The following is a 562,215-nucleotide window of genomic DNA, read 5'->3' as shown; positions in this document are numbered from 1 at the left end:
GGCATCAGAGTACACATTCTTTTCAAGTGCACATGGAACATTCTCCAGGATAGATCATATGCTATACCACAAAACAAGCCTCAGTAAATTTAAGAAAACTGAAATCGTATCAAGCATCTTTTCCAACCACAGTGCTATGAGACTAGAAATCAACTACAAGAAAAAAACTGCAAAAAACACAAACAAGTGGAGGCTAAACAACATGTTAATAAACAACTAATGGCTCACTGAAGAAATCAATGAAGTAATCAAAAAATACCTGAAAACAAATGAAAACCAAAACCCAATGATCCAAAATCTATGGGATGCAGCAAAAGCAGTTCTAAGAGGAAAGTTTATAGCAATGCAAGTTTACCTCAGGAAACAAAAAATATCTCAAATAAACAACCTAACCTTACACCTAAAGGAACTAGAAAAAGAAGAACAAACAAAACCTAAAGTTAGTAGAAGGAAAAAAATCATAAAGATCAGAACAGAAATAAATGGAATAGAGACTAAGAAAACAATAAAAATGATCAATGAAACTAAGACCTGATTCTTTGAAAAGATAAACAAAATTGACAATTTTTTAGACAGACTCATCAAAAAAAAGGGCTCAAATTAATAAAATCAGAAATGAAAAAAGAGAATTATAACTGACATCACAGAATTAGAAAGGATCATAAGAGATTACTACAAACAATTAGATGCCAAATAAAATGGACAACCTGGAAGAAATGAACAAATTCCTAGAAATCTACAATTTCCCAAGACTAAACCAGGAAGAAATAGAAACTATGAACAGACCAATTACTGGTAATGAAATTGAATTGGTAACAAAATAAATTCCCAATAAACAAAAGTCCAGGACCAGATGGCTTCACAGGTGAATTCTACCAAACATTTAGAGAAGAGTTAACATCTATCCTTCTCAAACTATTCCAAAAATTGCAGAGGAAGAGATGCTTCTGAACTCATTCTATGAGACCAGCATCACCCTGATACTAAAAGCAGACAAAGATATCACAGAGAAAGAAAATTACAGGCCAGTATCACTGATGAACACAGATGTAAGAATCCTCAACAAAATATTAGCAAACCAAATCCAACAATACATTAAAAGGGCGATACACTATGATCAAGATGGATTTATCCCAGGGATGCAAGAGTGGTTCAATATTTGCAAATTAATCAAAGTGAATCAACACCACATTAATAAACTGAAGAATAACAGACGCAGAAACAGCTCCTGACAAAATTAAACATCCATTTGTGATAAAACCTCTCCAAAAAGTGGGGATAGAGGGAACATACCTCAACATAATAAAGGCCATATATGACAAACCCACAGCTAACATCATACTCAATGGTGAAAAGCTGAAAGCATTTCTTCTAAGGTCAGGAACAAAACTAGGATGCCCACTCTCCCCACTTTTATTCAACATAGTATTGGGAGTCCTAGCCACAGCAATCGGACAAGAAAAATAAATAAAAGGAATCCAAATTGGAAAGGAAGAAGTAAAACTATCACTATCTGCAGATGACATGATATTATACATTAAAAATCTCAGACACCATGAAAAAACTACTAGAGTTCATCAAGGAATTTGGTAAAGTTGCAGGATACAAAATTAATGTACAGAAATCTGTTGCATTTCTATACAGTAATAATAAACTGTCAGAAAGAGAAATTAGGGAAACAATTCAATTTACAATTGCATCAAAAAGAATAAAATACCTAGGAATAAGCCTACCTAAGGAGGTAAAAGACCTGTATTCAGAAAACTATAAGACACTAATGAAAGAAACTGAAGAAGATACAAACAGATGGAAAGATACCATGTTCATGGATTGGAAGAATTAATATTGTTAAAATGACCATACTACCCAAGGCAATATACAGATTTAATGCAATCCCTATGAAAATACCAATGGCAATTTTAACAGAAATAGAATAATTTTAAAATTTATATGGAAACAATAAAGTCCCCGAGTAGCCAAAGGAATCTTGAGAAAGAACAGAGCTGGAGGAATCACGCTCCCTGACTTCAGACTATACTACAATCTTACAATAATCAAAACAATGTGATACTGGCCAAAAACAGACACAAAGATCAATGGAACAGCATAGAGAGCTCAGAAATAAACCGATACACTTATAGTCAATTAATCTGCAACAAAGGAGGCAAGAGTATACAATGGAGAAAGACTGTCTCTTCAATAAGTGGTGCTAGGGAAACTGGACAGCTACATGTAAAAGAATGAAATTAGAACACTTTCTCACACCATGTACAAAAATAAATTCAAAATGGATTAAAGACCTAAATGTAAGACTGGAAACCATAAAACTACTAGAAGAGAACATAAAACTACTAGAAGAGAACAAAGGCAGAACATTCCTTGACATAAATCATAGCAATATTTTTTTTGGATCTGTCTCCTAAGGCGAAAGAAACAAAAGCAAAAATAAACAAATGGGACCTGATTAAACTTAAAAGATTTTGCACAGCAAAGGAAACCATCAACAGAATGAAAAGACAACCCACTGAATGGGAGAAAATATTTGCAAATGATATGACTCATAAAGAGTTAATATCCAAAATATATAAATAGCCCATACAATTCAACAACAACAATGAAAAAACAAAAAACCCAATTTAAAAGTGGGCAGAAAGCCTGAAGATAACTTTTTCCAAAGAAGGCATCAGATGGCCAACAGGAACGTAAAAAGATGCTCAACATTTTTTTTTAAATTTTTATTTATTTGTGGTTTTTTTGTGGTACGCGGGCCTCTCACTGTTGTGGCCTCTCCCACTGCAGAGCACGGGCTCCAGACGCGCAGGCCCAGTGGCCATGGCTTACGGGCCCAGCCGCTCCACGGCATGTGGGATCTTCCCAGACCGGGGCACGAACCCATGTCCCCTGCATCGGCAAGCAGACTCTCAACCACTGGGCCACCAGGGAAGCCCAATGCTCAACATTTTTAATCAACAGGAATGCAAGTCAAAACCACAATGAGTTATCAGTTCACACTGGTCAGAATGGCTATCTTCAAAAACACCGCAAATAACAGATGTTGGCAAGGACGCGGAGAAAAGGAAACCCTTGTACACTGTTGGTGGGAATGTAAATTGATGCAGTCACTGTAGAAAATAGTATGGAGTTTCCTCAAAAAACAAAATTAGAACTACCATATGATCCAACAATTCCACTCTTGAGTGTATATCAGGAAAAAGAGACAATACTAATTCGAAAAGATACATGCATCCCAATGTTCATAGCAGCATTATTTACAATTGCCAAGGTATGGAAGCAACCTAAGTGTCCATCAATAGATGAATGGATAAGAAGATGTGGTTTTATATATACGATGGAATATTACTCAGCCATTAAAAAAGAATGAAATTTTGCCACTTGCAACAACATGGATGAACTTGGAGGGCATTACACTTAGTGAAAGAAGTCAGAGAGAGAAAGACAAATACTGTATGTTATCACTTATATGTGGAATCTAAAAAATAAAACAAACTAGTGAATATTACGGAAAGGAAACAGACTCACAGATACAGAGAACTAACTAGTGGTTACCAGTGGAGAGAGGGAACAGAAGAGGGGCAAGATGGAGTAGAGGATTAAGAGGTACAAACTGGGGCTTCCCCGGTGGCGCAGTCGTTGGGAGTCCGCCTGCCGATGCAGGGGACACGGGTTCGTGCCCCGGTCCGAGAAGATCCCACATGCCGCGGAGCGCATCCGGAGCCTGTGCTCTGCAACGGGAGAGGCCACAACAGTGAGAGGCTCGCGTACCGCAAAAAAAAAAAAAAAAAAAAGGTACAAACTACTATATGTAAAGTAAATAAGCTACAAGGTATATACAGCACAGGAAATATAACCAATATTTATACTAACTACAAATGGAGTGAAATCTATAAAAATTTTGTATCACTATGTTGTACACCTGAAACTAATATAATATTGTAAATATACCTCAGTTTTAAAAAAATGTACCACATGGGAGGAGGGTAGAAGAGTCTGAACTGTGGTCTGGCCATTAACCCCACCCCCAGGGTGACCACCCATAGTCAGGAGAGAACTCACAAACCGGGAGCTTCTCCCTGAGGAGCAAAAGGTCTGTAACCCATCAACTTTTCAGGCACCCCAACTTTTAAGACCTGCAACTGAGAGGTGATCCTCCCCAAAGATCAGGCTTTGAAAACCAATGGGACTCGTGTCTATGAGATCCAAACAGCTGTGGCAAACTGAGAAACCCCTCTTAAGGGTCTCACGCTGCAGATTCACTCGCCCCAGGGCCCAGCGCAGAAGCAGCCATTGGAAAAGCCTCAGACTTGAGGCCAAAAAGACGCATTTGCTCAACTTAAAGCACTGGCCTGAGGGGCCGGCCATTGGGATAATCTCCAGGATGGAGGTATGGTAGAACCATTTTTGCTCTCTCTCTCTGTGCTCTACTAAAGCCAGCAGTTATTGTTTTTTCTTTTTCTTCTTCTCAGCATAAGGCATCTTTACCCTCCCACCAGTGGACACCATCTTTGTGCTCACCCCCTGCCACACTCCACAGCACTGGTATCTCCCGGAGACGGGTTTTTACACATTCCTGGTGACCATGTTTTTCCATCTGGTGTCCAGGCTTTGTGGCTGCTGCCAGGGGATGCCCTGTGAACCTCTGACTCTAGTGGCCACAGGGGTTTGCATTCTTGGGTCTCTCAAAGACTGTAACAATCATGGAAAACAGGCTACCAGCCTCAGGGCACAGCACAAATAACAGGTTGAAACACACCCCAGCTCTCTGTAAAAGAAGCCTGTTTGCTTGTTCTTGTGCCTCAGCTTGAGGGCCAGGCTTCAGGTTCGTCACACATCTAGAGGCCACATATTCCTGAAAGTTAAAAATGAAAGGTGATTTTGGGACTTGTTTGGTGGTCCAGTGGTTAAAGACTCTGCACTTCCAATGCAGGGGGCATGGGTTTGATCCCTGGTCAGGGAACTAAGATCCCGCATGCCGCCCCACACGGCCGGAAAAAAAAAAAAATTCCAGACTGTTTTTGTAAACAAAGTCTTAGGGGAACACAGCCATGCCCGTTCCATGATATACGGTCTGTGGCTGCTCTCACTACGGTGGCAGAGTTGAATAACTGCCACTGAGTCTGTATGCCTGCAAAGCCCCAAACATTTACTACCTGACCCTTTATGGAAAAGTTTTCTGAGTCCTGGCCTAGATTATGTTTTTAAGCATAAGAAAGTTAGATTAAGTCAGAGTCTCTGTTGTAAAATTCAGGAGAGAGAAATTCCACATGCTTATGAGAAATGCAAATGTATATTAATTTTTTGTTAAGCCCTACTTACTTTGTTTTGTTTTAAACTCTTTATTTTTTAGTATCACAAAGTGGAATTTTGATAGGGTTTTTGAAGAGTAATGACACAGTTTCTAGCAAATTTTTAAATGTATGCATTCTTCAATCTATCTTATTTTGAGGAACCTATTTTGAGAAACACTATCTAAAGACATAAAGGTATAGGCATACAGATGTTCTTTGCAGCCCTGTTTGTGAAAGCAATGAAAGAGAAACAAATTCATCAAAAATGGAATAGCTTAAAGCATCATAGTACAGCCACATAATAAATATGAAACCACTGAAAATGATGAAGTAGATATAAATGTACTGAGATGAAAATGTATCCATGACATTAATTTAAAGCTATGTATATAAAATATACCCTTCATATGTGTATCTGTAAATATACAAATATCTTTGTTATAACATAATTGTTTCAGAACTACATGTAATAATGCTTGCTTTGGTAAAAGCTCTATATATTTACATAAACATAAGAAGGACATGTGATGTGATACCTCTCAACCTGTTAAATGTGATTTCCTCTGGGAAACATAATTTTTAAGAAATGAAGAGCTCCACTTTTCATTTTCCACTCTTTGTCCTTTGATTTTCATACATATGAGTGTGTGAATTTTTTCATTTAAGAGACAAGACTTTTTAAGTTGGGGTCTTACTCCAAAAACTTGCCCCTTCTTAGCTCTCTTTGTCCTCATCTCATCCTCCCACAGCCCACCCCCAGCTATATGTGGTATCCCAGATATTTGAATCCCCTGCTCAAGATCTAGATCCACCATTGAAGGGATGAGCCTTTCAGACTTCAGTGCGGCTCAGAAAACTTTGGAATGTTGGTTAATGTCATGCTGTCCATTGTATCAAGAGATCAAGGTAACAAACATATCCTGTCTAGCTCCAAGGGGTACATTTTGACCCAGGATTCTCTCTCTCTCTCTCTCTCTCTCTCTCTCCACACACACACGCACACGCACACGTACCTGCACACAGAGCTCCTCCCATGCAACATTTTATAATCCTTTCCCATTCTGAGATATTCTCCCTTCTGCCCAAAAACATAGCAAACCACCCATGACAAGTGTGTGGGCATTATTAGGAGTGATCACAGGAGGAACCTCTGCTCTTGTTGAAGCCATGGAGTCTCCTCCTTGCTTCTGTGGACTCTCAACATCTGACGACTTACACTATTGGCCTATGAGCATTGAAATGTTTCCCAATAGATCTAGGGCTTAGTCCACATCTTGACAGCACGAATATTGCATGAATACCTCATATGTAGGATGAGTACTAAACTGACAGTCATCTTTTAGTAATAAGGGGGTTAGGAAAAGAAAAAGCAAAATACTCTCATAGACTACAAGTTCACATTGGTCAGGAATTCCCTGGCGGTCCAGTGGTTAGGACTTGGTGCTTTCACTGCTGAGGGCACGGGTTCAATCCCTGGTGGAAGAACTAAGATCCCGCAATCTGCATGCACGGCCAAAAATAAAAGTTCACATTGGTCAGACCTCTTTCCTTGGTTACCCTTTTGTTTGAGAGTAAGTGGCAGAGACAGTACTCCCTAAATAGTCCATATGTTTCCCTACATTGCAGCTGGGTTGGTCTCTTGTGACTAATTCTGCTCAATGGTCTGTAAGCAGAAGTGACGTGTGTCACTTCTGGGCCAGAACAGTTAAAAGCAGTACGCCTTTTCTGTCTCCTTCTCTCTCATTCCAGAAGCTATAGCTACGGGATGGAAGCAGCCTAGATTCCTGAGTCACCAGGCAAGCTGCTCTGGGATCAGTACAACTCAAAGTACAGTTCATGGGCCAGCGGCAGCAGCATCACCTGAAAGCCCAATAGAAAAGCAGAGCTGAGCCATACCCCAGACATATAGAATTAGAGCCTCTTGGGCTTAGACAGGCCCTCCAGGTGATTCTGGAGCACACTAAATTTTGAGAACCAATGATCCAACCTACATCAGATCTTGTGCAAGTGAGAAACTTTTATTTCGTTAATGTACTGGGGGGTTGTTCATTACAGAACTATAGCCTGTCCTATCCTGACTCTTACAGAAAACAAACATAAAATGCTGAACTTTTCTCCCACTGCTGGTTCCACCTTAACAACATTTTGGGGCAGATCCCATAACTTTCTGGCCACATTCAGTAATTAAAATTCTTTCAGTTTAAAACTTCAATCTCAAATTTGATCTCATCTCCACTTCTCCCCACCTCCACACCTCCCATTGGTGCAACTTGGGCTCAGAGGAGTTGGAGTGAGATGAGGCTTTAGTTTGGTCCTGGATCCCTTCCCCTCCTCTCTTTTAAAGGCCTAATTCTTCTGGTATGGTGGCGAGGTGAGTGGTCTATGTGGGGTGATACTGGAGTAAAGAGAAAACTTAACAGATGTAGTCCCTTTTCCCTTCTGTCTGTTATCTCTGCTTCTCTTTTTAATACCAATAAGCCACTGATGCTCTTTTGGGCAGCACATGCATTTCTTTGCACAGAAGGGGTTTCTGTGGGTCCTCTCTTTGCATAGTTCCCTGATGTTGACATCCCACTCCTGCCCGCACCCTTCATCTCTCCCTCAGTCCACACCACTGGCAGCACACCTGGGCCTTCGCTAGCCTGAGCATGTTAAGAAAAGTCTCCCTCTTGGAGCACACCTGGCCCTGCGTTGGGTGTAAGAGTTTACAGGTGACGTGCAGACTGGACTTCAGCATCCTTTGCCCACACAGCCAGGGACCTTTGTGGACATCAACCCTGAGCTCCTGCCGTTAGAGACCTTTCAAGACTTAGACCTCCTATTGGTAGGATGACCGTTCTGAGAGTCAAAGAGGATACTATTAGTAATTATGCTGGCACAACCAGCATCAACGGGGTCTTCCCCAGAAAAGGTGGGATATATGATTCCCCAATCTGTGCTGTGTCGTTGAGAAGAAGGCTCAAGCTCCAGAACCTTCCACAGGGTCGCTTGACCAAGAGGAAACTGACTCCTTTCTCTGCTCTGCCCCTTAGCTCATTTTCTTCTCTCCTACTCAGTCTGGCTCAGGAAGTCAACAAGCACATTCTATATCTATAGGAAGAAGAAAGAGAGCGGACCGCCTAGCGGGTTCCACCTGTGTGAAGAGAGGTCATTCTCCTCTTGAAACGCAGTGAAGGGACCTTGAGGGGTGGGGGGAACTCATAACATCTGGAAGTGCCTGCAAGCAAAATGACTCACTTTACAGTTGAGGTCCTAGGATGAAGCTCTCAAACGAAAGGGAGATCAGAAATTCAGAAAGAGGGCTTCCCTGGTGGCGCAGTGGTTAAGAATCCGCCTGCCGATGCAGGGGACACGGGTTCCAGCCCTGGTCCGGGAAGATCTCACGTGCCACGGAGCAACTAAGCCCCTGCGCCATAACTACTGAAGCCTGCGCTCTAGAGCCCGCGAGCCACAACTACTGAGCCCGTGTGCCACAACTACTGAAGCCTGCACACCTAGAGCCTGTGCTCCGCGACAAGAGAAGCCACCGCAATCAGAAGCCCACGCACCGCAAAGAAGAGTAGCCCCCGCTCACCGCAACTAGAGAAAGCCCGCGTGCAGCAATAAAGACCCAACACAGCCAGTAAATAAATAAATAAATAAATAAAATCTATTTAAAAAAACGAAATTCAGAAAGAAATATGGTTTATGGTGATACTTTAAGGACCACTGGATCAAGCTTTGCCTGAAGGTAGTCAATCAATACTTCCTGAAGCTTCAGTTAAGTGAACTAACAAGTTTCCTTTATCGGGTAAGTCAGATTGAGCCAGCTTTTCTGATACAGTAACTCAAAACATCCTTAAGTGACACAGACTGCAGTGTTGCAGACATCAGACCCCAAAAGTGGAATTGGCTGAGGGCAGGAGCTGAATGCAAAATCAGTAAGGATACTTCTAGTCAGCACAACAGCGGGTCACCTCCATGGCCTCATGTATTCTCACCAAGGTCATCTGCCTACCAAGGTTGCATCCAAAAGCAAAATTCAGGATGTTGAAGACTGATTACTTCTTGCATACATGAGCAAAGCCCACTAAGAAAGAGATTAGCTCACTTTGAAACTGGCTTCTCCAATAGCAGAGAAGGAAAAAAGTATAGTTTGCTTAAGAGAAACCCTTTCTGCTTGCTGCCTGCAAATCAAGCCGATTGAGAATCAGTCATCTGGAAAAGCAGAATTCTCTCCTCCAAGCTAATGTTAGTATAAGAAGAAATGGGAAGATGAGAGAATAGAGAGGACAAAAAAGTGGGGTCCATATACAGCCTGATTCATCCCGTTCTCAGACCCCTCCTTTAAATATTTATCTTGTGGACAAAATGAACCATCATGTTCTCTGTGAAGATGCAGGCAACTGGGATGCAGTTGGAGGCAACAACTGCGGCAACATACTTGGAGCTAATTAAGGAAACCTCCATGCCTGTGGCATCGTTTCATCAGCAGAGGGCCATGGGGAGATAGCAGCCAGTGACATGGGAGAGAGGGGTGTGACGGTAAAGGGGACGCCCAGAGCTCCCAGTACTGTGCTATGAGAGAGGAGTTCCAAAACCCTGTTCTAAAAGTAACAGTAGCTGACGGATTTTCTGCTAATTAACCATCCAGTGGAATTGACCAAAAACATATCAGAACTTTGAAAAATGGGAAAGGAGCTGTATTGCCTCTGAAACCCCAAGATCAGCCAAAAACAGACAAGGACTACACCCCAACATTGGTTCTCAAACTACCTGTGCATTAACATTTTAAAATTACTGCTGCCCAGTTCCCACCTAAATCTCATTAAACCCATAACTTTGGAGGTGCTCTCCAGGCAATGGAGTTTTTTAAAAAGCTCCTGCAAGTAATTCTATGTGAATTCAAGGTTGAAAAGCACTGCTCTTCCCTCAAGCCAATCCTATAGCACCCATCTCCAGCAGGAACTAGGCAGCCATTATGACAGGTATGCACCCCAAGTAGGGTTACCAGATGAAATACAGGATTCCCAGTTAAAATTGAATTGCAGATACACGACAAATACTTTTTGTATAAGTATGTCCCATCTATTGCATGGGACATCCTTATAGTGAAGAATTCTTCATCCTGTATTTATATTTAACTCTGGCCACTCTGGCCCCCAAGCCTCAGCTCAGGTGTGGCTATGGAGAACATTCCCGGAGAAAGCAAAGTGCAGAACAACAGAGAAGGTGACCAAGGCTCTCAGGCAACTGGCGGGTAGGGTATCCTTGACAGACTGCAGGCAGGAGTGGCTAGACTGTCACTAATGTGAGCACTTAGCACAGCACTAATGTATGCATTTAGCGAAGAACCCAACGCTTGGTAAGCCCTCAACAAGTGTTAGCCATCATTCTGAGGAAATCATTTATGAAAAGGAACTTGTGTACACACATTCGCATCACCATGGTATTCATTTAACTAGGAAATTTTCCTAGACCATATCCATTGTGATTTGGTTACAAAGTAATATGTCAGTTTCAACTTTCCAGGAAAGTATCTCCAGGGAGATGTCTGGTGTCCCTCTACTAGTACTTTTATCCCTTTCTCATTGCTTTCTGCCCGTTTTCATATTTCCCTACTTCTTCCCCCAGTATTCCTCTCAACCTGTGATTCAGGTTAGTTGGGAAAACAAAATCAAGAGAGTCAGTACAAGGAAAATGCTGGGTTACCTTTTATATAAGAGCCTTCGATATTTTGAATCATGGTGCCGGGCAAAAGCACTCAATCAGCATGTGTTGTTTGTTGTGTGTGATGCCATTTCTGCCAAGAGAGCGCTAATCACACTGATTGGTCCACATATCGAGAGTGAGGAGAACTGAAGAGGAAGGAGGAGGGATGGATGGTGAAGAGGATGACATGTGGTGTCAGAGCAAATATTCATTACATCACCCACTTCGACAGTGGAAATAAATGACAAAAGTTAAATAAGATACATCAAAGTTAAGGAGGGCCCCAGAGTGTGGCTGGGGGCGGGGATGTGACCCACAGAAGAGGTGCCTTTTGGAGTCCCAGGGTTACTGTCCTGCTCCCCCATCTACCATAGATGTAACACCTTCCCTGCAGCTCCCAGGCCACTCAGGCACTCAGCTCCAGGTCAGTGATGTATTCCTGGACTCTGTCCTCATTGGGGTCAGCACAGACCTCCTGGCCTCTTTTGGTTTGGAAGCTGTGGAGAGGAGTGGAAGGATTACACACTGAGGAATCCCACAGGGGAATCCTGGGACCACTGTGACCCCTCCCTCCTCCTCTGCCCCAGACCTCTCAGAGCCTATCCACATGCTTTATATCATGTCCTTATTCTTGGGGTTTACAGACCATCCCTGTGTCTCATATGGGGGTCCCTTGGGAAAGCCAACTTCCTGCTGTCACTCTTCCCTTTGCCCGGTGGGCAGACCCTCCAGGACTCTCTGCAGGCCCCAGAGCAGGTCAGAAAACACGGCAGTGGCCTCTCCTGGTGTCCTGAGCTCTGACGAGGTGCCTCAGGCCAGACCCCCAGTCTGCTTCCCCAGGGTGGGCAAGGAAACTGGCCCTTACATGACACTGGGCTTTGAGCACTGGCGGCTGGTCTCATAATAGTCATCCATGAATTTACACGGGATCTGCCAGGAGATGTAGGAGAAGCAGCAGGCGGTCGGGGTGTTGGCACCAACCGTGAGAAACAGGACAGATTGATCCTAAGTCCTTGTTCAGAGGAAAAGGTGAACCAGCTGCAGCTGGACGGTCATGCGGACCTGAAGGAGACAGTGCTGCCGGAGGGGAGGATGATGGGCGGGGGGGATCCAGGAGGAAGTTGGCATTTCCTCTTTCCTTCGACATTTTTATTTCTGTGTCTCTCTTTCGGGGTTGTCTGTCTTGGTTTGGAGTCTCTGTGCCTCTCTATGGAGGATTTAGTTTTCTGAACAAACTAGTTCTTTTTCTATCTCTCACTGGGGAGTCTCAACTGGATTCTTAAGGAGAGTGAAGGCCACACCACTGGGAGCCAGCTCGACACAGGTTCCACCTCTTGTCAGAATCCCATCTGGGTCTCATTTTCCCAGGAATCCCTCCCACTCTCTCCCAGAGCCGGAGATTAGAATTGCTAAAACCCCTTGAGAAGGGGAATTCTGCTCAGGAAACAGTGTCTGAAATCTCTCTGAAGTCGTCTACTTACAGGGCTCGGGCACAAGATTTTGGCACTGTGGCCCAAGCCGTGGCCAGAGAGTGGGGAGAGGGGGCGGCAGGGGACAGCGCAAAAGAAAGGGAGGACAGACTCACGGGGGGCTGCGGAGAGGAGCGGGACAGCCAGGGTGGCCCCGGGGACCTCCATGATGCTTGACAGTCGAGTGAGAGCCCAAGTGGTGGCCAAGAAGAGTTGGGACTTGGCGACTCGAAGCTGCAGCCTCCTTCTGGGGTCTAAGCCATGTCCCCTCGTTATAGGCAGCCTTGGGGCATTCAAAGATGGAAACTTGGGTAGACCAAGGAGGAAATTTTTTATCACTGTGTTGGGATCATGCAGCGAATTGCACAAGCCAGGAAAGCTTTGGGTTGCCACAAAGGCTCAGGCTGTTTGCAAGAATGCTTGTGTTGCTTACTTGATGGGGAAATGGTTTCCACAGTGAGAGGAGGTGAGAGGTTGGTGTGGCCCTGTGACCAGGGTAGGTGGTGCCTTCTCATGAGAGCAGATCTGTAGACCAAGCATCTCTCCCACAGGGCTGAACCTTCTGGTACTCACCCCAGCTGACGGCACAGCTGTGATGTAGATGATAATGCCACGGAGTCTTAAGAAGCACACCCCAAGGGGAAACCATAGCCTGGATGGAGACAGCAGAACTGGAGAAGCCTCAGCTACAGAAGGGGCCAGATTGAGGCTGGCCTTTCAGACTCTGGCTCACTCCTCAAACATTCTACCTGACTGCTGAGGCATCCATATCAAAGAAATCTATCTCGAATAAGCACATTGCCCAATACACAACTAGATAAAGGGCCAGGCTGCCCTACCCATGAAGTTCCCCTTTTAGAAAGTTCTGGGTGACCTACATAACTGACCCCTTGAGTGACCCCACTTTTCCCTTTCCTGTTTAATTTCCTCTTTTATGTTTTAAATTCACCAATAAAGAGTGAACACATGAAACCCTGGGCACCCCACCCTCGCCCCAATAAAGGCAGAACCCCAGGTCTGAGCTCGCTTTTTCTCTACTGGCAACCTCGCCGTGTGGCCCCAGCAGTGCCGTGTACCTTCCAGGACCGGGTGAGTAACAATTCTTGTCTTTTCAAAGTCCCCTGATGTTTGTTGCTGAGGTGTGTCTTGCAGTCATAATAAGAACCACAGTGGCTGGTCCAGCCTCAACATTGGCTCTGGTCAGGGAAATGTCTGTGGGGCTCCCACAAGGAGTACAGCCCAGGTGAGATCCTGCAGGGCATGCTGAACTGTAGCATCACCATCAACAGGCTGAGACGGACACAGAACAGCTGGTCCCTGGCTTAACTGGGCTTACTGGGAGCTAATATGACGAGCCTTAAAATGTTGTTACCCTTTGAACAGCAGAGCTCTCTGTCAGGGATCTATCCTATGGAAATAAACACAGAGATGACATCGTAGCCATCATGGTGTTTGTCACAGCTTATTTACAACAATTGAAAGATGAGCTACAGTTAAATACGTGATGGTGTATTCACCTCTTGCAATAATAATTCGCCCTTAGAAACCGTGAAAGTAAAGAAATTTTAAAAGGAAGTCCTCGTTACTTAAAAATCCTAGAACATTTCCTGTTTCCTTATTGTAAAGTCAAGCTGGCATTTCCAGGGTTTGCCTGGCAGCTCAATAATGTCATCAAGGACTCCCTTCTTAAACATATCCCCTTCCCCCATCATTTCATTGGCTTTTCTTCTTTGGGCTTGTTACCTCATGGTGATGAAATGGTGGCTGCTGCTCAGGTATCACATCTTCACAAAAAGTCTCAACCACAGGCATAGGAGGGAGTCTCACAGGAGTAGAGAAAAAGCAGTGTTGCTAGTGTTTTTAATTCAAATTGGGTTTTTTTGCATAATTTGTAATGTTAACTGTAGATGACCCTCAAAAGTGGTAAAAGCTAATTTTAACTATATATAAAATACAGAAAAGAAAAAAAAACTTGTTTCATTTCTGAGAGCTGGGTAAGCATGACAAGTGCAAGTAAGGATGTAGGAGGCTTTTGTCCACATTCTTCCTGTCTTATTGTGGCATAAATGTATTCCGAGGCATAATCTGAGTAAAATTACATTGCTTAAAGGTAGGAAAAATTCTATTACCCAAACCTAACCACTATTAATTTGGTTTATTTCTTTCAAGTGCATTTCCCCCTAGGCTTATGATAGTTCCATTTACTTACTTGCTTTTTTTACCTCTTTTTACTATGTGTCTGCGAGGGGAAGGGACATTCCTGTAGTCATGATGTGGATGCAATTTTGTATTTTTCTTATTTATACCTAACATTACAAGACTTTTCCAAATCATTCCAGTATTTTTTTTTTTTTTTTTTTTTTTTTTGCGGTACGCGGGCCTCTCACTGTTGTGGCCTCTCCCGTTGCAGAGCACAGGCTGCGGACGCGCAGGCTCAGCGGCCATGGCTCACGGGCCCAGCCGCTCCGCGGCATGTGGGATCTTCCCAGACCGGGGCACGAACCCGTGTCCCCTGCATCGGCAGGCAGACTCTCAACCACTGCGCCACCAGGGAAGCCCCATTCCAGTATTTTTAAGAGCTGCCTGATTTACTCAACCATCAGCCTAGTGCATTTATATTATCATGTACTATTGTAGCACATTTGGACTGGTTCCAATGTTTAATTGCTATAAATAAACTGCACCAAACATCTATATGCATAAAACTTTCTCCACAAATGAAGTTTTTTTCCACAGGATATTTTCCTAGCTGTAGACTTTCTGAGTCAAAAAATAAGAACAACTGAGGCTCCTGATCTATAGAGGCACCTTTATCTAATGCATGTCCATTTCGATACGCTATTGTTAAACCCAGTGACGACACATTGTAGGGACTTGTGAATGTTTGATGATTGAAACAGTCATTAAAAAGCGGATCTCATCCATCTTGTCATGCCTGTAGCCCAGGCTTCTCCAATTCCATTCTGTCCATCTGGGACTGGATCAAACATGGCTCAGGCTACTTTAGGCTCTGTGGCATCATTAGGTATGTCATGGTCAAAACACCTGTGAAGAACATTAGACATGTCTGCTCTGAGGAAGGAAAAAGGGAATGGTATGGGCCGTAAAGAACTGTTCTTGGTAGAAAGAACCAGCTAAGCTTGGTCCCCTAGAGACAACAACTCCTGTCTTCCCCCGTTTTTGGTGAATCACTTCCTTAGAAGCACTCTGAGCAACATGATGTCATGGCCCTTTCCACCCAGGGTGCGGTTTTCATGGCTATTTGTGTGCTCACGGTGCTGGGGCATTACCCATAAATGTCACCTTGTATGATCAGAAGAGCTGTAGCAAAGCATCACATCTGCTCTGTGGGTGAAACCATTAATCTCTAGATCTTTCCATGTACTTATAGCTCTAACCCTAACATCACGTCACCTCCTATCACTGTCCAAAACATTTCCAGCCAATCAGCCCCAACAAGTGAGCAACTGAGCTCTATCTCGGATGCCCTGAACCTCCGTGTGACCCCACAGACCCCGACATGTGCAACTCATAACACGACACCATCCGACAACTTCCGATCTGGTCATCCCCAGCCTCCAGCTTCTCATGCTTCAGAGTTGCCTATAAAGGGACAAGGATACAGGATGGACTCCAGAAGGATGGAGGCAGCAGCAAGTGCCCAGTCCTATCTTGGCTTTGCCCTCTGCCTGCCCATCACTGATGAGTTCCCCATGGCTGCCCTTGTTCACCATCTCCTCACCACGGCCCTCAGCTCACAAGTCTTGTCTGTATCGCAAGACTCTCTGCACCCTCATCCTTTCTCCCTTTTAGAATTGTTTCCCAATGCTCTGGATGGATGTCTAAACCATATTACTTAAGCCCTATGGTTGAGATTCCTTACGTGAAAGCAAAGAATTCACAGAAGTTTTCAAAATATTCTGAACTATTTCCCAAGAAGTTTTAGTTCTCCTAGCCTCTGTATCTAAAAGGCAGAAGAGGACTAGGACCCATTTTTAGTGGGGAAAACTGAGGTCTAATGCAGCCATTAACAAGATGCAAATGCCAGGTCCAGTTGGTTCCTAGGATGAGCCAAATGATATATTCCCTCAGCTCTCCCAAGGAGCTCCACACTTTGGGTGATATACAGAAGGTGGTATCTTGCTGGGAAATGCCTCTGTGCACCAGATGAAGTTCCCCCGAATGAGACGGAACAAGGGCTCACTGTTCCTATAGCTATATTCCCTGAAGAGGGAGCCAGAGACTGAGAACAAGACAGGCAGAGATTCAAAACAAAAATTCAAGGTAGGGACTTCCCTGGTGGCGCAGCGCTTAAGAATCCACCTGCCAATGCAGGGGACCGGGGTTCGATCCCTGGTCCGGGAAGATCCCACATGCCGCGGAGCAACTAAGCCTGTGTGCCACAACTACTGAGCCTGTGCTCTGGAGCCTGCGAGCCACAACTACCGAAGCCCGTGCGCCTACAGCCGTGCTCTGCAACAAGAGAAGCCACCGCAGTGAGAAGTCCCTGCACACTGCAACGAAGAGCAGCCCCCTCTCACCGCAACTAGAGAAAGCCCGGGAGCAGCAACAAAGACCCAACACAGCCAAAAATAAATAAATTAATTAATTTTTTAAAATTCAAGGAAAAGAAGAAATGCTTAGTTTCCTCGCTTCGTTTGTGCCCTACTCTGCAGCCCTGAGCTCTGACATCTCCACCAACTTCTAGGTGGCCCCCGCCCAGGGTAGAAAAAATTGATTGGCTTTTCTCAGGCTCTTGGTTGCCACTTCTTCGTGGTTAGGGCAGACACCTCAGTGCCTGCTGCTTCTCTTATTTCTCTCCAGATCTGTCACAAATTTGTTCATGGTCATGGTGACACACACAGCCAGTTTTCCTACCCTGGTATAATATCGGTATCACTCCTCCTTCCTAGAGACAGGCAGGGCTTGTGGAGGAGAGCCAACCCATGGGCCATGGGGTGAGGGGCAGACAGGCATATTTCTTTCTGGTTTTTTCTTCCTCTTCTCAGGATTTTTTTTTTTTTGCATCTTGCTTGTTAATATTTAATATTAAAAATTAAGTCTTTTCATGTCATTCTATTTGTTTAAGAGGCTGGCACTAGGCTCTTAAACATTAACCATTATGTCTATCAGTGGGTTTACTTTATCATTCCAGCTCTGTAGAATATCTAGTTTGGTGTCAATTATTTGATCAAAGATAAGCTGCACCAGATAACAGTGTCCTTAAAATTTTCCATGTTCTGTGAGTTCATTTCCATAGGATAGGTTCTGAAAAAACAGAATTTCTGGCTCAAATAATATGGACGTTTTTAAGGCTGGACCCTTAGCCAGCGTTAAATCCAGACTTCATTGTAGGTATGTGGTGAGTATTTGACAAATAGACCAGTACTGGAAAGCTAATCCTTATTTCCACCGTTCTTGTACCTCCAGCCTTTCCAATTCTGTTCTTTCCATCTAGGGTGCGCTTAAGTTTGGCTTATCCTTCTTGAGACTCAGTGGCATTTTTACACTTAGGACAATTGTGGGAGTCCATCAGAGCATGCTGCTCCATGGAAGAAGGCTGTGATCACTCACTACAGAGAGATATCTGTCACGTGGAAAGGAAACAGCTAAGCCTGATCCCTGGGCGATGCCAACTCCTGGTCCCCCATCTGGAGAAACCACTTCCTCATAAGCACACAAGCAAATTGGCAATTGAACCATTGCTAGGTGCACCCAAAACCTCTCTAGTAACCACAGGCAACGCTGGGTTATACAACTCAAACGACACCACTACACTTAAAATTCCTTGTTTAGGCACCTCCGATTTTTATGTTCCCGCAGCCCAGGACCACCTATTAAAAGGAGCGAAGATAGCTCACATTCCAGAAGGAGGCCAGCAGTAAGGAGTTCCCAAGCCCCATCTCAGCTCTGTCCACACTCTTCTGCCTGCCTGTCCCGCATCATGAAGGTCATCGTGGCTACCATCTTTGTCCTTCTCTGCACCATGGCCCTCTGCTGCTATGCAAAAAGTAAGTCTGTTACCTGCCCTCCTTTAATCGTTGCTACCCACACTCTGGTCTGAATCTAGCCCAAGTGCTGTGGCCTAAGAACCCCCATGTGAAATTAAAGAACCTCAAACGGGGTTTCAAAAATGACATGGTTGTTTTCTTCAAGAAGGTTCGAAAGCTTCTATTGATTTGGGCTTCAGGATGGAGTTAGGAGAGGTTTTATCCTACTTTTTAGATGAGAATATTGAAGTCTAATACATTTGCTTGAGGTAGAATCCAGGTCTATTTAGATCCTGGTGATAAGTTTCAGAATCCCAATTCAGCGATTCCCAAGAGTTGTGAAAATCATTCGTACTTTAACTCAGCCATCTTATCCTTCAATTGATCAGAAAAAAATTCCACAAAGAGAGTTAGGAGGAGGGAGTAGCCTCTGCAGGGCTTAGTTCCCTGTAGAAAAAGATAGAGACCAAAATGGAGTGACAAGACCAAAAACAAGAGGAGGGAAATTAATGAGAAACAAACAAACGAAAGAATCAAATGCTTTCCGGTTTCCTTTACCCCCAAACCTCAGCTCTGAGCTACGCTGTCTCTCTCCACTTCTTCCTGATCCTCTGGGGCTTGCCTGTACTCCTGAGTAACTGTTGTTCTTGCTTCCCCACAGGTAGGGTTTACACCACACCCACCTGCTGCTTCACCTACACCTCCCAGAAAATCCCCCGCAGAAAAGTGGTTAACTTTTTTAAGACCAGCAGCCAGTGCTCCAGACCTGGTATCATGTAAGTGTCAGTCCTCCTGCTCAGCCCTGGGGAGACACAGGATGTGGAGGCGGGGGGGAGTATCCACAGGAGTCAGAGCAGGGAGCAGATCTCAAGCGTACCGGCTTGTAGATAAGGAGCCATCCTGGGAAGGCGCCCAGCCCTCTGGGGGCTTTCTGTGTATGCAGGACACAGAGAGAGAGGCCACTGGGCTGTTTCCTGACATGGGATGGGGCCTGCCGAGAGCCAGGGAGGATGTGGTCAGAAGTAGAGGGAAGAGAGGAGAGAAAGAGACAGCAGAAAGGAGATGACCTGAGGTTATCTCCATTAATCCCATAGGGATGAAGATGAAAGGGCCACAGGTGGTCAAGAACATCCTTACTCATTCTCTATATAATACTTCTGCCCTCTCCACAGCTTCTTCACCAGAAAGGGCTTATATATCTGTGCCAATCCCACCGATGACTGGGTCCAGGAATACTTCAGGGACCTGGAGAAGAGCCCCTGAGTGGTCCAGAAGGAGCCTGTTAGAGGTGTGGGTAGATTGGGCAGCAGGGACCTGAACCAGGGGACTGCAACCCCAGAAGTTCCCTCTCCTATGAGTCCCTCTCCCCTCCACTAACCACATTCTGAAAACTTTCTTTAATTTAGTTAAGCTAGTTAAATACTGTATATCATTTTATTCATTTGATGCTTTCTCTGAGAAATCATATGACACCCTCTCATTCCCAAGCACCTTCCCAGTCAATCACACAGTGGTTGACTCATGTTTGGGATGATGGTGAATGACGGTACTCCTGTATCTGGGTAGACATTGGATCAAACCCATCAACAGATGCTTACTGAGTTTTTATGAGCCTTTTACTCTGTTCAAAATGTCAGAATAATAAAGATTCTTTTTGTTTCCTAAATATATCTTGGACTACTGGTTATTCTTTTTATCCCCTGACAAATCAGTTTCATTGGTTGGAAAGAATAAGAAAGAATGATTAGAGGCACCTGAGTAGAAAGGGAAGGCAAGAGAATGAGGATATGTTATCCCAACAATACCAGGCTTTATACCAGGGAAACATTTCCCATAGACTAAAAAAGAAGAAAAGGGCTTCCCTGGTGGCGCAGTGGTTGGGAGTCCACCTGCCGATGCGGGGGATGCGGGTTCGTGCCCCGGTCCAGGAGGATCCCATATGCCGCCGAGCGGGTGGGCCCATGAGCTGTGGCCCCTGGGCCTGCGCGTCCGGGGCCTGTGCTCCGCGGTGGGAGAGGCCACAGCGGTGAGAGGCCAGCATACCACAAAAAAAAAAAAAGAAAAGAATTAAAAACAAATGCAAATTTATATGCACCAGGGAAATCCATCACTTACATTGCACCAAAGCAAAGTATTTGATCATGCATACTTATGTATTTTCATAAATTCAGCTTTCTTAAGAATAAAGACTAACAGTTTTTGAGGACTTACTACAAACCACAGACTGTACTAAGGGATTTACATGCATTGTCTCTTCTTCAAAATCACTGTGTTGTGTATACTAATTATCTTCCTTTGACATATGAGAAAACAGAGTTTCAGTGAGCTTTCCCAAGGTCACACAGCTAGTAACTTTGTGGTCAAACCTGCAGAAGAGAGCAAGTCCCACACTCTTAATTAAACACTAGGAAGTTGTCTCTCAGTGTTCCACCTGAAGCAGAGTTACCAGGAATGCACAATTCTCTAATAAGAGACAGCCTACCTCAGCAAATGAGAAGTAAGGAATTATTGGTTTAAGACCCCATAGAGGATAGAAATCCAGAGATGTGAGCCTGGTACTGAGACCTCTTCTAGACTGAGGATGTTTGCAATTCAGAAGAGGTGGCTAAGAAGGTGAGCTGAACATTTCTCAGCCTTGCCAGGCTGGAGGAAAACAAAGTCCAGGTTTGCCCAAGTGAAGGGACTGTAAGAAACCTTCCTCTGTTTGGGCTGATGGCTTAGGAGTAAAAGTAAATTAGAAGAGAACCATCCCTTGAACAGACAGGAGGCCAGCTCCAGTCACCTGGGTGGTTTAGAAAATCTCAAACTCTAAAATGTTTTTAAACATGATCCCAGATGTTAATGCTAATGCCTTACAAAGAAGCTTGAGCTTTTTGGCAAGGAACTGGAAACTATAATGAGTATCATTGCAGATTTGTAAAAGTCAGAAATAAAGTCTGGAACCGAAAAATGCAAAAACTGAAATAAAAACTCAGAGCAGATTAAACCCAACTGAAGAAATATCGGTAAATTTAAAACATATCAAAGTGAAGCAAGGAGAAACAGACGAATAAAAAATTACAAAAAAAGAAGATAAGAGAACATAGAGGATAGAGTAGGGCATCTGTCATCTGGTTAATTGGAATCTCAAAATGAGAGGAGAGAGAGAATAAGACAGCAAATGGATCTGAAGGGATAATGGCTAAAAGTTTTACAAAACTGATGAAAGATATAATTCTGAAGATTCAAGGAGGGAAGGAGGGAAGGCATCATCCCCATTGCTATCAGTGGGCCAAGTTTTGTGACAGCCACTCCTACCATCAGTCCTAGCCTACAGAGGAGAAACACAACTGATGCTGGTGCCTGTCTCACCAGTGAATCCTTATGGCTTTGATGAATAGTGTGTTCTCTGGGACTTCCCATGGAACATAATCTGGTGGGTCTTTCAGCCTCACATGGTATATCTAATCCAGCATGCCCACTTCCATGGTCATTTTCATCCCTTCCTTCTCCATCTGTCATGGCAATTCAAGTATTTTAACTTCACTCAGCATGAACTATTGTTTTCTCCAGGCTTCTGGAGCTTTCCTGGCTGCAAATTTGCACCAACCTCTGGGATCCTTGCCAGGAAGTTATAGCCTATATCCAGAAAGAGAACCCCCTGGTCAATAAGCTCCCTCAATCCATTCTTGTGTTCCAGCTTCCTTGATCAAGCATCCTCAAAATCCAAACCCAAGGTAATCTCCCAGCTCAGGCTGGTACATGCTTGCTAAATTTTGCTGTTCCTTTGGAGTATAGTCCCTTTTCTCCCTTATCAGAAATATAATTTACTGACATGAGAAGTCTATGTAACAAAAATATATGGAAAATATGAATGGTGTTATTTCTATTAAGGAATTAACATCAGTAATTTAAATCCTTTGCAAAAAAAAAAAATCTTCTTACCTATTTGGCTTCAAAAGCAAGTTCTACCAAATAATAATGGAAGAGATAATGGCGAAAGAGTAACTTTTTAACAAATGGTGCCAGAGAAACTGGACATCCATAGAACAAAATCAAACAAGCAAAACCAAAAAACCTTGACCTTAACTTCCCATCTTACACAAAAATTTACTCAAAATGGATCATGGACTAAAATGTAACACATAAAACTACAAAACTTTTAGGAAAAAACATAAGAAAAAATCTTCAGGACCTAAGACAAGGCAAAAAGTTTTCAGCTTTGATACCAAAAGCACAACCCATAAAATGAAAAATTGATAAATTGGACCTCATCAATTTTAAACTTTTGCTCTTCAAAAGACCCAGTCAAGAAGATGAAAAGACAAGCTATAGAATGGGAGGAAATGTCTACAAACAACATATTTGACAAAGGACTTGTATTTGGAATAAATAAAGAATTCTCAAATCTCAACAGTAAACAAACAATCCAATTAGAAAATGGACAAAGGTCATGAACAGACATTTCACTGAAGAGGATATGCAGATGGCAAATAAGCAACGGTTTTGTGATTTTTTTTTAATCCTTATTTTTTAAAGATAAAGGTTGAAATAGTGCAGTAGGCAGAATAATGACCCCCCTCCCAAAGAGGTCCACGTCCTAATCTCTAGAACCTGTGCTCTAGAGAACCTGTAACCTATGTTACATTACACAGCAAGGAGGAATCAAGATTGCTATCAACTGACTTTGAGATGGGGAGATTACCCTGCATTATCTGTGTGGGCCCAATGTAATCACAAGGATCCTTATAAGGGTGGCAGGAGTGTCAGAGTCGGAGTGATGCAATGTGAGAAAGACTTGACCAGAAATTGCTGGCTACAGATAAGGAATGTGGGCAATCTCTAGAAGCCAAAAAAAGACAAGGAAATGGATCCTCTCTTGGAGCCTCCAAAAAGGAAGGCAGCCCTGCAGACACCTTGATTTTAACCCAGTGAGACCCATTTCAGACTTTTGAAATAAATTTGTGTTGTTTTAAGCCACTAAGTTTGGGGTCATTTGTTACAGCAGCAACAAGGATCTAATACAACTGAATCACTGTGCTGTACACCTGAATCTTAGACGATATTATAAATCAACTACATTGATTTAATCAACTTCAATTAAAATTTTTTACAATATATAAACATAAAAAATAAGAAGCTAATACAAATACTTACAGATAAAATGATACTATGGTGCTTTTAAAACATGGCCAAGATTTCTTTGACACTCCTCTCATGGAGAGGTAGGAGTCTAGTTCCCCTCTCCTTGAATCTGGACAGGCTTGTGACAACTTTGACCAATAGATTATGTTGGAAGAGGTACAATGGGATTTCTGTGGCTAGGTCATAAAAAGCTATTCGGGTTCCACCTTATTCACCAGGAACAGTCATCTTTGACCCCTAAGACTGCCATCTGGAAGGGCCACATATACACAGCTCCAGTTGACAGTCCCAGGTGAGCCTGTCCTGCAACTGTCCTAGCCCAGGCACCAGACATGACCAAGGAAGCTATGTTAGAAGTGGATCTTCCAGCCCAGATGGTGAGGGTTATCTTTAAACTGGACTGCTTGTGGCATCGTCATATATATCACACCTATGCAGTCAAGTCAGTTGTGAAAGAACATCAGCACCTTCTGCTCTGTGGGGGAGCAACAGTCAGCACACAGTTCACAGATACATCTGTTCTTGAAAGGAGGCCTGTCGCAATACAAGCTCCCGGCCACCCACTAACTAAGGATTCTTCAGAAAGACCTCAGAAAACAAATAATTTCATCAGAAGTGTTCCCAACCAATGGAGAAATTGAGCTATTCGTGCAGATGCTCTGAACCCCTCTGTTAACCAAAGGGTGTTGACAGCCCTGAGTTGTGCAACTCACAGCATGACACCAACGCTATTACTAAATATTCCCCTCCAGTCACCCCCGGTTTCCGTCTTCCAAGAAAAAAGGCCAGGGCTTGAACCCAAGGCGGTCTCTCTTTCAAAAGTGCCCAGGTTATCATATTCTACCAAGTGGTTCAGGGAGAAAGAACAAGGCAGGTTAATTCCACTTTATAAATAAGATAATTGAGGCCATATTCACTGAATAATTGGCAAGAGGCATACTCCAGGTCTAGTTATTTCCCATTGGTGCAGGTAAGTTTAGATTCATGTCAGCTATTCCCAAAAGCCCTGTTGTTGTGGAGACATAAGAGATATCTCAGGTTTGATCTCTGTTGTTTTGTGACATCATGGGCTAGATGAAATTCCCTCCTCCAAAAGATGGTAGGCATTTTAGTGAGCTAAGTCCCCTAAAGAGTAAGAATAAAAGCCAAAATGGAGAGATAGAGAGTGAGGGGAAATTTATTAGGAAAAACCACACGCCCCAGTTCATTTAAGTTCCCCAATTTTAAGAAATGTTATGTCTTTCTAGTTCCTTCTGACCTTTTGTGGGTGGAAGGCAAGGAGAAGTTGAGGTTGTTTGGCTTTCGAATGATTCAGTGTCTTGCTGTGCCTTCTCCTCAGCCTCCTGCTGATTTTGTAGCAGCCGCCAGGGCTCTAAGCCAATGTCCCGTAAGGGCCACTCATCCTGCTTATTCTTGGGATGAGAAACTGGGAAGCCCCATAGAGGGGAGCTGCCTGCGTGAGTATAGAGAAGTAGATTGGGCACCATGGTAGAAATACTGTCTCTGAGTCCATCACAGATACAGAAGAGACTCTGAGGTGTTTTCTGAGCCAGTCCAGACCCAGCACGGAACCAGGAAGAGTTGGCCAGGTGCAAAAAGAAGAGAGCAGCAGGAGGGTGGAGGGGCAATATAGGAGTAGGGGTTTAAGAGGTACAAACTATTATGTATAAAATAAGATACAAGGAGAGGAGAAACATATGGACACCGAGGGGGGAAAGCGGGGTTGGGGGGGTGGTAAAAAATAATAATAATAAAAGATCTTGTACCACTGTCTCAAAAAAAAAAAAGCTACAAGGGTATATTGTACAATGCAGGGAATATAGCCGATATTTTATAATAACTATAAATGAAGTATAACCTCAAAATTGTGAATCACTGTACTGTATACCTGTAACTTGTATAATACTGTACATCAACTATGCTTCAATAAAAAATAACTAAATGCCAAGAAGAAGAGAGAGCAGGAGGGAAGCTATTTGAGGAGATCCCCATGAGACTGTCAAGGAAATTGGGGTTCCTGAGGTATGAGAGCTGATTGCTGAGAAAGTGACAGATCCTGAGATGTCAAGTCAGAAAGAACGAAGGGGTCATCATGGCCAAGAAATCTCCCTGCTGGTTGTGTCCTTAATCATTCTGCTCTTCCTCATAGCTTCCATACTAAAAGAGATCAGCTGGTCTGTGCCAACCCCAGTGATGTCTGGGTCCAGGATTACACCAAGAGCCTGGAGTTGAATCTGAGGGGTCCGGAAAGAAAGAGCCAAATCCATCAGTAGATTAGGAAGCAGAAACCTGAGCCAGAAGAATGGGACCCAGCAACTCTCTTTTATGGGTCTAAACCCCACCTCCTACTAACCAAACTCTGGAGTCTTCCATGTTTAAATTTTAATTTATTTAAATTATTTCATCTTTATTAATGTAATTCAAAATTGGAAATATGTTTTCTACTGAATGTTTTCTCCAAGAAATCACATAGTACATACTTGTTCAAGGTGATGTTGGGTGCTTGTGCTAAATCTTCTCTCTAGATATTGGGCCAAATCCATCAACAAACAAGACTTTATAAATATTCACTTTTCAACAAATATTTGGACTTTGCACTATGTTATAACCCTTTGAATAATGAAGATACTTTTATTTATTTAAAGGTAAGCCTTGGGAGGACTTCCCTGGTGGCGCAGTGGTTAAGAGTCACCTGCCAATGCAGGGGACATGGGTTGGAGCCCTGGTCCAGGAGGATCCCACATTCCGCGGGGCAACTAAGCCCCTGCGCCACGGCTGCTGAGCCCGCGCTCTAGAGCCTGTGAGCCACAACTGCTGAGCTCATATGCCACAACTGCTGAAGCCCGGGCGCCTCCACCACCTGAGAGGCCGCCTCAATGAGAGGCCCGTGCACCGCAACGAGGAGTGGCCCCGGCTTGCCACAGCTAGAGAAAACCCGCGCTCAGCAGGAAGGACACAACACAGCCAAGAATGAATGAATAAATAGATGGATTTATAAAATAAAGAAATAAATAAAATGAAATGAAAGTAAGCCTTGGACTTCTGGCCATTATGTTGTTTCCTTGATCATCAATAATTCTGATTGAGAAGAATGAAAGGGGAAGTTTAGGAAAACTGGAAGAGTGAGAAAAGACAAAAAAAGGGAAGACATGCCACCTTAATGACATTGTGCCTTACAATGGAGACAGCATCCTAGAGAGCTAAAGCCAAAATATTATGTTATAAATTAAACTATAATTTCTATTTCCTAAAATAAAATCAGCACTTTACATGAACAAAAAAGCAAGACATTCCTTCATGTGCACCTTTGCTTTTTGAAAAAAAATAAATCAATCTTTCTTGAGAATAATGACATACTTATTCAGAGTCTAATATGAATTAAGAATTTTCATAGACACACAGACATAGAAAACAAACTTATGGTTACCAATGGGGGGAAGGGGGTGAATAAATTAGGAGTTTGGGATTAACAGATACACACTCTTATATATAAAATAGATAACCAACAAAGACCTACTGTATAGCACAGGGAACTATACTCAGTATTTCTTAATAAGCTATAAGGGAAATAATCTGAAAAAGAATATATACATATATATATATATATATATAACTGAATCACTGTGCTGTACACCTGAAACTAACACAGCACTGTAAATCAACTATACTTCAACTAAAACATGAATAAAGGAAATGTGGTATATAAAAATAATAATTTTCATGTATTGGCTCATTTCATCCTCAAAATGTTACTATGATGCAAATGCTGTTTCTCCTCCAGTTGATAGATGAGGAGACAGAAGTTCAGAGGGTTTAGATTAACTTCCTTATGGCTATGTAGTTAGCAGTGCTGGATAAACCTGGGTCCATCCATGTCACATGGTCTTAACCATCAGATCCCTGTCTCTCAAGGTGTTGTTCCACCTGGCACAGATTTAACCTGACATTCCCTGTTCCCTGATGTTGCTACTCTGCTTCCAGCTAACCAAGAGATCATCTACTTGGGTGGGCAAAGGCAAGACAGTTCAAGTCCCTCCACCTCTTATGGCATCTTCACTTTGCTCATGCTTATCAAGCAAAAGTCAGAGTGTAGGCAAAGTCTCTCTGCTTGCCATCTCTCTCCCCTCCCCTTACCCCTACTCAGGTACACTCAGGGCACATCAGCAGATATACTGTTTATGTTGGCTCCACCTAGGTATTGAGAAGACTCCCTCCTTCTTTGATGGCACGTCCAAGCTCTGCAAGTATTTCCCTTGGAGTTCTCTCATTTGCTATTTTTTTTTAATTTATTTATATTATTTATTTTATTTTTGACTGCATTGGGTCTTTGTTGCTGCATGCAGGCTTTGTCTAGTTGCGGTAAGCGGGGGCTACTCTTTGTTGCGGTGCGTGGGCTTCTCATTGCGGTGTCTTCTCTTGTTGCGGAGCATGGGCTCTAGGCGCGTGGGCTTCAGTAGTTGTGGCTCGTGGGCTCTAGAGTGCAGGCTCAGTAGTTGTGGTGCACAGGCTTAGTTGCTCCACGGCACGTGGGATCTTCCCGGACCAGGGCTCAAACCCGTGTCCCCTGCATTGGCAGGCAGATTCTTAACCACTGCACCACCAGGGAAGCCCCTCTCATTTGCTTTTATGGGAGTAGTGAAGCAATAACATTCCCTACCCTGGGCAATGATTCTCTCCTCTCCCTTCTCTTCAATCTCCTGCTTTAGTAGACTGGAGGGATGTAACGAGGTATAGGGCTAGTCCTGCCAACTCCAGGGATATCGTCTGTGGAGGGGGTATACGGAAAGGTCTTTTTTGGATGAGACAACAGCGTTTTGAAGTAGGATAAATCCCAACCAACATCTTATTAAATTACACAGAAAATTTCAGGAAGATGGAGGGGAGTGACACTGCCTAGGGCTGGAAAATAAAGGAGAATAAGTACTCATAAGACTACACCAGAGGGACTTCCCTGGTGGCCACAACCACAACTAGAGAAAGCCCATGAGCAGCAACAAAGACCCAGCACAGCCATAAATTAATTAATTAATTTTAAAAAAAGATTACACCAGAACTCTGCAACTTAGATAAGAAATCACAAGTATGGCCCCAACTTCAGAAAAGATATACACAACTTGTATAATGGTTAATATTCTTCACATATCAAGAAAAAATAAGAAAAATAACAAATATATTACATACTTAAGTGTATTGAATATATAATTTTGCTTCTAAAAGACATTAAAGTTTTCCCTTTTCCCATTATATTTCCTTCCTGCTATTAGAACTGAAAATAAATGTTCATCCAGAGGAGGTCTTGGTGGCACTGAATAAAGCAAGTCGCCAGGGAGGTTGGGGTGCAAATGAAGAATGAGCTCCATGCCAAGTTCTCCTATCTGCATACACGGTCAAGATTCCATCCACATCAGGACCCTTACATTTGCTCCCTCAGACTTCCCACTACTTTTATCTCTTATGTCCAAAGACTTGTACACAAATGTTTGTGAGAGTTTTATTCAAAACATCCCCAAACTTCATTCAAAATAGAACTCAAATATTCAAGTGGTGGATGGATAAGCAAATCGTGGTACAGTTATTCTGCTATAACATGAAACGTACATCCCTAAAAATCACTGCACTATAAGAAATCATGCAATAAAAACTACAGGGTTACGGGAAAATAGGGTTGAGGCCACAACACTCCAACAGTTCATCAGTGACACATTGGAAAAATAGGAATCTAATAAAAATGATAGCACAGTTTTACTCATGTTAAATAGTTAACATAAATACTACAACAAATATGCCACTTAACTTTGAAAAAGACCTGAAGTTTGCTTGTGGCAGTGAGAGTCAGAGGGTTACAGCTTGTGAGTTATTGTAAAGTGGTAGAAAGAGGGTTGTCTGAAGCCAGAAAGTTGTAACTCCAGTTGTGGATGAGTATGGCTCGTAACGCATGCAGTGAACAGAGGTAGCTAGCAGGTATTTGAGGGGTGTGTGTGCGCGTGTGTGTGTGTTGTGTATTCCTGTGAGGCTTATTCACCTGATGTTTTTCATGGATAAAATCACATGTAAGCAAATGGAATAATTTGTGTTATGCTCAACTTGTTTCCTAATATTTTAATCATATCGGAATAAATTCACATTTTCTAAACAAGCATTATAGCAGAACTGACTATATATCCATACAATGGGATATTATTCAGCAATAAGAAGGAGCCAACTACTGATACATGCAACAACATGGATAAACGTCACAAGCATATTAAGAATCCAGACTGAAAAGTCTATGTATCAAATTATTTTACTTACATAGTATGATGGAAAAGATGAAATTATAGGGACAGAAATCTGATCAGTGGTTGCCAAGGACTGGGGATGAGGGAAGGTGACTGAGTGAAAAAGGGTGCAGAAAGGAACTTTTTGGAGTGATGGAAATGCCTTAAATCTGGATTGTGGTGATAGTTACATGACTTTATGCAGTTGTCAAAACTCATCAAACTGTACATTTAAAAATGATCAATTTTATATGTATTTAAACTATATCTCAATAAATATGATAATACACACATACTCATAAGAAGGCTACAAATGGAAAAAAGAAAGCAAAATGAAGTAAACCCCAAAAAGCAAACTTCTGAACTTTAACTTCTAATAGCCATGTGTGAGTTAGCATAATATATTAGAATTCCAAGGAGCTCCAGACACAGAGCAAGCCTGCACGCATCTGCCATCTCTTTCCTACAAGACTTCTTCAAGACCATGATTAGCATACTAAAAGCTAGGGGCAGCAGACCGGAAAGAGAACCTCCTGAAATGTGTTGGACTCCCAGCAAGTTCGAAGCAACTACATGCCAAGGCAGGAGGGGTGGGGGAGAACAGATGACAGAAATTCATCCAAAGTTCTCCAACTTTTCAGCTACCAAAGGCTGAGAACATGGCAGGAAATCTGAGATAAGTCCACTCAAGGCACTATAGGCTTCAGCTATTGAAGGTAGGGGGTAGAAAAGCTGAGAAGAAATCATTCTGGAATGCTATGGGCTTTCAACTACTGAAGTCAGGGGCAGGAGAGCACAGAGAAACAACTCTGGGGCATTCTACTCCTTCACAAATGATAAGGCAGCTGCCTTCCAAAATCTATGATTAGAGCAAAGAAGCAAAGAAAAACTCTCCTGAGGTACCAAAAGCTGAGAGCAGTACTATAAAGAGAAATAACCAGTGACCTAGATGGGCAAATGGGCTATAAATTTAAAAGATCTCATATGGTTCAGAAAGTTAACAGCACAAAGAGATGTTGAGAATTGTGCCAGTGCTCAGATCTCAAACCCTGCTGAAAGAAAAGTCCTGATCCTCCCCTCAGAATATTTAAAGCCAGTACAAACTGAGTCAAACTAAAGCTGCAACAAAGCCCATAGCCAATTCAACTACAGATCAGACAGAATCAGCCCCATATTTAGCAGCCTGAAAGAAGAAGAGGCATGCACGTTCTGGGTAAATTATTTGCTTCAGTCCCTATTGTTCTTGTATACAAAATGCCCAAAACACAATAAAAAAATTATGAGACAGGTCTAGAGGGGGGATCACTGAAGTGTGGAGTTCTGGAGTTTGGAGCCGTGTGGCCGACAGGGTCTTGGTGCTCTGGTCTGGTGTCAGGTCTGAGCCTCTGAGGTGGGAGAGCCGAGTTCAGAATACTGGACCACCAGAGACCTCCCAGGCCCATGTAATATCGATCGGCGAGAGCATTCGCAGAGATCTCCATCTCAATGCTAAGACCCAGCTCCACCCAACAGCCAGGAAGCTCCAGTGCTGGATGTCCCATGCCAATCAACTAGCAAGACAGGAAGAAAACCCCACCCATTAGCAGAGAGGCTGCCTAAAATCATACTAAGTTCACAGACACCCCAAAACACACCACTGGATGCAGCCCTGCACACCAGAAGGACAATCCAGCCCCACCCACCAGAACACAGGCACCAGTCCCCTCCACCAGGAAGCCTACACAAGCCACTGGACCAACCTCACCCACTGGGGGCAGATATCAAAAAGAATGGGAACTACAAACCTGCAGCTTGTGAAGAAGAGACCCCAAACACAGTAAGTTAAACAAAATGAGAAGACAGAGAAATATGCAGCAGATGAAGGAGCAAGGTAAAAACCCACCAGACCAAACAAATGATGAGGAAATAGGCAGTCTATCTGAAAAAGAATTCAGAGTAATGATACTGAAGATGATGCAAAATCTTGGAAACAGAATGGAGAAAATACAAGAAACGTTTAACACAGACCTAGAAGAACTAAAGAGCAAACAAAAATTATGAGCAACACAATAAATGAAATTGAAAATTCTCTAGAAGGAAACAATAGCAGAATAACTGAGGCAGAAGAACGGATAAGTGACCTGGAAGATAAAATAGTGGAAATAACTACCACAGAGCAGAGTAAAGAAAAAACAATGAAAAGAATTGAGGACAGTCTCAGAGACCTCTGGGACATTAAACACACCAACATTCAAATTATACGGGTCCCAGAAGAAGAGAAAAAGAAAGGGTCTGAGAAAATATTTGAAGAGATTATAGTTGAAAACTTCCCTTACATGGGAAAGGAAATAGTCAATCAACTCCAGGAAGTGCAGAGAGTCCCATACAGGATAAATCCAAGGAGAAACACACCAAGACACATATTAATCAAACTATCAAAAATTAAATACAAAGAAAAATATTAAAAGCAGCAAGGGAAAAGCAACAAATAGCATACAAGGGAACCCCCATAAGGTTAACAGCTGATCTTTCAGCAGAAACTCTGCAAGCCAGAAGGGAGTGGCAGGACATATTTAAAGTGATGAAAGGGAAAAACCTACAACCAAGAATACTCTACCCAGCAAGCATCTCATTCAGATTTGCTGGAGAAATTAAAACCTTTACAGACAAGCAAAAGTTAAGAGAATTCAGCACCACCAAGCCAGCTTTACAGCAAATACTAAAGTAACTTCTCTAGGCAGGAAACGCAAGAGAAGGAAAAGACCTACAATAACAAACCCAAAACAACTAAGAAAATGGTAATAAGAACATACATATCGATAATTACCTTAAATGTAAATGGATTAAATACTCTAACCAAAAGATATAGACTGGCTGAATGGATACAAAATCAAGACCCGTATATATGCTGTCTACAAGAGACCCACTTCAGACTAGGGAAACATACAGACTGAAAATGAGAGGATGGAAAAAGATATTCCATGAAAATGGAAATCAAAAGAAAGCTGAAGTAGCAATTCTCATATCAGACAAAATAGACTTTAAAATAAAGACTATTACAAGAGACAAAGAAGGACACTACATAATGATCAAGGGATCGATCCAAGAAGAAGATATAACAATTGTAAATACTTACGCACCCAACATAGGAGCACCTCAATACATAATGCAAATGCTAACAGCCGTAAAAGGGGAAATCGACAGTAACAAAATAATAGTAGGAGACTTTAACACCCCACTTTCACCAATGGACAGATCATCCAAAAGGAAAATAAATAAGAAAACAGAGCTTTAAATGACACATTGAACAAGATGGACTTAATTGATATTTAGAGGATATTCCATCCAAAAACAACAGAATACACTCTCTTCCAAGTACTCATGTAACATCCTCCAGGATAGATTATATCTTGGGTCACAAATCAAGCCATGGTAAATTTAAGAAAACTGAAATAATATCAAGTATCTTTTCCAACCACAACACTATGAGACTAGATATCACCTACAGGAAAAAAACTGTAAAGTATACAAACACATGGAGGCTAAACAATACACTACTAAATAACTAAGAGATTACTGAAGAAATCAAAGAGGAAATTTAAAAATACCTAGAAACAAATGACAATGAAAACACGACGACCCAAATTCTATGGGATGCAGCAAAAGCAGTTCTAAGAGGGAAGTTTATAGCAACACAATCCTACCTCAAGAAACAAGAAACATCTCAAATGAACAACCTAACCCTACACCTAAAGCAATTAGAGAAAGAAGAACAAAAATACCCCAAAGTTAGCAGAAGGAAAGAAATCATAAAGATCAGATTAGAAATAAATGAAAAAGAAATGAAGGAAACGAGGGCAAAGATCAATAAAACTAAAAGCTGGTTCTTTAAGAAGATGAACAAAACTGATAAACCATTAGCTAGACTCATCAAGAAAAAAAGGGAGAAGACTCAAATCAACAGAACTAGAAATGAAAAAGAAGTAACAACTGACACTGCAGAAATACAAAAGATCATGAGAGATTACTAGAAGCAACTATATGCCAATAAAATGGACAACCTGGAGGAAATGGACAAATTCTTAGAAATGCACAACCTTCTAAGACTGAACCAGGAAGAAATACAAAATATAAACAGACCAATCACAAGCACTGAAATTGAGACTGATTAAAAATCTTCCAACAAACAAAAGCCCAGGACCAGATGGCATCACAGGCAAATTCTATCAAACATTTAGAGAAGAGCTAACACCTATCCTTCTCAAACTCTTCCAAAATATAGCAGAGGGAGAAACACTCCCAAATTCATTCTACGATGCCACCATCACCCTGATACCAAAACCAGACAAAGTTGTCACAAAGAAAGAAAAACTACAGGCCAATATCACTGACGAACATGATGCAAAAATCCTCAACCAAATGCTAGCAAACAGAATCCAATGGCACATGAAAAGGATCATAAACCATGATCAAGTGGGGTTTATCCAAGGAATGCAAGGATTCTTCAATACACGCAAATCAACCAATGTGATACGCCATATTAACAAACTGAAGAATAAAAACCACATGATCATCTCAGTAGATGCAGAAAAAGATTTTGACAAAATTCAACACCGATTTTTGATAAAAAACTCTCCAGAAAGTGGGCACAGAGGGAACCTACCTCAACATAATAAAGGTCATATATGACAAACCCACAGCAAACATCATTCTCAATAGTGAAAAACTGAAAGCATTTCCTTTAAGATCAGGAATAAGACATGGATGTCCACTCTCACCGCTATTATTCAACAGAGTTTTGGGAGTTTTAGCCACAGCAATCAGAGAAGAAAAAGAAATAAAAGGAATACAATTGAAAGAGAAGAAGTAAAACTGTCACTGTTTGCAGATGACACAATACTATACATAGAAAATCCTAAAGAAGCTATCAGTAAACTACTAGAGCTAATCAATGAATTTGGTAAAGTTGCAGGATACAAAATTAATGCACAGAAATCTCTTGCATTCCTATACACTAATTATGAAAAATCTGAAAGAGAAATTAAGGAAACGCTCCCATATACCGCTGCAACAAAAAGAATAAAATACCTGGGATTAAACCTACCTAAAGAGACAAAAGACCTGTATGCAGAAAACTATAAGATACTGATGAAAGAAATTAAAGACAATACAAAGAGAGGGAGAGATATACCATGTTCTTGGATTGGAGAAACAACATTGTGAAAATGACTATACTACCCAAAGCAATCTACAGATTAAATGTAACCCCTATCAAACTACCAATGGCATTTTTCACAGAACTAGAATAAAAAATTTCACACTTTGTATGGAAACACAAAAGACCCCAAATAGCCAAAGCAATATTGAGAAAGAAAAATGGAGATGGAGGAATCAGGCTCTCTAACTTCAGACTATACTACAAATCTACAGTAATCAAGACAGTATGGTACTGGCAAAAAAACAGAAATATAGATCAATGGAACAGGACAGAAAGCCCAGAGATAAACCCACGTACATAAGGTCAACTAATCTATGACAAAGGAGGCAAGGATATACAATGGAGAAAAGACAGTCTCTTCAATAAGTGGTGCTGGGAAAACTGGACATCTACATGTAAAAGAATGAAATTAGAACACTCCCTAATACCACACACAAAAATAAACTCAAAATGGATTAAAGACCTAAATGTAAGGCCAGACACTATAAAACTGTTAGAGGAAAACATAGGCAGAACACTCTATGACATAAATCACAGCAAGATCCTTTTTGACCCACCTCCTAGAGAAATGGAAATAGAAACAAAAATAAACAAATGGGACCTAATGAAACTTAAAAGCTTTTGCACAGCAAAGGAAACCATAAACAAGACCAAAAGACAACCCTCAGAATGGGAGAAAATATTTGCAAATGAAGCAACTGACAAAGGATTAATCTCCAAAATTTATAAGCAGCTCATGCAGCTTAATAACAAAAAAACAAACAACCCAATCCAAAAATGGGCAGAAGACCTAAATAGACATTTCTCCAAAGAAGATATACAGACTGCCAACAAACACATGAAAGAATGCTCAACATCACTAATCATTAGAGAAATGCAAATCAAAACTACAGTGAGGTATCATCTCACACCAGTCAGAATGGCCATCAGCAAAAAATCTACAAAAGAGTAAATGCTGGAGAGGGTGTGGAGAAAAGGGAACCTTCTTGCACTGTTGGTGGGAATGTAAATTGATACAGCCACTGTGGAGAACAGTATGGAGATTCCTTCAAAACCTAAAAATAGAATTACCATATGACTCAGTAAGCCCACTACTGGGCATATACCCAGAGAAAACCATAATTCAAAAAGAGACATGTACCACAATGTTCATTGCAGCACTATTTACAATAGCCCGGAGATGGAAGCAACCTAAGTGTCCATCGACGGATGACTAGACAAAGAAGATGTGGCACATATATACAATGGAATATTACTCAGCCATAAAAAGAAACAAAATTGAACTATTTGTAGTGAGGTGGATGGACCTAGAGACTGTCATACAGAGTGAAGTAAGTCAGAAAGAGAAAAACAAATACCATATGCTAACACATATATGTGGAATCTAAAAAGAAAAAACTGGTTCTGATGAACCTAGGGTTAGGTCAGGAATAAAGATGCAGACATAGAGAATGGACTTGAGGACACAGGGAAAGGGAAGGGTAAGCTGGGATGAAGTGAGAGAGTAGCATTGACATATATATACTACCAAATGTAAAATAGATAGCTAGTGGGAAGTAGCCGCATAGCACAGGGAGATCAGCTCGGTGGTTTGTGACCACCTAGAGGGGTGGGATAGGGAGGGTGGGAGGGAGGGAGATGCAAGAGGGAAGAGATATGGGAACACATGTATATGTATAACTGATTCACTTTGTTATAAAGCAGAAACTAACAACACACCATTGTAAAGCAATTATACTCCAATAAAGATGTTAAAAAAAAAAAAAAAAAAAACCTGAATTCTAACTCAGGTCCACCATCTTCTCTGGCTGCTGGTTTTCTGAATAGGGTCACTATTCCTTGCCCCAAAAACTTCTCTCTCGATTTATTGGCCTGTTTTGCAGTGAGCAGTACAAGCTTGGAGTCGGTAATAAAACTACAAGAAAAGAAAAAGTATAGCATAAACAATATTTGGAAGAGAGATTGCTCAGAGGAAAAATGGAAAAGGGACAGAATTGCAGAAGGCCACATGAGGTGATGGGTGCAGGGATGTTTGTTGTGTTGTTTCTCTTTATTTTCAATCTATATTTTATGCCTACTCAATACTAAAAGAAAAATTATAAAACTATAACAATCAAATTATAGAAAAGAAGATTTAGTATGGCCCTATTTTTTGTTTAATGGTATATGTATTTAATATGCATAATGATTATATATAGGAAAATGACTAGAAAATTACACATCAAAATGTGAATAGTGGTAAACAGTGAGTTTTTTCCTCTTCTCTGATTTTCTTAAAAATTCTATAAGGGGCTTCCCTGGTGGCGCAGTGGCTGAGAATCCGCCTGCCAATGCAGGGGACACGGGTTCAAGCCCTGGTCCGGGAAGATCCCACTTACCGTGGAGCAACTAAGCCCGTGCACCACAGCTACTGAGCCTGCACTCTAGAGCCTGCGAGCCACAACTACTGAGCCCACGTGCTGCAACTACTGAACCCCGTGCGCCTAGAGCCCATGCTCTAGCAACAAGAGAAGCCACTGCAATGAGAAGCCCGCGAACCACAATGAAGAGTAGCCCCCCGATCACCACAACTAGAGCAAGCCCACGCGCAGCAACGAAGACCCAACGCAGCCAAAAATAAAATAAAATAACAAATAAATTAAAAAAAAAAAATTCTATAAGAAGTATGCACCATTTTTGTTAAAAAATTATTTTAAGTCACATATAGAATTTTATAATGAAATAAATTGTATTATAATAAATAATATAATATTTATAATATTTATTGTAATTATAATAATATAATATTATATTTATAATATATTATATATATTATAATATATTTATAATAATATAATATTGAATATAATATTTAATATATTATAATATATTCATATTATATCATATTTATATTATAATATATTTATTATAATAAATATATTTATATTTTATTTAATATAATATTTATTATATTATAAATTAGAATAATAAATAAATTGTATTATTCACAATTTGTCAAAGCATGGGCTATGAAACTGATTTTTTTGTGTATGATCCCAGCTGAGGAGAAAGCATGCAGAGGGAAAAGATACATCTAAAAGTGTCACTGTGGGACCACAGCATATTTCTGCTTACTTCTTTTTGCTTAAGTATTTTCTAAACTTCTCCATATTGTTGCTTTCTTAATAATGAATCATGATGAATGTTTTTCTTTTGCCTCATTTTAAGAAGAACGTGCCAAAGGCCTACTGCTTACTTAAACTTGCAGAAGACCCCAAGCATCTTGCTCATGGCTGAATCTCTGGTGCCTGGACAATGCTCAGCTCATTGTATGCATTCAGTAATTCTTTATAGAATAAATGAAAGGGTAAATGAGTGAATTAATGAATGAACAGTGAGTGTTAACTAAACAGGTGGAAGAGATAAAGCAGGGCACTTGGTCTCTAATTTTTATTTGACCCTTTTCTGTCCATTACAGTCTAAACGGGCATAATTCCCATGGATAAGAAGAAACTGAAGCCCAAGATGGGTAGGTGGATTGTAGGACATTTCATTTCTTGGCTTGGATGAAGTCCCTTCTAGCAGCCCAGACAACTTACAGTAGATACTGATCATCTTTGTGGATTTGGGGGAGGCAAAGAGGTTGTAGAATATAGGATGAGCATACAGCAATTGACTTTCCAAAGAAGGAATAGGAAAGAAGATGGATTCCATGAACTTGAGAGTGGTCAGCCACCTCTGTTATGGACAAGACTCCATATCTAAGCAATTCTTGGTAAGAAATCCTTTGTTGGCAACTTAAAAAGGAAGTGTTCACTGCAAGTCAGCATGGGTGCAGCTAGAGCAAGTGTGGCAGGAGCAACTCCACTTCCTTCTCTGGCAGCAGCAGTTATCTGAGGAACAGTGGGCTGGAAAGAGCTGTAAACAAAGGCTCTGATCTCCAGCATTTAATAAAAGTACCTGGAACCAGCTGGGAAAACAATAAAATTCAGGAAGCTAATATACAATCTATTGCAGGCTGACACATTATCGTATTGCCAGTACAAAAACAAAAACAGCACTTTTACCCAAAAAAAACCTCTTGGAGGCTTAATCTACCCCAAGCCCCCTCCCCCACTCCAGCCCTCCTTTTCTGAATAGAGAAGTAGAGTCAGTTAGGCAAGAGGGTGGAGGGTGCATGTCGCTTACAAAAGCATGGAAGGCAGATAACTCAGTGTCACCAGGAACTTAGATTCGAGAACCCAGGAGTTGGCATAGGGACCCAAGTTCTTGTATGAGTCAGCTTCTTTCATCCTTCTGCCCCTGCGTGTCCCACACCTCCCCCACATCTGATGTTCTGCTAACCAAGGGACAAAGGCCACTGTCTGCCACCCGCCCCGTCCTTTGCATACCCAGTCGCCCACAGTCAGCAGGGAGGAGAAAGGCAGCCATCAGAGGCATCCACTACATGCCTCTCCATCTCTCTGAACTTATAGAGAATGGGGAAAGGCACTGATCCCCACTTAGGCTTTTGTTTGTTGGGAGAAATCAGGCAGCTCAGACCCTCTCCATCTACCTACAGGAGGGAGACCGAAGTCTAAGGGGGATGATTCTGTGGTCTTCTCTTCCTTGTTTTCCCTTAAAGCAAATGACAAGTGTTCCTGTTACATCCACCCACCTGTTCTGCAGGATACAGCTACCTTCAGGGCCCACATGGATGAAATGGGATGCAAACTGTTGAGTGACCAGGCCCAAAGGACCTGGACGATGGACCTCACCTCCCTTCTCTCCAGTCACCTGTTCTTCTGTCTATTCCTCAAATGCCCCAACTCCATTCCCCCCTCCAGGTCTTTGCCCTTGATGTTCCCCCTCCCAGGACGAACCTCCCCTGATCTTTGCAAGTCCGGCTCCTCCTCAACAAGCCAGTCCCAACTGAAATGACACCCCCTCTGAAGAGGCTCCCCTCACTGGCTTGTTAAGCAATCTCCACTCAACCCTCAGGCTCTATCACAACACCTTGGTTTATTCTCTTCCTAACTCCATCTCCTACTCCCTTTTTGTCTGATTCCCCACTATAATTTGAGCACCTGAAGAGCAGAAGCCTTGCTTTTTTTTGTCTGCCTCTGTATCCCAAGGGCCTAGAAAGTGCCTGGCACACAGGAGAGGTTCAATAAACATGAGTAGAAAAAATTAAATTTTAAAAATAATTTTTAAAATAAATAAAAAATTTAAAAAGTAAAAAAAAAGTTGCAAATCTACTGAATGAACTTCAGCCCTAAGGAAGGTCTAAATATGGACATATAAGGAAGATTTCACTCACTTAGATTATGTTATATACACCTTTCAGTAACCATGCAAAGCTTTAAAAACTTAATGAAATTACTCAAAAGTTCCCATAGCTTGTAAGCAGTGGACTCCAGGACAAAACAATGCCTCCCTCTGACTAGATCAAAAGTTCCTGCTCTTTCCATTAGAACAGGGCATTAAATTTTTCCTTTTAGTAGGGGTCATTTTCTTTGCAAAGACACTGGAACCCTATTATATAAAACTGATAAAAACACAAGTGCTTAAAACCACAATGAGATATCACCTCACACCATTAGAATGGCTACTCTCAAAGATACAGAAAATAAAAAATGTTGGTGAGGATGTGGAGAAATTGGATCTGTTGTGCACTGTTGATGGGAATATAAAATGGTACAATGGCTGTGGAACAATGTGGGAGTTGCTGAAAAAATTAAACATAGATTTGCCATATGACCCAGCAATCCCAGTGCTGGGTACACAGGCAAAAAAAAAAAAAAAAAAATCAAAAACAGGTTCTTAAAGAGGTATTTGTATGGCCACATTCATAGCAACATTTATTCACAATAGCTAAAATGTGGAAGCTGCCCAAGTGTCCATGCACAGATGGACAAGCAAAATGTGGTATATGCATACGATGGAATATTATTCAGCCTTAGAAAGGATATTCTGACATATGCTACAAAACAGATGAACCCTGAAGACATTATACTAAGAGAAATAAGCCAGTCACCAAAAGACAAACTCTGTATGATTCCACTTATATACGAGGTACCTAGTATGATTCCACTTACGTACGAGGTACCTAGAGTAGTCCAATTCATAGAGACAGAAAGCAGAGTGGTGTTTCCAGTGGCTGGGGGAGGGGAGAATGAGGAGTTATTGTTTAATGGGATAGAGTTTCAGTTTTGCAAGATGAAAGAAGTTCTGTGGATGGATGGTGGTGATGGTCGCACAATGTATGAATGTACTTAATACCATTGAACTGTACCCTTAAAAATGTTTATGATGGAAAATGTTATGCTATATGTATTTTACCACAATGAAGAGAAATTTAAAAACCACACAGGTGCCTGATCTGAATTTGGTGGGAGTGGAGATGGGGACAGTCACCTCTGCCTGACCTCCAGGGGGGTGACCAACACATACCTGTGTCAGCACTAAAAGTCCCACATCTCAGGAACCCCCTGAGCCCCAGGCAAACCAAGATGGTTGGTACCCTACCTCTCGGTTACTAAGTCATTGTGGTGTCCTTTGCAGGGACCCTGCAGCACAAACTTGAGGGTGACAAGTTACAACTCTATTCTATGGAATACACTGCCCTGCCTCTGGCTCCCCCAGTTCAATCCAGAAGAAACATGTCCCTCAGTCCTGGCTGAGCAGGGAGCCCCGTGCCCCTGTCTTGGTTGCCAAGGATCCGATCAAGCCCCCTGTGCTGGGCAGGGGGCAAGGGCTTTAAGCTCAGCCTAAGCGAGGGGTGCCAGTCCAATCCTGGCTGGTGAGGCCCAGCCATCCCAGGATCCTCTCTGGACCCAGCTCCCCACTGCCAACCCCCATCAGGCCTGAGTTTTGTGCTCAGGGTGGACACAGCACTGTACCCTCACATCCCCATCCTGGTGGGCCCTGTAGTTGCTGATCCTGAGACAGTCATCCAGGCCTCTGAGTTCATGGTCCACACCTGAGCCTGGGCTCACCCAGGGGGCTCAGCCAGGCTCCCTGGGGACAGGCAGGAGAGGAGGGCAGTTTCCAACAAAGCCGTTGGTCTCTGGGCCTCTCCTACCACCACCTTCAAGATATAAAGCAACTGTGAAACCTGGGGTCGTTCTCTGCCTTCCGCTTTTCTTCAGCTGAATTGACTTAGTTCTCATATTTTAGATACTTCGCTGGTCACAATTCCAAAGAATCAAAACTCCCGTGCAATCTTGGATTTTTCTATCTTGTGACTTCCTGAGCAGCAACCTCTTATAAATGAAGCTCAGAGCCTAGATTTAAAGGAGCCAGAGAAGCCCTGTTCCTGTAGCTGGTTGGCCACCGGAAGGATGAGGGTCAGCCTGGCTACCCTGGCCTTCCTCCTCACTCCTGCTGCCCTCCACTCCGAGGCCAATAAAGGTGAGACCTGTTAGTCTCATTGCTCTGAACAAAAAGAACACTGTGGCTGGAGCGGGTGGAAGAGGGGCTGCAGGGAGAGATGAGGGTGGCCTAGAAAAAGCAACCTGGAAGTTACTGCAAAACAGACAGCATCTTTACCAAGGATATCTCCCCATTTCTGGTTGGGACTCACTTCTGCCTCCCCTGGGGCGGGGAAAACCTGCCTCAGTACAGCCTTCCTGGCCTCTGGTCCCCAACTAACAGAAGCTGATCCAGAGCGCTCCAGGCTATCTGCTCAGCTGCTTCCTGAGGACACACAGGAGCCAGGCATGAGCATAAACTGGGAGAGAGGAAACCACCAAGGATGAAACTGTCTTCATGGTTTAATGGGGTTTTATCATATTTGGATTGGTTGCCAACATTGAAAAACTGGAAACACTTAAAAATCTGTATTGCCCGGGGAGTTTACAAAATCAAGGACTGACGCGGCTTCCGGGAAGATGGCGGAAGAGTAAGACGCAGAGATCACCTTCCTCCCCACAGATACACCAGAAATACATCTACACGTGGAACAACTCCTACAGAACACCTACTGAACGCTGGCAGAAGACCTCAGACCTCCCAAAAGGCAAGAAACCCCCCACGTACCTGGGTAGGGCAAAAGAAAAAAGAATAAACAGAGACAAAAGGATACGGACGGGACCTGCACCAGTGGGAGGGAGCTGTGGAGAAGGAAAGGTTCCCACACACTAGGAAGCCCCTTTGCGGGCGGAGATGGCGGGTGGCACAGGGGGAAAGCTTCGGAGCCACGGAGGACAGCGCAGCTACACGGGTGCAGAGGTCAAAGCGGAGAGATTCCCGCACAGAGGATCGGGTCGGCCGGCACTCACCAGCCCGAGAGGCTTGTCTGCTCCCCGCCGGGGCGGGCGGGGCTGGGAGCTGAGGCTCAGGTTTCAGTCCAAGCGCAGGGAGACGACTGGGGTTGGCGGCGTGAACACAGCCTGCAGGGGGTTAGTGCGCCACGGCTAGCCGGGAGGGAGTCCGGGGAAAAGTCTGGACCTGCCGAAAAGGCAAGAGACTTTTTCTTACCTCTTTGTTTCCTGGTGCGCGAGGAGAGGGGATTAAGAGCGCTGCTTAAAGGAGCTCCAGAGATGGGCGCGAGCCGCGGCTAAAAGCGCGGACCCCAGAGACGGGCATGAGATGCTGAGGCTGCTGCTGCCGCCACCAAGAAACCTGTGTGCGAGCACAGGTCACTATCCACACCCCACTTCCGGGGAGCCTGTGCAGCCCGCCACTGCCAGGGTCCCAGGATCCAGGGACAACTCCCCCAGGAGAACGCACGGCGCGCCTCAGGCTGGTGCAACGTCACGCCGGCCTCTGCCGCCGCAGGCTCGCCCCGCACTCCGTGCCCCTCCCTCCCCCCGGCCTGAGTGAGCCAGAGCCCCCAATCAGCTGCTCCTTTAACCCCGTCCTGTCTCAGCGAAGAACAGACGCCCTCCGGCGACCTACATGCACAGGCAGGGCCAAATCCAAAGCTGAGCCTCTGGGAGCTGTGAGAACAAAGAAGAGAAAGGGAAATCTCTCCCAGCAGCCTCAGAAGCAGCGGATTAAAGCTCCACAATCAACTTGATGTACCCTGCATCTGTGGAATACATGAATAGACAACGAATCATCCCAAATTGAGGAGGTGGACTTTGAGAGCAAGATTTATGATTTTTTCCCCTTTTCCTTTTTTTGTGAGTGTGTATGTGTATGCTTCTGTGTGAGATTTTGTCTGTATAGCTTTGCTTCCACCATTTGTCCTAGGGCTCTATCCGTCCGTTTTTTTGGTTTGTTTTTCTCTTAATAATTATTTTTTTATTTTAATAACTTTATTGTATTTTATCTTACATTATTTTATTTTACTTTATCTTTTTTCTTTCTTTTTTTCCTTCCTTCCCTCCTTCCTTCCTCCCTCCTCCCTCCTTTCTTTCTTTCTTTCTTTCTTTCTTTCTTTCTTTTCTTTTCTTTCTACTTCTACTAATTCTTTCTTTCTACTTTTTCTCCCTTTTATTCTGAGCCGTGTGGATGAAAGGTTCTTGGTGCTGCAGCCAGGAGTCAGTGCTGTGCCTCTGAAGTGGGAGAGCCAACTTCAGGACACTGGCCCAAAAGAGACCTCCCAGCTCCACATAATATCAAACGGCAAAAATCTCCCAGAGATCTCCATCTCAACACCAGCACCCAGCTTCACTCAATGACCAGCAAGCTACAGTGCTGGACACCCTATGCCAAACAACTAGCAAGACAGGAACACAACCCCACTCATTACCAGAGAGGCTGCCTAAAATCATAATAAGTCCACAGACACCCCAAAACACACCACCAGACGTGGACCTGCCCACCAGAAAGACAAGATCCAGCCTCATCCACCAGAACACAGGTACTAGTCCCCTCCACTAGGAAGCCTACACAACCCACTGAACCAACTTTAGCCACTGGGGACAGACACCAAAAACAACGGGAACTACGAACCAGCAGGCTGCAAAAAGGAGAAACCAAACACAGTAAGATAAGCAAAATGAGAAGACAGAAAAACACACAGCAGATGAAGGAGCAAGATAAAAACCCACCAGACCTAACAAATGAAGAGGAAATAGGCAGTCTATCTGAAAAAGAATTCAGAATAATGATAGTAAAGATGATCCAAAATCTTGGAAGTAGAATAGACAAAATGCAAGAAACATTTAACAAGGACCTAGAAGAACTAAAGATGAAACAAACAATGATGAACAACACAATAAATGAAATGAAAAATACTCTAGATGGGATCAATAGCAGAATAACTGAGGCAGAAGAACGGATAAGTGACCTGGAAGATAAAATAGTGGAAATAACTACTGTAGAGCAGAATAAAGAAAAAAGAATGAAAAGAACTGAGGAGAGTCTCAGAGACCTCTGGGACAACATTAAACGCACCAACATTCGAATTATAGGGGTTCCAGAAGAAGAAGAGAAAAAGAAAGGGACTGAGAAAATATTTGAAGAGATTATAGTTGAAAACTTCCCTAATATGGGAAAGGAAATAGTTAATCAAGTCCAGGAAGCACAGAGAGTCCCATACAGGATAAATCCAAGGAGAAATACGCCAAGACACATACTAATCAAACTGTCAAAAATTAAATACAAAGAAAACATTAAAAGCAGCAAGGGAAAAACAACAAATAACACACAATGGAATCCCCATAAGGTTAACAGCTGATCTTTCAGCAGAAACCCTGCAAGCCAGAAGGGATTGGCAGGACATATTGAAAGTGATGAAGGAGAAAAACCTGCAACCAAGATTACTCTACCCAGCAAGGATCTCATTCAGATTTGATGGAGAAATTAAAACCTTTACAGACAAGCAAAAGCTGAGAGAGTTCAGCACCACCAAACCAGCTCTACAACAACTGCTAAAGGAAGTTCTCTAGGCAAGAAACACAAGAGAAGGAAAAGACCTACAATAATGAACCCAAAACAATTAATAAAATGGGAATAGGAACATACATATCGATAATTACCTTAAATGTAAATGGACTAAATGCTCCCACCAAAAGACACAGATTGGCTGATGGATACAAAAACAAGACTCATACATTTGCTGTCTACAAGAGACCCACTTCAGACCTAGAGACACATACAGACTGAAAGTAAGGGGATGGAAAAAGATATTTCATTCAAATGGAAACCAAAAGAAAGCTGGAGTAGCAGTTCTCATATCACACAAAATAAACTTTAAAATAAAGACTATTAGAAGAGACAAAGAAGGACACTACATAATGATCAAGGGATCGATCCAAGAAGAAGATATAACAATTGTAAATATTTACGCATCCAACATAGGAGCACCTCAATACATAAGGCAAATACTAACAGCCATAAAAGGGGAAATCGACAGTAACACATTCATAGTAGGGGACTTTAACACCCCACTTTCACCAATGGACAGATCATCCAAAATGAAAATAAATAAGGAAACACAATCTTTAAATGATACATTAAATAAGATGGACTTAATTGATATTTATAGGACATTCCATCCAAAATCAACAGAATACACATTTTTCTCTAGTGCTCATGGAACATTCTCCAGGATAGATCATATCTTGGGTCACAAATCAAGCCTTGGTAAATTTAAGAAAATTGAAATTGTATCAAGTATCTTTTCTGACCATAATGCTATGAGACTAGATATCAACTACCGGAAAAGATCTGTAAAAAATACAAACATATGGAGGCTAAACAATACACTACTTAATAACGAAGTGATCACTGAAGAAATCAAAGAGGAAATTTAAAAATACCTAGAAACAAATGACAATGGAGACACGATGACGCAAAATCTATGGGATGCAGCAAAAGCAGTTCTAAGAGGGAAGTTTATAGCAATAAAATCCTACCTTAAGAAACAGGAAACATCTCGAATAAACAACCTAACCTTGCACCTAAAGTAATTAGAGAAAGAAGAACAAAAAAACCCCAAAGTTAGCAGAAGGAAAGAAATCATAAAAATCAGATCAGAAATAAATGAAAAAGAAATGAAGGAAACGATAGCCAAGATCAATAAAACGAAAAGCGTGTTCTTTGAGAAGATAAACAAAATTGATAAACCATTAGCCAGACTCATCAAGAAAAAAAGGGAGAAGACTCAAATCAATAGAATTAGAAATGAAAAAGGAGAAGTAACAACTGACACTCCAGAAATACAAAAGATCATAAGAGATTACTACAAGCAATTCTATGCCAATAAAATGGACAACCTGGAAGAAATGGACAAATTCTTAGAAATGCACAACCTGCCAAGACTGAATCAGGAAGAAATAGAAAATATGAACAGACCAATCACAGGCACTGAAATTGAAACTGTGATTAAAAATCTTCCAAGAAACAAAAGCCCAGGACCAGATGGCTTCACAGGCGAATTCTATCAAACATTTAGAGAAGAGCTAACACCTATCCTGCTCAAACTCTTCCAAAATATAGCAGAGGGGGGAACACTCCCAAACTCATTCTATGAGGCCACCATCACCCTGATACCAAAACCAGACAAAGATGTCACAAAGAAAGAAAACTACAGGCCAATATCACTGATGAACATAGATGCAAAAATCCTCAACAAAATACTAGCAAACAGAATCCAACAGAACATTAAACGGATCATACACCATGATCAAGTGGGGTTTATTCCAGGAATGCAAGGATTCTTCAATATACGCAAATCAATCAACATAATACACCAAATTAACAAACTGAAGGAGAAAAACCATATGATCATCTCAATAGATGCAGAGAAAGCTTTCGACAAAATTCGCCACCCATTTATGATAAAAACCCTGCAGAAAGTAGGCATAGAGGGAACTTTCCTCAACATAATAAAGACCATATATGACAAACCCACAGCCAACATCATCCTCAATGCTGAAAAACTGAAAGCATTTCCACTAAGATCAAGAACAAGACAAGGTTGCCCACTCTCACCACTCTTATTCAACATAGTTTTGGAAGTTTTAGCCACAGCAATCAGAGAAGAAAAGGAAATAAAAGAAATCCAAATTGGAAAAGAAGAAGTAAAGCTGTCACTGTTTGTAGATGACATGATACTATACATACAGAATCCTAAAGATGCTACCAGAAAACTACTAGAGCTAATCAATGAATTTGGTAAAGTAGCAGGATACAAAATTAATGCACAGAAATCTCTGGCATTCTTATACACTAATGATGAAATATCTGAAAGTGAAATCAAGAAAACACTCCCATTTACCATTGCAACAAAAAGAATAAAATATCTAGGAATAAACCTACCTAAGGAGACAAAAGACCTGTATGCAGAAAATTATAAGACACTGATGAAAGAAATTAAAGATGATACAAATAGATGGAGAGATATACCATGTTCTTGGATTGGAAGAATCAACATTGTGAAAATGACTCTACTACCCAAAGCAATCTACAGATTCAATGCAATCCCTATTAAGCTACCACTGGCATTTTTCACAGAACTAGAATAAAAAATTTCACAGTTTGTATGGAAACACAAAAGACCCCAAATAGCCAAAGCAATCTTGAGAACGAAAAACGGAGCTGGAGGAATCAGGCTCCCTGACTTCAGACTATACTACAAAGCTACAGTAATCAAGACAGTATGGTACTGGCACAAAAACAGAAAGATAGGTCAATGGAACAGGATAGAAAGCCCAGAGATAAACCCACGCACATACGGTCACCTTATCTTTGATAAAGGAGGCAGGAATGTACAGTGGAGAAAGGACAGCCTCTTCAATAAGTGGTGCTGGGAAAACTGGACAGGTACATATAGAAGTATGAGATTAGATCATTCCCTGACACCATACACAAAAATAAGCTCAAAATGGATTAAAGACCTAAATGTAAGGCCAGAAAATATCAAACTCTTAGAGGAAAACATAGGCAGAACACTCTATGACATAAATCACAGCAAGATCCTTTTTACCCACCTCCTAGAGAAATGGAAATAAAAACAAAAATAAACAAATGGGACCTAATGAAACTTAAAAGCTTTTGCACAGCAAAGGAAACCATAAACAAGACCAAAAGACAACCCTCAGAATGGGAGAAAATATTTGCAAATGAAGCAACTGACAAAGGATTAATCTCCAAAATTTATAAGCAGCTCATGCAGCTTAATAACAAAAAAACAAACAACCCAATCCAAAAATGGGCAGAAGACCTAAATAGACATTTCTCCAAAGAAGATATACAGACTGCCAACAAACACATGAAAGAATGCTCAACATCACTAATCATTAGAGAAATGCAAATCAAAACTACAGTGAGGTATCATCTCACACCAGTCAGAATGGGCATCATCAAAAAATCTAGAAACAATAAATGCTGGAGAGGGTGTGGAGAAAAGGGAACCCTCTTGCACTGTTGGTGGGAATGTAAATTGATACAGCCACTGTGGAGAACAGTATGGAGGTTCCTTAAAAAACTACAAATAGAACTACCATATGACCCAGCAATCCCACTACTGGGCATATACCCTGAGAAAACCATAATTCAAAAAGAGTCATGTACCAAAATGTTCATTGCAGCTCTATTTACAATAGCCCGGAGATGGAAACAACCTAAGTGTCCATCGTCGGATGAATGGATAAAGAAGATGTGGCACATATATACAATGGAATATTACTCAGCCATAAAAAGAAACGAAATTGAGCTATTTGTAATGAGGTGGATAGACCTAGAGTCTGTCATACAGAGTGAAGTAAGTCAGAAAGAGAGAGACAATTACCATATGCTAACACATATATATGGAATTTAAGGGAAAAAAACGTCATGAAGAACCTAGGGGTAAGACAGGAATAAAGACACAGACCTACTAGAGAATTGACTTGAGGATATGAGGAGGGGGAAGGGTAAGCTGTGACAAAGCGAGAGAGAGGCATGGACATATATACACTACCAAACGTAAGGTAGATAGCTAGTGGGAAGCAGCCGCAAAGCACAGGGAGATCAGCTTGGTGCTTTGTGATCACCTGGAGGGGTGGGGTGGGGTGGGGAGGGTGGGAGGGAGGGAGACACAGGAGGGAGGAGATATGGGAACATATGTATATATATATGACTGATTCATTTTGTTGTAAAGCAGAAACTAACACACCATTGTAAAGCAATTATACTCCAATAAAGATGTTAAAAAAAATAAAAATAGAAAAAAAAATCTATATTGCCCGTTTCTTTCGCAAATATGGAAGACCAAGCAGACCTGAGCCCAAGTTTCCATGAGCTAACCTCCAACTGGAACTGAGGTGGTGATGCTGTCCCCTTAGGGGTGCTGCCCAGGCCTCAGGGGTCCCCACTTCCAGGCCATACCCAGCTGCTCTCTCTGACAGGCCTGCGGGGGCATTTGAGCCTGAGACACCCGTGTCAACTTCCCTCCTCTCCCTATAAGACTCGTCTCATTGTGTATACAGCACAGTCGCTCCTGGCATGTAGTAGTCTCTCAATAAATATCAGTAGAATACAGGAAGAGGAAGCAGCAGGTGACTCTGAAAGAGGCAGGGTTGGACCCCAGGTGTCCTGACTCCCAGCTTACTGCCCTAAACAGGCCCGGTTGCCTCTCTGCTGTGGGTTGGAGCTAGGGGAGAAGGTGGCAGAGCCGGGGCCCTGGGAGGAGGTTTCCCAGGAAACCACTCTCCCAAGCTGAGTTGCAACCAAAATCAGAGACAGAAAACACTCCATGCTAGGACTACCGTGTGACATCCTGCCAGTTCAAGGGATGATGGCTATTTTCCAGGAACTTTGACTGCAAAAGGGCTTTTTACTGCTCTCCCATAATTTCAGTTCTCATTGTATGACTTCTCATCTGGAAATGGGATAAGTAGTAATTTCTCAAACGGTTGTGTGAGGAAGGGAGATAAGTCACATCAGGAACTAAGCCAGGCACCTGGCCTGTAGTAGAGGCTTAGTACAGGCTTTCCTCAATTTACGATGGAGTTACCTCCCAATAAATCCATTGGAAATTGAAAATACCAGAAGTCAAAAATGCATTTAATACACCTAACCTACCAAACACCATGGCTTAGCTTTGCCCACCTTAAATGTACTCAGGACACTTACCTTAGGCTACAGTTGGGCAAAATCATCCAATACAAAGCATATTTTATGATAGAATGTTGACTAGCTCATGTAATTTTTTTAACACTGCACTGAAATGAACACCAGAATGGTTGTCTGGGTACAGAGTGGTTATAAGTGTGTCAGTGTTGAGTCTGGTGATCCCATGTCCAACCCAGAGCTGCAGCTGTTTTGCCCAGCATCACAAGAGAGGATCTATCACCTATCACCAGCTCAGGACAAGATCACAATTCAAAATTCAAAGTACAGTTTCTACTGAATGTGTATCACTTTCACACCATCGTAAAGTCAAAATATCCTAAATCAGGGACCGTCTGTAAGTACAAGCTTTTTTGTCTTCAGAGAACAGCAAAACAGAATGGAGAAATTAACTGGCTTTACAGTCAGGAAAATATAGATTCAAATTGAATTCATTCATTCAATAAGTATATATATATACATTAAACGCCTACTCTGTGCCACTCACTCAGGCAACATCCTGGAATGCAGCAGTGGGCAGAAGCAGACACATCTGTTCGTAGGAAGCCTCAGTCTGGAAGCTCCGCATTGGTCAGCTTGTGACCTTCTGTGCCTCGTTTAGCCTTGCTGACCCTCAGCTTCCGCGTCTGTTCCACAGCGGTAGTAAGGCCTTTATTGCACGAAACAATCATCAGTATAAAAATCAACTTGCACAGTACTTGCCCCATTACTACTATTTGCCATTTTAAGGACAAAGTTTCAGAAAGGGTGAGTGTCCTGCCTGGAGTCACACAGCTCTCAGGAGCAGAAACAAGGACAAGTCAAACTTTCCTGCCTCCTAGCCAAGGCCCTGCTCCTCTGGGCCAAGCAAACTCCCCTCTTCTAGCATCCCCCCCTCCTCCCTGAGACCTGTGAGGGAGGGTCCTCTCAGATGCAGGGCAACAGTCCCACCCTGCTGTGGCCCACCTTGGGCATCTACTAGCATTTTCATGTGGGAATTCCTTCTCAGCATTTCTCAGGAAATTATATGTTTTTCTAAATTCCAAGTCCCGAGAAAACTCAGTTGAGCAATTGGGAAAATGGAAAAAAGTATTATAATTCTCCTGAAAGTATAAAGCTTAACACTCAACAGAGAGAAGTTACTGACTTAAAGGAATTTGCTGACATCAGGAGCAACGGCAGGAAACACTTGGCACCTGGAGTTCAAGGTTAAGATCAGCATGTGTGGAGATCAGGGCAGGAGCATGTATGGGAGAGGTGGTCTCCATCCAACAGCTTGAGACTGTTGCCATGGTACAAGTTCATAGCTCTGCTGCTAAGAAATGCTAATGAGTTTGTAAAACTAATAAATTTTCACAACTCATGTAAGTAGTATTTCAAGAAATAACAAGCTCGGGAAACAAAATATATCCTTAAATGGGCAACTTCAACTATGTTTCTTGCTAGGAGATGTGGATGTTATGTTATTGAATAATAATGTCTGCTGACATTGCCCAGTGTTTGAATAATTGCTAAAGGCTATAGTTCTTTATAAATGCTTTAATAGAAGAAATACAAAGAGAAAATGCATAAATGTCATGGAATACTAGGACATGAAACCAGAAACATTGGCTAACTTTTTTTTTTTTTTTGCGGTACGCGGGCCGCTCACTCTTGTGGCCTCTCCCGTTGTGGAGCACAGGCTCCGGATGCGCAGGCTCAGCAGCCATGGCTCACGGGCCCAGCTGCTCCGCGGCATGTGGGACCTTCCCGGACCAGGGCACGAACCCGTGTTCCCTGCATCGGCAGGCGGACTCTCAACCGCTGTGCCACCAGGGAAGCCCCAGATTTCTAGTTTTGAATGATAACTTTTAAATATTAAATAGTTGTAGCATTTTTTTCCATTTTTAAATGATTTTCATTGGCCCTTTACTTTGTGTTAATGTTCCCTTCTTTTCATGTGTTCTATTATCAACCGTCTGTATGTGCTAGAGAACATTCAATGTGTTATTGAGTCTATAATCTTGTCACTACACATAGAAACATCATTTATGAGAAGAAACCAAGATGGCGGAGGAGTAGGAGGATATGGAGTTCATCTCTCTTCACAAATGCATCAAGAATACATCTACACGTGGAACAATTCTCACAGAATACTGGCTGAACACTAGCAGAAGACCTTGAACACCAGAAAGGACAAGAAAGATGCCCACATAACTGGGTAGGATGAAAGAAAGAAGGGAAAAAGAAGAAGGGAGGAAGCGGGATGGGATTTGAGTCCCTGGTAGGGAGATGAAGCAGAGGAGAGGTTCCTGCATCCTGGGAATCTCCCTCACCGATGGGGAAATCAGTTGGGACAGAAGGGGAGCATCTGAGGCTGTTGGAGGAGGGTGAAATGGCCGGTTTGTGGCAGACAGGACAGAGTGAGACGTATGCAAGTGGTCTGTGCCACAGCCCTGTGTGCCCCAGACTGGGACATGTGTCTGCCAGTGCACACAGTGGCTGAGAGCTGGAATGTGGGGTTTTGAGCACAAACCTGGGTGGAAGACTGCTGTTGGATGTGAGGAGACAGCCTGAGGGGATGGGAGGGAGGAAATCCGCAAGCAGGAATGCTTGTGGATGAGACCCAGACTGCCATAGAAGCAAGGCACCACTGTTGAGTGACGTGCAGGGGGTGGAGCCACCATTGCAGCCTCTCTCTCCCCACATGCCAGCCCTCTGCCCCACCAGGCACTAGGAAAAGCCCCCACCAGGGCTGACCTTCTCATGCCAGCTGCCAGGTGCTAAGAAAGGCTCCCACTAAGGCCGGATCTCTCGTGCCCGTGGCTGCCAGCTTTTCTGCGCACCTGTCACCGCTGGGGCCCCCATAACCCAGGCAGTCGTGCCACCTCCGTGTCCTGTACTCACCAGGGCAGACCCAATTGCTCCAGGGCAGCCTCAGGAGCAAACTCCTGTTTCGGTAACAATGGGGTGATTAAGGAAGAGGAACAAAAATCTTTCCATGCAGCTGCACAAAACACAGATTAAATCACCGCGATTGGCTTGGTAAACCCTGTATCTATGGAATATCTGAATGTATGAGTGTTCCCACAAATGAAACCCATCTAGCTCCAGCAGCTGTGAACTTTCAGGACTAGTACATTCAGGAGTTATGACAGGTCAGAGTCTGAGCTGCCCCCACAGTGCCCACAGAGGGACCAGAGACCTACCTACAGGTTTTGGATGGCCTCCTGGGGGAGAAGAAGTTGGCTGTGACTCACGGTAGAGGCAAGGACACTGAGAGCTGAGACCCCAGGAAAATATAATTATTACTATTTTTTCATATTTTGTTTTGTTCTGTTGCTGTTTTTATTATTATTTGTTTTTATTTTTGTTTAGTTTTTTATATTTCTATTTCTATGTTACTTTTTTGTTGTTCTGTGTTTTTTCCTTGTTTTTCTTTTTCCTTTTTTTTAGTTTGCTTTTTTTCTTTGTTCTTTTCTTATCACTTTTTATCGTTTTTGTGTTTGTTTTGTTTTTTCCTTCAGTTTGCATTCTGCTTTCGTTTTCCATTTTATTTCTTGTGTTTCTTAGTTTTGTTTTTAATTGTTCAATTTCATTTTGTGATTCTTTTGTTTGTCTGGTTGTTCTCTTGTTTTTTGTTTTCTCTGTTTTTGTTTCTGTTCCTTATGTTGTATGTGTGTGTTTTGTTTGTTTTTATTTGTATGGTTTTGCTTTTACCATTTTTGTGGGGTTTTGTTTGTCTGTTTGTTTGTTTTTAATTATTGCTGTTGTTGTATGCTTGTTTTTGTCTTTGCTGTTTGTCTTGTGTTTCGTTTGTCTGTTTGTTTTCATTTGTTTTCTTCCTGCCCTTCTTTTTCTTTTATTTTTTTCCCCCTTTTTTGCTGAGCCATGTGACTTGCAGGGTCTTGGTTCCCAGGCCAGAGGTCGGGCCTGAGCCTCTGGGGTGGGAGCACCGAGTCCAAGACGCTGGAATGCCAGAGAATTCCCAGCCCCAGGGAATGTTAGCTGGCGAGAGCTCTCCCGGAGGTCTCCATCTCAACTCCAAGACTCAGTTCCACCCGACTGCCTGCAGGCTCCAGTGCTGAATGGCCCATGCCAAACAACAAGCAAGACAGCAACACAAACCCACACTCATCAGACAGTATGCCTAAAGTCAGACTAAGCCCACAGACACCCCAATACTCACCACCTGATGTAGCCCTGCCCAGCAAAGGGAAAAGATCCAGCTTCACCCACCAGAATGCAGATACCAGTCCCTCCCACCAGTAAGCCTAGGCAAGCCACTAAACCAACCTCACCCACTGGGGGTAGACACAGAAGCAAGAGGAACTATGACCCTACAGCCTGCAGAAAGGAGACCTCAAACACAGTAAGTTAGACAAAATGAGAAGACAGAGAAATATGTTGCAGATGAAGGAGCAAGGTAAAAACCAACAAGACCAAATAAATGAAGAGGAAATAGGCAATTTACCTGAAAAAGAATTCAGAGTAATTATAGTAAAGATGATGCAAAATCTTGGAAATAGAATGGAGAAAACACAAGAAACATTTAACAAGGACCTAGAAGAACTAAAGAACAAACAAACAGTGTTGAACAGCACAATAACTGAAATTAAAAATGTACTAGAAGGAATCAGTAGCAGAATAACTGAGGCAGAAGAGCGGATAAGTGAGCTGGAAGAACAAATGGTGGAAATAACTGCCGCAGAGCAGAATAAAGAAAAAAAGAATGAAAAGAATTGAGGACAATCTCAGAGACCTCTGGGACAACATTAAACGTACAAACATTCAAATTATAGGGGTCTCAGAAGAAGAAGAGAAAGAGAAAGGGTCTGAGAAAATATTTGAAGAGATTATAGTTGAAAACTTCCCTAACATGGTAAAGGAAATAGTCAATCAACTCCAGGAAGAGAGTCCCATATGGTATAAACCTAGGAGAAACATATCAAGACACACATTAATCAAACTAATCAAAATTAAATACAAAGAAAAACTATTAAAAACAGCAAGAGAAAAGCAACAAATAACATACAAGGGAATCCCCATAAAGTTATCAGCTGATTTTTCAGCAGAAACTCCACAGGCCAGAAGGGAGTGGTAGGATATATTTAAAGTGATGAAAGGGAAAAACCTACAATCAAGATTACTCTACCCAGCATGGCTCTCATTCAGATTTGATGGAGAAATCAAAAACTTTACAGACAAGGAAAGCTAAGAGAAATCAGCACCACAAAGCCAGCTTTGCAACAAATGCTAAAGGAACTTCTCTAGGCAGGAAAAACAAGAGAAGAAAAAGACCTACAAAAATAAACCCAAAACAATTAAGAAAATGGTAATAGGAAAATACATATCAATAATTACCTTAAATGAAAATGGATTAAATGCGTCAACCAAAAGACACAGACTGACTGAATGGATACAAAAATAAGACCCATATATATGTTGTCTACAAGAGATCCACTTCAGACCTAGGGACACATACAGACTGAAAGTGAGAGGATGGAAAAAGATACTCCATGCAAATGGAAATCAAAAGAAACCTGGAGTAGCAATACTCATATCAGACAAAACAGACTTTAAAATAGACTGTTACAAGAGACAAGGAAGGACACTACATAATGATCAAGGGATCAATCCAAGAAGAAGGTAAAATAATTGTAAATATTTATGCACCCAACATAGGAGCACCTCAATACGTAAGGCAAATGCAAACATCCATAAAAGGGGAAATCAACAGTAACACAGTAATAGGGCGGGACTTTAACACTCCACTTACACCAATGGATAGAGCATCCAGACAGAAAATTAATAAGGGAAACACAATCCTTAAATGACACACTAGACCAGATAGACCTAACTGATATTTATAGGACATTCCATCTGAAAGCAGCAGAATACACTTTCTTCTCAAGTGCACACAGAGCATTCTCCAGGATAGATCACATCTTGGGTCACAAATCAGGCCTCAGAAAATTTAAGAAAATTGAAATCGTATCAAGCATCTTTTGCGACGACAATGCTAAGAGATTAGAAATTAATTACCAGGAAAAAAAAAAACCTGTAAAAATCGCAAACACATGGAGGCTAAACAATATGCTACTAAATAACCAAGAGATCACTGAAGAAATCAGAGGAAATCAAAAAAGACCTAGAAAAAAATGACAATGAAAACACAAAAACACAAAACTTATGGGATGCAGCAAAAGCAGTACTAAGAGGGAAATTTATAGCAATATAATTCTACCTCAAGAAACAAACAAACAAAAAATCTCAAAAAACAGCCGAACCTTACACCTAAAGCAACTAGAGAAAGAAATACAAACAAAACCCAAAGTTAATAGAAGGAAAGAAATCATAAAGATCAGAGCAGAAATAAATGAAATAGAAACAAACAAACAAAAACAATAGCAAAGATCAATAAAACTAAAAGCTGGTTCTTTGGGAAGATAAACAAAATTAATAAACCTTTAGCCAGACTCATCAAGAAAAAAGGGAGAGGACTCAAATCAATAAAATTAGAAATGAAAAAGGAGAAGTTACAACTGACATCACAGAAATACAAAACATCCTAAGAGACTACTACAAGCAACTCCATGCCAATAAAATGACAACCTGGAAGAAATGGACAAATTCCTAGAAAGGTACAACCTTCCAAGACTGAGCCAGGAAGAAATAGAAAATGTGAAGAGACCAAACTCAAGTAATGAAATTGAAACTGTCATTAAAAATCTTTCAACAAACAAAAATCCAGGACCAGATGGCTTCACAGGTGAATTCTATCAAACATTTAGAGAAGAGCTAACACTTACCCTTCTCAAACTCTTCCAAAAAATTGCAGAGGGAGGAACACTCCCAAACTCATTCTTCAAGGCCACTATCACCCTGATACCAAACCAGACAAAGATATCACAAAACAAGAAAATTACAGGCCAATATCACTGATGAACATAGACCCCAAAATCCTCAACAAAATACTAGCAAACCAAATCCAACAACACACTAAAAGGATCATACACATGATCAAGTGGGATTTAGCCCAGGGATGCAAGGATTCTTCAATATAGCAAATTGAAGAATAAAAACCATATGATCATCTCAGTAGATGCAGAAAAAGCTTTCAACAAAATTCAACACGAATTTATGACAAAAACTCTCCAGAAAGGGACATAGAGGGAACCTACTTCAACATAATAAAGGCTGTATATGACAAACCCACAGCAAACATTATTCTCAATGGTGAAAAACTGAAAACATTTCCTCTAAAATCAGGAACAAAACAAGGATGTCCACTCTTGCCACTCTTATTTGCAATAGTTTTGGAAGTCCTAGCCACAGCACTCAGAGAAGAAAAAGAAATAAAAGGAATCTAAATTGGAAAAGAAGAAGTAAAACTGTCACTGTTTGGAGATGACATGATACTATACACAGAAAATTCTAAAGATGCCACCAGAAAACTACTAGAGCTAATCAATGAATTTGGTAAAGTTGCAGGATACAAAATTAATGCACAGAAATCTCTTGCATTCCTATGCACTAACAACGAAAGATCAGAAAAATTAAGGAAACGATGCCATTCATTCACCACTGCAACAAAACGAATAAAATACCTAGGAATAAACCTATCTAAGAAGGCAAAAGACCTGTACACAGAAAACTATAAGATACTGATGAAAGAAATCAAAGATAACACAAACAGATGGAGAGATATACCATGTTCTGGGATTGGAAGAATCAAGATTGTGAAAATGACTATACTACCCAAAGCAATCTACAGAGTCAATGCAATCCCTATCAAATTATCAATGGCATTTTTCACAGAACTAGAACAAAAATTTTACAATTTGTATGGAAACACAAAAGACCTCGAATAACAAAAGCAATCTTGAGGGGAAAAAAACGGAGCTGGAGGAATCAGGCTCTCTGACTTCAAGCTATACTACAGGGCTACAGTAATCAGGACAGTATGGTACTGGCACAAAAACAGAAATAAAGATCAATAGAACAAGATAGAAAGCCCAGAGGTAAACCCACACACCTATGGTCACTTAATCTATGATAAAATAGGCCAGAATATACAGCCTCTTCAATAAGTGGTGCTGGGAAAACTGGACATCTACATGTAAAAGAATAAAATTAGAATACTCCCTAACACCATACACAAAAATAAACTCAAAATGGATTAAAGACCTAAAAGTAAGGCCAGACACTATAAAACTCTTAGAGGAAAACATAGGCAGAACACTCTTTGACATAAATCGCAGCAAGATCTTTTTTGTCTCACCTCCTAGAGTAATGAGAATAAAAACAAAAATAAACAAATGGGACCTAATTAAACTGAAAAGCTTTTGCACAGCAAAGGAAACCATAAACGAGACAGAAAGACAGGGACGTCCCTGGTGGTCCAGTGGTTAAGAATCTGCCTTCCAATGCAGGGGACACAGGTTCGATCCATAGTTGGGGACTAAGATACCACATGCCGCAGGGTAACTAAGCCCGAGCACTGCAACTACTGAGCCCATGCGCTCTAGAGCCCATGTGCCACAACTAGACAGCCCACACACCGCAACTGAGCCCACAGGCTACAAAGAAGATCCCACGTGCTGCAACGAAGATCCTGCCACAACTGAGACCCAATGCAGCCAAATAAATAAATAAATAAATTTTAAAACAAAAAGACGAAAAGACAACCCTCAGAATGGAAGAAAATATTTGCAAATGAAGCAACTGATAGGGATTAATCTCCAAAATGTACAAACAGCTTATGCAGCTCAATATTAAAAAAACAAACAACCCGGAATTCCCTGGTGGCACAGTGGTTAAGAATCCGCCTGCCAATGCAGAAGACACAGGTTTGATCCCCGGTCCGGGAAAATCCCACATGCTGTGGAGTAACTAAGCCCATGCGCCGCAACTACTGAGCCTGCGCTCTAGAGCCTTTGAGCCACAACTACTGAAGCCCACACGCCCTAGAGCCCATGCACTTCAACTACTGAAGCCTGAGCACTCTAGGGCCCCTGCTCTGCAACAAGAGAAGCCACCGCAAATAAGAAGCCTGCACACCACAACAAAGAGTAGCCCCTGCTCACCACAACTAGAGAAAGCCCACGTACAGCAATGAAACCCAACACAGCCAAAAAACAAACAAACAAACAGCCCAATCAAAAAATGGGTAGAAGACCTAAATAGAAATTTCTCCAAAGACATACAGATGGCCAACAAACACATGAAAAGATGCTCAACATCACTAATTATTAGAGTAATGCAAATTAAAACTACAGTGAGGACTCACCTCACACCAGTCAGAATGGCCATCATCAAAACATCTACAAACAATAAATGCTGGAGAGGGTGTTGAGAAAAGGGAACCCTCTTGCACTGTTGGTGAGAATGTAAATTGATACAGCTACTATGGTGAACAGTAAGGAGGTCCCTTAAAAAACTACAAATAGAACTACCATATGACCTAGCAATCCCACTACTGGGCATATACCCTGAGAAAACCATAATTCAAAAAGAGTAATGTACCACAATGTTCACTGCAGCTCTATATGCAATAGCCAGTACATGGAAGCAACTTAAGTGTCCATCGACAGATGAATGGATAAAGAAGATGTGACATATATATACAATGGACTATTACTCAACAATAAAAAGAAATGAAATTGAGTTATTTGTAGCGAGGTGGATGGACCTAGAGACTGTCATACAGAGTGAAGTAAGTCAGAAAGAGAAAAACAAATACCGTATGCTAACACATATATATGGAATCTAAAAAAAAAAATGGTTCTGAAGAACCTAGGGGCAGGACAGGAATAAAGACGCAGATGTAGAGAATGGACTTGAGGACATGGGGAGGGGGAAGGGTAAGCTGGGACAAAGTGAGAAAGTGGCATGGACATATATACACTACCAAACAGCTAGTGGGAAGCAGCCACATGGCACAGGGAGATCAGCTCAGTGCTTTGTGTCCACCTAGAGGGGTGGGATAGGGACGGTGGGAGGGAGACGCAAGAGGGAGGAGATATGGGGATATATGTATACGTATAGCTGATTCACTTTGTTATAAAGCAGAAACTAACACACCATTGTAAAGCAATTATACTCCAATAAAGATGTTAAAAAAAGAAAGAAAACAATTGCACTTACAATAGCCTCAAAAAGAATAAAATACTTAGGAATAAATTTAACAAAACAAATGCAAGACTTGTACACTGAAAACTAAGAAACATCATTGAAAGAAATTAGAAATAAGCTGAATAAATGGAAAGATATCCCATGTTCACGGATTGGAAGATTTAATATTGTTAAGTTAGTAATACTCCCCCAATTCATCTATAGATTCAGTGTAATTGCTATCGAAATCTGAGGTAGTTATATTGCAGAAAATAACAAGTTGATCATAAAATTTGTATGGAAATACAAGAGACCAAGAATAGCAAAAGAAAAAAAAATCTTGAAAAAGAAAAACAAAGTTGGAGCACTCACAATTCTTGACTTCAAAACAAACTACAAAGCTAATCAAGACAGTATGGTACTGGTATTAGGATAAACATATAGATAAATAAAATGGAATTGAGAGTCTAGAAATAAACCCTTACATTTATGGCCAAACGGTTATTGACAAGGGTGCTGTTAAAAGATAAACTGAGTCATATTAAACATTTTAGGAGTTATTTGAGCAAAAATCAACTAGAAGTGGGCAGCACCAAACCACAAGTGGTTAGCAGCGCTCCACCAACAGGAACTGGGGGAAAGCCTTTTATAGAGAAAAGGGAAAAGCAAAACAAGGAAATTATTTGATTGGCTATAGCTTAAGCCATTGCCTTATTTGGGAAACCTAGTTGGCTGTTTGTGATTGGTTTTCCTTAAGTTTCAATTTCTTAACCTTGAAGCACTTATAGGCTTAGATTTGGTTTGCTTATATAGGCAGCTAAGATATTAGAACTACCTCAGTCTAATGGCCTCCTTCTTTAATTCATTTACAGTGCCAGATCAACTCGATGGGGAAAGGATAGTCTTGTCAACAAATAGTGTTGGAACAACCGTATACCCATATGCAAAAGAATGAGGCTGGACCTTTCCTTATACCACACATGAAAAGTAACTTAATGGAGAATGCAAACAACGTACACATTTATTAGTAATGAGGAAAGCTGAAATAAATTTACAAATAGATGCAAATTTGGTCAATATACACAGGGCAATAATCAATGGTATTCCACCAGACAAAATTCATTTGCAGTTCTGTAGATAAGGATTATATGCGTGGCTATAAGTTTTCTACAATTTACTAGGTCCTAAAACAATGCAAAGACAATGAAAGGTACAAGCCCTTTCAAAATCAGATCATCCAGAAGAGGACCCTAGAGAAGACACCCAGCAACCTTTTATTTTTTTTGGAAGAAGGCAGTTCATTTCAAACTCCTTCAGTTTTTCTCAACATTCTTCTTGGAGTGCTTTCCTCCTATTCTGTCCCTAGCTCACTCTCACTATTGCAGATCGTAGCCAAAATGGCAATACCTAGGAGGGAACTCCCTTGCCCCCAAACCCAATTTAGGATTTCCTATTCTCTTATAGACCATCCTGGGCTTTTTCTTCAGATCACTTATCACATTTTATAATTTGAGATTATTTGTGTGGTTATTTCTTCACTATCTAGCTGCCATGAGAACACAGCTCCATTTTGCTTACCACTATTCCTAATTGTCTTGCCCTGGGCTTTCGTAGGCTCTCAGTAACCACTTGTTAGTCAGCTGGTCAATCAATCCACAAATAAATCAACTGATGGTAAATGCTACCCCAGCACCTGGTTGTCAACCTCATTTGTAAATCACAATTTTGAGAGAAAAAAATAGGTTTTCAGTTTGGGTTTCACCCTAAATTTTGCCTAATGGAAAGTTGAATATCTGACTCATAAGAAAAGATCAAGAGCTTATATACTTTTCTTGAAGATTTTGATTTGATATATTTAACTTTATTATTAGCAGAGGACAGAAGGTTGATTTTCCTAGGGCTTTGTTTTTTTGGGTTTTTTTGGGGGGGGGTTGGCTCTTTTTCTCTGTGGGACATTTTAGGCCAAGTTATTTATATAGGGAGAGACAAGCCTACTGATGAGGCTAAAATCAGTCTTAAAAACTACACAATTATTCAGAGCAGCTTTACTTGTAATAACCCAAAACTGGAAACAGTCCAAATGTCCTTCAATGGGTGAATGCTTAAACAGACTAGTACATCCATACCGTGGAATACTACCAGCCACAGCCATAAAAGAAACAAATAATTAATACACGCAACAACTTGGATGGAGCTCAAAGGCTTTACGCTAAGAGGAAAAAAAAGCCAATAACCCCACAGAGCAACAGCTCTTAGTGCTGTACACAGCCCTCGTCCACAGAGAGCCTCTCAGGGAGAAATGAACCACAGCAGCCAGTGGGCTGCACTCAGAGCAGTTTGGCTGGTGAGCACTCATGAGCCCTGGCTGTTAACCCTTTGCACTGACCGGCTGTTCTAAAGGGATTAACCCTAAGGCTTGGACAAAGGGAAGCCAAGGGGTAGATGATCATGAACAAGCCCTTGTGGGGTCAGGATAGGTGGAAAGACATTTGGGTTCACCTGCAAGACCTGAGGCAGTCCTCACTGTTTCCATGTTCCAACTCAGAAGGCACTGACACCCCCTGGCAATCAGGAAGCTGATGCCCCTAGCCTGGGGTCCTGGTCTGGCCTGTCCTGCCCCCAGTCCATCTCCTCACACCTGACAGTGCTGCCTCCCCTGGCCAAGGTGAATGGTGCACACAACCAGGTCAAGTTCCTAAAGCTGCCACCTCCCTCTCCTCGAGGCCGGGGACACACATTCTGTTTCCCACCAGTACCATCATTTGGCCACCATCTTTGTCCCCTCCATCAGCCTGGAGGACACTGTAGCACACACGGAGGCCCTTATTAAATCCCCCAGCAAGCCCTGAATGAAGGCCCACAAAGCCTGTCCTTACTGAACACTGACATGTCTCTAATGAGAAAAGCTGTCTTCCAACATAGGATGGCCCTGGACATCATCACTGCCTCGCCAGGAGGCACCTGTGCCATTAGCCAAGCAGAATGTTGTGTGTTCATACCTGGTGAGTCTTCTGTCTGCTACTGTGTTGTCTTTATTAAATCACATGAGGACACAGGAATGCCCTGAGTGATCCCACCCCCAGCCTAGGGGACTTATAAATCAGTGGTTCTGAACAGGCGGCTCTTGGTGGGAAAAGCTGCCACTGATTTGGGGAATTATTGTCTTAACCTGTGCTTCTCTTGCATGTGCCTGTATTGTTGCTGAGGCATCTGCCTCCAATGTAGCCTGATAGCGGCCAAGAAGGATCCACTTCCGTGCTAGTGAAACCCCTTGGTTTGGTTCTCAGGACCCCTGAGGAAGAAGGGGGGCATGTGAGATTGTTAGAGCTGGTCATGGTCACTAGGGGTGGAGTGTAGGGGGAGGTCATTGAGAGGATGTGACCTTGAGTTTGACCTGCAAGCTGGACCTGGGTGATCAGAGGCTGCTCACCCCCTTCCTCTGTCCTTGGAATGTGCATTCAGCTTCACTTCCTTGCTCCCAGAAGCTCCCCAAGGATGCAGCCTTGAGAGACTAAGGTGGTGTTAAGACCATCTGCATGGTGTCTGTGCCTGAGCCCAGTTACGGCCTCTATATAAAACTTCTAAGATTCTGGCCGGGCAGGTGCAGAGATCTACTATCTTGCAGCGTCCAAGACGAGCCTCATGCATAAATTCTCTTGCTTTTTATTGAGTTTTATTTTATTTTATTGGTCACCCCTCATGGTATGCGGGATCCTAGTTCCCTGACAAGGGATGAACCCGCGCCCCCTGCAGTGGAAGCCCGGAGTCCTAACCACTGGACCGCCAGGGAAGTCCCTCCCTGGCTTTTTAAACCTGCCATCAACCAATCTGGAGCAGCCGCCTCTCTCTTCATTCTCTCCCTGCCCTCCAAGTATAGGGGCCAGTTTCAGATTACACCCTGGAGGCTCCAGAGAAGTTTGCAACCCAGCAGGTTATTTTAATCATCTGTCAAATGATGAAAATAAAACAATTTAGTAACGAAACCCCACCTTCAATACCTTCAATGTGAATTCAGGGATTTAAAAATTACAAAGTACCTTCTTTGTGAATCTGTATCAAGGTGGTATCATGCCGGTATGAGTAGTATTTACCATCTTTTTTGACATGTCTTTGGGGAGAGGAAGGAGGTTGCCCAATCTGAAAAAGGGAAAAATCAGGAAATGAGCAAAGTCTGCCTCTATTGTCCTCAGCTTTCTCCTTTAGGCCCTTTTAGGGCATCTCCACAGCCCTAATGCTTAGTTGCCCAGTGCGTTTAATTTTTTTCTCACTCAGAGGCCATCCTGAAATCAGGTCTCTGAGCCTCTCTTCATACTAAAGTGGGAGTAACTAACCAGAGCATTTTAACAGGGGTTGAAAGGCCAAAACCAAAAGTCAGGAATCATCCATGAAGTGAGAACATCTGGTAGCTTCCAGGCTTTGGGGCCACCTGAGTCTTCCAGGAAGGATGGAAGGGAGGGCAGGGGAGAATGGGGTGGGAACTCTTGGGCACAGGGAAAGGTCTGATGTTGCAGGGCCAACAGGTAGATTGGGCTTAGCAAGGGAAGAAGGCATCCAGGGGTGCTAACAAAACCCGAGACTTGTAATCCTACAGACAGCCCATTGCCACCTGGCCCACCAGGAAGGGGAGACACCTGGTCACAGGAGGGAGAAAAAGGGCTTAGATTTGCAGAGCACCTACTCTGTGCCAGGTATTGTGTGAGGTGCTCTATGGATGACACCTCAGTTGACACCCCCGCCCCAACCCTTGACATAGGTTCCCATTTCTGGATGAGGGTACTGAGACCCAGTGAGGCTAGGTCTTTTTTTTTTTTTTTTTTTTTTTTGCGGTACGCGGGCCTCTCACTGTTGTGGCCTCTCCCGTTGCGGAGCACAGGCTCCGGACGCGCAGGCTCAGCGGCCATGGCTCACGGGCCTAGCCGCTCCGCGGCATGTGGGCTCTTCCTGGACCGGGGCACGAACCCAAGGCTAGGTCTTTGAAGTAATGTGTCTTATTGGACAAACTCTAAGAGGATGGGCCTGCCCAGTTAACACAAAGCCACTGCTGTGGGTGGCTATGCCCATTTGGTATCTGAGTGACCCATTCTGAGGGAACTGAGTCATGGGTCTTGCCTACCTGGCAACGCAGACCTGCTGCTCCTCCAGGCTTCCTCACCACAGTAAGCAGCCCTTGGTCCCGAGACCCGACCCCACCCCACTTAGGCAGATGAGCTGGGCGTCCCAGCCAATCACTGCCATCATCAAGATCCTCCTTCCCATGGCCATGGCTGAGTCCAGCCTGATCATTTTCACCTGGAGGACTGCAGCAGCCTCCTAACTGGTGTCTCCACCGTTGGCCTCCCTGAATCCATTCTTCACAAACCACTCAGAGTGAGCTCCCCAAAATGTAAAACTGATCACGCTTTCCCTGTTTAAAACACACCAAAGGCTTTGTGCTGTCCTCAGGATAAACCCCATCTCCATAACAAGGCCTGGTGTTGCCTGTGCAATCTGACTCCTGCCCCCTCTCCAGCCCCATCAGGAACTCCCTTCCCCTGCTCTCAGGGTTCCAGCCACACTCAGTTCCTGATATGTGCTAGGACTTCCTGCCTCAGGACCTCTGCACAAGCTATTTCCCTTACCTGTATTCCTGTCTTCCTTGCTTTTCAACCTACCTAACACTGCTCAGATGTTCTCTTATCAGAGAGGCATTCTCTGAGCTCCCAATATATTCCTTTCCATTGTATTGTTTATTCCAATGTATAAGTATCTAGCTACTGTTGTGATTATTTATTTAATGTTTGTCTCCAGGAGAACAGGGACCACGATCTTTTGATTCTTTGTGGTATTCTTGGTGCCAAGCAGAAGGCCTGGCAAATGGTAGGCACTTGGTAAATATGTATTATATAGATGGATAGATGGACAGACAAACAAGTAGATGTTCTTACCGAAAGCTCACGCTGATTTTTCCTTTTGCCTCAGGCTCCGATATGGCTTGGCATAGTACTGTTACTGATCCTGTCTTTATTTAAAATTTTGACATTTTATTAAAATGTTATTTATGTTGATTACTGAGGTTTTTTTTTTTTTTTTGGTGCCCCCTTAAATTTTGTGCTCAAGGTCAGTACCTCACTAACCATTCCCAAGTTCCAGCCCTGCCCATAGTAAGGAATTAATAATAACTATTGCTAAAATAATTATTATCATATAGATAAGACATATTAGAACAATCATAGGCTTTAGAATCAGACAAACTTAGGTTTCAACCTGGCACATTCATTCATCAATCATCCATTTACTTAAACGTGCTCAATGATTTTTTGAGACCCCGCTCTGTGCCACCTATCTCTCAACATGCTGGGATACAGTGTGACAGAAACACAGCCTCTGCCCTCAGGGAGCTTCCAGTCTAGAAGCTCTGCTGCTGACCAGCTTGTGACCTTCTGTGAGTCATTAGGCTTCCTGAGTCTCAGGTTCTTCATCTGTAACAGAATAATAACAATAACAACAACAATAACAATAATATCATCTGCCTGTATTGCCCAAAGGTTGGGAATTTTAGCAATCAGCTATGTCAATAGACATGAACCCATATCCCAATACAATGCCCCATCTGGTATTATTTGCAGTTTCAAGGAAGAGGCCCAGAAAAGGTAAGTGTCCTGTCTGGGGTCACACAGCCTTCAGAAGCAGAAACGAGGGCAAATCTAGTTTTCCTGCTTCATGATCAAGGCTCTGCTGCATACAGACAGATCTCCCCTTCCTGTCCCAGCATCTTCCTGAGATCTCGAGGACTGGGAAATGGTGGTGACCCATCCCTTTTGCAGGGAGGACAGTCTTGCCCTGTTGTGGCCCATCCTGGGCATAGTCCAGCCTTGGGGAGGGTCTGAAAGAAAGAGGAGTTAGCAGAGGAGGAAAAGAATAAATTAAAAGAGGAGGAGGAAGAGGCATCCAGAAAAGGGGCCAGGCCATACCCCCTCCAGGGTCTTGCCACCTCCTCCTCCTTCCTTTCCCCAACATTCCCAGGGACAGAGAAGCAGGTCTCAGTGTCCTAGTGGACACAGCTCAGCCTCATACCACCCTTCTCAGGGCAGAACCAGTGGCTGACCTGACCATACTCTCTCTCTTCCATCTCTCAAAAAATCCCACACAGTTTGTGCCAAACTCTTTTAAGACTTCTATCCTCTGCCCCAAAGCAATTGGGGCATCCCAGCTCAGGGTGCAGGAAAAGCAGATGCCCGAGGCCCCTCCTACTGTTACCGAGTCCAAGCTTGTACTGCTCGCCACACGACAGACCAATAAATCTAGAGATGAGGTGTTGGGGCAAGGAATAGTGACTTTATTTGGAAATCCAGCAGACCAAGAAGATGGTGGACTAATGTCTCAAAGAACCATCTTACCTAAGTTAGAATTCAGGCTTCTTTTTTAGTAAAAGGGGAGGGGGTGTGGTTGGTTGTTGCCAACTTCCGGGGGTTGAAATCCTTTGTTCTTGCGGCTGTCCACATAGGTCAGGTAAACCGTCAACAGGACAAACGTTATTCTTTGTTCTGCAAATTTTTATCTCTATATGAATGGAAAAGTGTTACACTCTTAAAGGTCAGAGCCTTGAGAATGGGCTATCCTGTATATTTCAGGCTATAGGCAACATTCTTAACTTGTAGCAAAAACAATAGAATACAAAGGTCAAAGTAAAAGAAACAGTACAAATATGGAGTCAGATTTGTTCTTCCCTATTATACTACCCCACCCCCCTCACCTCAGCCAGAGCTTGGGAATTGTCCTGCTCTGGATTTAACCCCAATATCACTTTCTTTCAGCTCTCACTCACTGTGCTGGATTCTGTTCTCTTCCAAAACTTTGCGCTGACTCCCAGCCCTCCAGGGCCCCAAGAAGCCAGGGGACTCCAGGCCTTAGGGTCTATTTGGTAGCGGAGCCTTGCAGGAAGCGCAAAGGGCCATTCCATCAAAACTGTGCTGGACACATCAAGAATTTGTGTGGTTTCATTTGGGCCTCTGACAGGTCAGGAGCTTAGAAGTGAAGGCGGGCAGGTCAGAAGCCTGAGCAGGACACAAGAAGGAGTCCAGGAGTGGGGGATGGAAGCTCCTTTACTTTTAGTCCCATGTGACAGAAAGCCCACATTAAATGTCCTAGAGAAAAACAAAAATAGCTTATTGGCTTATGTCCCCAAATACTCAAAAAGAGCAAATGCCAGGGTGGCTCAGGGAAAACGAGTCCCAGGGCAAAGGACTCCTCAGCACTGTGGGGTTGACTCCACTTGCTCTTCTGCAGATGCCCCAAGACCACCACAGGACCCCCTCCCCGCCAACGGAGCTGCCTCCCCGCTTCCTTATAAGCTGAGAACTACTGAGGAAGGACCACAGCTGCTGGACTTGGGAGGTGGGTCCCCACCTGAGACAAAGGACTGACAAGAGCCCCGTGGGACTAACAGCTGCATGGGCAGAGAAGTTCCCTCAGAGAAGGAGGGCAGAGCTTCCAGAAGAAAGAAGGGTGCTGGAAAGAAAAAAACAGATGTAAATCTCCCTACTTTATTTTTTCTAAAAAACAAACAAACAAAAAACACCTCTTGGTCTTAAAGTATTGATCTACTTTAAGGCATCGTCTTAAAGTATTACCACGTTAAATGTTTGTGCTCATTTCTACATTATGTGCGTGGTGTGCACACACCCAAAACGTGCGTCACATTTTATCATTTCCATGCCTTTGCCTGAAAGAGTGAGCTCTCGTATCAGGAGACCTTGTTTTGAAGCCCAGCTTTGCCCCTTTCTAGCCGTGTGAGCAAATTACTTCACTACTCTGTGCCTGCGTATCCTCATCCCTAAAAGTGATGATGATTGTACCTATTATACAGGGTTGTAATGAGGATATAATGATAAAATATTTTCAAAACAGTAAGTGGTTTGTGTCCTATTACAACTCTTTGTTATTACCACTATTTGCAGTTACCTCTGACTAGAACGTTCTTCCTTCTTTCTTTGCCTTTTAAAATTGGATACAGTCTCAGTCCAATTTTTGAGACCCAGTTCAAATGCCATCCCTTTCATGCACTTTTCTCCTCCTTCTAATCAAGGGATCTCTCTTGCCTTCCTCTGAAATCCTCACTGGGCCCTAAGGCCTCACAGCTCTAGATGGCAGGGACTTTCTCAGTCCTCTTCATCTCCACCCCAACTAGAATAAAACCATCTTTACTCACACTTACAGTAGGCCTTCTTAACAAGTACTAGCTTAATTAAAAGAAATAAGCCTAAATCTCCCAACAAAGAAAAACTCTGGACCACATAGCTTCACTGGTGAAATCCACCAAACACTGAAAGAAGAATTAACATGTCAAACTCTTCCAAAAAATAGAAGAGGAAGGAATACTTCCTAACTCACTCCATGAAGTCAGCATTACCCTGATCTATGAACATATTTTCATATAAATATGTGTACATAATGTTTATAGCAGCACTATTCATAATATCCACAAATTATGAAACAACCCAAATGTCCATCAAATGATGAATGGATAAACAACATGAGAGACTTCTCTGGTGGCGCAGTGGTTAAGAATCCTCCTGCCAATGCAGGGGACACGGGTTGGATCCCTGGCCCGGAAGATCCCACATGCCGCAGAGCAACTAAGCCCGTGTGCCACAACTACTGAGCCTGCACTCTAGAGCCCGCAAGCCACAACTACTGAGCCCGTGTGCTGCAACTACTGAAGCCTCCATGCCTAGAGCCTGTGCTCCGCAACAAGAGAAGCCACCACAATGAGAAGCCCACGCACCACAATGAAGAGTAGCCCCCACTCACTGCAACTAGAGAAAGCCCGAGTGCAGCAGCAAAGACCCAATGCAGCCAAAAATAAATAAATAAAATAAAATAAAATAAAATAAATAAATAAATATATGAGATAGAGCCATACAATGGAATATTATTCAGTCATAAAAAAATTAAGTACTGATCCCTGTTACAACCTGGATGAACCTTAAAAACATGAAATTAAACATTAAATGAAAGGATCCAAACACAAAAGGCAGCATATAATATTATTCCATTTATATACGAAGCATCCGGAATAGGCAAATCCATAGAGACAGAATGCAGACTAGTGGTTGCCAGGGCCTGGGGGAGGAGAGAAAGAAAGTGACTATTTACTGGGTGTAGGAAATACCTTTTGGGGTGGTGAAAATCTTCTGGAAGTAGACAGAGGGGATGGTTACACAAACTGTGAATGTATTAAATGCCACTAAATTGCACACTTTAAAAAGGATTAACAGTTAATATTATTTGTTTTACCTCTGTAACAACAAAAAGCAATAAGCCTCCTCTTGAATGAGGAAGTATTACTTTTACTTTCAGGAAACTTATACAGATTAGTCAATCTCCATTGCCCAAAGAGGAAATTATCAGTTAGCTTTTACTCATAACAAATCACCCTCAAATTTAGTAGATTAAAACAAGCATTGGGACATCCCTGGCGGTCCAGTGGTTGAGACTTCACCTTCCAGTGCAGGGGGTGTGGGTTTGATCCCTGGTGAGGGAGCTAAGATCCCACATGCCTCACAGCCAAAAAAAAAAAAAAACCCACCAAATCATAAAACAGCAGCAATATTGTAACAAATTCAATAAAGACTTTTAAAAAAATGGTCCACATCAAAAAAATCTTTACAGAAAAAAAAACCAAGCATTAACAACAAGATACCTCTGCACACCTACTAGAATGGCCAAAATCTGGAAAAATAACAACATCAAAGGCTGGCAAGGACGTGGAACAGCAGAAACTCCCATTCATTGCTGGTGGGGATGCAAAATGGTACAGCCACTTTGGAAGACAACTTGGAGGTTTCTTACGAAACTAAACATACTCTTACCAAATGATCCAGCAATCATGCCCCTTGGTATTTACCCAAAGGAGATGAAAACTTATGTCCACACAGAAACCAGTGCACAGATGTTTATAGTAGCTTTATTCATAATTGCCAAAACTTAGAAGCAACCAAGATGTCCCTTAGTAGGTGAACAGGTAAATAAACTGTGGTACCTCCAGACAGCCCTAAAGCAAATGAGGTATCAAGCCGTGAAAAGACAGGGAGGAATCTTACAAGCATATTAGTAAGTGAAAGAAGCCAATCTGAAAATGTTGCATACTGCATGATTCCCACTATATGACATTCTGGAAAAGGCAAAACTATGGAGACAGTAAAAACTCAGTGATTGCCGGGTTGGGGGTAGGTGGGTGGTAGGGGAGATGAGGAGGCAGAGCACAGAGGATGTTTAGGACAGTGAAAATAGTCTATGACACCATAATGATGGATACACATAACTATACATTTGTCCAAACCCATAGAATGTACAACACCAAGAGTGAACTGTAATGTAAACTATGGTCTTTGGGTGATTATGATGTGTCACTGTTAGGTTCACCAATTGCATCAAATGTACCACTCTGGTGGGGACTATTGGTAATGGCGGAGGCTGTGCCTTTTGGGGGTATGGGGTATGAGGGAAACCCCTATACCCCCCCTCAGTTTTGCTATGAATCTAAAACTGCTTTTAAGTGCCAGCATTTATTATTTCTCACAATTCTGTGGGTTGGACGGATGGTTCTCCTGGTCTGAGGCAACTCAGCTGGGGTTCAGTGGTCTAGGATGACCTCTCAGCTGGGACAGCTCTCCATGTGGTTGCTTAACCTTCAAGAGGCTACTATGGGCTGGTACACATAATTGCATAACGGTTCCCAGCAGAAAACTAGCACAAGTCTCAATGGGCCAGCACTCTTCAAGTCTCTGTTTGCATCACACATTCTACTGTCTCATTTGCCAAAGTAAGTCACATAGCCAAGACCAGAGTCAGTATGGGAAACAACTTCCCAAGGGTATGCATACGGGGTGGGGGCATTTATTGCAGTCATTTTTGTACATAAGCTACCAAAGGAAGGAAGAAGTCAAATATTTAAACCAAGACCTAATCTCTAATAGCCAAGCTAGAGTTAGGAGAAGTGCTTTGTACAAAACAGAAATCTCTTTATTTGACTTGATATCACCAAGGCATACAGGAAATGGTCAGAAGATATCTGAGGACCCCCATCCATGTGTGACCACAGAGCAGTTTCAGTTCTACATTATAAAACAGACTTCAGCTGTGGACTCTTTTTTTTTTTTTCTCATTTTTTTTTAAATTTATTTTTGGCTGCATTGGGTCTTCATTGCTGTGCATGGGCTTTCTCTAGTTGCAGCAAGCAGGGGCTACTCTTCATTGCGGTGCGCAGGCTTCTCATTGCGGTGGCTTCTCTTGTTGCGGAGCACGGGCTCTAGGCACACGGGCTTCTGTAGTTGTGGCACGCGGGCTCATTAGTTGTGGCTCACGGGCTCTAGAGCGCAGGCTCAGTTGTTGTGGCGCACGGGCTTAGTTGCTCCGCGGCATGTGGGATCTTCCCGGATCAGGGATTGAACCCGTGTCCCCTGCATTGGCAGGCGGATTCCCAATCACTGTGCCACCAGGGAAGCCCAAGCTGTGGACTCTTGAATGGAATGCTATTCTTCAGATTTGTTGTGTTTCTCTAAGGAGGGCGTGGGCCCAGTCTTGTAGACATCAGGAGAAATAAGAAGACGTGTGGGTTGGATCTTTTATTCCCCTTAGTACTTAAAAAGAAAGGCTTTCCCATGTACAATAGTGAGGCTGTTTAAGATCATACACAAGGGTGGAAGAGGTACACACGGATTATTTCCAAACACAGATAGTTACAGTGAGGACACGGAGGAAGTGGTGTAGACCAGGAGTCACCTCACCAGCTACCTGTCTCTGTGGGTCCTGGTCAGGCCTGCCCTAACATTTACAGGACCCAGGGTAAGAATCCATAAGGAGGCCTCTATGTCAGGTGTGCCAATATTTGAACTTTATAAAAGAGCGAACAAACAGATTTAAAAGTACAACGAATTGCAGCCCTGTGAAGCTACTGCATATACAGCCCCAGTTTGGGAGTGCATCGCCACAGACCGGAGCACAAAAACAAGCAAGAAAATGAACATGGAGCACCGCCGGGGAAGAACTGCTTGTTTTTCAAGAACGTATGGCGTTCATACCATCTGCGAGGAAAGATTTTGACAAGCTAGCTGGCTTACCTTTTCTCTCACCTAAAGGCTTCTGTGGTTCAAATCTTCCCCACGGTCCAAAGGGGTGTCGGCCTCCAGTGCTGGCAGGGGCAACCCATCAGCCTTCACAGCCTTTGGACGCACAGCCTTTCAAAGACACAGGGCAGGAGAGGTGGGAAAGCATTTTCCCTTGAGTCATGAACTGTGTTTGTCACAAGAGTGGATGTTTAGTATTGAAGGTCATGCCAGGCCAGCCCTGAGTACCACATCCCAAGAGACAGAGGTTCCTTTGTGTTCTCCGATGAATTTATTTAGTGTGTGTTTGCGATATGAAGAGTGCTCCAAAGCATGGGGTCCAGGCGTAGTCCCCTCCTGTCTGGGTCTTAAAGGAGTACCAGTCCTGGCACTTTGAAAGTTGGGACGTGTTAGGCAGGTGATAACTCTTGTCTGCCACCAGGAGCAGCTGTCCCAGGATGTCAACCTACGGCATGGTTTGTGCCAGAGTTGCCACAAAGGACACAACTTACACAGGCGCTGGATGGAATACTTTACTCACGTAGAGAAGAGACAGAGCAAGATGAGCTTCAACAGTGAGTGTCGTTCCTCCCCACAGGCAGTGGGTACCATCTTGCAGCCAACTTAGGAGAATGATCTGCAACCCCTCTTGGGCTACAAGTGAAGGGTCCCATTCCCTCCCCACTGGGAACAGGTGGTGGGAGGGTTGGCCTGGTGCCCTATGTCGTACAAGCTTAGGCAAAACAAAGGTGCACGCGTTGAGTCCAGAACACAGAAAGATAATCCCACATGAGGCAATAAACCCAGCACAGCTGTGCAGCGCTTTATCTCTTGGGAAGGAAGTGTTCCAGCCCCAAGGCCTCTCTTCTGTGGCCCTGAAGGGGTTGAAAGATCACATACCCCAGAATGCCTTTCCCAGTGGGATGCGCACCTGGCCTGAGAGAGAACTAGATCACTACCTCACCTTTGCTTGGGACAACCACCTGAACTCAAAGGACCTTTCTTGCTCACCACACATCCATCAGATGAGGCCAGACACCTGGGATGGTTTCACGTGGAAACTCAAGGAACAGCAACCAATGCAGGGAAGAACCACAACTTCAGGCCTCTCTCCTGAAAAGGGACCTGTGCATGGAACACCATCCAGATTTCAAGACCTGCCCAGCATGCAGACACATAACACATGGAGTGATGAGAAAGGAGGGAGGGCAAAGTTGAAAGTAACAGCAGAAAATTCCCGTAGACTAAGTGCAGGTCTGAGAAAAAAGATGAGCTACCCCAGCGAGGGGACATCTTAGCTCAAATATGCTAACTTTGTAATAGGATAGGGCAGCTCAGCTTATGCTAGATAAACGTGTTGTGCAAGCCCAGATACTGGAGTGTGGCAAGAGCAGTGTTTACAGGCAGAGATGACAAGATATCTGGTATCTCTAAAGGAAGAAGCTAGCAGGTGTCCTAAGCAGTATTGTGAAATTATTATAGTGAGTGCTTCACGTAGCAAACACCTCGTCTCAAAGGAACTGCCCAAAGCACAGTTCCTGGAGCGTAGTAAGTGTTCAAGAAGCATTGGCTGTTGTTATCATCAGCTCTGGAAGACCGCTGAGGCTGGAGCAGCTGATGTGGAGATGCACAGCCTGCTCCCTCGGTTATGCCAAGCTAAGTAGCAAACAGAGCTGATGTGATTCTTAAATGTCACCAATGCTGCTTGGTGGTGGAGGAGAGGAAAATCAATAAAAGACTCAGGAAGTACACAAAAACTACTCACAAAATGTTTTCTATACCAGAGAGGTCAAGAAACGGCAGTATATTGTGAAATTGGACATTTGCGCCTTCACTGTTTCTTTTGCTGAACCAACATTCGTTCGGTACTGTGTCAGACACCTCTGTACACACCACTTCTAGTCTGTCTGTGCCATCTCTTACTCTGGCCACCACTACAGCAACCAGTCCTGCACAGGCCTTGTCCAGCTCCACATAGGTATAATCTGACAGCACCTCACCTTGCCATCATGCATACCCCTCTTTTCCTGTATCAGGGACTCTCTGATACTGACATAAAGGACCTGAAGGAATCTGTTCGGTACTCAGGCACGTGCAACTTGGAGGTACTGGACAAGGACTCATGACTACAGGGACTTGGAAGTCACTGGGTAACATCCACAACAAAGGAGAAAGTCAGCGAGTGGATAGAATGACTTGCCCCATGGAAGCCAGCCAGCCTCTTCCCTCAGTCACGACAGCGCTAGTGCAGCAAGCTCTTGGCTATGGTGGCAAGGACGGCGGCTATGCGTGGGCCCAACAGTGTGGACTCTCTCTCATCAAGGCCCCTTTAACTATTGCCACTGCTGAATGCCTAACCTTCCAGCAGCAGAAGTAGATGTCAAGTCTCAATATGGCGCCCAGCTCCAAGGAGAAAATACAGCCATATGGTGACCTGTTGATTATCTTGGACCTCTGCCACCCTGCAAGGGAGAACAATCCAACCTTTGCAAGACTGACACGTACTCCAGATGTGGGGTTTTTTTCCCTACCAGCAGTACCTCTGCCAATGGTCCAAGGACTTACAGAATGTCTGATCACTCAGTATGGTGTTTGTACAAGATGGCTCAAGTCAGGGGATCCATTTTATAGCAAATGGTGTGAGTCAGTGGGTATATGGGATCCACTGGTATTAGCATATACTTAATCACCCAGATCAAGAGAATGGTGGGCTGTTAATAATTTAGCTGAGGCAACAACAAACTTCAGGGTTGGGACCTTCCCAGAGTTCAGTATATGCACTGAATCAAAGGTTGTCAGATGATGCTCTGTCGCCAGTGGCTAAAACACTCAGGAACCAAGGGGTTGGCCCCTCTCCATAATTCCCAGTCATCTATTTGTGGTTCCCATCCCTGCAACATTAGGCTCTGCTGGATTCCTGGGGAGAAGGCGGGGGTGGGTAGTAGAGATGTACTAGTATGAGTACACAGTATGGGTTCTTTTGAACCTGGAAGAACTAATACAACCATCTTGAAGGAGGCTTTGTGATGGATTAGACGTAATAAAGGCACAAACACATTGGAGGGAAGCAAAGGGTGGACCGTATTGTGTATTACTTCACATCCTTGCAAACTCACCCTTTAACTCAGCCACTGCTCAGCCATCACTTTCTTAGATTTACACAAGCTTCATGCAGGTCTCTTGCCTCAAAACTCTATAGCTTCCTGCCCTGGGGCTTTCTCTGATCCTGAGCTGTGGAAATCATGATAGAACATAACACACATGCATTAGCAAACCAGAAATGTGAGGAATTTAATATTTGTGATCCACCACTGGCCAGTGAAGGGTTGTCCCCACCATCTATTGCTGTGTAACAAACCACCCAAAGCTTAGTGGTATAAAATGACCACGATTGTATTCTACTCACAAATTCTATGGGTCAGAAATTCATACGGGGCACAGCCCAGATGGCTCATCTCTGCTGATGATGCCTGGGGCATGCTTGGGAAGACACAATTAGCAAGAAATGACTCAAAGGGATGGGCAACCATCTAGAGCAGTGTTGTCCAATAAAAATACAATGCAAGTCACATATGGAATTTTAAATTTTTTAATAGCCGTATTAAAAAAGTAAAACAGGGGAGTTCCCTGGCAGTCCAGTGGTTAGGACTCGGCACTTTCACTGCCTTGGCCCAGGTTCAATCCCTGGTTTGGGTATTAAGATCCCACAAGCTACGTGGCATGGCTTTAAAAAAAAAGTAAAACAGATGAAATAATTTTCATAATGTATTTTCTTTAATCCAATATATCCCAAACCTTATCATTTCCACATGTAATCGATATAAAAAATTATTGAGATGCTTTTACATTTTGGGGGGGTACTAAGTCTTTGCAACCCAGTGTATAGTTTATACTTTCAGAATATCTCAATTTAGATTAGCCCCATCTAAAGTGCTCAGTAGCCACATGTGGCTAGTAGTTGCTATATTGGGCAGTGCAGATCTACAGGCTTCCTCACTCCCATGTCTGGCACTTAGGCTGGGACGACTTGAAGGCTATGCTCATTTGGGACTGTCAACCAGAACACCTGCACGTAGTTTGGGCTTCCTCACAGCATGGCAGCCTCAAGCTAGTCACTCTTCTTAAATGGTGGCTCAGGGCTCCAAGAGCAAGTGTCCCCAGTGATCAAGGTTCAAGCCCCATGGTTTTTCACACCCTAGCTTCAGAGGTCACATGGCATGCTCCATTGATGGAACCAGTCACAAGCCCTCTCTGCTTCAAGACGAGAAAACAGAGACCCCACTGTTCGAAGAGAAAAGCACGTCAACGAATTTGTGGCCATATTTTAAAATGCCACAGGGATGAAAGCCAGGAGCTAAATGTTTCTCCTTTCTTCCTCCAGGCAAAATATTCTGCAATGCATTCATAAGGCACTTCAAAAAGTCCCAGCAGAATCAAACACTAATCCCCACCAACTGGTCCAGGCTCTCATTCCTGCTCCTAGGAATACTTCCCAAATTATCGAGCTTCACCCCATAGTTCTCATGCTCTGCTTTCAGGGGAATCTAAACTAGGAACAAAGATACAAAAATCCCTGCTTTCATGGAGTTTATGTTCTAGAAAAAGAGACAGATATTAAAAGATTTACAAGTAAAGTATATAGTATATTAGATAGTGTTAAGTGCACAGGAGAAAAAATTAAGACAAGAAATTTGGGCAGAGGGAGATTATAATTTTAGATAGAGTGTCCCAGAAAGACTAACCAGAAAAATAACATTTGAGTAAGGAGCTGAAGGAAGTTAGGGAGAAAGTAATACAGTAATTTAAGGGAAGAGTAACGAAGGCAGAGGGAACAAAGGTCTCTGAACCAGCCTGTATAACTGAAGCAGAATGAGTGAGGGGAAGTAATAGGGTCTGAAAACAGAGAGAAAACAGGGACCAGAGCACAAAGGGGCTTGTAGGCTCTTAGAAGGATTGGGCTTTACACTGGGGAGATTAAAAAGCCATGGGCGGGGTTTAAACAGGATTGACTTGATCTGATTTATATTTTAACAGGATCGCTCTGGCTGCAGTGTTGAGAATGAAGTGAAACAGGGCAAGGGCAGAGGAAGGAGACAAATTAGGAGGTTTTTGCAAGAATCCTGGTGAGAGATAAGGTTGGCTTGGACAAGATGGAGAGGGTAGATGTGGTGAAAAATAATAAGATTCTGGACACATTTTTGAAAGTAGACCCAAAAGTATTTATTAATGGATTGGATGTGGGGGTGAAACAAAGAGAGGGATAACATGACCGGGTTCACACGTTAGAGCATCCTCTCTGGTCACCCCTGATGACAGGCTGCTCATGCCCTTGAATGGGGTTAACTCCCGAGGAAAAAATTCTGGTTAAAGTATTCAGTGAACCTCCTAGAGGAAGTATCCTTCATAAACTAGTCCCTCCCTTTGCCTGTATCCATTGGGCAGTTGGGAAAGCCTCAAGTCATCCTTGCCCTCTACTTCCTGTTACCTTCCCAGCCTTGTTCTCTTTTTTAGAAATAGTGTGTTGTCTGTTATTCAGCCAAAGAACAGCATTCTGACCTCCGCCTTGTGACTTCCTGGTCCCCCTCTTCTTATAAATACAAGGGCAGAGCTGGGGTCTGGGGGAGTCAGAGAGCAGAGAGCCCAGGAGTCCTCAGGCTGGTACTGGCTGTGCACGGGGAAGATGAAGACCTCAATAGCTGCCCTCTCCTGCCTCATCCTTGCTGCCCAGGCTGCAGCTGGTGAGTTCAGTGAGCCTTCTCACAGGTGGGCAGGTGGATGGTGACCCTCAGTCCAGGGAGGAGACGCAGAGGGACACCTTTGTCCCAATAGGGATGTGATACTTGGTTAAAAGCAGCAGCAGTAGGAATAGACCTCTCCCTGCAGCCTTCGGTCCCTGGGGAAAACTGTATACAGGTGACTGGTCCCACCTGGGGAAACAATTCTCTCTCTTTCATGGCCAGAATTATATGACACTTTCTCTTAGCTGATATAGGACTATTATCAGCTACATCAAGAGAACTGTAGTAAAATTGTAAATCTGTAGAAAGAGGTATAGAATTCTATGATGTTAGAGTTATTATATACCCTCTGGTGTAAAACTATCATTTCAGGGAGGAAATTGGACAAGCCGGGCGAGTGACTCACCCAAGTCCACTTAACCACACTTATTTATTTATTTAACAAATAAATATCTAGTCCTTTCTGTGTGAAAGCAGGCACCGTTCTAAGTGCCTTACAGATATTAATACATTGGATCCTCCTAACAATGCTGTGGGGTAGACTATCAGCAAATTATATGGTTTTGCTTATTATTATTCTCATTTTACAAATGAGAAAGCTGAGGCATAGAAACCGTAGGTAATTTGCTCGAGATCACACAGCCATACGTGGTGGCATTAGGATACAAGCTAGTTAGCAAGCTGTTATGGAAAGACATGTCATTTAAGACTTTATTTTGCAAGCCCCACACACATCATACCAAGCGTGTTGAAGTGTGTGCACATGCCTCATTTAATATAATTCATATGTAACTATATAAGAAATGAACTAAAAGTTTAGTTGTGTTTGCCTAATTAGCATAGTACAGGTCTACAACCCCTTATCAAAATCTCTGGGGCTAGATGTATTTTGGAATGCAGAATTTTTCAGGTTTTAAAAAGATAATAAAATATGACCCAGCAATTCCTTTTCTTGATATACCCAAAAAAATTGAAAGCAGATACATGAAGAGATACCTGTACAACCGTGCTAACAGCAGCATGAATTTTAATCTCCAAAAGGGGGAGGCAACCCAAGTGTCCACTGACAAACAAATGGATTGAAAAACAGGGTATATACATACAATGGAATATTATTCCGCCTGAAAAAATAAGGAAATTCTGATACATGCTACAACATGGATGAATATTGAAGACATAATGATAAGTGAGACAAGCCAGTCACAAAAGGACAAATAGTATAATTCCACTCATATGTGGTACTTCAAGTAGTTAAATTCAGAGACAGACAGTAGAATGGCGGTGGCCCAGGGGATGCGGTAGGGGGAAATGGGGAGTTATTGTTTAACGGGTACAGAGTTTCAGTTTTGCAAGAAAAAAGTTCCATGGATGGATTGTGATGAGTTGCACAATATGTGACTGTACTTAATGTTACTGAACTGTACACTTAGAGATGATTAAAATTGTATACTTTATATTATGTACATTTTATCACATTCTAAAAATATATATATTTTAAAAGGTAACACATACCTGGACGTTACTTAACATCCCTGACAGAGTCTGAGAGACACATTAACCAAACATAGTAATATTTCTGCAGCAAACACATTTACTCCTATGTTAAAGGAGTAAATAAAGCCTGTAGATAGCCTCACTTCACTTTGGGTGACATTGTACCACCAAATCATTTAATGAAACATTTGCCTGCTTCCAGAGTCCTGTGAATTCCAAAAATGTGTGGAAAGCATTGTGGACCGTATCACATTATGTAGCTAATCAACTGATTTATTTGTGTTGGATTTGCAATTTGCTTTTTGTATTCAAGTCAATAGAATGTTTTCATGTCTCAAACTTCTTCAAACGTTCCCTGAAAAGTCTCAGGGCCTTGGTAGAGAAAATGGGTCTGGAGGCAGGTCTGGTCCAGTGGTCCAGCATCCTTGCCTCCCTACCAGGGGATGGGGTTGAGGAATGAGATAGATGGAGATGTTGAAACAACTGCTTCCCAGTAATTTTTCTTCCCTTCTCTACTGTTTCTCTCAAATAGAACACCTGATGCTGAACCTGAAGAACGAACACTTCGTGTCTCAAGGAGGTAAAGTTTTGTTACGGTATATATATATCTGCTCAATGGCTTCGGTCTACCTCGTTTACAGGGCCTGGGGGGAGAGGAGGGTCCTATGGGTGGTGAACATCTCCAAGGAATTTCAGGATGGGCCATGGGTCTACAGGTGGCCTCTTCCGTAGATGACTTCTATTCCACCTGGCTGTCCCAAGAGCTGGCTCATCTGGGGGAGGGGGGAGGGGTGTTCTCTGATGCCCCCTGCAGGCCTCAGACCCTTCCTCTTCTGGGAGGAATGGTCCTGCTCTGTTGTGGCCCCGCCTGGATGCCCTCCGACACACAGCTCAACCCTGGGGAGAGTGAAGCAAGGAGACACCAGCAAGTGCTGGCAGAGAAGGAAAACATCACTTTCGAGTCTTGCACCTTCTTACCCTTCCCAGTACTCAGGAGGAAAGGGGGAAAGGATCTAGTTTTCCTCAGACTCAGTCCTTAAGTGACCCTTTCTCTTGCAGTAGGCTTTCACCGTCCCACTGACTGCTGCACCTCTTACACCCAAGTAAAAATCCGATGTGTATTCATGAAAGATTATGTAGAAACGACCAGTGCATGTTCCCGGCCTGCTGTCATGTAAGTGCCAAGCTCACTGGCCATGTCTGGGGGTGTGGGGGGAGGCACCTGATGGATGGATGTCCAGAAAAGTCCCACCCTCTGGATCCTGCCAGGTCAGCTGAGGCTTATGTCCTCATTAGGATCCATCAGGTATGAGATGTTCCCAGGGAAGAGGGAAGCTAGGGAAGGAAGGAGAGAGCAGGAGGGACGCTGCCCAAGGAAACTCCACGAGTCACTAAGGGAGTCTCGGAGCCTGAGGGAGGGTCTCAGAGAGGGGCCACTGAGCTCCTGCAGCAGAGAAAGGAAAGAACAGGCTGGGCCGAGTGGGAATCTGAGGGGCAGGGAGGATGGGCCTCCCCATTCCCATTTGCTGAACCCTCCTCTGTTTGTAATCTTTCCCCCCCCTTTGCTCCCCAGCTTCATCACCAAAAGGGAGAAGCATGTCTGTGCTAACCCCAAAGATGAGAATGTTCAGAAATGCATGTTGGACCTGAAGCTAAGATCAGTGACCAAGGACCTGAGAACACTATCTCTTGAGAAGAGATACTTGAAGTAGGCCCCCTCACCTCCATCTCTCTAGCCCAGACTACCTCCTAGGTGGGCCCTGGCCTGAATTATTTTTTAAAAAGCAACAATTACTGTTCTGTTCTGGTTACAAAAGCAGTGCATTAATAAAGAGTATCCAATTTAACTTTAACTTTAAGAGGAAAAAGAATCTGTCGGAATTGCTGAACTTTGGATTTGCGTTTTTGTCAAAACAAGACATCATAGTAGAGTTTTTTAAAAGCTAAAAACATGACATTCAAGTATAGATTGAATATGTGTCGAAGATGTATTTAACCCATTAATGAAGGAACAATTAAACTGATTCAAAGATCATCTGAGGAACAGAGGTTTATATAGCTATTGGGGATGGCATTCTGAAATGTTGTTAGAGAAAAACAAATTAATATCCTATAGGGCAGGGGTCCCTAACTCCTGGGCCGTGGACCGGTACCAGTCCGCAGCCTGTTAGGAGCCTGGCTGCACAGCAGGAGGCAAGTGGCGGGTGAGCGAGAGAGCGAAGCTTCTGCCGCTCCCCAGTGCTCGCATTGCCACCTGAACCATCTCCCCTGCACCCCATCTGTGGAAAAACTGTCTTCCACAAAACCGGTCCCTGGTGCCAAAAAGGTTGGGGACCGCTGCTATAGGGCAATAAATCTGTAACTTTGGGGATTATCTTTTCTACTAGACAAAAATCCCTTGCATCTGTGCTTGGTAAAAAGCTACAAGTTACAAGACATAGAGAAGGGACCACAATAAGACGTGTAGGGGGCAGACTTATGATGTAGTCAAGTCCTATACTCCCTGGTAGGTGACCCACAGACTGGAGAATAACTCCATTGCAGAGGTTCTCCCACAAGAGTGAGAGGTCTGAGCCCCACATCAGGCTCCCCAGCCCAGGGGTCCTGAACCAGGAAGACAAGCCCCCAGAGCATTTGGCTTTGAAGGCCAGCAGGGCTTAATTTTGGCAGTCCCAGAGAACTGGGGGAAATAGAGACCTTACTCTTTAAGGGCACACACAAAATCTCACAGGCCTTGGGACCCAGAGCAAAAGCAAACATTTGATAGAAGCCTCGGTCAGACCTACCTGCTGATCCTGGGGAGTCTCCCAGAGAGGCAGGAGGCAACCGCAATCCTTGGGAGCTCCTCCTACCACGTGGACACTGGCGCTGGGGGGCACCTCTGTGGAATCTTCCCTCTAGCTTATTGCTCCAGGATCCAGCCCTGCTCTGGCCCAACAGCTTGTAGGCACCACTGCTGGGACACCTCAGGCCAAGCAAGTCACTGGGTGGGAACACAGCCTCACCATCAGCAGACAGGCTGCCTTAAGACCCCCTGAGCCTACAGCCGCCTCTGGACATGGCCTCACCCACCAGAGTTGCAAAACCCAGCTCCACTTACCGGGGGGCAGGCACCAGCCCCAGAATCCTCAGGGCCCCAGCTCTGCCCTACAGGAAGCCTGCTTTAGCCTCTGGACAAGCCTCACCCACCAGGGGGCAGACACCACATGCAAGAAAACCACAATCCCACAGCCTACAAAACCAGCCTGCCCACCAGCAGGCCAGATCCTACCTTGGGACCAGCTGGGCCTCAATCTTGCCCACTAGCAGGCCAACACAAGCTTTGGGACAACCCGGACATCATCACAGCCAATTTATCAGGACCTGCTCACCCCCACCACCAGTGATCTGACACCAGCTCTGGGACCCCTGAGCCCTGAAACCAGACTCCAGGATCCGGCTCTGCCTGCCAGTAGTCTGGCACTAACCCCAAGACCTGGCTTCGCCCACCAGTAGGCAGATAACACCCTGGAGTCTTCTAGATCCTGACTCTGCCCACCAGTGAGCCAGCACTAGCCCTGGGGCTCCCTGGAGTTCTGCAGTCAGCAGCCTTGTGACCAGGCCCTACTAACCAGCAGCCAACAGCTCCATACAAGGCAGAACCTGGCAAACAAAGAGACCAGGGCCAACTAAGCCTATCAGACACCCACATAGCCCGCCACAACAGAAGGAACCACACAGCCCCCACAGGGGGAACCCCTAGAGCACACAGCTTGGATGATGAGAGGGGCATGTACGGCTGGGATGCACAGGACGTCTCCTGCGGAAGGCCACTTCTCCAAGGTTAAGAAATATAATTCATGTACCAGATACCTAAAAATACAAACAGCAACTTAGGCAAAATGAGGTGACTGAGGAAGATGCACCAGACAAAGCAACAAGATTAAATAAATCTCAGAAGAAGAACTAAGTGAAGTGGAGATAGGCAATCTACCCAAGAAAGAGTTCAGGGTAGCAACTGTAAAGGTGACCAAAGAACTTGGGAGAAAAATGGATGCACAGAGCAAGAAGTGAGAAGTCGGGCTTCCCTGGTGGCACAGTGGTTGAGAGTCCGCCTGCCGATGCAGGGGACACGGGTTCGTGCCCTGGTCCGGGAAGATCCCACATGCCACGGAGCGGCTAGGCCCGTGAGCCATGGCTGCTGAGCCTACGCGTCCGGAGTCTGTGCTCCGTAATGGGAGAGGCCACAACAGTGAGAGGCCCGCGTACCGCAAAAAAACAAACAAACAAACAAACAAAAAACCACAGAAATTCTGATTCAGTAGGACTAGGTGGGGCAAAGAATCAGCATTTCCACCAAGTTCCCAGGTAATGCTGACGCTGCAGGGTGGAGTGGAAATTTGAAGAGCAACTCTCACTCTCAACACTGTAACTTCAGCATTGTTTGCAACTTTTATATAAAGCACATATTTCTTTAGTAACCAAAAACTAATTTCAAAGAATTGAAAAAAAAAAGAATCTTCATTGTCTTTTCAAGGACAAACAACAAAATGGGCCGGCTTTTGACTTGTGTTAATTCTTGATTGTTTTCATGATGAAGCTTATCAAAGCTACTTAATTATAAAAGAAATATACAATTGGGAAAAGTTTAAATATGGCTAAATAAGTCTGACAACCAATTTTGAATTTTTAAAAGTAAAAATCTTAGAAGGGCAAAATAACTAGAAAAATATGTGCTTTAAAGCTGTAAAAAGAAAAATCCATATTTTTACTATTTCACTTTTAGAACCACAGACAAGACTTTTAAAGTAAAGGAAAAAAAAGATTTTAAAAGTAATATAGCTCATTCCCTTTTCTCTTGGTGTGAGCCAGTGCTTGGACAGAGGGCATGACCCACTTGGTTGAGGCCAGTGGAGCTGGAAGACTTCTCACACACAGGCAATGAAGCAAAGAAGTAAACATATTAAGGGTCCCACCCACCCTTTCTATATTATTCAATTTTTTTTTAATCAGTGCATATGTGTTGCTTTGAAAATCATTTTTAACATTTTTTAAAATAATTTTATTTATTTATTTTTGGCTGCATTGGGTCTGGGTTGCTCTGCGCAGGCTACTCTTCATTGCAGTGCACGGGCTTCTCATTGCAGTGGCTTCGCTTGTTGTGGAGCACGGGTTCTGGACACACGGGCTTCAGTAGTTGTGGCGTGTGGGCTCAGTAGTTGTGGCTCGCGGGCTCTACAGCACAGGCTCAGTAGCTGCGGCGCACGGGCTTAGTTGCTCCGCGGCATGTGGGATCTTCACAGACCAGGGCTTGAACCCGTGTCCCCTGCATTGGCAGGCAGAATCTTAACCACTGTGCCACCAGAGAAGTCCGATATTTTTAACATTTTTTAAACAGGCACTGCATACTCACCAGTGAGCAGCAGGAGAACCTTTAAGGTCTCTGATTATGTTGCCACTGAAGTCCATTCATCCCACTGTTTTGCAATTTTCATTTACTTTTTTGAGTCCCTCTTCACGCTATGAGTCCTCTGAAGTCAGGGTCACCTCCAAGCCTAGCCCATGATATTATGGCAAAGAAGTGATGTGGTCACTAAACCCATTCTCTCTTGTCCCTGGGCACACAGATGATCTATATTTTCCTTACCTTTGTCATTAAGTTGGAGCCAGGTGACTTCATTTTGTCCATGGAGTGTAAGTGAAAGTAATTTATACTATTTCCAGAACTGGGCCATAAAAATCTGCCCATCCCTCTCTGCTTCTCCCCTTTTGTAGTAAACTTGGAGGCCTCTTGTGGAAAATGGCGGCATTACAAGATAGAAGAAGACTTGGTCCCTGAATGGGTGCATGAAACAGCCTTCTCCAACACATTCACACTCATCCCACTGGCCCACACTGGACTGTGACATGAGCCAGAAATAAACCTTCATGTAATGAATCCCCTGAGATTTAGGGGTTGTTCATTATAGCAATGAGCGTAACCAGACTAATGTGGGTAGGAATTCAATGACTGCTTGAAAAATAAAGGACTTTCCTGTAGAGATCCTAGCAACAACTTGGCAAGTAGGCTAGTCTCCACAAAAACAAAGTAATCATTATTTCTTCCCAACTCATATTCTTCCCAGAAACATCTTGTTTCCTTAGATTGTTCCTAACGACAATTGTTATCACTTGACTTGAGGAGTTTAAATAGTGTTATTATTGATAACAAATACAGAACATTTTGAATAAATTACTGTCTTGGCACCTGAGCATGAGAATTCAGCTGTTTCCTGTGAGATATACATACTTAGACCAGCTCAATTCATCCTTCTTCTAAAACATATACTTACAGATCACTTGCTATCTGCTAGGCCTGCCCTGCCCTGACGAGTGGAGGAGAGAAGATGGAAACAGCCTTCTAACCACAACAGCAAGAATAGGGCAAGTTCCCCCAGGAAGAGCACGGTCAAGGCCACTGGACGGAGAGCGTGAAGAGGTGGGTCTGTCCTGCATCCAAATCATATCGTGAACATGAGCAAGTCTCTGGCCCTTCCTGAGCTCCAGTTCCTCCTCAGTAAATAGCCTGTTTAGACAAATCTAAGGATGACACAAGCTGCACCTTCACAGAAAGCACCTCAGTCACATGATGCACGGACACGGCCTCAGAACCATTTCCAACACTGAGCGCCAGTCCACCACTAATCAGTGAAACCTGCTAGCCATCCCTGAATGAAGCATTTTCTAGGTTCCCATCAACCTTTTCTGTAATGAAAGTCAGAAACTGGGAGAAGGTCCCAAAGGGATCCACTCTCTGAACTCAGAAAGGTCTCAGAATAAAGGTTTTCTAGAGAAGCCAAGCCAGGCAGGACAGTTTTAGAGACAGCTCGTCGGGGGCTCCTGCGTTTCTTCTCCACGGCAGAGTGATTAAGGACACAGACTTGGGAGCCAGACTGCCTGAGTTTGAAGCCCGATTCCACTTATCAACTGTCAAATCTCGGGGGAGTAATGGATGCTTTTTGTGCCTCAGTTTCCTCAACTACTGATAAAAGGCTTAAAAGGGCTAATAGTCATGAAGCGTTTGGGACAGCAGCTATTGCGTATAGCAACCCTTAAAGTATAATGCTTGTTAAATAAATGATCTGCTGAGCACCGTGACACTTCTTCACCCCAGGGGACAGTGAAAGGCTGGGGAGGAGGTAGAGAGACAAAGGTTCTGCTGAAGAGCTTAAGTGAGGATTTCTTAGACCTGATGTGGGGGCTCCAGACCTCATCCTGTTGCCCCAAATCCCCTCCAATCTCCAGCCCCCAAACAGCCTTGTTCTGAGGCCAGGAACCAGAATTGGGCACAGGACACATCCCAGCCTTTGAGATCTTTCACTGAATCTGAGACAGTCTCCTCTACCACTGTGCTCATGGTCGCCCTACGACTAAGGAAGAGCTTATATCAAAGGGTTAAACGTACTCCCACTGGGGATGGAGGTCAATTTCCTCCCTGAAACTTAGCTCTCTGTGCTTCCTTCACTCCACCCTCAACAAACGCGCAGGATATGAAATTGCTGAGAAGTCTATTTTGAAATCTTAGTTCCCCTATTTAAAAAAATATATGTTGCCTCAATGAACATTTCTCAAAACTTCCTCAGCCCAGGAACCTCCGAAGCCCCTACCAGACCAGCTCTCCTCCCGCAGCCACTCCCTTCACAGGAGGATGAGGGTCTGCATGGCAGCCACATCCCTCCCCCTCCTCCTTGTCCTCATCACCGTCGCCCTGGGGTCCAAGACTGAATCCGATTCAAGTGAGTGCAATACCTTCCAACCTGGTTCTTGTGGGTAAACAAGCACGAGTAGGGTTGCCGGGGATACAAGGAGAAAGGGGCTCTAGAAGGAGGTCTGGTGTCTTCTTTTTTGTGTTATTGAAGTATAGTTGCTGTACAATGTTATATAACTTACAGGTGTACGATAGAGTGATTCACAATTTTTAAAGGTTATACTTCATTTATAGTTATAAAATATTGACTGTATTCCCCATGTTGTGCAATATATCCTTGTAGCTTGTCTTATACCTAATAGTTTGTACCTCTTAACCCCCTACCTCTACTTTTCCCCTCCCCACTGGTAACCACTAGTTTTCTCTCTATATCTGTGAGTCTGCTTCTTTTTTGTTATATTTACTAGTTTGTTATATTTTGTAGATTCCACATATAAGGGATATCCTACAGTTATTTGTCTTTCTCTGTCTGACTTATTTCACTTAGCGTAATGCCCTCCAAGTCCATCCATGTTGCTGCAAATGTCAAATTTTCATTCTTTTTTATGGCTGAGTAGTATTCCGTTGTATGTATATAAGGTCTTGTGTCTTCCTCACCCTGTGCGGGATGAGTCCCCTTCCTGTCAATGCCATGTGCCTGGCAGTGAGGCCAGGCTATCTCTTCACTCCCTCAATTCACCTCTCTTTGCCATTAAGCAAAAGACTGGCTCATCCCATTTGGGGTCATTATCCCCAGGGAGACTGAGGAACAGTATTTGGAGCCTGTCGAGGCCACTATGTCCATTTACCTCCTGGGATTTGCACCCAGGCTGCTTCCAGGGTCCTCCCTACCCCACGAGTGCAGCATCTTTTAGTTATGTGGTAGGGGGAAATGCAACAGTTGGGGGTTCCCCAGGCCACCTTTTTTCAGCTTATTTCTTAAGATGAGCTGCCTTTACAGCAGCCAAAACTATTCCTCACTCTGCAATTTTACTTTATTTCCTTTTCAGAAACTGAAGGGAAACATAGAAGGCTGTTGAAATAAAACTAGACTAAAGTTGACGGAATCTGGACAGTTTGATTTGCCTCTCTGAGAATTCACTCAGACAGCTCAGAGGAATGCAGTGGCAGTGGTTCCCAGGGACCAGCGGGTCCCTTATTTCACTCTTTGGGGAGTGAGGATGCTGCTGGCAATGGTGCTGGATAAGAGGACCAGCCCTTCCCTTTCCACCCAAGCACCCGGTCACTGTCGGTGACCCCGAGGTCATCGCTGTGCACACCCACATTTCTGTCCAGGTTGGTCACATAACATGCACAGCCCCAATCACTGCACCTGCTAACTGCAGGGTCCTTGATCTGAAACGCCCTTCCTGCTACCCCCATAATTCAATCTTGGTGTGACTTTGCTGTCACCCCCTTGCACCTCCTGTAAGAGCCATGAAATTTCAGAATCAAAAAATAACTGAAAAATAGTGATTTTTTAGAAAGTGTTTTAGATCAGGAAACCTTCTCTTTAAGCAAAATCTTACACAGGAGGCCCAAAATGTAAAACAGACAAAAAGGCTGATGGGGTCTTATACCCAAGACTGAACTCCCAAGTGCATCAGTGCCTCCAGGAAACTTCATGTAAAGACCACCAATCCAGTTAACCGCCTCTTCACAGATGGGGAGACTGAGGAGGGAATGAGGGGTGAGGGGCGCAAAGCCAGCAGAGGTGAGGTGGGGTGTCCTGCAGATCTGGGTGTCCTGGCCCCCGGGCCATTGTCTTCGGGGCTTGGTATGAGCATCCTGCCCTCTTTGCAGGGAACGGGCAGGATGGGGACACTGGGAGGGGCAGGGTCTGCATTCCCAAATGGCATGTATCCCAATCCCTGTTGGGATTTCTTCCCACATCCCTCCTTTTTGGAGCATCTCTGCCAGCTGCCCCCAGGGATGGCGTGGGCTCGCTGAGATCTGGGCTTTGCTGCTCTTCCATCTGGAGTTCAAAGTCATCAGCCAGTCCTTCTGGGGTGGGGATGTGGGGGTGGAGAATGGAAAGCACAGTGATCACTAATGAAGGAAGAGGGAAAGGGGAGCCCCGGGAAGAGTCTGAAGGGGAGACCAGAGGACTGAGTTTTTTCTACAGCCCTCTCTTGGAATTCTGGGGGCTGTCCCCTCCTTCCTTCCCTCTTCCACCTGCTCGGGGGCAGAGGCAGCCAGCAGCTGTCACCTTTAACAAATGTCCCGATCTGGGACTTCCCTGGTGGCGAAGTGGTTAAGAATCCGTCTGCCAATGCAGGGGACACGGATTCGAGCCCTGGCCCGGGAGGATCCCACATGACGTGGAGAAAAAAGCCCGTGCGCCACAACTACTGAGCCTGTGCTCTAGAGCCCGTGAGCCACAACTACTGAAGCCCGTGCGCCTAGAGCCTGTGCTCCGCAACAAGAGAAGCCACCGCAATGAGAAGCCCGCGCACCGCAGCCAAGAGTAGCCCCCGCTCGCCGCAACTAGAGACAGCCCGCGCGCAGCTTTCTCTAGTCTCTCTTTCTTCGCGTTGCGAAGACCCAACGCAGCAAAAAATAAACAAATAAAATAAATAAGTTTATTTAAAAAAACCAAACAAACAAGTGCCCTGATCTCAGCTTCCCTCCATGCTTTCTCCTCAGGAGGACCTTACCACCCCACCGACTGCTGCTACAGCTACCTGACCCGGCCAATCAGGAAGCACTGGATTTCACGCTATTATGAGACCGGCGGCCTGTGCTCCAAGCCTGGAATTGTGTAGGTGGCACCCATACACCACACTGGGGGAGGGGGAGCCAGCAGGGCCCGGGTAGGGGAGAGGAGGGCAGGGAGAACACAGAATGGGTGCTCCCCAGGGTGCTTCTCAGGAATGTCCACGCAGGGAGAGGCAGTCGGGAGGGAACCTGGGGGCTTCTGGGCTGTCTGGGGCCCCGCTGGGGCCAGGAGGAAGCTGGTGCCATGGATGGGGAGGTGTGGGGAGGGGAAGGGAGGCAAGGGGCACTTCCTGGGTGGGAACACCGAGACTAGATGGGCCCAGGGGCCCTGAGGGGCTGAAGGGCATGCCTCAGAAAGGACGCTGGCCCTGGGCTACCTCTCACTAAGGAAGGAGAACCAGTCTGGGTTGGATGAGGAATTTGTGAGGAAGGGAGGATGGGCTCTTGCTTCCTGGCTGCTGGACCCTTGGTTTGTCATCCTTCTCCCCTCTTGTTCCACAGCTTCATCACCAAAAATGGCCGTCAATTGTGTGCCAACCCCAGCGATGACTGGGTCCAGGACTATATCAAAGGAGCTGGAGGAGATCTGAGTGACCCAGAAGTAGCGGAGAAGGACACAGCTCAGAATTTAAAGAGATGGGGCTGAACTCCACTCCCAATTTAGCCCCAGACACCTCCTGGGAGCTGCCCTGCCTTGAATTAAAGACCATCATGCCCTTCCCTGCACTCGTTCATTTCTACTAAATTGCCCATTGGCAGTAGACTTGAGGACACTGGTGAGCCCAGCTCAGGGTGGCACTCTCAGCCTCAAGCATCACTCTGCAAAAGTTTGGCCAGAGCCTGGTGCCAAAAAATGGGTCAGGTCTCCGATGGAGGTAGAGGAAAACTGAGCAGAAAATGAGGAAGACAGTGTAAAAGCTACCTTTACACAATAACAACCACAATCATAACAGATTCCATTTTTGTAGCGCCGTCTATATTCTAAGCACTCTGCTAAGCAGTTTGTGTGCATTATCTTATTTAAGCTTCACAAGTGTAAAGCTAAGAATTATCACCTGATTTTGCAGGTAAATCTTCATAAAGGCCTCTCTATAGCAAACTCCATAGTCTTTTTCTGGGCTGGTCTCAAGGCCTCTGTTCCCTGCTGACTGGGATAGGAATGACTCATGGAAATATTTTATCCAATTCTTGCCCATCCACTTACATACATCAGGTTGCACTCTATTGTTTTACTCAGTTTTGTGTCCTGCACAAGGCATAGCAAAAAGCCTGACCCACACCAGGTGCTCAGGAAATGGATAGATGGATGGATGGTGGATGGATAGTCAGATGGGTAGATGGATGGATGGATGGATGGTGGATGGATGGGTGGATGGATGGGTAGATGGATGGATGAATGGATGGTGGATGGATGGGTGGATGGATGGGTAGATGGATGGATGCGTGGATAGATGGAATGATTCAGGAGTCAAGAGGAAGCTTATGCTCCAGGAATAACACTCAGCTGCCCCCAAAGGGGGTGATGCCCCCATCCTCCAGGTTCAAGAAGGAGCTCTGCATACAAAGAGGAAGAGCACATCCAGTGTAGGCACTATGACCACCCTTCCTGGCCTCCAGCCCTCCACAGACAAGGGCCAAGAGGGTGCCTGCACACTGAAGGTATAGCAGACTTCCTCAGACCTTCTCTCCTCCATAAACAGAGGTCAATGGGGTATCTCACACACGTACCCTCCCTAGCTTCATAAAAAGCCACAGCTTCACCACCACTGACTGTCTTGAACACACCAGGACTAACTGCATTGTATGTTTTTTTCCTGTTTATAAGCCGTGATGCCAAACAGCAAGCCCCACAGGTATCTTCATAGTCCTTGTTTTTCCCCTGCCTCCCTCTACTCCCATCTCCTGAAACACTCCCTCACATCTCTAAAACTCACAGTGCATCAAAGGCAAAATCCCTTGTATCTTTCATTTCTTCTCTGCACGCTGCCTTCAGCCTGGAACGGGCTCTGAGGCAGTCTAAAGAGCTAAGATGCTGAGGGGCAGGTCCAGGCTTAGCCAAAGGTGGGGGTGGGCCGCAGTTGGAACTCCGGACCCAGAAGCAGGTTGTCAGGTTCATGGTGTTGGGGTGCCCTCTGCTGGCCATGACTGGCCATGGTGGCAGATTGGATTAACCCACACTGAGGGCACCCAGAAGGGATCAGCTAATTAGACGTAAAACTGGTTCCGAGTCCAAGGTCCAAAGAGATAAATGAGAACATTGATAAATAAGCCAAACATTTCAGCAACAAACAGGGACCCAAGGATCAGGCACTTTGGGGGCTGGGGGGTGGTATTTGTAGCATAATCTGTGACAAGAAAGAGTGTGAGCTCAATCATGTGTCCTTGGCGGGGGTGGACACACATCCTTTTCCGAGGGCACTAACCCTACCCTTGCCTCGGTCTGTGTTCTCTCTAATCCGGCTTTCTGTTTGCCCTCCCAAAGACCGATCACCTGGGGAAATAGTCAGTTCAACCCTCCTCCCTCCTCCTTCCCCAACATAGAGATGGGGGCAGGGAACATGGTGAAACCGCACGGATCTGGTTTTCAGGACTGCCTATCTGTCTCCTACCCATGTGACCTTGGAGAATTTATTTAACCTCTCTAAGCCTCAGTGGCCTCATTTGCAAAATGGGAGTGAAAATCTCTACTCCCCGCTGGGAGGATTAAATGAAGTGGGGCTTGCCAGGTGCTGACACATGGCACGTTCTCCACACTTTCCCTTTCTCTCTTTTTTCCTTCACACGGATTCAAACCTTACCGAATTCAACTCTGCTCCAGACCCCGCCCTCCACCGCCCTCCCCTTCAGCAAACACCGAGGAGGGGCCGTTGTCTCTCCTCCTCCGCCCGCTAAAGTGGTCAGAGTCCAGAGAGCTCAGGGCCCAGCGTGGATGGCCAGGAAGGAGACTGTCTCCGTTCAGCCTCCAAAGCCCAACTGCCCCACTGAGAGGATGACGGTCTCCGTGGCTGCCCTCTCTCTCCTCAGCTCACCATTACTTCTGCCATTCACAGCCAGCCAAGTGAGTCCACCTGTCCCTGAAGGGCGGCAGTGAGAAAAGGGAACGGGGCAGCGGGCAGCGAGGTGTTGCTAAGAGTGCTGTCAGGTCTCTGTCACCAACCCCGGGGCCTCTCCCCTCCTGCACACAGAGCTGCTGCCTTCAAACTCTTCGCTTTGTAAGTAGAGCTGAGCTGTGGTCCAGATCCTTCTGGGGTTGGGCAGTTTCAGGAAGTTGGGTCAAGGTTACATCAGGAATCCCAAAGACAGACAGCAGGAATGATCATTTAGGAGGAAAAGCCAAGGAAGAAGCAGAAGAGATAATAAATGTACGCAATGAGGAGGGAGGCAAGGCAAGTGGATGAAAAAAGCCATAGATCCTCTGGGAGGGCAGGATGAAGGGTCAGGGATGAGTGATGTTTGAGGCTAAGCCCAGGAACGGGGAGTCTGAACCTAGACACCCCTTGCTCGCAGTGTCTGTTGTAGTTTGCTGGGACTACCACGGCAGCCAAAAGAAGTCCTGGTGGGATGCCCACGTGTACCATTTGTGGGTTTCTGGGCCCCTATCTCCATCCTCCAGCCTAGGACTAAATAAAGTCTGGAGAAAAGAGAAAAGGGGTTGAAGGAAGTTGAGAGGTTTTGGAACTATGGGATGCTTGGGACCTATGGAGAATGGGGCTTGTTTTGCCCACCCCCTAACCCTGCCTCTACCATCATTTATGAGGGCTGGTGACAGCGACGGGACCAAGGCACTCAGGCCTTCTACATACCCGCCTCCAACTGCCCCAGCCCTTCCTTTGTCCCTAAGGCTGCCCTTGGCATATAGTCTGGCCAGATTCTGCCTGTGTAAACACTCAGGGGAGAGAGGGTCACACACACCATGTAATCTGCCCACACGCTCTCAGGGTGCCCCTGGTCTTTGTAAACGTTGCCTTGAGAACCAGGGCCACTGTGGGTAGAGGTGCCTCTGGTGGGTGGGATGGGGCAACAGTGCCCTTCGGGAAGGTCAAGCAGGAAGAGAAAATGGCCCACCCAAAGCACGGGTCAGGCAAATGATTCTCTCGAGAAGTCTCAGGCTTTGCCACCAGCTGGAAGTGAGGGTCAGGGATTTGCACTCTGCAGGTTTGGGGGCCGGGTGAGGTGATATCCCCAACTGATGAGCAGTCAGGGGAGCCCAAGGGAGACACAGTGATAACCTAGCCGAGTCTTGTATCCTGCGAGTGTCGAAGAGAGGGGGAAAGAGCCATTTCCAGGCCAGAAGAGTGGCCATTACAACCATTGGCTCTTCATTACAGCAAGCGCTGAGTCTTTCTATGCCACACTCTGAGTTAAGGGCTTTACAAGCATTCTCTCAACTAATCCTCACCACGATCCTAGGACGTAATTTTTTACCTTCGTTTAACGGGTAAAGACACCCAGTGATTAAGAAATTTGCCCATGATTCAAGTCACTAAGTCGAGACTCCAGCCCAAGCTGTCTGACTCTGAAGCCTAAACATAAGCCTTTTCCTCCTGCCCTGACTTCTGCTCATCTCCCCATCTCAGCCTCCTCCCTGACCTCAGCCTCTCTGGTGCCTCTAGCACAGAATCCAGGCTCCCTATCACAGCTCAGAAGAGGTGTGGCCCTCCCCTCCCTCATCAATGTCCTCCCTTCCTACATCTTCCTTCCCACCTTGCACTGCAGCCTCCTGGAACTGTTCCGTCCCCCCAGACACACTGGGCTTCCCCCACCTCAGGCCTCCATACATTTCTTTTTTCCAGATCCCACAACCCCTCTGTCTGCCTAAATCCTGCTCATCCTTCAGGAATCAACTCAGGCACCACCTGCTGTAGGACTTCTTCCTCAACCACCCAGGCTGGGTTAGGTACCCCTCATTCTGTTCCCATAGCATCTTGTGTCAAATTCTACTCTATCCCAGACCACGTTCTATTGTAGCGTTTATCTTTTCACTTTCCCTTTTTACCCAGACTGGTCTGTAAGGTACACAAGAGCAGTGACTGTGTCTTCCTCATGTTCTGAACCCCATAGAGCCTGGCGTGTAATAGGAGCTCAATATGTGTTTGCCAAGTCAAGTTCATCAGCAAATGTGATTACCCCAGTCCTCTGTACTTGGTGACATTCAGTCCAGAGGCTGAAGGTTCTACAGAAGGTTCAGCTTTTTCACTTTCTCCATTATCCATCAGGCTACCATCAGTCCCTGCTGATAAATGGCTTTGCCATCAGAAAAGCGGAATGCAAGAGATGGGACATGGAAGTGGGCAGCCATGGGCTCCCTCTCTACCTCCTTGGCTCAGCATTCAACGTCATTCCCTCAGAAATTCCTGAGTCGGTGAACCCTCCACCCACCTGCTGCCTGAAGTATCATGAGAAAGTATTGCCAAGAAAAGTGGTGGTGAGATACAGAAAGGCCCTCAACTGCTACCTGCCAGCAATCATGTAAGCACCGCTCTGCAGACATTTCTATGGAGAGGGAAGGGGAGCCCAAGGCTGGAATGGGGTGCACAGAACCAAGTCTCCATGCTAGAACAGGGGAACAGTGGTTAAGGGCCTGGGCTTTGACTCTCACAGGACAGGCCTGGGTTTCGTTCTTGATTTTTGCCACTTATAGTTGTGTGGCCCAAGAAATGGTGGCCATAATGAAACCCAAGCCTGAGGGTCCAGGCTGAGTGGGGAAGGGGCTGAATGAAGAGATGAGGTCTAGAGGCCAGAGAGGGAGGCCTTCTGAGGGGACCCAGGTGGGGGAGTCTTAGGGAGGTGGTACAGGGCATGAGGCAAGCCCGCTGTGAGCTAGAAGTGTCGACTGGACCCCCAACATACTCTATGACCCGTGACAGTCTAACTCTGCCTCCACAGCTTCATCACCAGAAGGAAACGAGAGATCTGTACCAACCCCAATAACGAATGGGTCCAAGAATATATCAAGGATCCCAGACTACCTTTGCATCCTTCCAGGAAGTTGGTCTAGGTTAACATTATTCGATCTGAGAAAGGTCAACCCCAGATCCTCAACTGCCCATGGTGGTCAGGCCTCAGTGGGAGCCCAAGTTTGGGGGAAAAATGGTGCAACCCTGTGAAAATGCAGGCAGCCTTGTGGTCTGAATGACAGAGTTACATTCAGAGAAGCAGGCCAGTGATCCCACAAAGTAAAGTTTCAAATATATTCTCAGTCTCTGGAGGACATGCCAAAGTTAAGGGAGGAGAGCAGGGATACATTCTTAATGCACAGAAAAGTATCTTTCACATCCTCCTCCTTGCTCTGCTTTCAGATCCTCACATCACTCCAGCCGTTCTAAATGATCAGACCACCTCTGGCCTCTCACTCACTGAGACCCAGAGGACTCAAGACCTTTCCTGTCCACCCTTATCCCTTTTCTAGGTCTCTTTTTTCTTCTTTTATCTTTTCTTTTAAAAAATAACTTTTTTCTTAGCAGGTCAGGGTGGGAATATTCAAATACTAGTGATTTTTGTCCCTGTTGCAGAGGTTTTGCTGGATCCCCTGATATCGGGTCCTCCCCAGGGTGACGTGTGTACAGACAGTGCCAAAACAGAAAAGGAGGTGTGAATCCCTAGCTCCCACTCTAAGCTTTGCATGGCAAGGGAAGGGCATTAGACCAGGTTGGGGATAAAAATCTTGATCTAAAATGCAACCATTCACTAAATAAAATTTGCTTTATTGCCAACTTGATTTCTAATTTCCTGCCTGCTTTCTGCTAGGGTGGCAGAAACTTAATCAAAGTTTTTGCAGGGGCTTCTCCACATTCCCCTGAGAAATTTGTCAATTTGGGGGACTGGAAAGTTTACATGGTACCAAGCCCAGACATATATACTCAATCTCCCCTTCTCCCTACCCCTCTGTCCCCAGCTCAACAACAGGGAGTGGACTCAGACAAAATCCAACATTCCTGCAAAATGGTGTTATGCAGGCAAAGCAAAATCAGGCAACTAAAGCTATTTAATTAGAGAAACAAATAAATTTGCTGAAGTGATCATTCTGAAGACTGGCCATCCAAAGACTTGGATTCTGATAAACTGACCCATGCCTGCCCCCAGTGGCCCCCAGTGGTACTGCATCATCCTGCCTCCCTGCCTCCCCACCACAACTGAAGCTAATCGATCCAGATGGCCACCTGACTCCAGATGGCCAATGAGACTCTCTCTTAGAAAGATGAAATTTGGACCAGAGAAACGAGTACTGGTTGCTGTTCGAGCATCGTCCCGAAGGAAGTTCATTGTCCCTATGAACTCATCCACTGAAGCCCCTGGAGCTGCCGTACTACTTCCTGTCCCCACTCCAGGCTTGGAGGTTTGGTGAATCTCAATTCCATGAGATGCCCCAGCATTCCTCCCACTATTCCTGTTTTGTTTTAACTCCTAAAGGACCATGGTGGCATTTAGCACCTCCAGAATAACTTTTCGTTGGTTTAGGTCAGTTCTGGTTTGTGCAGCTGGGAATGTGTTAAAACATTCGCAACATTTTTACCATGTTTAAGTGTACAATTCAGTGGCACTAAGTACTTTCACATTGCTGTGCAACCATCACCACTACCCATCTCCAGAAGGTTTTCATCACCCCAAGCTGAAACTCTGTACCGGTAAACAACAGCTTCCCACTCCTCCCTCCCCACAGCCCTCAGGAACCACTATTCTACTTTCCGTCTCTATGAACTTGACTCCTCTAGGTACCTCATATAAGTGGAATCATACAGTATTTGACGTTTTGTGACTGGCTCATTTCACTGAGCGTAATGTTTTCCAAATGTATCCATGTTGTCAGGATTTCATTCCTTTCTAGGTCTGAATAATATTTCATTGTATGTATCTACCCTGTTTTGTTCATTCATTAATCTGTCCACAGGTATCTGAGTACCCGCTTTTCTTTACATGAGCCAGAGTTAGCAGGTCTTGGGTTCTGTTACTTGTGCCAAAATCACTTTAACTTGTGCAGTTACCTGTCAATCACCACGCTGGCTGGGCAGGGGCTCGGGGCAGGTAAGGGACCAAGGCTCTGGCTTCCCCTTGTTCCCCCACAGGGGTCACTGCTACCTGCTCTAATCCCCCCCCAGGCTGTGAGCTGCTCCTGTATCCAGGGATTTCTCTCCACCCTCCCTGCGATCAAAGCTGAGAGCTTACAGCTGACTGTGACCAAACATCCTCCTCCAGGAGCTCACATCCCAGGGATGACAGAATCACCAACAAATACAACATAGCCAGGCTGGACCTTTGCTCACAGGGGCCAGAGTGAACATAGAGGGGTGGCAGGGCTTGGACTGACACAGGAGCCAGACTAAGTTCAGTGTGTACACCCAAGCAGGAGGTTTCAGAGTCCTTAGCCAGCGTGAGGGTCAAATCAGGGAACCCGAGTTCAAAGGTCTTAGGGACAAACTGAGGCTGCAAACAAGAAGCAAAGGCCAGGATCAGGATTCTGGCAAAAGCTGGAACGGAAATGTCATTATTTGTCTTTTTTTTTTTTTTTTTTTCTTTTGGTCTATCAGAGGAGTTCAGGGTTGAGATGTCAGTCCAAAAACCTAATTGAAAATCTATATACAAAGTCAAATTCTTACCCTAGCACATAATATAAAGCTTGCCAGAAACTCCTAATAGTTCAGGACCAAAAGTACTTATCTCAGGTGCATTCAATTGTCTTTTGTTGGGTTTTTTTGTTTGTTTTTATTTTTTGGCCGCTCCGCTCTGAATGTGGGATCTTAGTTCCCACCAGGGATCGAACCTGTGCCCCCTGCAGTGGCAGCACAGAGTCTCAACCACCGGACCACCAGGGAAGTCCCTCAATTGTTTTTAAAGAGGGCTATTCCTAGGCTTTTCAAGGTAGATGAATGCCTGGCTTTAAACATTCACGTGCATGAGCACAGACACACACACAGGAAGGACCTCCTCATCCTGACACATAGGGGTCTCCCAGCCCTGATCATCCTACATTGAAGACCTCACCCACATTAACCTATGCCCAGACAGCTTACATGACTGTCAGCCTTGTGGATGAAGGTGATCGACTGGAAGGGCGTGAACAATAAGGCCTGGAATAGTGGGGTTTCCACTCCTGTGTCAGAGGAAGGGGTAGTAAGTGGTGAAGGCCACACACAGCAACGTAAGGAACCAGTGCGTGGGACAGGAAGGGAAGAAAGTGAGGAAGCAGCTCTGGGCAGTACAAAGAGCATCTTACCTGGCACCGAGAGGTCTGGCCGCACGCCCCCTCTCGGGCATCCATCTAGTGCAAGTGAGGATTTGCATGGGACAACCAGATGTCCCGCGGCTAGCTCTGGCTGGCCTGTAAGAAATGCTATTTGGCCTTCGGAGCAGCCTCCTGAGACGGGCCAGACGAGCAAGCATTTCCCCTGTAGAAAATACACGTGTGCCTGCACCTGTATGTGAGTAACTACTGAAAGTCACCAGCAGCCTCAATGAGGATATGGGGGACACAGTTGATGCAATGGTTTAAAAGCACTGGCTCCACACTCAGCAGACAAATCCAGGTTCAGATCCCAACTCTGCCTCTTACCCTGACAGTAAAATGCTGTTAGTCTTTTAGCAGATAGAACAAGAATCCCTCTCGTGGAGGAAACAACCATTGTTTAGAAAATGTGTCTGTAATCCCAGTGAAGGCAGGAACCTCTCCCAGGACATAGACTGGGACCAATATTTCAGGGGAAGGGGTGAAATTGCTCTGCCTGAACCAAGAAAAGTAACTGTTTTACCTTTGAAAGCCAGAGGTGTGAGACAGGGCCAGCAACTCTAGACCAGAGATTGGAAAATGTGAAGTAAGTCACTGGGGATTCACGGAAGTCTTGTGAAAGCTTTGGATTCCCCTAGACTGTAAGAACTGGAGAAGTGGAAAGACCCCCAAGCAGCTCTCAAGATCCAGGGACATGACTGGATGGCTACTTTAGGTGGGGTGGTGAGGAAAGGCCTTACTTTGGGGGTGACATGCTCCTTGAGAGCTAAATGACCAGAGCAAATCAGCCATGTGAGGACTGATGGGAAGAAAACTTTCCAGGCAGAAGGCATAACCAGTGCAACAGCCCTAGGCAGGAGCCAGCTTGGCCCAGGGGACAGTGTGGCTGGAGCACAGGGGTGAGAAGGAGACCAGCATGCGCAGTGGATACACCCAGTGTTGACACTCAGCCAGCTCCTCTCTGGAGCTGCTGGAGCTTTGACACATCGTAATAAATTAAAATGTAACCAGCTCACTGGGGTCCAGAAATGGTCGTCTGCTCAGAAGCTCTCTAATGCCCCCAGAAGGCCATCCTAGCCTTTGGCTAGGGCCTCCTGGGGACAGGGATCTCCCAAGTGAAGACTTGTTCTCCCATCCAGCAGCCGTAGCCCGCTTCCCCAGCTCAGTCCTGCCAGCCTTTTCCAAGTCCTTTCTGAGTCATCCTCCTTGCCCTGCTTTGACAGGCTAGGAACCAAGGTGACCCCTGTCCTTGGGCATCCTTGTAGGCAAAAAGACTCCAGCTCGAGGTCCCCAGTCGCTGGGAGAGCTGATTAAACTTGGTGCAACCCCAATGCCACAGCCTTGTGGAAGTCCAGGACCCCCCACTCCACTGCCAAGATTTCCTTCCGTTCCTTTGGCCTGTTTTCTCCTTCCCCAATCTCCCTCCCCAATCAGGAGTCCCACACCAGCTCAGCAGCAGGTATCACCTTCCTGGATCTCCTCCTTGGTAAACCAGTTTCTCTCCCTGCCCAAGAAAGAAGGCAGGGCCAGTGCCTCCTCAGAAGGAGGAAGGCATGATGTAGAGACAGGCGGAGAACCTGGAAACCCTGCCCCTTCCACCCCAAGAGGAGTGGCAGAGGAGTAGAGAGTGAGAGCTCAAGACAAACAACCAGAGAGCAGTGTGTCATGAAATCCTCCCTTCAGACCAGAGGTTGGAGGGAAACCTGAATTCAGAGAACCTTGTGTCCAGTCCTAGTAATTGTGGTGCATGCATACAACGGGATACTACACAGCAAACCACTGATAAATGCAATACGAATGGATTTCACAGATGTGATTTGGAGTAAAAGAGTCAGACCCATAAGAGTAAATACTAGGTGTCCATTTACATGAAATTCAAGGACAGTCAAAACAGTCATAGACATCAAAGAGTGGTTACCTTTGTGGGATGGATATTCCCTACAAGAGAACGTGAGGGAGGGAATTCCCTGGTGGTCCAGTGGTTAGGACTCTGCACTTCTACTGCCTGGGGCCCAGTTCAGGGAACTAAGATCCCACAAGCCCTGTGGCGTGGCCAAAAAAAAAAAAAAAAAGAGAGAGAGAGAGAGAGAACATGAGAGAAACTTCTGGGATGCTGAAAATGAGGCTGGGTGATGGCTACACAAGTATTGATATATCCATGTGCCAAAATTCATCAAGCTGTAAGATTTATGCACTTTGCTCTATGCAAGTTACACCTCAATAATCTTTTTAATAAGGAGTTGGGGGAGTGGTAAAGCAGAGACAGCAGTTTTGTATTCTGCTCCCTTGGGAGCTGCACATCTATCAAGATAAAAACAGCTGGGATTGTGCAGAGGGCATGATGTAACCACACGTGACTGTCTGGCCATATTCTACTACTCCCTGTAGTATATTCTACACTGTACTTTATATGGCATTTTTAAATGGGAAAGGGGATGGAGAAATGCCCCTGGCTATAGAGGGGCATGACCATTAGGGACTAACCCAGGTTACCAGATCTACACACATGCAAATGCAGGACACACTGCTCATAGGAGTTAACAGTGGAGAAGGAAGCCCTATTGGAAGGGAGGCTTCCACATTTTATTTATCCTGATAGGATATTTGGGGGTATTTTCCTATTGTTATCCCCTCTTCCCTTCCCTCATTCAAGCAGATAGTCTGCACCATGCAGCTCCTGCATCCCTCTCAGGGGAGAGAGAAGGCAGGGCAGAGAGCAAAACTGAAGGTCTCTTTGGCTTGTGTGTTCTAAAAGCTTAAGCCCCCTGCACAAAGAATAAAACAAGATTCAGGGCTTCCCTGGTGGCGCAGTGGTTGAGAGTCCGCCTGCCGATGCAGGGGACACGGGTTCGTGTCCCGGTCCGGGAAGATCCCACATGCCGCGGAGCGGCTGGGCCCGTGAGCCATGGTCGCTGAGCCTGCGCGTCTGGAGCCTGTGCTCCGCAACGGGAGAGGCCACAACAGTGAGAGGCCCGCGTACCGCAAAAAAAAAAAATAATAAATAACAAGATTCAAAGCATATTTCCTTAATGTCTTCACCGGAATTATTAGAGTATGGATCTCTTCCAGGATGAAAAGAGAGTCCTGCTGGGAGTTTGGGGTTAGTAGATGCAAACTATTACATTTAGAATGGATAAACAGGGATTTCCCTGGTTGTGCAGTGGTTAGGACTCCACGCTTCCACTGCAGGGGCACGCAGATTTGGTCCCTGGTCGGGGAACTAAGATCTCACATGCCGCGCGGAGCAGTCAAAAATAATAGAATTGATAAACAACAAGGTCCTACTGTATAGCACAGGGAACTATATCCAATCTCCTGGGATAAACCATAATGGAAAAGAATATTAAAAAGAATGTGTATATGTGTATAACTGAGTCACTTTGCTGTACAGCAGAAATTAACACAACGTTGTAAATCAACGATATTTCAAGTTAAAGAAAAAGATAATGAAACGCTCTTTAAAAAAAAAAACAGGGACTTCCCTACCGGTCCAGTGGTTAGGATTCCAGGCTTTCACTGCCAGTGACCCGGGTTCAATCCCTGGTCAGGGAACTAAGATGCCGCAAGACACGCAGAGTGGCCGAAAAAAAAGAGAGTCTTGGTTTGGGCTGGAGGGAGGCAGGTGCAGCGTGGGCATTCCAGCGTCACTGCCAGGAAGCAGGTGTAAACAAAGATAAACAAAGAGCACTGCTCACCACCCAGTTCTACAAGGATTAGGTCATAACCCACAGCAGTCGCTGGCTGACAGCACACTCTGAGAGGAAATTAAGACAACAGGATGACGCACTCTGTGCTTCGGACAAGCAGGCCCCTTTGTTAGCTAGATATTTATCTCAGGAAGAATTTTAATGAACCCAGATTCTCACATCTTCCCATACACAGAAAAGCACTAGAATCATTAACTTGAGATACCTTTTCTTTGTGACTAGCAGTAATCTTTTACAAAGATGTCTCCTTGACCGTATGTATTCTCTAGCCAGAAATCATACATGTACCAGTTTCTCCCCCACCTCTTCAGAGCAGTTTTCTCAGAGCGGCTGAGAGGTTGTCTCCCAGGCTATAGTCCTCAGTAAGTCCCGGAATGAAACTTGAACTCACAACTCTTTTTTAAATTTATTTTATGTATTTTTGGCTGCATTGGGTCTTTTTTTTAAGTTATTTTATTTTATTATTTTTTTAATTTTTTTTTAAGATTTATTTATTTTTATTTTTGCTGCATTGGGTCTTCACTGCTGTGTGCGGGCTTTCTCTAGTTGCAGCAAGCGGGGGCTGCTCTTCATTGCCGTCCTTGGGCTTCTCATTGTGGTAGCTTCTCTTGTTGCAGAGCATGGGCTGTAGGCACGCAGGCTTCAGTAGTTGTGGCACACGGGCTCAGTAGTTGTGGCTCGCGGGCACTAGAGCACAGGCTCAGTAGTTGTGGCGCACGGGCTTAGCTGCTCCGTGGCATGTGGGATCTTCCCGGACCAGGGCTTGAACCCGTGTCCCTTGCATTGGCAGGCGGATTCTTAACCACTGCACCACCATGGAAGCCCAAACTCACAACACTTGATACTGTGTGTTTATCTTGAAGTCGACACAGGGAGACCCAAAGAAGAAGGGCTGTGGAGAACATCCAGGCAGATGGGCCACAGCAGCCCTGGGGCAGGTCTCCGTGTCCTCAAGTGTGACCCCAAACTATCGGAACACCACCAGACCCCCACTAACCCCAGGGAGGATGACTCAGCAGTAACTAGTGGGGACAGATCATCATATGGGCCCCCCAATGCCTGGAACACCCCAGAAAGGCTGAGGTTAAAGTGTCCCACCAGGCCAGCAAAAAGGCAGGCTAAAAATACACATCAGACTAGGTTATAGTGGTAAAGTTTTCTTTCCTATAAACCCAAGTCTGTGGACTTAGAGTCCAGCTACAACTCTAGGTACTTCTGCATTATTTGAATCTGTTTTGATGATCTGAATCTCTTCTATGTTTGTGTTTTACTTGCATAATTTTCATTAACTTTTGTTACCCTGTGTCTCTGGCATGGAGACCCACAAGGAAGGAGTCCGCTGAGGGTGTTCCCACTGTGGCCTCCCTGCCACTTTGGTGTGACCACAGACTCCCTTGACCCTTCATCCCGAGGCTGAACCACAGTGGGACCTCTGGCTGCCTCCCCCCTGGGCTCAAAGAGCAGCCTGTGGCTCCTGGCCGCAGGACTGGCAGGGTGCCTTCCCACCTGCTTTCCTACAGAACAGAGTCCCTGTCAGCACCACCGCCCCACCTTCCCCCCCACCCCGGCCCCAGGGGAGAGGGGGGACGGGGAGGGCCCATTCCTCTCCAGCCAAGCTCCAGAAATCCCCCTCTGCCTAAGCAGCCCTGGCCTTGCTTAGTCTTGTGCTTACCTCTCACAACGGCAGGGGACCGTCCTCCCAATCCTGCCTGGGAGCCTGAAATGGAAATTCTGCGTCATGAAAGTGCCTCCTCTTCCGCTTTGCTAGCTGGAGTTCTCCCCGTCACTTCCTAAGAAGCATCTGTTTCCAAACCCATTTCCGACCCTGCTACCCTGTCACAGCCCAGCTTCAAGAAGCAAGAGGTGGGGCAGTAGGAAATGAAGAGGAAAATGACACTCAGTGGCCATCTTTTTATCTCAGGCACTTTACACATGTCACTTAATCCTAATATCTACCCTTCAGGGCAGGGATTAGCTGTAGGACATGTGAGAAAACTGTGGAGAATTCAGAGAGTTAAGCAACTTGCTCCAACTCACACAGCTAGTCAGTGACCAAGCCAAAATTCACATCTATGTCTGTCTGACTCCAAGGTTCCCAGATGGGACCAGTCAGTGCCTGACCCGCCGACCCGTGGTCTCTACGGGCCATCGTCATAGAATCTACCCTCCCAGCTCAGAGTCCAGGGGTACTAGCTGAGGAAGTTCTTATGCCTCCACTGCCCAGTCTGTTTCTCCATTTCCAAGGCCCCAACAGAGGAATCTTTTCGGTCCGGCTCATCATTTTAATCCAGGCCACACAACAGCGGGCAGTCCCTCTACCACAAGCACCTGCAACTCTGCCCCAGAGCCCACCCCCAGCAAGATGGGAATGCTGGGGAATTCACCCTGAAGTAGCCCTCGATCAATGATAGACACGCAGTGGTGAGCAAATCACTCAGCTTCTCGCCCCTGGGGGAATACTCAGAGTGCCCAGAGGTCCCCAGAGGAACTGAGTCCAAGGTGCCCCATTACAATGGTAATCTGCTCAGTAAAGAACCCTGCAGGGCCATCCTTCTTTTTTATGCTTCATTTCTCTGTTTCCCTACTGGAAATTCTCGGGATCACCTCCCAGTGAAGTACTTGCACTCAAATTCTTATCTCGTGGTCTGCTTCCAGGGGAGCCCAACCTCAAAGGTGTGAGAGAAAGAAAAGTCAAGGATGACTCCTAGGTTGTTGGCCTGGCCAGTAGAGCTTCATCATCTTAGCGTAAGTAGCTACATATCCTGAGCATTTGCCATGTGCATCTGGCTGGGCCTGTGACATAGAGTTTGCTGATTAACTATCCCAGCCGCAGTGTGCAGTGTACAGGGTCATCCCCATATTACCAGTAAGGAAACAGGCTCAGGAAAGTTCAAGCCTTTGCCCAGAGTCAGACAGCTTGTAAGTGGTGGAACTGGTTTTCAAGGATCTGGAGGTGAGAGAGGGAGTAAGTCCACCCTGCTTTGGCTTGGCTGCTCAGAACATGGGATCAAGACAACCCCTGTTTCCACTAGCCAGCCCCTCACTCCCAACAGGAAAGTTCTCCTTTCCTCACAGTAGAGATTTTTAATGGTGCTACCATTCACCTTTTCACTGATGGAGAAAGTGGAGGCAAGAGAGAAAGAAAAGAGAGAGAGAGAGACCAAAAGTACGGAGGGTGGGAGAGAACAGACAAGATAATGACAGCTATTTTGCAGTGAGTGCTTACAACACGTGTGCTAAGCCCTGTTCAATTCTTTACGTCATCTCGTCTTGCCAAAAGCCTTGAGGAAAGAATTGTCTAAAATTATCCCCCATTTAACAGAAGCGGGGTGGGGGTGGGGGAAGGACAAGCTCAACACAACAGTGAAGAGACGATCCAGCCCACCTGACATCCCGGTGGCCTGGGTCCAGCCCCACCTCCCTGTGACTCAGCTGCTGTTTTCCATTTCTTTTCTTTCTTTCTATTTTTTAACAAAACAGTTCCACATCCTACTTTCTGAGCATTTCCTGCCTGGTCCCGGGGGTGGCAGGAGCGGGGAGTTTAGGGAATTAAGCCTCTGAAAGAGGACTGAAGCTACATGTCAAAGGACAGCCACATGACATAAAACCCTCGTGCTTTCAGCAGGAACAGCAGGGCTTTGGAGAGAAATGCCAGTGGTCTGAGCACCTGCAGCGCTGAGGAAGGAGAGCAGCCTATGTGTCTGCAACACGGGAGGGTGGTTTTGTGGCTGAAGGGTTGTGTGCAACTGTGACAGCGGGGGTGATTCTTAACCATGCATCATGTGGCAGTGTCAAAAATGTACACCACTTAGATATACCCCCAAAAGGGTTGTTCTCTTTATTTTCAGTAACTGGTCTCACACTGGAAGATCCATTCCCACCAATGATGGAAGAAGATGGGAAACCCTCTCCCAGATGGCCTCAGGATGCACGGGGCACTTAAGCAGCCTCGAGGCCCTGGCTGGGGGTGAGGGACATGGCTCTCATCCTGCTGGCTCTCGTTAATGCCGCTTTGAGGTGTGGCTCCTCTCACCTTGCTCTGAACCCTCCCAGCTGCCACACTGCTGCAGCCGGGGGACTCATGGTCTGCTCACTGGGTGTGGCCAGGGCCCCTGGTCCCTCACTTGCTGCCTCTGCCCCACCATGTTCTCATTGACCTGAGTCTCAGCACATCCTCCCTCCTTTTTAAGCCACCCACTTGGCAGCCTCTGCTCTGGGGTCATCCGGAGCCTCACCAAAATATCCCCAAACTCGTTCCATCCTGCATCTCAGAGACTGCGGGCAGTCAGGAGTCTCAGCCCATCCACATCCCCCAGGAGAACTAAAGGCTGGTGCTGGATCCTGGCACGTCTCCTCCAATTCCCAGCTTCTACTGAATTCTCTCTTTCTTCACATGCTGCTTCACCCACCATGGGTCAGGGCCCCCATTCCCCCAAAACAACCCTGGTGTGAGTTACTGGGTGTTAACAGATGTTTACTGGAAATTTGGGCATAAGATAAGTTCTGAATGTAGCACAGAATGATTCGGGTGAGAACTTGAAATTGGATATTAACCATAAAAATCCCTGCCTTAGAAATCCACTGGCCATTCCCTGCCAGAAGGAATTAACCTCTCCCTGGCCTGACTTTCTTACCAACACCTGGGACCCCTGCCCATCTGCCCTCTTCTCCCTCACAACCCCACACCAACTCTCACACTGACCATTAAAGACTCCCAATCCTAGTTCTTTCTTTTGCAGAACAATTAGCCCTCTCTAGGCAATATAGGTAGGGGTGGGATAAGGTAGGGGGTCTCCCCCTTTATTATCGAACATGTCCATTATGTACTTTTTCCCCTAAGCCCAAGAGTAACTCCCCCCCTAAGATTTTTGCCCTCACTTTAGATCAGTCAGCTCAACTTTAACCAGCTCTACTAAAACAACATTTTTGTACTGCCTCATACATTTCTTTGAATCCTCACAGTGAAAAGTAGGCAATGTTATTATCCCCATTTCACAGACAAGGAAACCGAGGCTCAGCAAAGTTAAAGAATACAGCCACTGAGTGAACCAACAGCCAGGCAAGAACTCAAACCCAGGTCTGCCTTACTCTAAACGCCGTGCTCTCCACCACTGCCCATCCTGGGAGGAGCTATGTTTCTGCAGCTGGGAGGAGAACCCTATTTTCAGAACAATTCCCACGCGGCAGGAAAGGCCAGTATGCTGCAGGGTCATCTGTGGAGCCAGGAGATAAGAACCCCTGATGCTGGGGGAGGCTGCTCCCCTACAGTCCCGACCACCCATCTTCACGGAGCACCTTCCAGAACTTCCTGAGTCAGCCTCTCCCCTGGCCAGAGAGTCACCACTGTGAACACCAGGGCAAGTCCCATCCTGCAAACAGTCACCTTGGGGCCGACCATACCGTCTCTAGACCTCAGAGCTACAGAGAGGAAGCTGCAAACTCGAGGCTCTCCCAGACCATCTAATCAGCGTGTACCCCTGGTGGGCAGGCACCATGCCTCTTTCACCTCTACTGGGAAAGGGACCAAGCCCAGGAGGCCCTCATTTCCAACCAAGACTGTTTCTTCCCCGCCTCATGAAAAAGGGCCCCAGCAGGAGGCCCTGACTTCCCGACAATGTGCACAGCTGTGACCATTCACTGAGTGCCTGCTGTGTGCCAGGCATTGTACACAATGACCTCCTCTCGTCTTTCCAGTCCCAGGGCTCAGTAGTATTGGGTTGGCCAAAAAGTTTGTTCGAATTTTTCCATAACATCTTACGGAAAAACCCGAACGAACATTTTGGCCAACCCAGTAGTTGGCCCATTTTACAGATAAGCAAACCATCTAGCAAGATCATGGCAGTTTCTTGAGTTTTTGCAGCTTCAGCAGCAGAAGCCGAAATTTGAACCAAAGCTTGTGCAACTCTGAAGCCTGTGATGTTTCCACTTCAACACCCTCTGTCGGAGGAGATAGATAGTGATCTGCCCCTCCTTCCCTGGGTCCAACCATCAGTCTTTTAGGGGAAGGCACATAAGGCCGTGTTTTTGGTGTCAAAGTGTGATTCTAAAAGGCCAGTCACCTGATGGGATGAGGGGTGGGGTGAGAGGCGGCAGCAAGGATGAGCCACTCGGTGAGTCGTCCCGCCTAAGAGAACCCCACTGAGAAGACCTGGGTCTCTCACTGGACTCAGGGATAAAAGAGGTTCTGAGACTAAGAAACGCCAAGGGAATTCCTCCTGGACACCTGGGCACATCCTGCAGGTGACTCTTTGTAAATAAACCAAACACGCACATGATACAAATTCTGAAGATGCAAAATAATATCCCTCTGGGGGAGGAGGGATAAATTGGGACTTTGGGACAGACATATACACACTACTATATTTAAAATAGAAAATCAACAAGGACCTACTGATAGCACAGGGAACTCAGCTCAATATTCTGTAATAACCTAAATAGGAAAAGAATTTGAAAAAGAATAGATACATGTGTATGTATAACTGAATCACTTTGCTGTACACCTGAAACTAACACAATATTGTTAAACAGCTATATTCCAATATAAAATAAAAATTTTCAAAAAAGAAAAAAATCAAGCAAGCTAAATGGGATCTGGGTGAAGGATTCATGTAAAATATATATATATATATATATATATATATATATATATTTTAACCAGAAACTGAAAATATATACTAATTTTGAATAGTTATATTGGTTAGAATGATATATATCAATTTTTCAAAATATATTTTTTGTCCTAAGTAAACTGACATTTTAAATGTCTAAAAGCTTTAAAGAAATAGTATCCCTCCTATCCCTCCCTGTTCCCAGGCCTCCCTCCTGTTCCCCTTCCTAATAGGAAGGGAAGGTAATTGTTACCAGTTTCTTACAAGCCTCCAAAAGAGAATCTATACATGTGAGTCCTTTTTTTCACACATGTAGCACACTACATAGACTATTCTGTTTCTCTCATTTTTTTTTTTTTTAAATATTTATTTACTTGGCTGCGCCGGGTCTTAGTTGCAGCACGTGAGACCTTCATTGTGGCGTGCAGGATCTTTTAGTTGTGGCATGCGAAGTCTTAGTTGCAGCATGTGGAATCTAGTTCCCTGACCAGGAATTGAACCCGGGCCCCCTGCATTGGGAGCACAGAGTCTTAGCCACTGGACCACCAGGGAAGTCCCTATTCTGTTTCTTACTTCTTGTATCTTAGAGATCATTCCATATCTGCACGTAGGGAGCTACATCATTCTTTTTAGTAGCTGCCTGATATTCCATTGCATGGAAGTGCCAAATTAGTTAATCAGTCCCTTACTGAGAGACAGTCTCCAGCCTTCATTATTACAAACCATGAATATCTTGGATATATTAGGTCGTGCCTGTGTGCATATGTATGTAAGATAAATTCCTAGAGGTAGAATTGCTAGTGCTTATTAAATACAATATATGCTTTAAAAATTCAAATGGATTTTGCCAAACTGCCCTCCATAGAGGTTGCAGCAACGTGTAGCCCACCAACAATGAAAGGCCGCACAGGGAGTGCTTTCTATATGAGGAAAGACCTTTAGCTGGCAGAGACAAGATGGGGGCAGACAGGCAGGCCTGTGCCTAGCCAGACATTCGTCCTAGGACAAGTGACAAAGATGAGCCAGCACCACCAACAGGCTGCTCCCTGCAAGCAAACCACCCATTTCACAGATGAGAAAACAGGCCCTGAGAGTTGCCATGCCTCACCCAGAAACCAGGACCTGATCCCACACATACACACTCACCCAGCTGCTGTTTCCAGCCTACTTGGAGCCCACAGATTCCTGACCATCCACAGCTCTGAGGTGGGTAGCAGTGATTACCCTGGACATTTATCCACCAGTCTGAAGAACAAAAAATCTCAACAGACCCTCTCCATGGTCACTGCTGGGCAGTGGGCATTGAGGGCAGGAAAGAAGTGAGAGTAACACATGAGCCATGGGTGTTCTCATCAGCCACTCTGGAAACAGAAGTAAGCATGGCGAAAACAGTTCTCCATCCTTGTACTTGTAAAGTACCTTCACATCCACTAACTCATTCCACCTCCACAGCAGTTCTCTGAGTTACACAGGGCAGGGATTCTTATATTCATTTTCCCTGTTTTATAGATTTTAAAAATGAAGTACGGGGCTTCCCTGGTGGCACAGTGGTTGAGAGTCCGTCTGCCGATGCAGGGGACACGGGTTTGTGCCCCGGTCAGGGAAGATCCCACATGCCGTGGAGCGGCTGGGCCCGTGAGCCATGGCCGCTGAGCCTGCGCTCCGCAACGGGAGAGGCCACAGCAGTGAGAGGCCCGCGGTTCGCAAAAAAAAAGAAAAAAATGAAGTACGACTTGCCCATTGCTAGAGAGGAACAGAGACCAGAGGCAGACCTAGGGTTTCTGGTGCCTAATCCTGGCCACATCCTGTTGTGCATCTATGTAAGCAATCTCCTGTGATATGTGTCCACAAAAACCCCCCTTATCTGCCCACATCCAGGATGAGTCACCCTGTCCCTAGAAATGTTGTTTGGGATCCTCCAATGCATGGCTATACAGGAATTCCTTTCTCTGGGTCCTCATCTTTGTTTCAGCTCTGTAGATACATCCTTTGTGAGGAGACCCTTGGGATGGGTGGATTTGTACTGTGTCTAAGTGTCTGGTGTGGCCTCTGCAACATGATGGGTGCTCAATAAACATGTGTTTCCTGGTTGGCTGAGAGGCTTGACATCCTTTTGTGGAATTACTTCTCCCCCAGGGTATATAGTCTCGGTGGTACTGCAAATCAGGTGCGCTATCCTCTCCCAGCCAAGAAGCAAGCAGATGACACCAGCTTGCCTGGTTATCCTCCCTCCCTAGGACTCTGAATCCTTAATAGATTGAGATGTGGATACGAAAAATGGCTGGAGTACATTTATTTCAATAGTGGTGGCCTGATGAGACTGTCAAGCAGTAGCTGCTGCCCAAACACCCAGATAGTTTCTCACCTGTCCTTTTTCCAAGTCAGGTTCTCCAATGCTCTATCCATTCTAATAGCTACTCAGCATTACCCCCAGTACATTACCCTCCTGCTTAAGTTAGCCAGAGTTGTTTTCTGCACTTATAAGCAAAATCTTAAATGACACAGATGTAGAGATGAAGGTACGGGTGGATGGGTGGAGGAATGGAAGGAGTGAAGGAGTGAGTGAAGTGAAAGGGCCGAGCAGCGAGCATGTGGACGAATGCAGTACTGCCCATGGAAGGACTTCATGAGCCAAGTGGTAAGGTGAGTCCCAAGCCTTGGAAAGACGGGAGGTTAAGAAGGGGTAATAATGATAACCCCTCAGCCTTACCTGCAGGAGGAGTGATATTAACCAATTTTAGGGGCAATAAGACACCTATCCCCAGCTCTCCTCCAGGACACTACAGATCCTCTAGTTTTGTATCTTTTAACGGAGAATGGCCTCAGAAATAATACTGTCAAACCTCCATTTCCTAGATGAGGAAACTGAGGGCCACAAAAGGCAAGAGGTTTGCCAAAATCTCACAACTAGGTTTGGCGCTGAACTGGGACTAGAGCTCAGGTCTCCTAATTCCCTGTCCCTTGCTCTTGTCACTGCCCAAAGCTTCCTCTGTTAGGAATGACTAAGGTGCAGAATTTCCAAATCCCATTTTGAGGAAATTCCCCAAGGGGACTTCCTCTCCTAGGCTGAAGGTCCTAAAAAACGCAAATGGCTCAGGAGGTGCTAAGGTCCATCCTGTTGTGGCCTGAATGATCTGCGGTGGGGGGATGCACAGGGGAGGCAAGGCGAGAGACTGCAGACCCCCAGCCCCGGGAATGGACGCAACAGCCAAGAATCCAGGGGGCTTCTCAGGACCAGCTCAAAACAGGGGCAGGATCCAGATCACAGCCACAAGAATCCTGTAAGATCCTGAAACGTGTGTCACTTCCTTTGTAAGCCTGTCTGTGAAACTCTTTGAAAAAGGGTCTGTGTGCTGACCTGCAGGGACAGCCAGGAAGGGGCAAGAGGGGACCATGTCTCACCCCATGACCAGGCTCAGAGAGAGAGAAATCCAGAGAAGGGCAGAGCACAGGGCCTGAGTCTCTGAAGCCTGCCGCACAGAGGGCAGGAGAGCTCAAGGCAGGCCTGAGTCATCATTGTTTTCTATGTGTTTTCTTCCTAATCAGTGAAATAATGCCTAAAATATCTAGCACAGCGCCTAATAGCTAGTGGAAAGTCACCGTCAACACCCCTTGCCTGCCCTCATGCCTCCTGACACTGAGCTGAGATGAACACCTCTCCTGGGCGGAGGGGGGAACATTGAGGGAAGAAATGCTAGAGCCTGGACATTTGGGGAGAGAAAGAGAAGGCATCAACTTCTGAGTACGTACTTGTGCCAGGAATGGTGCCGAGCAGTCCACTGGTTGCCTCATTTCATACTCTGCGGTGTCCCAGGAGCTAGGATTCTCTGCCCTATTTCTAGAAAGGAAGCCAAAGTGTAGACTAGCTAATAACATGACCAAAGACACACAGAGAGTAAGTGATGTGTCTGATCTCAGCCCCAAGTTTGTCCCCCTTAACCGGCCTTTCTCCTGGGGGCTGGGGACAGCAGAAGGGAGGGGCTGCCGTCCTCTGAATGTACGCACAGAGAAAGGGGAAGCCACTGACAAACACGCAGAGGAAAACAAAAACAAAAAACAGACTCCGAAGTGTGAGGAAGAGGCCCTGAAATCGTTTGCCCACCTTACCCACCCCCCCCCGCCCCCAGCAGTTTTGGAAGGATTGATGCTTCTGCCTGGGCCTCGCTCCCACAGCTGCCCCCCTCACCCCCGCCAGGATGTGTTGCAGTGGGCTCCTCCAGTCCCCCGAAGCAAGTGAGCACATCAGCAAACACACCGCCTGTGGTCTCCAGCTGCAGAAAACAAGTGGGGCGTACACAGCCCCTGAACTGTGTGGTGAAGGTGCGAAAGGCCGGGGAGGGGGGCCAAGCTGCAGCCCTCCAGCCTGACTGTGTTTGAACAGGAGAACGGTCGTCACAGTTGGTACCCTGACACAGTGAAATGTAGCAGGGGATGGGGAAGGGAAGGGAGGCACAGAATAGAATGACATAGGATGAACAAACCAGAGCTGGACCAAAAGGCAAGGGCAGGCTGTAGCAGGAAAAGTCTTGAAGAGGGGTTCAAATCCTGTTCCCACCTGGGCAGATCCCCTGAGCCTGCTGGGAGGCCTCCCCTTGCACCTTCACCCTGCCGCCCCCTACAGACCTCCGCCAGCACTAACGGAGCACCTACCCCAAGCAGGGCCCTGTAGGCACAAGGAAGCGGGAGACGGCCGCTCACTGGGACACGTGTTAACAAGGGCAGAGGAGGGACACAACCAGAGAGCAAATCTCCAATTTGTGAATGGAGAAAATTAAGGCTCATCAGGAGGAAATGACTTTGCCTCAGGCTTCTCCTGGGGCCCAGACTGGGATTCCTAGAGGATGGAGGGAATTTCCCTGCTTTGGACATTTTTTTTTTTAAGCAGCCAAAAAAGCCAGAGCGGCTCCCCACACAGTCATGGGGGGGAACTCCAGGTCAGAGCAAAGCTTCAGAATCCAGATCCGATGAGGTTTCGCTTTCTTTGTCTGCTTTCGGTTTTCCTAACGTCACAGTGGGAGGCTGAGCAGGCAGCCAGCTTCGCTTAGGAAATGAAAGAGGAAAAAGGAAGACTGGGCCAGGAGGGCAGGGGAGGAGCTGCAGTAGGCTGGGGCAGAGTGTGCGTCTGGCTTCAGTGCGGGATGTGCTAGGAAAAGGGGTGCAGGACAGAGGAAGGGTGATGAGAACCAGCCCTCTGAACTCCAGAGGCCCATCAGTGAGCCTGCTGGGTCTATGAACCTCTTCTATGCAAAAATTACATGTGTGAGGGTTTAGGTAGGTCTCCACATGTTTGTGGAAAGTGTTCACAGCTTTCATCAGGTTCTTAAAGGGCTCCATTCCCCAGAACAGGTTAGAATCAATCTCTCACTCGACAGATGAAGAAACTTAGTCCCAGAGAAAGTAAGCAACTTGCTCCAAGCCAGAATTAATAATACAGCTGGATTTTGAACCCAGGAGTCAGACGCTAGAGAGCCCATGAACTTAATCAAGATGCTGTAAGAAGTTATCAAGACTAAAGCAGCATTAATTTAGCATCTATCATGTCCAAGACATCTGTTGGAATGCAGGGGGAGAATACAAAAAACAAATAGAAAAAAAAGCATAGGACATTGTTACTGTGTTCAGGGAGTTAAGACAAGACCAGTGAAAAGTTGACTCACAGTAAAGGAGTATGTTTTCCCTTGTTCTGGGTGAGCTCTCCCCTCCCCACACACACAAACAGACACTCCAGAGGGCAGGTCTTTGGCTCACATGGTGTCCTCAGCGCCTAGAGGGCTGCCTGGGTCACAGCAATTCTCAGTGACAATTTGCGGAGGCAGCAAGGAATGATGGAGCGGTGTAGGCCAACCACACTGGCGGGATAGGGAGGACAGAGACAGCTTCATGACGTTTGCACCTCACCTGACGGTCTCCTAAGCACGTCCACTGTCATCACTTCCCTTGATCCTCTCGACCGCCAGTGTGGTGAGTCAGATGGGCAGGCGTTCCTGGTTTTCGGGAACACAGAATGCCAGGTAAATCATAATGACAGTTGCCATTCATTGGACACCCACCCTGTACCAGGTACTGTACTGTTTACACAGGTGCTCTGATTTCCTCATGGAATCAGTACTTTAGAGCCAGAGAATATACTGATTCCGTGAGTCTGAACTCTGATTTTGCACAGGAGAAAGTGAGTGGCAGAAATGGAATTACAGTCAGGTTCTTCTCTCTCCTCTGCACACCCATAATCCCCTGGAACCACCAAAAGGGAAGAAAAATACTCCTGATGTACCCACTGCCTATTCCTGCTTAGCAACCCTGTCATCCTACCCACTCCCTATTCCCACTACCATTTATACACAGACATGCACACACACTTACACACAGCAGAATCGTTCACTGGGATTTAAAGATGGGGATGAGGTTGGTCGTCTGTGGTTCCCTCAGCTCTGTCCTCAGCTCGTGTCCCAACTCAGCGTATTTGGTATCCAGAAAAGTACTTTCCTTTCTTCCTTAAAGAAGGAAACTGAGATCAAGGAAAGGCAACAGAAATAGAGCTCACAGGGAAAAACAGCCTTAGCAAACGTTTCAGGATTTCTCTAGATACAATGCAGTGTGGTAGGAAGCTAGGAACCAAGACAGACTTGGGTTCCATGTTGAATTCTTATCACTTTAGGAAATGTGACCTTAAGCAAGTCATTTAACCTCTCTAAGCCTCAACTGACCCACCTGCTTAAAAATAGTCTTCGTAATAGGGTTCACGAATCCACGTCAACTGGGGTCCGGGGTGGGTGGGTGGGGCTGTCTAGATTGCCGAAGAACCTACAGTATAGAATATCCTTAAAGGGACTGCCATTTTCTTACTCAATAATAACACAATAATAATAGCTAATGTTATTAAGTACTTAACAGTGTCAGGCATTGTACTTAAGAGCTTTCCAAGCGTGAGCACATTTATGGCAACTTAATTGTCTCAACAGCTGTGGGAGGGGCCACTGTTATTATCGCTGATTTATAGATGAGGAAACTGAGACCAGAGAGATGAAGTAACTTGTAGGAGGCCACCTGGCTTGTAAATGAAACACCAAAGCCCCTGCTCTTAACCACTAGGCAGCACAGCCTCCCACATGTTTGCTGACTAAGAGGATTACATGAAGGGAACAATTCAAACAGGCAGATCATTTTTGTATAGATGGCTGGATGTTTCTTAAGTGCTTACAATTTATTTCTTTAAATGAGATGGGCCATGGTTTCCAAAACTGTGCTTCTATTGGTAATTGTTTAACGAGTCAGGAGGGAATGAGAGGATTCTTATGACAAGTTGAGAACAGCACCTGGCACCTAGAGAGGATGAAGAACAGCTTAACTGCCTGAATGATGTGGGTCAGTGGAAAGAGCTTGAGCCTGGTCATCAGAATCACTTGGGTTCATAAATTGGTACAGTCACTAGGGAGAACAGTATGGAAGTTCCTTAAAAAACTGAAAATAGAGTTACCATACGATCCAGCAATCTCACTCCTGGGCATGTATCCAGAAAAGACAAAAACTCTAATTTGAAAAGATACACGCACTCTGTTGTTCATAACAGCACTATTTACAATAGCCAAGACATGGAAGTAACCTAAGTGTCCATCGACAGATGAATGGATAAAGATGTGGTATATATGCAATGGAATATTACTCAGACATAAGAAAGAATGAAATATTGTCATTTTGCAGCAATATGGATGGACCTAAAGATTATCATACTAAGTGCAGTTAAGTCAGACATCATAGATTATCACACTAAGTCAGAGAAAGATAAATACTATATGGTATCAATTATACGTGGAATCTAAAAAATGATACAAATGAACTTATTGACAAAACAGAAACAGACTGACAGACATAGAAAACAAATTTATGGTTACCAAAGGGAAAGGGCAGAGGGAGGGATAAATTAGGAGTTTGGGATTAACAGATACACACTACTATATATGAAATAGATAAACAACAAGGAACTACTGTATAGCACAGGGAACTATATTCAGTAGCTTGTAATAACCTACAATGGAAAAGAATCTGAAAAAGAATATGTATATATATAGATATATATGTATCTATACATATACATATATCTGAATCACTTTTCTGTATACCTAAAACTAACACAATTTGTAAGTCAACTATGGTTCAATTTCTTTTTTTAAGTCAATCTGAAAAAAAAAATACTTGGGTTCAAATCCCACTTATTGCTGTGTGACCTCGAGGACCTTAGTGACCTCTTCTGAGGCACGGTTTCCACTTCTATAAAGGGAGAATAATAACCATCCTGCGTCAAAGTCTTCGGGTGGAAGAAATGAGACAAGTTCTCCCCATTCTGGGTGATTCAGTCACCCTCAGCCACCAAGTTACATATGTGACGATAGCTAGCAAAAAACATCCTTGGTGTAAGATTACGTTTTTTTTTTAATTACGCTTTTTTAAATGCGTTTGCCTTTGTTACCGTCAACAGACACTTTTAGATAATTCAGAAGTCAACTTCAGCCCAACCCAGGCCAAACTGTCACTAATTCTGAATTATCCAAATAGGAATTGATGAAGATTGACTGTATCCAATTCTTTGGAATGGAGGAAGGACCTTGGCTCTAATCCAGACCACCACTTCATTCAGTTTCAAGGATGTCCCAACCATGAACCTTTTCATGGTGAGCAGTACTTAGTGGATCGAGCACTGCAGCGAGAGCCAGGGCACCTGGGCTCTGATCTCGTCGTACTGCCCTTCCTCCTGTCCCCAGGGAAGCAGCTTCCTGACCTCTGGGAGGACCCCCGCCCTGGCACACGAAGCTGAAGATGCCAGCAGAGGAAGAGATTTTTCCACCACCGCTGCTTGTGCTGGTTCTTCTCAAGGGCAAAGAGGGAAGTGATGAGCTCACTCTGGACTGGAGGGCAGTGAAGAGAGGAGCGAGGGAGAGAGAGAGACTCAAATTTCCGGAGGCTATTTCAGTTTTCTTTTCTGTTTTGTGCAATTTCACTTATGATATCAGCCAGTGTGTGGCTGCTCTTTTGGAAACTCCCCTAGTGAGGGCGCCCCCTCTGCTGGCCGGGCTCCCTATAAAGGGCCAGCCTGAGCTGCAGAGAATCCCTGCAGAGGATCCTGAGACAGCAGGTGGATCTCCCACAGCCTCTGCTCACAGCTACCATGAAGGTCTCCGCCGCCGCCCTCGCTGTCATCCTCGCCATGGCTGTCCTCTGCGCTCCTGCATCTGCCTCCCCATGTAAGTCCAGGTCCTGACCACCACACCCCCCGGGGTCCAACCCTTAGACTGGCCCAGATCTCGCCCTCTTTTCAACTGTAGCATTTATACCATCTGAACCCTATGACTTACATTCCCCTGTACTGCTTTACCCAGATGTCCAGTTGTCCCTGATAGATCTCAAAGCCACTTCATGGCAGGGACCCTCTGAACAACTTGTATGTGTCATCAAGGTCTACACCCCAAGCCCTACAGGTGCTCGCTGAGTGTGGACTGATGCTGGGGATACTAGCAGGCAGGGGCAGCTCGAGCTGACCTCCAAACATGACTAACTCATGTCTAGCAGCAGCAGGGTTTCTAAGAAGCTTCTAAGCACTTAAGTAAAACTCTCCTGGGACAGTCATATTCCCTCCATTTCACAGATGGAAAAAAATGGGACTTGATAAAGGATAACAAAATCTAATTAAATGCCCACTCTGGGTCAAGCATTGTGCTGATTGCTTTGCAAATATCATCTTATTTAATGCTCACATCTACTCTTTGAGTAGCTGTCCTCGACTTATAGAACCCCGGAGAGGTTAAGTAACTTGTCCAAGTTCACGCAACTAGGAAGTAAGGAAAGCAGTGTTCAAACCCAGCTCTGTTTGGCTCTGAAACACTACTACTCTGCTGGAAAATGGCAACTGACACTTCCCGGGGCCATCCTGAATTAACTGACCAACAAAAAGTCCTCCTTCTCTGTTCAGAGCCCTTCTCAGTATGCCTCAGCCAGAGGGTCCCAGGATAAAATATGCATCTTCAGGCCTCTCTTAGGGGTCCTGGCTCAGTCATGAAGTCTGAGTTTTGGAAGCCTCCCCGCAACCCACCCTAGGTCTCAAAGAAACCAAGTTCTGAACCCACTGAGGATCCTAGGAGAGCAAGAATAAGGGCAGAAGACCTAAGATAAGCCCGGACGAAACACAGGATGCCATCAGAGCCAAAGTTATGGGGTCGTGGTATAGAGGGAAGGCTCAAGGATTAGGTGAGGGAATCCCCACTCTGGCACTGTGTGTCCATGGCCAAGTGACTTTACCTCTCTGAGCCTCAGTTTCAGCCAAAGGAGGATAATAGTCTGTTCAAGATAAATCATATAGGGACTTCCCCGATGGTCCGGTGGCTAAGACTCCACGCTCCCAATGCCGGGGGCCCGGGTTTGATCCCTGGTCGCAACTAAGATTTCGCATGAGGCAATGAAGATCCCACGTGCTGCAACTAAGACCCGGCGCAGCCAAATAAATAGATAAATATTTTAAAAACAAAAAGCTTTTAAAAAGATAATTCATATAAAGCACCCAGCACAATACCCAGTGTGCACTGGCAATGAATCCAGGAGTCTTCTTTCTTCCCTCTCCCAGATGCCTCGGACACCACACCCTGCTGCTTTGCCTACCTCTCCCGCCCGCTGCCCCGCGCCCACCTCCGGGAATATTTCTACACCAGCAGCAAGTGCTCCATGGCAGCAGTCGTGTGAGTCTCAGCCCTGTGGAACCCTCCAGGGGGTGAGGGAGGGACACCTTTTGCCCCAGAGCCAGTCCCCCGGCCATGAGCCCTCAGAGATGGTGCCCCATCCACTCCCACCCATCCTCCGGCTGCTCAAACAGCCATGGTTCCTCCCTCTCTAGCTTCAGGTCCCCCAGCTATTGTGGAAAAAGGCTAGACAAGGTGTTCCTGAAGGATCCTCCCCACTCTGATGGGCTAGGTTAGGTCTCTGATCTTTACGGATGTGACTGTTTCTTGAACCTGGTCTGCCATGCCCCTGGGTGGAGAAGATCGACTCAGTCATCTCTTTCCAGTTAAGAACCCCGCAGTCCCTCATATCCGACACCCAATCAAATCCACCTGCAACTTCAAAAGGAGCTAAAGAGGAGAGGTCAGAGGTCAAGACCCTAGTTACAGTCAAGCGTGTTAAAAAAAAAGTTATTGATGAAGAAATAATGAAATGAGATTCTCCTTTAAATACGTAAGCTACCATATTTAGAAAAATAATAATCCTTGCTACCTAGGAAGTGCCTACTGTGTGTCAAATGTCTTACATGCATTATCTCTACATTTTATCATAACATCCCTGACAGGTATGCATAATTTTCTCCACGTTTCAGATAATGAAAGTGAGACCCAGAGAGGTTTGGTGACTTGCCCAAGGTTGTACAGTAAGTGAGGGAGGGATGGAGACTGTTTCTGGAGCCTCCTCTTTCTACTCTAGCAAGGTCATTAGTGATAGTGGCTTAAGAAGTTTAAGATGACAGAGGCTTAAAGAATGAAAATGGGGCAATCACGAAGTTTTCCATATAACGATGAAGTTTTTTAATCCAAAAATTTCTGTGACACTGGCAAAGTTACAGGTATTCAGATTTGGCCTTTGGTCCTGATGAATCTTTCGAAGTATAGCAATAATATTTAGCACTGCTGGGACTTCCCTGGCGGTCCAGTGGTTAAGACTCTGAGTGCGGGTTCCATCCCTGGTCAGGGAACTAAGATCCTACATGTCACGTGGCACAGCCAAAAGAAATGTAGCACTGCTAATTTTATCTCTGAAAACAAGTATTTTTCAAAAGGAAAAAAAATCCTTCTTTGAGCACCTATTATGGGCAGGCAGCGTGGAGTAAACCACCATCCCGGCCCTTCTGGGGCTCACAGTCTAAGACAGATGTAGCAATGACCAGGGCACCCTGCATAAGAAGTTACAAAAGGAAAAGAGGGAACACACCGCGATTCAGGGCTTAGCCAAGAGAAGGGATTTAGGCGAAGTCTGCTGCAAAAAGTGCTGTTTGACTTGGGATTGTACTGAGGGACAGGGTGTATGAGGCAGAGGGGATGTCGCCAAGACTCTCCTCTGGTTTTTGTAGAGTCTCCGTATAGGAAAGCACTGAGGGCCTTGAGTGTCAGCACAATGAAGCAAAAGTGTGAAATGAGCTGGAACGGGGAAAGTCTAGACAAGAGAGGTCCAGTGGAGAGGCTGCTGTTGTCCACATGAGTGGTACTGAGGCTGAACAGGACCTGAAGCGAAGGAGAGACGGGGTGAGGAAGCTTCTGAGGCGGAATCAGCAAGCCCTGGCAGGGGCTGTGAGGTCGGTAGCAAGGAAGAGAGAGGGGTTGAGTGTGATGCTGAGGTTTCAACCCAGACCTGGAGAAGGGTGAAGGTGGAGCCCCCTGAAGTCCTGAGGAAGAGCTGTTTAAAAAGGAAAGGACCGAGGTGCCAGCACAACAACTCTATGGAAAGTCCAGCAGGGAATGTACGATGAAGGGTTTGTAGCCGAGGAAAGGGTGCTGGGGCCGGAGATGTGACATTTTTTTATAGGAGGAAGGGGTCTCCCGATGTCACAGTGGCAGGAATACAGCAGTCTTGGCTGTTCCGGCTAGTCTGTCTTGATTAAAATCCCAGCTCTGCCAGTTAGTAGCTGCATGAGCTTGGGCCCGTCACTTAACCTCTCTGAGCCTCAATTTCTTCATCGGCAAAGTGCAGTAAAATAGAGGTATTTCCCTCACTGGGTCAAAGTGAGGATAATAAAAAGAAAGATAAAATTAGAATATTTCCTGGCACACAGTTAGGTGCCTGATAAGTTGTTAACTTATATCATCATCCTTCTCCCCCTCTAAATGTATTATTATATACATAGAAGTGACAAGTGAAACTTGAGGAGTGAATGCAAAACATTCAGTCACTAACTCATTCAATAAATATCCATTAAGCACCTACGGTGTGCCAGACCCAGGGCCAGAGACTTGAGGAAGCGCACAGGAGAGAAGGGCAGCCACGTTGAGCACACCTGCTCTCAAGGGGCAGGGGAAGGCGGAGGGAAGTCAGGCCAGGAGAGGCTCCCCACAGAGCGGGCAGGGAGAGAAGGCTTGGCAACAGGGGCTGCTAGCCAGTATCACATTCAGCAGGGAGCAGCAGCAGGAAGCCTGGGCAACCCTCCCCCCAGATGTCGGTTTCCTGGCCTTTCGACTTCCTGGCCTCAGGCCAAGGGGGCTGAGGAAAGAGGACAGTGAGTCTGCAGGATCTCCTGTATGACACCTGGCTTGCCGAGGGCAGGGTCTGCATCGGAAGCTCCCTCACCACCCCAAACAAGAAGACAAATACTAGGAGGCACCAGAGCCCAGTACACCCCTTCTGCTCCCTTTCTCTTCTCTGCACGCCAGGCAGGGGAGAAAGAGAGGTGGTCAGGTGGCTCTGAGTGAGGCTCAGAGAAGGGGAAGCAGCTTCCCTGAGAAAAAAAGCTCTCCGTGATAGAGCACGAAAAGGGGCCAAGAAATTCTCATTCTCATCAGATAACCTAAGCCTTCACTTTGTCTGGAAACATCTCAAAAAGGTGCAGGAAAGCATCCTGAAGGAGAAGCCAAAACGAGAATGGTCCACATAGGCAGGGCTAGCTTCACAGTAACACGTTAATGGGTAGCACTGCTGGCCAGGCCCAGGGTGTCCCTCAGAGAGAACCAGTCTCCCAGCAAACAGGTAAGGCAGGCAGCTGGACGTAGCCCATGATCCCCGGCCTGTGAGCCTTCCAACTTACACCATCAACACCTGTAGAGATAAGGCCTCCCGCCCTCACCGGCCTCCACATTCTGGCCGGTTAACTGGTAGAAGTGCTTTGACATCTGCCAGTATCGCAGGGTCCTCAACCTCTCCGAGCCACGGTGTCCAGTACCGGGACCTTTGGGCTCATGTTGCTCTGATCCACCCTAAGGCAGAGGTCCCGCAGCACCCCAATAACAACACACGCATGGTATTTTTCAAAACTAATTTATATATACTATCTCATCTGAGCTTCACAACAATTGTGCTAACTAGGAATTGTTTCTGTCCACATTTTAGAGGTAAACGTATAGACTCAGAGGCGCTAAGTGATGTGCCCAAGGTGATCTAACTAGTAAGTGGTGAAATCAAGACTCAAGTTCATGTCCTTCTTCTGTTCACCCAGGCACACACAGATGGGTTCCTCTGTCGAGTGTCTATGTGTGCCAGGCACTGTGTTATCTAAGGCCAGATCACACATTTGCTTCACCACCTCATCTCCCACTTACTCAGCCATGACTCAGTTCCTGGAAGACACCTCTTTTTCTCTGCATCTTCAGCACCCAGCACAGGGTCTGAAACAGGAAGTGCTGAGAAGTGGTTGACCAGCTCAAGCCTGGGCTCCTAGGGCCCCGTATCCCCTTAGATCTCCAGGCTGCATGTGTTTTTGCGGCTTGGGGGGCGGGGGGTTAAAATGCACACAGGACTGCTTCTAGCTTGGAGCCCTTTGACCCAACAGAAGAGAAAATGTTCTTTCCTTGAACGCCACCAATACAATCATATGGAGCTCCGAAACTAACCCACCCAGTATCATTTCCCCGCTGCCTCAATCCACCTCATCTCCAAAACTGGCGCTCCCAGCACTGACCAGGTCTCACCCTCTTCTCTTCCACAGTTTTATCACCAGAAAGAATCGCCAGGTGTGCGCCAACCCAGAGAAGAAATGGGTGAAGGAGTACATCAACGCTTTAGAGTTGAGCTAGGATAAAGGACGCCTTGAACCTGAACTTGTGCAAACTTTGCTTCTTGCTCTTGTCCTAACCAGCTTGGGAGGTTTCCCCCCAGTGCCCTCCTCCCACCCGCTCCTTGGAGGGCACAGATTCCACCACCCGCAGCAGCTGCTGTAAAAGCCTCCCAGGGCTCCTGGGGCTCTGCCTTGTGCACAGGAGGTCTCTAGGCTCCGAGCTTCAGAGCCCTCGCCCGGCCACCGCTCTGCAGCACCTCTGGAGGAGAAGGAGGGAGGGAGACTGGGCTCCTACTGTCATGCCCCATGACCAAAGCGCCCATCTCAGCCCCTCACTGGGAAGGGGTGACTGGCAAATGTAAGAAATCAGAGTTTCATTAAAATTCTCAATGCAATTACAAAGCAGGCTCCTGGTTTGACTTCCTGTCGGGAACCCCCCTTCCTCGTGAGCGTTAAGCACTGGATCCAGGGCTGGTCACATCTGGTGTCCATCCTGGATTTGGGGGTTGTGGCCCTATGCAGTGAGCAGGCCCCGGGGGCACAGGCTCTCTGAAAAGGGGCCTGGGCAGGACAGAGCAGGTAAAGGGACCAGAAGCTCATCCACTCTGAAGGGAGACAACAGTCACTACCTCCCAGCCCCGAGGCCCCGAGAGTTTCTCTCACTTCCCGCCACACACCTCCCTGCTTCCTCAGACCATGGTCGGCCCTTCTGCCTACTCTGCTGGCTTCCACTCTAGCCCACCCTACCCCTTACCGGCAGTGGGTTTCTTTGACACACCACTCGTGCCCCTGGAATGGGATTTCATGGCACTCCCAAAACACCTCAGTTCTTTCAAATAAAGAGAAGGAGGGATTTTGTTGTTTTCTACCACGGCACCAGCATTTTTCAGGTGGGAGTATTCCAACTTTCCCATCGATGTGTTCCTTCCCGTGAACCTGTCTTGGCAAATATATCCACATAATTAGAGCTGGCGTTAACTGCGCTATCACTCTGTGCCAGGCATTGTCAGCTCCCTACATCCACCATCCTTCATCTTCATAACCCTTTGGGGCAGGGAGTATTATTAACCCTGTTTACAGTGGGGGAAAACCCTTGGCAAGAGATGGAAATAACTTGCCCAAAGCCCCAAAGCAAAACAAAAACAAAAAACAAACAAACAAACCAAAAAAACAGGGGAGGTGGGGTGGAAGGTGGTACAATTAACATTTAGACGCACCAGGTCCAAAGTCCAATGCCAAAGCTGCTGCTTTTTTTTTTCCATCTTTAATCTGCAAAATTTCAAACCTAGTGAAATTTGCAAGAATACACCCATATACCCTTCATCTAGATTCAAATATTAACATTTAACCACATTTGCTTTATCTACGTGCATGTATGTGTGTGTGTATATACACACACACGTATATTATACAGATGGTTGGTATGTACATTTTTTTCTGAAATGAAAGTTGCAGATGTGATATCACTTCCCCCCAACAGTTTTAGTGTGTATCTCCTAATAACAAGGACATTCTGCGTAGCCACAGAATGAGTAGCATTTAACACTGACACGATATTATTTTCTAACATAGAGTCCATGATCAAATCCCCACAATTGTCCCAATTATGTCCTCTAGAGCTATTTTTTAAAATCCAGGCTCCAATGACAGGCACATATTGAATTTAGCTGTTGGGTCTTTTTAGTGTCCTTTAACAGACTTTCTTTGTCCTTAAGATATATTGATATTTTCTTCAGGAGTTCAGATGGGATTTTTGTAGAATATTTCCTAAGGTGGGTTTGCCTATTGTTTCCTCATACTTAGATTCAGAATGAACATTCTCGGCAGGAAAACCACATGGTGACGCTGTCTTTCTCAGTGCAGCACATCAGTTTATTGCAAGCGATGGTCCAGTCAGAGGACTTGGTGGCCTGTGTTTTCTCACTACAGCGAGCTGCCTGCTGTGTGCCAGGCACTATGCTAGGTGTCGAGGTTGCAGTGTAGCAATCACTGCAAGCAATGAAAGGAATTCTGTGTAGTACAAATGACATGAAACCTTCGACAGAAGCAGTGGCTCAGCAAGCACGAGGACTCTACGACAGTCAGCTGTTGGTGGCAATGGAAGCTGATGTACAGCTGATAGACTCTGAGATAAAATCTGTAAAGGGATGGCATTTCTACTTTTCAGTGTCAATATATGTGACTATCCACATTTGCATTTTTTTATTATTGCTGTTCTTATATATTTTAGTAATTCCAGAGTTTCTTTTATTTTTATTTTTTTTAGTTTTGGCAGTGCCTCACAGCATGTGGGCGGCATGTGGGATCTTAGCTCCCCAACCAGGGATTGAACCCAGGCCCCCTTCAGTGGAAGTGCTGAGTCTTAACCACTGGATCGCCAAGGAAATCCCCACATATTTTTTAAAACTCAGATTTTTTTTTTCTAAAATGAAATAAAATAAATGTGCTCAGTGATCAAAAGGAAAAAAAAGAGTTCCACCTCTTGCTGCCAAGGAGGGAGGCGTGTATATGAACAGGGCTTTCCCATTTTTTTTGCCATTTTCCTGATGACTAATCCTAAGGACAATCCCTGCTCCTAACATGGGCTACGTGAGCTTGAAGTTCACTAAACGCTTCGACTTTCCTTTTGAATTTATGCCTCACCACTGCCCCTCTACCTAGCCAGACAAGCATGGCTTTCCCACTTTTCAGATAAGGTAAGTGAAGCTCCCAGAGAGAGAGGGACTAGCTCAATCCACAGGCAAGTAGATGCCAAGTCTGGGACTCCAGAATGGAACCGGAGTGTTCTATTTACCTAGGCGATCTGGTTGCCCAGCACTTGGAGGCTTCCACCTCCAGAAGCCCAGACACCTCACTAGTCCCCCTTGTGCCACAGAGGACAGGTCTCCCTGAGCTGTGACCCTGCTCCCACAAGGGAGTAGTCCCTGTAGTCCCCTCCCCAACCCAGGTGCTCTCTGGTTCCCCCAGGAGAAGAGGATGGACTACGAAAAATCAGTCAACATCTCTGACATCAACAGGTCAATGTTCAAGTGCCCATGGCTGGAATATCCAGAAAGGACCAAAGGTGAGGCTGAAATGGACAGGAGTGGAGTCAGGGATAGGGACCTGAAAAGGAAAGCTCCCAGGCAGGGGTCTGGGTGATGTCAGCAGATCCGTGGGAAGAGGCAGGGCAGACCCTTGGATACTTTCAAGGCTCCCCACAGCCCTCAAGGTAAGTCTCCAGCGCCCTCTAAGATGGGATGTCTTTGTGTCTCCCCAGCTTCTGCCCCCTCATCTGCACCCCATGCTTACGACTCCAAGGTTTGCAGGTATTCCTCGTGCCCACTGCTCTTCCCCCTCATCTGTCTGGCTACCTCCTACTTGCTCTGAAGACTTGACTTGTGTATAATCTCCTCTGGGAAACCCTCCCTGCTCCTCCCAGCCAGGTTAGGGACCCCTCATCTGGACCACATGTGCCTTTATCCATCTTCACATTTGTTTCCCTCTGTTAATCACCAGTAAACAGTTCTGTCTCACCAGCTAGACCAGTGGTTCCCAAAGTATGTTCCCAGGACCAGCAGCATCAGTATCTTGTTAGAAAAGCAAATTCTCAGACCACACCCCAGACTTACTGAATCAACACTCTGGGGATGAATCTTCATCTGGGGATAGGGAAATCTGTGTTTTAACAAGCTCTCCAGTTCTTTCTAATGCACACTCAAGTTTGAGAACCACTGAATGAGACCAGTGGTTTTCACCATTAGCTGCACATTAGAATCCTCAGGGGAGCTTTCTAAAATGCCTGGGCCCCTTCCTCAGAGAATCTGATTCAGTTAGTCTGATGTAGGACTCAGGCATGTTAAAAATTCCCTCAAATAATTCTAATACCCAGCCAGGGTTGAGAACCACTCTGCTAGACCAGTGTTTCTCCAATTTCAACGTGCATAGGAATCCTGCTCAAATGAAGATCCTGACTCAGTAGGTCTGGGGTGGAGCCTGGGGCTCTGCATTTCTGAGAAGCTCCCAGGCTATGGCAATCTTACTGTTCCACAGACCAAGATACCAGGAAAGTATGAGTCCCTGAACAACAGGAATTATGCCTTATTTACCTCCCAGTGCCTGATACAGCGTTCATTAAATGCTAATGCTAAATAAATGAAAGACTGGAAGGATGACTCTTCAATCCACCCTTGTCATTGTCATCCCATTTGTACCATAGAACTCAGAAGAGCCACAGCTCCTGTTCTCCTGCCCTTGTCCTGCCACCAGGTAAGACCCCTAACTTCTGCCACCCTGGGAGCTTTGTTGAAGTAGGAGGGGCAGGAGGCTATCCTTTCCCATTAAGGCTAGTTCATAGAACCCTGACACTCACCCCTGGGGCTGCTACTAACTATGTGTGACCTTGGACAAGTCACTTTCCCTCCCTGAGCCTCAGGAGTATCCTCTGTCACAAGCCAACCCCTTCCCATCTCCCTTTATCAAGTTGCTATGAGACAATATCTGTAAGGCTTAGGCTATGCAGGCAGGGCTTAATAATGAGTCATTTTTATTAACACAGGGATCTTCCTCATTAGAGTTGCCAGATAAAATGGGATGCCTGATTAAATCTAAATTTCAGCTAAACAATGAATATTTTTTAGTATGAATATGTCCTAAATATTGCCTTCATTACCTGGAATCAAAATTCAACAGGACATCCCGTTTTTTATTTGCTTGGCTTTTACTAAATCTGACAACCCTACTCAGACTGAGTCAATGCCCCATTTTCTGAAGTCACGACAATCACCCGAGAACTCTTACGATGATCTTCTCAGTCACCACACTGGGAACCACTGGCTGAAGCCCCTCTTCCTTGTTGCTCAGAGATCTGTTGTAGAGACAGGAAGGCTTGAGAAGAGACAGGAATGAATCCTAGCCAAACCTTCCGAGAAAGCCCCTGACCCACCCAAAACCCCCCACTGCAACCAGAGCTACAGTTTCACAATTGTGTAAGAGATAGATTATTTGAAGAAATCCTGCTTTTCCAACCAAACTATTAAGTTCCGTGAGGGCAGGGCTGATAACTGTATCCCCAGCACCTAGTGCTTGGCACATGGTAAGTGCTCACTAAGTATCTGTTGAATGCCTGAATGAAGGAGCTGTAGCCTGAATTTCCCCCCCCCCTTTACTTCACATCTCCCTCGCCCCCTGCCTTTTCATCTCCTTGCCCAAAGCTTTTTCAAAGTACTCTGAGATGCTCAACTAACCAAACTGTGTACAGTTGTCCCTCAGTATCAGCAGGGGATTGGTTCCAGGACTCCTGCGGATACCAAAATCCATGTATATTCAAGTCTCTTGTATAACGTGGTGTGGTATCTGCATGTAACCTACACACATCCTCCCTAGATTACTTATAATACCTATTACAATGTAAATGGTATGTAAAGAGTTGCTGGGTACGTGGCAAATTCAAGTTTTGTTTTTTGGAACTTCCTGGAATTTTTATTTTCCAAATACTTTTGATCTATGGTTGGTTGAATCGGTGGATGTGGAACCTGCGGATACAGAGGGCCAACTGTACTCAGATCAATTTGCAGATCAGCAATGGCTTCACCATCTTTATGTCATTTGTTCTTCACAACCACCCTGGGAGGGGTACAGAACAAGGATTATTAGCTCCAATTTGGAGAGGAGAAGACTGAGATCTTGGTGGGGTGAAGTAACTTGCCCGAGTCACACAGTGGGTTAGGAGGTGGCTGTGACTTCAGCTCAGATGACAAGGCTGAAGGGCTGTTTCCCTCGTCTAGTCCCTTCTCACCCTGGCCCTTTTCCTGGCTGAGGAATGCCCCCTGTGACTGCTCTGCCACTCACACCCCCCAGATGCCAAAGGAAGAGTTTCCCCCAAGTCCGGAGTGCTGGAGGCAGCACCCAAGCAAGCCAAACTCCGTACCTTACTGCTACTCCAAGCAGCCTGAGATCTACACGCACTGGCACACCCTGTATAATCAGCAAAAGGAACGGGAGGCCCAGAAGATACTGTGGAAAATGAGAGATCACCCTAGGTGTGTTGGGCCCCTTCCTGTTCTCCACGCCCTCCACATCTTCTAGGAAAGGAAGGAAAGAGAAGAAAGGGTTGGAGTGGGGCTGGGCGTGGTGCAAGTCAGCCTCCAGATCCCAGAGGAGACCCTGGGGTAGAAGGAGGCTCATCTTTCTTCCTCTGGTCTCACCTCTGAGCTGGGCTGAGGACCAGAGGCAGAGAAGAGTTTGTGAAGTAAGGAGGGAGGGAACAAGAGGACCAGGGCTGCCTGTGCAATTTCTCACACAGGTACCTCACAGAGGGTACCCTCATCCCAAAACTCCATCTCCCAATGAGCAAGCTGATTATAAAACCTCAGATGGAATCCAAGCCCTCAGACCCTACTGGGGACCCGCTGAAGTGGCAAAGATTAAAGGTCAGGGACCACGGCTCGGGGGAGAATGGGGAGACTCTCTTTCTGTGGGTGCCCTTACCTGGGGCTCACACCATCCTTCTGCCCTCTGTCCCTGCCTGCTGTCTGCAAGATGGAGGGAGAGGAGGAAAGGGGATTGGATTGGATGAGCTCCTTCCAGTTTGAAAGTATAGTTGTAGCACTCTATTTATCCCTTTCTTCCCTTCCACTGGCTCCCTTTGATGGGCAGGAACTCACAGAAAGCCTGAAATCTCCCAGAGAGGATGAGCAGCTCTATGCAGCACAGGTGAGAAGTGGCAAGGGTGGAGGGGCACGGTTACAGGTAGGAGTTGGCTGAGCTGAGGAGTAGAAAGATGCTTGAGGTGGAGGGCAAGGGTAGAGTGATGTTCCAAGAATAAACTCCAGCTGTGTCCAGAGGATGGAAATTCCCGGTGGTGGTGTCCAAGGTCTCTTCCCTTTCCTCTAACCCTGTTCCTGCAGGCTCTGGGGTGCCTGGGCGTCAGAGACAAGTTTATCACGGAAGCACTATGGCAGGTGGTGAGTCTGGGGCTGCACAGAGATCAGGAGAGGAGGAAACAGAGCCTGAGGTGTGTAGAGCATTGGCACATGGGCACTGACAAGGCTCGCCAGGCTCAAGGACTATGGGTCAGATGCAGGGAGGAGAGAGCTGCCTTGTGTGGCATGTCCCCATCTCATGCCCTTGGCTTCTTTAAAGGGCAGCCTGATCTAAAAGGATGGGGAAGGGGGAATCTGAAGATCCCCTTTGTCTAACAGGCAAGATGAGCAACTAAAAAGCTAGGAGAAAACTGGGACTGAATTCATTCTCTCCCTTAACTGAGTCAATGCCTGTGCCTATATGCCAATTTATAATGGGGGGTTCTGTGTTCTTACACAGAATCTCATTTAAATCTTCCAATATTAGGAATAGGTAGTAGTAGCTGCATTTTTCTAACGAGAAAATGAAAGCTCTGAGAGGCCAAGTGACTGGCCCAAGGCCATGTGGCTACCAGATACCAGAAAGGGATGTGAACTAAAGTCTTACTCCCAAGTTGTGTTCCTTCCATCGTACCATCCTGCCTGTACCCTGTGTTTGAGCATAAACAGGTCACTCTCTAGGCCTCGGTTTCCTCATTTGTAAAATGAAAAGTTAAGCTGAGATGATCCTGAAAGCTCTGACATTCCACCACCTTATGGCATGTTCCCACCCACTGCCTCTTAAATCAGGCCCAAACTGGCCCAGAGAAAGTGAAGTATGAGGCCTGTCAAACCCTGGCCATCCTGGGTGAGTATGTCCTCTCCCTGGGTGGGGAGAAGGGGGGAGGTGAGGAAGGAAGCAGTGCAGCCACACTGCCCTTTGGGGAAGGACAGAAGGGAGTGGACTGTACACTCACTGCAACCTAGCCATTGGCAGGGTCTGGGAATTGTCTGATGTACTGTTGGGCAGAGAGAGGAAGGTGGGGTGAAAAGCAAGAAGAGATTGGAGGGAGGGAGAGAACGGGCTCTGGGAACGGCCGTCATGCTCAGCCAGCTGCTCTAGTGTCTTGAGGGGACGGGCAACCCTGTGACCTAGTACTTGGAGCTTCTGTCTTGAAGGCACAGGGGTCAAATGGATTCTGGCAGAGAGGAGCAGCCCTGAGGCTCTGCCCTGACCTGAGGTCCTCCCCGTCCAGGTTGCCTGAATAAGCATGTGATCCAAGCTCTCATCAAGCAGCTGAAGGGGCAAAATGAGGGGCAAAGGATGGATACTCTGACAGCGCTACGGGTGGCTCTGAACTCCTGGGCTGCTGTCCCCAAAGACCAGGTGATTGGGAGGAGAGTCAGTCACTGGGGCGAGGTAAGACAAGGTAATTGATAGTGTTGGCAGGGGGTTAAGCCAGGGAGAAGGTAACGTAGCTCCTAGCTTTGATGGTGGAGGACGTTGTCCTTGTGGAGTCCCCTGCGGAACAGGTTCCCTGGACAGAGCATTGGCATAGCCACTTAACTGGTCATACAACCTCTGAAAAGCCAGCGTTCAGAGGTGTCATTTGTCCGTCTCTAAAATGGATAGAATAGTTATCTTATAGCATTGTTGAGAAGATTAAATGAGATAATATATGTAAAGCACCTAGTTCAATGCCTGTACTCTTTAAGTGATAATTCATCATCATTATTATCATCCTTAAAATAACCTATTAAAGGAAAACCTCTGCCAAAAGGGTACAGGGACCAAGAGAGTCTGCTGACACTACTCAAGACTTTTCCCCCTTAGGGTCCTCTTACTTTGACCCCATTGCTGCTCCACGTGAAACAGAATTCATCACTCATCCATTTACTCAACAAACATATATTAAACAGCTGTCGTGTGTGAGACACCATCCTAAGCCCTTGGGATATGTCAGCAAACCAAACAGGCAGAGATCCCGGCTTTCGTGGAGCTTACATTCTAGTGGGGGGGGACATGCAATAACCAAGAAATTTAACTATATAGTATGTTAGAGGTGACAAGTGCAATGGAAAAATTACGTAGCAAGGTGAGAGTGATCAGGAATGCTGAGTGGAGATGGGATGAGTTGCACTTTTAAACAGGGAGGACAAGGAAGGCCTCATTTGGAAGTTGTCATCCGAGCACAGACAAGAAGGCGAGGGGTAAGCCTTGCAGATATCTGAGAGAAGGCATCCCGGCAGAAGGATAAATCCAGGCAAAGGCCCCGAGGCAGGAGCACACTTGGCATGGTCAAGGAACAGCAAGGAGGCCATGTGAAGGAAGTGGAGTGGGAACAGAGAAACCAGGAGGAAATGAAGCTGGGTCAAAGATGTTAAAGGAGACTAGACCATATGTGGGCTTCTGGATGACTTTTAAGTACTTGAGCTTTTACTCTGAGTGGAATAGGTATTTGAGCAAAGCAGTAACATAATCTAACTTATGTTTCAAAAGGTTCACTCTTACTGCTATGCTGAAAAAAGATGGGCAGGGATGGGAGGCAAAAGTGGGAGCAGAGAGACCCGTTAGGGGCTGCTGAAGCAATCCTGGTAAGACACGATGGTGGCTTGGACCACGGTGGTTGCAGTGTGGTTGGTAAGAAGTTATTCAATTCTGGATACATTTTTAAAGCAAAACTCTGACAGGTTAAATGTGAGTTATAAAAGACAGTGAGGGGCACTTCCCTGGTGGCGCAGTGGTTGAGAATCCGCCTGCCAATGCAGGGGACACGGGTTCAAGCCCTGGTCCGGGAAGATCCCACGTGCCGTGGAGCAACTAAGTCCGTGCACCACAACTACTGAGCCTGCACTCTACAGCCTGCGAGCCACAACTACTGAAGGCTGCGTGCCACAGCTACTGAAGCCCATGCACCTAGAGCCCATGCTCCACAACAAGAGAAGCCACGACAATAAGAAGCCTGCACACCACAACGAAGAGTAGCCCCTGCTCACCTCAACTAGAGAAAGTCCGCGTGCAGCAACAATGACCCAACACAGCCAAAAATTTTAAAAATTAAAATTAAAAAAAGACAGTGAGGAAACAAGGATGAGGTCAAGGTTTTTGGCCTCGAAACTGAAAGGATGGAGTTGTTACCAACTAACATGGAGAAAGCTGCAGGTGGAACAGGCTTGGACGTACTATAATATCAAAAGCCCAATTTTGGACAAGTTATGTTTCAGATGTCTACCGGACCTCCAAGGGAGACAGCAAGTAAACAGTTAGATATACAGCTAGAGGAAGAAATCTATGAGTTGTCAGCATATAAGTAGCATTTAATGTCATTCACCTAGATGAGATCACTAAGAACCAAGAGTCAAGCCTTGGGGCACCCCAATGTTAAGCGGTCAGAGACAAGAGGAAGAATCAGTAAATACTGAGAAGTGGCCAATAGGTAGGAAGACAGACAAGAGTGCAGCATTCTGAAAATCAAGTGAAGAACATACATCAAGGAAAGGAGATAAATCAACCGTATCAAATAATACAAGGACTGAGAATCGATCCAATGGATTTAACAATGTGGGAATCATTGATTTTCTTAACAAGAACCATTGTGGGGACTTCTCTGGTGGTCCAGTGGCTAAGACTCCACACTCCCAATGCAGGGGGCCCGGGTTCAATCCCTCGTCAGGGAACTAGATCCCACATGCTGTAACTCAAGATCCCATGTGCTGCAACTGAAGATCCTGCATGCTGCAACTGAAGATTCCACATGCCACAACTAAAGATCCCACATGCCGCAACTAAGATCCCACAAACCGCAACTAAAAAGATTCCACATGCCACAGTGAAGATCCCGCATGCCACAACTAAGACCCGGTGCAGCCAAATAAATAAATAAATATTTTTTAAAAAGAACCATTCTGGTGGGAAGGTGGGAGTGAAGGCCTGAATAGGGTGGGTTTAAGAGAGGATGGGAGGAAAGAAGTTAGAGTTGGCAAGCATGGACAACTTTCCAAGTTTTGCTGAAAAGAGTTGTAGTCAGCAGCAGGGGTAAATACCAGAAAAAGGAAAAATAACAGCATGCTTCAATGCTGAGGTGTAATGACCCAGTCATTAGGAAAATCATCATTTTGAAGAGGGTGGGAAGAATTGTGCAGCAATGTTCTTGAGCAGATGAGAAGGGATGAGCTTGAACACATGAGTAGAGAGACTGACTTTAGATAGATGGTCATGGTCCATTATAACACGTGGAAAGGAAGAACATATGGGTGCAGGTGTTGAAAGTTGGATAGAAGTGGTGGTAAGTGTCTCTGGAACTTCTTTTCTAGTTGCTTTTATTTGCTCAGTAAAGTAGGAAGCAAGGTCATCAACTTAAGAGAATAGAGGAAGAAGTATTAGAGATTCCAGAGGGAAGAGAATGAATTAGAACGGTGGGAAAGAGAATTGCCCAGGGAAAAGCAGTCTAATCACTAGGCAGCATTAAGGATCTACACAAGGTCTGTGTTCATACATTTTAAGTGAGATTAGTCATCATAACTTTGTTTCCCGCCAGGAAGTGCAGGCGCAGCGTTGGTGGAGAGCTGAGTACAATGAAGCAAGAGGGGGTAAAGGAGTTGAGTGAGCAGGACCGTGGAACTGAAGCTGGGTAAAGAGGGAAGAAAGTGAGGAGCAGTGACAAGGTGATCAGTGAATCGTTAGGCTTTGTGGAGTCCAACAGTTGTTGACATCAGAGGAGAACCAGAAAGATGGGGGGAGGGGTCATAGAGAAGTTGCAGTAATGGGTAATGATAAAGTCTCTCTGTGGAATTAGGAATTAAGACGGCAGAAGTGTTAGAGAGTAACATTGATCCATCCACAAGAAAAGTCATAGAGAAATGAAAGGATGCGGCATAGGGGCAAGTAGATGACAGCAAAAACAAGGGAAGTGGGTAAAATAATCTCATGACGTGAGATTCACCTTAAGGAGGAGGGAGGATGGTCTGGAAGCAGTAATGAATTGCCTTCCTGACAAAGCCTGGCCGAAGACATAGTCCCACCACCCGTGTCCCTCATCTCCCTCTCAGAGGACTCAGATCGAGGATGGAGAGAAGCTGGTGCCTGTGCTGCAGATGCTGATAAAGAAGTCAGGGAACAAGGCAGCAGTGGAGGCGGCCCTGTGCTTGGGGTTCCTGAGGCCCTGTAGCAGCACAGCCCGAGAGTACCTGCTGCAGTGCCTGCACCAAGGGCCGAAGACCCAGCAGATGCAGGTGTGAGGGGCAGGAGGACGAGCTCCCTGGGGAGCACTGGGGAACCGCTGCTGACTGGTGGGGTCTGGACCCTGTCATCCTCATCCCAGAGAAAAGAAGCTCCCGCAAGGAGCACCACAGGGTCTCTGTGTGTTTTGTCAGTATGTATATACATATGAGTACAGGGTTGCATGGACGCTAAATGTATACATGTCCGTGTACATTCGATGTGTATGGGTGTTCATGCACGTATGTACATGTGTGTGCACATGAACTTACGCTCTCACTCACGAGGCCAAGAGGGAGGAGAAAGGACCCCACCTATTCCCTACAAGTTCTAGCCCTAGAGCCTGTTTGGCCATCCAGATGCCTCTTGGCCTGGTATACCCCAGCCCGCCCTGCCCACCTCCACAGGCACTCAGTATGCTGGTCAAGATAATGGGTGTGCACTCAGCCACGGTCATCAGGACCATCCTAGACCAGCTGTGCTATTCCAGTGTCCTTGAGGTAAGCTCTAGGGCTGCCTAGTACCCTGCCTTCTCCAGGACTAGGACAGGGAGTCTATCCTTCATGCCTTCCCCACCCCTGCCCTCAGCACCGTTTTGAAGCCAGCCAGATGCTCAAGACCATTGGGCTGGAACAGATCCAGGCACAGGGCCTGGAAGGACTCACGTTTGACCTGCTCAGGAGGAAGACGTATAATGAACCCTTCTTCGTAAGTGAGACCAAAACTCCCAAGTCCAGGCAGCTCATACCTGTCTCTCTACCTTTCTCTAAAGACCCCCCTGGCTTGGTTCTCACCACGCTGCCCCCCAAAGCATCACATTCACCCTAATGCAGCCCCTGTTTTCAAGCCACCTTGCCTTCATGCGGGCCGTTCTCTCAGCTTAAAATGCCCTGAGTCACCTCTCCCTCCTCTGCAAGGTGGAAAACTGCCGCATGCTTTCAGTCCCACTGGTAAGTAACTCATTTCTCCTTCTGCCTATTAAAATACGATTGTCCCTTTCAAGCCAGTCCAAACAACACCTCCTATGGGAAGCTTTCCCAGACCACCAACAACAGAATCACCCTGCCTTCCTCTGTGCTCCCTTGCTTTTATCTTTGTTATATCTTGCTACAAAACCAGCCACAGAACTGCTGAAGACATTTTTCTAAACTGTGAATCAGATTGCGGCTCACCTCTGCATAGAACTTCTCAAATGCCCCCCAAGCCCTCAGAAGGGCTTACACTGCCCTTCACCACCCAAGTCCTGCCTACCTCTCTAGCCCCACTACACTCCCGCTCAGAGCCACACACCAGCTGTGCCTAGGAACACCCCGTCCTGATTTATACCTATGGTCCCAGTGTAATTACTCAGAGTGCCCCACTCTGAAGAGTCCATTTGGTCACCTAGCTAAACTGAACTGTTTTCTGCTCCCTAACCTCTCTGTGCTCTCTCTTGCCTCCAGGCTTCTGTACATGCTCTCTCTGTTGCCCGGGAAATCTGCCCCCAGCCCTCTACCTGGTTAACTCATGTTCCATGTTCAGGTTTCAGCTGAGGCATCACTTCCTCCAGGAAGTCTTCCTGGTACCCAGACTGAGCTAGGAGACCCTCCTATTGCCCCTACACTTAGTTCAGGAGTGTGACTGACTGTTCCACTTGTCTGCTTTCCCCACCAGAGCATGAGCTCCTCGAGGCAAGGATCATATATGTAGCACAAAGTAAACATTCAATAAGGTTTGAGAAGCACTTAAGGGTACACCCCTGAATCCTTGTCTCACCTTAATCCCTCTTCAGGCTATGAGGCAGGCTGTTGCTGAAACTGTGGAAGAGCTCAAGATGAAGCCCACAATGATGAACTTGGTGGAGGCGTGAGTGGCTTGGGCTGGGAACTGCCAGGGCCAAATCCTAGGCTGTGAGAAGGGGACAGAGGGTCAGAGAGAGCTGAGAACCTACGGCCCATTCTCAGCTCGCACTTGCCTGTGCCCCTGGCCAAGTCACTCTTTGACCTCTGGGCTTTTCTTCATCTGTAAAAAGGGGCTGATAATACCTACCACTCAGGGTTGCTATAAAGCTCCGATTAAGATGAGGACATGAAAGGGACTTGTAAAAGGTAATGTTCTGGACAGATGTGAGTCCTGATCATCATTTAGTGCCCCCTGGAAAATTGTAGTACCTACCTTTCCCCTCCCAGCCCCTTTCCTCACCCAAGAAATAAGAAGCGGAAGTTAATAAAATTAACATCACACATCAGCTTTATGCCTGACTCACTCTGGACTGTAAGAAGCAGCCAGCCTTCCTGCCCTCCCCTTAACTGGACCACAACACACTCACTCCCTTCTCCAGGCAACTGATGAGCTCAAATGCCACTGCACGCCAGGAAGCAGTCATCTCTTTGGTAAGGCCAGCTCTGCTACTCTGACCAGATGTTTTGATGGCAGGGGGAGCAGGCAGTCCAGCAGTTACTGAAGGGAAGAAAGGGCTGTAAAGTTTGGGGAGGTTGTTTGCTTGCTTTTTTATTTTAGAATTCCAGCCCTATCAGGAGTTCAGGAAAAGATTTTCTTCAGGATTGGAGGTGGGTGGGATAAGGGACAGGAGAAGGGTGTGAGGGGCATTGCTTAGATATTACATGTAGAAACTATTTTGACTCTTCTGGTGAAAAAATTGTACTGGAACCCAATGAAGTGGCCCCAAAAGGCAAGGAAAGTGCTACCTCTGCTGCGAAGCCATATCTCCTCTCCAGGCACAGGGTCATTACAAGGGCACTAGAATGGAAGAGTGTAGACAGGGCATCTTCCTGGGGCCGGCTATTTAGGCGCCCTCATCCTGCCTCTGCCAGGGTGTCCTGGGGATCCGCAGCCCACAAGTGTTCCACCTGGTCCTAGACATGCTGGATGTGGAAAAGAGCCCGTCTGTGAAAAAGAGCGTAAGGCATCCCCGCCCACCTCTTCTCAACCCTTCCTCCAAGCCTCTCCCACCTATCCTCACGCCACGTGCTCTTTGTCAGAGGGGAGGAGAGGGGAATACGCCCGTAGACACTGTCCCCTTGACCTCATTCCCTGGGACCAGAAGGGCCTGTAGACAGAGCTCCCCCTCCCCTCCCAGCACTGGCCTGAAGTGAGCCAGCCACAGGGCCTTTGTTTCAATGCAGCTACAAGAAACATTAATTCTTTTGGCCTCGACTGATCCCTGGATCCAAAACAAGCTGAAGAACAAGGTTCTCTTTGTACATGAAGTGCCTAAGACCAGCATGAACGTAGAGTTCAAGAGGTTCCGGAAAGAGCCTGAGAAACCAGAAGAGTTAAATATCCAAGACGTTCAACTTGCACAGCTGAACCCCTTGTTTCTTACAAAGTCCAGTGCCACGTCAGACCAACAGAAGAAGTTAAATGCCCAGAAAGGGTCTGGTACCTCTGCCTTTCCATCCTGTTTCTCTAAACCACAAAAACACAAGTCACAGGCCACAGGGTCCTGGACACGAGGGATCAGGAAACAGCTCCGGATCCTTGCTGAGACCTCCAATTAGGTCAGTTCTTTTGGCTGAGTTCCCACTCTCTCTTTAAGGATGCTTCTCAGGCTCCCCTGAGAAAATAATCTATACTTATCTTCCAAGAATAAATGAGCATCACTCCACCTACCACTACTGTTCCCTTCCTCATGGGCTGCACTGAAACATAGGTCACCTCACTCCTGGCTGGTCACTCCCCTACTCAGCCACATGTCCTTTCCACGAGACAAGGCTGCTCTGGACAGCCAGCCTGCCTTCCTAAATCAAGTCCTTGTCTATGCCCAGAATTTGATGACAAAGCTAAAGCTGAGCCTCTGCCCAGAGGTGGCTGCTGAGGGGAAAATGGGAGAATATCCTGGAAAGCTTGGCTATTGGATCATTTCCTCTTACTAACTTGCCCCCCCCTTTCCTATCAGTGGTCAAGAGATAAATTAGGCTTAATCAAGACGAACCATCCTCTCTTCTGTCTCTTATCTTACACCTGCTTTCTACCTACCTCAGGGTCATTCCCTTTGACAGACTATTTACTCTCTAAGACTGCCTTAGATTCTCCCTTATTTTTACTGAAGGCTTCAGTTTCCCTTTGCCAATAGGACCAATCACACCAATCCCAAAAAGCTACATCCTCCATCAGAAAGGAAAAGCCCAGACTTCAGAGTCAGACAAATCTGAAATCAAATCCTAGGGTCCATTACTCACTTTATCTTTGACTTTGGACAAGTTATTGAACCTTTCTGTTTCCTCACCTACGATATGAACAGATCAATGCATACTACTTCTGAGGGCTCCTATGAAGATTAAACAATAATATAAAGCCTAATGGTGCCTGGCATTCCATAGTAGGCACTCAAATGTGGACTTCTTTTCTCTCCTTTCCTCTCTTCAGTGTTGCCATGTGAGCCCGTGACCACCAGAGATTTAAAAAGTCCTTTTACTTCCTCAGTCTTACTGAGTGGTCTAATGAGAGGTCACGTTCTTCCCATCGAGTAGGAAAGCCCAAAGTGACATAAATGTTCTCTTCTACTTCCCCACATTCCAGGTCCTAGAGTAGTCCAGTTATTCTGAATCCAGCATGGTATGTCAATGAGATTTATCTGCCCACCTGCCCTACCACTTCCAAATTCATGTTTTGCTTCACAGAGTTGTAAATAAAAACCAAAAGAGTAGTTTCACTATTCTGGGGTATAAGCAACACTGCCTCTAATAGTGTGGCACAAAGACCAAAGATGGAAAAATGATTATTTTCTTTTGCCCACTCTGTAGGTTTGCACCGGTGAGCAACCTAACCCAAATTTCCCTGGGCCTTGATAGCCTGTGGATACAAACAAGGCCTTATTAACTACATAATTCAGGCTCTCAACTCCTGCAAAGTCCTGCCCACAGATTTCCAACCCCTCCTCTTCCATACTTATGGGTCTCTCCAGGGGATGTCTCATTACTCAGCCAGATACCAGTCTCTGCTCAGTAGGACCTCAATAATAATTTCACCAGTCCTCACCAGAAGATTTAAGGCAGCACCAAGGGGACTTCCCTGGTGGTCCAGTGGACGTGGGTTCAATCCCTAGTCGGGGAACTAAGATCCCACATGCCGCAGGGCAAATAAGCCTGAGTGCCACAACTACTGAGCTCACACGCCTCAACAAGAGAGCCCACGTGCCGCAAACTGCAGAGCCCACACGCTCTGGAGCCCGCGCACCACAACTAGAGAAGAGAAAACCCGCACGCCACAACTAGAGAGAAGCCCGCACACAACTAGGGAAGCATGCATGCAGCAACAAAAGATCCCACATGCCTCAACGAAGATCCCACATGCCACAACTAAGACCCGATGCAGCCAAAAAAAAAAAAAAAAGATAAAGAAAATAAATACAATAAATATTTAAAAAAAAAAGACAGCACGGAGCATAAAGGTCTGCATAGAGCACCGACCGTCTGGTATGCCACCAAGGTACCAGAGCCTTCCCAGTACCAGAGCTACCTATATCCAATATTCTTAGAAACACACTTAATCCAAGCTGTGGCCAACTTCTCTCAGAGGCCTGAAATGCCCACTCTTCTCAGCCATCAGGATATGTTGGGATGGATTTTTGGACACCATCCAAAATGTAAGTCCCCCTCTTACCTCTCCTCCCTTTCTAATGGGATCTCTGGATACTCCCACTGATGGCAAAAAAAAACTCTCTACCCTCTTCCTCTATACCCTCTACCTCTACACCTCTTCCTCAAACATTCTCCCCCATCTCTGTGCTATAACTGAAACCTTGCTCTTGAACTGGCTTCTTCCTGAAATGTCAGGTGTTGCTCATCCTCCTACATTCCTTCCAATGTCACAATGTCCTGTCATTGTTTCTCCAAGGGTCTTGGCTCTCAAACGAGCTATCCCACCCTCTGGCCCACTTCCCTATTTTCTCTCATTCATTGCCTGAATCTTAGTCTTGCTATCACCATCCCTATGGACAACCATCCAACACCTCAGTTCCTCAGTCCCTCAGCTCAACTACAAAGGCTTTTCCCTCTCTTTCACTTCAGCTACCTACTTCCATGGCCACACTTAGCCCTAGTCATCCCCAGGAATTTCTCCATCTACAAAATCGTGAACATCTACTTTCTGACCCAAACCTTCTATCTCTCCAGCTCTTTTTATCCCCACTACCAGGCCTCTGAATCTCATCAATAACACTAAGGTCTTGACTTCCCTACATTCTCCCTGTTAGCCCCCTCTTACTTTTTAAATTTCTACTCAGCTGGGACTCCATCCATCAACCACTATTCTCACTATTCTTATACTTCCACTATCATCTCTCTCTCTGACTAGTAAAATCCCCAACCCTCAATCAAATTGCCTCTGATCCTATAACCAGGTTGCTGATTATAGTGGAGAAAACTCACACATCCATAGACTGGTTCCCTCAAAATACTTGCTTCCTATCTTAACTGAGTTCTTATTGCTGTCTGGCAATTTTATGGGTTCCTAGTTACAATTTCAAGCCTTCTCTGCTCTCTTCACATCTCCTACAGGCTCTTCAAACTTTCTATCTTATTACTCCCCAACTCTCAGTAGGCCATTATAATTTCTCTTCGGGGGAAAAAAATTAAAAACATCAGATGAAATTACCTCAACTTCTTGCCACCTGTTATAAGAATCCTTGTATACAGTAGTTGATAGCACAGGCTCTAAGGCCAGATACTCTGGTTAGTATCCTAGCTCTGTAACTTACTAGCGATGTGATCTTGGGTAAGTTGCTTAACCTTTCAGGGTCTCTGTTCCTCAGTGTCCCTTCTAAAAGCCCCTTTCCAGTAGCAATCAAAATCATTTACACTATTCACCTCTTCTCTGATTTTACATTCAAAAGGAATATTTTTCCCTATACCTCCTTGCCTCACAGCATTGTTATGAGAATTAAATGAGTTAACACATATGGATTGCTTATAATTGCCTGGCATACAGTAAGCTCCCAATAAATGTCAGTCATCTGTTACTACGATTATCAGCATCTGCACTAACCTTAGCTCCATTACAGTGCAAGAGGCACTCTCCTCTTCCGAGGCAAAATCCTCCACCAGTGTCTTGGGTGCCATTCCTTCAAGGAATTTGAATATCAATTTTCCTCATTTCCTTTCAAATAGTGTATAAACATGATCAATTCCCATCCATCTTAAAAATAACCTCCCACAAACCCATAACCCTTTCTAGATGCCTCCTCTCCTTAGCTCACCTCACCTCTAATCATCCTTCATAATCAAGATTCTTAAATAGTTGTCCACACTACCTGTCTCCATTTCTCTAATTTCTATTATTTATTACCCTACTTCAGTTTGGGTTCAGAATTCAATTCTCTACCAAAACTGCTTTTGCTAAGGCAGTAGTTCTCAAAAGGGACAATTCTGCCCCCTCCAAGGGACACTTGGCAATGTCGGGAGACATTTCTGGTTGTCACAATTGGGGGCTGCTACTGGTGTCTTGCGGTAGAGGGCAGGGATGTGGCTAAATATCCTATACATAGCACAGGGCAGCCCTCCACAACAAATAATTATCCAACCCAAAATGTGAGTAGCACCAAGGTTGAGAAATCTCATGCAAAGATAATTTATAACCTCCGTATTGCTACATACAATGAATGCTTTCTATCCTTTATGTGACTTGGCCAACTCGAGCACTTGACCCCATTAGTTTCTCCCTCCTTGTAGTCCACTCTTCCCTTGGGTTCCACTGACACCTCACTGGTATTCCCAGTCTGTTTCAGTATCCTCTTCTATTATTATTTTTTTTATTTTTGGCTGCACCACGTGGTTTGTGGGATCTTAGTTCCCCAACCAGGGAGGAACCCAGGCCCTCAGCTGTGAAAGCAAGGAGTCCTAACCACTGGACCACCAGGGAATTTCCTATTATCTCTTAAATATTGGTACTTCTCAGGGTTTTGTCCTAGGCTCTTTTCTCTCTAGACTCCAAAACCATTAGAATCAATTGGGGCTTTTGTTTTTTAAATGTCCCAGGCCTCACAGATTCCATTGTTCTGGAGTGGAGCCCAGACATCTTCTGCATTTTAAAAAAGTTGCTAGCTAATTCTAGTATCCAGCTAAGATGGAAAACCACTACACTAGTCTTATTTTAATCATATCCACTCTCATCACTTTAATTACCATTTATATACTAATGGCTCAAATCTATAATAATAGAGTCTTTCATTTAGTCAATATTCATTGAGTACCTACCTAGGTACTGGGGTAGAACAGTGAACATCAGAAGAGGTTCCCTACTCTCCTGGAACTTACATTCTAATGGAGGAGAGAAATTAACCACAAAAAGATCGTTTCATATAGTGATAAGTACTGTGAGGACATCATTAAGAGATGATGTGTGTGTGACTGGAAGAAGTATTTTAGATACGAAGGTCAGCAAACACCTGGGAGGGAGGCTGGGATTTGACCCAACATTGTTATGAAAAGGAGTCAACCATGTGAATATGAGGAAAGAGAATCCTGCACAAAGCACACGCAAAGATACTAAAACAGAAGCACGTTTTGTACCATCAAGATTAGAACCAATGTGGTTAAGGTAAGGCTAGTATGGAAAAATATTCTCCTATGAGGTTGTGGAGACAAAGGCCAGATCATACAGGGCTTGGTAAGCCAAGGTAAGGAATTTATAGCCAACATACAATGGGAGGTCACTGAAAGGGTTTTAAAGAGGCATGACATATAGGTTGATTTACATCATTACCATATTGTTTAGCTGCTGTGTGAAGAATACATTTTAGAGGGGCAAGATTGTGGGGGACCTATTAATGGGCTATTGCAGTTATCCAGAAAAGTGATGACTGTAGCTTGTACCAGGATTAGAACTAAGAATATAAAGATGGTTTCAGGATATATTTTGGAGGTAGAATTAAAAGGACCTGCAAGTATGGAATGAGTGAAAGAGAAATCAAATGTAAGTTCTAAGTTTTTTATCTGATCTGATTTGGGTAGATTAAGACTGAGATGAGGAAGACCAGGAAGAAAGAAACTGATTTGGAGAGCAGAAGTTCTGTTCAGTCCCAGCGGAGTCACCAAAAAAAAAAAAGTTATGTTAAATACATCCTAGTGGAAAAGTCAAGTAGGCAGCTGGATATAATGCAGAGTTAAGGGAAGAAGACAGACTGGAGACATAAATTTGGTGTAGTCATCACCATATAAAACCCAGGATAAAAGTGAGTATAGGGGCTTTCCTGGTGGCGCAGTGGTTAAGAAGAATCCGCCTGCCGATACAGGGGACACAGGTTCGAGCCCTGGTCCAGAAAGATCCCACATGCCGCGGAGCAACGAAGCCCGTGCGCCACAACTACTGAAGCCCATGCAGCACAACTACTGAAGCCTGCGTGAGCCTGTGCTCTGCAACAAGAGAAGCCACCGCAATGAGAAGCCCATGCACTACAACGAAGCTTAGCCCCCACTCACCGCCACTAGAGAAAGCCCGCACGCAGCAACGAAGACCCAACGCAGCCAAAAATAAATAAATAAATTTTTTTTTTAACAAGTGCGTATAAATAGAAGAAAGGGGATCAGAACAAACTGAGAAACTTCTAACACGTAAAGGGCAAGTAAAGCTAGCAAAGGAGACAGAAGTCAGTAAGGAACATCAGTGGCACGTAATGTTCAGAGCTGCTGTTCTCTGGGCTGCAGATTTGCACACCCAGCTGCTGACTGAATGTCCCTACTTGGAAGGGACATTCACAAGTGCCCCAAATTCTACTTACCCACAACTGAATTAATTTCCCTCATCTTACTCCCAAACCTGTTTCCTTTTCCAGTGTTTCCTATTTCAATGAACAGCACATCTACCCAACTGCCCAGGCCAGAAAACTCTTTTCTCCCCACTACTTCTGACATCCAGCCAAATCCCATCAAATATACCCCTTCACTTCTCAAATCTATTATCTCCTCCTCATCCAGTCACTATCTGAGCTCAGACCTGTATCATCTCTCACCTGGTATACCATTCTGTCTCCAGTCCAGCCTCTCTACTAGGCAGCCATAATTATCTTTCAGTTGATGCCACTCAGGTCAGGCCATTCCCCTGCTTAAAATCTTTTAATGACTCCCCATGTGGAGGCAGGGGGAAAATGAAATGCAAGGACCTTATCGTAGAGCTGGCTTATCTCTCCAGTCTTATCTTTTGCATGCCCATTCTTAAACTTCTTCCTCCAATCACAGTGCACTACATACAATTCTCAAGGGCACAGCCTGTTCCTCACTCTTTTAACTCCTGATTTATTAATATTTGTTCATGTCAGTTTTCTGCTGGGAACACCAATTCCTCACCCCAGCCTCTTTACTTAGCCAATTCCTACTCTTCCCTCAAGGCTCACCAAGCTTTCCCAATCCCCCATGACTGGATTAAGTATCCTTCCAACCAGCCCTCAAAGCACCTTGTATTATTCTTACCAGAGCACTTATCAGACTATATACTCTCTGTTTGCTTGATGAGTAATATATCCAGCATCTGATGCAGTGCCTTACCCTTGGTAAGGGTAGGAAAAATAGTTTTTTAAAGAATATCAAATAACATATTATGTATATTGGTATCTTAACCCTGGTTTGTCAAACCCTTACTCTTCCTTCCTAGCCCTTGGACCCCCATATTCCCAGCGTCTAGAACACTGCCCTAAATAAATGGTTCTCAGCTGTAAACCTGGTTTTTATCAAAACCACCTGGTGATCTAAAGATAAATTAAGATTCCCAGCTCTACCTCCCCACATCCCACCAATTTCTGATCCAGTAGACCTGGGGTGAGGCCTAGGAATCTGGAAGTTTGACAACCTCCTCTGGTGGTTCTGACATGCAGTCATGCTTGGAAACTACTATTCTAAATGGAGTAGGAACTCAATAAATATGGTTGGAAGTAACATTTTAATTTCATGAAGTAGAATTCATTTCCTAATTCTTTAGAGTTCGAATCTGCTGTGACTGCATCCTGAGTGTGACAAAACAATACACTAATGTACAAAAGTCCACAAAACAAACATCCTTTATTGCAGTATTACAAAACACTTTCCATTTTGGCAATATTTTACAACGCACTTAGCTTCAAGGGTTGGGAAGGATAAGGCTGGAAGCTAAAAGGGGATATTTCGATGGACATTTCTAAAAGGAAAACTGTCCCAGCCCTCCCACCCAAATAAAAATCCAAATGTCACTTAATTTCACTACGCAAGAAGAGGCCACGAGGAAAGCAGCAGGCAAAACTCTGGCAATTTCACTATGGATCATGTCAGAGACAAAGGAACATTCAAAACAGTCATCAGTATGGTCGGTTGCGCTGCTCATTTCTGTAGTCGTTTCTAGGAATGAAAAATAAAGAGCCAGACTAAATTCTAATTTTCTACCAGGGGAAAGCATCAGACACTTCTTCAGGGTGCTGGTGACTGGCATCAGCTTGACAATTTCTATAAGAATGACACCATGCCTAATATATTTCTCTGCTCCTAGAAGGTGCTTACGAAATGTCTAATTTATCAGCTTTAAGACATACAAAGTTCCTAGAAGCCCTGCTATCACTAACTCTCTTAAAAATTTTTCCATCTAGAATAAGGACTCTAAACCACTGTGGTATTTCAGGTCAGAGACTGCCATTCCAGAACTCTAAAAAGAAGAGTAGTATAGTGGAATAAGCAAGCAAACACTTTCATGTAAGAATTCTGGACCTGCCACTTACTATGCGATCTTGGAAAAGTTACTCAACATTTCTAACTCTGTAAAATGGCAAGTACATCTACCTCTGGGGTTGACAGAAGGACTAGAACTAAAGTATACAAAGACACTTTCACAGGATTTGCCACACAGTAAGAAGTGTTTAATAGATGATGATTACTAATAGCTAACAATTATACAGTGATTACCATGGCCCCACAGCATGGCATGGTTACCATGGCAACCGTTGTAACATAATCTAATGCAACTCCACGAAGGAGATATCATTAGCCCCATTTTACAGATGAGAATACTGACGCTCCAAAGGGTTAAGTAACTTGCTTATCAAGCAGCTAGTAAGTGGTGGAGCCAGGATTTGAAAGAAGACAGTCTGTCTCCAAACTCTGTGCTCTTAACTACATGCTTTACTAATTCTTGCTACCCTATATTGTCTCTGGCACAGTAACTGAAGTTATTTTACATCACTGGTTATTCAACTTTTTTTGCCTCTACAGCTTTCACGTGCATAGCACACTCCCATCAGTACCACCAGTGATTTTCATCTGGAAAAGGTGTAACAGAATCTCCAGAGAAACAACTGCAAGGTAGCACATGTGATTTGCTAAAAAAAAAAGCACACTCCTATAAAAGCACACTCCTATAAAAGGTGTGCTCTCCCCTCACTTAGATTAAGAATGCCTGATTTACATACAGTTTCAAATCATCTCTCAATCTCAATTATCTTTAGCTATGAGAAAGAATACACACACATTTACCTACATTCATCCAAATATAAAGATCATGAATAAGAATTTCCAAAACAAATTTTAGGAATTGCTAAACAGGAAACTAAACGGATCTTCTCCAACCTAACTGAAAGAGTTGACAATGGGAAATTCAAGTTCTAAAAAACTGGACAGGAAGAAAATGTGATGAAAAGGGCTCAGACTCTAAAATCTAAGAGCAGTGAGGTACAAAGGTTAGTATGTACATTCTAATACTCACCTTCCTCCCATTTTGCCTCCATAGCCACCTCGGTCTCCTCCATAGCCGCCGCCACTCCTGTCTCCTCCGTAGCCTCCACTTCGGTCCCCAATGTAGCCACCACCACCACGGTCTCCTCCGTAGCCCCCCCCACTTCGCTCTCCTCCGTAGCCGCCGCCTCGGTCTCCTCCATAGCCACCACCACGGTCCCCCCCATAGCCACCTCCTCGGTCCCCCCCATAACCACCCCCACTTCTGTCCCCTCCGTAGCCACCGCTGCCACTTCTGTCTCCACCATAGCCCCCCCCACTTCGGTCTCCACCATAGCCGCCTCGGTCTCCACCTCTGCCCCCACGACCTCTGTAGCCCCTCTCTCCACCGTAGCCTCTTCCCCGGAAATCTGCAAGGCAGAAATGCAAACTAGTAAGGCCAGCAGAATAATGGAAAGTCTCCTTAATGCCAGTCAGAAGATTAATAGCATGCAGATGCTGTTAAAGGCTGACCCACCTCCTCCTAAGGGACGAGAGTCCTCTGGTCTGGGCTCATTGCACTGATTGCAAGAATTCCTTCGAGCAAAGTTCATATTTCCACATGACCTGAGAAAGGAGGAAAATAAAATGCTCAATAGTTTCCAATGGATTCAGAACCCCCTCCTGTACCTTCCAACCCCAATCCCAACTCTTACATCTACCAAAATAAATGGTATACTTACGGATTAGGGCAAACCCAGTCCCCACTTTTGGGGTCTCCACCTCTCCCCTGAAAGCCTCCACGGCCTCTATATCCTCCACGGCCTGGGGGAAGTAAGGAGTGGGGAGGAATCAGTGGCAGACATTAACAAAGCAGAGGAAAACCATCAGACGAAAGAACTAAGAGCAAGTGTTCATCAATAACTGGGCAGCACCCCCTCAAATTAACCCCTTATGGCAGGACTCCATGATTCTTTGATTTGGGGCTTTACTTATTTAGTCAATGCAGGAGATGTGGAAGAAGACCCCAAGGCACACATTTAAGTGCAAATAATGCACTAAAAAACTTCGAAGTCCACTTTCTATAATGCCCTCCTTAGTTTCAGAATCTCAGGGATAAAGGTTAAGTGAGAAGACATATTCCAAATTTAAGGAATTAGACACAATGGAAATGAAAGAGTTACAAGTAACTATCAACATATCAGGGAACTCCCAAACTGGTCAGATTAACTACCTAATTAGGTACCATTTAATCAACTACCTCCTAATGTCCAGGTGAATAACAAACTGCTTTATATAGCTTTCCAAAGAGATTTCTGGAACCTTCTTCCACCAATTTCTTAGCTATTACGACACCTTATTTACCTAATCTCCTATTCTGTACCTCACTTTTAAGATAGAAGGAAAAAGACCGATAGGGAGAGAGAAGTAGTAGCAAGTTCACACAACAGGGACAGAACATGGACTCAAATCCAAACCTTCTGTGTAATACCCAGGCCTGTGAGCAATAAGTATTTTACCTCGTCGCCCACCTCCACTTCCACCTCCTCTCATGAATTCAGGTCTTCTGGTGGCAAAAGACACTTTAATGATGTTGCCATGGAATTCTTTTCCTAAAAAAAAAAAAAAAGAAATGGTTTTGCAGAAATGCTATTCTACATCTCCACCTCTCAAAAATATAAAACTTACAAATTTTTAGTTTCAGAGGAATAACTGACATGTCCTCACAGAAATTCAAACACACTAGTGTTCCAAAGAGTCAAGGTAACTGTACTAGAACATGACACAATCTACTAAATACAGCAGATCTGTCACAAGGAGACAGTCATTTCTTACTAAGCAAAAAAAACAAAAAACAAAAAAAAAACAACCATCTAAAATTTTACATGAAAAAAGCCAAGTACAGAACAATGTATGTAGTATGCTACCATTTCTTTTTTTTAAAGGGAATGAGTGTGTATGTGCATGCATGTGCACACATATGCCTGTCTATACACTGCCTATTGTGCTTAACTCCAGTAGGTGAAAAGGTGGAAAGGAAACTCATTTTTTACTATATACTCTTGGTACCGTTTGAAATGTTTTCTACCTTAGACAAGTAGTATCTTTAAAAATAATGTGTGCAGGGCTTCCCGGGTGGCGCAGTGGTTGAGAGTCCACCTGCCGATGCAGGGGACACGGGTTCGTGCCCCGGTCCGGGAAGATCCCACATGCCACGGAGCGGCTGGGCCCGTGAGCCATGGCCACTGAGCCTGCGCGTCCAGAGCCTGTGCTCCACAACGGGAGAGGCCACAACAGTGAGAGGCCCGCATACCACAAAAAAAAAAAAAAAAAAAGTGTGCATATGTGATTACTTATATACATGCATACATACACATATTCTGCTGTCCCAGGGCCTTAGAGACAGAAATTTTCACTTTATATTAAATAAGAGAACTGACATATAAGGAAAAGGTGCCCAAGGAGTCATAAAATAGTTATAAATCCAGGAGTCTTAGCACTCTCACCGAAGTCCTAATTGTTGTGACTGGCAACCTTCCACAATGTCAGATGGTATGACAAGCACTTTTAAATACGAAACCCATGGATCAGTATTTTAAAAGCTGTAAAAAGATCTGGTGAGAGCTGAACTATGGAGTTACTGTTAAGAGGCTCATTTGCCCTATGGGGGAAAGGCACAATAATTTTTTTAACATATCATAAGCTATGATAGTTTTATGATTCACAGAAACTATGACACAAGCAGAAAAGTGAGGGAGAATGGACCTAGCCTTCAAGAGCAAGGTGATGGGGCCTGATTAGGGCAAAAAAGTAAAGAAAATGGAGGTGAAGACAGAGTTATCATAACCTCATCTGTGAAAAAGTAAAGAAATGCAATTATGTCTTAAAAGACACAGGTGCAATAATCTTGGAACTGGAAGGGACCACAAGTGCCTGTCAATCCAGCATAGTTTAGCACTTCACAGACAATGGTGCTAGACTGCCTGAGTTTAAGTCCTGACCCTGCCACTTATTCTGTGGTCTTGGAAATTATTTATCTTCTCTGTGCCTGAGTTTCATCATCTGTAAAATGGTAATAAAAGGGTACATCTTATAGGGTTACTGTGAAGATCAAACTGAGTTAACGCACATAAAGTTCTTAGAACCATACCTAGCTCATAAACCACAGTAAACATGCAGTAAGTGTTAGTTATTATTAAATTAGGGTACAAAAAAAACAGTGAATTTATAATAACATGGGGAAATGACTATGTTAAGACGTTAAGTGAAAAAAAGCATGAGACAAAACTACATTTGGAGTATAATGATAAACTATTTTAAAAAAGTGGAAGGAAGGGGCTTCCCTGGTGGCACTGTGGTTGAGAATCCTCCTGCCAATGCAGGGGACACGGGTTCAAGCCCTGGTCCAGGAAGATCCCACATGCCACAGAGCAACTAAGCCCGTGCACCACAACTACTGAGCCTGTGCTCTAGAGCCTGCGAGCCACAACTACTGAGCTCGCCTGCCACAACTACTGAAGCCAACGTGCCTAGAGCCCGTGCTCCACAACAAGAGAAGCCACCACAATGAGAAGCCTGCACACCACAACGAAGAGTAGCCCCCGCTCGCTGCAACTAGAGAAAAAAAGCCCACGCACAGCAACAAAGACCCAACACAGCCAAAAATTAATTAATTTATTTATTTAAAAAAAACTAACTGGAAGGAAAAGTTAATACCAGTAGTTATCTCTATGTAGAGAACTATGGATGCTTTACTCCTTTCTTCTACTCTCCCATATTTTCTTATTTTCAGGGGGAAAAAAAGTCTTACTGTTTCTTCTAAGTATGTATTAAGATTATATTTTAAGGGAAATTAATCTAAATTTAAAAAGAATATAGTCAACCAGGCCAACCCTCTACATCTCTATCAGGGTGGCCTTAAGCACAAAGCATGACATAAGGAAATCTTTTAGACAGAGTTCATCTCATTTCTAAAGGTATGTAAAAACTCTGGCCTGTATTCTCAATAGAATATCTAAAAAAGTAAACATGAAGATAATCACCGTCTACGAGAACATATTTTGACTTCAATACTAGAAAACATTTATCCAAACCACACGTTGAAACGGTATGAATGAGGGACTTCCCTGGTGGCGCAATGGATAAGACTCTGCACTCCCAATGCAGTGGGCCCGGGTTCGATCCCTGGTCAGGGAACTAGATCCCACATGCATGCCGCAACTAAGGAGCCCTGGAGCCGCAACTAAGGAGCCTGCCTGCTTCAACTAAGGAGCCGGCAAGTTCAACTAAGGAGCCCGCCTGCCACAACCAAGAGCCAGCACAACCAAATAAATAAATTTAAAAAAAAAGAAACTATATGAATGAGGTATACCATCAAACCAGTCAATGGCTGCCTTAGCTGAAGGAGGGTCATCAAATGATACTGTTGCCTCCCCTTTTGGCTTTCCTGTGTCCTTGTCTGTGTACAGATTTATCATTGGTTTTCCAGTCTTCTTATTTGTCTGAGGAACAAACAAGTGGGTGTCAGTATTTTAAGAAAAAGTGATCATGAACCACATAGGTAATTAAAATTTTATTTTTTAAAGGAATTTACATATCCATACAATAAATACTATCAACTTAACATAAAAATGAAGTTATCTGTAGGTTCTGAAAAAGAAAACTCTCTAAAATACATTAAGTGAAAAACAAACTAAAAAAATGATACACAGTATATACTGTTTTATCCATGTATAATTTCTTTAAACCCACAAAAAAGAAAACAGATAATACTTCATATAAATATATACCTTGTAAAACTTAAAAAAAAAAAAAAGACCAGGAAGAACGTTCACCAAGCAAATAAATAAATTACCATTAAGGCGTACACACTGGATTTTGTTGAGAAGGGAGTGGAAGACAAGAACTGTGTGAATTTTTTACAAATTTCATGTGTAATTAATAATTTCTTAAGAAATTTTTACTCTCCAAGAAGGAGGAAAAAAAAGTAATTCCACGGACACCAAAACAAGAGCAACTGCAAACTGGTATCAGGCAAATGCTTCAATCTACTAACACTAATCTAAATGCTTTCTAGTTGGGAGATGAAAATATATGCATGAAACAAACAGTGCATGAGACACTTAAGTACAATAAAGTTATGAAATAAAGCATTATTATATTGGGCAAATATATAGCAGACATTAAATACCAACATAAAAAGTTGTTAGTAATAACTTGGGTTTTCATATGTTGGCATTTCAGAATATAAAAATGTTTTCACAATTTCATTTGGTTCTCACAATTTTAGGAGCTAGGCAGAGACTATGTTTAGAGTCCTAAGATTGAAAGCCAAAGCTGTGGAAGGCTGTGGAAAGGTACACACAAGCGAGGAATAAAAATCTTCATGTATTTTAGCAAACTTAGCAAAGGCCTACAGACATGGGTGAGCATGTGCATCAGGGAACTTTAAGAGACAAGCCTTACTGGAGTATGGGCTTATTATGTAACCTATGTATCTTAACCAGAATATGTCGATAATTATGAGATTTTCAACATAAGCCAATTTTTTACTCACCTTGATAATTCCTATTTGTTTAAAGAACTCCCCCACTTGATCTGTAGACACACCCTCCCCAAGTCCTTGTACAAAGATTGTGTTGTTATCTGAATTATCAGATTCTGAATCTATGGGGGGAAAAAAAACCATGATTAATTTTACATATTCCTTAGGTTTACTACATCCTATTTAGTAATCAAGAATAATAATTTATTATTCAATATTCAACTATTTCTGTGACCAAAAGGAAAAAGGACCAATACATGAAACCTCTTAGATAAACATGCAAAGTGGTCATAACAGTTATTTGGTAGGTCAATTCTGACAACTAAACTTCACGTAAAGTGGATCAAGTCCACACTATGTCAAATACATAGACCAATTAAGGGAAACCTTACAAATCTCACTCTTCAGATTCAGATACAGGACTCAAGCTCAGTAAGAGATGAAGAAAGTTAGTATAAAGTAGCATTCCTTTCTTTGGAGAGTTTTAATTCTTTCTGGCTAATCAATACTTTTAAAGCTTTCTAGTAGAAAACTGCCCAAATCTGACACCTTGAACTTCCAAGCAAGCCAAGCAGAATTGCTGGTTTCCCATTCATTGCAATAAGCTTTATATATACCAGAGAGTAGGGGCACCTTGACACACACCTTACCTTACATGCACACTTTTGGATTAGTATAACAAAACAAGAAAGATGCACATAAATTCAGTCCATCAAGGGATAATTCAGAAATTGCCATCCATATAGAATACTTTAGCATCTTAATAAAAACAAAAGTTCTGATTTCAATATATACAGCTACTGAGCCTGCACTCTAGAGCCCGCGAGTCACAACTACTGAGCCCGTGTGCCACAACTACTGAAGCCCACACACCTAGAGCCCGTGCTCCACAACAAGAGAAGCCACTGCAATGAGAAGCCCGCGCACTGCAACGAAGAGTAGCCCCTGCTCGCCGCAACTAGAGAAAGCCAGCGCACAGCAACGAAGACCCAATGCAACCAAAAATAAATAATTAATTAAAATTAATTAATTAAAAAAAAAATTTGGCTCAAATAGATTTTTAATCTCTACATAACTTTCAAAAGGCTCCAGGCAGCCTTGAATTTCATTTGAAAATATAAAGGTACATGAAATTAGTGACCTCTGAGGACTTCCCTGGTGGCACATTGGTTAAGAATCTGCCTGCCAATGCAGGGAACACGGGTTCGATCCCTGGTCCGGGAAGATCCCACATGCCGTGGAGCAACTAAGCCTATGCGCCACAACTACTGAGCCTGTGCTCTAGAGCCCGAGCCACAACTACTGAGCCCATGTGCCGCAACTACTGAAGCCCGCGCACCTAGAGCCCCTGCTCCGCAACAAGAGAAGGCACTGCAATGAGAAGCCCGTGCACTGCAACAATGAGTAGCCCCCGCTCGCCACAGCTAGAGAAAGCCCACGCGCAGCAGCCAAGACCCAACACAGCCAAAAAAAAAAAAAACAAAAAGAAAGGCACACGTAGAAAGAAAGATGTTTTGTAAAAAAGAAAAAAAAAAGAAAAGAAAAGAAATTAGTGACCTCTGCCCAGAGTAAGACAATTCTCTCATATATGAATTCAGGTTTCTTAGGCCCACTGACCAGACTATCAATCCATTGTAATATTTTCTTAAACACAGCTATTCTACTTCTAATTCCCCAATCATACCAATTCTCTCATACTTGATTTGCAGTAATTAAACAAATAATGCTAATTAGCAGTACAAAATCAAGTATTTCTTCACAAAAGAAAAAGTAGAGAGCATGGGAAACCACAAACATAGTAATTTTTCCTAGCAAACTTTCCAATCAATCCCCCTGAACTTTTCTTGCTGGTACATCTTTAGAAGTGAAGCTCCCTGGTTCTGGCAGCATTATCAAATCAAATCTTCCTCCTGTACTAACTCCTCCAAACACACACACTTCTCCTTTGAAAAAATGGAAAACTAACATTCTTTTAATGGCAGAGTCACAAACTACCATAAACCTTACCAGCATCTGGTCTGGGTCCATAATCCCTGTGACCTAAGGGAAAAGAAAAAGAAAAAGAAAAAGAAAGCTATTTAAGGCAACTCATAAGAAATCATTTAAAAACAGTAATAATAACCAAGGCATGAAAAGTCAATACTTCCAAAATCCTTGTAAGTAACCATCACAGATTTACAAAGTAAGTATATAAATTAAGTTTTATTAAAAGTTTAAGAAATCAAGATGAATGTCAATATTCCCTTAAACTTGTCCCAGACGGCACCAGCCACTTTGGCATTACGCTAGTATCACTTTTGTTAAGTTCTGGTTGTGAAGGCTGATTGGAAAACCGTAATAATTTAAAAACACCATGTCAGCTACCTTTATTAAAAAACATATTGACAAAATCCAGTGAAGGTCTCATTCATTGGTCACCAGACTCTTTCATGCAAATTCACTGTGTAGAAACCCATTGGACTATTTGAGATCAACTTCGTCTTTTTAATATTTTGAGATATATATATGCATATATATAATTTTTTTTTAAGCACACAACACACACCAGCCTCAACAGAGTAAGAAAGGGCTTAGACTACGTCTGCGGGATATTGGTGGCTTTTAGGTTTATATAGCATTTCCACTGAAACATTTTGGGATACTCAGCACTTACCACCAAAATTTTTGAAGCCACCGCGGTCACCACCACTGCAGAGGAAAAATTGAAGAAATGATTTCTTCCTTAGGTCTCTAATGTGCTGAGCCCTGGGCTCAATCTATACTTAACTGTCACAAGTAGAGCGCCCAGGAAAACAGTAGCACCTCTAACTTTCCAGTAAATTTCATTTCATAGACTTCAAAATGTTGTTTTTACCTAAATGTTTCCCCAAGGATCTATTTCCACAAGGGTGCCTTTTCAAGCTTACTACAGAACATACCTAATATACTCTTATTTTAAAATTTTCCCAACCCCAAGCCAAAGGGATAATATTCAAATCCACTTAAACTGGAGGCACAAGAGGAAGAATGCTAAACATTCTTTCCAAGGGGAAAGAAATCATTTTAAAACAGTAATAATAACCAAGGCATGAAAAGTCAATGGGACAAAGTGAGAGAGTGGTGTGTACATATATACACTACCAAATGTAAAACCGGAAAAAAAAAAAAAAAGTAAAACCGATAGCTAGTGGGAAGCAGCTGCATAGCACAGGGAGATCAGCTCGGTGCTTTGTGACCACCTAGAGGGGTGGGATAGGGAGGCTGGGAGGGAGGGAGATGCAAGAGGGAAGAGATATGGGGATATATGTATAGCTGATTCACTTTGTTATAAAGCAGAAACTAACATACCATTGTAAAGTAATTATACTCCAATAAAGATGTTAAAAAAAAATTTTCCAAAATCCTTGCAACCATCACAGATTCACAAAGTAAATATATAAATTAAGTTTTATTAAAAGTTTAAGAATTCAAGATGAATATCAATATTCCCTTAAAGGGAAATATTTTTGTTAAAGGGGATATTTTTGTTAAATATGAGAAAAAGACTAGGAGAAAAATATAAAGCAAGATTAAAATTTTGATAGCAGAATGGGAGAGGTAAAAACTTGAGCACTACGTTCTACTGTGACACCAAACGGTGGGTTTTTATGAGATGAAGAAAAAAGTGAGGTACAAATATACACAAAAGTGAGACTGAATGAAAGCGGTCTTAAAAATTCAAATCATTCAGATATCTGGTAAAATGAGCACTAAAAGAAAGCATAACTTTAAATTGCCCTCCTATTCCATGCCCACTGCAACATGCTAGCTCTCTTCACAGCAGAGCTACTGACATTCATGCTGCCGAATGCTCTTGTACACCAATCAGTAGACCATATCAGAGACAGAATGCTACATACTCCACAAGAAAATGACTTTATTTGGCAATTTCCACTGCCAGGTAAGTCAATGGCCCTTGTGTGCATAGCTTTATGTAAGAAATCTAAGATCTCTCTTATCAAGAAACTCTTTAAATGCTCATACATTGAAAGCTTGTTTCTCTTAACTGAATTATGTAATCCTCTAAGATTCATGTGCTGACATGGATACAAAAACACCCGAAGTTTTCAGATGGTGATATCTAGTTTTCTAATACTACTAATCTTCTACTATAACCCAAGAAACTAATCCAATATACTAATGTCTCTTCACTGCTTAAAAGCCTCTGCTTTAGTAATAACCCTGCCCTCTAGACGGCCTTTCTTGAGCCATCCTGAGAAAAACCACTCTGACTAAATGAGAAAGAATTTTTTCTTTAGAAGTCTATTCTACTACCTCGACGTAAAAAAAAATTCCCTTGCAACTAGCATAGGTATGGACACACGCAACTTAACTCGCCATTAATTTTTATTTGATGCCCAAGAAATCTAAAAAGGAGAATAACAATATTTCAAGGCTATGCAGACAAAGCGAAGCTCAGGTCTTTCATATATATAGTTTCCTATTGAGTGTCTAAGACCTCTCTTTCAGAACATCACCCAAGCCCTCCCACCAACCCATACTTCTAAATGGCCTATATATCACAGCTTAACTCTTTAAGGAAAGGAAGCCAAACAGAGTTCTGAGATTAAATTGCTGAAAATCTTATTAGAAACAAGATATCTCAGGTTTCTTCAAAGATGATCATGAGAATTCTAAAAATGATGAAAAAAGAGCTAGTGAAAATATTAAATCGGGCTTCCCTGATGGTGCAGTGGTTAAGAATCCGCCTGCCAATGCAGGGGACAGGGGGTTCGAGCCCTGGTCCAGGAAGATCCTCCATGCTGCGGAGCAACTAAGCCTGTGTGCTACAACTACTGAGCCTGCGCTCTAGAGCCTGCGAGCCACAGCTACTGAAGCCTGCACACCTAGAGCCCGTGCTCCGCAACAAGAGAAGCCACCGCAGTGAGAAGCCCGCGCACCTCAACGAAGAGTAACCCTCGCTCGCTGCAACTAGAGAAAGCCCGCGTGCAGCAACAAAGACCCGATGCAGCCAAAAATAAATAAAATTTTTTTTAAAAAAGAATATATTAAACCCACATTCCTATGTCAGGACGTTAAAGTACCCAGGATAAAGTATTTTTTTTTTAAATAGGATATTTGCACAATTAAGTGCTGGAAGAGGCACCACTTAATTATTCTGCTGCCAACTTAACCAAGTACCAAATTGTTTATCTGACCACAATGGAGGGAAAATATGCAATTTCATATATCAAGTAGTTCCTAAAATTTCTATTCTGGCCAGCAATATAACTTTGAACAATTTTTTAAAAAAGGACATACCCCTGGTAAAATATAAAGGATATAAAACAAATGACACTTTTATATGTTTATAATTTTCTATTCCTCCATACAATGGCATTTTAACTTAAGTCATCATTACTGAGCATTTCCTTTGAAAATTCAGCAGCTGAACACTTCAAACACAATGGCCGTAAATATGGAAACACCCATAAGTACATTCGAAAAAGTACTAGTCTTCAAAGTAGGAGTCTCAGGGTATAGTCTTAACTATCACTAATCAATCTTGAAAATTTGGACAAGTCAGTAATTCTCCCTAGGCTTCAGCTTCCTCCTTTGCAAAATAATGGTCTACACCCTTACTACCTGAAAGGTGGTCTATGGAATAGCAGCAAAGGCAAAACCTGGGAGTATCTCAGAAAAGCAAGCTCATCCCACACCTACTAAATCAGAATCTGCATTTTAGTAAGATTCCCAAGGAGTTCATATGTACATTACAGTTAGAGAAGCACTGGTCTGGATGACCTATAATTTTATGTGAGGCTTTCTTTCAAGTTCCAATGTTTCAGTCGCTTTTCTCTTTCCTTATTAAGAAATTTCATATTAATTAATTATAGTTCCTTACTAGGAAATTTATTATATTAAACACAGTAAATAAACCTCAAATAGTACCACTATTAAATCAGTTAACAGAAGATGGGCCTGTGGTTAAGAATCTTTCTTCAAATCTGCAGCCAAGTTACATGTCCCTTTTCCATAAACTAAGTTAAGGCCCCACTAGCAAATTAAGACACAAAGGCATGTGAACATCTGAGTCAAGATGTTGCCACAACAAATTTGTTTTCCTCCCAGAAAAAGAAACAAACTTGTACACATAAAGAATTTCTGAAGTAAGGACACTTTAATGTAAAGAAGTAAAGGTATTTACTAGAGACATAAGAATACTCAAAATTTATGGCTGAGTGCCCCCCGCATAGGAAAATCAATTGTATATTCTTGACTCAACTACAGAAATCGTCCCAAGTTCAAAACCACAATGAGCAGCCTACTCTAGGGTAGACTCTGAGGGTTCTTTCACTGTTACAGCATTACATATTTAGAGACGACAGTCAGATTTAATTTCAGGTGCTTGTCAAGAAAGAAAATATACTTTGACAGAGTCTCTATTCCCAAAATTTAATTTTTAAAAATCCAAATATATCTGTATTCAAGGACTAAAACTGCCAAGAAGTAAAAGGACAATATAGGAATCTTTATTCCCAGAAAATCCAATACACAGAGAGAAAAAGGAACTTAGCTAAATATTGAAAAAGATTAGTTTTTTAAAAACTGTTCTGTGTTTGATTGTTCATACTAGTAATTTACCAACATTTCAGAAGACCAAGAATCTACCATTCTAGAGCTGCACTATCCAATACAACATTTACTAGCCATATGTGACTGCTGACCTTTTGAAATATGGAGAGTCTAAATTGAGATGTACTCTAAATGTAAAATGCAAAATGGATTTCAAAGTCTTAGTATAAAAAAAAGAATGTGCATTATCTCAATAATTTTATACTCATTACATAAAATATTTGTGATGTTAGATTAAATAAAATGTATTATCAAAATTAACTTCAGCTGTTTATTTTTCTTAATGTGGCTATTAGAAAATTTTACATTACACATATGGCTCACAGTTGACCCACATTATATTTATATTGGGCAGCACTGGCGGGACTATCACCAGCACACATGCACATTTTTAAGAGAGCTATTCAAAAACTCTTATAAGGGCTTCCCTGGTGGCGCAGTGGTTGAGAGTCCGCCTGCCCATGCAGGGGACACGAATTTGAGCCCCGGTCTGGGAAGATCCCACATGCCGCGGAGCGGCTGGGCCTGTGAGCCACAGCCGCTGAGCCTGCGTGTCCGGAGCCTGTGCTCCGCAATGGGAGAGGCCGCAGCGGTGAGAGGCCCGCGTACCGCAAAAACAAAAAAACTCTTATAAGAAGACATTCAAAATTTAAGATAACTTTTTTGAGACTTGAGATATTAAAGCCTAAAAAATCTACTTAACTTGATGACATGCTAATAATGGAAAATGGTTATCTATAAAGTTCTAGTAATTTTGCAATACATTCAGCACAATGCTAAAGTTAAAAGCACTGAGAAAATGTATGGCCTTAAGCTTCTAGTCCAGTAGGAGGCCACTGATCTACTTTAGATAACAATTAGAAATTCAATCTCTTTTCCTGCAACTGCTTTTTCAAAGAAAAACACTGTTTCCTATAGTCCCTATAGTCTTCATGTTTCTCTTCCAAAATTGGAAAGCTGACAGCTTCCTTTGGTCTGAATTCTTCCTGCAGTCAAGCAATCATACAACTTGAGTCTAAGAATGTCATATCCTTTACCACACATCAAACTTTCACCTGCACACTGTGCCCCTTCTTTAATTATAAACCCAACTAATGCCAGATATTCTTCAAACAGCCCTGAAAGGATCATATTTTCAACCTTGCTATTTTTAAGTAAGATGATTACAAACACAAATGGGAGTGTTGATGAAGACTAACAAAAAATGTTTGGGTATTTCTGGTACTTAAATGTAAAACTAAGTGTAAGGGGAAAAAAAGCCCTGAAACTGGGCTTTTTTTTTTTTTTTTTTTTTAATTTGAAACACTTCACCCCTGTAAATAAGCTAAAAATCACATCCTGAACAAGATATTGTGGCACATGAAAATTATATGAACTTCGTATTTCAGTATCCATAAATGAAGTTTTATTGAACACCACCATGTTTATTCATTTATACAGGAGCAGAGCTGAGCAGTTGCAAAAGAAACCGCATGGCCTGCAAAGCCTCAATTATTTACTATGTGGCCTTTCACATAAAAAGTTTGCCCATCCAATATAGAGAGTAAGTATAATCATCCACATAAATTTCCTAAAAAGGCCTTTCATGCACATTCCATTTACTGGCTAAGGGGGTGGGGTGGGGAGAGGGAGGGAGTATACAGACAGCAACTGGGTAAGACCTCTCCCCCAAAAACCCTACCCTGACTTGAACCAGATCACCATCATTTTGACCTAATACATCCTGGGCTTCTACACAAGATTTTGTTTGAAGAGGTTCTAAAGTTAAATAAAAAGATTTGAAACTCAAAAACTTAGTTCATGATTCAGTACCTGGGCCAAAAATTATACTGAAATGTTGCCAAAGAGGTTTATCGAAGTGCTTAAAACTGGTATGCCCAGGGTTGGTTAAGATACAGATCTTCCCTCTTTTAGCAGGAGGATCACTCAAGGTCCTTTCAACTCTGATTCTAAGATAAGTCATCTCTCAAAAACGAAAACATACTTTTAAAGACTTCCCTACCCTCCTCCTCCTGAAAAGTGGGGTTCTACCATTCTCCGTCAGACACTGTCATAGTTTCAGAGATAATCTATAGATATAATTATAACTTCCTTATGAAGAAAATTAAACCTATGATATGCTGTAAAACGTATAGCATCCCAAGGCAGCCAATTATCTAAAACACATTAACCAGAAAATCACATATACCTGTTAGTTATCTTGTTTGGGATTCTGTTTGAGGGAGCGAGGCTATTAGGTAGAGAGTAAGCACCATACCACTCTACGTCGTTCACTTACATCCACATGATAATGAAGAGGCATACAATATACTTGTTTTACCTTAATAAATTGACTTCGGCTATCAATCAAAAGACATTTAATGTTCAAGTCTTATAAAAATTTATCAAATATGTTTAGACTTTAGATTTGCCAGACCAAAGCACTATACACTAAACAGAGAGAAAGTCAATGAGATCAAATTCCTGGCTCACTTGAAAAATTAACAGTGCTGTATGTAACTGATTTTCTCAGGTCACCTCAGGGAACAGACAACAGTCCCTAAGAAGCAAAAGAGTGACCTGGTATTGATATAATATTGTCAGTTAACAGGCTGACAATTTCAATTCCCAAGGAACACAAATTATCTTTTAAGCCTGTATATTTTACACATGAAATGTGCAACCTACAAACCTCATCTGAGGACAATAAATGTCAATTACTTTTTCATTCCTATTTTTAGAGCAAAAGCGCTAGACTTACACATATATTTGAAAGTAATTTTAAAGCCACCTTTCATAACATATGCCATAAATACCAAAACCTGATAACACTAACAATGGAGAAAAGGAAAGCTGAATTAAAAAGTCATTCCTTTTCCACAGCTTAGTCTAGACAAAATATGCAACGGTATGTGACATTGCACTAATTATCTCAATAATTGTTTACTTAAGAATGGGGACAAAACAGTTCAGTTACATAAAATCTTTCTCTCATTTGCCAACCCCAAATCTATAATCTGCTGTTGCCTCCTAATATTTTCCCTTCCCAAGGGGATTCAAGATTAAAGAACAGCCTCTCCACCTTCCAATCTAGAATTAACTTACCTTGTATTTTCTACATATAAGACACTTGGATTTCCCAGAGTCATCTTTTAAAGGAGTTTAGAGTCAATAGCTCTGGCAGGAAAAACATAGTTAAGTGGTTTAACCACACCATAGTAGGGGACTTTTCTCCATTGGTATTTAATATATACCACATAAACTAACGGCTAACAAAGCCTATTTTGAGGTAATTTATGTGACATCTTAAGACTGAAAATAAATTTTGAATTTCTGTCCTCTTCTCTACAACATAATCTTTTATAGGCCTCTTAACTAAATCAGATGATGGAATCGAACCAGCTAAGTAACAACAAAAAAAAAAAAAAGAGAGAGAGAAGAAATGTAGACATCTGTACCTAAAAACTTACCTTGATCCTGTCATAGGACCTCTTCCATCCTTGTCATATCCCCCACGCCCTCTACCTCCTCCCTGTGACCCGCCATATCCTCTATTATCTTCTCCATACCTACTCACATCACGACGGTCATCTACAAAAAAGAAAATTAATACATACATACATAAACAACTTGAAATTTCTGACAAAGGCTTTCCACAACATAATATTAAATAGCTCTTTAGGTCACCTGTGACCTTCAGAAAATGGCACATGTGCACAAAACTCAAATGCAAGTCAACATAACACCATCTGGAATTAAATGTATGAGACTTATATGTGTGTCAAATTCCATTCTACCAAAGTCAGACAGCAAAATGGTGATGTGGATATCACCATTTGATGTGAAGATAATATGGAGTAGTTTGAGTAAAGTACATTAGGTACAGAACTCTAATAAATTAAAAGAATATCCTGATCTTAGGGACTTCCCTGGTGGCGCAGTGGTTAAGGCTCACGCTCCCAATGCAGGGGGCCCGGGTTCGATCCCTGGTCGGGGAACTAGATCCCACATGCATGCCGCAACCAGGAGTTCACATGCCACAACTAGGGAGCTGGCAAGCCACAACTGGGGAGCCCACCTACCACAACTAAGGAGCCCACAAGCTGCAACTAAGACCTGGTACAACCAAATCAATCAATCAATCAATAAATACTTTAAAAAAATACGCTAATCTTAAAAGTTATTTTTCATGTCGAAAATATTTCAGTGTAAATCAAACACAGACAAGGAATAACTAGATTTTCAAACTGAGAGATATTCAGTGAATATATTCAATGAAGAAGATATTCAGTGAATGAGCTTCCACTCTTACTCATTCACTTGTTCATTCATTCAACTATTCAACAAATATTTATCGAGCAGGTACAAAAATGAGTAAGGCAGGACCTTTGCCCTTGAAGCATTCATTTTTATGGCTGATCAGATTCCTAAATATCATGATATATATAAAATGATACATATAAAAGAAAGAATGACTGGTCCTTCTTAGTTGAGGTTAGAGAAGGCTAATATAGGATCATTATTTCCTCAAATCACATACAGCACCAGTACCAAGATAACTGGTAGCATGGACTTCCCTGGAGGTCCAGTGGTTAAGACTCCGTGCTTCCACTGCAGGGGGCACAGGATCGATCCCTGGTCAGAGAACTAAGATCCCACATGCCACACAGTGCGGCCAAAAAATAAAAAATGTTTAAAAATTAAATTAAATTATAAAAAAGAACTGGTAGCAGCAGCATTCATTGTCAAATGATCAGTTGACTGAGACAACAAAGGAAATTCAAAAACTCAGCCAGCAAAAAATCACGTGACCATCTGGAGTCTCCAAGAAGTTCAGAAATATCAATCTAATAAACTAGTTTTGATGGACATGAGACAGAACATATGTTCAGGGTGACTCTAAATTCTTACAAACAGTTGAAATCCTCTGTGGGTCTTTTAATACAGAATTCAATACACAATTCTATGAAGGGAAAAAAGGAAAAATAATAGAGGTCAGCATATCTTACCTTGTGTGTGGTGGCTGTAATTTTCCCTTTGTGAATGGTAGGACTGCTGGTTTTGATTATAGGAATCATGCTGCTGATCATAATTTGACTGCTCAGCATAAGAGCCGTGATGTTGATCATAGCCTGACTGCTGGTCATATGAATCTTGTTGACCATAGTCTGACTGGTCATATGAAGGCGCTCTTCCACCTTGGCTAAACAGAAATCAAGAACTTGAGCGATTTTACAGAAGGACTGTTTACTGCAGCAGGCTGACTGAGACTGATTGCTATAAGAGGCCTGCCCAGCTAGACCTCATCCACATTTACTACCCTTTTCTGGTAGGAATCATTTAGCTCTTTTATCTACAGAATCTTATCACCAATGGAATGACTTTCAAACAACAGTTCTACTATCACTGAAGAGGTGTCACATTATGAGAAAAAACACACACACCTTTGAAAACTGTAGAGAAGCAAGAAAATCACTATGGTTTTTATCATCTCCTTGAATTAAAAAAAAAATTAAAGATGACATAAAGTACAGTAATATGTCTGACTCTTTAACAAACATGACACAGCAAGTGCTGACTCCTTTTAATAGTTACAGTAAAAGGCTCTATCTCAGTTTTAACAACAATATTATTTAATAATATTTTGGGGACTATTTTCTTATCTTTAGAACCTTACCTTTAGTACATTCTTCTAAGCATCTTCAATAATAGTAAATTTTAGAAAATAGCAATAAATCATTCAAAGTTTTAATCTGCTGAGTAAGAGGAAGGAACTTGCTTTGTGATGCCATTTTTTAACTGAAACAAAGTCTAACTACCAAATGAGACTGCTTTATTTTCTCTTGCAATTCAAAAAGAAAATTCTAAGTATGTTCTGAGCAATATGACTATTAATTACCTACTCTCAGGATGGGAATGTTGAAAGAAACACTTAATTGGATTTGAGTTCTAATGTTTACTCAAAAAAAAAAAGGTGGGGGGGGGACAAAAATGGCCTCACAACTTAATAGTCACATCTTACTCTGCATCAAATGATCAAAACAATCTAATAAAGATCGGTTCCCCAACTCCCTACCCAAAGCACATCACAAAGGTCAGAACCCTAGACCTTCACTTTAGAATGACTGTCAAACCAAATCTAACATTTCTCTTTGGTCCACATTTATACGTCACATTACCAAAAATGCATCCTTATGAAAAGGTTCTCCTTAAATTTAAAACTAACCAGGCTTGAAGAGCCTTCTAATGTAACACGCTTTCTGGATAGTATTCCCTACATTTGTACTTTGTAAAGCAGAGTAAAAAGTAAGTTGCTATTACTAAAATTAATAAGTACAGGCTCCTCAAATCAGAAAATTTTTAAAAAATATATAAGACCTGTAAAATTGCTAATATTCACCTACCTATATTAACAATTAAAACATTTTTTAGGGTATTTGAAATAAGTGCATAGGTTTTAGCACTTTTTTCTTTAATATTTTTGCCCCTGAAAAGGACATTAAATACATTAAAATGGTTAAAAAATAAAATGGAAATGAAAAGTAAGCATTGATAAGTCTCCTTTTATAGGCAGGTTTTTATTTCATCTCAGGTATAAAGCAGAGGTTCAAATTTTACATTTTAACATTTAAATCATGTGCATTCATTTACAGCTAAACTAATTGTACAAATAATACATCATAAGAATCAAATATCAATATTGATAATCTCCACATTCTTTATAATACAAAACTGTGAAATTCATACACCATCAACACTTTTCTGGGAAAAAAAAAAAGTTTAAAGCTGGGACTTTGTTAGTGAAAGCTGTTTAATACCCAAAGTGTTATTTCCACTTCCCAACACCTCAGTACTTTCACTGTTTCCTTACCCTCCTGATGATTCCATGTTTTGCTGTGCCTGGTTATTGTAAGATTGCTGGCCATATGAGCTCTGCTTTTGATTCTCATAACCACCATAGGACTGTGAATAACCTAAAGATTAAATAGATATACCATTTAGGAAAGGTTCTGATTTTAAATTTCTAAAACAGCAAATTTAACAAATCAGTCCAACCTGATTGGCTTTGTCCGTAACAGGAGTAGCCGCCATAGTTCTGCCCATATGAAGAATCAGTAGTTTGCCCATAGCCAGAATAGCTCTGAAATTTAGGTAAATACAAGTTTCACTGCATATTTAAGATTAAAACTATTTATAAAGAACTCAATTTATATTTAACCTACTTGTGGTGCTTGTCCATAACCTTGGCTGCCTTGATTTCCATAGGAAGAATAACTGTAAAAGAAAAGTGTACTACTTGAAAGAAATGTGCTAGAATTTAAAAGCTTAAATTAACCCTATTTTCATTTTCAACTTTCAACTCAAATACAAGCTTCTTTCCTGAGAAACTGTCTTCGAGTCTAAATTGAAAGGTGATAACCAAAGACTGTCAAAGACATAAATAAAATCATGCCCAGACCTCTTAAATGCCAAACACACACCAGAAGTTTTGCTTTGACAATCTCCCACAAATAAACAAAACTTCACCAGAGCTAGAAAATTCCAACAGAATTATGCTTGGATGGGTGGGAGGCTGGGGGTGGAGGGGAGTGACTACATGGTAGCAAGACCCATAATAAATATCTGAAGCAGAAAAATAATGACTCTTTAAGTTAGAGCTTTAATCAATTTAGCTGTGCTGTGACAGATTAATTTCTTCCTACCATTTGCCTTAAATTTGCCTCTAACATCCTAGAAAATGCACAGTGTGGCACTAAACATCCAATTGTTAGTGCCTCAGTAATGAGAGGCATGTGTATCTTCAGAATACTATCATAGAACGAAAGTATATTGTATCTCCAGTGTCATAACATAGGATGGCATAGTTTGTTGACTGAATGAATACATGCAGCTTTCTCGGAGCTGAACTTTCTTTAATTTTAGTGCATATAAGCTTTAACAAGTCAGAAACAAACTTTCTGAATATATACCAAAGAAAAATAAAACATATGCCAAAAAAAAATCTTACTATTTTAGAGCTATCAAGTGCTAACAGAATTTCTTAACTTTATAAAACATATTTCATTGATAAAACATTTGCTAGTTGCCTACTATGAGGGTCTATCCCATGAGAATAAAAAAGTCAAATCAGTTTTGTTTTCATGAAGCTTAAAACTTGATGACAGAAGGTATCTGAGATGCTCTTCTGAATATCTCACACTGAGCTGCAAAACACTTATACTACAAGTGAAGGCTGTATTTCTGGTAAGCAAGAGAATCCTACTGCATGTATACATTCACATAAAAACAGACTTTTCTTTTTATTGTGAGCATGGTGAGGATGATTTTAAAAATGCTAAACACTTCTATCATAGTGCTTCAAGAAAATCCACTCCAGAAAAAACACATTTAGCATATTATATACAATCAAAAAAATTAAATGCTTTTTCTAAGCTGTTATAGTTCAACTACTTAAATCCTTTTAGTAATTGTTTCTTCTAAATAATTTCTTAAAGAAAACAATCTTTATAATACCTATGAGATTCATTTTAATCTCTAGGGGGCACCTATATTTACTGATTCAAACAGCCTTTTAAAAAAAGAAAAATATCTTACAGCACCTATGTACATAGGCTGACTCTTTCCCCTTCACAAGCTAAGATTTAACTCTTTTAAGACGTCAAGATACCAAAGCTTAAGAGGAAAGCCTGACTAAATTTATCTTTTTTCTCAGCTCTACTCGTTCATGGTATTATTGAAATGTACGTATACTTTACCTTTGCTGCTCACCCCCAGACTGACCGTAACTTCCGGAATCTAAAACACATAAAAAGAATTTTTAGTCTTATTTAAAATTAGGCTTCCCTCAAAGGCTGACTTTAGCTCTTACAGATGAAATGTGATAAGAAAATATCATAAACTACAGAAAGAAAAACTAGAAGTTAAAAATACAGTGCAAGGAAAAATCTGTGCCAATAGTATTAGCTATTTACAGTAACTACAGCTTTGAAAACAACTACTCTACAAACATGTCCTGATGGTCACAAAAACCAAGTGAACAAATGAGAAACAGTCAGTGAAAAACCCATCCTTTCAACAAAAACTCAAAAGCTCAAGTTATATTATCTTTATATATAAAAAGATATCTGTTAAAAAAAACTAATCAGGATCAAAAAGGGGAAAATGCACACTCTAAGATAAATCCCCAGGATTACATTCACGTCATATCCTTGCCAGCCTAACATATACACCATTCCCTTGGATTGGATTGGATTGCTTTGGCTGTCAGCAGCAACAAAAAGATCTCCAAAGACTTGGTAAAAGCAGCTAAGCCACTTGGTATATACCGACTCAGCAATACTTACCTCTAGCTTCCTTGTTGGCAATAAAAACTACCAAGGAAGGCATGAGTTGAGTAATATACGTCAAAATAATAATAATAATTTGAACTGTGAACTTTTCTCAATACTTTAAAGTGTCGGTTATTCCAAAAATTTTTGAAGAGGCTCTACCCTCTAGGCTTCTCCTCAGAGTCAAATGAATGACCTAATTTTATTAGTGATTGAGTAAGAGAAGAATATCATATGAAATACTCTTTCAACTGCAAAAAAATGACTGATAGTCTTCAACTGCTATTAGGCCCAACCTCATCTAATCTGAATAAAACTATTTGATGTTGAACAGTTCTGAAAACCCGCCAAATATCAAATCACATCAATGACTTTTTCATTCAATTCATATAAAGCTACAATATGAAAACACTGTCACTGGCTGTATAAGTGGGTGACATCAAATTTGCCACTTTTCTACAGTAGAGATCTCCAATCAGATTGAACAAGAATTTTTTTAATCCTTAACTACTAAAATATTGAATGAAATCCTGACACAAACTACTTCTTTTATGAATGTGGACATAAGGCTACATGAGATGAAAAAAAAAATTGTGCATCATTGCCCATAATAATAATATGACTAGATTTGTAACTAACCAAATAAGAAAAATATGAAAAGAATACAGAACCTAACTGGATCATAAAGAGATTAGATGCATCTATCAAATGGCAAACGAAGTTAGTTTCAACCAGTTCAGAAACTAAAAAGGATTACTGTGGGAGGAGGGGGTGTATGAATAAAACAAATATACATACACTGGGAATGCATGAAGCTTTAAGTTAAATTATATCCCAAGGCAATGACGTGGGTTCTCCCAGTGACAGAGTGGAGTCCAAGACCTTATTGTACTTTGGCTCAGGCAAAAATTATAGAAGTACACAGCACATATGTCATATGACCCTGGCTTAAATCTAATAAGTATCAGAGCTCTTAACTCAGTCAACTTCAGCTCTCTGAAACTGTAAATCTGACTTCTTTAGCTGGCTGACTTTAAAACTCTAGAATATAGAAATAAGAGTATTGACCAACAAGTCGAGCTCTTAGTGAAAGTAGATGTTTTACATTCACCAGAGAAAATCAGTTTATAAATGTTATTTATGGCATTTTAAACAACTGCTCATTATGACTACTTGACACTTGAGCCTTGTATCTGGGCCCATGAATTATTTAGAGATGCTTTTATTTCCAAGTGTATAGGGTTTTGACACTCTTTGTGGTTTTGTCTTCTTATTCCATTGCAGCCAGAAAAGGTATTTTCTGTACTATTCCAGGTATTTGTTAGGATTTGCTGTTTTTCGCTTTTCCCCTTGGTAAACACTTTTACTTACATAAATGTCTCCTATGTGCTTGAAAAGAACTGTATTATCTAAATGTTGAAAGAATTCTGTAAATCCATAAGATGCTGCTTGTTAGTTCTATTATTCATATTCTTACTCATGTTTGGTCTACCCGATCTATTAATTACACAGAGTAGTATGTTTAAATTTTTTTTAATTCCCTGTTTGACTCTGTATTTGTCAATTTCTTTCACTGAGTGTTTTTTTGCTTTCTACACTTTGAGGCCATACTGTTAAAGCACATAAAAGTACAGATTTACAGCTTCCTGGTGAATTTCCCTTTTTTTTCTTTTTTGAATTTCCTTTTAACATTACATGAAGACTATCATTAAAAATGTCCAAACTTTATTTTGACTGGTAATGTAACTAAACAATCTTCCTTTTGGTTGATGTTTGCCTGATTAATATTTTTCTATCTCTATACTTTTAACACTTCTTATTCTGATGTTTTAGGTATGTCATTTTTGAGAGCATACATCTAGATCAATTTTTCCTAATGTGAAAATCTTTGTCTTTCAACTGATGTTTTCATATTTTTATTATTGTTACTTTTTATTTATTCCTACCAGCCTATACTAGACTCTCTACTTACCAGGGTCTTTTTTTTTCAACTCCTTAACTTCCTTCTATTGGATTTTCCTTACTCCCTTTCCCCCTCTACTGCTTTGGAAGTTAGACGTTCAAATTATGTTCTTTTAATAAGTCACTATTCATAATTTAAAGAGTATGTTCAATTCTTAACATGCATTCTTGATAAAGGTCAAAATGATCTTCGACCTCCACTAGCATACAGGAACTTTAATGCTATAATGCCAATCACAGCCTTCACCTATTATTTTGCTTCCACTTTAAAACTCTAGATTCCACACAGTCAATACTTTTGATCTACTGCATTTGCTTCCTCTGTATCTTTTTGCATCCCACTCCTCCCTTTCGAATTTCTTTTATTAGTTCTTTCAGCAAAGGCCTGAAAGTGGTATTCTTAGTCTTTTATTTGCGTAAAAAAGTCAAGGTCAAATGTTATTTTTCCTCTAAATTCCAAAGATCATTTAGTGGCTTCTTAAAACTTCTAAGAAGTCTACCAATCTTACCTTTTCTCTATTTCCTCTGATAGGTCTGTCACTGGTATTTCATAATCTGCAGTTTCACATTTATGTATCTAGGTACGAATTGATTATGTCTCATGTTTGAGACTACTGCTTCTTGATCCATCAATTTTGGAAAACTCTCAACTACCTATTAATTCTTCACCATTTACTCCTTCTCGAACTCATATTAGATATATGACAGGACTTCACAATCTATTTCCTATACTTCTTAAAATTTCAATTTTCATCTTTATCCTTCTGAACTGAATCCTGGGTAATTATATCTATTTTCTACCTCACTAATTATTTCTTCTGCTAGGTCTATCTGCAATTCTACTTGGCCACTTTTTCCATTTCTAGAAGTTACACTTGACACTTGATTCTTTTTCAAATCTACGTAACCATTTTCCACGTCTTGGTCTTAGGGTTGATTACTTCTTTTAGGTTTCTAATAATTTTAAACACATTAATACTCGCTTTCAGACTATCTATTAGGGATTCAAATACCATCTGTCACTCTCATTTTGGCGAATTGTCTTCCAGAATTCTGCAATGTTTTACAGTGAACTTATGTTCTGCAAGGCTTGTTTTTTCTGTAAGATTCCTCGTGACCTAGGCTCTGAAATTTCCTCAGAAAAGGTTTTTCGTTTGTTTTTACTAGAAACCCCAAGGTTACTGTCAGTCTAGAACCAATTTTTATGTTAAATTTCTTGGCCTGAGGTTCCCTGGACCTCATAACTAATCTAAATGTACACCGAAACTGTATGAAGCACAGGTCCCAAGTTACAAATTCTCAGGAAAATACTTTTTTCCCTCACTCAAGGCCCAGGCTTCCTTCTTATCTCCTATCCTGGTACAAAGGTTTTTCTAGTTCATTCTTTCACTGAAGATACAGTCCTTCAAACATCCAGGTTTTATGTAAGGGTTCCCATTACATGGCTCTAATGGTCTCAAGGCTGCATTTCATGTCCTTAGTTATTTGGGCAATAAACTCCAAGTCTCTGAATGAGACCTACACCCTTCTCTATGCCTACTATGCTGGCTTCTACTTCATTTCTGGCAGCAGGGGCTCGCCCTTTGTTTTATGTAAGTTCTTGCATTTTTAGCTATTCGTAGACAGAGGATTTACAAGTTATCTTAGTCTGCCATAGTGCCAAAAGAAGTTTCTTGACTTCGTAATTTTTATATGTATAACTGATATTAGATTTAACTTCAAAGGTGTCAGATAATTCACATTTGTCTGAGAGTCTGACTCACAATATTTACAACTCTGATTTATTTATTATGTAAGCATTTATTTTATTACGCTTGTAAGTCTGTCCTGTCAGGCACCTGTAGTGGCTGAGTCAATTTGATAAGTTAAATTTACAATATAGTTTGGAATGTTTAAAGGACTTAACTAAACTTAATGCCATTAGTTGTTTAGGGGGGAGTCAAAAGCATTATTCCTATTTTTATACAAAGTCGAAAGTATTATTTTTATACACAAATTACAAAACGTACAGAGTATATAACAACACTAAGTAGAACTTAAAAGATTCTAACTCTAATTGACTTAATGTAGAAACAAGCAATTATTAGTTCTTTTTGACATGAAAGTCAATTTTGATGTTAAAAAAACTCAAATTACAAAATGACAAGTAAGTGCTGTCTTGGTAATTCTAAAGACCAGGGATAATGGATTACCCAGCTCACACACTATTATGACACACTGAAAATCCTGGATCTTACAAACGGTACAGCTCTAAAACTTAATTTTCCATAAAAGCTACCCAGTCCTACAAAAATAAGCCATTGCTTTAAACCAATAATTATGTCAAAAATCGAGACAAGTCAATGGGTTTTAATGAGCACTGTATACATTGAAATGGTAAATTTCTGCATGAAGGTGGGAGAATCTTAAAAAAATTTTTTTTTACATCACGGATGGGTTACACACCCTCCTGAGTGTACTTCTATGTTCTTCTGTGGAGCTTTACCAGACTTCATTCCAAATTATACAGCTGGTAAAATATGTACCAATGTCACCTTTGGGGTAAGAAATTATTTATTGCTTGAGCAAGAATTAAAGAGACAAATTCTGTGCAATTAACAGCCTCTTACATCAGGTAGATGCCCCTTCCCCTTAAAGATCAACCTTCTGGCTTAACATCAATGTTAATCTAAAGAATGTTTATCATTTCCCTGTCCAACCATTCTTGCTAATTTGGTCTCCTCTCAGCCTGCTCCTTCCTTTTTGTCACATATTTCCACTCTTCTGCAAAACTGGATTACCTGGGGTGGGGGGGGGGTTGTGTTTTTGTTTTTTTAAATATCAACAAGTTCTCCCTTAAAAAAATGTAAAATACTCTGCCAGCAGTCATTTTCATCCCAACCATATGGCTTTCAGGGACGTGTTCTGCTTTTCCACCTGAAAAGTAACATGTAATTCTCATGATGGTTCCTAGCAAGTGGGGAGCCGGGTCTTTCTTTGCAGCCTGCGATGTGCCCAACAACAGAGGGCCTTGTGTGGCAGCTTGGACTGCTAAGCCAAGCGCAGACCCACGTCCCGGACTTTATATTCTACTTTCGCAAGACCTAAACGGGCTGTCCTGATAAGACCAAGGCCTCTTTTTCTCTTTCACACAACGGGGGTGCCTCTGTCAATTTAAAGTGCTTGATGGAAGACTGCCTTTCCTTTGGTCTGTATGTTTCAACGTAAATGCCACAGGGACCTACAAGAGCCCATCAATAATAAACAGGGCTCACTTTCAAGCGCGTGCAGGAGATAAACAACTGAAGAGGTGAAGATGACAGAGAAGGGTGAAGAGGAATTATACGCAAGCACCCCCATCTCGAATCCGGGAGGCTGGTGCGGAGGGAATGACGACATGTATGTAGGATTTCGTGTCAGGCAACGTCGTTTAAAAGGGCTCCCAGAGCGTCAAGGCCCCCACCTGATGAATGGGTGAGTCAGGAAGGCCCAGCTCCACGTCACGGATGGGGAAACTGAGGGACGAGGCGGCGAGATGACTGGCCGGAGGCCTCGCTGAAAGATCTGAGGCGGAGCGGAGAACCAGAAGCACCGATTCTCTCCGGCCGATGCTCTAATCACGGGCTCCCCCCGCCCCTGCGATGGCGTAGCGGCCTCCGCCCCCCGATTCACACACCCTCCCCCGGGAGCAGCACGTCGCCTCGGGTTCCAAGGACAGGGCCAAGAGACCGGGGGCTCGAGGCGCTCCCGCCGGGATTTGCTGACGGAGAGCGTTGGGAGCGTGCGTCCCTCCAGTCCAACATGGCGGCGGCAGCGTCCGCCCCCCCACCCCACCCCCACCCCAGCCTCCCTCAGGGCCGGAGACTTTCCCGCGGGGCCCTCCGGTGGGCGGGAAGACGGCCCAACCCCGCCGGGCCCCTTTTCGCCGCTGCCGCTGCTCGCTGAAAGTGTCACCTACCCGACATGACTAACGGCCGCGGCGCAGAGCCCCCACAACCCGCAGACAACAAGGAATACCAGAGCCAAGCGGGGCCGTACTGAACGCGGCGCGGCGATCTGGCCCCGAATGCGGGACTTCGGCAGCCAATCAGAGGGCAGCGGGCGGTACCACAACGCCACGGCTCGAGGGGTGGCTCTGTGCTAGACCAGAACCCAGAGGACTTCAGAATCCCCGTTCCCCCCTCCTCGGACGGTACCATTATTGAGAGGGAATTGTGGAGAGGCCGTACCACTGCCGCGATCGGGATGGGGGAGGGGACTGAACCTACCCGGTACGTCCTGATTACAGTCCTATTTTTCACTTTATTGGATCTAATAGAATTCGAGGTTAGGAAGCGAAACAGGAGAGCCTTATAAACGCAGATTATATCGTTAGAAAAGGAAATTTCGAATGGTATGTCCTAGTTCGCTCCGCTTGGGCTGCAGAAGGCTTGAGCCACCGGGGGCGTTGGGGGTTGCTGAGCTCCGGGCCGTAAAGTCGTGACTAACTGCGGGACCAAGTCGCCTCCCGGTTTGTTGTAACTAACTTGCCGAGTAACAGATAGACTACAAGGTGATACTGGAACAAACGTGTGCCTTAAAACGAAATCACACACAAACCGGACCCTGAGGATGTGTCAGGGTAGGGGGTCGAGCTTTAGTTTTCGGTGCTAGGATAATAGCTAATTCTAATTGTCAGGCACCTTGCATCATCTTGTTTAATTCTCACAGCAGACTGATGAAATACTATTCCCACGTTACAGACGAGAAGGCAGAATTCACTTGCCCTGGGTCGCACTACTGGTAAATGGCCAATGTGGAATTGGAATCCTGGTAACCAGGCACCACTGCCTGTGGGTCTAACTATTCTGTTGCCCTGCCTACAGGGGACTCAAGCTCTCCAGTCTGAGGTGAGGCTATGAAAGCTCAGAGAGAGCACACAAGGACATTTTCCCCAAGGGTGACGTGACATCTGATGAGACAAACCATAGGTGATGTGCAGAAGCTGACCACTTCTTAAGTGGGGAAAATGTTTTCAATGACTTGGGACTTCCGCGGTGGTCCAGCGATTAAGACTCCACGCTTCCAATGCAGGTGGACCTGGGTTCGATTCCTGGTCAGGAAATTAGATCCTGCATGCCGCAACTAAACACGTGACAAAGAAGATGCTGTGCAGGCAACTAAGACCGGACCCAACCAAATAAACAAATACTTTTTTAAAAAAGTGATTCAGTATGTTTGGAGTTTACCCAGGAGGGGAGTGTGGTAGGAGATGAAGCCAGAAAATTAGGGGGCTAAAGAGCTGAGACCTTGTAAAGTACATTAGAGTTTGTGCTTTATTGAAGGCAGTGGGTAACTCCTGCCAGATGATTTTAAAGAAAGATCAGATTTGCATTTTCAGGTTGCAATATGAAGAATGTATGGAGATAAGAGGTGCCTAAAAGCAGGGAGACCGATTAGGTGACCAATGCAATAATTCTGGTGAGGGATCATAGTGGCCTGGACTTAGGTTGTGGCTGCGGGGATGGAGGTAAGTGAGAAGATCCCTGACATACTTAGGTAGTAGACTGAGCAAGATCTGGTGACCAATTTGGGTGGGAAAAGAAGTGAGAAGTCCAAAAAAAAAGAAGCGAGAAGTCCTGGGTAAATTCTGAGTTTCACACCTGGACAAGTGGGCAGGTGGTGGTGTCATTCACTGTGACCGGGAAAAGGAGGAGGGGCAGGCTGGGCTGGAGGTGGAGTGGTAAGTTCAGAATTACTGCCTTCAGGTCAGAAAAAGAGGCATGAGGTCATCTCTCTTCATTATACTAGCAGTAAATGAGAGCTCAGCTCTAGAGGTAGAGGGTCACAGAGCTCTCTAGGCAGGTCCAAATAAGCAAGGCTAAAGAAATAGAAATTCTTTCATGACTAAAAACAATTTAGCCATTCAGTGTATATATTGAGGAAGGCAACCCCAGAGGAGGAGATGGGCAGGAGAGAATTCGGTTATTGCCAGTGGGGGGAGCAGGGAACACGATTTCTAGGTTTTTCTTCCTCTTTTTTTTTTTTCATTTTTTTTTTTTAGTTTATTTATTCTATTATTTTTGGTGGGGTTGGGTCTTCGTTGCCACGCACGGGCTTTCTCTAGTTGCGGCCAGCGGGGGCTACTCTTGGTTGCCAATCGCCGGCTTCTCATTGTGGTGGCTTCTCTTGTTGCAGAGCACAGGCTCTGAGCGCGTGGGCTCAGAAGTTGTGGCACGCGGGCTCTAGGGCTCAGGCTCAGTAGTTGTGGCATGCGGGCTTAGTTGCTCCTCAGCATGTGGGATCTTCCTGGACCAGGGATTGAACCCACGTCCCCTGCATTAGCAGGCGGACTCCCAACCACTGTGCCACCAGGGAAGTCCCTTTTCCTCTTTTTGAATTTTTTTAAAATTAGGCTATTTTAAAAGATGGATATACAAAAAGTGTTGCTCATCATCAACCCCTTAAGTTTGTACCACCGTTCATTCATGCATTCTTCACTCAGCTGCCATCTCCTGAGGTCTACTAGGTGTCAGGCCCTGGAAGACCTAGAAATAGAGAAACAGGAAGCAGGATGGCTCCTGCCCTCCAGGAAGGGCCTTCTCATAACAGGGACAATACAAACCTATGATTCCAATAAACTACTGAACATGCTAGAATTGGAGGGTGCAGAGGGTGGTCTGAAAACACAGAGGAAGAGCACGTAGCCTACATGAAGGGTAGAAGGGTTATTAAGGAAGTCTTCCTGCAGGAAATGCCTCCTAAACCGAGCTTTGAAGAAAGAACAGGAGTTAGCCGGGGGAGTGTATATCGGGAACAGCATGCTCCAGGCAGCAAGGGCTGTATTTGCAGAGACCGGGAGAGAAGAGGGTTCTGGGAGTTTTTAGTGATTCAGTCTGGCTGGTCTGTGGAGTTGCAGGGGTGGGGAATGGTGATAAGTGAAAGAAGTAGGCAGAAGCCACATTTTGAAAATCCTTGTGTGCCTTGTGGAGGAGTTTGGATGTTAAATTTAAAACAATAGAGAACTTCTGAGGAATCTAATCAAAGGAGTGACATTTAGTTTTTTATATCCATTATCTCTTTTAATCTGGACAGCCCTGTGAAATAGATATTGCTGTTATCCACATTTTGTACACTGAACACTGAAGCTTGGGGAGGTGAAATTCTTTACCGTGTTCACACAGCCAACTAGGGACAGAAACAGAGCTCACAACCAGGCCTTTGGGCCAAGCCCCGTGTTCTTTTTGCAGTGTCTGTGGTCTCCCAGACTTGAAACAGAGAACTCCCAGGTCTGCATTGTTCTGGGGCTTCTTTCCCAAGGGTCCTTCTCTACCACAAACTGACTCCAGATTGACTCCTGTGCCCTCCTGCCTTCCAGGCTTTTGCGAGGATGATTATCTGCCACAAATTTTAACCCTCACTCTATGTATTTAGGGAAGACAGCAGGTACTTTTCATACATCAGCTTTAGCAGAATGCATCTGGGAAGGTCTTAGTAGTGGGTCTGTTTGCCCCTGATCCATTCCTCGGGTCCTCACTTGGGGAGCTGACCCCTGCAAGCTGGTTTCAATTTCATCGATTCCCTTAGGCAGTAGCTTCCAGCTAGAATGGCCAGGGAGCATCTCAGTGGGAAATTAGGTGGTAGAAGAAAGGGAGGATCAAGGGTTATTTCTCCTCCCCCACCCCCCCTCTGTCTGCCACAGGAGGTGTCTCAGGCAGCACCTATCTTCTCCAGAGACCCAGTTTCACTTGGTGACCCTGGTTCTTGGACTCCAGAACCCTACCCCTCCCTTCATCCCTCCAGCCTATGGTTGGTAGAGTCTTCTCGCTGTTGATCATTTCTGAGTTGCCTCCACCCTGTTTGGCTTCCCAACTCTTCCACCACTGGTGTAGGGCCTTGTAGGACACTGCAAGGACTGTGAATTTACTCAGAATGAGAAGGGAAACCAGTAGAGGGAGCCATTTAGCAGAGCGCCAATGGGATCTGAGCTAGTTTACCAGGATTACTCTGGCTGCTAGCTTGAGAACAGATTGTAGGGGGCAGGGAGAGGTTATTACTCCCACCACAGTAGAAACCAGCCCCCAGTGATCTTTTGCCTCTTTCAAAATCCTGTGGAACTCACAATTGGACCACATAATTCAGGGCTTGCCTACCTGCTTAGAGACCAATTTGTTCTGTAGTTGGGTTGCATCATTCATCTCTGAACCCCCCAGTGCCTCATATAGCACCTGAAACAGTAGGCACTGAAAAAAGGGGGTGGGGGGACTTAAATGAATGAATAAATAAATGATGAAAAAAATGGCATGACTTGTCTAGAAACTCCTCAAGCTCAAAAACCTCATCCAGGACTTCCCTATGTCTCCCATGGGGCACAGAGTAAGTGTTTGGTGAGTATTTGTTGAACACTGTAGGCCTGCTCTGTGCCAGGTGCCCTCATCACCCACCCGCACCCCACAGAGGGGTCCCTGGAGCCCCACACCTCCAGCCTTCGTAGAGAGCAAGCCTCCCACGGGGATGAGACTGACACTCCGCTGCGGCAGGGCGGGAGGAGGCTCCTTGTGAGTGACCTGCTCAGGCACTTCCTGTTTGGGGTGGAAAGAAACAAGACACTTTCCTGTTAGCACGTCTTTTAAGCAAAGCCACAGATGCTGAACAGGTCCTGGCCCGGCCTTTCAGGCCAGATGCCTGGAGGTTAGACGGCCTTTATGTAGAAGGGAAGTGGGGCACAGGGCCAGATTGGCCAGCCTTTTATTGTGTTCCTGGCAAGTCCCCTGGGTCCTGGTGTGAGTAAAAAACAAACCAGAAGAGGCTGACGCCCTGCAAGCTGTGATGAGGGTTAGGGTTGATGGGGCAGCTCTGAGCCAGAAAGCATTGTTTGGGATGAGGTAGGTGTTCGTGCAATTGTCCTGGGGCAGGACAGGCTTGTGTATGTCGTGTGGATATGAGTGCATTTGAGTGTGAAACCCATGTGAAGAATACATGCAAGTTGCTTATGTCTGTGCACACAATCCCCAGCACTTGATAAGACTGAACAATAATTAATTGTCTAGCTTGCTCCCCATAGTAAATCGGGGTAGTAGAAAAGGCAGGAATTATTATTGTCCCATTTTAGATGGCAGACACAGAGAGGTTAGTTGACTTGTAAGGGTCAACAGAGTGTGAAAAAGGCAAGATTCAAACGCAGGTCTGTGTTGCTCCAAATTTCTTGCTTCTTCCAGTCCCCTAGGAACATGGCAGGTGTGTATGTACAGGATGGTAGAAAGGGAGGTATACTTGTGAGTGTGACCCAGGCTGATGAGACCACATCCACCTGTTCTGGAGAGAGGCGATCTCTCTTCCAGAGGTGGAGGTGTTTGCTAGAAAGTTAGGGCTTCCAAAATTGAATCACAGCTTAAAATGCACAGAGGTTATGGTCAATAATAATCCAGATTATCACAGCTAAAGTCCTCGCATCTCTGGAGAAAGCCTCCTCGTCAGCCCTCCCAAACTAATCTCACATCCTCATTATTCCTCTGATTATTCCTATCATTGTGGTTTTCAGACGTTGATCATTCCATTAGTGCTTTTCTCCAGAGCTCAGAATTCCTTCTGATAACATCTACTTTGTGTTCTGCACATTTCCTGGGGTGAAGGAAGGGGCAGAAACAAAGCTGATTGTTTCTCATATTGAAGAGAGAAACTGAGGCCCAGAGGGGCCTTGTCCAGGTCCACACATCCTGACTGATTCAAGGGGTCCTGGTCAGGAAGAGGACTCAACGGCCAGCTGTTGCCTTCTATCAGGCAGGAACGAATGACTGGGCAGCTGCCAACTATTCCCCTGGGCAGGCAACTTGCCCAGCCCCTGGCACGAGTTCCTCAGAAGTTCTGTCCACTCTGGGAGGGCTGGGAGGCACTGTGGATCTAAACCGAGCCCCAGTCCAGGAGGAGGGAGGGAGGGGAAGCAGCTCTCTTTGAAGAGGAGCTATGGAGAGGACTGCGGGCTAGTTGGGTCAGGAACCTGCTAAGCCAATATGTGGAGGGAGGGAAGGAGAGAGCCAGAGTTTCCTAAAGGAAAACCTAGACCTATTTTCCTCTTAAACTTTTTTTCATAAATGTATTTACTTCTTATTTATTTATTTTTGGCTGGCTTGGGTCTTCGTTGCTGCCCGCGGGCTTTCTCTAGTTGCAGCGAACAGGAGCTACTCTTTGTTGCGGGCTTCTCATTGCGGTGGCTTGCCTGTCTTTGCTGCGGAGCACCGGCTCTAGGCCCACGGGCTTCAGTAGTTGTGGCTTGCGGGCTTAGTTGCTCCGCAGTATGTGGGATCTTCCCGGGCCAAGGCTCGAACCCATGTCCCCTGCATTGGCAGGAGGATTCTTAATCACTGCACCACCAGGGAAGTCCCTCCTCTTAAACATTGGTATCTAGTATTTAGTGATCCAGCAGGTCTGGAGTGGGACTCAAGAATCTGAATTTTTAACAAGTGTCTCCAGGTGATTCAGTGCAGGTGTCCAAGAATCACATTTTTTAAAAATGAAATCTACAATCGACTTTAATGTATGTCCCTAAGTAAGAACTTTTTCTTTTTCTTTTCTTTTCTTTTTTTTGGCCGTGAGTCATGCGGGATCTCAGTTCTCTGACTAGGGATCAAATCCATGCCCCTCAATTTCCTCACCTGTAAAATAAGGATGCTTATAATAGTAGCTTTCTCATAAGGAAACTGCAAAGATACAATACCATGATTTATGTGAAGCACATAGCACATACCTGGTGCATGTTAATTCCTCAGCAAGTATTAACCATTATTATTTGTTCCAATTCCTCCTTCCCACCTCCACCCCCACTCCCACCAGAGGAAGATACAAGTCCCTATTGGATTAATATAGGGACTTGTCACCACAGTATTGTTTTGGTTGTGGGCAGTCTTTGGACCTTGCTTTGAGGATTGCTGCTCCAAAGCCGTTCTCCTCCCATCACTCTTCTGATACCCTTGCTGTGGATAATGTCTTTCCAACAAACTACCCTGCCTTTCTCATCTCTCTTTCCTGCTCAGTCTCCCCGCCAATGGCAAACAGCCCTCCTTCACATCATCCAAAGTGATTTGGCTCGGGATGTGTCCTGGAAAGTAAAAACATACAGCACGTCAGTTGTGGAGCTGCAGGTAGGCCCCAGGATTCCTGAAGATCACAGAATTTGATGCTCTGGGACTTATGAGTAAGCTTCATAGGCGGTCAGGGAACTGAATCCCCCTGCTCCCCTCATTCTAACCATGGATACACACTGTCTTTTTGGGAAATAGACATATCCTGTACAGAGGTATGGTTGAAGCCCAGGGTGGGTGTGTGGGCAAAGAAAGCTCTGTTCTGCATAAACTCTTGCAGGCACTCGAAAGCAGAAATGGAGTGGGGAGAGGTGAGGATGAGATGAAATAATCCACCCAAGGACACAAAGGGAAAGCAGAGGAAGTCAACTTTCGAACACAATAGTGGTGCTAGTTTTCAGGTTCCTGGACCAGGGCTAACCTCGGATGCAGAGAAAGGCAGGGTCAGTTCTCTGGGTGGCTGAGCCTGTCTCCTTCCAGACACTCAGCCCTCCAGAGGACCCCTGCTTCCTGCCTTCCCCTGTCCTCCCAGTGCAGCTGAAATGGAGAAACCCCAGGGATGTGCTGGAGGAAGGGATGGCAAGATTCTCCCTGGAGAACAAATTGGCACACCTGGATTTGACTCCAACTTGGCCCACGGTGTCCTTACCAACTGGTGCTCCTCAGAGCTTCCTGCCCCAAAGCAGAGCCACATCTGACCTATCAAAATCCATCTATTAGTCAAGGGCACCATGTGCCATGTCATAACTGCAACCTTCTGACACTGTCCCCCACACACATACATGCACTCTCTAGGATTGCCAGATAAAACAGAGGATGACCAGTTAAACCTCAATTTCAGATAAACGATGAATAACTTTTTAGTATAAGTATGTCCCAAATATTGCATTGACACATACTTATACTTAAAAATTATTTGTTGTCAATCTGATATTCAAGCTACCGTACTAGATTTAGCAACCCTTCTCGATGCTCAGCCCTTCAGCATCTCCCTCCCCCAGGCTCACTGCAGGACTTTGCCTGAATCTGTAGCTGTGTCCATCTGTTCTGTCCTTAGCTGAGAACCTTGGTCACAGTCTGCCGCTACACTGAAAGCTCTCTGAGGGTAAGACCCAGGCCTTGTCCACCGTCTCCATTCCAGGCAGAGATGCTCCCTATAGATGTGCACAAGGGCACCGGCAGAGAGGGGGCATGAATTTACAAAGAAACCCTCCCTCAACTCTGCCCGCAGCGGAGCCCTTGCCGGATTGTGTCTGAGCCCTTGAAGGGCGCCTTTTTCTCATTGATCTGCCCAAACGAGCGCCTGTTTCTAATTGGTTCGCCCAGAATGAGTGTCCCCTTTTCATTGGCTAGTTGTGAGGTGAGCGTGGCCTATTTCCAAACAGTCCGCCCCAGGAACGCCTATTTCTGAGAAGTCCAATCAAAGAGGCGCCTTTTTAAAATTCCTCTGTCCAAGTAGTGCCTTTCTCTAACAACACAAAAACATCTTGTGCACTACTAAGGCCCTAAGACTTCGGATAAGAACACTGCGTTACATTTGCTTAGCGCTTTATAGATTCCAGATTACCTTTACACACATTAACTCATCGAAACCCCACATCGACCCCCACAGGTGCGTATCATTGTGCCATTTGCCTTTTACAAGTTAGCAAACTGAGCCTGGAAGAGAGACAGCAAGCCGTCTGCAGTCACTAAGGCGGATAATGAAAACAGTTTACTTTTGCTCAGTACGAGTTTGACTAAGCTTTTCACGTAAATCATCTGTCCACCCTTACTAGGACTGTGTGGGATATATAAAGCCAGGCACTTTACACTCATTTTCTCAATCTTCATGCAACTCTGGAAACTAAATATTATTCACTATCATTTCATTGATGAGAAAATTGACGCTCGAAGTAAATTCTTTGCCAAAGGTCACACAGCTGCTGTCTACCTTTTACTGATATAAAATGCGGAGTGCATGATGCCAGGTACGGTGCTCAGTTATTTACAGGCATTCTCTCATTAAATATTCCCTATTATCACTTGATGTCGGTATTCTATTATCCCCATTCACTGCTGAGAAAAATAGGTTCAGAGAGGGTGAGTGACTTGCCCAAGACCACACAGCCAGCAGGTGGCTGAGACAGGATTCACACGGCTAGCAAAGAAGCAGATCAGGAGCTCAAATTCAATTCTTCTGACCCCAGCCCAGGGCTCCTTCTCTCACACCTCAGGGCCTCGGTCCCTGCCAGCCCGGCTGAAACCATCAATGACCCTCGGGTAGGCCAGAATCCCTCTTCATCGAAGCCTTAGGTAGCCACAACCGCCAGGAGAAGACGTTTCCTCCCCTGTCCTCCCCACAGAGATCCGGATCGACGGGAGGTGGCGGACTAGAGGACGGGTTCGCAAGACGACTGGCGCGGGGCGAGGCCACACAGCCTGCGGAAGAGGCTCTGGCACCGCCGCTTGTTCCAGGAGCCGACGCGTGTGGGTGGGGCCGGAGTGCCGGGGTCCCGCCTCCTCCTCTCTCTTTCCCCTCCCTCCCTCGCCTCTAGGTCCTGGGCCGGTGGACCCGCGGGCAGGCACTACCGGGCTGGACGACCTCGACCCGGCTCCCGGCGAAGCGCCGCGGAGGAGCTGCCCGGCGCGGAGCCCGGGTACGGGCGAGCCCCTGCAGCCTTCCCCTCGGCGCTGGGCCGGCGCAGAGCTGGAGCATCCGCGGGGGCCCGGGCACGGAGGACCGACGGCCGGCTGCCCCGCGCCCTGTGCCCCGCGCCCAGCTGCAGGGGCGGCGGCGACATGTACGCGCGTGTCGGCCTCCTGCTGCGCGCCCTGCCGCTGCTGCTGTGGGGCGGCCTGGACGCCCAGCTCGCCCAGCGCGTAGGCCAGGAGCTGCGCAGGGAGGCGGAGGTACGCGGTGTGTGGGGGGCGGAGAGGGTCCGCGTGCTGGAGACCCGCCCGAACTTTGCAGTCAGGCCACCCAGCCGCCCCATCTGAGCTGACCATCGGCGTGACCCTCCCTTGTCCTCCTCACCCTTCGCACTTGCACACAAAGAGCCTGGGGCAGCATTCTCTCCCCCACCCCATCACCCTACCCCACCCCCGAACACCAAGCCAGGGCTGGAACCACACGGGCAGGCGGATCTGCACTGATTTCCCAGGACAAGGGGAAGGGGCAGCGAAAAGATAGGATAGACATGCAAGAACTGAGGGAGAGGGAACCCCTACACCCCAGTTTAGCGGGGAGCCTCTGTCCCTCAACGCCTAGTCTGGGAGACTTAGCAGTTCATTCATCACGCGCCCTCCCCAAGTGTCGGACGCTGCGGAGACTCCCAGATTGCTGGCGAGAGCGTACTGCTGTCTGGCCCTGGCCGGGGACACAGAGAACAGCTCTGGCTTCCTGGGGCGGTGCTGCCCCTGACCAGCTGGGGCTAGTGAGCGCCCAAGCTCAGAACTTTCTGCATCTGTAAAATGGGTGAGAGTAGCACACACACACACACACTCTCTCTCTCCCTTTTTTTTTTTTTTTTTTGGCTGTGCTGTGCGGCTTGTGGGGTTTTAGTTCCCCGACCAGGGTTTGAAGCCATGCCCCCTTGCAGTGAGAGCGCAAAGCCCTAACCACTGGACCGCCAGGGAATTCCCAAGAGTAGCATACTCTTAAGAGTTGCTTCTAAGGAGCTTTAAACAGTGCTTCAGGACTGAACTGGAGAAAAGGGGGTGGGGAAGTGGAGGTGAACCTTAAAGCTTTCCCATTTCATTTTCCTCCTTTGGACTCAACTGCTTGGTGTAGGTTGCACAAGGGGAATTTTTGTGAGGTGGGGTTAGAGGTGAACTTGGAACGTCTACTTTCTAGATATAGGTGATTGTAATAATATACCAGTTTCATTTCTTTCTTCCCCAAAGGAACATCACTGTCTGTGTTCTTATCTCTTCTCTGGATTAGAAACTGGGGTCACCACTATTTTAAGGAGAAGGGAGGCAAATAAGTTTTAAATGACTGAGCCCAGCACTTTGCCCTGAGACTCTTAACAGAGCATCTTTCCTGCTGTAAAACTGCCAGTTGTGAGCTTCTCAGTATCCCCACTCCCCTCCCCTAGAAGAGAGAGACATGCTGAATTTAAGAACCCTGCAAAATGAGGAGGACTGCCTCTGAACCACTCTTCCTTCCACCAGCCCTTTCCCATTACTGCTCTGGAATATTTGGAAATGACCCTGCTTCCACAAGGGGGTCCTCTCTCCAACTCCTTCACTCCCTCCCATCCAAGCACTAGTCTCTTGCTCTGTGCTCTCTGCTTTTGCACATTCGGGAATCCCTTTGTTTCTCTGAGTTTAGAGTCTTACAACATCAAGTGCAGAGTCCTCCTGGCCCCAGGAGAAGGCTTCTGTGTACCAAGCCAAGTCTTGTTAAGAGTTCCATCCCACCTCCCCCCAGGTCTGGGTCCCAGGCAATCCTTGGCGAGAGAACAGAGACCCTATCTCTGCCGCCCATGCCTGCGGTGGCCCCAGATGGAGAGAATTTCATCTTGGGGTGTGCATGGGAAATGTAATATCTAGCCGATTAAGTCTCTTTCCATCTATTTAACATAACTGGGGGAAGGGGATTTTTTTACCTCTGAGAGCAGGGAATATTTTAAAAGCATAAAGAACTCTGGAAATGTGTAATGGGGGTGTGTCCCTATATGCATATATATATATGCAAATTGTGTGTCTGTGTCGGTATGTCTATATGTGTTTCTGTATATGGTCAATTGCATGGGCTTCAGTGTCAGGCAGACCTGTGTGCAAACCATCAGTAAATTATTTAACCTCTCTGAGCCTCAGTTTTCTTCTCTGTGCTATGGGGGTTAGTAATGCCTATTTTACAAGATTTGGGTGTGGTTTCATGAGATAACGTATGTGAAATACATTCTAGGCTTAGCATGGTACCTAGTATGTAGAAAGCAGTCTAACAAAGGAAGTTGCTCTCAATGTTGTTCTTGTTATTTTAGAAAACAGACCTTCAAATTAAAGTCCTGGCTTGGTGACTAGCTCTCCTAGAACAATAATACTGGACAAAATATGTAAGACAACAATTTTCAGCATTTGACAACAGGGCTATAATTCTTAAGAGATGGTGTTGCAGTTACTATGGCTACATTAAAATTACTTCAAAATGCAGTGAAGTAAAAGAACCACGTATTATGTCCATAGATATTGTGGGTTAGAATTTCAAACAGGGCACATCAAGGCAGCTTGTCTCTGCTCTGCAGTGTCTGGGGATGGAACCATCTGAAGGCTGTTTACTCACCTCTCTGGCAGTTGACACTGGCTGTCAGCTGGGGGCCTCAGTTCTTCTCCATGTGGGCCTATCCACATGGTCTCTGCATGTGGGCTAGTTTGGCCTGCCTCCAAACATGGTGGTTGGGTCTCCAAGCTGAGAGCTGAGAGAGAGAGAAAAGAGAATGAGAGATGCAGAAGTTGTATCTCTTTGTGACTTAGACTAGGCAGTTGCATAGCCTCACTTCTGCTGTACTCCACTGTCTGGAGTCACAAACTCCAGGTCAAGGGGTGGGAACACAGACCCCACAGTTGGTGGGAGGAGTGCTGACGTCACATCGTAAGGAGAGCATGAGGATGAGAGATGTTGGGGTCATTTAGGGAAATACAACCATCCACAGAAAGGAACCTGCACAAAGTGAGCCCCCTGATCACCCTGGCTCTTTGCTCCGGTTCATTTCCCTGACCGCAGTGCAGGGAGCCAGACCCCCAACAAAGCACAGCAGTCCTGCTGAGCTCATAGACAAAGGTCAAAGTTCAGGAGATGGAAAGAAAGAAATAGTAAAACAGCTGTGTGATCTTAAGCTTGTCTTTTCCCTTCTCCAGTCAGCAGATTCCTCTTCTGTAAAATAAGGGAGTTAAATTTCTTAAATGATTTTTAAGATTCTCTCCAGCACTAACATTCTTTAGCTTTGGTGTGTTTGTGCGCCTTTGCCTCTGTGTGTACGTGTGTACACATTCCATCTACCTATGTCCGTGTCTATCTATCTGGATGTCTCTGTGTGTATTCCTGTGCCCTGTATGCCTGGCTCTATGTGTCCCCTGTGTGCACACGAAGAAATAAAATCGAGGGCTTTCCAGAGTGGGCTTTGCCTTGCAGGGGACTGACGGCTTACAAAGCTGCATTGTGAACAAGTTCATTGTTGCCCACTTAGGAAAACTAGAGCTGCTCACCACATTCGTGAGCAGGAACAGTCTCCGCTGCTGAGTTGCAAGATTGAGAGTTAATGAATGACATCATCACCCTGGCCCCCCTCCCATTCCCAGCCAGGCCCTATCCTGTTCTTGGGCAACACAGACTGTCCCGAGAGATCTATCTACCATGCATTGCCTGGACCTTCTTTAGCACAACCCGGCAATGTGTCCAGGACCTGCCCTCCACTCAGTAATCATGCATAACTGCACGGCTATTCCCAGTGTGCCAGTGCAACAGGAAACTGGGTAGTTTGTTTCTCCAGGGAGACACTGGAGCTTCTGTGGAGTATCCACCACCAGGTGCAGTGTCTGTTTCTCATACCACAGATCCATTCATTTTATTTTGTGTGAGTCAGAAACCCAGAAGCCCGGGCATGGAAGCCTTTCCCAAGAGCTCAGCTCAGTGATTCATAGGGGGCAGACGAGGCTCTGAAGTGTCCCAGAGGACCACAAGTTGATGGAAAAGCAATTGCCAAGCCAGTCTGAAAACCAAGACATCTATTAATAGGAAAAGCTGGATGGTGGAAGCAGGGACATAGAAGGGAGAGATTGTTGGACAACTCCTCCTAAACACAATCTTGGTTAGGACATTATTTTGTGCCTTAAACTTCGCCCCACACCCAGGGAGGACTATGGGTCCATACAGTCTGGTTATTTGGCATTAGAAAAAAATACAAGATGGGATCTGGATGGAGACTAGCCAGCTAATGTTTTCCAACTTCCTTAAGGATGGAAAATGAAAGAAGGCACGGGGATTACAGTAAGAGGTATCTAAGTTATACCTAGACAGAACTTTGTGAATATGGGACCAGGGACAAGGGAAAGGAGGAGAAGAGGAAGGGAGTCAGACAGAAGGGAAGGGGAGGTCTTTGCCCAAAATAAAGGAAAGGGGCGGAGCTTGTCCCACTGCCCTGAGAACTTCAGTAGGTTTCAGAAGTCAGAGAGCAAAAGCAATACTTTCTGGAAGCAGACGTTTGTCTTTGTGAAGAACACACTTGGGTGCTGTTGAATACCTGTGGCTTGTCATGGGAGATGTGATCCTAGTCTCTTTGGAGTCCCCTGCCTGAGCAGGTTCTTCCCTCTGCTCCACCCCTGGGCCTGCTCGTGGAGGAGACAGAAGGGATCCAGCTAGAAACACCCCCAGTTTTACCTTTTTTATATTTGAGGGCCATCTCCCAGTGGTGAGAGCAGCTTGGACCCTGCTCCTTCGGTTTTAAAACCTCTGAGTCACTTGCTTATTAGGTGTCAGAGGATTTAGATTCAAGTATGAAGCACTACACTCCCTTGAGATTTACCTTCCTCATCTTTAAAATGGGAAGAACAACACGTGTCCTGCCTATGTTCTTGGAAGGTAATTGTGAAGCTCAAAGAAGGTGAGATACCCCGAAAAGCTTTACAATAGGCAAGAGCTCACTGTGCTCCTGACTACCAGAAAACGTTTTTATTTATGGGACATGGCAAGGCGGAACATCAGCTGCTATCCCCTGCGTCTTGACTTGGCTAATAATGCCACAGGTGTATCAGATGATAAACACGATCACACAGAGTCACTACAGAAAGAGTGGAATCATAGTGAAACATAATATGAGAAGTAATAGATCGTAGGTGAAGCAACACGGTTTCTGCATGAGCTTGCAATTCTTTCATTCTTGGTTTCATTTTTTGCTGCTGCAATTCTTTGATATGGAGGATGTCATGGCCACTCTGTGGACAGGAGACTGGAAGCTGACCCCTCCTAGACTAATCTACCAAAGGTCCCTTCCAGCAATGAGGCTCCGTGACTGTAAATGGAAAAATAACGTTTTTAATGGAGCAACTATCATAAAGCTTTCCCAGAGCTGCTTCTTGCTGGATTGTCACGACACTCCTGTGAGAAACATAAAGCAGTAGTCCCGCCCCCATTTTATATTTGAGGCACAGCTTTATATATATATAAAATTTTATATATATATATATATAATTATAGCTTTGCCATAGTTCACATAGCTAATCAGTTGCAGAAACAAGGCTACAATAAGAGAAGGAGCTGGAGTAGATCTTAGCTCTAATCCAACCCCCCCCCCATTTTATAAAAGAGGAAACTGAGGCCCAGAGAGGCACAGGACTTGCTTAAGGACACACAGTTCACAGCAGCACCAAGAATAAAACTCAAGACACTCAGTCCAGGGCTCTTGCCCTGCCGGGTTAGTGACTCAGAGCTCCGGGGTTCATTTTGCTACACCTCATTGCTAGTCTAGCCCTGCTCAGTAATGACCAGAATTTCCCCTTCCTTCAGGCACTGAACGGGCTGGGCTCTACACACGCTCCCAAGACAAGTCAGGACAGATGAAGGACTAGAGCCCCTGGAATTCTGATGCCTCTCAGCTTTCTGGGTCTGGGGAGAACAGTCTTCATTTTCCCCAAACACCACAGCCACCCCCAGGGCTTTGCAGAGGCGACTCCCCAGGGAAGTGGCCCCAGCCCTGACCGAGTGGGTGAGGCAGGTTGGCGCAAGCTTTCAGACCTGAGCAAGGTGAATCACTGGGGGGCACAGCCCTCCAGCTTCCTCTCCATGCAGCTCCAGCCCTGGGCTCCATGGGAGAGAGGATGGGTGGAGGACAGGGCAGAGAGAAAACCTGATGTTTGAACTGTGAGGCAAAGAGGAGCAGCCTGGGCACGGCTTCCATGAAGGGGGACAGCGGCGATCCCAGGTGGAGCTCGGAGAGCCCCCGAGAGAGCACAGGACACCCTCCCGATCCTGCATCTTCTCCTGGGATCCCTCTGCCACACTGTCACCTGCCCTACACCCCTGCTCTTTCTCCCAGGCAGATGAGCATTTCTCTAACCTTCGCAGGGGAAAACAGGCACGGCAAATGGGCAAGCAGAAGAGGATTAGGGAGGCCTGCAGGAGCAGAGGGCATCTCAACCCTGCCTCCTCGTCACCCCGGGATGTGGGTCTCCCTCCACTTAACAGAACTTCAGGACACTCAGTATTAAGGGCCCCCTTCCTGTAATTAAAAATGTTTTAAGATATGTGCATAGTAAACATAGAATAAGTATAAGGGAGTTCTTAAGTCCTGATAACCCCCATTATAGCACTTCGTTGCTTTTATGGAAATATTAAGTGTCAAATTCTTAACATTTCTTTTATTCATTCTTTTGGTGTCTTTTGGCTGGTGTCCTGGATACTTGCTTACTCTGCCTTCTGGAAATTCAGCTCTGCCTTGAAACCCACAGGTCAGCCCAGGACTTCCCCTCTGATGGACCCCTGAAAAAAGCCTCCACCCCCATCCTGCCCTCCACCCACCTTGCCTGCCAAAGTCCCAGGCACGGCAGCCCAGCCAGGAAACAGGAGACGCCGCTAGTCAGTTTCCCCCGTCCTCCCCCCTCTGTCCAAGGCTTCCAAGTTCCTGAACGGGAGCCAAGTCCCTGATAAGGGCTGGGTAGGTTTGGGGGGAGAGGCACAGGGAGGGCCAGCCTGTTAGCCTGTGACCCAGTCTCTCCCAAGTCACTCACTCAGCAAAACTGCTTCTAAGGAAACAATTCGCTGACTTCCTTTAGAAAGCCACTCTGTCCATCGTCACCAAGGGAGAGGGAGGAGGCATGGAAGAGAACCAGGCACCTGGCTGGGGTGAGGCAAGTCTGAGATAAAGCACCTAGAATAACAGAGGTGTAACTGCCTTGTTCAAAGCACTTCCCGTCTTATAGATGGGGTGCATTCCAAAAGCCTCTTGTTAATTTCCCCACTAAGGTAAATCAACCTGATCAACTGTTTATTGAGCATTTACTATATACCAGACAACTATGCTAGATGTACATTGCTATATTTAATCCTTCTGAGAATCCTGTGGGGTTATTTCTGTTCTCACATTGTGAGTGAAGAAATGGAGGCTCAGAGAGGTTAAGTAGTTTGTCTCTGGCCATCCAGCAGGGTCATGGTTGGGAACAGATTCTTGATTCCAAGACCTGTGGCTATTCTATTATGCCACACTATGTTGAGCAGTAAAGAGTCTTCCAGGTTAAGTCCCTAGAACTCCTTTAATCCATTTTGCATCCCCAAATGGTGTACCTATGCAAAGGGAAAGAAGAAAACAATAGTGCTCAAATACTAATAAGTTAGCGCAGGAAAACAATAAAATGGACTTGGAAAGAGTTTGTCTAGAATAAGCGTTCCTTATGGAAAGTGACTTTATTGAGAAGAGGATGTGGAGGTCTCTGGAGACAGATATAACGAAATCCACAAAAAGGAGGCGGGATACTTGCAAAGGTTTAGAGGCTTGCCGGTCCTGGCTCTTAGTGTCTGGCTTCATTCCCAACTTGTGCCTTTTCCTTGACGCAGCAGCTATGATTGGAGTTGATCTGAGTTAAGAAATACAGCAAAGAGGAGAACAAGGAAGACAGAAAATTATTTCTGGATAGGTAACACAGCAAGGAGGGGTAAAAATGAAGAGTCGATGTGTGTCGCTATAAGAATTCAGCAGCCGAGGTGATTTTTTTAATCCATTGGTGGAGTTTATGGGTGAGAAGTGCAAGCAGGGAGCTGAGTGCATCATTCCCCTGAAGGGCAGGACTGCTGATAGGGATGGGCAGTGAGTCACACACTTCCTTCCACTGGCTTCCAAGAACTATATCCAGCTGATCTGTTGTTGGCCTGGAACTGAGTCCAGGTTCTGACTTTGATGCCAGGACTCTTTCTGCTATAGCTCATAGACCTTGTTGGGAAAAGGGATGAGCCTGGGCGTGATGTATGTGACACGGGCCCTCGGAGACCCAGGGAGGGGAAAGGGTGCCACACCGTGGGAAAGCTGACCTTTCTCTCTCCCCCAGGCATTCCTGGAGAAGTACGGGTATCTCAGTGAACCCGTCCCCAGTAGTCCCGCCTCCACGCGATTCAGCAATGCCATCAGGTAAGACAGAGGGATGTGGAGGACTTGGTGGTGCTGGAGTGCAAAGCTCCGGTCACCTCCTCCCTCCTATTAAAAGGCTGGTCTCCCACGTGTGCCCAGGGGGTCACACTCCATTGCTCCCTCCCTTGCCCCCAGCATCCTGCTGTCTCCAGGGAAGCTCCCTGCATTCATCCCCACCAGCCAGCCTTGCACTGTTGTCCTTTATCTCAATTCCTCCTAACAGGGAGTTCCAGTGGGTGTCCCAGCTGCCCATGAGCGGGATGCTGGATGCCGCCACGCTGCGCCAGATGACGCAGCCCCGCTGTGGGGTGGCAGATACCGACAGCCAGGTGGCCTGGACCAAGAGAGTCAGTGCCCTATTTACTGGACGTCGGGCCAAAATGAGGCGAAAGAAACGCTTTGCCAGGCAAGGTGAGCACTGTTAAAATCTAGCTGGGCTGGGATTCCCCAGCGTCCTGAAGCCCCATGGCCAGAAAAATACGTCTCATCCTCGGACTGGGCTCTGTGAATAACCTCGCTCCCCTAGGGTGGGTGAATAGGACCTCTCAACCCAAGGACCATCTTTGTGAACACAGATATTTAAGTCAGAATTATGCCTAAATTGATGAATTTTCTTTTTTTTTAATTTTTCTTTATTTTTTCATTTAAAAAAATATTTATTTATTTAGTTTTTGGCTGCGTTGGGTCTTCGTTGCTGCGCATGGGCTTTCTCTAGTTGTGGCGAGCAGGAGCTCTCTTTGTTGTGGTGCGCGGGCTTCTCATTGTGGTGGCTTCTCTTGTTGTGGAGCATGGGCTCTAGGCCTGCGGGCTTCAGTAGTTACAGCACGGGGGCTCAGTAGTTGTGTCTCGTGGGCTCTAGAGCATAGGCTCAGTAGTTGTGGTGCACGGGCTTAGTTGTGCCATGGCATGTGGGATCTTCCCGGACCAGGGCTCGAACCCATATCCCCTGCACTGGCAGGCGGACTTCTAACCACTGCACCACCAGGGAAGTCCCTAAATTGATAAATTTTCATGGTGCAAGTATTTTCCAGAGCAAACCCCATCAAACCCACTTAATGCCTTGATCAATTTGCTATGTAGGGCAGTTAAACCATTGCCAACATTTTCCTTTATATTTGACTGAAGTCATTTTCATCAGAATCGATGTTTTTTTCAAAAGCATTATTCAACAAAGATGGGATTCATCGATCAGTTTTATTTTGACCACAGCACATTTTTTAACAGCGTTATGGAAATACAATTCACATACCGTAAAATTTACTCAAAGTGTACGACTCAGTGATTTTTAGTATATTCACGGCATTGGGCAACCATCAGCACAATCTAATTCCAGAACGGTTTCATCACCTCAAGAAGAAACCCCATGCCCCGAATGAAACGGTCACTCCCACTCTCCCTCTTCCCAGCCCCAGGCAACTGCTAATCAGTCTCCTCTCTGACTCTGCAGATTTGCTTATTCTAGACATCTTCACACTACAGTTTCTGCCATTGTGATTTTCCTTGTGTAGTTTTGGGTTTTTCCTTCCCTTCCCCTCCTCCACTTCCTCCTTCTTTGTCCAAATCCAATCTTCCAGGATCAGATGTTACAGATCTACGATTTATGAAGGAGATTTGATTCTTCTGTCAATTCTTCATCAATGACAAGTTTAACTCTGTGTGATTTTTTTTTAATTTATTTATTTTTGGCTGCATTGGGTCTTTGTTGCTGCACGCGGGCTTTCTCTAGTTGTGGCCAGCAGGGGCTACTCCTCGTTGCGGTGCACGGGCTTCTCATTACAGTGGCTTCTCTTGCTGTGGAGCATGGGCTCAAGGCACGCGGGCTTCAGTAGTTGCAGCACGTGGGCTCAGTAGTTGTGGCTCACGGGCTCTAGAGCACAGGTTCAGTAGTTGTGGCCCACGGGCTTAGTTGCTCCGCGGCATGTGGGATCTTCCCAGACCAGGGATCGAACCTGTGTCCCCTGCATTGGCAGGTGGATTCTTAACCACTGCACCACCAGGGAAGCCCTAACTGTGTGTAATTTTAACATCTTGTTTGTACTAAGTCTAGTTTTCTCTGCTCAGTTTTCACAGTTTTCAAGATTCCTAACAAGGTGGGGTTGCTCAGTCAGGTTCTCATCTCATTCATTTTACTGTGAGCGCTTAGGGCCATTGCCTCTTTTAATTTGCATTAACTACTCTGGCTGACAATACCCATTATGGACAGAATAAGTGGCACACTTTTTATTTCTTAGCTAATTCGTAAGGAAATTGTGACCTGTTCCCCTCAGCTGTTGGGGGATGTCTGTTTCCAGGTACTTGCCAATCCAGTTCAACTGTGTCTACACATCCAGCCACTCTGGGTCCCCAGTACTGTATGACCGCATTCTGATAAAACAAGGAGGAGCGATGGGGTCCAGACTCTGGGCTCAAGATGTCCTTGGTGTCAACATGTTCTGCATCCCCCAGTGTTTCTGGATGGCAGAGGGGAAGGACAAGGTAGAATGGGGGAGCGGTGTGAACTGGAGCAGTGTCCCTGGATCCAGAGCTCTGAGTTTAACTGTGTGACCCGGGCCATGTCACTTTGCTCTGTTTCCTCATCGGAAACAGCTCGTTCAGGTTGCAAAGGAGAGGCGCTGATTACTAAGGGGAAGGGCTTGTTGTGAGAATATGGTGGAAACTGGGGCAGCCCCGGATAGTCTCAATAGCGACACTTCCAGCCTAGAGTCGGTGTCCCAGAGAATTGAGACAATGCTTCCTGGGCACTCAGGACATGACCTGAGCATGAGGGATGTTTCCTCCAGGCAGCATCTCTTCTTCTCATGCCCTAAGGGAGGAACTGATGGAGTCCGTTTGTCACTGTCCAATTTGGAACATCCCTTTTGGACGGAAATTCATGCTAAGGCACCTCCCTCTCCATCTCATTATCTGACACTGACCCCTGGTCCAGACAGCAGTGGCCAGACTAGACAGAGAATTTCTCTCTTATTCACAACATGAACCACAGCAGCTTGAATTCTTTCCCTCCTGGGTGGGAAGACGTTCCCTAGAAAAGAGCTGCGAGCTTGGCAGGCACCAAGCACTTCCTATGCCTTAGGAAAGAAAATGTAATAATAACAGTTAATACACACTGAGCCTTTATGATCGTGCCAAGCATGGTTCTGAATGGATTAACTCATTTAATCCAATAACAACCCAATGAGATGGGTACCATTAGTATCCTCATTTACAGATGGGGAAAATGAGGGACAAACAGCTTGAGCAACTTTCCCAGGGCCACATAGCCAGAGCATGGCCAAGCCTTCTTTTCACTGGGAGGACTGTGTGATTGCCGGATGTGAAAAAACCCAGAACGTGGGTAGGGGCTTAAAACGGGATGTGGATTTCTAGGCCAGTGACTTTCCATTATGTGGGTCAATGCTATACCGATGAAATTGGGTTCCAGGTTTGCCAGATAAAATACAGGATGCCCAGTTAAATTTGAATTTCAGATGAACAACGTAACTGTTTTGTTTTCACACACTTATACTACAAAAAGTATTTGTTGTTTATCTGAAACTCACATTGAGCTAGGCGTTCTACGTTTTCATTTGCTAAAGCTGGCAGCCTCATTCCAAGCACCAGCTCGGGACTCTGCCTGCAGGGCTGATCTTCAAGGTCCCTGCTCCCTCACACAGCTGGTGGAGGTGGGGAGCCCCGGGGCGGGGAGGGGGGGTGTATCTGGATGGAAAACGAAGGAGCAGGGATATTTATTGAGCACCCACCACATGCCAAGCAGCTTTGTGCTGCCTTTTCATTTGCTGTTTCACTTTTACCAGGAGGTGAGTCTTACCAACCCCACTTTGCAAGTAAGGAAACTGAGGCTTGGAGAGAGTCTGTAATTTGATACGCGAGGTTGTAAGCAAAGGGGCTGGGATTTCAACCCACGTTCTCTCCACAGTATCAGTTGCCTGTTGGGAGTCAGGATCCCAGGGTCATGCCCCCCGACCCCAGGCAAGAGTCTAGCTCTCTGCCCTTCCCCATCTCCTTTTCCTTCCCTCTTCCCTTTTGAATTTTGGAGCAAGGGTGTGGTGGCTGCAGTGCCAGGTGCTGCTGTGGCCTGAGGGTTGCCATGGAAACCAGCCCTGCCAGGTCGGGAGTTTGGGACGGGGGCCTGAAGTGACCAGCCTGCTCCAAGGACACAGACCTACAAGAAGACAGGGATGAGGGCTCAGGCTGCTGGCCAGGCGGTTCCTTTCTCACCAGCAGCCCCACCAAGGACCCCCCCCATCCAGCTCTACTCTCAAAGAAAATTAGTCTCTCAATACCAGTCCTATCTGTCCTCCCTAGCCTCCCCACTTCTTGCCCATGGAGTGAGGGGCCTCCCTAGCTGCAAAGAGGCAGAAGGAGCTGCCTCACACTTTTCTAGAAGCTTGAAGGTTTTGTGGGGGGTGGGGGAGAGTCTGAGAGTTGGTCACCCATAGCAGGGTGTGAAAGAGCCCAGCGCCAGCCTGCCCTGTGCCGGTGAAACTTACGATTCAATGAGAAGTGTTATTGGTACCTCGGGAACCCTCAGGCGGCGCCTCTGGCCTTCCTCCAGGCTTTCCTCCTCTGCCTTCCTTAGAATCCTTCCCTTTTCCCTCCCTGAGGGTTGGTCACTGGCTGGGAGGGGTTGGGTGGCTGCCAGGCCCAAAGGGGTGAGAGAAGGGACACCCCCAACCCCACTTCCATGGAGGATGGAGGGGGAGGGAAAGTGTGCTCAGCTCTTCTGCCAGCTGGAGAATTCAGGAGAATTTCAGCTTGCGCAGAGCCCCTGCTTTGACCCAGAGGAGGGACGTTTAGGCAAATTTATAAGCCTTGAGTCTTAGCAAACGGGCCTGCTTATCTGTGTGGTACAGTGGCCAGCGCACTGGATTTGGTGTCAGGGCCTGGGCTCAGGGCCTAGCCCCGCCACTCACTCGTTCTGAGGCCCTTCCTCCTGGCCTCAATTTCAGCAAACTAGAGCAGAGAGATGGATAAGGCGGTGGCCAAACGTCCGTGACGACACTCCTCCTGCCTGGTTCAGGCAAGGGTACCCCCAGGACAAAAAGGCAGGAGATCTGAACCTTCACCTGCCCCCCAAGGGGAGAGGGGGCCCTGTCCTCTGGCCTGGCCTCCTAGCACAGCCAGGCCTGCCCTGCCCACTCATCACCCACGCTCCAGGGACTCTGGTCCATTTGGGAAACTGAGACCCAAAGGCAGCATGATTGTCGGCTGCTCACGGGAGTCCTGCCTCCAGAGCTGTAAGTCTTCCACAGTTTCAGCCCCTGAGCTTACAGGGCTCAGAAATAGCCCACGAAAAACTCTGGGATCTGGACCTTCTGAGCACCCTGGTCCTGGGTGCAAGGCGAGCTGCAGAGGGACACGGTTGACCTGGGGCTCGGGCAAGAGGCCAGAGTCTCAGGCCTCAGGGAGGAACTGCAGTTTGAGGCAAAGGAATAGGAACTCTTAACTAAGTGGAGATGGAAAAATCTCTCTCGGTCAGTGACAAACACACCCTTTGTTCTTATTTGTTTTCACCTCAGAGCTCTGCAGAGTCCCTGAGGAAGTGAGGGGGAGGGCCAGAGGTCAGAGAAGGACCGCGAATAAATGGGCCTTGTGGTCTTTGGTCAGCAGCAGGCCCAGGGCACGGGAAAGGGAGCTGGCAGGAGCGTGTGAGGGGTGGAGAGGAGGAAGGGGGAGAGGGCAGTCATGGCTGTGGCCCCCGTGGCTCCACTCCGACACGGTAGACAGGGGCTGGGATTCGCTGCCAGCAAGAGACGCAGCACGGTTTTCCAGCTCAGCCCAGATTGTAGGAAGGACGGCCCCAGACCCGAGACTCCTTCAGGTTGGGGACTCTTCCTGGGTAGAGGCTGCTTATCCCCTGTCATACTGGGACCTCGCCAGGTCGAGCCACTGGAGTAGGGACCGTGCAGGACAAGCGTAGTCTTGTCAGTCTGAGAGCAGTGTCTCCACAGCCAAACAGGGGACTTCCCATTTGGGCTGTGGTTCCTCCATCACATCAGGGACTTCCTGGAGGAGGACCTATCTCCCCATCAAAAGAGTCCGCAGGGAGCAGCCCCAGGCTCTGCAGCAGGTGTGACTGATGCGGCCTCTCTGGGTGGCAGGCAACAAATGGTACAAGCGGCATCTCTCCTACCGCCTGGTGAACTGGCCCCAGCACCTGCCTGAGCCGGCAGTTCGGGGGGCCGTGCGCGCCGCCTTCCAGCTGTGGAGCAACGTCTCGGCTCTGGAGTTCTGGGAGGCCCCGGCCACAGGCCCCGCTGACATCCGCCTCACCTTCTTCCAAGGGGACCACAACGACGGGCTGAGCAACGCCTTCGATGGCCCAGGTGCTGACACAGAGCCTCTCTCCCACACGGCAGGAGGGAAACCCAACTAGGAGAGGCAGTCTGGGGAGGGCAGTAGAGCCTTCACTCCCTCTTTGGCCTTGGCCAAGCTGCAGCCCCCTCTGAAGAACCTTCAGTCTTCCCATCTGTAGAATGGGAACAGTGGTCCCTGCCCTATTAGGTGCCTCATGGCTGAAGGGACGGTCACATGAGGTTCTCCATGAAAAGTGCTTTGCAAACTCTAAAGAGTATTATCTCTTTTGGGAGAACCTTCTGGGGTCTTGTCACCCATCCCCTGCCTCTAGTCAGGCCTGTGCCTCTCTTGTTCTCCAGGAGTGAATGTTCTCCAGACCAAGGCTCTAAAAACATCCAGAGGCCACCACAACCCCACTCCCGCCCTCCCACCACCCACTGCACAGTCACTGCCACAGGGCAAGAGGCCTTCTACCCTCTCCCTGCCACCTGCTTCACACACCCACAGCCCAGACTGTCTGCCCCTGACCTAAAGGCTTACGGCTGCAATGTAAACCGCTCTCCTCCCCTTCTGCCCAACACTAGCCTTCACAACCTGAATGCAGGCCATCTGTGCATCTCCTCCCCACTAGTGAGGTGAGGAGACCTGATCAGGCCCCTTCAGGGTGGGGACTTAAGCCCTTGTGTCCCCTGGGTACTTGGGGCCCACCTCCCCTGCAGTCTCCTGCTTTCCATCAAGCCCACTCAGAGCAAAGCCCACTTCCAAGCCCTGCTGCTGAGACCCAGGGTAGGACTGGGAGAGATTTAGACTCTTCAAGAATCCACATGGAGCACCCACACATGCTTGCATGTAACTCACTTCACCCACGATATCTCCATGAGACATTGATATCCATACCCAGGTCCCCAGGTGGAGTCTGGTCACTAAGACGGCACTGGACTGGGAGTCAGCTCTCTGATTTGAGAGAGGTGTTTTGTCTGAGTTCATGTCTTCTCCCTTCGAAACCTGCCCATCTGTCTCCCAGGATTATTGTGAGGGTTAAACAGAAAGGGCTTACATGGCTCGAAACAGCTTGGGGCATATTCAAAATTAGAAGCATGTATTCCTCCTACAAGTGACCAGCTCTCCACGCCCCAGAAGGCTCCCTTTAAAGGCAGCCTCCCAACTTTTGTCAGTCCCCTCTGGCCTGGGCTCCAAGAAGGCAACGCCAGAAGGAACTTCAGGGCTTCTAGGCCAGCATCATTGCAGTGCTGTCTGCCGACTCCTGCAGAAAGTGAATTGTGAGGGGGTAGGACCCTAGAAACTGCAGAATTGCATCTGGGGCCCACTACCAGCTTGAGAATCGCTGATCCAGCCCATCTCCCTCTGTTCACTCCTATTACAAGCAGGGAAGCAGGGAAGTAGAGACCCACACAGGACCCTGGCAGAGGGAAGGCAAGAGTAAAAGAACGCAAGAATATATAGACTTTTTTTTTTTTTTTTTTTTTTTTGCCCCGCTGCGTGGCATGCGGGATCTTAGTTTCCTGACCAGGAATCCAACCCGTGCCCCCTGCAGTAGAAGTGCAGAGTCCTAACCACAGGACCGCCAGGGAAGTCCCCTACATACGCTTCTCTCTCCTTTTTTTTTTTTTATAAATTTATTTATTTTTGACTGCGTTGGGTCTTCGTTGCTGCACGCAGGTTTTCTCTAGTTGCGGCGAGCGGGGGCTACTCTTCGTTGCCGTGCGCGGGCTTCTTATCGCAGTGGCTTCTCTTGTTGCAGAGCATGGGTTCTAGGCACGCAGGCTTCAGTAGTTGTGGTGTGCGGGCTCAGTAGCTGTGGCTCGCTGGCTCTAGAGCTCAGGCTCAGTAGTTGTGGCGCACGGGCTTAGTTGCTCCGCGGCATGTGGGATCTTCCTGGACCAGGGCTCGAACCCGTGTCCCCTGCATTGGCAGGCGGATTCTTAACCACTGTGCCACCAGGGACGTCCCCCCTTTATGTACTTATTAATAAATAAGCTATACCTACCCATAAATACACTCAGCACCCAGATCAAGAAACAACATTACCAACACCCCAGAAGTCTCATTAAGCCCCCTTCGGGGGTAACCACTGTCCCTACTCCTAGATCTCTTCGAAAGTAAGTAATGGTTAGTACCTGCGGTAGACACTAAGTATTACATGTAACATACACAAGTACACACATCCCTTTTTAATACTCAGAACAACCCCGTGAGGAGCAACTTCCTTATCAACATGCCCATTTTTCAGATCTAAAATCTAAAAGCTAAGACACAGAGAGGTTAAGCTATCTGTCCAAGGTCACACAGCTAGTAAGGGGATAAAACCGGGATTGGAAGCTAGGCAGTTTGGCCCCGTGCTCTTTGTACACCACGCTCCCTCTTAGGCTTCCAGGCCCCATAGCCTAGTCATTTGTTCATTGCTCCACACTTCAGCTTCTGCCAGACTTAATTAGGAGGGAAATTACTCATCAAAAACGCAGCCATACACACGCCAATGGCATTTGCGCCGGGCGGTGGGAAGTTGGGGGGTGTCGCGGGCTGCGGCTCCGCCTGACCTCCTCGCCGCCTGTAGGCGGCGCCCTGGCGCACGCCTTCCTCCCCCGCCGCGGCGAAGCGCACTTCGACCGCGACGAGCGCTGGTCCCTGAGCCGCCGCCGCGGGCGCAACCTGTTCGTGGTGCTGGCGCATGAGATCGGCCACACGCTCGGCCTGACCCACTCGGCCGCGCCGCGCGCGCTCATGGCGCCCTACTACAAGAGGCTGGGCCGCGACGCGCTGCTCAGCTGGGACGACGTGCTGGCCGTGCAGAGCCTGTATGGTGAGCCCCCGGCGCGCTCGCCACTGCGCTCTCCCTTGTCCCCTGCGCCCCGGGATCCCCAGGGCTCGGACACCGGCTCTTCAAATAGGATCCCCCATCCTAAGCGCAGGAAGCTGGCCTCCCCATCACAGGTCCTTCCCGATACTGAAGCTTCGGGCTCCCCTCAAATCTTGAGAAACCTCATCTCCTGCTTTGCTTCACCCGCATGCCTGGCCTCTATCATCCCAACCAATTCCTGGGCACAGCCCTCCTCTGCGTTCCAGTTGCTGATTCCTGCCCGACCAGGGCTGCGCAATTCCTCGCATATCCCTGCCCCATCATCCAGACCCAGTCCTCGGTCCCACCCAGACCCCAGAGCCCTCATTCCTGCTCCCAGCTCCAGTGGCTCTCCCCCAACATTTCCCTCTCCGTGAGCTGATGCCCACTTTTCCCCCAAGCCTGGCCCTCTGCCTGGCGGTGGACTTAGACAAGGTCTTCTCCCACAGAATGAACGACTGGTGCTTCCCAGAGATTTATCTGGACCCCAGCCCGAGGCTGTGACCCTGAGTACCTGGTGTGGTGGGCAGGGCCAGGATCCCTAGGAACAAGTACCATTCCATCGGGGTCAGCAGTTGCTCTTGGGCAAAGCACTTCCCCTTTTAGAGTCGTCGGTTTTATCTTCTGGGGGAAATAAAAGGTGGGGGGGATAATAATTGAGGCCCTGCTTACCTCCCAGGGCTGTTGTTCTGGTGGATATGAACATGCTTTGTAGTCTAAGAGACCTACACAAAGGTAATAATAATAGCTGCTATTTCACGAGTGTCTACCATGGGCCAGACACTTAACACACCCATGAGGTATCTTTTTATCCACAAATGAGGAGGATGAGGCTCAGAGACATTAGATAACTTGTCCAAGGTCACCCAGCTAGGAAGGTGCAGACCAGGATTCAGGAGCTGGTGCCGAATTCTAAGCTTGTAGGACTCTGCCTCATTCTCATAAGTGAAGTACAGTGATGTCATTATTATAACTGCTGTAATTATCACAGCCCAGGCCCCTGAACTCTGCCCTCACGCCATCTGCATTGTCCAGGACTCAGGGAAGAGGACCCTCTGCCCTTTTTAGTTCCAAACCCTTGTTTGGTTCCCCCACTCCGATTTTACCCTTTTCCAGACTGTTCGGCAGGAAAGAGGACTTCTGAGTTTGGTGCTATGGTTATAACACCAACAACCAAGGACAACTCTTAACCCCCCACCCCTGCCCTCCTTCCCTGCCCCTCATGTCAGATAATGAAACGAACCAAGGGGGAGGTCTCGAGCACTCAACACACCCCCAACCAGTGTGCGTTCTCTCCCGCTTCCCTCCTTCCCTGTGAAGGGAAGCCCCAGGGCGGCTCAGGGGCCATCCAGCTCCCTGGAAAGCTATTCACGGACTTTGAGGCCTGGGACCCCCACAGACTCCAAGGAAGGCGCCCCGAAACCCGAGGTCCTAAATATTGCCACTCTTCCTTCGATGCAATCACTGTAGGTAAGATGGTCCCGCTGGTTCCTTGCTTCCTTCTTCCCTCCTCCTCCTCCACATCTCCAGGGGTCTCCGGAGCTGGAGTACAAGGTTGGGGGATGAATTATAAAATCCAGAAATCCCAAGTCACAAGCATTCTGCAGGGTAGCAAGCCCACGCCAAGCAAAACGCTGCTTCCTCCTGCACTTTCCCCTCTGCCCCAGCTGTGCCTGCTGTATCCTCTCTGCCGCATCCTCTCTCGTCAGTTTGGGAAGCTGGGTTCTAGGGAAGCACCTTCCCTGGAAAGAAGGCAGGAGGCCGATGGTCACTCCTCAACTTTCTCTTGTCTCTGGGCAGATGGGCAACATCGACTGTACATATTTCAAGGGAACCAGTTCTGGGAGGTGACAGCTGATGGCAACGTCTCAGAGCCCCACCCACTACAGAAAAGGTGGGCAGGGCTGCCCCCCCATATTGAGGCTGCCGCGGTGTCATTGGAGGATGGAGACTTCTACTTCTTCAAAGGTACCAGCCCTGGGGCAGATGAGAAAATTGAAGCCTAGAGAGGGGAGGAGTCTGCCCAAGGTCAAAAGAGGGGAGGAGTCTCAATTCCATTCTGAACCTGTGGCCCCAGCAACTCTCCCAGGAGATTCCTTTAGTGATGGATTGGGGGGCACAGGTGTCACGGTTGTCCCAGAGAGCGGGTGGGAGAGTTTCAGAGAAGAGTCTAGAGGGAAGCAGAGGGTGGCTCTGAGCTCTGCAATGCAGCAGAAGGACAAACCTTCCTTGGACTCCTGGCTGTGTGAGTCTGGGCCTGTCACTTAACTCTTGGAGCTTGAATTTGTTGAACGGGGAAAATAATCCCTCAGGCTTGTTGGGGAAGGAGGATTAAAAGAACATAATGTCTGAGGAATGTGCAGTATGAGAAAATTGTGTTCATTCATTGATTCAACAAATATTGAGTGCCTTCTACAAACTCGGCTGGAGGTGTTGGGATACAGTAGTGATCAAAACAAAATTCCCTGCCCTCACAGAACTGTTGGTAGTAATGGCCGTGGAGAAAGCCCCTGGACTTCCCTGAAGTCTACCACTCCCCTGGGAGGGCGCATGCTTCCTGCCTGGGTTGGGGAGGTTCCTTCAGAGCAACCTGCCCTCTGCGAACACCTGCTGGAAGTGGAGGCCACAAGAGTCCCTCCTCTACTGTTTACAACTGATCTATTTTGATTATCACAAATACTGACCACCTTGGACTCCAACATGAAGGGGAGTAGGAATATGGGGGGACAGAGGTGGGGTAGAGGACCAAAGGGCGAGCGCACCAACTCACGCTGGCTCTGCCGATGTCCCACAGGGAGTCGATGCTGGAGGTTCCAGGGCCCCAAGCCAGTGTGGGGCTCCCCACAGCTGTGCCGGGCAGGGGGCCTGCCCCCCCACCCGGATGCTGCCCTCTACTTCCCTCCTCTGAGTCGCCTCATCCTCTTCAAGGGCGCCCGCTACTACGTGCTGGCCCGAGGGGGGCTGCAGGTGGAGCCCTACTACCCCCGAGGCCTGCAGGACTGGGGCGGTGTCCCTGAGGAGGTCAGCGGCGCTCTGCCCAGGCCCGATGGCTCCATCATCTTCTTCAGAGACGACCGCTACTGGCGCCTTGACCAGGCCAAACTTCGAGCAACGCCCTCGGGCCGCTGGGCCACAGAGCTGCCCTGGATGGGCTGCTGGCATGCCAACTCGGGGGGCACCCTGTTCTGAAGACGCCCCCACCTCTTAGTGAATTGCTGGCGCGCTCTCGTGGCCAACGTGTACCCCAGCCCCAAGGGCAGACCCTGTCTGGAAGCCTCTGAGCCTCCCTGCAGAAGTCCAGGCAGGGAAGTTCATCTGCATTTGTTCCCTGGAGAATGTCTTTGTGCCGTCAAGACATTGATCTTTGTGGGATCAATTCAACGAGAAGCCGAAAAGGATCCCAGACCCCACGGCCCTTTTCCCAAAGACTCATTCCTCCCCAGGCCTTGGGGATTTTGTTTCTTCCCCTAAAGGTGCCGTTCCTGTCCATGAGGCCACAGCGCTGGGCAACCAGGAAGGATGCAAAACTCAATGGAGAAGTTGGGACCACTTTGCAAGACTGTCCCTTCCCCTCAGGGCCTCCCGGCTCCGTCCTTGGAGGATTGTGTCTTATTTAATCAGAGGCCCCACCCCCAGGAAGACTGAATGGATTGAGTACAAGGGTCTCCAACCTCAGGGGTGTCAGGACCCAGAACAAGAAGGAGACCGATGCAGGCCTGCCGGGCCCTGTTTCTTTCAGGGGTTGGGGGGAAGGCTGGAATAAAGAGGTGCTCCCAGCTGGTGGGCCTGGAGGGGGGAAGCAGCCTTCCTTGGACACGTTTCCAGTGAGAGCAGGTGGGTGTGGATGCTACGGAGGCTGCAACCATGTTCTTCCGGTCAAAGCCGGGACCAGTGAGTTGTGCGTGTGTGTAGTTGTGATAGGGAGAGGGGCCCTGCCTCTCTCCTCAAAGATCAAAATATCCTTCGTCCACCTCATCCCCCAGGCCAGATGAAGGACCCTGTGTGGCAGGAGGAGGACAGGGGCCTCCCTGGAGGTCTGCACAGCTGCAGTCGCTGGGGCCTCTGCAGGCCGGGAGAGCTTCGTGCTCACAATGGCCCCATTCTCCTGGCCACACACGAAGCATTCCAGGAGCTCCCGCTGGCCGGCCGAGAATAGCTGGGATTCCTGGAGAAGGACCCAGCTCTCCGGCCTCCCAGTCTTCTGTCTCAGCGGCTTCTGGGGCCGGTTCTCTAGTCCTGCCCCCTGCACACCTGCCAGTGCCTCCTCTGCACACACACTGACCTCAGCCAGACCGGGCTTCCCGCGGGAGGGGAGGAAGGTCCGGCCAGCTTCAGCCCTCAGCTGCCCGTGGGCATTCCTGGCCCGGCAGCTTCATTTTCTTCTCTGCGCGGTGGGGAGAATGGCCTTTGACTGCCCTTGGCTGCAAGTGCTTTGTTCCGCCCTCTCCGGGGGGAGTTGCAGGGAGGAGGCTCTCCGCCTGCCCTTTTCCCTCTGGCTTGAACCCAGGGGAAGGGGAGGAGGGTCGATCTTTATCCCACGCCCCACCTCAAGGCACTGACACTCTGATTAGGGGCTTTATTGAATGATTTGAGGGAAGGGGCAAGTTTCCCAGAGGGGTTATTTTCTCTAGGCGACGCCTCTGCTCACCGGGCCCGAAGGACGTGAAATACCCCAGAGATGAGCGTGAGGCTGTACCAGGGGGCGCGAGTCAGGTGGGCGGTGGGCACTGCGTGCTGACCCGGGCGCTGGGGCCCTCGGGAGGCGCTGTTGGAGGAATGGAGCTCCAGGTGATGTTGGGCTCCGCATTGATGACAGGTGGGCCCGGTCATCAGCGGTGGGCCTGCTGGGCTGCTCGGAGTGGGGCGCTCCGGGAAGGCGGCTCTCAGGTACGTACTGGAGAGCGCTCCGCGTCGGGGCGGGGGAGGAGAGGGTGGCGGGGAATTTGGAGTCAGGCGAGGATGGAGGGCCACAGAGACCGGGGATTGGGGGGCGCTCAAAGGCCCACGGCAGCCCCCGCGCCTCCAGAAGCCCGCGCCTCCGGCAGATCCGGGTGCTCCAGAAGGCAGTGCGCCACGTAGCTCTGCGAGCTGTGCAGGTTCCTGCACTTCTTGCAGAAAAGGATCTCGCAGCGCGCGCAGCCCCCGCCGCGCAGCCGCCGCCGCCGCGTCTCCAGCACGCACGGCTCCTCCGGGGGGATCCGCTTCCTGCGGAAGGGGGCCGGGGCGCTCAGGGCACCGCGCCGCCAGCTCCCGCCCGGGGCCCTGGCGCCAGTACATCCCGCCCCCGCCGAGCGGCGCGCCCTCACCTGTTGGCGGGAGGGGCCAGGCCGCCGAGCAGTGCTAAGGGGCTGAACCAGCCCCAGAAGCCGCTGTCCGCGCGCCGCAGCAGCGCCACCTGCAGGATGCTGGACTCCTGGCTCAGCGGATAGTACGACACGGAGTCCCGCTCCCGGCCCTCGCCGCCCTCCGCCTCCCCGCCCTCCGCCTCGCTCTCGGCCGCGCGTTCCTCCAGCAGCCTCTCCTCGTCCTCCTCCGGCGCCTCCTCCGCAGCCTCCGCCTCCGCCTCTGCCTCTCTGGTCCCGGGCTGCTCCAGCTCCTTCTTCCACAAGGGGATCTTCACGCCTGCGGGGGCGGGGGGCGGGGAGGATGTCAGTGAAGGGCCTGGGTACCCTGGTACCCTGACTGTTGCCCATAGCCCGACCGACCGCCCCCCCCCCAAAAAAATAGGCAGGCGTTCGAACGACGGTGCGCACGAGATGCCCGGAGCCAGCAGGATTCCAAGAGAGGGTTACAGAGTGTGCAGGATTTCCTGGGCAAAGGAAGGCCTGGTTTCCTAGGTCCCCGCACTTCCTAGCTGAAGACTCGGGGCAAATCACGTCGCTTCTGTCACCTCCGTTCCCCTATCTGTAAAATGGGAAAAAGTAGTGCCTATCCCAAGGATTACTGTAAGGCAGGTATCAGATCGAGTGTGTTTGAAGCGCCTGGCTCAGGGGCCGCGGGAAGCCATCAACAAACAGGTGCAATGAGCCTTGCGAACCCGGAGGAGATGGCGGTTCATCACCACCTTCCTTCTAATTGGCTCCGGGGTGGGGACTGATCTCCGTGCAGGCTGTCAATAAACATTAAGTGCACTGATTGGAATTTTAATAGGTGGTTTATATTTTGTTTTCTGGATGGAACGGGATTTCCGTCTTCAAAGTGGGCCATACCTTAAGAAAGCCCAGCAACACCTGCGGCGGAGTGGGCAGGCAGGTGGGCACACAGCGCCTCTGCACTGTTAGAAATGGACGCCTCTGATGAGCAAAACAGGAAAAGTGCCCCTTATGAGCGGACTAAATAGAAGTTTTCTTGCCCTCCCACCCCATGGGCAGACCGATTAGGAAAAGGCTGCCCTAGGGGGGAGCCAATTAGGAAAAGACGTCTATTCCTCCTTCTAGGCTTGACCCGAACCGCCAGCTGGATTTCAGCCACAACTGTCCCCCTTGCTGGTGTTCAGGACACAAACTCCACAACCCCAAGCAGCAGTCCTGGCAGGCGGGAAGTTCTTGGACTGATGTGAAAGTAACACGGCCGCCGCCGGTAGGTGTCCACCACTCACTCAGCAAACACTGACCCAGCCCCACCATGTGCCCTGCTGGCTGCTCGATCTGGGAAGCTAGACTTGTAATGAAAAAAAGGGGGAGGAGGGCAGGGAAGACACAATTCCTGGGGTTTGCGCTGGAAAGGTCTAGAAATTTTTCTATTGATCCCTGCCCATCATGATTAAAGAGGTTGGAGACAAAGCGGAATGATAATATAGTGTTCCAGCCCACATGTATTGAGCACCAACTGCACGTAGTCACCGGGCTAACCTCTTCATACATCATGGCCCTTCATCTTCCCGACCCTCTCAGGCAGGTGACGTGGTAGGTAACAGAGGGGCCTCTGAATTTCAAGACTTTTGAAACCTTTCAAGAAAAGTTGTTTCAAACGTTCTGTCAGTTCTTGGTATTGCTAAATGTGGAGAACCAAGATCCACTGCACTTTTTTTTTTTTTTGGCCACGCCGCGTGGCATGTGGGATCTTAGTTCCCCAACCAGGGATCGAACCTGTACCCCCCTGAAGTGGAAGCCCAGAGTCCTAACCACTGGACCGCCAGGGAATTCCCAAGGTCCACTGTACTTTTATTTAGAAAAACACATGAAGGAGCCTTCTGGTTGTGAAAGGCCAGACGTAGTGCACAGCCAGAAAAGAGTGCTGGGAACATTTGGGGAGGATGAGGAATTGGAAAGGAAGGTTGGGATTTGGGGGCCCAGACTATGGAGTTTAGACTTTGTCCTTCAGCAGTGGGGAGCCACTGAACGTTTTGACACAGGGATGTACTCAGAGCCATCCTTTAGGATGTTCCCTCTGACAGAAGGAGACAGAGAGACCTACTTAGGAGTCATTACAGTGGTCCAGGCCAGAGAAGAGATCTGAACAGCAGCAGGTGAAGATGAGAGAGCAGATGTCAAGAATATTCAGGAAAGAGAGAGAAGAGGGCTTGTACATGGATGGGTAACTGAGAAAAGGTTGGGCTTCTACTCTGGGATTGCCATGGTGATGTGTTGATTGGTCCACCTTGGAGTCAAGAGACCCTGTCCTCCGGCCCCACTCACCGTGTTTATCCATTCTTCCCAAAGCTGTGCTGCCCTCTTCCCTTGACCAGGCCCTGGGATGAGAGGGAGTTCCCACAGAACTTGGTCTGGTCTCTAGGGCCTCTGTTGGATTATGAGGGGGCGGGGCTAGAACCCCACCTGCCCATAGGGTTCCACCCCAGAATAGTTGCCTTTTCTAGAGCTTCCAAAAGCACCCCCAAACAGTACCTTTTCTCTTGGGAAGGTATTAAAGGGATAGAGAGCAACTTTGGCCCCCAATAGACTGGGGTCAAATCCCAGCTTTACCACATAAACATAAAAGCTATTAGCATATTACCTTTCTGACCCTCAGTCTCTTTATCTGTAAGTCAGAGATGGCAGTGCAGTACCAGACTTTACCTGGCCCACAGAAAACACTTAAAGCATTGTTTATTTCCATCACTATTTTCTCTTTCTGTTGTATCCCTGTCCTTCCTCACCCTTGCTCCCCAGCCTACCGACTTCCAGCACATTGCTTTAGCTCCGAGAAGCAGAGGACATGGCGTAAAGTCCTGTAGGAAGCAGAACTCGGGCAAGAGCTGGGTGTACCTCCTGGAGGTTCTGTATGTGTGTGAGAGAGCTGGGGCTGGGGAAGGGAATAAAATCATAGAAACTTGGGAGACTCCTTTTCCTGGCCTGACAGTGGGGTGTGTTGGCAGAGTCAGGGGTATGGAGAGGGCAGAGGATGCAAACCCAGATCTGGAGAGTCTCAGTCTGATGGCATACAGTTGCTGGAGTCAAGGAGATACCAGTCTGATAGGGGAACATGATATGGTCCTCCATCCAGGTCTGAAGCAGGGCGATGGGGTCTCTTCCTTCAGGCATCTCCTAGTTTGGTGGAGCCAGTTTGATGGGAGGTAGAACAAAGTGGGCAGACCAGTCCCCAGGAATCTCATGGGGGCAACACTGTCAAGAACTGTAAAGAGTCTAAAACTTTACCCTACTTGCAAGTTAGCCTGCTGTACTTTCATGGGTGCTGCCAAAAAAACATGAGACTCCTGGGTTGGAGAGAAAGGACCTCATTACTCAAGGCACAGCAGCATCAGCATACCTGTGTCATCTCCTCTTGGCCCACTGTCCCATGGGTGCTATAGGGATGGGTGCCAGGGAATACCTGCATATGCAGTCATTTGCATTATAAGAGGAACCCTGAGCTTAGGGAACCCTAATCTTTCATGCTGGGCAGTAACCAAACCTCTTCTTTGCTCCAGAAAAAGACACTATCTCTACTTCCAAGGTTGTTCACTATATAAACACCCTTGAAAAGTCAGTACCTCTGCTTGCAAGACATGCAAAAATAGGAAAGACCCATGCAGAATTGTCTCCCTACGAAACCCCATTTTCCTTACATTTACTAAAAGAGCCTATAGCCACCTTGGCTCTTTTTTTTCTCAAATAATTTGGTAGCATGCACATTACTTTTTTTTTGAATTTTATTTTATTTTTTTATACAGCAGGTTCTTATTAGTCATCAATTTTATACACATCAGTGTATACATGTCAAACCCAATCACCCAATTCATCACACCACCACCCCCAGCCCCCGCCACTTTCCCCCCTTGGTGTCCATACGTTTGTTCTCTACATCTGTGTCTCAATTTCTGCCCTGCAAACCGGTTCATCTGTACCATTTTTCTAGGTTCCACATATATGCGTTAATATACGATATTTGTTTTTCTCTTTCTGACTTACTTCACTCTGTATGACAGTCTCTAGATCCATCCACATCTCAACAAATGACCCAATTTCGTTCCTTTTTATGGTTGAGTAATATTCCATTGTATATATGTACCACAGCTTTATCCATTCATCTGTCGATGGGCATTTAGGTTGCTTCCACAACCTAGCTATTGTAAATAGTGCTGCAATGAACATTGGGGTGCATGTGTCTTTTGGGATTATGGTTTTCTCTGGGTATATGCCCAGTAGTGGGATTGCTGGATCATATGGTAATTCTATTTTTAGTTTTTTAAGGAACCTCCATACTGTTCTCCATAGTGGCTGTATCAATTTACATTCCCACCAACAGTGCAAGAGGGTTCCCTTTTCTCCCCACCCTCCCCAGCATTTGTTGTTTGTAGATTTTCTGATGATGCCCATTCTAACTGGTGTGAGGTGATACCTCATTGTAGTTTTGATTTGCATTTCTCTAATAATTAGTGATGTTGAGCAGCTTTTCATGTGCTTCTTGGCCATCTGCATGTCTTCTTTGGAGAAGTGTCTATTTAGGTCTTCTGCCCATTTTTGGATTGGGTTGTTTGTTTTTTTAATATTGAGCTGCATGAGCTGTTTATATATTTTGGAGATTAATCCTTTGTCCGTTGATTCGTTTGCAAATATTTTCTCCCATTCTGAGGGTTGTCTTTTTGTCTTATGTTTTCCTTTGCTGTGCAAAAGCTTTGAAGTTTCATTAGGTCCCTTTTTTTTTTTTTTTTTTTTGTGGTACGCGGGCCTCTCACTGCTGTGGCATCTCCCGTTGCGGAGCACAGGCTCCGGACGCGCAGGCTCAGCGGCCGTGGCTCACGAGTCTAGCCACTCCGCGGCATGTGGGATCTTCCCGGACCGGGGTACAAACCTGCATCAGCAGACAGACTCTCAACCACTGCGCCACCAGGGAAGCCCCCCATTTGTTTATTTTTGTTTTTATTTCCATTACTCTAGGAGGTGGATCAAAAAAGATCTTGCTGTGATTTATGTCAAAGAGTGTTCTTCCTATGTTTTCCTCTAAGAGTTTCATAGTGTCCAGTCTTACATTTAGGTCTCGAATCCATTTTGAGTTTATTTTTGTGTATGGTGTTAGGGAGTGTTCTAATTTCATTCTTTTACATGTAGCTCTCCAGTTCTCCCAGCACCACTTATTGAACAGACTGTCTTTTCTCCATTGTATATCCTTGCCTGCTTTCTCATAGATTAGCTGACCATAGGTGCGTGGGCTTATCTCTGGGCTTTCTATCTTGTTCCATTGATCTATATTTCTGTTTTTGTGCCAATACCATATTGTCTTGATTACTGTAGCTTTGTAGTACAGTCTGAAGTCAGGTAGTCTGATTCCTCCAGCTCTGCTTTTTTTCCCTCAAGACTGCTTTGGCTATTCGGGGTCTTTTGTGTCTCCATACAAATTATAAGATTTTTTTGTTCTAGCTCTGTAAAAAATGCCTTTGGTAATTTGATAGGGATTGCACTGAACCTGTAGATTGCTGTGGGTAGTAGAGTCATTTTCACAATATTGATTCTTCTAATCCAAGAACATGGTATATCTCTCCATCTGTTGGTATCATCTTTAATTTCTTTCATCAGTGTCTTATAGTTTTCTGCATACAGGTCTTTTGTCTCCCTAGGTAGGTTTATTCCTAGATGTTTTATTCTTTTTGTTGCAATGGTAAGTGGGAGTGTTTCCTTAATTTCTCTTTCAGATTTTTCATCATTAGAATATAGGAATGCAAGAGATTTCTGTGCATTAATTTTGTATCCTGCAAATTTACCGAATTCATTGATTAGCTCTGTAGTTTTCTGGTGGCATGTTTAGGATTCTCTATGTATAGTATCATGTCATCTGCAAACAGTGACAGTTTTATTTCCTCTTTTCCTATTTGTATTCCTTTTATTTCTTTTACTTCTCTGATTGCCGTGGCTAGGACTTCCAATACTATGTTGAATAATAGTGGTGAGAGTGGGCATCCTTGTCTTGTTCCTGATCTTAGAGGAAATGCTTTCAGTTTTTCACCATTGAGAATGATGTTTGCTGTGGGTGTGTCGTATATGGCCTTTATTATGTTGAGGTAGGTTCCCCCTGTGCCCACTTTCTGGAGAGTTTTTATCATAAATGCGTGTTGAATTTTGTCAAAAAGCTTTTTCTGCATCTATTGAGATGATCACACGGTTTTTCTTCTTCAGTTTGTTAATATGGTGTATCACATTGATTGACTTGCATATATTGAAGAATCCTTGCATCCCTGGGATAAATCCCACTTGATCATGGTGTGTGATCCTTTTAATGTGTTGCTGGATTCTGTTTGCTAGTGTTTTGTTAAGGATTTTTGCATCTATATTCATCAGTGATATTGGTCTGTAATTTTCTTTTTTTGTAGTATCTTTGTCTGGTTTTGGTATCAGGGTGATGGTGGCCTCTTAGAATGAGTTTGGGAGTGTTCCTTCCTCCGTAATTTTTTGGAAGAGTTTGAGAAGGATGGGTGTTAGCTCTTCTCTAAATGTTTGATAGAATTCACCTGTGAAGCCATCTGGTCCTGGACTTTTGTTTCTTGGAAGATTTTAAATCACAGTTTCAATTTCACTACTTGTGATTGGTCTGTTCATATTTTCTATTTCTTCCCGGTTCAGTCTTGGAAGGTTTTACTTGTCTAAGAATTTGTCCATTTCTTCCAGGTTGCCCATTTTATTGGCATAGAGTTTCTTGTAGTAGTCTCTTAGGATGCTTTGTATTTCTGCGGTGTCTGTTGTAACTTCTCCTTTTTCATTTTTAATTTTATTGACTTGAGTTCTCTCCCTCTTTTTCTTGATGAGTCAGGCTAATGGTTTATCAATTTTGTTTATCTTCTCAAAGAACCAGCTTTTAGTTTTATTGATCTTTGCTATTGTTTTCTTTGTTTCTATTTCATTTATTTCTGCTCTGATCTTTATGATTTCTTTCCTTCTGCTAACTTTGGGTTTTGTTTGTTCTTATTTCTCTAGTTCCTTTAGGTGTAAGGTTAGATTGTTTGAGATTTTTCTTGTTTCTTGAGGTAGGATTGTATTGCTATAAACTTCCATCTTAGAACTGCTTTTGCTGCATCCCATAGGTTTTGGATCGTCGTGTTTTCATTGTCATTTGTCTCTAGGTATTTTTTGATTTCCTCTTTGATTTCTTTAGTGATCTCTTGGTTATTTAGTAACGTATTGTTTAGCCTCCAAACGTGTTTGTGTTTCTTACGTTTTTTTCCCTGTCATTCATTTCTAATCTCATAGCGTTGTGGTCAGAAAAGATGCTTGATATGATTTCAATTTTCTTAAGTTTACTGAGGCTTCATTTGTGACCCAAGATGTGATCTATCCTGGAGGATGTTCCGTGAGCACTTGAGAAGAAAGTGTAATCTGCTGTTTTTGGATGGAATATCCTATAAATATCAATTAAATCTATGTGGTCTATTGTGTCATTTAAAGCTTCTGTTTCCTTATTTATTTTCATTTTGGATGACCTGTCCATTGGTGTAAGTGAGGTGTTAAAGTCCCCCACTATTATTGTGTTTCTGTTGACTTCCTCTTTTATAGCTGTTAGCAGTTGCCTGATGTATTGAGGTGCTCCTGTGTTGGGTGCATATATATTTATAGTTGTTATATCTTCTTCTTGGATTGATCCCTTGATCATTATGTAGTGTCCTTCCTTGTTTCTTGTAACATTCTTTATTTTAAAGTCTATTTTATCTGATATGAGTATTGCTACTCCAGCTTTCTTTTGATTTCCGTTTGCATGGAATATCTTTTTCCATCCCCTCACTTTCAGTCTGTATGTGTCCCTAGGTCTGAAGTGGGTCTCTTGTAGACAACATATATATGGGTCTTGTTTTTGTATCCATTCAGCAAGCCTGTGTCTTTTGGTTGGAGCATTTAATCCATTCACGTTTAAGGTAATTATAGATATGTATGTTCCTGTGACCATTCTCTTAATTGTTTTGGGTTTGTTTTTGTAGGTCTTTTTCTTCTCTTGTGTTTCCCACTTAGAGAAGTTCCTTTAGCATTTGTTGTAGAGCTGGTTTGGTGGTGCTGAATTCTCTTAGCTTTTGCTTGTCTGTAAAACTTTTGATTTCTCCATCGAATCTGAATGAGATCCTTGCCGGGTAGAGTAATCTTGGTTGTAGGTTCTTCCCTTTCATCACTTTCAGTATATCGTGCCACTCCCTTCTGGCTTGTAGAGTTTCTGCTGAGAAATCAGCTGTTAACCTTATGGGAGTTCCCTTGTATGTTATTTGTCATTTTTCCCTTGCTGCTTTCAATAATTTTTCTTTGTCTTTAATTTTTGCCATTTGATTATTATGTTTCTCAGCATGTTTCTCCTTGGGTTTATCCTGTATGGGACTCTCTGCACTTCCTGGACTTGGGTGGCTATTTCCTTTCCCATGTTAGGGAAGTTTTCGACTATAATCTCTTCAAATATTTTCTCGGTGCTTTCTCTCTCTCTTCTCCTTCTGGGACGCGTGTAATTCGAGTGTTGTTGCGTTTAATGTTGTCCCAGAGGTCTCTTAGGCTGTCTTCATTTCTTTTCCTTCTTTTTTCTTTATTCTGTTCAGCAGCAGTGAACTCCACCATTCTGTCTTCCAGGTCACTTATCCATTCTTCTGCCTCAGTTATTCTGCTATTGATTCATTCTAGTGTATTTTTCATTTCAGTTATTGTATTGTTCATCTCTGTTTGTTTGTTCTTTAATTTTTCTAGGTCTTTGTTAAACATTTCTTGCATCTTCTCGACCTTTGCCTCCATTCTTTTTCGAGGTCCTGGATCATCTTCACTGTCATTATTCTGAATTCTTTTTCTGGAAGGTTGCCTATCTCCACTTCATTTAGTTGTTTTTCTGGGGTTTTATCTTGTTCCTTCATCTGGTTCACAGCCCTCTGCCTTTTCATCTTGTCTATCTTTCTGTGAATGCAGTTTTTGTTCCACTGGCTGCAGGACTGTAGTTCTTCTTGCTTCTGCTGTCTGCCCTCTGGTGGATGAGGCTATCTAAGAGGCTTGTCCAAGTTTCCTGATGGGAGGGACTGGTGGTGGGTAGAGCTGGCTGTTGCTCTGGTGGGCAGAGCTCAGTAGAACTTTAATTCGCTTGACTGCTAATGGGTGGGGCTGGGTTCCCTCCCTGTTGGTTGTTTGGCCTGAGACCACCCAACACTTGAGCCTGCAGGCTCTTTGGTGGGGCTAATGGCAGCCTCCGGGAGGGCTCATGCTAAGGAGTACTTCTCAGAACTTCTGCTGCCAGTGTCCTTGTCCTCATGGTGAGCCACAGCCACCCACCACCTCTGCAGGAGACCCTCCAACACTAGCAGGTAGGTCTAGTTCAGTCTCCCCTGGGGTCACTGCTCCTTTCCCTGGGTCCCGACGTGCACACTACTTTGTGTGTTCCTTCCAAGAGTGGAGTCTCTGTTTCCCCCAGTCCTGTCAGAGTCCTGCAATCAAATCCCACTAGCCTTCAAAGTCTGTTTCTCTAGGAATTCCTCCTCCCGTTGCCGGACCCTCAGGTTCGGAAGCCTGAAGTGGGGCTCAGAACCGTCACTCCAGTGGGTGGACTTCTGTGGTATAAGTGTTCTCCAGTCTGTGAGTCACCCACCCAGCAGTTATGGGATTTGATTTTATTGTGATTGTGCCCCTCGTACCATCTCATTGTGGCTTCTCCTTTGTCTTTGAATGTGGGGTAACGTTTTTGGTGAGTTCCAGTGTCTTCCTGTCAACGATTGTTCAGCAGTTAGTTGTGATTCTGGTGTTCTCACAAGAGGGAGTGAGAGCACATCCTTCTACTCCGCCATCTTGGTTCAGGCTCCTACTTATTTTTTTAAATTAATTAATTAATTATTTTGGCTGCGTTGGGTCTTCGTTGCTGAGCACGGGCTTTCTGTAGTTGCAGCGAGCGGGGGTTACTCTTCATTGCGGTGCGTGGGCTTCTCATTGCGGTGGCTTCTCTTGTTGTGGAGCATGGGCTCTAGGCGTGCGGGTGTCAGTAGTTGTGGCATGTGGGCTCAGTAGTTGTGGCTCATGGGCTCTAGGGTGCAGGCTCAGCAACTGTGGCACACGGGCTTAGTTGCTCTGCGGCATGTGGGATCGTCCTGGACCAGGGCTCAAACCCGTGTCCCCTGCATTGGCAGGCAGATTCTTAAACACTGCACCACCAGGGAAGTCCCAACCACCTTGGTTCCTGATTGCAAAATTCAAAAGTTTACTCTGGCTAATTTAAAGAAAAAAAATAGAGCTCACAGAATGGCTGGAAGACTTGACAATTGGAAGTCAGGTTCTCTCTCTGGGGCTGGGCTCATCTTCCCTAATTTCAAGAAAGCCCTACCTAATACCTGAAAATAGGATTTTATTAGCAAGAATGGAAAAGAAATAGCTCCTCTGTATTGGGGTAACCAGTCTCTAGAATGGCTCCCAATGACCCTTGTCTCCTGGTAGTCACACTCTAATGTAGACCCTTCCCAAATGAAATAAGGCCAACCTGGGTAATTGATAGGATATTGTGGAAATGACAGAGTGTGACTTTCAAGGCTAGGTAACAAAAGACCCTGTGGCTTCCGTCTTGCTCTCTCACTCTAGAGAAAGCCAGCTGCCATGTCTTCAGCACACTCAAGCAACCCTATGGAGAGGTTCATTACACTGAGGAACTCAGGCCTCCTGCCAGCTTCAGTTTTCTTGTTTCCTCATCCATAAATGGGTACAACAATCACCATCTTGATGCCTTTAAAAGGTAATTGAGGGCCTTCCCTGGTGGTCCAGTGGTTAAGACTCTGCGCTCCCAATGCAGAGGTCCCGGATTCTATCTCTGGTCAGGGAACTAGATCCCACATGAATGCTGCAACTAAGACCCGATGCAGTGGAAGGGAGGGAGGAAGGGAGGGAGGGAGGGAGGAAGGAAGGAAGGAAGGAAGGGCAGGAGAGAGAGAGAGAAAGAAAGAGAGAGAGAGAGGGGGAGAGAGATAGACAGAAAGAAAGAACGAAAGAAAGAAAGAAATTGAAAGAAAATTACCTTCCAAAAGGTAAAGAAAAGCCCTGCATAATCTGAGGCCCCATTTCCTCTCTTCCTCAGAGCCTACCTGTCACTGCTATTCCTGGGATATGCTAACCATCCCCCTGCCTAGAGTGTTTTTATTTTTTCGGCTGAGCCACGTGGCTTGCGAGATTTTATTTCCCCAACCAGGGACTGAACCCAGGCCACGGCAGTGAAAGCGCTGAGTCCTAACCACTGGACCTCTGGGAAATTCCCCTGCCTGGAGCTTTGGCACTGGCTGTTCCCTCTGCCCGAGTACCCTTCCCGAAGATATGCTTCCTCACTTCTCTTAGGTCCCTGCTCAATCATCACCATATCAGTGAGGCCTTTCCTGACCCCCTTATAGAAAATACCTCCCCCTTCTCCTTTAGTCCTTTAGTTTTCTCCCTGGTGTTTATCACCGTCTGACTTACTATAGACTTGTAAGTTTGTTATCTGTCATCCAACACCCACCAACATATAAGCAGCCTCCATGAGGTCAGGGACTTCATTTATAGCTACACCCTCAGGGCTATAATAGTGCGTGGCACACAGTAGGTACTCAGGAAATATTTGTTGAATGAATGCATTGCTGTGGCCATGGGGTGAGGTACTATGATTGACAGCCCACTCTGGAGGAAGCACGTGGGTAGAGTGGGAGGGGTTCTCCAGAGAACTTAGGGAGCATGGTGCACAAACAAGGCTGCTGGGAGAATCAGTGAGAGCTGGGACCCCCCCAGTCTTAATAGTCTGATACTTCCCACATTCGCGATTCCTCTATTCTTCACAACACCCTGGAGAGGTAGATATTATTATTCCCATTTTATAATTGATGCAACTAAGGCACAGAGAGGCTAGGCAGTATATGAAGGCCACAGAGGGCTTCAGGAAAGGGTCCAAGGCCAAACTCATGTGTATGGACTCTGTCGCTGCATCTATTTCATCCCTATCCTACGGTGCTCACTAAACACCAAGGGGCATGGCATCCCTGGCCCTGCTTCTCACCCTCATTTCCCAAAAGCCCCCACCAGTGTCAACCAAGTGAGAGAAGCCAGCCCCAGCCTTCCTCTGCTCCCCAGGCTCCAGGGCAGGCAATGCCAGGAAGGGTTAACAAGGAGTGTTTGTAGCAGTCACTGTCTCCAAGGAGAGGAAAGCAGAGTGGAGAGGCCGCCAGCCAGACTCCAGGCTGGCCGGTGGTGGGTGGGATGCAGCTAGCACAGCCTGTCCAGCCCTGGGGGGAGAAAGGAGTATCCTCACCTCCATCTGTCCTGGGAGGTGGCGACCTCTGAGCGGACTGGGCAGCTGGGGTGTGAGGTCGCTGCAGGGCTACCAAGTAGGAAAGTTCTGGCAGGGACTGAGGAATGGGGAGGGGGAGGGGGCAGGCCTGGCCCAGCCCAGTGGCGGCAGTGACCGTGGCTGAAGCCAGCGGCAAGTAGCAGAGCCGTCCTGGGCTCTCGGAGGACAAGGGGAACCCCTGAGTCAGGGAGAACCCAGCAGGTGGTAGGAGTGAAGACACAGCTGTGGGAGAGAGGAGGCAGCTGCCCCTTCCCCGGCTGGTGGTCCAGCCATGGCCCAGCCTGGGGTTGGCAGGAGGAGGCCTGGGACCCCGAGGCCTCCGGTGAGCAGCATCCGGCCCTTTAAGTCCAGCGAGCAGTACCTGGAAGCCATGAAGGAGGACCTGGCCGAGTGGCTTCGGGATCTCTACGGGCTGGACATCGACGCGGCTAACTTCCTGCAGGCGCTGGAGACGGGCCTGGCGCTGTGCCAGCATGCCAACGCCGTCACTGAGGCCGCCCTGGCCTTCCTGGCTGAGGCACCTGCCCGAGCCCAAAGCATGCCCCTGCCCCGGGCCGGGGTTTCCTGCAATGGGGCCGCCCAGCCAGGCACCTTCCAGGCCCGGGACAACATCTCCAACTTCATCCAATGGTGCCGCAAGGAGATGGGTATCCAAGGTAAGCACCCTGGCCCCCCCCTCCCCAGACCCTTATCTTGTCAGGCGTCAATCTCCTCTCTAAGGCTCAGGCTGCATCAGGGGTCAGGAGCCACGGTCCTCCTTCCAGATTTGCCTTGGGCCAGCTCATTCCTTTTCATGCCTCAGTTTCCCAATCTCATAGGAAATCCCCAATAAATAAATGTGTTGATTGGATGATTCGAGCACCTGTCTCCTTTGGGTAGAGCGTCGTGCTGGGCACCGAGCGCTAAGAGGGCTGAGAACCAGTGCCAAGAAGTTTGTGGCCCAGGGAAGAGAGACAGCTGAGAAGATGCATAAATTATAGCCCAACGTGGTAGAAGCTCAAGGAGAGGCATCTGTGCTGGGGAGACAGAGGCGGAAACAGCCACCTGATGGGCCTGGAAAGACCATATAGTGGATGGAGATTTGAGCTGAGTCTTGGAGAATAAAAAGAAGTTTGGCGGACAGGGAGTTCTAGGCAGGGGGGCACAAAGAAGGCGTGTGTTTGGGCTACAGTGGGGTGGGGAGGGGACAGGGGAGGAGGCAAGTGGATGTTAGGGAGGGGCCAGCCGTGTTTGGGGCTTCCAAGACTCTAGGACTGATATCAGGCTCCCTCATCTCCTTGGCCTTGGACCCAGCAGCGGGGATGAAGCTGGGTGCCGCACCATCCTTCAGACCAAAGGCAGTGGGAGTGTGGCAGAGGGAGGGGTCAGGCCTGGCCTACCGGCCAGTCGGTGGCAACACAATATGGAACAGGACTGGAGGGTTGATAAAGGCCAGCGTTTTATCGGGCACTTACCACGTGCCAGCCATTGCCTGCAAACACGTAACTAGCCCTACAGCAACCCATGAAACAGACTACTTTCCCGTTTTACAGAAGAGGAGACTGAAGCTGGGACTAGCCCAAGGTCATACGTCCGGTGCGTGGGAGCGTCAGGGTTCCAAAGCTGGCAGTCAGGCTCCAGAGCCTGTACTCACCCCAGCCTGGTTATGTGTGGGCTGGGAGTTGAGTCTGGGGTGCCTGGGGGTTACTGGAGGTGAGAGGCGCGGATGGGAAGCAGCACAGACTGCTTCTTGCTCCTGGACCCATCCTGGCAAACAGAGCGGGGAGAAGGGCTGGTGGAGTTAGGCTCCTTCGCTTGGCTGTGTCCCCTCTTCTCCCCCACACCCTGCCCCGCCATAAGGCAGCCACCTCGTCTTGCACTCAGTACCTGAGCAATTCTGTCCAGACCCTCCTAGGGGCTGGCTCGCCGCCAAGAACCTGAGACGCAACCCCCCATCCCCCATGCCTGCGTCCGCGCCCTGGTCCAGGATGGCCCCAGGGCTATCCCACCTGTTCCGCTTGCTTGCTCCGGGCAGGTCAGCAGGGATCTCAGGCTGCCTACCCTCCTCTCCCCTCTCCCGCCCCGGCCAGAGGTGCTGATGTTCGAGACGGATGACCTGGTGCTGCGCAAGAACGTGAAGAACGTGGTGTTGTGCCTGCTGGAGCTGGGCCGCCGGGCCCGGCGCTTCGGCGTCGCGGCGCCCAGCCTGGTGCGGCTGGAGGAGGACATCGACCAGGAACTGCGGCTGGAGCTGGCCCTGCCCCCGCCCGACCCCCCGCCGCCGCCCGAGCCCCCCACGCGCCCGCCCTGCCACTTCCGCAACCTGGACCAGTTGGTGAGGGCTCCGGACACGCCCTCGGCCCCGCCTTCCTTCGCCCCGCCTCCCTCTCCCCCTCCGAATCCGGCCCCTCTGAGCCACCCCCTTCTTCAGCCCCAGTCCCCTCCTCGACACTCTCTCACCGCGTGGTTGTTAAGTAAGTCGTGTCCACTTGGAGCCTCGATGCTCATCGTTTTCTTTATGAATCCAGCACCCTACGCCTCTCTCGTTTAAACCCCGTGGGACGGTTGTTAAGAACGCAGAACCTTTTCTGACTGCTTGGTTTAAGTCTTAGTTCCACTGCTGTGCAGCCGTGTGACTGGGCAAATTATTTGCCCTCTCTGTGCCTCAGCTCCCTTATCTGTACTGTGGGGATGTAACCGTGCCTACCTTCCACGACCGCGGTGGCTGTTAGATGAGCCAGCGCACGTGAAGCGCTCAGCCAGTGTCTGGCACAGAGGGTCCTGTCCTGGGAGTTAGCTCTGGCTGTGACTAGGAATCACTTCTACCACCAAGGAATCGAGCTCAGGGAGGTTTCTTACCTTGCCCAAGGCCTATAGTGCGGTGGAGGCAGGATTCCCACCCAAACCTGTCAGGTTCCAAGGTCCACCTTAACCATCACACTCCACGGCCTCTGTTAGCTGACTCACGAGGGTGCTGGGCCGTAGGTGACCGACCACTCAAGGTCTTGTTCTCGTTGAGCCATTAAAAGGCTTCTCTACTTGCTTCTCAGACCCCTGCCCTGACTTGGCAGAAGCCTTGGGTCTGGGGGGCAGGCAGGCCGCCCGTTGGGCTTGACCCAGCATGCAGGGGGAGCTTGGCTACCTGGGCAGAGGGGAGGGCTGAACCCATTGCCCACTGCCCGCAGGTTCAGAGCCTGGTGAGCCGCTGCACGTGCCCGGTTCAGTTCTCCATGGTCAAGGTGTCCGAGGGGAAGTACCGCGTGGGAGACTCCAACACCCTCATCTTCATCCGGGTAAGTCCCTGGTCGGGGGTGGAGGGCCCTCTCTGGGGTCAGCAGAATCAGGTTTCCTTCCGTGGGACTTTGCCCAGGCCTGAAGGCAAGGACAGGAAATCACCATTCATCGCCAGTTATCAGGCCTTGGGGCTTTCCTTCTCTCCCTTGGAGAATTCCAGAAGATTCCTGACAAAGTTGGCAAGCATGTCCCCTCCTTCCATGAGGGCAGCCAGAACCAGAACCCCCCCCATCTGCCTCCACCTTAGTTCAGAAGGGGGTCTCCCCAGTCAGAAGTGAGGATGAAGCATACTCCCACTTTTCCACCCACAGGCTTGGTCACAGCAAGGGGCCTGAGACCCCGTTCCCCGCCCTCCCCGCCCAGTTTGTGTTCCCCGCAGGGCCCAGCCACATCAACCCTGCGGTCCGCGGCTCACATGCCCAGCTTGGTGCCTTCTGAGCGGCAGTACAAGTCTGAACTGTGCCTCCCGCTACTCCCCACTCCCCACCCCCTCCACCGCGCCCCATGCCTGGCCACCTGGCCAGAAACAGTCTGCACCTGGGGGTGTGGCCAGCGGCTCAGGGGCACAGCTAAGCCTTCTTCTCCTTGGGTCGGGCCACACCTGGAGGCAGAGCCAGCTCCCTGGGCCTTCACCCAGAGCCTGAGCCAAGAGCTCTGTGAAGCAGGTGGGGATGGATTGTGGCGCCCCGTTTCCACTAAGGAAGTGGACGCCTGGAGAGGCTACGTGACCTGGAGCGGAGTCGGGCCAGGACTCCTGCGGGTCCTTTAACACACACACCACGAGGGCAAAGCCAGCGCCCCCCCCCGTTTCTGATACAAACGTGCGCAGGCGTCAACCGCTTCCCAGCGAAGGGAGAGGAGGGAGTCGGGAGGTAGACTACACAGTGCTTGGGAGATCCCTTGTCTCGCCGAGGGGCAACTTGCTGTATGTCAGCTTGGCCTCCACCCTTGACAACATGTGCTATCTGATGCCAGTCCTGCAGGGGACTCAGGCTGCAACATAGGCACGCTCCCAACTACACGTGTGCATGTGTACGTGGATGGGAGCAAGGGCTGAAGGCCTGCAGGCTGGTCCATGGAGAGGGGACTCCCTCACCTTGCCCTCCACCTCACCCTTGCCCCCTGCAGATCCTCCGGAACCACGTGATGGTGCGTGTGGGGGGCGGCTGGGACACACTCGGTCACTATCTGGACAAACATGACCCCTGCCGGTGCACATCCCTCTGTAAGTCCCCTGAGAGTCCCTTCCCTATGACTCCGGGTCGGGAGGCCGGAAGCGGACGCGGGAGGTAGGCCTGATCTCCAGGGGCAAGAGGTGTGCAGGGGATGGAGGAAGGAAGATACTGTAGAAGGTACAGGTGTGGGTGGCCTCTCAGTTCTAGGCGGAAAGCGGGCCAGCCACGGTGCAGTACCAACTTGAGCCACAAGGTGGCGCCAAATACACAGAATCAGTATTTGGTCATGAGGGCATGTGGGCAGGGCTTAGGTCTGGCTCTGATGGAGGCGCCAAGCATGATTTGGAAGGTCTTTAGTCTTCCCGTAACGTCCATCAGCACCTCAAGCCACCCCAAATAAGCATGCAATCTAAGCAAAGACGTGGACTTGCAGCTTTAAACAAGTCCCCCAGCCAGGCCCTCTGACCAGATTTCATCCCCTAAACCCCTCCCTTGAGGAAATTGCGGTGCTGTCACTGTCACAGTAGGTCCCACTGTCTCTAATGCGGGATTCAGGGTGTGGGACAGCTGGGGGAGGGAACGGTGGACCCCATCAGCAGGAGTTTAACCCTTTCCTCCTCTCCTGTCTCTGGGGGGCTGTGTTGGTAGCACACAAGACGGGCAGCTTCCTGAAGCCCCCTGTCCCACTGGTGCAGCATGAAGTGAGGGTGGACGATGGGCCCTCACAGCCCCAGCCTACGATGACCATCAGCCGCTCCCAGAGCCCCCTGCCCTCCGTGGACTGGACGACATATACCTCTTCGGGTCGAAAGCAGAGGCCCCCTGCCGCCTCCTCCCCTACACCCCACCGTGAACGGAGAGCAGGAGCAGGGATCCTCAGAGAGACAGCACCATTCCCGAGGTACTGGGGAGGGACAGGGCAGGGCCTCTTCCTGTTTTGGAGTCTACATTCTCAGAGGCCACCCCACCCCAAGATAAGGGGAGCAGGTCTCCCAGCAGTGCCCCTATCCCAGCAAGACCTCAGGTGTTCAGAACCAAAAAACACCCAGTACCTTTAGGATCATCTAGTTAACTTCATACACCCTCCCATTTCACAGATGAGGAGGCTGAGGCCCATAAAGGGAACAGACTTACCCACGGTCCCTCTGCCATTTCATGGTAGAGCAGAAACTAAGACCCTCCCCACCCAAGACTGGTGACCTGTAGCTGTGGGATCTGAAGCAACCTGGGGTCCAGACCAGGCTGCTTTCTATCTGCTACACAAGGAATGGGGGAGGACAGACTTAAGCAGTATCTGCTGTAAGGAAGAGTCTCTGGCAGGCACGGGGGAGAGAGAGCATCTGCTTCCTTCAACATGAAGTCTGACCCCCTGGGAGTTCTGGCTGGGGAAAGGCCATCCCTTCGCAGAGCCAGGGGACTGGGAGCCAGGGGACTGGATCAGATAGCCCTGCCGATAACCTATGATTCTCCCTTTCAGGTGCCAGGAGAAGTCACTCGCCCTGTGTTGGAGGCAGCTGCCAGATGGGGACAGCCCCCCGAGCCCCCAGTCCTCACCTACTCCCAGGGGCCAAGGCACACAGTGCACCTCCTCAGGGAAGAGGGAGGACAGATACCCCCCTGAACTCCCCAGGAGAAGGACTCCCACATCTTGGGTTCATGAGGAGACAGACAGCTGGGGAACTCGTGCCAGGACCCCCATCCCCCAGGGACTCCAAGCCCCTGAGGCCACTACCACAGGGACACCAGCAGGAGGAGCATCTCCCCTGCCTTGTTCCTCCAGCCCAGCCAAGCCTGTGGGCCCCAGGCCACCCCCCGGGGATGAGGCCGAGGGTGCCTCCTCCCAGCTTAGGGAGACAGCATCTGTCCATTCTCCATCCCCTGTTAAAGGACCCACCAAGATCCTGGTCCGGTTGCCCCCAGCTTGCCCCCCGACTCTGGGAAGAAGCTTTCCAGGGACTGCAAGTGGAGGTCCCAGGACAGAACTGGGGAGAGGGCCCATTCCATTAAGGGCCGTCACTGGGGACCTGTCTGGGTCCAGACATGGGGACTGCTCTGTGGAAGAGAGGCAAGAGGTCCAGAAGCTGGATGTCCAGGTGACAGCAGAGGCCGGAGAGCCCTGGGGCCTGGGCCCACAGCACCAGGAGGGGAGGTGCACTCCCCTGCCCTCGGGTGGGATCAAGGAGCAAGCCATCCACCACAGCCTTGGGGAGCAGCTTTTGGCCAGCATGAAGCTGCTAGAGGTGGCCGCTGTCTGCCCCCAGGGCGCAGCGTCTGGAGTCGTTCCTCGCAGTGGAGTCTACGTGCCCAGCCTGGGTGGGCGGTGGCCTGAGCCTGGGGGTCCTTATGACAAAGTCATCCAAGAACTGGCTCAGGGCCCCCCACCCCTCCTTAAGGTGGACCTGGGAGCCTGGAAGGCAGCCCCTACAGGCTGCCCTAAGCCGGCTGTAAGTGCAGGCCCAGGAAGCCCAAAACGGAAACTGGGAGCCGAAGAGAGTGGGCTGAGGACGAAAGCAAGCCCAAGTGCCAAGGGTGCCGGGACAACGAAGGTCCCGGCTCAAAGGGGGCAGGACTGCTCAGCCCCTGCTGTGTCTGCCACCCCAGAGTCCTCCACACCTTTGCCCTCCGCCCCCAGTTCTGATAAAGCCAAGGCATGTCCAGGCAAGGGCAAGAGAACACTCCGGAAGCCCCGGAGAGTCCCATCCATCTACAAGCTGAAGCTCAGGCACAGGATTCGGCCCCGGAGAGACCACAGGCCCGAGAAGCAGCCTTCACGAATTCCCAAGCCGTTGACCTGCCTCCACCTGGGTCCAGCCAAGGCACCCCCCAGGGGCAGGCTGGTGAGAGCAGTGCTGGGCAGCAATGGAGGGAAGGCAGCCCTGGGGGCTGGAGCCTCGGCGGGGGAGAAGGAGGAGGGAGAGGAGAGGAAGGGGCCAGCTGCACCCCTGGAGAGCAGCTCCCCGCCTTTGGAGGGGCCTCAGCAGCTTGATCAAGCCCCCGCCTCACCTGAGGAGGAGTCTTGGTTGTGAGAAGGCGCTTCTCCTCCCCGAGCCTGTGGGCATAGAGGAGGAGGGAAGTGAAAAGATGCCCGTGTATTCGTTGCACTCCCAACTGCAGGAACAGAAAGGAAGGTCCCTCACCTCGATACAGGGCCTTGGCCAGGAGAGTTTAGAAGACAAACAGAGACTCCATCTGGTCGGTTGAGCAGGAGGGCAACCCATGAGTCCCAGTCCAATTCCAGGGTGGTAGGGCTACTGTCTCCCAGAACAGCTCCCCAAATTCCTGTGCTCTGTCCTCCGGCCATGCCCATTTCCACAGCTCTTATCAGTTATTAAACATGAGTGGGTCTGTCCCTGAGCCCCCAGCTCTTGAGTCCTTCACTCTACCACGGTGCAGGAAGGTGTGGCAGCATTTTCCCGCTGGAGGGGAGGAGGGGGAGGGAGCTGGGGTGAGAGAGGTTTCCCCTCTGTAGCCCCAGCCGACCTTGCCAGACAGCCCTTCTCTCCTGGAAGAGGCTGCTGCCTCAGCATCACGGACAGGGACAAGGTCGCCCCACACGGGCTCCTGCAGGACTTCAAAACTTTGCTCTGGGGGCTGGGAACTGAGATCACTGAGTCAAGAGGGATGGCTGAGAGCACTCCTTAACACACCGACACGCCTGGAGTTATGATGGGTGTGGGCTGGGGGGGCTGCAGAGCCTCGGCCATGAGTGCGAGGAAGACACAAGGCAGAAGCTGGGATTGAGTCCACTTCTGAAAGTCTTCCCAAGAAAGTGGCAGAGGGAGATGTTATGCTTCTCTTCTGAATGGTTTTGATCACCTGGCGGGGTAGGTGGAGAGATGAGTCCCCAGCTCTCTCCCTTTCCCTTCATTCTCCTGGTGGGCCTGGGCTTTAGGACTCAGGCCACCTCATCGCCCAGACTGTCTGTCCCTCCAGAGCTCAGCAGGCAGAAACCCTGCGGGGAGTCCCTTCCTTCCCACGGCAGGAACTGAGCCAACACCTTGGTACAGAAACGAGGGAAAACACTCCCTGATTTTTAATCTGACTTCTGATCACAGCGCAGTGGGCGTCACACACACTTCCAGACCCTGTGGTGGGAAACCCTGGGGAAGGGAGGGCAGGGTGAAGGCCAGACACTCAGAACGGGGGCGGAAGGAATCAAAATCAAAGATCTGGGGTGAAGCGGGGGTGAGAGGGTGGGTGAAGGGGGCCAGCCAGGCAATACATTCCAACGGCTCCCACAGGGGGCAGCCAGAGGCCTGGGTCCCTCACTCTCACCTCAGGTGCCTCAGAGCTCGGGGGTGACAGTGATGGGGCAGGTGAGATGCTGTCACCACTCACCCCATCCCCCTGGTGAGTCAGGGGGCAGGGATGTGGGGGATAAAGGGGGGCAGCCCCTCTTCCTTACCCTCCCAGCCACTGCAAGGTGTGGGGGGAGGGGAGCCACCTCCTCTGCTTCAGGGGGAGGCTCAGAGAGGGCAGGTCACTTGCCCAAAGTCATGCAGCACAGCAGGGACCAGAACCCCAAAATACTGGACTGCCCAAGGTCAGGGCAGTCACTGTCGGGCTGCGTCACCCCCAGTGAGCGGAGTGGGAATCACCTGGGGAAGCAGAAGAGAACATCGAAGCTTCCCTCTCACGCTGGATCTGGATGAGAAGTTTGCCACCCATGACGCCTCCCCCAGACTCCTCTCCATCACCACCCCGAGCTACCTGGTTTCCTGGTCTATAGGCCACAGCTTGGCTACATCGAGGCTAGGCTCTTCTCTCCGTCTCTCTTCTAACAAGGGACCTCGCTATCCTCCCACCAGAGAAGGGCTGAGGGCTCAGCCTCAGGGAGAACTTGGCTAGGCGGCCGGGGACTCGCACCATTTCTCCCGCCCTCCAAATCCCCCAGTAATCCCGCAGGTCACTCCTAGTATCTTCATTACTTTTGTTATTTCTAAATCGGTACAAAACTGACAGTGATCAGCTCCGGTGACAAGAGGTAGAAACTGGCCAGGCAGCCGGAGAAAATGGGGCGGAGTGAGTCAAGGTATGGGGCCAACTGGTGTCGGGACGAGGGGGCGTCAGATCCTGAGGGCCTCCATCCAGGGGTGGGGATGCCGGTATATCTCCCCCAAGCATAGGGGTTCCCATAATTCTTTTCCCGGCTCTGCCCCTCCCCAGATTAATCGGGGTAATCGGAGATTCAAGGCGGGCAAGGTCTGGGGCAGTCAGCTTGGGGTCAGATGGGGAGAAAGAGTCTTCCCTGGCACGACCTGACTGCTTTCCTCCACACCCCGCCCACCACCAGACACCCCCCTCCCCCCCAAACATCCTCCAGTCTGGCAGACCACTGGACGCTGGCATCATGGAAATAAATCTATCATTTGTGGGCGATCCCTCTCCACACTCGGTCAAGAAAAAAATGTTGAACCCAGGGGGTGATCTGACTTTAGGGTCAGGAAGTGGGAGAGGGGCACCCGGCAGGGACGGACCATCGAGTTAAGGCTGGAAGGTAGCTTGTTGCGTCTATTGGGGCTGTTGGGCAGGGAGGTCTCCCTGGAAGCGGGGGGAGCTCTGCCTCCTCCCCCTGACTGATCCAGGACTTCAACCCTCGGACCCCGGTTGTGGTCCCTGGGCCACCCGCATCGCCCCGCCCCGTGCCGGTGGTGCTGACGGTCAGAAGGCTGGCCTCACGAAGAGGTGCTGCCGGGACCTGCGACAGGGGGTGGATAAAATGAGAGCCCTGTGAACGAAGCTGGAGGTGGCGAGGGTGGGTAAGACAGCTGAGGACCAACTGACGCTTGGGCAGACAGACAGACACGGGAGAAGAAGACGCGGAACAATGACAGACACACTCTCTGGAGGTGACGGGTGCGGGCCCGGTCAAGAATGCACCTTTCCACCCCCGCCCTCCGTGTCAAGCGCTCACCCCCAACCCCCAGGGGCGACGGCGCTCCTAGGGGCCCGGCCGGGCTCTGCACGAACTACAGCACTAAAGGCGGCCGTCCCAGGAAGACAGACTGGGGAGAGGCGGGAGGACGGGGCAGCTAAGGGGAAGCTCCCTCTCGCCCTCCGCCTCTCCCGGGGAGGGCGTGGCTGCGGGGGCGGTCCAGGAGTTCTCTTCCTGCCCCTCCCCGCCCAGGCCTGCCGGGGCTGCGGCCCGTGGGGCGCGGCGTCACATGATGGCGCAGCGGTTGCGGCGGAGCGCGCCCTGGAAGCGCAGGGCGGCGTGCACGTGCTTGCAGCGTGCGCAGCCGACGCTCTTGAGCAGCTCGCTGAAGAGCAGCAGGATGTGCCAGTTGTACTTGGCCGAGCACTCCACGTAGCCGCACTTCCAGGTCTTGCGCACCAGGTGTGACACGTTCCAGCGCGGGATCACGCGTCCGCGCTGCAGGTCCCTCTTGTTGCCCACGATGATGATGGGCGTCTCCGAGGTGCCGATCACCCTGCTGGGCGAGGTGGGAATCTCAGAACCCCACAGTCTAGTCTCACAACCTCCCCCCCCCGCCCCGGACTTCAAGAAGGGCGGGCTGTGCCTGGTCAATACTACTACTACCATCCATCTGTTCCAGGCGCAGCGCTGTAACTGACGCAACTGATGCAAAAGGTGGGTGTTAATGTTCTCCCCATTGTACAGATGAGGAACCTGAGCCTGGCTTAAAGCCGTGCGGCTGAGGCGCCCTGGAAGTCTCCTTCCCCTAGCCTCTGCTCTTTACTGCACTAGACTAGCCACCCCATGGTAAGGGTCCCCAAATGAGTTAACAGAAACGGGGACGGCAAAATGTCGTGAGTGTGTGTTTGAGTGTGTGTGGGAACCAGAGGCACGTGATCTGTTTCCCTCCCACTGCACCCTTTTCACAGGAAGTGGCCAGCATAGGGGCGTCCACTGAGGTGGCAGTGGAGTGTATCCTGGCCCCTCACCTCGTCTCTAGGATCTGCTGGCGGATGGTCTTGACGTACTCAAAGCTGTCAAAGCAGCAGATGTCGTAGACCAGGATGTAGGCGTGGACGCTCCGGAGTCCCCTGCAGCAGGCGTCTGCCCACTCCTGCAACACCCCCAGCCAGCACCAAGGTCAGAGCAGCCATAAGGGCTCCCCTTGCCCCCAGCCACCTCCCGCCATACACAGCACTCTCACCTGCCACTGCACCCTAAGCCTTGCACACTCACCGATCCCCAGGAGGCCAGGCCCAGGGCACAACGGCAGAGCTCAGGTGTGGCTTCCCCACCTCCAAGCCAGGATGGGGCAGGGCCGCTGTCTGTCCTGTGCACTCCTGGAGCTGAGATCTGCCTTGTCCCATTTTGTCCCCCAATCCATCCATCCAGTCCTTTGTTCGATTACATTTATTAAGCGCCTCTACGAGCCCAGCCCTGAGCTAGTTGTTGGACCTGTTGAAATCCTCTCTATCTTCCCAGGCCTCAGCTCAGATGCCTCTTCCTCCTCTAAGAAGCCTTCCCGCAAGCAGGGGACTATTCCCTTCATCTTCCGTGTTCTAAGAACAGTTCAATTATACCTTGGTCAGAGCTGTTTCCATTCCCACGTCCCCACTTCTGCTGTGAGCTCCTGAGAGGACCAGAGTCCAGCCTTCCTCCTTTTTACATACCTCCTCCTCCTAGGCTCTTTAGCTGCACTACCTAGGCTGGTGAACTCTCCACGGTCCTGAATCCCACCTGGTCCGTGCTGGAATCAACCCCATTCCTGCCTGTAACGCAGCCCTTAGATTGCTACCTGATGTACCCCTTCTGTTGGCTCCACTCTGCCCTCAAAGTTGAGAAGAAGGAGGCCTGAGGAGAAAAAGGTGGAGACTGGATGCCTGATGGGGGCGGATGTAGAGCAGGGCCCCAGGGCAGCTCCAGGGAGATGGAACTTCCTGAATGCCGGTGGCAAATTCTCTGGGAAGGGCCCGCGGCTCAAGCGGAACAGGCCCCAGGCAAGCCTGAGAGCACGAAAGAGAAGATTGCTTAAGAGATGAGTTAGCTAATTACCCTGCCAGCAGATGAGAATTGCAAGGGCAGCGGCAGAAAGCAGCCAGAGTGTGGAAAGACGGGGCCTCCCAGGACAAGGGGAACTAGGGTTTTCTCTAGGAACTAGAGCCCCGGCAAAAGACTAGAGGGAGAGGCAGGCATATCTCCTGTGCCAGCTTAGGAGCTGAACTGGGGTAGGGATCAGGCATGGAGGACTACAGCTGTTTCTACACTGCAGAGAAGGATTAAAAGGGGAAAGACTTGGGCGACCGTGGTGGAGCGTTAAGTCCGACTCCAGAAAAGCACTTCCCGATCCAAAGGCTTAGGAGCTGCTGCAGTGGATTTCTCCAGGGAGATGATGTGGCATCTTTTCTTTGTGCTGAGTTTTAACTTTGGTGCAGGGGCAAGATGCTGAGGACAAATCTAAAATCATAGGAAACCATGAACTGGTTTCTCAGGCCAGGAAAGACTGTATTCCACTGGACACAGGACCTCTGGGAGCTTGGGACCCCAGAGCGTACGCTGTTCCTCCATCCCATGCACGGAGCGGAGATCAGCAGGAGTGGGAGGGATGGGGAAATAGGCAGAGAGGCTCCCATATTCCTCCAGCTCTCTGCTGGGGAGAGGGAACAGCTGCCAGCCTTCGAGGGGGAGAGCCCCACCTCTCTCCCAACATGCTACCTCCTCAAGGGGGCCTCCAGGCTGCCTCCCACCCACTCCCCTCTGGGGGCTCCTAAAAGGGAGAGAAAGAAGGCTCCCGATTGGCTGGGTTGTCCCTTCACCCCTGATTGAAGGGAGGGAGTAAGAAAGCTCAGCTTGCCTTCCAGCTAGCTCCATGCAGCATTCCAGATGGTAAAAGACCATCTTGGAGCTGTATCAAGACAGAGAAGGAGCAATGGAAACTGAGTCCAGTTCCGAGGACACAGGAGCTGAGGGAGCCTCAGCCACCTGAGTGCCAACCATGCATTTGCTGCTTGTTCCTTGGGTGGGTTGCACACGCCCTCTAACCTTAGCTTCCTTCTCCGATAGGAGGAGAGAGGCTGCAGAAGCAAGAGCTGAGACGACCCTAGAAACGCCGCTCTCCTGGGCTGGATCTCATCTGGCTTTGGGGAAGAATGTATTCTTATTTTCAGACAGTAACCAGTGGGATTCTACTATTTGATCTTTGGGGCATGCAGGATCCTGTCTCAGCATTTCTTTGCTCAAAGTCCCTTTCTTGTGCTTCAGGGGTGACGTCTTGGACATCCTTGTAGAGTCCAAAACTCAGGGTCAATCAGGAAGAAAAAGGCCAGTGATCCAACAGAAAGATGGGCAAAGGCATTAATAGTTTTCAGAAAAAGAAAGGCAAAGGCCCTCAAACATATGAAAAGATGCTCAACTTCACTCATAAGCAGAGATGTAAATAAAAAGTACACTGAGATTATCCTATCTCATCTATCAGACTGTCAAAAATCCAAAAGTTTGACAATACACTCTGATGGCTTTAGGGAAACAAGCACTCATGTAACATCCCTCACAGGAGCACAAACTATGCACCTTAATGGAGGGGTGTGTGGAATCTGGCACCTTCCAAACTCCAGTTGCATTTATCCTTTGACCTAGCAATGTCATTTCCAGAAATCGATCCCACAGATATGCCTTCCTGTGTACAAAATGACTATTACAAGGCTATTCACTGTGGCATTGTTTTGAAGCAAAAGTTTGGAAACAACCCACTTGTCCAACAAGAGGGGACTTCATAGTACATCTTTCCAATGGAATACAGGGTAGCCATGCAAAAAAGAATGAAGAAGACCTCTAGATACTGACATGGAAAGACCTACAGGTTAAAATGTCAAGCCAAATAAACAAAGAAAAAACCCAAACAAACAAACAAAAGGTGCAGACAGTTTTGGTTTTGTTTTTGTTTTTAATGCAAGAAGGGAACTGGAATAAGAATACATTTTCTTATTTGTGTAAAGAAAAACTGGAAGTGTGAATAAAAAAACCAATGAGAATGGCTATAGAACGGGGCAAGAACTGGGGTAAAGGGAGCAGGGGTGGGACTGAGATTTCTTTGGGTGTACTTTTTGTTTGTTTGTTTTAACAAAGTTTGGGCTTTTAAATTGTATCTTCCCGAGTCCAAAATCGAAATTACAATTTAAACACACAACAAAATGTGAAAAATAAACCCAGCTCAATGCACAGGACCAGAGCGGGATCTGAGCCTCCACTCAGGCTACTGTTAGTCTCCTCTGGAGGAGAAACAGAACACCTGACCTTGGACCCACTGCCCTGACCTCACTGTTTCCAAGGCGTGATGTGTGGATCAGGCTTTTGTCTTTGGTGCTGATGCTCCCACACCTAGGATGGGAGAGACAGGTGTCCCCGAGGTTGGGCGAAGGTCCTCCTGCCCGGAGTTGCTGACACAGTGCTGAGCCTGAGCCCTTCCCCAGCCCCCAGCTCCACCCGAGAGATTGCTGTATTTGCACAGTTACAACTGGCCAAGCGGTGGCCCGTGCCCTCCGGGCCTCCACCGTGCCTAGCCTTCCTGGAGAAACTCTGCGCTCTGGTCAGGGGCTTCTTTGGTGAGCCAACATGTCTAGGGCTCAGCTTCCCCCTGCACCCAATCCCCGCTCAAGCCAGAGGTAGAGAGCAGGAAGAAGGACCCGGTCCTGCAGGCTGGACCCTGTAAGCCAGGGCACTGGGGGCATCTGAATCCAACCCCTGCAGGAAAGGCCGCCCCGAGGGCCAGTCCTGAGGTCAGGGGACAAAGCATCACTTAAGAGAAAAGGCCCTTGGGCAAGAGATCTGATTGGGGTCTCCAGTCTCTGAGAACACACCTTTCCCAGGTCCCAGCCTTTTCTTCTGTTGTCCCTTCTACAGATGACGTGGGTCTGAGGCCACGGGAGGCAGCGCCCAGAATATTAACAGGCATCCGGCGCTCTATGCCTTTCTCTTCACTGACCCTTACCTGCCCAGATCCTACCTAGCTGAGACATCACCTCCCGTGACCCCCACCCTCACACACCTTCGTGGGGCAGATGCCCCTTCAGGGCTGTCTTAGTTCCCGCATCCCCTGCAATCATGACACTCATGGAACTATGTAATAGCTGACTGTTTGTCTTCTCACCAGACTATGAGTTCCTTGAGAGCAAACTGCTCTGTCTTGAGCACCATTCTATCCCAGTGCCCACCACAGGGCCTGGTACACATTAGACGTTCGTCAAATATTTGTTGAATAAACCAGTGCACAAATGGATGGATTCCTGGCACGGCTCTAAGTAGGGCGGCCCGTGGTGCAGCGCGGAGTTCTCAAAGCCAGCAATAGGGCCGGAGCCAGGAGAGGGTTGGGGTCCAGGCTGTCCTCCACCCTGTCCCCCACCCCCACCCCCCTACCTGCAGCGTATTGACAGGGAAGGCGCTGATGGGCGGGAAGTCGAGGATCTGGAGGTCGTGCACGTGGCCGTTCATGACGACAGCAGGCAGGTAGAGGCGGCGGGCGGTGGTGGGCACGCAGACCTCGCTGAACTCGTTGTACAGGAACTGGCGCACGATGGCACTCTTGCCCACGCCTCGCGCCCCCAGCACGGCCACCCGGTAGGTGGAGACCATGCCTCCCGCCCCGCTCCGCCACCTCGTCCTCGCCGCTGCCTGGGGCTCCCCCGGGCTGCATATTCCAGGGGCTGGGGGCTCAGCCACCGTCAGGACCAATCATCGCTGCCCCTGCTTGCCCTGGGCCCTCTGCGGCCTCCACCTGGACTGTGGAAACAAGAGGTGGGCTCGGTGGGGCTGGCTTCTCCTTGGACAGATCCTGTACTTTTCTACCTTGGGGAATGTCACTGGAGCTGTTACTACTGCCACTTGGGATGCCTTCCCTTCCCCAGAGCCCCTATCCCATCTATCCAGAACCTCCCCATCCTTCCTTCTCCATTCTCCCTGCCGTCCATCCCATCAGTGGGAATCAATCTTTCTTGACTTGTATTATGACCTGACTTTTGGCCGGTCTGACTCCCAGACCCAGGCAGGCCACAGAGCGGAGTGGAAAGAGCACTAGACTTGGCTTCAAGTCCCAGCCTTCCCACTGAGCCCGGGGCAAGACAGCAACGCCTCGCAGCCTTGGTCTCCTGGTCCTCAGGAGTGAGACCAGGCCAGTGCGTCTCCGTGGAGGCAGTCCTGGCATTTTGTGGAGAGAGAATTCTTTATCGAGCAGGGCATTTCACATCCCCAGCTGCCTGGAGGTACTTGCCAGCAGCAGCCTCTAGTGACCATGATGACCCAAAATGCGCTCCCCCCACCTTCCCAAGCACCCCCTGCTGAGAATCCCTGGATTGGCCGATGACTTTGGCTCTGTGGAGCGTGACACCTGTGGAGCAGTTACTCTAAGTCAGCATGCCCACGTGGTTATCCTTAGTCGATACAGTATCCCCAGGTAATAGGTATTCCCACTTTGGAGAGAAGACCCAGAGGGAGGGAGACACGAGCCCAGGCACACAGCTGGGAAAGGCGGGCTACTCCTTTCTACAATGTTGCATTACTTCAGCTTCCAAGTTTAGGGATTCTAGCTGGCGTAGGCCACAGGCCAAGGGCTGGGTCTGATTATCTGGCAACCCCCTGAGCTCAGAGGACCTGGCATGCAGCAGGTGCCCGGGAAAGGGCTGCTACAGGATTGAACCTTGACATGGATTCGTTAGCTCATTCTTGCTCAGTTTCAATGACTTTAGAGCATGGGTATAAATCCAGCTCTGATGTTTCCTGGCTGTGGATCTGAGCCACATTCTGCACACTTACAAAGAAGGATCATTAGCCTCTACTCCTGAGATAATCCAAGTAAGCCTCTTAGCCAGGTGCCTTCTCTTTCTGTTGAGGATGGTGACCAGGGAGGCTGGTACATGCCTGAGACCTCCTGTTTGGGGACTATTCCCAGGAGGGTGACACCAGTGCCTGCTAAATGGGTCCAAGGCAGATGGGTTCGCTGGGTTTGGATGGGGCCATGCTTTCCAGCACATATGCATGTTTTCTCTGTGGATGCATGCCCTTTCCACATATGCACAGCTCACAGCACAATGTCCCTCAGTCCAGTCCGTCCTGGTTCACAGGACCCAATCCACAGGGCATGTGCACATACAGCACAGTAAACCAATGGCAGGATCTGGAGTGAGGTCCACCAGCATTGGATTCTCCGCTCTGCCACTCACCTAAAGTGTGATCTTCGGCAAGGAGCGTCATAGGGTGTTGTGAGGCCATAGGGTGTTGTGAGGCCGGAGTAGGTGTTCAATAAACAGTGGCCATTGTTATGCACAGGGGTCCTTCACTCATCGATCACAATGGGACCTCCTAGCCATCCCAGATGGGTCACTCTGCACTACTGCACTGTTGCTCACGTACATGTAGTGTGTGTGTGTGTGTGCAATTCTCCCCATTTTATTGAAGGTAAAAACAAAACCAAAAAAACCCCCACAGATTTAGGGATGTGAAGACCACATAGCCAGTTGAGCTGTCAACTAAGACTAGGACTCTCATCTCCTTCTTGTCCCATGCAGTGTCCCTTCCCAACAAGTGCTTCTCTATTTCTGTGAGCTCCCAACTGGGGGAAGTACCAGCCCCTCCTCCCCACAAATCCCTCCAGGGCCCTGGGCTTCTCAGGCATCCCTGGACACCGTCAGCATGGCAGAGAGCCTCAGCTGGGTTAATTACATAACCAGCACAAGCAGGTGGGGAGGGGGCACCTTAGGGGAGGAAGAGAAGGCAAAGAATGCCAGAAGTGTCCCGGCCTCCCCCTGGGTGTGGCAACTTAGAGGGATCTAGGATGTAGCCTACCTGCAGATTCTCCTGGATAACCCATTCCCTGCCCTGAAATCAACCCTTTCTGGGGGAATAGCTGGGAAATAAAAGCGGGGCACAGCGCTAGAGCCAGGGAGGGGGTGCCAGAGAGGCCCCTAGGCTGGGGACAGCCTCCTGGAAGTCACCAGGCCCTGACTCAGAGGTGACTGGTGTCCCCTCCCGCTTCCCAGGCGGGGGTCCTGGGTCTAAGTGTTTGTTAATGCAACATCCCCAGCTGGGTGGGGGTGGAAGAGGGCTGTCCGGAGAGGCAGGGCCCAGGCCCCTGAGCCTCCCTCCCCAAGGCCTGTGCTCTGCAGTGAGTCTGCAGACAGCGCCCGGGGACATACACTGGGGCCAAAGCCTGCTTCTGGTTCCTCTTCCCTGGACCTGGACGCCTGAGTCCCAGCCCCAGACTGAGGGCGGGGGCTTTGCAGGTCCCGTGGGCCGAGTCACACGTCTGCCCGCTGTCTGTCCCCATCACATTCATGTGGGAGTGGGTGGGTGCGGGCGTCGGAGGATGCTGAGCTTCCTATGACCTGATTGGTGGGAGTTCTGGGTGAGGGGGATGCCGGAGCCCAGCCTGCTCTCCGCCTCCAGCACCTCGCAGGCAACCCCCCTCACCACCCCGCCAGCACCAGCTCTCACGTGGCCGCCCCGCGCCGCTTCCCCGCCAGTCCGCCGGCCCCCACCTCCCTCCTCGCCCCCGTCGCGCCCCCCCATTCCCCCACCGACCCACCCCGGCCCCGGCCCGCCCGCTCGCCCAGCCTCCCGCCGCTTACCCGGGGCCGTCCTAGCTACCCCCAGCCCGGGCCGGCCGGCCGGTGGGGCCGCGCTCCCCCCGGGCTCCGGTGCTGCCCCCCGGCTCCCCGGCCCGGGGGGAGAGAGGTGGGAGCGCCCCCGGCTGCGCAGTCTGGGCGGGCTCAGGGCGGGCGCGGGGGGAGCAGGTGCTGGCCGCCGAGTGGGTAGGACACCTCCAGCCCGGTTCTCCCTCCGGAGCGCGCCGCCCGCTCGCGCTGGGAGGAGGAGGAGGCGGGAGCGGGGCGGGGGGCGGGGGGCGGGGGGGGGCGTGCCCCGCTGGCGTTCTGCTGGGTCCCTGAGCCTGCCATATTCACTTGGGAAGCCCTGGACAAATTCTTTAATCCCGAGCCTCGACCTTCACCCCTCCCGACTCTCCCTGCGGTATTTTTAGCTCTAAACTGGAGGGCTGGGAGAAAGGGACCGGAGAGGCCCTAAAGCCTTTGGCTTCACTCCATATCCCACCCCCGCCACACACCCCAGGTTCCCTCTCTAGGTCTCTTCTGACCCTTCCCAGTTCAGTCATTGGACGGTCGCCCACTGTGTGCCTCGCACCGTGTGCTAGAGAGGCATCCAGACTCCTCTCCGCCACCGCACCGGAGGACTGCGAAGGGCGGTCATTTTCACCCCTCACTGCAGCAGGGAAAGAAGAGCAGAGCAGGCTGGCAAAGCAAAGCTCATCCCAGGCCAACGAATGACCTCCATCCCCTGAAACGACTGCTCCCCTCCCCTCTCCTCTCCAGAGGGGGTGATGCCAGCATTTGCCAGGGGAGAGGGCAGAATCGCCCGTGTATTTACTCTAAAACAGTCGTGGTCAGTGTCATTCCTCACGGGTAGCTAACATTTAATGAGTATGTGCCAGGCCATGTGCTCTCAGCTTTGCCTGCATCTTCAGAGTTAACGCTCACAATACTATGAGGTAGATTCTGTTTCCCCCCTTTTACAGATGAGATAGTTGAGGCTGAGAGAGGTTGAGTGACTGGTCTTACTGAAGTGTAAAATGCGGAAGACAAAAATCGGGAGTCTCTAGAGGGGCAGCCACTGACGAACTTGGCCAGGGGCCCACAGTTCATCAGGGAGGCCAGAAGCACACACGTGGCGCGAATATGTGATGTGTGCAGAGTCAAGGTTCTGGGGAAGGGTAGAGGGAGCAGGCCAACTAGGGAGAGGAGTCAGTGGAGGCTTCGGAGGAGGCAACTTTCAAGGAAGAAACCTTGAAAGAAGTGGATTTCGGGTGCCAGGGTCGGGGAGGGTGTGGAAGAGGAGGGTTCAGATGAGAGAAGTTGGGAGCAATTACAGGGGTTTGAGAAGGGGGTCCAGGACACAGACAGGCATGGCAGTGGGGGCGGGGGGCTGGAAGCACAGGGAGAGGAGGCTGAGAGGTTGGTGGAGGTGAAGTCACGAAGGCCTTGACTGCCGAGGAAGGAGTTGGGATCTAGCCCTGTTTGGCTGGGATAGCCTGTAAGCGTTTTGAAGCAGGGCAGCAACCTGGTCAGTGGTGCAGGGAGGAGGAGGGGGAAGCTGGGAGAGATCTCCCAAGTGCTTTTACCCCTGGACCCAGCATCCCGCACTGCACTGTGACTTCCTTCCTATTCTTTCTAGTACTAGCAGGCTGAGCACCCTCCCGGTCACTCCCCTTCCCTCTCCCGTCCAGACAGAGAGTACAGTGGTTACGAGCCTGGGCTTCAGAATCAAGCAGATCTGGATTTAGGTCCTGGCCCTACCACTTACTACGCGACTGAAGGCAAATTACTTGAACGCTCTGAACTCTATGCCTTATTTGTAAAATGAAGAGGTGATCAGTTGTCCCCACAGCATAAATGAGCCTGTGGTGTGTAGAGTCTGTAACGCAGTGCCTGGCGTGGAGTCTCACTGTGTGGCCTTTCGTTTTTCTTTTCTGTTTTAGAGACACAGCCATTCAGAGGGAAGGCTGAACATGACCTTGGGAAAGCGTTTCCATTTCCATTTATGCTAAGACGGCTCCCGGGTGCTGGGTAGGGCTTTGCAGAGAAGGGCCAGGGCAGCTAGAAGCAAATGGAGGGCTGAGAAGGAGACAGGGGGCCCCCTCCTGGAGTGCCACTTTTGTTCTGGAGACATCAGATTTACTGGCCCTGTGGAATTGCAACGGTCAACCAAGTCAACCAAGAGACTCCTAAACTTGATTAAATCATCCAGGGCACTACCAATCCCCCCACTGTATTTGAAAATCTTTCATCCTTACCCCACCCAAGGATCCCAGAATTTATGTCTACTCCCCCAGGCTATGGCCCGCCATTCTGGTTCTATTTCAGCCCAAGGGAGACTAGAAAGGAGAAATCATGCAATGCTCACACACACCTTGTGGCCAGGCTTCTCAGAATTCTCAACTTAGCTATACTAGGAGAACACAAAGCCACAGGTTCACTAAGGGGCCTCACACTGGCTTGCAGTGATGGGTCATTTAAAGCATTATATCTTACATAAAAAAACTAATCCATAATATTAACATAAAATGCAAAATGTGCCTGAATTTAAGACTCGGTTAAATCATCTTGGTTCGCTGAGAGTCACTTTGGTCTAAGGATGTACGCCCCTAGGAGCCTATTCACTGTCTTCTATGATTAGGATTACCTTGGTGAAAAAACCTGAGAGGCTCTGTCCTTAGTCTGTGGCTCTGGTTCAGCTGAGGACGCCTGAGGTTTAAGGGGATGGAATGCATGGGTCCACCTGCAGCATCTGAAGCCCAGACACGGAGCGGGACAGAGAGGACGAGGACCCGAACCTGCCACTCCGCCGCCCTTGCTCCATCGTAGCCGAGGATCCCACTGGCTTTCAGAAGCTGGCTAGCCAGATCCTGGGGCCTTTGACCATAAGTGGAGAGTGAATGAAACAAGGGAGGGAAAGCCAGAGGCTAGGCTAGACTAGAATATCCTCCTCTAATACCTACCCAGTGGGAGAAGGCGGGTAGTGGAGTTCTCTCAGTCCCAGAGTATTGGGGCAGTCCTGTCTCAAAAGGATAATTCCGGAAATGAAGTCCATCTGGGTCTAACCAATCCCTAAATTAGTCTTCCTCTTGTTGGCAGCATCAAGAACAGCAGGGCAAAAGCTAAATGGGAAACTGAGATGGCAAGTTTGGAGCCAACTCGGAAACTTTTCAAGAAACATCCTTGTTGCTAATAACATGTCTGGGGGCTGGTGGGGATTCTAGGATTAGTGTTCAGGAGACAGAAATGGGTAACGACGGGGGAGGTGTGATCTTTCCCAAGTGCCACACCAGGTATTAAAATAAACAGGCTCTTGCCTCCTGGAGCTGGGGGTGGCAGGAAAAGAAATCTGGGTCCAGGCAAAACCAGAAAAAGCATCAGTGCATGAGGTGGGAGTAGGAAGGCTCCAACCCGGGAGTCCTCAGCTGTTTTCTGGCCTCAGAAACAATGTACCTGAGATCTCTGGTGGCGGGGGGTGGGGGCAGAGAAGGATGGTGCAATCGCAGGTGGAGGTCTGGGGGCCAGTATACCCTGCTTTTGGAGACTGAACACACTGGGACCTCAGGGGCTTAGCAAGGCTGGCTTTTGGCCTGGTGGCACAGATGAAGGGAAGCTGTAGTAGTTAAGGACAGAGGGAATCAGAAGACGTGGCTTTGCCTTCTCTCACCTGAAAAACGGGGATAACGCTCTCCATTCACGAATGGGCAGGCATCTCGCGCGTCTTGTGCATGAAAGTGCTTTACCGTTTTTCAACTGCCACAAGAGCACCATTACTGCAGGAGAGGCAGGAGGCAGACAAGTGTGAGTCTTTCTCTGGCAGTGAGTCTCAATCCAGCACTTCTAGAAACATCTGAGGAGTCTTCTGAAATGCAGATTGCCCCAGGCCCCACCCGACTGGCCAAGAATCATCAGCCTTTTGTGAAAGCTCTTGGGTGATATCGATGTGCACCCAAGAGTTGGAAGCTTCTGTCCTAAGGATTTTCTGGGCCAAAATTGACACTCTCAGCTGGTGAACCCAATGAGACCTCAGTAAGGCCCCTCCCTCTTCATATCTCTGACTCTGACCCCACACCACCCTAAGTGTTACTCCAATTAGAGCGCAGCCTAACTGCAGCCAGTCCGTGGAGACAACCAAGAGCTCCGAGAGTTCCTAGCTGCCAAAGGCAGTTTGTTCACGGTGTCTGGACATCCACGTAATAAAAGCAGTTACTCTGCCAAGCATGGTGCAAAGCACCTTACCTACACTCACTCTACTGGTGAGAGAGGCTCAGGGCATCTGGGCATTGGATCCCTCAGCCTCCTTCCCCCACTCCAGGCTGTGGGAGACTTCAGACGCTGTCCACTCATCACAACCAGGGGCAGGGCCTCTAGCTTGACCACACCTGGCTCACGTGTCCCCCCCGCAACACAAATGCAGGTGATTAGATATGAACTCCTTGGGAAGTTTGCTTGAAAGCAGCATTAATTCTATCCACTTGGGAACATGCAGGCCCTGAGTGCAGATCTGAGACGCTTTTATAAATTCATTAGTGGAACATCCTGGGTAAGAGGACACTGACGAGAAGCTCTGCTGTGCTCCTTCTGCCCCTGTGCCTGGCTGGCTGCCTGCCCCTGGACCATCTGCTTTGGGTCCTAGCAGGGGACCTGCCAGGGAAGATGGATGGGCTCCTGCGAGCACTCCCTGCCTGCGGCGAAATGCCTGTGTGGTGATGGTGATGGGGGCTTGGTTAAGAGGAGCCTCTGAGACATATGATCCTTCCTCAGGCCAATCTTAATTTCATCTGGCTAAATCCCTGGGAGGGTTAGGACAGCCAAAAGGCAAGTTCTAATAGAATGCTTATTAATGCCCATCCCTCCCTTGGCCAGCTGTGTCTTGTCCTAGATTGTCACTCTGGGAACAAAGTACATAGGCACAAACTTCATTTTATGTAAATGAGAGTTTATTGACGAAGACAAAGTCAAGCTTCCCCTGACCCCCACCCTCCCCAAGAACAGATCCCAACAACAAAAGAATGATAAGCCTTCACTGGGCAACGTTTACCACTCCCCCCCCACCCCCTTCTCTCCAGAGTCCCAAGGTTCACAACACAGACACACAAAATGGGCTCGGGCGAGGACAGACACTCAGGGAATCTCTGACCAGCAAGAGTTCTGGGTGTGTGTGTGTGTTTCCCTTGCCCTTTGTAAGACACCAGCTGACGTTACAAAGACATACTGAGGCAGAGGAGAGGGGAATGCAGGGCAATCTCCACTCCGATCCCCAGTTTGGCCAGGCTTGAGATGGGCCCAAAGGGAAGCTGTGGTGGAGGCAACAGGCTTTGTCTCCTCAGGAGAGAGGTCCTTTCCGTGGAACAGAATCCCTCCCTAACTGCTCAGGGGCAAACCGGGAGGCAGCCTCTCCAAGGAGTGAAGAGTTCGCACGCGGATTGGCTCAGTCAGGTCAGCTGAGAACAGCAGCTGTTTCCCCTCACTGCCGGGGAGGCTGAGAGAAGCCTGGTTTCAGGGGTGGAGGAACGTATCTTGGTGCAAAATTGTCTTGTCTGCTTACCCTGACACACGCTCTTCCTTCTGGAACTGCAGTTTGCTTTGAGATGAGAACACTGCATTTGTAGTGTGGACCTTCTTCACTGCTTGTATCCAACTGACTCCACGAGTGATTTCCCAAAAAGGGGACTTTACCCACCTGCTTTTCTACCCCACCTGTCACCAACTGACCCACCTCCCACACGCAATCCTGTGCTACTTCCTGATCTCCACGTGCCCGAGGGGTGGTGAGCGCAGGACATGGCTCCTGACCCTCACCCCAGAAATTCTTCTCTCGGAGATTCTCAAGGTTTAAGAAGCTGCTTTGGGGGACCTGCACCCCCAAACTTTGCAACTGGTATGAATCACAGTCATTTCACTTGCGACAGGGTTGGGGGGTAGTTTCTGCTCTTGTTTTCTATGATTCCTCCTTCTCTTGGACTCACTCTTAGGTCTGGGTCCTACATGAGGCCTTTGGACCCAAGTGCCTCTGATTTGAGCAGGGGCATCTGAGAAGCAGTCTTGGTCACGGACCCTGAATCCTGGGCACTGGTCGGCACAGGTGCCCACAGATGAAACAGTGTGAACTCTGCTAAACAGACTGGTGTTCCAGGCATGAAGCATTCTTTGACAGATCACACCCAATGTGTCCAGGGGGCAGGGGGTCCTCACATCTCCCAATCTTTTGAGAGATGAAAAGAACCGCTTGGCCCTCTAGGTGATCTCAATTGCCTTGGAGCCTAAGCAATACAAGTAAAGAGCAGATAGAGAACTGAAGGATCAAGTGAATCTGTGGCATCCCGAAGCTCACTTCATCCCTGCACCCATCCTGCTGGCCTCAAGAACTGCGGCTCCAGGAGACTATTAGCTACTCCTTCATTCTGGCATCAGGATTTACCTTCAAGTCCCTGGAAAGATACTCTGCTGCTACCGGATGCCAATGAATGGAGTGCCAAAATCTGTATGAAGTATGAGAAGAGCCATAAAGAAGCAGGCACAGAAAAGGTAAAAGAAAGGCATTGAAGGAAGAAAGTCATGGAGCCGGTCCTGCAGTGAAGACAACACTGATGAGGACTTCGGAGACCCACTCCCCCACCTCTGCTACTGATCATTAACAGGCCTTAGGCAATAACACCCTGTTTGTCTTTTATCTTTTTCCTTTTTAGAAAAAAAAGGTTGGGTAAGTTATTACTTAAAGTCTGTTTCAACTCTAAAACTAAGATTTTAGATCTGAATTGGACCTGAGAGTTAAAATAAATCCAGAGCGGGAGATGGGGGAAGGGCATTTTGGTTCCTGTTTCCCATCTCTATTCAAATTCCTTAATCAGTGTTATTAATAGATTAGATCAGTGGAAAGGAATGTAGTAAGTTCTCATTTTTCTCAGCCTCAATGCTGACAGGTCCTATTTCCTGCACCCTGCAGCACCATTCAAGAAAGACCACCATTCCTAACTGCAGAGCATCAGAGGAGATGATAATACGGGGCAGGGGGAATCACAAGGAAAAGGAGTTTGGAGAGAAAAAAAAGTGACCAGGGACAAGGCTGCCACAGACAAAAATCCCCGATGGGGTGGGCAGGAACTGCGTCTCTTCCTCCAGGACTGTGCGGTTGTTTTAACACTTTTTATCAGTTACACACTATTCCCTCAATTTCTCATATGTACAAAAATATAAAACAATAAAGTGCAGTTTACGTTTCAGTGACACTTTTCCTTGCTTTAATTTTTTTTTGTCTTTTTCTGCTTTTGAAACGGGCTCTCGATCACAAAATATCAAACTACACTCAAAAATGCCAGCCACTGGTACAGGATGGAGAGGCCCACAAGTAAGGACAGATAGCAGCAGGTGGCACGAGGTGGGAAGTGATTGAAGCAGTGGTTACAAACGGTCACAGGAAGCTAAAACTATCCAACAGGTTGTGCCCTAATGTTAGCACAGGTTAGACTAGTCACTACCTTGGTGGGTGGCCTCAGTGTGTTTGGGTTCAGATTCTACACGGCAATACAATTTTCTTCCAGTTAAGAGTTCTTGGCTTGCACCGATCACAGGGTGGCCAGAGGGCACCGGACCAGTCTATTAGTTTTTCAAAATGCTGTCGTAGACCTGATAGATGTACTGGGAGACTTCAGGAGCTCTACACTTCAGCGACAGCTGTTCGGAGGAAAAGGAGAAGGAAGGTTAGCACAGAGGCTGGCATTAACTCGAAAGGTATCCAAGTTCTCAGTGCAAGGACACCTCTTCCTGATAAAAGGGGAGAAGAGCTTCTACCACTGAGTAGCCAAACAAAGAGATCCTGTTAATAGGTTACATGGGTTTTAGAATTTCGGTTTAATCAATGTCAAGCTGTGCTGTGTTTCTAACGACATTCTATGTGGGTCTACGAGGTTAGGAAATAATCCATATGAAAAAATGTACAGGAAAAGATGCTCTACTGCTTTCCTAAGAGTCATAGGGACTACTGCCAAATGAAAAGGGAAGGGTTAAAACCCTTAACGTGGTCGTCATTTCAGCTGCCTCCTCCAGTTTCTGTCTGACAAGGATGGTTATCTCGGTCCCAATTCAGGAGGATGTATATTCAAGTAAAATAAAAGTGTAAGCTAGATACTAGCTCCAATGGTACTAGCCTTTCCTGTATTACACTGAGGAGAGCATACACTGTTAAGGAGGGAAAACAAGAACCAACACAAAAAGACATTTACTGAGTGTAACTGTACAGCCATTTATGCCAACAGCATAATCTTCCATTTTCTGCCTGTTATTCAGGCCTATCAGGTACTGCTGATACTACTCTACTTCTCTACCACCACCTCTTCTTCTAGTCTAACAATTACCAAATTAAAATTAAAATGTTAAAAAGATTTCAATGTTGAACACTGAGATTTTCACTTTGTGGGTCGACAAGTGCAAAATTTAAACCCATATTTGGACTCCTGAATTGTACGAGATTAGGCAAAACACTATTAACAATAACATAACAGCAAAACCATGCAAACTGCATTTAGAACCAGAAAATTTAATACTTGCTTTTTGTATTACTGACATCATTGCTCTTGACTATTAAGGTAGACTAACAAAAGTTGTCTTTAACGATATATCACCATGAGATTTTAGATTACCTCCTTATTCTCTTATTAGAGACTCTGGATGATTTAACAAAGTACAAAAGGTGAGAATATTTTTGGCAAAAATGTCAAGAAGATGATTGGTCAACCCTGAACTTGAGAAAACTCACATCCTCAAAACTTAGTGATATTTTAAAAATGCAAAACGAAACAAAACCAAGCCAAACAAAAGAACATCAAAAGAGGCTCTATTTATTTGCAGCTTTAATATTCAGTCTCTAAGGCATTTCCAAAATTGCTGCTTGACATGAATCAGGAAGATAATTCTGATAAATGTAGAACAAAACAAATGAACAACTAATTTAAGAATATAAATACGAATAGAGGACTTCCCTGGTGGTGCAGTGGTTAAGAATCCGCCTGCCAATGCAGGGGACATGGGTTCAATCCCTGGTCCAGGAAGATCCCACATGCGGCGGAGCAACTAAGCCCGTGAGCCACAACTACTGAGCCTGTGCTCTAGAGTCCGCGAGCCACAACTACTGAGCCTTCATGCCACAACTACTGAAGCCCACGTGCCTAGAGCCCATGCTCCACAAGAGAAGCCATCGCAATGAGAAGCCCACGGACCGCAACAAAGAGTAGCCCCCGCTCACCGTAACTAGAGAAAGCCCACGTGCAGCAACGAAGACTCAACACAGCCATAAATAAATAAAGTAAAAAAACAAAACAAAACAATAACGAGTAGAAAACAGCTCCCTTCTTTGGTCAAAGTTGCAGCTATAGGCATTTCCCTGACTTTCAAGCTCCCTGTAGAGGCAATCTGTACTTCCTCCTCCACAGCCTCTTCACTGTCAGTGTTGTAGAAAATTCTCGTGGGAGAGTATGTGGGTTCAGAAAAGGAGGAGGAGAGGAAGCTAAAAAGAGTTAAGAACTGCCTAAGGGAGTTAACTCCCAGCCTAAAGAGAGGGTAGTTCCTCCCCTTCAAAATACTGTCCTGTATTTTTTCACATCTTTGTAGCAATACTGGAACTTCCAACCAGCTGGAAATCCACTTCTTCGTTCACGAGTGATAAGGAAATGTTGCCTTCCTCAATAAAAGCCCTATCTGCCAAGGTTGGCACTGGCAGGGGTCATGGACTGACCACGCCTGGACCCTGAGAGTTTCAGCTGCTCTTTGGAGGGGGAAGAAGGGAGGCGAAGGAAGAGAAGGAAGAACCTCTCTTTCTGGACTGTTCTATCACCTCCCTCCCCCAGACATCCCAGCCTTTAACAAATGGTTAAGTTTAGACTTAAACCCATTCCTTGCTTTCCAACTAGTACAGCTAAAACAAGCCAAATTTAAAAAAAAAAAAAAGATTTTTTGTTGTTGTTGTTGCTAATTCCTAAAGAAAGCAAAAGGGAAACATACATAAAGAACAAAGAGGCTAAAAAATCTCACTTAGGACTCTGGGTCTCATTTTACATGGCTCCTCAGGGAAAAGAGGCCTTACCAGGATTTTAACTTTTGAACCGCTAGCCTGCTTATGTGACACACCTTTAACACCAACCACTCAGGAATGCCACCCACCTAGACTCACCCCCCCACCCACCCCCGCCTAGGTAAGCCAAGGACTTACACATCCACTTCTGGTTTATAGCCTGGAACACAGACTTCTTCACCTGGGACAAGTTATCTTCCCAGGTGAGACAGAGCTACTTAGAGATATGAGGCCTCTTCCTCATGGGATAAACATACTTTCTTAATGAAATACAGTAAGGGGTTGGGGGAAGTGATTTATCATGTAGTGCACCACTACTTGGTCATAAAAAAACACATGCAACGACTTAGATAGATGTCAAGGGTATTATGTTAAGTGAAAAAAAAAGTCTCAAAAGGATACAGGCTGTAGGAATTGAATTTATATAACACTCTTGAAATGAGAAAATTACAGTAATGGAGAACAAACATACCAGTGGTTGCCATGGGTTAGGGCTAGGGTGAATGTCTAACTATAAAGAGATAGTGAGAAGGAGTTTTTTTGTGGTGATGGAACAGTTCTGTATCCTGACCGTGGTGGTGATTATACAAATCTATATGTGTGATAAGATTTCATAGTACTGTACACTCCTTAACTAAATAAAATAAAGTAAGAGTAATGATGTAGAAACTGGTGAAATCTGAATAAGGTCTGTAGCTTAGTTAATAGTATTGTGCCAATAATCAATTTCCTGCTTGAAAATGTACTATGGTTGTAACATGTTCTCAATGAGGAAAACTGGGTGAAAGATACATGGGAACTCTATGTACCATTTTTAAAACTTTCTGTGAGTCTTAAATTCTGTGAGTCTTAAACTTTCTGTGAGTCTTAAAAAGTTTTTAAAAATTTTAAACAAACTATGCTGTTACTAAGAGGTCCTTCTCAAAATTCTCACTATCTTTATAATGAATAGAAAGAATATGGTAGGAAGTGTTGAGATACCTGAGTTCTACACACAACTCAGCTACCAACAACTTATATGATCTCGAACAAGTCACTAATCATTCTTAACCTTGGTTTCCTTACCTGCAAACTGGGGGTAATCATGCTTCTTTAACCTAGCTGAGATGGAATACTATATACAATAAAATAATGGATGATAAAAAATAAAACACACACAAATATATATACTTTGAAGAAATTTCTGGGGAAGCAAATGGAGTTATTTTACAAGACCTTGATTTTACAGTGAAAACCTGTCCCTCCAGGAAGAGTATAGAGGAGTTTTCCTTTCTTAGGGAGCTCAAGGAAAATGACAGAGTAGTTTCTTACAAAAAAGACAAGGCACTGGTCATGGAGGAGGTGGGTGGGAGGAGCATACACTTTATGAGGGAAGCCTGAAGTCTCTCAGCTCACAAATGCTTGGACAAACATCTAGCTTGGTGGAACTCAGTAGCTCACACACACACATGCTAGTCCAGTTTACTTCAAGGGAGGGAACTAGTGGGGAGACACCAAGAATTTTTAGTTCTGGTGGTATTATTTCCTTAATGTATGCTAATGAAAACAGACTTGCCTTAAAATTAAGGAAAGGAGTCACAGACTTTTCTCAGCTACATGGCTAAAAAGCTCCCTTAATCTACTGAATATGAAGCTTCCTCAGAGTTATTCAATTCAAAAGCCTTAAACATAACAGAATAATAAGATATTTCCCCCATCGCAAGGGTTTTTCTTGTACTTGACAAAATGCAGATGACAAGCAGCATCCTATTGGGAGACTGCATTTCACAACAGCAAACAAACACTGAGTGCCTAGGTATTAAAGCTTTGTTGTTTAACAAAGCAACTGGCTCCTCCCCTAAAAATACTGCCAGGATTCCAATTTTAGTCCAGTGTGGTAATGAATGAAGTTTTCTAAACTAAAGTCCCCTTACAGGCTGTGAAAGGTATGTCCCATTTTGCTTTAACTTTTCAACAACCATTTAGGCCACACAACACAGCTAAAAAGGCTCATATGTCTGGGATTCTGATATCCTAAGAAAAGCAGGAATGAGCTTGAAATGAGCTACGAAAACAATCCTCTTAGCAGCTTGTTACAGTACCACATGCATAGATATGCTAGGTTAAGTATTAACCAATACTGATGACGTTTTGTGAGCAGCTCTGTATATACCAGGAGGAGTCTGAGACTCGTGCTGGGAGGCACTGTGCCTGCTGGATGGGGCAGACACTACAGACAGAAGGTCTTCTAAGGAGGCAACTGGGGACTTCTTTACTGACTGCTTGTTTTGGATACCTGGTGTCTGAAGCACCTCTACCAGGTCTTTCCTGGATGCTGAGAAAAAATGAAAGGACTCTTACCCACCTCCTTGAACCCAACTCACCCATTCTGAGAAAGGCCTTACCGTGTAATTGGGGTTTCCTGGCTGGATACGTAGCTCAGCCAAAATCCAAATGCCATTAGTGAGCTTCAGGGATTGGTACAGCATGTCCTGCCCTTCCACATTCCTCTTGGCAATAGTATAAACATTGTTGTTTTGCAACTTGCTGGAAACAGTGTCTAGAAACACAGATTCAAAATCCAACACCTTCAGTTAAAATATCAAACAAATGTGCTATGAGCTATGTGTGCTCAAGTCTCCTGAGAAGCACTGTTACATGCATACATGCACATTTCAGAAAGCTCTTCTCCCACAAGAGCGAAGGATAAGGAAGAAGCTCCTGAAGTGCCTGTCCATCACATTCCAGGACAGAAAACAGAATAAGGTGCAAATAAGCATTAGTGTAAGAATTACCTGTGGAGATTATGGTGGGTCTAAGGAGTTGGTAATCTTAAACTAGGTGTTAGACACGTAAAAATGCACTGATGAGGACAAAGACAGAAACAGGTACATGGGTGTGCCACAGTGACTGCCACGTCAGATTCATTTCTCCAACGCTAGTCCCAGATTCACGGGGATACAAAACTGACACTCAAATGCACAACACTGCCTCGCAAGTTGCTACTACTTCACCGTAAGCCATTCTGGTCTCAAGTGCCAGGATCAGAAAAGCACCCAGTTGCAGAAATCCTGCAAGTCAAATTTATTAATCTGGATGTTTAAGATTTTTTTTTAAAAGCAGGCAAATGATTTCTTAGGTCTTAAATTAAATTATTAATTTGGGGGAATACCATGCCCCAAATTAATAATGAAACAAACTGTCTCAACAAAAGACTCTGAGGAAGACTGAAGTTGTGCAAAGATGATTGCTCCAAGGCCATGTAAGCCCGGCTGCCGTTGCTGGTCAGAGTGGAGGACTTCATAGTCACCAACACAGGGTAAGAACAGGTTGGTGTTTGGGGTTTTCCTTGTGACTACAGCATCAGAGAGACATGACATTCTAGAATTAAAGGTAATTTCCCTCTCCTTGTTCTCTGACTGCTAGCATGAGATGCTGCAGCATCACAGAAAGAGAAACTTTAAAAACACAGATGATAAACACTACTTCTTTGTTGATAGTTTATTATGTTCATTTCTGATGAGAATTCAAATTACTCAGGGACTAAATTCTCTCCACATAAAATCCTGTCATGTTCTATTGTGCTCTCTAGGAAAAGGCTGTTGTGATGGACAGTCTTTCTGTTCTCCAAGACAGTAAGTAAGCTGAGCATAGGGATCCTAGAGTTTTTCATCACTGTATTTCCCACAGTATCTGGGACACAATGGATACCTGCCATCAATACCTGTGAATAAGCCTCTGACTCAGGTGTTGGAGACGCTGATATGTACATAATGCCATAGGCATTAAAAAACATCTATTTAAGACACTTCTCCAAAGAAGAAATACAGATTACCAATAGGCAAATGAAAAGATGCTCAACATTTCTAATCGTTAGAGAAATGCAAATCAAAACTACAATGAGGTACCACCTCACACCAGTCAGAATGGCCATCATTAAAAAGTTTACAAACAATAAATGCTGGGACTTCCCTGGTGGCGCGGTGGTTAAGAATCCGCCTGCCAATGCAGGGGACACGGGTTCGAGCCCTGGTCCAGGAAGATCCCACATGCCGTGGAGCAACTAAGCCCGTGTGCCACAACTACTGAGCCCACGTGCTGCAACTACTAAAGCCCACGTGCCTGGATCCCATGCTCCAGAACGAGAAGCCACTGCAATGAGAAGCCCGCGCACCTCAACGAAGAGTAGCCCCTACTCGCTGCAAGTAGAAAAAGCCCACGCAGCAATGAAAATCAAATGCAGCCAAAAAATAAATAAGTAAACAAATTTATTAAAAAAACAAACAAACAAGTAATAAATGCTGGAGAGGGTGTGGAGAAAAGGGAACCCTCCTACACTGTTGGTGGGAAATGTAAGTTGGTGCAGCCACTATGAAAAACAGCACGTAGATTCCTCAAAAAACTAAAAACAGAACTACCATATGATCCAGCAATCCCACTCCCGGGCGTATATCCAGAAAAAACTATAATCCAACAAGACACATGCACCCCCACATTCACAGCAGCAGAGACATGGAAACAACCTAAACGTCCATCGACAGATGAAGGGACAAAGAAGATGTGGCACATATATACACAATGGAATACTACTCAGCCATAAAAAACAATGAAATAATGCCATTTGTAGCAACATGAATGGAACTAGAGATTATCATACTAAGTGAAGTCAGAAAGACAAATACCATATGATATCACTTATATGTGCAATCTAAAATATGACACAAATGAACAAACCTATGAAACAGAAACAGACTCACAGACACAGAGAACAGACCTGTGGTTGCCAAGAGGGTGGGGTGGGAGAGGAATGGAGTGGGAAGTTTGGGTTAGCAGATGCAAACTATTATATACAGAATGGATAAACAACAAGGTCCTACTGTACAGTACAGGGAGCTATATTTAATATCCTGTGATAAACCATAATGGAAAAGAATATAAAAAGAATATATATATGTGTATAACTGAATCACTTTGCAGTATAGTAGAAATTAACACAACACTGTAAATCAACGATACTTCAGTAAAAAAAATCTCTGCTAAGAAAAAAACCCTTTATTTATTTATTTATTGGAAGTATAGTTGATTTACAATATTGTGTTAGTTTCAGGTGTACAGCAAAGTGATCTGGATATATATACATATATATGTATACACATACACACACACTTTTTCAGGTTCTTTTCCATTATAGGTTATTACAAGATACTGAATATGGTTTCCTGTGCTATACGATATATCCTTTTTGTTTATCTGTTTTACATACAGTAGTATGTATCTGTTAATCCAATACTCCTAATTTATCCCTCCCCCACTTTTCCCCTTTGGTAACAGTAATCTTGTTTTCTGTTTCTGAGTCTAAAAACCACCTATTTAGAAGTGGTCTAATTTTAGAGGTAGTTTTTTTTTTTAATTTTTATTGGAGTATAGTTGATTTACAATGTTGTGTTAGTTTCTGCTGTACAGCAAAGTGAATCAGTTATACATATACATCTATCCACTCTTTTTTTAGATTCTTTTCCCATATAGGTCACTACAGAAAACTGAGCAGAGTTCCCTTTGCTATATCGTATTGATAGGTCCCTATTGGTTATCTATTTTATATATAGTAGTGTGTATATGTCAATCCCAATCCCCCTTGGAGGCAGCTCTTGCCCTGATGTCTTTCTTCCACATTCAAACCAGTGAGAGCTCAAGCGAGGAGGCACTAAAGCCCATTCATTAAACAACTGCATCACACTTAGTTATGACTTAATTTCCCTCCTTTTATTTCCAAGGTTTTCACTAACACCAAGCAGAGTAGTTAAAACTCAAGAATTGCTTCTCTTTGGGGAGCTAAAAAGTATATCTCAAGGTTGTTATATGCAAGACTGCTGAAGGAGAGGGCCTCAGTATGCTTTTTAATCACCTTTTGGAGGTTCAGGCAGTTCTGGCTGTCACCTTGGTTCCCACAATGAAGGGCTCTTGCAGCTCAGACTGGGTTGCCAGGCAACATCACCAGCTGGAGTTTGGCTAATGCCTTTTGACAGGACTGTCTTAAATACAAAGGGGGGGGGTGGCTTCCCTGGTGGCGCAGTGGTTAAGAATCTGCCTGCCAATGCAGGGGACACGGGTTCGAGCCCTGGTCCGGGAAGATCCCACGTGCCGCAGAGCAACTAAGTCCGTGCACCACAACTACTGAGCCTGCGCTCTAGAGCCCGCGAGCCACAGCTACTGAGCCTGCGTGTCACAACTACTGAGCCCACACGCCACAACTACTGAAGCCCATGTGCCTAGCAGGAGCTTTTGTTGAAGATCTACCTTGTTGCATAGGCACATGTTCTAGACAATATACACAGCAAGGCCCAGATGCCTACAGATGTCTCGTGATTTTACCACCTAAGTAAGAGATAATAGGCTAAGAAAAGGAAGCACACAGACACACATACACACTCGCCCCTTCCAGAATTAGAAAATGTGGCAAACAGCCAGGTAGAATAAGCAAGTTGAATGGATGTAACTTTACTGTGTTTGGAAGCATTCCAGTTAGGAACCTGGCTCTGCTCCTACTAAATGGCTGTTATCGTGATTTCTATCAGAAGACTGAATGGAGGGAGGAGGGTTCTATAACATAAGTATGTGTGAGTCAATTTTCATAAACCTTCGCTATCAGGTTTGAGTTAGAGGGTATGTAGATGGCAGGATCATCAGACTCTGCTAAATGAACCTATTAAGAATGGCAATGCGAGCCAATGTTAAGGAGGCTTCCTTGTCAGACTGGGATAGACTTCTTTACAAGATGTCAGTTTTTTGTAGTTGTCGTTGTTGTTGTTTTAAATATACCTGAACTCCTGGGAAACATGATGGAATCTTACAGTTGTGAGACTTTGAGAATGACAATGCAATGTTAAGACACTGAGATTTGCCCTAAAGGACAGAGTTTTAAAAGATGGTCAAATATGGTTACAAGTGCATCAAGGTGTGATTTCTTTTGGTTCATTTGTCTCCTACCTCAAACCTGGCTTTGGGCCTGAGGCCTGAAGTCTGAGAAGGTGTGAATGTGGTCTTCCCTCCTTCATTTTCCTACTTCAGCTAAGGTCACATCTCTTCCAGCAGCCATAAGAGTGAAGATACTCAGTGAGTGGGAAGGGGGAATCTGTACAGGGCTCCCAGCTGTGGTACATACTCATCAGCAAGTTCAAAACCATTATGCTTGCTGAAAAGGATACTTTCTACCATTTGAACAACCAAACTATATTTAAGTGCTGGCTGGCAAAGCATTTGCATTTATGAAATGTTCCGAGGGATGGGGAGAACCACGACAAAACAAAGAAACAGAATTCATCCTCACCTAGTCCCTGTGGCAGAAGAAATATTTGTCCCTTACTAGAGAGCCCAACTAGTGAATATAGATACAACATGTCTCTGAGCTCTTCACAGTATAATAAACACTTAATTTAAAAAACAGGTTTGTAGATTGCTTGCCAGAAAGATTCCTTTCTGGATATGGGTGGAGATGCAACTACTTCTTGTATACTTAAGATAGTGGTCCCAGACATGTACTAAGCCCAAATACAGCTATAATATAAGCTGTAAAACAGATTCATACAGACCGCTTGACGCCAGTAGAGATGACCAGTGCTAGGAAGCAGGGAGACCCAAACATTGGTGCCTTTCTGATCTAATATTTTCTAGTATTTACACAACTAGTGGCACCATAAGCACCCCATCATATACACCTTTCTATTAAGAACTGATAAATGATTAAGGCTTAGGAAGAGGGTTTCTTTTCTTCTTTCATCTCTAGAAGACATGGAAGAGCAAAAGTAAAAGCTCAACGCTAGGTGGTCAGCCCTTTAAGCCTGCGACTTCCTGTTGCCCTCAGTGTTAGCTCCATCTGTCAAATGTCTACTCTGGCACAAAAAAGCTATTTAAAGGGTTGGTGCTATTGTGATTAGGACAGATCAGCTGGGGAGGATGGTATTTTTAGCTCTCAGCTAGACCCAGGGTGTTGAATCAGAAGGCACTAAACCCAAAAATGTTCATGTTAATAGAGCCCTCAGACTGGAAGGAAATGTAAAGGCCAGGGTACTCCAGACCTTGGGGTGGTGGCAGAGGAAAAGCTAGAAAGGATTAGTTGCAGGAAGTGGTCTTGTAAGCGATTAGCAATGATTCAGTGTGGGAAATGATGGCCTCGGGCTCCTGGAGAAAACGAAGTGGCTGTTTTTCCCTCTGCTCCATGTGCTGCACTGCCACGTGCTGCACTGTGTGTCACTGGAAAACTGATTCGCTAGTATTTGGAGCACCCGAGGCAGGGAGGAACTGGCATGAGGCCATGGCAGAACTGATCAAAACTGAATTTGCTTTGGGAAACTGTTCCAGTTTACATCAGAAGCCAAAGACCCTTTGGGAGCAAGACCAGACACCCCTTCTTTGGGCAAGATCACAAATGTACACCAAGGTTCAATAAGGGTTCAGAACCCCAATCTGGAAGCAGGGGGATCTTTTCTATAACTCTGACAGGCCACAGTAAAGCCCTCAATCATCCAAACTTCCATTTTCTTTTTTGAAAAAGCATGTCCCTTTCACACCAGACCTCTGAAACCAAATCTGCTTTCCAATTACTCTGGCCTTTCTCTGCTCTCTATAGGCCAGAGTTTCCCAGATCGTGCATGTTCAAGGAACATCGGTGTTCCATAAGACGTTAATAATAAGCATTTTGTGACTTTAAATTCCACAGTGAAAAAATTCAGTTAATGTTGAGTTAAACTGGTTTCCCCGATGCAGGAAGCCTCAGCTTCTAGTGTGCTCATGTGCAATGGCAACACCCAAGAGAGGCACTTCATACACTGTATTTTCCAACTTTTTTGACCACAGAACCCTTTTCTGAGGGACAAGTGTTCTCAGGAGCATAATAAATGAAATGCCCTGGGACTGACTACACAAGGGTGACTATAACTCTCGCCATGAACCACTGCAGTTCTGCACCTGGAGCTTCCTGAAAAACAGCTTACACAATGGAAGACTGCCCGACCTCCCAACTCATCAAATGAGGCTTGTGGTAACTAACCAGTGAGCCTAGCAGAGAGATAACACCGTCACCTACCTAGAATATGGCATAAAAAGCAGCTCAATTTAAGTATGACTTTTTTGTGAAAACTCAGCAAAAATCTGGTTTTGTTTAATAACTACATAACCAGTCAGGCTGAAAAACCCAGACCAAGAATATGTTCAAAAGAAGGCAGATATGTGGTATTCCTGAAGAGAATCGACAAACTAGTAGCGACAGTGGACATTACAGAAAACTATCTCCTCCAACACCTCTCCAAGGGCTCAGGAGAAGTCTATAAGAAAAGACTTGTCTGAACACAGAGGATGAATGCATCATAGAGCACTCCCACTCCCCGCAAAAAAACTTTTTAAAGAACAAGTTGAACTGAGAAGACAGTGAGTTGTTTTTTTTTTTTTTTCTTTTTCTTTCTGTACTGCTATACTGCCTCTTTCCCCCACTCAATGCTCCAGCTACAGTGGGAGGGCGGCAGCCAGAAGGAGGAAAGGACGGGTGAATGAAGAAAAGAGGAAAAGAGGCGGCACCCAACAGCACCAAGGCTCACTTTCATTAAAACGCCTTTCATTTCATAAGGCCTTATACTAACCTCAAAGAGAGACTGGAACAAAGGCAAGACCCTGAACAGCTGAAGGCTCCTTCCACTCCTGAGGATGCTTCAGTGAAACAAAGTCCTAGGCACTGTCAGCTGCTATTGTTTCTCCTCCTGGGCTCCCCAGTTTGATGTTCTAGTACAGTAATAAAACTAACTACTAAGGGGGCTGGAGCTTTTTCATGGTGATTAAAGAGGTCAGTATAACCATATGAAAGCTGACACAAGGCAAGAAAGAAAAAGGCTACCAACTAGGCTTTAATCAACTATGATGTAGTCTTATTTAATAGTAAACACAGGATTCCAAATAAGGATCTCGGAAAGAGTCACTACTGAAGGCTGATGTAAAATGACAAACAGTCCTTTTAATTTTTAGGAGAGTGCATATCTTCAAGTGCCACTTCAATTACCTAATGCTTAGAATGTTCAAGTAACATGACTCATACATGTTCAACTACTAGAGAATTGGGTGGGTGGATCCATTCTAGTTCTCTTCTTAAATCTGTTAGTTTGTAAGTAATCTAGTACCTACATCAAAACATCCCAAGTTTTTAAAGAGAAGTTTGCAAAGTAATACCATATACTCACTAGAAATAAGGTAGGTGTGAAAAGGTAGGTAAAGAAAAGACAACATTTTCAAATATCTAACATAATACACTAAGATGAAAATGAAATTTAGACTCATCACTCACCAGCATTTAAATGACATTCCTTAATCTGAAACTGAAGTTCATTTTCATTGGGAATATCCTTCCACGTTGCAAGGAAGACCTGGCGCTCTGTATGGGGAAGCAGAGGGAAAGGAAGGATGTGCACAATCTGTCAATATTCTGACATCTAAGCCCTTGTACCATTTCTCCTTTGGAGTGCTGGTTCTAGCAATACAGCCAGCAGTAGCCTGGGACTGGAGTCAACTCCTAGCTATGCAGAGGTGCTACACTCCAGGTCAATTAATCCCTCTTGAGTAGCACTAAGATACACTGGAAAAAAGTCAACATCTAGGGTTTAGTTTTGCCTCCACTGTTTTCCTATTTGGGTGACTTTGGTAAGTCTTGTGATCTTTCTGATCCTTAATTTCATCATATATTATTACATCTGCCTACCCTACCCAAAGAGCTACTGTAAGAATGAAACCAATGTTAAGTGCCAATACAACTTCATATGTATCAATACAAGCTAGTTTTATTAGATGGTGGTTTCCTAAGTAAGGGAAGAGAGAAATATCAACAACCACATGGGGAATACCAATAAATTTATCACAAATTATTGAATTCTTATCTTGAGACAGTAAGAACTCAGGACAGGGCTAAATGCTGAATTTCCATGTATTATCTCAAGTCATTATAAAAACGATTTCTGCTTTGGAAACTGAAACTCAAAAAAATTAAGCACCTTGCTACAGTCACATAGCTGGTAAATAGCCAAGCTGAGATTCAAATCCACATCTACTTGTCACCAAGCCACTTACTCTGTATGCTGTGGTGACTGGCTTATTTGGACAATAGGCATTGTGACTTGGAGACCAACAGCAAAGCAAGATCAACTGTGACTCAGGAGAATATATAATTAGCAATTATTAGAGCTTTAGAATAGCCTTCCTCCATTTTTTTAAACCCCAAAATAGCTTGTCCTTCCGGGGCTATGCTCTGCCTGACACATTCAGAGAAAGAGCAAAGGTATATTTGCAGGACAGGAGGACATACTTACCCATTTTGCCATCTTCTACAAAAAGCACGTTGAGTGGGATGAGGCAGCTGAAGTAGAAGACATCAATATTGTTTTTCACAGCCACCTGCCAGTAAAGTAGCAAGGGAAAATTAGGACATCATAAGAAGCCAGGTAGGAGGGAAAGAACAGTTATGTGTCTAGAAATAAATCACCCAATTTCCTTCCTATTTATTTATTTTTAAATATTTATTTATTTATTTGGTTGCACTGGGTCTTAGTTAGTTGCGGCACATGGGATCTAGTTCCCTGACCAGGGATCAAAGCTGGGCCCCCTGCATTGGGAGCACGGAGCCTTAGCCACTGGACCACCAGGGAAGTCCCAAAAATCTGTTATTTATTTATTTAGCCTCACTGCACGGCATGTGGGATTTTAGTCCTCCGACCAGGGAATAAACCTGCGCCCCTTGCATTGGAAGCGCAGAACCTTAACCACCGTACGGCCAGGGAAGTCCCTCCTTCCTCTTTTAGACAGGTTAGGAAACCCCAAATCAAGACATACCAGCCCATACACTGCAAAGCATGTCCTTATTCACTCCACTGTCAAGAGCACCGTGGACAGCCTGCAACTCTGCCTTGCTCCAGGAGGGGCCCCAGGAGGAATGAATTCAAGGCACAATTCTATACCTGCGATATCCAGTCAGTTGTTTTAATAGTAGTTTCTGCTACCACTTACTAAGTACCTATTAATGAGAATATTTCTAATCCTCATTATAACTATCCCAAACAAAGTACTGTTACTACCCTCTCATTTTACAGATGAGGAACTGAGGTTCAGAAAGATTAAGTAACATCCAGTATCACGCTGTCAGTACACAGAAGAACCAGGATTCAAATGCAAAATTGACTCTAAACCTTGTTTTTTTTCTCTCCACAATAACTGGTGGCATACTGCCCCTTATCTTTTTTCAGGTATCAGTTTTAAAGCTCTTTCTTTTATAAAATCTTACTTTCCTAAGTCACATGGCTGGAAAAGCTTGCTGGGTCAAACACTCGTAAATCTGATGACTCTCGGAAGGAAAAGCCTTTGAACAAATGAAGAAATGAGTTTTCTTCTCACAATACAAACTTCTGGATTTGGGCAGGCTGTGATTCTACCATGGCCCATTCAATCCAGGGCACGCTGTTCATATTTTTTAAAAAGCTCTAATAAGTACCTGTGTTCAGGGGCAACACTGATTGGTGTCTCTATTCAGAAACAGGCAGACTCCACCGTGGCAGATTATAAGAGCCATATACTGTAAGAGGGGAGAGTAGGAGAAGAACTGCTCGAAACTACCACTTCCCACTGGTTCCTGTCACTGGTGACTTTCCTATCTATGCTCTTGGCACTGCAGAAAACCATTTCTCTGGGTGAGTTTTATAATCAGTAACCAAGTCTATTTCTCTCTAAGAAAATAAAGGTAAAAAGTGCTTATCTAGCACCACTATTCTCTCCCCGCCCCTTCTTGGGGCAAATGCCTATAACTTCAACAGCATATTGAGATTGAAATATCCTCTTTCCGAAGTACTTCCAGTTCTTTTACATTTGTTATCAACTCATCTTCCCCACCTTTTTTTCTTTTGTCTGCATTGGGTCTTCGTTGCTGCGCACGGGCTTTCTTCGTTGTGGTGGGTGGGCTTCTCATTGCGTTGGCTTCTCTTTGTTGCGGAGCATGGGCTCTAGGCACGTGGGCTCTAGAGCGCAGGCTCAGTAGTTGTGGTGCACGGGCTTAGATGCTCCGTGGCATGTGGGATCTTCCCAGACCAGGGCTCGAACCCGTGTCCCCGGCATTGGCAGGCGGATTCTTAACCACTAAGCCACCAGGGAAGTCCCTTCCCCACCTTAAATAGTACCTTTATTTCACCCTCCATAATCTGGTTTGGGTATGTCTACTTGATATCTTTCTGCCCTCTTTCCTATAAGAATTCATCAAATTACTTTCCTTGTAACTTGTACATTTAACCTTTCAATGACCCACACCCAGGAGTTTCTGACCTATATCACACAATCAGATGCCCAAAATGCTGAGACAGCAGGAGTTTCAAAAAGCTTGAGTCTGGTGAATACAAGCAGAGTAACTAACCTCAGGAAAGAGGGACCTTAGACATTCTTTAAGATGTACTAGAGCACCACTTCAAAAGATCTATACCAGCTGTGGGCTTCTGGGAAGGAGGTATTTTCTAATTCATCTGGTACTCAGCAATGAGAGAACGGGAACTCTTATTTCAAATAAGGGCACCAAGAAGACCTTGAGGGAGTGCCAGGCTCTGTAAAGGTCATTTAGAAGTGAAAACTGGAAGTGGTTCAAGTGGGCTAGCATGGGTCATATGTCCTCCAAGAGGTAATATTAGCGGTTCTCAACCAAAGACTTATGTTAGAATCATCTGGAGAGATTTCTCAAAACAGAATCCGGGACTCCATCCTGTATTAAAAAAAACAGCAATCCCTAAATCTGGGACCTGGAACATGTATTTTGGAAAAAGTTCCTAGGAAGATCAACCAGACAAGTAATTAATTTACAACAATGTTACCTAAGAAGTCTGTGTGGGCTTATAAATAGATTGTTCATCTGAGGGAATCCTTATTCCAACTGAAGCCCTTTAACAATGGAAAAGACATGAAAATCTCTTCTAGGTCAACCATTCTGCCCCAAGGACCCTTTTGACAAACAGATGAAAGTCAGGGACCTTCTTTCTGAAAACCGTACATGCAATGTTTCCACAAAAACTTCAGGGGTTTCAGGACACCCTGAAGACTATCCCTGGACTTCTGCTCTAGAATAATTCTCTGAGAAGCTGGGACACCCAAATCAGAGGCAGCAGACACAGTGGCTCTGAACACGGACTTGGGAACCAGACCAGACCACCTGATTTCAAATGCTGACTCTGTTACTTACTAGCTGTGTGACTTTAGGCAGTAGTACTCAGCTCAGTCTCCGGTCTGAAGGATGGAGATAACAAACAGGACCAAATGCATGGGGTTGTTATGAGGCTAACGAGTAAATGTTTGCAAAGCACTTACAATGGTGCCTGACTTACAATTAAGTACTATTAACAAATGTTTCTCAAAGAAAAGTTCCCTCTTCTTTCACCATTTTCTGCTTTACCTTTTTACTCAGAATTTTTCATAATTAAGGATAACCACATTAGGCTTATGTGACATCTTACACATGCTCAAATGTAGTATTACAACTATGCTAACAAGAGCTCAGTGAGGAAGCGTTTCATCTCTTTTACATTAGATTTTCAAAATCTGCATCTTGCAGCTCTCAAACTTTTACTCTTGGTTATTTTTTTAGGACCACATTTATTTCAAATGTATATGGTTCCCTTGGATCTGGGCCCTGCCTACCTCTCCAGCCTATTTCCTTAACTTCAAGCACATCAGAATTACTTCTTGCTCCCCAAACACTGAAACTGACACGCTGTTTCTTGTCAGATGTTGTTCTTTCTGCTTAATATGTTCTTCTCCTAAAACTTTATCTGTCTGGAAAATATCTATTTAATCTGAAGATTCAGTTCAAGCTTGACAAGGATTTCTCAGGAAGGCTCTAGTTCCTCTCCATAGCACCCAATCAATGCACCTCTATATAGAATAAATAATTGTTTATCTCTGCCTCACCCACAACACAATGATCTCTCTCTCAGTGCAGGGGCTCTCATCTTCATTCGCATTCTAGTGACTCAATAAGTATTTGCTGCATGAAATTTAAGGGGAAGAAGTTGAGCAAATGAAATGAAAAACTGGTTTCTCAACCTTTTTTTTTTTTCCTTTTTAACCTGTACATCGTTCATATGCAGAACATAATTTCAGGGACTTCCTTGGTGGCACAGTGGTTAAGAATCCGCCTGCCAACGCAGGGGACACGGGTTCAAGCCCTGGTCCGGGAAGATCCCACATGCCATGGAGCAACTAAGCCCATGCGCCACAACTACTGAGCCTGCGCTCTAGAGCCCGCGAGCCACAACTACTGAAGCCCGTGTGCCACAACTACTGAGCCCATGTGCCACAACTACTGAAGCCCATGTGCCTAGAGCCCGTGCCCTGCAACAAGAAAAGCCACCGGAATAAGCCTGCGCACCGCAACGAAGAGTAGCCCCCACTCGATGCAATTAGAGAAAGCCTGTGCCGCAGCAACAAAGACCCAACGCAGCCATAAATAAATAAATAAATTTATTTTAAAACCCCCATAATTTCACCAGTAACATGGCTCATTAGGCACACAGATACTTCATGAGGCAAGGATGGGGGGACAGAATGATACGTGGGCTCTTCTGGTTTCAAATACACTGGGCTAAAATAATATTTAGATGTTGAGGAAGAATAACATAGGCAGTAGATCACAACCCAAAGAATATTAGATTCTCCAAGGATATGCCAATAGCTCTTCAGGAGTCTCAGCAAAAAAGATTCAAGGAAAACACAGTATGAAGCCAGTCCAATTCCAATCCAGACGGCAGCTCTCTCTCTTTTTAAATTTTTATTTATTTATTTTGGGCTGCGTTGGGTCTTCCTTGCTGCGCGCAGGCTTTCTCCAGTTGTGGCAAGCCGGCGCTACTCTTCGTTGCGGTGCGCAGGCTTCTCACTACGGTGGCTTCTCTTATTGCAGGGCACGGACTCTAGGTGCGCAGGCTTCAGTAGTTGTGGCACGTGGGCTCAGTAGCTGTGGCTCGCAGGCTCTAGAGCACAGGCTCGGTAGTTGTGGTGCACGGGCTTAGCTGCTCCACAGCATGTGGGACCTTCCCAGACCAGGGCTCGAACCCATGTCCCCTGCATTGGCAGGAGGATTCTTAACCACTGCGCCACCAGCGAAGTTCCCAGAAGGCAGCTCTCTTAAAGAGAATTGAGTAAACCTTAGAGTATGATATTGACTGCTTCAGCGGGAGAGAGGGGAGTTCTTTGTTTTCTTATTTTGAAATTCACCATCCCAACAGGTACAGAACAGAAAGACACAATCCAGACAAGGTGGAGAAGTATTTTCCAAGAGCTTTAACATCAACGTCTAGCTTGCCTATGGCAAATCAATTATCACATATATATCCAACTGCCTACTTGGTATCTCTACTTGGATAACTAACAGATATCTCAAAATGAACATGTCTAAAACCAAATTCTTGATCTCCCCATCTCATCCCTAAATGGACCCTCCTGCTGACTTTCCAAATTCAGTATATGAAACCCCGCCAAGCTTTTTATGGTGTCCCTGGTTCTGCACTTGTCTCTCCCCACCCTCCCCACCTAGCTTCCCAGTCTACTGTCAACAAGGCAGAGTGATCTTAAAATGTAGATCAATTCATAAATACTTCCCTGCTCAAACTTCCAATGACTTCCCAAACTTACAACTGCCTATAGTTGGATGTCTCTTACCTCTCTGTCGTCATATGCTATGACTCTCCCGTCAGCCACAGGAGCTGCTGTTGTGCCCTGCACATACCAGGCATACTCCTGTCTCATAGTTTTTTGCCTTTGTTGTTTCTTCTGCTTGAAATTCTCTTCCACCAGAAATGTGCAAGGCTCATTCTGGCCTCCTTTAGGTCTTTGCTTTAAATCAAATATTATCTTCTCACGTAGGTCTTCCATGACCAACATATTTATAAAATTGTACCACCCAACCTCCAACTCTAGGACTCCCTATCCCAACCTCTGCTTTATTTTTCTCCATCGCTCTTACCTGACATATTATTTTACTTATTTGTTGGTGCACTGCCTGTCCCTGTGCCACATAATCCACCTCGAGTAAAATGTAAGTTTCACAAGGGAAGGGATTTTTGTCTCTTGTTCACTACTGTATTCTCAGTTTCTAAAACAGTGACTGGCACAGAGTAAGGGCTCAATAAGAATAATGACTGTAAAATACACTACTCAAAGTTCCTGACAGCCATTTGGGTTTAGACAAGATATGAACTTGGTCTAAAGTTTCCAAAAGGACAGGACTTCTCAAGTTTTTTCCAGTGTACTTCCCTTAACAGAGGAGGAAAGAATGGACATATATAGTGGTGTGGAGGTAGGGGTAAGGATCAGGATTAGGGGCATAATATGAAGTAGCCCATCATAAGAACAAAATTTCTTTGAAGTTCCATGCTATTCCATAATGAATCCATGTGTTCTAATATGAAAATGTGTTTCTCCATTTTCCTTTAAATAAAACTGATGCTCCAGGCGAACACACCGTGTGTATTCTTCAGCCTCACGTACCTCCTAACATGGTGGTTTTAAAACCGGTGTTTTGGGGTTTTTTTTGGCAGTATGCGGGCCTGTCACTGTTGTGGCCTCACCCGTTGTGGAGCACAGGCTCTGGACGCGCAGGCTCAGCGGCCATGGCTCACGGGCCCAGCTGCTCGGCGGCATGTGGGATCTTCCCAGACCGGGGCACGAACCCGTGTCCCCTGCATCAGCAGGCGGACTCTCAACCACTGCGCCACCAGGGAAGCCCCTAAAACTGGTGTTTCTTAAAATTAATTTAGTGGGATGAAACTGGCATAAAAAATAGAATAGAAAATGTCATAGTGTGTCTCACGAAGAGTCAGTAATGTTTCCTGAAACTTTCAGTTTTATGTATTGTGTGTATACACTATGTAAAATGTATCTCTTACTGTAAATTGCAGTCAAAAAAGTATAACAACCATAATACTCATACACCAAATTAAAAAGGAAGCAGTGAGGAAATGGGCTCAGTGAGCTTAGGAACAGAGTGCACACCTCAGTTTCTGCTTTGAGGATGCCTAAAGCAGATCACAGATGGTACCAAGGAGCTGATTACCTAATCCTCTGTTCCTCTGGTCTGTCACGTGTGACATGCGGACATAACAATATTAACTTGCCTCTCAGGGACATCAATAAGAAGAGCAAATAGAAATGATTATAAGGCACTTGGAAAACACAAAAGCGGGCTATAAATGCTTAATAATAATAATGATTCTTAAGAGTTACTTTCAGTGGCTGCTGGGGAAAGAGCAGCCTGTCAGCTTCAGCCTGTAACCAGCAATTAGTTTCTTTCCACAGTATAGGAAGCCTGCTGCAGGAGCTGCAGCCTCTTTATGGTGGCACAGCTGGAGAGGAGCAGACTGAATTAATATTCTAACCTTGTTTCAGTGTGCTCAAAAGTACTATAAAAAGGTACGAGATGAACTCAGTGTGAACTCCGGCAAATGCGGCCTCTCCCCACAGATCACCACAGGAGGCACTGCCACAAGAAAATTCAAGCCAAGTGGTATACAGCTCACCTTTGACAGTATATCATCTACTCTTCCGTGACGTCACTTGTGACCTTTCCAAGTGTCTGAGAATTTTTTTTTTTCCTCCTCTCCATTTAGCTTTTAGAAAGATTATTTGCAGGCTGGTCCAAGCCAGGACCAGGCAGTGACGCCAACCATCGCCAGTTGTCTGAGGAATGATGATTCAGATGTGTGTTAAGCACCACACCACCTAGTCAACAGAGCCTAGGGGAATGGCTCTGAGTGACAGGTTTATAATGACACTGACTCCAACTGTGTGATATGTCATCTGAGACTCAAGCAGAAGAGGCTCTCTGCTAGCTGCTGGAGTTAAATCTACCTGTAGTTCTGCATTCCTAGTCAATGCCAAAAAATATCTACCATCTTTAGTTTAAATATGGTCTTCCATTTCAAACCCTATTGACTGATACATTATCTGAGACTTCTCAGAGACGTCCTGACAAATCAGGGCTATCTATAATATTTGACAATGTCTGAATACACTTAAAAATATAGCAGAAATAGTCATGCAACCCACCATAGAAAATGTCAATTTACTTTCCTTCCGATGCTAATTACATTTTAACTTGAACAGCCATCTTTAGTTTACTTCCAGGGCTAAGACTCAAACAAGAAGCCTCTATTTTCTTTTTTAGTTCACCCAATAGATCAGATGGACTGCACGGCAGCTGAGCAGCCCTCAAACACTGCCAATCTGCTGTCATTATAGATAAAAGCCACACTCGTTGATTTTCATTGTTAAGAGCATGTGGACGGTGGAGCCTCTTACAGGGAAAACTTGACAGGTTCCTCTCTTCCTGATAAAAGCAGTAGCTCCATGTCCCTAAGCTAATTTCTCCTTGGGCAACAACATGCACTTCAGCATCTGAAATTTCCATGTTAAAGTGGCTCTCAGAATGGAAAGGAAAGCTCTGAACAGACCCTCAGATAGATGATCTCTTAAACTTAAATCTTCTAGTGGTACACATGATTACTGGGTTTTAGAATGGCAATGAGGGGGCTTTCCCTGCTGGTCCAGTGGGTAAGACTCTGCGCTCCCAATACAGGGGGGCCGGATTTGATCCCTGGTCAGGGAACTAGATCCCACATGCATGCCACAACTAAGAAGTCCACATGCCACAGCTAAGAAGCTCGAGCCTGCATGCCGCAATGAAGATCCTGCATGCCTCAATTAAGACACGGCGCGGCCAAAAGTATATATATAATAATAAATATTAAAAAAAAAAAAAGAATGGCAATGAGAACCTAAGAGACAAGCTCTCTTGGTGGGCCCTGTTTTGAAAGGCAAAGAGAAACCAAAAGATACTGAAACTGATATAACTATGACTCCTCCTGGAGTCCCCATTCGGTCATGCAGTTTTGCTTAATCTCAATCTCAGAAGCCTCCCACAGAGTTAACACCATGAATTAGAATGTAGGCAGATTAAATCTCCAGAACAGCAATGAGAAGACTAACATTGTAAAGTGGTATATATACACAGACATTAGTTTAGAAGAGCAAGGAGTCTATCAGAATGATAGTCTCCAAGGCTGTACACTGGAAGAAGCCTAAAGCACAGGAGGGTTAGAACTACTGGAATCAAATTCTGTAATTCTTCTGCAACTTAAGCTAGACTCTCAAGTATTGCTTTAAAAAGGAATTCCCCCTCTCCGTCAAAGCCATTTGGAAAAGAAGTGGAAAGGTCACAATTTTCATGAAAGACTGCCTCTGTGGACAGAGGCAGTCTTTCATGAAGCTTCCTTTTGAAGCCCACCCATAGCCACCACTAAAGCCATCTGAACTGCAGAGTCAGCCTGAACTCACACCCTTAAAGTCCCAGCACAACCTCCAGTGCCGGCATTGTGACACCTCACCCCAGAGTGAATTTCAGTTTAGGAGTCCCACCCTTTTTACTGCTTACCTCTGAACTTATAAACAATCACACCCATTCCCACCAAAGCAAACTCTTCTGATAGGAAGGGTGGAAAAACCTGGAACTGGGACGTGCTAGACCATTACCTTTTTAAATAAAAAAAATTTTTTTTCCCTTTTAAAGGCAAAAGTTAGACTGTTTTGAGTATTATTTGAAAAAACTGTTTTCTGAAAGCAAAGAACTGAGCGACAAGATACAATGATCATCTACTGGCAGAAGGCAAACCCTTTTGCCCTTCCTTTTAAAGCTTGCCTTCTCATCACTTCATATCCATCAGAATTAGAAAAAAGTCAGGCTTCTTTCTGGTCTCATAGAAAAAGGGGCTTGCTCGGCTCCATTTCCTGTCAGACAGCTAAATGATTCTGGTTTTCCCTGGGGCTCCAAGACACACACAGAGCATCCTTAAGCTTCCAAATTTACTCTGAGAATATGATACAAAATAGTCGGAGGGAATTAGGATAATGGCTTAATAGTTGTGTGGTGACAAGTTGTTTTTATTTTGAAGTGGCACACAGACATAGGTTAGTAACAGAAAAAGTTCCCCAAATGTTAGAATAGTCACATGTTCTATTTTCCTAGTTATCGCCAGCCTTGGAAATAGGGTCCATTAACATGTTGTGATCTTGCCTTTTCAAATATCAATGAACAGAGTAATGGAAGCAGCAGCTTCTGTTTGTTCCGCCCATTTGAGAGAAAATGAATCTGTGACTGTAGGTCCTCAGATTAAACTTGGGATCAGGACCAGACCCACCCAGGTAAAAGGGTATTGAAACAGGGGCAGGGGGTAGACTGCAAAGCCACTAAGAAACAACTGGCAGACAGAGTGTTTAGGGATACCCTGTTTGCTAAGATGAGGAGATGCCCTTGCTGAGTTTGGTCAAGAACCAGATGCACCTGATATTTGTAAACACTTTCTTAAATGAAAGCAAAAAGGGTCATTCAACAACAAATATTTATTAAGCACCTATTGTGTGCCAGGTATTGTTCCAGGCACTAGGAGATAAATCAGTGCAGAAAAAAAACGAAGACAAAAACTGTTGCCCTTTTGGAGTTTGCAGTCCAGTGACGGGGGTGGGTGGGGTGGGGGGTGGGGGGGAGGTGGGGGGGGTGGGGGGTGGGGGGGTGGGGTGGGGGTGGGGGGGTGGGATGGGGTGGGGGGGGTGGGCAGGAGAGTAAGAACAATAAACAGTATTTAAAATGGGTAAGTGCTCTGGGGGAGAGTAAGGGTAAAGGGGATCAAGAATACTGGGAGTAGAGTGAGGTGGCCTTATCAAAAAGGTCCTACTTTAGCAAAACCCTGAAGGAGGCAATGAGTCATGCACATATGGCAATTGGGAGAAAGAACATTCCAGACATGGGAAACAGCCAATTGAAAGGCCCTGAGGGTGCAGCATACCTGTTTGAGGATCCATGAGGAAGCCAGTGTGGCTACAGTGGAGTGAGGGGAGGAGAAGGAGATAAAGTCAATGAGGTAAGGGGGAGGCGGAAGGCATGGCTAGATCACACAGGGACTTGTAGACCATTGTTAGGACTTGGGCTTTTCCGCTTAGAAAAAATACCAATGCAAGTTGTTCCACACTGGCGATGTAAACCCATGTATAACAGGGCAGTGGTACAGCAAGAATTAAGCAACTGCCACAACTCTGATAGGACCATACCTAGGTAGAGAGGGTCACTGGCAGCTGTGTGCCTCAAAAGGAACACAGGGTCAAGGGAAAATAATGCTAAGATATACTGCATCCATTCCTGCTCCAGGCAGCTTCCTCCAAGTTTTACATGTTAGGCAAAATAAATCAGAAACTTACAGCAAAAAGCGTACTTGATCTCTTTCTGTCAATACAGAACCCACCTGCCGTGCTATACTGACCAATCTGGTTACTACCCGTAAATAACCAAATGCTAACCAAATTAATCACAAGCCCCTAATGCTCTCCTCCAGCAGCCTACAACAGAATTACTCTATGCAGTTTCAGCTGCCAGAAAGAGCCAGCAATATTTTCACAGGCCTTTCAGCCTGACAGACAGATAAGTTCCCCAAACCCAAGGTCTTACCTTAAACAGGTTCCGCCCGACCTACATAGGCTCTCACCCTAAAGGCACGATCTTTCTTTTTCCCTTTAATGACAGATTTGTGCACCTTGCTAGGACTGGGTGACGTGCCCCTGGTTGCAGCTGTTGCACCATAGAATACTATGAATACACAGAATACGAGTACACAGAATACATCAACAGCACGAACTATTTGCTATGCAGGGCTTACTGTTAAACTTTAAAATACATTTCGTACATACAGTACTGAATCACAAAATGGTGAAGGCAGGACTAATAAACTATCAGTTAAAGTTATCAGCTATTCCACACCCCAGTCTGGTATATCATGGGACTGAAGACCCAGTAAAAACTCAACAGAAGAACAGACTTCAGTAATGAGAATGAATGAATATTATTCATTTTTAAAATCCTGAGGTGAAATTGATCTAGAATCTAATCTAGGTTCTAGGTGGTAAACACACAGATTAGTTCATAGGAAGTTAGAAATCAAGAGGGTTCACAGGTGTGCCTATGTACTGCCCACTATATTATTTAACCTCAACATGGACAAAAAGGCAGGCAAAGGTGGCTGTCAAGATGACTGGGTACATGGGTAGCCCACTGTGCACAGATGCTATCTCTGGGCAGTTTTACTGGGGAATCAGGTCACATACAGAAGGGGCAGAAACTATTGTCAGAAGTACAGCATGAGCTATGGAATTGAGAAGTTTGGTGCTTTCATAGTTGGAGTATCTGCCTTCCATCTCCTTCAGTGGCTCCTGGAAAGGATTGTTGCCACTAAGCTAAGGACCACCATTCATTCACACACTTTTAAAAAATAATTAAATAATGTTTTCCTTTGTCTCCAAACTGTAACTGAATCTAAGTACATTTACCAGTGTCTCCACTTCTTTCTTTCTTTTTTTAAAAAATATCATTTATTTATTTATTTATTTAGGCTGCATTGGGTCTTCGTTGCTGCACACGGGCTTTCTCTAGTTGCGGTGAGCGGGGGCTACTCTTCGTTGCAGCGTGCAGGCCTATTGCGGTGGCTTCTCTTGTTGTGGAGCACGTGCTCTAGGCACGCAGGCTTCAGCAGTTGTGGCTCGTGGGCTCAGTAGTTGTGGTTCACGGACTCTAGAGCACAGGTTCAGTTGCTGTGGCTCACAGGCTTAGTTGCTCCGCGGCATGTGGGATCTTCCCGGACCAGGGCTTGAACCCACGTCCCCTGCACTGGCAGGCGGATTCTTAACCACTGCACCACCAGGGAAGCCCAGTGTCTCCACCTCTAACCGTTTTTTTTTTTTTTTTAATTAGAACAATAAAACTGATATCTATTTGCAGAACACACAAACATATGTCCTTCCATAAATTTAGGCCTTCCTGAAGTGGAATAAAAGGGAAAATGAATTCAGACTGAGTATATTTTCATTATAGGCCCACCTGACTGATTTTCAGGCCCTATGAACCTTGATTCAGAGAGAAACTTGTTCTATAAAACCTCAAACTGTAGAATTAGGATCTACAGATAGAATTTAAAGACACATAAATTTTAGTTCAATATAAATAACTTCCTAAGAGAGTTTTAGGAAGATGGAATGGGCCATTTTAGGGTAGTAAATCACTAGTAGTATTCATGTAGATGCTGAGGCTCCAATCACAGCTAATACAAGGCAAATTCCATCAGAAATAGGGTTTGAAACAGACAATATTAAAGGTCATCCTTACAACCAGGAGATTTTACATTCTTTCTGTCTGCACACTCATACAGCTCAAAGCTTTTCTCAAGTTTTATTTTCAACATGTATGAACCTCAATACCATGAAACCTATGTATAACCTCTATATTAAAAAATTGTGAATAAAAGAAATTCTTTTCCTATCTCACTGAACATGACACCATAGCAAAATAGCAATATAAAGAGAACAACATGAATGAGGGCAAGATATGGCTCTCAAGTGGGCTTCAATCCAGCTTAGGAAAATCCCAGGGTGTTTCCTTTAATTCCAACCTATAATACACCCTAAGGCTTTGCGTAAAAATTATTAGCCATAATGAGAACATAAGTACTAGAAACAAGTATCGACTTTTTATTCAGAATTTAAAGTCCCCTACTGCAAAAAAGATCACATGATTCAATCTATTTTCTAATCATTTATCAAACCAGAAATACAAAACTAATTCCATTTTTCATCATCAACTCCTGACTTACTATCATGATATAAAGATGGCTGATATTTTAATAGACGAAAATGCACAAATCACTTCTATTACCCTGTAGAACTACATTGTGAAATTTATTACCATTTGCTCAAGATTCTCAGCATGGACTTCTGTTACTTGAGTAACCTTAGCTCACAGGCTCTTTTCAATGAGAGATTAGCTCCCAAGCTTGGGTGTCCTACGAACTGAATTCTGGGTTTCAGGAACAACTGTCTCCTACCACTGAGGGCAGATTATTTTTGGCCACGCCACACGTGGGATCTTAGTTCCCTGACCAGGGGGTGCGGGATCAAACCCGCACCCCCTGCAGTGATAGCACAGAGTCTTAACCACTGGACTGCCAGGGAAGTCCCATAGAATACAGAATTCTTATCTACTGCTTATGTGTGGTTATTCAAGCAGGGCCGTCGCTATTAACAAACATATTCCTGGGACTTCCCTGCTGGCGCAGTGAAAAACAATCCGCCTGCCAATGCAGGGGACACAGGTTCAATCCCTGGTCCAGGAAGATGCCACATGCTGAGGAGCAACTAAGCCCGTGTGCCACAACTACTGAGCCTGTGCTCTAGAGCCTGCAGGCCACAACTATTGAGTCTGCTGCTACAACTACTGAAGCCTGTGCGCCTAGAGCCCATGCTCCACAACAAAGAGAAGCCACCGCAAGGAGAAATCTGTGCATTACAACGAAGAGTAGCCCCCGCTCGCCACAACTAGAGAAAGCCCACGTGCAGCAACAAAGACCCAACGCAGCCTAAATAAATAAATAAATAAAAATTAAAAAGCAAACATATCCTAAAAGAGAGTCCCAGAAGCCAGTAGTTGAGTTCCGGTTATAGAAAGACAAAAGATACTGTCTAGCAGAATCCTGATTATCCAGACAAAAAGGATAAAGAGGGTTCTTACTAAGGCCAACCTAGTGAAAAAGGAACATCTAGTATATAAGATACCCTATTTCTCAGATGAGATTAAAAGAAACATTTATAGTCCTGATGTGACATGAAAAATATATCAAATTTGAAGCAGCAATCAGAAAAAAACAATTTTTCCTTTGGTGGTAAAATATTTTCATCTTTCATAACCAAGATCTTTCATAACCATTACCTACATACTGCTAATGGAATATTTCAGATTCTGTCCTGTCTACAGGGGTTATTTTCAGCATTGGATCTATCTGTGACCTGGGAATCTCTTATAGTTCTCCTAAGATCCACCACTTCAAGGACTCAACGTCTATTCAAGCAGCATGTGGTTCCATAAAAGCAATCAGAGTGCACTGTCCTCAACTGTGGATCCCGGAAGAGCAAAGGAGGCTTTAATACTGAGGTTGTTTGGCTTGCACAACAGTCAAGAAAAGTCAGTAAATGCCAAGCTGGTTTGCTTCCTTTCATGGAAGCTGCTGAAAAGGTCTTCCCATTTGGAAGCATTTACCAGTTTTTCTGGTACAATAGCTACAGCTGTGGGCTTTCTGAGTGTGAACAGACATATGGAAGACATGAAATATTAGGGACAGGCACCATCTGCAACTGATTGTCTCACAGGCTGGGACTGCAATATAGGAGTAGCAAGGGACACACTTTTCTCAGGGCCATACACTGGCAAAAAAAAAAAAAAAAATTGGGGGGACTTCCCTGATGGTCCAGTGGTTAAGAATCCGCCTTCCAAAGCAGGGGATGCGGGTTTGATCCCTGGTCAGGGAACTAAGATCCCACATGCTGTGGGGCAACTAATCCCGCACTCTAGCGCCCGGGTGCCGCAACTAAGACCTGATGCAGCCAAACAAACAAAAACACCCTTTTGGCTGACAAAGATCTTAAAGATATGAATAAATGGGATTGTAAGACTGTGTCCTTTGCCGCTAGCATCCTCAGCACTTCCTGCCCTAATCATTCAAAGGTTAAATGAACACAGTTGATGAATACTGCCTTGTTTTAGAAGAGACATCTGAAGAAAAAAACAAGACATTATGCCTTTTCCCTAATTAATATCCATCCTCTTATTAAACAACACTTATGTGGGGTATCAAGGGCATACAAAGATAGATAATAAAAATCATATACACTAAAGGACCAATTCTTCATCCATAGGTTAACCTCTAACCATAAAGTAGTATAGAAGGAAAGAAGAATTTTTATGAAGGGGCCATCAGGCTTTCAGGTAAAGACAGTAGACTGAAAATCACATTTAAATTTTCTTTCTCTTGGAAGAAATTCTGCCATAATTAAAGGGAAAAAATTTAAAGGTATAAATTCATAAAGACGGGGAAGAGAATATACAACTGCAACAAAATCTCAGTAACTGTGAAACAAATGGTGTTAGCAAAAATACCACAGAATTCTCAAAGGCTTAGGACTGGTAGCGCCTCTGGAACTGTATGGAGGGGAAATGGGGGGAGGGGATGTTAAAAAAAAGAGGATCAAGAAACTGTTACAGCCCTAGATCCCCCCACCATTCTAAGCTACCTCAGCCCCTCAGCCCCTGAATAAAACTGAAAGATTGATTCTTTCAGAGAAAATAAGATAGATGGCACTTTGGGACTTCCCTGGTGGCACAGTGGTTAAGAATCCGCCTGCCAATGCAGGGGACGTGGGTTTGAGCCCTGGTCCAGGAAGATCCCACATGCCGCGGAGCAACTAAGCCCACGTGCCCCAACTACTGAGCCCACGTGCCACAACTACTGAAGCCTGTGCGCCTAGAGCCTGTGCTCCACAACAAGAGAAGCCACCACAATGAGAAGCCCGTGCACTCCAACAAAGAGTAGCCCCTGCTCGCCACAACTAAAGAAAGGCTGTGCGCAGCAACGAAGACCCAATGCAGCCAAAAATAAATAAATATATAAAAAATAAAATAAATAAAATAGTAAGATAGATGGCACTTTGAAGGGGATGCCAGGCATGGCTGAGGGGTGGTGAAGGAAGTGAATTTATGCATATACTGAATGCTGAGACTCTCCAGCCCTCTTTCCCAATTTAGCTCCCAGGAGGCTGGTAGACACTCTTTATATTCTAAACAGGAGAGGCAAGGATAATTTTTTGAAAAATTAAGCCAGCCCCTAAAGAAAGACATGAAAGTACTGACATAGAGGATTCTAGCTACCCTCGGTGATGGGTAACTGGAGCTCCTAACCTGGCCCTCTTGGTTTAGAGGGCCATACTCTGATCTTCCTCTGGCCTCCTCAGAACCGCTGTATAGAAGAATCCACACGGCCAAAGAGACATGCCCAGGTAGAACACATAGAATTTCCTGGCTAAAAAGCCCTAACACTGTTTCCAGGGCCTTCTTGAAATGCTTCTACTGGTCACTTTTCCTGAGGGTCAGTAAGCATATCCGTAGGCCCAAGGGATGGCCAAAGGGTGGAAGTTGAATAAAGGAAGAGTAGGCTGTGAAACAGGGTTCTTCAGTTGCACTCCTGAGTGAACAGATGGGGAATTTTAGTAAAGAATCAAATGGAAGTCCTAGAACTGGAAAGTACAGTATCTGTTGTTGTTTGTATTTTTTTTTTTTTGGCCGTGCCGTGCGGCCTGTGGGATCTTAGTTCCCAGACCAGGGCCTGAACCTGTGCCCCCTGCAGTGGAAGTGCAGAGTCTTAACCACTGGACTGCCAGGGAAGTTCCGAAAAGTACAATATCTGAAATGAAAGTTATACTGAATGGATGTAACAGAACACTGTAGCCTATAAAAGGAGAGTCTGTATACTTGAAGACAGATCAACAGGAATCACCCCATCTGAAGAACAGAAAGGAAGAAAACAATAACAACTAAAAACCACCCTTAGTGATCTGAGGGACAATATCGAGTGGTTACACATATGTGTAAGTGGAGGTCTGAAAGGAGGGAATAGAGATGCTGAGGCAGAAAAAAATTTAAAGAAATAATGGAAAAAAAATTCCCCAAATTTGGCAGAAACTATCAATTTACAGATCCAAGCTCAGTGAACCCGAAGCCAGATAAATACAATGAAAACACCTAGGTACATAACAGTCAAGCTGCTGAAAGCCAGATAAATACAATGAAAACACCTAGGTACATAATAGTCAAGCTGCTGAAAGCCAAACATAAAAGAAAAAGAGAGGGTGCCCATAGATCAGCACTGTCCAACAGAACTTTCTGTAATGATGGAAATGTTCTACTTCTGCACTGCCCAATCTAGTAACCACCAGCCATGTGAACATCTGAAATGTGGCTGACGCAACTGAGGAAGTGAATTTTTAATTTTATTTTATTTTAATTAATTTCAATTTATACAGCTATAAGTGGCTAGTGGCTATCATACTGAACAGTGTAGCTAAAAAGCCTTATGAGATATCAACCCATCATAATATGTGCACTTTACTGATTCAAACCAACAGTAATAATAAAAACAAACAAAAAGTTTAAGATATGGAGATAATTAAAAACTTGAGAACTGACTGGATATTTGATGTTAACGAATTCTTGTTAATTTTTTAATGTGCACATAATTATTGTGGTTATGTTTTTAATAAGACACCATCTGTTTTAAACATATATATTGAAATATTTACAGATGAAATGATATAAATGTCTAAGATTCACGTCAAAACAATATGCTGCGGACAGGGGTATAGATGAAACAATATTAACTATGGGCTGATAATTATTGAAGCTAGATGATGGGCACACAGGGACTCATTACACTATTTTGTTTACTTTTGTAGAGTTAAAAATTTTTCATAAAATGTTTCTAATTAGAAAGTAGAGCAAAAGGAGAAAGAGATGGAGAACAGGACAAAAAAAAGGGAGATCGGTCCAGGAGGGTCAACATTCAAATAGCAAGACTTCCAATAAGAGAGACAGAGAAAATGGAGGGACATCTATAAAAAAGAAAAACTCCCAGAACTGAAGGATACAAGTTTCTACATTGAAAGAGCCCAAAAAGTACCTAGTAAAGTGTGTGAAAAGAGACACACACACCAAGGCACATCACTGTGAAATTTCACAACATGGAGGATAAAGAAAGGATCGTACAAGCTTTCACTGAGAAAGAACATGGCATAGAAAAGGATCAACAATCAGAATGGCTTCAGACTAGGAAGTAAATTATTTTCCTAACCTAGAATGATATACAGAAACCATCAGACAAGTGTGAAGATAAAAAAGACATTTTAAAACATGTGAAGTCTCAAAAACTTTATTCTCTACATACTTATTCTTAGGAAGCTACTAGAGGATGTTTTTCATCAAAATGAAGGAGTAAACCAAGGAGAGAAAAATACAATAGGAGACCCAACATACCAGACAGGCAAAGGGAATGAATCCCCAAGGCTATTATGAAGGGAGATCCCAGGATGACAGTTCCAGGTGTTGAAGGAAGTCAGTTCAGACTGACACAGTCAAAAGACTCCAAAAGGAGACTATAAGAAAGTGAAACCGATTAAGACTATCTTGAAGGGTCTGATCTCACTGCAATTTGGGAATGAATTACAGTTAACACAAAAAATTAAACAAACAAGAGCGGCCAAGCAGTGCCAGGCCAGGTGGGTACGTCTGTCGGTCCTGCCATGCCTGCACCGGAGACCAGCCCTGGAGGCGGCCCGGGCCCGTCCTGTGGCCGGCACCGTGAAGCAGGAGTTGGCAGCCCAGAACACCCCACCCCCCAGGACGACGGCGGCCCCCAAGCGCTGTGGATTTCCGGGTATGGCTCCCTGGTGTGGAGGCCCGACTTCACCTACAGCGACAGCTGTGTGGGCTTCATGCACTGCTACAGCGGCCGCCTCTGACGGGGAGACACCTTCCATTGGGGCAGCGACAAGATGCCTGGTCGTGTGGTGACCCTCCCTGAAGATCGTGAGGGCTGCACTTGGGGTGTGGCGTACCAGGTGCAAGGTGAGCAGGTCAATGAGGCCCTGAGGTACTTGAACGTGTGGGAGGCAGTGCTTGGTAGCTATGATACCAAGGAAGTCACCTTCTGCCCTCAAGATGCCCCTGACCAACCACTCAAGGCACTGGCCTACGTGGCCACCCCGCAGAACCCTGGTTACCTGGGCCCTGCGCCTGAGGAGGCCATCGCTACGCAGATCCTGGCCTGCCGAGGCTTCTCTGGCCACAGCCTTGAGTACTTGCTGCGCCTGGCAGACTTCAGGCAGCTCTTTGGGCCCCAGGCACAGGACGAGCACCTGGCAGCCATCGTGGATGCTGTAGGCACCATGCTGCCCTGCTTCTGCCCCACTGAGCAGGCTTTGGCACTGGTCTGAAGGGCTGAGCCCCTACGTGGACACAGGGGCCAGGTCCCTACTCCAGTGCACACAGACAGACTTGATATAGCTGGAGCCCACTGAGAACACTTGGTGGGCCGACTGGGGCCTCTCTCAAGCCCCTGTCTGCCAGCCCCCAGATCTCCTACCTGACACTGACTTACTACTTGAAACTTTATTTCTTGCACCATGTTGGTGTGGTGGGCAGGGTGGGGGGCCTGCCCTAGATACAGGGGCCCTGCTGAGCGGTGCCCCACCCCAGGCGCCTATTGCCTGATCAGATTCCCCCCAGTGCTGCTGCTATCCCCATACTACCCAGGCCTCTACCTCCCCAGGGAGCCTCCAAGAGCCTTGACCCTCTGCCCCTGACTCCAGACCAACCATTCCCTAGCCCCAGAAACAACACCCGTCAAAGGTCCCAGCCTGCTGGTGAGGGTAGGAGAGAGTGAGGAGAGGGGGCCCTACAAGAACTGAGGCCCCTGCCAGCCGTGCTCATCCCCCAGGTCCCCAGGGCAGAGCTGGATCTGGAGGCCAGACACAGCTGCTGAGGCTGGGCCTAGGCCTCTTACCCATTTGGCTTTGTTTCCCTGTCCTTCTGTCTGGGCTACTCCTGTCTGTTTGTTGGTCTATTCCTGGGAAGCTCATCACTATAGGTCCTGGCACCTTCCCAATCTGTCCCATACTATAATCCATAAACTGATCTCATTAAAAAGAAAAAAATTAAACAAAAAGACAGGTATTAATGTGTAAATATCTAATTACTTATAAAAATTTTATGGAGAAAAAAATAATCACACTATATAGCTCAGCTATGAGGAGTATATATAATCATAACAACATAAACAATGAACACTGATGAAAGCAAATTCTAAGACAGCTCTATCAGGAAAACAGGAGGATTGGAAATATGTATGTAGATGACGGCCATAAGTGGTGAGAGAAGGCTGGGGACTGCGTTTTTCTTTAACTACAGAACTAGTTGACTCTAAATTGTATTTTTATAATCCCGATAAAATTAAAATTTGAAAGAACGGTGCTATCCATTTTCTCACAAGAGTTTATAGCCTGGTGAAAAACGAGGCCAAGCAGCTGTGAGAACACTACAGCATCTATACAAAGATTGGGATGAACACGTGTTATATCATTGTTCTACTGTCTTTTTGCAGACACTGACTTGAAGAAGCAGTCAGCTGCCAGGTAGCAAGTTTGAAGGAGTATATTGGGAAAATGTTTCTAAGCAACTGACACAGATGATATGAAAAACGAGGATATCAAAGTTGGAGAAAACTCAGAGAAAATTCATTTAGACATTTGTTAAGGTTTTTGTTTTATTTAAATAGAGGGGATCAATTCTCTTTTCTTTTTAAGGAATATAATTATATGATATAAATAAACTCAAGAGAAGCTCCCAACGGAGGCAAGCTAAGCTTTACTTTGTGTAATATTGTTACGTTGAATTCACAAAGGCTTTTACAACCAACATTATTAGTACAGCTGAAAAAATTTTCTAGGTTCAAATTTCTAGTAAGTATCTAAGGTATAACCTATTTTACATTTTAAGAGGGAACAGTGTCTTTCAATAATGTTTCAAAAAGACTATAAGCCAATAAGTAGTTTGACTATGTTTTTAATGAAAGGTTTTTGTACTAAATGTTACATTACAGTTTTGGCGACTAGGTTTGATTTATCTGTCCTACGTTGATATCAATTTAGCCAAAATAGCTAAAACTCACACTGCTTTCAAAATTTCATTTCCTAAACCCCCATTTTTTCTTTCCTGATTTTATGGTCTGGAGTACTAGAAAAGTACTAATTTTTCCTGCATGAGCTCTTGAATTTAAACATTATGTTCGCATAACATTTAAATGCCAATCAACCTTTACCTGGCTTTATCTGCATCTTTATGGTCTAAGCTTGTTGAAGTTAAGATCTGATTCTTTTTGTTCATACTAGGACAAGAGCAGAATGGAAGCTGAGATCTGAAGCAGCCCAGCACTTTAAGCTAGTCATTAGCTTCACCTTGCACTAGCAGACATTAAATAGAGCTGCTCACAGCGGGGAAAGAGACTTCACCTCTTTGCAAGTTTTTGCTTATCTTCTCCATTGGGCAATACCAATTAATGAGAAAATAGCCATTATTATGACATCCCTGCAAGAAAAGAATCCATGGGGAAAACATGGAGAATCGATAGTTGACTACAGATGGAAACTGCTTCATTACATTCTGCTTAGATAGAAAATTTTTAAGATTGCTTTTTATAATGTCACGTTTGTGAAAATGAAAACTTGCTAGTCCTAATATCATAACAATACTTTTGAGGGAGGGGTTTGGACTAAGATTCAATTTCTTTTATGAGGGTTCCTATTTGGGATGTTCATTTCACTGAATGTGAAATGGAAATGCAAATAGGGAAGTAAACTGACATTTATTTATTTACTGTTTCCTTTTGGTTTTAAGAGTAGGAAATTTGCCCTCATTTCTGTGACCCAAATTCCCTTTCCTAATTCTAAAGTAAAGCATTCTCACACCCATGCTGACTGTCCTCAAATATTTGGCTTGAGGCTCTGTGGGCCAACAGGAGGTTAGATTTCAATGAAAAGAGAGGAGATGTAAATTTGAGTTAGTTAGTTTCTTTTAGGATTCTGTGCTGGAAAAGCCCCTTAACACATTAGTCTCATTATAGCAACAGAGCCAATTCCTTCTGCACAGAAATCCTTGTTTTGTTCTTCTAGACTGAGCCAAGTTATATTGTGACTCACTCATTGTCACTCTAAATCATTACACCCTTTGCTGAGAAAGAAGCAGTCAACTGCTGAGGCAGCAAGGTAGTTAGTCAACTGGCAAGCAGGCTTGGTGCACTGGCACTTAAACTCTTGGAGAATGTTACTTTCAACTCTAAGTAATTTTATTGCTGATGTCTCACCATAAGTACTAGTATCCCACACTGGTATTTCCAGGAGATTGAGCAATGGGATCCCACCTGTCTTGATTGGAAAGTGGAAGGCTGAAATTTTTTGCTCATCATTTGAAACATATTTTATAGTCTCATTCATACTATTCTATCATTTCAAGTTCTCGATAGAAGGGGATAGCAATCCTCTTTGTTGCATCTTCTGACTGACTGTCAGTCACAGTGCACCTTTCCCTCTTGTTTTTTTTTTTTTTTTTTTGGTTAAATTGTGAGCTGACTTTCAGTAGAGATTTTCTTCTCAGATGGGAGCCCTGATGGCCTTAAAGTTCAAAACCATTGCATAAAGGCCGTTTTGCATTTGCTTCTGCCAGGTACCCTGGGTTTCACCAGTTCTGGTCCAATTTTACATTAATTTACTGGTTTGGAGAATTCTTCACGTACACAGTATAAATTCGGGCCCTGGATTTCTCACAAGAGGTCGCCCAGAACCCAGGTCAAAGAGAACTCTCTCATCACTTGCCCCTGTGGAAATCTTTTTCTAGTTCCCCTTTCATTGAGGGACTTGCCCTTCCAGGGTCTCAGCTTTGTACAGGGATCAGTTACAGTTCCCCATCTCAGGTCAGCCCAAGGTGGTCTCTTCTGTCCTTGTGAGCATTAAAACCCTCAACTTCTTGGGCTTATATCTGTATTTTATCCCTTGAGGGTTGCTACAGCTTCAGCTTACATGCTTACTACTCTGCCTTCACGTTGCTTGAACCCCAGAAGGCTTAAATTTCAAGAGAAATTCAAAGTGGTGAAAACGAAACGATACTCTAAGCTAGGACCTTAAGCATTCTAAAAATTCAATATTTTCAAGATGGAGAGGCTCTTATAAACTTCATAAAGTTCTGAGCTTCTCTAAGATGCTGCTACACTTACCACACACTTATATTTAAATACAGATAACCCAACTATTTATAGCTGTGTGTTCAAAATGACCTCCACACAGCTCTACTGAAATCTATTCTTGTGACATTCAAATTCCCTATGAAAGTCTTAAGAAAGAAAAAAGTTTGTACATAACACCTTGAAACGTTTGTTTGTTGAGTAAAAAGAAAATAACTTTGTGTCAATGAGTGACTTCTGTGTGTATTTTTAATGAAAAATAAAAGTCTTCTCCACAGATTTATTTCAAACCCTATTCCATGACCAAATCTAATATAAGAAAGAGAGGGGTTGCTTTACAGATAACATTGGCAACACATAAACCTGCACCCCCTGAGTGAAGTAAAAGTCTAACCTGCAGGTTGTTCAGAGGCTCCATCTTCATGACTGGGCCCAAGGTGTTGAGAGGCAGGGAGACATCAATGCTCTGGTTTGGCATCAGTGGTGTATGGATGGCCAGAGGAGTGCTGGGGATGACACCAAAGCTAGGAGAGAGGATGAAGAAACCCCAGAGGTTAATCAGGAGGCAGGATTTAGTCACGTCTTTAGGTTTCGATGGCTTTTTACTCCATTTGAAGGAAACAAATTCTAATTTGCTGTAACACTAGTTACAACATAACCTCTTTTTTCCATTAAGAAGATTTGAGGAAGGAGAAAACATTCATAAGCACAGAACTGGTTTGCTAATGCTCTGATTCTGAAAGTTTCTTATGTTTATCATGCCACTAGAGGGACAGGTTTGATAAGCATCTTTTTCTTATACATCTTCCTTTAGATAATCTTTGGGAGAAAGAACACTTAAGAATACCCACCCTGTAAAGTATAATGATATTATTTCACTTGCTTGATAACCTGCCTGATCAGACCAGAGGATGATTTACTGGTAACTCTCATTTTCTTTCTTCTTTATTTACTTACACAGGATACGATCACTGGGAAAGAGCCAGTCTAAGTAAAGCAGAGTTGATTGGCTTAAACATTCCAAACAACACCCCAAAGGATAAACTGCAGACTCAAATCTGGCCACTTTCTTCACCTAAGGCAGGCAGTGAGTACCCACCAGTTTGACTTCTCAGAGAAGCCTGCCTAATAATAATACAAGAATAGTAAAGAGATGGGAAAAGCCTGAGTCTGAAGTTACAAAAAAACCCAAAAATATATGAGGGAAGACGGACATGTCTTATGTCTCAGAAACATAAGAATACAATTTTAAAAAGATGGAGCAGAAAGGGAAAAGTAGGCCCATAGGTATAACAAATAAACAACTTAATGATATAAATTTATAATGAATTTATGTTCTAATGAGCCTCAGGAAGGAAGATGGGATTTTAATATTTATAAAATAATTATTGAGTTTATATAGGTAGTATCAATTTCAAGAGTCACAGACTAGCAGAAGAAACATTTTCCTTTTTGTAGATAAACTACACTTTAGAGTCCCAAATGCAATAAAGAAATGATTTTGAGTAGACACATCACTCATTTTGGTATCAACGTTTATGGATCAGAAAACCCTTTTGCCCTTTTGATCTTGCTCTCATTATTTATCTATGTGGAAAAACATAAGGAATCTAAAAAAAAGGCTACTAGAACTAATAAGTAAGTTTAATGAAGTTTCAAGATACAAGTTCAATGTACAAAAATCAGTTGTATTTCTATATACTAGCAACACTCAAAAACTAAAATATGCTTCTTACTATAACATCAAAACTATAAGGCACTTAAATGTGACAAAAGATGTGCAAGATCTGTACACGAAAATTTATAAAACACTGCAGAGAGAAGTTAAGGATGACCTAGATAAATGGGGAGACATGCTATGCTAATGGATTAGAAGACTCAATATTGTTTGATGCCAATTCTTCCTCAAACTGATCTGCACATTCACTGCACTCTCAAGCAAAATTCCAGCAGGCAAAAGACCTAGGATTTCCAAAACAATTTTTGAAAAAGAACACACATAGTAGGAGGGTTTATACTATCTGACTTCAAGACTTACTACGGAAAAAAAGTTTACTTTGACTCTTACTTTACACATATTATCTCACCAAAAGTACCTCAAAGTGAATTCTAAAAGGTAAAGGTAGGAGCTAAATCTATTAACACTTCTATTAAAAACATTTTAAAAAAATTGTAACTGTGGGTCAGGCAAAGATTTGTTAAACAGAACACAAAAAGCAAAAGACATTAAAAGGAAAAAATTGTAAAGTAAACTTTATTTAAATAAAAAACTTGGGCTTCCCTGGTGGCGCAGTGGTTAAGAATCCTCCTGCCAATGCAGGGGACACAGGTTCAATCAATCCCTGGTCCAGGAAGATCCCACATGCTGCGGAGCAACTAAGCCCGTGAGCCACAACTACTGAGCCTGCGCTCTAGAGCCTGAGAGCCACAACTACTGAGCCACATGCCACAACTATTGAAGCCCGCGTGCCTAGAGCCCATGCTCCGCAACAAGAGAAGCCACTGCAATGAGAAGCCTGCACACCTCAACGAAGAGTAGTAGCCTCTGCTCACGGCAACTAGAGAAAGATGGCACGCAGCAACGAAGACCCCATGCAGCCAAAAAAAAAAAAAACAACAGTGTATATGTGTCAATTGCAATCTCCCTAAAAAAAATAAATAAATAAAACAAAAAATAAAAAACTTGTTCTTTGAAAAATACTGTTAAGAAAATAAGGCAAGCCACAGACTGGGAGAAAATATTTGCAAGACATATCTGACAAAGGACTTGTATCCAGAATATATAAAAAACTTTATTACTTGATAATAAGACAATTAAAAAGAAAAAGGAACAATTTGAGCAGATACTTCACCAAAGAAGATATAAGAATGGTCAATAAGATTATGAAAAGAATGCTCAATATCACTAGTCATTAGGGAAATTCAAGTTAAAATGAGATACTACTATACATGTATAAGCATGGCTGGCATTGGTAAGAGTATGGAACAGCTGGAACATTCACACTTATTACCATATGACCCAGCAATACCACTGCTAGGTATTTATCCAGGAAAAATGAAAACATATATCCACACAAAGACCTGTACATGAATATTCACAGGAGCTTTAGTCAAAAAAGATAAAACTGGAAACAATCCCCAGTTCCACCAACTGGTGAAAGTGTAAACAAATCACGGTATAAGCATCGACGGAGTCCTACTCAGTAAAACAGAACAGACTGCTGAAACGTCTCAAAGCGTTATGCTAAGTGAAAGAAACCAAATGCAAAAGACTCCATACTACGTGATTTCATTTACGAAACATTATAGAAAAGGTATGATTATAATGGCAAAGACAGTTTTCTTATTCCATATGGATGAGTTTTCCCAGCAAAATTCCCTAGAGCCTCCAGTGTTGAAGCTGACCACTGAACAGATGTGCAACAGCCTCCACTCACTCTACATCAAACATCTGCCAACACAAGAGTTTTTACCCACTGCTAAATAGAACACTCTCTTGTTGGACACAAAGTACACTGCTGTCTCAGGATCGAGCTGGGGAACTCAGATTTCTTACCTATTCTTGTTAAACTGAATTGCAAAGTCTGTCATGTGCTGCAAAGCTTTGTTGGTGAAGTTCATTTCCATATAGATGTGCCCTTGGCGGTGAGTAAATGTTCCCGAAATCTCCAGGCCCTTAGCCTTTACTGCAGGCAGCCAGACCTGAAACACAGTATAAAGCCCAATGAAACCAGACAGGACGCTTCTGAATAAAGATGAAATTAAGATTTCACTTCCTTAGGCAACTAAGGTGATTTTTATACCATAAATACCAAGCCAAATGCAAAAGGCCCTGGATAAAGTCATATTTGCTGAATTTTGAGATCATTCTCAACTATTTAAGAACCAAAAAGAACCCACCAAAAATCAAAAAAACAAACAAAAAAACCCCAAGCAAACAAAACAAAAACCCAACCCAAAACCAAAGCCAAAAACAAACAAACAAAGAAAAACAAACCCCAAAATAGTCTATGGGTAACCATGGCGAAAGGAGAAATTCCAATGAGCATAACATGGGGTTTCTTTGGTTAGTAGCTTTGGTAAAAGGCTTAAAAGGGCAAAAAACTGATCTAATGAAAATCGCATGTTTACAATATTTGAAGACTTTTAAAAATCATTACCAAATTCCTTATCAGTAATCTGTTAAGGGCAAGGACCATGTCTTATGTATATTTTTAACTCTCATTATAGTCTCTGGGAAATAGTAAGTATTCAGATGTCGTTTAAGTAATCTGAATGCCTATTTTCTCTATATAATTCATTCGTGACCCACCTCTGGCCCCAGAATCTGTGATACTCCTGGAGTGTACCAGTTTACATATATATATATATATAAACCAACAGGAATTCATGAACTGTCCTGACTAAAGACAGAATACCCATTAGTCAGTGGGTGGCTAGTAAACATGAGAATATACTCAACCACATTACAGGAAAAAAAGGAAAAAGAAAAGAAGAAAATGACACTATTTAATAGTACAAGATACTATTTTTCATCAGAGGGTCAAAAATTCAAAAAGTCAGTAATACTCAGTGAAGGAGAATATAAGGAATCTGGCAATATTACATTCTGCTTTGGAGAACACAATTTGATGTCACCTTTTTGGAGGGTAAGCTGATAATGTCTTATTTTAAAAAAATAATTTATTGTTTTATTTTTGTCTGCGTTGGGTCTTAGTTGCAGCACACAGGAACTTCGTTGCGACAAGCAGGATCTTTTTGTTGCTGCACAGGCTCTTCGCTGTGGCACGTGGGCTTCTGTCTAGTTGTGGTGTGTTGATCTCTCTCTCGTTGTGGAGCACAGGCTCCAGAGCGCATGGGCTCTGTAGTTTGTGGCACATGGGCTCTCTAGTTGAGGTGCGCGGGCTCAGTAGTTGTTGCATGCAGGCTCAGTAGCTGTGGTGCGTGGGATTAGCTGCCCGGTGGCATATGGGATCTTAGTTCCCCAACCAAGGATCGAACCTACGACCCATGCATTGGAAGGCGAATTCTTTACCACTGGACCACCGGGGAAGTCCCTGTAATGTCTTTTTCTTTTTTGCGGTACGAGGGCCTCTCACTGCTGTGGCCTCTCCCACTGCGGAGCACAGGCTCCGGACATGCAGGCTCAGAGGCCATGGCTCACGGGCCTAGCGGCTCCACGGCATGTGGGATCCCCCCGGACCGGGGCACGAACCCGTGTCCCCTGCATCGGCAGGCGGACTCTCAACCACTGCTCCACCAGGGAAGCCCCTGTAATGTCTATTTTTAATGCTTAAATGATCAAGCACATTCCAAGTTTATCCTATAGATATGCTTACAAAAATATACCATGATACACATAAACAAGAATGTTCATGGTAACATCATAATAACAAAAAAGGGGGTGGGGATAGGACTAGATGAATAACCTAAATGTCCATCACCAGGAGAAAGATTAAATACGTTGTGGCACACATCAATAAAGTGGATACAGCCATTCAAAAGACTGTGGTAGAGAAAAAACAAGGTGCAAAACAGTATATCCCACTGACAGTATTTAAAGGATACAAACATACAGGTATATGCATGATCTTTCTTTCTTCTGAGAGGACACAGAAAAAGTTAATAGTGACTATTTATGGGGAAGTGGGGACAGAGGGAAACTTAATTTTCCACCTGATCTTTCTACATTATTTAAATTTGTCATTTCTAGGTATTACTGTAATGTTAGTAAACAAGTACGTTGCATAATCTCTTAATCAATTAAAAGTGTGTGGGGATAATATCCAATGCAGTAACCTTACAACAAAGCTACTAAGCTGTGCCAAAACACTATAGCTCAGTTTTGAATCACATTTCTGGTTACTCTACGTAATGGGTGTGTACACAAAGACAAGACTCCTGGGATGGACAACTGGTTTACTATCTGCATTAGAGATCCCCCACACTGAGCTGGTTGAGCAGGCAGAGAATTCAGAAAGCAACCAGGCATGCTGCCCCTCAGAAAGGCAAAATTAAAAGAAACCTAGCTTAGCCTGGAAGGCACTATTCCCAAGGGCCGAAATATGCTTCATTGACAGGAAGTTTCCCCTTCCCCTTTTGAATTTTAATCTGAGCATGACATCAAGTGAGGCTGAGACTAGAGGGACACCAATGACACTAACCTAAATCAAAACTCTAAAAAGGTGTAGTAAAATGCATGGAAACCAAATCTGAGCAATGGCACTCTAGAATCCATATGCAGTACCAATGGAAAAAGGAGTGGAAAGAATGCAAAGTAAAATGTTACTTCTCTATTATGTCTTCCTCCTCCTGCTGTTGCTCTGTATATCACATCTACACTAGACTGACTCCAGTGTTGACAAGCTAGGCAATATTTCTAAACTAGAGAACAAATACTAAATGCTTAGTATTTCCAATTTTAAGTCTAATTATACAAATGGTTAATAAGGATGCTATGGTGCTTCTTATTGCTAGGTGTAAGGCCGCCTTTCATCCTCCTCGTAAATCCTCTAGAGAAAGAGCCCCAACCTTGGATTTATTATCAGTGAGAGTAACACAAATGTCAGATGCTAAATAATTCAGGTCCTGTCCACTAAGAAAGTGTTGTTTTACTTACAGCCTTAGGAGCCACATATCCACCAGGTGCCATGCCTATCCCCGTGGAGAGTTCAAATAGGTCATTCAGACCACTGCTGACCACAGCAGGAGTAGGTGAAGGAGCAAAGGTTGCAGGCACTGATGATGGGATGAAGGACTGTCCCACCTGCAGGGAATAAAAGGGAAGGGGAGCAGGGAGATCAGGAAGAATTCATTAATAGTCCTTAAAATGTTGCTATATATTTTAATAGTATTGATAAATCAATAAGAACACACCATAATTCCAATATTCTTAGGCGTTTAATTCGTATATTCTTTGTCCTTCAAATCATCATGGTTATTTTTCATCATTGAAAAGATACACACACTCTTTAGAAGTTCTATCAAGAGAGTCATCAGTAGGATCAGGAACACAGTGATCCAAAGTTTTTTATGTTTGTTTCCAATTTTAGCTTCCATGATTCTGTGCAAAAGGCCTACAGGTACCCTAATGAAGGGGGAATCTGTTTCTATAGGAAGAAGGAGAAGCATCCAACTTAGACAGCAGTTCCATTTCCACTTGGGCCCAGGCAAGTCTTATTTCCGCATTTAGGCATAAATATCTAGTAGGAAACTCTCCTGGGGGAGATGGATACTCACACCCCCCTAACTCACGTACGAGGAGAGTCTCACTCTGAGTCCAGCTGACGCTCAAGCTCTTTCTAGACGACAGAAAAGAGTATTCTCTCGTCAAGATGGGAGGTTCCATTTCCTTTAGCCCTTTAATGTCAGGAAGACAAAGAACTCTGTAGACACCAGAGCGCCAATCCCTAAAGAGACCCCTACACCACATGTGGTGTATGGTCCCAAAGAATCCAAGTAACCCTATGCTACTTTCTACTCTTCATACACTGCTACAGAGGTTCTGGTGTACAGGGCTAGATAGCAGCAGTGGCTGGTCTGAGAACGTGTGCATAGGAAAGGCATCAAACAGGGGGCAGTGCATCCCACGGTGAAAAAAACCGATGGCACTTACTGCCGGACTTCCTCCAATGCCCCCGCCAAGGTCACTGCCAAGCTGAAAGAGAGAAAGGAGAGAGAGGAGAGAAAGGTAGAGTTCATTTAGCTAAGTACTAGATGCCCATACAGAATCTGTAAATTGCTCTACCAAGTTGCGGGGAATACATGCTATTCAACTTGACTCCCAAAGCCTAAAGAAATTCTAGATTGCAAAGAAATATAACCTAGGGGAACTGAGTAGGGGAAGTGATGGTGTGTGGGAGTTTTGAGAAAACGTGGAAAGAAGACGGAGCTGGGACATCTCAGGGATGTTTCAGATCCAATCTTTCCACTGGGGTACATAGGCACAAACCCAAACAGGATTTAAAGAGTTTACATATTCCAAGAAGCTATATCTCTAAGTCGTAATGTCCTGAATATGTTTTATTTTTTCTTTAAAAGGAAATTTAAGGGGGGGAAAAAAAAGAAAAACTAAAATATGTTTTGAACTACAAAACTTGCCGCCCCACTGAGTAAGTGGGAACCAAACCAGTAATGAGCTGCAATTTCAAGCTTCAAAAATTATAGCTTGAACAAGAGCGATTTTTAGAGTTTAGAACTCTCCTAAGAAAGCAAACGGCTGGGTTAGGAAGATATCCTATCTGGGCAGGAAATGCGAAGGCATGCAATTCCTCAAATCTCTCCCACAGTCAACACAGCTACGCAGAAATGCTGTGATTTATCTGGAGTAGATCATTTAAAAGGATGCTAACTATTGGAGAATTAGACTAATGCAATTAGCTAGGTGACAGGAAAATAATTCCACATGGTCTTACTTCTGCCTCTTTTTCCCGTCAGGGCTCTGATATAATTCACCCTGAATTCCAGGACAAAAGCATTAAAGAAGAACTGAAGCTGAAAATAGCTAGCATGAAGAAACATAAAACACACATATCCACAACTAATGGTACTGTTCAGAAAGCAAACAATACGCTTTTGTGCTACGATTCTATACTGCTACTTCCCTAGTTCTCACTGTGCATCTAACATTCCCCTCTGAATCACCAAATGCCTTGTATGCTTTACAAAACACTGTTTCCTTTATTGTCTGTCATTTAGTGGTAGAAACTTGGAGAGCTCTAGGCTGTGGTTGTGTTAAAAACAACAACAACAACAACTGTATTTGTCTTCAGGATTTGAGAGAGGGGATTTATTACCTTCTCAATGGACAGATAAATAAAACTGGGTTGCCAAAATCTCAAAAATAATATATATACTGAAAAATAATGGGACTTATTTCCACCACGACAGAACAAAAACTCCAGGCGTTTCATAACTGGCATAAATAAGCATGTTCTGCACTAAGCTACAGAACACTCCAAACCTCAAAGAACCAACATTTGCAAAGTCTGGTTCCTGAAGACTATTTACTGGTTGGACGTGGGGCGAGAAATCACAGGCATACAGATAAAAAGGTCATCACAACCAAGAATTCGAGTAACTGGAAAAGAATGACAGCAAACAGAAAAGATATTACACACCTACCTTCTCCCTGTTTCTAGAATAACACACATCCATAGCATGACATCTGAAAAGCATGAGATTCCTTTTATTCAAACACACACTCACATCTGCTGGACATAAGGTACTATGGGGACTATAAAGATGCCGGGCAATGAGGGGAAAACAATAGATGAACAAGATCCAGGCTTTGCAAACTGGCAAAAAAACAAAACACGAATGCAAAAACCATACAGAATATACTAAAGCAAAAAAAGAAAGTTCTGAATAGAAGAGCCTCCTTTTGGCTGAAGGATAATGAAAAGAAGCTTCAAAGACATGGTAGTGTGAAATTATAGAATGCAAAAATGGGGGAGGTTATTTCTCAAATAGCCTGAACAAAGGTTAAGAAGTAGGAATAAAAGCATGATCAAGAAGGATGAGTAGGGACTTCCCTGGTGGTCCAGTGGCTAGGACTCCATGCTCCCAATGCAGGGGATCCAGGTTCGATCCCTGGTCAGGGACTAGATCCCGCATGCTGCAACTAAGAGTTTGCATGCCGCAACTAAAGATCTCGCACACCACAACTAAAAGATTCCCTCATGCCGCAACGAAGATCCCACATGCCGCAACGAAGATCCCGCATGCGGCAATGAAGATCCTGTGTAGCCAAATAAATAAATAAATAAATACTTTTTTTAAAAAAAAAAGGAAGAAGGAGTAGTAGCCTAATTAGACTGGAGCACAGGGTAGATATGTGTTAAAAAAAAAAAAGTCAAAGAAAATAAGTTTGCAAAGGCAAACTGATTATGGTTAAGTCTTTAGTTTTCAATTCCTCCATCACAAAAACCTGGAGGTTTCTTAGAGTAAGATTCAATCTTTCTAAGATTACTAATAACTACTTCAATTGTGTTCTATTAACTATGGTTTTCAACCTTAGACACACAATGGAATAAACCACCTGCGTGTGTATAACTGTGGGGAGGAGGGGGATTTTTAGAAGTACTGATGCCCGAGTCTCAATCCCAGCCATGGTGATTTAATTGTTCTGAGTTGTAGCCTGGACATCAGAATTTTAAAAAGCTGCCCTAGTGATTCTAATGTACAGACAAGGTTGAAAATCACTGCCTTAGAGAATTAACTATGATCTGGAATCAGACAAGAATATATGCTCAGGAATTACTTTGGCACTAACTCCTGAATTGAAAAGGAAGCTAGAACTTAAGAAGAAAGAAAACCCCATTTATTTATTTTTAATAAATAAATAAATAAATTTTTGGCTGCGTTGGGTCTTCCTTGTGGTGCGCAGGCTTCTCATTGTGGTGGCTCCTCTTGTTATGGAGCACGGGCTCTAGGCACACGGGCTCTAGACACACGGGCTTCAGTAGTTGTGGCTCACGGGCTCTAGAGCCCAGGCTCAGTAGTTGTGGTACATGGGCTTAGTTGCTCTGCGGTATGTGGGATCTTCCCGGGCCAGGGCGCGAACCTGTGTCCCCTGCATTGGCAGGAGGATTCTTAACCACTGTGCCACCAGGGAAGTCCAAGAAAAACCCTTTCTAAGGAAGGGTATGATGCAGAATGTCTCACTTGTCCTGATGCTGGTTTTGATTTAGTTTTATGACTTTCTGATGGGCTTACACATCCTCCCCCCAGCCACTCTCCTCCCTTCTGGCCTATGTCACAACTGAAGCTTGAAAGAGATGGAATTCTTTATGGGCTTTGTTGGCACTCGACGGCAAGAAAGAAAAAACACACTGGAAGAGAAATGACAGTATTATCAAATATGCTACATTCAATAAAAGGCATTGAGAAAAGGCACTCACTAGTGGTGTTATTTCCAAAGGAAATAAAGCCCATTTATAGCCCTTATTTTCTTAGATTTCATTCTTATTATACATGAGTATTATATGAATATTATCTTAGCTGGACAGGATCTAAATGTACTCCCACCCCCTCCCCCCCACCATGCTGCTTGTCAATTTTATTCAAAAACATGTAAGAGAAACTAAAAAGTAATTCTGATACTCCTTTGTTTATGTTCAGCTTATCAAATACAACTCAGCTGCAACCCACAATCAAGAACTCTTGATCTTACAGAGACAGAATCCAAAGGGTGTTAGAGACATGCAGCCAGAAATATAAAGGTTCACATAACTGTGCTATGTCCAGAGAGCAAAAGGAAGGACAATTTCAATATGTTTTCTAACTAGCAGAACTATAGCTTACTCAGACTTTATTCAGCATCTTTCCTTTTGACTGAAAAGTTTCTAAGGGAGGTTATCATCTTCCTCTCTGAAAATATGACACAGGTGACAGCACAGTGTTGGGCAAGAGTAACTAACAGGGAGATGTTAGCAAGGATGGGAGCCAATTCCCCAGTAAGGGCCTCTCCTATCTACAGGGACAAGCAGGATGATGCAGATATTAATCGAGGAGGGGGCGGGGAAGGCAAGAAAGCTTAACAGAACACAGTAATGTCGTTGTCATGTTGGCCTGAACTAGCCACTAACCATTTCAGTTCAGTTGCTGATATCATCTGGAGTCAGACAAGATTCATCTGTTCGGTAATACTTACTAATCAGGTAGGGTACAAAATCAGTCAAACTGGACTAGTAAAATTTCAGTGATATCTATTATCCAGTAAGCTGGGAGAGGTGAGTGAAAAGTGCCAGAGGCATAAGGCATGGCTTTAATCTCAATCTTAGGTGTCAAAATACTGTGTACGTTTTAAGTGTCTTTTGGAGCTGTCCATTTCCCGTTAATCCCAGGACTGCCTTAATGAGGCCGCTATTTTCTCCACGAAGGAAATAATGTCAACTACAGACCAACTAAATCAGGATATAGGAAGATGAAGGAGAGGTGCCAATTTCAGGAAAAGAACACTTCAAATGCTGAAAACTGAGCAGAATTTTCCTACAGGTCCATAGCTGATACCCAAGTCTAAAATTTCTGCTAGTGGTCAAGATTCCCCAGCCCCCAATCTAAATCACATTAAACGGCACTAAGAATAACATTAACATTTCGCTACTGCCACACAGAGTGGGTGCTTTATCATGCCTGAAGAAGTGCTGAAATAGGTTCAGTTCATGTGGAACTAGGGAGATGTGTCGCTGCACTGTTCATTCAGTAATTGGATGGAAAGTAGTGATTTCATGGTGACTTATTTTATGGGCTAAGGGAATTTCAGCACGGTTGCATGAGCTCTGCTGCAGAACCAGGTTGAGTCAAAAGTTTGAGAGCTGAGTCTGCATACCAAAAGGAAATACCTTCATCCAATGGCAACATGCTACAAAAGCAGAAGTACAGAGAAAGAACTCAAGACTGAGGTTCTGTAAGGGACCAAGTCTGCCTGACTCCAAGAAAAGGAAAAGCCTTGACATGGCCACCAAGCAGACCGAAAACAAAACAAGAACAACAACAACAAAAAACCCTACATGGGATTTCCCTGGTGGTGCAGTGGTTAAGAACCCGCCTGCCAATGCAGGGGACATGGGTTCAATCCCTGGTCCGGGAAGATCCCACATGCCACGGAGCAACTAAGCGCGTGTGCCACAACTACTGAGCCTGCGCTCTACAGCCCGCGAGCTACAACTACTGAGCCCAAGTGCCACAACTACTGAAGCCCGCACGCCTGGAGCCCGTGCTCCGCAACAAGAGAAGCCACCGCAGTGAAAAGCCCGTGTAGCACAACGAAGAGCAGCCCCCACTCGCCACAACTAGAGAAAGTCCCTGCGCAGCAACAAAGACCCAATGCAGCCAAAAATAAATAAACAAATAAAAATAAAATTAAATGCAAAAACCCAACCCCCCCACAAATGTTCACAATCACTGCTCTGGGTTAGCTAGCCCCTTTGAGGTCCATCTGACCAGTCTAAAATATACCTGTCTGCTTCTGAAACTGGAGCTGAGTATCTGAAGACATTCTCTTAATTAGAGGTGTAGATCTTAAGCTCACACATTTCTTTGCTCCTGTCTAGAATTATCACCTCCTTTATTTGACACTTTCCAGAACTGATTTAATTGAAGGGAGTCAGGTCATATAGCTCTGCTAGTTAGGAGTCAAAACAGAATGATGTAAAAATAGTACATAATGATTCCGATCACAAACAAAACTTATACCAAAATCCTACTGGTGTCAGAAACATCAGTCTGTGTTTTTCCTATTAGCTTTTAGATTTTAGAAGGCACACACTATCTTCTAGGTAAAAGTATGGTTTTCCAACTGCTGGGCTACAAATTTTAATTTAATCTTCAAAAAGCTATTTAGAAAAGCACCATAAAATATAACTAATCAAATTGGTGAAAAGAATAGGTAACCATGCAAAAGCTATTAGACAAACTCATGGTGAGAATAGACTTCATGTGGAATAGCATAAATGAGTTGAGATCATACAAAATCATCAGAAGACTCCTTAACTTGAAGGGAAAAAAGTCTTACATCAACGGAAAAATAGGGAGATATAATAGATTACTTCCTGAGATGGGACAGGGAATAGAATGTGACAGAAAGTCCTTAGAATGGCCACTGTTGGTCTCTTAGGTCAGATATAACTCAATGTTCAAGGCAGTAAAAATCCACAGGAGAAGCTCTGCATCCTGTCTCATTTTCCTTTGCAGTAATTACTACCTATGTACTTGTTTGTCATTCGTCTCCCCTCACTAGAATGTATGTTTGTAAGGACTCACCACAACTATATTCCCAGTACATAGAATAGAGCCTGACAAGGAATAAGCACTCAAATATTTACTGAGTGAATGCATTTCCATATAAGCACCATTATGGCAGTATTATTTCTTGGGGAGACAATTTGGAAATGAATCATTTTATTGGTGAAAATTATCACAAAATGGACAGAAGGCTGACAAAACTGTTTTCCCAACTGACTTAGAGCACCATATCTGCATCAACACTGCCAACACATATGAATACAACCAATTAGGGGAAAAAGTGACCCCACCCCAAGGCCAAAGATCTTTCTAGAAAGGAAATGTATTGTCTGAGTGGTTTTGATTGCCAGTTTTCAGCACAAGAATGTCCTGTGCATCATTTATTTGCCTTGAAAGTACTTGCTTTATATCACAATTCACCACCACATAGATGGGAACACAGGATTTTGTGGCTCTACCTGAAAGCAATCTTATTCCTTTTGCTGCGAGACAGATGTGTAAACTTATCCAATCCCTCTCCTCATTAATGAATAAAATTCTAAAGTCTTTCTCAAACTTTCAAGTGCCTCCTAATGATAAGCTAGCCCAAACTCACACACAGGGCATCTGGGAGGTATAGCATGGAGAGGCCTAGGGCAAACAAGCCTTGTGTTTTATCTTAAACATTCATGCAATTTTACATTCTAAGCTGTAATACAGTGTGTTTACATTCCTTACCATCAAGTAAGACTGACACTGCAAGATGATGAACCAGGTTTATCCTGCAGCTTCAAATGCACCCTGTACTCTGCTGTGTACTCCAGAGACTGTGTACCCTAGTCTGAGAAGGACCAAAGTTAAGTGAGACTGAATTCTATTCTGGAAAATGACAATAACAAAAAAACTGGAGGAATCACAGGACAGTGGAAAAGTGCGTATAAACTTTAAAGTTTTGAAGAAGTCTGGGTTCAAAATCCTGACTCTGAGTCTTACTTGCTATGCAACCTTCAGTTTTTTTGTAAAATGGGACCCAATGCCAATTACCTTGCAGACTTATTTTGAGGATTAGGAATTATAAAAGTTCTAGCACAGAGACTGGCACAGAAATAGGCACTCAGTATTTGGTAATTATACCCAACACTGCCTGAGGCCAGCCTTCACTAAATCTATGCATTGATAAAAAAGACAGTGGTTACAAGAGCCACTGAAGAATTTACCAGGCAAAATTAGGCTACAACTTACAAAACTGTCTTCACAAGACTACCAACTCTAAAAGTTAAGCTCTTAAATCACAGCAACTCTTTTCCAGAGGAAGAGATATGAAGATGCAAAACTAGTATGTACAATGGATTTCCCACGGGCTAAAAAAACCCTCAAAATCATTACTACAATAGTTCATGAGCTGAAATATCTGGAAGGTAAAAACCTGTAAGAAACAGGGTAGGAGGTTCTGAAAAACATACACTGGAGTCAGGAGAAGGCAGTTTCTCCTCTCTTCTACTCCATCCTAGCTGGGCACACTGAAGCACATATCTCTGGCAGGAAACCCTTCGTCAGCACACAGAAAGGGCACTCTGGATAATGCTTCCTTTCTATTCTTGATGCACAATAGCACCATTTTTCTAAATAGAATAATGCACAGCACCTTGGATAAACAGAAGGCCGTAATTTAGCCAAGGCCTGACAGTCTGTTGACAGTCTGAAAGTAATGGCAACAAATAACTGAGATTCAATTATTACTCTAGCGATCCTCAGCGATGTCAGACTCATTAGCAGATGGTATATCTTTATAACATGTATGCAAGATTTACATACTGGCTGCCAGGTCACCTCTCACACTACACCAAACCAGAAGGATCTGCACCACCGTCAGAAATGTCACACTACCCAAGATGAGCAGTTTCTTAGATTTGGTAGCAGGGGCGTAAAAAGACACCTGTACTGCTTCTAAAACAAAGAAACAAAAACCCCAATAACATTTAAATAGTATACTATATTGCTCTATACACAGATCAGAGTTTCATTACCTGAATTCATTCCACATCAAGGTGACAGTTAAGTTTACACTAACAGGAGAAGGAAACTATCTACATTTAGGCAAAAGAGAATACACTAAAGGGCAAGCAAAAACTAAGGAGGAAAGTGAAGAGTATGTAGGAAATCCATTTTGATTTGAGTTTTGTGATGAAGAAGCATCATTTTTACAAATCTGAAGGTCTGCCTACATCAGTGATTTTCAAAGGTACTTGTCTCCAAAAACAAACAAAAAACCAAACAACGAAAAACACCATCTAAGAGTCACCTGGGAATGGTGTGCACGTGTGTGTGTGTGTTTTACATCATAGCAATATACCTACTTCACTCTCTTTGGTTCAAGAATCACAGTTGTTATATATGAGTCACGATTATTGATGGAAGAAGGCTGGAGCCTTCAGGTAGCTTGTGACAAATAATAATAATGAATAAATAAATTGATAAGTATTTCCTGAATGACAGTTCTAGAAAAGTCACAGTTCACTAAATCTCAAAACTTCACAAGTGCAATGATGAAAGAGGGCAAACAAGATCTAATGGGAGGGTCACCAGGATGTGAAAATGGAAGAGTAATATTATCCTCTAGTGAATATCAAGTTTTAAAACAGAGGAACAGAAAATGGGTAGATAATCCAAAATACAAGACAATTTTCAGTCTCCAATTATGGAACATGAACAAGGGTGAGAAGAACCCTGGGAATGAGCAACTAAATCTAAATCGGTCAAATTCAACTCTTGGTCAATTTTTGGTAGGCTGGATCACCTAACAGCAAATCACAACAGGAAAATGTCCTGGGGTCAGGGGGTGAGGGTGTGGAGGGGTAGGAGGCAGAACAAAGGTAAAGTCAGAGAGGTCTGTTTTGTAGGCGGTGCCAGGGGCTCACCAAAATATAATTCTTCTGTGGAAATCACTGCCTTGGTTTAAAGATCAATTTTGTAACATCTCTACCTAACTTCACCTGGAGCTTCATTTGGCCCAATATTCTCAGTCTTGGCTGCAAAATTAAAATAACTTCGATTTTTTAAAAAAAATACCAATGTCTAAGGTCCTGTCTCCCAGAAATTCCATTTAATTGCTCTAGGGTTGGGTCCAAACGCTGACAATATATATTTTTAAATACCAGTTATGCAGCTAGAGTTGAGAACCACAAAGCTTGAAATAAAAGGTTAGTAGCTGCCACGCTTCATTAGCAGCACACCACTGACCTCTATGGGTAAGGTTCTGTTAGAAACCAGTGATAAAAGCAGCAAAAACGCTGCTGAGAGCTGTTCTGAGATGAACACCACGTAACCTAAGTGCTGCTTGCCAGACAATCACATAACTCTAATCCAGGCCATATTTTAAATGGGGACCTGGGTCAAATTCTACCACACCCAGCAACATTCTTCTTCCTAGAGAGTGAAAGACAGACCTTTAACAAAATAATTTCAAGAGTTTCTTGCCCTCTCTCAATCTGAGGCAGAGTAGGAGCCCCCTTTCCAGGAGTGTGTTTACTACTGAAGCCAAGAGAACAAGGCATCTGGGTTTACCAACAGCTATTCAAACACTAAAGTGAACTGGTTCACAGTGATCACAGATACTCTATGTCTTTACTATGCAAAATGTGGTCTACAGACCTGGGTGTTTGTTAGAAATGCAAACTCCTAGGTCTCACCCCAGAGCAACAAGAATCTGTCTTGTTCAAGATCTCCAGTTGATTTATGTACACATTAGCTTGAGAAGCACTGCTGTAAGGCAACAATTCATTCAAGAAACAGCACTCTCTGTATAGACTAAGTAAAAACTTTGAGAACGATTTTCCTCTTTAAATTAGATAATTTACGTAAGAACAATAAAAGCATTTTAAAACTGGCATAGACTACTGCTGCCACAGAAACTCGTCATTCACACAGCCAGATTTAGGCCTCTTCCTTGTGATATTCTCTTAAAAGGAATCTTGGTTCTTTGAGTGATATATATTTAACTACATACAGATCCAAAGCAAAAAGAAGGGCTTCTACTCCTCATTTTGATTTCTGGGACATATTTATATCACAGAATAAGCTGAAGAAACCTGCATGTAAACACTTTCTGGGGCTATAACGCCAATTATACCATTTTAAATCCCAAAGTCAGAATAAGCTAAAATTTAGAGTTACACAGAAACATTACTGGGCCTACCTAGCAAAGGCTGTATAATATTTTGAAATCCAATTATAAAAACAATTTATTCTCCACCCCAAAGAGAATATCCTTTGCAAAAAAAGAAAATGAAAAAAGGCCCATGTGTGACTTGGGCTACTACAATCTGAGAAAGTTCTAATTGTTTTTCTATCTGATGTAAACTTGCCAGAATTCTGACACATGACTGGATTAGCTGTGTAAAATATAAGGAGAAAACTCACTAGTTTTAAGGGCCAGCAAGAGCTGATACAAAGCCAAATGGAAATAACATGTTTCTTTCCCTTCCATGCTAAAGTGGGTTAAGAAACAAGACGACAGAATCCTGGGCCAGTCAACATCAAAATATAGAGCCTCTTTCTCCCCTCCATCCTTCAAACTTAATTTCTTTGTCTTCTTAGGTTCAGCAAGTCCACTATGTCGTAAACCACTAGGGAAATAAGCAGGGTTGGTAAGGCATAACCGTGGGGAGGATGTAACATTTAACTTGTAGCTCATGTGTCAACAGAATAGGATGAGCTATTTCAGTGTTTATAAGGGATTTCTGAGAGTCTCCATGAATATTTCAATATTCATTTGTCAGTCTCCTGAGTCTATAAAGGAGGTTATACAGCAACGCAGGATATCACACGAGGAAGCTATTCAGTCAACTCTATTCATTAGAGATATGAAAATGAAAAGCAAATGCTTTTATTCCCAAGGAAGACAAAAGCAGTGCTCATTTGTGTCACCATTAGCTAGAGTCCAGAGCTTGGTCAGTGTATAGACTCTGGAAGCAGTGACTTCCATTAGTAAAATGCATCACCCACAAAGATATGACGGTAACCCTATCTCCTTAGGCTCTCTGTCAGCCAAAAGTAAATGTACCTGTACCAGCTGGCATAAATCCCAGACATAATACTGCTCGTAAAGTAGAAGAGAAAATGCCAGTGTATGAAGCAGAAAGTAAGGTCGTTTTGTTTATGTAATCTCTAAGACATATGTATTTTTGTATCTATGGCATTGCCTTCCAATTTCTGATGCTGGGAAATAAATCAGTTTGTTGGGCATATTTATAGTCATCAGGTTGATGAACAACTTATTTTCAAGTGTTCAGCTAAAAAAGCCCCTCTAATTCCACCACAGTTAAGTATCTAATTTGCAGGGAGCCGTGTGATGAGACCTGCTATTTTTCTGGCCTTCTCTACACAGATGGAAGGTCATCCTTAATATTTCTCATTTATCTTTTACAGCAACAGTAACTAATTGGCTTCCACTGGTGGCACATATTCACAGATACTCTGGACATTGGAGCCTTTTAGTATTAGAATCCTGGAAGCTAATTAAATTGGAAGTATGACAGGGTGGAGTGGGGGGGTGTGGATGGAAAAGGGGAAAAAAGAACCAATCAAGAAGTACTTCTCAACTATAAGTAAGATACATTTAAAATAAAAACACAAATGGCTCCAATGAACCTTTTGGAATTAGACAAGGCATAAGCCAACAAAATACAAAAAAGGCAAAAGTCTGAAAGCCTCAAAATAGGATGATCACTATGAGGTCATCTGAATGATGTTCAGGTCAGAAGGGGAATTACAGGGGCTATCCAGAGTTAAGCAGCAGGAGCAATAATAAGCTCTGGAAAGGTGACTAGGTTGGTTAAACATCAAAAGTTCCATTCAGAGGCAGGACAACAAAATAATCATGTACACTTGTAGACATATCCCATACCAATGATGAACAGTATCAATTACATCTCTAGAAAAAATAATCCTGTCCTTTATCAAAGGACATTGCTCTGCTCGTCAAGGAAAGGTCTAGTTCTAAAAAGCAGAATAATTTAAAGTTCTTCAGCATATCAAGAATTAAAAATAACCCCAGAAATTTAAAAATAAAAAAAATTTAAATATCCAAAAGAAAGAAGAAAGATGCTTACCAGACTATCTAGTCCTCCTCCCAAGAGATCCACTGCTCCCATCTGCATGGAGGATACCTGTGGCACATTGACTGGGGGACCAAGGTCAAGGTTTAAAAGATCCCCCAGAAGGTCACCTTGAGAGGGGATAACCTGAGGCTGTTCCAGGTTGGTGGCAGTGGTGGTGCCAACAGGGCTGTCACCCGCATCAGTGCTGCAAGTCACACACAGAAAGAGGGGAAAAGAGAAAAGTCAGTTTCACCCGGGACATAGTAACAAGGCAATGAGGTGAAGGTCAGATATACAAAAACAGGAGGGGGAAAAAACTCTTATACTATATAACTTCATCAGTCAATCAATTTTAATTGAGCACCTACTCTATAAGGGAGCACTGTAATGAGAACTCTGGGGAAATACATCTTTTTTTTTTTTAAAAAAAAAAGGAAATATATTTCCTGTCCTCAAATAACTTATACTCAAACAAACAAAAAACCAGCATTCACAAAACAAGTGAAAAGCACACTCACTGTGTAAAAGCAGAAATGAGTATTGTGTGTCTGCACACTGACAGGATACAGATGAGAAGCAAAACAGAACCAGGTGGGGCTGATCCCAAAAGACTCTGAGAATGGTTTTATGGCTAGATTTTCAAAAACAGCATAGTTATGAGGAACTACCAGGGAGAGACCTTCAGAAAAAGAAAGGATAGCTTGTGCAAAGGCACAGAAATGAACAATTTGACTTTAGGGGTGGTGAAAAAATTATACTGGCAGGAGCAGACACTGTAATTGGTAAGATTTGGGGGAAGTGAAGATGAGGGAAATACAACTCTGAAAACAGGTCTGGAGAGTTAATTTTTTATGATAGGCAATGTACAATCACTTTTATTTGATGAACAAAGAACTAAAATGAACATTTAGAGGAACATTACTCAAGCAGCTGTGTGTATAATGGACTGAAGTTGGGAGAATGGACATGAAGATGAGCTAAGAGTGACCTAAACCGTTACTGCCACAACACTGTAAAAATAAAAACGAAGTGGTGAGTTCCAAGAGATGTTAAATGGACTAGGCAGGGGGAAATGATCTTAATAGATGGTGCTGGGTCAACTGAATAGCTGCGTGAGACAAAAATGAGCCTTGACTCCTACACCTCACAACATAAACAAAAATTAGAGATAAATCAGACATAAACGTGAAGGGGAAAACCAAGAGGATTTCTATGACCTTGGAGAAGACAAAAGTTTCTACAAAAAGCTCTAACCAGGGCTTCCCTGGTGGCGCAGTGGTTGAGAGTCCGCCTGCCGATGCACAGGACATGGGTTCGTGCCCTGGTCCGGGAAGATCCCACATGCCGCGGAGCGGCTGGGCCCGTGAGCCATGGCCGCTAAGCCTGCGCGTCCAGAGCCTGTGCTCCGCAACGGGAGAGGCCACAACAGTGAGAGGCCCAGGTACCGCCAAAAAAAAAAAAAAGTAAAACCAATCTTAGATAAACTTTAAAGTAGAATAGAGAATGACAATTGAAAAAATCTGAAAGTATTTCAGTTTTATTGAATGTTAAGGAATTACCCCTAATTTTGGCTTGATAATATATTGTGATTTTTTTTTAAGTCCTTATCTTTGAGAGATACCAAGTTAAGTACTCATTGGTGAAGTGATATGAGGTCTGGAATTTAATTTAAAATACTCCAGCTCCCTCAAAAAACAAAATGTGTGGGGGTGATAAATGAAACAAGATTGGCAAAATACTGATGACTGTTGAAACTGAGTGATGAGTAAACGTGTTTGTTATACCATTCTATCTTGTATGTTTCCTAAGACTTATATAATTTTTTAAAAACTAAACAACGACTATAAAAATTCCATTAATAAACAAATGCTTTCTTAAAAAACGAAAACCCTACGTAGGTTCTGACAACACTTGAACAAAGAAGAATGAAGAATCAAACTCAGAAAAAACAAAAATGAAGAAGTGAAAGACTAGTGTTGCTCCTTATAAGAGGAATCTGGAGGGATGATGGGGAAAATAATATGCTGCTTTCAGTTCTGTTAAGTTTCAAGTGAGAAAAACAAGTAGGGAAGACCAACAGACAGCTAAGGAAAAGGGACTGGCAGTCAGAGTTACAGAAGTAAACTTGGGAAGAAATTCACACACATGCCTCAGGTGAAATGAGCAGAGTAACTCGGGGGTGCTGTGCTAAGAGCAGGGCGTCTTTAACAGAATATATCAGTGGTAACTGCCTAAGGGAATACATAGAGAAGGTTCAGAATGAGCCTTGTGATACAACCAGAGAAGAGAAGGAACACAAAACTGCAAAGATTAAAAAACAATCTAAAAAAAAGAGGGCTTAGGAGGAAAAAGTGTCAAGGAAGCCAAAAGGAGACCTATCTAGATTGGGGAGAGGGTGGGTACAAATAAAGCCAAAAATTAATAAGGAAGTCAAAAGGGGAAACAATTTCATATACACCTAGCAAGAAATATATGAAATCTCCATAAGGGGTATCCTCTGCCCGTGAAATTCTATCATCTCTCAACATGTACCATTTGGGAAATGTGACAAAACACATGGATTTATCAGCACCTTTAAATAGAAGGCAGAAAAGGCACATATTTTCCTCCACTCTAATAGACAGGTAAGAGTATTATGAGAAGACAAAAGTGAGTTAGATGAAAAGAAATAAATGATCTTACAGTTTCTACAAATTAAGAACATGATAAATCGTTATTATGTATTTTTTCTAAACTGAAGACACAAGAAAATAACATGAAAATCTTTCCCCATTGTGAAGGCATGGGAAATAACTGCATAAAACTGTCATCCAAGCAGTATTTTTAAAAGGTGAGATATTTCCAAGTTAGACGACTATTTACCATCTCATGCCCACAGAGCAGCTGACAAGTATAGTAAGCAATACTCAACTAAAAGGCACTTTTCCCTTTCCCAAGTGATTTTAAAAGACCTCATGAAGTAAAGCATTTTTAAGCCTCTAAGGTTTTATGGTGCAAACGTATTTCATGTCAGAGGCATATCACTTATTACCCTTAGGACGCAGAAGCTAGGTGATGTCAGTACTCTTACAGACATGCCATTTGCAGCAACATACCCATATTTATTTCAAAGGGGATTTTTCTGCACTTGTGTTTCTTTTTTAAAAACAGGGCTTCCCTGGTGGCGCAGTGGTTGAGAGTCCGCCTGCCGATGCAGGGGACACGGGTTCGTGCCCTGGTCTGGGAAGATCCCACGTGCCGCGAAGTGGCTGGACCCGTGAGCCATGGCCGCTGAGCCTGCGCGTCCGGAGCCTGTGCTCCGCAACGGGAGAGGCCACAGCAGTGAGAGGCCCGCGTAGCGCAAAAAAACAAAACAAAAACACAAAACAAGCACAAATGGACAAAAAAGTCATCCAAAAAGAAACCACATAAGGAATTGTGAAGGTAACAAATTGAAGGCTATTAATCTGATAAAGACCTTATGTAAAAGACTGTGCTTCTTTTTACATATTGGTTCTCTTTTTGTGTTCTAGGAAGAGGTGTTTTTGTTTGTTGATTTGTTTCACTTTCCCCATCCCATTTGAGGGTCAAAGTTATCAGGAGAAAGGTAATTTAAATGGCAAACAACAGAAAGTCCATATCTATTTATCAAAACTTGAAGCACAGACTGGGAGATGTACTTAGAAGTTAAATGGTCATATCTAGTGAATGTTAAATATGCTTGCCCACGAGGTCAAACACCCTGTAACGAGGCCTGATCCTCATGAAACCACAAGTTTCCTTTGGGTGAAAATCACAGCACTGCCCTAAAACCAAAGATTCAACGCAAGGGCTAATGAAAGATTAACAATCATTTTCTTGGGTACTGCCCTTTTCTTTTTGTTTATCTGTGCCCATAGTCTGTCAAAACAGAGCTACAGTATTGTAAACGTTGACTACACTAATTTGTAAAGCAATAAATCCTACACTCTGGCTATTCATGAACCACTGAAACAGCAATATATATTACACAATACGAGACACTCAGATACGGTGCAAGTGCAGATACTCTAACCACTCAGAGATCAAATTCTACTTAGATTTGAGGTTTATTATAATTAATGAAGGGAGATTCTGAAAAGATTCCAAGATACCCATTATAAGAGTTTATTAGAGTACTGCCACTCCCAAATTAAAATTTTAGGGTTATCTACAAAGCAAGAGTTCCATGTTACCTGACAGTCTGTTCATAATAGCATTTCCTTACTGATATGGAGCAATTTATTTTGGTAAAAAAGGTACAGGCAACTGAACAACTATGTCTACACAGAACCTAGGCTGCTCTTATAAAACAATCCTGCAAACATTATTTCATTAACAGCTAGCTTTACAGCATAAGAGAAGCACTGTCTGCTAACTTCATCCATAAGCTTGAACCAAAGTTACAGTAAAGGATAAAAATAGCTAAATGTATACATGGGCGGACCTCATTTTATTGCACTTTGCAGATATTGCAGTCTTTACAAATTCAAAGTTTGTGGCAACCCTGCATTGTCAGATGATGATAAGCATTTTTTAGCAATACAGTATTTTTTTTTTTTTTTTTTTGCGGTACGCGGGCCTCTCACTGTTGTGGCTTCTCCCATTGCGGAGCATAGGCTCCGGACGCGCAGGCTCAGCGGCCATGGCTCACGGGCCCAGCCGCTCCGCGGCATGTGGGATCCTCCCAGACCAGGGCACGAACCCGTGTCCCCTGCATCGGCAGGCGGACTCTCAACCACTGCACCAGCAGGGAAGCCCCAGCAATACAGTATTTTTAAATTAAGGTATGTAGACTACTTTTTTAGACATAATACTATTGCACATTTAATAGACTACAGTATAGTATAGACATAACTTTTATATGCACTGAAAACACAACAACAAAAGAATTCATGACACTGCATCGCAGTGGTCTGGAACTGAAGTGCACTATCTCTGTGGTACGCCTGTACAGGCTTTTTACCAAGTTTTCAACTCTGGGAAAATTTCTAGCCTCATCTTTCTGGAAACTTTAGCAACTTTCAAACTTTATCCATTTAGAAAATCTTCACCACAATTTTCTAAAGGCACAACCTTACCTACCCTGAGATTAGAACACAGAGGGGCCTTTTAACCCATTGTTTGTGTGTGGTCACTAGTATTCAGATGAAGCCTCCAGGGCAGTAGAGTAGGTTTGCCAAATGCATAGCAAATTTTTCTAGGCTATAAAAGCTTGAGGAAGACCAACTTCGTCTAAACAGAGAATCACTTCTCACTCAAACCTAGTTTACCTGCTTACCTCCCATGATGTACTGGCAAGTGTTTGCGATGGATTCCATGACTTCCTTCCACAAAAGCATTGGGCGGCTTATGGTACACTGAGGCCAAAGAACCAATGTGGCAGATGAGCTCATCCAAAAGAGTTGGCTCAATAAGATCTGTCTCCTCAGAGATCAGTGGCTTCTCGGACAAGACTACTTCTTTGGCTGTGACAGGATCAGTTGAGAGAAGGCGCCAATAAATATAGCCCCGGTCTCGAAGGTCAGGATTATCAGAATCCTAATGAAAAGACAATGGCAAGAAGGTTTAAATGTAACCTTTCTCCATACAGAAAGCCAAACTGCTGAATTTATTATCAAGGCAATGCTGAAGTGATTTACACAGAGCTGGCCGTTAAGAAGATATTTAGACTCAATATATTGTTAATAGTCATAATTCTGTAATCTCTAATGTTTCCAAGAATTTAAATATAAATTGAAGTGGGTTAGTTCTAAGACTCAAATTCAAAATGAAGTTGGGAAAAGGAAAATAAATTTTAAGCCAGTAAAAATCAACTGCTTACGATGGCCTCAGGACATAAAAATAATGTTTTTAACTGCTTTAATATTAGCAGGATTATTCATGAAACACATCTTACATATATTTCACTCATACCTTCTTTCTTCATTCAAATATTTATTAAGTATCTCCTATGGAGACACTAGCTAGGCCCTGGATATAAAGAGACAACAACACAGTGCCTGACTTCAATGAGCTCAAAGAATATTAATTATTACAATATAGTATGAGAGGTACTATTACCTAAATAATAAAAAAAAACTGTTCAAGAGAGAACATAACTAAGTGCTTCTAAAAGGGGTGACACTTGAATTTAGTGGTCTCATTTTTTTTTGTGGCTGTTTAAAAATAATTTTATACATGGTCATGGCTAAGAAAAATTTATTATCAATGACACATCACAATTTAGAAATGTATAATATAAAAATAAGTCTCCCCCATCATCCAACCCTACCCCACCTTAACTCCCCATCCCCAAAATAGCCATATTAACAGTGCACTATATATCTTACCAGAGCGCTCCCACACATACATATATTTATTTTATACAAAACCAGTTTCATAGTATATATACTGCTCCTCAAGCTGCTTTCCATATTGGCACATACAGCTGTCATTTTCCACTGTATATGCAGCACTGCATCATTATTTACTAGTGTCCTATTGATGAACATTTAGGCTGTTGCCTCTTTCTCCCTCCTTCCTACTATTTATTTTTGCAATCATTACAAAGTGGCAATAAATATCATGGTATCCACCTCTCAGAATGTCTGTATAGTGGCATTCATTTACGCATGAATTGTTCCAGTGGTATCATGTTATTAAAGGCAACAATCAGTCCCATTTCAATTTCTGTATTTAAAACACATACAAAAATATTTTCTTTAAACTAGGCCAGGGTTTTTCCCATGAGTTTCTACATAAGCAGATGAACTGGTTTATAATTTAGCAATTTAAGGCACGTATCATTCAACTCAATACCGGAAGTGACCCTGATGGTTTTATATATTTTTTCTTAATCATGTATATTTAATTTGCACTCAAAATGGAGTGCTGGTTAAAAACAAAAAAGTATAAAGAACACTGAGATACAAGTTAATACAGTATAAAAATGGTAAATTTCACCTCAAGATAATCTTTATCACATTCATAGGTTGCATTATTCTAATAGAAATGCACATATACATGTATTACTCATATCAAAATGTTTGTAGTATTTGAAATGCCAGGGTTAAAAAAAGGAAACAGTGATACTATCCAATCTAAATGAGTTTGTTTTGTTGCTTGCTGGGAGGGGGGCTAATTTGCTCCTGAGGAAGTGTTTATAAATAGCAGCCTGAAACCTCCTCACTTGGATTTTCATTTGGAAACAAAGCGTGAATACTATGAAACATAAACAAGTTGAGTTTTTAAAAGAGCAGAATACAAGTTTCTCCAAGTATCACATTAGGAAAGCAATCCCCTGCCCAGCTTTTATTGCTATTTAAATTAAAAGTTAAATTTTAATCTGTATATTCAGTCCCCAAAGCATGTCATTTAAAATTTGTAGACTATGCTTTTTATTACACAATGAACACTACACATCACTTAACTGGGAAAACTTAATTTGCCTTTATATAGTAGTAAAGTTGTTAAACATATTAAAATAAACTACATAATACAGCTTAATAATATACTTATCAAAATATATTTTTTTTTTACTTTAAACTATTTCTCTCATATAGCTGGTACATATTTAACCAAATGGCCAAAAAAAAAAAGATTCCTGTGGGGATTCACAAAATATATACTTCCGTGAAAATAGCTTGAGTCCCCCCACAAATTCAAAACACTGCAACAGGACAAACTTCTGAAGATAGAATCACTGGATCAAAGGGTATACGTACTGTAAATCTTAACACTGACTTAAAAATTTAGTCCTATGAGAAATGAGAAAATGCGTGCAAATTTTCCAGGACTAGAAGTGAAGAGTGGGCAAGGATCTCCACTGTCCAAACTCAGTTATCCTGAGGGGTGATCTGTTAGGACTACTATCAGCTGGCCTTCACTGCCTCACTAATTCACATGGAGACCACGATAAATCAGGCCCAGTCAAGGCTAATGACAAGAAAATAGAAACTTTTTATGATTTTAAGGTGCCATTATGTGTTTGGTGACTCAGAAAATTTGGTTTCGGATCTACTGTACTGCTAGTCTGATAGGCCCCCATAAGGATCTCGAGAAAATAGTGTATTTTCCAAAATTTGAGAGCTTCCAAAACAATTCTTACCAAGCAAGCTCTGAAACAGTAATTCTTAAACTATAATGTGCATCAACATTTTAACACACCAGGAAAGCCACTGAAAGTGCAGATTCCAGAGTTTCTGATTCATTATGTCAGAAGTGGGGCCCAGGAACTTTTATTTTTAACAAGCAGCACAGGTGATTTTGATGATGACGGTCTCTAGTTCACAGACGGAAAAACTAAGGTGAAGACTTCTTTTCCATGTACTAAAAAGAGTAATTACTAAAGTTTGGACACTTCTATGAGTATTCTTTACTAATTCCTCTAAAACTATCAAAGTGAAAAGACAAATCTTTGAAATAAAGCCATGGATTCAAGGGTTGGTTTTCTTTTCCCCTAATTATATACATACACACACACACACACACACACACACACACACACACACACACACACACACACATAGTTTTTTTTTTCCTAACCTGTTGACTTCTGTCATTTAACTGGGGTGTTTAGACAACGTTTAATGTACTTATTGATATGGTTAGGTTTGGAACTGTTGTCATTTCTTTTTTGTCTTATTTGTTCTCTGTACCCCTTTTATTCTTTTTTCTTTATTGTTGTTGTTTTTATAAATTTATTTATTTTTTGGTGCATTGGGTGTTCGTTGTTGGGTCTTCACTGCTGCGCGTGGGCTGTCTCTAGTTGCCGCGAGCAGGGGCTACTCTTCGTTGCGGTGCGCAGGCTTCTCATTGCGGTGGTTTCTCCCGTTGCAGAGCTTGGGCTCTAGGCGCATGGGCTTCAGTAGTTGTGGCACGTGGGCTCAGCAGTTGTGGCCCACGGGCTCCAGAGCACAGGTTCAGCAGTTGTGGCGCATGGCCTTCGTTGCTCCGCGGCATGTGGGATCCTCGCTCGAACCCGTGTGCCCTGCATTGGCAGGCGGACTCTCAACCACTGCACCACCAGGAAGTCCCATAACATTTCTAATCATACCACCATTTTATTTAAAATTAGAAGCACAAAGATTTCACATATACTTCACTGAATTCTCAGCATAGATAAACAATAGGATTAAGTCTACTATAAAGACAGAACAGTAGTATGACAGAGAAATTTGCCCAGTCACGTCCTGAACCAGGGGATGTAGCAGAAACAGAACCCCACCACCCAATTCAAATTAATGTAACTCAGCAGATCATGCTGCCCTCAACTTAAAAATTCATGGCTGGTAACATAAATATTAAATTAGGTTCTTATTTCACGAACTTGAGAAAAAAATTCCAGAGGAAAATTCCAGTGGAAAAGACTTACATAAATGTGCTTATTCTATTATGCTAATGCCTCAGATTTCATTAACTGGACAGAAAAGGCAAGCCTAGAGAAACTGTTTATTATTTATAGCCAAATATGAAATAATCATCCACAATAATCTTAAAACCTCTAAGTTCACTTATTTATACTGGCTTATGCACAACAATGCTTCAGGCAGGGAAGACAGGAAATGAGTATTCTCAAAAGTCATTCTTAACTTTCAGACTTGAGAAGCAGCATTAACAGAGTAGAAAAGGGCAAAGACTCTGGAGCCAGGCTACTTGGGTTTGAGTACTAGTTCCATCCCATATTAACTGGGCCGGTCTCTCTATGTCTCAGTTTCCTCACCTATAAAATGGGAAGAGTAACAGTGTTAACTCTTACTGAAAGCCTGGCACATAGTAAGCACTATACAGATGACTGTTGTTACTAAGATTCTCTACTAGTCCTTGTACAGAAAATCTAGAATTAGGAACGTCTGATGGTTTATTTATACCCTGCCCTGTTCTAGAAATGGATTTAGCAAATCTTATAAAATACATCTAAGGCTAGAGAACATAAATTAGAAGCAAAGGCAGAAAAATGCAAGCCACGATGACCCACACATTTTCTACGGGAGATCCTTAAATCTGATTCTAAGGTTTCAAACATCTGATATGAAAAACAAGTCTAGTCAGATAAGCCATTCAGAGGGGCAGTTAATTACACACTAATGCATAAGAGAATCCAAAACTGGTTAGGAATTTTTTTATGGGGTTTCATAGAGAAAAAAATATATAATGGAATAAATACTTTGATAACAGACCTAAAGAGGATAGTTTCTCATGACAACCCTTACTACAGGATGATGATATTAGTGTAATTCAGTAAAAACTATTCTAATAAGGGTCAAATACAACGCAGTCTAGATCCCCAGCTCTCTACTAATCTGGCTTGATTCAGTGGTAAATTTCAACATCTATAACAACATAGGGAATCCTCCCTAAACACTTTATCTCAGGCAAATACTGTAATAAGAGTGAGTTTGAACTCTGACAAGAACCTAAAACACAGCTCTCCTATGCTGCCTGTTAAATACAGATACAGAGGCCTTAAGAGACAATGGAGATGAAGGCAGGGTTCAGAACTTGTGAATACAATAGATATCTACCAAAGACACTCACTTGATTATGAGGCTAGCCTTATCTATTCAGAAGTGAGTAGACAGGATTTCCCTGGTCACACAGTGGTTAAGAATCTGCCTGCCAATGCAGGGGACACAGGTTCGAGCCCTGGTCTGGGAAAATCCCACATGCCACGGAGCAACTAAGCCTGTGTGCCACAACTACTGAAGCCCACATGCCACAACTACTGGAGCCCGTGCTCCGCAACAAGAGAAGCCACTGCAATGAGAAGCCTGCGCACCACAACGAAGAGTAGCCCCTACTCGCTGCAACTAGAAAAAGACCGTATGCAGCCAAAAGTAAATAAATAAATAATTAAATTTAAAAAGGGAGTAGAGAAGGAGCAAAGCCAAAATTCTTTTTAGAAAATTGTTCTAACTCCATCTTAACAGAGATACAAATGGGTAATAAAGGGTCTAGACTAGGAAATCTAGAATGCTCAATATAGATAATATTAATTGCTTTGCTTCAGGCAAAAGGAAGTTTTAGAAAAAACACTTCAAAGAGCTCTAACAGATAAATTTTAAAAGATGTAAAATTAATAATAGGAAAGGTGTATCTATTTTCCAAGGTGGATGAATGTCAAGTGGCCTCTCAGCAGTTAAGATGATTTTGACTATTCCACACATACATAAACACAGAATCTTCAATTTGGCTGAGGCATGAATCTGTCACACAATGTAAGCCGAGACAGTCTCTTACCTGCCGAGTGATTCTAGGTCACCACCCAGCACTCCCATCTCTACATTTTTTCTTTCCTTATTTTCTACTTCTTGTGGTAACTTTCATGGAGAGCCAAATATTGCTGATGCTTTGAAATGTGGCCGTCAGGGGAGAGTTAAAACTTGAGATACTTTAATAAACAGAAATCCCATGATTCTTGAAGAAAATGAGATTTCTGAGAAAGCTAAGAGACTGTATAAATAGGTATTTATCTGTGTTCAGGGAGTTTTCTGAAGTGTTAGTACATAGGTCTCATTAAAGTCAAGTTTACTATATTACCATCTAGAATAAACACAAGACTTCTTTGAATCTGGTTAACTTATACAGAGCTCTTTCTTTCATAAAGGAGAGAGGCTCCAGGGCCTGTAGCAAAAGACAGAAATGAACTTCAAGGCCCTAAGATGAAGTCAAATACATGGCTAATTTAATGGCAATCACCCTACGGAGTCTGTAATAAGCACTACATGATTAAGAAGGGGCAATTTCTATTCAAAATGGCCCCCTGTAGATGACCTATTAAACATTAACGTGAAAATTAACCTCTAACCTAAACTATTTTGATTCAGAAGATGACCAATTTCTGCTCTTAGTGCCAAGACATGCCTCATCAGTGATGGACAACCTCCCAGTCCACTTTTCATGGACAGATGGTGAGCCATGGCCTGCCCTTGACTCCACATACTCATATGGATGCTTCTTCACACTAACCATAATGGGGTCAAGTGAAGGTTTAGAGACTTGGGGAAATAGCACATTAAAAAGTTCATTCATAATTTGTTGGAGAAATGGAGAAAACTGAGAGGTACAAGGGGTGGAGTGGGACACCTCTATTTTCTGTGAAGTGAATTTTCTGACATCCTTTAACTCAACTACTGTTGGTCAACTGCTCCTTAAAAGATAATCAAGTGATAATTCTCAGTAATGCTTACTTGCATCAGTAATCAGACAAGACAATTATCTTAATTTTTAGTTTCAGGTCTTCTTCACATTTGAGTTCATTGATTGTAAAACATCTGTACTTGAATCAAGTGTCAGAAAGTAGCCTTTGACTCTAACAGTTTTCTTGGCTGTATTTTTTTCAGAGTTGTATAGCATATCCTATAAACAGCTTATTTAATAATGTTGTCTGCTTTATAGTATTCCATTAAGTATTCAAATGCCTTATCTGCCCACCAAACTTCTTTTCCTTAAAATGGATTCCTGGCATTTCTAAAATTAAATTCTGTCAGAGGAAAGAAGAACTTTGCATTTATCATGTGCCAAATGATGAGCTTTGACCACTTAACAGATGATGTATTGGCAACTATTCAAGGTTCACATTTGTGGTCTCAGTTTGGAACTGGGTTTCAAGAAGTGTACTAAGTGCACACCCCAACCGTACTAATTAATTTCAGGATTTACCATATTTAGTCCTCCAATTGTGCTCATTATTGATATGAAATAAAGCTCCCCAGAGCAAAAAAAAAAGGAAAGATGACAGCTCAGAACTAGGTTAAATAACTATAGAAGAGTTCAAATGCTGTTAATATACAACTATAAAGAGATGAAAGGGGAAAATGGTAAATTGAATATCTGAATCAGATTCCATGTGTAAACACACATCATAACTCTTGACAGCCTGCTAAAGCCAGCCTGTTCTCAAATCTAATTAAGAACATTACTGGATCATGATGGACTGATCATTATACTAGTTACGTCAGAAAAAGTAATTACTTTGATTTCTGTGTATCCAGCTGGTTGCCACATTCCTGAAATCAGAACCCTCCCTAAAAGGACCAAAAATACTAAATAAATAAGGAAGCAGCATTAGCACTTTAAAATTACTTAAAGAGAAAGGCAACTTATCTAGAAGGCAGAACAGCACACGAGATATTTGTCAAAGCATTTACCATCTCTACAGGGTACTTTCATTTGAAAGCTGAAATTAAGTCCCCCAGAAGGAGATACTGTGAGACTCAATGTCATTTTCACTAAGTCATGTCCTTCGTTAACGCTAAAGAGTCTAAGTTCAATTTTCATGAATTATTATTAAAACTGGAGTCAGTCAATTCATTTAGAAGCCATACAACCAGTTCTAATTCAGCAGAATATGTAAAAGAGGCACTGTTTTTATTTTTTTAACAGAATCTAAACTCCTTCCGTTTAAAATCTCTGCAAATGAACCTTCTTGGAAGAAGTTTCACAATTTCCTAGAATTTAAAACAAGACAAATCAACTCCATGCTTTTTTCAGACTTCTTACCTGTGTTGCCAAACTCAAGACCTGCTGTACCAGCTCCTGCGTTTCTGATGGTTTCTTGAGAAACAGCTTCACTATGGCAGTAAGCAGAGTGAGCTGTACCTAAGCAAATGTAATTTAATAGGTAAAGTGAAAGACATTTGCATTATTCCACACCATGAATTCCAAAGTGATATTTTCCCAAATATGACTTACTATGAGGTCTTTCTGATTTTGATTAAGAAACAAAGGTTAAAACTCAGCCAATATCCACAATAGCAGTCAAAGGTTTTCATCAACTGAAAACTCACTAGCCTCCTATCTCCAAATTGCATTTTTTGGCATCAAAAACTGCTGGTTTGTTTCTGGCCCAGATAATCACCTGTATTTCTTAAAGTACATGCTAACATACTGATGGCAATAAAACTGGTTCCTGACCAAATTCTTTATTATTTACTTCCACCAAAAGCTACAACTTCCAGGGAATTAGGGAATCATTTATCATACTGAGGCAAGAGCCAAGACAGTAGAATTATGCCAGATCACAACCAGTTAAGAGTGGCATGCTAGGGCTTCCCTGGTGGCGCAGTGGTTAAGAATCCGCCTGCCCATGCAGGGGACACGGGTTTGAGCCCTGGTCCAGGAAGAACCCACGTGCCGCAGAGCAACTAAGCCCATGCGCCACAACTACTGAAGCCTGCGTGCCTAGAGTCTGTGCTCCGCAACAAGAGAAGCCACCACTATGAGAAGCCCTCGCACCGCAATGAAGAGTGGCCCCCGCTCGCGGCAACTAGAGAAAGCCCGCGCACAGCAACGGAAGACCCAATGCAGCCAAAAATAAATAAATGAAACAAATCAATTAAACACACAAAAAAAAATAAAATTTTAAAAATAATAATTAAAAAAAAAAAAGAGTCGCCTGCTGAACCATGAAACTACTGGCTGGTATATGTTCCTTGTAGGGCCTATTAAAATTACTATGATAGATTACACACATGAACTTCAATTTGCAGTGAGTACAAATGCCGGGGAAAAAGCTTTAATAATTTATCTGCTTCTCTGGGCCTTTGACTCGAAGGTCTCTCAGTTTTGGTAGAAGACAGACAGAAGATGGGAAGGAGTCTAACCACCCACAAAGAATCTTTTCAAACTGCACATGCCAGCCTTCACCCTAGACTGAAACCCCAGCTGCAACTGAGCCACAACCATTACTAACAGCAATGGGTAATCATCTTTAGGTGACAGAAAATTAAAAAGTAATAACTACTGCTCTAAGTCAGTAGTTGTCAAAGTGTGGTTCTGGACCAGCAGCAGCAATAGCATCACCACCCTCAACCTTGTAAGAAATGAACATGCTTAGGCCCATCTCAGACCTACTGACTCAGAAACTCTAGGGGTGGGGCCCAGCAACCTGTCCTTTAACACAGGTTAAACACCAGTGCTTAGGTGCTTCTTAGGCTCATTAAAGTCTGAGAACCACTGTCTAAATTAGGCAGGCTTGTTCCAACAGAAGTTAGCACAACAGAAAAGGTTACCCCTTTTTGGGAGAAAAATGAACATACTATATGTGTATATAAATTCACACACATGAAACTGCCTAACCTTTACCTTTCCTGAAGTCGTCCCCAAAACATCTAATACATAAGATATAGATGGGAACTTACCTGGGTGCTTTCATCATGAAAACCTTCCAGGAAGCTCTCTAGTAACTCATCTGCATTGTCAATTCTTTCAGCATATTCTCCCACAATCCAAATCATAGCTGCTCGAGCGTCTGGCTCATCCAGTGAGTCTAAGTTCTCACACAAAGTGGCAATGATACTTTCATATCTGATATAACAAAATGGACTATGGTTACTGAAGGCAAAACTGAGACGTATATTTAACAATGAAGCCTAAAAAGCAAAAAACCATGGACAAGGTACCCTAAACCACCACCAAACTACAAAGACTTTTAGCCAAGAGAATGTACAGGCTTTAAAGCCAGAAAATTATAAATGTCTTCAATTTTCCTTCAATTATGTTTTAATAACTAGACCATAAATCTTTGTAAAAGCTTATCAGATATTCTTTTCACAAGGAAAAACTAACCTATGGTTTAAGATAATACCACTACCTTACATTTCTCACAGTCCTTCTCATAACTAGATCAGAGAATTTTCCTATTACTTCATTTTACCTTCATCGTAGAGGAACAGAAATTCCACTTTACTATTAGGAAAATGGAGTCAGACAACAATAGCATCCAGAAACAGTAATTTTGCCTCTTATCCACCTATCTCTGCTTTCTATAGAGATCTTTATGTTCCTTCCTCCCAAGGCACCCACACAAATGACCTGTTTTTCTAAAGAAATAAGCAATTCGAGTATTTATTTTTACAGGTCTATAGCTCTCATTCTTTACCATGTTAAATCCATCTCTTTGGCTAATGTGTTTTTTTTTTTTTTTGCGGTACGTGGGCCTCTCTCGTTGCGGAGCACAGGCTCCGGACACGCAGGCTCAGCAGCCATGGCTCACGGGCCCAGCCGCTCCGCGGCATGTGGGATCTTCCCGGACTGGGGCACAAACCCCTGTCCCCTGCATCGGCAGGCGGACTCTCAACCACTGCGCCACCAGGGAAGCCCAGCTAATGTAGTTTTAAACATCAGAATGAAATTGTATAATAAATGAGATATGGACAACTGAATAATACACTTAATTGTTTGCCCTATTTCCACTGATTAAACCAGGTTCTCGATAATGCTTTCTTAAAATTAAACTATCATAATCCCTCAGTAATACAGACCAGAAATGGACACATTTCTTTACCAAGCATATTAAGATATACACCTCCCCACTTAATCAAGAAGTTTAGAAACCCAACCCTCCTCTTTCCTGGGAGAACGGTAAAAGTATATGATCCTTTTTCCAAAAATACCATTTCTAGAATTCAAAAAAAAAAATATATATATATATACAGTATATATAATGCTTAATAAACCACTGCCTTATTAAAATATTTCTTCTAATTCTGAGTCCACCACTAAGCTAACTAACTGTAAGTCACTTCATTTCACATTATCTTTAACGATAATCAGAAGCCTTAGCACAGTTCATCTCTATGATTATAAGGTAAAATGAGATTTAGGATGCTTATAAGATCTGCTCTTATTTCACTCTTTCAGATTCCTTAATTGTTTGCCTTCAAAAGCAAATCTGAAAAAGTATTTTTGTTTCATAACTAAGAGGCCTCAATGTGAAAATTTTTATGGAGTGAAAATGTAGATTTTGTATATCTTAAAGGAAGCAGCTACAATACTTCAGAAAAGGCCTGAAACTCTGACAGTTTATTGTTGCATGTTCTATAATTTTCTACAAGTACTACATAACATACTAAGTGAGTAGTGAAGCTGTCACCTCCCTGGCTTTTACAATAAGGTGACCATATAATTTATTATTCAAACTGAGACGTTTCTGAGAGTGAAAAGGGGCACAATTATTAATTATGCCTGGTAAGAGGCATAAAATGGATTATGCCCAGACAACGTAGAATATATGGGTATCCTTATTTAATAGTAACTTCATCACCAAAGAATCTGGCTAACTTTAATATATGCCAATTGACAATGCATATTCAGACAGAACTTCAATTCTTCTAAAAGTGATAAAGCAGAGTGAAAAATCAGATTTTAATCCTTGTGCTAACCAACTTATACGTTTCTGATTTTTAATAAAGTATTCAATTATGACCAGTTACTTTACAAAGACTAATTCTTACCTAGCCAACCTCAAAGTGCCTTACTTAAACATTTCCTAAATGATCTGAGGAAGAGGGGCAGAAGTATCTGAACGTACTTGTTGGGGTATTTGCGGAAGATATCCCTGATGACAACAATCGCCTCTTGGACCACATAATTTACTTTGGTTTGGATGAGATCAAGCAATGTGCTTACACAGCGCTCTGCAGATTGCTGCAAAGAGGAACATAATGAGAAGTCAGATGATCCATCCAATAACACAACCTCAACATAAAAAATATTTTTTTGGAACATTCAGGTGTATCAACTAAACTAGACTAAAAGATGAGGCACTTAATTTGACCACACTATACTAGAGGCTGGGTTATCTGATGGAGATATACAGAAGTTCTAGATATACTCCAAATTTGACTCATTACAAGAAACAGTTCAAGTGAAAAAAATCATCTTGGATAGCCAGGATGACAGAAATGAGAAGAAAGCATAAGTCAAGGTAGAAGGAAAGAATAAGAATGAAAGAATAAGCCAAGCGAAGAGGTCTTTATCTGAAGTTCATGAATGAGCACAGACAGAAGGCATCTTTAAACCTCTTGAAATGAAACTGCCAAATTTCATTTGTGCACACAAGCATATTTTCCTGGGAGAAGGTTTACAGTTTTCATTATATTTTCAAAGTTCTCTGTGACTCAAAAAACTCTAAGAAAAATTTGCCATCTTCTGGGCTATATAACTGCAAGTCTATGGCTTTAGATAAACTGCAATTTTCCACAGCCTATGTTTCATCTATAAAATAGAATTTAATCTATTAGTCTTTTATTAATGAAGGGAATATGGAAGAATACAAGTGACAAAACTAATGTATTGAAACAATAAGTCATAGTTTTTAAAAGGGTTCCAGAAGAGAGATCCTAAAAACCAAGGACTGATTTATCATATATTACAATGTATTATGATGGGTCATTCCATTATATGCCTCCTGATAAGATGCAACAGGAAATTCACAGCAGCATCTAAGAGGTATTCTTGCCAAAAACACTGACTATGAATATTACCAAGCCTCTAGATTTAATTTTCTAAAGGGGATGAAGGAATGAGATAAACAACATCACTAAAATACTATCAGCCAAATCTAGATTCTGCAAAATTCTACAAGCCTAATGAGCTAGTCCTTTCAATAAATGGCACCCAAATAAATAAGTAAAGACTTAAGAGACATATTAACCAAATGCAATGTATAGCTAGCTCTTGTTTAGATTTTGATTTGAACACGGCAACTGTAAGAAGATATTTAGACACGATTAGGGAAAACTGAACATGGACTAGGTATTTAATGAGATTAAGAGTTACTGTTTGTTGAGTGCGGTAACGATATCATGACAATTTTTTTTTAGAGGACCTTATCTATTAGATATACACATTGGACTACTCTAATAAGATCATATCTGAGATCTGCATTAAAATATAACAGTAACCCACTCCCTTGAAGGGGGAGGGAGAGGGAGAAGATCAAATGGGAACAGCAATGTGTTGATATTTGTTCAAGATGGATGGTGGGTATATGAGAGCTCATTAATCAATTTTACCTTAGTGTATACCTAAAAATTTCTGTAATAAAATCTTTTAAAGGTACTATAATTTAAACCATTCCAAGCAATATAACGAAAACAAAATTGCATCTTGAGGTTATTTATATGAGGTCATATATATGACGATTCTGTTCTCTTTTATTATTGTAGTTTTCCCATTTTTGAATTCTATTTTATTCATTTTCAACTAGTTATTTCCTGTGCTGTTATTACAACAGTAAAACAGTTGGGAAATTTTAAATATAAAAGTTATGATAAATTATAAAGCATGTAAGGGTTAAATTATCAAATTAGATAGTACAAATAAAGTACTCAGCATTAAGGCTTGATAGAAAGCTAACATTTACTGAACCCTTAGTTTCATTATTATAATAAAGATAAACAAAAGGCCATCTCCCATGATTCATCAATATTCAAAAACAATTAAGTCTAGGATAGTAATTTTCAAGCAAATTGTCATCTCACCTATATTGCTTTTGATTAAATTTTAAAAACACCATTAAAGCAGTATGGCAGAGGAACAAAAGTAAATATCCAATCATTGCATATACAAAGTAAGTCCAGAAACAGAGAAAGGCATACAGACATACAAAATTTAGTATATGATAAAGGCAACATTTCATAACAGTAAGGAAAGGATGAATTGTTCTGGTGTTTGATCTCCACACTCTTATCTTTAACCAAACCATTGCCATTAAAGTAGAAAATAAAAGTGAATTTTATATAACTTTGAAGTGAAGCACAATTTTCTAGGTGGTCCACTAAAGATATCATTGGGAGAGGGACTTCCCTGATGGCTCAGTGGTTAAGAATCCACCTGCCAATGCAGGGGACACGGGTTCGAGCCCTGGTCCAGGAAGATCCCACATGCCACAGAGCAACTAAGCCCGTGACCACAACTACTGAGCCTGCGCTCTAGAGCCCGCGAGCCAAAACTACTGAGCCTGCACGCCCCAATTACTGAAGCCCAAGCACCTAGAGCCTATGCTCTGCAACAAGAGAAGCCACCGCAAGGAGAAGCCCGCGCACTGCGACGAAGAGTAGCCCCCACTCTCCGCAACTAGAGAAGGCCCACACATAGCAACGAAGACCCAATGCAGCCCCAAATAAATAAATAAATAAATTTATTATTTTTTAAAAAAAAGATACCATTGAGAGAAAATGGATAGAACTCACTACATAAGGAAATGCAAACTCCTATGCATCAAGAAGTCAAATGAAATCAAAAGGAAAATAATTGGGAAAATAACTATTAATGAAATGAAGGGGTATTAAATGAATTAATACCTTTAATTAATTATAAAAAACTTTAAAAAATCAATGTGGAAAAGATAACACATTGAAAAAAGATACACATGCCATGAAAAAGCAATTCCAAATGGCTAAGCGTAATGAAAAAAATGTCACCTCAACTAGAGATTAAAGATTTAGCTACAAGGATCCTCCTTATAACCATTATTTGGAAAAAGAGCAGAAACAACTTTAAGGTCCATACAGGAAGGGAAAGGCTAAATAATTATGAAGCAATCACACAGTATGTCTACAAACCACTAAAAATGATGTAAAATATTATCAGTAACATGGGAAAATGTCCATGTATAATAAGCAAAAAAAGCAGACTACAAAACATAATAGCATTTGTAGAATGATCTCGTTTTTGTAAAAAACACACCTGTTTATGGAGGACTATGTAAACAAAGACTTAAAATCATGTCCACATCATCTCTGGAAGGGTAGAACAGGGGTAGGAGAAAGCAGAGTGTTCTACTTTTAACTTGTCTTTTTTAATAATTTTATGTAGTAAATACATATGCTTTTTGTTTGCATAAGACGTAAGTCAGTACCTTATCTTGAGCTACAAAAATGAGAAATGGTAAACACCAAAGAACAGAAGAGTGGGAAGTGAGGAATACCTTAACTTAGTGACTTAATCTCTCTCAAACAAAACCAAACATATAAATAAGTCTCGCAAACAAAATCATTTTATTTGTAAGAAAAGGAGGGCAGGGGTTTATTTCCTCCTTAAAGAAACAGGTATACACTGTAATATATACAGCTTTAAATCTGTCAATCATACCTCAATAAAGCTGGAGGTGGGGTGGAGAGTAAAATCTATTAAAAAAAACAACCAAACAAAAAAGAATAGGCAAAAGTTACTGAAAAAACAGTACTATGAAATTGCTTTTTCAGTGTTATTTATTGACTCAATGGCTTATGCTTAATCTTTAACCTAACCAACTTAATATGATAAAATTATACATTTTTTTCACCTCAGGATACTTAAAGCAACAAGGAAACACCTGTACTTACAGTCATGATAAAAAACAACTCCAACTCTTAACACCCAAATTTTACAATAGGCCCTGTTACCTTAGCTAAGCACTACACTAAAATTCTTTTTTTCTCATCTGTAATATCTTTGAAACCAACTACACATTAAAAAAGGGTCAGATGCCCTGAGAGAAAAGCAGCAGCTCAGTCTGGAAGCTACAGAGAAAGGCTATTACAATTCCCTCGCTGGTTCTTGCCCTTGTCCCATGGATACGTTAGTTAAAAACAGGCAATCACTGCCTCTCCTGCCCCAACAGCTGTGTCTGGACTAGGCAACTCTTTCCAACTAATAATTTTCATGATTTAACCAGTTCTAAGAAAAGTTCTTAGGCATATCCAGGTAACTGGAGATAAGAGAACACTATCTAAAAGGCAGGATTCTTGAAGGCTGATCTTAAGCTTCCAAAGGAAGTTCATTCCTCACACACTCATATTCCCACCAGGGCACCCTGAATCAAAGGAAGAAGTGAGAGCCACCAGTTCATCTCTTCCAGAAGATGATGGATAACTTTTCCAGTTAGTCACAACAGACGGTACTAACAGCCGCTAGGAATCTAGATGCTTTGAGAACACTTTCTAGTAATTCCAGGGATAGAAAAATCTCTTTAACTTTGGAATGAGACTCTTTGCAAGAGCACTGTCAGAGAGGTTAGTAAGACAATGACATTCTGGCAGTGAAAAGCACAAAATGACTCTTCTGCTACCAAAATAGCTCTGAAAATTGTCTGCATTAATACCATAAGCAGGTGGCTATTCCACAATGAGAAAAGAAAAAGAAAAAAGTTAAGTAGTGGTGGTAAGTTAAGAAGTGTGGTAGTTAAAAAAAAGATGTAACACATCAAGATCCAATAAACAGATTTTCCCATTTCTCAAATGGAGAAGCAGAAGTATATATTAAGTATGTGAAGCAACTGAGCTGGCAGAACCAGAAGTAGAAACCAGGATTAATTGACTTCTTGCTATAACAACTAGTCTACTAAATGATTTATCAGTGGTAACTATATGAAGCAGCATTCAGTAAATAAAAACAAGGAAGGCCAATTAGGAATTTGGCTTTCAGAGACACTTCTCTGAAACAGCATCTGTTTCCTTCTGTTCCTGTGAAGCACTGGTCATACTGTACAAATTATTTTAGTAACTATCCTTGTGAAATCATATGGTCCAATCTGACTCAAAGTAGAACTGTAGGAACTTCCCTGGTGGTGCAGGGGTTAAGAATCCGCCTGCCAATGCAGGGGACACGGGTTGGAGCCGTGGTCCAGGAAGATCCCACATACGGTGAAGCAAATAAGCCTGTGCACCACAACTACTGAGTCTGTGCTCTAGAGCCCACAAGCCACAACTACTGAGGCTGCGTGCTGCAACTACTGAGGCTCGTGCGTCTAGAGCCCGTGCTCTGCCACAAGAGAAGCCACCGAAATGAGAAGCCCCCATGCACCTCAACGAAGAGTAGCCCCCACTCACCGTGACTAGAGAAAGCCCATGCGCAGCAATGAAGACCCAACGCAGCCAATAAATAAATAATTAAATAAAATGTCAAAAGAAAAAAAAAGCAGAATTGCACATAGTCAAGTAGTAAGAACAAATATGGAGCTCTGAATCCACAATATCTTTGTGAACAGAAGCCGTCATTAATTGCAACAAACTTCTGAATGAGGAAAAACAATAGAGGCTTGGTAACTGATGAAGCAGTGCATTGTAAGTTGTAGCCCTTAATACCTACTGGAAGGCTGCAACCAAGCTAGAACCAATCTGCCCTCTAAGACCACAGAGAAGCTCTTCAAGAGGACTTCCAAGTAAAGATCAACTCCCTGCCCTAAAGCAGAAACCTGCTAGTCAACAGTCCTGCCTATGTGCACAGAAGTCCTGACAACTTTTCTGTCATCTCATTTTTAATATAAATAGGCAGCAATTTACTGTAAGTATGGTATACACTTCAATTAAAAAATCATATATAAACATGCAACCATCACCATAAAATGCTCCAGATAGTCAAATTCAAACTGCAGAAACAAAACCAAAAACTGTAACTCACATCACAAGAGATTTAAGAAACTATTGCAACCACAAAAAAAGGAATGCTATGAAAAAGTACCCATAACAAGAAACAGCAATGAAGGGAAGCTGTATGGAAAGACGGCTGTGCAGAAGACAAGAAAGCAACCACTCAGACTGGAGTAAGGACTGGAAGGACAGAGGACTGGAAGAGAGAAGGGTCTAGAACAAAAGAAAAGTTTTATTAATTTGATATTATGCTTGAAAAGTTGGAAGAAGATAGGAGTGCAATGAAGGCACAATGAAATTTAAAAAAAAAAGGCCATTATAAACTACAGAAAAAACAAAAGCCTTTATAAGAAAGAAAACGCAATCATTTGATTGTGTAGGCTCTACATATTTACAGGCATAATACGCACAGCAAGCTTTGCAAGACTCTAGTTGATAGAACAAGAAACAAAGGTATATTATCTCAATTTACAAAGATAATATAGAAACAGAAACCTCATGATATAACTATACAGGGGATCTATACAGAACGGTAGAAGTAGAAGTGATGGAGTATATGAACCAAGTTGCTTCTCTCATAGCGGAAAGTTAATAAGCGATGTCTACAATTGGTAAATCAATAAATAGTAGCATAAGGATATTAGAGATATGGAAGTAATCAAAATAACTAAAACTAGGAACAGAGTTAAACATGATTCCCTCGGGAAAGAGACGGACCAGGGACAGCTGTTTTTCATTAAAAATTCTTTAATATTTTAACAATGTGCTTTATTATTTTGATAAACTTAAAAATGTAAGGAAAGAGGTGAAGAGAATACCCAGAGTCCCACAACGTGATCACAACTACCACGGGACACTTGCCTCCACCTTGATGGCACACCGTCCAATGGCCCGCACAGCTTTGCGCACAAAGTCGACATCCACCTCTGTGGCATATTCCTTCAGTTCTGCCAAAACCTGTTAAAAATCCATGAAGTGAACAATCATTAAGGATTCTCCAACAGCAATTTCATGGCCTAGATTTTTCTGAAGGCCAGATCTTAAGATCTAAGTTATTAGATCTTAACTTGAATCTACTTTAAGTCTGACCTGAGCAATGTTGGCTTGGGATGCCAAACGAATCATGATGTCCAATTTCTCTAGTTTCACATAGATGGGATCGTTGTACTTCACAAAGAAAACTTTGATCTCCTGCTTCAAGATTTCAGGCCTGTGGTACACAGAAACACAAGATAAGGAAGGTGAGGCATATATTGTTATACCCTTCTGAGTCTGCATTAACACCTAACCTGTGCTCCTCTGCTCTCCATTCACATACTCCACTCCAGGGGAAAAAAACTCACAAATTTCCTCTACACCCCTCTAACCAGATCCATCTGGCAGACTATTTTTATCCTTTTTAAGGAGTAAAATATATATTGCCAAGAAGAATCACTGGAAGAACAACAACCTGATCTAAATTACAGCCTGAACCATATTAAGCACACATTAGCTATCATACAACTAAGAGTTCCTTCAGAAAAGGAACTAAACTGTAGAGCAACACCAGGCATTCATTGTAGGAACACTCTAAAATCAACTGTTAGCCTCCTGACCCTGGGCAAGTTGCTCTACCATACAGTATTTTCATTTCCATACATTAAACAGAGTTTTAACACAGTCCTCTTTAATAATGTTATTAAGTTTAATTCAAAATTACAAACACTCTAATCACCAATTCATTTTTTCCCAACCTTTTCTGGACGATCAGGTTGATGTTCCTCAGGGCGACGTACTGCACCTCTGGCTCCCCAGACAGCAAAGTGACAAGTGGAGGGGCCAACTTCTTCAGCAGCATATTGTAGTAGTCAGAGTCCTTGGGTAACAACTCTAGAAATTTCATTAGGACTTTTACTGCTGAAAGCACCACTGCTGAGTTGGCATGAGATAGCCGAGGAGTTACCCGCTCACAGATACTGAGGACAGAAAATGAAAATTAGTACCTTAAATTATAATTTCTTTGCTCAATCCAATCTATAAGGTAATGTTGTCAGAGGTTCCCATGGCCCAGGTATAAAGAAATTAGAAAATCAGTTAGAAAAGTCAAAACTCCATACATAGGTAAATTTGGGATCTAACACTGCAGACGCCTCAATCCCAGCAAACTACAAACAGAGCAGGGATATCAGAAGACTTTAGGAAACCAGCAATAAGGGATGTTCAAACTGGAAGGGAACTAGCCAATACCCAAAACACCTGAAGCTCACACCATTTACCTTCCTATTTTATAGTCCTCTCTGTCTCCCCATATTATGTAAGGGCTCCCTGCCTCACAGCCCATTTCTCCTCAGCCTATAGGAAGTCAAATTAAGCATTCTGAGAGTTATTTCATAGTGAGAGATATCAACCAACTGTGGCTGAAGTTTCACTGTAAGATGCAGAAGGAGATGGGCTGACAGGGAAAACCACCCAACCTCTTGTATTCAGCATAATAGGGAATCTCGGGAAGGGTGTTTGTTTGTTTGTTTTTAATAACACAATACCACTGCAATACTCTCTCAACCTCATCCCCTTCTCCTAGTCCCTGCCACCTACACTTAAATGTCTCATAAAATATAGAATATTTAGTTATCCATTGAGGGTTCTTCAGAAATTAACCTAATTTTGATAGCTCTTAGGCAACGTGAGTGGCTAGCTGACTCAGTTAAGGACACAAGGTAAGTAAGCTGTGTTTCTCTCCCTTCCTCCTGTATCTACTTGGCTGACTCCCTGACCTCCTTTAGGTATTTATACAAATGCTACTTTCTCAGGGAGACCTTTCCTGATCACCCAGCATATTTGTTAGATCTCTTCCTTACTTTATCTTTCTTGTTAGCACTTATCATCATCTGACCTATTATATGCTGTATTACGTATACATATTATATATACTTCTGCCCTATCCCTCAGAATAAGTGTTCCATAAGAGCTATGATTTTTGTCTGTCCACTGCTACATCCTCAGAGCCTAGAACAATGCCTGGCATACAGCATGGGCTCAATAAATACTTGCTGAGTGAATGAGTAAGTGTGAGATGTCAATGACCAAGAGAAAATAAAATTGTATGTAAAGTTCTTTCCAGAAGATATTTGTACTTTCAGCGATGGAAAGAAACTATCAGGGTGAGCTTTGGTTAAATCCAGAGGGAACAATTTCCCAGACGAGTGAAGAGCACTTACATTATAGTAGCTCGAGCTTTAGCCGGGCAAGGAAGGTTTCTATCTACCATAATTAAAATGAAGAGGCAGGGCTTCCCTGGTGGCGCAGTGGTTGCGAGTCTGCCTACCGATGCAGGGGACACGGGTTTGTGCCCCGGTCCGGGAAGATCCCACATGCCGCAGAGCGGCTGGGTCCGTGAGCCATGGCCGCTGAGCCTGCGCGTCCGGAGCCTGTGCTCCGCAACGGGAGAGGCCACAGCGATGAGAGGCCCACGTACCACAAAAAATAAATAAATAAATAAATAAAATAAAATGAAGAGCCAACAATTCTTCAGAATTATTTTGCCTAGTACAGTGCCTATATACACAAAATGCTCAATAAAAACTGATGATACCTCCGATTCTGTAAACTAAAATGTATGTATGTGTATGTGAAATTTAGTAGTCAGTATCTGATAGTCAAAGAAAATCTGCAACACTAAAGTGGTAGAGAGCTGAGCAGAACAATCCAGGTGTGCCTTCCAAAATCTTCTCCAAATTCAGACTGATGAGATTCCTATATCTAACGGAAGACATCATACATTTTGCTGGCTCCAACACAGTTTCTCTAGTACTAATTATAGGTATAAGGCAGCTCAATAACTAGTATCAAGCCACTTACTATGTATCTAAAAGAACGAAAATTTTGTTACTACAGTGAGAGACGCTCAAAAAACCTTTGCCAAATGGCTAGGAATTGCTGTATGGGAAATGTGAGACCATGATGAGGGAGAGTTTTTCAGAGGGTTGTAACTATACTGTTCAAAGAAGAAATGAAAAATACACATCTCCTCTTAGGAAGAGCTATTTTTTGCATGGTTTACTCTACCACCTAAAATGTTCCTAAATACATTGAGAAAATACCACAGGATAGCAATATATATCCCATAAGCCACTGATTTTCTCAATGTAACAGACCCTTATTCTAATACAGACTTACTAGAAATTACTGAACCAGGCAAGACTCCTAGATACTATCCAGAAAAACAGACTGACCTCTGAGCCTCCCGGTCATCTTTAGGGTTGTAATTAGACAGGCAGTCCAGGATGAAAATCTGGCCCCATTCGGTGCACTCATTCAGGGCTGTCAGTAGCTTATTAATGTTCTGTGGATTCAGATCGAGTAAGTTGCTGTTTGGGTGAGATTCACTGATTTCAGATAATGCTGCTACAGCATTAGCCACCACCTGGGAAAGAAGCAGATATGACCTTGATTTGTCAAGAACAGTACAACTATTTCTCTGGATCACTTCACAGATCTCAACCCATAACCGTTCCTGAACATTTTACGCAGTCAGCTAGAAAGAGATATACTGCTTTCAAAACGTATAATAAACCACCAATGATGGCATATATAGCTTCCTCATGGTCAGGCAACACAGAATTAAAACAATTCACATATTAGCAGAGAGTCCCTCATGACTTACTATTAAAACAATAATAATTTTAATAGTAGTCAACACTATCAGTAGAATTAAGACACATGAACAGCTGTAAAAGAAGTGAAGGTCAGGGACTTCCCTGGTGGTCCAGTGGTTAAGACTCGTGCTTCCACTGCAGGGGGGCGTTGGCTCGATCCCTGGTTGGAGAACTAAGATCCCACATGCCTTGCAGGCAAAACAAAACAAAAAACACAAAACAGTGAAGTTTAAATATGAAACATGTACATTAGGCAATGGAAAGAAAAATCTAGGCCAAACAATTTTATAGGTGTATGGGTGTGCATGTACTGGGGGGTGGGGAGATGATACTTCAGGTGTCAATCACACCTTAAGTCTCAGAGTAAGAAAATGTGACCTTGAAACCATAGTTCACTGTAACATGATGTTGGGAAAGCACATAATCTCCGTGAAATTCAATTTCCTCATCTGAAAATGGGATAATTTAATCCACCTCACAGATTAGCTTTAGTTTGAGGATAAAATCAGATGACTTATGTATAAGCGCTTTCTACAAAGCCTTATACAAAGTTAAGGTGGCAATATTACCATAATTCATCAAGACTAAGTTGCACAGTTTTTCATATTAACATCTCTGAAGTTGGGATATATTTACTAATCAACAGCATGTCAGTTTAATAGGAGGTATTTTTCTTTCTACGTAATACAGGAAATAATAATGCATCTTAGAATCAATGAAATATAGTATCTCAAATGTATCCTTAACTCAGGCAGTATGATAAATGAAAAATTGCTACCAAATATAAGAAAGTACACTTGTATCCTGACTTACAGACCCAGAAATCCATACTAGCTGCAAGAAAAAAAAGTGGACACTTTATCAAAATTACAGATTATGTCTAATTTAACTAAGAAATCTACAACCAATGAATGTTTAAAGTAATTTTAAGATTATAAAGACACCCAAAAATAAACAAAATAGACAAAAAACTATAGCTCTGTACAAATGAATTTAAAACCACATTTTGCAGTGAGGCTCTCAGCTGTCGCTAAATATTAGCACAGTAAGGCTATATATAAATATTCTGTAAGCATAAAGAGATGCAATAGGTAGCAGCTTCATTAATTATGTATATTGAAAAGATTCTCAGAAATGTCAACTCATTTTTAGTTCTGACTGAAGTCCCTGTTAAAAGCTTGAGAAACTAAGAGCTGTATGATTATCCTTTTGCTAGCAAGAGAAGAAACATAACGGTTACAGTTTAGCTGTTGATTTTAATATCCGTATCACTTGGGTACTCCGCAGATTATCCCAGTATATGATTTTACCTAGAAGATAAATTCTAGAGAATATGGTTTTTTAAATCAAATAATACATTCATGACAGTATCCATTAACTAAGATAATGATGCCACAAATGGAATCGCCTTCAGTTATAACTTAGTGATCAGGACAAAAAATTCCAAGATGAAAAAAAATCAAAGGTTCACTTGGTAAGTATGATTATGGATATAATATTCTATTGTTATTAAGACAAATCGAGAAGGATTATCTAGTTCACCTATCACATGATAGCATGCATGAGGTTCTTTCCTGACTTAATTTTTCTTTGCCAACCACACCATCAAGCATGGCCTTTAGTAAAAATTAAAAAGCATGAAAAGTGAAACAATAATCTCCATCATCTCAGTGCTTTACATGCGGGGAAAAGGTACTGTGTTTCCCCTGTATAATACAATTAATACACTGGATTACAGGATAAAGGATCAAAATGTCACACTGGAAGAACAAATGCCTGTTTTCCTCTCTTGCTGCCAACACATGCCCAGTCTTGGTTACCAGTTTGTCCAAAACAAATGTCCTGTCACAACTTACCATTTCTGCCAGTCAAATTTTTTTAATGTTAAAAAAAATTAAATATGAGGTCTGTTAACAGGAAATGTTGAACAGAATGAACAATTAGAATTCCTCTGCTAACATCACAGGTAACTGGAAATTAAACCAAGTATATAATGCAGCTAATGAAGTATATGTTCTGGTGGTAAAACAGGCAATTTTCACTTACTATCACATTAAAACAAGAAAAGAAACAGGGAAAAGTAAATCTAATTAAAAGATCCAGAGAGATCAGATTATATGATTATGTTTAGAAAAGTCTGCATGGGGAAAAAAGATCACTGCCAAATGGTCACTGAGCCAATGACTGACCAGAGGAGATACACCCCCAATAACAAAACTCTACTGCTATTCCTCTAAAATTCCTTCTATTCTACCTTTCCACTTTCATCTCCTAATCTTCACATTCATACTGCTAAGTTTTCAGAAATATACTGAGTGAGCCCATAAAGAGCTGCTTAGAGTTCTCCTGGTCAGTAAGCCATGCTTCTCTCACTCTAATGGAAACTCAAAATGAGCATCGAATCTCAAGCAGGCAAAGACTGACTTCAAGACAGCAGCTGGGTAGCTGGGGTATACAGGACAACTCACCTGTCTCTGTGTTTCTTTGGAATTTTGTATAGAATGTAGTACATATATTATCTGTTTGTAAAAATAAACTTTAAAAAATAATGGATTGAAACATGATTTACTTCCTCTTCCCTGAGAGTTTTCTCCAAACAATAATTCATTATCAAAAGAAAAAATCTGACTCTTGCAGTAACTGCCCTGGTCTACTAGTGTATTAAAACAAAGGTTATGTCTCTTTCTCTTGTACCATCACTTTGAATCTGAACTAAGACTAACATGCATAACATTTTCCCCCCTAGAAAACTGGCAGTTCTTTTAGGAAACACTGCCATGAAGAGAACAATGGCCTTTTAATTATAATCTCGGAAAAACTGGAGTTCCCAAGAAAGAAAGGGGTTTCTAAAGGAAGTTTTGCTTTAAAAATGGATTTATAAATAGGGTTTAAGTGAGTTTTCTCAGCACACTGGTTGAGTTACAAAAAGCTGGCATCTAGGCTACAAAGGAACATATCCCATAGCATCAAAAAAAATTTTTTTTAAATTCATCCTGCCTCCCAATTATGGTAAATTCTGTTCTTTGGAAGACTGCAATGAAACATTCCTCCTCCCCATCCCACCCCTACCCCCTGTAGACCTAATATAATATGTATACTTTACAGATACAGATATTAAACACAAACATATACATACATACAGAAGTATGCGTGCACGTGTGTGTGTAAAATCACACTCAATATTAGACAAATTTTTCTCTGCCCTAACTACAGACTCCCCTTCAATTTGACAGTTCACTGTGGACCCTTGGAGTCTGCTGATTTTTTTTTTAACGTAAGCAGTTTGTGTTCTGACTTACTTTATACTATGCCTAATAGAATTGGACAAAGAGATAAAAGACAATAATAGCTAAAACTTACTGAACACTTACTATGCCATTTACCTTCCCAGCAACTCTAAGGTAGTTGCTATCAAAATCCACCTATTACAGATAAGGAAATAGGCTTTAAAAATGAATTTATAAATAGGATTAGAGAAATTCAGTGACTTGCTTAGCCAACAAAGCTGGAAAGGGAAAATGCTTGAATACAAACTCAAGGCCTGGGGCTTCCCGGGTGGCGCAGTGGTTGGGAGTCCGCCTGCCGATGCAGGGACACGGGTTCGTGCCCCGGTCTGGGAGGATCCCTGAGCCATGGCCGCTGGGCCTGCGCGTCTGGAGCCTGTGCTCCGCAGCGGGAGAGGCCACAACAGTGAAAGGCCCGTGTACCGCAAAAAAAAAAAAAAAAAAAAAAAAAAGAAACAAACTCAAGGCCTGTATCTGATTCTAGTGTCTGAGTGCTAATCACTCTGCCGCCTGCATTTATAGAAGTTCCAAGAGCTGTGAACTTCAAATGGGGGAAAGGGAAAGAATAATCGGAGCTGGGGAGAATAATATAATCAAAACATTATTTCCAGGCAGATTTATACAAGGAGAAAAATGTATTCTCCTACTTTATATATTTCAGAGATAATCACATCCTAGCAGCACTTCAAAGAGGCAAGATTTACTATCCAGCTATAAAATCTGATTTATAAGCTACCCCTGTCTCATATGCAGCAATTCTGAGGACATAAATTTGACATTACTTTTTTTATTTTTATTTTTTTGGCTGCGCCCTGCGGCTTGCGGGATCTTCTTCCCTGCAAGTGGAGTCTTAACCACTGGACCACCAGGGAAGTCCCAGACCTCATTTTTTTTTTTTTTTTAAGGAGCAAGCTGGAGTGGTGGGTATGATTAAAATAAAAATGATCCTGTAAAAAAAGAACTCTAGAAGGAAATCTAGATATACGTTGGGAGTAGAGTATCACAGACAGAAGCTCCTTTAGGAGAAATCTCTCACACATTTCCCTGTCCCTTTGAATGATCTCTCTAATTTCACTCATTTTCATAGCCTCAGAACCCAAGAAAGATAGCACTTCCCAATATAGTGACTTCCTCCAATTAACTATATTTAGAAGACTTTCATTTCTAGCAATGACCTTCAAGGTCACACACTCTGAACAAACACTTCAATTTTCCCACTCAATTTACAATCGTTTTGGCTGCTGCCCCTGAAGACCTGAATAAATTGAACGCAGTAGAATAACTGACCAAAACTATTATAATGGAAAATAAAGGTGATTTGCATACTTTTATCCTCTTGAAAATCAGCAACGGTTCAGAATCTCACTTTCTTCTTTATGGAGTTGCCTCAAATAACACGTTAAAGCACAGGGCATTTATTCTAAGCATGTTTCAGTCATTAGCATCTCCTTAAGAATAAAATGACTGGACTTCCCTGGTGGCGCAGTGGTTAAGAATCCGCCTGCCAATGCAGGAGACACGGGTTCGATCCCTGGTCCGGGAAGATCCCACATGCTGCAGAGCAACTAAGCCCATGCGCCACAGCTACTGAGCCTGTGCTCTAGAGCTCTCGAGCCACAACTACTGAGCCCGTGTGCTGCAACTACTGAAGCCCACGCACCGCAACTACTGAGCCCACATGCCACAACTGCTGAAGTCCCCGTGCCTAGAGCCCATGCTCCGCAACAAGAGAAGCCACTGCAATGAGAAGCCCACGCACCGCAACGAAGAGTAGCCCCCGCTCGCCGCAACTAGAGAAAGCCTGCGTGCAGCAACGAAGACCTAACGCAGCCAATATAAATAAATAAATAAAAATTTTAAAATGCATTATTTAAAAAAAAAGAATACAATGACTATACGGTACCAGTTAATTTTACAGTCATGCTTTAATCCAAGACACTGTCCAGACTGCCAACTAATAATATGCTGACTACATGTGACATTCTGTAATGTTCCGTTTTTTCCCCCATCTTCTTTCCCAGAATGAGGAAGCTAAGTGAACACATCTACCTAGTGGAGTCAACACATCCCATTACAGCAAGAAAGTCTGAATATCTGGTAACAAGTAAGATTTAAAAATTAGACTCAATAAAACTCATTACTTACTTAAGGGGCTTACATAAGTAGCTTAAGATGTGTTTTGATGAAATGCGAATATTCACAAAGCTAAAACACTACAAATAAATATCTACAAATGGACAAAAGGCACTCCTAAGAAGCCAAGAGTTACTTGGCACACCAGCCCTAAATCACACAAAAGCATGCTGCAACATGAACAAAACAAAACATTTATTATCACACCATTATCTCCCTTTTGAGAGTAAGTAATCCCCTGCCAAATTAGAGCCTTGAGATCATTTTAAAAGGGACACTAAGAAATGAATAAGCCGTGATCTTTCGGTACACTACTGAATTACTATGTACAACAGATCCAGTTTTCAGGAAGTTGCCTACGAAAACTGCTTTAGGCATATCCTTGAACAATTATCTTTTAAAAGTAATCCTGCAATGATGTGTTAAGTAATATTGTAAATAGATTTACTTCATTTGTGGATAAGCTGCCCTCAGAATCACCCTAAAAAATAATGCCTGGCTTTAAATAATGTATACAAAAGAATTAAATATTTTGGGGACTTCCCTGGTGACACAGCGGTTAAGAATCCACCTGCCAATGCAGGGGACATGGGTTTGACCCCTGGTCCGGGAAGGTCCCACATGCCGTGGAGCAACTAAGCCCGTGTGCCACAACTACTGAGCCTACGCTCTAGAGCCTGCATGCCATAACTACTGAAACCTGTGAGCCTAGAGCCCCGTGCTCTGCAACAAGAGAAGCCAATGCAATGAGAAACCCGCACACCGCAAGGAAGAGTAGCCCCCACTCACCGCAACTAGAGAAAGCCCACACACAGCAACGAAGACACAACACAGTGAAAAATAAATAAAATAAAACTATAAAAAATAATAAAAACAGCTTAATTTAAAAAAAGAATTAAATATCTTTAAAAAATAAATTTTCCGTTGAAATATTAACCCTTCTAAAATCACTAATAACCAGCACCACGATCGCTATACAATAAAGAAACCTTTGTTGTTATTAAGGGCTTACTCTATACCAGGTTCACTATTAAGTGCTTTGCAAGCCCTCTTTTTATTTTTCACAACGTTCCAATGATAGAGGCACTGTTTATAATCTCCATTTTGTAGACGAGGATACTGAGATGTTCAGGGAGACCACCAAGCTAAGAATGGCAGACCAGGATACAAATCCAAGTCTGGTTGGTTTCAGAGCCTGAGTTTTAACCCTCATGTGTTAGTACTGGAGCGGAAAAAAAAAAAAAGTTCACAGTTACAAAGCACTTTTCTGTTTTTGAGATACTTTCATGAAGAGTGAGTCAACTCTTTATAAAAGGAAGTGATTAAATGCAATTTGGTATGCTGGATTGAATCCTGGAATAGCAAAAGGATATTTGTGTTGAAACAGGTGAAATAAAGTCTGTACTTCAGTTTATAGTAATGTACCAATGCCAATTTCTTAGTTTTGACAAAGGTACCATGGTTATGTAAGATGTTAACATTAAGTAAAACTGTGTGAAGATAGGTATATGAGAACTTTCTGTATGGTCTTTGCAACTTTTCTCTAAATCTAAAAACCCGCCCCCAAAATGAGATTTAAAAAAAACCCAAAAACGTAAGTTAGTGATAACTGATAAAATGAAAACTGATGATTAAAATTCCTAAGGTGAGAATACACATAAAAAGATCTCCACAGAGTTTATCATAAAGGAAAACAAAAATTGTTTCCTTCCTCTGCAAGAATTTAAAAACCGAAAAGCACTGAGATGGGCACTTGCCCTTATAACAGAGCAGCCTCCAATGATTCCACTTACTCAACACTCTGATCCTGCAGAAATTACCAGCAACTCATCTTTTAGTACCAAATACAACATTACTTACTTGGGGCATCCAGACACAGACTGAGTGAACATGTTACCTCCTACATCATTCTTACCCAGTGCCTACCACATACTGACACTCTCACACATGCCTAAAATTCTACCAGCTCTGGTACTCCTTTATGGGCGCTGGGCATGAAGAGCATCACGCATTTCTAATTTCGCTTCTATATAATATTTTAATTTTATAACTATTCTCCTATTTATTGATATATATTTAGGGATAACAGAATTCATATAATTGAAGTACTAAATTAAATGAGGTCATTAATAAATGATTTAACGTTGCCCACGAGGACAACAAACATATTCTGACAAAAATCCTTCTCAAATTTACAAAGTGATCTAGAGAGACTTCAGTTTTTCAACATTTATCATCTCAGACAGACAGCAAACCACCACAAACCTTCTAAAGTCTAACTAGAAATTACAATAATCAGAAAGTACGTCACGTTAGATCTGTTTCTCAAGAATAGCTGTCAGTTATTAAGCATTTACTATATGTCAGGCATTATTTAAGTTTTTAAAACAAATTAGTCCTTCATGTTGTTGTAGGGGGCTCCCTGTGCACTGCAGGATGTTTAAAGTATCCTTGAACTCTACCTACTAGATGCCAGTAGCAACCTTCCCATCAGTTGTGACAACCAAAAGTGTTTCCTGACAATGCCAACTGTCTCCCAGGAAGCAAAATCGTCCCCAGTTAAGAACCACTGTCATAATCTCACGTGGCTTCTACATGCTGGCTAGCACATGGATAAAATACATACTTTTTCTGAGAAAAAAAAATGTTACTTTTCATAAAACAGCTTTCCAAAATAAGTTCATATTAAAAGAAGCTGGCAGTTTAACTAGAACCGTTGCTAAAGGCCATACCGGGCCAAGTTCTGAGAGCATGCTGCTTGTGCAGAAAAACCCTCAACAAACGAAAATATGTTTCTGGGGTTGTTTTTGTTTTGTTTTGTTTAACTAATTCAGTAGTCTGTGCTTTGGCAGACAGGATAGAGCAATGGAAGAAGGGCATTCCCAGGGGCAGTTCTCAGAGTGATGGTAGAACTCAGAAGGCTTAGAAGACAAGATCAAAGGGGCTAAGGCGCTGAGCCAAAGGATTTAGGAGACCTGAGCTCACAAACAAAAAGCAAAGTACATGTGGTGGGGCTGTCAAGAGAGTCTCTGGAGTGGCAGATTCTGGTGTAAACATTAACTGAAGTTGGAATACCTCAAAATGCCTCTAAGAGAGAAAAGGAAAACTGCAGTAAGGAGGGAAAATCCTAATGCATGGGCAAAAGCTAGAGAATTATCACTATCACCCAAAAGTGTATCTTTCTTGCAAACGTCAATTTAGTGAGACAGAATTCTCAAAACTCTGATTATTTGTGAAGAAATCATAGGAGCTATTTTCCTCTCGTGCCAAAGTGCTTCCTCATTCTGAATACGTTTACTTTCAAAATAATGGACTAATAAATCTGTGTCTGGAAATAAGTTTAGCTTTAATTCTCTCAGAAAGATTTTACCATATGAACCTGTATAGCTATCAAAGGGGTCAGAACCCTTTAAATTAATATTGTAGCAATAATGTTAACCTTTGCCTAATGTCTACTTCATAATCATGGCAGCAGCAGCCATCATTTCATGAACTCTCATAAGCCAGGCACTTTCACAGATGCTTTTTATGCAACAGTTCAATTAATACTCCTAACGACTCTCTAAGTTGGTACCTCTCACTCTACAGAAGAGGAAACAGACTCAGGGAGGTTAACCTAGGACTTAACAGTGAGAATTTTTTTACTTCAAACTATCTTTTCTCTTTCAAATAGTATTTCATGGAAAGTCAGTTTTAACTAAAGTATAAAATGGTAGAAACAACTGCAGGAAAATGAGGTGTGTGAGATTCCCCCATAAAAGACACGAAATGAAAATATAATAAAGTCCTATTACTTGTAGCAACGCATACTACCAGGAATCAACCTGAAGGTCAACATAACCCCAAGAGTAGTCAGATTTTTGTCAACATGCTACCCTCCAATTTCAAAGTAATTTCTCCAGATGTTCTGGTGCTTTCACATCTAGGATGCCCTTCTAAAGTGAGCTACGAGAAAACTACTAAGGCAGAACACCCTAGAAGCATTAATTCCTTTTGCAAGAGGTTCTGATATTTGCTGGTACAGTGCTGCCACCATGTGGAGCAACTTCTGAAAAAGTGGAACAAAATTCCCCCTCAAGAACAGTAAAATAGGACCCATACCCATCATCAGATTAAGAGGATTTGGAGGATTTCCATAGTAAAACAGTTCTCAGATAATTAATGCCTTTATCCGTTCAAAATTTTAACCATTTTGAGAAAACGAAACAGTTCTAAACATGTTGTATATATATACTCATGAAGGCAGTGACCAGTAATGGCTATTGGGACTCAGACCTAGGTTAGAATTCTGGCTACATTACCACTAGCTGTATGACTTTGTGATTATTCTTTTTCTTTTTTTTTTTTTTGCGGTACGCGGGCCTCTCACTGTTGCGGCCTCTCCCGTTACGGAGCACAGGCTCCAGACGCGCAGGCTCAGCGGCCATGGCTCACGGGCCCAGCCGCTCCGCGGCATGTGGGATCCTCCTGCACCGGGGAACGAACCCGTGTCCCCTGCATCGGCAGGCGGACTCTCAACCACTGCGCCACCAGGGAAGTCCTGGGATTATTCTTTAGCCTCTTCGAGTATACACTGCTTGATCTCTAACGCGGAATAACTTTTTTTTTTTTTTTTTAGGTAAGGAGTGTATTTATTTAAGGAGAAACACACTCCACAGAGTGTGGGCCATCTCAGAAGGTGAGAAAGGCCTAGAATAACTTCTAATTCAGAATAACCTCTAGTTGAGAAGATATGAGGACTATAAAAAACACTGTAAGTAAAAGCATCTGTCCCTGTGCCTGACACAGAATGCACTTAAACTTCCCTTCTCTTAATGACATTAGGAAGGTCATCATTAGCCTCAGGACCTTCTCAGATGTTTGAGTCACTACACCTTATATCTACCACTAGATGTTGGAATTTACTTGACATTCTTGCACTCATCCATTTCTTATCAGCAGCATTTGACCCAACTGATAAAAGGAAAATCAATGATCTAAAGACAGTTGTAATACTTCTGGCAAAAAAACAGGACATACAGTTGAGATGAAAAGTATGGGTTCATGGGCTTCCCTGGTGGCGCAGTGGTTGAGAGTCCGCCTGCCGATGCAGGGGACGCGGGTTCGTGCCCCGGTCCGGGAAGATCCCACATGCAGCGGAGCGGCTGGGCCCGTGAGCCGCGGCCACTGAGCCTGCACGTTTGGAGCCTGTGCTCCGCAATGGGAGAGGCCACAACAGTGAGAGGCCCACATACCGCAAAAAATAAACAAAAAAGTATGGGTTCAAGAATGAAAGTAGGCACGTGGGTATATGTGTTGGTTATCTCTTAGTCCAAGATTTTCAGTTCTTCACTTAAGTAACAAGAATGAAGAGCTCAAAAAATGATTTGAATGTATGTAAAATAAGGCCAGGACAGAGTGAGGCAATCGAGGTATCCCACTCTCAGGCTTGTGCAGGTAGAGTGGGCACCTGAGAATGAATGCCTCCTTAAATTCTGTATCCTGGGCACCTTACTAGCAAGACGTCAAACAATATCAGGGAAAAGTTTTGCTACTAATAAGTCTGACAAGAATAAGAAAAATTTCCTATTTAGTTAGAGGGGAGTAGGTCCAACAATTTAATCTCTAATGCTGACACCTGTCCTAGGAAAATCTGTAATAAAGACACAATAAAACATAAGGCATTCCTGAAACAGTTTCTCACAAACCTACCAAGTAACTGTAAATTTTCTCTAAAAGTTTTCTAAAAAATACTTAAGAAAATCTCCCCAAGTCACCTCCTGATTTGTTGTATAAAAACAGGTTAAGAGGGCTTCCCTGGTGGCGCAGTGGTTGGGAGTCTGCCTGCCGACGCAGGGTCCAGGAAGATCCCACATGCCGCAGACTGGCTGTGCCCGTGAGCCATGGCCGCTGAGCCTGCGCATCCGGAGCCTGTGCTCCGCAACGGGAGAGACCACAAAAGTGATAGGCCCGCGTACCGCGCAAAAAAACCCAAAAGAACAAAAACAGGTTAAGAATTATTAAAAGCATTATGGTTTACTATAATATCATGATACTTTAAATTCAAATAGAGACCCATTCATGTGTGGCCTCTTTAAATTACCTATATATAGATAGGGGATGGAAGAAGAAAACAGGTAAAAAACAGGCATATATTAATAATTATTGAATCTGGTGATGGTAACTGAGTTCATTTTATTTATTCATTTAGTCACTCTAATTTTGAATTGTTTGAAAATTCCCATATTGAAAAGTATAAATAAATTAATGGTATACATATACTACTTGAGTACTATGGACTGGGCAAATGCCAACCCTTCTACTACAGTGAAAACTTGGAATAAATCAGACAACTTAGGCTTGTTCCAGAATTGTTCCATCCTCTCAACTGATTTGGATAAAGATCTCTAAGTGCTACGGGGGTACCAAAAAAAAAAAAAGCCTTTACTAAACCCTCAGTTAGTCCCTTACCCCTGAGGATCTAATTTTACAGGTTCTGCTTTGAAAAATTTACATTAGTGTAAAGATGCCTTTTTCTCCCTGAACTGGAATTGCTTATATGAGCTAGAACTCATTTTTACCTCACTCCACTCCACATTCATAGGCCCACTGAATATTTTAAAAGTTTCCACAGGGTACATGATACTCTGCTCATCTGGATGTCCAAAACTTGGAGAGCAAAGCCCAAACACTTTCAATCTTCTCATCTGTCCTCAGGTAGAAAATTTCAAGAATATTTGCTCAAAATAACAAAGTGAATCAAAAGCAATGTCAAAGATACAACTTAGTACCAGCTAAACATTCTAAAAACAGATACTACTGCTTTATAAATTTATTTCTTTATGGAATTTTTAAAAAGGTAACACGGGCTTCCCTGGTGGCGCAGTGGTTGAGAGTCCGCCTGCCGATGCAGGGGACACGGGTTCGTGCCCCGGTCCGCCTGCGCGTCTGGAGCCTGTGCTCCGCAACGGGAGAGGCCACAACAGTGAGAGGCCCGCGTACAGCACAAAAAAAAAAAAAAAAAAAAGGTGACACACAGGGCTGCTTGAGTGAAAAACGTAGGGTTGAATCTTCCAATGACGGTGGTGATTATACCCTGTAAAGTCACAGTTTAAGCATATACACCCACATCACTTCTATGCCTAGAAGGTGGCTAAAGGATTGCTGATAGTAATTAGAACAACAGTATCTTTTCAAAAATGTGGCTTACTTCATTTTTTGACCTTGATACTAAGTTTCAAAGATAATAAATAGAAGCCAAGGTTACCCAAAGATGAACCAAATGAAGTATCAAAGCAGAGATCTGAGCAGGTAATTTGCAAGTGAGACACGTCTATTTCACAGCAAATCCAACTCTCTCTTTCAAAAAGTTCAACAGTGAAATATTCAGAGGTTATCCACTGATTAGCTCAGTGTTATTCAACTCCACATAAAGAATGCCTTAGGCAAAAAAAGGAGAGAAAGTGGCTAAGTTCCTCCATCTTCTCAGTAATGATACTTAATGACCAATCACTCAATTCAAATGAACTTCAGTTACTAGCAGAGCCAATGTACCACTTTGAGACCTACTCTCCTTCATTATATAGGCAAAATTAAAAATGTCAATAGGAGAAATAAAAGGTCTCAAAACTTTAAGGTAAAGTTTCTTTAAGAAAATGATGAAAGAACCGGTTTGTTTCTGAGCAAACACAGGGGTAAGTATTATACAAAGGTTTGCTTTAAGACCCCTGTATTTTAGATACATGCACCCCAATGTTCACAGCAGCACTATTTACTAAAGCCAAGACATGGAAACAGGGGCTTCCCTGGCGGCGCAGTGGTTAAGACTCCATGCTCCCAACGCAGGGGGCCCGGGTTCGATCACTGGTCAGGGAACTAGATCCCACGTGCATGCCGCAACTAAGAGTTCGCATGCCACACCTAAGGAGCCCGCGAGCCGCAACTAAGACCCAGCACAACCAAATAAATACATAAATTAAATTAAAAAAAAAGTCTAATCTTTAAAAAACAAAGACATGGAAACAACCCAAATGCCCATCAACAGAAGAATGGCTTAAGAAGATGTAGGGTGTGTGTGTATATATACACACACACAATGGAATATTAGCCATAAAAAAGAAGAAAATATTGCCATTTGCAGTAACATGGATGGACCCGGAGAACATGATACTAAGTGAAGTAAGTCAGACAGAGAAAGACAAATATTATATCATTTACATGTGGAATCTAAAAAATAATACAAATGAATCTATATACGAAACAGAAACAGACTCACAGACATAGAAAACAAACCTATGGTTACCAAAGGGGAAAGGGGGGGGATAAATTAGGAGGTTGGGATTAACATATACACACTACTACATATAAGAGAGATAACCAACAAGGACCTACTGTATAGCACAGAGAACTATACTCAATATTTTATAATAACCTATAAGGAAAAAGAATCTGAAAAAGTGTGTGTGTGTATATATGTATGTGTGTGTGTGTGTGTGTATATATATATATATATATATGAATCGCTGTGCTAACACAATACTGTAAATCAACTATACTTCAATTTTAAAAAATTTTTAATAAAAAATAAAAATATTGGGCTTCCCAGATGGCGCAGTGGTTGAGAGTTTGCCTGCCGATGCAGGGGACACAGGTTCATGCCCCGGTCCGGGAAGGTCCCACATGCCGCGGAACGGCTGGGCCCATGAGCCATGGCCGCTGAGCCTGCGCGTCTGGAGCCTGTGCTCCGCAACGGGAGAAGCCACAACAGTGAGAGGCCCGCGTACCACACACAAAAAAAAAAAAAAAAAAAAAATTAACCTAGAAAAATTAAAAAATAAAACAGAAAAGCAACAGGATTTACTGTATAACACGGGGACAACAGTCAATATCTTATAATAATCTATAATGGAAAATAGTCTGAAAATACATATATATAAAAAACAGAATCACTTTGCTGTACGTGTGAAACTAACAATATTGTAAATCAACTACACTTCAATTAAAAAAAAAAAACCACCTTTGTATTTTAGTACTTGGTTTTCAGCTCAGAAACATGTAGGGTGTGAGACAGACAATCTGTGGGACACAAAGAAGTCATGCTTCACATAGCTAACCTATGGCTCAATGTCCCAAAGATAAAATTTATTTTAAACATGCTTTTTAAAGGGACCCATTTTAAATACTGCTCTCTTATAAACGCAGAAACATATTACCATTGGATTTGAATCTGCTATGAGATCCCGCAGAGAGTCCAGAAATCCCTGATCTTCCACCATTTGGGCATTGATGTCATGGAGTTTTGCCACACAGACTGCTGCTGTCTTCCGAACATAGGGATCTTCATCCTTTAAGCACTTGCGGAGGGGCTCACAGAGATATTCTGTAATCTTGTCCACCCGGATGCACCCCATGGTTCTGACTGCCAAGGCCCGAATCAGAGGATTGGGATCTTCACAGTCCTATAAAAAACAATCATTGACAACTACAGGTGTACATAAACCAGAAAACTAAACAGTCTGGTTTATATAAGCAACAAAAGAATATTTAATTAATGTAGGCTTCCAGTTTCATTCTACACCAGAACCCACATCTCCCATACGATTCCTTTCCTAAGTACAACAGTTGCCTATTTAAGAGTTTAGGCTAGGAATTCATTTAACTACTTTACATACACAATGAAGAAATGCCCTATAGGATTCATTCCAGAGCTGGGCAGAAGCTTAGATACCTGGTGTTACCATCCCCATGGCCATTGTTGGACCTGCACTAAAAGCAGAAAAGGGCTTTGGGCTTGTATTCTGGTACAGGATAAAATCAGAAATTGGGGCTTCCCTGGTGGTGCAGTGGTTGAGAGTCCGCCTGCCGATGCAGGGGACACAGGTTCGTGCCCTGGTCCGGGAAGATCCCACATGCCGCGGAGCGGCTGGGCCCGTGAGCCATGGGCGCTGAGCCTGCGCGTCCGGAGCCTGTGCTCCGCAACAGGAGAGGCCACAACAGTGAGAGGCCCGCGTACCACAAAAAAATCCAACAACAACAACAAAAAATCAGAAATTGGAAAGATATGTCCCACTCCACAAATATTAAGCAGGGAGAAAAGAGGGCTGGATATCTGGGGCCTACAGCCAAGAAAGTAAAGGAGAATCTAGAAGCTGGTTTGGGCCCAACATAAGTTCCTTGCGTGAAGCAGCAGAGAGGGCCCTCTGAAATCCTGATTAACATACATTCTCCTTTCCTAGCAAGTGCCTCCAAACACAGTACAAGTAGAACACTTACCAAGAAGGAACACCCCTTAAATTGTTCTATATTAAAAAATTCCTTTAAACATTATAAACCTATGCACATGCTAACTTCCAAAAAATGTAAACTAAATTCTTTCCAATGATATCATCCATCTATGAATCACCACACAGAAAGAATGTAATGTTACAATGATCCTGTACATTGTAGCTGAACACAGAAAACGAACAAAAATTCCATGAGAAGGAAGAAAGCATGTTTATTTTCCAAAACAATTTAATAGAAGCTAATTTTAGAAATGCTGTCTGATTTTTGCTTTTAATGTAGACTAAATTCCAGGCAGAGGAAAAAGAAGTAAACAAAACAAAACAAAAACCCTAATAAGAACAACCTTATTACTGTGTTCATCAAATCTAATGATAGAATTCTGACTGGATATCCAATAATATTAAGGACTTTCTATAATGATCAGCTGATTAAATGATTTTTTCATTCTTAAGATGTTTGGGATTTGCTTTAAAATCATCCAGTAGGAGAGGAGGTGGGGGTCAGGAAAGCATGTATGGAGAGTTTACGTTAAACAAAACTGGCCATAGGTTGGTAACTACTGAAACTACAAGGTAGATATTTAGGAATTTATCATACTATTCCCTCAACCTGAATATGTTTGAAAATTTCCACAATAACAAAAAAGTTAATCAACTATTGTAAGACCTATTCAATAAAACAAAATTAAAAGGTAGCTCCTGTAGTTTCCACTACGTCTGAACCATAAACATAATTTCTACAAAGATAAAATAGGTAAAGCCCCAGGTTACTGACACTACATTGATATGCCCAACTTTTGTCAGCCTTGGAAGATAAAACAGTGAGGTTTCACCTGGCTTTCTTCTCCCACCTGGCAAGGATGCACCAAGCCCAGCTGACAGAAGGCTCACCATATGGTCTGAACTGGAAGACAAACTCTGGCATACAGAATGCTTAAATCATGAATATTCCTACTCAGTGGCCAATACTTCTCTAGAGGCCCTCTTTTGGAACAGAGGTTGCTTATTTGCAATGCAGACACTAACCATATCAAGAGACACTTCTGAAAAGGTTTTCTGAGGTAGAAGAGACTGTTCTTAAGCCCCTGGGAAAAAGTTACCTTCACAAAGCTGTTGACAGCCATGATGGCCATGTCTGGCTGACTCTTGGCATAGTTCATCAAGTAGAGATACACGAGCTTCTTTAGTTCCAGGTTGTCAGTCTGCATACAATTCACTACATCTGGAAAGAGAGAGCTGAGAAAAGAGGAAGGGAAAGCGAACAGATGTTGGTGCCAGGCTGTTGGACAGAACACAAAGAAACAGCCTTAATTTAAAAAGTGATTTGATGTGAGGACAAATGTCCACTAGTGATAATACTTACCACAGAAATGAATTACTAAAGAATTTATAATAATGGTCCCAAGAAGATGTCTAAAAATAGATTTTTAAAAAACTTTTTACTATGAAAATTTTCAGATTAGAGACAGCAGTTTAATGAACCCATGTATCCATCACCCAGCTGCAAACAAATATTGATACATACCCGATCTTGTTTCATACACAACCTCAACCCACTCGCCTTCCCCCAGTCCCTACCCCATCTAGTTGCTCTAAACAATTTCGAAACAAATCCTGCACATACATTTCATATATAATATTTTAGTGTATATCTTTACAAACTTAAAAAAAATCACTATGTCACAAAAAATTAACCATAATTTTTCATATCAATTCTTTGCAGTTCAAAGCACTACAGTTGTTATGCTTTTTAAGGCACATATTCTTCCATCCGTGACCAGTGGGAACTTATTTGATTAGTTTCCTTATTAAAACAGTTCTCAGATAATTAGGGTCTTTATTCAAAATTTTAACCATTTTCAGAAAATGAAACAGTTCTATACGTGTGTGCCACGTACACATTTAAGTTCTATTGTATATATACACCCATGAAGGAAGTGACCAGTAACAGATATTGGGACCCAGACCCTAGGTTAGAATCCTGGCTACATTACCACTAGCTGTATGACTTTGGGATTATTCATTAGCCTCTCCAAGTATACACTGCTTGATCTCTAACATGGAATAACTTCTAATTCAGAATAACCTCTAGTTCAGAAGGTATGAGGACTATAAAAAACACTGTAAGTAAAAGCATCTGTCCCTGTGCCTGACACAGAATGCACTTAAATTTAAACTTCCCTTCTCTTAATGACATTAGGAAGGTCATCATTAGCCTCAGGACCTTCTCAGATGTTTGAGTTACTACACCTTACATCCACCACTAGATGCTGGAATTTACTTGGCCTTCTTGCACTCATCCATTTCTTATCAGCAGCATTTGACCCAACTGATAAAAGGAAAATCAATGCATTTCATAGTAACATAAATATTTTAAAGTAAAAGTCTACCTATTTTACTTATTTTTTTAAATTAGGATGACATTGTTTTAATTTTTGCCAATCTCTTTAATGTCTACTTTAAACAAAAACAGCTGGATTCTCACACATGCTCCTGCATTCAACCTGTTGCAGAATGTTGTTTAGCTGAAGTGTAAGAAGAAAATCCATTTGCATACACGTATATAAATTGGAAAATGGAGGAGTATTTTAATAGCTTTTTCATATAACTGGATGTTCTCCTTTGATACATTAAAGCTAAACAAATGGTTGTTTTTCTTTTTGTTTTTAGTCCACAAATGGTAGTTTCTTAAAAGTTAGGTACAATATGGAATCTGAAACCATATCAATAAACTTTCTGTACTTGGTTGCATTAAATTCCATTCATTTATCACTTATTTTGAATGGATATTTTACCCATGCATAATTTTGTGATGTATGCACTGGTCATTTGGAAAATATTGGTTCAATGAGTTATGCAGATCTTCTCTATGGTGGCATATTTCATTATACAGCAGCAAATAATCACAGTCATTAATTTCACCACCAATCTCATCAGAAAAATCTCTAAGCATTGGGAAGCTATCAAGCTCACGATGGGAGATACAAGTTTTCCAACACTCTAATTTTTACTTTAAAGTCGAAATTTATCTACTGTCAAATTTTTTCCCTTGAAGTGACAGGTTCACTTTGTTCATTTTTTATAAAATGTCTCCCAAATACTGAAGTCTGATTAACTATAGTTCTGTCTGTTAATCTTTCTTTCACAAAGAAATGGTGTTCCCAAGTCAAACAATTGTGCAAGGGCTTTTTTTCAAGTCAACTGTCACACTTTGCTATGCAGTAGAAGTACTTTATGCCTAATTCCTATTTCATCACACAGAGTATTAAAAAGACCTGAACTCAAGGTTCAAGGTTTACTGAAATAAATTTTTAGTGCTTCATGCAGGACAGTCCTAAGGGAAACTGCCCTTTTTTCCTGCAAGCACATGATGGTGAAGAATACAATGACTACTTTTACAGTTTGGCACCACTGCCTTAATTCACACTAAGGCACCAGCCATGCAAATGTCAACACAGTGAAAAGGGTAAATAACACCTAAGTATTATTACAAGAATAGCTTTGACTTCATGGATTTCATGGAAAGGATCTCGGGAATCCTCAGGGGCCTGCAGACAATCCTTATTTATTTCCAAATGGCCTTCCTAAATTACAGGAAAAAAGAGAGGAAAAAAAAAAGACCCTTTGGATTTTGTTACCACTGATTTTCATCTTGAATTCGGCAATTAAAGGCAGAGTTGTAAAGTTGAGGGCACTGGCTTGAGCCAATTGAAGTACACATGGGCTTCTGCTTCTCAGTATATTTTTATCATCTTCTAAAACTACCTCAGCAACAGATTTGTAACTGTGTCAGCTCTCAAGAGGTTTTATGCTAGATCTGTATGCAAGTGAAATCAAACTCGTTTCACTCTTAAAAAAAACAAAAAAAACTTAGTCACAGAGTTAATATAAAAGCAACTACACTTCCTGATGTTTCCAGTGGGACAAACTCATTCTTATATGTTCTGACTGTAATAGCTTTAAATAAAAAGCAGTAGGGCTTCCCTGGTGGCGCAGTGGTTGAGAATCTGCCTGCCAAGGCAGGGGACACGCGTTCGAGCCCTGGTCTGGGAAGATCCCACATGTCGCGAAGCAACTGGGCCCATGTGTCACAACTACTGAGCCTGCGCGTCTGAAGCCTGTGCTCCGCAACAAGAGAGGCCACGATAGTGAGAGGCCCGCGCACCGCGATGAAGAGTGGCCCCCGCTTGCCACAACTAGAGAAAGCCCTCACACAGAAACGAAGACCCAACACAGCCATAAATAAGTAAATAAATAAATTTAAATCATATGGGCTTCTAAGAAGACCTCTGCTTAAAAAAAGCAGTAAAAGCCATAGAGTAAGAGTCTAAAATGAGCAAAGCAGAAGAGATTACCCTTACCTCACATCTTTCCCCACAGTCATAGCAGCAATCACTTTCTTCACAGCCTCTTTCCTCTTTTCTTTCTTTTCATTGTTGAGTTCAGCCTTTAATTCAAAGATTTCTCCTAAAAGACAACAAACGGGTGAGGTCCCAGGATCAGAGAACTAGAGCAGAATACTGTACTATATAGCAAGTAACACAACAGCTGGCCAGTGGCAGAGCTGCAACTGAAATAAGATTATTTAAAAATTATAGGATAGGTACAGTTCAAATCCCTAGAATATTAACCAACGCATTGATAAGGATGCTATTTTGGGGTTATCGCCAGAGAGGAAGGTGTAAGCCAGATCTCAGGAAGCATAGAAGTAGGAAAAAGGAAAGATATCTCATGGTATCTTACTACGATGGGGAGAGAACGGCATCGGAGGGATGATCTCCCGTCAGAATTTCAAAGTCCTGGGAAAAAAATAAATGCAGGCAGCAAACAGGTTCACAAATCAATGTTTTCAAACCAGAAGAGACTCCTCATTCACCTACTCTCAACTCAACAACTGAGGCTCAAAGGTCACTAAGTGAGCGAGTGACAGAGCTGGCCTTAGAACTGTTTCTCCCGACTCTCTAATCCAGTGTTTCTCAACGTTGGCTACACACTATTACCCGGGAAGTATCTAGAAATGCCAATGCTCAGGCTCCACTCTGGACCAAATAAATCAGAATGTCAAGGAGTAGAACTCCTACGTTCATATTTTTTAAAGTTTCCTCAAGTGATTCTAATGTATAATCAGGGTTGAGAATCACTGCTCTAATTAGTACTTTAAGATGATAATGGGCTTTAAGGCCCTATCCTGTTCAATCAATCTAAGAACAGAAATAATAATCTTGAAGCTTCAAGAATGGTACAAACCAGAGTCATTTCTAAAGGTATAATCTTAAATGACTGACTGCTCAGGCGCTGCGCCGTGAAATGCCAGGACTGTCACCACTATTTTAAGGCCCAGGCTCACCTATCTTCAGAAAGCTGGAGCTGAAATAAGAAAAAAGGTTAACCACCCTCAACTGGTTTTAAAAGAAAGAAGAAAATATACTATAAGACCACGAAAAAGAAGTTGACTATTGTCACGTCAACTTTCAATCCACAGAATTGCCTCATTTTCTTCCACCTTTATGACTGTTCTTGATGTTCACTTTAACCTCGTTCACCAGTACAGAAATAGTGGGGGCAGCAAACTAGGTGATCTGCTGAAGCCTCTAAATGGGAAGGATGAACTGGCAAGAAGCACAGAAGTTGAGCACTAAAAAAGCCTGTTACATCAAAATCCATCGCTAACAAAGCAAACAAACCGTTACAAAAATCACCCTTTTATTTGACAGCTGCAAAAATAGCACAGACAGAAAAGCTGGGCCCTTTAAAGAGTCACTCTCCTCTTCTCCAAGTCCTCTGCTGCCAAATCCAGCTCTTAGGGTTCCCATCATTTACTTCTGAAAACAGTAAAGGACAAGCAGCACAGTTTCAGAAAATCTGAATTGTGAATAGCAGCAGGAGCTGAAGAATCAAAACAGGATATAACTGAAATTATTCCAACTCCAACAGCATAAATTTAAAGAATATGCTCCAGTGGCAGTTCTGGTGGGTGTTACAGGAAGTAAAAGGAACACAGTCTATCCATTTTTTAAAATGTGGTATTTACCCAGCCATGATTCATCTGTAAGTCTCAAACCTTTACAAAAATCCCTGAATTAAAAAAAGGTTACCAGGACCCATTATAAGTGAAGGTTTGAAAACTTAGGTGAGTTTTAAAATTACATCTTTTTGTGTTATTATAGAAACATCTTGGCCATCAAAGCACACAAAATGTTAACAGAAGAAATAAATACATTTCAGAATGATAAGAGAATAAGAAAAAATGCTGAAAATGAATGCCAAGGGGCTAAATGCTTTTGTACGCTATAAGCAGTAAAAACAGCAAGAAGTTGGGTGGAGCCAAGGAGGAGCACAGAGGCAAGGTATCTCACACATACTACAGTTTTATTAAATTCTTATCTTTCCCCCTCCTTTTCCCCTGAATCAAATCTACCAAGCATTGCTAGCAGCTAGCAACAGTTCTCAATCTCGGCTACACATCAGAAAATTCTGGGGAGATTTTAAAAAAACCCCACGTCTAGGCCATATCCCAGACCAAAGAAATCAGGATATCTGCAGGGGTAGGACTGGACATCACCTATTGTCTTTTACTTCACTGGGCAATTCCAATGTGCAGGCAAGGCTGAAAGCCATGGACTAGTAGTAGCTAATGTAATTAAGCAACTCTCTATGGTGTTTTCTGTATTATAATAGAAGTTTACCCTTAAATAACTCCAAACGACAGAAATATGCTTGTGCTTTCTAGAAAATTTTCTGGTGCTCCAGGCCACTATGTGTGCCCTCCCATTTTCTTTTTCTTTTGAAATCATTTTAATCTTAAAGAAAAGTTGCAAAATTCCCCATCTGCTAACATTATGCCACATTTGCTTTATCATATTTTTATATATTTATACATTTTTTTCTGATTCATTGAGTAAGTAAACTGTAGACATCATGTCTCTTCAACTCTAAATATGTCAGTGTATAACTTCTAAGAACAAGGAATTATGTTACATAACTATAATACAATGATGAAAATCAGGAAATTTAACAATGATATACTGTCATTATCTAATCTATAAACCTTATTCAAAGATCTTGATAAAGTCTTTTATAGTAATTTTACCCCCATCCTCCTTGGGCCAGGATCCAATGCAGGATCATGCATTACATTTACTGTCAGGTCTCTTTAGTCTCCTTTAATCTGAAACAGCTGGTCAGCCTTTGTCTTTCATGATAATGACAATTTTAAAAAGTACAGGCCAGTCATTTTATAGAACACCCTCAGCTGTCACGGGTGTACCTTCATGATTACACTGAGATTATGCATTTTGATAGCCATAATTCAGAAATGATGGTATGAAATCATCATGTGTGGAAGGATAAGAAAGTATCAAATTTCCATGCATTGTTTTGCATAATCATTTTTTGTTAAAAATTTTAAAAATCATATGTATTAATACATGCATAGAAAAGATTGAGGATACATAAAGAGTTCCCATCAGGAACAGGAGTAGGGAGGGAGAGAACTTTCATTTTTACTTTTTATTGCTGTATTGCTTTAGTAGTACTCCTTGTAATAAAATGTTTATTTCCAAGTAAAAAATAAAAGAATTTGGTGCAACCACTATGGAAAACAGTATGGAGGTTCCTTAAAACACTAGAGTTACGGGCTTCCCTGGTGGTACAGTGGTTGAGAGTCCGTCTGCCGATGCAGGGGACACAGGTTCGTGCCCCAGTCCGGGAAGATCCCACATGCCGCGGAGCGGCTGGGCCCGTGAGCCATGGCCGCTGAGCCTGCGTGTCCGGAGCCTGTGCTCCGCAACAGGAGAGGCCACGACAGTGAGAGGCCCACGCACCGCAAAAAAAAACAAAAAACTAGAGTTACCATATGATCCAACAAACCCACTCTTGGGTATATATCCAGAGAAAATTCTAATTCGAAAAGATACATGCACCCCAATGTTCACGGCAGCTCTATTTACAATAGTCAGGACATGGAAGCAACCTAAGTGTCCATCCACAGATGAATGGATAAAGAAGATATGGTTTATTTATACTATGGAGTATTATTCAGCCATAAAAAAGAATGAAATACTGCCATTTTCAGGAACATGGATGGACCCAGAGATTACCATACTAAGTGAAGTAAGTCAGACAAAGAAAGACAGATATATGGTATCACTTATACATGGAATCTAAAAATGATACAAATGGACTTATTTACAAAACAGAAACACCCAGACACAGAAAATAAACTTATGGTTACCAAACAGGAGGGGAAGAAGGGATAAATCAGGACCTTGGGATTAGCAGATACAAGCTAGTATATATTAAATAAACGACAAGGTCCTACTGTATAGCACAGGGAACTATATTCAATATCTTGTAATAACCTATAATGGGAAAGAATCTGAAAAAGAATATATATATGTATACATATACACACACACATACATACACACACACACACATATACACACACACACACACACACACACCCCTGAATCACTTTGCTGTGTACCAGAAACGAACACAACATTGTAAACCAATTGCACTCAATTTTTTTAAAAAAGAGAAAATAAATGTGCTTCTTCCTTTTACCCTCCTCAGATCTATCAATCTTCAACGGATCAATCTTGGATCTCTTCCTTTCACTAAAACCTTCAAGTCAAAATGATGTGCATCACAGCCGTATCTTTAAAAACCCATACTTTAATAATTTACTCAATACACTTTTCTGTAGAATATCCCCAATGAGATGGTCCAAGACATACATGTCTGAAGAGGTCAGGAGCATTCTACTTGGAACAATCTTACACCATGACTTTTGAAGAATCTTCAAAAAAGGTTGTGATCAGGTTCTCATACTGACCTTTTTTATTGGTTGTGAAGTACTTGGAGTCAGTCATGGTTGTGGATCTTTAATGTGCACCTATAGCAAGAGAAAAGAATTCCTTTAACCAAGTTATTTATGTCCAGCAAGGCATTCAACTAATTTTAAGATCATATATACAAGAATTTCTGCATTCAGAAAGTATCTTCATCCTTACCACCATCACTGGTGATCCAAAGGGATGCAAGGATAATTAAGAATGTAATCCTTGCCTCAAAAGCTAACTGGAACAAAATCCAAAGGCCTAATGGAATAGAGTGATAATCTGAACCTATCATAGTTTTATGATTTTATCCACAATTATCTCCTCAGAGCCTCCAAGACCTAAAGCTACATTTTTTTACAAATACATCTTCAGTTAGTCACTCCAATATTTAAAATAAGGAAAAGTTTGTTTCAAAAGATCTCCCCATTACTTTCCGTTAAAGCAAATCTGATTTACTTCCCTGCCTCAAGATGGAGTCACTCTAAGACATATATTCTGAAACAGAGTAAAACTGAAAGAGAAAAAAATTTTATCAACCTATTCACCATTACATGCAACTATCAATAAAAGGAATTTCTTTCAGAAAAAAAAGAAAAGCCTAGATTAGTAGGACAATACTCTTTCATGACAAACACCTAGAGAGGCAAACATCGTAGAGAGGTGTTATGAATGGATTTTTAAAAAAATTACGGTTTTCATATTTCCAACAACCTATAATTCCCCAAAATAAAAAATATCAGTTTACAGTTAAAAACAATGCAAAAAACTGAGATATTTGTTTAGTCACACTGAGTACTAAAGAGAATCAGAACTGGTGTTAAAACTTAAAAGAACATGGATCCCAGCTTCAACTTTAACTTTTCTGTTCCAATTTCCAGAATTAATCCAGTTGACATAAGGCTCCACTGGTAAAACCAAAACAGCATGGACTGATCACATTTCTCCCCAACTAATGAGACAGTGTTTTCTGATTTGAGAAACCCTAAGATTTTGTCCAATGTACTTGACTTCTTTACATACATTAAAATTTTCTTTTAATAAAGAAAAATGAGCACTCAAAAATGAGTATCTCAAAAATGAGTATCTTCTGGGATTTCCCTGGTGGCACAGTGGTTAAGACTCTGCGCTCCCAAAGCAGGTGGCCCAGGTTCGATCCCTGGTCCAGGAACTAGATCCCACATGCGTGCCGCAACTAAGAGTTCGCATGACACAACTAAGGAGCCAGCGAGCCTCAACTAAGGAGCCCGCCTGCCACAACTAAGACCCGACACGACCAAATAAATAAATTTTTAAAAAAATGATTATCTTCTTACTGACCACCATCATTAATAATACTTATCACCAAATTTTGGACAGATGCCCTGGCACCTACTCATTATTTTCTGGTCAAAACAACATGAGTGATAATACATTTGGCAAACTTGAGTGATAATACCTCCACACACAATGGTAATTATGGATCTGAGAAAAAAGACCTAAGCACTCAACAAATCAATGCAATTAAGGAAAAAAGCCAGAAAATCATAAAATAATGAAAAAAGGTTGGCTCAAATTTGTTCTCTAAAATGTACTACTTGGACTATTTAAGGGAAATTAGACTCATTTGTTATCTTTCCAAGGAGCTACTTAATGTTTATAGTACTGATCCTTATACAATAGTGCTTTTAGGTTGTACAAGAATTTCAGTGAATTTACCTCGTTAAAAGAAGTGAGCTAGAACTCACACAAATCATTACAGAATATAGAAATTTCTGATTTGACACTAATCGTTATAACTTAAAGTGAGCCTGTAACAAAGGCTTGTCTTTTTTGTTTTTAACATCTTTATTGGGGTATAATTGCTTTACAATGGTGTGTTAGTTTCTGCTTTATAACAAAGTGAATCAGTTATACATATACATATGTTCCCATATCTCTTCCCTCTTGCGTCTCCCTCCCTCCCACCCTCCCTATCCCACCCCTCTAGGTGGTCACAAAGCACCAAGCTGATATCCCTGTGCCATGCGGCTGCTTCCCACTAGCTATCTACCTTCAGAGGCTTGTCTTATGTAGTATTTTCATAATGTCTTTTCTAGCTGAAATTCAAAGAATTATAATCTTTTAATCCATTTAATCATTTAATCCATTCACAATGTAAACTAAATGTGAAGTAGGCAAACTGAAGAAAGGAGTCCTTCACATAAAAGACCTGGAATAGGGACTTCCCTGGTGGTGCAGTGGTTAAGAATCCACCTGCCAATGCAGGGGATGTGGGTTTGAGCCCTGGTCCAGGAAGATTCCACATGCCACGGAGCAATTAAGCCCATGTGCCACAACTACTGAGCCTGTGAGCCACAACTACTGAGCCCACATGCCATAACTACTGAAGCCCACAAGCCTAGAGCCCGTGCTCCGCAACAAGAGAAGCCACCGCAATGAGAAGCCCATACACACCGCAACTAGAGAAAGCCCACGCACAACAATGAGGACCCAACACAGCCATAAATTAATTAATTAATTTTAAAAAAAAGACCTGGAATAAATTTGAAGTTATCATCTAAGAACTTATATATACAAAGAGGAAAACCAGTATACAGAAATGATTACAGTACTAGAGCCTGACAGGAGGCCCATAGCTCAAGGCCATTATGGTCTATCCAGGATGTTGTTAAGCCACTCTAGTCCTTTGGGATCATCAAAAGTTAAAACTTGCTTAACATTTAAAGACAAAAGCTGCTTGGAATTTCTCACTGTTTCTTTGAAAAAGGGCCCCCAAATCGTTCTGTTTTCTAAAGCTCTCATACACATTCACATATATTAAATTTTTAACAGAAAATTTCAGCACAATCTGTTAAACATTAAATTAACCTAGTCTTAAATCGTACCTTTATTAGTGACCCACACATTTCATTACTTCCCCTAACAAATTTCATCATCGAGGAATAGATTTCTGTCCTTTTACATTGTGAGCACTAAGTTCTTAACTAGAGAATAATGTACCAGCCCACAAAATTTCAGGGAAGAGGAGAGAATCAAGTACATGATCTTAGACCCTAAATTAAGAACCCCTGCTTTTAAAGAGAAAGGAGAAACACACCACTCTCTTATCTCGCACTGTCCTACACAACAGTAATGAAATATCCCTTACACATATTGGCAGAGCAACATTTTATCATGTCAGTTCCTGACTTAAGCCAAAAGAAACTCCCCCAAAATAAAAATAAACTAGCCTAAACAAAAACAAATGAGAAGAGGCGGGGCTGCACAACACTGTGAATGTACCAAATGCCACCAAACTCTAAAATGGTTAATTTTATGTTATGTGAATTTCACCTCAAAAAATTGCATTATGTATGTATTTTTTGGCTGCGTTGAGTCTTCGTTGCTGCACATGGGCTTTCTCCAGTTGTGGCGAGCAGGGGCTACTCTTCGTTGCTGTGCGCGGGCTTCATTAGTTGCAGGACTCAGGCTCAGCAGTTGCAGCACATGGGCCCCAGAGCGCGTGGGTTTCAGCAGCTGCAACGCGTGGGGTCAGTAGTTGTGGAGCACGGGCTTAGTTGCTCCGTGGCATGTGGAATCTTCCCAGACCAGGGATCAAACCCCATGTCCCCTGCACTGGCAGGCGGATTCTTAACCACTGCACCACCAGGGAAGTCCCTGTATATATTTTTAAATGAGACACTGTTTTTTTTTTTTTTAATGAGACACTCTTAATCACACACCAGAGATGAATATGGTCAGATTCTCTAAAACATAGGATGGTGAAAACTGTTGTCTGGGGCTTCCCTGGTGGCGCAGTGGTTGAGAATCCGCCTGCCGATGCAGGGGACACGGGTTCGTGCCCCGGTCCAGGAGGATCCCACATGCCGCGGAGCGGCTGGGCCCATGAGCTACGGCTGCTGATCCTGCGCATCAGGAGCCTGTGCTCTGCAACAGGAGAGGCCACAACAGTGAGAGGTCCGTGTACCACAAAAAAACAAAAAACAAAAAAAAAACTGTTGTCTGCTTTAGAAGCCAAAGAAAAAGCAGCCAAGATAGTGTTCAAAGAGTAAGTCAAGTATTTGCTGAAGAGCCTCAAAAATCAAGTTCCTTCTGGGAGCGGGGGGAATTTATTCCTCAGAAGAGTCCCACGGCAAAGCCAAGCCATCATGGAGCTGGAAGTCGCACTACCTTTTTACCAGATCAAACTAGAGAAGTCACCGGCTGTTCTGAGGACCTGAGGTATGACCTCAGGACATTGTTAAAAAAAAAAAAAATAATGCTGCCACAGTCAAAAGCACAATCACTCTAACTTTCCTAGCCCAGAGTATGACGTCACTGCATTTCAAAAAAGGTCTCCCTGTACAGGATTATACATCTAGATTTAACATAACCTAGCTTCTACTAAATATAGGTTCTAAAAGTCCCTTCTCAACTACTCCTCCCTCCTTCCGGTGCCCATAAAGAGAATACGGCCAGAAAAAAATTAATAGGGTCTTAATTTCAAATGGCTCTCTGGGAAATGGCAGCTAAATTAGAGCTGGTGAGGCCACTAAATCCCCTCTTCGCATAAAGTAGGACTTTACACAGTTGGTGCTAGTAGGGAAAAAGTAAACAGTTGACCAAATTATAAAGCAGAAAGGTCATCTCAGCAATCTTTCATTACAAGGGTGAGAGGTGCTAATCAGATATTTCAATAATGCAAAGACAATGGCATCTTCAGGTATCATTTATTGCCTAAGAAATGACAGCAGACAACTCATTACAACAGACACACCTGCAATTTCCATTTAAAAATGGCCACAAAATAATTTGTTAATATTATCCGGTAAGAAAAAAGCTCAAAAGTTTTACATTCAATTCTTAACTGAAATAAACTCTGGAAAACTTACGCCTGGAAAGAGAGAAAAGAAGGAAGAAAGGAAAATGCGTCCTACCTGATTCGTTCCCTGTTCAGCTTGGTTCGTAATATTTTAAAATACGGGTGTGTTAAAGAAGAAAAAGAAAAGATGGAAGAACAGGACTTTCTTGAGTCTCTTAAGTCACAGAACGTTAGCTTTGTATTAAGTTTACCACCCAATTTTCAGTGAGGCTATTTGCAGAACACACTATACTTTCTGCTTCTTTGGGAGTTTAAAACTATTAAGATACCTGCAAACAGTTCTCATCTTACCACCACGCTTAGTCATCATTGGAATGTGTTACACGTTTTCTTGTACAGCTTCATCTCCTTCATCTGCTGCTTTCTATTATGACTCTGTAAGTGTACCCTGAGGCTAAGCAACAGAATTATACCAGGGAGGTAATTAATAATTTAAATTGTTCCTCACTGAGACCACTTCCTTTGTCATTCTTCCTTTTCTAAACTTACTGAGTTTTCTTTACTTTCTCTTTTAAACCACATGATTATAAGTGTTTGGCATTTAAAAAACACTTCTTAAAAGTCAAAGTTTAATGAAGCATTCACACTTTATTCACACTGCTTCATAATGAAGCAGCCAGGTGAGTTTAAAAAAAGTCTGCCCCGCAAATGGGCACTGTTTTCAGTGCTCTGAAAACAGAGAGCATGAATCAATTCTTTGGATTCAAAGAATATGGAATAACAGGAAGTTCCAGTTTCTTTATCTCTGTCTTAATCTACAGTCTTTCTCAAACCAGACCGCTCCTTCTAAGACCAGAAAGAAAAAACTCCGGGCTAAGATTTACTCCCACCTGCTTCCCCCTCTCTCACATCGGGTCAATTCTGGAGGTTTCTCTTCCCTTTCTCCAATGTCAGGAATTTCTCTTCTCTCCCCAGGTGGTCAAGATTCTAGGGATATGTTCCCCCATTACGAGGTGAGGGAGGAGAGGTGTCTCAACCTCAAATTACAGAAGACGGGCGAGGTCTGCCCATCTATGAGCAAAACTTTGGGGGAACCCCTTTCCCCTTCTGGTACCTGGACACGTCCCAGCCTCTCAGTGAACGACGCCAAACCGGGAAGAAGGTTCTCCCCTCGGCCTCCAGTCTCTACCGGCCACACCCCTGGCCTCTGGCCCTCCTAACCCCCCACTTCGAACATATCTTTTCCCCAGTGCCCCCCAACTCCCAGTTGCCACCCCGCGGATTCCCTCACCCCGCTCCAGCGGTGGAGTTCCTTTCTCCAACCCTCTTCCTCACAACGGTCACACCCGACGGCTCACTCCATCTTCAACGGTCACGCTCCTAAGATTCCTCTCCTCCGCCCGTCTCCAACCAAGCCTGGCCCCCTTCCCCATGAAAGGGGGACACACCCCAAAGTTAGCCGCCCTGAACTCACCGGAGGCAAGGGCAGGGGTGGCAGCAGCAGCCACAGAGCACGGCCCGAGCGTTGTTGTAATGGTTTCCTGCACGTCACGACTCCTTCTCCAGGTCTAAGCCACTGCGCAAAACCCACTTTGCCAGGGACAAAGATGGTGGACAGGAAACTCTGACTTCAGAAAGCCTCGCCGTGTGACGTCATCCAGGCGCGCGGGAGAGCCAGAAAGGCGGTCATCTCTGTCGCCTTGGAGATGGAAAAATTTTGCGCAGTCGGGAAGCGACCTGAGGTCCGGGCCTCCGAGGAAGTTCACTGACTATCGGAATGGATCTTTTAAACAAGCTGACATTCCCTGGATTTGTTTCCTCGCACAGGAGTTGTCTTAAAAACTTACACATAGGGATAGTGAAACACCCTGTTTTCTTAAAAAAAAAAAAAAAAACCCAGCTAATTTCCCTGGCCAGTTCAGGAATGTGGACAATGGTGATCCAGCCCAAGACCATACAAGGGCAGTGGGACTGGTGGAGAGTTGTGCAAGGAAAAGAGGTTGACATGGCCTCAGATCTGAGTTTGAATCCATCTGAGACCGAATCCCTGTCCTGAATGTGATTAGGAAAGTTACTTAACGTCTCCTCAACCTTAGTCTTACTTGTGAAATAAATCCAGTGATACAACTCTCTCCAGCCTGTGAAGCTTAAAGTAGGTAAGGCTCCCAGCATGTAATAGGCGTGCTTACACAAAAGTAGGTTCCTTTCAGAAACCGAGACCTAGATATCTCTGTACCTTCCCCTCTAAACGAAAACTTCCCACCTAAAACTGCTCTAAGTAATAATAAAGTCTTTATCCAAACAAAAAAGGAATGTGAAGAATGAGAGCCTGAGGCAGAAGCTGGGAAAAATCCAAAGTGCAAAGCAGACTGAGAAGTAGAGAGGTAGAAGGAAAAGCAGGTGGTCATAATCATTTAGGACGTTTTTAGAGTTCTATGAAAGTATAGGAACTATATACTATATCTCTGAGGCCTAGCCGCCCCCTCCCCAAAATCTGTTGAATGGATAAATGTATGAGTGGATAAATGTATGAGTGAGTGGTCAACAACAACAGTTGCTATAGAGAAAAGGAGGAAGGGCCGAAAAGTGTCCAAGGATTTAGCAGCACAAAGGTCTTTGATGTCATTGCTGAGACCATCAGCAGAGATAATGAAGGCAAAAGCCATGCTGTGGAAGTCTGAAGATAAATGGGAGGTAAAGAAATGAAAACAGATAACTCCATAAGAAAGTATGGCTGAAAGAGAAGAGATATAGGATGGTATCTGAGGGAGAAAGTAGCAAGCATTTTAAGTTCTATATTCATACATTTTCTTTACACTAACCCTTTAGCAATACCATGGGTTCAATCATTTTTCCTACCCATATGACTCCAAAATATCTATCTCTAGCCTTGACCTAGTCCCCAAACTTCACCACCAAATTGCTAACCGCACTGATTGTAAGGCTGCACATATGGCCCACCCAAATTAAGCAAATCATAAGAGTATGGGGGGGTGTTTAAAAAATGTGATTCCAGGTACAACTCATAGAAGACAGAGGTGGATTTTGTAAAGAGATGCCACCAGAAAAATCTTTGATTCATACCTCTCCCCGGTTCAGAAACTTTCAACAGCTCCTCATTTCCTAATTTGTACAGAACCTATCCTTCTCCCAGTTTTCCCCACTTCTTTGCTCTTTAGTTTTCTCATCTATAAAATGGGAGAAATACTAATATCCAATCATAATATTATTACAAGGATGAAATGAATTAGTGTACGTAAAGCACTTAGAACTATGCCTGCACATAGTATGGACTGTGTAAATATTTGCTATGATTGCAATTATTTGAACAAATTACACTGCCAGAAATTACTAGCCAGAAATCTGGGGGTCATTCTTGATTTCTCTCTCTCTTAACTGCCACATTCATTCCATCTCCAAGTTGTCAATCCTACCTTCAAAATATATTTCAAATTCATCCAATCCCTTCTATTCACCTCATTATTCCAAGCCACCATCGCCTCTTGCCTGAACTACTAGAAACCTCAACTCTCCTCCCATTATTCATACAGCAGCCAGATTTTTGTTTCACTTTTTTTGAAGTATAAACGAACATTCCAAAAAGTGCACACCAAAAATATAAAGTTTGATGAATTTCCACAAAGCAAATGTAACCACATAACCATTAAGGGGTCATCTTAAAAATATAAACCTGGTCATGACTCCGGTGTATAAATCCTTCAGTGACCTCCCATTATACTTTGACTAAAATCCAGTTTCCTTCCCATGGCCTATGAGTGGTTAGGCTCCTGTCTACCTCTCTTAATATCATTTCATCCTTTCAGTCACTCCTCATTTCCTCTTCATTTCACCTCTTGCTAGCTTTTGCAGCTCTCAAATAGGCCAAGCTCTTTCCCATTCTAGGGCCTTCACAACTACCGCTCCTCCTACCTAATATTCGTTTTCCCCAACTCCACACAGGGCTGGCTGGCTTATAATTTAGGTCTCACTTTAATTGTAATCTCATAAAGGCACTCCCTGATTACCCAGTCTAAAAGGTTCTTCTCTCCCAGGCCCCACTGCCACCTCCATCATAGCCCTCTTATTCCATTTGTAAATTAGGTATTAGTCTCTTTATTTGTTTATTATCTCTCTCCCCAACTAGACTGTAAATTCCATGAGGGCAGATACCAAGTCTGTTTTTATTACTACTGTCTACCCAGCACCTAGCATAATGCTTGGCACACAGGATGTATTCAGTAATAAATGAGTAAGTAAATTATTCAGGAATAAATGAATGAATGTCCACAAGCAAAGTACTAAAAGTAGCATTTAAGAGCCTCTATATTATGGTCAACAGTATAGACTATGTATTATTGGTCTATTTTCCTCTCTATATTTAAAGCAAACAATTTCCTCCTCAAATACAATCCACGCTGCTCCCTTAGCCTGGAAAACCCTGTCACCATGACTGCGACTTTCCCCAAATGTACTCATCTTTTGAGGTCCACCTAATCCACAAAACTTTCTCGGTGGACATCTGGTCCTGATGTAAGATGCAGGAGATACCAGGTTACATCGCTGTATTAGAAAGCAACTGGCAGAAAGAAGCTGAGATAAAACGTGAGGTTAGAAACGATCTTCCCTTTGGTTACAAAGGCCAATATAGCTTCTGTTTAAGCTGGTTTGAACGGCCTCATTTCTCCCAGCTGTTATTGTCTCTTCCTCTAAACTCACCATATTAACCTATCTGATGGCTCTTCACACCTTTTAACATAAGTGCAATCAATTTTTGTGTCTTACTTATTACACCATACACCTGGGAGTGGGATTTGTGATGAGGTGTTTATTATTTATTGGCTGTAATAATTGACATTGTTAGTTTTGACTGCCTTTTTTCTCACATAACATCAGTTTACTTTTGGAATATTCTCAAAGGACTATTAAGGTGTCTTGCACTCTTCTGGCTAAGAGTGAAACAGGGAGTGGAGATGAAATCTGAACCAAGGTCAGTCAGTAGGGATCTGAATCATAAGTACAGTGACAGAAATTTGTTGAAGCTCATTCATTGCAACAACGATGCCTGTATGACACTTTGCTAATTCTTGCTAGAAACATCCAGTAGGACTGTGTAATTCCTGTTCCCTCAGAGCTGGTTTTCCTTATTTTGTTAGCTACTCCATATCCTTCTAATTTTTTAGTTTAAATTAGCCTGTTTTCTGTTGCTTGTAACCAAAGAACCCTAACTGACACCAATGTTTAACTAACTTCCCACTCGTCTTAGGTGATGCTATTTTTCAACTTTGTCTTTTTGCTGTTCACTTAAGAAAAGCCTCTCTGTAAGAGCTACCACTGACCAAGAACCTAAAGCTAGGTGTTTTATATAGATACATTATCTCTACTCCTTAAAATTCTGCAAGGTAAAATCTTCCATCAATGTGACTTTCTCCAGCAGGTATCCAATCAGACTATAAAACACTGTTTTTTTTTTTTTGGCCACGCTGCATGCAGGATCTTAGCTCCCCTGGCCAGGGATCCAACCCATTCATCCTGCAGTGGAAGCACAGAGTCCTAACCACTGGACCGCCAGGGAATTCCCTGAAACACTTTTTGGAACCACAATTACGGTTAATTTGCAAGATTTTATTTCTCCTATTGAAACAACTAAACCCAAACCTTGTTCCAGCGTTCTCATTATGTGAAACAATTAACTATCTTTATACCATAACGTCCTCTATGGTATAAAGTAAGCAAATAATATCTTCCGTTTCTAGCTATTTAGCCCAGGGGTTGAGGGGAGAGGTTGGAGAGAGAGGAGATGAACTTTAACTATTATCCAAATTCAGTAAACCTACAGCTACTCAAGGCAATTGCATACGATGTAAAAGCAGTTTGCAAAAGGTCAGGTTAATTACATTAACTTTGGTATACAATGAAAAGTACCTTCTCTGCCAAGCCTCCCCAATTCATGCTAGTTAGAATTCAACAGCATCACTCCGTTTTAGCACTGTATTCATATCGCTAATGTGACGCAGTCTACCGTGTTCGAGGGTAGGAACCATTTTCATTTAGTGTAGCAAGTGCCTAGAGTTCTGCTTGAACGTAACCTAACCTAGAAGAAAATTAAGGTACCAGCTTGAATGAAAAATAATCGTCCCAAATTCTGAACACCAGCAGGAAACTTTTTTTTAAATAATTGGCAGCCATAAGGCTAAGGCTTCTATCTCGGCTTTGTCGCTTCAAATCCTTCCCGAAGGCGGCAAAAATAGTGAGCCACCACCCCCGCCGCAAGCAAAGTGAGCCTTCCATCTCCACATTCCCTTGGGTCCCTCGCCTCTATCTCTATCGCCCCAGGGAACAAAGGCCTCAGCAACAGGCCGAGCTCTGGCTCCAGGCGCCAGACGTCAGTGCGGCGACCCAACACCTTGCCAAAAAGACTCTGTAGAGAGATAGACATGAGAGCTGTGGCTTTCCAACAAGACAGCGATGCAAAACCAGCTAAGAAAAGTAAAACCAACCCGCGGGAAACTCCTCTCCAACCGAGCCCGCTGGAGCCTTCTTTACTTTCAGCTGGGGGCGGAAGCGGAAGTCGCTGTGAGATCATAGAGTTCTCTAGTTCCGGTCGCGGGGCCGCGTTCGAGGCTAGAGCGCCTCTCCACGGCCACAGGTTTCCAAGCGGCTTCTATTTCCGGTTGCGGCTTCTGACATAAAGCCGAGACCTTTCAAACGCGGCGTCGCGGGTTCCTCGCCCCTCGCCTGGGGTTAGCTCGCAAGGACTGGCGCGGGCGGGGGGATTGCACAGCCCACAGCTGAGCCAGGCCGTTGGGGCCGGCCTGCACTGGCACCTTCGATCCCTCAGAGCCGCCTGGCTTTTGAGCCCTCCGGATTGGGAGTCCGTGATTGGCCGCCTCCAGGACTGCCGCTCGAGAGGCCACCGCTCCTTCGCCGTACCTGTCCTCCCATAGTCACGCTTTTCCCTGTGAGGTGCAGCATTAATCAACTCACCTCTCCCACACACTACTTCCCTAACGTGGGTGTCCGCGTTGACTTCATTCTTCACCTTCACTTGAGACCCCTCCCCTCTGCCTCCGGAAGAGGTCTTTTTTTGCCCAGTTCCTGTAAAATAGCACCCATCTGGCACCCCCAGAAAGTTCATGCTTACTAGAGAGTCTGTGGGCAAAGTAAAACCCAGTGCACACACGAAACTATGGCTGAGCACGGGGCTCACATCACAACTGCTTCTGCGGTGGATGACCAGCCATCCATCTTTGAGGTGGTAGCACAGGACAGTTTAATGACAGCAGTGAGACCTGCTCTTCAGCATGTGGTCAAGGTAAGGATTTAATTCTCTGAAAAGTTTTAGGAACGTCCGGGTAAAAACCAAGCCAATAATCTGAATTTATTTGTTGGCCTAAGTTTTGAAATAACCAATTAGCATATAATGCACATCACATGATTTAATGGTTATGGAGTCTCTTGTTATGTGTACTGAATACCCAGCACTTCAGGGAGGTTAAGGTAGACCCAGAAAGAAAGGTGTGGAAATTCAGAGGGAAAAAAAGGAAATATAAATACAAGGCATAGTAGCTGTGTAATGGAATGAATTTCATTTATTTATTTTGCTTTAGGTTCTTGCAGAATCAAATCCTGCCTGCTACGGCTTCTTGTGGAAGTGGTTTGATGAAATCTTCACCGTGCTAGATCTTCTGCTCCAGCAACATTATTTGTCTAAAACCAGCGCCTCGTTTTCTGAAAACTTTTATGGCTTAAAGAGGATCGTAATGGGAGACACACACAAGCTTCAGAGACTGGCCAGTGCTGGTCTCCCAAAGAAGCAGCTTTGGAAGTCAGTTATTTTCCTGGTTCTTCTTCCCTATCTGAAAGTGAAGCTGGAGAAGCTGATTTCTAGCCTGAGAGAAGAGGATGAATATTCCATCCATCCCCCTACTTCCCGCTGGAAACGATTTTACAGAGCCTTTTTGGCAGCCTACCCATTTGTTAACATGGCCTGGGAAGGCTGGTTTCTTGTACAGCAGCTTCGATACATCCTAGGAAAGGCTCAGCATCACTCACCACTGCTGAGTCTGGCTGGGGTTCGGCTAGGTCGACTTACAGTTCAGGATATACAAGCTCTGGAGCACAAACCAGCCGAAGCCAGCATGATGCAACAACCAGCTGGGAGGTAAGGCTTAACATTTCCCCAACATATTTGATTAATAAATCCTAAAATCTTATCCCAATTTTATGAAATTTACCCCCTTCAGTCCACTTCGGGGTATTTCATAAAATCATCGAAAAATTCTTGTGTCCATAAAACAAGGATTGCCATCCTGGTAACCTTCCTCATCATAATGGCTACATTTTTGCACACACTTGCTATGTACCAGGCCCTTTGCTAGGTGTTTACGTGTATTATCTCAATCCTCATCACAGCTCAATGAAATAAATGCATTAGCACCACTTAACAGTTGAGGAAACTAAGTTCTAACATTTGAGTACCTTGCCAAGGCCACACAGCTAATAGGCGGCAGAGCTGAGATTCAAGCCAGATCAGTACAATTCTAAAGACTGCTCTTAACCATGGTGCTACCCCGCTCCTAGTGTCTGTGTTCTCTGACAAGTTCAAATATATTCCTCAGTACTGCCGAGTTGTTTTTTAAGTGAGTGATTTCTTTTTCTGCATATACTATCTTCCACCCCCATAAAAGGTCTATATAATGAATGGCTCATTAATTTCTTTCTCAAAACACAAAGCAACAAAGCCCTAGTCATTAAAAACAAAGCTTGGCTCCTAGAACTCCTAAAATACGGTAGGTCAGAAAGAGGAATTGTTTCGAATAGACACTTACAAGAGAAAACGCCAGTCCAGCAACTATTCAATCCCCAAGCTGAATCAACGATTCTAATGAAAAGTGTAAGAATTACATGCGTATTAGTTGTTCTGTGATTGTACCTAAGTAAACAGTTTCTCCTTTTGCCTCCTTGTTCTGTTCTCCAAACAGCGTTGGCGGGAAGATAAAGTCAGCTCTGAAGCAAGCCGTGGGAGGTGCCGCCTCATGCCTCTCTAGTGGCCTTTCGGTGGGTGTATTCTTCCTGCAGTTCCTTGAGTGGTGGTATTCATCCGGAAACCAAGAAACCATCAAGTCATTGACTGCCCTGCCTACTCCACCACCACCGGTACATCTAGACTACAATTCTGATTCTCCCCTGTTGCCCCAAATGAAGACTGTGTGCCCACTGTGTCGTAAAAACCGGGTGAATGACACCGTTCTCGCCACCTCTGGCTATGTGTTTTGTTATCGCTGTGTGTTTAATTACGTGAGGAGTCACCGAGCTTGTCCCATCACAGGTTATCCAACACAAGTACAGCATCTGATTAAACTGTACTCCCCTGAGAACTGAAAGGGATTAGCACCTTGTCTCACAACGAAATGACTGCGCTATAAGGCCAGAGGGCTGGTTTTCCGCATGGTAAATAGCATTGTTTAATCATCCTCAATTAATAATTGTATGAACTTTAAACAGCCACATGGATTTCTTTAAAAGGATGTACTCGTTGATCTTAACCTTTTAGCTTGCTCCCTAGACCACTCTACTTAGAGTTGACCGAGCTGGTCAGAGTGAGAGAATCAGGACTGGCAGGGGATGTGAGGGTCAGCATAGAGAAGGGGATCAAAGAGGGTACTCGGCACAGAAGCTTTTCCTGTCCCCTTCCTTAAAGGACAAGTGGTATAGAAGCTCTCAGGAAAAACCCAAGTTAGACCTCATAGAGTGGGTAGTGGAGGGGAAGCAGGCCTTTTGAGAAAGGAAAGCATTTATCTGCCTATGAGGAATAGGTTTTATCGGTTTGCAAACAGTATGAAATATGGACCTGCTTTTTTAATTTAATTTTATTTATTTTTTAATACAGCAGGTTCTTATTAATTATCACTTTTATACACATCAGTGTATACATGTCAATCCCAGTCTCCCAGTTCATCCCCCCCACCCCCGGACATGCTTTTTATAAAAATACTTAGAAACACTTTCTCCGTCCATATGCTGAGACTCATTTGTTAAGTAACATTTGCTATAGTTTATCAGCTTTTAAAGATCCCTTTGTGAACTCACACATATCTTCCTTGGGAAACTGGTTACAGGAAAATGGGTTGAATGTGTATACAGAATAGTCTGAAGACTTCAGTGTGAAAGCAAAGCTATTAGTGAAGAGATGAAGTAAAATACTGCCCTAACTATGACTGTGTAAAGACAGGATCTTTGCATAAGCTCTTTCTGCTTGCTGTTAAGAGTTTGCTAAGCTGACATGAATTATTCTGGCTATTACTAAAGTTTCTATGAAACGCTTAAGTAAATTTTAAGAATAAATGTTTTTTGGCAAAGAGCTCTTCCATGTCATGATTATGTGGAAACTGAAAGATTAGTCGAGATATTTAGAGTAAATTTTTCATTCAGGCCACCTTTGCCTTTTTTTTTTTTTTGCGGTACGCGGGCCTCTCACTGTTGTGGCCTCTCCCGTTGCGGAGCACAGGTTCCGGACGCGCATGCTCAGCGGCCATGGCTCACGGGCCCAGCCACTCCGCGGCATGTGGGATCTTCCCAGACCGGGGCACGAACCCGTGTCCCCTGCATCGGCAGGCGGACTCTCAACCACTGCGCCACCAGGGAAGCCCTCTTTTTTTTTTTTTTTTAAGGTAAGTTTTTTTGCTTGTCTTTATGCAAATGATGTTAGTCCTTTTTTATGTTTTTTATTTATTTTATTTTTGGCTGCGTTGCCGTGCGCGGCCTTTCTAGTTGCGACGAGTGGGGGCTACTCTTCGTTGCGGTGCGCGGACTTCTCATTGCGGTGGCTTCTCTTGTTGTGGAGCACGGGCTCTAGGCGCGCAGGCTTCAGTAGTTGCAGCACGTGGACTCAATAGTTGTGGCTCACGGGTCTAGAGCGCAGGCTCAGTAGTCGTGACACACGGGCTTAGTTGCTCCGCGGCATGTGGGATCTTCCCGGACCAGGGCTCGAACCCATGTCCCCTGCATTGGCAGGCGTATTCTTAACCACTGCGCCACCACGGAAGCCCTCAACTTGGTGCATTACTTGCAGGTTTCAGCTCACATACCATCTCATTTATGAAATCTTATCTTGTTCTCACAAGCATAGTCACTGTCACTCCTTAGAACACCCCAAGCACACTGTTCATATGTTTCTAGCTCTCCAGAATGGCACTAGAGTGTAGTGGTCATGTATATGGACTATAGTATTTGCAAGCACCATAAACTCTCTGTTCCTCAGTTTCCCCATCTGTGAAAAGGGAATAATGACGGTACCTACCTCACAGAGCTGTTACGAGAACTGAATGAGAACAATGCGATAACATCTGGTGTTATCACATATGTTGTATTTCAATGAGTTCTTTAATACATGTTTTCCCCCTCTAGATTGTGAACAGGACATGTGTCTTATTCTTCTTGCTAACAGTAAAGGCTGCATGGCAGAATGATAGTAAATGGGTTTTGGAATCAGATAGATAGGAGTCCAAATCCCAGCTCTGCTACTTACTAGGTGTGTAATCTTCAACTTTACTTCCCTGAACTCAGTTTATTCATTTATAAGATAATGAAAATAATGCATGTCTTATAAGTTGTTACGAGGACAATTTGAGATCATCACAGTTGCAGATCTGGCCCAAAGAAGGCAGTCACTAAATGGTGCAAATGATGGGTGGCCCCAGGACATAGTACCATGTTCAGAACACAGTAAATGCTTAGTAACTGATTATCGAATGAAAAGCTGACGTTATATGCCAGGCACCATGCTAACCTTTTTATATACATCATCGCACTTCATTCTCACAAGAACCGTATGGAGAAGGCACTATTATTATCTCCACTTTACAAAGAAGGAATGTGAGGTTTGGATTATCTTAACGAAGGTTTCTAAGCTAAAAAGTGCTAGAGCTAGGATTTCAAGGCCCTTGGTGCTTTATAAAACAGCTGACTGAATGAGAGAACGAATGAAAGGAGACTTACCCAGAGTCAGGTGGTGGCGTGGTAGAACCAGCACTGTTACTCTTGGTCACCATGCTATCTAGTCTGCTATTCTAGCCGAATCATCTTGACAAATGAATTGAGAGTGAGATGGACGCTGGTATTTGGCAGTTTGTGTCTACTGACCAGGAAAGCTGTGCTATACCTATCTCGGCTGATAAATTGAAGTGCTCGGTGAATAAACACAAATAAATTGGGAGCTCTAGTTCTTCGCCAACTGTCAGCAGTGTGGCCAGATCATTTTCCCAAGACCTAGAAAAAACCCACTGTACAAGCTACTGATTTCAAGTTGCTCTGTATCATGAACATTTGCTTTGAGGTATCAGAGCCAGAATGTGAGCTCCTCGCTGGCCTGATAACGTACTATTCATAGCCAGAGGACTTAACTAAGGAACTCTGAAGAAGGAAGAGAAACCCTCTTTGCTCATCTTTCACATTATCCTTCCTTCTCCTGATTTGGTCCCTAATAGTGCATTAAAGAATAAGAAGGAGAAAACAATACAGTTCCTAGTTCTTCTGCCCCAAAAATGTCCTTCCTGTTGATTGGGAAGGAAAAAGGAGGTACTTAGGTAGATTTCAGATTTTGAAGACTCCAAAGCAATCCAGAATCCCAAACTTGAAAGGCAGTGGAAGGAGTGGGGGCATTTGTATTAAACAGACCTGGCTTTGCATGCCATCTCTTCCACTTAACTGGCCATGTAATCTCAGGTTCCGTATCATGTGCCACACTCCCAGCTTGGTCCCTTGTGCCCAAATGCATATGTCCAGTACATGACGGTCCTTTTTATCTTTCTAAAAGTAAGTGATATCAGAAGGATTTCAGTGTGAGAGTGAAGCTGAGAATTAAGGTAGGTAGTAGAACTAAAAATGAGACTGGGGACTTCCCTGGCGGTCCAGTAGTTGAGACTCTGTGTTTCCACTGCAGGGGGCGCGGGTTTGATCCCTGGTTGGGGAACTAGGATCCCAAATGCCGTGTGGCACGGCCAAGAAATAATAATAATACATTTTAAAATGAAATAAAAGTGAGACTGAATTTGGAAATGACGTGAGTGAAAAAGGGTTAAAGTTGAAGCTGAGAGCAGACCTCTGCAGTTTACTATGTTGCTGTGCTGATTATTGGTCATAGTATGTATTCTGCCTCCTATCCTGGAAATAACTTTTGAGCCAGACAGGTACAAAGTGTCATGCCAACAACGCAGAACTCCATAGGAACAGTAACCTCAGTTAAAAAAAAAAAAAAACCCGAGGGGGTGTTCAGAAACCTATTTCAGAATGCCATTTCAGCATAAGCAAATTGGAGTAGAAACAAAGAGTTGTTTGATGGTTTGACTTACGGGGAGAGAAGTATGTTAGTTTCCTGTGGCTGCAGTAACAAATTGCCACAACCTTGGTTGTTTAAAACAGTAACATTTTATTCTCTCACAGCCAGAAGTTTGACATACGAGGGCAGAAATCAAGGTGTCAGCATGGGCTGTGCTCACCTCAGACGCTCCAGGGGAGAATCCATTTTGTGCCTCTTCCAGCTTCCTGTGCCTGCCGGCATTCCCTCACTTGCGGCCATATCACTCCGATCTCTGCCTCTGTGGTCACATTGCCCCCTCCTCTTTTGTAGGTATCAAATCTCTCTCTACCTCATTCTTTTTTTTTTAAGATTTTTTTTGATGTGGACCACTTTTTCAAGTCTTTATTGAATTTGTTACAATATTGCTTCTGTTTTATGTTTTTGGGTTTTTGGCCACGAGGCATGTGGGGTCTTAGCTCCCTGACCAGGGATCGAACCCACACCCCCTGCATTGGAAGGCGAAGTCTTAACCACTGGACCGCCAGGGAAGTCCCTCTACTGAATTCTTATGAGAACACTTGTGATTGGATTTAGGGCCCACATGGATAATCCAGAATAATTTCCTCATCTCAACATCCTTTCTTAATCACATCTGCAAAGACGCTTTTTCCTTGTAAGTTAACGTTTATAGGTTCATCATCATCATCATCATCAATAATTGCTGGCCAATATTCACTTGTTCCAGTTTAACCAGCATCCCCAAAAGAGATAACTGTCTCTTACCTGTTTATTTTTTTTCACTTAATTGTTTTTTTTAAATTACGCAAACGATGTTCATTGTAGGCCATTTAGAAAATACAGAAAAGTTAAAGAAAAAAAGGAAAGGAAAAGAAATTCAATGAAAAATCATCTGTAATCCTCTCACCCAGGGGTAGCCAAACCTTCACCAAAGAGTATTTTTCTAGGCTGGGTCTTGTGTCCAACAAAGAGGAAAAGTAGGAAAAAGAGAATAAAAGTGAATAGAATAGGACAAACGATTTGGAAGGTGATAGAATAGGTTAATATTATTCATAATAGATATGTACAGGACAGCTTAATATAAAACAAACGTAGAGCTTTGAAATGAAATTAACCGTGACAGGAGATGCTTGTATGATGTATAGAAATAACACTCAGCCCTTTAGAGGAGGGACGTTTTAGCTTTGGCCCCTCACTTGAAAACCCCTGAATTTCCCCACTAATACTTCATTCTCTCCCAGAGGTCAGACCCTGGGCTGCCAATCTGCCCTGTCATAGGCTTTTCTTGAGTCCTTATCAGCCTTCCTCAGGGGTCAATGTTATGAAGACTAGGGGAGTCTGGCAGAGTTCCTGCTCCTCCCAGGCTGATATCAAAGGGCAACAGGGGCTGTGACAGAAGGCAAACATTCAGACCAAAGCCAGATGTGGAACTGAAGCAACAAGAGGAAAAGCAAGAGCATCAGGTAAAAAAATAAAATAAATTTTTAAAAAATCTCAAAAAAAAAAAATCTTATTCCTCTCAGTTTATGTCTGAGAGCATGAAGAGCTTAGTAAAATCATAGCTCAGGAGCAATTTGTAAAGGAGAATGAGTGAGAAATTTGGGGAAATGTGGAGCAGATGTTCATATGGAGCTAGACTCTCAGAAAACTTTGTATCTATCATGGTTGTCATCAGCAACCAAGTAACATCAATGAGCCTTGGGAGTCATAAGAGTATAGTTCTGCTAGTTCAAAAGCAATTAGATTTGTTTGTGAGTCCCAGCAGGTGGAAGTTATAGGGAGACAAATTATAGCTGAAAATAAAGAAGCTATTTCTTTTTTTTTTTTTTTTTTTTTTTTGCGGTACGCTGGCCTCTCACTGCTGTGGCCCCGCAATCCCGTTGCGGAGCACAGGCTCCGGACGCGCAGGCCCAGTGGCTATGGCTCACGGGCCCAGCCGCTCCGCGGCATGTGGGATCTTCCCCGACCGGGGCACGAACCCGTGTCCCCTGCATCGGCAGGCGGACTCTCAACCACTGCGCCACCAGGGAAGCCCAAGACATTCGGACTGTTTTGAAACTTGGGAAATATAACATTTGAAAAAACAATTTTAATCTGGAGCAAAATAACATTTGAAAAAAACAAGTTTAAGTTGGCAAATGGATGACACAATCGAAACAGCAGAAACCTGCTACAGTTTCTAAAACAAAGCCTGTCCGATGCAGAAAACGCACATTTGAAGCAAATTAAAGAATTTGGACATTGTTGAAAACAGGGCCCAATATCTTGAAGTTTCACCACAAAATTTTGAAAAAGTGCAAATAACTTTTTTCTTTTTTTCCAAAAAAGGATCTTTTTGGTTTCTTGTTTTTTGGGGGTTTTTTTCTTTTCTTGTTGAATCTGCCCCAAGAGCTTCTTGTTTTTTGGTTGTTGTTGTTTTCTTTCTTCTTTCTTGATCCTCTTTTTTGTTGTTGGTTTTGAATTCTTGTCGCCCCAGCCCCCCTTCCTGCTCCTCCCCTTTCTGACTCCCCCTCCCCCCTCGCTGGGAGTGGAGGTGCTGGGTGGGGAGGAACGGGGAGGAGTGAGGACGTTTAGGACAGGACCTCGGAGGGAAGGAGACCAGCCTGAACTGTTGGAAGGCCACTGGAGGTTCAGGAACAAAGGGAAGAATAGGATTGGGGGAGGACACAGAGAGGGCACTGCCCACCTAGGAGCTCCTGGCTAAAGTCAGGTGGAAGGAGTTGTCATAGAAGGTCCTAAGAGACAGGAGGCAGGAAGCTGTCTGTGGGGGGATGGAGGGGAGTGTCTCAGTGACCTGTTGGTTGACCTTCCGCCAGGAGGGAAGTTCCTAGCAGCATGAGGGAGGCGGGCAGAGGCACTGGGGACCAGCTGTGGAGGCCCAGGCCTGGATCTTATTTGCCCAAGTGCCCAGGCTGGTCAGAGATTGCAGGTGTCAAGAAAGAGGAGGGCCTGGAGGCCAGGGTTGACGCCAGCACAGGCACTGCGGCTGCATCGTGGAGGAGCTGCAGGGGCAGGGAACCTGGCAAGCGCTCTCAGACTCCCACCCTCTTCTGGAATTAGTTACCCCTCAAGGGGCCTTCTACATATGGGAGTGATCATGGGATCCTTTGGGGACATGGCAAGAGAAGGGTCCAGAACTCAGGACTTAGGCCACTTTGGGGGGTCCGAGACTAGAGCTGCACCCTGGCTTCATTAGGCAGGCTATTTCCCACCCTGCCGCCTCCGGCCACAGTAATTAAGCTGGGGGTTGCCATGGTAACTGGTTCCTTGCCATAGAAAGGAATTAGGGCGGGGAGGAGACCAAGCCCCCAGGGACCCTAGGGCCTGGCACCCCCTCACCCACAGACCAGGCTACCATGTGGAGCTGAGGCCCACGGCCTGAGTCGAAGGAAACGCCAGGACCCTCCCAGGATCTCTAGCTCCAGTGGCAGCCTTGGGAGCTCGCTCTTCCTAGGAGCAGGAAGGAGGTTTGCTGTGTGTGTGTGGGGGGGGTTCCCCTGGGTCCAGCAGATGCCCTGAGGAGGGCCAGCCCCCAGCCCTGCCTCTGCTAGGCTTCTTGGAAGGTCTACCAGGCATGGGGAGAAGTGCTGTAGGGCACACCGGCAGGAGGTGGGGTGGGATCTTCTGCCAGGGCTAGCTGGGGAGGGAGGGAGGGGAATCCGGTCTTTCCCCCCAGGGATGGGAGTGACATGTCCCCTGAGCTCTGAGCTCAGGGAGAGCGAGGACGGCGTGTCCGCCAGCGCCTTCGACTTCACCATCTCCAACTTTGTGGACAACCTGTATGGCTACCCGGAGGGCAAGGATGTGCTGCGGGAGACCATCAAGTTTATGTACATGGACTGGGCCGACAGGGACAATGGCGAGATGTGGCGCAAGACCCTGCTGGCGCTCTTTACCAGCCACCAGTGGGTGGCACCGGCTGTGGCCACCGCCAAGTTGCACGCTGACTACCAGTCCCCTGTCTACTTTTACACCTTCTACCACCACTGCAGGCTGAGAGCCGGCCCGAGTGGGCAGATGCAGCACACGGGGATGAGCTACCCTACGTCTTTGGTGTGCCCATGGTGGGTGCCACCGACCTCTTCCCCTGCAACTTCTCCAAGAATGATGTCATGCTCAGCGCCGTGGTCATGACCTACTGGACCAACTTCGCCAAGACCGGGTGAGGGCCAGAGGGGCTGGGTCAGGCATCCCTGCAGGTCAGGGCACACACCGCCTCCATCCTCAGCCCCTTCTCTCCCTCTCCTTCACACGGCCATCATTCCTCCATCAAGGCACTCTTGCCTTCTCGACTCAGACACCTGCCGGACAGCTCCTCCGTGTGTGTTGGAGACGCAGAAGAGTTGGACAGAGAGGTCCCTGTCTTTTCTGGGGGGCGGGCTCACTTGGTGCCTTTGGCTCTGAGTCTGTCTCTCCTTCCCTCCCTTGCCCACCCAGCTCTCTCCTTCTCCTCCCAGAGCTCGGCCCGCTGTCTGAGTGCTCCCATCTGTGTATCTGAGTGTGTGTGAGGGTGTGCTGTCTGTCTATTGCTGTCTCCACCTCTCTCTCTTGAAATCTATTGATATCTCTGCTTGCTTTGATCTGGTTTCTCTGTACTCGCTGGTTTCCCCCTGGCTGTCTCTCATGTCCTTTTGTGTCTCTGTTTCCATATGTTTCCATATCTCATTCAGTCTCAGACTCTGCCTCTGTCACTGGTGGGGTCTGTCTCTGCCCTCTCTGCCCCTCTGTCCTCATCTCAGACTGTCTCTGGCAGTCTGGCTCCATCCCTATTTGTCTGTCTGTCCGTCCGTCTCTGGCAGTTTCTCTGTCTCTTCGTATCCGTCTCTGTCTCTCTTCCCGTCTCCCCAGCTCTCTGCATCTCTGTCCATCTCTCTCCCCATTCCTCCCATAGCACGCCTCCACCCCTGCCTTTCATGGGAGCCTCACCTTACTCCTCCTTTCCCTGCCCCCCTGTGTCCACAGCGACCCCAACCAGCCGGTGCCACAGGACACCAAGTTTATCCACACCAAGCGCAACCGCTTCGAGGAGGTGGTGTGGAGCAAGTTCAACAGCAAGGAGAAGCAGTACCTGCACAACGGCTTGAAGCCGCGCGTGCGCGACAACTACCGCGCCAACAAGGTGACCTTCTGGCTGGAGCTCGTGCCGCACCTGCACAACCTGCACACGGAGCTCTTCACCACCACCACGCGCCTCCCTCCCTCCCTACGCCACGCGCTGGCCGCCGCGCCCGCCCCCTGGTGCCCCCGGCACTCGCCGCCCCCCGCCTCCGGCCACCCTGCCGCCCGAGCCCAAGCCCGAGCCGGGTCCCCGGGCCTACGACCGCTTCCCCGGGGACTCCCGAGACTACTCCACGAAGCTCAGCGTCACCGTGGCCGTGGGCACCTCCCTCCTCTTCCTCAACATCCTTGCCTTCGCCGCCCTCTACAACAAGCGGGACCGGGGGCAGGAGCTGCGGTGCAGGCGGCTCAGCCCCCACGGCGGCTCGGGCTCCAGCGTGCCCGGCGGGGGTCCCCTGCTCCCTGCTGCCGGCCGTGAGCTGCCACCCGAGGAGGAGCTGGTGTCGCTGCAGCTGAAGTGGGGCGGGGGCGTCGGGGCGGAACCTGCGGAGGCCCTGCGCCCCGCCTGCCCGCCCGACTACACCCTGGCCCTGCGCCGGGCGCCGGACGATTTGCCACTCTTGGCCCCCGGGGCCCTGACCCTGCTGCCCAGCGGCCTGGGGCCACCCCCTCCCCCGCCGCCCCCTCCCTCCATCCCTTTGGGCCCTTCCCCCCCCGTCTCCCCCCACCGCTACCAGCCACAACAACACGCTCCCCCATCCCCACTCCACCACTCGGGTATAGGGGGCGGCTCGGGGAAGCCCTCCTCCCCGGCCCTCCCGGCCAGCTCAGAAGGCAGGGAGGAGGACTTGGCGACAGGCTTTTGTCGTGTGGAGCTGTCGCACGTCGAGGTGCTTTAGGTGGACTTGGGTTTCCTCGCCGGGATGTGTGCGCTTCTCCCGCGCGGAGTGGCCCGTTCTCTTCTCCGGACCTGGGCCTTTGAACAACTCCCCTCCATCGTCTGGACACCCGTCTTCGGTGTGTGGAGACGCGGAAGTATTTTCCCACGTGGAGGTGTGCTTTCTCATGAGGGGGTGAGAAACCATGTGCAGGGTGAGGTGTTTTTTTTTTGCCACCCTGGACACATGTTGGCTCCCTCAAAGAATTTCTGTGGGGATTTGTGCCCCCACCTCCTCCCTCCTCCCACCCCCTGGAGACCCTGGAAGTGGTGTGTTCACAAACAGCGACCCTTGGCCACCGGACGACGCAGGGTGATGCCTGGGAAGTAGCGAGGAAATCACAGCCCCCCTGCCCTGCCCCCAGCCATCCCGCCCCAGCGAAGCATGTGTATCCCCCGTGGCACAAGTGAGGTGAAGCACGGTCTCCCCCGGGCAGGCCTCGCCTTCTACAGATGACAGACACACATTCCTTGCCACGGGGAAGGGAGGAGATCTTGCATCCCTGTGCTGCCTGGGAACTTGTCTTCCCCTGGGTCCAGGATGCATTTCTGAGTGGAAACATGTTCTTGCATGTGGATGTACGTTTTCCCATGCAGACGGCCCCTTTCTCTCCAGCACTTCCCTGCATCTTAGGACCTCAGGCCCAGCACTTAACTTCTCACACAGCAGGTGTGAAAGGACTTCAAACTGACAGAAGCTGAGGGGGAGGGACAAACCCTGAGGAGATGAACAGACCCTAAGTTCTGCCCTTCTTTCCCCTAGAGTTTGGGGGGTGGGGGGCTGCGTGGCACCTGCCACCCACAGAGGCCGTGCATGTTTGACCAAAACTCTCACCGCGGTCTGAGGGCAACCCTTCTTCCCTCAGTCCTCAGACCATCTCTCATCCGTGCCAAACTGGTGAGGTGGGTTTGAGGGGCGAAGACCCCCCAAAACGTGCCAAGGATTCCTCAGCCCTGGGCCAGGGCAGGTAGGATACAGGAGAGGGGGAGGTGGCAGCTAAAGGAGTCCCGCCTGCGTCCCTCTTCTCGCCATGTCTCATCCCTCCCTCTCTGCCCCTGTTTTCCCTCTCCCCTTCGCCGTCCCCCTCTGAAGCCATCCCTTCCTGGTCTCAAGCCAGCTTCTCCCCTCAGCTGCCCACCCCCTCCTTTGACCTGCCCCCTCTCCCCTGGGCCCCCAGGGCTGAAGGAAAGGAGCAGTGGAGGGGGGAGGGGAGGAGAGCAGGGGAGAAAGGCTTCCCCGGACAGTTTGGGGGAGAGAACGGGGTCAGCTGTACTGAGGAACAGATGGAGGGGGCAGTGGGGGACGGCGCTTGGGCAGACACCAGCAGGAAGAATTTGATTTGAAAGGATGTGTGTAAGGTGACTGCCCAAAGAGAAACGGTTTGGGCCTCTGGGGAAAGGAACAATGTCGGGAAGGGTTTCAAGGGACACCAGCCGAGAAGGAGCCAATCCTCGTCTGCTGGCATTTTGTGGGTTCATTAGTGCCAAATTTGAATAGGGGGTGGAGTGCTGTCTTCCACTGACCCCCAAATCCCTGGTCTTGGTTCCCCAGAACTTTGCCTCCTGCCTGTCCCTTCTGCCCCCACCTCCACCCATGGAAACTTAGTTCTTTTCCCACCCCTTCCCCTGCCTGGTCTAGCTCCTTTCCAAACAGCCCTGCCTTCTAAATGCTAGGGACCTGGCCCCTGAACCCTGTAGACAGATGCCCCCAAACTGGGGCATGGGAGGGGGGGCTGGGGGACCCCATGATTCAGCCACAGACTCCAGTGCCCAGCCCCTGTCCCCAGAACAATTCCTTGACAATCCCATGTCCCCACCCCAACCCTTCGCGGCACTGTACACATTTTTAAACCTGGCAAAAGATGAAGAGAATATTGTAAATATAAAAGTTTAACTGTTGGATTTTCCTGCTGTTATGTTGGGAGGTAGGGGTGGGGCTCTAAAGAAACAAACCTTGGAAAAGTGACTCTGCCAGTGAGAGAGGAGGAGGGGGTCCGAGCCCACAGCCCTTGCCAGTGAACAGCTCTGAGGTCAGAGAGAAAGGGGGAGTGGGTGCTGGGGTGAGGTTGTCATTGGTAATGGGGTTGTTCGGGGAGTTAAGATCAGGACCAGTGTCTGTGCAGAGGTCAGAGCCTGGCGTAGAGGACCAGGCAGGGGCTGATGGGGACAGACACCAAACAGGCCAGAGGGCCTATGGGCTGGTGCAGGTGGCTGGCTACAGGAGAGACATGCAAGGTGAAGGGTTTGGCCTCTGCTAAGCCCTGGCCCAGGCTGGAGGGTCAAACACAGGCCCAGGACTCTCCCTCTTGGCACATTTTGAGGGAGAGCCCCACATCATTGTGACCCACTTATCCCCAGGAGCCTCTGGGACAGGAAGGCGGCCAGTGGTACTGTGGGCACAGTAGGTTGGGGCCCTAGGGACCCCCATGGCCACGGCTGAGTGGCCCCGGCCCGGGTGGGCCTTGTGTCACAGCCCCAGCACCAACAACTGCCAGGACCTGGGCAACTCCATCCTGTTGCTGCTGGACCTCATCATCTGCGTTAACATTGGCATCAATATGGTGACACTGGTCAGGGTGGGGCCGGGTGGGAGGGTGCTGGCAGGATGGCTGGGGGGCAGGCCGGGTGGCGGGGGCCTGCCTGGAGTCACTGTGTCCTCCCCCACCTAGCTCTGGCGCAGACTCCGTGGCTTCTTACACCAAGTGTTTCATGTTATTTGTGAGAAAGGTAAGTGGAGGATGGGGAGGTTGGGGAATAGGAAAGACAGAAACCAGGTGTTCTAGCCCTGACCTTAAGTGGGCCCCTTCCCCTCCCGCTCTCCCTGCTCAGACACCATAACTATGCAAGCTTCTCTTCCTGCAACCTGCCTCTCCATCCCTGGAGGAGCCAGGCTCCCCACCAGCCTCTCACCTGTCCCCGATCCACAGAAGCTTCTAAGTTATGCTCACCTGGAAAGCAGACCCAGCCCCCGAAGCAGAGCGCCCCTGCAGTCTGCCTTCGGTGCACCATGGACCCTGTGAAAATGACCGTGTCCCCCCCACCCACTCGCCGCCGTCGCCGTCGAGACTCTTCAGCATGCCGCGCCCACCGCCCCGTAGCCTGGGCCCCTGACAACTGACAGCGATGACGAGAAGCCCCCACGTCGGCACACAACAATCTGCCCCCACAACTGGAATTGCCCCAAGGACTGGGAAGGCTTTCAGTCCACCCAGGGATTCTGGACTCCCTGGGCCCAGGATGCCGTGGAGCCACCTACCCAGACCATCCGCTTCCAGCAAACTGTAGAGGGAAGGCCGCTCAAAAGAAAGGCAGTCAGAGCTGGGCCTACAGGCCTACGCGTACCCTGTGAACCCCCGCCCCACAGCCCTCAGGCCCTGAGCCACAAGAACGGGTGGGGGGTGCCCCAGGCAGAACAGGAGCAGTGTTCGCCAGCCCAGCCACCCATCCTGGGCCCGGCCCACGTCGCAGACATCCCCCGGCGCCACTCCTCAGGGCGCGTAGCCTATAATGCCAGAGACGTGAGGCGGCGGCTGCGGGAGCTGACCAGGGAGGTGGAGGCCCTGTCCCACTGTTACCCCCCGGTCTCTGGATCCAGCATGGCTGAGGGGATGGGAAAGGCCTAGGTATACCGTTCCCTGGCAGAGAGGTGACTGGGAGAAGAATAAAAAGAAGAGAGGAGGTGGTTTGTGGTGGTGTGGGGGGTGCCAGGGCCCACACAGCACCCAGAAGCCTGGTTGCTAAGGAAATGATCTCCCTGGCAACAGGGCCTAGAGAGCCCTGAGGACCCTCATCAACCTCTTGGCCTCACCAGGCCCTGTCCTCAGCCCTTTCCCAGGCCCTTCTTGGTTCCAAGCCTCCCATCTGCCTCTACTCTGTTCTTTAGTGCCCAGGGAAGCCCCCCAAATCCCACTCCAGATCCCCAGGCAGTACTGCCCTTGAGTGGAGACCCTCATCCCCATGGCCTCAGTCTCTCAGAGGTCCAGCTCCTACCAGAGTCCAGGTTTAGGCTGTAACTACAGGTGAGGTGTGGTCCCTCTGAAGCCCTGGTTTCTTTGGGGAGGGATGGCTGAGAGTGAGGGTACCCAGGCCCTCACAGTTCCCCAGTCAGAACCCAAAGCTCCTGTATACTCGAGAAGGCTTGGAGCGGAGGATAAAATATTGAGGACACTCTCAAGGGCTGCCTCCACACAGCCCTGTGTGCCCTCACTCCTCTGATTAGCACTTCCATGTCACAAATGAGGAGACTGAGGCTCAGAGACGCCAAGTGACTTATTCATGGTCACGCGGACACCAAGGATCAACTTCATGGCCTCAGACGCTCCGTCCCCCTGCTCCCACAGGTAGATTCCCATTGCTACTGGCCCATCAGAGTCTCCTCCCGCCTTCCTCAGTTTCCCATGTAAACTCATCAGGATATTGCATCCATTGGACAGCAGGGAAACCCAGGCCCTACCTACTTCTAGACACACACGCACACAACTTGGGAACAAGGAGCTAGGTCGAAGGGACTAGACCTCACCTTCCATACCAGATGGGTTCCTGGAATGTGAGCAGATGGGCCTTTTATGAATCACCCTGCTTCTCTGTTCATTTTCATTTGACTAACGTTATCGATCATTTTAAGCTGATTCCATTAAGTGGGTCTATATTGAGCACCTGCTGTGTGTTTGGAGTCTTGATGGAAAATGCCCACTGGCTCTTTCTATTTCTTTCTCTCTTTTTTTTCTTTTTGGCCATGCAGTGTGGTTTGCAGGATCTTAGTTCCCTGACCAGGGATTGAACTGGGGCCCTCAACAATGAAAGCGTGTAGTCCTAATCACCGGACATCCCGGGAACTCCCTGTTCCTCTATATCTGTTGAGATGTTCATTGTGCAAAGAAAATGACTTGAGGTTCCCCAGGTACCACTTTCACAGACCCCAGCAATGAAACCGGTTGATAACAGTAGATTCCGTTTGTCATATCAACAACTACATCTATTTTGTGCTTTGTGAATTTCATGTGGTTTTCTTAAGACAGCAGCTAACCGTTTTTCAACTCGGAGGGTTGGCTCAGTGGGAGGGCAGTTGGTTAGGAAGGAGAGAAACCATGGTTTGGGGTGGTCTCTGGCAAAGGCAGCAAACCCTTGCTCTGAACTAAAGGGGCCAGTGACCACCAACACCTAAGGCTGCAACCCCCGGCCAGGAAGGGGTGGGTACGGTGGGTACTAGAGGGGTTATGACGGGGAAATCAGCAGGACAAGGAGGGGATGGTGCAGTGGGGCGACCCCAGAGGGGACTCTTACTGTCACTCATCCATCTAGTCACCCTCGCTGCTGGCCCCAAGCAGGCGTGGGTGGGGAATCACAACAGGCTACATAAGCTGCCATAATGTCTCGAACAATGAAATGGAGGAAATCCTTTATGCATGATTCAGTCCCTATGAAGACTGTCTCTCATCTGTAGCAACCATGCTTGCACATCAAGTTAAGCAAGGTCCCATGGAGACAGAAGGACCGACTGAACTCTGGGGACTAGGCTCCATGTAGTGGGAGCCGAGGGCAGAGATGGCCACATAAAGGGCCAGCTGAGTGGATGAAAGATTGGCCACCTCGGCATTGTGACTCCCTGCAACGTGCCCCATTATGACCATGCTCCCTCACCTGTTGGTGGGTGTCCGCAGGTCCTGGCATGAGTGCACTGTGGATCGGGGCCCGTGGTGGTGGGGGGCGGCCCGCGGCCCAGGTGGCCCTAGGACCCCCCCACCATGGAAAACCGGCTCTGGTATGACAACCTGGGGTGCTGCCATCAATACCAAGAAAGTACCCAGAATGCGGAGGACTTCCTACTCCTGCTGCTGGGCCTTGTCGTTCTTGTCAGCATTGGGATCAGCATGGCAACTATGGTCAGCGATGGTTGGGGACCACCAGTAGAGGTGAAGAGGGCTGAGGGTGGGAACCAGCTGCAGCCTGCACCTCCGTCTGCAGGAACGGTCTTGGCTGGGACGGGGGGTGAGGGTGGAGAGCCTGGCCTTCATTTTCCCCCACCCCACCCCACCCCACCCCAGGTATGGCATGGGCTCCAGAATGCCTTAGACAAGACCATCTATTGGATTAATCAGAAAAGTAAGTACGGAAGACAGGTAGGGGGCACCACACCCCCTGCTACTCCCAGGGCCCTAGAAACCCAGGCCCCCAGATTCCCAACCCTGAACTCTTCTGACAGTTGCCCTGCCCTCACGGACTCTCGCCTCCGCCAGATGAAATCTCGCAGGCTTGTGAAAGTTCCCCCAAACATCCTCCTGCCAAGGCCCAAGATGTCCACATCCACTGCACCCTGGACCCTGTGGAAGTGAAGATGGCCCGGCCCGCTTGCTACTCCCTGTCCTCCTACCATCATCTCCGCAACCGTAGCCGCAGCTGCAGCCGCCGCCCCTGCAGCCACCAGCGGAGGCCGAAGAACTGCAGACAATCCCCCTACAGCCGCTCAGGCTTCCGTAGGCCGCATCGCAGCCACGGGATGTCACAGCTGCGGCCGATGCCCTCCTTTGATCGGGAGGACCTGACTCCTACCTGGAGCAGGAGGATGCTCTTTCCTTCCCACAACCCAAGTACCCGTGGGGGTGCTGGGGAGGGCTCTACCAGCAGATGGGCCTGCCCGCCAACGTGGGCCTCTGGGGCCGCCAGGGTGGGATCCTGGCCAGCCTGCCACCACCCTGTCTCTACCTGTCGCCCGAGCTGTGCCGCATGGCCAAGCGTGTGGAGGCCAAGTCCGAGCTAAGCCTGCAGTCCTTCGGGGCCCCCTGCTCACCATCCCGCATCTGGGGCAACGTGGGGGCTGACCAGTGGACCTCGTCTCCACCACCTCCCCGACGGCTGCCTCCAGCCCCTCGTGGGTCCCTGGGGGGCACAGCACTTACCCCTCAAGGGGCCAGCTCCCGTATGACTCCTGGGATCAGCGGCGGTGTGGTCTGGAGGGCTCTGGGCCTCCATCCGCTCTGGTGCCTCGGGGCTGCCGGCCCGAAGCCTGGCAGCGCAACTCCCCACCGGCCCACGGACGGAGCCTCCCCTGCTGTGCTCACAGCCAACCCAACCGCAGCCCGCACCCGTCCACGGGACACTTGAACTACTCCCGGGATCCCCACGAGGTGCGGCGCCGGGCGGCCGAATGGGCCGAGATGCTGCCCGTGCGGCGCCCTCTGGCCGCCTCCGCCTCCCTCACGGTGCTGGCCGAGGCCTCGTACAAGCGGGCCCCGGCTCTCAGCTCAGCGCTGCTCCTCCGCCCCTCCCAGTCCCTTTCGGAAGTCCAGGCTACCGAGCACCCTCCACCCCCACCCATCTTCATGCCACTCAGCTTTCCTAGTCTCAGGAGGGGCCAAGAGATGGAATGTGTCATTTGAACAAGTGAGTCAGCGGGCGGTGAGCGAATGATTGACCGCTCGAGGGGAGGTGTGCCGGCCTACAGGCCTTGTTTGACTGTCCAGGCTCAGCTTACCTCACCCTGGTAACCAGGGAATGCCCCTCCCTCACTGTGACCTCACCACCTGCCCCATTATGACCCAGTCTGACTCCCAGTTAAAAGTGGAGGGCAGGGGGCCCAGGCAGTCCTGGGACCCCCGGCCATGGGTGAGGGAACCTGGTACACAGCCGAGCCGGCCCCTAGCCCCGAACCCAGGAAATGCCAGGACCAAGAAGACTTAATTCCTCTGCTGCTGCTCAGCCTGATCTTCCTCATCGTGGGGATCAACGTGGTGACTATGGTCAGGGCAGGATCTGGGCAGCGGGGTTGGGGGAGCCCTGGGGTCTTGAAGGGGCTGAGGTGAGGGGGCTGCTGGGGTGTGGCCGGACAAGGGTTGGATTTCAGGGCTAACCCTGCTCCTGGCCTCCCCCCTCCCCTTCTTCCCTCAGCTCTGGAGGCATCTGAAGAGATTCTTGCGGGCACTCTTCAATCGAATTTTCCCCAAAGGTGAGTGGGCGCCAGCGTGGGCTCAGGGGATGTGGGCCTGTCCCCTTTCTTCCATCCCTGCCTTGATTCTCAGCCCCTCATGAACCCAGGCCCTGACCCATCTCGCCTTTCCCCGCAGACAAGCAAGCCAGCTGTGTAGACAGCCATCGCATGCGCAGGCGCTGCTGCGTGGATCCCAAGAAACCGCGCTCAAGAGTTTCTTCCCGCCTCCGCCATCGCCCAAGCTTCCTGCTCGGGCAGCCAAACCACCCTGACTCCTGGATACGAGACAAAAAAGATGAGAAGGCTTCTAAGTACTGCCGGATGCCGCCTCAGTGTGGACGGGCTGGGGCTTCCATGCAGGTTCCACGGAGACTGTGGAAGGAGTGGGTAGTGGGAGCTGGGGAGGCCCCTGCTGTCACAGCCTTAAAGTCCCAAGCCAACTTTTACTCCAGGTAAGAGACATCATCCAAGCAGGATGAGCAAGGTGGACGTGTTTCCACTCCGCCTGCCCCAAGAGAGCAAGATTAAGACCCCAAAGTATGACCCAACCAAGGCCCCAGCCCGGGCCCAGACCCGCCCCCCAGTTCAGCCCCCTGCGCATGCTCCTGCGAAGGCCCAGACCTTCTCCTCAGCCCAACCCCCTGCGCACTCGCCCCAGGCCGAGACCTGCTCCCGAGGCCTCGCTCATGAGCACGCTTCCGCCCGGGCCCAGGCCTTCTCCCTAGTGCACCCCACTGGGAACACTCTGCCAAAGCCCAGACCTTCTCCTCCACCCACCCCTCTGAGCACGCCCCACCTCAGGTCCAGACTTGCTCCACATTCCACCCCCCTGAGCACACCACCCCCCAGGCCCAGACCCCCTCCCCAGCCCTCACCCCTGAGCACAGCCCTGCTCAGGTCCATGGCCCTGAGCATACTTCAGCCCATACTCCAGCCCAGGCCCAAGCCCAGGCCCCCTCACCTGCCTCAGCCCAATCCCTGGGCCACACTTCTGTCTGCAGCCTGACCCATGCTCATCTGACCTATACCCATGCCAACACTCTGGTCCCTCCCCCAACTGCTGCCCCTGCTACTACTCCTGCCCTCGCCCCTACACCAGCCCCTGTCCCGATCTCTGCCACAACCTCTGTCCCAGCGCTGGTCATGGCCCTGATGACCACTGCAGTCCCTTCCACCACCCCTACCCCCATCCTAGGTTCTATTTCCTCTACCTTGTCTGCCTTCAGCCAAGGCCTCTCCTCCGGCCGTGTGGTCTATGATGCCCGCAGGGTAAAGCAGAACTTATTCCATGTGTGTCCCCCTCAGAACTCTGGATATTCCAGAAAGGACTTGGGTACCCTCTCCAGGCCCCAAGAGAGGCACGGTCTGCTGAGCTCTGGTACAGCAGAGCAAACACTGAAGCAATGTAGTGGGGACAGTGCCAAGCCCTCCACAGGATCCATACTGGGTTACCTGGAGTTGGGGAATATGGAAGGGAAGACCTCAAATGATGCCAAAGACAAATTTGTACAGTCCAAGACCTTCCCTTACTGCAGCTTCCATCCTTGCAGGTCTGAGAAGAGAAACACGGACCCCCAGACTCCAGTCTACCCCACATTCCTGTACTCCAAGGATGCTGCACCTTCCCAACCTTACTTCCATTCTCCAAACAGTGCCCAGAGCTCACCATGCACCATGCCTCCACCATGCACTCTTTATCTACCTCTTGTTTCTCCCAGATCCTGGGTCCTTCATCAACACAGCAACCACCAGAAGCCCTCCACCTTAATGCAACCCCCCATCTTGCCCCCAACCTCCAAGTCTTCTCAGTTTGTCCTCTCTTCCCAGGGCCCCATCCCTCCCCAGTTATCCACTACTTCCCAAACCCCAAGCCAGGCCCAACCCCCTGAACTTCATGAGAGTCTAGACCTCAACCAAGGCTCTGTCCTCCCAAGGACCCCAGGCCTTTCCAAAGTCTGCAGAGTTTCCAGAAACCCAGGCCTTACCACAAACCCAGGCACCCACAAGAGTCCAGGCCTTATCCAAGACCCAGGCCTCCCCAAGAACACAGGCCTTGCTCAAGATCCAGGCCTCCACAAGCTTCCTGGCCCCCATAAGGGTCCAGGCCTTACTCAATACTCTGGCTTATCCCAGAGATCAGGCCTCCATAACAACTCATGCCTTATCCCAAATCCTGGCCTCCACAAGGATGCAGGGCAGCACATACCATGGACTTCTATCCCACCCAGTCAGAACTGCCGCTCTCCCAAGGCTCAGGTGGCCTACAATGACCTGCTAACCTTCTCAGAGGTACCTGTGCTGATTGTGCTGCAATCACCCTCCCAGCAAGCAGGCAGCCAAGGCTGGGTGTACCACCCCAAGGATACAGTTTCTCCAGCCTGCCAGAATCATCGCCAGATGTCTACGCCTCCCAAAACCAGCTGGAAGCCCTACCACCCGTCAGGCACCCGGCTCGGGCATGTGGTCTTTGACGCCCGCCAGAGACAGTTCAGAGCAGGCAGGGACAAGTGAGAAGCTCTGTCTCCCAGGCGCCTTCACCGAGAGACCTCCAACAACTCACCGGAGCCCATCAAGGAGTGGGGATATCAGTGTGCTCAGAGCAACTTAGAAAAAGAGGGGACAGATATGCATGAGGAATAAAGAGACAAGAGAAGTGTTCTGTGGTTGCTTGAGGACATCCACCCCAGCCCCATCCCACAGGGCCTGATGAGGACCTAAAATATCCCTGCTTTCCCTCCATCACTGTCTAGCTGAATCCTTCATCCCCAAGGCCCTAGAGCTGCATTGTCAATTACAGTAGCCACTAGCCAAATGCCTATTAGAATGTAAATTAGTTAAAATTAAGGAAAATTAATTCTGTTAAAAATTAAGTTAAAAAGTTAAAAATTCTGTTCCCTGGCGGTCCAGTTGTTGGGACTTGGCGCTTTCACTGCTGTGGCTGGGGTTCAATCCCTGGTCGGGGAACTCAGACCCCGCAAGCTTCATGGCTTGGCCAAAAAAAAAAAAACCTCTGCTCCTCAGTGCCATGACCTTCTAAGTGCTCAGTAGGCACATGGAGCTAGCGGCTACTGCATTGGACGGCACAGATTTAGAACATTTGCATCATCATGGAAAATGCTATTGGAGAGCAGTGCTTTAGAGCTTAGAGCAATTTCCCTTTCCCTGTCACCCACCCCCAGCATCTTAAAGCTCCCCCAGAGCCCAGAGAACTTAGCTCTTTTTAGGGTGGCTCAGAAGCCACCCTCTGGGGAGGAGGTAGGATGTGGGGATGGACAGCCAGTGCCTGATTTCCCCAGACTGTGAGAAGAGCCCAGGCTTCAGTTTTCCTCATCTGGTCTCTTGGGTCACGACCAGATGTATGGAAACTTGCCTCCCCCGTTCTGGGCTGTGTTTGGGGCTCTTGGTTACTGAGGGAGAAGACCTCTCTTTGTCAGTGACTAGGAAACCTTGTGTTTTAGGCTCCCCAAATTGAGCCCTGGATTCTGAGGGTACCCTCCTTCATAGGCCTCTAAATATTTCGAGGTGTCTCCACTTAATTTTCTTGCCCATGGACTTAGTCCCAGTTCAGTGTGGAGACAGACCCCTGGGTAAAAGGCATGTAAGAATTCCTGGTCCAGTGTGCATCGGTCTAATCTGTGAGCGTGTCTCTGGTGTCCTGTCTTTCTGTCCTATTATTCTGGCTCCTAGTTTCATCCTGGACCCTAGCTGTGTCCATGATAGCACTGGTCGCTGAAAGCCATTTCCTTCCCCTGATAATTTTTCATTGCCCTGCCCTAGCCCAGCTGGAGTTTCCTCTGGACTTGATTTTCAGTCCTGATAACTCTTCTGTATACACACATAAGCTGCGAGATTCCAAAGCGTTTTCCCTGCCACCACTTGTGTGTCTGAGGTGGGCAACACTAATATGTCCCTTCCCTGAGTCAGATGTCCATCCCTGGGTCACTACATGCACACTATCGGTGTGTTCTTGTCTAACGTTACCACCGCCGATTCCAAGGAGATACGTCCCAGCCGGAGAGCCCATTTCCAACACCTCTCTGGCTCAGCTCTGACCTTGGACAAGTCATGTGCAACCTTTCTAGGCTTGCAGTCTCATCTCTAAACTGAAGTTATAATTGCATGCAAGAACCCTTCTAGATTTAAATGACCAGGGCTCCTCTACTCCCAAGTGAGATGTAGAGTCCCCTACTTCTCCGCATGCCCTAGTGTATGTCCCTCATTATTGTTTGCTATTCAGATCCATCCTATTAGGCCTCTGTTCTGACCCCAAGGAGTGTTTGTGCGGTTCACCTGGCCTTGTAAAGACACAGAATAGTTTATCATAAAGACACAGAATAGCTTACCTCCATAGAAACTACAACTTCCATCAGGCACTACTTCAACGGAACAGGAAAGGATGTGGGGGCGTGGCCCCAACGCCCTGGTAGCTTTGAAGACAAACTACAACTCCCAGGACAGCCGCGAGATCTCTGCAGAGCAAAAGGAGTGACTGAACTCTGACTGGAGGCCGGGCTGGTCCGGAACCACCCCGACAGTCTCCAGAAAGGGGCGTGGTTATAATTTAAGGGCGTGGCCTTACAGGCAGCAGGAAGAAGTTACCTGTTGAATCTTCCTATCCATTCTCTTCCCAGCCTTTGCAGCTAACCCTAAGAGGGAAGCCGCAAACCACTAGCCTCTTCTGAAAAAGAGGTAAGGGGACGTAGACAAGGGGCAGCGAAGGAGGCTATTGCATTCCTTAGGAGGGGCCAAACAGCTACTTTCTACCTGCTGAGTCAGGTGAACCGTTCCATGGGGGCGGGGACCAGCATATGAGAAAAGGGCAAGGATGGAGGAGGTATTTATTTGTTCTCTTTCAAGACTAAATTTAGGGCCCTTCGTCTGCAGACCCATTGGCGGACTGTGTCTTGGGAACCCTCTTGGCCTCTGGAAGAGCAAAGAACGGGGGCCAGTTTTCCGCAGCAAAAGGTACGGCCCGTCTGGGCTTCCTCCCGTCTGTGTATTTCCTAGCCCCCAAACGACAGAGCCATATGGCTTCCGCGGTCTGGGGGAGTGCTCCCTGGTGGGGCCCACCGCCCCCAGCCCCAGCCCGGCCGCTCACGGACATCGACTTATGCTCTGCGGCGCAGCTGCAAGAACTAACCCAGCTGATCCAGGAGCTGGGTGTGCAGGCGAGCTGGAGTGAAGGTCCCAAGCCAGGACCAGATCTCCTCCAGGCCAAGGACTTTGTTTTCTCTTTGCTTGGTAAGTAACCCTCCCAGCCTTCGGGAACTTGCAGCTCTCAGCTCCGCCTCACCCCGCCCCGGCTCTGGATCACGACTTTACGGTCCCTTCTCTTTCCTTAGGTCTCGTTCACCGCCGGGACCCTCGCTTTCCTCCTCAGGCAGAGCTCCTGCAACTTCGTTGCGGGATTCGCGAGGGCTCCCTGGATCTGGGGCCTGCGCCTCTAGGGCCCTACGCTCGGGGACCTCACTACGACTCCGGCTTCACACTCCTGGTGCCCGTGCTTTCGCTAGATGGCACCGGGTAGGAGCTGCAACCGGATGTGGGATCCTGTTACACATGGCTCTTCCTCCCAGAGCAGGTACGCGGAACCTCGGTCCGGGAGGCATGACAGGATTGCCTAGGACCCCCAGTCCCAGGAGGACGTGATTCGATCCACCCAGCCCAAAGCAAAGAAACTCCCAAGGATCCGCAAATCTCTGTGGACCAGCTACACGTCACTGAGCCTGAGGCACACGAGTCTTTGGAAAACTCACCTAGTAATGTTTCAGTGCCAGAGTTGCCTCAACAAGACGTAACCGATGTTGACTTTCCCTCACCACTGAAAAAAAAGAATGGTGACGTCACCAAAGCAACCGACGTTAGCCCAGTGCCACAGCCGTTGGAGGCTCCGGAGGCATGGCCCACATTGTGCCCCGCCCAGGTGGCTGCCCGGTTCTCTGCTTCGCTGGCTGCGGTCACTGAGTCCCCGTTTCCGGTTCCGGGTGCCCCGCGCTTGGTCCACGCAGCCCGCCACGCGGGGATCACCACCATCCTCCTGGCTACGCCCGGGCCCCCGCGCCGCCTCCTGCTTTTCGACTTGATCCCCGTGGTGTCCGTGGCCGGCTGGTCCCAGGGGGCTCGGAGCCACTCGTGGGCCGGCCCGCTGGCCTCGGAGTCGTCTTCCTTCTCCCTGGTGCCCGGCGGCGGCGGCGGCACAGAGCGGCCGGACGCCTCCTGCTGGCAGCTCTACTTCGCACGCCAAGAGCTGGCGCTCAAGACGCGCATACCCGTTCCCCTGCTGCTGCGCCCTCTGGTGGCCAGGACTAGGGTCGCGGCGCCCTACCTCCTGCGGACGTTGCTCTACTGGGCGTGTGAGCGGCTGCCCGCGCCCTATCTGGCGCGAGCCGAGAATACGGGCGCCAGCTGCCTCGGGCTGCTGGATGAGCTGGGCCGGGTGCTCGAGGCCGGGACGCTGCCCCACTATTTTCTGAGTGGCCAAAAGCTCCGTGCGGGGGACGGTGCCGCTTCGCTGCTCGGGGCGTTGGCCCTGCCCGCGCCCTGCGCGCCGCTGTGGAAGAGGCCAAGGCTGCACGCAAGGGGGGCGTCTTAGCCGGCGTGGGAGGCGGGGCCCATTAAAGACGCTGTTCCTACTAACCTGGAATGTGCTTCTGTTGGCCAGCGGGATGTGGAGGGCACTGCTCTCCCCTCACCTGGGAGACAGGCTGAGCGCTTTGGGCCCGAAGAGCCCGTTCTAGAAGCCCTCCTCGCCGGTTCCTCCGCTTCCTCCCACCCTCCTCCCGCCCCATCCCTGGCACAGGTCGTTCCATTCTGGCCTCTCCACTTTCCAAATCTGTGGCCAGCACCCCTCCCACTCCGGTGCAGCCTCTGGCATCCATCTCCCTCCAGTTCTTATGCTCTTTTCTCTTAGGAGTCAGTCGGGATGGGGGTAATATATTTGCTGAAAAAACGTGTAAAGGAGAAAGGTATGGAGACCAGGGACTGACCAATTTGTCTCACACAAAAGCAGAGACATTAAGGAGGCCGGATTTCACCCCAGGCTAGACCTCACCACCACCGCTACCTCTTCAGTTATTCCCGCCACCTTCCTCATCCAGTTCTGCCCTCCATCCCGGGCAGTAGGGTCCCTTTCTCCATTCTCGGGGCATCCGCCATTCCATCTATCTAAGCCCAACCTCTCCCCCCATCCAGAGTTCCATTCAGTGGAGTCGCCTCCTTGTCCCTCCTCCTCTGAACCCTGAGACATGCGAGACATGCGGCCTTGCCTCGGCTCCGCCTGTCTCTAAGACCGTCGCCGCTCCCTGCCTCCAAGGAACCCCGGGGTTCCGCTCGCCCAGCTTCACCTCCCGCTCTTTCCCGGCGTCTCCGCCCCCTGCCCCGACCCCGGACCGGCTCTCGGAGGAGGGGGAAGCCGCTGTCGCCGCCGCCGCCGCCTCAGCTTCCCAACCGCTGCCGCTGCTCCGCTTGGTCCAGCCGCCAGGCCCAGTGCTCACTTCGCCAGACCAGGGCGCTCTGCGGAGACACCCTCACTCCTTCCTGGGGTCCGGGACGCCTAGCCGGGCGTGGGGGGAAGCTCCGCTTGTGGGGTACAGGGAGGGAGGAGCCTGGAACCGGAGCCAGCGCCAGCCGTCCCCGGATCGACAAGACAGGACAGGTTGAGGGGCCTTCTCTCCACAGTGTCCCTGAGACCTCCCCTTCCAGTCCCCCTGGCCCCTGCCATGTAGTCCCCGGACTGGAGGCTCCCTGCACTCGCCACCACCGCAGCCTGTCTCCCAGCCCTGCTTCTGGCCCTGCTCTCACCCCTGCTGCCACACTTATGCCCTGAGCAGCCACGTCCCACCAGGTGCCCTACCGTGAGGGAGCCTAGGGGCCGGCCATGACTTCCGGGGCTGCTGAGACCCTTAGATCCTTGGGCCCGGGAAAGGGGTCAGAGAGGGGGATGTCTGAAAATGGACCTGGCTGATCACTTCTTTCCTTCCACACTCACACCCTCCAAAGCCTTTTCCCGAGATGGCGCGGCGGGTTCCAAAACTGACAAAACCAGGGCATAAATCTTCCCCACCCCGGGCTCAGCCAGTTCCTGGAGCCCTTTGCCCTTTTCATGGCCACCAAGCCGTAGACTTATAGGTCCACTGCAGCTCAGGATTAGTTTCCTTCTTTCGCTACTCCACCTTTTGCCTTGTTGCAGACAGGTTCTGGAACACCAGGCACCCCAGCCAGGGCCATTTCTGCACCCAGGGTCTGTGCTGGAACACAGGCATGCTGCCAGGCTCTGTTCTGGATCCATCAGCCTTCTGTCCTTCACCCAGATGGACCCCTGTTTTCCAACTAGAGAGAGGCTGGATTTGGGCCCTGTCCAGCTGTTGGTCTTGGCCTGAATTGGGCCAGTCTCAGATCACCACAGGTTTAACTTTCTTACCCCAGAGACACCCAGTTCTAGAGCGTGGTGTTCTAGACACATACGGAGCCATACTTCCTTCTGAATCTCAGCTCTAGGACATAGACCCCGACTCTCAGCCCTTCCCTCTAGGATGGAACTAGAGCCTATATAGGCATGTTATTGGTCTAGAGTAAGAGTTCTAGACCCACGCTCCAACCTTGTCTCGTGATACCTGTTAAGCAGGTGTTGTAGTTTCTTAGGACAGGGCCGAAAGTAAGCTCATCACACGAGATGAATTGTGCCAAAGCACAGCGGTAGAGGGCTGCCGCTCACTCAGGCAAAACAGCGCTGTCTGTCTTGTTGTGGTAACTTTTATTAAAGTATTATCTAGGTTTACATTTTGAGACTTGTTTTTTTAACATTTTAGAAGTGCCAAAACAGCAAGCTATGTTTTTATTAATTATACAAGCAATAATTGGCTTTCGTGAGCACCTGCCGTGCTTCATCCTTGAGCGCAAGAACAGCAGAAAGTTCCCACCATTATTTTGATTATACTGAAGTAGCAGAAGGACATTTTCTTGCGTTCCCACCACTCTGATTATACTGAGGACATCTCATGGATCAGTGCCCAAAGCACTCAATGCTTCTTTTGCAGGCCCCCAGTTTGTCGGGGGGGGGGCGCTCGAAGCATTCAGAACTGTTCACAACTCTGGCTTATTCGCATGCCTCCGGTTTGCCGGGGAGGGCTCAAAGAAATCAGGACTGTTTGCAATTCTGGCTTATTCGCCAGCCCCCAGTTTGCTGGGCTGGGGGGGGGGGGGGGGGGCTCGTGGGTCACGTCTCCTTTCCATGTCCTCAGTTATCCCACTACAGCAGGAGCTCTGGAAAGGTCCCAGCTATGATTCACAAAGAACTAAGTTCTGGATGGATCCTCCAGAACTTCTTGTTTTCCCTAGACAATTTTCCAAAACTCTCATTCTTCCTATGGAATGCTCACCTTATTTTTTACATGCAGTTTCTAGCTCCTGCAACTCAGCTGGGGCCCTGCCAGGGAACAGAGGCTGAGGAAGGGCAGAGGAGTTTTGGAAGGAATCCCTGGCTCATAGACGGGCAGCTAGGATGGGAAAGTGGCCAGAACCATGGCATGACTGGACCTGTGCCTGGGTTGGGGGGACATGAACACTTAACTACCTCAGCAGGAATTCCTTCCAGGTCCCCTTTAAAGCTGAGGTCTTTGGGGTAATGGGTCTAGAATAGAAAAGACAAATGGGACATAGCTTTGACCCCCCTCAAATGAGGAGACACCAATTCAGCAATAAGTCCCACCCTTCTCCCCTACAGGTCAGGCCAAGGAGGGTGAGGGCCTCTTGGTCTCTAGACCTCATACACCCCTCCAGCTTCTAACTGAATAGAACTTGCTTTACCTCAGCTGGGTGTTAGGTATCCAGAAAGGCTCTGCTCCCAGGGGACCAGTCTCCCCTCCGTGCTTTCTCAATTAAAGACGATTTATACAGTTGAAGTGTTGTCTGCCATCTGTGGGTAGCAGGCTTTGGCAGTCGCTCGGGGAGGGATCAAGCCCCAGGGGCGGGGCGGGTAGGCTGGCGGCTGTCCCCTAGTAACAGGTGCACATTCCTGGGCGCCTCGTCACTTCTCCTGCGCTGGCAGTCCTGGCGGCTCACCCAAGCGGACTCACTGAGCGACGCGGGCGGGCTATGACCCCAGGGGCGCTGCTGCTGCTGCTGCCTGCTGCTGCTGCTGCTGTGGGCGTTGGGGGCGCCGTTCGCCTCGGGTAAGTCTGGGCGTCAAAGGGGCAGTGACAGGGCCAGAGGTCGTGGTCGGGCACCAGGGCTTCACTCAGTTCTCTCCTCCTCCAGGCGCCCGCGTCTCAGAGGCGGAGGGCCGACTCCGCAAGAAACTTTTCTCGGGCTATGATAGCTCGGTGAGGCCGGCGCGGGAGGTCGGAGACCGCGTCGGGGTTAGCATTGGTCTCAGCCTAGCGCAATTAATCAGCCTGGTGAGGGCACACGCGGGGAGTTGAGGCCTGGCCCACTAGCCGGCTGGGGGGCGTGGCTTTAGGCAGGGCGGAACCCAGGGACCACTGGGGGGCCCGGGGCGAGGCCAGGCTGGGTGACTGACGGGCCGTTAGTAGAGGTTGGGTCGAAATCGGACCAATGGACAAGCTGTGGGCGTGGCTGCTGGACGGGCCAGGATTGAGCCGGGTAGGATGATGAACTGGCCTGTTGGCGGATCTCAAAGTGGAGCTGGGGCCGATGGACAGGCCGGAGAGCGGACCTCGATGGACAGGCCGGAGGGCGGACCTTGAGGCGGTGTCACAGGCTGGGGCGGACCTTGGTGCCGGACAGGGTCAATAAACAACAGCGGGCAGAGATTCACTCCGGCCGGGGCCGGGACTGGTAAATGAACTGGCTGGCTGTACGGCCAGCAGGAAGTTTACGAGATAGAGGCTGAGCTTAAGCCAACGCAGTTTATAGGAGGTGGGGCTTGAACCCAAGAGGATGCGACTCAGAAAAAGAGGGGAGTTTCCAGGGAGAGTTTACCCACCGAGCCCCTCATTTCTCTACACTGACATCATATCTACCCTTTAAACTTTTCCCTTCTAGGACGAGAAGGATGAGGAGATGAGCACAAAGGTCTACTTAGACCTGGTACGGAGACCCCCGCAGGGTGGGAAAGGGCGGGCATCCCGCTGCCTTTACAATTTCCTCGAAAGTTCCGACCAGTAAGATTTTTTTTTTTTTTTTTTTTTTTTGCATCACGACCTCAGAAAACACATTTATAACTGAAACAGAAGCTTCAGGAAACAATACCTATCTTTGCTATGGGAGATGCATTCCATGCATTTTTCATTCTAAATTTTTTTTAACACTGGTTTGGGGCCACTCATTTGATTCCGGACCTATGAAATGGGTCGTTAACTGCAGTTTGAAAGCCACTGTTTTAGAGGCTAGCGTGCAACCCCCTCGTTTTTACAGAAAGAAGAAATTGGGGCCCGGTGAGAGAGAAGGGGAAATTAGTTGATAGGGTCCCAAAGAGTGCAGGTGGAGTCTTAAACAGAGCCCCGGCCTCCAGAACCACAGACCATGCCTGCGCGGCTCTCCTCCTTTGCATTCCCTGCCCGGGCTTCCTCAGCACATCCCAAGACTCCTTCCAGCCTCCAGCCCCAGACGGCCCCTCAGCCTCTGCTTCCCTAGGAGTGGACTGACTACAGGCTGAGCTGGGACCCTGAGGAGCAAGAGGGCATCGATTCACTCTGCATCACTGCCGAATCCGTGTGGCTATCAGACGTGGTGCTCCTAAACAAGTAAGGATGTTCCCAGAGTCTGGGAGGTGGGGCAGGGCCTCTGGAGGGGCGCGGCCTCCGGAGGGAGGGGCCTGATCCCAGATGAGAAGATTCTTTCCCGGCAGCAACGACGGAAATTTTGATGTTGCTCTGGACATCAGAGTCATGGTGTCCTCCGACGGCTCCGTGCGCTGGCAGCCCCCGGGCATCTATCGCAGCAGCTGCAGCATCCAGGTGTCCGGGCCCCACCTGGGAAGCTCAAGGCGCTCCTAGAAACCCTCACTCAGATATCCCTCCTCCATTATCCCCATGACCCTCACGTCTCTCTTACCCTTCTGATTTTCCGTTGAGTTTCATCTTCTCTGTCCACTTTCATTGACTTCCAGTCTTCCTCAGTGACTGCCCCCCTCCATTGTCCATGACCTCCCCGCATAACCTTCTTATTCCTCTGTGACTCCACTTCTCTGTGATCTCCCCCTGGTGGTCCCTATCTCCCTAGTGCCCCATATCCTCTGACCCCTGTCTGCCCTGTGACCTCCCCAGCTCCCCCAGCCCTGACCAGCTCTCTGGCAGCTCTAGTAACTCTCCACTCCATCCAGGTCACCTACTTCCCCTTTGACTGGCAGAACTGCACCATGGTGTTCAGTTCCTATAGCTATGACAGCTCAGAAGTCAGTCTGCAGACCGGCTTGGGTCCCGATGGGCAGGAGCGGCAGGAAGTGCACATTCATGAAGGCACCTTTATTGGTGAGTGGGCTTGGCTCCCATGTCCATGGGCTTTACGATTTCCAGTTTCTGACAGGCTGATAAATATATTCCCTCAGTGAGTCCCTGTGGGTTCAGCAAGATAGGTGTAACTGTCTATATTTTGTGGTTATGGAAATTGAGACTTGCTCAAATTTATTAGAGATGGGCTGTCCAGCCCAGGGACCATAGCTGGCCCCATATTACATCAGTCCCCCCTGCTCTAGGATGTGGCAGAGAAAGCCATATCTGGGAATTCCCTGGCGGTCCAGTGGTTAGAACTCCACACTTTCACTGCTGAGGGCCCGGATTCAATCCTTCGTTGGGGAACTAAGATCCCACAAGCAGCGCGGTGGCGCAGTGAGGCACACACACACACAAAAACAAAAACAAAAAAGAAAAGAAAGCCGTATCTGGCACAAACAAAGACAGGTTCCACATCTGTGTCACCTTCTCTTCTCCCCCCCCTCCGCCACCCAAGAGAATGGTCAATGGGAGATTATTCACAAGCCTTCTCGGCTAATGCAGCCTCCAGTGGATCCTAGGGGAGGGGGGGAAAGGCGGCGTGAAGAAGTCACCTTCTACCTCATCATTCGCCGGAAGCCTCTCTTTTACCTGGTCAACGTCATTGCCCCATGCATCCTCATCACTCTTCTGGCCATCTTCGTCTTCTACCTGCCACCAGATGCAGGTAAGAGGGGAAGGGGCCCAGCACTCCTTCTTACCAATAGCTCAGGTTCTTGCTCTTCACCCATAAAACAGGGAAGGTTTTCCTGCCAACTCAAGCCTTCATGAACTGTGCCTCAGCAATCTCACCCAGGTTTTCCTTTCAGGAAGAGCCTTTGCCTCTGCATCCAGATTTCCCCTCCAACCTCAAGCTCTACCTCCCCTCTGCTGCTCACTTCTCTGTACCCAGTAACTTCTGAACTCTTCCCTTCAGAATCCTAGGATCTCATCCTTGGAACTGCCACTCCTCTGACCAACAAACTCCCAGGCTCAGCTAACGCTTCCTTTCCCTTTCCCCATTCCTGGCATCCTCTCTCCCCCACTTGTCAAATGCCGCCTACTAGTCCCTTAACCTCCTATGTCCCTTGGAAATAATAGCCAACATTTCTCTGGGAGACAGCACAATATGCTAACAGAGTAACCTTGGGCAAATTCCTTAATCTCTTAGTGTCCTGATCTGGAAATAGGACAGTCGTTGTCCCTCCCACATAGGACTATATTGAGGATTAACTGAGTTAATAGAACTATGCCTGGTACTCTGTAAGCTTTGTGTAAGTGTAGGTATAGTCTTCTGATTTGGAGCACTTGCTATAAGATAATACAAATAATGTGTTACATATGTTAACTCAGTTCTAATCGTCACAACTCTGTGAGGTAAGTACTGAATTGTCTGCCCGTTTCACAGAGGCTAAGTGAGTTTAAGTCATTCACCTGACATTACACAGAGAGAGGCAGTGTTGCTATTCCAACCCTGCTTAGTACTAGTCTGATTCAGAGACTGATATCCTAAACTCTTATATTCAGAACATGCTTTCCTGGGAGTTCCGTGGTAGCCTAGTGGTTAGGATTCTGGGCTTTCACTGCTGTGGCCTGAAACACAAAACAAAACAAAACGAACAAAAAACACAGGCTTTCCTTCTCTCTGTAATCAAGCCCTCTCTCAGTCTGGGGAAGGAGAGTGATGCATCTCTAGAACACACTTCCACATGTAACTTCTCCTTCTTCCTGGAGCAAGGCAAACCTTGGAACCCAATATTACAGGACTAAAGTAGAGCAGACCATAATAGTTACTTATTTCAATAGCTTCCATGAAGTTTGCAGCGCCTGTTGTATGCCACAGTAATAACCAGTCACCTGGCATAGTCTTATATACTTGGTTTCATTTTTAGATCCTTCGATTTGCTATATAGTTCCTGCTACAGGGGTTGGTCCACTCCCTCATTTAACAATATTTGTTGAACATCTGTAATGTGCAAGGCACTGGGAATACATCAGTGAATAAAACAGACAAAAATCCCTGCTCTCATGGAGTTTATATTCTAGTGGGGAGACAGTCAGCAAACATAATAAATAAACCCATTGGATAGTATATTATTATTTTTAAAATTAATTAATTAATTAAGGCTGCGTTGGGTCTTCGTTGCTGCGCGGGAGCTTTCTCTAGTTGTGGTGAACAGGGGCTACTTTTGTTGCAGTGCACGAGCTTCTCACTGCGGTGGCTCCTCTTGTTGTGGAACACAGAATCTAGGTGCGTGGGCTTCAGTAGTTGTGGCACGTGGGCTCAGTAGTTGTGGCTGGCGGGCTCTAGAGCACAGGCTCAGTAGTTGTGGCGCACGGGCTTAGTTGCTCCGTGGTATGTGGGATCTTCCCTGACCAGGGCTCGAACCCGCGTCCCCTGCATTGGCAGGCGGATTCCTAACCACTGTGCCACCAGGGAATTCCCAGATAGTATATTAGGAGAGGTCAATTACTAAGAAGGAAAAATGGGAAAAGGGTTTGGGGAGGATGAGAATGGGGGTAGGGGTTGCAATTTATTTATTTATTTAAACAATTTTATTGAAATATAGTTGATTTACAATGTTGTGTTTCATTTCTGCTGTACAGCAAAGTGACTCATTTATAGATATATATATTTTTTCATATTCTTTTCCGCTATGGTTTATCACAGGGGTTGCAATTTAAAAATAGGATGGTCAGTGAATGCCTCACTAAAAAGGGAATGTTTGATCAATAGTTGAACAAAGACTTGAAGGAAGTGAGAGAATGACCCTGGTAGATATCTGGGGGAAGAAATTAGCAGGAGGAGTTAACAGTGAGTGCAAAAAGATCTGAGGTGGGCATGTGCCTTGCATATTCAAGAAATAGCCAATGAAGTAATAACTGAATGAAGTAAGCAAGAGAGAAAACAGTATGAGATGTAGTCAGAGAACTAATGGGAAGGCCTTGTAGACTTCAGTATGGACTTTTATGCTAAAGGCGATGGGAAGCCACTGGAGTGTTATGATCTGATTTACATTTTAACGGGGTCAATCTGGCTGCTCTGTTGAGAACAGTCAGCAGGGGGCAAAGGATGAAGCAAAGAGGAGGCCTTTATAATAACTCACATCTGAGGTAATGGTGGCTTGTGCCAGGATGGTAGTGGTAGATGTGATAAGTCATCAGTTTCAGGATATATTTTGAAGGTAGAGCCAACAGGGTTTGGTATGGATTGGATATGGGATGAGAGAGAGGAGAGCTGAGAATGACTCAAAGGGATTTGGCCTGAGCCACAGGAAAGATCGAGTTGTCATTTGTGAACTGAGGAAGACTATGGCGGGAGTCGGTGGTGAGGGAATTAAGTTTTGGACATGTGAAGTTCGAGATGTCTAGTGGACACCCAAATGGAGAGGTTAAGTAGGCAGGTGGATACAAGTGTGGAATGTAGGGGAATCAGTCCAGGTTGGAGGTATAAATGTAGGAGTTATTTGCATGCAGTTGGCCCTTCCAAAAGCCTGTCCTTGAGTGGGCTGGAAACACGGTCACTGATTATGCCAGGGAGATTGCTTTCTGGCAAAGCCTAATCCTTTCGCCTTCCCCTCTGTCCCCCAAGGAGAGAAGATGGGGCTCTCGATCTTTGCCCTGCTGACCCTTACTGTGTTCCTGCTGCTGCTGGCAGACAAAGTGCCTGAGACCTCCCTGTCTGTCCCCGTCATTATCAAATACCTCATGTTTACCATGGTCCTCGTCACCTTCTCAGTCATCCTTAGCATCGTAGACCTCAACCTACACCCTCGCTCACCCCACACCCACCAAATGCCCCTTTGGGTCCGTCAGGTAAGAAGATCTCCTCTCCAACCTGTGTTAACTCTCAATCCTAGTATTTGGCTTTTTGTCCAGGTATCGCTCCTCCCTCCCACCAACTTCAACCTTCCCTTTCACAGACCTGAGGGAGAACTACAACTCCTGGTAGAGTGTCAAAGTGCCAAGGTCTTTGAGTGTTGAAATGTTGCCCAATTAATTTTATCCTCCCATCATTGACGTTGCGTAGATCCCAGACTCTCTTCATCAATACTGCCCATCGTGGGTCCCAAGGAAGCATTCTAAGGGTGAGGTACTATCAGGGTTGAAGCCCTCAGAACTTTTCTTTCCAGTCAGGATGTCTCCTAACCCACTTAAGAACTCTTGGGCTGTGTAGTTGCATTTCATCTGTGGGACGCATGGGCGCATGCGCAGGAATGGGCACGTGCCGTGGGGGTGGTTGGCGGCTTCCCTTCTGGTCTGAGAGCATAAGAGCCCCCTCCAATACGCCTCTTCTTCTACTCTGCAGATCTTTATCCACAAACTCCCTCTGTATCTGGGTCTGAAGAGACCCAAACCTGAGAGAGACCAGATACCGGAGCCACCTCCTATACCTCTCAGAGATTCTCCACGAAGTGGCTGGGGTCGGGGAACAGATGAATGTTTCATCCGCAAGCCACCAAATGATGTTGATAGTCCGCCTGACGATTCAGGGGACACGGGTTCGTGCCCCGGTCCGGGAAGATCCCACATGCCGCGGAGCAGCTGGGCCCGTGAGCCATGGTCGCTGAGCCTGCGTGTCCGGAGCCTGTGCTCCGGAACGGGAGAGGCCACAACAGTGAGAGGCCCGCGTACCGCAAAAAAAAAAAAAAAAGAAAGAAAAAAAGAACCGTGTAAGAATCCAGATCTATTTCCACCGCAGGGTACCCATTTCTGACCCTCTATTCACAGAGGTTGTTTCTGACCTCAGGTGCCCCTTCACAGCCACTGAGCCATAGGTGACTTGTCAAAACTGCGTTACGAAGATGCTCATTGGGAAGACACGGAGGAGAAAAGAAAGAGAGAGGGCAGAATGAACACTTCCTTAAACAGCACAGCCAAGCTGCTGGAAAAAAACAGCTGCTGAACTTGCATGACCTAAAGTTTCGTTTTAACTTTTATGATGGGATTTCTCGAATTCAGTTTAAAAACAAAACAAGAGAGGGAAATTTCATAATCAAAGTGACTTACCACTTGAGATCTCTGAGCTCCCTGTAGAATTAAGACCTTGGTGCCCCTTGGTGTGTCAGGCTTGGAGTCTGACCCCCATCTCCTCTGGGGCCCACTCTTCTGGTTCATGGCAGGATCCCAGGACTGCACTTCTCTGCTTCTGGGAGACTCTTTTTCTTTCCTCACCTATAGCACAGATATTCCCAGAGGTCTATCCCTACCACATATCTTTGTTTGGAAGCAATTTCAGAGAGAACTTGTACAAGAGACCAAGAACCACACTCTGGGTCCCTTCCTAGCATGTCCTAGACACCATACCCTTCTTATTTGACTATTGATGACAGCTAGCTTATTGATCACTTGCCATATGCTACTCACACTGCAAAGCAAGTTTTGGGTATCAGATAATTTAATATTCACAGTAAACCCCATTTCCACATAAATAAAGAATAGGTAAGGAATTTGAAGTACAAAGAAGTTATATAACTTGTGCTTTCTCTGATACAGATATTAACTAGTGTTCATAGTATCCAAATTCAGAATTTTAACCACTATGCTATTCTGCCTTTCCTAGGGCTGACAGCTAAGAAGCTTCTCTGCCAGGCCTGCTAGCTTCTCTTGTCTCTGACTAGATACTTTGCAAACAATCATTAATGAATTAAATTAAAGTTTAAATATTATTTAATCCAGGAATAGCAACTATGTTACATAGGTAGTACCACTTTCTATTGCTGTACCCATGGCAGACATCACTAATCAATCACAGCATTGCATTTCTTTTGCCCTACCCAGGTACGTGGGGGGGGGGTTTCTTGCCTTTTGGGAGGTCTGAGGTCTTCTGCCAGCGTTCAGTAGGTGTTCTGTAGGAGTTGTTCCACGTGTAGATGTATTTCTGGTGTATCTCTATCCACACATTTTGATTGATTAATCCCTTAGCTATGGAATTGAATGGAGACATTATGATAATATTACATCAGTTTTCTCATAATTATTGTTTATGATTGTGAAAAAATGGAAATTATATAATTCCCAACTGAAGTTCTTCAATTAATTATGGTGCCTTTATACATGGACTCCTGTGGAGTCTTTAACATTCAAGATTATTGGAGAATATTGAATGATTTGTGGACAATCTGGAAATATTCATTGAAAAGGTGATATGCAAACTTGGGTTTGATGATGCGATTTTAGCTATAATACCAAAAGCAACATCTATGAAAGAAAAAACATTGATAAATTGGACTTTATTAAAATTTAAAACTTCTGCTCTATGAAAGCCATTGTTAAGAATATAAGCTACAGCCTGTGGAGAAAATATTTGCAATGCACATATCTGGTAAAGGACTTGAATACAAAATATACAAAGAACTTCTTAAAGTCAACTGTAAGAAAAAAGAAATTTTTTTTAATGGGCAAAAGGTTTGACACCAAAAGCAAAAGACCCTTTTCAAACAGACCCATTCTACCTGAATCTGCATGATATATTGGGCTTCCGCATATCATTTCACTTGGAAAGAAACTTTAGTGTCTAGATAAAATATTTGGAAATCACTACCCTAAAAGATCGGTATTTGCTGCCCAGTTCTTAGGCTACACAACAGAACATTCCAGGGCATTAAGACTTGAAGATTCCTGGATTCTATCGTTCTGCTAAGGTTCTATCAAGCTACCTGTATGAGGTTCAAAAGGAGCCTGACTGATTTAGGATGGCAGGGACACGAATCTGATAAAGAGACCAGGCAAAGCCTTAGGGCCCCATCCCAGACCTCCCGGGACATGGGGAGGGTCAGGCACTTGGTTCTCTTCACTCTGTTAGGAACTCAGCTTCTACTCTTCCTTTCCAACAGATCATGTTCCATTTCAAAGAAATCAGAGCCCTTCATAGGCCAATAAGGTCACTTCCTACACTTTACTGGGCATAACCACATACCCTTCCACCACTGCCCCACCATCTAAACAAATGATGGAAACTGCACGACTTCCTTTTCTCGGTGTTTGGAAATCACCACCAGGATCTGGTACCTACTCACCACATTTAGGGGCCTATTTTATCCTTCCTTAGACATGACCCTGCCCATGTGCTCTGCTCTCTATAAAAGGCAGGCAGATCAGCCAGAGGAGCCAGAGTTGCAGAGAAGCTGAGACCAACTCAGAAACCTCCAGCTCTCAGGCTGAAGCTCCCGTGCTCACCCTCCGGTATGAAGGTCTCTGCAGCACTTCTGTGTCTGCTGCTCACAGCAGCTGTCTTCAGCACCCAGGTGCTGGCTCAGCCAGGTAAGTCTCCTCTCTTCTTAAGCCTTAACATTTTAACTACCCCAGGTACTAATACCTGGCATGAGTCATCCCATGCTTGCTGCATAGCCTACATTAAAAAGATGGAGAGAATGAAATCCAGAGGGGAATTAAGAAGAGCTGGCATGTCACAAGTGGTCAGAGGCAGAACCAGAACTAGAAGCCCAGGCCACTGGAGCCAGGCTCCACGATCTTTCTCAACACCAGCTTTGGGACATGAAATGCAGCTGCTATCTCAACAATCCTCACCTTTTTTGGAGATGTGGCACAGAAGGAAGAACCATTTCTCATTGTGGGTAGGAAGGACATTTCAGGAGTAGTAGAGAGGAAGAAACTCTTGCTGGAGGTTTCAAATGTTGGATTACAGTCCAGGGTAGCTCCCAGAAGGGTGGCTGTGTAAGGAGGATAAGGACCCAGAGGCATCTCAGCATGTGACTTAGGTTGGCTCTAAGCCCATGGGGACAAATAGCTGGGAAGCAAGGTCTTAGAACTTACCTTCCCAGGGTCAGAGGTTTTGGATCTGTAGACCCTCCGAATCACGCTACAAGGATTAATCTTGTTACTCAAGATTTTGCCATCTGCAGTCAACAATGAGGGGCCCCATAGTTCAGCATAGGAAACTGACTCACAGATAACATTTTATCTATGGGATCTGGACTAAAGCTCTGAACTAGGGAATGGTAGGTCTTAGTTAGAACTTGTGTATTTGCTTTGTCTTCTACCTTCTCCTTCTTCTCTTACAAATGCAGGCTGACAATACACTATAACTCTCTGATGCTTTGCAAAGTGTTTTTCAGATTCAGTTTCCATCCCAATCACTTGCTGCTTTATTGTGATCAGTAAGAAGATCCCCTTCAAGAAGCTGGACAGCTACACAAGAAACACCAACAGCCGGTGTCCCCAGGAAGCTGTGATGTGAGTGGACCATGCCCGGGCACCGTCAGCCAAACATTCTATCTGAGTTCTATACTTCCAAATGAGTCAGATAAATATGCCATCTAATCCAAAGGACCCTTTACCCCATAGACAAATGAAGCCCATGAGAAGGAATCCATACTCACTCCAGGCTCTTCTGGAAGCTTGGTCAGATCATCCAAGTTCCTTTAGCCAGGAGCTAAAGGAAGGCTTCCCCTGGAGCAGTAGCAACAGAACTTCCTTTCTGGAAGAGAGGCCTCTTCCTCCCTTTTCCCCTTCTTCCTGTCCCCATCCAGGCTCCTCACCCAGGGAGCAAGGGCTAATCATGTCCAGGGGCCAACGGGCCAAGCTCCTGGGCAAAATCCTCAAGACACTCCATTTAACTGTGCCCTCTTTTCCCCACAGCTTCAAGACCAAAGCGGACAAGGAGGTCTGTGCTGACCCCAAGCAGAAGTGGGTCCAGAATTCCATAAACTCCTGGATCGAAAGCCCCAAGCCCTGAAGGCTTGAACCATCGTACCTGGACTGAGAGACAGTCAGAGCCCTGGAAAATCTTATTTATTTCCCCCCACCCTTCCCCAGCTGTATTATTTTATTATCATGTCCAAAAAGAGGTTCTTTGTTTAATAATTTAAAACACATAGTTTCTTAAACAATAATTATATTTAAGTTATTGATGTTTTAACTTTATCTGCCATAAAGCCTAATGAATGTAAAAACACAACATCTGGTGATGAGTTTTCCTTTGTGAGCTCCATTAAGCTCATGGTAAGATGGCACTGTTCTCCCTCCTACCTGCCTGTAGTATCCTGAGGTCCTTCCACTGATCATCAGAGTGAACACCTTTGGATTCTTAGGAAATCAGTGCTCCTGTAAGTCGGTGTGTGCTATGTAGTATTGTGATGGAAATTAATGTTATTAAATGACTATGGTATTTTCAAAGAAAAAAATCTATATAATTTTAAACTACTTTGTCTTATTTTTCATGGGGTAACATTTGGCAGGAAGGGAGAAAATGGCAGCAGTGAGTGACAATTGGGGGTGTGAGGATCATCCTCTAACTTGAGTCTTTTGGACTCAGCTGAGGATTACGGAGAACCTAGAAGGACCAGACCAGACTGTTCCAGCCCTGTGGCTCCAGTCCCTAAATCATCTGCCCTTATTTAATAGAATCTAGATTCCTATTGCTTTTCTCTCCACACTTACCTTTGCCTGGTCTCTCTCTTGATCTCTTGCAACAGTCTGCAAACTTTTCTCCATAGCCCCAGGTTTTCTCCATCTGATTAATTCTCAAACCCAGAGTAATGTCCCAGAAATGAAACTGAGTCTAACAGGAAACTAGATGTCTATAACTTAGAGGTCCACTTAAGGTTCTTTACTGGAGATGAGCCTTCAATAGGACCGGTCTTGAGAGATTGGAATATGATGGGAAATGAAAGGATTCTTCAGAACTAATACAGGAGGGAGATGAGGGGAGGGGGCCAGAGGAAGGAATCCCATCTGGCTGGGCTCTGGGAAGAAAGAGGAGTCAGAGTTTTAGAAATGCAGGTTGGAGCCAGGTTGTAGGGGCTCTTGAATTTCAGATTGGGAAGTCAGCAGGTAATAGAGATGCACCGAAAGTTTTGAAATAGGAGAGAAGGAGAATATCACATTCAGAGGCGAGCATCAGGAAGAATAACCTAGTATCTGAGTACAGGATGGAGTGTGAGAGATAGAGGCCTGAGAGCAGGCTGCTGCCATGGTGCAGGGGAAATGATGGGGACATAAATGGTACAGGGTGGGAGTGGAGATGAAGTGAGGAAGAATGGGCCAGAAAGAGTGATAGGTTAAATGTTGTAGAAGGTTGAGAATAATTGACCAAGACACAGACCCTTCTCTTATAATCTTGCAAACCAATATCTACAGGGCTTGCACCCTTGAGACACAGAATGAATTCATCTCTATCACTATACCCTCAGCCCCCAATCTCAAGAATTTGCAAAATCCATTTGAAGGCATGGAATCTCCTTTCCTTAATAGCCTCTTAAGGTCAAGATTCTCTTGTACTTCGTGAGCATAGCTGGCTCCTTTTTCAGACATGAGACCCACAGTACCAAGGCACAAAGACCAGACCCCTCATTAAGGGAAAGAAGATTATTGTCCTGCTGACCCAAGTCCAGGGGGGCTGTCATTGGTTGGAGAAATACCATGATTCCAGTACAAACATGGAAACATAGCAAGGCAGTGTTTCTGGGCTCTGATCCCAGAACTGACCCTGACTCTCTGAGTCACTTACAGCAAGTCAATTTCTCTCTCTGGCATTAAGATGCCCCATACAAAAGTGGAAGTTGTTCTGTGTCACAGGCAGGAAGTGAGAGGATCTGGCAGACAACCTCATAAACTCTCTCCTGCTCTAGGAGCCATGTCTCCTGGGACCTTGGCCACATCTGTTGGCTAGGGTAGGGCCAGGAAGAAAGTGCCTAGAATTAAAACCACTGAGCCAGCCAGGAGCCCAGCCTAATGGCAAATACCTGCAAGTCAGGTATATAACCTGTCTGAAGATGAGCTTTCCATTGAAGTCCAAGGTAGTACACCTAAACCCCAGGCATCTAAATAAGGCACCTAAATGTCAGCTGGGCAAAAGGAGTGCTTTCCAACCACAGTAGGCTCCATCCAGTTCTAACCACTCTCTTCCACAGCCTCAAGGTCAAGCTCCCTCTGGAGATCTGGGCCCAGGGTTTCATGAACCACCTAGACACAAATCCTAAATTCCAAAGGCAAGAGACTCACCCTAAACTGGCACCAGGCCACAGCACAAGACACAATCCATTTGTTTTCCCCGAGCATTACCCAGAGGCACTCTGGGATTATGTCGTTGTATTTCAAATCACAATGAACTTTATGAATGACATTAAACATAAATGTGTTAAGTGATATGTCATCTTATTTAAATTGTTGATGTTTATGTGCCTTAACTTGGATATTAATGTTTTGAAAATCCCCATAAAAATAGAGCTAGCATATGACCTTGCAATCCCACTCCTGGGCGTATATCCAGAGAAAAACGTTGTCTGAAAGGATACATGCACCCCAGCACTGTTTACAAGCCAAGGCACGGAAGCGACCTAAATGTCCATCGACAAAGGAATGGATAAAGAAGATGTGGTACATATATACAATGGAATATTACTCAGCCACTAAAAAGAATGAAACAATGCCATTTGCAGCAACATGGATAGACCTAGAGATTGTCATACTGAGTGAAGTAAGTTAGGCAGAGAAAGAGAAATATCATATGATATGCCTTGTATGCGGAATCTAAAAAGAAATGATACAAATGAACGTATTTACAAAACAGAAACAGACTCACAGACCTTAGAGAATGAACTTATGGTTACCAGAGGGAAGGATGTGGTGGAAAGGATAGTTAGGGAGTTTGGGACTGACATGTACACACTGCTACATTTAAAATGGATAACCAACAAGGACCTACTGTATAGCACAGGGAACTCTGCTCAATGTTATGTGGCAGCCTGGATGGCAGGGGAGTTTGGGGAGAATGGTTACATGTATATGTATGGCTGAGTCGCTTTGCTGTGCCCCTGAAATTATCACAATATTGTTAATTGGCTCTACCCCAATATAAATTTAAAAGTTTTTTTAGAAAAAGAAAAACACATCCTTCCACGAATGGGTTCATATCTGTGAGCACAATTCATTCCCTTGTCAACTGGGGGCAAAGAACTGGTGAGGTCACTTGAAGCTGACAAGCATCCTCTTGGGCTCTCCTCTGATTTCACCCTGGGCTCGGGCAGGGAGCTTGCTGCGGGCTTGGACTCATTTCACTCTCTCAACAACTGCTCTGTGTCTCCTCACTTCTTGCTTTCTGCACACAGGCTCCTCCTTGGGTGTCATCTCAGGTCAGGGGTTGGCTCAGCCTGCACATTTGCCTGAGGCTCACAAGGGCGGGGCAGTGAACACTCTGGGTGACAACTTTCCACCAATGCAGGGTGGAAGGCAGATGCTTAAATGCTTCTGCCACCCTTCCTTCCAGCAGCTGATTCTGGGAGCCATTCTGCAGGCATGTCAGTCAGTTCGGGAGAAGCTATCCCCATCGCCCACTATACCGACCTTATTCTGCATGCTTCTGTTCATTCCTCCTCCTTTTCCGTCTCACTCGGCTGCCTCTCAGTCATGATCTCGGGGTCACTTCCCAAAGGAGCTATGTATGAGAGAAGTTCTCATCTCAGGCTCTGCCTTATTGATTCATTGATTTATGCAGTCAATATTTGTTCTCCTTCTCCCAGCCAATGCCTGGATTTCAACAGGCAATTTCGCTGGCTCAGGGCCAGGGATTTAGCTGGGCATTTGTTTGGTGTGTTTACCAAGGCTGGGGCTGGGGTCAAGATCAGGGACTCACCCAGTATGTTCTTTGGGACCAGGGCTGGGGCCAAGACTGTGGACTCAACCAGCATGTTTGGTAGAACTGGGTTCAATAGGTCAGCCCACAAGTCAGGGTCAACCGGATGAGGACTGAGTTAGCCACGTAGCTAGGAGAATGGTGACCTAAAGAAGGATTCAGCAAATAAGTAAATGTATTGAAGATAATGGAAGCCATCTCCCTTACTGTTGGAGAAGCTTCCATAGAAAAATATGGAATGTTGGAAGCAAGAAAAACCCTGTGGTGTTGGACTGCAATTGGAGGTATCAGTGTGAACTTGAGGTTTTACAGGTAGATGGTACATATAGATAGATAGATAGATAGATAGATAAAGATAGATGGATAGATAGATGGTAGATAGATGGATAGAAAGATTGATAGAGATAGATAGATAGGTAGATAGATAGATATACACACATGGATGATAGGACGTGTATATATTAAGCATATGCTCAACCACCAAACACCTTTCCAGATATGGCTAAATATTTTCCAGAGTTATGTCACCAGTTTACACTCACTCCTACCAGCAATGTATGAGAGTTTGAGTTATTCCATATTTGGTATTTCAGCACTGGGTACTGTCATTCTTTTTAAGTTAGCCATAATGATTATGTGTATAATTCCACATACTTATGGTTTAAATTTGCATTTTACTCCTGACAGATGAGGTTGAACATCTATTTAAATGTTTATTAGATATCTTCTTTTATGAAGGTCCACTTCATATCCTTTGCCCATGTTTAGATTGTTTAGATTTGGATCTTGTCTATTTTCAGATTGCCTGTCTTTGTATTATGAATTTGTAGAAGTATTTTCTACATTCTGAATAGGAATCTTTTGACAGACATGTGAATTGAAATATCTTCTCATAATCTGTTATTTTATTTTTCACTCCTGTTTTGCCTTTTGATGATACAGCTTCCTGATTTGATTTGATTGATTGATTGATTTCCATGGAAGGGCTTACAAAGACCAAGATGTAGGTAACTAGAGAGATACAGGATCAGGGTGCTGTACACATGTGTTGAATTGTTCTTAGGTAACAGGTTCAAATGTAATTAATTGGCCTAAGAGAAATTTCTGTCTCAATCTTCAGCGAGTAAGTAGATCAGAGCCTAGTTTTTAACCCCATTGAGTTGGAGCTTCTCTATATATATCTCTTGGGAGAGAAATGTATTTCAGTTCAGCATTGTCTACTGAGTGCCACTGTGTGCTTGGTGCAATGCTGGCACTGTGGAGGGTGCCATAACGGTGGTAAAAGAGACTCAGCACCCCCATCAGGACCTCCTCATCATGCACTAATGAGTATCACTGGGCAGAGGCCAGAGGATAGTTGGCCCAAGATAGGCCTTTGCTGATTTACCAGAGAGAGATGGGGTTAAGAGCATCCAAGGAGGGGGATACTTAGAGCAAAGGCCTCAGATAAGGAAAAGTCCAGAGGGATTGGGGAATGGCAAAGAGACCTCAGTGGCTAGGGTTAGTTTCAGGCTTTGCATTGTGTATTGGATAGGGAGAAGCTAGGAAGGGGAACCCCCGTCTTGTTGACCTTCCTAACAGGAAATACAGCTTCCTAATTTTAAAATAGTCCATTTATCAATATGTTCCTTTATGGTTAGTGCTTTTGTTTTCTGTTAAAGAAAACTTTTTTTAAGCAGACAGCACAAAGTTATTCTCTTACATTATCTTCAAAAAGAGTTATTTTTTGTTGTTCACATTTAGAACTACAATCCACCTTAACTTGATTTTCGGGTATGCTGAAAGTTAGCGATCAAGATTTTATTTTTCCATATAAATATCCAATTGGTTCAGCATCAGTTATTCAAAAGAGTACTTTTTCTTAACTAGTCCACAGTGCAAACTTAGGTTATATCCAATATCAATGTATGTATGGTTCTATTTCTGCACTCTTTAATCTGTTCCCTGGCATATCATCCACTCTTGGAACAGCGGCACCATGTCATAATGACTACTGCTTTCTAAAAACTGTTATCATCTGGGAGTGTAAGTCCTGCAACTTCGTTCTTCTTTAAAAGTTGTCTTAACTATTTTAGGTTTCTTATTTCTCCTTTAAAAGGAATCAGCTTATCAATCTCCACAAAATTCTGGCTCGGATTTTAATTGGGATTACATTGAATTAGGAGGAAAATCTGTTACCGAATCAAATTTGGGTCCACTCGCCTGTGGACAGAAGAACTTCCGTCTCTTTGGCCACTGCACCAGGGTGTGCCAAATACAAAGCTTTTTCTGCCTGCATTTTTTATTTAGTCGTGGGAAGGGGCAGCCTCAGGCATTCATCCTGGGAGTCTCCCCCAAAGAGAGGACAGCAGAAACTAAAAACTATAAACACCTGAATTAGCAATGCAACAACAGGCAAAATGCTAAGACCTCAGTGGGTAGGGAGACCGCACACCTCAGTTTGCCCAGGACAATTCTGCCTCACCCCTGTCTGGCTTGGAAAATCAATTACATGATAATCTTCCCACAGAGGAGAACCCTTATGTCTTTTTAGGCTCCTTGGATCATTGGTAAGTATTCATTTTTTACTATATGCTGGTCCAGAGCATGACCAGAAGGATGAATCTGTTTTCTAGAGTAGAAGTAGGAGGGCTTGAGCTGGAAGGTCATCAGCCATCCATTTCAGAGCAAGTTTGGTTCCCTATGAAATCTGTGAAGCCAAACCCAATGTAAGCCAGACCTCACATAAAAGAAAGAAAAAAAGAAAAAAAAAAGAATGTTTATTTCAAAGAGGATAAAAAGAAACACCCAGAGAGCTGAAGGAGTGTGAATGCCTGATTACAGTCTTCTTTGGATAAAACAGAAACTTTGCTTCTGTGGTATGTGTGTTTAGGCAGATTAAATTCGTGTTTGATTACAAACCCCAGGGTAGAAGGAAAATAAATATGTTCTTGAAGACTAGGCGTTCCCAATGGGAGGAGGAGAAAAAAAAGTCATTAGCTAATACCCTGATGGCTGCCGTCTCTAGGAGAGTCTAGATAGATCTCATCATGGTACCCCTGTGCTCAGAGACCCTCTGGGATGGTTCCCCATCTCCCCAGCATAGCCATGCTCCCTAGCATGGCACTCAAGACCCTCCTATCTGAATCCAAAATATTTTCTCTTCCTCCTTCTCCTCTTGTACCCTCTCCTAAGTCACACAGCAGAGGGCTTCCCGTGTGCCAACACCTTCTGAGCTTTGCTGCCTGAGGGCCTTCATTCCTCCCCTTCTTTACCTGATGGAAAATGCTAATCAATCTTTAAAGCCCAATTGAAACGGCTAAATGCCCTCTAAGTCCTTTCCTAGCACCTTTTTTCTGCCCCCTTATTTTTTTTTGCGGTACGCAGGCCTCTCACTGTTGTGGCCTCTCCCGTTGCGGAGCACAGGCTCCGGATGTGCAGGCTCAACGGCCATGGCTCACGGGCCCAGGCGCTCCGCGGCATGTGGGATCCTCCCGGACCGGGGCACGAACCCGTGTCGCCTGCATCGGCAGGTGGACTCTCAACCACTGCACCACCAGGGAAGCCCTGAAATAAACATTCTTGTAAAATAGTGCAACCTCAGAATACAGATCAAGGGATAGACCGCAAAAAAAAAAAAAAAAAAAAAAAAAAGATGGGTGGAAGACCTAAATAGACATTTCTCCAAATAGGATATCCAGATGGCCAATAGGCACATGAAAAGATGCTCAACAGCGCTAATTATCAGAGAAATGCAAATCAAAACCACAGTGAGGTATCACCTCACACTGGTGAGAACAGCTATAGTTTAAAAGTCTACAAATAACAAATGCTGGAGAGGGTGTGGAGAAAAGGGAACCCTCCTACACTGTTGGTGGGAATGTAAACTGATACAGCCACTATGGAGAACAGTATGGAGGTTCCTTAAAAAACTACAAATACAGTTGCCATATGATCCAGCAATCCCACTCCTGGGCACATATCTGGAAAGAAACTCCAATTCTTAAAGGTACATGTACCTCAATGCTCATAGCAGCACTATTTACAATAGCTAAGATACGGAAGCAACATAAGTGTCCATCAATAGATGAAGAGATAAAGAAGATGTGGTGTGTGTGTGTGTGTGTGTGTATATATATATGACCTTCAAGATGGCGGAAGGGTAAGACGTGGAGATCACCTTCCTCCCCACAGATTCATCAGAAATACATCTACACGTGGAACACCTCCTACAGAATACCCACTGAAAGCTGGCAGGAGACCTCAGACCTCCCAAAAGGCAAGAAACTCCCCACGTACCTGGGTAGGGCAAAAGAAAAAAGAAAAAACAGAGACAAAGAATAGGGACGGGACCTGCACGAGTGGGAGGGAGCTGTGAAGGAGGAAAAGTTTCCACACACTAGGAAGCCCCTTCGCGGGCGGAGACTGCGGGCGGCGGAGCGGGGGAGCCTCGGGGCCACGGAGGAGAGCGCAGCAACAGAGGTGCGGAGGGCAAAGCGGGGAGATTCCCGCACAGAGGATCGGTGCCGACCGGCACTCACCAGCCCGAGAGGCTTGTCTGCGCACCCGCCGGGGCGGGCTGGGCTGCGAGCTGAGGCCCGGGCTTCAGTCAGAGCGCCGGGAGAGGACTGGGGTTGGCGGCGTGAACACTGCCTGAAGGGACTAGTGCGCCACGGCTAGCCGGGAGGGAGTCCGGGGAAAAGTCTGGAGATGCCGAAGAGGCAAGAGATCATTGTCTTGGAGAGCGCGAGGAGAGGGGATTCAGAGCACCGCCTAAACGAGCTCCAGAGACGGGCACGAGCCGCGGCTAAAAGCGCGGACCCTAGAGACGGGCATGAGACGCTAAGGCTGCTGCTGCCGCCACCAAGAAGCCTGTGTACGAGCACAGGTCACTCTCCACACCCCCTTCCGGGGAGCCTGTGCAGCCCGCCACTGCCAGGGTCCCGGGATCCAGGGACAACTTCCCCGGGAGAACGCACGGCACGCCTCAGGCTGGTGCAACGTCACGCCGGCCTCTGCCGCCGCAGGCTCGCCCCGCACTCCGTGCCCCTCCCTCCCCCGCGGCCTGAGTGAGCCAGAGCCCCCGAATCAGCTGCTCCTTTAACCCCGTCCTGTCTCAGCGAAGAACAGACGCCCTCCGGCGACCTACACGCGGAGGCGGGGCCAAATCCAAAGCTGAGCCCCTGGAGCTGTGCGAGCAAAGAAGAGAAAGGGAAATCTCTCCCAGCAGCCTCAGAAGCAGCGGATTAAATCTCCACAATCAACTTGATGTACCCTGCATCTGTGGAATACATGAATAGACAACGAATCATCCCAAATTGAGGAGGTGGACTTTGGGAGCAACTGTAGACTTGGGGTTTGCTTTCTGCATCTAATTTGTTTCTGGTTTTATGTTTAAGTTAGTTTAGTATTTAGAGTTTATTATCATTGGTAGATTTGTTTATTGATTTGGTTGCTCTCTTCCTCCTTTATATATAAATAAATATATATATATATTTTTTACTCAGCCATAAAAAACAATGAAATAATGCCATTTGCAGCAACATGGATGGACCTAGAGATTATACTAAGTGAAGTAAGTCAGAAAGAGAAAGACAAATACCATATGATATCACTTATATGTAGAATCTAAAATATGATACAAATGAACTTATTTACAGAACAGAAACAGACTCAGACATAGAAAACAAACGTTGTTACCAAAGGGGAAAGGGTGTGGGGGAAGGATAAATTAGGAGTTTGGGATTAGCAGATACAAACTACTATATGTAAAATAAATAAACAAGGTCCTACTGTGCAGCACAAGGAATTATATTCAATATCCTGTAATAAACTGTAACGGGAAAGAATATGAAAAATACACACACACACACACACACATATATATATATATATATATATATATAAAACTGAATCACTTTGATATGTACCAGAAACTAACACAACATTGTAAATTAACTATACTTCAATGAACATAAAAATTTTTCAAAATTGAAATTATCGGCACAGGCCTGAGCACTTTGCATGCACTCATTATCTTATTAGGTTCTCAGAACATCACAATGAGGTAATAATTAGCAATCAGTTCCTCTTAGAGGCTCAGAGAGGTAAGCAATTTGCTCCAAATCATATAATCAGTAAATGACAAATACAGTACTTAAATCCATGTCTGGTTGACTCCAGACCCCAGGCTCCTAAACATATTTTCTTACAAGATAATAGGTCCTGAAGCAGAGGGAAGGACAGACAGGAGTCCCTTCAGCTGGAAGTGTTTGAATGTCCCCCCACTCACTCAATTTGGAGAAGAGTTTGGGGTGCATGTGTAGGAGTGGATTGTAAGAGGATAATAACATACAAGACTCAGTTGGTTAAATTCATTGGCATGAATGTGCTTATCCAGAATTCAGGATTCAATGCACTAGCACAAGTACTTGGGGATGATGAATATTTAGCTAGATTGGCTGATTGGCTGATTGGAATCTAGGCTTTAAAACAGGCCTGCAGTTGATGAAGTTGAAATGCCAGAACTCCCCTGGGACATTAGGAAGGTGTCTAAAGGCTCAGGGAAGTGGGTCTATTGAAAAGGATCTATTATGTGCAAGCTGCCTAGCCATCCCTAACTGCACTCCCGGGCAAGGCCAGAGGACACTTCCTTTACCAAGGCATGCTTTGATGGGGCCGTGAGAGGAGCTTAAGAGCTCTCTGGTGGCTATTCACTACAGATCAGAGATGGCCACGGGATATGCTGGAATCCCGCGGTTCTCAAATTTTAGTGCCCATTAAGAATCACCTGGAGGGCTTGATACAACACAGTCTGCCATCCTACTACTGGTGACAATTTAAGTAATCATGATGCCAGCAGCTGCCATTATTATGCTCCTAAAATATATGAGCAACCCAACTCCAGAATCCCATTTGGAAGGTCTATTACCAGAAGCCACTTCGGGTACCTAAACCTATGTCAGTGAGGAAGAAATAGATGACACTGAAATTGGAATGATTTGAGGAGGGTTGAATTAAAATGCTATTTACCAAGATGTGGGCTGGGTGTGGAGAAACCATAGGGCTGCTTTGGTACTCTGAGGCTAGTGACAGCATGGTGACCACCCTTGGACCCAAAGGAGCAAGGACAGAGTGTGGTTCCCCAAAACTGGACGGAGAGAGTCATAGAGAGGGCCACCTGGAAAGGAAGTGAAAACCATTGGTTGAGGGCTGCATCCAGGCAGAGGTATAAGGAGGCAACAGAGAAATCAGTACTTCACCCTAACTACTCCCTCTTTCCAACACCCTGCAGGGTTCCCGCATGTCCAAACCCAACCCAAAGCCAGAAGACCTGCAATCTCATTGATGTGATCCACAAAAGAATGGCATGTGTGTCTGCAGGGACAAGCTTGAAATCTTTTCTTTTGTGGTTCCTGAGAAGTTTTTATGTCAAAGACTTATAAAATGAGTCGAAGAGTGAACACTTTTGATATTCCCTGGAAGCGATTGTGTAAGATCAGAATTATTTGTTCTTGGAATGCTTGGAGGAAGAGCTGTTAAAGCTTCTGGAGACTGGAGGATGTGTTGTGGGAAGGTTTTCCATTACTGATTCAATTTTTTAAATAGTTTGAGGATTTAAAAAAATTTTTTTCTTGCAATCTGGTAAGTTAGATTTTAAGAAATCCGTCCACTTCTTCTAAATTAAAGTTGCTGGCATAAGGTTCTTATTTTCTTCTTGGTGTCTGCAGGCTCTGTAGTGATGTTCCCTACTGGTGCCTTTTTTCATGGTCAGTTCAGGAGAGTTTCAGCTTCTTTGTAGGCTTGTCAAAGAACCAAATTTGAGACTCTTTAGCCCTTTGTCTATATATTCTTTTCTATTTCACAAAACATAGCTCTTTATTTCATTTCTTTTACTATCACTGGGCTTGTTTTGCTACAGTAGAAAAACTTGCAAGGATGGAAAGTGGACAGGAGAATATTCCAAGCAGGTGCAAAAAGTAAGCAAAGTCTGGGAGCCAAGAATGAGCATGGGGATAGGAACACTCAGGCCAAGGGCCTTGCCAGGTATTCTATCATAGTCCAAGCTGTCCCCTCCTTGCCACCGTGCTCATTGGCACTCCCCCCACCCCAAGCTCCTAGCTCAGACCCCTTGCAGGAGGGAGCCAGGTTCAGGAACAAAGAGCCCACTTCATTGCTCTGTTCCCCACCCCGTCCTATCAATGATTCTTCCCGAAAACAAGGGGCTTAGACAAATCAGTTGTTTTCAAACTGTATCCCTCTGGGCCTGAGTAGCAGAAGGGAGCACTTAGATGTGATGGGAGGAGCCTGGTCACCAGAAGCTGGCTTTAATTTGTCTCCAGTATGAGACTTCCACCTAAAACTTGCCTTGGAAAAAGACATCAGCTACATGAAACTCTCTTGGTGATTATATGTAAACAGACTGGATTTTTCTCCCAGTGTCACCCCTCACTCCCCATGAGACATTGGGCAAGTTATTTAATCTCTCTGCCCCTCGGTGTGCCCATCTGTAAATGGGCATGATAATAATAGCGCTTACCTTGTCAGGACTAAATATGTAATAGGGGAAAGTCCTTAGCATAGGAGTTTTTTTCTATGGTTTCTTTTTCATTTGGAGAAAGCAGCTCCTCGGATCACTTACTAGGGTGCGTGCCAGCCATCTGTGTTCTGTCTCCATCTCTGTGGTCTGGGCGGCTGGAGGGAAACGGTGCCTACCCTGCTACAGGCCACAGCTTTTGCCTTGCACTTCCTGGAAAACTCTTCGGCAACCCAGCCTCCAGCTTAGTAGATTCAGGATACACGGTAAGAATTCAGAATCTTAGTAGATTCATCTTGACTTGACTGTACCCTGGCCAGGCAATGATCCCACTGGGGGCCCCCATCCTCTCTGCCTCTCTACAAAGGCAGGCGGGGCAGCCAGAGCTGCCAAGAGGCTGAGATAAACCCAGAAACCAACAGCTCTTAGGCTGAAGCTCACATCTTCCCCCTCCAACAGGAAGGTGTCCACAGCGCCTCTGTGTCTGCTGCTCACAGCAGCTGCCAGCAGCACCCAGGTGCTCACTCAGCCAAAGAGATTCAATCTTTCTCCCCCTTCCCTTCCTCTCTCTCCTTCCCTCTGTTTCTCATCTTCTAGGAAGGCCTAAGCCAAAGTGACCCACTTCGGAGACTCTCAGAGCACCTGGGGTCCTTGGAGTTTTAACATCTAATTTTGGAGACAGAAGGCAGAAGCCCAGGTTGGGGACAGCAGGCATCCTACCTGCCCCTCCCGCCTCCAGGACACCGCAGAGTCAGAATAAAGCCTAAACTCTACTGAAAATTCAGGGCCTTTTCTTTGACCCCAGATGATCGCCTCAAACCCTGCAGGTTGGGGGGCCATATCCAGGACCTGTCACACTGGCCTCCCTCAGTCAGCAAAGATGTGTCCTCACCATGCAGAATCAACCTCAAAATCTTGAGCCACATGTTTCTGGTCCCACCCCCTCTCGGGGCGGCCGGCAGGAGCACTGGACCTGCGTGGAGAAGACACACTTCTACCTCTTAGCTTTCCTTCCCCTGCTGCGTTCAAGCTGAGAAAAGCCTGACATCTCAGATGCTTTTTCTCCGTGACTTTATTTCTAGATGCACTCCGCGACCTGTTCAACTGCTGTTTCACATTTAAGCATAAGAAGATCCCCTTGCAGAGGCTGAAGAGCTATGGAATCACCAGTAGCCAGTGTCCACAGGCAGCTGTCCTGTAGCTAGAAAAACCCTGCTCCCCTCCAGCCCCCCACCTCATCTCACCCCTTCCCTTTCTTCCATCCCCCCCATCCTAAGTTCTGCCCCACAAGACAGACATAGACTAATTTGAGATGTCCTACTCAGGGGATAAGATCCAACCAGACTATGTAATCCAAAGCCTCCTATTACATCAGGGACAGGCCCAGAGCGGGCCGGTAACATCCCACACCCTCCTTGCTGAATGGGTACCAGCTCACACTCGGGTGGTTGCTTTGCTGGATGCCAGGCCAGCTTCTCCCAGGGCGCGGCAAGAACAGCAACTACCCCCAGAGGGCCTCTCCTTTCCACACCCCTCTGACTTCCTGTCCCAGGGCAGCCCCTCACCTGTAGCAGGTGGGTCTGGTCATCCCTAATGAGTCATCCCTTGGATAAAACCCTCCAACATTTCACCTAACCCTGCCAGCCCACCTTCATCCACAGCTTCAGAACCAAACTGGCCAAGGACATCGGTGCCGACCCAAAGGAGAAATGGGTCTGGAATGACATGAAACACCTGGGTCAGAAACCTCACACCCTGAAGACTTGGACCCTTTCGGCCACACTAAGAGCAAGCCAGAGGCTGAGAGATGATTCTTCTCCCCCAGGCTTCCTGTCTCTATCCTGGACTAAATTGACCTGAATTTTCAAATAGGGTGCTTTCTGTTTCCTGATGCAAAATGTACTATGTCTTAAGTAATATTTAGTATTATTTGAATTGTGGCTGGTTGGGGAGTTATTTTGAATATTGGTGATCTCTTTTTTTAAAGCAAGGCCTTGAGCCACTTGGTTCCCGTCATGAGCCCCAGTTCCTTCTCCTGTAAGCTGTGGGCAGTGGGTCTTTCTCCTGCCCAACTCCCCAGGGGTGATGAGCGTGCCTATGAGAGCCATGGCGATGAAGGGCTACTGCAATCTAGGGAGGACAGCGCCTGGTGAATGTGAGGTGTTGCGAAATGTGTTATTATGGAAACATGAATGCAACTGTAGGATGGCTGACTTTTTGCAGAAAATACATTTTGTTTAAAATCTCTAATACAGTAATGGTGTTTTCTTCAGGGGTAACTCCCAACCAGTAGGGGGTGCTCTCAGGTGCAGGTGGATGGCAGAGGGTGCTAGAGGAATGTGGATGTAGCCAGGGCCTGGCTGTGTGGCTAACCTGGGCCCATCTGAGTGTCAGGGAGGGCCTGGCTCATCAGCCCAGGATATTCTAGAATGATGGCTCCAGTCCCCAGCATTAGCTTCCAGTGGGTCTCCCTGCCCTCGTCCTCCACCCTGGAGTAATACAGCCAGTAAGTGCACTTGACACACCCGTTGGCGGGGGTGGGGGAGGGGGAGGAATCAGGTGGCCCCGTCCTGATTAGCATCAGACTTGACAGCAAAGATGGGACTTGGACAGATGGTGTAGCACCATCACAGCAAAGACTCTCCCGGAGGAGATGCGGGATGGAAAAGAGGGGAGAGGGCCTGCATGGAATATCCCCAAATAGTCAGAGTAAGGGATCCAGAATGGAAAAGCCAGAGACCTTTGGAAAGGAAAGTTGAGGCACGGTTATAGAGGAATCGGAATATCAAGGTGGGAGTTTGGAGTCAGCTCTGAAGTCTTTGGAGTGATAGGGAGGGCAGGGTGTGGGGTGCCAGGAGGAGTAGCCTGGGATCGGGGCCGAGGGCAGGATGGGGTTGGCAGGGGGGCACGGAGAACAGCCTACTGCAGTGGTCCAGGTGAGGGGTAGCCAGAGAAGCAGGGCAGTCATGGGGGCAGAGGGAAGAGATGTCCTAAGAAGAATGAGCCAGATGCGCTGCGTGCTGAATGCCGGGGCAAGAGGGAAAAGCCCTGAGACACAGGACAGGAGACCGCCTCCCCTAAAGCCACCGAACCCTGAGACCCAGAATTCACTGCCCTCCTTTGCTAGTCTCCCTAGAGTCTCAGGTCACACAACTTGGAGCTTGTGATTGTCCCTCTTAAAGGGACAGGACCTCCTCTTCCTCTCTATCCCCTGAGGGGCCCCCTGTTCTTCCCGAGACCGCCTCCCTCCCCTGGATGACTTGTGTTGGCATCTTCATCAGACGTGGACCCACCGATGCCTGGACCCTCCCCAGAGCCTTTCCCAGGAGAAGGCCCTGCTAACCAACTCTGCAGGCTCCTTCCGGTTGAGACAGGGTCCGGGTATCATGCTGTACCACACAGTCACGTGGCATCTGGGGACTCTGAAGAGTTCTACCCTGGGAGGCATTGTAAGCAGCTTTGGTCAGGAAAGCGCTCTCTGCAGGAGGTCCCTTTTGTCTTGTTGCTAAACTTAAACCAGGCACCCCCATGCTCTACTCGTCTCTGGCCCTAGCACACTTTTCAAACCTTTTGATCACACAATACTTTGCCTAACTTGTTGGTTCTTTACATAGATCAAAGAAGCAGAAATGAAGAGTAAGTAATTAACGGAGTGCCAGATCTCTTCCCCAACTTCCCCTTCAGTAATCTCTCGAAAAAACTGCTAGCAAGAGAGCATCTAAAAAAAGATCACAAGGAGTCCACAAGTCTGCACACAGTGGGGGATGGTGACGACTCTGACCCCCTATTTCAGTGATTAACTGAGATTACTTCCCTGTTTCCCCTTAAAAACGTTCATGGCCGGGCTTCCCTGGTGGTGCAGTGGTTAAGAATCCGCCTGCCACTGCAGGGGACACGAGTTCGAGCCCTGGTCCGGGAAGATCCCACGTGCTGCGGAGCAACGAAGCCTGTGCGCCACAACTACTGAGCCTGCATGCTACAACTACTGAAGCCCGTGCACCCTGCAGCCCGTGCTCCGCAACAAGAGAAGCCACCGCAATGAGAAGCCTGTGCACCGCAACAAAGAGCAGCCGCCGCTCGCCACAACTAGAGAAAGCCCGCGAGCAGCAACAAAGATCCAACGGAGCCAAAAATAAATAAATTAATTAATTAAAAAAAAAAAAACTTTCATGGCCGGGCAGAATCTTCGGAGGTGGCTTTGGGGGGACACTGAGTCCACCATCTCCCCAGATTGCCAGCATTCTGATTAACGGCAACTTTCCTTTCTAGCAACACTCGTGAGTTTGGTTTTGTAAGCAGCCGAGCAGCGGGAGCCCTGGGCTCTAACGCCAGATCTAATCCTGACTTTCTGCGTGTCCTCAGGCCTGTGGGTGTCCCTCTCCAGCCCTCAGTCACCTCATCTATGCAATGGGGCCAGCATCGTCTTACAGGCACATGATGCCCAAGACCCCATCCAGCTAGGGCAGCTTTTGGATATCATCAGCCTCTGAACCCTCTGGGCAGCGCAGAGTGGGCGGGGGTGATGGGGAACATCCTGCATCCAAATGGGGACCCAGCCCCACAGGGAATCTACATCACAACCCAGAGTCCACGCTTATCCCCCAGGACAAGGCAGTCAGCTGAGAGATGTAAGTCATTTATTGGCTTCTATGATGAGAAGTCAGTTCTCCTGGCACCTGGTCCAACATGTTTCCTTTTCTCCGGCCCCTGACCCCAGCCCCTCAATGTCAATCAGCTTTGCACCCTGAAATCCCTGTGGGGTCCAAGAGGCACAGGGAGGCAGAAGTTGAAGATTCTAGAATTTAACTATATAAAGTGCAACAACATATCTTAACAGGACCCAGCAGACCCTCTGGCGTGACCCGGCAAAGTTGGGGCAGAAGGACTGGTGTAGGGTTGGGCGTTGAGGGGACAGGTAAAGCCACACGGTGTCCAGAGTCCAGGATGGAAAGGAATCAGCTCATATTTCCTTTCACTGGCAGGGGTTTATCCTTTTTAAATAAGCCCGAACCCACGATTTTGTCTGTGAGACACAGGCCTCTCGGCCTCCGTTCAGCTTCAATCTGTAGGCAGAGAACAAAGGAAGGGCTAAGTCACCTGAGCCACCCCCCGGCTGCCACACACAAGTCCCCTCACCCCCTCATTGCTCCTGGGTGCCCCTAAGCTTTTCTCCCGGGGCCTATAAAATGAAGTCGTTGCGTAAGACCTACAGTTTGTACGCTGGGAGGAACACCCAAACTTCAGGGGCAAGGGATGGGGGGCTTTAAAAATTTCATTTCGTGGACCCCTTTTGCGGATTCATTGTATCAGGGTAGAGCGAAGGCTGCCGACATTCTGAGGATCTGCTAACATGGAAAATTCCCCTCCCAGAACATCTCTGAGGGCCCACCTGCTCCATCTTTTCATGTGTCTGTGTCCATCCGGGACCCCTAGTCATTGCCTTGGATGTGTGTGTGTGTGTGTGTGTGTGTGTGTGTGTGTGTGTGTGTTTCTTTTCTGATCTACCCACCTCCCAAACTTGGCTATTGTCCAAAACCGTAGATCAATTCTGCCTTTAATTATCTGCAAGACCTTAGACAAATCTCTCCAATTCCCTGAACTTCAGTTTTCACAATAATGAAAATGTGTGCACCAAGAGAGTTAGATGAGATAGTAATATACACGAAAGTGCCTTATAGACACTGAGTGGCAAGTGTAAGCTACCTCCCTGGAGCTTCATAACGACCCTGTGACGCAGCTATCGTGTTTACCCCACTTCACAGGTCAGGAGTGCAGAGGGGCTACCCAGATAAGGAAGTTCAGAAGACTTACCTGTCCAGAGTCACTCAAGACTATAGGTTGGCAAATCCAGAAGCAGGAACTATCTGAGAGCCCCTCACGCTTACCATCACCCAGTAGTACCTGGAGCTTTTAAGCTCTGGGCATAAAATATTAAGATATAACACTTGGCGCCTTGCAGCTCCAAGAAACTCATGTCACTGCAGGAACACAGGTGTTCGTCCTAGCGCCCACTCTCAGCTCTGCGCCCAGGTTTTGGCCTCCTCACTAGTTCGGTTAAAAAACCTTAATCCGGTGGAACATCGCCATCTAGCGTCTGCTATTCTAATTCCAGGGCGGCCGCTCTCTGTCCTCTGGAGAAGGGAGTCAAGGATGGAAGAAGATACAACCACTCACATTAGATGGTTTTTGTAGGAGCAGGTGGAGCTGGTGTTCTTGTAACACTGGATGCTCTGCAGGGACATCTTTCTCTCCACCAGTGTGAAACAACACTTGGAGGATGGCACATGCACTAGAAGAGAAGTGCAAAAATGGTTTGCATCCATTTCTCAAGCTGGACTGAGTTCCTCTCATCCAGGATGGGGAAAAAAGCAAAAACAAAAAACTCTTCCAGAACAGGCTCAGGCTTTGGGATCACATCCAAAGGGCACTAGTGTCTCATCAGCCACCCAGTTCTGTATTTAGGCAGTCAGGACACTGGGGTTCAGATCCCAGCTCCCCACAAAACAGCTGTGTGGCTTTGGTCAAGATGAGCCCTCCCCTGGGCCCCAGACTTCCCAGCTGAAAAGCAAGACTCTTTAGACTGATTTCGAAAGGCTATTCTAGTTCTGACATCCCACCACTAGGGTATGGCTCTGTCCTTACATTTGGGTTCAAGGGCCCTGAGACCCTGTGAGTCTGATTCAACAGCAGTCCACTATTTGGGGCAGGATTAGGGACTGTTTTAGGAGCTCAGACTGATGAAATGACCAGGCAAGAGCTTCCAGGAACTGATCAGCTCCACGCAATCCCAACCTCACCCTCCACCCTGGTCCTCTCAGCTCTGACCCACAACTCCCACTCTGCTGGTTTGTAACCCCCCCTACACACACCCCACCTTCAAAAGACTTGCATTTCAATCCTGGCTCCTTCCTCCTAGTTTGACCGTTTGCAAAGCCCCTTCCATATGTCTGCTGTTAGGTCAGTATTCTCTCATCAGCCTTAGAGGGTAGGCATGATCAAACCCATCTTACTGATAGCGAAACCAGAGTTTGGGAGGTATAGTAACTTGCCCAAGGTTAGCCAACTGTTAAAGCCCCAGATCCTGACCTCAGACTCTGCCCGTTATCTGTTACACTGTGGAGGCGAGACCCCAGTCAGTCCTTCCTCTGGACCTCAGGCCTCCAGCTTGGCCTCAATGACCTCACAGCTGCCCTCCATCAGTCCGCAGGGTCTGGACGAGGCTGGCCTCCTTTGGCTGAAGCCAGCTGCTCAGCGGTCTGTGTTGGCCCCAGGCTTATGGCTCTCCTGCTGTCCCCCTGCCCCCGAGCAAGTCCTCCCTTCCTCGTCTTCAGGGAGAATTCTTTCTGGAGGAGTGGAGATGAAGGGGTGAGCCTGCCCCCAGCCCCAGAGCACCTGCCGGCGTCTCCGCCCTCCCCAAGGAGGAGCAAAGTGACTCCAGCCAAACTCACTGCTCTTGGCATCCACATCCTGTAGCCATGCCCCGGCCAGCAGCAGGCACACCAGAGCGGCGGTGATGACCTTCATCTCGGGACGTCCAGCTCAGGCCTCCCTGGAAGGAGTCCCTCAAGGAGCCTGGTGGAGTGAAGAGCTGTCCTCTGGCCCATCCTGCAGTACCCAGAGCTTTTATTAGAAGACATGGGTGGGGTTTTCCAAGCCCCAGTGCAGAGGTGGGGAAGTCACAGGAAGAAGAGGCGGTTACTCACGTCCAGTGACCACATGGAAAACTCCTTTCCTTACCTCCCCTGGGTGGTGTGAGAGGTGTAGGGAAACTTCCCTAAGCGCAGGAACAGATACGGATCTTGAGAGGCTGAGTAGAAGCTGTCCCAGCTGAATGGGACGTGGAAAAAGGTGAATGAGAGGAAGTGGCCTGTCTGTGGCTCCTCTGATGTCACGTCTTTCCATCCAGGGATGGAGCTACTGTCCCAGGAACATGGTAGAGCAGAAGAGCTCTGCACCAGCACTGAGACACACATGGGTTTGAATCCCAGTTCTGCAAATCAGCGGATACATAAACTCGGCCGAGTCACATCTCCTGTGCAAGATGGAAAGAGTAACTCGTATCTCACAGGTGACCGAGGAGCATTCAATAAGATCCATTCTGTCAAGGGCCTGGCCCAGATAGTTGCAATTTCTATTTTTTCAATCACTCAACACTTTTCAATCACTTGCCCTGTTCTTGGTCCTTGGTTAGCCCCAGGGAAGACAGCTACCGATGCCATGCAAGCCATTGCATCACAGCTAAATAAGGAAAAGCCAGTTGGTGTAAGGACAGCAGTGGACGTGCCATATGGAGGGCGCAGGGCAGGCTGGGAGCTGCCCACAGGGGAGAGGCCTCCCAGGGGAATGTTCTTCAAGCAGAGTCTCCCGCAGGAAGGCTGAAGTGGAAGGCGGCCTCTCCACAGAGGAAGGAGCTTGTGTAAGGACAGCGAGGCGTGGAGGACAGTGCCCGGAGTGAGGAAATGGCTGGAGAGATGTGTGACTGTCCAGCGACCAAGTGGCCAGGTCAGGAAGACATGGTGTGCAGTGCGTGGAGTAAGTAACACTAGCAGGTGCTCAAGAAAAAGTAGCTGGGCCATATCCGTGTGTTAAAATCACAAGGCCAACGTGATAGCTTCCCATGGTCAATGGGATGAAGTGCAAGCTGCTGACCTGGCCATTCGTGCTCACGCGATGTCTCCATGGATTCCCGCATGTTGCAATATTTGCAAGTCTCTGAACAGGTCACATGCTTTCTTATCTCCGGGATTTGCTGCCACTGTAACCTCCACCTGCAGGGCCCTCCTCCTTGTCTCCCTCTGTGAATTCCATCCATTGCAAATGTCGTTGTCTCTGTAAAGGCCCTTCTGCTGTCCCCACAGATAGGCCTTCAGCCTCCTTTGAAGCCCCTCTGTGCCTGGATCTCCCACACGAAGGTCTTACATCCTTACAACCCCTCCATTCCGTGTATTCTCCATCCTAACACCTGCATGGGAGTCCTGGCGTGTCGGAGTTGAAAACTCCCTTGGAGACCATCTGCAGCAGTGGCTCTGAAAGTGTCCTGGGAGAGCAAAAAATGCAAAAATACCTTCGCCCCGTTTCTGAAGCAACATCAAGACACATGTGCCTATACGTGTTGAGGGGCAGGGGAGGAAAACTCCAGGTAATTCAGGCACCAGCAGATAAGAATCTAGTACGGTCTCTTTCTATTACAGATGGGGAACAAACGAGCCTCAGAAAGCAGAAACTGACTTTGCCAAGGTCATACCGAGACTCCGTTGCACAGATGGAACAGTGGATGCCAAGGTATCTGGTCATCTGACCACCACGTGCGGCCACCTCTGGGAACACACTGTCAGTAAGGACCACACACTTTCAGTAAGGACCTGCTCCATCAATTCCTTCACCTGGCCAGCTGCTTCCTGCCGCCCAAAAAGTACTTAAAGCAGTTGAAATCACTAAGACACTGTTGTCACTCTCCTATTTTCTTTGTCCTCGCAGACTGATACTTTTTTATTCCTTGGTTGTCGTTTTAGTGGGGTCTCAAAGAGGAAGGAGATTAAAGGCATGTGGCTAGTTGGTCAAATGTCACCTTAGATCCTTTAGACTCACTTGGGACACAGAGAGGGGCCAGGTCGCCACCCAGGAAATACTTTGCTCTCCCCTCCTCCCGGGGATGCTGCCCGGCCCACTTGAGACCAGGACAGGGCTGCCCCTCCAGCTGCTCACTTCCCATGCTCCCCCTCACTGCGGCTACCATGAGCCCAGGACAGGAAAAGAGGCGACAGAAAGACTTAGTCATGCCTCCCCCTTCCCAGCTCCCGCAGCCCCAGAAGGAACTGGCCAGAGGCTCCAATTGCATGGAAACCTAGCGTCCCACAGGGTCCCGCCCCCAGCCCCACGCCATCTCTTCTTCTCTAAGCCTGGCACAAAGCACGGGCCAAGTAATAACTCAATAAAATCTCCATGGCCTTGACTGTGATGGATCAGAACTACATAGTTGAGGGAAAGGTAAGAAAAGCTCCCAGCATCGACACTGAACCAGTTTCTCATGTGAACTACCCTTTTCTTAGTTAGAAGTTTGAAAACCAGTATGTGCCTGTAGAGAGGTTTTCTTTTTTTAAAAATTTTTTTTACATCTTTATTGGAGTATAATTGCTTTACAATGGTGTGTTAGTTTCTGCTTTATAACAAAGTGAATCAGTTATACATGTACGTATGTTCCCATATCTCTTCCCTCTTGCGTCTCCCTCCCTACCACCCTCCCTATCTCACCCCTCGAGAGGTTTTCTTATTAGTCACCTTTTGTGAAGTAGGGACCAATTTACTGCGGATGGGTAGAGGTCAGACAGAGCTCAACTGGTGCGGGTTCATCTTAAGATCATCTCCTCCTGGAGTGGCCCCAGATTCTTGCCTCAGCCCTGCTGGCCTGGGGGTCCTGGAGCCTGGTCCTGCCTGCTTCCCCTCCAGTTACATCTCAGCCTGATTCTTCAGACCAGGACACAGAAACCCATGCAGGTGGAGGAAGGAGTCATTTTCCTGGCATTGCACAGCTGCAGCAATACTGGCCTCACTTTGTCCATCTCTGGGGCCAAGTTTTCTTAGTTCCCTCACTTCGGGAGGAAGCGTGTTTGCCCTCAGAGGTAACTGTGTCAGATTTCAGCCCCACTACTTTTTAGCTGTGTGACCTTAGGCAAGTAACTTAACACTTCTGAACTTTAGTTCCTTCGTTGTAAAATCCACTACCGACTGGATCTGGTAAAACTCTCCCCAATGTTTTCAAAATAAACTCCTCAAACCACAGCCTAACTTTGGGCTATTTGAAGGATCAAATGAGATGTCTCACCTTATCTTGGAACAAGGGAAGAGGAAGGGAAGGGAGGGAGAAAACGAAAGAGGGCAGGAAGGAGGGAGAGGAAAAGAAAGTTGGATCATTCAAAATCATTGTGGAGCACCTAAAATATGACAGGTCCTGAGGACACAGCAGACACAAGACAGACACTTGTCCTGCCCCTGTGGGGCTTACAGCTCACCGCAGGAGGCAGGTACTGGGAACTGTGTTTAGTGCTCGAGAAGAGACCTTGTGTCCTATGAGCTGCAGAGTATACGGAAGCGCTTACCATGGGGCCTGGCACATAGTAGGTGCTCAATAAAACTGCACCCCTCCCCCCTCTACCTATTAATCCTGGACCATCTGAGGCTTCATCACAGGAACCAGGCAGTGCTGCCACCTCCCTAGCTGGGACCCCCTTCCTGGTCTCTTTCCTCTCTAATCCTGTGCTGCCCAACGCCCAGGCCAGGCTTTCTGTTGTCACCCACAGGAGCACAGTGTTCTCTTCCATCCCCACCTCCGCACCCGTCCCCAGCTGCCTCCTATAAGTGCAAGTCCAGCCACAGTGCCTCCAGCACCCAAACATCTTTGAATTAAAAACCGTTTCTTTTGTTTTCCAGCAACTCTTACCCTCCGCCTGGGTTCCCTTGTACACTGTCTTCTAACATTCAGCACCTTTTGTTCTTTTCAGGAGGCCTCTGTTATCCAGCTCTCAGCAACAAAGTGAACGAGGCATCAAGCATCTCTTATAGCAACAGCAGACCCTGGGGGTGCCCAAAGAATGTCACAGCAGTGACAGTCACCAGTTTTTCAATTCGCGTCCACAGCCGTGGAGCTCCAGAGTGACAACTCAGCCTGCTGTGCGGAGGTGAAGTACAAATGTCTCGGCTCGGCTCACGTAGTCCCGCACACCGCGGCCCACAGAGCTCTAGCCGCACGGCACTGTTACTGCTCTGCGCACCTGTGCTGGGGCGTCACTGCCCCTTCTGCCTGGGACGCCTGCTCCAGCTTTATCTGGAAGACCTCCTGCAGGCTGCCCCATCTGAGCTCCCAGCATGAAGCAGGCTCATGCCCCACAGCAGCAAAGCCAATCTTGTGACTGCCTGGTGGTCCACACCCCTCCTTCTTCTGGAAGCTCCCGGGGAGCAGCAGTCCCTGTCGTGGTCCTCATTTCATGTCCCAGCGCCCCACCCAGGGTGGGTGCGTAGTGACTGTTGCTAAAGCAGGCGGAAGGAGAGGTCTTCACATCATTCTCGTCATCCCCCAGCCGCAGATGAGAAACAGAAGTCCTGGAGGTGACAGGAGTCATACAAGTAGCAAGTGACAGAATTAGGAAGAGAAGCTCTGGCCCAAACCCTGGGCTTGTTTATACCCCCCTGGACCCTCTAGCATGGATGGGCCATTTTCCGACTGTGCTGATGGGCACCATTCCACACACAGGATGCTGGTGACAGGTCTCAGTTCCTGATGTGGTCATTCATTCATTCCTTCACTCATTCACTCAGGAAACATCTTCTGAGGGCCCACTTTGTGCATGGGCAGTCAGGTGAGAGAGGAGAGCTGACCACAGAGTCAGGGCCTCCAGAGGGAAACAGATACGCAAACCAGTAAGCGGGCACAGATGGTCAAGGCTGCTATAATATGCAGACTAGACTCTGCACATGCCCCCTCTAGGGGAGCGGAGAGCTCACTGGGGTGCAGTGTGGAATACTGGCTGGGCCTGGAAGGATGAAGGTGGGATTTCCCCTGGGCAGGGGCCTGGATGGTACATTGTGTGTGGTTGCAAGGGTGGCTCTGCCTGGCCCCCAGGCCCAGCTCCTCTGTGCACCACTGGCGGGACTTCTTTCCCTTTCTTAACCTCCCAGCCTCATCTCCAAACAGGGATAATAATGATACCCGCTCATAGGCTTGTGTGAAAACGAAACGCGCTGTATCTCTTAAGGAGAATCAAACAATTGTTTGATGGCATGCTAATAGCTGGTGTGGAGGCTGATGTCTTCAGGGCATGCGGGGGTGAGGAAGGCCTGCAGAGAGGGGCTGGAAATGGAGCCAGGAGGACCTGGGCTGGGTTTCACAAGATCCTGTTTCTGGGCTCAGACCTTGGGACCTAAGCTTGCTGTCAGTGGAGGGAAGGCCTTAAGTAATCTTTTGCTTGGGACAGGGGTGCGGCCAGATGTGTGGTTTGTGCTGAGGGCTTGTGCTAGAGGCTGCAGGACACAGGGACTGGAAGCAGGCAGTCAGACTGGGAAGTTTGAAGGAGTCCAGGAGAGGTGACGGAGGTGGGGTTCTGTAGAAAGAGGGTGAAAAATTAGGATTTCTGAGCTCTGCCGCTCATTTTCTGTGGGACCTTGAGCAGGTTACTTCCTGCCTCTGGGCATCAGTTCTCCCACCTAAAATGTGGGCAAGTTGGCCTAAATCAGTGACTCTTTACCCGGAAATGGGATTCATATTAGGATCATTCGGGAAGCTTTTATCCAAAGACACGTGCTTGAACCTCACTGCGGACCTTTGTATTCTGAGTTCAAGGTAGTTGGAGTATCTCGAAAGGGCCCCCCAGATAATCCAATCCCACCACTTCCCTCTAGCCTGGATGGCTACTGAGACCTTCTCTGGTTTGGCATGAAATGATATTCTGGGTCCCTAAGGGCAGATAGAGCCCTGCCCACAATCTACACCCTAAACAGCCCCCTCGTCCATCCGAGGTGGAACTGGCCTTTCGGATCAGGCCTGTTGTACTGAGAGAGCCTGCTGGGGAGGGCTCCCTGCCCTTTCTGATGAGGATAGAGGGCAAAGAGCCTAATAAGGGCTGATCCAAGTCCCTGAGGCATTTAGATCCCATGCACCCTAGGAGCCAGGGTCATCTGAAACTTAGAAATCTCCCAGGAAGCCAGAAACTCAAAGAAGCCTGATAGGCAACACACAGGCTTAGATTCAGAATGTTTTGTAGCCTCAGTTTTGTGGTTCTTGAGCCATTCGGCCCTGGACCAAAAATAGCCACATTGCCAAGTCTCTGTGGGTGTATTCGGGGGTCAGCGTGGGTCAGGTGTGTGCCACATCCCCCCAGCGCTCAGCAGGACACTCAGGACAATTGGGGTGGGCCATCTCACGTTACAGCTGAGGAGCCGGAAGCCCAGAAAGGAAAAGCGAGTTGTCGCATGGGGACCCCGTGACAGAGCCCTGAAGATAACCCACCTTAACTCCCAGATAGGGCTCCTTCTCTGTGGTTTTCTGGCTTTATGCTCAGGACCAGAGAGCTGGGCTATGGTCAGAGAGAGAAGCTGGGCATGATCGGGGCCCCTGGGATGCTGGAAAGCCCTGCAGGGTTCCTGCAGCCCACCTGGAGGCCAGGGCACGATGCCAACTTTGCAGGGAATGGCAGAAGAAAAAAGCCCCAGCTTTTCCACCCAACAGAGCAAGGACGCAGGGGCAGGAAGTGGCAACAGTTTGACCCCAAAATATACCCACCAACACCAACAAGGTCACCCATGATTCAGCAAACACGCCCACATGCTGCTAGGAAAGTCCCCTGAGGAGCCCTCTTCCTCTGAAGTAGTAGGTGGACGCCTGGGTCCCACCTCTGCTCACCACCAACTTCCCAGTTCCTCTTGGGGCCACAGCTCTGGGAGCCCAGGGGAGCCTGAGCAGGGATGCTCTTCCTTCATTGCCCTTTAGGCCAGGCTCTCAGACTCAGCTTAGACCTGGCCACCCAAAGAGACACCTCCACTGCCAGGTCTGGCTTCATGGGCTCTGGAGTGAGCTGAACTGGTCACAGAGAGTGCATTTAGCTCAGAACTGGAGCCAGGCCTGGGATATGCTAGCCAGCACAGCCTGGACATCTGGGTCCCCTGGCCTTCACCTCTATCCTCTAGTGTGATAGGAAAAGCACTGGACTTGGGATCCAGACACCTGCATTTTAATCCAGGTCACCGCTTACCAGCACCATCAATTCTGATCATCTTCCTGAACCTCTGGGTCATTATCCCTAAAACTGAGATCCCAGTGCCTCTGTACTAGGACCATTGTGAGGACTAAATATGGAAATGTGTCAGAAGGCTTGCAGCACAGAGCCCTGCTCATTATCGTGGTTTCCAGGACTGTTCTGTGTTTCCTCCCTCCCTGCTCGGTTTGTCTGAGGCATCTTTACAGCTGCTCTTAAGAGCTGACTGCAAATTGGCCAGGTTCTTTTTCAACTCCTGCTGGCTGGCCCAGCTTTCCCAAGGGTGGGTGAGTTTCAGGAGCCAGGTTCACGTGGGGAGCATCTGAAGTCAGGGCTGCTGCCTGCCAGACCTAGCTGAAGTCTGCAGTCCATGTGTTCCACCAAGCCTGCGGCCCTGACCAGGAGGTTCACATAATTTGCAGGGTCCAGTGCAAAATAAAATGAGGGGTCTTGTTTAAAAACTAAAAATTTCAAGCATGCAACAGCAGAGTCTGCACAAGTCATATGCCATGAAGGCTGCCCTGCGCCTCTCAGCCCTCCTGCCATGTTTCTGCTTCATGTTGGACAGGCATCCATTGGTTTTCTCCTTGAAATATCCCACTTTGGGTCTCCTGTGCCCTGGTTTGGAAAATGATTTTCCAAAATCCCACCATTATGGTTTTATCGTTCCAAAGTTCTTGGCATAAAGACATTTCCCAAACAAATCAGAAGGATGCATTTTACTTCCCACAATCATTGCTGCTTTAAGTGACACATCAACCTCCAAGCCACTCCCACCCACAACTCCCCAGCTGCAGAGTCAAAGAAAGACCAGACCTATCTAAAGTGTCAGAGAAGGGATTGCAGAGAGGGGCAGGAGTGAAAAATAGACAGTGTTGCCTCTGCTGATGTGGGATCCATCTTGCCTCCCGTTTCTAGCTGGAACCAATTTCAACCAAATATTTCTCCCACCACCTGGATATGATGTGATTCAGTAGGATGGGACATATTGGGCACCCAGCGTATGTTAGTTTAAAGGAATCTGTCACCAGCCTTTTCTGCCACCTCCTCCATCCACCTTCAAGAGATAGGTCCTTCACATCCAGGTGTGGTAAAGCAGGTAGACGGCACTGAGCATCCTCCACCCTCTTGCCCAGTCCCCCCTTGCCCACAATCACATCATGAAAAGGGAGAGGAAATGGGTAGCCGGCCTTTCTCCCAGCTCTGCCATTCTTGATCTGTCTATACACGTGTCCTCATTTATGACTTATATTTTCTGCTCTTTCTCCTGCTTAGCTGACCGGAGATTGTGAACCTCATAGGAGACAATGGCGGGATGCAGTGGGTATTTGGCAAAGCACGTGGTTATCGACCTCACCGTCCCTCTACCTCTGCTGCCTCTCACTTGCGTCCCTTCCCAGCCAAACAGCTGGAAGAGTTGGCGCCACTCTCCCCCGTTCCTCCCAACCCATGTGTTCAATATACTGCAAACTGGCCTCTGTCTCTACCACGTCACCAAAACTGCAATGGCTAAAGTCAACGGTGACCTCCTTGTTGCTAAATCCATGGCACCCTTGGCTGTCATCTTGCCTGACATCTCGGCACCCTTGACCCTGTTGACCCTTCCTTCTGGAAACATCCTCTTGCCATGGCTTCTATGACAGGTGGCCCTCATGGTTTTCCTCCAACCACTCTGCTGTTACTTCTAGACTTGGTTAGAGGTTCCTGGTCCTCTGTTCCTCCCTTAATCTTGATGTTCCCCTGGCCCTCCGTGGAATAACAGCGGTTATTAGCTAACGTTACGTTGTGCACTTCACGTGTGTCAAGCTACTCTAAGCACTTCATGTGTGTTCAGCTGTCTAGTCTTCCTCATGGTCCTGGAAGTAGTCATTATTATTAACACCCATTGTACAGATGAGGAAACCAAGGCACAGAGAAGTTGTCCAAGATTACTCAGCTAGTCGCTGGGAAGGTGGGATTCCAATGCCGACAGTCTGGCTTCAATCCTGAACCAGTACTCTGCACCACCTCTTGGTAGAGACTCACCCCTGGGTGCTGCCCAACATCTTAGCTTGTCCTGCAATCTGCCTCCTAATCTGGCCACAACCAACACCACCTGTAACCCCATATATACACTCTGTGCCCTTGGACTGGATTCCACACCCTTCTGCCAGACACACCCTGGTCTTTGCACATGCTCCTTTCTTTAAGGGGAATAAACTTCAACTCTTTTTTCACGTGGTAAGTTCCACTCTTGTTCAAAACCACCTCCTCTGTGAACCCTTCTCTTGTTTCTCCCAATCCTCCGTCTTCCCTGGACCCCAGGCACCGTGCTTTTCCCTCTGTGCTTGCACAGACTGCCTTATAATGTAATTTGTCTGTTCCTGAGACTGCCTTCCTGTCTAGACTCCGAGTTCCTGGTTTAACACAGGCATATGATCCTGCTGAAGATGTGCAGGTGACCTAATGAGCTGGTCCATGTCTCAGTGGAACCTGATGCTACCGAACCAAACTTGGGTCCATTCATCCAAATGCAGTAAAGCCAATCTATTGATGCTGGGTTGTGGTGAAGGACAGTGCAGCATTTATTGCAAGGCCAAGCAAAGAGTATGGGCGGCTAATGCTCAAAAGGCCTGAAGTCCCCACTGGCTTTTGGGGAAAGGTTTCCAAAGACAGGGGGAGAGAGTTGTGAAGTGCTTGCTCAGCTCGTAGACATCCTTCTGATTGATTGGTGGTGATGCATTCTGGAGTCAACATCATCAACCTTCTGGTTCCAACTGGTCTGGGGGCTACATGTAACGGTCATCATGCAGTTAACTCCTTCCATCTGGTGGGGGTTTTAGTATCTGTGAAACAGCTCAGGAATGTGTGTCAGGTACTGTCATTTATGTTCTTCAGGGAAGAACTAAAGATTCTGTGACTCTACTGTATGGCTGATCTATTGTTTAAATTATTACCTGTTCTCCTGACCCAGCTGCTGTCTTTTGTTATACATGTTCACATTCTTCCAATCATTAACTCTTGAGCCACCCTGTTGTGACCAACAGAGGCCTGGGAGAGGCCAAAATAAAGCCTTCCCAGGAAGGCCCCATCAGGTCCTGCTTCTTTATCCTGAGACTTTAACCTCATCTACCCTGTGTTTTTACCTAAAATCTAAGCCTTCACATTCAGATCCACACATGCTCTCATGTGCATACAATGATACACACACACACACACACACACACACACACACACACACACATATTCCCAGGCTCAGAAGTTCCCTTAGGCAGTCCCAGCCCCCTCAGGCCATTTTCCTAACTGTACAACCTTCCAGGAGTCTGAAAATCCTGCCTTTCCACAATGTCTCATCCCAACTCTGAGACTGAGTTTTGCATTCTTCCATAATGTTCAGGCCGTTTCATGGGGCCTAGCAGCTACAACTTGACTACTGAGTCATGTCCCACATAGACAGGACTGTCTCCAACAATAGTTACCAAAATAGTCCCTTATGTGTTCACAGCTATTTGTGGCTTCTTTGGTCCCTTACACCCATGTGTTCATTTAAGCTTCACAACAAGGTATGGAATAGTTGCTATAAATCTATATATTTGACAAATGAGGAAATCAAGGTGCATAGAAATTAATACTACACACACACACACACACACACACACACACACACACACACACACACACACACACGCCTCCACCCAAATGCCCCCAGGAAAGGGTTGGGCCCTATGGGTCCAAAGACTGCTTGTCCCATGCTGAAGCAGGTTTATGCCAGGTGAGCATGAGATGGGCCAAGGCCACATAAGAAATAAGTTTTCTCCAAGACTGTGTATGGAATTTCTTTCTGGCCTCCACATCTCTACTTCCCCAGGGCAAGCCTCTGCCAACATCCCACCTGTGTAAATAAGCAAGCAGGTAAGTGTAGTCCAGTTGCACTTGTTCAGGTACATCAGTGGAAAGGCAAGATGAATTTAAGACTGTTATTAAATAAATGTGGTTCTCTTACTTCCAACCATATATAAATCCTTCTAACAGTATTATCGTGTTGAAGCTTCTTCGAAGATACATGTTAATGGAGAGTTTATCAGGATTTGTAATTAGCACAGCAACTGAGAGCACTTTAAAGTAGTTGGAAGCAGGGTAACTCACTAAAGAGAATCAACCACTCAAAAACACAATTGCAGTATCCATTTACATGCCAGCAATTCGTTTGCCAATTAGAAATGCATAAATTCAAACAGCTACTGTAAATCCTACTCTTGATGCAGTATTTGACATCCCTCCCGGCAAAAAATACTCATTAACTAAGTCAACAGATATTTAAAGGGTGCCTACTGTGTGCCAATCACTCTCCCATGTGCTGGGAACCAAGATACACAAGGCACTTGCCTTGTAGAGCTAACACCCTGGGAGAGACATAATTTTTCAGTTAATTATATAAACAAGATAATTTCTGATAGGATAAGTCAATGAAGACATATAACAATGGGATATGACCAGAGGGGAGATTAAAGAGTTGGCATTTGAGCTGAGACCTGGAGGGGTAGAATATTCTAGGCAGGGAGAATGGTGAGTGCAAAGGCCTAATGTGGTATCTTAACACTACCCTCTGAATAAGACCCAAGACAAAGATTTAAAGAAAGTAATCTATTTGGGAGGTGCAGGAAAGATGAGTAAGGGAACAGGAGAGCAAAACAAGGACTTGATAAAGAACGTGTTATCAGGCCAGCTCCTTTGTGAGTCGTGGGGCCGGCTCCCCAGGGACACTCTGGGAAACAGTACAGAGCACACAGCTGAGACACAGCTGAGTTATCTCACCTAGGAGCAAGGGAGTTGGGGTATTTATACTCTACTTCCTGCCTCTCACTGGTGAGGCCTGCTCCCCGGCACTTCTGTCCTGTCCTGCTCATGGACAGAGTGATCTTCCATGGCTGAAGGCAGCTTATATGCACTGAGACGGAAGGCCTAGCTAAGGCATGTGAGCTGGCTACTGGGAGCATCTGCTACATGCAGAGACCAGCCTGGAATATTCCAGAAAGAAAGTCAGTGAGAGTGGCATATTAAACTTGGGCAGGGGGTGGGGCGCAATGGTAGGAAATGAAGCCTGAGAGGAAGGCAAGGACCAGCTCAGGTGAAGCCTGGGAAGCCATGATGAGTCTGAATTTTATTCGAAGTGCTTTGGGAAGACAGCTGAGAAATTCAGAGATAAGAACTGACTTTTTTTTTTTTTTTTTAAAAAGAAGATTCCTCTCTCAGTTGTACAGGAAACAGGTGTTTTGGAGAGCAAGAGAGAAGGTAGGAGGATCAGTCAGGAGGCACTGGCTGAAGTCCAGGTGGGAGATGAGGCTGGCTTTGGCTCCTGGGGGTGGGGTGGGGTGGGCACTGTGCAAAGCAGATGGACCCAGGTGTGTCAGAGCGGAGCAGAACTGATGGATGGGTTAGATGTGGGGCAGAGTAAAAGAGGGTGAAGCCTTGGCTTGAGCGTGTCAGTACTGAGGTAGGAGGATTACAAGAGGAGCAGGCTGGGTTGCATCGCTCAGGAATTGTGTAACTTGGGTCAGTCACTTCTCCAATCTGGTCCTCAGTTTTCTCATTTGGGAAATAAGGAAGTAGAACTAACTGACTTCTAAGGATGCTTTTAACTCTAATAGTCTATGACTTAAATAAAAACAATCATATATACATACACACACACATTTATATAAATGTATAACTGAATCACTTTGCTGTACACTTGAAACTAACACAACATTATAAATCAACTATACTTCAATTAAAAACAAAATAAAATATAAAAGAGCAATCAAGGGACTTCCCTGGTGGGCCAGTAGTTAAGAATCCGTCTTCCAGTGCAGGGAACGCAGGTTCAATCCCTGGACGGGGAACTAAGATCCCACATGCCACGGGGCAACTAAGCCCATGTATCGCAACTACTGAGCCCACGCGTTCTGGAGCCCATGCGACACAACTAGAGAGAAGCCCGTGAACTGCAATGAAGAGCCCATACGCCACAACGAAAGATCCCTCATGCCACAATGAAGATCCCGCATGCCGTGACTAAGACCTGACACAGCCAAAGAAATTAAATAAATAAATACTTTAAAAAGCAATCAAAACAATCCCTCTTTTTTAAAGTTCTAGCTCTTCTTGATAATGCCACAAATCCAAGTGAACCACCACTCCAAACAAAAGCTAGAACCTTGACAATAACCTGCTTCTAATTGTATCTTCCCTCTATACTATTTTTCCTGACTCCTTCAACCCAAGGTAACCAACAACCCAAATTCCCTTGCTTTTCTTAATCTGTGTGTTTCTAAAAGTATATATATTTTTACTTTATAAAGAGTATCATAGTGTTTATAATTGTAGGGACTTACTTTTTGGCCAGTAGTATTCTATTAATATATATCCATATTACAGACTGTGCCAATGCAGTTCATTTTAACTGCTGTATAATATTCCATTGGTTAAGTATGCTCCTATTTATTCATCCACTCTCTCTTGATGGGCATTTGAGGTTTTTCCCAGATTGTCGCCATTGTAAACAGTGCAGCTATGAACATTTTTGTACGAGCAAGACTTCTACTCCATCTATATGAAAAAGCGTAATTGCTGGTTTAGGATAGTCACTGTTTTGAGTACAGTTTCAATCATTTTCTAAAGTAGCTGCCTGAAGATACCAGCCATGTGTAAGAGGTCATGTAGATCCATGTTCCCTCCAACACTTGATGTTGTCAGAGTTTCCCGTTTTTGCTAGTCAAATTACTTTGAATTGAGATCTCTTTCTTGTCTGGATTTGCATTGCCCTGAACAGTAATGAGGTTAAACATTTCTTCGCTTGTCCATCACATCAATCATTAAGTGTGTCCTCTTCTGTGAAATATCTGTTCCTGTTTTTCATCATTTTTCTTCTGGGTGTCTGTGTTTTTCTTATCAATATCATCAATCTGCTTCCTGCCTGTAAAGTCTGGGGCTCAAGACTGTTTTATGTCCTGAAGAGTCAGTCTTATTCAATCCAGACCAGCAGCACTTTCGGTGATGGAACTCTCAAAAACTTTTTGTGAAAGGTCAGTAGCCAATTCAAGTGTCAGTGGCCACAACATGTGCTTTGAGACACGCCTCTCCGTCCTTCTCTAGATACAACTCCAAGTATTTGGATGCTATCAGGATTAATGAGATTCAGTTTCTTTTCTAAGAAGTGATGTTGTCCAACTGGCAGGATTCCCTGGGACTATCTAAATCTCCTCAGAGGTCTTAACAAAGGGAGTAACAGTCATGTTCTTGATTTGGTCTTGACCCCAGGTCATGCCTTTGTTTTGATATTGCCCCTAAAGCTAGTTCCTATTTTGAGAATATTTTGCAGGCTGCAGAGGCTGACGTAACAGATGATTGCACCTTTCCATCATGCAAACCCTACAACTTCTACACTTTCTACGTTCTCTTTCAATTCTGCTTGCAAATGAGCCAGTCTTATCTGCTGTCACCTCTTTCTTGTATCTGATGAAATGTACTTAGTAACAAGTAACTCACACCAACAGCATTCTGTCTCAAAACTTCTTCTCCCAAAGCCATAAATTCAGTAGGTATATTTTCTGCCTTCTGAATGATCACATGTGACAGTTTTTCCAAATGTTTAACTATTACATTACATAGCTTGCTGGTTTTCCAGCCCCCTATAGTAGTTACTTCCCTGCCTGCCACTCAGCCCCAAAGCCAAAACCACACATTTTATTCTTTGGGTAGCACAGCACCCCACTGCTAGGTACTAGTTTCCATATTGGTCAGCTTTCGCTACCATAACAACCCCCCCACCTCATCCCCCAAATCGGTGACTTCTAACAAGAAATATTCCTTTTTGCTCTCAAGTCTGCAGGTCAGTTGCATCTCTGCTCCGACCTGTGGGTCAGCTCCTTGCCCCACGTCTTCCCACTCCTGGGCTCAGGCTAAAGGAACAGCTCTTGTTTAGGATATGTCATTCTGCTGGCAGAGGATCCAGGAAAAAGACACTTGCAATGCTTTTAAAGCTTCTGCTAAGCTATGACACATGTCCTGTCTGCTCACATTCTGTTGGCTCAAGGAGGTTACATGGCCAAGCACAAAGCCAATGATGTAGGACAATATATTCTGAATCATTTTAAACAAGAATAGAGTCTCTCACAGATGTCAAGGAGCTCTTGATACATTCTTATATAATCCTTTGTTAGGATGTGGATTGCCATATAGTCTACGATGTGTAGCTTATTTTCTTTTTTCTTTCTTTCTTTCTTTCTTTGGCTGCGCCGGTCTTAGTTGCAGCATGCAGGATCTAGTTCCCTGACCAGGGATCGAGCCCAGGCCCCCTGCACTGGGAGCGTGGAGTCTTAACCACTGAACCACCAGGGAAGTACCTGTAGCTTATTTTCAAGTTGTTTTTTTAAGAAAGAAAACTCTTAATTTTAATACAGAAAATGTATCATTCTTTTCTTTTAGAGTCAACATTTTTGTATCTTGTTTAAGAAATCTTTCCCTTCTCCAAAGTTCAAAAGATATTTCTATTAAAATTTTCAGGGGCGTATTTTTTTTTTAAGAAGATGTTGGGGGTAGGAGTTTATTAATTAATTAATTAATTTTCGCTGTGTTGGGTCTTCGTTTCTGTGCGAGGGCTTTCTCTAGTTGTGTCAAGTGGGGGCCACTCTTCACCGCGGTGCACAGGCCTCTCACTGTCGCGGCCTCTCTTGTTGCGGAGCACAGGCTCCAGACGCGCAGGCTCAGTAGTTGTGGCTCACGGGCCCAGTGGCTCCGCGGCATGTGGGATCCTCCCAGACCAGGGCTTGAACCCGTGTCCCCTGCATTAGCAGACAGACTCTCAACCACTGCGCCACCAGGGAAGCCCCAGGGGCGTATTTTTAACACTTAACCATCTGCAGTTGATTTTTGTGTATGGTGTAACGTAAGGATCCAATTTAATCTTTTCTTCCATATGGACTGCCATTTTTCCAGGCCTAATTTTTGAATTGATGTGACGTACAAGCCATATCACATACCATAGCGTCATACATACGTGGTTCTCTTTATGGACTTTCTTTTTATTGGTCACCTACTTTATCACTGCATTGACCATAATGAGCCATGGTATCTGGTTAAGAAAGGCTCCCCTCTCTTTTTTTTGTTGTTTCTTTGTGCTTCAACCAGAAGTGTTCTGGCTATTTTCACCCTTTTACTCTTTTATGTCAAGTTTGGAGCCATTTCATCAAGTCCCAGGAAAATCTCTGTTGGGTACCAGTCTGTGCTCTTTACACGTGTCAGCTCATTGAACCCTCACCACTACCTGATGAAGGTCAGTGTTATTTTCCTCATACTACAGCTGAGATGCACAGAGATGGACTGCTGGCACACAGCTGCAAAGCAGTAGCTCCTCTGCATGCCCCCAGCACCCAGCTCACCCAGGCAGCCCAGTGGATACACTGATAAGCCTGAGACCACAAAGCCTGGGTCATCTGCGGAGTCACTAGCAGTGCATGCTGTCACTTTGCTGAGGATCCCTGGTGACAGCAGAAACCATGCAGGTTTCTAAGTTGACCATCTAAGTTTCTAAGTTGACCATCTAAGTCAGTTCATTCTCACTGACTGAAAAACAAAACAAAAAACAAACAGGAAACTGACCCCTGGAGATAGTTCATATTGAAAAAGAAGGCAGGCTGGCAGTGGGTCTCCATAATAGAGGAGAGAGTGTGTGTGTGTGTGTGTGTGTGTGTGTGTGTGTGTGTGTGTGTGTGTGTGTGTGTGTGTGTGTGTGTGTGTGTGTGTGTATTGGTATTCACATCAGTGCAAATGACTAGTATCTGGATTGTCTCACCAATTCCATATTTCAGTTCTTGAAAGAGAAGGAGGTAATCTTATTACCAAGAAGATGAAGTCACTCAAGTTCTCTATCCTCTTAGTTCATGGGAGTAATATTTAAGGCACTTCATTTGCAAGGTTATTTTGAGCAAAATCTATGTAGAGCAAGTGGCCCTCCACACTGGGTCAGCAGCTTCAACACCACTTGGCAGCTTGTTAGAATGCAAATTCCTGGGCCCCACTCCAGTCCTACTGAGTCTTATCACAGGGTGTGAGGCCCTGTAACCTCTGTATCAACAAGAAACCCCTCCAGGTGATTCCGGCGCTCCTGAAGGTTGAGGACCTCTGGTGTAGGGCATCCACCACAGCACCCAAAGCGGTCAGTTTTCAGTGAATGCTAACAAGTTCGGTCAAAGGTCACAGAGCTAGTTCATGGAAAGCCTAGACCTTACTTGGTCTCTGGCCCTACTGAATAACTTTTTTCACCAACTGGAGTCTTATCTCCAAGGATCAGGAGCTGCAAGGTCAGATATTGGTATTAAATAGATCACCTGAAAATATTCAAGTTTAGGGCTTGGAAGAATAACAGAGGTGAGCCTTAGGCCTGGGAAGCACCATGGACAATTCTTAGCTTGTCATTTAAGACTCTTGTAGGTTGAGGCTGGGAGGCTGACCAAGTCCAATGTACACATGGCATTCTTAGAGGTGCACGTGTCTGTGTATACAGCCCCTCGAACATAGGAGTTGCTAAGGGTCCATTATCCGCGAGTGGGTTAAATCTTTACTGCAGTTGTCAGGCTGGCTTACATTGGGATTTTTATATTACAGATAGCTTTGGGAACAGAAATCTTTATTATAACAACATTAAAGTAAACAAACAAAAAACCAAATCAATAATAGTCATATCTCTCTCAAAGAGCTGTTCGTTTCTCGCTTTCCATTGTTTAGCTCTTTGTAGACAAATCTTCATCTCGTCCCATCCACAGTGAACTCCCAGTTTTGTGCTCTTCTTTTTCACTGACTTTATCATAAATATTTTCTGTGATGTTCCCTATTCTTCATAATTGTCATTGTGATGTGGCTGGAAAAGATTGCCTCAAACTGAGATGACGGGATTTAATTGTAGGTATTTATCTGGCTACCACTATTTCCTAAGTAACAGTGTTGTGGCTATAAGTCAAATTTTCTTCTTGTTGATGTTTTTCTTTAGATTAACTTCCTAGAAGTGGAATTACAGCAAAAGAGAGTATAAACACATCTGACTACTGGAGCGATAAGAAAGATGTTTCCAAAAAAAAGCGACCATTTCTTTGTTAGTGGCAATGTATAAAGACACTTGTTTTATAAAAAGTAGTCCTCAGCATCGGGTGTCATTATTCAACTCCCCTCCAACTTTTTTTTTTCCCAGTTTAGTGAGCATGTAAGTTTACCCTGCTATCGTTGCAATTTTCCTTTTTGTAAATCCTATATCCCTTCTTCCTTCCAAAGACATCTGGTCAAACGGGCTTCAGAGAGAATTCATTTCAGTTAGGGTGTACGTATATGTGTGTGCATGTGGTGTAGCTATGGTTCTTTGTATCTGGATACATATAAGAGTCCGAGTATCTGACCGTCTCTGTGTGTGCATCCACTTCCATGTTTATGCCTCAAAGAACAGACGTGTTGTGGACTGTATATGTCTGGGGTTCTGCTGCGGACACCTTGTTTCTGAGCATGTATTCCTTAGAGTATGCTCATGTGTATGTGTGAATAAACTGTAGCGTGGAATCGTGGAGGAGGTGCAAGTAATGAAATCAAACACAGACCACTTGTGGCTTAACACAGTTCTCTCATCTGTACCTTCCCGCATAGCTCTGCTAACATAGGGAACCAATGAATGAATTCCAAACAACAGTGAAATGTTTAGAAGAGTTGGGACGATTTGGGAAAAAGTGGACAGATCCTACAAGCCTCTAGTTTTCATGCAGAAAATAAATAAAGCTTCAGTGGGCTGGGACTTTGAAAACCATTTATCAAATGAGTGATACTGGGCAGTGATACATACCACCAACAACAACCCCCGCCCATGCCTCCGTGCTCTGTTCTCTGAGTCTAAAATGAAGATCGGAGCAAAGGATGCTTGTGAAAGTTAAATAAGATGATGCTCATAGAAGGTGCTCAGAAGACATGGTCCCCTGTAGGAAAAGGAGTGGAGGGGACCCAAGTCCCAGGCCTAGGGCCCCAGTCTCTTCTCAGACTCTGAAATAGACAATGATGATTCCTAATTGTAAGTGTTGCCAAAGGTCTTCCCAAAATACCTTAACCAGAGCTAAAAATCTTACACGTCGTTGCTAAATACATGTAGTTTGGAGGAACACCAAACTCTTCAAACCATGAGGTTTATGATGAAAAGATAGTCAAAGGTCCTCATGGGGTAGAGGGAGCTGGAAATCACTGACACAAATCTGTAGATTTCAAACTTCTAAAAAAAACCCAATAGAACCACCCACCCCCCAACCCTGTCAACACACGCACACACTTTTATCCAAACAACTTTTACAGGGAACTCCAAGCTATGAAACAGATGGGGGCAGGGGCAGAGGCAGAGGATAGGTGGGCCTGCCTACTCCTCTCTGGAATCTGACGAGGGGCTCCTGGGGCACGTCCACACACCCTGGAGCCCCCCAGGTGAAAACCATGCATCTAGATAACCCCAGAGTCCCGGCCAGCACTGCGACTCTCTAAGGCTAAACCGCAGTTTCCAAGCAGTAACAGACCGGCTAATGTTTTCTGAGAGCTTCCTATACTCCAGGTTCTGTGCTTAGCTCCTGACACATGCTATCTTATTTTGGCCTCACATGTTCTCCAGGAGGAAGACCCTAGTAGTACTCTTAGGATCCCCATTCTCAGCTGAGGAAGATAAGGCCCGATGCAAGGATACTGGGCATTATAAGAAAAGTGTCCAAGTTCATTCAGCTTGAACATCATGGAGCCAAGAAGCAAACCTAGATAGCCTGGGTCTCGAATCTGTTCTTAACCCAGCCTGTAAAGCCTCCCAGTTTTGAGGGTTAAGTAGCATCTTTGCGAGTTAAAGTTCCCAATTCCCCATCAATTGACATTGTAACACCATTTTTAGTTTTGGGGGGTTTTTTGTTTGCTTGTTTTGTTTTCTTTTGCTTTGTTTTTAAGAAGAGGTATGGGAGTGACTCCCAATTCTCCTCAATCTCTTATCTAAAACCCTCTGTGATCAGGACAAAAGAGTAGAGCTCAGAGTTACTCTCTAACCTGAGGATCAAGTCATTGACTTTGACAGCAACCATGGCTGCTGGGAAGATTGTTCCTGCAAGTATTTTTTGATGACAGGACAAGGTGGGAATGGAAACAGAGAGTAGCATCCGATACCTCTCAGGGCTTTAAAACCCGCCTTATTGGACTCCCCTGGTGGCACAGTGGTTAAGAATCCACCTGCCAATGTAGGGGACACGGGTTCGAGCCCTGGTCAGGGAAGATCCCACATGCCGCAGAGCAACTAAGCCCGTGCATCACAACTACTGAGCCTACGCTCTAGAGCCTGCGAGCCAAAACTGCTGAGCCCACGTGCTGCAACTACTGAAGCCCATGCGCCTAGAGCCCATGCTCTGCAACGAGAGAAGCCACTGCAATAAGAAGCCCGTGCAACACAACGAAATGTAGCCCCTGCTTGCATGCAGCAATGAAGACCCAACGCAGCCCAAAATCAATCAATCAATAAAAAAAAAACCGCCTTATTTACCAGGCACTACACTCCAGTGAAGTAGACAGGATTATCCCCATTTCATGACGGCAAAACTGAAGCTCAGAGAAAATCTGCTGGAGATCCCCTAGGTCAGAAGCGTCAGAACCTGGATTTGAACCCAGCACTCTCTGACCTTCCATCACTCTACACGAGACCTTGGGGAGAGTGGGTCCTTGCCCTTCTTCAGAGCCTTCCTCAAAGCCTTCCTTCTTTGCCTGCTTCCACCATAGCCCTTGTCACCAGTCATGCCAATACTTGTTGCCACTTCTGCCTCTTTTACTACCCAGAGAGCCTTGGTGGTAGAGTGTGAGTACACACAGGGCCCTCTGTGAATGTCTGCTAGGGAATGAACAGCCCAGTCCAAGTAACCCAGACCTCCGAGGAGATGAGAACCACCCCTCCACGAAGGAAGGATCTTAGATTACAGGAAAGCACCACTGGACTGCCCAGCACCACTGGACTCCAAGAACTGAGAACCCCTCCGGCCCCTGGAAATTCACACTTCCTCCCTCCCACACATGGTGGCCTTCTTTGGTCTCTGAGAACTCCCAGGGCAACTTTTGACTTCTAAGTGGGTGCCCAGGGGTCAAATTTTCCCCCAAAGTTGAGTGTGTGATGGGGTATTCAAATTCTCCCAGCAAGAAGGACTCTTGTCTGTCTTTCCCTCTGCTTCAGGACCAAATATCGCACAGGACAGTGTGTTTAAGAACCTGGGATCTGGAATCCACCAGACATGGGTTTGAGTCATGGCTCTGCCTAGCTCTGCGATTTGGGGTAAATTCCTTAACCTCCCTGAGCCTCCAAGAGGAAACAGTTAGTAACTAACCGTGACCACACAGTGATGTTTTGAGAGTCAAATAAGATAATGCACAGAAAATGCTTAGCACAGGGCCTGGTTCAGAGCAGGTTCTCAAAAGGAGTGGAGCCTTGAAATTGAGCCCTGCCCTCTCTCAGAGGCTCTGAGCGGCTGGTAAAGGAGGAGCCGGTGGTCAGAGTGGAGCAGGGAGAAGCTCACCTGTCGGGGGGGGGGGGGATGGGGACAGGAAGGGAAGCCCAATGCTGAGTCAGTGGGAGCTGCGGAGGGCACAGTGACTCAGACAGATGTTCCCACTCAAAGAGCCTGCCCCAATATTAACCACAGGAAGCAGATAGGAGTTCAGGCAGTAGGGCCTTTCCATGGTAGAAACCCACGGGCAGTGTGCTAGGGAAGTGGAAAGGGGACACCAGGGTGGGCAGGGAGGGGAGAAGATTAACATTCAGGCTGTAAAACAGAGAGGGAGACACAGGGCACAGTCTCTCCCACAGCCCCTCGGCGCGAGGTCCAGGAAGATGAAAAGGGCAAGCTGCCTGGGACCAGGAAGAAGCCGGCTCCAACTTCAGTAGAACACCCTCTTTCCTGTAATCTAAGATCCTTCCTTCGTGGGCTGAGACCGGAGAACCTTAGCTGAAGCCTAGAAAGAGAAGAAAGGAACTCGGGTTGACTGAGCCTCTACCCTGCGCCCAGGGCCAGAACTTTGCAATGAGCTTTATCTCTAGATGCCTCTCTTGTGTCCACACAACCCAACACTGCAGGGCAGCACCCCCATTGCATATCTAGGGGCCCAGGTGAGAGAGACGGCACCAGCTAGATGTGGCAAAGCGGGGCTTCAAACCCAGACCTATATAGCTCTCTCAAACCTGTGCTTTTCCTTTCAGAAAGGCAGCACCATTCTTAAGCACTGAAGCTGTCGGTCCTGGGTTCAAGTTGACACTTCTGTCAACCACTAGATATGTTAACTCGGATCAGTCACTCATCTCTCTGGGCCTCAGTTTCCCTGGCTATAAACCAAACAGAGTAGTGGTACCCACTGCGTAGGGTGTGGTGAGGATTGAAGGAGTTCAAGCCAAGCCTGGTACAGAGTCAGTGCTCCATTTACGTCGACTGTGGAGCTTGTGTTCTTCTCCAATAAAGCCACTCCCTGGGAGAGTGGAAGAAAGCACGGCTGCCCCCACCCCATGTAGGCTGCAAAGGAGAGAGCCCTGGGCTTGGGGGCTAAGGACATGATTTCAGAGCCCAGCCCTACACGTTACCCGGGGTGTTACCTTGGACAAGTCACTAGACGTCTCTGAACTTCAGTGTCCTCACCTCTAGAATGAGGATAGTGAGGCTACCAACTGTGCAGGGTAATGGTGTCACGCCGGGTAGGTGACAGCCCCTAGCACGGTCCAGAGGAGAGCAGAGACCAGGAGGCAGGGACTGGAATTGCCCTGTGGTGGAGACTGATGAGCTGTGGGCAGTAAGAAAGAGAGGGGAAGGGGCATGGAGGAAGGTTCAGATGCCCAAAAAGATCCAAACCCTACTGCCAAACCAAGGTGGGCATTTCCCAGCCACAGAGAGAGATTATGATATTCACGGAGCAAAGATGGATGGGAACATTACAGGACTGGGATCTTTACCCTTTTCTGTCATCTTCTGCTGACGGTGGCCACCAAGAAACTTATTGTCCACAGAGACCTTCCCGCTGTGTAACCCAGGGGAAGTTGCTCACCCACTCTGTTCCTTCTCTTTTTGGTGTCTGCGCTATGAGAATGATGTTCACAAAGCTCCTGATTGGGAGGGATGAGAATGAGGAGGAATAAACTACTGGAAAGGAAAGAGGTAGAAGACCTCAGCAAAGAACCCCTCCCCACCCCCGCCAGGGCATTCAGTGGTATCTCCCTTCTTTCGCTCCCTGGCTGGGAGATGGGGGCCTGAGGACATCACAGGAAGGTGTGGCAGAGGAGGACCAAGCCACAGAGACCAAAATTAGCAACAAGTTGGGGCAGGGAAACCCTGTGTGGGTGCAGCTCTGAGGGAGGCAAAGTTCCAGTAGAGGAAGGTAGGTGTGGACTGCTGTTCCCTCCCAGCTTCCACAGGGTCAAAGTGGAACCAGCATGGGCTGGGGCTGGGGGGCGGGCCGGGGGAGTAGGGCATGAAAGATCCGGGATCATATTCCAGCTGTGTCTGTGTGAGATCGTCTATTTGACAAAGGTGTACTGAATACACTTTATACCCAAGGCACTATTCTAGAAGCTAGACAAGGGTATGACAGGAAGAAGTCCAAGGGCCTGACCTCAGAGAACTTCAAGGAGAAGAGAGATGCAAGGCAAAACCTGACCATGGTCCAAGGGCGAGACCAGTGAAATGCCATGAGGAGTTCAGAGGACAGAGCTGGGAAGGGAGAGAGATCCAAGTCAACCATCTGAGCCAGAGCTATGAGCATCACAGTTGGAAAGGACCTTAGAGGTTTTCTGATTCAAACGTCTCATTTTCCAGATTAGGAAACTGAGACCCGGGGAAAGGGAATTCTTTGCATGAAGTCATGTAACGTACTGGCATCAGCAGAGCCAGCTGAGGACCTAGGTATCCTGACTCCTCAGGCCCATCCCCAGCACTATCATGGTTCCATTTACACCCCTGACCAAGGCTGACAGGTGATCTAGAAAACGGAGCTCAGGTAGCCCAGGACAAATCCATTGTCAGAACCGTAAGAACTCAACATACTCAACCATGGCCTTCAGCTTCAGGTAAGGTTCAATTCAGCTGCACAAAGAAACCCAAAACATTCCGAGCTTTTGCACCCTAGTTTTTAATCTCTCAGGTGAAAGTCTGGAGGCCTGAGGTCCAGGCTATAAGAGAGCTCTGATCCACAAGGTTGCCAGGGACCCAGGCTCACTCCAGCACCTTCTTTCCATCCCTAAGTTATGGCCTTGGTCCTACAGCCTCGAGTGAGGGCACCTGCACTCCAGGCAGCAGGGCAGGATGAGGAAGAAGAGGGGGCCGACCTTGCCTTTTAACAAGGATTCCTGGAGGCTGTCACATGACACATCACTTTACAGCCTCCAGTGGGAGGCTGGAAAATAATTTTTTTGTGTGTGTGTGGTACACGGGCCTCTTACTGTTGTGGCCTCTTCCGTTGTGGAGCACAGGCTCCGGATGCGCAGGCTCAGTGGCTGTGGCTCACGGGCCCAGCCGCTCCGCGGCATGTGGGATCTTCCTGGACTGGGGCGTGAACCCGTGTCCCCTGCATTGGCAGGCGGACTGTCAACAACTGTGCCACCAGGGAAGCCCTGGAAAATAATTTTTATTCTGGGTGGCCATAAGCCCAGCTAAAAGTTCTGTGACAATGGAAAAAGGGAAAAATGGATACTTGCCTTTTGTTTTCACTCCTAAGTGCATTTTCTGGGCCGTGCACCTTCAGCCTGTCCTTCCCCCGGTCCTAAACACCCTGGAAGGAGCCCTCCCCTGTTGCCTTGCCTTATCAACAGCTTGGGCTATAATCACCCTCCCTCCCCCAGTCCCACTCCCGCACCTTCCCCAGCTCAGCTGCTGTTGCCTGCTTCTCTGGTGAGCCAGGGGGCCACGTGGAGGTGGGCAGAGGCAATGCTGAATGGATTAGGAGGCCCGGCAACCGAGTTCTAATGCTGACTTAGCTCATCACTTATTCTACGATCTTCTTCTAATTATACCCCCTCTCTGGACTAAGAGAGAGAGTGCATTTCAGATCCAGAGGAGGACAAAATGAAAATTAAAGGGAAAACATCACCCAGTTTACCCTACCGAGAACCCTGTCCATAGACCCAAAGATGTGTGTATCATCTTTTGAGCACTCGGGAAAGCTTTGATAATGGCAAAAGACTGGAAACAATCCTTTAATTGGGAGCTGGTTAAGCACATATACCTCTACACAATAGAATGTTCTGGAACTTATAAGAAGGCTGAGACCACTTTATGTGTGCTTATATGAAACAATAACCAAAACTACAGTAAGTACTAAGAGCCAGAGACAGAACAGCATGCATAGCAGGAAACCATTTGTGTGAAACCATATGCACTCAGAGTTACATACTCCCTTGTCCGTGTGTAAAATTCCTCTGGAAGGATACTCCAGAAGCTGTCTCTAAGGAGAGGAACTCATGACTGGAGAAGACAAAGAGAGGCTTACTTTTTACCCTAAGGGCTTCTTACATTTTACACCACGAAGCTAAGAAAGAGAAAGGAAACATTTCATGATAAGTATTTAATCTTGGGCTCAGAGAGTTTTCTTCTCTAGACCTTAACTTTTAGAAAAGGTGAGAACACTTGATAAAGCAGCTGAGGCCCCACCTGGTTCAGCTCTGTCCATGATCATTGTCACGGCTGCCCTCAAATCCACCAGGATCCATGACCCTCCTCCCTTTTGATGCGGCTCTTGTGAGGAAGAGACTGCAGATGCTGGGGAGGAGGGGAGAACCTGAGAAGGAGGCTCTGGGTCTTGTCAAGCTGAGCTCTTTCTCCCAGAGATGCACCCTTCTGCTCCTCTTATGGAGGGAAGAAGATTGGTCAGGATGCACATATCTCAAGGGACAGAAATCGCTAAACTGAACTTGCTAAAACTGCCCAACTAGTTTAATGGCTCATATAACCCAGGGAAAGAATTGGATTTGGGGACACTGGATCAGGAGCCTCCCCTACTGTCAGAACTCTCCATCCAGCCCATCTAAGTTTTTTCTAATGCCGTCTTGATCCTTTCTTCCATCAGGTAAGATCCTTCCAACTACAGAGATGTAACCACCAGCAGCTCTGGGCTCACAGCCAATAGCTCAGCTACCTGGAAAAAAGGGATCACTTTCTCCCACATCCTGATAGAAAACCCCCAGGGCATGGAGGCCTGGTGACAGTCATTGACCTAGCAAGAGTCACAGGTCCACGTGTGCACTAATCAGCGCACCGAGAGAACCATGGCCCTCCATCATTCCCAGCTCAAGTATCACCTCCTCTGAGAAGCCTCCCCAGATCCTTCCATTAAGCTCTCATCACACGAGTATCTCTCTCTTACACCACTCATCTGAGCTCCGCTTCTGCATGTTTGCGCAATTATTCAGTTAGTATATGTCCCCCCACAGACACTAAATAGAAGCTCCACAAGGGTAAGAACTGCTATAGTTTTGCCATCGCTGTATCCATAGCACTTGGCACACGGACTGGCACATAGTGGCAGGTAGTGGAAATAGTGGGTTCCAAAGCAGAACAATAAGAAACTGAACCTGAACCATAAGGCTATCCAGGGGAGAAGAATTCCAGGTGGAAAAACTAGTCAGTGCAAAGGTCCTGAGGCAGAAACATGTCTAGAAGAACAACAAGGAGTCAGTGTGCCTGGAGTGGGCGAGGAGAAGTTCAGTGTTAAGCCTAGGGAAGAAACAGCAACCAGATCTCTACAGAGACTGGGAAGCCATTGCAAGACCTTTGACTTTAACTCGGAGTAAGTCAGAGGTATTAAGCAAAGAATTGACATGATCTAAATTGTGTTTTAAGAGGAGTTCCCCTGCTGCTTTACGGGGCAAGGACAGAACAAGGATCCAGTTAGAAAGCATTGCATAAGCCAGGTGAGAGATTATAATACCATGAGCCAACATGTAGAGGGGACGGTAACTGTTGTCAGGGTTGGATATATTTTGAAGTTAGAGTCAAAAGGATTGGCAGATGGATTGGATGTTGGTTGTCAGAGGAATAGAGGATTCAAGGATTTTTAGCTGAACAACTGGAAAAATGAACTTGTCATTAACTGAAATAAGCAAGAATATTATGCTTGTAATGCATCTTAGACATCCCAGAGAAAATATCAAGCCCCATATACAAGTAGATGGGGGTACCTGGAGCTCATGGGCAATGATGTTTGGGAGTCATTAGGTTTAACTATACGAAGGTACTGATATTCAACCCCTCGGACCCATAAAATGGTGACTTCTTATGCATCAGCCTAGAGATGGTTGTTAAAACCATTGTATTGGATCCGATCACCAAGGATTGGATGTAGGCAAAGAGGAGGCAAGGTTCATTGACTGATCCCCGGCATTCTCTATGGTTAGAATGTCAGGAAGGTTAACAGAAGCCAGGAAAGAACACTAAGGAGGAAGGGAAGGGTGGTGGTGAAGGAGGAACAATAGGAAACCAGGAGACTATGGTCTCCTGGAAGCCAAAAAAAGGAAGTATTTCAGGAAGGAAGGGGTGATCAACCGAGTCAAATGCTTTTGAGAGTTCAAGGAGAATAACTGACAACTAGCTTCATCATTGGTCCCTGGGGACCTTGACAAGCCTTATTACAACGGATTCAAGAGAGGACGGAAGAAAAGAATTGAAGACAGTGAGTATAGACAACTATTTACAGAGCCTACTTTTCTCTTAATACCTGAAAGGGCTGCTGTATTTGAGGACTGACAAAGGACTGAGAATAGAAGATTCGTAATCATACTACATAGAGCGAAATTCAGACACAACTTCCAATCCTCCCCGCTAACAGTTAGTGGACCCCTTAGCTAGGAAAAGAATTTCTATGTGTAGAGCCTACCTGGATCCCTATTCTGTATCATCCAGGACCTGCTTAACTTGACCGAACTAGTCTCATTCCACACCGGTCCGAGCTGGGAAGGTCACTTCCACGTATCAACATGTTTAATATTAATTATAGAGATTTATCAGTCTCTCAGTGTGCAATTGTTCAAAGTGCTGACTTTAAGCAGAGTTCTTATTAATTATTTTCTCAAGAGAGTTGCTGTCTCCAGTAGCCTTGCAAAACATCTGCAATTACCTGGAAAAACTTCTCTGCGTAGCCGCACTGTAGCTCCCTCTGGGAGCTTATTAATGTTGCCAAGGCATGAGCCCAGGCCTTCAGACTTCGAGAACCATGCCCTTTCCACCGTGAAACACTGCTTTTTGAGCCATTTTTTGAGATCTTTGGGGAAGTAATACCTGCAATGTAATTGGTATGTTTACCTATAGCTTACTCTGCGCTCCAACCCTGCCTGCCCCTGGGGTCTTCAAATAAATCACCGCAGCTAGAAAGGCAGAATGGAATTTTTACAACCGCAGTAAAGAACAATTATTTAAATCATCCCATCTTGAAAGAACCAGGAACTCAATCACCCCAGACAGATGTGGGCCATAAAAATCTGTTAGATCCTAAGATCTGCCACCCCAAATACTGACCATTTGGGCTGATGAAATTCATCCTGTCAACAGCAGAATGTCCACACGTCATCAGTATCAGGGCTGTTCGTTTGCTTGGGTTTTTTTTAAAGGTCGTTGTTTAAAGGGTAGCCCCCTGTGGGAAAGAATGCATGAGAATTCTGGTGAATTTTTTAAGCCTATGACATTTAGGCATTAAATGATATTTGAAAGCTCTCTCTCTCTGCTTTGGTCTCTATCTTTGCCCCTTTCCCTCTCTTCTCTCTCTCTCTCTGCCCCCCACCAGATACTTTATAGGGAAAAAAAAAAGAGTGGCATTTAAATAATATATGATTTTTATTATACACGACCTTAAACTTCTAAAATTATACAATAACCTTGAGACTTTAAAAATTCCCTTTGTAGCTGTCCTTGAAGGGTTTGTGTCCAGCCTGAGGGACAGTTCTAATTCACAGCCCCCTTACAGACATTAAATGATTTGCCTGCCCTGGGACCTGCTAGGGATTTACCTCCAGGGCTTGGGCTTTGCTTCATTCCTCGGGTGGGGACTCTCTCCTCGTACTACCATCCTCAGTGCCAAGCGAGCACCAAGGAACTTGGGAAGATGACTTTCCCCCGTTACTGAGATTTTAATAGCAGCTGCATGGCAGACAAGCCCACCACAGCTTCCAAAATGAACCCAGTGGGCTGGGAGCTTCCGCTGTTGGATGAAAGTAGACCAGTGACCTTTTTGCAAAGAGGCCATGTAATAAACATCAACATCAAAAGGAAACTGGCAACATCCGTTCCGTCTGTCATGTTCCCCTTCGCAAGCATGCTGACTGCCCCAAACAGATAACGGATGGGCCGCTACATGACTCCCCCTGATAAGTGGTCAAAGGAGATGAACAGAATTACTCCAGGAAATGCAGACAGTAAATCACCATGTGGAAACAGGCACCATCCCGCCAACTAGGAAATAAAGAACCAAGCACATTTCAGGTCCCGTTACATGCCTATTAAAGTCACAAAAAATAAATATGATAAAACCCAAGATGGGCAGCCAGTGAAAACACATCCTTCAGCATTGCTATTGAGAAAGGCTGGACCAATTTACATAAAGCATCAGGCAACAGATGTGAGGACTCTTTATACTCTTACCCAGCGATCCTCTCTCTGGTAACAGACCCCATGGTATTAGCCCCAAAGAAAGAAAAACACGTCTATAGCGGCGCTGCTTGTGATAACTAAACACTGTCAACCACCTAAAGGCCAAAGAAGAGGGGGCTAACCAAGCAAAGAGAAATGGGTTAACACAGTGGAATAACACGCTGCCATTGTGAATGACGGAAGTGGGGGCTTGGTAAGTTCTGGAAACGTTTCTATGAAATATGCATGGTGGTCATTAGCGAGCACATCAAATGTCTTCCTGGATTTTGACAAAGAACAGACGTTGGATGGGATATCGTTCCCTTCAAGTTTAACGTTCACAAAGATTTTATGGTAAGTTGGATGCTAATTTTAGTGGTTCATTCACAATTCAATGAGTATTGACCCCATGCCAGACACTAAGGATATTAAGATGAGGAAGAAATGCTTCCTACCCCCAGGAGCCTGTGGTCAAAAGGGAAGAGACACACACACACACACACACACACACACACGCACACGCACACACACACGCACACACATACATACTAAAATCAAGTGTGGCAAATGGTACAAGAGGTATAGATACGGTGTCATGCACAGAAGGCAAGCCATGTGGACGGCATCACAGATCATCATATGCAGAATTAGGGTAATTCACAGGTTGGGCAGAAGTGGAGGAAGGCAGTGTTCCAGGGAAGGAACAGAATTGCGCAGGCAGTGGCCATAGAAATCCAGTGTGTGTGTGTGTGTGTGTGTGTGTGTGTGTGTGTGTGTGTGTGTGTGTGTGTGTGTGTGTGTGTGTGTGTGTGTGTGTTCTCTATCCCAATAGATCTGATGAGTCTGGGATGCTTCTCTCCTGGGGCTCAGGACTGTCTTCCCAAGGCCAAGCCAACGCTGCCATTTCGCATCACTACCTTCCCCTCCCAAACGAGCCCCTTCCCCCATTCATCCCCACCACACACACCCCTCCCTGAAATCATCCAGGGCCATTTGCCCTGGGTAAAGATGATCTGGTTGTGTCATATGCTGTGTGAATAGGATTATTCTAAAGGCCAGTTTAAACAGGAAAGGATTCTTACTTTTTAGAGTCCACATCTTATTTACGGTGGAGTGTTCTTTCTTAAAAGTGTGCTTGGATAGGATCCAAGCATATTAAAAGGACACATAGGGCCTCAGGAAGGAAAACAGAGTCTTCAAAATGCTGCAGGGCCACCAAGGCACCATGATCCACCCCTGTGCTACATGGGCTATGATCTGCTGGACCTGTGAGGCGCTGGATGCCACCTAAGGGCAGGAGACAGCTCTGACATCAGGGCAGCAGTGGCAGGAAAGGGGACCTGTGGGGAGGCCCAGGCAGCCAGCCACATGGCGGGTACATCTGCCTGTGTCTCACACCTAGCGGTCTCTTCCTAGAAAATTATCCCTTCCGTTAAATGTAATAAGTCTCCTTTTAAGTAACACATTGTTGGGCTTGTTACTTTTGCTTTCAGGACCCTGAAACTGGTTAAAAGAGCAATTCACATGAGCCACAAGGGAAGGAATGACTCAGATACCTGGACTGGTGACTCGGATACCTGGACTGGAACAAACTCTCTCCACAGCTGGGCAGCTTTTTAAAGAGGAAGGCTGAGTCGCTTGCTAAAGACTTCTCAAAAAGCCAGAATCCGTGTGCTTGCATCGGACCCCAGCCTCGTGTTCAGTTCTTTACTTTATACTGACTGACAAGAGCATATGGAGAAAGTCAACCAATAGCAGGGACAGGAAACCAAGTAGCACACAACAAAGTCCAGGGGCTGTTTAGTCAAGAAGAAAAAACCCCAGGATGGCTCTGATTCTAAAGGTCATATATCTGATGGTCCCCCAGATGGGTCCAATGGGGCCAGGGCCATGGGGGTGCAGTTAGATAGATAGAGAGGCTTGATTGAACACTCAGTGTAGAGGAGAATTCATCTTCTTACGGTTACAGCTGTACCAGGGGTGGAGTGAGTTGGTCTGGACAGTGCTGAGCTCCCTGTCATTAGAGGCATACAAGCAGAATCAGAAGGGCTGTCTCTCAGAAAGTTTGTTACAGGGGATCCTCTTTCTCTGGGAGAGCAGAGGCATGTGTTCACAGGAGCTTTCAGGTCCAAAATGCTATGCTTCTGAGTCTTTCCCCAAATAGAGCAGCAACTATTGTTTTGTGTTTCCCTCCTGGTTCCACTCCCCTTTCTTGGGATAATAAATGCCCCAAGCACACTTCACAGGGAACACCTCTCCTAATCTACGGGCTCTGGAACAAGCAGAGCCAACCCCAGCCCCAGGCACACATGTTATCCAAGTTGCCTAAGCTTAAGGTCAGGCCATATGACAGTGATTAGTTCAGGAGTTAGTGAGCAGCTAAGTTAGTCCGATCAGAGTGAATTCTGGGGTTTATATAGGAGCTACCAGGGAGAAATTCTTTCTCTGTCTCTCTCCTACAGGCCTGGAAACAGGCAGGCTGAAACTAATCTTCTACAGTCTTCTTGACAGTGGACTTCAAGATGGAGTCACCAACAGAACTGGGCTTAGAGTCAGTGAAAAACCAGGTTCTGATCATACTGCTTCAGTGCCTGGATCCAGCTATACCTGAAGTCAGAAACTTTTCAGTTTATTGAAACAATATATTCTATTTTCAATCAATAGTTTTCTTCACTTTCAACAGAGAGAGAGAGAGAGAGAGAGCGCGCGCGAGAGAGAGTATCCTGGTGAATGTGACAGGCTTTAACTGAGGAGTCTTGGGAAAGAACTTATAGGTCCTGAGTGAATAATGAGAAAAAGAAATCAACATAGCCTTCAGAAAAGGCTGTAGATAGAGGAGAGGGGACCTGTTAGCCTTCTGTCTTGGACCCCCAAGACTGGGCCGCCCATGGGAGAGCCAGCCATGGGAGCACCTGTGTGCAGTATTCTCCCTAAAATTCCAGTCCAAGAAAATCATCCTAAATATTCAAAGCCATCCTACACGGAGCTGCTCTTTGAAGCATTGTGTGTAACAGTGAAAAACTGGAAACAGTCTAAATGTCCAACAATCAGGGGTTGGTCTAGCAAGCTTCCTGCCTTCAAAATGACATTTATGAAGTGTATGTAATAACATGGAAAATACTTATAATAGTGAGTGAAATCAGGGCATGAAATGGTCTAGTCGATATGAACTCAATTATGTGAAAAGTAAAAAAAAAAAAAGAATCACATATATCACATACAGGAAAAACAAAGGACGTAAATGTACCCAAAAGTTAATGCTTGAGTGGTAGGACCATTTTTCTTCCTACTTTGCTTTATTGTCTAAATTCTCTTTGTATTTTTATAATGGAGGAGACTTTTGTGTGATGTCAGTGGATGATGTATGTAGGGAGAGGGACGCACAGAGACAAGCAATTTCTGAAATAAGAGACAGATGGGCGACATCACTAGCCCTTTGCCGGTTACAGGCAGGAGACCCTGGCAAGATGGTAAGATCTGGTCCCTAATGTGTCACTCAGCAGCTAGATGACCTGTGGGTCTCTTTGCCTCTCTAGACCCCAGCATCCTACTCTATCAAAGACAAGGCATCAGAGCAGATGTTCCAGAAACAACATCAAACAAGAGTCAGAGTGCCTGGGTTCTCCACCCAAATGCTTAGCCATACATTTGCTGAACGAGTTCCCCTCTGGACCTCAGTTGTATGGATGGAGACGATCCACCAACTCCCCCCTCCCCGTGGGCTGTGAGTCACTGTGCATACAGGGGGTTGTCTTGTAAGAAAGCCCTCTCCCACTCGGTCCTGCCTCGGCCCTGTCTGCTGTCACCTCTGCCCACTCGAATTAAACCCTCTGTAAATAACAAGACAGAGAACTCTGTCTGTCTCTCTGATGACTTTTCAGGCTGTGTCCTTTCTGATTTTCCCGTTGCAAAGCCTGTTTACCTGCTCTCCAGAAACATGGCTGGGCAGACAGGAGCCTGGCACTGGTCCATCAGACGCAGGTCCCAGAGGAGGAGGGTCTTAGGAATTCACAACAGTAGATTCCAAGCCTGTGACTCTTGGGGTGCCCAGCAGAGCACCTGATAATACATGTCCCAAAGGGCTGCCTTCTCCAAGTGGATAGAATTGTCCCCGTTTTATTCAAGACCCAAGTCCTGGAAAGGGGGAGTGGTCCCACCCACTGGCTGCTCGGAAGCCAAAACTCCAGAATCAGGGCTGAGTGGCCCCAAGGGGCTCAGAAGCAGAAAGTGCAAGAACAAAGGAGGTGGAAACTGGACAGGTCATTAAAGATGATCTGGTCCACCTGCTCCCAGGACAGATGGAAAAACCAAAGTCGGAAAGAGCTGAGGCCCACCCCAGATCACAAGGCTTGTCAGTCAGCAGAGTAACAGATACAGAAAAGCAAAAGACACAATCTTATAAAATAAATATCTCCTATCCCCAAATTACGGTATATGTGGAGTATAATACCGGTAACACTGTAGGTCAAAAAACAAGTTATTAAATTTAAGTATAGGGTTGAGGTATCTGAATTTCAAAGACTATTTGTACTAAGCAGAAAAAAATTGCTCCAAGATTAGGAAGAGAGTTGATACAAATGATGACTGACATAGTACAACCCAGTGGTCCTCAGACTTCTAGATTTTGTAGTTCAGCAAAATTTTTAAAGAGAAAATTGGAGGATTCAACATAAGGTTGCCAGCTTTACAGCCTGCCAAGCATAGATGCTCAAGAAATCAAGTTTAGTCTACTATTATCACAGTTTCATAAATGTTTTAACACCAAGAAAGGAGGAAAGAGAGAATCCCAGGAAAAAAAAAAAAAAGACAATCCTATTGAAAATGAATAAATTTAGCTTTGTGGAAAACTCACTTATGTTTTTCTCACTTCCCCACAAGTGCATGGAAACTTTGGCGTGGAGCACTGGAACACCTAAATTAAACACATATTAATTCTCATAAAATATGCAGAGTCTCGTAAGCTTTCAAACCTCACCCAGATGTTGCCTTTTACACATCTGCACACAAACTGGAGGGGCCCAGCGATGATGTATGAGGGGTGAGGGAGAGGGTTCCTGCCGTGCCCTGGGGACCTCCTTCCTTGGAGAACTGCTTCCCTTTGTCTTTTTTAAGCAGCTGAGTTCATCATCATTCCCAGCCTTCCCAAGCTTCTCCATTTTATTTTCCCATCACCAATTTTCCCCACAGGTTTCTGATGAAATCCAGCACCACTTTCCAAGGAACTGGTAGCTGGATTTCCAAGAGTGGCCACTTCTCAGTAAACATCAGTTAAATCTGGGATTAAGGGTAAGGCTCCTCCCTGCTGGGCTCTGCAGCATCTCCTGGTCAAGCACACATAGAGCCAGACCTTTAACCCTCCAACCCCGCCACATTTCCTATTGGTCTATTCTAAATATTTCCCATGATTATATGTGTTACTATTAATATGTGTGGTCGGTATACCTTCCAGGGGGATGGAACATAGTGGGAGTAAATGGTATGAGGAAGGAAGTTGCTTTAGAGTCTACAAAAGTTTAGATGTCATAGAATTATGTGGTTCCTGAGTCAGGAGGGATAGGAGAGTCTATAGCTGCTGCTGGGGCAGTAAAAGCTCAGGAGCTGAGAGATAGAGGGAGGAACCAGCGTGACGCCAAGGCGGTCAGGTGCCTGTGGGTTCCAACCCTAGTTCCACCAGCCACGTAACTGGGCAGGTCATTAACTTTACTAAACCTCAGTGTTTACACCCACGAAACACACAAGACGACCAGCCTCCAAGGGCTCTGGTGAGGATTAGAGGAGTAAGGTATACAGAGGCACTAGTACTATGCTGGCCCAAAACGGGGGCTCCTCTCTTTCCATCCTTGTTTTCTTAGCTCTAGGGGAGGGTGGCCAGGCAGAACTGACTTGGAGAAGAGAGGTGTGTTAAAGGTCAAGGGCAGAATCTAGGTGAACATGGGACAGATTCAATAATATCACAAATAACTCGTCCCTGGGTCCGGCTGGCTTACGTGACCAGGCTCTGTAGCACTGAATTGGTTTCACACACCTGCCTCGGACACTGAGATGTTCCCTTGATGCAGTGGGGTCCCTGCACCAACTGCCTGAACGTCTGTCAGGCTGGAGGGCAGGCAGCAGGCCCTGCACCTGGGCTGGGTGCTGTGCTAGGTACCTTGCATACAGGAATTTCTGTGAGGCAGATGGTAGCAGCTCTGAGCATCAGGCACACTGCCTAGCGAGAGGGATTTGTAAGCTGCCCCAAGTCTCCAGCTGGTACCTGAGAAAATCCTCATTCAAACTACATGTGCCCTTGTTCTGGGCACCCCGTGTTGCTCCCACCTAAGAGAGGAAAAACTACAGGAGAGATATAAGCAGGAGAGCCCTCTCCAAGGCGTCAGTTCAAGAAGAGAAACTCTTGGACCATTTGCTGTGTGCTCCTTGAGTTACCCACAGAGGTAGGGCCAGCGGGGGCATGACTGAGGGAGGGCGTTATTTACATGTAGAATTAAATAATATAAGAGGAGAGGGGGAGGTGCGGTGGAAATGAGGAGGGATGGAAAGGGAAGTCAGAGTCTCTATCACCACCTCCTGCCTCCCGCCTTCCCCCCGCTCCTCCTCTCCCTCCCCTCTTCTCCCTCTCTTCCCACTCCAAACAGGAGCAGCAGGGAACCCAGCCCACCCTGCCACAGCTCCTGCCTCCCCTGGCCATGCCTGGCTCCTCCCCCCTCCCCCAACCTCCCCCACCACCCCCTGTCCCCCGCTTGGCCCAAGAGAACATTCTGCCACCTTCCATTCCCTCTTCTAATAATTGATCATTTCCCTGAGAAAGACTCAAAGGCAAAGGAGAGAGAAGATGATTTCTCGGTCAATAAGCCCTTAAGCAAGTTTCTCAGAAGGATGCTTTCCCGACAACCTTGCAGGCCTTGGTTTCCTCCATGATTTCAAATGAAAGCAATGTCACTTATCCTCAACTGATAGAGGTTAATCGATCGGTCATCTCTGAGTGCCAGTGATATGCTTGACACTAGCAGGACACTTAATCCTCACAATAATCCAGGGAGCCCTACCCTCCATCCCACCCCTCATTATACAGAAGAAGAAACTGAGGCTCAGAGAGGTGAAAGGATTTGCCCAAGGTCACAAAACAAAGAAGTAATGGAGACAAATATAGAAAACATTCAGAAGAGAGTTCCTCCATGCTGTCATTGAAATACGTATAAGGCCTAGAGGTGTAGCAGCCAGGTTCTTGAAAGATAAGCTCAGTGAAGCGAATGGAACTTTCTTGGAAATATATCTGAGGCTCAGAGAATCAGCAGGAAGGCTGGGGAGTTGGGCTCAGACGTGGATGGGTCCCAGGACCACTTGGAGGGCCAGGTGTGGAAGGGGGAGAGCAGTGTCCCTCTGCTGTGGGCCCTGCCCCGTGGGTGCATGAGCTCCCTGTTTTCTGAGGTTTGGCGCCTCTTCTGTACTCCAGAAGATGCTTTTGAATGGCTGTGCTTATTCACGTGTTGTCCTTTTGGTGACAGGCTCACAGGCTCCAGATTACCATCCCACCAGATTGTAGTTAATGGGGAAGAAGTAAACCCCGAACAAATTCCACCAGGAGAAGACAATCCACAGTGGTAGGGGATACAGATCAGAGTGGGCTTCACAGACAGGTGATGCTTAGCCGAGGCTTGAAGGGAAAGCTCATCGGGACCGCATTCTGGGAAAGCTGGGACCAGCCCGGGCATTAATTCCTTTACTCCTCCCAGCACCCCTGAGGTAGGGACTGCTATCACCCGCTGCATAGGTGAGGAAACTGAGGCTCCAAAACCTTAGGTTTCTTACCCAAGGCCTCACAGTTATAAGTGACAGTCAGAATTCAGTTCCGGCCTCACTGACTCCAAAATCCAAGCTCTTAACCGCTCTGCTAGCAAATAATGCCTCACTATTAGAGAGGCTTCCACGTGTCAAAGTGCTCCCAGATCCATTATCTCAGCTCACACTCACAGCAACCCTGCAAAGTAGATAGGGCAGGTGTGATTATGCTCATTTCCCTGACAGGCAGATGGGGCCCAGAGATGCTAAGTGACCCACCCAAGGTCACACAGACGCTTAACAGAAGGGTAAGGCTGGCTGCCCCGACTCAGCATCCTCCTCATTGCTGCATATGCTCTGAGGGTCCTCGTGCCCAGCCAGCAAGAGGGACCAGAGTCCAGTCAAGAGAGAACAAGGCAGAGCCGTTCATTTCCAGACTTCAACATTTAATTCCCAGGCAGGCACCTGACCCATCACCCCACGGGAGCACTCGTGGGCCATCCAGTGCCCGGCACGCTGCCGTCTCGGGGTCTGGGCACAATTAAGCACAAACCAGGAATTGGTGCCTAACAAATTAGCAACAGGTAAAAGCCATCAGGCCATCTGTTGCCTCCCACCCACTGCCACCGCCTAATCCCCTTTCTCGGCAGCGCCCCCGGCTCCGGCTCCGTGCTCAAACACAAATCAATATACTGGCCTTTGCATATGTATTTATGGCTTCAGGTGGGGAGAGAGCCACAGGAGCAGGTGGCGAGAAGGCAGTCGCTGGAGATGCTTAGCTCATGCAAAAGTCCTTCGCTAGGGAGGGAAGTCAGCTGAAGGGCAGGGGATGGGTGAGCTGGAAGGCAGACCAAGGGCCTTGAATAGCCAGTTATGGGGGCAGGGAAGGGGTTGGAGGCACGGCTCTCGGTTCCTCGTGGGAAGCACTCCGCCAGCCCACTCATTCCCCCCCTCCCCCACCGCCCCGAGGTCTTGCATCATGCATCCCATCAGCCACATTAGAAACGCTGAGGCAAGAGGAGGCCATAGGATTATCCACGGTCAGCAGGAGGCCAGGACGGAGCAGGAAGGAGCCCCAGGCAGCCAGGTGGCCAGCCTGCCTAGGAGACAGTTTTGAGTGGCCTCTCCGAATCTGGGTCTCCTCATTGCAAGTTTCCAAGATGCTCATGTGTGCCAGCCGTGCCTAACCAGTTCGACTCAGGAATGAATATGAATAGAGGCTGGTATTTCCTGGTACTTCATGCTGAGCGCTTTACTTCGTTTTGCCCTTGCAGCAACCTTATGAGGTAGATGTCACTACACCCATTTTGCAAATAAAGAAGCGGAGGTTGCAAGAGAGGTTAAATTCAATGATCTGTAAGTAGGTACTTCCGGTGGACCTAGGCTGGACCAGGCTCCAGGTGGGCCCTTGGGATGCAAAGATGTACAAACTGGAGCTGATCCTTTGTCCTCACGGCAGGGTCAGAATCAGCCACAAGTGTTGCTGAGTAGATGACAGGGGGACAGTGGCAGATTAGATGGTCTGGGATAGGCAGGCTTCCCTGAAGCCCAAGGTATGAAGAGGAACCATCTAGAAGTGAGGGAAGAGTGTCCCAGGAAGAGGGGACAGTATATGCAAAGGCCCTGAGGAGGGAAGGGATGGGTGACTGGGGCTGGAGTGGCTGGGACCTGTGCGAAGAGAGGATATAGCTGCCTGCAGCAGAGACAGAGGCAGGCCCAGACCAGGCAGGACCTCACCAGCTCTGTAGAATGTTCCGGATTTTCTCCTAAGTGCAAAGCCAGGTTCCCACTGCCGTCCCATGCTGTCCCCTCCCACCTCATGCTTCTCCTCCCACAGGAGGGACAGGAAGATGGCGGCCACCTCCTTGGAAAGTCTGCCCATTGTCACAGAGTGGGCAGAGTGAGGACTCTGGGGGTTCCCAGGCTGGGGTTTTCTTCTCCTAGTCCCAAACCGGGGCTGCACAGAGCTGAGCTAGTGTCCTTGAGATTTTAAAGTCCCAAATTACCCAGGATGGGGATAGCCAAGGAAGGAAGGATCACCCTTCAGTAAGTCCTCCTGGTCGACCAGAAAGATGAACTCAGGCTTGTGAAGCACATCTCTGAATGTCCAGGAATCTGTCTGGGAGCAGGAAAGGCAAGGAAAGATCTGAACCCCTACGCTTTCTATCTCATGGTGGGACAGGGTCTGGGAGGGGTCCCAGTCCCTTCAGCATCCCAGCCCAGGGAGTGGGTACAGCCAGACTCCACCCCTTACCAGCAATGTGACCTGGAACAAAACTTTGTTTCTCCACATGGAAAATGAATTAAGTCTGCCTCACAGAGGCGTGGGGAGGAGAGGATGGCCGTCAAGCACCCAGCTTGATGTCTGCACTTAGGTGCTCAGTCAGTGCTAAGGGACATTACTGTGATCCAGACCTGCTTCCAAGCCACTCCCCTCTCCAGCCAATCAGCATCAACCCTCTATCTCCCATTGTCCCCGAGCTTTGAGGCACCTGAAGTTTCAAATCCCTTGTTAAAAATAGGCTTTAAAAAAAAAAAGTCAGAAGAGGAGTCAGAAAAGGAAAAAAGGGAGAGGGAGAGAGGAGGAAGGAACTTTTTTCACCTGAAGCCAGATCTCTAATTCTGCTGGTGGCCAGGGACAGCCCTGCCGCCAGCCTCTCTTGCAAATCAAAGGGCCTGCCGAGTAAGCAGCTGCAAATAGAGTGCTGGGCTCTTTGAAGGTGAGGAGCCAGAAGGGAGCTCTTATCATCCTCCTGGGCTCACAGGAATGCCACAGGCTGGCCCAGGCTGTGCCAGACAGGAGCCTGGCGGGCATGTAACTGGTGGGGAGGGGAGGGCTGTCAGTGCCAGCTCAGGCTAGAGGGAGGGAGGGAGGGGGTGAGACCAGCATTGGTTGTGCTGTCAGACCTGAGTCCTCATCCTGCGATTCCAGCCAGTCACACACATCCTTAGCCTCCATTATTTCATCTGTGAAATGGGATGATACAGCCGCCTGGCAGGCCCCATGCATAGCACACAGTAGGTGCTCCTTGAGTGGTGCTTCTCATCGCTGCAGACAAAGGGGAGGGATGGGGTGGGCTCAGGTGTCCAATCACCAAGGCTGCTATCCCCCTGCCCCCACCAAGCTGCCCTTCCTCTGGCTCCCTAGAAGCATCTTCGCCGTGACTCAGAGACAGACAAGGCTCACATCTGGGCTCCTGTGCCATTATTCTCTCTCTCTCTCCATTCTGACCCCCATGGCTAACCTCCCCACTGTCCTTCTCCTGAGCTGCCCCAGCTGCCTCTTCACAGGCCTCCCTGCCTCCAGCCTCCCAGGGCCCACCGAGCACACAGCTGCACATTCATTTCCCAGAAGCCCAGGTGTGGCTGCTTGCGTCCTCTGCGCAACACCCAGCCTCACTGCCCATCACCAACTGCTCCACTTGGCAGTCAAAGCCAGCCACATTCCAGATGCCCCTGCCTCATGGAATGACCAGCATGGCACCCGGTGGGCCCGACCATGGCTCTCATGCCTTGCTCCGTCCTCCCCTCTCTCCACACCGCTGCCATCCCCAAGACTCAGCCTACCCTAGCCGGCCTCTTTGTTTTCGCTCATGCTGTCCCTTCCACCTGGAAGGTCCATCGTCCTAAAATGCTTTCTTCTTCCAGAATCCTACCAGCCAGAATATTCTCTCCCTTACTCTGCGGAATTTGGACTCCTCGTCCCAGGGCTCAGCAACATCTCTTTATTATAGGGGTATTTGCACCTGTGGATAATCTAAATCCGCAGTTAAGCTGGTATGGGGGCCAGGATGTGAGTTCTAACTGAGGTGTCGATGAGAGAGATGCCCAGGGACACAGCGAGTGAGTGTGCGCCGGGGCTGCTCCAGGGCGCTCGTGGGATGCAAGGTGTGAGTTGTCAAGAGTGTGGTTGTGCTCAGGGGCAGAAGTGGGTGGGCCTTTGTGGACCACGGCCCACAAGTGTGTATGTGTGACCCTCAACGCACAGGGCCCTCTGTGCCAAGCCAGCACGCAAATACCCTCCCCACTTCCCTCGGTGTCTGTTTCTGTCTGTCACACACACACACACACGCACACACGACACACACAGCACATAGACATCTTGCAAATCTTCACATTCTTAAACCCTACAGTTGGTACAAAGTAATCAGCAAATACTGAAGTGCAAGTTCAGCTGTGCTCTCCCAGCCTCCATCCCACTGGGCATATCAGAACACTTCCAGCTGAATAATAAAATAATAGGGAGTCACAGCGTGGCTCTTCCTTGACAGAGCGTTATTCACACCACGATCTCAGAGTCCTCACAACCTGGTCCCATCTTTCAAGTGCAGAGACCAGAGGGCACAGTCTGTTAGAGGCAGAGCTGGGGTTCAGACCCCATCTTAGAACTCTGACTCCCCAGCCCCTGAGGGCAGAAGCTGTGGAAGGTTCTACATCCTCAGGAACTGTGGCCAGTTGGGTGTTTAGCTGGAAGCAGAGTTCCTGAAGCCTGTGGATCTGTGCTCCTTATTCTGTGAGTTGAGACACTGGAATGTTCCATTTGCATTAAGTAATGGGGGTTCTGAACATCATGTATCCTCTCTCAAGGCTCTGCTCAGAACCGCTTCCTCCAGGAAACGTTTTCTGAAAATCTCCCCTTACCCTGGGCTCTGCTATGTTTCCATGGCTCCAAACCACAGAGGGTGGCACAAGGGCCTGTTTGCACTTCTGTCATCTGTCACCTACAGCAGCCTTTGAGCCCTAATGACAGGGACAGGGCCTCATTCACCTCTGCATCCCAGTGCCTGGCACATCTCAGACTTTGAACAAACCTTTACAGAACACATGAGTGAATGAATGAATGAATGGAGGATTTGCCCAGGACACAGATCAACACTGTGCACAGCTTCATGCATAGAAGCAAGACTCCCGTGTGAGTGTGGGGGGAGAGGGAGGAGGATGAATGTGCTAGAAAGAGGATGCAGGAGCCTGACTCCATCCTCATCTCTTTGACCTGGCGGTTTTCCCAAGGAGGGATGGGTTAGTCTTCTGAGGATGGAAGAGGGGAACCAAATAGGGAAGGGAGCCCTTTTGCCTTCAGTGGGGTCCACAGAAGGGGACCGGTCCTCAGCCCTGGGCCTCCTGAGCCCCAAGAAGAGATCAGCCTTGAACGACAAAGCCAGCAACCTCTATAGCTGTGCCAACCAGGGAAGGGGAGTCCCTCCCGCACCGTCCCCCAGTGCCGTGGGCGCACTACCAGCTCCCTTGGCTGAAAATCTTGAGGGGTTTTCCCTTAAGTAATTCCATCTATAAGAATCTGGGAAATGACCACGGAGAACAATCTCCACCCCTGTCCCCTCTGCAAACCCAACAGAAGCTTGGAAAAGTTCGTCTTCCGCCAGACTCGCAGCGTTCCATCTTGTCTGTGGCCAGTAGCCAACTGTGAGTAAGTTCATTAATATTAATGTTAATAATCTCCTATATTTGCTTCACGCTTTCCTGCTTACAAAGCACTTTCAGATTCATCATCTCATCTGATCCTCACCACCAGCCTGGGAGGTCAGCGGGGCAGTGATTATCATCCCAGTTTTACCAAGGAGAGAACTAGGGTCCAGGGAGAAAAGGGATGGGCCCAAGGGCACACGTGGCAGCTAGCTGTCGTGACCCCAGGCCAGTCCTCACCCTCTCCATCTCCCACTGCCAACCCCTTCCCCCATCTACCTCGTCAATGTTATCGTCAGCATCATCTCCTGGTTCAGGGGATCTGTTCTCAGCCATTAGAAAGACAGGCTTAAAATAAATTAAAAAGTCAGGCTTTAGCCATCTGCTAAAATGGGTAAAACGACCTTCCAGAAATTTGCTGAGCGACCTTGGGCTAGACATTTCCCTCTCTGGGCCTCCAATCCATTTCCTTGCATGTCAGGTGAAAGGGCTGGTCTCTTCTCCTCCTTCTGCCCTGTCCTTCCGTGATGCGAGACCAGTGAAAGCTGAAGGGCCTTCCCTTGGTGCCAGACTCGGGCTGGCAGTAATCACACCCCTGAGGTCCCCTCCTGGAGTGTGAGGGGTCCACCAATCATGAGCCTAGGACTGCCAGAGAATGGAGCTATGAAGCAACAGAAGACTCCTAGGAACCCTCCTGAGGATGGGGCCGGAGCTAACCAAAAATTGCTACAATGTGACAAGCGCTTTACACACTTTGTCAACATGCCTCAGAATAACCCTACCAGACGGCAGTCATTTCCATTCTTTATACGAGAAACTTGAGAGATGAAAACATCATTAGAGGAGAGACCTGAAGCTTAGAGAGGTCACCTGACTTGCCCAAAGTCATACAGCAAACAGCAGACTCAAGTTCCAAACCCAGAGCTGGTCTGCTTTCTTAGTCCCAAATGCTTAAGGATCCAGAGGTGAAGCGGGAAGAATGCATAGGGGGTTTGTCCTTCCTCCATTCCCTTTCTTCCAGCCCGCCTCACCTCCCTTCTCCCTTCCTTCTTCTCTACCCTCTGCGGTTTCAGCCCTGGGCAGGGCCTCCTCTGCTGTACTGGCTCGCCCTGTCATCTCAGCCCAGGCTGAGATTTATGGATCACACTTCAAGGATTTTTCTTTATTAATAACATTTATAATCATTTTAGAAATTAAGAGCTGAGGATGCAAAGCATTTTAATTAAAATAATCTGCAGTTGATAATTATAGGACTCTCTTAGCTGGAACCATCTTCTTTCAATCTGTCACACTCCCAGAAGGCAGGAGATAGCTGTGAGCAAATGAGTGAGCCTGGTACCTGTGTGTGTAAAGCCGGTGGCCCAGGGCTCGCCCTCAGAGGCTTCTGCTGGAGAAGAGAGCTCCAGGGTGAACCGGGCTGGTACCAGCTTTGGCGTGGGACCTCTGTGTACCGTGCAGGGCTGGCTTCCCATGGGATGATAGCCCTTCTAGAGGTCTGCCCACCCGGCACACAGTCTTCTGCTGGTTTCCCTGTGGGCTCAGAGGGGTTAAAGCCCAAGATGCAGAGGGATATGTAAGGCTGTGTAGTGAGAAGTAAAACTCTCACTCAGCTCCTGCCTCTCTGCCCCAGTCCAACCCTCACCCTCACCCGAGGCACTGTCCTGCCCTCTGCGGTCAGGAGAGGGCAGCGAAGGCCACCAAATGTAGATCTGAATGGCCTCAAAGATGGGACATAAAGAAGGACAGAAGAAGAGCCGGCTTGCAAGGCTGGGTACCAGCAAGTCGAGACAGCTCCAACCCGTGCCCATCACTGAGACGCTATTTGCTCAGCCCTGGCCCCATCGCAGCCCGTAAGACACCACGGGAGAGTGAGACACACCTTGTCCCCTTGGGAGCTCACATGCCTGCACAGATGGTCCGTGTGTAAACCAGCCATAAGAGAACATGATGTTTGCCCAGGATGAAGCTACAGCTGTGAGGGGTCAGTTATCAGGTCTGTGTGTGGGGCTAGCAAGGAGGTCTTCACAGGGAAGGGGCTGCCTGGGCAGGGCTGTGAAGGATGAATAGGAGCCTGCTGGCACAATCACAACTACTAGGGTTTCTTGACTGTTTACTATGCTCTAGGCACTGTGCTGGGCGCTTGCAGCATCTCCTTCAAACTTGACAACAAGCCTTGAGGATAAACTTGATTATTAGCACCCTGGTTTTTTCCAGATAAAGAAACATGCTTGGAGAGGCTGTGTCATGTGCTTGAGGTCACAGAGGCACGCCCTGAGCCCCAAACCATTGATGCCAGCCTTGTGCTTAACCAGTGGGATATGAGGTGCTCAGGATAACAGGCTCCTGGGAGGGGCACGTCTCCTGAAGAGGGAACACGTACAAGGGCTTCAGAGTGGGTGACAGGAGTGATGGGCCGGAGTTATCCTGCCAGACTGGTTTTGGGAAATCCTAACTGAGCGAGTTCCCTCTGTGGGCCTTAGTTTCCCCATCCATAAGTCTAGGGTAGGGGCTCTCTCTAGAGATCCTCCTAGTCTGGGGAGTCTTCAGCTATCCCAGGCCCCCTGCTGCATCTCTAGCTCAGCTCGGGCAGTGTTCTTCTCCTTCCCCACCCCTCAGCCTTAAAGAGGAGAAAGGGGTTCAGGGAAGGTGCTCCCCACCAGGACTCCACCCCAAATCCACCTAGGCCAAAAATCTAATGGGGACTGGGGTCTTGATAGTGGGCTCCAAGTGGCCTCCTTTGGGCTCATTCGAGCCTCCCTTTCCTCTTGGAGGAAATGAGGGTCGTGGTTGGACCAGCCAGGGGGAGGGCTTGGACATCTCCAGTAGCAGAGGTAGCTGTCCTGGCAGCCGAGGCCAGGCCTGTCCCTCTACTGCTTCCCTCTGAGGCCCAGACGTGGCTCAGGCCCTCCCAGCCCAGGCAGCTTCCCTCTCCGCCCTCACCAAAGCTCCCCCAAGCAGTGGACAGGGACCGGAAGAGGATTATGCAGACTCACTCATGGGTAAAATTGGTTTCTGGCCTGAGGAGCAGCAAGGGAGGAGTCCACGAAGAGCCTCGTGGAGGGCCCGGGGCTCACGCTGGCACTGCGGCGGCCTGGGATGGGGGCGGTGCTGCGGCCAGTCCAGGGTGCGACACCAGGTCCCCCACTCCCCTCCCAATAATCACATCTCCGGAGCGTCCTGGGTCAGCGCCTGCTCTGCGTCCTCCAGAGGGCACATTTTGGCCAGAATCCCTGAGAATAAACTTGGCCCACCTAGACCCAGGTTTTCTGGGGAGCAGCTCTGCCAGGGCTGGGCAGAAGTAGCGGGGGGGTGGGTGGGATGTCAGTTATACAAGGCTCCAGGCTGCAGACAAAGATGGATTAAGTGAAGGCTTAGAAGGAGGGGGATTATTCAGAAAGCCCACCCTTCTGAACTCTGCCCAGCAAAGCACATCTTTCATGCCACTTCCTTAAAGAGTGGCCTCTCTGGAAGGAGCATTTCCCTCCTCCTCTGTCCCCTCCGCTTCAGAGAACACTGGATGCCAAGACGGTTTCAGGAAGAGTTTTACTGCAGCTAAAAATAATGGAGCAACTCACATCTCATTTCCTGTATTCTACAGCTACAAGTTCCCCAAAGAGAGGGAGGAGGAGGGATCAGCAAAGATTCTGGAAAACATTTAGATACAATAAAATAAGTATATTAAAAAAGAAAGCAGACCAATGACAGATATAGGACTCACAGTGATGCTTACCTTGGGTGAGGAAAGCAGGGAGATGGGGTGGACAGGAGGAAGCCACACAGTTAGGTAGCCAGCATTGTTAAGGTCTTAGTTTTTATGCTGGGTGGTGGCTTTAAAGGTACTTATTTTATTTTTAATGTGAATGAATGAATGAACGAAAAATAGGGCCAAACTTGGACCAGAGGACTTGCCTTCCACAACACCATGTACAGCATTAGATACATCACTAAACTCACCAAATAAGAGTTGGATTTAAGTAGAACTTAGCTATAGGAAGGTGGTGCAAATACATGAAGACCCCCGCCCCTGCTCTCTACCCACAACCTCTGAGGAAAAGATTTTTGCAAAACATGGAAAAAAACTCATGCAGAACATGGGCAAAACCCAAGGAGAGCAATGGATGGGGCAGTGTATTGCATTAGACTTGAAAGACAAAATGGATAGATTCTAAGGCATGAGCTGCTATGGTTTATCTTCACTACTCTTTCCATTCCTTGGTGCAAATAAACAGAAATGGCTTGGTAGGTAGACATGGAGTTTTGGGTGGGCATATTGCAGCACCATGGATAGATAATCCCATTGGTTGCTCCCAGGGACCACAGCAAAGCCTTACAGCAAGGTTCCCTAGTCTCACCAGAGTTTCAGAAAAGTTCACAATCCACTTCCATTTTCCCGCAGACTCCTACTGATCTCTAAGTCCTTCCCAGTGAGTTGAGAAAATAAAGTCCTTAAAGCCAAATAGACTTGGGATTCAAATTCTAATTCTATCACTTGTTAGTATGACATCAGGAAGATTACTTAATCTCTCTGAACTTGAACTTTTTTAATTTATAAATGTCAATTATAATACTTTTTTATTTCAGGTCTAAAATTTGCATTTGGTGTATGGATACCAAGGGGGAAAGCGGGTTGGGATGAACTGGGAGATTGGGATTGACATATATACACTATTGATACTATATATAAAATAGATAACTAATGAGAGCCTACTGTATAGCACAGGGAACTCCACTCAATGCTCTGTGGTGACCTAAATGGGAAGGAAATCCAAAAAAGAGGGGATATATGTATACGTACAGCTGATTCACTTTGTGGTACAGTAGAAACTAACACAACATTGTAAAGCAACTATACTCCAATACAAATTAATAAAAAAATAAAAAATAAGAGTCCGCCTGCCGATGCAGGGGACACGGGTTCGTGCCCCGGTCCGGGAAGATCCCACATGCCGCGGAGCAGCTGGGCCCGTGAGCCATGGCCGCTGAGCCTGCGCGTCCGGAGCCTGTGCTCCGCAACGGGAGAGGCCACAGCAGTGAGAGGCCTACGTACCGCAAAAAAAATTAATAATGATAAAAAAATAAAAAATAAAATTTGTGTTTGGCTCTCTTTCGTAGTGTTTTGTTTTGGGTTTTTTTGCTTGAAATTAGTTCTATCTTTACATTCATTGTGAGCATACTTTATTTACATCCTTCAGCACAATTATAAGAGCTACTTTAAAATCACTGTCTGCTAATTGCAAACTCTGGGTCGCTTTAGGGCCAGTCTCCATTGATCGTCTCCTATGTATCACATTTTCCTGTTTCTTCCTGTGTCAATACTTTGGCCATGGCTCACGGGCCCAGCCACTCTGCGGCATGTGGGATCCCCCCGGACCGGGGCACGAACCCGTGTCCCCTGCATCGGCAGGCGGACTCTCAACCACTGTACCACCAGGGAAGCCTAAAGCTACTCTTAAATACATGTGTTAGAAAAGAGAAATGACTCAGAATCCATTTCAAAGAGAAAGTCTTTAAAAATAAAGAATAGAAAATAAAACCACAGGAAAACGGGGAAAGATGTAACAAAAACAAGAGCAGAAAATAATATAGAAGACAAACATCAAATAATAAGTCCACAAATACAAAAACTGTTTCTTTGAAAATATAATAAAATTAACAGCTTCCTAACAAAAATGATTCATAAAAACAGAAAAAGAATGCACAAACCATCAATTTCAGTTAAGAACAACGGGACATCTCTACAGATTCTACAGATGTTAACAAGATAATAAGATGTGATTATCAACATCTTTGTGCTAATAAATTTAAAAATTAGATTAAAGGAACATTTTCTAGATAAATACAACTTAAACTAAAAGAAATACAGGGAAAAATAAGGATTCTGAATAGTTTTATACTCAAATTTAAAGAAATTAAATCCGTTATTAAATTTTCCCACAAATAAAATTTCGAATCAGATTACTTGCCTAGTATATTCTTCTAAATATTTAAGAAAGGGTATATAACCCCAACAGTATATAACCTCTTCCACAGAACAGAAGAAAAAATGGAGAAAAACCCCAACTCATTTTATAATGTCAGAATAAGCTGACATCAAAATCTGATGAGACAGACCTATTTTTTTAATGAATACAGACACACATTCCTGACCGGAATAAAACTCACCAATATATAGGGAAATATATTACAACCAATTTGTGCTTCTTCTAAACAAGATTGGTTTAGCATTGAAAATTCAATGTAATGCACCAATTAAGAAAATAAAATGACGGGGAAAATCTACCATCATACAGATGCAAGGAAGGCATTTAATAAACTTCAAACTCTTTCATGATTTCACAACGAAACTCTCAGCAAATTAGAAATAGCAGGGAACATAATCTGATAAATCACATCTTTTAAAAAATCATACTTCATACATTTTCATGTCAAAAACTTCAAGGTGAAATATTAAAAGATCTCCCCAAGATCAGGAATGATAAAGCAATGTCATTGCTTACCAATTTGATTCAACATTTAATAATGAAAAAGTGCCTAGTCAAGGCTTTAGGATTAAATATATATATATATAAATTTTGAAAAGAAAAACTAAAAGAGTGATTATTTACAAACTAATACATGGTTGTGTACATAGAAAATTCAGCACTCTGTGGACAATATATTAGATATAATAAGTGAATTTAGCAAGAATTCCTAATGACAAGGTTGATATACAAAAACCAATTGTATTAATAAACACCAGAAACAAAAACAGAATCATTTTCAAAAAAATTTATCAAAATATCATCCAAAAATATCTATTACCCAGAAATATATCTAAGAACCATGTGCAAGACTTTTGTACTGAAAATTAAAAACTATTATTGAGAAAAAAAATTTTTAAGAAAAGATGGAACAAAAGAAAAAATGGATAAAAAGATGGAAAGAAAAGTCATGTTTAAATACGCAAAACTCAATGATTTAAAGTTATCAATTTTCCCTAAATTGATCTGTAGATCTTATGCAATTCCAATAAAAATTTCAAGGATGTTTGTGCGTGCAAATTGATGTCAATACTAACATTTTATAGGAATGCAAAGAATAGTCTAAACTTTGTTTTGAAGATCAAAGCTGTGCACTTACACTACTAGACATCAAAACTTAATTATGAAATTATAACAATTTAGACTGTTGGATATTGGTACAAGCAAAGACTAAAAGACCAATGAAAAAAAAATTTTTTTTAAGTCCAGAAGTGAAATTGCAATAAAATGAGAAAAAGATAGCCTTTATAATAATTGATGCTGGGCCAACTGAAAATGCAAATTGAAAAATTGGCCTCCTACCTCACACCATACATAAAAATCAATTTTATATGAATTGTAGATCTAAAAGTGAATAATAAAACAGTATGCTCCTGGAAAAGAAAATAAGAAAATATCTTCATGACCTTGGAGTAAGTAAAAATATTGCAAATGGGATGCAAAATTGCTAATCGTAAAAGTAATTTCTGCCTATCATATCAGTTTGGACCCAAAGTGCCACACCAAATGGCTTCTATAATGCTTGCCAACAGAGATTTAAAAAGCAACCCAGAAGTCTGGAGGCATTAACTCCCAATAAGACAAACATTAACCAATGAGAGACAGAAGATGGAAGAGGAGAAGGAACCAGAAGACAAATTCTCTTATCCTTTATCCCTCCAAGGTACCATTCCAAGGAACAGCTTCTCTGTCCCAAAGCATCCTGTGATCTTAAGTATTGGATCTACTGAGCAATCAGCTATGTCTGTTGTGACTTATTATAAAGCAGTAGCCACTTTTCTTTGAATGCCTCTCATCTCTCCCCGACTCATTTTCTTTTTCCCTATCCTTTTAACTGCCAAGTGAATGCGTGCTGATTGCATCAGAATTAATCCTTGCCTTGGGCTCTGTTTTGATGCAGACCTGTGACAAATGCGTTGATGGATGGATAAATGAATAAAACAAATATTTATTATTATACCAAGTATGTCAATATAATATGAGAAGCACTATTATAAAAGTCACATGTAGCCCCCTACATCTAAGTCCAGAAATCATAACTGTAAAATTTTTTACAAATGTATATTTTTGGTCCCTTTTTAAAAAAACTTCTTCAGCTTTATTGAGATATAACTGACATATAACATTATGTAAGTTTAAGGTGTACATTGTGATGATTTGATATATGTATATATTGTGAAATGATTAACACAATACAGTTAGTTAACACATCCATCACCTTACATAGTTACTTTTTTTTTTTTTGGTGAGAACATTTAAGATCTACTCTCTTAGCAATTTTCAAGTATATAAAACAATATTGTTAACTACAGTCACCATACTGTACATTAGATCTCTAGAACTTAACCCTCTTATAGCTGGAAGTTTGCACCCTTTGACCACCTTCACCTATTTCCCCCACCTCCCCACTCCCCACCCCGGATTCTAGAGGCTGGGAAATCCAAGATCAAGGCACCATCGGATTTGGTGTGTGGTGAGGACCTGCTTCCTGGTTCATAGACAGCTGTCATCTCACTGTGTCCTCACATGGTAGAGGGGGAAAGGGAGTTCTCTGAGATGTATAAGGACACTAATCCCATTTATGAGGGTTCTGCTTTCATGATCTAATCACCTCCCAAAGGCCCCACCTCCAAATTCCATTACGCTAGAAATTAGGTTTCAATATGTGAATTTGGGGGAGACACAAACATTCAGTCTTTGGCAGGGCTGATGCTAAAAGAACTATTCCTGTGTAAATTACAGGGTCTCCAAAATAGAAGACGGCAAAACCCAGTGAAGGCTTCAACAATATCTGTATCTAAAGAAAGGAGAAATCCTTAAAAAAGCTTTTTTTTGTTTTTCCTGGCACCTCTTATCAGCTTGTTTACAAAGATCATTTGTGGACTGGCCCAACTCTGGGAAAATAAACCAGGCTAAAGGCGGCTTTACTGATACTATACCATGGAAAAGAAAAGGTGGCAAAAGTCAACCAACTATACTTCTAGGAGAAGCTTACAAGTATGTTTGCTTCTTCCCTTGGAAGCGAAGCTCAGGAAGAATGTCAGGAAGAAGGCCACACTCGAGAGAGGCTACATGTAACTGGGAGGGGGCAGCTAAAATTGAGTAAGGCTATAACAGCGAGAACAGAAATAAATTTATTTCCTTGTTACCTGCAACTTCTATTTTTCTGCAGAAGTGAACAGAGAAAACCATCTGATGGAAGTAAAATAATGCACTCTTCCCACTGTAACCTTATGAGTGGTAATATATAGGAGCATCCCTTTTAGAAACAATTCTTGATTTTAATTTTATCAATGACATTCACGTTTGGAATTCATATTTGATTTAGACTAGGTCCTGTGCTGAATTTGCCATTTAAAAATCATAAATAGACATATATAGAGAGAGATAGGTATGTGATTTGTCTATTTTTATATGCTTTAGGAATGAAAGGATTCAGTGATCTTGATCATTTCTTGAAGCAATAATATAGAGTTGGGAGAGCAAAGGCATTTGAATTCTGAGTCTTTTCTTAAAAGACAAGAAAAAACAAAATAAGATATTTTTGAAAAACACATTGTCTGGCTTTTTCTCACTTTTCAATTCTCTATTTGCTTACCACAGGGCTTAAAGCATTTTTTGGAGTGGTAGGATTAAACAAAAGGCAAGCACGTTTCTCCACAAACTTCCCCATGTTCTCTCACTCAACTTTTAATTAAAATATTGTCAGCTGGGGATAAGGGGAGCAAAATACAAAAGCAGTTATGTACAGAAAACAAAACAAAACAAAGCATATTTCACCACAGCATAAGCTATCAGCACTTTCTTAGCTATCTGACCATCTGAATTTAAAATCACATGCTGAGCTCCTGTGCGACACCAGCATCCAACTCTGTGGAGAGGGGGAGTCAACATCAAAGCAGGGAAATGGAGCAGATGCCCTTGTGAATGAACACAAGGCCAGAGCTAAGGACAGGGTGCCAGTCTCTCTATGGTAAATCCACACAGGCCTGAGCCTCCATGAGGGGCACCAATGGCTAGTTGCAGTCCCTTTCAAGGGACACACAACAGACATGAGTACCTAGGAAAGTAGAAGCCCCGGTTTTCTACAAATGAGGAGGAAGAGAAATCAACTGTGATCAGTGAGTCCATTGATCGTCATTCCCACCATGTTGTTTGGAGGCCATGATTCAAGGAAAAGTTTAAAAGATAATGAAGAGTTCACATGGAGCAAGAGTCAGGCTTGCGCCCCTGTCGCCTCCTCTCACTGACACCCCCTAAGGCTCTCCAGAGAACACGAAGGCTCTCCAGAGCACTTTGAAAATCACTGATTTGGGACATAACTGTTGCCAGTGCTTGACTCTCTCTCCAACACGCCTGAGGGATTTAACTTTCTGTCAGTCCTGCCCCTACTCTGCAAATGGGTGGCCAGATTTCCACTGGCTGAAGATTTCCACCTACTTTCGATCCACGAAACTAAAGGTATCTACTTCAGTTGGCTTTGATTCCCTAGTTTGGTTGACTTTGTAATGTTACATCAGAAAAAACATAGGTTTTTTGTTTGGTTGGCTTTTTCTTTTTTTGGCTGTGCCAAGCGGCTTGCAGGACCTTAGCTTCTCCACCTGGGCCCCGGCAGTGACAGCGCCAAGTCCTAACCACTGGGCCGCCAGGGAACTCCCGGAAAACATAGGTTCTTAAAGGCTGTTACAAAAAGGAATGTTAATGCGTATTTTTAAACATCTATTATGTGAGAAGTGCTTGAAACAAATTGCTCATTTCATAATCTGGATGAGACGCATATTATCTCCATCGTTCACATGAGAAAACTCACCTGGATTATTGCTGCTTAACTTCCCCGAGCCTCAAACAGCTAATGAAGAATGAAACCTGGATTTGAAATCGTACACACACACACACACTTTTACCTCCCCTACAAATGACGACTCACAAGGGCCCTAGGGAACAAGAGTATCTCTCTTCAGATCTTTTTACGCAGGCCAACTCAGCTACTACAGTTCATCTCAAAGAGAGGTGATGAATTTGAGCTGATGATTGGATGGAAACTTTGGTTTAAAGAGGACTTGGAAGAAACTGCAGGAGGCTTCCGGGAAGATGGCGGAAGAGTAAGACGCGGAGATCACCTTCCTCCCCACAGATACACCAGAAATACGTATACACGTGGAAGAACTCCTACAGAACACCCACTGAACGCTGGCAGAAGACCTCAGACCCCGCAAAAGGCAAGAAACTCCCCACGTACATGGGTAGGGCAAAAGAAAAAAGAATAAACAGAAACAAAAGGATAGGGACGGGACCTGCACGAGTGGGAGGGAGCTGTGAAGGAGGAAAAGTTTCCACACACTAGGAAGCCCCTTCGCGGGCGGAGACTGCGGGTGGCGGAGGGGGGGAGCCTCGGTGCCACGGAGGAGAGCGCAGCAACAGGGGTGCGGAGGGCAAAGCGGAGAGATTCCCGCACAGAGGATCAGGGCCGACCAGCACTCACCAGCCCGAGAGGCTTGTCTGCGCACCCGCCGGGGCGGGCGGGGCTGGGAGCTGAGGCTCGGGCTTCGGTTGGAGCGCAGGGAGAGGACTGGGGTTGGCGGCGTGAACACAGCCTGCAGGGGCTTAGTGCGCCACGGCTGGCCGGGAGGGAGTCCGGGGAAAAGTCTGGACCTGCCGAAGAGGCAAGAGACTTTTTCTTACCTCTTTGTTTCCTGGTGCGCGAGGAGCGGGGATTCAGAGCACCGCCTAAACGAGCTCCAGAGAAGGGCGCGAGCCGCGGCTAAAAGCGCGGACCCCAGAGACGGGCATAAGACGCTGAGGCTGTTGCGGTCGCCACCAAGAAGCCTCTGTGCGAGCACAGGTCACTCTCCACACCCCACTTCCGGGGAGCCTGTGCAGCCCGCCACTGCCAGGGTCCCGGGATCCAGGGACAACTCCCCCGGGAGAACGCACGGCGCGCCTCAGGCCGGTGCAACGTCACGCCGGCCTCTGGCGCCGCAGGCCCGCCCCGCACTCCGTGCCCCTCCCTCTCCCCGGCCTGAGTGAGCCAGAGCCCCCGAATCAGCGGCTCCTTTAACCCCGTCCTGTCTCAGCGAAGAACAGACGCCCTCCGGCGACCTACACGCAAAGGCGGGGCCAAATCCAAAGCTGAGCCCCGGGAGCTGTGCGAGCAAAGAAGAGAAAGGGAAATCTCTCCCAGCAGCCTCAGAAGCAGCGGATTAAATCTCCACAATCAACTTGATGTACCTGCATCTGTGGAATACATGAATAGACAACGAATCATCCCAAATTGAGGAGGTGGATTTTGAGAGCAAGATTTATGATTTTTCCCCTTTTCCTCTTTTTGTGAGTGTGTATGTGTATGCTTCTGTGTGAGATTTTGTCTGTATAGCTTTGCTTCCACCATTTGTCCTAGGGTTCTATCCGTCCATTTAAAAAAAATTTTTTTCTTAATAATTATTTTTTATTTTAATAACTTTATTTTATTTTATCTTACTTTATTTTATTTTACTTTATCTTCTTTCTTTCTTTTTTCCTTCCTTCCCTCCTTCCTTCCTTCCTTCCTTCCTCCCTCCCTCCCTCTCTCCCTCCCTTCTTTCTTTCTTTCTTTCTTTCTTTCAACTTCTACTAATTCTTTCTTTCTACTTTTTCTCCCTTTTATTCTGAGATGTGTGGATGAAAGGCTCTTGGTGCTGCAGCCAGGAGTCAGTGCTGTGCCTCTGAGGTGGGAGAGCCAACTTCAGGACACTGGTCCACAAGAGACCTCCCAGCTCCACATAATATCAAACAGTGAAAATCTCCCAGAGATCTCCACCTCAACACCAGCACCCAGCTTCACTCAACGACCAGCAAGCTACAGTGCTGGACACCCTATGCCAAACAACTAGCAAGACAGGAACACAACACCACCTATTAGCAGAGAGGCTGCCTAAAATCATAATAAGTCCACAGACACCCCCAAACACACCAACAGAAATGGACCTGCCCACCAGAAAGACAAGATCCAGCCTCATCCACCAGAACACAGGCACTAGTCTCCTCCACCAGGAAGCCTACAGAACCCACTGAACCAACCTTAGCCACTGGGGACAGACACCAAAAACAACGGGAACTACGAACCTGCAGCTTGCAAAAAGGAGACCCCAAACACAGAAAGATAAGCAAAATGAAAAGACAGAAAAACACAGCAGTTGAAGGAGCAGGATAAAAACCCACCAGACCTAACAAATGAAGAGGAAATAGGCAGTCTACCTGAAAAAGAATTCAGAATAATGATAGTAAAGATGATCCAAAATCTTGGAAATAGAATAGACAAAATGCAAGAAACATTTAACAAGGACCTAGAAGAACTAAAGATGAAACAAACATTGATGAACAACACAATAAATGAAATGAAAAATACTCTAGATGGGATCAATAGCAGAATAACTGAGGCAGAAGGACGGATAAGTGACCTGGAAGATAAAATAGTGGAAAGAACTACTGCATAGCAGAATAAAGAAAAAAGAATGAAAAGAACTGAGGAGAGTCTCAGAGACCTCTGGGACAACATTAAACGCACCAACATTCGAATTATAGGGGTTCCAGAAGAAGAAGAGAAAAAGAAAGGGACTGAGAACATATTTGAAGAGATTATAGTTGAAAACTTCCCTAATATGGGAAAGGAAATAGTTAATCAAGTCCAGGAAGCACAGAGAGTCCCATACAGGATAAATCCAAGCAGAAATACGCCAAGACACATATTAATCAAACTGTCAAAAATTAAATACAAAGAAAATATATTTAAAGCAGCAAGGGTAAAACAACAAATAACACACAAGGGAATCCCCATAAGGTTAACAGCTGATCTTTCAGCAGAGACTCTGCAAGCCAGAAGGGACTGGCAGGACATATTTAAAGTGATGAGGGAGAAAAACCTGCAACCAAGATTACTCTACCCAGCAAGGATCTCATTCAGATTTGATGGAGAAATTAAAACCTTTACAGACAAGCAAAAGCTGAGAGAGTTCAGCACCACCAAACCAGCTTTACACCAAATGCTAAAGGAACTTCTCTAGGCAAGAAACACAAGATAAGGAAAAGACCTACAATAACGAACCCAAAACAATTAAGAAAATGGGAATAGGAACATACATATCAATAATTACCTTAAATGTAAATGGACTAAATGCTCCCACCAAAAGACACAGATTGGCTGAATGGATACAAAAACAAGATCCATATATATTCTGTCTACAAGAGACCCACTTCAGACCTAGAGACACATACAGAGTGAAAGTAAGGGGATGGAAAAAGATATTCCATGCAAATGGAAACCAAAAGAAAGCTGGAGTAGCAATTCTCATATCAGACAAAATAGACTTTAAAATAAAGACTATTACAAGAGACAAAGAAGGAAACTATTTTGGAAGGATTGATCAAGGGATCAATCCAAGAAGAAGATATAACAATTGTAAATATCTATGCACCCAACATAGGAGCACCTCAATACATAAGGCAAATACTAACAGCCATAAAAGGGGAAATCGACAGTAACACATTCATAGTAGGGGACTTTAACACCCCACTTTCACCAATGGACAGATCATCCAAAATGAAAATAAATAAGGAAGCACAAGCTTTAAATGATACATTAAGCAACATGGACTTAATTGATATTTATAGGACATTCCATCCAAAAACAACAGAATACACATTTTTCTCAAGTGCTCATGGAACATTCTCCAGGATAGATCATATCATGGGTCACAAATCAAGCCTTGGTAAATTTAAGAAAATTGAAATTGTATCAAGTATATTTTCCAACCACAATGCTATGAGACTAGATATCAATTACAGGAAAAGATCTGTAAAAAATACAAACACATGGAGGCTAAACAATACACTACTTAATAACGAAGTGATCACTGAAGAGATCAAAGATGAAATCAAAAAATACCTAGAAACAAATGACAATAGAGACACGATGACCCAAAACCTATGGGATGCAGCAAAAGCAGTTCTAAGAGGGAAGTTTATAGCAATACACTCCTACCTTAAGAAACATGAAACATCTCGAATAAACAACCTAACCTTGCACCTAAAGCAATTAGAGAAAGAAGAACAAAAAACCCCGAAGTTAGCAGAAGGAAAGAAATCATAAAAATCAGATCAGAAATAAATGAAAAAGAAATGAAGGAAACAATAGCAAAGATGAATAAAACTAAAAGCTTGTTCCTTGAGAAGATAAACAAAATTGATAAACCATTAGCGAGACTCATCAAGAAAAAAAGGGAGAAGACTCAAATCAATAGAATTAGAAATGAAAAAGGAGAAGTAACAACTGACACTGCAGAAATACAAAAGATCATGAGAGATTACTACAGGCAACTCTATGCCAATAAAATGGACAACCTGGAAGAAATGGACAAATTCTTAGAAACGCACAACCTGCCAAAACTGAATCAGGAAGAAATAGAAAATATGAACAGACCAATCACAAGCACTGAAATTGAAACTGTGATTAAAAATCTTCCAACAAACAAAAGCCCAGGACCAGATGGCTTCACAGGTGAATTCTATCAAACATGTAGAGAAGAGCTAACACCTATCCTTCTCAAACTCTTCCAAAATACAGCAGAGGGAGGACCACTCCCAAACTCATTCTACGAGGCCACCATCACCCTGATACCAAAACCAGACAAGGATGTAACAAAGAAAGTAAACTACAGGCCAATATCAGTGATGAACATAGATACAAAAATCCTCAACAAAATACTAGCAAACAGAATCCAACAGCACATTAAAAGGTTCATACCCCATGATCAAGTGGGGTTTATTCCAGGAATGCAAGGATTCTTCAATATATGCAAATCAATCAACGTGATACACCATATTAACAAATTGAAGGAGAAAAACCATATGATCATCTCAATAGATGCAGAGAAAGCTTTCGTCAAAAGTCAACACCCATTTATGATAAAAACCCTGCAGAAAGTAGGCATAGAGGGAACTTTCCTCAACATAATAAAGGCCATATATGACAAACCCACAGCCAACATCGTCCTCAATGGTGAAAAACTGAAAGCATTTCCACTAAGATCAGGAACAAGACAAGGTTGCCCACTCTCAACACTCTCATTCAACATAATTTTGGAAGTTTTAGCCACAGCAATCAGAGAAGAAAAGGAAATGAAAGGAATCCAAATCGGAAAAGAAGAAGTAAAGCTGTCACTGTTTGCAGTTGACATGATACTATACATAGAGAATCCTAAAGATGCTACCAGAAAACTACTAGAGCTAATCAATGAATTTGGTAAAGTTGCAGGATACAAAATTAATGCACAGAAATCTCTGGCATTCCTATACACGAATGATGAAAAATCTGAAAGTGAAATCAAGAAAACTTTCCCATTTACCACTGCAACAAAAAGAATAAAATGTCTAGGAATAAACCTACCTAAGGAGACAAAAGACCTGTATGCAGAAAATTATAAGACACTGATGAAAGAAATTAAAGATGATACAAATAGATGGAGAGATATACCATGTTCTTGGATTGGAAGAATCAGCATTGTGAAAATGACTCTACTACCCAAAGCAATCTACAGATTCAATGCAATCCCTATCAAACTACCACTGGCATTTTTCACAGAAGTAGAACAAAAAATTTCACAATTTGTATGGAAACACAGAAGACCCCGAATAGCCAAAGCAATCTTGAGAATGAAAAACGGAGCTGGAGGAATCAGGCTCACTAACCTCAGACTATACTACAAAGCTACAGTAATCAAGAAAGTATGGTACTGGCACAAAAACAGAAAGATAGATCAATGGAACAGGATAGAAAGCCCAGAGATAAACCCACACACATATGGTCACCGTATCTTTGATAAAGGAGGCAGGAATGTACAGTGGAGAAAGGAGAGCCTCTTCAATAAGTCGTGCTGGGAAAACTGGACAGGTACATATAAAAGTATGAGATTAGATCACTCCCTAACACCATGCACAAAAATAAGCTCAAAATGGATTAAAGACCTAAATGTAAGGCCAGAAACTATCAAACACTTAGAGGAAAACATAGGCAGAACACTCTATGACATAAATCAGTGCAAGATCCTTTTTGACCCACTTCCTAGAGAAATGGAAATAAAAACAAAAATAAACAAATGAGACCAAAGCTTTTGCACAGCAAAGGAAACTATAAGCAAGACCAAAAGACAACCCTCAGAATGGGAGAAAATATTTGCAAGTGAAGCAACTGACAAAGGATTAATCTCCAAAATTTATAAGCAGCTCATGCAGCTCAATAACAAAAAAACAAACAACCCAATCCAAAAATGGGCAGAAGACCTAAATCGACATTTCTCCAAAGAAGATATACAGACTGCCAACAAACACATGAAAGAATGCTCAACATCGCTAATCATTAGAGAAATGCAAATCAAAACTACAATGAGATATCATCTCACACAAGTCAGAATGGCCATCATGAAAAAATCTAGAAACAATAAATGCTGGAGAGGGTGTTGAGAAAAGGGGACACTCTTGCACTGCAGGTGGGAATGTGAATTGGTACAGCCACTATGGAGAACAGTATGGAGGTTCCTTAAAAAACTACAAATAGAACTACCATATGACCCAGCAATCCCACTACTGGGCATATACCCTGAGAAAACCATAATTCAAAAAGATTCATGTACCAAAATGTTCGTTGCAGCTCTATTTACAGTAGCCCGGAGATGGAAACAACCCAAGTGTCCATCATCGGATGAATGGATAAAGAAGATGTGGCACATATATACAATGGAATATTACTCAGCCATAAAAAGAAACGAAATTGAGCTATTTGTAATGAGGTGGATAGACCTAGAGTCTGTCATACAGAGTGAAGTAAGTCAGAAAGAGAAAGACAAATACTGTATGCTAACACATATATATGGAATTTAAGGAAAAAAATGTCATGAAGAACCTAGGGGTAAGACAGGAATAAAGACACAGACCTACTAGAGAATGGACTTGAGGATATGGGGAGCGGGAAGGGTGAGCTGTAACAAAGCAAGAGAGAGGCATGGACATATATACACTACCAAACGTAAGGTAGATAGCTAGTAGGAAGCAGCCGCATAGCACAGGGAGATCAGCTCGGTGCTTTGTGACCACCTAGAGGGGTGGGATAGGGAGGATGGGAGGGAGGGAGACGAAGAGGGAAGAGATATGGGTACATATGTATATGTATAACTGATTCACTTTGTTATGAAGCAGAAACTAACAACACACCATTGTAAAGCAATTATACTCCAATAAAGATGTAAAAAAAAAAAAAAAAAGAAAAAGAAACTGCAAAACTGTTTCGCAAAAGGACTGTACCATTTTACATGCTGACCAGCACTGCATTGAGAAGTGCTGACATCCTTGTCAGCACTAAGTATTGCCAATTTAAAATAAATTAATAGCCATTGTAAAAAAAAAAAAAAAAAAAAGAACTTGATTCCTGTATCAGGGTTCTTAATGCCAAGCAAAACTGACTCTTGTAAGTTTAATCATAAAATTCATGCATTCATCTCCACTCTTACTCTTGACTATGTCTGTGTCTTTGGCAACTTACTCAACTCCTTGGACACTCAGCTTTCTCTTCTGTAAAATGGGATCACAGAGATTCCCAGATAGAGTGGATGTGAGCTCAGAATTTGATAACCGATATAAAATACCAAAACAGTGTCCAATAATTGTGAGTTCCTTTCCCTGTCCCCATTGTCAGTGGACAAAGGAAGTCTGACCCTGAAGAAGCAGGGGGGAGTTAGCAATGATGTCAGACTGCTTTAGAAAGCCGGAACTTTTAGCAGAAGCAGAAAGCATCTCTACAGAGAAGCTTCAGGTCAAGGGCCAGATCCACAGACAGCTCCAAATGTAGAGTAACAAGCATCTCCAGTACTTCCAACATTTTTATTCCATCATGTTCAAGGGTAAGTGACACCAGCAGACGTAGAAGCCATTTTATTGGCAATTTTCACAAAATGCCCTGAGCAGGCACAAGAGCAGACTCCAAGGTGAGGTGATGCCAAGTGATGCCAAAGCAAGTACAGCCCACCTCTCTGAGCTGCAGTCTGGATTCTGAGCGCATCGCTGTGTAAATTGACATGGCTGAGGGAGGGAGGGGAGGACAAGGCATTGCAGAATAATTCAAATAAGTGTCCGGATGCAACCAGAAAAGTCTGGAAAATGTTGCTAGAAGTAAAGGAGAGACAATCTGGAATATTGGTGCTGGAGAATTTCCAGAGGTAGGTTGACCCATAAGGATTTTATGATTCTAGGCAATTATATATTCTAGATGATGAACAGCTATAAGGATAACTAGAGAATCTGTGGAAGGAATCTTGAAGGATAACTTAATACAACCTGCTCTTCCAGTGCTCAGTCCTCTCCACCACACATTGGCCAAGTGTTAATGCAGTTTCTAACTGAGCATCTCCAGTTACCCATTCAGCGTTCCAACTGTCACATGGTAAAGTGCCTCCTAAGGTCAGACTGCAATCTTCTTCACGGTGATCAGAACCCATTGTTTCTAGACCGTACTTCCAGGGCAACATAAATGAAGACTCACTCTCCACAGGGAAACCCTCCAAGATCCTGGTTCCTCATCCCTGAAAATGTACTGGTCTGTCAACATTCTGCCTAAAGGACCCCAGAAATGCTTACTTTCAGTAGATAACAAGAGCTGAAGGACAGTGGAATTTTCCCCTCCCTCACTTTTAATATTTTACTTCCATTAACTCATTCTATGCACTCATTAGTTTTCTGATAAGCCACAACAGATTGAGAATAAATACACTCAAAATTTATTGAGCTCTTGATATGTGCTTTAGGTACTTTATTATTATTATTATTATTTTTTTTTGCGGTACGCGGGCCTCTCACTGTTGTGGCCTCTCCTGTTGCAGAGCACAGGCTCCGGACGCGCAGGCTCAGCGGCCATGGCTCAGGAGCCCAGCCGCTCCGCAGCATGTGGGATCTTCCTGGACAAGGGCACGAACCCGCGTCCCCTGCATCGGCAGGCGGACTCTCAACCACTGCGCCACCAGGGAAGCCCAGGTACTTTATTATTATTACTTTACTTAATCCTCTTTTCTACCCTGGAAAGTGTTGTTTAAACCATTCATGAGTGAGCTAATTTAAGCCAGTCTGTGGCTATACAGTTAGAAAAAGTTAAAGCTTTCCAAGGTCATATCCAGTTTTGTCTGCTCTAGAATTCATGCTCAAGCCCACCAGTTTCTTATACTGTTCTTGTTCATATGAGCTACAAACACAGACAGAGGTATTTTCAACACTGGTTGCACAGGCATGCTTTAATCTTTGTTAGTCAACAAAGCACTATGACCTACATCAATTAAAGAAAGACAAGTATTTTCTGACCTTCAAACCTTCAGTGTGCTCAGTTTCATACACAGTTCTATCAGGGAGAGAGGAAAAGGAGAAAAATCGGAGTGGGAGGGATGGAGAGAGAATCTGCCCTTGAGAAACTTTAGATGGAATTAGGAACTTGAAATAAACTAGCTTAATTCAGTTAGAAAAAATTACCAGGCATAACATGATAAAATATTAAGTAGTATAGGAAGGACCCCACACACTCCAAAAGCACAAAAGATCAATGCAGAAATGAAGTAGTCATGGGGGGCTGTACTCAAAAGCTGGAATTTAAATCAGTTCTTATAGGATAAGTCTGTATCCTGAATAACAGAAACTGCTGTTATTCAGTCTACCAGGCAGGTTTTTAATATATGCAAATTCTATGCAAATATATACAATTTATGCAAAAAAGATCTTATTGGAAGGATATATTATACCTCATAGAATCAACAGAAAGCAGAGAACAGAACTAGGAAAATGAGCAGGAACCAAGCGAGGCCAGCATAAAAGTAAAACTCAGCCAAGGTCATTTGGCAGGATGCGTCTGAAGACCACCACTGACATGCAGCCAGAGTAGTCACCGGACAGCTGGTGTCACTACAAATGACCCTTGACCCTGCTGCTGTAATTATGAAATCCTTCACTGCTGGATAACTGCCTCAGTATTCAAGACAAAAGAGCAGGAAGGGAGGAGGGAAAAGGAAGGGAAGGAAGGAAGAGGAGGAAAGAGGGGGCAGAAGAGGAAGTGGGAGCAGAGGGAAAGAGGATGAAGACAAGGAGGAAAAGCTTTTGTTAATAATAAAATAGGGGCTTCCCTGGTGGCGCAGTGGTTGAGAGTCCGCCTGCCGATGCAGGGGACACGGGTTCGTGCCCCGGTCCGGGAAGATCCCACATGCCGCGGAGCGGCTGGGCCCGTGAGCCTTGGCTGCTGAGCCTGCGCGTCCAGAGCCTGTGCTCCGCAATGAGAGAGGCCACAGCGGTGAGAGGCCTGCGTACCGGAAAAATAAATAAATTAATAATAATAATAATAATAATAAAATGGTGTCGTGAATATACAGATGAAGAAAGAAAGATCCCCTTAACCCTTTACCCAACCCCCTTCAGTTTCTGAAATTGGAGGCACTCCTACACTATATACAATAGGGAACTTATTCTATATAGAAAGTTTGAAATCTGAGTAGCCTCAAAGTTTAAATTCCCACCCCACCACGCCCTTCACATGAAAGCGTCTTGGAGTTTAGGTGTTAAAGTTGTACCAGACAATTAAAAAGGACTAAAATTAAATAGATTATGAAAAGGACTGTGAAGAAGGTAAACTGAGTGCTAGTTACAGTATTTCAAGAAAATTACTTAACATGCTGACTTTAACTTTCTAAGTGTCTTCTCCATGTGTGTTCACAGGGAAGACCTCTGAAAAGTGACACTGTAGTTTTTTCTAGATTAATGGCTCTGTTGAGAAGAGGTGGGGTGGGAGAAGTTTTCCCATGCTAATGTAAAGGGCCACTCACTTGGTTTTAGACTCTCTTTCCCAGAATGAATTGCTCATCTGCCCCAAACCCCTCCTACAGAAGTTCTGGAGTCATCACTGATTCAGTGGTAACCCCTAATAATAGAGTGGTGAATTAATAATGAGAATACTGAGAGTTTGGAGGAAATGGCAACATTTTATTTTATTTTATTGTTTTTAATTTTTTTAGCATCTTTATTGGAATATATTTGCTTTACAATGGTGTGTTAGTTTCTGTTTTATAACAAAGTAAATCAGTTATACATATACATATGTTCCCATATCTCTTCCCTCTTGCGTCTCCCTCCCTCGCACCCTCCCTATCCCACCCCTCTAGGTGGTCACAAACCACCGAGCTGCTGTGATAAAGTGAGAGATTGGCATGGACATATATATGCAACATTTTCAAATACTCGTAAGGTGTGTTCCCCTCCCGCCACCCAACTGGTGCTCATTTTGCTGGTCAGCTACTTTTCTTGTCAGCCGTGTGGCCAAAGGGAGGAAGAATGTCTCTCAGACTTCAGCTCTGAGGAGGAAGAGTTCAGATTTCCAGAACTGGACTGGCACTTTTGAATTTCCCAGAATGCCACGTAATGTGGTTTCCTCGGGAAGCTCTGTATCCTTTCTAATCCCCCTCGGACCCTGGGCTGCTGGAGGTTGGGGCCACTTGGGTCTGCAGCCCAAATCCCGCCTCATTGTTTGGGGCCAGGGAGAGTAGGGAGGGGTTGGGAAGAGGGCCCGGCAGGAGGTAATTGTCGCCTTTGCAAGGGGAAGGATGGCTTGCGCCCTGGGGACTCTGGGAAAAAGGCCCACTCTGGTGGCGCGGATTGGATCTCCGCACGAACCTAATAAAGGTGACGTAACTAAAGATGTCATAAATAACGGGTGGAACGTTAGGCGGGGGAGGGGCGCGCGGCTGCTAACGTGAGCGCTGGCGTCGGCACTGGCATAGCGGTTCAGCTCGGATGCAGGATGTGGCTCCGGCTCCTCACTGGCCTGGGTCACTGCGCCTGGGAGCCGCCGCACGTTATGTCCCGGCTGCGCCTTTGGTTGCCACGGCTCTTCCTCACGTGGCTACAACTGTGGCTTCAAGGCCAAGCAGTTCAGCCTCCGGAGTGGGCCCTGGGCCCCGTCCAGGTGACCCCCAACTCCCCGCGGCTGACAGAGGCTTGGTCTTCATACGCCTCAGACCCCCCTCCCAAATTGCCCCATGCCCTTACACCCCTGGCAGAAGCCGGGGGCTTTAATTACTTGACGTCCTCGTCTCCAGTCCTGATGTTGGCCCCGCCTCATCGGGAGTTGACTAAGACTGAGGTTCCATACCCGGACACGGATTCCGTTGCAGAGCTGCCTACAGGGCCAGATCGGTTTGCTGTTCCACATCAGGATTTGAATAACAAGCAAACCCAACATCAAAAGATCCCAGAGGCGGTTCCAGTGCCAGACTGGGGTCAGAATCAGCCCTTGGTTCTGCCTCCTCGACACAAAAGTAAGACTAAACACATAGGTCTAGAGGAGGCTGAAGGTCACCGATCACTTGAAATACCTGTTCCACCTCTGGGTAGTAAGAGCTCAAAACCAATGAAGTTTATTGTTTCTCCCCCAAACCTGAAGAAAGATCGAGTTCAGCACCAATGGCTTGCCAAAGTTGTTGTTGGAACTACAGGCCAATTTGAAAAAACCACTCAGGGTCTAGAACAACAGTTGCAGGCTGATTATTTAGATCCCAGTATGGATGCCTTTCATCTTGAGGAGAGCCTATCTAGGGCTTTTCTGGGTAGCCCAGATGAACCTCCAGAGCCCCCAGAGGAAGCTGAAATTTCTCCATCCCAGCAGGAGGCCCAAACTCATCCTCCAGAGCTCACTGAGGAGGCTGAATCTTTACCCCAGCAAGAGGCCCCTGCTCAGCATCCACAGACCCCTGAGGAGGTTGAATGTCTTCCACCCCAGGCAGAGACACAGCCTCAGCAACCAGAGCCCACTGAAGAGGTAGAACCACCTCCACTTCAGCAGGAGGCTCCATCTCAGCCTCCAGAGGCCCCTGAGGAACTAGAAACTCCACGTCCTCAGGAGGCCCTAGCCCAGGTTTTGGAGACACGTAAGGAGGTTGTAGTTCAAATAGTAGCACATCATGGGGTAAATGAAGCTCAGCAGTCAAACTTGTACAATGTCACTGTTAAACCTCTGGATCTAGCACTTACCGTAACTCCACAGGTCACCAAAGAGGTTGAGCCTTCTCCAGTCCAGCAGGAGACCCCATCTCAGCCTCCAGAGAGCCCCGAGGAGGTTGAACCTTCTCCAGTCCAGCAGGAGACCCCATCTCAGCCTCCAGAGAGCCCCGAGGAGGTTGAACCTTCTCCAGTCCAGCAGGAGACCCCATCTCAGCCTCCAGAGAGCCCCGAGGAGGTTGAACCTTCTCCAGTCCAGCAGGAGACCCCATCTCAGCCTCCAGAGAGCCCCGAGGAGGTTGAACCTTCTCCAGTCCAACAGGAGACCCCATCTCAGCCTCCAGAGAACCCCGAGGAGGTTGAACCTTCTCCAGTCCAGCAGGAGACCCCATCTCAGCCTCCAGAGAGCCCCGAGGAGGTTGAACCTTCTCCAGTCCAGCAGGAGACCCCATCTCAGCCTCCAGAGAGCCCCGAGGAGGTTGAGCCTTCTCCAGTCCAGCAGGAGACCCCATCTCAGCCTCCAGAGTATGCTGAGGAGGTTGAACCTTCTCCAACCCAGCAGGGGACCACAGGTCAGCCTCCAGAGCCTCCTGTGGAAGCTGAGCCTTCTCCAAGTGAAAAGGAACAACCGACTCAGCCTTCTGAGCCTACAGAGCCTCCAGCAACCCAGCAGGAGACCCCAGCTCAGCTTTCAGAGTCTTTTGGAGAAGCTGAAATTTCTGCAACCCAGGAGAAAGCCTCAGCTCAGTCTCCAGAGCCCCCTAATGAGGCAGAATCTTCTCCAACCCAGCAGGAGATCCCAGCTCTATCTCCAGCGGAGATAGAACCTTCTGCAACCCTGCAGGAGCAACCAGCTCAGCCTCCAGAGCCTTCTTCAGGGGAGGTGGAACCTTCGCCAACTCAACAGGAACAGCCAGCTCAACCTCCAGAGCATCATGAAATGACAGTTTCACCTCCAAGTCACCCTCAGGCTCAGCATTCAAACTTATCCGGTGTCCCTGTCAAACCTGCACGTGTGGAGCTTACCATAACAAAAGAACCCACTCCAGAGGTGGGCCCTTCTCCAAATCAGCGCAAGCCTTCAGCTCAGCCCTCAGGGCCCCTTACTAATGCAGAATTTTCTACAACCCAGCATGAGGCCCCCACGCTGCCTTCAGAGCCACCTGAGGAGGTTGAACCTTTGCCAGTTCAACAGGAGGCTCCAGCCCAATCTCCAGAAGCTGGTACACATAATACACCTTCAGTACAAGCGGAGACCCCAGCTCAGTATCCAGAGCATCCTGGAGAAGAGGTTATACCTGCCACAAGCCAGCAGGCGACTCCAGATCAGCGTCCACAGGCTCCTGAGGTTGTACCTTCTCCACCTCAGCAGGAAGCCACAGCTCAGCCTCCAGAGCCTCCTGGTGAGGTGGAATCCTCTCCAACTCAGTCTCCAGAGCTCTCTAATGTGACTGTAGTTTTCTCTCCAGAGCATCCTGTGCCGACAGTTTCTCCTCCAGGTCAGGATCAAGCTCAGCTTCTGCAGCGGCCCGATGTCACTGTTAAACCTGTGGGTCTTGCACTGATCGTAACTCCAGCGTTCACTAATGAGGTTGAAACTTCTCCACCCCAACAAGATACCTCGGCTCAGTCTACAGTGTCCTCTGAGCAGTTGGAACCTTTGTTAGTCTGGCAGCAATTTTCAGATCAGCATCCAATCTACTCTGAAAATGTTGATTTTTTTCCAGTTCGCCAAGGACCCCCCATTCAACCACCGTACCCCGAGGTGACATTTCCAAATCCAGAGCAAGTTCAGGCTCGCCACCCAACCTTGATTGAGGTCACAATTCAACCATTGGACCTTGGACTGACCAGAAGGCCAGAACCCACTAAGGAGGACGAACCTTCTCCAGTCATGCAGGAGACCTTAACCCAGCCTGCAGAAACACCTAAGGAGGTTTTTGTAGCTCAGCCTCCAGTATATCACAATCCAATAGTTCCAACACCGCATCAGGATCACACTGAGCCTCCAACATCACCCAGTATCACAGCTAAACCTTTGAACCTGGAGCTTACCACAACTCCAGAACCTACTACAGAGTCTGAACATTCTACAGCCCGGCAGCAGACTACAGCTCCCCCTCCAAAACACCCTGAGGTGACACTTGAACAACCAAACCTGTCTCAAGTCACAGTTTCACCTGTGGACCTGGTAGTTAACGTATCTCAGCAACCAAGGCCATCTGAGACAGTTCCTTTTCCTTCGAGTCAGTATTCAGTATCTACAGGTCTTCCTGGTGTAAGATATACCCCAGAAAAGAAGCAGCCAGAACAGAATGCCACCACAAACATCAGCATATGTGAGCTCTGTACCTGCAAAAATGAGACGCTGTCGTGTGTTGGTCTCAGCCCAAAGCAGACGCTCCACAGAGTGCCTGAGCCAGAGCCTAACGCCTACAACGGCACCTTCACCATCCTGTAAGAATCCCCTTTCCTCATTTGTTCTCTGCATCCTGCCTGACATGGCCACCTTTCTTCAGGTCTTCCTGGGTCCTCCTTATCTCCCCAATCCACATTGACTGACTTTCTGTTTCCACCTTTTGTTTGTCAATGATTCCTTATCTTCATTCTCCTTCTTAACTATTATTCCCTCTCCTCCAGTCTTTTCCTTTTAATTGCCCTTATTTTTTCCTTCTCCATTTTTTACCCCATTATTTAATTCCTTAACATCTACTCTTCTCCCATCTTTACTCCATCCTCTTTACAGCAACATGTCCCTCTCCCCATCCCTTTGGTGGTAATACAACAATGTGGTTAAGAGTAGAGATTCCGGAGCCAGACTACCTGGGTTTGAACCCAGGTCTGTCATTTATTAGCTTTATGACTCAATTTCCTCATCTGTAAAATGGGCATTATGGTAGTCATCGTCTCATAGGATGACTCCTATGGCTGCTAAATCTCCCAATGACTCCAATCTCATTGGGAGATTTAGATGAGTTAATATACGTAAAGCTCTTCTATCAGTGCCTAGCATATATTTTAGTGTTAGCTATTATTATTATCAATCCCTCAGTTATATCTAGAACTCATCTTTGTCCTCTGGCTTTCTATATGTAGCACCTATTTTGTGCCCAACCCAGGGCTAAGTACTGTGGGAGCCACAGAAGTACATGTCATTGTCTCCAGAACATGACAATGACAAGTGGGAAGAAAGGGGATATGCCTTAAAAGGGAGGTAATATATAATTAAGTATTAAGAGAAATACAGATACGTGCTGTAATTCACCAGAACCTGTAATCACAGGGGTGTGGAGGTCACAGAAGGCTGCATGGATAAGCTAAATCTTTAGCTGGGACTTAAAGATTGGCTGTGATTTGTCAGAAAAATAATAGGCAGTACAGTGTAGGCAAAGGTGTGACTGCAGGGATGATCAGAATTTAATAATTAGTCTGGCTGTAAAGAATTGGGTTAGGCAACAATGAAAGATAGGATTATAAAATATCTTGACTATCGGCAATGGGGGTTTGAAAGTTATGCTGTGAGATATGGGGAGCTACTGCAAGTAGTCAAGCAAGAGAGACAAATGATTAAACCAAGAGGCTGATTTTAGATTTCATATGTAGAGCGATCTAGAGAGGAAAGCTTGGTTCAGGGAGACCAAATAGAATGGTTTATCAAAATCTAGGAGTAAAGTGAGAAGGGGCCGAATTAGAGTAGTTGTGATGGAAGTAGAAAGAAAATCCTTAGAGTACTACAGAGGAAAACCTGACAAGATGTAGTAATTGACTAGAGTTGGGGGATTGTAGTACAGGAAAGAGAAAAATCACATGTGTTGATGGGCAGAATGATGATGGTATAACAGGTGGAAATACAGCAGTTGGGAAGCAGAGTCAGTTTGAGGGAGATGAGTTCAGTCTTAGGCATCTTTTATTGGTGAGCATAAAGCAACCAGAAGGCTCTGTTTGAGTGGAAATGTCCCTCAGGCAGATGGGCAGACAGGTATCCGTTTTGACTTCTTTCTGACTCCCGTGAAAAATGTGCATATAAACTGAATAGTTACATTGTTGCTGAGGGAAGAGGGCAAAGCTAAAGCGAAAGATTCAGTCACCCACTGAGTTAGTGGTTCAAACTGAACCTCAGGCATTTAACAGCTTCTTTTAAACATGTCTAATTCATGGATACATTCTCACTGTTTAAAAAAAGAAATGTGACAGAAGTATATAGGATAAAATGTGAAAATTGCACCCCCCTTTCCCTACCACCAATAAGGTAACTCCTGTTACTGTTTTGATGTGTGTCCTTCCTTCCGATCTCTTTCCTTTGCATTTTGTTCCCCTAATGAGGTAATAACTTTATTCCTTGCTCAGTGACTTGTGCTTTTCCCTAGGCAATATGTTTAAGAGCTATTTTCGTATTAGTCCCTCTAATTTCTAATTGCCCGTATCCTTCTAACACCTGGAGAGGTTCTGAGGGCACTGAGCCAAAGCTTTGGTGTTGCCATAGGATTTCTTAATATTTATTTGCTGATATTGATAAATGTTTGCCATTTTTCTCATTGATTTGTAGGAGTCATTTTAGACACATAAGTGATTTCGGAAAAAAAGTAATTGGCATTATGTATCCAAGAATTTGGACAGATAGGAAGTTCAGGTTCTGAGGAGATGCCTCATTGTTTGTTCCAGTGGCCTCACAGTATGTTTTTATTAATTGTGCACACTGGGAAGCTGTCGGAATTAGAAAGCTGGTCTTTTCTGCATTTGAATATTCCCTACATGGTAGCCATGATTCTTTTCCTTATTCTCTACATTCTTTTCCTACCTATTCAAGCATATGAACTGTGTTTCTTCACAGAAATTTCCAAGGAAACTCTATTTCTTACATTGATGAAAGTATATGGAAGGCATACCCCTGGGCTGAGAAGCTGTGAGTATACTCTCCCCAAATATGAATACAAAAACCTAACTGCATTATAAGATCCTTCTTGGTTCAGAATTTTGTGGTCAATACCTGTGAGCAAAGGTATTTCCCCTTCCATATCCCAAAGCAACCTATTGATTGAAATTCTGTGTTTATTTTAAAAATTAAATTTGGCAGGACCTCTTTAAAATCAGTAAGAGACAATTTAAACTTATTTTCCATTATACAAGTAAGACACGATTATATTCTCAATATATAACAGTGAAATAACAGGTATAGTGAAAACCCTCCTTTTGCCCTAATCCCACACCCGCTACTTTGAGTTTAGTATTAATCCTTCCAGACTCTTTTCCATATGTTTGAGTACATACATATTTACAGATAGCAAAAGAGGTTTGTGTGTTTTTCTTATCTGTTTTTACATAATTAATATCCTGAAACTTGATTCCTTCATTTCATGATATGTCTTAGATTTCTTTCCTTCCCAGTACATAGAGGGTTACCCCATTCCTTTGAACTCCTGCATAATATTCCATAGTATGAATGTGTTACAGTTTAATAATGCCCCTATTTAAGGAGGTTTAGATTATGTCCAGTTTTCTTGTTACTTGCATTGCTGCCATGAATATCCTTGTACATGCATTTTTGTGAGCCTGGTCGTTTATTTCTATAGAATAGTTATCTAGAAATGGGATTGTTGGGGTGAAGACTATTTAGATGTAAAATTTTAATTGCCCTCAAAAAATTTGTGCCAGAAAAAAAAAAAAAAAGTTGTGCCAGCTTACCCTCCAGTCACCATGCTGTGATGACATTCATTTCCCCACACCCTTTCACCACTGGAGATTCTCACTTTTTGTTTTTTTTTTTTTGCTAATCTGATGGGTGAATAAAAGGGGTCCCGTCTGAATTTGAATTTTCTTATCATTTGTGAAATTAAATATCTTTATATGTTTACTGAACATTTGTATTTTATCCCTGAATTGTCTGTCCTTTGCCCATTTTTCTGTTACTATTTTTTTATTGATTTGTAGAACAAGTCAGTTTAGACGCATAAGTTATTTTGGAAAAAAAAGCATTCAAAGTAATTTTCATGACAGTCTGTGGTCATATCCTTAGTTCAACTTGAATAGACGTCATAAATGACTTCTGAATTAATAATAAAAGACATAACAGTCAATCTAAAAACGGGTATTATGACCACCCTTAAAGATATGCCCCCTTAGTCTGATATCTTACTGGTAATGAAAAAAATGCTAGAACCAAGCACTTTTTTAAATTTACAGATTTCCTAAATACTATATGTAGTTTATATTTCCCGTGATAGTACCTAACTTGGAGATTTTATTTCCCAATCTTGTAAGAAAAATGAAAGTCATTTGGCACAAGAAATAGATAACTTAATTTCCTCTGGGAGTGGAGGGGGGTGGTAGACTGAGGGACAGAGGTAAGAGAAAAAGTTTGAATTGCGTGCTACATATTTTTGGAATTTTGAGATGTGAATATATATTACATATTTTTAAAAGATAAATTCAAATTAAAAATTAATTTTTAAAAAGGTGTGTTTGGGAGGCGGTACACTATAACATGAGTCTGGTAAGGTTTGAAGATTTCTAATTCAGCTTGAGGTTTATACCTAATAAGCAGAGGTTCCTAACTTGAGGTCAGTGGTTCCCCAAAGCAGAATTTCTTAACCTCCCTCCTGCTCCCCCGTGTATAACTCTTTGGCAAGCTGCAGAAGCTTATGTTCTTGGGATAATGTTTTAAAATGTATAATAAGTCAAAATATATACAAAAACAAAGGAAACCAACTATATTGAAATAGTTTTCAGAATATTTTTAAAATTAGTGAAATAGTAATAAATATGCTTCTCTTAACACTTTAAATAACAAGATATAGTGGTAGGTCTAATAAATATTATAACTCCAGGGTAGTGATGAGAATAAATGATATTTCGAGGTATCTGCAGCATATACGTGATATGAAATGACCTGTGATTTCTATTGGGGACCAAATTAACTATACTGCTGATCTACTGTGGTTCGTTGCCTACATTCATAATAGAAGGAGGTGCTGATTTTAGTTAGAGATTTGTGAAAACTGAGGTGTAATTTTATTTCCCATCCAAGGTTGGCTCTCTGGATTCAGTCCTCTCGATTCACAGACCTCTGCCCTAAAAGGATGATCCACAGGTTGAAATTGCATGCACACTTTTGCGTGTGTTCAAGAAAGTGCAGTTTTTTAGGGAAAAGCACCATTGCATTTATGAAATTCTCAAAGGATTCTTGCCTCAAAAGATTGAGTCACAAATGTAGGGGAGAAAAAAGACATTTCTTTTCCTGTAATTATCCTCATGAGTGATGATAAATGGATAATTTGTTTTAAATATAAGTATCTGATAGTTGATAATTTGTCACTTTCTGAATTCACTCAATAAATATTTTTCGAGTATGTACTATATGCCACGAACTGTTTTACATGCTAGGGTTTCAGGCCCAAGAATGAAACAGCCCAAGTATCCCAGTTCTCAGGGGGTTTACAAATAAATAGAAATAAGTATATAAGTATAATAAATAGATAGATATAATTTCAAGCATTGCTAAGTACTTTGGAGAGAAAGAAAGCAGGGGAAGGAGAGTAAATCAGTTCCAGAAAGGCCGATTGTTTGCATTATATATATAGTTAAAGCAATCAAACAAACAAACCCTGAGCCCTCTCAATTTCCTAGAAGTTTCAGAGGTGGAGGGAAGGGTAATTGTCAGTATTACAGAATCAAGAATGAATGTGAAGTTCAGAAGGTTGCCTTAGACCTGAACCCTGGTCTTTCTTAAATGTTACTTCATGCCTAGTTTTGATATTTTCATGGTGTGAGAAAGTTTTAGATCTGGCTTTAACTCTGATTCCCCATAGTTTAAAAATTTTTTCTTCAGTCAAGATGAATATTTGAAGTTCTACAGATTAATGTATTTTGTTTCAGTTATTCAGTTATTGCTTATTTGAAGCCCCTTTTTGGGTAATTTTTTGGTGACTGACTCATTCTCAGTCTAAACTTTACTTCCAGGCTGAATTTACCATTGTTAGTTTTAAAATTTCTACTGTCCTGTCATGCAAACATCTTCACAGAAAGAAACCCAATTAATTTGAAATACATACTGTTTGGTTAGCCCCTGTCCAACCATGATATTCAAACTCTAACCAGTCTGATATGGGCATCAGCCAATCAGAGAAGACAGTGCCAGAGAGAGTTGAGGACCAGCCCCATCTCTTTGCTGTACTTACTGAATCCTTGTCAACGTTCAAAATTATAATTAGTATATATGAGCTCCACTTTTGTGTAGCCTTTCTTCATACACCATCACTTCCTGTGATGTTTGTGGTATTTACATACCATTGTGGTACATACCATTTATGGTATATACATACAGTTTTGTTACGCGATATGGGGAGGTAGAGTTTTTTCCTACCTTTGATGGTATGAAAAGGGTTACCATACATGTCGTTGGACATATTGATTTGGTTTTTTTCTTTTTGAATCATTTCCATGGAAATATGAAACCACTATTTAGAGGTGAGAAAACAATCAATCTTAACACCATCTGTTGACCATTCCCCCTAACATATATTCTGACAATCACTGCTATTCCTCCTAAAATGGTGAATTTCAAATTGAGCTCAGGGTCTTTGAATCATGCTCAGGTCTCCAAGAGTTCTTTGTGGGAATTGAAGTCTTTTGTGTTTTTGTTTTAGTGATCTTTTAAAAATGTGTGTGACTATATTCTCTATAATATGAACCACCTTAATAACTGAGTTGCAGAGTTTCCAGGTCGTAATATTTTAATTCTCATAAGCTATGAGTAAAGAATTAATTTAAGAGCTGAAATTAAGCTATGAGATGGAATTAATATAAATATGTGACCAAGAGACACTGTGAGTGAAAAGCAGAACGTTTTAAATGCAGAATTCAGTGGAGATAGTTTCACAAGGCAACATAACCTGTGCTCAGATCCCCAAGGCTCCTGAAGGATGTACCACTGTTAATATCACCTGCAAGGAAGGGAATTCTTCCAGGCAAGAGAAACCTACTTTTGACATCTTATAGAGTTTCTTCCGTACTGGCTCTCTCTACCACTCCCTCACTCCACTCTTGGGATACAGGCTATGTGCCTTCCTGCTTATCAGATATAAGAAACTGGTGCAAACCCCCGCCCCTCCACCTCCCCACAGCATGTTCCTAGCCTTTATTGTGAGACCAGGGGAAGCAAAGTGCTTAACATTCCTCCGGCAGACCCAGGGATCAGGCCTGACTGTGAATCCTTCCTGCTCCCTTCATTCTGCATTCTTGAGAAGTCATTGGCTGGATCTCTCAGTTTCCTAATTTATTCTTTAACTGTCATTTCTGCTGCTCATATACTGAGTTCTTTTTTAATTATTGCTAACACTTTTCATTCATATATTCCTGAGTTGATTAATGGATGCACTATCTGCTTACATCTGTCTGAGGGTAATAATTGTGCTGTCCTAAGGTTCTCTTGTGCTTTGTGAACTCTGATTCATTGGCTATAAGCTCTTATGTTTGTTTTTGTTTTCTGTCCTTAATGGAGTTGGCTTTCTCACATTGTTTGGTCATTCCTGAGTGTAATTCATCTTTGTAGTTGAGATTCTACTGCGTTTGTTTCCCAGCTTTAGGGGAGAAGTGAAATGAGCTGTTGGGGCTTATTACTCCCAATGGGTTCCCCTGAGAATAAGACAGAGGTGGAAGGTGCCTTCTGGTGGCTAGTCAGGGACTGCATACCTTTCTTCCAGGGTTCTGGGACCTTGTCCCCTTTATAACACCAATTGCTCCTGCCTAGAGGAAGACACCTTTTGCTGCCTGGACCAAGGAGGGAAGATGTGGGGTTGATGTCTGCTGTAGGCTACTCCTACCACACTATTCCAACTGATCACCCTGTAGGTAGCTCCGGGACATTTCTGGTAGGGGGGCATTTGTGCAGCTGCTCCCACACATTGAACTAAGGTTGTGAATTTTATGTTATATCTTTTGTATCATTCTTAGCGATTTTGGTGGAAGTTGAAGGGGTGGAGACCTGACATGTTTCAACCTGCCAGCTTGAAATAGCACAACTTCTTAGGAAACAATTTTGTATCCCTAATACATCCTAGACAAACTCAGACAAATATGTATCAGGATACAAATACAAGAATGTTCAAAGCAGTACTGTTTTTAATAAATAAAAACTAGAAAAATCTCAGTCTACACCAACAGTTGAATGAATACAGTGTGGTATAATCATACTTAGAAGTCATACACTTCATCAGAAACATAATGCAAGCCACATAAGTAATCTTAAGTTTTCTGATAGCCACTTAAAAATAAAAGTAAAATGAAACAGATGAAATATATGTTAATTTCTTTTACTTAACCCTTATATCCAAAATATTATCATTTTAACATGTACTCATTTTATACATTATTAATAATATATTCTACGTTGTTTTCATACTAAGTACTTAAAAATATCCAAAGTAATATCATATCTACATGTCTCAATATAAAAGTTAATGAGAGAGAGAGTCATGGACATATACACACTAACAAACGTAGTAAGGTAGATAGCTAGTGGGAAGCAGCCGCATGGCACAGGGATATTGGCTCGGTGCTTTGTGACAGCCTGGAGGGGTGGGATAGGGAGGGTGGGAGGGAGGGAGACGCAAGAGGGAAGACATATGAGAACATATGTATATGTATAACTGATTCACTTTGTTATAAAGCAGAAACTAACACACCATTGTAAAGCAATTATACCCCAATAAAGATGTTAAAAAAAAAAAAAGTTAATGAGAGAATCTACATTTCTTTCCCATACTAACTCTTTGAAATCACAATTTGGTTTCTAAATTTTACTACAAATACTTGATCGGTATTTATATTTCATAAAATTTACAGTCGAAAAAGTAATATCACATATGCAAATTGTTGCTAAAATAAACATTTTCCAATAATTACATTGAGTATCAGTTTTTTTTAATTTTAGAATAATTAAAGTTAATTAAATTAAAAATTCAACTCCTTAGTCACATTAGCCACTTTCAAATACTCAGAAGCCTCATGGAGTTGGACATGCAACACTACATACTACAGGCAAACATAAAATAATTTTACAAAATAATGTTGAATGAAAGAAGCAATGTGGCAAATAATACATATAATATGATTCCACTTATATAAAGTTCAAGAACAAGCAAGACTAAACTGTGTTGTTTATGGCTGATAGAGAAAAGGCAAAACTACATTTAAAAAGCAAGGAAATTATTATTAAAGTCAGGATAGTGGTTCCCTCTAGGAAGTCACAGAGAGGGCTGTGATTGGAAAAGGGCACACGGGGGGCTTCTGGGATGCTGGCAGGATTCTTTCTTGATATGAATGGTGTTACGTGGCGATCTCTTTTGTAATTATTAAACAGCTGAACAGTTGTTCAACTGAATTATTGAAGTTATGTATATTTTATGCACATATTAGTTTTCAAAAAAATTTTAATGGGGGAAAAATTCAGATGGCTTCATTTGCCCTGATACAGTTCTGTGTGGGACTTCCCATTAAGGTTTGGGGAAAGAGAGGAGGGAAGGGCAGCTCTGCAACGTTGGTGCCACCCAGAGCTGGGTTCTAACAGAGACTTCGTGATCTAGAGAGTAGACATTAACTATATGATTCAGTGGGAAGAGTGGGTGGTGTGTGTGTGTGCGCGCATGCACACATGCGTGGTGGAGAGAGATGGACACAAAGGAGGACGTGAAAAGAAGGTATAAATGGAAACAGAGCAGAAATCACCATCCCTAAATTAAATAAGAATTAGGTTGTTTAGGAGACACCATTACCCAGCTTTCCTCCACATATTGGAGTTAGTCCTATGTAGTATATAGTTGTAGTTATTTTGCATTTTGATCCAGAAATAACCTTTTCATTTTTCAGAAATCTCAGTGAAAATGATTTGATTGAATTGCATAAGGACTCATTTGAAGGCTTGCTATCCCTCCGATATTTGTAAGTTAATCATATTTATTTATGAGTTCTTATCTATAAAGTAATTAAGGGGTTCAAGTTAGATAATCTCTTCAATTTCTTCTAGCAATAAACTTCTATAGCGCTGTAAGTCTGTGTAGGGCCCCAGCCCATCACTAGCCCTAAATATCTCCTATTCATTTTTAAGTTTTTAATTATATAGGCAAGGTATAGATAGAAAAATACCCTTTAGTTGTAGAGGAAAAGAGGTAATGAGGTCTGAGCAATTATAGACTCCCATATGAACCTTGTTATGTAAGTGTTCATATACTCTCCAGCTGTATTTATATTTTGTTTATGACCTATGGATCAAATGTGGCCCACAGTCCGTTTTTATACAGCCCATAAGTTAAAAGTGATTTTTAAGGGCTGTAAATGAGAAAAAAAAGAAATGAAGAAAAATAAGTGACACACATTGTATGTGGCCTGCAAAGCCTAAAATATTTACTTATCTGGCCTTTACAGCAAAGGTTTAAAAAAGTTGGTTTAGTGAAATGAGAGGAATTAAAGTTAACCTCAAATTGTCACCTATAGGACAAGAAAATATAGACCCCTTACATTAATATGAATGCCATTAACTCATAACTTTGATAATTTAATCTAAATTGAATTAACATTTAAATATTAAATATTTATGCAGATGAATTATGTAAACAGTATTGTCAAGGGACTTCCCTGGTGGTCCAGTGGTTAAGACTTTGCCTTCCAATGCAGGGAGTGCGGGTTCGATCCCTGATCAGGGAGCTAAGATCCCACATGCCTCATGGCCACAAAACCAAAACATAAAAAATAAGAAGCAATATTGTAACAAATTCAATAAAGACCTTAAAAATGGTCCACATCAAAAAAAAAAAATCTTTAAAAAAAATCAGTATTGTTAAGAACACATTAAGTTACCAAAAGAACAAGCTGTTGTTGAGGATTTCAATGCAGGAATTGTGATGCCAATATTAAGAATGTTTAAGATGATGGTTAAATGGTATATTTAGAAATGTTTACACTAAATAAGCATATCAATAATGCCCCTAACAAAAATCTCTCCAGCCTTTTTTTTTCTTGTTTTTTGTTTGTTTGTTTTGGTTTTGGGGCCACACCACAGGACTTGTGGGATCTTAGTTCCCGGACCAGGGATTGAACCCAGGTCCCCAGCAGTGGAAGCGCCGACTCCTAACCCCTGGACGGCCAGGGAATTCCCTCTCCAGCTTCTTTATCAAAGAGGAAATGCTTGCCTAGTATTTCTTTTTATTTAGGGCTAAGGAGATAACAGTGTTTTTCGCTATAAAAGCTCAGTTTTTGTCCTTTGTCCATGGCCTCCAAAGCTGTGTATGTCATTAATCCTTATTAAGCCAATTAATGATCCTCTTTAGCAAATAGGTTCTTCTTGCAAATATAAAAGGCTCAAGGGAAGTGGGTATAAAGAGACTCACATGACCCTAAAAATAGTTCTTTTAATTATCAAAACTTCCAAGCCTTAAGGGACAATCAGCTTTATATTAATCTCTTCTCTGCCATCTGGGCTCCAAACCTTACAAACACAGTTTGGAGAAAAACAAATAAGGTAAGTGCTCAATGGACTAGGCCCTTCATTACTTCTACTATGAAATACTTTATAATCTGATTATTTCACGTTAGCATAAGTATTCTCATTCTTAAAAAAAAAAAAGCCAATCAATAAAAAACCGAGAAAAGCATATGCTAATAAGCACTATGCCTAGTGTTGTAAACACGACGACGGGTAAGACAGGTTTCCTTTTAGCAACTCATGATCTCACAGGGAAAATAAACATATAAGGTCAAACCATACTGATAAAGTGCTGTGGAGGCACCATGAAGTAATAAAATCACATTGCTTTTAAAACAGTCATTTCCTCCTTCTATCCACTCCCCAGCTATATTTTGATTTTATAAATATTTGAGTTTGCTTTATGTCCACGCGTTGGCTTTAAACATGATAGACGATGCACGTAAGCAGTATCTAGTCCATACTTTGAAGGAGTTTATGCTCAGAGGAAATGGGTTGCAAAAATAGCTATGTTTAAAGAAAGAAATGAATATGGGCAATGAGAGCTATAAATTGGTATTGGAGCACAAAAGAGGGAAAGAAGACTTCAAATTGCATCAGGGAAGATGTTACTAGAGCAATGCTGTTTAAATGGGACCTCGAAGGGCCATTGGGTATCAATGACAGACATCTTGGGAAGAATAAGCTTGCAAAAGGAAAGTGGGAGAAAGGCAGAACACAGGAAAAATACTCTGAGTACCTGTAGAGTACAAGTGGGAAGAGTAGGAGATGAGAGCCAGATCATCTAGGGCTTTGGAGGCCAAGCCAAGGATAACATGCCCAGCTACCATGTTACCACAGCAGGGCTTTAGGACAAGCTTGAGCCTGCAAGAGAACCAACCACTGGGAGGGCTTGTGAAAACACAAGCTCCACCCCCATAGTTACTGATTCAAGAGGTCCCCAGTAGGGCTGAATATTTGTATCTTCAATAAATTCACAAGTGATGCTGGTATTTGAGAACAACTTCCGGAGAGTTAATCTGGGGATCGCGTGGAGGATGGCTTAGAAACGGATAGCAAAGAGATGGAAACACCAGTCAGAAGACAGTTATACCCATCCAGGTGAAATGAGAGACTAAGCTGGAATCAATGGAAATAACATAGTCAGCTATAGTCAAGACTAGGTATTTTCGAATAAAAGTCAATATGATAGAAAGTGTAATACTGAATTAAAGTTACATATTAATTGAGAGGAGTAACTTCCTTTCAAGTTGTGTGAAAGGGTATCTTTTATTTCTTCTGGTAATGAATTGGCCTAGAAAAACAGAACTATACTGGGAAGTGTGTAAATATAAGAATATTCCTTTGAATATTAGAAATTATAATGATATATAGAGATAAAAACTTTGAGCTCATAATCTAGAATTTGCTAAGACCACAAAAGGTGGAATCTAATCAATGCTTCTGCTCTCAGGAAAGATTACCTCCAAAATCTATCAAGATCTATAGTTGTATATTTAATTTATGAAGATCCTCAAGGTGAGACTCTTAAGAGAGGTGAAGGCAGGGTTAGGGGCTCTGGAAGGTTCAAATAATAATTCCTAAGGTTTGGAGTTTAGACCAAAGCTTCTTATTTATTATTATCATTCTAACCTCTACTAGTTATTCCTACTAATTAGATATCTAACAGCTAATTGAGGCAATATTCTCCTTTTACTTTTCCTAGAGATTTATCCTGCAATAAAATACAGTCTATCGAAAGACGTACATTTGAACCACTACCTTTTTTGCAGTTTATGTAAGTTACAACTATAACCATTATATTTGGAATTTTTATAAAGCTTAATTTTTATAAAATTAATTTGTTACTCATTTTGAAATATGATTAAAATTACTACTAAAATTTTGTAGCAAATCCTTTTTGTCTCTAGCAAAGGTTAGTGTGAGAGTTATTACACAGATCAGAGTGCATCATTGTAGAGCAGTGGTTCTCAACCAGGGTGATTTTGCACACAGGTGACATTTGGTAGTGTCTGGAGATATTTTTGCTTGTCAGAACTGTATATGCTCCTGGCATCTAGTGGACAGAGGCCACAGATGCTACTAAACATCCAACAGTGTACAGGAGAGCCTCCCACAGCAAAGAATTATCCAGCCCAAAATATCAATAGTGCTGCCTTTCTAGAGAAATAAAGATCACTTAACACAAGTATTTAATGAGCATTTACTATTTTGTATCTAATGCACCACATATATAATCATGAAAGTATAAATCATAATATCTTCCACAGTGAGATTTCATTAGTGTATGGAGGGAGTAGAGATGTTATGTTTCATCATATGTAAATTAGAATTATTGCCAAACGATAACTGTTCTGAAAGAATATATATTTTTCTTCTTCTTTTGCATGTGTCTTTTTTTGTAGAAATCTTGGTTGCAATTTACTCACAGAACTGAACTTTGGAACGTTTCAGGCCTGGCATGGAATGCGCTTTTTACACACGTTGTAAGTGAAATAGAAGATGAATACATGTAAAAAACTGTGTGTAAAAACACCATGAAGTTACTGGTTAGCTGGGTGTAAACCCAGTTTGAATTCTGGAAAGTATGTCTTGAGAGCCATTTATTTTCTTTTCAAATGAGGAAACTAAGGTACAAAGAGGCCAAGAGACTTGTTTAACTCGTATATATGAAACGCTGTGCTTTCCATAGCACTGATCTTTGGCACGAGCAATAAAAGGCACCAAGCAAAAACACTCAGATTAGCGTTGTCATGGAAACCCACTGATGCCTCTCCACTATGCGAGTGGTCCATGAAGTTCCGCTTTTGAATTTAACTTTGATTCCTGCTCATGTGCAAAGTTCCTAACTGCTTAAAATGTATGCAACCCAGAGCTGCAACGAACTAAGTTTAGCACCCAGTTCTTCAGGGAGCAAAAGGTGTGGGTGCTTCCCCAACCATTATTAGCTCTTTTAAATGGTAAAGCAGAAAGAATTCCTGAACACACACCACAGGGCTCTCCCCAGCCACCCAGAACATTATTTTTCAAAAAGCATATATCTCTGAAGTGAATTATCTGTTGCCAATAGGAACCTTTGTGGTATGGAAAAAGACGTTGTGTTCAGCTGTAGTGTGAAAAATATAAGGAAAATACATTGTTGTAGCCTAATTCAATATACTTTCTTTGCTGACTACTCTTCAATAAGAAGTGTGGGTTTTACACCCTTTCAGCTCAAAAATGCTGTGATTTCTCATGACACAGGAAATGATAGTGCGTACGTTCAGTGGCCCGGAGGCGATTTTAGACTCAAGGTAAAGAGCTCTTCTACACCTGGCTTTGGAAAAGACTCTCTTCCCTGTCTTGTGGTTCAGAAATCCAGTTTCACACAGTTCACACATTTGGGTTAATGAAGGTGTTAAGGCTGTGTCTGGAGCTGCATTAGCAATTCCTGCAGATGCCTATCTTTAGCGGCCTCCTTCCTTTCCCTTGTTAGTTTGCTGATGCCTGCCTTGGGGAGAGAGCATCAGGGTCAGGTTTTCTTTTGCCAGCACAACGGAGAGCAGGCTCATGACACCCCTTTACCAGGAGGTTTTAGTAGCGTCAATACAATGTCTTAAACTCACCACCTTTCCTAAACATCCTATAACACCAAGAGTTCCTTATAAGAATCTGAGTTTCACTATAGTTATGTAGGCAACCCAGGAAAATACATTGTGGAAATCAATCAATCAATCAATCACTGTTTAAAAATTAATGAATTCATTCAAAAACATTCACTGAGTGCCATGCCCACTGTGTGTCAGCACTGTACTAACTGCTGGGGATACAAAGATGCATAGGGCAGGGACTTTGTCCCCAAGAAGCTTTCATACTGGAAGGAGAAAGATGGATGTTGATGGGAAAACATATATGAGAGCCATATATGGCTCTTGTGGTCTTCTAGCATCTATGCAGCAGGGTAACAAGGTGAGGGAGGGGAGTGATGAAGTAGAAAATGGGTGGTAAGTTAGAAAAAATTTGTAATGGAAGAGGCACCAACTTGTTCCTTTTGAATTTGTGTTCCTCTTAAATGACAGAAAAAGGTAGTGAAAGAATCAGAACTATCTGGTGTTGGAAATAAATGAGTACTGTACTCCTAAAACTCGTTCACAGTTACTCTCAAAAGATTGTCACAGTATAGTAAGTCTTTGTTTTGGGCTAAGTCTTTCTAATAGAAAAAGCTAATTTGCTTCAGGAAACATTTGCCATGGTGAGATATAAACTTTATTGCATCTCTTTCCAAAGGCAAGCCACCAAGGGAAGATGCCACCCTCGAGTTAAGTCATTTTACTACCCTATAATGACATATTACTGGGGTGTTTATAAGTTGCCTGCATTAAATAAGTTTGGAAAAGGGCCCCAGCTGAGGTGGATTTATGAATTCAATGAAGCTTAGGTTTCAGGGCTCCTCACTTGCATAGCTCCCTTGCAAGGTCTTCAGAGGGGTCCTAGCGATTTTTGTATTCATAACTTCGCATGTTTTTATTAGATATGATTTCCCAAAGTAGATGAGGTTCAGGTCCCACAAAACCTTGATTCATCACTGGGTTTCAGGTAATTATAAGACAGTAGGTTTCTCGAATGAAGCCTCGATGTTATTGACAAGCATAAGGTGAAGTAGTTAGCAGGGTGGTAGTCTATTTTAAATCCGAAATCTACCTCAAAGATGAGCCAAGAGCTTATTCATTAATAAAGTACCACTCTTTGAATGGTGGTAGTAATCATATCTCTTTCAGATAAAATCAGGAATGAAATATATTATGGAAAACCAGCAGTGGTTGATAATCCTAAATGTTAAGTATACTCTTTTTTTCTGACTTTAAAGTGTTTCTCCTTCATTGACCTATGCAGGTGCAGACTGATGGCTTATTTATTTATTTTTTTTTTTTGCGGTACGCGGGCCTCTCCCGTTGCGGAGCACAGGCTCCTGACGCGCAGGCTCAGCGGCCATGGCTCACGGGCCCAGCCGCTCCGCGGCATGTGGGATCCTCCCGGACCGGGGCGCGAACCCGCGTCCCCTGCATCGGCAGGCGGACTCCCAACCACTGCGCCACCAGAGAAGCCCTGATGGCTTATTTTTAAAAATTCTTTTAGTCACTTCATTGGTTCTAACAATGCAAGCTCCATGATTTTAGGAACTGAAGAACTCTACAATGTAAAAAGTCTATGTAACTTAACCAGTCAGAGCACATTCACATGCTGGCTTGTCTGTGGTACATCAATATTGTACCAAGAACAGAAGCACTACGAGAGAATAAGAGGAAAATCAAAGCCTTATTATCCCTATTGAATTATTTACCCCATTGTTGAGAATATCAGTGAGGGAGGTGAGGCCACACTATGAAGGCAAATTGAGCTGCGGTCACAGAGCCGCCCTAATGCTCCCCCATTCAGCTAGCATTGGTTTCCTTTAGATAGCTATGTACACACAAAAGCTTACACACTTCAGGGTGCTGTCATCGCTTTTTGCTATGTACTAGAATCCTGACTGCTTCGCAGATTTACAAAGGCATAAACGCTAAAAACAAAAATAACTTGGGTCTGCCCTTTGGGGTGATTCATGGTGTCTGTTTTATTTGTAATACTTCAAAATTTTGAGATTGTCACACCTAGCAACTACTATACTTTTCTTCTCCCAACTGCATCTTATTCTTCCCACCTGTAGTATTTTCTCCCATTCTATATGTTTTCTCACTTTCTTGATAGTGTCCTTGGAAGCACAAACTTTTTAATTTTTATAAAATCCAATTCATCTGTTATTCCTTTGGTTGTTTGTGCTTCTGGTGTCATATCTAAGAAACTGTTGTCTAATGCAAGGTCATAAAGATTTACTCCTGTGTTTTCTTCTAAGAGTTTTATAGCCTTAGCTCTTACATTTGGATATTTGATCCATTTGGAGTTAATTTTCATGTACTGTGTGAAGTGTAGGAGTCCAGCTTCATTATTTTGTGTGTGGATGTACAGCTGTCCCAGCATCATTTGAAAAGACTGTTCTTTCCACATTGAATTGTTTTGGCACCCTTGCTGAAAATCAATAGACCGTAAATAGGAGGGTTTATTTCTATACTGTCACTTCTGTTCCATTGATTTATATGTCTGTTCTTATTCCAGTACCACACTGTGATTGCAGTAGCTTTGAACTGAGTTTTGAAACCAGGATGTGTGAGTCCTCCTACTGTGTACTTTACCAACATTGTTTTGGTTTATTCTGTTTCCTTAAATTGCTATATGAATTTTAGAATTAGCTTGGCAATTTCTGGAAAGAAGTCAGCTGGGATTTTGATAGGAATTGCAATGGAACCATAGGTCGATTTGGGAAGTAGTGAAATTTTAAAAAGATTATCTTCCAGTCCATGAATCCAGCATATCTTTATATTTATTTAGATCTTCTTCAATTTCTTTCAACAGTTTTGTACTTTTCAGTGTGAATCTTGCACTCGGGTAAATTTTTCCATAAGTGTTATATTTGTTTTGATGCTGTTACACGTGGAATTGTTTTCTTAATTTCATTTTTGGATTACTCACTGCTGGTGTGTAGAAATAATATTGATCTTATATCCTACAACCTTGCTGAACTCATTTATTAATGCTAACAGTTATTTTCCTAGATTCCCAGGAATATGTCTTGTGGTCTTCCAGTTTCCCAGGATACGTTGGAACATTTCAAAGTCTCTGTGGACACCTCATTCCTCAGCTTTTCTTTTTAAGCTTTTCGGTTGGGCTGTTTTTTGCCCCCAACTCTTATCCATTGCCTCATGCAACCGCCATGTTAAAATATTTGCTTGAAAATGTTTTCCAGAAATGCTACCTGAGGAGAGGCTTTTCTCACTAGACAGCTCTCAGTCAGGTCAAAGGCAAGCCTTTCAAGTGAGGTCTCCCAGGGGACCACCAGACATGTAAAACAATGACAGTTCTTTGGGAATGAGGCTTTGAAGGACCTCCCAGTCCATGCTGCTCCTTCTGGTACCAGGGATGTGGGCTGTTTCTCAAGGCTACCACTGGCATGGAGAGCAAAGTTCAAGGACAAGTTAAAGCAACACAGATCTCATTTTTCTTACAGAAATTAATTTGTTTTCCTTGAATAAATTGCTCCCCAATTGGCTGCCAGCATGTTGGTTAAATTTCCAGAGTTCAGAAGTTGATTCTGACCATTTTTGCCAGTTTTGTTGTTGTTGTTATTTTTGCTTCTATGGAGGGATGAATTTTCAGATGTCCTTCCTCCAACATTTTTACTGAGTTTCCTGCAATTTAAAAAAAAATCTATAAAGTCTCAATGTCCATATGCTAATTAAATATTTATCGTGAGAGATGATTAAGGAAAAAATAAATAAAAAGAGAAATAAATAAATAAATAAAAAGAGAACATATAATTCTCATAGAGGCTTTCCCAGATGGGGAGATGAAGTTTGAAAAGGTATTTCTATATTTAGTGCTCTGCAAATTAAGGTTAAAGTAACAGATGTTTTAACGCCCCCCCCCCCCTTTTCTTTTCATTCAGGTTAAACACAGCCTTTAGAGTCAGAACTAAGTTCAAATTCTAGCTCGGCTTCTTACTAGCTTGATGACTTACGACAAGTTATGTAACTTCTCTGTGCCTCAGTTTCCTCATTTGTACAATGGTGTAATATATCTATCACATAAGGTTACTGTGAGGATTAAATGTTAAATGCTGATCACAGATGCCTGGCAACCCAAAAGATACTAGTTTTGATAATTATCTTTATAATATTCTGCAAAAATACGCTAATAATTCTTGAGTAGAGTTAACCTAAAGTCAGATAGTCTTTTCTTTCTTCCTGTTTCTTTTGGGTTTTTTCCCCCCCTTATTTGTTTTAAAGAACTAAGAAAAAAAAAAAAGAAAGAAAGAAAAAAACTAAGAAGAAAATCTATTCCAGGATTTTGGAATAAAATTTTGTTCCCCAAAATTAATTTGTTTATTTTATTGATATATAAACAAAATGTTATTTATTTATTCAGCAAACATTTATTAAATACCTAGTAAATATTAGGCACTATGTCAGTCACAAGAATAATAATGACAATAAAGTGTGGCCTCTGCTCTCAAGTTGCTGACAATCTAGGAGAGTGACAAGTAAACAGCTGATTGCATACACAGTAACAAAGGCTATGATACAAGAATACACACGGGACTATGTGATGGGAGTATGGCTTTCACCAGTTCCTCTTGGATTTATCTCTTCTTCTTTGGCTCCAGAACCAACGAATTAGCCCTATTTTTGTCTTTAGCTGGGTCGTTTAAATCATGAAATTTTAAAAAATTTGTAGAGATGAAAGAAAAACACCTTGAATTATGGAAGACACTAGAAATAGTACTTTTTTACAGAGCAAGGGCTTCCTACCAGCATAGTCACTTCGAGGGTTTTTAACCTAAAAATTTCTTTGGCATATTTTTTCTTTGCTAGCCACTTTTTTTCTATTTTATTGTTTGTTTGCTTGTTTCTCTTCTCCACTTTATCATCTAGAGACCTGGGTAGTTCCCAGTGAAAGAGTGTTTTACAGATTCTAAGGGTGATTTATAGGTAAAGACAGAAAATGATTTTTTTTTTAACCTTCAAGTTCCATACCCAAAAAAATGAATATAAGCTTTCATGGAAGTAATTGAAAATGCAGATAATTTTAATTCCATTCCATTTTTCAGAATTCTCAATCGTAATCCTTTGACAACAGTTGAAGATTCTCATCTTTTTAAATTGCCAGCATTAAAGTATTTGTAAGTATTGTAACAGTTTCATGGCTCATGAGATAATTTCTGCTCCTTCTTTCTTTCGTCAAAGATTGAGTACTTTGGCTAAAAAGTCATAATTTAGATTTTAACTGGGTTATTGAAAATAAGAGTTATTGGCAAAGAAAAGGATTAAGAAAAAATATATATGGATAAGACAGCCCCCAGAGTATGAAAACAGTGTTGAAGAACACATATAGATATGGAACATGTAGATGTATACAGGAATATTATTTATCCCAGAAAGAAAAAAGGAATAAGGGGTACATTATTTTTTTTAAAGAGTGATCAAAAGAGGTAGATGCAATTGAAAATGAGAAGTTAGGATAATAGAAAATGATTGTACTGTTCAGCACCAAGGTCATTAATTTGATGATGCAAATTTAAATTTCTTCAATAAGAGCTGTTTTGGATTATCATCCATGGCAAGTAAGAAGCCGGCATTGAAGTAATCACATGTTAAGTATCTTTTTAAGTTTAGAACTTTTGTCTTTGGGTTTTCTATCACGCATGTTTGGGCTTCTCCTTCAGAGACATGGGAACAACACAAGTGTCACTTACAACAATTGAAAGCATCCTCATGATGACCCTTGAATTGGAAAAACTGTAAGTCGATTTTTCTTACATTTATTTTCACTCAGTTGTTTTTTTAGGTTTGTTTTATTATTTTCTTAAGTCAGGTTTATTTATGTATAATTTTCATTTAACAAAATGCACTATTTTAAAATATACTGTGTGATGTGTTTTGACAAACGTATAGTTCTGTAGCCGCCACCACATCTGAGGTAAAGAAAACGTCTGCACTCCCAAAAGACTGCTCATGTCCCTCTGTAGTCAATCCATCCTCCTCTCTCTACCAGCCCCTGGCAACCACCGATCTGATTTTTGTCTGTATAATGTTGCCTTTTCCAGAATATTTAATAAACGAAATCATGTGGTAGGTAGCTTTTTGTTTTTGACTTCTTTCAGTTAACCAGTCTCTTTGGAGATTCATCTGTTTTGTTGCACCTGTCAGTAGTTCATTCCTTTTTATTGCTGAGCAGTATTCTAGTTGAGTGGATACACAGTTTGTTTATGCATTCATCGTTCGATGAACATTTGAGTTTTTTCTAGTTTTTTGGCTATTATGAACAAAGCCTCTGAAAACAGTCACATGTGTGTCTGAACATATGTTTTGTGCGAGCATATGTTTTCATTTCTTTGGGGTAAAATCCCTAAGGGTGGGATTGCTTCATCATATGCTAACTGCATATTTAACTTTTTAAGAAACTGCTAGACCGTTTTCTAAAGTGCCTGTGCCAGTTTGCTTCCCCACTGGCAGTCTATGAGTGTTCCAGTTGCTCCACATCTTCACCTGATTCTTATATTTAAAAAAAAAAAAATTTAGCCTTTCTAGTAGGTGTGTAGTTGCATCTCATGGTTTTTGCCACATTTTGCGTTTCTGTAATAGCTGATGATGTTGAGTGTCTATTCATGTGCAAATATATTTTAAAATGAAGTGTCTGTTCAAATCCATTTTTAATTGGATATTGTTATTGAGATTTAGGAGTGCTTTATATAAAAAGCAATGGAAAAAGTCCTTTCTTTCAAATATGTGTTTAGTAAATATCTTCTCCCAGATTGTGACTTATCTTCATTATATTAAAGTGTCTCTGAAGACTAGAAGTGTTAAGTTTTTGAAGAAATCTAATTTAGCAATTTTTCTTTTTTTTCATATTTATTTAATTTATTTGTTTGTGCTGGGTCTTAGTTGCGGCAGATGGGCTCCTTAGTTGTGGCTCATGGGCTTCTTAGTTGTGGCATGTGAACTCTTAGTTGCGGCATGCATGTGGGATCTAGTTCCCTGGCCAGGGATCAAACCCAGGCCCCCTGCATTGGGAACTCGGAGTCTTAACCACCAGGGAAGTCCCTTAGCAATTTTTCTTAGATGGTTTGTACTTTTTTGTGTCTTATCTAAGAAATCTTTCTCTGAGACCCCATTGTCTAACCCATAATGACAAAGATTTTCTCCTATGTTTTCTTCCAGAAGTTGTATAGTTACATTTAGGTCTATGATTCATTTTGTGTTAATTTTCATATATGTTGTGAGGAAAGGGTCAAGTTTAATTTTTTTTTTTTGCAGTTTAAAAAACTATTTCTGTAGGACCCTATTGCGACAGTTTATTACACAACTTACTGCACCTTAAATTGTGCCATCCCCCTTACAATATGGGAAGCTAATAGAAACCTTCTGTTATGCCAAGGCTAGTTGAGGGGATTGCATGACATTAGTATGCGGAAAGGGCCCTGCATTTAGCAGTCTGTTCCAACCGTCTTTGTCAGGTCAGCTGACAAATGACTGTCTTCACCACGCCGTCACACATTGGTCACTGCTCTAGCCTCATCTTCCTCAGCCTCCCACAGCATCTGCCATAATTGCGATCCCTCTCTTGTCAGCTAGATGCCCTCCTCTCTGGATATTAAAAAGTATTTCCCTATGTAATGACAATACTGTTAACACACAGTACTAAATAAATTAAATTCCTACACAAAAATATTACTTAATAAAGATTTGCTATTCAAATTTCTCCAATTGTCTCTCTCATATAATATCATTTCTTTTAACAGCTTTTTGAGGTATAATTGGCATACAATAATCTGTGTTCACACACACACATACATACACACCATGAAGACATCACCAAAATCAAAATGTCCATCACCTCAGAAAGTTTCTTAATGTCTCTTTGTAATTCTTCCTTCCCATAGTTCTTTGCCCTTCCCAGTTGCCATGCAACCATTGATCTGCTTTCTGTCTGCATTTTCTAGAATTTTATGGAAATGGAATCATACAGGGTATACTTTTTTCTAACTGGCTTCTAACTCAGCATGATTATTTTAATCTTCATCCATATTGTTGTATATGTCAGTAATCCCTTTCTGTTTATTGCTGAATAGTATTCCATTATATGGATGTACCACCATTGATCTATTCACCATTGATGGACATTTGGGTTGTTTCAGTCTTTGTCTATTACAGATAAAGTTGCTATGAATATTTGTGTACAAGTCTTTGTATGGATGTATACTTCCATTTCTCTTGGGTAAATACCTGCAAGTAGAATGGTTGGATCATTGGTAAGTGTATGTTTAAGTTTTCAAAGAATACCTATTTTCCACAGTGGTTTGATCATTTTACATCTCTACCAGCAGTGTATGAGAGCTGCATTTTCTTCACGTTGCGGCCAACATTTGCTATGCTCAGTATTTTTAATTTTACGTAGTTTAATAGGTGTGTAGTTGTATCTCACTGTAACATCCCTAATGATTAATCATGTCAAACATCTTTTCATATGCTTATTTTCCATCTGTATATCTTTGAATCTTTTATCTATATTTTTCTCAAGTTTTGAGAGTTCTTTATATATTCTGGAAATTAGTCCTTTATCCAATATGTAAGTTGCTAAGTATTTTCTCCCATTCTGTGACTCATCTTTTCATTCTCTCAGGAGTGTCTTTTGCAGGGCAGAAATTCTTAATTTTGATGGTGTCTAATTTATCTATTTTATTCTTTTATGGATTATGCTTTTGGTGTTGTATCTAAGAAATCTTGCCTAACTCAAGGTCAAGGTCATAAGCCTTGAAATCAGTTACTGTTAGTTCTTCAACTTTGTTCTTTTTCGAAGTTGTTTTAGTTATTCTAAATTTTATTTCCATATGAATTTTAGAATTAGCTTGTCAATTTCTATAGAAAAGCCTACTGGGATTTTGATCTATAAATCGATTTGGGGAGAATTGATGTCTCAACAATATTGAATCTTCTGATCCATGAATACGTTATATCTCTCCATTTATTTAGGTCTTCCTTAATTTCCCCCAGCAATATTTTACAGTTTTCAGTGTGCAAGTCTTTTACATCTTTCGTCAGATTTATTCTAAATATTTTATATGTTTGATTCTATTATACGTAGTATTTTAAAACTTTGATCTCTGATTGCTTGTTGATATAAATTAATCTTTTTTTATGTTGATCGTGTACCCTGCAAACTTGATAAACTCATTTGTTAGTTCCAGTAGTATTTTTGTAGATTCTATCAGGTTTTCTACATAATCATGTTATCTGAAATAAAGATAGATTTACTTCTTCCTTTCCATTCTGAATATCTCTTTTCTTTTTGTTGCCCTATTGCACTGGCTAGAACCTTCAGTGCAATGTCAAATAGAAGTAATGAGAGCAGACATCCTTGCCTTTGTCCTGATCCTGGAGAGAAAGTACTTTGTCCTTCACCATTAAATATGATGTTAGGTATTTTGTAGAAGTCATTTATCAAGTTGAGGAAGTCTCCTTCCTTTCCTAGTCTAATGAGGGCTGTTCTTTTCTTTAATCTGGAATGGATGTTAGATTCTTTCATTCTTTTCCTGCATCTATTGCAATGACTATGTGATTTTTCCCTTCCTTTCTTAATTTGTTTACTTATTTTTGGCTGCATTGGGTCTTCTTTGCTGCACGCAGACTTTCTCTAGTTGTGGCGAGCAGGGACTACTCTTCGTTGCAGTATGCAAGCTTCTCATTGCGGTGGCTTCTCTTGTTGCAGAGCACGGGCTCTAGGTGCACGGGCTTCACTAGTTGTGGCACATGGGCTCAGTAGTTGTGGGTCACGGGCTCTAGAGCGCAGGCTCAGTAGCTGTGGTGCACAGGCTTAGTTGCTCCATGGCATGTGGGATCTTCCCAGACCAGGGTTCAAACCCATGTCCCCTGCACCGGCAGGTGGATTCTTAACCACTGCCCCACCAGAGATGTCCTGATTTTTCTTTTTTAGTGTACTAAGTTGGGTAAGTTGATTTTCAAATATTAAAGCAACCTTTCATTCTTGAGATAAACCCCACTTGGTCATGATGTATCATCTTTTTATATATTATTGGATTTGATATGCTAAAATTTTGTTAAGAATTTTTGCCTCTGAGTTCATGAGAGATATTGGTCTATAGTTTTCTTGTAATGTCATTGTCTAATCTTGGTATAGTGAAAGTTGGCCTTATAAATAAGTTGGGAAGTATTCCCTTCTCTTCAACTTTCTGGTAGAGTTTGTGTAGAATTGGCATTATTTTATTCCTTAAATGTTCGGTAGAATTTATCAGTTAAGCCACCTGGACTTGAAGCTTTCTTTGTTGGAAGGTTTTAAACTGCACATCCAATTTCTTTAATATCTTTATTCTTGAATAAACTTTAGTAGTGCATGTCTTTCAAGGAATTTGTCCATTTCATCTTGAATTTATTGGTACAAAGTATTCTATAATATTCTCTTATTATCCTTTTAATATCTATAGTACTTTTCTATTTTGCAGTTTATTTATTTCTACTTTGATCTTTATTGTGTTCTTTCTTCTCTTACTCTGTGATTAATTTGCTCTCGTTTTTCCAGTTTAAGGTGGAAGTTGAGGAAGCTGAGTACAGCATTAGCAATATCCCACATGTTGACATAATATGTTTTCAGTTTCAGTGAGTTCAAAATAGTTTTTGATTTCCCTTTTGATTTCTTCTTTGACCACAAAGTTACTCAGAAGTGTGTTGTTTAGTTTCCAAATATTTGGAGCTTTTTCAGCATTTTTAATTTCTAATTTAATTCCATTGTGGTCAGAGACATATATTGATTGACTAAAATCCTTTAAAAAATTTTTTTAAGTATTTTTTTAAGTTATTTTTTTGCTGCGTTGGGTCTTTTTTGCTTTGCCTGGGCTTTCTCTAGTTGCGGCGAGCAGGGGCTACCCTTCGTTGTGGTGCACCGGCTTCTCATTGGATGGCTTCTCTTGTTGCAGAGCACAGTCTCTAGGTGCGTGGGCTTCAGTAGTTGTGGCACACAGGCTCTAGAGTGCAGGGTCAGTAGTTGTGGTGTACGGGCTTAGTTGTTCTGCAGCATGTGGGATCTTCCCTGACCAGGGATTGAACCCATGTCCCCTGCGTTGGCAGGCAGATTCTTAACCACTGAACCACCAGGGAAGTCCCAATTCCAGTATTCTTAATCTTTTGTGTAGATCCATATTCCAATCTGGTGTCATTTTCCTTCTGCTTAAAAATACTTCTTTTAACATTTCTTATAGTGAAAGTCTACTAGTAATGAGTTCTTTCAGCTTTTGTATGTCTGAGATAGTCTTTATTTTGCTTTTGTTTTGACAGATGTGGGTATAGAATTCTGGTTTGATAGAATTCAATTCACTACTTTAAAGATGTTATTCCACTGAGTTCTCGTTTACATTGTTTCCAACAAGAATTCTGCTGTCATTTTTATCTTTGTTCCTCTGTATATAGTGTATAGTTTTTTCCTCTGGCTGCTTTTAAATTTTTCTCTTTATTGCTGGTTTTGAGCAATTTGATTATTTTTTGTGCCTTGGTGTAGTTTTGTCCATGTTTCTTATGCTTAAAGTTCATTGATCTTCTTGACTTTGTGTGGTTTTTTTTTTTTTTTGCGGTACGCGGGCCTCTCACCGCTGCGGCCTCTCCCGTTGCGGAGCACAGGCTCCGGACGTGCAGACCCAGCGGCCATGGCTCATGGGCCCAGCCGCTCCGTGACATGTGGGATCTTCCCGGACCGGGGCACGAACCCATGTCCCCTGCATCGGCAGGCAGACTCTCAACCACTGCGCCACCAGGGAAGCCCACTTTGTGTGTTTATAGTGTTTACCAATGTAGAAAAATTTTGGGTATTATTTCTTCAAATGTTTGTATTTCTCCTCTCCTTCATGGACTCTAAGTACACATGTATTAGACCACTTGAAGTTGTTGCACAATTTGCTGATGCTCTATTCATTTGTGTTGTTGTTTTGTTACACGTTTTGTTTCATTTTGGATAGTTTCTATTACTGTGCCTTAATGTTCACTGACCCTTTCTTCTGCAGTGTCTAATCTGTCATTAACCTCATTCAATGTCTTTTTCATTTAGACATTGTTTGTAATCTCTAGAAGCTCAATTTGGGTGTGTTTTACATTTTCCATGCCTCTACTTAACACTTTCAGTGTTTCAGTTCAGTGTCTGGGTTTCTTAACAACTGAAATACAGTTATAATAACTTTTCTTCATGTATAATAACTTTTGTGTGTGTGTGTGTGTGGTACGCGGGCCGCTCACTGTTGTGGCCTTTCTCGTGGCGGACCACAGACTCCGGATGCGCAGGCTCAGGAGAGCCCCATGTGTAATACCTTTTTAAATGTTCTTTTCTACCAATTCTAACATCTGTGTAGATTATGGGTTAGTTTTGATTGGTTGCCTTTTCTCCTCAGTATGGGTCATATTTTCCTACTTCTTTGCATGCTTGGCAATTTTTCATATGATAACAGATGTGAGTTTAGTTTATTGTGTGCTATATATATTTATATTCCTGTAAAAGGCTTGGGCTTTGTTTTTTGTGAAATTAAATTACTCAAAACAGTTTTATTCTTTTATGTCTAGCTGTTAAGATTTGTTGGGTAGGAGTCCAAGTAGCCTTTAGTCTGGAGCTCATTATTTGCAACTACTGAGACAAGTCCTTTCTGAGTATCATGAGGTTTTCCAGTCTGACTTGTAGGAACAGGTAATATTCCTACAACCCTGTGTGATATCCAGTTATTCTTATTATTAATCCTTTCATGTGGTTCTTTTCCTGGCATCAAGTAATTCCTCACACAAATGTACTGACCAATACTGTGTTGAATTCTCAAGAGATCCCTCTGCATATCCCCAGAGTTCGTTGTCCATGCACTTCTTTTCTCTCTCATACTCTGCTTTGTGAACTCTAGTTACCTTGGTTTTCCCAGACCCTCAGCTCCATTTCCTCAGTCAGGGAGTACACCAGTCTTGGCCTGGACTTCTCTTCCCTGTACCATGACCTGGAAACTCTCTCAGAGAAGTAAGTTAGGGCTATTATAGGTATCACTTCATTCATTTTCCATCTCCTGGGGATCACTGAACTGTATTGCCTGAGGTCCAGTTTCTTGAAAACTGTTGTTTCATATGTTCTGCCTGATGCTTTCATTGGTTCAGGTGGGAGGTTAATTTGCTCCTTGTTACTTCATCTTGGCCAGTAGCCAATAACATTCTTTAAGTCTGTTTTATTTTGATACAGGGTCCAATTAAAGATTAGTCATTGCATGTCATATCTTTGTTTCCTTTAATCTAGAATATTTCCCTACTATTTTTTTTTTGGTCTTTTATGACATTGGCATTTTTGAAGAGTCTAAGCCAGTCGTCTTGTAAATTGCCCCACAATCTGGATTTGTCTGTTTCCTCATTTGATTCAAAGTAAACGTTTTGGGGAAGAATACTATATAGGGGATGTATTCTTCATACTTCATCACTTCAGGTGGCCCAGTGCTAAGTCTGATCACTTGATTAAGGTGGTATCTTCCATATCTCTCCATTGTGAAGTTAATTTTCCCCTTGGTAATTGATAAATAATATGAGGTGTCATACTTTGGGATCAGTGGAGATCCTACTTTCAAACAACTCTTCACCCAGCTGTGCATCAATGATAATCCTTGTCTGAATCGATTATTACATTGATAGTTGCAAAATGACACTTTCCTAATCTATCATTCCTTTTGCATTTATTAGCTGACATGATTCTATAAAGAAGAGCTCCCCCACTTTTCATTTGGAGTATCATTATGAGCTCATGTGCTTTTTTTTAAATTAACTATGTTATACCTTATTATAATGATCATGTTATTCTTTGGAATGTTCCTTTTGTCTAGATTTGGCCAATGTGATCTCTGTTATTGTTTAAACAAATGATGCTTTTTTATTATGAGAATAATTTCTAATATATTACTACTGACAAATAGGACCTGAGAAAGGGACTCCAGAAGGTGCGGCCTTATTCAGACTCTTCTTAGAAGTCTGCCTTCTTCCTGTGTACTCTCAACCCAAAGTGAGGCTTTGGGGTTGGAAGGAGATACTTCTGAATCAAATTACAGATCAATGTCACCCAATTCTAATCCCTATTCCCTTTTTTCTAGGAATACCACACCTACTGCCATCCTAATCCTTCTGTTGGGCACCTCTCTCCTCCTCTATATTTATTTACAACAGTCAAGAGCAGCAATTGGCCAACCGGCCCCTATCCTGTTCTCCAGTCCATATGCCCCAAGAACTCCTTTTTGCACTGGTCTGTGGTGGCCTTGGACTCCCCCTTCTACCTACTCAAGTAACTCTTTTATCACAAATTTAATTACCAATGTTTCCATTTATAGGATCTTACCTAGCCGTATGGCCTGCTGCCTCTGCCAATTTAAAGGTACTATTGAGGTTGTCTGTAAGACAGTCAAGCTGCATTGTGACAGTGAATGCCTGACAGACATGACACGCTGTGGTGAGTCTCAATTGTGGAATAATAAATTTTTAATTTAATTTTTTAATTTTTAATCAAGGATGATAAATTTTAAAATTAATGATGTAATTGCATTATTTTAATTCATTCATTTAGAGTTCCAGATCCCTAAGTTTCTAAGGACCACCCCCTTGCTAAAAATCAGATTCTTGGTTACATTATTAAGCTAATAATAGCTCAGGTAAATTGTTAGCTTAGTAATGTAACTGATCCGCATACATAAAGGAACAAGAGAAAGGAATGGAAGGGGGAAGGGAATTCACATTAATGACCACATGTCCTATGCTGTGCTCTCTGCAAACGAGAACTTATTCATATAGCGCATCACATTTTGTAAACTGATTTATATACATTAAGTCTCAGGCACTCTTTGTCTCATAGGAGAGGAGTAAATATACTTTTGTTTATTTTGTGTGTTTCTGCAATTTTATAAAGAGTACAGGTGATGCTGTTTTATGTCCTATCTGGAGCCTGGGATTTTCTGGTTCCATAACCAGAAGCTGCTACCTAGCCCTTCTAATGGACGGGAGAGCTAGTTTATTCTTAGACTGTCTAGCTCTGAGCTTGCTCTGAATCTCAAGCTTTTCTATCCACAAAACACTCAGGGGGGTTCAAATATTTTTCTATATATTAGATTTATTGGCACTAACTTGATGACTTCCAAAATGTGCTTTCATGCCCAGGTAGCTTGAATACAAGTCTCTTTCAGTGATCTAGAGCACATCCTACAAACAACACTTTGCTACTTATATAAAGACAATATTGCTGATTTTTCAACACAGTTTTTTTTTCCTGGCCGTGCCACACAGCTTGTGGGATCTTAGTTCCCCAACCAGGGATTGAACCCGGGCCACAGCAGGGAAAGTGCCGGGTCCTAACCACCAGACCACCAGGGAACTCCCCCAGACAACTTTTTTTTACTAATTATATTACTCCCTTCTCCCCCAGATGTGGGCAGAAAAGGCATTTTTACTCTCCTTTCACAGGTGAGAAAAAACAAGATCAGAGGTGTTAAGTGCTATGACCCTCGTGCCCCGATCTCCTGTCCCCAGTTTGGGGCTCTCTGCAAGCCCATTCTCCTCCTTTCTCATGACCCTCCCCTCCTCCTCTGACCCTCACCAAAACTACTTTTAATCCTTTTGGAAGAGAAGCCCACCTGCACAATGGTACACATTGCCTTCACACAGTCAGAAGCTTTGGACGGTTCCCCAAGTAAAGCTGGAAATATTAGAAGTAAAATGAAATGAAAGCAAAGTAGCCAGCTGAGAGAAGTTGCTTGTTCCCTTCTGCAGTTGAAGACCTCAAGTATTATTCCATTGATTTGTTGAACATTCCACATTGGCATATAATCTGGCAAATCTCTTAACTTATACCCCAGATCCCGCCCAAATTTTAGCAAAGAGCCAGGGCGGACATAGTGTTCTTTTCTGTATAGATCCTTGTGTTATGGGCGCTGGGATATGTGGAAGCAGGGACTGAGCAAAGGACTCGGTGGGCGGGTGGAGAAGGACATGTCCAGATGACGACCTGTTAGCGGCGGTTGCTGTCGTGGTCATCTGTGATAGCAGCAAGAACACAAGCACACTGAGGGGGTGGAGAGGGGAAGCCTCACACTCCTCTGCCTCTGAGGCAGAGGGGTATATGAATGGGAGGAATGGGAGGAGTCACAGTAGACCTGCAGAGAGTCCAGCTGAGTAGGGGAGTATTTGTCTTCCAGCCTTGCCTTTTCTGAGTACTGGCCCCTGGGAACCAGTGGAGTAATCCTGAACATAGTTACTATATTTCACGCTACAGAATTTTCTGAGTACATAGCCCCTTTTTCAAGAGATATCTTTTTCACATTTTGTTGTTGCCAGTCATAGGCTTAAGTGCGGGTTTCTTTTTCTCCTCAGTGGCACTCAAACTTTGACTGATTCCTAATTTATTTGGCTGTGGACTGACAAAAAGCTGTCCCATCAGTGTTCAATGATCAAAAACAGTCCCTTCTTTTTTGACAGATGAAGAAACTTCTATAGAGAATGCAGAAGGATCGTTGATGAAGGTGTTACAAGCCCGCAAGAAGAACACCACCACTGAGCTGACTATTGAGTCAGAGAGGGCGTCGTCAGATGAAAGTGCTGTCAGCTTGTCAGGCTTCATGAATGAGCAGCTGGACTTTAATAATAAAAGTGATATTATCAGTACACTAAACCACATACAGCCTTATACCTCAGAGGAAAATCTAGGAGATGTGGAATCAACATTATTACCATTCATTCAACTTCTTTTCTCAAATACACCAGATGGAGATATGCCGCAGGGCCTTTTGAAAGGCGAAACAAGGAGCCCTTCTGTTAAACCTGTAGCCAAGAATTCAACTAATAAAAACAAACTGAGGAAACTCCATTTTGCGGAAAATTTGTTAGCTGCAGAAACTCAAGAAAAAGTTGATGAGGTTAAAAAGGAAGAAAAACCTGCCACGCGTACGCGTTCCAACATTTCAAGTGCCACGTTTAAACGCTACATCTTTCAAAAGAAATTACAAACGGCCCAACCACAGAAAGACAGCCTCGCAAACCCTGAGAGTACAGAGGAAAGCCTGCTGAGAGTGAACAGGGTCCTCAAGGGCCCAAGGGGCATACAGAAAATGCACCTCAAAGCAGTGGGAGATGAGAGCGTCAGCGGGAAACAGAATGCCCAGCCATCTGAGGTGAACACTGCTGAAGAAAGAAGGCTCAGGAGGCCATCCCCAAGAAACCTGAAACAGCTTCTCATGGTGCAGAGTCCCAGGAAGCTGGTGGGAAAGTCCTCCAATGCAGAGTCTGCATTCATAAAGGAACACAAGGCAGCAGGCTCCTCTTCCCAGAAACAGTACTTCAAGGGCAGGCCTTCTGCCTCCATCCCTCCAAAATCCTCATCTGAGGTTAAAAGCAGATCAAAAGACTTATCCGACACTATTGATGTTTTAGAGGATGCAAAGGCTAGAATTAGAAGTATTAAGGACTTCGAACTAATCTCACATACTGGAAAAAAATACATCTTCCATAAAATTAGGTCTCATCGGGTCCAAAGAAAACCCAAAGGCAAAAGGAGTCGAAAGTTCAGAAAGAAAAGTTCACTCACTAGAATGATGCTTGCAAGCCCTCCATTCTCTGTACTGAGGAGTCTCATAAATTCCCCTCCACGAGAGGCTGCTTCATCTTCAGGAGAAGTGACTTCTCAGGAAAAGCCGTTTCCAGAATTATTTTCTCTTTCAGACCCTTCTACAGAAAACACTACTTCAGGAAACAATACTGCACAAAATGTTTCTGAACAAATTATTTCTACAGGAAACTCTACTCTGCCAGGAGTAACCGGCCCTGGAAACACCACCCATAGGAACGTCTCCACTGCACATTCTACTGTTGCTGCAGACAACAGTATGCCAACTGTTCAACACACCAACGCAACACGATGGGAGTACCACAACACGGGCACTGAATTATCCTCCAAGCCCACAGGCTTTGCTTTCCCAGGGCTCACATCCCCGGGTGATCAAGTTGAAACTCAGCTAAACCAGCAGCTACAGTCCCTCATCCCCAACAATGACGTGCGAAGGCTCATTTCTCATGTTATCCAGACTTTAAAAACGAACTGCTCGGAGACCCATGTGCAGCTGGCCTGTGCCAACCTCATCTCTAGAACAGGCCTCCTGATGAAGCTTCTCAGCAAGCAGCAAGAAGCAAATGTGTCCGAAGCGGAATGGTATACGGACCAGTGGAAAGCTGACAACTATATCAGTGAGAGCACAGAAGCCCAGAGTGAGCAGAAAGGGCAGGAGTCAAGTGAGGTGAGGGTAACCCCTGACACGTGGGACCTGGACTTTTACTCAGTTTAGGACACGCCATTAACGTGCCCAAGCAGGAATGCCACGGGCTCCTAGTCTGTATGTTATCTTCAGCCATGAAACGGGCTAAGACAGTGATCTCCCACTTTGCTCATTTAGACAGTGTGGCACTATTCCTGGGGCAGACGAGAAAAGGCATGACACAAGATAAATAAATTGTAGAAGAAAATGCTAATGATAAGATGAATAACATTAAATCTGGCTTGTTCTTATAGAAGCTACTAGCCTGAAAGGATTGGGTTTTATAGTAGTTTAAGAATAGTTAGTTATTGTTTAGAATAGGTTTAAGAATAGTAAGTTTTCATCCCTTCTATCTCCTTGTTTTTTAAAAATTGTTATTTATTTTTTTAGCTCACAAAAGAAGTTCCAGGATATGGCTATAACAACAAACTCATCTTGGCAATGTCCGTAACTATAGTAGTGACGATTTGGGTTATAATTCTCTGTCTCATTGAGGTAAGGACAATAATTAATTCAGATTCAGAACCCGCAAACTGAGAATTAAATCCACCTTTCCACCTACTACTACTTGATTCTTCTCTTTAGTCATGAGGACTGACATACACTTTGTTCTTTTACTGAAAAGTATATTCCTAGATTTTTTTGGTGGGTTTTTTTTTTGGCAGGGGCTGCGTTGGGGCTTCATTGCGGTGCACGGGCTTCTCACTGAGGTGGCTTCTCTTGTTGTGGAGTACGGGCTCTTGGCGCGTAGGCTCAGGAGTTGTGGCGCACGGACTTAGTTCCTCCGCAGCATGTGGGTCCTTCCCAGACCAGTGATCGAACCCGTGTCCCCTGCGCTGGCAGGCGGATTCTTAATCACTGTGCCACCAGAGAAGTCCCCACAGGATTTTTAAAGGAACTCCACTCCCAGGAAATCTCTATGGAATTGGATCCATGATAACAAGCCATTGGACTATTTTGACACGTTAAGTTTATAGGAAGGCCAGAGTTGACGTGATAGTAAAATTCCTTCAACTCAAAACACTATGCTGATTTGATGTACTCACCAGTCACTCTCATTCTACTTTTGATTTCTTTCCTTGTTGGCTGAAATGATGAGAGGTATACGATCTCCAAAGTCATGGAGCTATTAGTCACCCTGGGAGAGGTAAAAGGACATGCCTAAACGATAAAAGTGGGATCTTTTCAATTCCTTAGGTTTACTTAGCATCTTTCTTCTCTGGTGTATTAGGAATTGTGTAGATAGGTTCCATTAAACCACTGCAAGTAAAATCCTGCAGCAGGCTACCCTAAAGTATGTCATATTTATAGTAGCCTATTCCTGGAGGTAGCCTGTTTACCTTTTGTTCGGTTACACAATGGTTTATTACTTTTCCCCACAGGCAGTTGCTAACATTAAAAGAGTGGTTTTAATAAGCTGACAATCTACATTCTACCCTACCAATCCAACCTACTTTATTTACCTTTTCTCTTGTAAGGGCCTCCCTCCATTCCAGCCACAGCAGCTCCTCACTATACGCTCGTTACACCATACCCATTCCTACTTTGGTCTGTGCCTTTGCCCATCTAAAGTTCCTTTATTTTGCTTTGCCTGTGGAAGTCCTATGAATCTCTGAAAAGCCAACTCAAGTTCAGATATCTTTCTTCGTAAAGACTTCCCTGAATACTGCAGCCCTCCTGATCCTAGTCCTGTGAGCTTTGTCACCATTTCTTAGGGGCCATAGCAAAGCGGTCCCCTCCCCTCAGAACTCACAAAAGTGGTAAGCAGTTTCTTAAAAGGCAGCCCCCCAAGAGAGAAACACCAAGGTTAGCACATCATGGAGCTGAGCAGAGATGTGTAAGGACCAATGGCTTCCTGGCCTAGCAGACTTGAATAAAACCTGACATGATATACAAACTTCTAAAGAGAAATGTGTCTGTCTGCAGAAGGGTTGGTCAGTAGTGAAAGCATAGAAAAGGTGAGGAGAGACCAACATGGGCAGTGCCCATCCTCACATTGCCCGAGAGTAGAGAGGGCACCTTAGGCAGCATAACTGAAGAGTCAGGCCCACTAGCCAGGCTGCGCCTGTTGAGGAGATGGACGGATCCAGCTATCTCAGGCCTTCCCATTAAATTCTCGATTCAGCTGATTCCTTTTCTAATTCTGTTCTCACCAAGTAGCCTCCGATCGTGTGATTGTGCTTTAGTGTGCCACGGAGGCCTGTCCCACAGAAGGTAATTCTCTCATTGTGTAGACACAGATGCCCTGTGTGTAGAACAGATGTATTTCTCATTGTCAAGTAATAATTTGGCATTCTGATTTTTGATCAATCCTGTGATATTGATAAAGTGCGACCGCCACAACAGGAAGACGTGAGTTCTCTCTTGGTGAGGAAGAGTATGATTTCTGAGCCTAGGAGGCTGGGGACTGGCATGGGGTCAGCTTGCTAGTCCTTGGCCATTGCCCAGACTGTGCCCTCTACATCTCCAGGTGGCATATGGCCTTTTGCTTTTTTAGAATTTCTGGAAAGTCCCCTTTTTATTGTTTTTAACTTCTATGTAGTTTAACCTTGCATTTGTTTTGTTTTGGCCTGTGGGATCTTCATTCCCCAAGTAGGGATTGAACCTCTACACTCGGCAGTGAAAGCGAGGAGTCCTAACCATTATTTCCTCTCCCCACTTATATGATAAGTGTTTGAGGACAGGGGCCATGCAGTGCTCTTCCTATGGTAGACAATAATGGGGTTCAACGGAAGAGAGATGAGGCGTTATGTCAATTCCACAGTGAGGAATAATGCAGCCGAATATTGATTTGAAGTAGCATAGAGTCCAGCAGTAGACCCATGTGTTCTTAAGACTTTTGAAATGTCATGTTTTAATATTCGAATCAGTGGAAAAAAATGAATTAATGGTGATAGAATAGCTGCCTGACTCTTTGGGGGTAAATAATAGCAGATCCCCATTTTTCATCTTAAATAAACATATTTCCATAAATGTGAAGAAAGACCACAGAAAGGCATTAGAAGAAAATAAAAGCAATATTTTTATAATCTTATGGTGGGAAAGAGCCTTCAGAGCCTGATGCCACAAGCAGAGCCTTTGATATATTCCACCATCTTGTCTGTGACACCAGCTTAGCACTGATTCATGCCAAGCGTAAGAGGAAGAGTTTTCCATATATTGTCTGATTTAATGCCCACAGTCCTGTGAGGATGATATTACTATCCCTCCTGCATAGATGAAGGAGATCAATGTGAGGGCCCAGTGGCCAAACCAAAAGCAGAAGCCAGTTTCACCCGACTGCAAAGCTTGTGCTCCCTACTCCACTCTTTTGTCGTGTCTCCTTAGAGACAAAAACACTGGTAAGATTCGAAACCCTGAAATTCAATGAAAGCCAGTATTTCTTTACTATGAAGAGTTGTTTGTTTGTTTGGGGATGGTGGGGTTTGACCATGCTCTGCAGCTCGCAGGATCTTAGTTCCCTGACCAGGGATTGAACCTCAGGCCACAGCAGTGAAAACGCAAAGCCCTTACCACTGGTCTACTAGGGAACTCCCAAGAGTTTCATAAGTCAACAAGAAGAAGACAAAGAGTCAAGGGGAAAAGGGGGCAAGGGCTGTGAAGAGTAGGAGGTGTGTTGACAGTCTGCCACCATATCTGCCCGTCCTCTCCTCATGGCTCATGTGGGGTGGGTTTTGTTAGCGAGGTCTTTGTCACCTCATGACGTAAAAATCATCTCTAATATTTTCTTCAAGTACTTTTATAATCTGTCTAGAATTTGTTGTATTTCTTTTTTAGTGTGGTTGAGGTAGGGGATCTAACTTTTTCCCCCTACATGAAGATCTAGTTGTTTTCAAATCTTTCACTGAATGGTTTATTCTTTCTCCCCTGGTCTAATATACTATCTTCATCTGGACTCTATTCTGTGATCCAGTTATCTTGTCCTGTACCAGTACCAGTATCACACTGCTTAATTCTAGTTGATCTATAACATATTTTATATCTGGTAGGACAAGGTCCTACTCTTTGACCTTCTTTTTCATACATTTCATAACTATTCTTACATATATTCCCTACTAAGTGTCAGCTGGCTAGGTTTTATTTAAAAATTATTTTGGATATAAATGGATTGCATTGAATTTGTAGGTTAATTTGAGGAGAACTGACCTCTTGACAACATCCTAAGAGGATGGTATCTCATGCCATGTAAGTACTTCTTCTTAAGGTCCTTCAGAAAAGATTTAATATTTTCATCACATAGGTCTTACAAATTTGTGGTTAAGTTTATTCCTAGGTACTTTATGCATTGTTATGGATATAGTAAGTGGGATGTTTCTTCTGTTGTTTCGTTAGTTATTTGTGTTATATGGGAAAGCTATTGAGGCTTATATGTGGATCTCTTGATTTTGTATGGAGTCATCTTCCTCATGTTACTTCCAATAAAATTTCGGTTGATTCTTTTGGTCTTTTTAGGTCCCTCATTTCATATGCAAATATGTTTGTCTCTCCCTTTCCAATACTTCGTTTTTCTTATCTTACTGTTTAAGACCTCCTCCACAATGATCAATAGTAGCAGTGATCATGGGCATCCTACTCTTGTTCTTGACTTTAAAACAAAGCTTAGGGGCTTCCCTGGTGGCGCAGTGGTTGAGAGTCCGCCTGCCGGGCCGCTGAGCCTGCGCGTCCGCGTCCGGAGCCTGTGCTCCGCAACGGGAGAGGCCACAACAGTGAGTAGGCCCCCGTACCGCAAAAACAAACAAACAAAAAACAAAAACAAAGCTTAGGTTTCTGCTAGATACTTTTATTTTCTTTTCCTACTTCTAAGAGTTTTTATTAGGAATTATCTGTTGAACGTTATCTAAAACAGTCAATAAAATATATCGCTGGCTGCATGCAAGACCCTAAGTTAGGTACTGTGGAAGAGTCAAAGGATTTTTAAACAGGGTAGAATTCCTTGCCTTAAAAAGTTATCATCTCACTGGGTAGATAAGATTTAAAGTAAAAAGGATTGAATAAGGATTTGGAAATAGTTGTAATGGATAATCATGATCATGTTTTCTTTCAAAACAGACTTATTCTCACAGAATCGCAAAAGACGAAGATAGAAAAAGCAGCAGAAGGTAAATATTGGTCTCTGAAAGCAGAATTTTTCAACTAGAGGAGAACTTAGAACTCATCTGTTTCCATTTCCTCACCAAAGGCCGCAAGAATGTTTAATTACCCTAATGGTTTACCCTAATTTATGTATCAGCAGAATTAGCTCCCCAGCCCAAGCTGAGTTAGAACAGGACTGGCACAGATTCATCTGCTTTCACTAGTCCTTTAAAGAAAGAGGGTGGACGGGGAGGGGTTTTGGTTGTACCTGTTCCTGCTGGCCTGACGCCTGGTTCCTAGGCATCAGGACAGACCAGACGCCTTCTAGGAGGCTCTGGGGTCGGGAGGGCCACGTGGTTGGGGATTTAGGGGCTGGCCTCACTCAAAGCTGACGAAAGGTAGAACATATGAGCCCCTTCTGTAAAGTGGCAAGAAAACTTCCCTTCTCATCCTACTGTTTTTCAGGCCCCTACTCTCTATTCCCTTTATCCCAACCTCATGGAATTTTAACCGGGAGAAACTTTAGACAGTAGTTTGTCTCTTCCTTTTATAATAAGGAACTGGAGAAAGAGAAAGGGAAAATATCTTGTCCCATGGTCATACTGCTAGTGATTATCAAAAAGAAGATGGTCCCTTTCCACTGAGGACTTCTCTACTGATCCCACTGTGCTTGGGCTGTGAGCTAGATTTTATGTCACAATTCAGTAGACACATACTGTATGGACAGAAGTAGTTTCTGAAACACACTTACTGTGCACTGATTTTTTTTCTATTCTATTTGTATTCAAAAAGAGTATTTTGTGCTTCCCTGCTGGTCATGGCCTTTAAACTGATTCCACTTTTCACTGACACCTCAGTGACACCCTGCAGTGTGAAAGTCAGAGAGCTATAGATAACTTGGCTCGTTGGGTTCACGTGTTTACTTGGTGTGATTCAACTTATAGGATAGAGCAGCCGGGAAATAAAAGCACCTTCTCCCCACACCCACACCCCCAGCAAATGCTGCATGTGCGACTAAGTGCGAAGCGGACTGGTGTGAAGCGCATCTAGAGAGTAACGTGTTTCTGCCCAGCGCCGTTGTGCAGTGTTTTCACCGCACGAGGGCACTTGGCCAAGGGCCAGGAAAGGTGAACGGGGCTGAAAATCCTGCCTATACTCCATGCTAAGCCACATGCAGTGGTCTCCCCGGAGACACTGCGGGTCCATTTTGGACAGACACAGAGAACTTCTGGAAGGCCAGCGTGCATGGAATGAATTTCAAGATCCCGGGGCTTTGGTGATTTTGCTCATTGTGATTATGGACTGAGGTACCCGTTTAGTCCTAATAAGACCAGAGATAACACATTGTGCGAGAGGTGAAAAATGACATGTAACACTAACTGTGTGTGTTTTCCTCCAAGGGGCTTTTTTCGATTTCTGCGGCGTAAGAGAAGCTCAGGGGAAAGTGAGAGTCAGGTAAATTTGAGGAGGGTAAAGTACTGTGGCCAGAGAAAGCAGGGGAGATGCAGAATTAATATTTCCCTTTCTGTGTTCTAGGAGGGCGTTTTCGGGGCAAGGGGGCCACTTCATGCCACGGGCCTGCCGTAGAAAGAGGGTTTCACCGCCCAGGGTCAGAAGGGAAGGGGTAAGGAACCGAAGTAGCACCGACGGATGGGGTCAGAAGGACCAAGACAACTGATGGTGGCAAGGCAAATTTTATTATGCTACAGTTGCAGATTATCTAGGCTAGAAAGAGGAGGTTGGTTGCCAGATGGTGGTTTACATCATCTAGGGACTGTCTTGGCTTCAAGGTTAACTTCCCTGGGAGGAAACCCATAAGCCCAGAATCACACAGAATAACCTGCGTGTGCAGGGGGGAGACAGCTTTGCTCGTCTCAGTTTCCATTCTTTCTGATCCCTGGGCCCTGGTGGTTTATCTCCCGTGGAACGGAACAAGGAGGGGAACAAGTAGGCACGGTCCCTTCGAGCAGCGGCGGCATGCCTGGCATGTCCGCAGCTGGCTCTCAAGGCCGAACGTTTCCCACAGGTCCCCCTTTTTTATTTTTTAATTTTTGTTGCAAAATAATTCCATGAAGCTTAGTGCCGAGAGTAGTATATTGTTGCATGAGGATACGAAACAGACATGAGAAGATTATTATCGATAATAGGCAAATTATGGCCAGGGTAATAAATCCTGACCACCCTCCAGTAATCCAAGACTGAGGGTTTAACCACTTTAAATGATCCAGTAAAGTTTGAATTACATCTTTTGGCGAAATGTCAAGATGTGCATTTTGCATATCCTGAATTTCAGCATTTAACTTTTTAAGATCAAGACTAATATTATTATCTGACCAAACACTCAGCAGATGCATTTTTACTTTCTCTCATTCCCAAATAGAGTCATTATACTTATAAGGAGTAACACAAATCCATGTATACTTTGCATGACAAGCTAAACGCATCCTCAATTTTAACGCTGCCATCTGATCTCCTCTCCTTCTTCTTCTTTTTCTGAATCAACACTGTCAAATTTTCGTGAGAATTGCAGAGCTTCTTCAACTTCTAAACTTGTTGTGAGCTGTGGTGAGCCATCTATTTGCTAGCCATCAACCTCTCCCCTGCAGAATGGCCAAATTTATCAACAGTGAGAAAATTTTAAATAAAAAAAGCATGATTTACAAGGTTATGCGGTGGTGTTCTGTATAATTCCCCCTTTTTTATTTTTTCAATAGGTAGCTTTAAAGATCTATTTGCACGTTCTATAATACCTTGTCCTTGAGGGTTATATGGAATGCCTGTAATATGGGTAATTTGTAATGAACTACAAAATGTTGCAAAAGCAGCACTAGTGTAAGCGGGCCCATTATCTGTTTTAATAATTTTAGGAATATTCATAAATGCAAAACAATGTAATAAATGAGTAATAACATGTTTGGTAGCCTCTCCGGTCTGTGCTGTAGCACAGAGAAAACCAGAATAAGTATCAATAGTGACGTGAACAAACTGTGATTTCCAAAAGAGGGGATGTGAGTAACATCCATTTGCCATAAATGACTAGGTAATAATCCACGAGGATTAACACCATAATGTGGAACAGGAAGGTGAGGTAAGCATTGTGGGCATTGCTTAACAATTTGTCGGACGGCTTCACGAGTAAGGGAAAATTGTTTGCGTAAGGTGGCAGCTGATTGATGATGTAAAGCATGGGAGTGTTGTGCTGCTTGTAAAGGAGTTTGATCATAACTCACCATAACGCAAGGGCGTCCTGGATATAAACCATGTTTATTTACAGTACGCAAGTAGCGAATGCAATACGTTAGCCATTCTTGATAGCATGACGAACGGAAAGGAGGAGTACGGTAAATTGGGATATGTCCTGCTTTAGGGAAAAGAGATTGAGGAGGAAGAGTAACTTTAACTTTATTTTTGGGAGGAAAATGCACAGGATAAAGATTACGTTTAGATCAAGTTAAAACACCTGCAGTCGCATTAAGTTTAGACAATGGACCAGGCAAGTTAGAATGAGCACGGATGTGTAGAGCTGCAACAGGACCATCGTGGGAACGAGTAAGCTGTTGAAGCAAACGAAAAGAGGATGATAATTCAGGGTCATTAGTATGTCCTACGGTAGCAGTTTCCAGAAGAAATCACAAGCTAATAAGATATTTACTATCAGAAAACAAATTAAGAGACACAGAAGGAAAATGCTCAAAAGCCATAATAACAGCCTGTAGTTCAACACGCTGAGCTGAAGTCAATGGAGTTTGTTCAATCAATTTTGTCCCGTCGTCAGTGAGTACAATAGCCATTCCTGAGGAGGACCCGCTGGGAAAAACCAAAGGTACATGTGGAATAGGGTGTCGTTGGATTATAGAAGGAAAAATGTAAAGATTATTTTTACTAAATTGAATTATCAGCAGGATAATGACATTCTAGGTTTCCTGGAAATCCTGCAAGAGCAAGTCCCCATTCATTACTATGTTGAAAACGCCAATTTTGCTGACTAACTGAATAAGGGATAATAATTTGAGAAGGTTCTATTCCTATATGTTGTAAGCATCTTGTTCTCCCTTGCATTAGTAAATTACTAATAAGTTCATAATAAGGGTTAATAACTTTAGAGGGTGTAGTTTTCATATGAATCCATTCAATAATCCCAAGTTTGTCATAAAACAGCTGTAGGTACATGAGGTGTTGGACAAACAATTAAAGAACTTGGCAGGTGAGTATGTATTCGAGTTAATTGTGCAGAGCTGATAGCTCTATTAACTATTTGTAAAGCTTGAAATCCTTCTGGAGTCATAGGGCGTGAAGAAGAAGGATCTGAGTCACCTTTAAGAATATCTAACAGGACTTCCCTGGTGGCGCAGTGGCTAAGACTCCGTGCCCCCAACGCCGGGGGCCTGGGTTCGATCCCTGACCAGGGACCTAGATCCATATGCATGCTGCAACTAACAGTTCACATGCCACAATTAAGGAGCCCACATGCAGCAACTAAGACCCGGCACAACCAAAAAAAAAAAAAAAAAAAAAGAATATCTAACAAAGGCTGTAATTGAGCAGTAGTAAGTTTTAAGGAAGGCCTTAGCCAATTAATATCTCCAAGTCGTTTTTGAAAATCATTTAATGTTTTTAAATTATCAACTCGAATTTGCAGTTTTTGAGGCCTAATAGTAGTGTTATCAATATATTTTCCCAAATATAAAAACGGAGATTGTCTTTGAATTTTTTCTGAGGCAATGACCAAGCCAAATGATTGTAAGGATTGTTGTAAAAATTGAAACGCAGTCTCTAATAAAGATATATTATCAGTGGCTGAAAGTATATCATCCATATAATGTATGAGATATAACGATGGAAACCTTTTTCCCACAGGAGTCAAGGCCTGAGCCACATATTTTTGGCATAATGTAGGACTATTTGCCATGCCCGGAGGCAATACTTTCCATTGAAATCTCCTCATGGGTTCCTTAAAATGTAAGGAAGGCAAGCTAAAAGCAAAATGTTTTCTATCTTCAGGAAACAAAGGAATAGTGAAAAGACAATCTTTTAAATCTACAGTTAAAAGATGGTAATTGTGTGGTATGGCTGTTGGAGAGGGTAGGCCTGGTTGAAGAGCTCCCATTATTAGCATAGTTTTATTAACAGCTCTTAGATCCTATAATAACCTTTTTTTTCCAGATTTTTTCTTGATAATAAAAATAGGAGTATTCCAAGGACTATTGGAAGACTCTAAGTGTCCTAACTTTAATTGTTCTATAACTAACTACTCTGCAGCCTCTAATTTGTCCTTAGTGAGGGGCCATTGGTCCACCCATACAGGGTCATCAGTCAGCCAAGTAATTGGATCAGCAGTGAGTGGAGGAGAATCCAAGGCCCCTAAGAAAAACCCAAACCTTGTCTATCATTTTTTATTTTCACATCAATAGGATAGACAGTTCCTTGTTGATTTGTTCCCAGCCCTTTTGTGGGAAGAAATCCTTGATCCAACATCATATTAGAGACTTGAGAATTTGGACTATAAAGCAATACTCCCATTTCTTTTAATATATCTCGGCCCCAGAGGTTTCAAGGCAGCCCAGGCAAAACATAAGGCTGGAAGTATCCTGAATGGCCCTCACTATTTTGCCATAATAATAACTGACTACTTTGCACAGGAGAAGAACTTTGTCCTATTCCTTGAAGTTCTGTAATAGTAGGACTAACGGGCCAATGTTTAGGCCAGTGCATCTGCATCATAACAGAGACATCAGCTCCAGTGTCTAACAAACCTGAAAAAACCTTTCCATTAATGGTTCATTTCATTTCTGGACGTTCTTTCTCTGTCTTCTGAATCCAGTAGGCAGCATTAGATGATCCAAAAGCCTTTGTTCCTCTCTTTTGATGTTGTAAAATTTGTCCATGAGGTACAAAGGGCAAAAGTAGCAATTGTGCAATTTTATCACCAGGAGAAATAGTTATTATATTTTTAATAGTTTGTGCCATGACTTTTATTTCTCCTTCGTAGTCAGAATCTATGACTCCTGGCATAATAGTTAAACCCTTCATGGTGACACTACTTTTTCCCAATAATAGTCCCATCAAACCCTTGGGTAAAGGTCCACAGATGCCCGTAGAGAGGGTCTGAGGACCCATTTCAGGAGTTAATACATATCGGGCGGAGGTACTGAGCTCCAGTCCTGCGCTTCCTGGTGTTGCTCTGGAGAGCGAGGATATTGTATGTTTTTGTTTTTGGTTAATGTCTGATTGATAATTTGAGGAGGATACACAAACATTGCCCCTATTGTTTGTTGGGGCCGGGGAAGGCCCCGGGAGGAGTTTCCCGACAGTGGTGTCCCATCCTTGTGGGCCAGTGAGCGACAGTCTTGTGCCCAATGTTTTCCCCTATTGCATCTAGGGCATAAACCAGGGATTTTTCGACCATCTGGAGGTTTTTGAGTAGGGAAGGAAGGACTAGGGTTAGGATTAAAAGATCTACATTCTCTAGCAAAATGACCTGCCTTTCTGCATTTAAAGCAAGTCTTTGTTTTCTTTTGATTGCTTCTAAATCCCACTTTAGTTAATGCTGCAGCCATAGCAGCACCCTGTATAGAAGCAGGTCCAATGTCCGCACAAAGGCGAATATAGTCCTCCAATGTTCCCCGTTTTCTCCAAGGTCGAATCGCAGCCTGACACGCATTATTAGCGTTTTCAAAAGCAAGTTGCTTAACTACAATTGTACCAGTGAGTCCGTCCACAATGAGTCTCCCCACCGCCTGTGACAATCCAGCTACAAAATCAGCCTATGGTTCATCAGGTCCGTGTCTAATTTTTGAAAGATCCTCAGTTTTGTGTGTAGAAGGTCATTTCCTCCAGGCTTGTAATGCCAAATGATTTATTTGAGGAGAAGCAACAAAGGGAGAAGTTAATTGATCTTGTAAATAAATATATTGTCCTTCCCCAACCAGCATATGATAATCAACTGGAATATTATGGGCAGCATTCTTTTCTGCTTGTTCAGCAGCCCGTTCATAAAAATCAGATTTCCACATCAAATAATCTCCATCATTTAAACAAGCTCGTGCAATAGACTTCCAATCAGCGGGGGGAAGAGCTTCTCCTGCAATAGTGTCAACCGTAGCAGTAGTAAAAGGAGCAGTGGGCCCATATTGAGCACAGGCAGATTTTCAATCTTTCAAAACTTTAAAAGGAAGAGCCCGATGCTCCCTAATAGCCTGTTGAGGATTATTAGGATCAGGTCTTTCTGTGACGGGACAACAGAAAATAGGATCTTCTCCTCGTTTTATTGCTCCTTGTACAGCGCGCTGCAAGGGACTGAGCATTTTCACAGATGCAGATTTTTGAGGAAGACAGTTCTTATTAACCTGCAGCTTTTTCGCTGACTTACCTATCACAGCCATTAGAAAATCATCCTCAAGGTATTTTTCTCTTTCGTGTGTAAAAGCCTCATCTGTTAAATCGAAATGTTCCTCTTCATCTGATATGTCAAAATTAATAAGTTCCCTAGATTTAGGAAGTGGCGGTGTAGAAGCCATTAAGGCAGTTTTATCTCCTGAAGAAGGCTTTGGCTCTTCTGACTTTACATTCAAATCACCACTATCATGAGAAGAATTTAAACATTCTTTTATCAGATTCCACAAACTAAATGTAACAACAGGAGTATGAGTAGGCCCTCGAGACTCATAATCATTTTTTAAATCTTCTTCAACTTTCTGCCAGATTTCTATATCAGCAGAGCCGCCATCAGGAAACCAGGGAGATACATCATGGATATGCTGCAAAAATTCAGTCAACTGTGAGGTAGAAACCTTACTACCCCGAGCTTTAAGCATCGAAAGTAAAACCTGAGCAAATAATTCACGCTCCTTTGAGCACTTTTGTCCCATCTTCTTTTACTTCTGACTATTTATTGCCTTACGCCTCTATTAGTTTCACTTTTACTCGTGGCCACACATACTTTGCATAAGGATTCTCTTACCTGCACTTTCTTTTAATTGCCTTCACGCTTCAGGTCCCCGTTCAGGCGCCGCTGGCCGCGGACCAGCTGGAGAAAGAGGGTCTCACCGCCCAGGGTCAGAAGGGAAGGGGTAAGGAACCGAAGTAGCACCGACGGATGGGGTCAGAAGGACCAAGACAACTGATGGTGGCAAGACAAATTTTATTATGCTACAGTTGCAGATTATCTAGGCTAGAAAAAGGAGGTTGGTTGCCAGATGGTGGTTTACATCATCTAGAGACTGTCTCGGCTTCAAGGTTAACTTCCCTGGGAGGAAACCCATAAGCCCAGAATCATGCAGAATAACCTGCGTGTGCAGGGGGGAGACAGCTTTGCTCGTCTCAGTTTCCATTCTTTCTGATCCCTGGGCCCTGGTGGTTTATCTCCCGTGGAATGGAACAAGGAGGGGAACAAGTAGGCACGGTCCCTTCGAGCAGCGGCGGCATGCCTGGCATGTCCGCAGCTGGCTCTCAAGGCCGAACGTTTCCCACAACTTTGGCTTAGGGTTATGTATAGGCCTCTCAACGCCACACGCAAGGAAAACATGGCACAAAAGCTACATGACGGGGAGTCTTCTGATGAGGATGAGATATTCTATAAGGATGCAACGTGAATGATAAGATACAATTTAAATTTCTCATCTAAAATGAGGAAATAATGAAACTATAATTGTTCCTTTCAAAAGTAAAAGCCTTGGCATTAGTCTTCTTACCCCAGGGAAGTCATCAAAGCCCCCGCAGAGAAGCTTCTGGCTGCATATTGGATTGATGAAGAGGCGGGTGAAGAAAGTGAGACAGCACACGAGACTGCCACAGAGTGAGCCCTGTTCTGCCTCAGGCCACCTGCAAATGTTATTTTCTAATATTGGCTCCTCAGCATTGCTTGTAAAATACTTATTTTTCTCATGTTAAAATGTATAAATTCATAACCAAGTTTAACCATGTGGTAAAGGAATTAAAATGTAAATAGTTGAATATTTATATACCAATATCAAGGGCCTTCAAGAAGAAGCAGGGCTGAAACTAGAATCCCTCATGTAGCCAGTACTTCCACGAGAGGAAATGTGGGCCAAGGAGGATGAGTAGAAGGATGAAGAGGGGCTTCCCTCCCTTGCTTCCCCAGCATCATCAGTCCCTGGGAACTGGAAAACACACCATCCGCAAGGGGCATAGATCATTCAATCAAATGACAATTTATTCTGGTGCCCTCTCTCTCTTGGTTCATCAAGTACCAGTTATTTACAACATGCTCGACCTCCTGCCCATAGAGGATCATCTACCTCTGGCCCGTCACGTACGGTCATTGGGGTTGCGAGAATGCTTGGATCACTGGGCCTCCCTCCACTGTGGAGCCAAGGCCTGACTTTTCTCCCAAGTTCTCAAACTCAGGTACAAATGTGTACCTTGTCTTGGTAGGGGCTTCTCCACCATTTCAAGCTGGTGGAAAATTCCCCTTGAGTTGTTTTCTTCCTTTAAAAAAAAATCCCAACCCTTGGATAACTAGCAGGGAGGTGCCAGAAAGACAGGGTAAAGAAGAACGTGTGAGAGCAGCCATTGCCCAAGACGGCCCTCCTCAGGCCCTGGCCTCTCCTGACCCCGCTGCGGGTCAGCTGTGTGCCGCTCGGCTCCCTCCAGCTCAGCCCAGCACCAAACCTACCACCTCCTGCCTCAGCCAGCACAGGCCCCAGGCTGCACAATTCCAAGTGATTCGATAATGACAGTGCCACCTGCAGAAGGTGCAAAGGCTCTTCCACTCCTGCCAAGAAAGTCATTAATCACATTTATTAAGTCATTAATCACATTTATTAAGTCAGTGAGAGTTAAATACGGTAATGAGTAAAAGAAATTCTGGATGAACAAGATGTGATAATGTACCTAAATGACCACAGATAGTGCTGGCGGTTTAGTAATGTGAGGTGAAGAACGGTGCAAGCCATGGGGTGATAGCACACGGTCCCCAGAGGATCAGTGGGCCTGGGAGACAGCCCAGAAGGTTCTGCCGGTTGGGTGGGGTTCCAAGCAAAGTGAACGGCCCATCGGTTCTTCTGATTTATTAGTTCGCTGATGCTGCATGAGAGATATCTGTTCTCTCAGCGCCTGCCCAAGCCACCTCCCAAAGTTTCTTACTGAGAATGAAAAACAAGTGTTTTTCTCTGGGCGGTGACTTCAGTGAGGCAACAAGTATTTACTGTGTTTAAGGCGCATGACTAATACTAGTAACAATAGGAAGCAGCAGCAGCTAACATTTCCCACTTGCTTGCTTGGTGCCAAGCCCTGGGTTAGGCATCTTATGGTCTAATTTAGGCCAACAGTCCGTGGAAGCATATCTTGTTATCCTCGTTTGACAGATAGGAAACAGGGTTTAAAGAATGTAGGTAACCTGCTCAAGGGCCCAAGGCCCCGCGTCCAAAAGTGTGAGTTAAGGTTGGCGCCCAGAACTGTTAGCCTCCAACAGGGATGCAGAGAAGTATAAGCTGTGTTTGCCACCAAAGAGTTGATAACAACGGTAATAGTGAGGAGAAGGAGGCAGCTGCTGTGTATTGAGCACCTGCTATGGGCCAGGTACAGTACTAGGCACTTTGGTTACACTATTAGGTCACAAGAGCGGAAGGTCCCCCTGCCCGCTCAAACTGTGTAATGAGTGGGGGTCTGATTTCAATAAGAGAGGTGGTCACAACGACAGGGAGCTGACGAGAAGCCAGGGGTAGAGATCCTTGTACTGCTGGGCTTCCCAAAGTGTGGGCCAGCATTCCAGGTAGCTCCAGGTTCCTATTTTGGGAGATTTCCATTATTTCAAAGTTGGTACATAAATGAGGCTTAGATAATATTTTTGGTATCTTACTACCTCAGATTTGTACAATTTTTTATTAGTCTCAAATGCTACCCTACCGTATTTGTAAATTAAAATTCCCAAGAGTAAGATTCTGCATTGCCCAGCTTGACCTAGATTGGGCAGTGTTTTTGCCAGAGACTTCACCTGGCCAGCCTGTGAGTGAGCTGTCTCTCCTTGGATCAGGGACTCATCCCTGGCTGTGGCCCAGAAGCAAGAGGGGTGCCCAGGGTCAGGTGGTACAAAACATGGCTGCCTGGGGCTGCCTCTATCGCCATCTTATGATGGACAAACTAGCTCAGAGCCCAAATCCTTACTGAGACCTGAGAGATAGAAGGAGAGAGGGAGATACAAGGCCAACAGCTACTAAATGAATGAAAATTCTGATTCTGATGAAATCTATCAGAGAAATGAGCCACTTTTTGAAAGATAATGAAATGAGACAATATATGATTAGGGCAAAAATGATACAAAAATGTAGGATTCAGAGGAGGGAAGGTTAGGAAACTGGGGAGGGTCCATGAAAAATGTAGAACTTGTTCTGGGCCAGGATTATATACCAGACAATGTGCCTCGTGCTGGGGAAAGAGTTGGTTAGGACAAAGTCCCTGCTCTTGCGGAGCCCTGAGACTGAGAGGAGGCACAGACACCTGAAGACATATTATACACAGAAGACAGTGTGTTGACATGACAATGGCGGTGTACCAAGAAGTGGTTCAGCTCTTGGTTCGCTGGAAAGGAGTCAATGTGAGGGATGGCTTAGAGGAGGGGAAGAAGAAGAAAGCCAAACAGAAGTTTCTTGGGAGGACGAGATGAAGGACAGGATTCTAGACGGAGGACAGTACAGAGGCAAGAGGCATGAAACCTTGGGTGGGCTTGAAGCGTGTGCAGTCTGGTGTTCCCAAGCATGAAGCACAAGGAGGAAAGGGCAGCAGGTGAGGCTGAGCGGGCGAGCAGAGAACCAATCCCAAAGGGCCTGGTCAAGGCACATGGCCTCGAGCGAACAGAGCACAAACTACAACGTTTTCAACAGCGAAGAGACATGACCAAGCTCGAGTTTTATAAAGAGTACTTTGATGGTGGCCTAAAAGTAGAGAGGCCGAGAGGTCAACTTGGGTGTTTAGACCAAGTAGGAACTGGGAGAAAATGGGGCACCAGACCAGAGGTTTTGATGCAACTGAAGAGCATGTACGGTGGATACACGTGAGTGAGAACTGAAAGGACAAGAGCTTACGTTCAGAGAATGAAAGATTGTACTTTTAAGATTTTTTATGACAAATTCCAGATGATGATAAAGTCCAAATGTAACCTGGGAATGGAGATCAGTGAGGTGTTACGAATCCAGGAGGTGATGAGAAATAATTCAGATAGTCCTGGACACTCATCGCTTTCCCCTTTCAGTAGCTCAGCAAAAAGCTAGCTCAGCAGCTACCAGCGAGCTCGATGGAAAAAATAGGCTCCCCCTCCTACTGCAACCATTTCTGTCACCAAGCAGTTGCCACTGTTAGTAGTATAGACGTTCCCTGCCTCACCATCCCTGTGACTGTGACGCACTCCTGGCTGTCTCCTCCTCTACGGGAACTCTACAGGTCATGGGACACACAATCCGGCTAAGTCTGATCTAATCCCCTTCTCTGAAAGCTTGGGGGATTGAGTGCACTCCGTTATTGCTCTGCTTCTAAGTTCCCCCCGCCCCCGAACAATAAAACCCTACTGTATATTTGCACAGTAGGAGGTTGAGGAATTTTGTGCCCAGGAAAATCTGTGGGTTGTTGGCATAGCAAGTATTGTGGTAGAGGAAAAGGCTTGGGGTCCAGGACCAAAGTCCCCAATGGTTACGAGGGCATCATTCATTAATATGCCAGTTCGGGCTTCCCTGGTGGCGCAGTGGTTGAGAGTCTGCCTGCCGATGCAGGGGACACGGGTTCGTGCCCCGGACCGGGAAGATCCCATGTGCCGCGGAGCGGCTGGGCCTGTGAGCCATGACCGCTGAGCCTGCGCGTCCGGAGCCTGTGTTCCACAACGGGAGAGGCCACGACAGTGAGAGGCCCGCGTACAGCAAAAAGAAAAATAAATAAATATGTGTGATATGCTTAAGTAAAGATAGTAAATTGGGTTTTTCACACAGGGGTGATGGGAGTATAAACTGATAAGGGTTTTGTAAAGCAATTTAGCCATATCTATCCATATTTCAAATTAATACTGGTCCCATGTGCTTCACAGGGTCAGAAGAAAATGAAATAATAAATGTGACTACAGATGGATAAGTGTGAAGGACTATAGAAACACAAGGTAAAGACAAACTCAGGCTGATCAAGCACCTCGTAAATGTCAGGGAGAGTGCTATACTAAGTCCTTTATACATATCATCTCATTGAACCCTTTATAATCTCTGTCAGATAATTATCATTTCAGATGTGGCAACGAAGGCTCAGAGAGGTTTAGTAACCTACCCAGAGTTACCTAGCCAACAAGTGAAAGAGCTTTCACTTCAGAAATACTACTCCAGAGGAAAGAGAATAGGGAAGCACTAGCATCTACCCTGACAATTCGTTGGACATCAAAGAAGAATGAAACCCAGTGCTTTCACTGAAGAAAATGGAATATTCTTGCTGATATATAAAAGCAAGAAGCCCAGAGGCCTTGGATGAGAAATAATCTTTTGTAGAAAGAGTAACAGTGTAAAAACACATTAGTATCTTTTCAGCAATATCATATTACAATACCTGTTATAAGAATTAAATGATTCTGGGCTTCCCTGGTGGCGCAGTGGTTGGGAGTCCGCCTGCCAATGCAGGGGACACGGGTTCGTGCCCTGGTCTGGGAAGATCCCACATGCCGCGGAGCAACAAAGCCCGTGCGCCACAACTACTGAGCCTGCGCTCTAGAGGCCGCGAGCCACAACTACTGAGCCCGTGTGCTACAACTACTGAAGCCCGCGTGCCTAGAGCCCGTGCTCCCAACAGAGAAGCCACCACAATGAGAAGCCTGCACACTGCAATGAAGAGTAGACCCCGCTTGCTGCAACTAGAGAAGGCCCGTGCGCAGCAACGAAGACCCAACGCAGCCAAAAATAAAAATAAATAAAATAAAATAAAATAATTTTTAAAAACAAGTGTTTTTAAAAAGAAAGAATTAAATGATTCTGCAGTTTTCAAATGCATAAACATATGATAGGTCTTATTTCAAGTTGGAGGGACTTGAAGTAATTCTACTCAGTAGACATCTAGGTGAACACCCAGCTGAAGGCTCAGTGCTCACACTGCATGGATGAACCCACCAGCCTCACAGCCGCTGAGTGCCCTTCCTGGTCCCTCCTGAGAGAGACCTGCATCCCAGAGCCTCTGAGCGACAGGCCGAAGTTTGGCCCTGGGGTTTCTGGAGAAAGCACCAGGCAGAATTTTGGTAAGAGGAGGAGCAGCAGGAAGGAGAGAGAATTCACAGACATGAAAGGCAGGTCCCCAAGGGAAATACCACTCATTCCAGAGGCCACTCTGAGAACAGAAGGAGCACTGGACTCAGAGTCAGGACACCTGGGGTCCTGACTGTCATTTACTGGATTTGTGACCTCAGACCAAGTCATTTAACATTTCTGAAACTCAGCCTTCCCAGGGGCATAAAAGGGTTAATAAAAACTGCCCTGCCTACCTCCCCAGGCTGATGAGACAATAATAACAGCTGGCATTTACTGACTGCTTGCTATATGCCAGGCAACAGGCCACACATTTTATATGCTGCAGTACTTCTTAATTCTCCATCAAGCCTCTGGAGTGGCCTCTATTACTGCCCCTCTTTTACAGGTGAAGAAACTGAGACTTGGAGAGTGTAAATAATTTGCCCCAGTTGGGGCTGACATTCTAAAGCAAGTAGATTGACTCTGGGTTCTATGCTCTTAACTGTGATGCTGTACTGCCCCCTGGAGTACATACAGCATAACTAAAAGGACCCTGTGTCCTTAAAACTGTACAACAGGAAGACACACAGTAGGTACCAAATGCCATCTATAATGTAACATCTCCCCAAGCAAAGCAGAAGGGATGCTTCAAGGACACCTCCAAGTGAAGACTGAGGAATGTAGGGAGATTCAGGAATATGTCCTTCAAACCCTCAAGACAAGAGAGACTTGGAAATAGCAGGAGGGGGTGTTGTATCCTCTCCTACCCCACCCCCATCCCTGTGAGACAGCCAGAGGTGCTCCCTGCACTGGAGAGAGGTCCTGGGAGTTTCCAAGGTTGCACAGGACAGTCCTCTTTTTGTAGAGGAGACAAGAGGAGGCTTCTGAGAGCACAGACTCAAGGTCTTCCGGTGAAAACAGACAAGGGAGCCCCACTGAGCATCCCCACGGAGAATGAAGAGCATGGGGTACTGTAGTAGAAACAGCATTAAAGTACAAGTCAGGACACTTGGGTTGGAGTATCAAAACTTGGATCCTAAGTCTAGCTCCAACATTGACAGGTTGTGTGCCCTTGGATAAATCACTCCACTGTCAAGACCAGATGACCTCTAAGGTCCCTACCAAGCTTGATTCCTACAGCCCTATCTTCTCTGCTCTGCCTGGGCCATGGGGCCCTTGGATGGAGGAAGGGACTCATTACTTATGAAGTCCTTATTATGGGCAATGTACTGTCAGAGTCTTTTTAAAATAGTAATAGCATTAATATGACATATATCAAGAATTTACTCTGTGCCTGACCCACTGCTAAACTGCTTTATGATAAGAAAAGTTATCCAAAACTTGGAAATAAGACAAAATGATTTCTCCATCCCTTTATTAGAGCATTGTCTAAGAAAAAAGAGAAGCTGTAGCATTCTCTCTCCCCAAACTGAGAGGGGGAACGAGGTGGATGGACAGATCCATCAAAGAGGAGACAGAGGTCCACTGGAGACCCAGGATCTTCAGGGAGAACCCAGGGTTCGAAATAAAGAGAAGCAGTCAGAGAATGCACAGGGAGTCTTCCCAATAGGATAAGAAATTCCATAAAGCATAGTAGAGGCCAAGGCCTTAGAGAGAAATGGGGTGCGGTGACATGGAGGGACTGAGCTAACTCCAACTCACTCCTCCAAACTCCATTTAAACCTGGCTTCCTCAGGGAGCCCTCCAGGACCCTTTGGACCAGGTCGAGCTTCCCTGCTCCATGATCCAAAGCACTCTGCCCTTCCCTTCCAGTTACACTTGTTGAACTTGCAATTACCTGTCTAATGTGTGATTTTCCCTTCGTGAGAGGAAGGCCTGTATCTGTCCATGACTGCTGGGAATCCAGCACGAATGACATAGTACCTGACGTACACAGGAGCTCACCTGATATTCAGTGCATGGATAGATGAATGGATGCTCTGAAAATTCAGGTGAAGGCAACAGGAAGAGGGAGCAAGACTCTGAGGTAGAACAGAGTATTTCCTCTTCTGAGAATTTGATTTCCTTTCACAAGTCCATACATGCCTTCTGAAGGGAGGCAGGACCTACAAAGAGGGAATTCTGTCAGCGCTCAGCTGTCTGTGAGATAATGCGTTTGCCCGCTGCTGGCTGACTCAAAGTTCCAGAGTCTATTTTCAACTCATTACCTATTTTTAAAACTACTGACTTGAGTTTTGCCTCTGGCTCTCGGCAGTTCATCTCTCCTTATGCCTCAGCATTCTCTCTTAAGCTCTTTTTTACAACGTAACCTCCAAAATAGTCCCAATTTCAAGTATACTGACCTGCTGTCTGTATAAACCATCAAAATACCTCAGAAGTTTCATTTCTATTCATGTTATACCTCCAAGATGGTGGCTTCCCACATCAGAAAGTGGCACAAAAATCCTTAGTTGGGCTTCCCTGGTGGCGCGGTGGTTGGAAGTCTGCCTGCCGATGCAGGGGACGCGGGTTCGTGCCCCGGTCCGGGAAGATCCCACATACCGTGGAGCAGCTGGGCCCGTGAGCCATGGCCGCTGAGCCTGCGCGTCCGGAGCCTGTGCTCCGCAACGGGAGAGGCCGCAGCAGTGAGAGGCCCGCAGCAGTGAGAGGCCCGCATACCGCAAACAAACAAACAAACAAAAATTCCTTAGTTAAACCCTTGCATCTTGATTTGAGAGGCAGAAAATGTGCTTTTATCATTATCAGTCCATATTTACCCCTTGTTCTCTCTGTAATCAAGTCAGATTTTCTTGAACTCATAAAATTACGTATCTAATATATGAAGCAAGCACTGAACTAGATGCTGGAGATACAGAGAGTTATAAAATATTAGCAGGACAGAAATATATTAACAAATGCACGTCAAGGATGGGTTGAGGGGAGGAGGAAGACTGCTTTCCCTGAGGGACTGGTATTAACTTCTCTTATGGACAATGTGGATCACAGAACTTTGTTGTTTTTTTTTTCTTAATGGAATCAGAATGATAGCATAGGCAAAGTAAGATAATAATAGGTATCATTTTCCCTCATTAGGTTATGAACAATAATATCGAGTGGTGAAATTTTATCACTGTTTAGCTGTCAAAGAGAAAGAAGGGAAGGGGAATGTTCATCCCCATCAGTGGAAATGTCATTGGCATAAAAGCCTTTTTGGAGAGCGGTTTTTATCAAACTTTTAAATCAAAAATTTTAATGTCTTTATCTAGCAATTCTATTTCCAGGTATCTCCCCTGGAGAAATACATATGTGTACAAAGAGCCTGTATAAGACAGTTAATTGCAGCATTGTTTAGTTTACAATAGTAAAAGACAGAAAACTACCCAAATGTTCCTCGGTCAGAGATACTATGCAGTAGTTACAAAGGAGGTCAATCCATACGCACTGCCATATCGGCTGGGTAAGTGAAAATAAGTGCAAATAGTGAGTTGGAGAATACTGCAACTTGGGCCCATTGCTGTTTAAAAAATAAAACAAAAAATTTTAAAACATGCATGCATGTATCTGCGGCAAGCACTGTTGGTTTTCTCCCAACAGTCATTCCCTCCTCCCCCTCCCTCCTTGCAAACAGAATGCCCAGAAGTTTTCAAGCAACAGGCAGATAGCAATGTGCTATCTGGGGCAACAGGTCCCACTGCCAGCCCCTGGGATGAAGCATGATTGGTTTTATGGAAAAATCGGTCCTCTTAGACAGTGATTGGTCTAGAGGTGGGCTTGTGACCCTATTCTGCCAAGGAAACATTAGGGAAAGTCTGCAGGGAGACTTCTATCAAAGACTTTCTCCTTTGATCAAAAAGAAAAGCCCTTGGCGAGGATGTGGAGAAAAGGCCACCCTTGTACACTGTTGCTGGGAATGTAAATTGGTGTTGCCTCTATGGAGAACAGTATGGAGGAGCCTCAGAAAATGAAAAATAGAACTATCATGTATGATCCAGCAATATCACTTCTGGGAACATATCCAAAGGTAACAAAAACACTGACTCAAAAAGATATTTGTGTGTTTATGGCAGCATTATTTACAATAGCCAAGACATGGAAACAACCTACGTGTCCACTATTGGGTGAATGGATAAAGAAGTTGTGCTATACACACACATACACACACACACACACACACACACACACACATATACACATACAAGAGAATGTTATTCCACCATAAAAAAATGAGGAAATCCTACCACTTGCAATAAAATGGACCTTGAAGGCATTATGCTAAGTCAAATAAGTCAGACGAAGACAAATATTATATGATCTCACTTATATAGGGAATCTAAAAACAATAATAACCAAACTCACAGTAAAAGAGATCAGACTGTGGTTACCAGAAGTGGGGGTGGGGGGAGAGAGGGAATTGGAGGAAGGTGGGCAAAAGCTACAAACTTCCAGTTGTAAGACACTTAAGTACTAGGGTGTACTGTACATAACGTACAACATGATGACTATAGCGAACACTGCTGTGTGTGGCATATAGGGAAGATGTTGAGAGTAAGTCCCTCTGCCACCTCCATCTATGTTATCTACTATTAATGGAATTTTGTGCAAATCCCTTTGGGTGTATTGATAAACAAATTAATATGCAAGTCATTTGGGGGGATCTATATACTAGCTACAAATTTTCTATGCAGCAAACATGGTTTTTATATAAACTGTAAATTTATCCAACTAATCTGTTGAAATAATTCCAATGAATTGGAAATGCTAGGACTAAGGATATCCAAAATTTATAGTTTGAGTCCAAACTAGATTCCCCCCTACTATATATAGATGGGACCTCATCAATCTTGTCCCGTGTTTATGTGGGTCTGTTTCCTAAGGCTGTACAAATGTTAGATTTTTAATCTTTGGTAATATGATATTACAAAGAAATTGCTTTTCTTCTTATTGTTCAGCTCAGTCATCTTCATATATGCTTAATCCTTACTAGTCACTTGTGTTATTTCATTTTTCATTTCCCTTGGTACCTCAATGTCTTTGTTACTGGTTTCTAAGAACTCATTTATGACTGAGGATGGTAACTATTTGTCATGCAATGCAAATGAAATACCACACTTTATTGCCATCAACTTACTATGGTGATTTGTATTTTGGTTGTATATTAAAATATAATCATGTTGTGTTTTATAAAAAAGAGTAAATCCCAAGAGTTCTCATCACAAAATTTTTTTTCCTTTATTCTTTTCTTCTTTCTTTTCTTTTTATTGTACTACATGAGATGAATGTTAGCTGAACCTATCGTGGTGATCATTTCACAATATATGTAAGTTAAACCATCATGGCTGTATGCTTTAAACATATAGAGTGACGTATGTCAATTACTTCTCAATAAAACTGGAAAAAAGAAAAAGAAAAGCCCTGCCAGGGAAGAGACTATTTTCTCCCTGTTCCCTTCCTTCCAGCTTGGAATGCTCTTGGGTTGTGTGAGGATGTGAGACTTCAGGTACAGCAGCCATTTTGCAGCCATGAGTAACAGGCAAAGAGAACCCCAGACACACTGACCAAAGATACGGCATTGCTGAGCCACCGAATGGATTCTGAAGCCAGCCTGCCACCTCTAGACTTCATCAACGTTAAATGTCCTTATGATTTAAGCCACTATTTGTCAGGTTTTCTTGCATCTGAACATATAATTGACTCAATACCCCCCCCCAAAAAAAAACTACTAGCAAAATATACATCAAACTGTTAATAGAGGTTCCGTTGGATAGGAAGGGAGAGAGGACTTTCACTTTTTCTTGAAATATATTTTTCCCCAAAAATATATGAGTATTGCTTAGGTCAAAAATTGAAAAAAAAAATATAGTTCAACTTTAGTAACCACACATGGCCTACATATCTGGCTTCTAATTTCCCTTGTCTTATTCATTTTCCCAGGCTCTGATTCACTTCTATTTTCCCTCTTTACTGTGTGTTTTGGAAGGCCACTTCCAATCTTCTGTTGAAAGACTGTATTAAAAAAAAATGCAACAAAGGGTATAGGTACTATAATCGAAGTCCATCTCAGTCTTGTTAGATGTGCAGAGTTTGAAAGGCAGAAATAGTAAAGGCAAGGAGGAAGCATCAGCAAGAACAAAGGCATGTGGGAGAAAAACAGCTAAGTTTATTCAGGGAAATATCAAGTAGCTCAAGATTTCTGGAGTGGTGAGAGCTAGAGAGATGGAAAGAGGCTGAAATAAAGGGTCCTTCTACGAGCATAGGAGCTGGAATGTCAGCTTGAACCTGACTGTGGTCATGATTCTAATGATGGCAGCTAACATTCACTGAGAACATGTTCTGGACCAGGTGCTGTTCTGAATCTAATAACTAGTCCTACAAAGCAAGTCAACTTTTATGCCCTTTCCATAGATGGGGAAACTAAACAGTTTGGGAGAGATGAGCTGTTGAAGGATTTTAAGCAAGAGTAGCATGTTGAGATTTGTATTTTTAAAACACATCTCTATACATACTTAAATATTTAGAGATGAAACGATACATCTTGGCTTTGCTTCAAAATAACCAGTTTGTGGGTGGGGATATAGATAAAAATTCCCAGGAGCTGATCATTGTTGAAGCTGGGTGATGCATAGAAGAGGGTGTATTATACTAATCTCTCTTCTTTTGTATACATTTGAAGTTTTCCATAATAAACGTTTTTTAAAAATCTCTGGCTGCAATATGGAGATCCAACTGAAAGTGTGAAGTTAGGGTATTAACAGGTGAGAGCTGATGAGAGTCGGTGAAGTGGCAGTAGGATAAAAAAAATAAGACATTTTGAGAGAAACTAGTCTTTGTGGTGGGGGGATGGAGTAGCGGAAAAACCTCAGGTTTAAAGTCAGTCTTAGGTACCTAGCTTAAGTGACGCAGTTAATGCAGCAGCTGTTAACATTATAGGGAATAAAAAAACAGGTCTGGGAAACAGTGAAAGGAAGGGTGTGGAAGTGTGTTCAGTTTTGGATATGTCAAGTTTGGTATGGCAGTGTGTGGGGCATCTAAATCAGTGGCCCTTTCATAGAAAATCCTTGAGTATATACCTTCAATTCAATCAAACCTATTTGTTTACAAATTACCTAAATGATCTATAGTAATATGTTATGTAACAAAGATACTTTTTGCATGGCATAGAAGTTCTAGCATTTCCTACCCACAACTTAATGGGCTGTATTTCATACTATTAAGAGTATGGACACACTATCCTTTGAGGACCACTGATCTCCGTAAGGGTGATGGTTTTAGACTGGAATGTTCAACCTCTCTGAACCTCAATTTACTTCCATGTTTATAGAAAATACTACTTTCCTTACAGAGGAACAATGAAAATGTCATGAGATATACGTATATGCTGATGTGAGCACAAGTATGGTGCCAGGGGCTGCAAAATGCTGTTTATACTCCATTCTTCTTTCTCCCCACACCTCTTGCCCCAGTCTCCATTTCCTCCAGATTAGAGTAACAGAATAGCCCATGCTTTTTGCTTCTTGTGTGAGGAATCTGGAGATGCATTTAAGTGGACTCCCGAGTGGCTTGAGAGCTGATTACAGGTGTGAGCAAGCACTTCATTTCATAGGCATTTGCTTGCTGACATCCCATCCCCAAGGTGAAGTGCAAAAATGCTGGTCACAAACCTTGCAGCTGGTCACTTCATTCTGCACAGGCTTAGAAAGGGTTACATACCCTCACCAGGAACACACCACACTTAACAGCTAGTACAGCAAGAGACTTCTCACAAATGGAGAAATTTTTCAAGAGGCTAATAATTCTTCAGTTCACTGAATATTAGCAGGGATTGGGCGAGAGATGAGTTGAATACACTAAAGGTCAATTCATTACTCCAAATAAACCCCATGTGGCTCTAGATGACAAAATATCACCTCACAGCTTGACAGTCCCCCCAAAACACATATAAGCCACATTCATGCTACCTTAGCAACTGCCAATAGAGAAGTGGGTAAATAAGTTCATGACTGTGGCTCTTACCTCCCTGAAGAGTTCGCTTGGCACTGGTTACAAGAAGGATTTGAGCTTGACTCAAATCCTCTAATCCCCATCAAGGGAGTAAAAAAAATTAGAACTGGGAATTCTTTATTCTCCCCCTAGTAGAGTATAAATATGACCTAGAGATGTTAACAAAGTAGAATTAAAATTTAAACTCTGGGGGCTTCCCTGGTGACGCAGTGGTTGAGAATCCGCCTGCCAAAGCAGGAGACACGGGTTCAAGCCCTGGTCCGGGAAGATCCCACATGCTGCGGGGCAACTAAGCCTGTGCGCCACAACTACTGAGTCTGCGCTCTAGAGCCCGCAAACCACAACTACTGAGCCCACGTGCCACAACTACTGAAGCCCGTGCTCTGCAACAAGCCAAGCCACCGCAAGGAAGAGTAGCCCCCACTTGCCACAACTAGAGAAAGCCTGCGCACAGCAACGAAGACCCAAT

General features: G+C 44.9%; 17 protein-coding genes, 1 long non-coding RNA gene and 4 pseudogenes across 29 annotated transcripts; 17 read left to right on the top strand and 5 right to left on the bottom strand.

Annotated features, from left to right (window-relative positions):
* The first annotated feature begins 13,453 nt into the window (after positions 1–13,453).
* Positions 13,454–20,124, top strand: LOC309837996 (C-C motif chemokine 3-like). The gene is made up of 4 exons (XM_082678907.1): positions 13,454–13,555; positions 18,290–18,477; positions 19,118–19,232; positions 19,629–20,124. Exons 2-4 carry the CDS (start codon positions 18,411–18,413, stop codon positions 19,717–19,719), a joined length of 273 nt encoding a protein of 90 aa, XP_082535033.1. The 5' UTR covers positions 13,454–13,555; positions 18,290–18,410; the 3' UTR covers positions 19,720–20,124.
* A 59,668-nt stretch (positions 20,125–79,792) lies between these two features.
* LOC309838033 (C-C motif chemokine 4-like) lies at positions 79,793–83,238 on the top strand. Its single transcript, XM_082678953.1, has 4 exons — positions 79,793–79,897; positions 81,924–81,971; positions 82,451–82,565; positions 82,965–83,238. The coding sequence occupies exons 1-4, from the start codon at positions 79,840–79,842 to the stop codon at positions 83,101–83,103; spliced, it is 360 nt and encodes a 119-aa protein (XP_082535079.1). The 5' UTR covers positions 79,793–79,839; the 3' UTR covers positions 83,104–83,238.
* A 5,737-nt stretch (positions 83,239–88,975) lies between these two features.
* On the top strand, positions 88,976–92,533 carry LOC309837625 (C-C motif chemokine 14-like). The gene is made up of 3 exons (XM_082678308.1): positions 88,976–89,145; positions 91,743–91,857; positions 92,316–92,533. The coding sequence occupies exons 1-3, from the start codon at positions 89,058–89,060 to the stop codon at positions 92,458–92,460; spliced, it is 348 nt and encodes a 115-aa protein (XP_082534434.1). The 5' UTR covers positions 88,976–89,057; the 3' UTR covers positions 92,461–92,533.
* Positions 92,534–94,733: 2,200 nt separating this feature from the next.
* CCL16 (C-C motif chemokine ligand 16) lies at positions 94,734–99,629 on the top strand. 2 transcript variants are annotated; one of them, XM_082679925.1, is made up of 3 exons: positions 94,734–94,872; positions 97,031–97,283; positions 97,701–99,629. In XM_082679925.1, the coding sequence occupies exons 2-3, from the start codon at positions 97,096–97,098 to the stop codon at positions 97,810–97,812; spliced, it is 300 nt and encodes a 99-aa protein (XP_082536051.1). In that variant the 5' UTR covers positions 94,734–94,872; positions 97,031–97,095; the 3' UTR covers positions 97,813–99,629. The 2 variants fall into 2 exon arrangements, with proteins under 2 accessions (XP_082536051.1, XP_082536050.1); XM_082679924.1 differs by having other exon boundaries at positions 94,744–95,026.
* A 20,833-nt stretch (positions 99,630–120,462) lies between these two features.
* Positions 120,463–126,444, top strand: CCL5 (C-C motif chemokine ligand 5). The gene is made up of 3 exons (XM_082679375.1): positions 120,463–120,585; positions 121,959–122,070; positions 126,012–126,444. Exons 1-3 carry the CDS (start codon positions 120,510–120,512, stop codon positions 126,097–126,099), a joined length of 276 nt encoding a protein of 91 aa, XP_082535501.1. The 5' UTR covers positions 120,463–120,509; the 3' UTR covers positions 126,100–126,444.
* Positions 126,445–129,056: 2,612 nt separating this feature from the next.
* On the top strand, positions 129,057–141,619 carry HEATR9 (HEAT repeat containing 9; the record flags this gene model as incomplete). The annotated part of the gene is made up of 15 exons (XM_082679430.1): positions 129,057–129,144; positions 130,279–130,328; positions 131,919–132,100; positions 132,364–132,490; positions 132,717–132,773; positions 132,968–133,024; positions 133,712–133,769; positions 134,158–134,288; positions 137,951–138,133; positions 138,527–138,619; positions 138,708–138,827; positions 139,891–139,964; positions 140,440–140,491; positions 140,933–141,019; positions 141,245–141,619. 15 exons carry the CDS (start codon positions 129,057–129,059, stop codon positions 141,617–141,619), a joined length of 1,734 nt encoding a protein of 577 aa, XP_082535556.1.
* Positions 141,620–149,099: 7,480 nt separating this feature from the next.
* TAF15 (TATA-box binding protein associated factor 15) lies at positions 149,100–178,187 on the bottom strand. Its single transcript, XM_082679088.1, has 16 exons — positions 178,071–178,187; positions 171,599–171,638; positions 170,066–170,117; positions 169,899–169,983; positions 169,714–169,816; positions 167,852–168,045; positions 166,313–166,433; positions 158,923–158,957; positions 158,277–158,309; positions 156,282–156,391; positions 155,097–155,226; positions 152,245–152,337; positions 151,468–151,549; positions 151,263–151,351; positions 150,777–151,155; positions 149,100–149,422 (listed from the first exon to the last, which is right to left on the bottom strand). The coding sequence occupies exons 1-16, from the start codon at positions 178,075–178,077 to the stop codon at positions 149,383–149,385; spliced, it is 1,593 nt and encodes a 530-aa protein (XP_082535214.1). The 5' UTR covers positions 178,078–178,187; the 3' UTR covers positions 149,100–149,382.
* A 182-nt stretch (positions 178,188–178,369) lies between these two features.
* On the top strand, positions 178,370–179,279 carry LOC309838453. Its single transcript, XR_014298350.1, has 3 exons — positions 178,370–178,383; positions 178,855–178,894; positions 178,978–179,279. It is a non-coding gene; the product is annotated as an uncharacterized lncRNA (long non-coding RNA).
* An 8,671-nt stretch (positions 179,280–187,950) lies between these two features.
* On the top strand, positions 187,951–209,319 carry MMP28 (matrix metallopeptidase 28; the record flags this gene model as incomplete). 3 transcript variants are annotated; one of them, XM_082679190.1, is made up of 8 exons in its annotated part: positions 187,951–188,061; positions 196,189–196,268; positions 196,492–196,679; positions 202,370–202,594; positions 205,141–205,386; positions 206,743–206,892; positions 207,295–207,390; positions 208,217–209,319. In XM_082679190.1, 8 exons carry the CDS (start codon positions 187,951–187,953, stop codon positions 208,609–208,611), a joined length of 1,491 nt encoding a protein of 496 aa, XP_082535316.1. In that variant the 3' UTR covers positions 208,612–209,319. The 3 variants fall into 3 exon arrangements, with proteins under 3 accessions (XP_082535316.1, XP_082535314.1, XP_082535315.1); XM_082679188.1 differs by having other exon boundaries at positions 207,223–207,390; XM_082679189.1 differs by having other exon boundaries at positions 206,743–206,900; positions 207,261–207,390.
* LOC309838354 (uncharacterized protein C17orf50) lies at positions 209,318–213,902 on the bottom strand (the record flags this gene model as incomplete). Its single annotated transcript, XM_082679429.1, has 4 exons — positions 209,318–210,627; positions 210,729–211,207; positions 211,632–211,715; positions 213,804–213,902. 4 exons carry the CDS (start codon positions 213,900–213,902, stop codon positions 210,417–210,419), a joined length of 873 nt encoding a protein of 290 aa, XP_082535555.1. The 3' UTR covers positions 209,318–210,416.
* Positions 213,903–223,360: 9,458 nt separating this feature from the next.
* On the top strand, positions 223,361–230,563 carry GAS2L2 (growth arrest specific 2 like 2; the record flags this gene model as incomplete). The annotated part of the gene is made up of 6 exons (XM_082679428.1): positions 223,361–223,745; positions 225,159–225,403; positions 226,254–226,361; positions 227,491–227,587; positions 228,186–228,438; positions 229,015–230,563. 6 exons carry the CDS (start codon positions 223,361–223,363, stop codon positions 230,561–230,563), a joined length of 2,637 nt encoding a protein of 878 aa, XP_082535554.1.
* Positions 230,564–233,697: 3,134 nt separating this feature from the next.
* RASL10B (RAS like family 10 member B) lies at positions 233,698–239,104 on the bottom strand (the record flags this gene model as incomplete). The annotated part of the gene is made up of 3 exons (XM_082679374.1): positions 238,864–239,104; positions 234,444–234,568; positions 233,698–233,968 (listed from the first exon to the last, which is right to left on the bottom strand). The coding sequence occupies exons 1-3, from the start codon at positions 239,077–239,079 to the stop codon at positions 233,698–233,700; spliced, it is 612 nt and encodes a 203-aa protein (XP_082535500.1). The 5' UTR covers positions 239,080–239,104.
* A 7,914-nt stretch (positions 239,105–247,018) lies between these two features.
* Positions 247,019–370,271, bottom strand: AP2B1 (adaptor related protein complex 2 subunit beta 1). 5 transcript variants are annotated; one of them, XM_082678211.1, is made up of 23 exons: positions 370,215–370,271; positions 365,192–365,416; positions 358,927–358,990; positions 354,453–354,555; positions 351,192–351,327; positions 349,021–349,266; positions 333,990–334,180; positions 331,512–331,733; positions 330,868–330,988; positions 330,640–330,735; positions 323,955–324,070; positions 321,784–321,949; positions 320,144–320,242; positions 311,943–312,202; positions 306,677–306,869; positions 294,457–294,498; positions 293,461–293,607; positions 290,398–290,543; positions 287,236–287,365; positions 263,433–263,517; positions 262,418–262,504; positions 254,496–254,650; positions 247,019–249,719 (listed from the first exon to the last, which is right to left on the bottom strand). In XM_082678211.1, the coding sequence occupies exons 4-23, from the start codon at positions 354,473–354,475 to the stop codon at positions 249,645–249,647; spliced, it is 2,736 nt and encodes a 911-aa protein (XP_082534337.1). In that variant the 5' UTR covers positions 354,476–354,555; positions 358,927–358,990; positions 365,192–365,416; positions 370,215–370,271; the 3' UTR covers positions 247,019–249,644. The 5 variants fall into 5 exon arrangements, with proteins under 5 accessions (XP_082534337.1, XP_082534333.1, XP_082534336.1 ...); XM_082678207.1 differs by having other exon boundaries at positions 354,453–354,558; positions 358,931–358,990; XM_082678210.1 differs by lacking the exon at positions 294,457–294,498 and having other exon boundaries at positions 354,453–354,558; positions 358,931–358,990.
* LOC309837873 (glutathione-specific gamma-glutamylcyclotransferase 1-like) lies at positions 282,139–283,044 on the top strand (annotated as a pseudogene). The gene is made up of 2 exons: positions 282,139–282,163; positions 282,372–283,044. The product of its transcript is annotated as a glutathione-specific gamma-glutamylcyclotransferase 1-like (transcript).
* A 451-nt stretch (positions 370,272–370,722) lies between the features above and the next one.
* LOC309838032 (peroxisome assembly protein 12) lies at positions 370,723–373,098 on the top strand (the record flags this gene model as incomplete). The annotated part of the gene is made up of 3 exons (XM_082678952.1): positions 370,723–371,029; positions 371,325–371,878; positions 372,699–373,098. Exons 1-3 carry the CDS (start codon positions 370,904–370,906, stop codon positions 373,096–373,098), a joined length of 1,080 nt encoding a protein of 359 aa, XP_082535078.1. The 5' UTR covers positions 370,723–370,903.
* A 7,612-nt stretch (positions 373,099–380,710) lies between these two features.
* Positions 380,711–382,873, top strand: LOC309838352 (neuroligin-2-like; annotated as a pseudogene). The gene is made up of 2 exons: positions 380,711–381,194; positions 381,995–382,873. The product of its transcript is annotated as a neuroligin-2-like (transcript).
* A 2,580-nt stretch (positions 382,874–385,453) lies between these two features.
* On the top strand, positions 385,454–386,677 carry LOC309838258 (spermatid maturation protein 1-like; annotated as a pseudogene). The gene is made up of 3 exons: positions 385,454–385,597; positions 385,697–385,754; positions 385,955–386,677. The product of its transcript is annotated as a spermatid maturation protein 1-like (transcript).
* A 2,094-nt stretch (positions 386,678–388,771) lies between these two features.
* Positions 388,772–390,403, top strand: LOC309838351 (uncharacterized protein SPEM2-like; the record flags this gene model as incomplete). The annotated part of the gene is given in 5 exon segments (XM_082679427.1): positions 388,772–388,909; positions 389,072–389,129; positions 389,264–389,563; positions 389,566–389,886; positions 389,889–390,403. Coding segments are annotated over 5 exon segments (1,332 nt in total).
* Positions 390,404–391,426: 1,023 nt separating this feature from the next.
* Positions 391,427–393,462, top strand: LOC309838350 (uncharacterized protein; the record flags this gene model as incomplete). Its single annotated transcript, XM_082679426.1, has 2 exons — positions 391,427–391,752; positions 391,953–393,462. 2 exons carry the CDS (start codon positions 391,427–391,429, stop codon positions 393,460–393,462), a joined length of 1,836 nt encoding a protein of 611 aa, XP_082535552.1.
* A 2,073-nt stretch (positions 393,463–395,535) lies between these two features.
* On the top strand, positions 395,536–397,698 carry LOC309838692 (transmembrane protein 102-like; annotated as a pseudogene). The gene is made up of 3 exons (XR_014298551.1): positions 395,536–395,640; positions 395,836–396,192; positions 396,294–397,698. The product of XR_014298551.1 is annotated as a transmembrane protein 102-like (transcript).
* Positions 397,699–401,043: 3,345 nt separating this feature from the next.
* LOC309837847 (acetylcholine receptor subunit beta-like) lies at positions 401,044–412,452 on the top strand (the record flags this gene model as incomplete). Its single annotated transcript, XM_082678739.1, is given in 13 exon segments — positions 401,044–401,073; positions 401,075–401,120; positions 401,206–401,345; positions 401,953–401,997; positions 402,544–402,653; positions 402,758–402,866; positions 403,232–403,379; positions 403,858–404,067; positions 406,972–407,195; positions 407,689–408,052; positions 410,468–410,642; positions 411,501–411,575; positions 411,981–412,452. Coding segments are annotated over 13 exon segments (1,773 nt in total). The 3' UTR covers positions 412,078–412,452.
* A 16,906-nt stretch (positions 412,453–429,358) lies between these two features.
* On the bottom strand, positions 429,359–432,013 carry LOC309838592 (C-C motif chemokine 1-like; the record flags this gene model as incomplete). The annotated part of the gene is made up of 3 exons (XM_082679774.1): positions 429,359–429,552; positions 430,664–430,778; positions 431,938–432,013. 3 exons carry the CDS (start codon positions 432,011–432,013, stop codon positions 429,462–429,464), a joined length of 282 nt encoding a protein of 93 aa, XP_082535900.1. The 3' UTR covers positions 429,359–429,461.
* Positions 432,014–562,215: the final 130,202 nt, after the last annotated feature.

This window comes from Grampus griseus, assembly GCF_964374135.1.
Source record: "Grampus griseus genome assembly, chromosome: 20".
Classification (NCBI taxonomy): Eukaryota; Metazoa; Chordata; class Mammalia; order Artiodactyla; family Delphinidae; genus Grampus; species Grampus griseus.
This window is presented reverse-complemented; position numbering and strand designations above follow the sequence as displayed.

Bases quoted from the DNA above. Each gene is read 5' to 3' on its own strand.
- CCL5 (XM_082679375.1), top strand. From the start codon at position 120,510: ATGAAGGTCTCCGCCGCCGCCCTCGCTGTCATCCTCGCCATGGCTGTC. The intron at 120,586-121,958 runs GTAAGTCCAGGT...TCCCTCTCCCAG, and splicing joins TCCTGCATCTGCCTCCCCAT to ATGCCTCGGACACCACACCC. The intron at 122,071-126,011 runs GTGAGTCTCAGC...TCTCTTCCACAG, and splicing joins TGCTCCATGGCAGCAGTCGT to TTTTATCACCAGAAAGAATC.
- AP2B1 (XM_082678207.1), bottom strand. From the start codon at position 358,967: ATGACTGACTCCAAGTACTTCACAACCAATAAAAAAG. The intron at 306,870-311,942 runs GTAAGCAGGTAA...TGTGACTTGCAG, and splicing joins TTGCCAGTACATCATGGGAG to CACTGATGCGGGTGACAGCC. The intron at 294,499-306,676 runs GTAAGCATCTTT...TCTCTCTTTCAG, and splicing joins GAGGAGGACTAGATAGTCTG to CTTGGCAGTGACCTTGGCGG.
- LOC309838033 (XM_082678953.1), top strand. From the start codon at position 79,840: ATGAAGACCTCAATAGCTGCCCTCTCCTGCCTCATCCTTGCTGCCCAG. The intron at 79,898-81,923 runs GTGAGTTCAGTG...TCTCTCAAATAG, and splicing joins TGCTGCCCAGGCTGCAGCTG to AACACCTGATGCTGAACCTG. The intron at 81,972-82,450 runs GTAAAGTTTTGT...TTTCTCTTGCAG, and splicing joins ACACTTCGTGTCTCAAGGAG to TAGGCTTTCACCGTCCCACT.
- CCL16 (XM_082679925.1), top strand. From the start codon at position 97,096: ATGGAAGTGGGCAGCCATGGGCTCCCTCTCTACCTCCTTGGCTCAGCA. The intron at 97,284-97,700 runs GTAAGCACCGCT...CTGCCTCCACAG, and splicing joins TGCTACCTGCCAGCAATCAT to CTTCATCACCAGAAGGAAAC.
- LOC309837625 (XM_082678308.1), top strand. From the start codon at position 89,058: ATGAGGGTCTGCATGGCAGCCACATCCCTCCCCCTCCTCCTTGTCCTC. The intron at 89,146-91,742 runs GTGAGTGCAATA...CTTTCTCCTCAG, and splicing joins CAAGACTGAATCCGATTCAA to GAGGACCTTACCACCCCACC. The intron at 91,858-92,315 runs GTAGGTGGCACC...CTTGTTCCACAG, and splicing joins TGCTCCAAGCCTGGAATTGT to CTTCATCACCAAAAATGGCC.
- TAF15 (XM_082679088.1), bottom strand. The intron at 169,984-170,065 runs GTAGGTTAAATA...CCTAAATTTCAG, and splicing joins GTTATGGACAAGCACCACAA to AGCTATTCTGGCTATGGGCA. The intron at 169,817-169,898 runs GTTGGACTGATT...TTTAATCTTTAG, and splicing joins TTACGGACAAAGCCAATCAG to GTTATTCACAGTCCTATGGT.
- LOC309837996 (XM_082678907.1), top strand. From the start codon at position 18,411: ATGAAGGTCATCGTGGCTACCATCTTTGTCCTTCTCTGCACCATGGCC. The intron at 18,478-19,117 runs GTAAGTCTGTTA...GCTTCCCCACAG, and splicing joins CCTCTGCTGCTATGCAAAAA to GTAGGGTTTACACCACACCC. The intron at 19,233-19,628 runs GTAAGTGTCAGT...CCCTCTCCACAG, and splicing joins TGCTCCAGACCTGGTATCAT to CTTCTTCACCAGAAAGGGCT.